Source organism: Megascapheus bottae, chromosome 9, assembly GCF_031878675.1.
Source record: "Megascapheus bottae isolate mThoBot1 chromosome 9, mThoBot2.hap1, whole genome shotgun sequence".
NCBI lineage: Eukaryota > Metazoa > Chordata > Mammalia > Rodentia > Geomyidae > Megascapheus > Megascapheus bottae.
Genome location: NC_143517.1, coordinates 42,564,894 through 43,072,867, shown reverse-complemented (window position 1 = coordinate 43,072,867; position 507,974 = coordinate 42,564,894). Strand labels below are relative to the sequence as shown.

The following is a 507,974-nucleotide window of genomic DNA, read 5'->3' as shown; positions in this document are numbered from 1 at the left end:
CAAGCTTTGGAACTGACAAACAAAAAATTATGGTTCCTCTACCAGGAAATAATTTAGTTGCTTTCTTACTCAGAGACCAGTTTCCACTCACCTTTTAGTATGTAATGGAAATGTCACCACCTCCCAGAGGCTTTCTAGGATTCAATTTAAGGGAGTAATGTAGTGTAATAGGAGTCTCTATTTTGTGGCACCAGGGCTCAGCACATGCATCGTACCATGGGTAATATACATCCATACATCCCAAACCATTTGATTCTGTGGAGCAACACATTTGAAAAAGAATTCCACCTGTACTGAACTGGCTCCTTGTTTCCCCAATGTGAGAACTTGGACAGCTTTTAAACATAAGATTCTCAACACATACAAAAGATGAAAAAGTAACCTATCTTGCCTTTCTGTACTTACCAGCCAGCTTAAGAAAAAAACTTTACCAATGGAGTTGAAGTCACCTGAGTGCCTCTCTGACCCCCCTCATCTTCTTGTCCCTCGGTCATCAGCATCTTCAATCTGGTGCTTTCTCTTCATGCACACACTTTGGCTGTGCCTGCACTTATTTCGATGTATTGTTTTGTATGCATTTCAACCTTTTGACAGCATTGTGTGTGGCATGCATTGTTTTCATTTTAATGGCTTTTATTTTGTACTCAGTGTACTCAGGAGTTCTTTGTCAATAAATAACTAGCTCTAAATATTTCTCTCTTACTGTACAGTATTCTATTTATAGCCAGACCACCAACTATTTTCCCATGCTCGTGTTTGAAGAACATTTAGGTTTCTATTTTCTTGCTGTCACATACGGCTGAGACAAGCCCTTTAGTACAGATGATCTCCACGTATACAGGTACTGGAAATTCTGTGGGGTGCCACTTTCCATGGAATTAGTAGACTCAATGGTCTGAGGTTTCCCATCCCTGCCTTACTTAGAACCTGACAAATTGCTCTTCAGAGTACCTGATTGTGCCCTTAATAATAGACTCTTTAAGTTTCTGGTTCTTCCTCGTCTCATCAAGATTAACCATTGTTCCACTAACTAATTTTGCCAATCTAGTACTTGTCAAAGGTATCGTATTGGAGTGTGAATTGTATTTCTTGGAATGCTAATAAGTCTGAACTCACTTTCCTTGTGCAGCTTACCTAATCTTCCTATGCCTTGGTTTCTTCATCCTTGGGACAAGAATGATGATAATAGTAATAGAACTCAGCCTGTCTGGATGATGCCCAGCCATCATAGTCAGGAAGTACCGGATCCAACTACTCTCATCACTGGGCTAATGGCAATAGGATGTGCTAATCAGGATGTGCTGTCCAGAAGCCTTGGCTGCTCTTCTCCTCCTCACAAGGAGAAGAGCACATCTCTATGTCTTCAGAGACATAGATCCAACACTGAAGCAAGCCTCGACATGTGGTACGGTGCCCGTGGGTACAGTGGCCAGTGCAAAGATGCTGTGAATGATCTGAGCAGGAATACCTATAGAAATGTGGACGTGAGAGGAGCCTGGCTCTTAATAGCACTTGCAGGTGTAGCAGATATCTTTTTTAAAAAAGATTTTATTAACATTGATTTTTTATATCATATTTCAAATGTCAAGTGTAACAAACAAGTATTCAAGAATGGGATCTCCATATGCAATCACTGGCACATAAATTTAAAAACAAAATTAAAATTAAGCTGAGAGTTTGTATATCATAGCTACATATCAGTCTATATAATATAACACATAGATTTATATATCTATGTTGTTATATCTCCAGGATTATGTCCATAACCTTGGGTACCCAAATATTGAGCCATCACTCTCGTACTGTTTTGATCTAATATCCACATATCAAGGAGACCGTGTGCCTTTTGTTCCTTTGGTCTTGACTTCTCTCACTCATAATGGTTCACTCTAGTTTCATCCAATTCCCAGCAATGCTATTATTTTATCTTATCTGGTGGCTATGTTGAATTCCATTGTATACATGTGCCACACTTTTTGTATCCATTCATCTGTGCAGATGTCTTGTTAGCAGCTACAGCTGATGTTTCTTCTCCTCATTTTCTCTCTAAATAGGAGACAGCATTTTGGGTTTGTTACAAGCTTCAAATACCCCCAAACTGCATTTGAGCCAGCTGAACACAATAGGTAAACATCCTAAGCTTCAATTCCACTGTCAATAAAATGGGCTATTGAGCTGAAGAGCTCAGAGACAGCACCCAGGCTGAGTTCAAGCCCCATGACCTACAAAAAAAATAAATAAAAATAAAATGGGCTAATACAATCTCCTTTGCCAGGATGATTGAAATGACTGACTGATCCATTGAAAGCTCCTGGGTCTCCAGCAATGGTAGGTCAAGTTGACTTTGGGGGGGGGAGGGCAGTTCTAATGCTTGAACTCAGGGCTTAAGCAGTGTCCTTGGGCTTTCTCAAGGCTGAGTTCTACCACTTGAGCCACAGCACCACTTCAGGGTTTTCCTATGTATGTGGTTTGGAGGAAATGAACCCAGGTCTCCATGCATGCTAGGCAAACTCCCAGCCCCTCAAGTTGATTTTTGTCTGCCCATTTCCCTCATTGCTTTCACTCTTCTTGCGTCTCTACCTGATACTGAGCCTTCCAAAGGTATTAAGATATTAATTAGATTTTGTTTTAGTTAGATCCATTCTATCTATATACCACTTTTTAGAGAATATCTATAGGCAATTTTTCTTTTTCTTAAAAGACCAGTGGATGGGTCATTTATTGATCTCTCTCCTTGTATAGACTCTAGAACTAAGCCACTTAGTCTGTGGCCAATCCTCTACTGCCTTCCATAGTGAGTGGCAGAAAGAAGAATTCAGTAAATCCTTTGAAGGAATGAGGTAATTTTAGAAGGAAAAGAAGTTAGTGAAGGAGGAGAGGGGTAATTTATGAACAAGAGGTAACATTGGGATAATGTATTATTTGTGTATTATTTGTGTCAGGATGAATTTGTCTTAAGAGCTACCCATGAGGAGTCAATGGCATTTATAAAATACAAAATGCTCTAGGGATAGGTCACTGGGTCTCTGGCCCAAGAGTGTTTGCATAACAAGCTAAAGTAGTAAAGAAGCATTAGCAGGCTCTTTTCAAATAGTGACTTTCTGTTTGGCCTTAAAATAGGATGTAGTATCTGTAAGAAGCAGGACCTTTGACTTTTTCTTTAATGAAACTGTCATTCCTGAGCGCCACTGGTTTTCAGGTGCTGTGGGCACCTCCCATGATACAATGGGGACTTGATTCCCATAACCCAGTATCTATCCCAGCTCTGTGTCCATTTGCTTGTGTGGCTCTGCTCCATTATGTGGAGCACATGGTGTGGCTAGCTGTATTGGGAAGTGCTCAAAAGCACAGAATCTGGAACCAGATTGACTGGGGTCAATAACATCCTGTGGTTGTTGACTACATGGCATTTAGGCAAATGGCTCAAACTTTTTTGCACTTGGATGTCTCCTCTGTAGAATGGAGAATAATAATTCCTGTCTTCTAGCATGTGGAGGAGAATTAAACGAGAAAATTCATAAGCTCTTAATACTTTTCTCTGTACAGAGTAAGCCACCAATGTTTGCTTTATTATTTCCTTGAGCTTGGCTGCTTTATTGTTCTATTCAAAGCAGAATGAAGCCATCTAAAGTCATCTCAGAAACTTTCAGTGTTTCATAAAAATGAGATAAAACTAAAATATAAAACAATTCTGGAAAAGATTTCTGGAAAAGAGGTCCTTTAGCAACCAGCTTTAATTTCCTATTTCTGTTGGGTCTCTGATTTAGAGAGTGATAACGTAGCTTAACTCCTTCAGTAATTCATGGAATACATTTTTTTGATAAAATAAATATTTGAGGCATGAACCTTTCTATTTTCTTTACAATTATTAATTAATTATTACTGTATTACTGGAACAAATTTTTGCAAAGTCAAAAATGTTTTGGAATGAGATGTCTTTCACAAACACAAATTTAAGCTGAAACTATGTATTCTTCACAACTTGTATACAAAGAGAAACAAAGGGAGAAAAGCAAGAGTTTGCTGTATAACAACTTCATCGTATTCCAATATAGATCAGATTAATACTTTATTCAGGCAAGAAATCAGAGCATGGCAGAGACTTTGCATGGGAAAGTCCTGTTCCTTCCTCCAAGAGATGAATGGTGTGTGTGGCCTGAGTTCCACACTTCCGCCACCGTTCACTATATGCCCATGGCCCCTTAAGCAACTACATATTAGGTGCATTCCTATGTCAGGTACTGGCACAAGAGATAATGTGGGAATGTGTCTTCCTTGGAGGAAAATAGGCTTTGCTCAAATGATCTCAAATCAAGCTACAATGAGAACTCCTATGCTACACAGAAGAATTACCCTTTGAAACGAGAATGGTGGGCGTGGCTTTGCATGTCTTGGAGCTGACATCTCTATGGGTCTACCTCACTGCCATGAGCCATACCTTTCACTTCCTCTCATCCCTAGGACAACCTGTACTATGATGAGCAAAGTCAAAGCCGATCCTTGATGTCTAACGTGGTACACAGCCACAAGTCAACAGATGATTGTTGAATATTTACTCAAGTCAGCAGTGAACCATTTTGAAAGGTAGCGTAGTTAACAATATCTGGGAACCTTTGGATGTGGAATGAGCTCTTTCTGAGATTGTGGGCCTTGTTATGTAAAAGTATCACTTTTTTGTGTCATTCTATATTGGATCAACCTTCCAAAGCAAATGTGGTGCTTGTGTCCCCATTGTAAATCTTGTATTGCCTGAAGTCTGAAAGAGTTGAATTTGGGCAAAGTCACCAGTTGATGCACTCTGAGAATTTTCCCCACCATGTACCAGTCTCCCCAACTGAACCATGGAATTCCTCCAAGCAGAAATCATGTTTTATTCATCTTTATCTTCCTGGTACCTTGCATAATGCTAGTCAAACAGACACTGCTCTGGAAGATAGTTTCCTCAGCAAGTGAAACACAGAGTTATGATATGACCTAGCAATTCTACTCCTGGGTACATACCCCAAAATAAGCATTCAAAACTCTATACACAAATGATTATAGAAACATCTCTCATTATATTCAATATCCAGTAGAAAGAAACCATTCACAGCTCTTGAATGGTTAAACACATACAAGGGAATAATATTCGACTGTTTAAAAAAAAGAGTGAGGTATTGATATATGCCACACATGGATGAACCCTGAAAACTTGATGCTATCTATGTGAAAGAAGCCAAAAACAAAAGACTCCAATATGTCATTTATGAAATATCCAGAATAGTTTCTAAAGAGAAGAAAACAGACTAAGAGTTGCTGGGATCCAAGATAAGAGCCACCAATAATACTCCATAAATTTGTATCATGGTTGCAACAGTAAATTTTACATGCATTTTACCACACACATGCTGGGTGGCTCATGCCCTAATCCTAGGTACTCAGGAGGGTGGGATCTGAAGATAGCAATTTGAAGCCAGTCCTGGCCAAAACGTTCCCATGAGTCTCTTACCTCCAATTAACCACTCAGAAAACAAAAGTGGTTCTATGGCTCACATGGTAGAGCACCAGCCTAGAGCACAAAGAGGCTCAGGGACAGCTCCCCGGCCTTGAGTTCAAGCCCCACAACCAACAAAAAAAACAACTTCTGAGATATGGTAAACATAACCTTTTTTATATCAATTGGTATAAAGGAAGTATTTGAATATTTAGGTGGTTGGAAAGCCTAAGAAAAAAAGATGAAGAGGGGTGTTGAAAATCAAAGGAGTTCTGGTGCCAAGTGAAGATCTAAGAGCCCAGCTCTGCCAGCCTCAGGTCTCTCCACAGTGAGAACCAAGTCCTGCCAGCTGGCCAGCAAGGATGGGGAACTTGCCAGTGATCAGTACTCAGCACAGCCATCATGGTGCAGACACAATTAGATTAAGAACTGGAAATAGTGGGATGCTGAAATACTTGAGATACTGAAGTTGTTACAATAGATCCAATTAACCCAGCGAGACTGTTGAAACACCTTTCTGTAGCAGGCATTGTGGCCTGTATCTCCATCCTTACTGTCTCTGAGCTCACCCATCCGTGGGTTCCCCGCCCACTCTGCAGCCGAAACCCATGGGAAGGGAAGGACATTGGAAGGACGTTGTCATACTCATGAGACATGACCACAGAGCTCACTTGGCCATGAATAAGCTCTGAGGATGAGCGTCACGGGGACATTTGTCTGCCCCAGCTCTAGCTGGGAACCCTTGTACAGGTCACTCAAGCTTTCTGAACCTCCATTTCTTCCCGTGGGGATGTTCACTGTCACCCAATCTTGCTTGCGGCTGATTGTGAGGCGGCTCTCTTGAGGTAAAGCTTGCTCTGAAAGCCAACCAGTGCCAGATACCAATGCGAGCTGTGAAAGCATCCAGCAGCTAGGGGAGCTAGGACCTGTGAAGGTGGGAGACAGAGCAGGGTGTGTGTGAGGGAAAGGCTCCTGCTCACACCACCAGCACAGCTCCAGAAGGAAGGACGCAGTGGCCCACAGCTTTCTAGGCTTCTCTCTCAGATGACCTGGGAGTGGGTTACTGGCTCCTCTCCTACCTCCCCAGGCTCTGTTTTCTGTTCCTAATTGGTTTGTGACACTCTGTGGTGCTTTACACCTTGGGGCCCATCTCTCTGTAAAGAATTCTCTTGTCTTGGGAATTCCTGTTAGAAGGTTTGCTTTTCCTTCCTAAAACACCCCCTGCAATCAATAGCCACTGCTCTGGCCAACTCTGCAGAGAGGGAGAGAGGGTTCGAGCACATTAGGTGGATGTGGGCACAGGCCTGCAGGAACTCATAATAAGAACTGGCAGGGAGAGGAGGCTGGGAAGATCTGGGCTCCCCAGTGGGCAGCCGGCTGCTCTGCACTGCGGGGCTGGGAGTCAGGACAAACTGGGGCAGGGCTAAGGCATGGAAACTGATCTGGTTGTTCTGTTTTATTTTGTGTGGAGGCAGCAAAGATCAATTGGAGCTTCTTGCAAGTTAGTTGTAAGAGTCTCAGCTATATAATCATATCCCTGGATCTAATAGGAAGCAAGAGAAAGTAGTATGTGTTCACCTTGCTGTCTATTGAAAACATTGTGGAGGATGCTGGCTCAACTCCAGTATGAAAGGATTAGAGGAAGAGGGAGGGATAGTATGGGCAGAAGGCTGCCATGGTGTGCCAAGAACACGTTGTGGGCAAGGGGCCCATTTTGAGTAAGTAAATTTGGCCTCATCTCTTCTCATCTTGCGTGCTGGGGAAAGTCACTGAACTTCTCCTACAATCTACACATCTTAATCCAGCAACTGCAGACCACAGGGCCTCTGCTTACTCTACCGCATTAGTAAACAGACAGGAGCCACAAAACAATAGGAGTGTCATGCATGCAATGTGTTTGCAACATGAAGGTCACACTCAAAATATCATTTGCTTTGGATAGTTGATTTGAAGTGAAAAAAGATATAGAATGGGAGAGATTACAAAGTAGTGGGGTATTTAAAATTAGATTGGTGAGATCACAGTAATACAGAAGAGTTCTTTTGAAGGGAAGATGCCAAGAAATGGAGAGGCTAATGTAGGCTGAAGGTCAAGGTGAGCAGCAAGGGAAAAGGAAAGCGTTGCTGGTCCCACAGGAGGAAGCAGGAGGTTTTGTTCATTGATGTGTAGAGGACACAAGTTGGAGGAACAGCTTACAGCATAAGCATTTTCCATGAGTCACAAAACCATTTACACAGAGGTTCACGTCCCAAAGGCAGATCCAGAAACATATTCAGCCAAGCCAGGACCAGGACTGAGCATGAAAACAGTTGAAAAGATGATGTGGGTCAAAAAGGGTCAGGAGGACCAAGATAAGCAATGAGCCAGATGGTGAGCAAGCAAACCATAGGTGTGGGGAAGCTGCCACTGATTGCGTTTGGTAGCTATCCTATTTATTTTCATATCTCTAGATATGCTTTCATATGCTTTCATATCTAGAGATATGAGAGATATGTTACCTGGTATATTGTATATATACTTAGTTGTTTATTTGAAATAGGGAAGGGAAGAGGGAAAACAAGATGATTGTGGGGGGACAAAAACATGAGAAGGGGTATCAAGGTTTGAGAAGTAATGTACCCACTATCTGACAAATGTAACTATAACCCCTCTATATGTTATCCAGACAATAAAATACAATAAAAAATTTAAAAAGCTAGAAACCATTGAGGGGAAGCCTCGACAACATGAATACACAGAAAACTTCAAAAAGTAACTGAAAAGATTCAGTACAATGAAACTGAATGTTCACTCTGACTTTCCTGGGATGCATGGCGTGAGGTTTGGGTTTTCTGAACTGTTGATGAGAGATTGGTGGCTACCTGGTCATTATAGAAACAGAACCCACAAATGTGAGTGAAATTTTGACAGACTGTTTGTGGAGACCATGGTCTTTCAGGTTGGCCTTCAATATTCCTGGAAAAGGAGCTCTGGAGAGCAAGTATTTTGTGGCCTCTGAATCCTCAGTGCCTAGCCTACTGCCTGCCACTCAGAAGGCACTCAGTCAACATGTGTGGGAACGAACCACAAGTGAATAGAATCAAAATAAAAAATACCTGACAAACTCGGACTTTCATTTCATTTTTGGTGGCTCTTGGCAGCCACGGGATTTCTTTGTAGTACTGGATAACTAGTGTGGACTCCACCCTTGCTGTGCTTCCTGAGGACTGCTTAGCAACTTCCTTCTCTATGTGAGGCACAAGCTCAGGATAGTCACATTTGGCTTAATGGTTTGTTTCCATGGCAACTTATTTCTACGTTTTGCCATTCTCAATCTGCCCGTGGTTTCTAGTCAGGCATTGCTGTATCTTGTTCCAGCTTCTAACCATGGTAGCGCCAACAATGCTTACATCCTGTCCTGATAGAGTGCCTTAAATTAGAGAAATATTTTCTTCTCAAAAATGAAATTAACTTTAAAAACACATTGAAATACATTAAGGCATGATTTTTAAAAACACTCTAGAAATATAGAATTTGCCAAGAAAACAGCTTTCTTGATGTTCATTATCACTGCCTCTTTACAAAAGTGACTTTTCCAGGAATATTGAAGGCCAACCCTGAAAGACCATGGTCTCCACAAATAGTCTGATTGTCAAAATTTCACCCACATTTGTGGGCTCAGTTTCTAGTTTGACCAGATAGTCACCAATCTCTCACCAACAGTTCAGAAAACCCAAACTTCATGCCATAAGTCCCAGGAAAGTCAGAGTGAACATTCAGTTTCATTGTACTGAATCTTTTCAGTCACTTTTTAAAGTTTTCTGTGCATTCATGTTGTCTAAGGCTCCTCTCAATGGTTTCCATCATTTTTTAAAATTTTATTGCCGGGATAACATATAGTGGGATTACAATTACATTTGTCAGGTAGTGAGTACATTACTTCTCAAACCTTGATACCCCTTCTCATGTTTTTGTCCCCCTCTCCCTCCCTCACCTCCTCCCAATCATCTTGTTTTCTCCCTTCCCTTCCTATTTCAAAAAACCAACTAAGCATATATACAATATACCAGGTATCAAAGTCAGATACAGTAACCACATTAGATTAACCATAAGTAGGAAAAAAAGAGAAAAGAAGTAACTTCACGTAGTACATTAAGAACAACAATCACAAAGATAAACCTCTTGTTTCCATAACCAACCAGTCTGGAAAACAGTATGACAATTCCTCAAAAAACTAAACATAGAGCTTCCCTATGACCCAGCAATTCCACTCCTCAACATTTACCCAAATGTCCAGAAACAAGGACACACTAAAGCCACTAGTACAACAATGTTCACTGAAGCATTATTTACTATAGCAAAGATATGGAACCAACCCAGATGTCCCTTAGAAGATAATTGGATCAGGAAGATGTGGTATTTATACACAATGGAATTTGATGCTGCCATCAGAAAGAATGACATCGCCCCATTTGTAAGGAAATGGAAAGGCTTGGAAAAAATTGTATTAAGTGAAGCACGCCAGACACAAAGGAACATAGGCTCCGTGGCTTCCCTCATTCATAATAATCAGTACAAATCTAGGACTCTCCTAGTAGAGGATCACAACACCTCAAAAGCTATGCACATATGGTCATATGGGATGAGAGTAAATGAAATGAACTTTCATCATTTTTGTGCTAATGGGTCTATTGACTCCTTCTTAGATTGTATATTGCTCCAGTCCTAGTGTGTATTTAGACCATCTTTTGCAGGAGTAAACCTGTAAGGAACACTTGATAGAGGCTGCAAGGGCTGGTTGAAGATCATCTCATCTTTTCAACGTAAGTGTCCACGTCTTCTAGCAGGACTGTAAGCCATGTGTTTTCTGTAGTAACCGGTGAGGATAGTCAGCAAGTTGACTTTTAACTCGCAGGAACAGCAGACAATTTGCTCATTGCACAGTCTCTAGGGAAAGGTGCTGAAAAGAGCTCTTGAAAATGGTTTCTTTTTTGTTTTAATTATTTTATTTTGTTTTTGGAGAAGGAGTTTCAGAACAGAGAGATGGTAGGCCGGAAGAGGGATGCTGATAAAGGTAGTTTGATTTGTTGAACTGATGACTGTTGATGTCAGCCAATAGTGACAGGAGAAGAAGGAAGAGATTTATAGGATGTTATAGCAATTGTACTGATTGTAGGCTTAGATACAAGTAAAGTTACAAATAAAACTGTGTATGTGTGTGGGGGTATGTGTGTGTGTGTGTGTGTGTGTGTGTGTGTGTGCGCGCGCGTGTGCGCATGTGCAGGCTTGAACCTGCACCTGTTTTGCTCTCTTGCGAAGCTTTTTTGCTCAAGGCTAGCCTTATGCTACTTGAGCTTTTCTATTTCCAGGTTGGTACTGGTTAAGTGGAAATAATGTCTCATGAGCTTTCCTGCCCTGGCTGACTTCGAACTGTGATCCTCAGCAAGGCATATAGGCAGGAACCATCAATGTCTGACAAAAGCTGACTTCTACTCTGAGAAAAATCAGAGGAATCTTTAGATCACTATCTGGTATGGAAAATTTATCTGTAGTATCAAAAAGGTTAAGAAAGAAAACAGAAAATAAGGATATCATAGACTTGCAGACTAAGAAAACTGATAGAAATTTCAAGGTCATTTTCTTGAAAAGGTTCCTTAGCTAACAAAAGACAAGGGCAAATCTGAATACAGGACTCTTATTTATGATCTTGCATATTTCAAAATTGAATGGTAAAAACTGGGAAAGGTGAGAAATGTTAGACCATAAGAGCTAGACTTACTGGAATCTCATTTTAAAGCTGGTAACTTACCAATTTCCCCCAAAGAGAACAAGCCAAAAGCTCATGGTCTGAGTTCTACTCTATTTTTAAAAAGTAATATCCAACTTTATCTAGATCAAAGTTTATCTGGGTTTATAGAGTAGATAAAGTCCCATAGCAATCTGGGGCTCTGGCTGTTTTGGGAAAATTCAGTGAAACCTGTGGGAAAGGAGTCAGGGCTGACTTTCCCTCTGACAGAACGTGTGCTGTCTAGCTAGCCCTGAACCACCTGTTAGGCTTTGCTACTTTATATCATCTGCCTGGCCTACATGGGTCTGGAGGTTGCAAATCCTGAGGTGGGGAGCAGGAACAGTCCTAGTCCTGCAGTCTCAGGCAGATAGGATTACATAGTATAGAGGCCGAGGAAAGTGGCAAAGAACAAGAACAGGGAACAAGAAGCGCAGAGATATTTGCATACCCAATGCTATGGACATGGTAGTGGAAATATAAACACAACTACATAGACATAAAAACCTATGACTCTATAGACACAATGTTTTATTTCATAAATTAATATGTATCTATGATATACAAACCCACAGCCTAATTTTGATTATGTTCTGAAAACTAAGTGCCAGTGATTGTATATAGAGATTCCCTTCTTGAATACTTGTTTTTTAAACATGTGATTTGAAGTATGTAAAGATCAATGTTAATAAATTCTTAAAAAAAAAAAAAAAAAGAAGTGCAGAGTATCAAGGTGCAAAGTACCAAGCAAAAGGTCCTTTCCAAAATCCAGAGACAGGGTTCTCATCTATTTTTAGATAAAGGAACAGGATGTGGGAACAAAAAAAAAAGAGTGGTCAATTCTCCAGCACTGCACAATCATGATGACTTAGGCAAAGCATCCTCTTTCCTATTTTTAACTAGATCACAGAGCTGCGTCAGAGAACTTGGCCGCTGACTAATCCTGGTGAGGTGTCTTTCTCTGAACTGCATAAATGCCATATACATAGGCGACAGAACAGTTGAGAGAGAGAGAAAAAAAATACCCTGCAACAACTGCTATACACAGAGACATCTTAGAAATGGTGTTCGAAGGAAGTGGTGCCATGGCTCAAGGGGTGAGGTGGTAGCCTTGAGCTGAAGAACTCAAGGACAGCGCCCAGGCCCAGAGTTCAAGTCCCATGACCAAAAAAAACAAAAAAAGAAAGAAATAGTGTTCGGAGTGGGATCAGGGTGTTTGTTCTAAGGCATAGTTCTCTGAAAATCATCTAGGATTTCATGCATGAGAGATGAAGACATTCAAAAAGAATTCTTTTTGTTTTTTTTAAAGAATAATGGCTACCCAGTAACATTTTTTGTACTCTAAAGCATAGTAAAGGCTGTTTTTCAGTGTCAATGATAAGGAGAATAATACTGATGTTTTAGCAAAATACCTTTCAGGTTGTCTAGTTACCTCTGCACCAGGTATAGGCATTTTATTGGAGATAAGGAATAAAAATTGAGTGTAGAGAACTTTATGGCAAGAACCAGATAAGGACAGTTACAATGGTGGGAATGGAGGATGTCAGCTGAGACCCAGGCCATCATTCTCTAGAGCCTTTCCCACTGGACTGCTGAGAAGTGCAAGTTTCAGTGATACTGTGGAAGCCCTGTTTAGCCCTTGTAGGGCCAGCTAATTCCCAAATGCCAGGGTCTGCATCTGGGGGCTTAGTTCATAGGCATGCAAAGCTCGAGCAGCAGTGCAGAGTGTCAGGGACGCAACATAACCCCAAAGAACAGGTGCCCTAAGCCAGCCACTGGCAGCAGTTGCTCTTGTATAAATACTCTCCAATAAGCTGACCACACACATGGGCTCCATGCATTTAACACACGAAAGGTCAACTGGCAAGTGAAGACTCAGAGGTAGATAACACAGTATAGATTTATTGAGACAGACAGACAAAGGCAGAGAATGTAACATTTATAAATTAAATAGTTTATAATTTATTCATTTTAATGAACATACATTAGTTTATATAGATAGTTTAGTTTTAATTTATATCTAAATATATCCACTATCTATTAAAATAGTTTTTATATGTATATAGAGAATGCATGGGCAGATGGCCTTCTCTCAGTTTCCACATGGTTAGATTCATCCAACCAAAACTCAAATGTATTAAACAAAAAAAAGTCTGTACTAAACACATTGAGCCTTTTTTTGGTCACCATTCCCTAAGTGATCGAGTACAAATACTTACATACCATTTACAGTGCATGAAGTGTTATATTCAGGAGAACATACATAGGTAAGTTGTATACAATTACCACATCTTTTCATGTAAGGAACACAAACCCTCTCAGATTTTGATAGCTATGAAAACTACTGGAACCAATTATGAGAGATGATAGTTCTGTGTAGATAATGTCTATGTATAGAATACATAGGTAGTCGATAATGTATACATGATGTATACTGCATTATTTATATGTTTGCATTATTTATAATATTTATGGAAAATGATACTCTTGTCCCACTTATGCTGCTGTCGTAAAGTTTCCTTGTAGAGTGACGTTAGTTAAATAAAAATGCTGAGTTAATTTAGATGTTTAAATGTTTAATTAAATGATAGCTCAGGACCTATATGAATATGATTTTAAAATTTTGGAGTTTATGCTGGAATAATCGAATTTATGGGACTGAGACATGAAAGGAAGACTTATTTTGGAGTAATCCCCATGATTAGAAATAAAATGGAATATTTCCAGTTCATTTCCAAAAGATGTTGAGTTTCGTTACAAAACAAGTCATTTTGTGGTCTTATTCTCTTGATACTCTGCAAGGAATGGCTTCGGAAATGTATCTTGCCTGCATCACTCATCAGTTAATTTAACATGTCTTTATTAAGGACCTTATGCTGTGGGATTTATCAAGAAACTATGACTAGTGATTTTGTTGACATGGATAAAAAGAGGTAAAACATATAAGCACTACTCATAGAAGAGTATGGTATGTTATAAAAACCACACATGTGAATTCAGAGGAGTAGTCGTTGCCATAAATTTTGGTGATCTGAGAACTTTTAATTCATTTGCTTTTAGAGATGGATAAAAATCTAGATACAGGGATTTGTGTTGCTGTTGTTTGTTTTAGTCTGGTATCTTTCTACTTTGTTTTCCAAATCTGTTTAATGCCTCAGAAACTGCTAAGGTAAAGGGATGGAAGAAAGGACAGTTCAACCTCAGGCAAGGACAACTGTTCCTTGGCCAGATTAGAAATTGATATGCCAAAGATCTTTTTAGAGATAGGTATCATTTACTTTAAAGAAAAAGAGTTGACAGGTTTGAAAGGTTTAAATTGAGTACAACTCCATTGCTTTTCAGATGAAAATAAAAGCTGAGATCACAGATATAGACATATCCTAATGTCTCCATGAACTATAAAGAAAACATAAAGTACGTGGCTTCAACAAGAGGTGGGTACATGAGTAAAACGATGGAAGATGTCAAAGAAGACAATACTAATCCGCTAGAGAAAATTGAAAAATGAAAAGAAACAAAAAAATTAAAGGAAACAAAAATCAAACCTCGATTGGAGGAAGCTAGAACCACTCTGTGTTTCAGGAGCAAAGCTTCTTTGTTGTTCTTTCTTTCTTTATTTGGTTAGCTGGTCATTTCTAGGGCTTAAACTTGTTGGCTTTTTTGCTTCTCAGGGACTTTTTCATTTGAACCATGTGTCTAGCCCAACATTTTCCTGCCTAATTTGGAGATGGGGTCTCACAGCATTTTTTGCCTAAATTGGTTTCAAACAACAGTCCTCCACATCTCAGCCTCCTGATAGTTAAGATTGTAGGTGAGCCACCAGTGCCTGGCTGCATTTATCTTATTCTATCTTCCCCTCCCCCTATTCATTTAGTACGAATCATGGGATTTAAACTGAAGGCTTGGGACACTGTTCCTGTGCTTTTGAGCTCAAAGATTGTGTTCTACTACTTGAGCCACAGCTCTATTTCTAGTTTTTGGTGGTTAAGGAGATAAGAGTCTCACATTTTTTTTTTTTTACCTGTGCTGGCTATGAACCAAAATCTTCCTATCTCAGAAAAGTATCCAGGATTAGATACCATCAGCAGTTATTTGTTTGTTTGTTTACTTTCTTTTCTACTTCACTCAGCTTCAGGCAGACCACCTTGTAGCAGCACAGAGGGATAAGTTCTGGTCATCTTAACGAAAGGCTATCTAGAGGTACTCATTTTTACTCATGCTAGATTGTCCTATGCAGTGGCTCTTGGAAGTGAGACTGATTTGTCTTGCTGACTAGCTTCTCTGCCTGAGAAGTGGGGCACACATGCCAGTCAGAAGTGGATTGGTGATTCAGGAAAGGCTTATGGACTCAGTATATAGTATCAGGGTTCAAAGAGAAAGTATACAGAATAACAACAACAAAACCAAAAGACAAAGTAAGCAAGGAATGAAAAAATAGGAAATGAATAGAAAAGAACTACAAGACTCTATTAAAAGACTGAACTTAAGAATAATAGGTAAAGACCAAGGAGAAGCCAACATGGTGCTCACGTCTGTAATCCTAACTCCTCAGGAGGCTGATATCTGAGGATCAAGGTTGAAAGCCTGCCCAGGCACTAAAGGACCTGAGACTCTTATCTCCAATTAACCTCTAGAAAACCGGAAGTGGGGTTTGGCTCAAGGGTAGGGAGGTGGCCTTGAGCTAAAGAGCTCAGGGACAACTCCCAGGCCCAGGGGTAGGGTGGTAGCCTTGAGCTGAAGAGCTCAGGGAGAGTGCCCAGGCCAAGTTCAAGCCCCACAGCCCTCCCCCCTAAAAATGAAGTCTAAGGAGAAATACTAAAAACATAGGAAACATGATAAAGTAATGGCAGAAATTTCCCAAATCCTGAGAAAGAAGAGCCCATTTAAGTACAGGTGACCTTTAGGTTTCCAAACAGATGAGACCAGAAGAGAAGCCAAAAAGGAGCCCAAAACACATATAGGCAACAACAAATGGTGGGAAAACTGGATATCTATGTAGAGAATAGAGCTAGACACCTGTCTCTACTACTGCACCAATATCAATTAGTAGTAAGTCAAAGATATTAAGTTAATAGGAACTTTGTAACTACTATTAGAAAGAATAGGGGAGACACTGGAATACAGACTTAAATAATAACTTTTTGACTAAATCCTGAATAACTATAAGTTTTTTTTTTTTAAAAAAAAAAGGTAAAAAATGAGGCCCGGGAAGATTAAATGACAATTCCAAGGTCCCAGGCAGAGTCTGTGACAGTCAGGACTTGATCCCACCATGCCCCTTCGTCTGAGTCCGGAGGAAGAAGGATAGGACTCTGTTGCACCTTGAGGGACAGGGGTTAAAGAGGGAACACAGAAGGATGGTCAGGAACCGTTCTATAAATGGAAAAGTTCAGGAAAGCAGAAATGCAAGGGCAATGCAGGTGATTCAACAAGGGCCAGAAAAAGAAGTTTTTAACCCCTGGGAGGGTTCAGACAGGGGGAATGTGAGAAAATGAGCAAAAAATATGCAGCCTGACAGATTGGAAGGGAACTCTCTGGGACTAGCACCAAGCATTCAAGCTGAGGAAAGACACATGGAAGTCATCCTTTGCAAGGCAGCATGGGAGAGACTGTGTCAAAAATCCTTCCTCCAGAACAATGGACAAGTCAGTTAGCTAATCTGTGCCTTCATTTCCTCATTTATAAAACTGCAATAGCTTTTAAACTTCTCTGAGTTTGGTGAAGTAGTAACTAACAGTTCTCATGAGTTTTTGGTAAAGAACTGAATCAAGACAGGAAGCCAGTGGCTCACATCTGTACTCCTAGTTACTCAAGAGAGTGAGATCTGAGGTTTGCAGATCAAAGCCAGCCCAGGTGTGAAAGTCTGTGAGACTCCAATCAACAACCAAAAGACTGGAGGTGGTGATGTGGCTTAGGTGGTAAAGTACTAGCCTTGAGCTGAAGAGCTCGCTCGGGGACAGCACCTAGTCCCACAGTTCAAGCCTCATGACCAACTTAAAAAAAGAAAAAGAGAAAAAAAGAAAAAACTGAATCAAGGCTGAAGAAAAAATTTCTGTGGCTAAGCCACAGAAACCAGAGCTTCCATTTTTTAAATTCTAAATTTCTTTATTTTGTGTTTTGTGCTTTGCAACAGCATAATTATTTTTTAATGTATTAACACTTCCTCTAGCAAGAATACAGCATATTTATTAGTACAAACATATTTCAACAATGATTTTCTTTAGAATTTTGATTGATTTATTTTACCTTATAATTAATATATCACATTTGTACTGAGTTCATTGAAAAAGCAAGACTTTCAATTTTCAGGTCATCAGCCACTGACATCTCAGACTGACTCTAAACTGTATAAAATTACATATGACATTTAGAATTGAATAAATGTTCTGATTGCTTCTTTGTGTCTGGAGAAAATAGCATTTATTTTGACCTGATGTTATCCTTTCCTTTTTTTTCATCAAATAAATCATACCTTTTATGACCTAAGAGCTTCTATTGATCCTTATGATTCATTGATCAATCATGAAAGAACAAACCAATCAAATGCTAAGACTTGGGTCATGATGAGTTCATGGTTCTCCCCAAGAGACAGTGGTAGCCCTCAAAGAATCTTGGACTTCAAGAGATGGCAACTTCTTCAGAGATCTTTAGCTTTCCAAAAATTGAGTTGAAATGAATTTAAAACATCATCCAGCTAATTGATGATAGAGGAGTCTTTTAATCTACATAGTTTTCTTTTCTTATTTTTAAGAATCCCTATTGTATGATGTCTTGCATCAACTCATGGATTTCTATAAAGTCTTTCTGCACAGTGGGGTACTTGGTAAACTATAACCTATAGGCCGAACATACCTTACCACTTGTTTTTGTAAAGTTCTATTGACACACAGTTTAGTTTATGCATTTACTAGTTGTCTTTGATTATCTTCTCATTACAATGGTTTTGTGTAACTACAAAACATAAAATATTTAGTATCTGGCCCATCACAGAAAATGTTGGCCAATATCTATTGTGTATCAAGTCTGCTTGAATATCCTTTGTTGCTGTTTTTACTGCTATTTGTAACAGATTATGTTGTCAACAGCTTAAAAAAGAGAAGCTGAAACAGAATGGTGAGAAAGAAAAAGAAGGGCTTGTATTTGTCTATCTGATTTAGAGCAGGATATGTTCTAGACACACATATATACACAAATACATACACATATACATATAAATATATACAAATAAATACATACATATATACATACATATGTATATTTATATGTGTTCCAGTTAATCTCATAAAGAGACTACACACTGGGTATTTTACACCACAAAAATAAGAAAATTAAAGTTAAGAAAAAGAAGATCTAGGCCGGAGCGAGCAGGGCCGGAGCGAGCGGGGCCTGAGCTAGAAAGGGGGCCTAGCCGGGCCGGAGCGAGCAGGGCCGGAGCGAGCGGGGCCAGAAAGAGAAAGGGGCCAAAAAAAAAAAAAAAAAAGAAAGAAAGAAAAAGAAGATCTAAGTTTACATCACTAGTAAGTAGAATACGCCTTTGAATTCAGTCTTCCATACTCTAAAGCTTCTGTTCATTCTAATATTTTATTGGATTTCCATGGTCAAGATTATCTTAAAACATGTGATTAAAAACATCTGATTAACCATCCCATAAAATTGAATAGTTTAACTTTGAAGGTAATAATCATACCAAGTCATATTTAATAAATAGTTAAGGCAGACAATGTTTGGTTTCTACAATCATCAAAGGTTTTGCTGTGTTTGGGTGCCTGTTAGAGAACTGGATTTCTTTGCAGGCAATTCTCATTTCTCATCACTGGAGAAACTTAATGGCTCAGCAACCAGGAGATGGAAATCCTATGTGTATATCCACACAATTAATTACAAAGAGGCCACCTAGATGTGTTTTTATTTACTCAACAATTCTTCATCTCCAAGGTTTGCTAAATCCTCTAAGGTAGTAGCTATCAACATTGCCTAATTATCAAAGCATTCATAAAATGTGTGAGTCCTCAGATATTAACCCACAGACCTATGGCCACCTAATCTTTGATAAGGGAGCCAAAAAAATAGAATGGAAGAAAGACAGCCTCTTCAACAAGTAGTGCTGGCAGAACTGGTTAAACACCTGCAGACAACTAAATTGATTCCTTCTTTGTCACCTGCACCAGGATTAACTCCAAATGGATCAAAGACCTTGAGGTAAAAGCAGATACACTGAAAACTTTTACAAGAAGGAAGAGGAGATACACTAGGTCTCCTTGGCACAGGTCAAAACTTTCTTAATAAGGACAAAGAAACACAACAAATCAGAGAAAGTCTGGATACGTGGGACTGCATTAGACTGCAGAGCTTTTGTATGGCAAAGGACATAGCAAATTAACTAGAAAGCCTACAGAATGAGAGAAGATCTTCACTAACCAAACAACAGACAAAGGCCTCATATCTAAAATAGATCAACAGCTCAAAAAATTGAATCACTCCAAAACTAATCTCCAAAGAAACAACCATCCCATTAAAAGATGGGACAAAGACTTAGAGTCTTCTCTGAAGAAGAAATAAAAATGGCCTATAGGCACATGAAGAAATGCTCAACATCTCTGGTCATAAAAGAAATGCAAATCAAAACAACTCTAAGATTCCACCTCACTCCAGGTAGAATGGCCAGGAGGAGATCACTACTACACTGTTGGTAGGAGTGCAAACTCGTTCAACCACTATGGCAGTTCCTCAAAAGACTAAATATAGAACTCCCCTATGACCCAGCAATTCCACTACTTGGCATTTACCCAATCTCCCAGAAACAAGGACATACTAAATCCACTAGCACAACGATGTTCATTGCAGCACTATTTACCATAGCAAAGATAGGGAACCAACCCAGATGCCCCTCAGTTGATGAGTGCATCAACAAGATGTGGTATTTATACAAAATGGAAGTCTATGTTGCTGTCAGAAAGAATGATATCGTCCCATTTGTAAGGAAATGGAAAGACTTAGAAAAAATCATATTAAGTGAAGTAAGCCAGACTCAAAGGAACTTAGGCTCAATGGTTTCCCTCATTTGTCATAATCAGTAGAAACCTTAGGCTCTCCTAGCACAGATTTACAATAGAGCAAATCCTAGATACATAGGCCATATAGGATGATGCTAAATGGAAGGACCTCCAGGATATAGAAACAAAAACCATATAATGAGCGATTGTTGTCCTTAATGTACTATGTTATCTCTCATCTCTTTTGCTATCCCCTGATTATCTCATCTTGTTACAGTATTTCACCTTGTTATCAGATATATTGTATGCGTATCTGGTTATTTGAAGTTGGATAGGGAAGGGAAGAAAACAAGATGAGGGGCGGGGGTGGGGGGAGAGAAATGGGGACCAAGACATGGGAAAGGGTATCAATGTATGTGAAGTAATGCACCTTCCATCTGGTGAATATAATGTAACCCTTCTATTAATTACATTAAAAAATATATGGGAAGAAAAAAATGTGTGGGTCCTGTTGTTGTTTTGAGGTTTGCCAGCCCTGGGCCTTGAACTATGGGCACTGTCCTTAAGCTCCTTTTGCTCAAGGCTAGCACTGTATCACTTGACCTACAGCACCACGGCCAGTGTTTTCTGTGATTAATTGGAGATAAAAGTCTCACAGACTTTCCTACCTACTCTAGCTGAGAACTGCAGTCCTCAGACCTTAGCCTCTGGAGGAGTTAGGATTAAAGGTTTGAGCCACCAGTGCTGGCTTCATGAACTTCAGAACATGAAATTTCAGGACCTTTCCCCGAGGATCCAATTCAGTAGGTGTAGATTTGGGAATCTTGTTTTTGTTTGTTTTTTCCTTAAAGAGATTCTAAACGTCAGCTTTGGGAACCTCTATGCTAGAGAACGAGTGAGTAGGCAAGGGCCGCGTGTTCATCTCTGTTCTTCTTGCCCAGGCTTCATGCTGTGGGCACTTCATGAGGCTGGGGGAGGGGCAGGCCCCACACACCACACTGTGATTTCCTCAGCATCCAGTGGTGCAAAAACTTTCCTTTGTCTTTTTCTTGTTTGCCAGTGCTGGACTTAAACTCAGGTCCTGGGCACTGTCCTTAGACTTCCTCAAGGCTAGAGCTCTACTACTTGAACCAAAGCACCACTTCCGGCTTTTTTCTATGTATGTGGTACCCAGCAATCAAACCAGGGTCTTTGACATGCTAAGCAAGCACTCTACCACTAGGCCAAACTCCCAGCCAGAAGCTTTCTACTTTTGCAGCTCATCCTGTTTTTGCTTCTTCCGTTGTCTTTTTCATTTTCCTTTTGCTTTTGTACAAATTGCTTCAGTGACAAATCTAATCCTGATTTTGACTGCTAAATACAATGAAGTTCATCCACACTCAGGAATTCAGAAGAGGAAAAGCAATTGTCCTCAGTGTCCTATTATTCACCTTCTTTTCTCTTCCAGATTTTAAAACTGTCACCACAACCACTACCGATTAAAATCAAAAAGGTCTTTGAAACCTGGGCATTAGGAAGTCACAGCCATTTATTCATTTAAATCCTTCCTATGTACAATGTCAGGGTTATTTAAGTCTAGTATATGAGGCTTATCATTATAGATACATAGCTATATTCAACCCCTCTCATTTTATCAGTTAACTGCTCTCTCTCCTATGATTTAAATAATTGCTTCAAATGTATTTGCTGCTTGTTGAGAATCACTGGTACCCACTCCAGGTAAGAAAGCAAGGTCTGATTTCCTCCCAGTGAAGGCAAAAAAAAAAGTGTGAAGACTAACATTTTTCCAAATTATAATTATCATCGGTAAGAGAGAAAGTCCCAAATTTTGAATCTAAGGAGAGGAAAAATAATATCTAAGATTCAAAGCAAAACAATAAAAAGAATATATCACTATGATTGTACTTAAATTGCTACATCATACTCTCAGAAAGAGACACTCAGTTCAGAGTAAAATATGGAGAATAGCACTTGAAAGACTGAACACAGCCACTAAACTGGGATTCCTGAGGTGGGAAAGGGTGTTAGGCTATACTGCAATAGAGTTTCACAGGCCATTAAAATCAAAGATGGGACAAAAAGAAAGCTTCATGGAATGACACTGGGCAGGATCTCTCTGCCTCTAGAAGATTAACAGAACACACTGCACAATAGATGTCTCTAGGAATTAAACTCCTTTTCATTTAAATCTAAAGTAGATAAGCTACAATTAAATAAGCATTCAACCTCCAAGTTAGATTAGCTGTAATGAGCAAATCTGAATCCTGTTTTAAGATCAAAATTGCCTTTTGGACAGTGCCTTCATGTCCTTTGTCCTTCCCTGGGCAGACTGAGGCAATTGTGCCCAACAGAGAAAAATAGAAAGTCATGTGACCTGCTAAAAGCCATGGAGACAAGGGAAAGTTGATTTCAAGGAAATGAAAACCTTCAATGCCTTTCCAACAGGGAGGCAGTGAACTGTGAGCGTTTATCATTGTAATGAGAGGCAGAGAGCCTAGCCTTATGGACCTAATACTCCCTGTCCCCTCCCTTTGACACACCCAGTGTCATTATATATTTTCATTTATTGACTAACATCTGTCTGACTCCCTGAGTTGATTGAAGTGTTCTATAGAAAGGAGCCTTGGTGAATGTCTGCCTTATCAGTGCCTTCTACATGGCTCTGTTTATATGCTTGATCTGGATGTTGACACTAGTATTGGTTAGGTAAAAATATGCTAGTTGATTAATAGAAATTAGAAGCTCTAAAGCAACCAGTTCTCTCTCAAAATTGACCCATAGTGCTCATTTACACACACACACACACACACACACACACACACACACACACTTGGTGTAAGTTACTTAATACATATATTTATTTGTATAGAGTCCTGACACATGAAAAAAAGCATTTTGAAGAATATTGAAGTCAGAATCTCTGAGAATGAAGGTGGACCAGAGCAAGTTTCAGAATTCCTTCCCCACACCGCCCGCCACCCACCGCAAATCCCCTACCACTCACGCGCCCTAGTAATGATGAATTATGACCACTTTGGGGATCACTGGCCAAGAAAGTTGGTCTCTCCATCCTTAACTGACATCTGCCAAATCAGTAGATGCCAGGGACTCTGTTTAAACTCTATCAAAGGAAATACTAAGGATATTAACCTCCTGGGACTTATCTGGCCTGTGCACATTTCATTTTCATATCTATAAAAGCAGAGATAATAGATTGGATGGGATTAAGGATTTGAGGACTGATCTAAGGGAAAGGCACAACCTTTAGAGGTGCTAACACAGTTGAGTATAATCAGACAGCTCTTGGCCAGAATTAGGAAAGGGGAACCATCCCACATGAGTCCCATCCAGTAAAGAGCAGTTTAAGGAGCTCTTTGGGGAGAGGGATTGGAGGACACAGTGCCTGTTCCAGGAATGATGCTTGAATGCCTGGCAACAGAACTCCAAGGCTGCAGTGGCCATTGTCTTAGAACCAACAAGGCTCTGTCCCATCAAAAATACCTTTCCCCCTAATGATTCATTTTGGCCACATGGTTATGAAGTATAAAACACAAAGGAGGGCATGCCTTCACTTTGGTGAAGACCCTACATGCATCCTCTAGTTTTAATCAGAGGAAGTATCAGACAAACACAAGGAGAATGACTAATTTTACAAATCAGCTGGCCAAAACACTTCAAAACTGTCTAGATTATGAAAGAAAAGGGAAAACATAGGGGCTATTTCTGATTGGATATGAATAAGGAAACAATAAATCCATTGTAAGTCAAATTCTAGATTAGATAAAGGATCCCAGTTCGTGGGTTAGTTGGACATAATTGAGTAAACTTGCTGGATTATGCATTTTGAATGTTGTCTTTCTGGTTTTGGGAGATATACAATGATTATGAGTTGTTAACATTTGGAAATGATGGAGATGGGAAAAGGGAATGCTCTACTATTTTTGCAACTTTCTGTTAAGTCTGCAAGTTTGCAGAATGAAAAGTTAAGACATTAACAATTTTAGAATCTGCCATGTGCAGATTCTACCTATAATCCCAGCTAGTCTGGAGATAAAGGATGAAGGATGGTTATCCAAGACCAACCCCTGCAAAGAGTGTGAGGCCCCATCTGAATAAAAGGAAGAAAAAGAAAACAGCAACAGACAGTAAAAAAGCCAAAGGACTTGGGCTGGAAGTTTGGCCTGGTGGGAGAGTGCTTGCATAGCATGCAGGAAGACCCAGGTTCGATTCCTCCACAGTACCACACACATAGAAAAAACAAATCTGGGGTCCAGGAGTTTGGCCTAGTGGTAAGAGTGCTTGCCTAGCATGCATGAAGACTCAGGTTTGATCTCTTGGTACCACGTACATAGAAAAAGCCAGAAGTGATGCTGTGGCTCAAGTGGTAAAGCTCTAGTTTTGAGAAAGGCCCCAAAACAGTGCTCAGGCCCTGAGTACCCAGGACTGGCCAAAAAAAAAAGAAGCCGGAAGTGGTGTAATGGCTCAAGTGGTACAGCTCCAGCCTTGAGAAAGCCCAAAGGAATTGCTCAGGCCCACAAAAAAAGAAAAAAAAGCCAAGGGACTAGCCTTGCTCACATGTGTAAGTATGAGTCTCAGAGTTCAATTCTGCGTATCAGTAAAAAAATGTTTTCCTTTCATTTTGGGATCCTTGAGATAATTGAAACAAAATTTAAGGAGGTTCTTTTTTTGTTTCTCCTAGTTGTTTTGAGATAGTTAAAGGCAACAAAGGGTCCAAGACGTATATTTTCATGCTCATGTCATATGTAATTGATACACTTGGTCCCTCTGTCACCCTGTCAGAAACCTCAGGCTGCTGAATTTACTAGAAGAGACAACAAAAAAGATGTAGGCCAGTGGGGTATAATAGAGAAGGAGATACACAGAAAGTGGAAGCTGCCAGAAATGGGCTTCAAAAGAGTTTGTGAGTAAGCAACATAGGAATTGAAGCAATTACAGGACTGGGACTAGCTAAGAAAGCTACTGAAAGGGGCAGAGAAGGACAGGGATGTTTAAAGACGTGTTGCCAGCTTTTACACATGTTTTGTCCTGGTGAGATTACAGTAGAGATTTTAATTGTTATCTGTTTATTGTTCTAATAGTACTCTCGGCTGAGACTCATCACCAAGAGGTATCGGTTCAGTCTTCTTATTCCTCTGTGACACGGTCCAGATCCTGTGCTGTTTTGGGGAGACAGACCACAAAACCATTTACCCAGTGGCTCTTTGGCCGTCTGATGTATAGCAGCTTGGCACCATCATTGGGGAGGTAAGGTGTTCCTGAAAACTCAAACTCTTCTCCAGGCCTTGTGACCTGCCTGTTAGTGACCTGAGGAGCACTGCCGACACCAGGGACTACTCAGTGTCCCTCATAGATTTTCTTCAGTTGCATTGTGCATGTGTTTCTTCCTAAATATTGTCAGAACCGGAAGCCAGAAATGAACCTGAAAAGTAGAGAATGAACAAGTCATTACAAATGCATCTTGCATGAGCATTTCATCATGGAGTGGCCAGTGCTCAGGAAAATGGCAAAGACTTTGAAAAGAATAAAAAAAGTGTATCCTTGAGGGTCTTCCCCAATTCTCACTGGCTATGAAATATTTTCCAATTCTGTAAGTTGTCAAAGGCTGATAGGAATGATACAAATGATTTTTGTCCCTGATATGCAAATAAACTTTCACCCTATAGAACATGATTGATTCTCCCATCCATGCCTGAGGAAGGATCCAGCTTGCTTTTTATTAAAAAAGATTTATGTTGATAACCCTTATGACCTGTATTTGTGGGGGCTTTGAATTATTCATTGAATTGGTCACAGGTTCTTATCATTCATTCAAGAAAATGTTAAATAAAATATGTGACATGAACATTTTATATATCTATGGAAGAAATCAAGTTTTAAATTATATATAGGGAGACATAAACACATACAAGCATATATATATACATATATATATGCCACCACTGGAGAATGAACAAATTCCTTGAAATTTATGTTATTGGTATTTTCTTCCATGTTTTCTCTTCAGGCTTGGCCTGAAATAGTTACAGGGCATAGTCCTTTAGTAGTAAATTGATAGGATCTTCTCAATAGCTCTCTGCAGTTTGCAAGAATATACTTACTTGAACGCCACACTTAAGCATATTTTGCAGAATCCTATGAACCAGTATCCAAATCAGTGCTAAGAGCCTAGAAATCAACATTTGTAATTTCCCTTCCAGTGTGCTCTGGACTGCTGAGCTATAATTCCTGGTGTAAAGTTAAAGAGTCCTCAGAAGCTCTCTTTCCATTTGCCTGTCAAACCTAACAATAGCTAAATCAGAGGTAATAACCCTCATCTTGACCTTACCTCTTTAAAATAGAGAGCTGGCTTCCTTTTGACCTCTCCCAGGGGCTGCTTTGATCTTTTCTTCAGTAACTTTGCATGTAAGTATTGGATGCGTTCTCTCTCCACACTGGGGTAGAAAGAGGCGGACACTGTGATTTTAAGTTGCATCAGGATGGAGGACAATAGTCCCAGCAATACCAATGTCACAAGAATGAGGAGCAGAGGAAGCCAAGTTTTAGACAGAAGGAGCCTTGGTTTCGGGATGCAGCTGGGCCCAAACACAGATATATTAAAAGATGAGCCATGGAGGGTGTCTTGAGTTCCTTGCTTCTGAAAAGAAAGAATGAAATGATGTCATTTGCCATGCAGTTTCTGTTCCTTTCTCAGTGCTTCCCTTACAATACCTAGTATTAATCTTCAGATATGCAGGGGACTTTGGCTGAAGGAACACTTGCCTCTTCTCTTGTACTGTGGTTGTGGCAAAGGTAAAAAGGATGAGTCTCATCCATAAATATGGTGAAGTTTTCCACAATGGGTTTGTGGAGACATAGATTCTTTCAGGAAAAGTGTATCAGACAACTTTGTTGAAAACTCTGAGAAGGCAGAGAAATCTGATTAGCCTGTCAAATGTGGCTGCTGAGCCCATATTCATGGAACGTTTGTTTCTATATTTAGGATGCAGGGAGCTAAGGAAAATACAAGAATCGGGCCAGGAGTTTGGCTTAGTGGTAGGAGTGCTAGCTTAACATGCACAAAAACCCAGGTTCAATTCCCTGGTACCACATATGTAGAAAAATGCTGGAAATAGTGCTGTCACTCAAGTGGTAGGGCTCTAGCCTTGAGAAAGTTCAAGAACAGTGCTCAGGCCTGGAGTTCAAGGCCCAGGACTGGCAAAAAAAAAAAAAAAAAAGAAGAAGAGGAAAGAAAAAAGAAAATACAAGAGTCAGCTCAATTGGGACGGGAGCTTAGTTCATCCTCCAGCCTCTTAAGATACATACACATCTCCCAAGTCAGGACAACCTTTCCCTCAGCAGGCCACAAGGTCAAGTATTAAGGCACTAGAACCATGAGGCTCTAAACCAACCACACAGAGCTTGACGTGATAGTCTTCTTATCTACTGTATGATGTAGCTTTTTAGGCTGCTATGCTAACCCTCAAATCTACTTTGCCGAGACTGAACTCCAGTGGGAGGTGTTTTGACAACACAGCATTGGGAAGGGGAGGCCCAAGCTACTCAGGGGGCAAAGACAGGAGAACTGGAGTTACAGCTGCCTAGGGCAAAAGTACAAGACTTTCACTGGAAAGACAAACTACAAGCAAAAGATCTAAGCACAAGGCTCGAGAAGTCACCCAGTTACCTACCAAACACATGTCCTGAGTTCAGATCTTAGGACTGAAGGAAAAAAAAAACATTTTCCCATTTCTCTCAGATGTGCAGTTGGAAGGCAAGAGAGAAACAAAACAAAACAAAACCAATTACCCTCCACAGAGGGCAGAAGACAACACTGAGCCACCCAGTCCCGCCACCCCTAAGAGTATTGTTTGCTGATTCAGCTCTTTTTTTCCTCTGACCTGGGAAAGTCATTTAATCTCTCAGTGGATTTGTTTTCTAATTTGGTAAAGCAAGAATTAATGGACCAGATCCTGCCTATGCATAAACTACTCCCAGTGTAAATTAAACACCTTGGGGAGGGAACATTAACCTTACAGACTGGAGTACTTAGTAAGTTATTATCACCCTAGTGCCACAGGGCTCAGGAGCTAGGCAGAAGTAAAGGACTTCTCCAAAAGAAATCAACAAACAACAACCACAAAACTACACCCAACACCTTGCATCTTAGACCCATTCTCAACCTGGGACCTCTACACAAACATCAAATCACATCTGTGCTGGAGCAGTGAGAAATATTTGCATTACTTCTTTTCTTCTTTTATTAAAAAAAGTCAGTTCGTCTACAATTAAATGGAGACTTCAGTCCCCAGAGCAAAAGCATGCACTCTTTTTTTTTTTAATACTATTGAAGAAACAAACACATTGATTGAGTCAGTGATGAGTAATCCTGCAATAAGAAAGCAGCGGGTGCTCGGCCTGGGAAGTTATTTGGTCTCCAAATCTAACTGGGAAATTTGCAGTTGGGAGTCAGAGCTTCAGAAAGATTGAGTTGACATTTTTTTGGTATGCGATTGGGTGAAGGTAATGTGGAAGACAAATACACTCAGTCATAATGCCACGCAAAATACCGAATGATACTCCCAGTGATTTAAAATGTTTACGTCTCTTGAGTATGAGATTTAGTGAGACAGCATTCAGGAATGGAGGAAAGGAAGGATCTGGTATCAGATAGTCCTGTAAAGGTAATGCAGTCAAGTACTGGGACACATTGGGAGGCGCTCAGGAAGTAGGATCTAGGGTTATTTTTACTTAACTGTGCCCACCCATATAGCCAGCTCCATTTGGATCCATTCCCACCATTTTTATTTAAAACGTTTATCTAAAACTGTGGGAGAGAAATATTGGACAAACCTGGAGCCAATGTTTCTCTACCTGCTTGACTTCTCCTTTGCAAACTATAGCAAAAGAGAAGCAAAAGAGCTCCCAAGGTCACCCTGGGCTAAGGCAGGGCATTGCCAGTCCCGCAGACACAGGAGGGTATCCTACAACAGTCTCAGACTCAAATCTTGGTACTGCCCACCACCCGTGGCCATTATGTGAGCCCATCATGGCCTTCCTGGCAGATAAGTGCCCTGCAATAGGGCTAGCACAGTCTGGACCTGTTACACACCCCATACCCTGCCGAGTGTGCCGGAAGTTGTTGCTGGAAAGCTTACAGCTTTCAAAGAAAAGCAAAACTCTCTTCCCCTTCTCCTTTCCCCCCACCACCATGTGGGTATTCTGAGAGAGAGTAAAAAAGCATACATGAACAATAGGTATTGGACTGGAGACAAATAAATGAGAGGGAAGCAGTATGAAGAGGACCACGGAGAGTTGGCAGGGAGACAAGTCAAAAGAAGACAGGAAGAGAATAAGGGGATGGACCCTCTGCCACCTTAAGATCAAGCATGCCTGGGATGGTTGTCTGGCTTCATTTGAAACACTGCTTCCATTATCCACTTTGCTCCAAATAACTAGAGCAACAGGATGCCTGTAATTGACTGAATTCTTCTGGGATAGCCGAGAGCTCAAAGTAATCAACTCTGAGAAGCAGGCCCAGGATTAGGGCAGCAGGAGCTGGGAGACTGGATCCATTGAGCCAGAAGCAAGTGGGAGTAAAAACGTGGCAGGGGAGGGGACAGCAGGAGAGTTTGAGGGCCTGAGAAAGAGAAATGAGGACAGTCTTCAAAGGAGTGCTTACTAACAACATGGCTACTGTTTTCTCTCTGTGATTTTGGCAGTCGCCTGATAAAGATCTGGACAAATTAGACACATGGGATAACTGTGCCTGTTTTCACCAGGACAGTGTACTGAGCCCCAATATTTGTCAGATATGATCACACCTATATTTTGTGGGGTTCACTGCATAATTATTAAAAAGACAAGAAAGGAGACTAGAATTACACCTGTAATTCTAGCTACTTAGAAGGCTGAGATCTGAGGATCATGGTTCAGTTCAAAGCCAGCGGTGGCAGGAAAGTCTATGAGACTCTTATCTCCTTTTAACCATCAAAAATACAAAAATGGAGGTGCTGCTCAAGTACAAACATTCAGAAACAGCACCTAGAACCTGAGTTCAAGACCCAGAACTGTCACACCCAGAAAAGAAAAGAAAGGAAAAGAAAAGAGAAGAGAAGAAAAGAAAGAAATGCAAGTGTCTGACAGTATCAAGGAAGGTGGATAAAGTCTCAAGTTGATCCTGCTGGTACACAGCAGCTCAGAGGAGACAAAAAAACAAGCAAGGCAGATTCCTTAAAACCTAGGCAATACCCATGAAGAGAAAGACACACTCTGGCTAAGGCAGATTTTCCATTGAAGCATCAGATGACTGTTAGATTTGTCTTTGTTCTTTGGGCCATGTATTAGAATATTGGTTCTCAGTCTTTCTAACACAGTAGTGTTACTTCTACAAGTTATCAACTCTAATAAGGATGAAAGGAAGTTCTCATCCAGCCAAGATGCTCTAAGACTGAGTAAGTCTGAGAGTGAGATGAAGTCAAGCCTCAAATCCGGGCTTATGCCAGATTCCACTTGATTCTAATTGAATCAAGTTCATGTTTAGCAGCAGTGACATCTAGTCCTGCATTTCAGAGCTAGCTGACTATAGAAAGCTGAAAAACATTCCCCTAAAAATTGGACTTGAGTTAGTTTATTTGGTAGGATTAAAAGTAGATGACAGGATTAAATGAAAGATCCAGGGGGAGGAGGAGGGAGGAAGGAAGGTGGGTGTGTGAGAGCCTGGTAAGCTTTAATGTAATCACATACATGATTTAAGAAGGACACAGAAAGATTTTTCCATATATAAAGATTATATGGAGATAAAGGCAGAGATAGGAGTGGTGCAGCCACAAGCCAAGGAATGCCAAGACCTCTTCAGAAGCCAGAAGAGGCTAAGGAACTTCTCTCCTAGAACTTAAAAAAAACAGGACCTTGCCCAAAATACCTTGATTTCTGTTCCAATGATACTGATATTTCAGACTTATATCCAGAACTATAACAGAATAAGTTACTGCTTTAAGTTACTCAACTTGTGATCGTTTGTTACATCCGCAATTGGAAACCAATACAGAACTATACTCCAACATGGAGATTTCAAGTCAGCTCCCATCTATAGGGCTTCAGGCAGTATGCCAAGTACCAGAGACCCAAAGCTGAATAAGACACTGCCTCAAGAGACTCCAGGTCTTCTAGAAAACCCACCAGCAAGTAGCTGCAATATATCATGAGAATTGCCTGAGAGCCCCTACCTCTCTGTGTAGTTTCAAGTGAATCTGAAGGCCCGGCAAACTGTGGAACTGTTGGCTCACTGAGAAAATGAGCCGATATAGCAAATAATCTATGGCCGCAAACAGTACCCAGATGTAGAGATATGTAAGAACCGGGAGGAGAAACAAGCCCAGGTATCTCCTTTCTTTAGGAGTCAGCCGTAAAGATGGAGTAACAAGGTATTTCTTCCTTTCCTTCTTATTCAGAGGGAGCACTCCAGGCCTCTGTTGATCTCTCTCTTTTTCATCAAACTGAACAAACTGTCTGGTGATGTAGATGTTTTCATACTTCCGACCAGAAGGCCCCAGATACCGCTTCATAAAAAGGCCAGTGCTAAGTATAATTAGCAGAAGCCCCACAAAAGTGAGTAGTTTCTGACCCAGAGAGGACAACATCTCTGTCATGGTTATCATATGATACAATGCATGCAGAGCCTCCACTTCAGTGCTATTTAGCTGTGCCTCCAGGGCCTGATTGGGACTGAAAAGAGAGACCACCAGAGTCTGGTTCCAAGAAACAAGGTCATCAAAGAGATTCAGCGGAGTCGCAAGTCCATATATCCACTGAATGGCTTCTATATATTGTTTCAGAAGTGGAAAATGTATAGAAAAGCTCTTTTCCCTTAGGTTGCACATCATACTGTCCAAGAGACCTTTAAAGTTGTGAAAAATATTTTCCACATGTCCAAAGATCACTATCCCCGTGCCAGCTGCCATCAAAGCATTTCTGCCTTCACGGAGGCCACAAGAGAGAAAGACGAGAAGGACGAAACAGCGCACACGCTTGGAGAAGCTGAGCAGAATACACAGGATCACCCAGGAGGTGGAGAATGCTGTCAAGGATTGCAGAAACCAGTAGAAGGCCACAGAGAGAAGGCTCACTGAAATGAAAGCCACAAAACAGCAGACTCCTAGATGCTGTGTGAGACCCATCCATCCAGGGCTTCTTGGAAGCACATAAATCCCCCAAAGATTAAGCAACATATCAGTGCATGAGGTCCAGGCGCCCATGTTTCTCTTTTCCTAGAAATGGAAAAGAAATCAAGGTCAGAAATTTGCTTTAAGGCGCAGAACTTGCTGAAGACCCACTTTTCTCAGGTAGTAAATGGTCAAAAGTGGTCCTAAATCTTTATCTATCCCTTTATCTTTCCCCCTTCCAGAAGGATTTCACAGACTTTTCTAACAGAGAGGTAAGAGAAAGAGAATCCATCATGAGGTGAGAGGTGCTTTTCCATTCCTTGAAGCTGAGTTAGCTATGCACTGCTTGGGCTGATAAAATTCAGCAGCAGTGAACATGTGGCAGGCCCGAGGCTGTAACTCCTTCCTTCATGCTCGCCACTGCCATGTTAACAGCTGGGGAACTAACTACTACCAACTCAGAAGTTTAATGAGATGCTTATTATTCCCACAATTCTGGAATTTGAAAATCTAGAATGAGTCCACAGGGCTGTGTTCCTCCCAGGGGCTCCTGGGAACCATCCATCTCTTTCTGGCTCCCAGCTATAAGAGGAGGCCCATATTTTCTGGATCCCAGACTTCCCTTCCTCTCTCTGAAAGGCCCCTTCTCTCTGACCTCTGTTTCTCTCCTTACCTCTTCACTATGCCCCTGATCATTTGCTTTTACACCTCAGGGGCCTTGGTGATGAGTTTGGGGCCTACCCAATAATCCAGGTCTATCTTCTGACCTCCAGATCCTTGATTTGATCACATCTGCAAAGTCATTTTTATCATGTAAGGTAATGGAGTCACAGGTTCTGAGAATTAGAGGCTGGACAACATTGGGGAGCATCGGTCAGTCTGTTATACCAGGTGAGATTTCTGGTTCATGAGCACTGCTTAACCAGTTAGTTCTACCAACTGAGCCAATGATTGCCCAATTCCCTGGCACGTGAGACCGGCTATCCTAGACCAGACAGACAGTGGCCAGATACCCACCAGCTGATCACAGACCATGAGGTAGAACAAATGTACCTGCCTTTTAGGCTGTAATTGTTCATTGACAAAGGCAACAATCCTATCTCATGGGCACTAACAGTTAAAATAAACCTTAGGCTAATGGATAGGCTAAAATTTCAATAAACTGCATTATGTAAGAGTGTTCTTTAATAGTCATCTGTTTTCTTGTGTTCTAATTTTACAGACCAGAAAGCACACCAAGGGCATCCAGACTTAAATGTGGAATTGGATTGAGGCCATTGTATCTCTGCTCGGCCACTGTGACTTCCTCCTCCTCTGCTCTGCCTTGTCAGTGCAGTTCCATCTGAAAGTCTTACAGGGAGAGTGAGGAGAGTGAGAATATTTTCGTCCCTGAGTTATAAGGATGCTGTTGCCCTGTTAGTCACACAGATTTCGGTCTGTGATGTACTCAGAGAGATGAGTTCATCTTGAATATTATAAATCTGAGATCTTTTCTCCTTATCTTGATTGACATGGAAGTGCCTAATGAACATTATACCATATGTATAGGATTTTAATGAGGACATTGATCAATTTTTAAACAGTCTTAAATAAATCTCTTCTCACATCATACAAAATGGGGTTGGATGTATGAAACAGTTTAACACTGTTCGAAGCAGTGAGTTATATCACCCTGCAAGAGATGTTTCTGAGTGCTGGCTAGAGGGCGTGAACTGCACAACCACAGATGAAAAGAAATGATTCTCTTTCTGGGTTCAGGGCAAGTGAGGTTAATGAAAGGTAGAAGAAATAAGATGAGAGACATAAGCAAGTGAGGGATGAACGTGTAAGTCTCTCCAGCCAGAGTACAGAGGGTTTGTAGGTCTCTGGGCACAGGATCTAAGTGGAAGTGCTCACAGTAAAAAAGAAGATGCAGCGAGAATTCCCTCTGCTGGAAAGGAGTCATTAATACGTAGACCTGTCCTAAAGAGACTCGGATCCAGGTGCCTGTGCTATGTGCCTGTAATTTTGGCTACTCAGGAGCCTGAGCACCGCAGTCCAAAGCTAACTCAGGCAAAAAACTCTGTGGGATTCTTATCTCCAATTAACCAGCAAAAAGCAGGAAGTAGAGCTGTGGCTCCATGGTAAAGATCTAGCCTTGAGCAAAGAAAATCTCAAGGAAAATGCCCTGAGTTCAAGTTCCAGCACTAGATCTGAGACAGAGAATGAGAGAGACAGAGAGAGACAGAGAGACACAGGGATCTCACAGGGGGGCTTGTTCTTATTCCCTCAGAAGGCTGCTGACCCTAGCACACTGAATGACTAGGAGGGTTTGGCAGGCAGTAGGGGCAATACGCAGCCCTCTGGCTCCAGAGGTAAGGAGCCACGACCTCTCCTGCCACAGACTCCCTGTGCACTTTCTTTGCCTTTCCTATCAGAGTAATTGCAAAATTTGGAATTTGATCTCCAAACATTATTGGCCTAGCTAGCACACTAATGGTTATTAATGACCTATTATGTCGTGGGCCCTTTTCATAAAACATCAGCAACCCCTGATCCAGATCCATGGAAATGGGAGCTGAGGACTTGAGCTCTTGCTGCAATTTGCCAGTGGTCACATACCCTGTGAGGGACAGAGACAGTGGTACCTCTGATTCCCAGGCAGACCCTCATCCCCCGCCCTGCCCAGATTTCATTACTCTGGGGTAGGTGACCGGATGTTCGGCTTGCCATGTCCCTTCTAGAAACACATTGTGCTTTCTGCCCAGGGTGATTCAAGGGCTGACCCAAATCCTACAAACCCATTTCCACTGGGAGATCAGTGTCCGGGGTTTTTATTTTTCTCCCTCCAGCATCCAAACAGCTAACCATTTACTCATACTATGCTTTCAATCAGAAGATTCCTTTCAAATCAAGTCAGAAAGTCCAGCTGTTTTATTGTTATCTAATTTCGTTTCTCAGTCTCCATTTTACTTTCTTTCTGAAATATTAATAATGCATAATGCTGGGCTTCTCCACACCCCTCGACTTTCCAACCTTGTACAATGTGTTCTTAATACAGATAACTCTCTCAAAGTATGAAACAGATTTATGGATGCATTAAAATTTTAGCATTCTGCAATAAAATCTAAAATCAATTAAAATAAGATCTATGACTGCAATTTTGTCCTGAAAGAGGAACATGTTTGCTCAACAAACCACATTTTTAACCTTGTTCTCCTTGATTTTTGTGCTGAAAACAGCATGTCACCCAAAGGTAGCAAATCTCTACACAGTACAAAGACCAAATATGTTCTTTCCTGTTATATAGCTCAAGAGTAGACAGAGCTTCAATGAAGAGTCTGCCTTCTGTCACTGTCAAATTTGGCTTTCCTTTGCATCTGCTTTCTGTTCTTCCTGTTTCCTATATAGATGTAGGGTTCAACTGCACTTTCCTGGTAAGACTTAATAAGGAAAGTGGCAAACACTTTGCACTCCCTGGACTAAGGTACCCAGCTAAGTCCGCCAACTGCTGGGCGGGGCGGGGTATTGCTGCCACATGAATGTGAGAACTTGTGTTCTCGGATCTTGATTGAATTATCAAGTTAATGAGAGGTAACGCAGTGCTCCAGTACCTACCCAACACTGCAACAGTACCCACAGTGCCTCAAAATAGGAGTTAAATTCTTTCTTTTTGCTCCTATGAAAGTAGGACTTTTTTTTTTTTGTCAATCTCCCTTCAAATAATCTCAATGCTGTCCTTTCAGTCAATCCGTGAATCAAAACTTTGACAAGCTACTTGCCTTGTTTTGGTCTTGCAAATTCCTTTACATTTCTTCCATGTTACTTTTCAGAGCTGGAAGCAATCACATAGATGAGTTTGGCTCAGGCACGAGCCTGTCATCACTGGGGGGGGGGGAGGTGACATCGGAGGTGTCCACAGGTCACCTTGATGCTGCTCACCCAAGGACCAGACTTTGGGCCGGAAGCTCCAAAATTAGCCTGAATGATCGGCTTGCTGCCAAGGACTCTATTTTTAAATTTTATTTGGACCACAAAATTTAAATAAATGGGCTTGTTAATATCTATACAGGAGAGAACACAGCTCCTGATGATGAATATCTAACTGGCTGATTTTACATTTCTTTTTGAGGAAAAGATCCCACATACCTGACATAGTCTGGTAGAACTACCATAACAAAATGCCTTAGACCATGAGGCATTAACAGAAGGCATTTATTCCTTATAGTTCTAAAGGTTTAAAGACTCAGGTCAATGGCCCACAGGGTCTGGGTTCTCAAGAGAATTATATTCTGGCTTACAAGCAGCTATTTTCTCTGTTTTCACATGGCATGGCACAAGGACAAAGAGGGTGAGCTCTCTAGGATCCTTGTCTTCTCCTCCTCCTCCTCCTCCTCCTCTCCCTCCTCCTCCTTCTCCCCCCCTCCTCCTCCTCATGCTATATTGTCTTTTAAGTATACTACATTTCTACTACATCACCTAGAGGTCATTTCACCCATTGTCTCACCACAGTCTTGACTAATCCTCTTGGAGAGTCACTCCATATGCCATTATTAGGTTGAATTACTCCTTAGAGACTTTATGTTCTAATATAACCATGATGGGGTTCAGATCTCCAATGTGTGAATTGCGCAAGACTAGAGACACACATACATTCCGTCCATAAAACGTGTAACTAAAGAAGTGGACAAAGCATGTCTTGAATCTCTGTTACTACTCATAAAAGACACGAGTTACCCGTGGGTGACTGTGTGCCTGGCTGCTGATACACGGCATATGGTCTGTAATCTTCATGGGGAACTTGTACCATTGGGTCTGCATCTTTCCAGGTGAGGACCTGGAGGCACCAAGAGGCTAAATAACGTGTTCAAGGCCAGGCAACTAGTGAGTAGAGAGCCAGGATTAGAATCCATGTTTAAGGGAAACTGACAGGTCAAACCCCTTTCATCCAGTCATCCATGTAGCTTCTGCATTTGGTTGCAACTTGTTCCCAGGATCCCAACTGCACTTGTACCAGCATCCTAGAATGCAGAAGCGGCAGTCTTCACCCCTCCACAGGCATGCAGTGTCCTCCATGTCTTTGTTATGCCAACAGAGCCTGACTGACCGTTCTAGGGCTGTCTGTACCAGTCTTTCCTGGGGCAAACCCTCCCGTTGTGCAGCAGTGTTGAGCCCCTTGTGAACTCTCGTGTTTATTTAGAGATGCTTACAGCTAGTCTTAGGCTCATTCTTACACAGAGCTTAAATCAAAACACTCTGGACTTAGTCCATCCTTATCTGAGGGTCAGGCTGCTCAGGGATAGGGCAAGAGAGATACATTCTATGTGGGCCCTCCTTTCTCTGTAGCTCAGGCTAGCCTGGTACTCACAGTCTTCCTGCTTCAGCCTTCTGAAGCTTTTCCACTCGTAACAGTGCTTGTCTGACCCACTTGTATGAAAGTATTGTTGATGTCCACATATGCCAGCTCAGGAAGGCACCCTGACCCTGACCTGCGGCTCAACAGGCATTGTGGTGGGGAGCCTTATCCAAGCCAAGAACCTTGTAGATCCATGCAGTCTCGGTGTCCAGCCAGAATCAATGCCTATTTGGGCTTATGCAGAGCTGAGCTTGTTGCCATGAGAAACAGAAGCCACCTGCCTTGTAATTCACGCTGTAGCCATCAGCTAGCAACCATGGCTGCATGAGGCATGCACTGGAATGGTCTTCTCCTGAAGGGAGAAAATTTTAGCAGCAGCAGTATGAAAGCCTGCCTTTGTTGTGAGTAGGAAAGATGGGGGGGTTAGAAAGACCCCTATTCCAAGGCCAGGAGTCCTGACCTTGAGAGCTATCCACTAGCTTGATTTTTCCCACTTGCTGTTTGAAAGCCTCGTCTGATACCTTATGATTTTCAGCTCATCCTGACCCTGCCCCCAAACCAACACATAATCTGCAGAAATCCTGTCAGAAACTAAGCTCCCCCACATAAGCTCCCTCCTCTGAATAAACCCAACTGTTTCTCCCATGCTCCTCCCACCACTTCTGCTGATCCCCAAAGGAAGCCCAATCCAAGCGCAAATGCCTCCCTCATTTTCTAGAAACTTGATCCAAATCTCATTTTAAAGGAAATTCCAATCAAAGACAGAGGGAAATGAGAGGGACCCTGGTCACCTGTGGTCTAGCCTGCCTCTACCCAAGCAGGCTGTGTGACCTAAGATGGGTCACTTCACCTCCTGGAACCTCAGCTCATGGGCAGTCAGGTTCGGGGGGTAGGGTGGGTATAAGGCTGCTGGCTCTGTCCTCTCTAAAGTAAAATAAAGTAAGAGTTGTGGACTTGACCTTAGTGTGGACGCTTTGTAGTCACTTCACAGGACATCAAAGGCCAGGACCTGTAAGGGTGACAAAGAATAGAAGGCTCCCTCCTCCACTCCCCAGTCTCTCCCCCCCTTCACTCTTGAAAACTTATCATTTGCTTGGGAACACACTGTTCTCTTGGACTTACTGCCAAAATCACTTGCGCAGCAGCTGAGGCCTCTGTTTAAGGTGGAATGAATTCCTCATCACTTTGTTTTTGTCGCTCTTGCCTTGGGAAAGCCTGCGAATGCCTTCCTCTGTGAAAGCAGCCTTCACCCAGAAAGGGAAGATTAATGAAAGCTGAGGGGTAAACAGAACGGCGGCACAGGACAATTCTGTTCCTCACTGGGTGCTGTGGAGCAGGGAGCCCATTGCTGGTGAGGGACGGGGGCATGGGGGTTAGTCCCCAGCCAGGCCTCCTCATGGCTGGGCTCCCAGGCCTGGGGATGGGTGCAGGTTTATACCACATACCCCTCTTTGGAGAATACATGTACCACCACCAAAATGTGTCCTTCTAATAGGGAACTAACCTAGATGCCCCTCAGTAGATGATTGGATTGACAAGATGTGATACTTACATACATGGAATTCTATGCAGCCCTCAGAAAGAATGACATCGCCCCATTTGTAAGGAATTGGAAAAAATCATATTAAGTGAAGCAAGCCAGACCCAAAGGAACATAAACTCAATGGTTTTCCTCATTCGTAATAAGTAGTACACATCTAGGACTCTCCTAACAGATTACAATAGCTCAACCTAGGTACATAAGGTCATATAGGATGCGACTAAATAAATGAAAGGATCTCTAGGACATGGAAACAAGAGCTTTATCTTATGTGATTATTGTTCTTAATGCACTATGTTTTTTTCTCTTCTCTTTTTTTGCCCTTATGGTTCATCTCATATTGTTACTATATCTGACTTTGTTACCTGGTATATTGTATATACCTTTATTTGTTTATTTGAAATAAGAAAGGAAAGTGGGGGAAATAAGATGATTGGGAGAGGATGGGGGAGGGAAATGGAGACAAAAACAGGAGGAGTATCAATGTGTGAAAAGTAATGTATCTACTACCCAGTGAATGTAACTGTAACCCCTCTATACATTACCCCGACAAAAACAATTGCCCTTCTGTTTGGTCACTGATGGGTTACACCTGTAATCCTAGCTACTCAGGAGGCTGTAGTTGGAAGATCCAGGTTCAAAGTCAGCCAAAGCCAGAGTCTATGAAGAGGCTTATTGCCAATTTAATGGTAACGTTCCAACCTTGAGTACAAAAGCTAAGAGATAGTTCCAAGTCCTGAGTCCGAGTCCCAGGTCCAGCACCCCCCCGCCAAAAAAAAGGAAGGAAGGAAGGAAGGAAGGAAGGAAAAAAGGAAGGAATTTGTTTTTCTGCTCTTCCTTCAGGAAGGAGTTGAAGTACCTATTTTCTCTCACCATAATTGCTCATTCCAATTTATTTACTATAACTATTTTTAAAGCGATATTATTTGGAAAGTTTACTTACAGGCTTCCTGCAGATTCTTCTTTGTGTGCAAAAACTGCCTTTCCTAAGGGCTGCCCATCTTAATATAGAGCAGGGGAAAAAGGAAGTGAGGTATGAGGGTCATATTGCCGTGAATCAATCTCCTCTTTTCCCATGAAGTGACTAAGTGGCTTAATGCCAGCTAAGGGGAACATAGAAGGCAAAGAACTACAGAATTCATATGGCTGTTTTCCTCAGAAGCGATGTTCTTGAAATCAGCCACAGAAAAATAACAGAATCAGAAGTTTCCAGACCCAGGGGAATGCATTATACAACTGTGTGGATGCTCTCCTTCTTCTTTTCTCCTGGTTCACGCAGGACAGTGGGTGAAGAATAACACGCTGGTTCCCAGCCCCCCCACCTGATCACCAAGCTGAGGAGTCGTCTCTGCCCAGGTGACCATGGCAGGCCTGCTCACTGGCCTGCCTCCTGGCAGAATGTGGGACTTTGATACTTAGCGTTGAAGTGTCCAGCAAAAAGGACCAACTCATGCAAGTTCAGGAAATGAAGAAAACTTAGAAATTATCCTACAAAATTATTCTTTTTGTCAGAGCCCCATAATATGTCTGCCAAAGCATTTATCTCAAAATTTATAGATTCCATTGAGCTGCAAATACCCTCAAGAAGGACTTGGCTTTGAACATTATCACTAACAACAGAGGGAAAGTTAACGGAATCTTCAAAAAAAAAAAAAACCCAGCAAGTACAATTTATAAACTATTACTTGTGTAAATTTGCAAGTGTGACTTTTCTTTTCTTCACCTCTTTTTACTCTTTCCTCCCTCCCTCCCTCTCTCCTTCCTCTTTCTTCCTTCTTTCTCTCCCTTCCTTCTTCCCTTCCCTCCTTCCTTTCTCCTTCCCTCCCCTTCCTTTCTTCCTCCCTCCCTCCCTCCTTTCCTTCCTTCCTTCCCTCCTTCCTTCCTTCCTGCCTTCCTCCCTTCCTTCCTTCCTCCCTTTCTTCCTTTCTTTTGCCAGTACAAATAGGGCTTGAACTCTGAATTCAGGGCTTCACGTTCTCCCTCAATTTCTTTTTTTCACCTAAGGCTGCACTTCACCACTTACGTCAACTCCAATGTGGCTTTTTGCTGATTAATTGGAGATAGAATCTCTTAGACTTTTCTGTCTGGGCTGACTTTAAACCTTGATCTCACATCTTAGCCTCCTGAATACTTAATATTACAAGAATGAGCTACAGGAACCCAACTAAGTTCAGACATTTTTCAAAGAACACCTATAACACTATGATATTACACAGCAATACTTAACAATTAATCTCCTCATTAAATTATTATTTTCCTCCCTCTCTCAAAATATATTTGTTTTACGTACATATTTCAGTATCTTCAACAATGGGAAAAAGTTCAAAAGGGTTTTTTTTCCCTTTCTCTTCTCCCATGAAATTTTGAAAGTGTCATTCATTTTGATTCAATTAAATTGAATCGTAAATCAATAGACTTTTATTAAAACTCTACTGAATGCCTAAGCATTGGGGGATGTAAAAACCTAATAAAAATCTAGCTCCTGTTCAATTTATTAAAGGAGAAACAAGAATTTGTGTGCATAGTATTTAGTAAATAAGTAAAGAAACACATAACTAAATTTGAGAGGGAGTGAGGAGAGGGATCTATGGAAATATACCTCTATTTAAAAGACCATTTGCAATAGAAGTTTGGGATTTGGAGGGAATTCTTTATGGAGAAGACAGTAGTTAATAAAACTTTGAAAACTGAGCACAATTTAAGCAGATCTAAGGAGCTAAGGGAATTTCCAGCACTGGGGACGATGTGTGTGAAAGCCTGAAGCAGGAAGCAGTGTACCACATTTTGGAAGGTACCAGGTCAGCTGGACTTCGAGGGCTTAGGAGTGGAAGGCTAGGATAAGACCACAGGGGCCTGGCCTGTTCCCCTTTACCCAAGACATTTCCTCCTTTGGCCTATAGTCCAACAAGAGCAATCCGCTGGCCTCTGATCTCTGCAGTTGATTTTCAGATGGCACAGCCATAGGTGAAAAAATGGAAATGAATTTATTTTTCACATAATTTTCAATGTGTAGCAAGAGCTATTATTTTAATTGTGGCCATGATTTGTTTGGGAGTTTTGTTTGTGGTTTGGTTCTAGGGATTAAACTCAAGCATACTTGAATTAGCATGCTAAGTTTCCACTAAATGACACCCACATCCATGGTATATCATTTACTCTATAATCTTTTTTTTAAATCCAGTCTTGGAGCTTGAACTCAAGGCCTGGGCACTGTCCCTGAGCCTCTTTTTGCTCAAGGCTAGTGCTCTACCACTTGAGCAACAATGCCACGTCTGGCTTTTATTGTGTATGTGGTACTGAGGAATGGAACCCAGGGCTTCATGCATGCTAGACAAGCACTCTACCTCTAAGCCACATTTCCATCTAAGGATAATCTTCTATTACAATAATGTTTAAGTTTAAAATAGTGTTGATGCTAAGAAAAATAGAAAATAATTTATAAATCCCACAAGATGTAAGCATAAATGCTTAGAGACACTACCCTGGAGTGATAGATAATGGGGATTCAGTGAAAACTGTGAACAAATTAACATTATGAACTGAGCAGCATCACATGAGTGGGGGAGGGCAGGGGTACTGGGACAGGAAGCTGAATTAGGAAGGAAGAACTAGAACCAGTGTTAGTCAATGTTTTCCAGAGAAACAAAAAGGTTTTCTCAATCTCTTCCCCCCACTACCATCCTTCCCCTCCTTCTGCCCCTCCCTCTCCTTACTCTCCTTTCCTCCTTCTTCCCCATTCTCCCACCCCCTCTCCCTTTCTCTCCTCTTCTCATTCTCTCCCTGTCCCTCTCCTGCATAAGGGTATAGAGAGAAAGTTTAAGAAATTGCTCCCTCACTTGTAGACTGGAAATTCTAGAGTCTACAGATCAGCCAGCATGTTAGAGATTGAGAAAATAGGCAATATTTACAGCTCAAGTTCAAGAGTAGAGTGCAGGTAGAATTGTCTTCGTAGGAGTGTTGGTGGGAGTGCAAACTCATTCAACCTCTATGGAAAGCAGCATGGCAGTTCCTCAAAAGACTAAACATAGAGCTCCCCTATGACCCAGCAATTCCACTATTTGGCATTTACCCAATCGCCCAGAAACAAGGACATACTAAATCCACTAGCACAACGATGTTCATTGCAGCACTATTTAACATAGCAAAGATATGGAACCAACCCAGATACCCCTCAGTTGATGAGTGCATCAACAAGATGTGGTATTTATACACAATGGAATTCTGTGCTGCTGTCAGAAAGAACAACATCGTCCCATTTGTAAGGAAATGGAAAGACTTAGAAAAAAATCATATTAAGTGAAGTAAGCCATACTCAAAGGAACTTAGGCTCAATGGTTTCCCTCATTTGTCATAATCAGTAGAAACCTTGGGCTCTCCTAGCAGAGACTTACAATAGAACAAAACCTAGGTACATAAGGCCATATAGGATAATGCTAAATGGAAGGACCTTCAGGATATAGAAACAAAAGCCATATAATGAGTGATTGTTGTCCTTAATGTACTATGTTATCTCTCATCTCTTTTGCTGTCCTTTGTTTATCTCATATTGTTACAGTATTTCACCTGGTTATCTGATATATTGTATATATGCATATTTGGTTATTTGAAGTTGGATAGGGAAGGGGGGAAAACAAGATGAGGGGCGGGGTTGGGGGAGGGAAATGGGGACCAAGACATGAGAAAGAGTATCAATGTTTATGAAGTAATGCACCTTCTATCTGGTGAATATAATGTAACCCTTCTATTAATTATAATAAAAATATATGAAAAAAAAGAATTGTCTTCATAGGGATCTTGGTCTATTTTCTCCTGAGGCCCTCAATTGATTCAGTGAGATCCACCCACATCATAAGGTGCAATTTGCTGCTCTCAGTCTATTGGTTTAGAGGTTAATCTCATCTTTAAAAAGACACAGACAACACCTTACCACAGCATCTCAAATAATGGTGGGCCAAAAATCTGGATACCATAACATAGCCAGAGAACATGTAACACTGACAATTAGAACCAGAAATAAGTGTTAATTAGTGCTAAAAAGAGCAAATGAACAGAATTTGGTGCTGAAGGAAGAAAACAAAATGGCATCAGAGATGACCTGTCTTTTTTTTTTCCCCAGTCCTGGGCTTGAGCTCAGGGCCTGAGCACTGTCCTTGGACTTTCTCAAGGCTAGAGCTCTACCACTTGAGCCTCAGCACCACTTCCGGCTTTTTTCTATGTATGTGGTGCCGAGGAATCGAACCCGGGTCTTCATACATGCTAGGCAAGCACTTTAACCACTAGGCCAAAGTCCCAGCCCGACCTGTCTTTTTGAGAGAACCATAAATGTATGGAGACTTGGGTTCTCAGAGAACTAAAAGGCTATGTGTATAGATAGAAATATCTATCTTGGGGTAAGCCAAGGCCTGAGTTGAGGAGAAGTTGTAATGACAGGTATAAATAATCACTTGCAGACTGATATTCAGAACACCATTGTTGGGTGCAAGATAAACATAGGAAATACACTAGCTTTTCTAAGAGACCCCGTGTGAGGCGAGAAGGAAGGAAAAGAAAGATCTTCATTTATTGGGACTCTGGCTATTAGAGACCATCCTGCATTTAAGACTGCTGCTGCAGAATGCCAGGCTTATAGAGAACATCTAGGTCAAAGCCCTGGAGCATGGCTTCCTGCAGGAAGGCAGGAATCCTGGAGGTGTGGGGAGGCAGGCACTAGACAGGAAGCTCACTCTACACAGATGTCATCACCATAAGGAGTTAGGAGGGTGGGTCACAGTGTCTCCAGCTATAGAACCACAGCCTGGGGTCCATAAGGAGGTCTTAGTCCTGAAGGGAACATGATGTTCTCACCTGAACAAGAAGGAGAAAACTACTGTGTGTGTGCATGTGTGTGTGTACAGATAGGATGATCAAGAAGCAACTGTGCTGGCCCCAAGTGAGTGGGGATGGAGAAGAGGAATGGGTGAGGAGATCTTGAGACTGGGAAGAAGGAAAGAGGCCCAGGAAATGGCCCTGGTCTTTGGAATTAGAAGCTCACTGGTGCTCTTGGAAGAGCCATTTAAGTACAGGAGGAGAGGGGCTACTTATACATGGAGAGTGAAGAGACACTAGTATAGCTATAAGAGAGACAAGAGGAAGTTACAGCAAGAATGTCACAAAAAGGAATGGGAGACAGAAAAGATCTTGAAGTAAGGAGAGATGAGCATGGTTCCTTGGTTCATCCAAAGAAGGTGAACAAAATGGGGAGAAAATGGAGCTTTCTGCTCAGAAAGGAGAGGGGCCAGAGGTTTCTGGTTTGTGCAGAACAAATCTGAAACAGCATCTAGAGGGAAGCTCCCAGAGAGCAGAAGAGGCAAGTGACATGGTTTCACAGGCATTGGGATAGGACAGAAAGACCAACTGGGTTTCAGTCTTGGAGCCTCCTCTAGGAAGCTATTTAGGTTGGAGAGCTGGTGCCAGCAGATCAGGTCTAGCTTTGCTTGCTACAAGATGTCTTTCCTGCATTTTAAGTGGTCCTAAAAACTGGAAACGCTATGCTCCACTCAAAATTTTCACCTGGTCAGCTGAAAGGTTTCTTAATGACTTTTGAGAGTCTGCATTTGTGAGCTGGGCTGTTTCACAAGACTTGTCTTCGATTCTCAGATAAGTAGCCCGTACTACAATTGTAGAGAAAATCTAACATACAGAAGCTATCCTGGCTCCAGTGCTAGGTAGGGCCTGGCAGCCTCTGATGAATCAAAATCAGTGCCTGAATTTTCAAAGGCTCACTAGGCTTCAATCTCCCATTGCAACAAGGACAATCACCACAGGAAGTACCCCAGGGTCAGGAGCATCTTTTGCTCTTTCTTCTGCCATAAAGGAATCCATGTCCTTAGAGGTTATTTTCGGGTTTGAGAGTGACAAGACAGATAATACCAGGTTCACCTCAGACCCTGCTTCCCCCCACCAATCTAGGAAGCTTCCTGAAGAACAAGAAAGTGTGTGTGGGGGGGTGTTTTTTTTATGAAACCACATGGTCCTGGCATAGACAAGACTTTGTACCTTTCATCACTTTTAGAAATGCTGTGTTCTCTCTCAAGCAATCTACCAGAGGAGATGCTTCCCATGTGTGTGAAGGAAAGGAGTCAGCTGAGTCCAAAGGTGTCATTTCTGCCCTCGCCCTCTCTCCTGCTCATGTCAGAGCCATGTGCCCAGGTGACATTTCTGGGAGCCTCTGCTCTAATCTTCCCAATGGCAATCAATGCTTGTCCTCTCTGCTTTCCAGGACCAAAGTCTTCCAATGCTCAGAAGCTGCTGCCCGGCCTTGCTCTTCATCCAGGACATTTTTTAGCATCATTTGCTCTCCCTCCTATTCCAGGGCTCCTTTCCAGCCCAGCTGTGCACAAGCCTTGTGCTAAGTCCCCACAGTCTGAAAGAGACCTGATTGCAGAGACTCTGGCCATTTAAAGAAGTTGAGGCAGAGGATGGGCTCATCATCTTTCCATTGCTGGAAGAAACAGTTGAGGTGTTAAATTTTAAAATACATAGCTTTGCTCTTTCTAACATGTCATGCATTTGGACTCAGTGTGGAGCTTCAGATTACTGCTTAGTAATGGCTATTTTCAGTTTCTGTCTTTCCATGATCAAGCCACTTTACAATTCCATTTCACTAAGGTAAAACTGACATGCAACAAGCACATGGTTAAGCTGTAAAAAATGTAGTAAGTCTTGATACTTGTGTAAGCCATGAAATTATGGTTACAATCAACTTTATGTTATTAATCATTTGGGCTTCAGTCATTAAATAGATGTACAATTATAGTTTTAATTTGCACTTGCCTAGTAACCAATGAAAAAGGCACTTTTGATGTACTTATTTGCCATCCTTCCATCTTCTTTGGTAAATTTCTCAGACTGGTCTTGATGTTCAGTGGTAATCTAACAATACCAGAATTCTCTTCTGCTCCAATTCTATCTGTGCTTGTCACTCTTGGCCCCATGATGTTTTTGGAGATGAAAGGACCCACCAAAAGGCTCATGGGTTGATAGTTTGGTTCCCAAACAACTGGAAGACTAGATGAAGAAGTCTCATTTGTCACTGGAAATCCTTTGCCAAGATCATACTGAATGGGCTGTTAGGCAGTGAGGCCCTGCCAGAGGAAAGAGGTCCCTGAGGACACACATACTTTTGACGGATGTATCTGTCCCCTTGCCTCTTCTCTTCTTCCTGTGTCCTGGCTGCCATGAGTTGAACAGATTTCCTTTCCATGCCCTTCCTCCATGACACTTGTGCATTGCCACAGGACTAAAAGCAATGGAACCAGCTGACTAAAGCTATGGACCTACCTGTCTAACACCATAAGGAACTAATTTTCTAATGATCTGATGCTCTTGGGTATTTCATTATAGAAATGAAACATTAACACGTGGCCTCTTGTAAGAAACCTTGTCCTTATAAGGGGTCCACCTGGATGAACAGGGTGGGAAAATTCATGAGATTTTATCTCTAATTAATCATCAAAAAGTTGGAAGTGGAGCTATGGCTCAAGTGGTTGATGTTGGCCTTGAGCAAAAATGTTCAGGGACAGAATCAAAGCCCTGAGGTCAAGTCTCAGGACTGGCAATATAAAATAAACTAAATAGCCAGAGCAAAAAGCCTAGAGGTAAAGATCAAGTGATGAAAAGCCAACCTAGGAAATACAAAACCCTGAATTCAAGCTGCCAAATAGTAATAATAATAATAATATCACCATAAGTTAACGGGGTGCTTTATACCACAAAGCTATAAACAGAGGCAGCTCTTTTTGTACTAAAACAGAAAGATCCACAAGAAATACAAAGTGGAAAAAAATTCTAAGTGGGTGAAAAATGAAGAACACAAGGATGTATAGTTATACATACCCATGATATAAGGGGGTAAAAAAAAGACTATATGGTGTATTCTGTTTATCTATGCTGCTGTTTCTGTGGCTACACAAGAAATGAGTCAACTGTGTTTGATTGCAAGGAAGGACCCACGGGCTGAAGGACAGCAATTGATCAAGGAAATTTACATTATATTCCTTTAGTATATTTTGAAATTTTAATCACATAAACGATTACCTACTCAAAAAGTAAACTACTTAGCCACAATACTAATGATGAAAGCAATAAGTACAAAGTTATGTTACTATATAATTACAGTAACATAGTTTTATGTTAATTGTATTATTTCCGTAACTATGTACAATAACTTATTATAGCATAAACATTGGACAAACAAGGAACAGAAAAGAACAGATAAACCCAAAGCCAGTTACTAGCTAGGTCGTGTTTGGTCAGTCTTTTTTCATTTTTCCTTTCGAAGGCTATTGCCATATAAGGCAAATATTATATTATTCCACAAAGAGTATGCAGGGGAGCTGGTGGCTGCTATACATTCTGGCCCTGTCACCAGCTTAGGTAGGGAAATCAAAGCCCACCAGGATAGTAAGACACAGGAGGGGCGGGGAGGGAGACCCTACAGCAGCTTTCTGAGTGTATGATCCCTCAACTATCAACCTTTCTGTTTGCAAAGTAGCTGTGCCTGGCTCCAAAGCCAGGCATGATTTTATAATTCTAGCCTGAAATCCTGAAGAGCTCATCTACTCTGTGGCTTTCTGAGGGCCTGGTTTCATCTTGGCCTCTGTTCCTTCTGGATATTAACAAAGTAAACACAGCCCTAGAGCTAGGGCTCAGTAGCCCTGGCTGGTAGCTAAGGGCATCTCAGATGATCCATCACTGATAAGCCAGAGGGTGTCCTGAGGTGCTTCCCCAGGGACCAACTTTGAATCTTGTTTTTGTGGTGCCTCAGGTGGGCCCACCAGCAGCCTGGGGTCAAACAGGGCCCGCAGTCCTTCATCTTCAGGGATGAATCAGCTTGTAGTCATGAGATAGGAAAGTGGCTTGCTCTTCGCCAATGGTTTGTTTTTTTTTTTCTGGGTAACACAAAAGCCCCAAGAGATTGAATCACATCACTTCAGAACAAAGCAAAAAGATGGGGCTCTGTTCCAGAGTGGCTGAACTAGTTTACATTCCCACCAGCAGTGCAATAGGGTTCCTCTTTCTTCACAATATTTGGGTACCCAAGGTTATGGACATGGTCTTGGAGATATAAACATAACTACATAGACATAAAAATCTATGATGGGATATATACTCTATAGACAATGTTTTATTACATAGATTAATATGTATCCATGACATGCAAACCCTCAGCTTAATTTTAATTATGTTCTAAAATCTATGTGCCAGTGATTGTATATAGAAATTCCCTTCTTGAATACTTGTTTGTTAAATATGACTTTTGAAATGTGATGTAAAAATCAATGTTAATAAAATCTTTTAAAAATGAAAAAAAAAAAAGATGGGACTCTGGCGTAGATAGCCTCCCCCACCACCCACACGCAACCCCTCCACCCTCGTCCTGTGGCTTCCCTTTAAAAAAAAATAAAGAAATCTGATTCAACAAGGGAAAAACAGGTTTAAAATAAAGGATTCGATATAAGATGACAATAAAAGAATGCTTGTTTCTTAGCAGTTCTCTGTGGGGCCCCACCACCCACCAAGCTCATTTATTCACTCAAAACCACAAAATTAGTGGAAGAAAGGGAAATAATATGAATGTCCTAATTTAACCATTCTTTCTCTGTAGGCATGCCTGGCTGGCTAAGCCTGAATTCTCTGAGTACCTTTGAGAGGCCAGAATTTAGAAGAAATATTGCTTCGGATCTCAAGATGGAAAAAAACATCTTGCCAGGCGGCAGAGACTCTGGAAAATTGCTAATAAATTGTTACTGCCTGCTATTAGAAGGATCGATAAGATAAGGCTGGAGATGACGGATGGAGAGCCTTGTGTTTGGATTCCTAATGGAAGAAGTGGCGCCTGACAACTCTGGACCGTCTTTGAGGGGGCCAGGACGTGCCCATTCACCTCCCTCAGCAAAGATTCAGCAGCTTCATTCATCCATTGCCTTGAACTTCAGCAGCTACTGCCAGCAGTTATCAATAATTAAATCAAGTTATTATAGGAGAGCTCAGGTATCAGAGCACATGCCTTGTTTGTTTCTATAGGATTGAAGACATGCCAACAGGCCTCTTCTAGGATTTTATTTGTGATACTCTCAAGGGGCAGAATTGGGGTGGAGGAGCAGAATCCTTGTGGGGCTGTCTCAGGATCTGAAAGCAACCAGGCAAACAGCTGGCTCAGCTCTTCCATGGCCTGTTTGGCAAACCTGCATGCCTCCTGGCCCTGCATTTTTTTGTCTGGAAGTGCTTTTCCATGTCCCCACAGCCAGGAGGACAGTGGGAAAAGAAGGCTCCTCTGTGAGACTATCTCTTCCAGACCTTCTGAGGTGCAAGAACAAATCCTACTTCTCATCTTTCAGGTTCTCTATCCTCCTGCTTCCTGGTCTCCTTATCAGCTGCCCCCACACAGGGGCCTGTGTTGAATGTCAAATGCCCTGAGAGCCTTATCAGCTAAATGCTCTGCCTGCCTCCTCCAGTTTTCCCGTGAATTGACAACACTCATCTCCCACACCCCCCCCCTAGAATGAACAACAGCTTCCTGTCCAACCTTCCAGAAGAACCACAGAAGATGATTCTCGGGAATCATCCCTGGAAGTCACTTCCTTTCTCACCAAAGAGCAGGACCCGGAGACAACCCCACTCCAGTGGGTTACCAGGAGGAGAAGGGAGCTGAAGAGTCTTGAGTGGGGTAGACAGGGGGCTTCAGTAAAGACACTTCTGAATCTAGACTTTGCCTGAGGCTTCTAGTATCTTTTCCAACTGTCCTTCACAGCTTCCTCTTCTACTCAAGGAAACTTCCTTTTCTCTCTCAAACCAGCCACCTTTCAAAGGTATCCTCTTCTAGCCAGAAGCCATGTTTTCCAAGAAACCTGCATGTCATGAGCAAAGCAGCAATATTTGTTAAGGAAGTACAGTGAGGGTCCTTTCGGAGGGGCCCAGAATTTACCTCTCTGTCCCCACTATGCAGGCAGCATCCTAAGGGGCGGAGGCATCCATTGCCATATTCTGAGACTCAGATCCGGCTCCAAGCCTGAGCTCAACTACAGCATCCCTACCCATGTAAGGGCCTCACATGGGGTCCTAACAAAGGCATTCCATGGCAGAGAAATAGCAAGGGAACTGGGTGAGAACTCAGATCTCTCCAAGTCATTGTATCCTTGACCTTCACTGAGATTGGCAGGCAGAGACTATAGGAAAGCCAGGACCTCAGGGGACTGTGGCTGGAACATGATTGACACCAAGACTCCAGAAGCTCCTTAGATCAACCTCAGCTGCCTTGTCTATCATGAACAGCCCCAATGCGTCCCAGATCTGGGATCTCCAGTATAAAACAGCTGCTTCTCAATCAATCAGACCAGAGCCTGAACAGAAACTCATGAGCAATGAAGGGCCCCCGAGCTCTTTGATGGGGACTTGGGGGCACAGAGGGGGCCAAGTGACAGCCTGCAGATGTGAAAATTTGCCACACTTTTGGCCCAATCCTAGCTCATGCAAGATACCCTCACCTGGACAAGTGAGGTCAAATGTAGTCTGGACCCCTACAATACCCACAGACTTCCAGTTGGCATTTCTATGTTGTGACACATATGCTCAGTCAGTAAGGGAAGCATCTGGCAACGTGCTGCAAAGAAAATTGAAAAAAAAATGTGGAGGTGGCTGCCAGAGACAGCAGCAGGGCTGCCTGAGGACCTGGTTCCATGGAGCCCCCCAAAGCAAGAACACTTAGCAGTCAGCAAGAAACAAGTCCTGGCCTGCCCCAGGGGACTTTCTGGGCAGGGGCATTGATCTGTGAGGTGTTGGTTCAAAAGGATTGAGCCAGAGGCTGAGCAGTTTAGAAAGAGTCCTGACATCCCCATTTAGCCTGAAGGTGGCAGCTCTTCCCAGGTCTGGAGAGCTTGGGAAATTCCGTCTGCAAAACCCTTTTTAAAGTAGGCCAGCTTCTCTCTCCACTGCCTGGACCCATGCCAGCTTTTGGGGATTATGAAATAGCCTGACTTCTGTGTTCAAAGATTGTTGGTAAAAATCGCCCACACTACCTACTGCTCTGAAGCCAGGATGGCAGAGAGGGCAGAATGCCCAAGAAACTGCATGAGACTCAGAGCTACTATGTCCCGAGAATCCAGCTGAGGTAGAGGTTAATGGCTGTGATGCCACTTGTTAGTCCTGTGACTTGACCAGGTCATGAAACCCCTCTGAGGAAGAACATCAACTTTCCCACCATTTCCTCTCTGCTCTCCTGCCCTCTTGTCTCTCTCACAGATCACTGGCATTGCCAGAGTCACCAGGCTGGGTGGAACAAAAGGGCAAGGATGGAGTCAGTGCAAGCTTGGAAGTAGCCTTGGTCCAATAGAATGCACAGATGGCATAAATGGCACAGCTGCACATACTATGCCTGAGATGCAGTGCCCACCTACTGTGCACCCTGGAAACAGCAGCTCAGGCTTCTGCGTGGGACAAACTCTAGGAGGTTAATAGTGCTAATAATAATAGTTGCAGCTAACATAAACAGTTAACTGATGTTAACTACATGCTGGACACTCTTCCAGGCAATTTTGTCTACCAATCTCATGCTAACAATGGCCCTGTCATTTTATAGATGATGAAACTGAGGTCCAGAGATTTTATTATTTATTCAAGTTCACATTGCTAGGACGAGCAGGCAATGTGTCTTGGCACAAAAGCTGAACTTTAAAAGATACAGCTAACATCCCTGTCCATGAGGAGATGCCCAGTATTTCAGAGAGCAGATCTCAGGGTCCTACATCTGTCTTGGGGTGCAGTTCTGTCACTCAGCAACCAGTATAGATTGGATGTTTTGGGGCCCACGTGGCCAGCACAGCTAAAGAGCCCCCCGTGTCTGTGTCTAAAAGGAATGGGGCCCTGGTAAGCTCACTGTCAGGGGGTTAAGCCCCTTCTGAATCTCCTCTCTGGACATTTGAGCTCTGTCACTCCACTCCAAACCCTGAAATGGTCTCCTGCATCCCTGACAAGACAGCAAATCCTGGAGAGAATCGCTGCAGAATTGGAATAATGAATGCCAAATGCCTGGTGGGAGCCACATAAACATTAGAATGGAAATTAAGCTGCAGAGGAGAGAGCTTGGAATGGACTTTGGGGACTGCTCTTTTTCTCATTCCGTAGATTGCCTTTCCAAGAGGAAAGTAAACACTAAATGGAAAGCAACTCTTGAAGGAAAAAGGGACTCTCCTGCGGGTGGCCTGGATGTTCTACTTGGGCCCTGAAGCCTAGGCCAGGGTGTAGATAGCTCAGGGCACTTCTGAGGCTCTACAGGTAGAGAGTGAGGGTGGCAAAGGCCTATCACGCCATCCATCATTACTCTTCAGCAGAGTCAGGGCACACCATGCCTGGAGTGATGGTGGAGGGCTCAATGTCACATCATCTCAAACCACTGGAGCCACTCACTGCTGGGTGGCGTAAGTTTTACCAGGAGCTCTCATGAAACTGCAGAACATTTCGAAACTCCCATGGGGCAGTGGCATCCCCTCGCCCTCCTGCAGCCTGTCCTCAGCCTGTGGTCCTTGTCTCTACCCTCCACCACCTCAGCTTGCTTCTCCTCTTTACCAGTCTGGCGATCTAATTATTCTTGGGTGGTGCCGCCAAGTGTGTAAAGGTTGAACTCCCATATTAAGAACTTTTGACAGGGCCAACCTTTCTGTGTTCTATTTCTGTCTGTTTAAAATTCTACTGAGCCACCTTAATGGCTGAAATAAATGTGAGGGGAAGTATCCATCAACCCTTTCTGGAAACAGGAGACAGTGCTGAGTATTTTATGTCCAGCATTTGTGTCTGCTGGGAGATTTATAACTTGTTCTCTTGACTAATAAAAAGATGCCCCAAACTTCGACAGATCAAATAAGAAATGATATCTCACTTAGCATTAAATTTGTTATATTCAGTTTTTTTTTAATCTGAATATCTATTCATCAGGCTAACAGAGGCCCCCAAAAGGGTCTCTACCCTGTATTCCTGTCCTGAGGGCTGAATTGCTTCCAACTTGATCCATAGCAGTTTGCTTTGATGGGTATAAAAAGGCTAGTGCTAGGGGGGCTGGGAGTTTGGCCTAGTGGTAGAGTGCCTGCCTAGCATGCACGAAGACCCAGGTTCAATTCCTCAGTACCACATACATAGAAAAAGCCAGAAATGGTGTGGTGGCTCAGGGTAGAACACTAGCCTTGAGGAAAGCTCAAGGACAGTGCTCAGGCCCTGAGCTCAAGCCCAGGACTGGCCAAAAAAAAAAAAAAAAAAAAAAACAGAAAGGCTAGTGCTAGAAAAGCCACCAGATGGAGTATTTAATTGGTGTGTGAGCCAAGCATCTGGCCATCTTTCCTCTCCAGTCACCGGCCTCTTGGACTTCAAGGGGACCTCACTGCATAAAAGCACAGAGACTAACACAAAAAGACTCAAACAGATTGTGGGAGAGCTCAAAGCAAAATGCATTCTCAGTGGGCACAAAGTCCCACAGCAGCCCTCAACAATGACAAACCTTTCCTCTTCTCCACCTCGTGCTGGATGCTGAGCTACATATATATCCTGCTCATCTCATTAAGGCCACATCGTCACCGATGAATTAGGTTCCAAGAAAGTGTTGAGTGTGTGCAGAAGCTGATGGCACTGTTGGAAGCTTTGCTGGGCTGTCACGCTGTGATGGGCAGAGCTAGAGGCACGAGACGCTCAGCGACCCTTCTGAAAGACAGCCCAGAGATTTCTGCAGAACCCTTTGACAGCACGCCTGCCTGATGAAACCTGACAACCCCACAGCCCCCAGGGGCTGTTAAGCAAGGAGGAGCACACATGGGGGTCACTCCAGCCCTGCTCTCAAGGCCTGTGCTGGAGTGAAAAGTGGCTGAGTGTGATGGGGGTCATTGGAGCCACACACAACTGGAAGTGGCAGCAAATGAACAGGATGGCTGATGAGTTCGAATGATCCTTTTCCAAACTCAAGAACTCAGTAATTCTGACTTAAGGAGGGGGGTGGGTGGGTGGGGGAATGGGGAAGATAAAGCTGTGCTCCAGAAGGCAGGGAAGGGCAGCTTATGAAATGGGCGACTCTGTGGAATGACCTGTGTGTGCTGCCAACACCAGACATCCAGCACCCAGGAGCTACCAGCCCAGGGAACAGACTCAGATATATTTTGTTTGCTAACTACAAAAGGGAAAGTGGATGTAATGCTATACTGCCTCCCAGTAGCATTGTTTCTCAATCCACAGCCGTTACAGCAGGCCTGGCTCTCACCAGCTGCTTAAATACATCTTGTTCAGTTTGGGTGGGAGAAAGAGTTCACAAAGCACTCGGAAATAAACCCTCACAGAACCCTTCACAAGAGCTGGGTACTGAGTGAAATTTGCAGAAGTTACAGAATCAAGCTACAGAGAATTATTATACAACACTTCTTATAAAATAATTATTACATTAGATATACAATGATTACAATAATACAATTATTATCGTAAAGCCAAAAGTAGAAAAAGGGATGACAGCATCTGACACTACCACTTCTTACCAGTGCATGAATGCACGTGGAAGTCCACGTCAGGATGACACTGACAGCCTTGTGGCCTGGGGCCTGGTAGCTAGTTTGCAACATGTGTACTTATTTAATAAGGTATTTACTGCCTGGCACAGGTGATTCATCCTGTCATCCTAGCTACTCAAGAGGCAAGATCTGAGAATCACAGTTCAAAGCCAGTCTAGGCAGAACATGAGACTCTTATCTCCAATTAACCAGCAAAGAGTTGGAAATAGAGTTGTGGCTCAAGAAGTAGAGTGCAAGCCTTGAGCAAACAAAGCTCAGAGACAGCACTTAGACCTTGAGTTCAAGCCCCAAGGTCAGCATACCAAATAGTGAGAACAATAATAATGCATCGACTGAAACTTTAGACATTATTTAATTTGAATGTAAGCTTTGAGAGTAAGGACTTTATTCTCTGCGGTTTCCATTCTTCCCCTTTCCCATCTCTACAGCACCATTTTATACACATATTTACCAGCATAGAGTTTCATGAGATAACAGAAGGATTGATTGGCATACATGTGCATTGATATGTATCAATGCAGTCTGTGTATGCAAGTACAAGAAATCCCACTAAACGTGAAGACGAGTCAATGCAGAAAGGGTTAGAAACATTGGTCAGGATGGTTAGTCCCCAGGCCGAGCCATGAACGAGTCTCGCTAAGGTCATCTCTAATAACTGGCTGAGATCTGTGAAAATGAGAAAGCCTACCTGTGAGCCCTTCCTAGCGCCCTGCCTCTAGGTAGAGGCACCTGTGGAGGCAGGAAGGGAAGGTGTGAGGATGTGTGTCATCCATGCATGTGATCATGGACAGCTCCCAGAAAGCTGAAATCAGGCATGGCAAGAACTTCATGCCAACAGATATGGTTTGCTGGACAACCCCAGAATCCTCTAGAAAGCTGAGACGAGCCTGATGGATGGTCGGCAGGATGCCAAAGATTTCTTTTAATTAATAGGAAAAGCTCCAGCCAGGAGTGTGGCCTAATAGTAGAGTGCTTGCCTAGCATGCACCAAGACCCAGGGTCAATTCCTCAGTACCACATACATAGAAAAACCAGAAGTAGTGCTGTGGCTCATGTGGCAGAGCACTAACCTTGAGGAAATCCCAAGGACAGTGCTTAGGCCCTAGGACTGGGTTCCTTTTGTCTTTATTTCATTTTTCTCATAAGAGATACATTCTTCTAATGTGTATAATTTCTTCAAAGGGGAAATTTATCATTTTTTTTGTGGGTCATGGGGCTTGAACTTGGCCTGGGTGCTGCTGAACCACTGCACCCAGCTGAGATTTATCATTTTTACATGTATTTATTGTGTTTCACCCTGGTTTTTTGGTTATTCTTCTTTATACATGCAATTTTATATCCTGTCCAGCATCTTCCCACATGCTTAGTAATTATCATTCCATCCTCTCCTATGTTCTCACATAGGAGTGAGATCATGCAGTATCTGTCTGTCGGTGCTTGGCTAATTTCCCCTAACATTATGTCCATCATGTTCATACATCTAGTGGTCAATTATAGCATTCCCTCCTTTTAGGACTAAATAGTACTCTATCTTCTCTATGGAACATGTACTTCTTAATCCATTCTTCCATTGATAGATACTTAAGTTGATTCCCTTGTTTTGGTTGTTTTGAAAAGTGCTACAGTAAACCCAGGGAAGCAGATATCTCTCTGACACAGTGATTTCATTTCCTTTGTGTATATGCCCAAGATAGATTGTTGGACTGCTGGATTTTGCTAGGATTCTATCCCTGATTTTTTTTTTGCCAGTCCTGGGCTTGAACTCAGGGACTGAGCACTGTCCTTGGACTTTCTCAGGGCTAGAGCTCTACCACTTGGGCCACAGCACCACCACCGGCTTTTTTCTTTGCACGTGATGCCAAGGAATGGAACCTGGGTCTTCATGCATGCTAGGCAAGCATTCTACCACTAGGCCAAACTCCTGGCCCCCTGGTTTTTATTTGTTTGTTTGTTTTGCCAATCCTGGGGCTTAAACTCAAGGCTTGGGTGCTGTCCCTGAGCCTCTTTGTGTTCAAGGTTAGTGCTCTCCCACATGAGCCACAGTGTCACTTCTGGCTTTTCTGAGTAGTTTGGGTTTTTTTTAAACTTGAATCTCACTTCTGGCTTTTCTGAGTAGTCTGTACAAGAGTCTAATGGACTTTCTTGCCCAAGATGGCTTCAAACTGTGATTCTCTAGATCTCAGCCTCCTGCGTAGCTAGCCATACTCCAGGCTCTCTATTCTTGCTTTATTGAGGAAACTTTCTAGTGTTTTCCCTAGCATCTGTACTAATTTACATTCCTATGAAGTATATAAGTCTCTTGAGACCAGGGAACATTTTCAAACACTGCTCTGCTCATTATGATGCACAATGAGGTCAATCGTTTTATTTCTATCTATGTCTCCTGCTCGCACTCAGGTCAGCACTGGAGGAGACCAGAGATGGCCACAACCAACGAGCGCCTCCTGACCTCCAACACAGCTCCAGCGCCTCCTCTCCTCCATTCAGTGGTGGTGGAGAAACCTCAAGTGGGGCAGGGGCCCATTTGTGACAAGGTCTGGATGTGCTTATGGTGCCTGGGTTTGTGTTCCCCATTTTTCACTTACTGCCATATGAGGTTTGGACAAGTGACTAGTCTCTCCAAACTTCAGGTTCCTCAGAAGGTTGTCATTAAAAACTAGGAGAATTAATACAAATGTGTTCCCCCCACCACGAGTCATTGTCAATAGTCACAGACAATTTCATAAATTCTCCCCTCACATGACCAGACTTGGCAGTGCCCTGACTGCTGTCTGTGTCATCTGGGAATAAGAGGAGCTGCTCCGCTGCCCTGTGGCATCTGAGAGAGAGGGTTGTGTTCAGCCAAGACGGGAGCCAGAGCCGGAGGCGGAGGTGAGGCCTGCCTGGCTGCATTCTCAGGCTCAGCTGTGTTAGTCACCTGAAGATTTTTCTCAGTATTAGTAAAGGAGGAAGTTCTCTCAAGTGACAAGTCACCCCAAAAGGAGTCTGGGTTGTGTTTTGTTCTTAAATGGAGCAGCTTATGATGGAAGTATTGCCTTCTGTAATCTGTTCTAAATTTAAGGATGTAAAATGTCAAGTCATCGCACTATTTTGCCTGGGTATTTTTTTAAGGTTTAAATTTATGGCTGCATGTTACAAAGACCTCTGCTTCCCTTTCAAATCCTGGCATGCCCCAGGATAGTGGCAATTATCAATGTCACTTCCTGAGCTGAAGGTCAGTGCCATGGTCCTGGAATCATTACTAGCAATGGAGCCAAGACCTGTCTCCACTGGCTCGAGGGTGGGAGACAGTGTCTGAAGACGCCAGCAAGCATGCACGTCCCATCAGGCCCTGTCTCCGCATCCCTTTCACACAGACATCTGCATTCACAGGGCTGGCACAGTCTAAATCCTCATAGTCTAGGTTGGGCTTTTTACCAAGACCCGGATTACTAGATCTCTCAGCCATGATTCCCGGGTTCTGGGCACAGAGGCTCCTGCACAATGTGCCTACTCAAAATGTGCATTTCCCACTGCATCTCTAAAGGACAAGGCCTGGCTTTGTTAGCACAAGTTGTGTGTGTGTGTGTGTGTGTGTGTGTGTGTGTGTGTGTGTATGAACGTGTGCGCGCATGCGCGCATGCACACTGAATCTAGGATTTGAACTCAAGGCCTGGGCATTGTCCCTGAGTTTTTGTGCTCAAGGTTAGCTATCACTTGTGCCACAGGCCCATTTCCAGCCTGTTTTGGTGATTAATTGAAGATGAGAGTCTTATAGAATTTCCTTCCCAAGCTGGCTTCACACCATGATCCTCAGACCTCAGCCTCCTGAGTAGCTTGGAGTATAGGGGTGAGACACCAGTGGTCAGCCCACGTCACTTTTTGATGTCCCTGGACATCAAAAGACTAGAAAGACTAGAAAGAAGTACCAGGTAAAATATATTGTCATTTGGTCTGTTTTCTTAAGTAATAGGTTTTGATAATATACCATTTCCTTATCAGAGGCATCATAAGAAAAAAACTGAGGGCCAGGAGTTTGGCCTAGTGGTTGAGTGCTTGCCTAGCATGCACGAAGACCCGGGTTCGATTCCTTGGTACCCGTCATACATAGCAAAAAGCCAGAAGTGGTGCTGTGGCTCAAGTGGTAGAGCCCTAGCCTTGAGAAAATCCAGGGGCAGTGCTCAGACCCTGAGCCCAGGCCCAGGACTGGGAAAAAAAAAAAGAAAAAAATTGAAAAGCCAAAATTTTCTCTAATGGGACAAAATAAACCTCATTTCTCCTTTTCTAAATACATCAGGCTACGCATTTAATCTGGTATAGAATAAGAAAACTCATGTACTTTTTTTTTTTTTACAGTCCTGGGGCTTGAATTCAGGGCCTGAGCACTGTCCTTGGGATTTTCTCAAGGTTAGAGCCTTACCACTTGAGCCACAGCACCACTTCCAGCTTTTTTTCTACGTATGCGGTAATGAGGAATCAAACCCGGGTCTTCGTGCATGCTAGGCAAGCACTCTACCACTAGGCCAAACTCCCAGCCCCAAGAAAACTCATGTACTTTCTGCAAATGAGACCCACATGCCAGGGCTCTGGAATACGTGTGGTGAAGGGTGTCTCAGGCTGCAAACCCTCCCCACAGCGCACATCTTCCATTGGCATTGCCAGGAGATGAGCCGAAGCTACCCCATCCAGTGCACCCTGGGCAGCTGTGGTGGCTGCAGCCTCATCTCTCCACGCACACATCCCTCTCTCAAAGTTTTCCTTCTGGATCCTTGTGTTTCTGCCTTGTGTTTCTAGAGGTGAAGTATGTGAGTTCTTCAAGTTAGTATCACCTACGGCTGCATCCTGGAAGCCCAGAGTATTGGGATGCTCCACATACAGTGCTCTTCTCAGCTTTAACTCCTGTTAGAGGTTCACATCCCTCATTCAAAAAGCTGGACACCCCCCACCCCCGCCGCCGCCAAAGCTCCCCAATTCAAACCTCTGGTACTGGCATGAGGTCCCAAGTAGAAAATCCCATCCCTGACCTCACACAACAGGTTACAAAATTGAATCTTTAGACTGGGCTCCCATCCTCAGGATATCTCACCATGGATATGTGAATTAGCCACAAACAAACAAAAAGACCTCTAAAATACTTGTAATCATAAACATTTCTGATGAAGAGTAGTCAGCCTATCTTTCTAGAAAAGGTCAGGAATCAGCAGAGAGGAAGGAGGGGAACATAAGGACACACGGAGGGAAAGAAGCTGGAGCCAGCAGAAATCCAAGCAGATAAAAACCAAAGAAAAGGGACAACGCAGAAGGCACAGGCGTACTAAGAAGGCCTTCCAACGTCCTCCATTTCTGGACTCAAATAAGAAGTGATTTATAAACTGCTTTGCTCAGTGGTAACTCCTTTGTACAACTACTTAAAGACAAAAGAATTGTAAACCCGGTACGACCATTAATAGATAAAAATAAAAAGTCATGTATATGTAAAAAAAAATGAATTTCAAGTCTGAAATAAGATATTCAGTCTAGCGTTCTCTATGGTGTGTTACCTGATGTTTTTCGTGGGAGATCCCTTTTCCTCATGTTCTGTACTCAAGCCTAGCTATAGTCCTGCAGGATTCCTCCTCTCCTCTGCTTTTATCAGCACCATCACCAACTTTCTGGGATCTCTGGGTACCAAAGGCTTTGGCAGGCAGTTGTTTAGGATATCTCAAGTTCTCCATGGATGTCTAGGCTTTGCCTGCGTGACTAAGAAGGGAATTTACTGCATGAGCTTTTGTATCCTTGATCGTGGACTTCCAGCCCAGGTAACAAAGTCAGATACAGTAGCAATATGAGATTAACCAAAGGGCAAAAAAAGAGAAGAGAAATAACATAGTACATTGAGAACGACAATCACACAAGATAAAGCTTTTGTTACTATATCCTGGAGATCCTTTCATTTAGTCTCATTCTACAGGACCTTACGTGCCTAGGTTTTGAGCTATTGTAATCCTCTGCTGGGAGAGTCCTAGATGTGTACTAATTATTACAAATGAGGGAAACCACTGAGCTGATGTTCCTTTGCATCCAACAGGGGAATTTCAATCGCTTAAAATCAGTTGAAGTCTGTCATAACTTTTTATAAACAATAGATTTTTCCCCCCATGAACATTTGGCAGGGCTAATATTTTCCCCATGTTTACTGACAGAAAAAGCTGTTTACCTGCGCATGATTCACCCCATCTGGCTTTGGGGGGGAAAGATCTTTAACTAAATGGACCTAGTAGTGAGGATCAGAGGAGAGGAGGCAGGATGGGGAGAGAGGATGGGGGGAGGAAGGGGGGGAGGAGGGAGGAAGGGTTTTTTAGAGAAGGGAATAGAGGGGGTGTAGAAAGGAAGCCTGCTGACTCCTACAGGAAGTGTGAGGTAGGCCTGGGGGAGCCCCCCTCCCCACCATCTCCTACCCCTACCCCAGTCTGCCCGCACAAAAGCCCCAGTCTCTCCAGGCCACACAGGCTGCCACCATGGCAGTCACCTGTCCGCAAGCCCCGGATGCTGCTAGCAGATACTGTAGGTGCCTGGGCCTTGCTACTTCTGCAGGAATCTGCGGCCCCCGTTTCAGATTTACGATATGGGGGGAGGGAGGGTTTTATCCTGTACCCTGTAGTCCCAGAATAGGGCTCCTGGCATCCCCTGAAGATTCAGGGGGTTCACAGAAGAGCCTCCCCCACCCCCGCCGTGTGGCCTGCTTCTCCAAGCTAGGGCTTTTCTCTAGATGCTTTGGAGACGGTGAAACCAAGTCTCCAGCAAGAACCTGCCTGGACTGCGAGGGCTACGCTCCTTTTCAGTGTCCTGCAGGAAACTGGAACTCAACTCCAGGCTCACCAAGGGGTCTCCAGGTCACAGGCCTGGGCCTCAGACACGAGGGCTGTGTGCCTTCCTAGTGCCTCTAGGGCTGTGGGGTCAGTAGGAGATGACCTCTCTCCCCTGGCTATCCTAACCTAGTGGCAGTTCAAGTGGCCACAGAGGGTGGTCACAGAGTTCTGCAGAAACCTGCCTCAGCTTCTGCTTTCAAATCCCAGGGGAGGACCATCCGGCCCAGGAAAGTCTTCTGAAGTGAGAAAGGTCACCTGCACGCAAATGTATGAGTACATTCTGCAAATCTGAACCTCCAAAGGATGCAAGTGGAAAAGATGCTGCATAGAAAGCCACTGGCTGATTGCCAAGCCTTCAGAAGAAGCCATCCACAAAGCAGAAAATCCTGGGAGCGTCTAGCTCGCTTTGCAGCCTTCCCTCCAAGCTGCAAGGTATTTCTGCAGCAGGATTAACCACAAGGGAAGGCAAATGCTTCAAAAACCACAAAGGAGAGGGAAATCTATGCTAAAACCTTCACTTTCTGTAGAGATTCACACACATGCAAACACACACTGGCATCTGCCGCCAGGCCTTTTAAGCTTCCATCAAACGAGTCTCTGTTCTCCCTTGATGTTGTTGTTGAAGATTTTTGCGTGCTATACAACGTTGCAGTGCGTAGCTTCAGTTTCTTGTCTTGGAGTCTGTTTGTATGCCCCTCTTTTCCTGGCCAGTCAGGGATCTATCAAGCCTATACTCCCCCACTCCTGATTACTTCCTTTCAGAAGTAAACACAGAACTAAATATAATTTGTACCATTTTGGAACTAAATATAATGGAAATTATCTTTTCTCTCATTCATTTCTTTGTCCACTTGTTTATTGCCTGTCTGCCTCCACTGAAAGATAAGCTCCATGGGAACAGAAAACTTTCTCTTGCTCTCCTTGGCTCCTGAGACAGTCTTTGGCAAGAGAAAGTGCTCCGTAAATATTTACTGAGCAGACAAATGAGAAGCAGTCATCTTTGATTTAACCAAGCCACTTTGATTTTGTTGCCACCTCAAGTAGCCATCTTGGCTTCCTTGCTTTCCTGGCACCCATAGCGTCACATTCTACATCCCAGTGGGTGGCTCCCCCTCAGGCTGGCTTCCTACAACTCCCGCTCCACTGCTTCCCTTAAACAGCTCTCCAGATGGCCAAGTATTTCTTCAGAGTCAGACGCCATGGCCTTTCTCAGCTGCAGTTTGGGGACTTATCTGCAGACCAAGCACCACGAATTCATCCTGAGAGGATTCCCATGTAACCCAGACTAAATGGAGCCTTTGCTTTTCCTTTTGTTGTTGATTGTTTGTTTGTTTGTTTTCTTTTCCTTCTCAATGAAGTACTCTTCCTACTGCCCTGTGAATGAGGCATTCCTTGAGGGTGGAACCTTAGATCTTCACTCACTCCTCTCTCTTCTACACAGGGAGGGTTGAACCTACCACTCCTCTCCCATCACCCCCAGGGAGTTAGCACAAGGTTCTGATCTGGCTGCCCATTTGCCCTGAGCATGCAGAGCATTATGTTTCTGCATTCACCTGATCCCAGGAAACCATTGTGCAATGAACTAACTTTTGCCTGGGGCTTCTGCTTAGAGGTGTTGGGAATCTCCTTTCTCTGTTTCTGTAAGTTCACGTGGGTGGAGCCTGCATTGAACTGAGTCTGTGGGTAAAAGGATGAACACAGTCCAGTTCTGGATTGCAGCGAAAGTGAGTTCAATGCCATGGCCTCTGTATGCCGTCAGAGATCCAGCACGCCTGTTCCCGTCAACCTTAGCGCAGTCTATCCTTACAGAGGCTACTCTTCAGTCTGGATTTTCTTTGAGGTTCAAATTCTACTTAATGGCTGCCTTCAGGTTTTCTACTTGGACATACCATAAGAAAAGTATGTAACTGCATAGACATAAAAATCTTTGAAGGGCTATATACTCTATAGACCTAATAATGTTTTATTACATATATTAATATGCATCTATCACATATAAACCCTCAGTTTAATTTTAATTATGTACTAAAATCTATGTGCCAGTGATTGTATATAGAGATTCCCTTCTTGAATACTTGTTTCTTATACATGACATTTGAAATACGATGTAAAAATCACTGCTAATAAATTCTTTAATAAAAAAGTATAAACCCAAATATATCTTTATCTATATTCATTATTTTTCCTCCCTTAGCTTGAAGTATAGCTCTTTTCCTACCTTTTTTTTTTTTTTTTGCAAGTCCTGGGGGCTTGAACTCTAGGCCTGCACACAGTCCTTGGGCTTTCTCAAGGCTAGCACTTTACTGCCTGAGCCACAGTACTACTTTCGGCTTTTTCTGTGTATGTGGTACCGAGGAGGAGTTGAATCCAGGGCTTTGTGCATGCTAGGAGAGCAATGTTACCACTAGGCCACACTCCTGGCCCCTCATTTTTCTACTTTGTGCAAGGACATCAGCACTGTTGTGAAAACCTTTCTTTCCCTTCTGTACTTTACACTACCGTGACGCCTGGTTCTTGCACTGTGTAGGACTCAGTGTTGAGCTTCCTTCCTTCCACCCTGGTCCCTGCCTTCCTAGACTATTATCTCTCGTGAGTGATCTTCCTGTCTTTCTCTTCCTATAAGGTCAACTCTTTCTCCTTTGTCATTAGCGAGCCATAAATGTTGAGGTAAATACCTAAGCCGTGTTATTCCTTTGCTAAGAAAACTGCAGTGTGTCCCTGTTGCCTCTCGAATAAACTCTTCCTTGACCTGCCATTTCTCCCACATCTTTTTTCATCTCTTCTCCACATGGACTTAACACCAAACCACTTATCTATGTATAAATGCTACATACCTTGTGATGGTTAATTTATATGCTAATTTGACTGGACTGTGGAAGGCTCAGATACCTAATTAAACTTTGCTGTGGTAGGAGAGGGTGGAAGAAATTAGCATGTGAATTGATGGACTACTTAGAGCAGGTCATCCAACCTGTGGAGGATTTGCAGAGAACCAAAGTGAAGAAGGTTGAATTTTTTTGCTCCTAGGAGGGGATCCATCCACTCTGTGCAGCTCTTTTTTTTTTTTTTCTGGTCAGTTGTGGGGCTTGAACTCTGGTCCTGAACACTGTTCCTGAGCTCTTCAACTCAAGGCGATTGCCCTACCCCTGGAGTCACAATGCCACTTCTGGTTTTCCGGTGGTTAATTCAAGATGAGATTTTCATGGACTTAAGTGCCTGGGCTGGCTTAGAACTGTGATCCTCAAATCTCAAACTCCTGAGTAGCTAGGATTATAGGCGTGAGCCACCAGCGCTGTGAGCTATAAGCTATGAACCAGTTCTTTATGATTGACCTCACATGCACGGTGTAGAAGGTGTGCGCTCTGCTCTTTCTGTTTCTCTGGAGAATCATCACTAACACATAGCCTGAGCTTATTTACCTCTAGAACTCTTAACATGAGTTCCCTGCCTTTGCATTGCTTCTCTTCTCACAAATTCCTATGGAAACCCAGATGCCACTGTGTTTGTAGAGCCTTCTTTCCTCACACCAGGCAAAAGTGCCTCCATTGTCCTCTGACTATGAGGCACTGGCGCGGGTCCACTGCTTTCGCCAGGCCTCTGCACTGTCAGCAGAAGTCTTTTCTGCCCTGGCCAGTGAACATTTCTACAAGAAGCCACCAAATCCTGAACAGTTTTAGCTCCACCACAGAGCAAAGCACAAACCTTTGCTGTGTTTCTAGGAACAATTGCATGAACAGACACCAGCATCTGGCCTCAATTCACAGAAAAAAAAAATGCAACTAAGCAAAGAGAATTTTGGTGAGAATTTCTCGTTTTGATAAAATGGAGGGCAATTTCAAGGGTAGCAAGTCGTAAGGGTTGCTTTTCTTTTTAGTTTTGCAACTAATAAAAAATGATCTACCCTTGGGTTAAGAAATTTCACGTTATCCTTTAGAGATGCCCTGCTAGTGATAATAACCACTTAAATATTAGAAACATCTGTAGTTTACCATCATTAGCTTTTCCCAGTGTAGTACATTAAAGAAAAACTGCCAGACCCCAAATGCACACTTAGGGCTGTTTAGTCACAGCACAGCTAACAACAGAAACCTTCAAGTCTCCCTGCTGCCATTTCTTCCAGGAAAAAAACCCACATCATTATGAGTATAATGGCTCCTTTATGACCTCGTTGCTCTTGGATCTCAGATCCCTCTAACCCTGGGAATACACATGACAGAATTTTGTAAAGTAATGAGTTGCCACGCAGCTGGTGACTGTCTAAAAGTGGGAAACAAAGGCAGACAAATATGAACATAGCTTTGCTCTGGCAGCTGTCCATCTGGGGAGTTCTTAAAGTGAGGCTTAGAGCAACAGCAGCAGCAGTAGCAGCGCTTGTTAGTAATGCAAAATCTGGGGCCCGTCCTCAACCAGAAATTCTGCAGTGGATCCTCCTCTCCCTTAGCAAGGAAATGGGAGAATGGGAGAATTCCAACCAGCCCAAGTGGAGACACCTCGGAGACTACTTGAACATTCGTTTGTGACTCCATGCCTTAGGGGTAAAGACTATGCTCTAAGATGTCTCCTTTCAGCTCACAGCTTCAAAATGGCTGCTCTCTCGAGTCTAGACTTGCCATGCTCAATGCAGCTCTTAGCTGAGGAATTAGAATTCTCATGCTGACTTCTAAAGTGGCTACTCTAAACAGCTACTTCTTCTCAGAAACCATGGCTCAGAAGGCCCAGCCACGTCAATAAGCTCAACTGTTCCCTACCGCATCTTAGTTCAGCAGCTGTAGTTGCACTTGGTTTTCATAAGCTCTCTCTCTCTCTCTCTCTCTCTCTCTCTCTCTCTCTCTCTCTCTCTCTCTCTCTCTCTCTCTCTCTCCCTCTCTCTCTCTCCCTCCCTCCTTCCCTCTCTCTCTCTCCCTCTTCCTCCCTCTCTCTCTCTCTCTCTGAAAAACCTGGAAGTTGCACTGTGACTCAAGTGGTAGAGTTCTAGCCTTGAGAAAAGATGCTCAGGGACAATTCCCAAGCCCTGAGTTCAAGCCCCAAGATTGGAAAAAAAAAATTGTTATAGCCTGGTGCCTGTGGGCCCATGCCTGTAATTCTGTCTACTCAGGAGGCTGAGACCTGAGAATTGTGGTTTGAAGTCAGTCTGAAAGATTTATTCCCAGTTAACCAGTAGGAAGCCTGAAGTAGAGCTATGGCTCAAGGGGTAAAGCATCAGCTTTGAAAAAAAAAGCTGAGCAACAGTGTTGGAGCTGGCGCACACACACACACACACACACACACACACACGCACACGCACATGAAATCTTAGGAAAAATAAGGATTCTTTCACAGTATACATGCACAAAAGAATCTCAGTATATTAAAGATATTTTTAGAATAATAAGCCTAGAGGACTTATTGGCATTTCTGTTCTATAAGAAAGGCTAAGAGAAAATGTTCAGGTTGTAATGGAATGAAAGCATATAGGAAATTTGAACGTATGGGAAAGAATAAAAGAACAAGAAATCTAAATATTACTAGAAAAACAACAATAGTTTATTGTATTAATTGCTTTGAAATACAACTGATTTAAAGAAAAATAATACACTGTGTTGTAGCATTTTATTATTCATGAAGACAAAGTAAATAACCACAATAGCTTATCGTTATCAGATAGTCAGAGTAAATAGAATTTTATCACTGTAATATGTTTGCATTTAATATGCATCAGTAAAATACTAATAAACTACTAAATGCAGAATGTATATCATAATGTATTTAGAAGTACAAATAAAAATTAATGCAGAGCAAGTAGAGGAATGAAAGAAAGGATTAATTTTAAAATATACATTAATCCAAAAAGTAAAAAAAGAAGAGCAGAAAAACAAAAGAAGATAGGAAAGCTTGGAAATGAATATTAAGAAGGGTATACTTAAACTCAGCCATATTCGTAAATGAGGGCCAGGAGCTTGGTCTACTGGTAGAGTGCTTGCCTAGCCTGCACAAAGCCCTGGGTTCTATTTCATATACACAGAAAAAGCCAAAAATAGGGCTGTAGCTCAAGTACCACAGTGCTAGTCTTGAGAAAGCCCAAAACAGTGGCCAGGCCCTGAGTTCAAGCCCTAGGATTGGCAAAAAAAAAAAAAAAAAAAAAAATTGAGTCAAATATTAGAATTAAAAGGCAACTTTCTGACTAGATATTCTCAAATATTTGCAGAATTCCAAAATATTTAGATAATTTCCAAATATTTGGAATTAGTGCTCTTCCACGTTGCTTACAAGCATGATAAAATATTTTAGTTAAATGAAAATTAAAATACAAGTTAACAGTTGTGGAACTCAGGTAAAGTAGTGATTACAATTGTATAACTTTAAGGTTTATCGTAGGAAAGAAGAAAAATTTTAAATCAATTATCTAATGTTCCAGCGTAAGAAATGACTAAAGAAGCTGGGCACGGTGGGTCATGCCAGTAATCTTAGCTAATTAGGAGGCTGAGATCTGAGGATCTAGGTTCAAAGCCAGTCCGGGCAATTCAAAGCGGAGAGACTCTTATCTCCAATTAATCACTAGCAAACCAGAAGTGGGGCTGTGGCTCCAGGGATAGGGCTGATGAGCTCAGGGACAGTGCCTAAGCCACAGTTCAAGCCCCGTGACTCGCCCCCCTAAAAAAGAACAAATCAATCTCAAAGTAATTAGAAGACATAAAATAATACAAAATAATAAAGACAGAAATCAATGAAATAGAAAACAACAGAGAAATAAAACAAATCCCAAAGTAGGATGTTGAAAAATTAACAAATTGATAAATTCCTGACAGTACTGACCAAGAAAGGTAGAAAGTTAGCAACAAAAGTAAACATTTTAGAGTCTACAAATATTTCAGAGTAAATGATAAAAATATTATAAATACTTTTATAAGGATAAATTTGGTGGCAAACATAAAAGTGACAAATTTCTTTCAAAAATACTTCCTAAATTGACAAATATTATTGATTTTCTAAATAAATTTGATTTATATATTCTTTTAAAGAAAACTAGATAGGCCTGGATAATTTTGTTGGTGAGTCCTGTCAAATATTTTTAAAAAATAATAATACAACTCTTAAGCTCAGAAAGAAGAGAGAATGCTCATCGTTAATGCAGCATACCCAGACTTAATCTGACAAACACACAAGGGGAAAGAACCTTGAAATATATGTACTAGAAAAAAAATTTGTTTTTCAGTCATGATGTGAGGGATGTGAATGATGATAGGTGAATATGAATAGCCAGTTGTCATAGAGGTATAAGAAAGGTTCAGAGGTGTAAGAAAAATTCCCTGGCTGGAGTGGTAATGATCAAAGAGGCATGAGAAAAATCTAATGGGAAAATGAAATTATCACTGAATTCCAGTGAGAAAAAAAGAAAAATCAGAATAAAAAACTGGTATATAAGTTTAATATACAAAACAAAATAAAGAACTTTCCTTACCAAGAGACGATCCTGACAAACTCAGATTTTAGCATAAATTTATCAGAAGTATGCCTGTGAGGGCAAATGGAAACAGGGCATGTATCTAAAAGAAGAGCAGAACCCAGGAGGCTGGAAAAATGCTAGTGGAATACAATTGAATGTTTTAGTTCTTTTTGGTTCAAAGAGCTGTCTGGGCAGCAATGGTAGGAAAACTGTTAAAGCATTTTCTAATTCTTTTGCTTTCCTGCAACTAGATAGAATACAGGGAGTATTCAAACAGAAATGGTAAAACTAAAGAATGAGTTTATTGTAGGAAAATTACACCATCAGAAGGTACCCATGTTATTTTGCCAAATCTATCTATGTATCTGACTATGTTCTAATGAGATTTTAAAAGCAATCCAAGGAAGTGGTGTTATCTTTCTTCCCAATCTATCAAAGAACACCCATGCTTTTGTTAGCTCTGAGATTACAAGAGAGTACATTATATGTAGTATATCTATATTTCAAGCAAATAATCTGAAAAAAGATCCTGATGGATTGATTTCCTGTGGATGAGGTTGGAAAATGCATGGGGTGTGCTCAAGAGAAGTTCCTTCCCAGACCATTGAGCTGTTTCCAGAGGGCCCAGGATCGCATCTTGATATGCCATTTCTCAGCTGGAAGAAGTTGCTTACATGACTTAAAATATCTTAACAATGGCTTTCTTATCTGCAAAATAGATGAAAATACTTATTTCATGAGAATGAACTTAAATCATGCATATAAACTAGTCATTTGGGAAATAATTGCATGTTACACGACTGCAATTGATATTAATTAACATTAGTAGGTTACATTAACAAGGCTTTGATCTTTATCTTATATTGCTCAATGTGTTACCAAAGACATGGAAAAAAAATACAAGAACTTCTTATCAGATTTACAGGAGACACAGAGCCAGCAGTGCCAGCAAGCATCTTTGATGAGACCGAGGGCTTCATATAATTCAGAGTGAATGCCAGGGTTAGAATAGTCATACTAAATTTGGCAGGTTGGAATAATGGACAGAGTCCATGGAGAAAAATTAAATAAGAATAAACTTTTATATCTGTGTTTGTCTAACACTGAAATTTCACAAAGCCAGGATGAGGAAACAATCCCTTTAAGTATCTGAGAGACTGAATTAACTACCAACTCGGACAGAAAGAGGTAGTTGGAGGGAACAAAAAGGCAGCAGAATCCTTGCTCTTCCTACACCAGTGACCTTTTGGAGGCCCTTGATGCTGGAGAGTACAAGTGAGGTGAAGGAGTTCATAGTACATCACAAGTAGCTGAAGGCATTGATTAGAAGTGCATGGAAAACAAGAACAAATCATGGTACCTATCACAATAACGATAATCACCACCACCACCACAATGGCTAAATGTTAGTGAGTGCTTCTGGTTTTTGTTTCTCTGTCACTTCATTTAATCCTCTTAACACCTTGACAATCAGGTACTGTTATCATCCTTGCTTTGCCATTGCACAGAGAAGAAAACAGGGCACATGATTAATTTGTTATACAACTAGTCAATGAGGAGTGTATATTCAAATTCACACATGGAACAAATACTGCTGACATGCTAAGAAGGTGGCTAATTTAAAATATTAAATGGACCATTCTGTGGAAAAGGAATTGGGCCTTTGCTGTGTATTCCAAGAAAGTAGTGGTAGTCCCAGGAAGTATAAAATACTGGAAAACATATTTAGGTTGTTAGGAAGAAGAGTTTAAAGGGGAATGGGCTGGGATGTGCTTTATTGGAGTTCTCTGGGCACTTGCTAAGCAGAGGTTGGATGCTTAGCCCTAAAGTTCTCTTGAATACTTCATGGTTGCCATAGGTAACCTCATCTTTGGGCTAATTAATACCTAGTTAATCCTAGTTAATAACTAGGATTCATCAGCAGTAGAATTCTTCTCTAATTATAGATGGGATATGTGGGCTTTCTTAGAAGCGAAAAGATGCAGTTGCCTTTCAGCCACAATGGGGCAGAAACATGAAACCCATAGGACTTTGCAATTTTTGTGTCTTTTTGGCTTTGTCGACTTTTTTCTCTCATGGCAAACAAGTTTCTGTTTTTGTTTTTGGGGTTTTTTTGGTTTGTTTGTTTTTTAAATGTAGACTAGGAAGCATAACAACCATGGGCAGTTCTTGACATTTAAAATGTTTTTTCCTTCTCATAATTTCTGTCTCTGGTGATAGACTGCCTCTTTGGTATCAATGCAAAACAAAATACAACTACAGAAACAAAAACACGCCACAGTTCTTCACAGGCAAAGGTACAAGAGTCCAAATCTCCTCTCGCATGAGAATTGGGTCCCTTAGAAAAACAGCAGGGCTCAAGGAGACAATATGAGGTGGACAGAAGAGACAACACCCATGCTCAAGGCACTGAAGACATTGCAGGCTAACGTCTTCTGATTCACCCTTACATACACTGTGAGCAAAAGTTTCAAGACTTGGGCTATTCTGTGTTGATGACAGTCATTTTTCTGAAAATACTTGAAAGTACTAGTAGAGCTGTAGATTTCACACCTGCAATCTCCTCAGCAAGCGTTGTATTCTAGTCTACACAGAACTACAGACTGAGGCTCTTAGGCTCAAAGACCTAACAGGTTAGAGGTTTATGGACTTAGCATACATAGAGGTTTAATCCTCATCAGTGAGCTCACTCACAAATAAATCTCATACAGAATTTAAATAAAAACTACCTTCTCAACAGAACTCTTTAGAGGAGGCTCCGTAATAGCCCAGGATAGAGAAACCTACGTTCACTTGTGTGTTCACTCTGGTTCACAGTTGTTTTAGACAAGGTAAGGTACATGATTTCTCAGATTTGTCATCTGCTATTAGGTCTGTGTGGAATACATTTCATCTTACCCCTGCCTTCCACTGCCCTTATCTGCTATCTGCTATTTAATCCCTGTTCACTATTTGAAAAGTCAGTTTTTCCTGTCTAGATTGGGTTACAACACTTTTCTATAAGGTCCTGTTGAATCCTGGGGGCTGCACATTAGGAAAGTTTGATATTTGTAATCTTTTACTCAATGTTGTCCTCTGGTAAAAATAAAGCCCTGTGAGAGTAGGGCCATGTTTGTTTTGTTCTCTACTATACCTGAAACATTGCCTCAAGAAGGAGGAGGAGCTAAATATAAGTTGACAGATACTTATCGAACACTTATATGATAAGCATTGTTCTTCACACTGAAGGTACAAAAGAGGGAAAAAATAGGTATGGTCCCTGTCCTGAAGGAAGTTATATGTTCAAATGCTGACAGAGCAATGCCCTCAGACTCCTAATTTCCAGATGAGGGGAAGAGCACCAAAGAGCTTAAGTGACCTGAGTCATGCCACAGGGATCATTTGGTGGTACAAATTTTTAAAATAATTAAAATATGTCCTCTTACATCGATACTTCTCAATATAGATCTCAGCAACCAAAGGTGAACTGTTTCAGGCCATGACAAACGTCAGCAAGACATGGGGTCCTCATGAGGTACAGATGGAAGAAACCTGTGAAGCACATGGTTCTATGTTCACAAAGCTTTACAGGTTGTCAGTTATAGGCAGAGAGCTTTGGTGATGGTGATGTTTACCTATTCTGTCCCAGCCCATGCAACAATGTCTATGAAGTCCTTTGCTGCTGTTGTTGGACCTTGGTGTCTACAGAGTGTCTAGAGTCCTGTCATCAGCAGTGGCCATGTTGCTAGAATTTGGTCAGGATGTGTGCCGAGTGGAGAGTTACAAAAGGACTAACGAGCCATTTTTGAGAATTTTAGGACTTTTTAAGAGGTAGCATGTAAGAACTATATCAAGGAGATGTTTATAGGAGTGTTTGAACAGCAGGGAAATAGACCAATATAACAGCTCGCTGAATAATGAAAAATATTACAGGATAGATGGGCGACTTGGATAGAATCCAGTTCTTTGAAATAGAGGAAACGGTTGTTTCTAAGAATAGAGAGCTAGATTACTAATTAAATGTGAACCCAAGGTAACTCCTCTTCATTTCAGTGCCTGAGAAGGATACCATGGGAACTCTGCTGGAGTTCTCGTTCTCTCCATTGGAGGAACTGACCTGGAGGACAGAAAGACTCTCTGATCCACCCACATCACCTAAGCATATGACAACCTGTTTTTACCATCTTCACGCAGGAAGCAGCAGAGCCTGCTCAGCTTTCCGTGTGACTTTGCTATCAGTAACTGGCACCCACATGGCTCATACAATCTGCAAGCTTTTGAGTCAGTTAATCAGAAAGCACATCAAACCAAAAACATTTAAAAAGCTCAAGTTTTAACATGAGCAGAGATCTTTAGACTATATATATGTATATGTATGTACATACACACATACGCATATGTATATATATATTCTATATATGTTCTGTTGAGGTCAATATGCTGAGCCCATCCCCTCACTATGTCACAGAGAGATATGGAAGGTAACACCAGGTCTTGAAAGGATAGAGCATGGCATGGGAGCATGGCCAGGCTTAGAGAAGTGTGGAGAGAAGAGGAGTTGGAGAAAGCACTAAGTACAACATCTGTAAAGAAAATGTTTTATTTAAAGTGTTAAATACCATCACCAGAATGAATTTGATTTACATTAGTTGGTGTTTGTTACAGGACTAATCTGCCCTTTTATGTTTGTTTGTGTTTTCCCCCACAACTGGAATTCTCTTTATTTGAAAACATACTATGTACAGGGCAGCAATGGATTCACTGGCATAGTGCTATTTACATGACTAAACCACAAGTCGAGGTGCAGACATGTGAAAATTAAAAAAAAATACACCAACTTTTAAATAAATACTGCATAATGACAGGTCTGTACAAATATTCCATACAGTCATGTCCTTCTTATTAAAATTAGAAATAATTTGTATAGGAATATGCATAAAAGATTATGTGACTGCCTGTTAGTATCAGGAAAATGGTAAACGTTTATTCTAAGGGATAGTACAGACACTCCAGGAGGTCTATTAAATCAATTGTTGCTGGTACACAGGTGTCTAAATTATTTCAATAAAGTTCTATTCATTCTTTTCAAAACTCTACCTGGGTCCATCATAGATCTCAAGACTGTCAAGACACAGTCCTGGTGTATTTCATATTGCACCACGTAAAGAGAAGGCATTTTTAGTGATACTCATTTTAACTTTTGCACCATATCAAGCATGATAGTTTTCAATGATCAGCACTAAGTTAGAAAATAAAAACAGTAAAACTAAAGAAAATAATCTTTGTGCATGGCCTTCATTTAAACAGACGTGATGTATGTGGACTTCAAAAAGTGTTGCAAGAAAGTGAAAGCAATTTATAAGAATGTTTTGTCAAAGTCTGTCTAGATGAGAAAACCAGAAGAGAAGGGTGGTTTATTTCACTGACCAGGGACATTTCCTCTGAATTGGGAACTTGAGAGAACTTTGACTTAGCAGCACCACCCAATGGTAACAACTGTCTGTCAGTAAAACCAAAGGCAGGGGTTTTGACTCCAGGGCATTTCCATGTAGATTTTTGGTGATGGCATTAGGGAACGAGTTAGGCATATTGACTTTATTTGAGTCACTTAAAAATTGGAGCTTTAAAATTCTTGCAAATTTATGTTGACTATATTTCCTTAGAAATATAACTTGTGAAAAATTTGAATTTTTCTACAGAAAAATGAATAAACAGCCCTGGGTTTCTGGGATCCAAATTTTTAACAGTGTTTCTATTCACATAGTAAATGGGAACTGGCTAAAGAAATTACTTTAAAGAATTAGAAAACAAAAGAAATCTAAGACCACCTACAAAATAATACTTGAACCCCTGTATGAATAATGCTGGTGCTGAAAACTAATTTATTAGACATTACAATGGCCACATGATTGTAGGATTTTCCTGTAAACCGAATTTTGAAGGTGAAAAAAATTACCATGCACTGTACAATAAGTTGCAAAAGTTCAAATATCTTCTTTGTCAAATACATGCTGACTTACTCTAGGGCACTCCCAAGTCATGTTGCAAGGTCCTTTCAACATGCTTGAAATAAAGAAAGCTCTTAAATAGACTTTAATTCCCTGGGGAAATTCATAAATTCAGATGCACCTACAGCCCTGAATTGAATATGGGGTAGAAAATCAAACCAGATTAAAAAAAAGTGTCATTTTTAATATAAGGCTCACTCTGATCGGGAGGAAGAAAATAAACAATTAAAAGAGGAAGAGGAAAAGTAAGCTAGAGAAGAGGAAAAATGATGTGAAAAATTTGCACATATTGAACTTTATAAGATTTGTGTATTTCACATGGAAAGAAAGCGAATACATTATCCTTATTTGTCACATAAAGAGAATCTGAAGTATCTGTCTAGAAAGTGTTTTCATTTATAATGTCTGCCAAAACACAGACTGTGATTAAAGAATAAACATGGTGTTATCTTTTTTATCACCCTGTTGCATTCTCTCCCCCATTTAAAACCATGCACTAGTGAAATTTATTTTTAAAAATAATATAAATTGTTGAAAATGGCTGATTTTTATTTATTTATTTTTTGCAAGTTGCAGCCCCAAGAAAATAATTTAAAGTATTCAGCTAATCTGAGTCCATGCAAAAGTTTCTTTAATTTCATTCAGTACAGTGTAGCCACAGAAGTTTGATTTTCAGAGTCCAACACATCTTGGCATTAGTAAGTGACGCGCCAGCTGGTGTGGCCAGTCGGCCTCTCTCCCTCCAGATCCTGGCCCCGGGGCGGATGCTCTGTTCTTGACCATGTCTTTGGTCTCTTGCTTTTCACCTGATGATTCTTAGGACTTCATTCCTTGGCCTATAACATGGCTTAATGGCTGTAGAGCTCCATTTCTGTGGCATAACAGGGCTTTGGGTTAGATAATGAAGAAAAACAATAAAAATATAAAGGTGCCATTGAAAAGGGCTTTTGTTGCATGAAACTGACGGGATTCTTTGAGATTAATCCATGGCTTCAGATTGGACCAAAACTCTCGTGTCTGAACTCCAAACCTGATAGTTCCTCATAGCTCTGCTCTTTCACCTGAGGGCCTTCGTTAGGGCACAATGTGTGCAACTTCCTCTGAGAACACAGGATCGCTTTGTATCCCTAGAAATGGGCTCAGAAGACACAACATTAAGCATGCAGTGTTACCAGGGTTTGCGACCTGTGGATATATATGTATTTTTTTGTGTGTGACGCTGGTTGCTGTGACAACAGTTTTACAGCTGCTATGAACGAGAGTAAGAAGGTCCAGTGGAACTTTCCAGAGACGACTGGGAAGCTCTTCTTGTCAGAGGAGCCAAGGTTGGATCTACTAGGGAGGAGGGAGGGAAAAGTTTGAACCATCCAATCACCATATTGGATAGTTCCAGTTCATCTAAAAGTATCTGGGCCACTCCCATAAAGGATTTGTGATCCATTCGGCCATAATCTCCCCAGACGATGATCTGTTGGCAGAATGGAAAGAAGAGTATAAGCATATACCTGACAAAATCTTGAAAAATGCATTTAAATAGTAAAATTCATTTGATAGCAAAGATTAATAAAATAGATGTATTTGATGAATGGACAAAATGTCTCAGAATCCAAAGATGCACTGGAAAATCTACTAGAGCATTAGGCAACTAGCAGTATACAGAGACTGGAGCTCTTAGTGGGGTCTCTCACTCTCTCTCTCTCTCTCTTTCTATTTATACTACTGTCCACTGCTTTGAGGTTTTCAAAGAATTTCAGCTATGAGGAACATAATAGAATGTGACAAGAAGCTGGGCACAGGTAGCTCGTGCCTATACTTCTAGCTACTCATGAGGTTGCAATCTGAGAATCACAGTTCAAAGCCAGTGTGGAGTAGGAAAGTCCATGAGACTCTTATCACCACTTGACCACCCAAAATCCAGAGGTAGAGGTATGGCTCAAATGGAAGAATGTCAGGTTTGAACAGAAAAGCAAACCAAGATTGTGTAAGGTCCTGAGTTCAAGCCCCACTAATGGTAGAAAAACAAAATAGGATATGACAAGAAAAGGTACTGAAAAGTTTGGCTTCATAAAAATAGTCTCATGGGACAAGTCAAGACCTAAGGAACAAAAGGCGCATGGTATCCTTCCTTAATACGTGGCTGTTAAATCCGAAGAGTACAAGAGGAGGACTCAATAACTGCATACCCAAAGCTATGGACATGGTAATGGAAATATAAACGTAACTATACAGACATAAAAACCTATGACTCTATAGACATAATGTTTTATTTCATAAATTAATATGTTTCTATGACATACAAACCCTTTAGCCTAATTTTGATTAAGTTCTAAATACTAAGTCCCAGTGATTGTAAATAGAGATTCCCTCCTTGAACACTTGTTTGTTAAACTTGTCATTTAAAATATGATGTAAAAATCAACGTTAATAAATTCTCTAATAAAAAAAAAGTCTCATGGAAGTGGCACTTGGCTCAAGAGTAGGGCAGTAGCTTTGAGCTGAAGAGCTCAGGGACAGTGCCCAGACCCATAGTGCAAGTCCCATGGTCCAAAACAAGTGTCATGTAAGGAATCAGCAAATAAATAAATACCTGTAAAACCTTTCCTTGGGGACTCTCTTCAAAAGATAACAACTGCTGGTAAAGGGGTTCCAGCGTTTTTCTTGCCACTTTCGTTTTCTTTTTGGCTATGCAGACTCCATTATCTAGTAGATACACCTTGACATAGGGTGCTAGGAACAAAAAGGAGAGATGAGTGAGAATTGGGTGTGTTCAGCATCTAGCATATAGGGATAGCTGCAAAAGCTTCATCTTCATCTGAGAGAGCTAGCACCAGTCAACAGTGCCTGACTTTGCCACTGGATGTCCAATGCAAAGGTGGACAAGTGCCAGCCATGTAAGAGAATTATAGGGTATGCTGACATAGCTTTTGAACTTTGTGTTTGCTTGTTTATTGCTGATTGTCGGTCTACTTGTTGTATCTATTTAAGCACGGGATAAGTAAGGTAAAACATTTCCGGTCCCTAACCATCCCACTTCTACAGAACTCTCTTCATCTTTAACTTGCTAAAAGCTCAATTTAATTAAATCGAATCTGGACTGTTTTTGCTTCTCCAATCCGAAAAATGCCTTACTCAAAGGTGTTTCTGCACTGCTGGTGGTGTAGCAGGGATGGGGCCTGAGAACTGTATGTTCAAATTCACTACGAAGGGTTATCTGGCTGATACTTCATAAAATTCATGCCCACTAATGTAAAACTCATAATATTTTTTATGACAGAACAATTTAACTTTTATGAACATAAAGGATAATGGCAAGTTTGTACAATAGGTAACACACACTATAGTTTTAAATTCTTGCAAGGACTGAGAAATTGAGAGATGTCAGTAGTAAAAAAAAAAAGTAGTAGAAACGAAGTTTCAAAATTTTCGGTAATTGTTTCAAACATGTGAAACCACTGTCATTCCCACAGCTTCAAGTACCTCACATTCTGGTGATATTTCCTTATGAGTATATGGCATAAAGTTCAATAGTGCCTCTCCTTCCTTCTATATTGTAGGAGGTAAAACATCTAGCACATGCTGGCTTATGCTACCATGGGGCTTGGATCCATTTTTATTCTAATTTTAGAGTTTTAAGGATGCCTTAGGAGAAACTTGAAGGTCTAGATAACACTGGAGAATAACATAGAACACTAGTTTAATTAAAAAAAGAGAGAGAACTTATGCATATGTTGTAACAACGTGAATCATCTCGGTGTGGTAGTTTTTTAGGTATGAATTTAAGAGCTTTCACGATCTCCCCCAAAACACTCTTACAAAATGTTAATTCAAGAAAACCACAGACTACTATAGCCCCAAACCAGTCAGTTAACTGACTTATCTGCTAGTATCCTTGATTAGCTAAAATTCAAGTTTTCAGCAATAAAAATGAAGATAGTGTCGTTTAATAGACAGCAACAGGAAGACCTCTTCTTTTACCTGGCAGTGTCTTGGAACCTGGTTTTACAACAAGGCCACGGGCACGAATGATTTCCACCTCCAGCTGTCCCTTTTTGTCCATCATCCCTACCTGAATGTCACCTAATGGAGCAAGGAGAAAGAAATGTGCTTTACCATACAAACGCATTAAGAGAAGTGCTTTCATCAAATATTTGGTTTAACAACAGTTCATCATTTCCCATATGTCTCTTCAAATTCAAATGCATGTAAAATGTTATCAATGGCTTCCTTTGAAGATCATCAGAAATTAAAGACATGTTACTGTTAAAAAAAACTCACATTATTTCTACTAGTAATAGTGGTAAAGAGTCTATGAAAATCTGGTGAATATAATGTAACCCTTCTATTAATTACAATAAAAATATATGAAAAAAGTCTATGAAATTAAGGGAGTTTGATTTTTAATAACCTGAAGAGAAGCAATGAAATTATATGACTGAAGTTCTTACCCATGGCGGGAGTGGCCAGAGTCTGTCGTCCCACTAGCTGAGCAGGGCCAAGGCCGTCGAGGAAATCACTGAACTGGCTGTCAGAGGCCAAGCGGACACCAGGGAATATCAAACTGAAAGCAAAATAACGTACAGGATGAAATCTTCAGTCCAACTTTCTCTCTAGGCTCCTTTCTGTGGAAGGATGGCTGGTACCATTATTTTGCCACTAGTATTTGTTGGACCACAACATACCCACACAGCACAACTTGCCATGGCCTGCTCCATATTCTCTGTGTCAATGTATGTCACCTGAACCAATTGCTACATGATTGCAGACTCCCGTTGATATGTCTTCCTCTTTCTTGATCTGGAGGGTATCAGAGATGCTCAGTACCTAATAAGCACCTATTCCATGGCAGGTTCTATGATATTTAATCTCCTAGCTGCCTAATTAGGAGATAGCTTCTAAGAGCTTTTGTTTTTGTTTTTGTTGTTCATTTTAATTTTTATTATCAAGGTAATGAATAGAGGGGTTACAGTTACATTCGCCAGATAGTAGGTGCATTATTTCTCACACATTGATACCCCTTCTTATGTTTTTGTCCCCATTTCCCTTCCCTCCCCTTTTATAGCTGAAGAAACCCTTCTGGATTGTTTCCATCAACATTACAGCATGCTGCTCTATCTCCCATCTTACAAAAATAATCCTTTTCCTGACTCCACTTCTTTTCTTGAGATTCCTTGAAAAACATGTCTCTAAGTTCTATCTTCATTTATTCCCCTTTCATTCTCTCTTGAAACTTGAATCACTACTTCACCAAAATTTCTCTTAGCAAAATTCACCTAATGACCACACAAGTGACTCCAATGTTGACCAAGTTATGCAGTTTCATTTAACTCAACAGAATGGAAGAACCTGATTCAATCAACTTCTTCCTCTTCCATGAGATACTCTCTCCACTCTACTTCCTGCAGCCTCTAGGATCTTTGCATTTCTCCTCTGTACCAGTATTGCCTAGGCTGATGTCTCCAGCTTGGGCCACAGATGTAGAGTGATGGATAATGAGCATCTCTGGACACCTCTCAAATGAAACTCTGATCTTCTCAAAGGACTCCTTGTGTGAAAAACATAGGGTTTTTGTTTGAAAAATATAGCAGTTTGGGGCCAGGAGTTTGGCCTAGTGGTTAAAGTGCTTGCCTAGCATGCATGAAGACCCGGGTTCAATTCCTCGGTACCACATACATAGAAAAAAGCCAGAAGTGGTGCTGAGGCTCAAGTGGTAGAGCTCTAGCCTTGAGAAAAGTCCAAGGACAGTGCTCAGGCCCTGAGCTCAAGCCCAGGACTGGCCAAAAAATAAATAAATAAAAAATAAAAAAATATATATATATATAGCAGTTAACTACTGTACCTCTAGCTACTAGAACTTTTCCTGGGAGACTGTAATTACTAGATGTATACCTCTTAAGCTTTGTTGCATTGAAATTTAGAAAAAATAAGTCATTTTTGAAAAGTTTTATAATACTATGACAAAGAAACAATAATAAAAGAGCCTGGGCCTACGTGATTCCAGAGCCTACAGTCTTAACCATAGATATTAACTCTCTATCCTCAACTCAGACTACGGTGTGGGGATCAGTAGAAGATAATATTAGTATTTATCCTACCTATTTCTCTATTAAGAGTATGGACACATGGGGTAGAGGTCACAGTTTAGATTTTTTTTTTTGCCAGTCCTGAGGCTTGAACTCAGGGCCTGAGTACTGCCCTTGGGCTTTCTCAAGGCTAACACCCTACCACTTGAGCCACAGCGCCACTTCTGGTTTTTGCTGTGTATGTGGTACTGAGGAATAGAACTCAGGGCTTTGTGCATGCTAGGCAAGCACTATACCATTAGGCCATGCTATCGCCCCTAGATATTTTTAGATCTCATGTAATATTTTATAATTTATTTTATGTTTGGTTCCCTAATTCTTTTATACTTTTTTGCCAGTCCTGTGGCTTGTACTCAGAGCCTGAGCACTGTCCTTGGGCTTTTTTTTTCTCAAAGTTAATGCTCTACCACTTGAGCCTCACCACCATTTCTGGCTTTTCCTGTGTATGTGGTATGGAGGAATCGAACCCAGGGCTTCATGCATGCTAGGCAAGCACTCTACCACTAGGCAACGTTCCCAGCCTAGACTTTCTGGATGACCACTAAATGTATTTCTTTCCTTTCAACTCCAAGTACAAATATTTCGTTACTACAAATGTTCTAGTCTATTATGTAAATGACCCAGATAAGCCCTATTTTTAAAACATATAAACTATATGTCTCGTATTCATGTAAATGTGCTAGACAAATTTACTTTAGGGTATCTCATTAACACTAAGACAGCTCCTCTGAACCTCTGTGAACTATGCATTCAATACTTCCATAGTGATGGAAAATTAGTAAACCTCACATCTATTGATGCCCTTTACAATTTCATTTACAGATCTATGGTCACAATTAACATTAATTTGTGATAGAGTTATGCAATCCTTTACTTCCTTTTGTCTGGTACTGGGGTTTGAATTCAGCTTTTTAGCTCATGCAGATGCTCTAATACTTGAGTCATAGCTCCACTTTCAGCTGTTTTCTGATTAATTGGAGATAATCTCTTGGATTTATCTGCTTGGTCTGGCTTTGAACAGCCATTTTCATATTTTAGCATGCCTCAGTAGCTATGATTACAGGCATGAGCCACCTGCATGGTTATAAACTTTTATAAAATATCTTTAAGATATTTTCAGAACATAGGCTTAATGGTAATAATTAGTACACACCTAGGACTCTCCTAGCAGAGGATTACAATAGCACAAAACCTAGATACATAAGACCATATAGGATGAGGCTAAATGAAAGGATCTCCAGGATATGGAAACAAGAGCTTTAAAAAATATCTTTAAAATACTTTCAAAGCTCATTCAAAGGAAAGGTATATACAATTACATAAGGCCCACTAATATTTTAGGGGTACGTCTTTTTTGGATGTTACACATCATGTGGTTAAAATGTATTATATTTCATATTATTTATTAGTTAACTTTATTAGTTAAAATGAATGATATGAAATATAATTGTTAGTACATTAAATTAGCATTCTATTTTTTTCATAACAACACATATCAAACTTGTTTAGAATTTGCATTGTCTATGTGGTGTGGTACCGGCATGCATTACTTTTGTGCTTTTATATATTATTTCAAGCTAGGGCAAGAGCTTTTATTTGCATATAATGTGAGAGTCACATTTTAGCACCTTGTCAGCAAAGGCAAAACACTTTATCCCCAAACCTATATCTTTTGATAGAAAAAGCCAGAAATAGCACACTGCTCAGTGGCAGATGAGTAAAACTCTCTCCACAGGAAGTCAGCCAGTGAAGATTAAAATGGGTTGCAGAGGGTATATGCTAGCATAGAAGGTGAGCCAGACAAGAGGGCTTCAAGCAAGGTGTGGAGAAGATGTGTCTCTTCGCCAGCCTCACTTACTTTCCTTCTGAGCTATAGCTGTTCATGCTGCCATCTGTAGATTCTCGGCTGGCCTGCCGAGTCATCCAGTTCCTCATCTCCACTGCCAGACCTGTTTCTGTACTTCTCTGCACAGTGCTCCGTAGTTTTTTACCTCCTGCTTCTGCAGAGATAAAAATCCAAAAGACATCACAGATTTGTCATTGCTATCAGGGAACAACAATCATTAGCCTCAGGAGGTCCTCAGATGAAAAGAACTGCATGGAGGCAAAGTGTTCTTAGGGAAACAGAGAAAAGGTGTTTTAAACACTTTAAAACAATGTCTTCTTGGATCAAAGAAAAATCTTGAAGCAAAACAAAATACCATTGTTTTATTTCCATTTAAAATCGTGTTCATGCGCTTAACATAATAAAAGTTTCAATCTAAGAAAATAAAATAAGCTCCTTTTCATCGTAATATTTAATTGTCAGGCTAAATTTATGCCTATCATTTTCTTTTCATGATGGTATTTAACTGCAAAAGTAATTTATGCTTACCTTTCTTCTGTCTTTCCTTTTGTCACATTAAAAGGATTAAACATTATACTATTTACAAAGAACAGATGGTGATAAACACTCAAACACTAGCCTTAATTTTCACAAGAATACTTGTTTTGGGGAGGATGGTGGATAGCAGAAAGCACAGGAAGCTATACAAATGAGAGAGCTCTGTGTGCAACTTCACATCTGTTTAACTTTCAGAAGGCGTCTCAAGGGGAATGTACAGCTGCAAAACACGACTGTCAAGGTGAAGAGTGCTTTTTAATTTTTGATAGTCATGTCCCGATGGGTAATAGTCTGGTGGAGAAGTGCACTTACAAAGCCCTGGGGAAGACCAAACAGGAGCCCAAGTCAAGTACTGATATGTGATAGAGGTAGGAAGTGAATCTGAAGGGGAAGAGCTTCATAAGGGACTGGCATCTGAGCTGGGCTTGAGAAATGGGCAGACAGGAACTGAAGTGAGGAGGGGAGGAGGAGCAGTGTGGGCAAGGAAACAGTGGGGATAAAGTAGGATGGCTGAGTTTGTGAGAAGGAGGTGCAGTGACCAACGCATAAAAAGGAATGGTGAGGGAGAGAGTAGGTAAGAAACTGAGCTCAAATTATGAAGAACCTTAAATGTTGGAATGCGGAGCTGACCAAACCAAAGTTGAATTTTTCTCCTGTATTCATTTGCTTTTTCTCAGGCCTAAATATTTATCCTCATTGACTATGCATGCATCAGCTTTTGGAGATCTAACTATATGCAAGGCTCTTTATGACTAGTATTAATAAGTTCTTTTTAGGTCTATAAATGCTATTCATGCCACTGACTTGACGAAATCTCCTGAAGTGTCTTAATTTTGTTCAGTACTCTGAAATGCTGTTTTAAATCATCCATTCTCCACTTCCAACTTTAATGTACACTAAACTGCTATAAAGAATACACATAAAATATAAATTATGACTGATATATAACTCAGTTCCATAACCTAAAGATGATAATTTAGGCAATGAATAGTAAACATGTTGTACTGATATAAACTGTAAAGACATAGGCATTTCCCTGGATGAAGGAAAGCTCTCCTTTACAGAGGAAAATTAGTTAATAAATATAAAAGGAATGATAAGTTTAAAAATTACCAATTTACAACTGCCTGTGGAGTAAATGACTTAAGTAAGGCTCAACAATGAAGCCTAACACAATTAAAAAGGATGGTTAGAAACAGGATGTTTCTATAAACCAAGTAATCATGCCACAAATTACTTATAATCATTGAAAGGAAAAGAAAAGATACATCAACACAAAAGACCTGCCCATGCTCTTATTACTTGAGTGAATAACTGGAGACAATCATATGTACTATCTGATTACAAAATACATAGTACTGTTTATCACATTGTTTTTAACAGCTGGTTTCCAATCAGATCTTCTGTTTTTCAAAGATAAAGAGGATAAGTTACAACAGAAATGACATATAAACAAAACAACAGACAAATCTAGAACACGGAATATTGTTCAGGAGAATGAGCTTAGTCTCTTAAAAAGTTGAAGCAAGATATGTGCTATAAATGAAAAGATACTGAAGAAATGTAACTTGTCTGAAAAAGTAAAAATGAGGAAACTTGTAAAGGAAATAGTATAAAAGCACTGGATGTGGTGGCTCATGCCTGTAATTTAGCTACTCAGGAGGCTGAGACCTGAGGATCACAGTTCAAAGCCAGCCTGGGCAGTAAAGTCCATGAAGCTCTTATCTCCAATTAACCAGTAGAAAACTGGAAGTGGCACTTTGGCTCAAGGAGTAAGGCGGTAGTCTTAAACTGAAGAGCTCAGGGACAGCGCCCAGGCCCAGAGTTCAAGCCCTACAACTGACAAAAACAAAAATAGGAAAGAAAATAGTATAAAAGCAATTATAGGACAAGTAGAGTAAGGAAAATCTGGCTATGGATTGGATATTAGATTAGGAAAGTGTTCATGCTAAGGTAGTTAACCCATGTATTATAATGACTTTTCTTGTCATTAGAATACTACAGTATTTAAAATTTAAATTTTACAATGCTAACAATTCAAATAATGTAAGGAAAATAAAAAACCTCCCCAAACAAAAAGCACACATTCATAAAAAAATGTGAAAAAAGATGAGGCTGCAGAGTAGAATTTGATATTCATGAGTTTAATATTCATGATTTTTTTTTCAGTGTTCTCAAATGACTACATCAGGAAATAGCAGAATTTTTCCCAGGTGTAAACAGGAATGATGGAAGGTGCTAGGCTGATGTGAGGAAGCCAGGGCAAGGGCTTAGAGTCTGCTTTCTCATTTAGCTTTAATGTTCCCTTTCTGTCAACAATGTCCTTGTGCAAAACTGCCATCCAATGAGGCATACTTCAGTAAAATGTGAAACTATGAAATGAGAATATATACAGGAAACATATGACCTAGAAAGGATATAAAATGTCTAAAGATCTTAGGATATACCTTTTGCAATGTCATAGATGCATGGTTTCTAACTTACCATTGACTCTACCAGGCAGAAGTGACTTGAAAATACATTGTTATTGGGTGATGAGAACCAGCTACCATTTGTGTCAAAGATTAACAATACAATGGCCATCTACCATTTTGCTTACAGATTTATCTATGTATTTTATCACTAACAACTCTAAAACTAAAATCCCTGTTTCACAGATGAATGACATCCAAAGGCCAGGCAGACTGCACAACTCCCTGAAACCACATTAGCTGACAGAACCAGAATTTGTACACAAGTTCTCTTATTAATTTGTGGGCAGAGCTGCCTGGTCAGCTGTCCACAGAGAGGATACTATGCTGACCTCAACAACATGGGAACAGCGCCTTTACAAGTAGTTTGGTGGGAAGAATTTTCTTCCACTTAGAGGGTGAATTTGAGCAAGTTACCAATACTGTCTCAGTTTTATCAACCTGTGAAATGATATAATAATGAAATGATAATAATAATGTGTACTTCATAGGTTCGGGTGATGATTAAGGAAAATAAACATCTAAAGTGCTTAGAGAATGCCTGATACATAGAAAGTCTACAACTAGAGATAGAATGAAATAAATTCTGACGTGGACACAGAAAGAAAGAGGAAGAAAGAAAGAAAGAGGAAGAAAGAAAGAAAGAAAGAAAGAAAGAAAGAAAGAAAGAGAAAGAAAGAAAGAAAGAAAGAAAAAAGAAAGAAAGAAAGAAAGACAGACAGACAGACAGACAGACAGACAGACTACAACTAACTATAATGTTGCTATTTCACCAGCTAGGGAATAAACACACACAGAAAAGTAGTCCAGCCTCAACCGCTATTGGCTCTGCGGCTTTTAGGCCTCCTCTGAGTCATATTCCCTCTGAGCTGTTGGCTTCTCTTTTATGAAAGTGGAACAGGGAACAACATAGATGAATTTGATATGTTTTAGCCCTAATGTCTATGTATGATCAATATCACAATAGCATACATTGAGGAGACAGGCTACTCATTGTCAAAGAATTCCACTAATAAGTATTCATAGTAGCTTTTAAACTTTTTAAATCTTGTTTTATTTTTTACATCTATGTATGGAAGTTTCTATGGCGATACCCACTTATAGTAGCTTTACAACTTGCCTTTTTAAATTTTACATTATCTGAAACATTATCTGACTTACTTATAAATTTATTTTTCAGCACCACAGAACATTTTTTTCCCCCAGTTCTGGGGCTTGAACTCAGGATCTGGGCACTGACCTTGGGCTTTCTCAAAGCTAGTTAGTGCTCTACCACTTGAGCCACAGCACCACTTCTGGCTTTTTCTGTGTATGTGGTACTGAGGAATTAAAGTCAGGGTTTCATGTATGCTAGGCAAGCACTCTACCACTAGGCCATGATCCCGGCCAACACAGAACCTTTGTGGTCACATATACAACAAAAGCAATTAAGCCTAAATATAGCACATTTATGGTGATTCACTTTTAATGCAGATGTTTCAGAATGCAAAGAATAAATGGTTTGTGTGTTATTCAATCTAAAAACCAAGTCTCTTTAACAGCGAAAGTCTATCTTTATAAAGTGAGGAAAAGAGTATTTGAAGACGATCCCTAGGATGATATTACTTTACCTAGTAAAATCATTTTGTAGATGTAATTAAGGTAACTAATGAGTTGGTTAAAACATAGGGAGACTATCTTACTGGACCGAGTTTAACTAGGAATTAAGTCTGTGTACATAGTGATTTTGTGGTGAGTTCCAGAACTGAAAATCAGAAGGATCTGAAGGGCAAGAAGTATTCAAGGTATCTTTGATGTCTTGAAGATCAAAGAGCAGCCACCAACCGCTGACCAATAGCAAACAAAAACAAAAACAAAAACAGGACCTCAGGCCTAAAACCTCAAAGATTGAAAATTTGCTATCAACTTGAATGACCCAGATATACCCTGGTATCAACTTTGTGATATTCTAAAGACTCAGCCACCATGTGCTAGATCCACAGAACTAACTCATAAATGGGTGTTATTTTCATCTGCTAAATTTGTAATAATTGTTACACTGCAATAGAAAACTTATACCATAAATTCTGAGTGTCTGGAAGATATTTTTCAAGTTGGGAGACTTAAAAATATTATTACTATCAACTGAAAATTTAAAAACAACATGATTTTTAAAGTATATAGATATACACAAGAGGCATATATTCATAGATGCATAGTATAGATTTGTGTATGAACATATTTAAAAAATCTAACAGCTAACCCTTTAGGCATAAGGTATTTAAAGCTTTTGGAGAAGTGGCCTGCAGGTAAAAATCAAGGTCTTGGATTGCTACATCTCAAAGGCAGTTGCAGCACACAGGAAGTGTCCTTATTATTTGCTCTGCTTAACTGCATAGTTCATTTACTTGGTACCTTCTGTATTTAAGGAAAGTCATCTGATTAAATGTAAGACCAAAGAGTTGTTTTCTCCTAATAAATGAAAAGCAGAAAACTATTTGAATGGCTTGATAACAAAAATCAAAAGGTCCTAGAGATTGGTTTATGTACTGTGGAGGATAGGATTCACAATCATACTGGTCTTTTGATGTCATATTTTCTTGATACCAAGATGAGAAATGATTGATGCAAACAGGTTGATGCATTCTGAAAACTACCTTTAATTTTTAGTTTAGACCTCAACTTATTGGCTCAAAGTTACTAAAGCATTGCTTTTGCACATTATTCAAAATTACTATTTTAGTGTGCATAATTTTGAAAAGCAGCCATATTTGTATCACAGCTAACATTTTTTGAAAAGGCATTTAAAAAGAGAACTTCTAGAATTATTGACTCACATGCTTTTCGAACTAACCTCAGGATCCTGTATGCCCATGTGTTTATACTCCCTTACTGTGGCAGTGAGAAAGCTGAGGTCTTTAGTAATTAGCTCCTCATTAGTTGATGGCTTTTCATTTTCAACAACCACTAGTAATTTCAAATTACTATCATCTGCCTTGAAGCCATAATACCTCAAAATTTAAATTTAAGAATTGTCTCTATCACTTCTTCCAGTCTCCATGGTGGCCATGTAAGCCCAGCCTTTTATCACCAGATCTCTATCAAGACATGAAAAGAAGACTAGTTTATTTACCTATTCGGTACTGGCAAGATTCCACTATGGGGGAACTGTCATGAGTAAATTATTATCATTGTATATGAAAGCGAATGTACTTGTCTTTACTTTTGTCAGGGCTTTCTACTATTAATGACTATAATCTGAACTCTTAAAAGTATAAACTAAATAAAATCTGATAAATTCTTTTAGGCTAATTTAAGATTTACGTTAACAAGTGAAGCAGATACTAGTAGGAATTAACAGTTGGTTCTCAAAAACTGTTTCAAAGCTTAACCATTCTCTCAATAACACTTTCAGTGAAAGTTATACAGGAGATAGCTATATAACATGAGCTACAAGACACCATAAATCACAGTCGTCATTAGAGGTAGTAAAACACATCAGTTTCTCCCCTACTTCGAGAGTTAGGTAGTCATGTGACTTGGTCAATAAGATGTGTGCAGGCTCTCAGGGGTTGTATCATGGCAGAATATTTAACAGCTGGTGTACAACTTGCCCTGCACTTCTGTGTAGAAGCAAGTAACAAAGGCCTCCCTCAGCCTGTGTCCCTGAGTTCAGCCACACCCACGGTTCTCAGTAGATAGCAGGAATAAGACAATCGTTTTGTGTGTGGAACCACTGATGTATTTTAGTTCTTTGTTACTACAACTGAACTTATTTGCCATAACACAATAAGTTATTCTCTTATAAACAAGATGTTTAAAGTTGAGGAAAATCCAATTATTTAAAATCAAGGAAGGATAGAGTGTTTCTTGACTCAAAATTATGCTGCAATAATGGTTAATATTACTATCATTTTCTGCATAGTATTTTAATGGATCACTTTAATGTTGTCTTTCTGAAGGATTGACTACATTCTATATGCAAACCCAAGAGTGCATCTGGGCAGCCAAATCATCCATAGTTTTATTTTTCCTTTCTTGCTTATTCTCACTGATTAAAAAAAAAAACAACAGGCAACTACTATCTTTCTTTAAAGTGTATATGTTCTGGGGCTTAAGTCAAGGCCTAGGTGCTATCCCTGAGCTTCTTTTGTTCAAGGCTAGTACTCTACCCTTTGAGCTACAGCTTCATTTCTACCTTTGTTGGTGATTCACAGACTTTCCTACCTGGGCTGGCTTCGAACCATGATCTTCAGATCTCAGTGTCATGAGTAGCTAGGATTATACTGGGACTGATGGCAATTTCTATTCAAAAAAACCAAAAACTAAAAAAAAGTAATTATCTGAGCCTAACAGATATTTTAACTAACGTTATTTTCTGTTAGAATAGAGGTTTTCTAATGTCAGTCTTAGTAACATTTGAATATATGTTTAAGAAAATAACTACCCTTCAATTGCAGAAGTTAAAATCTGTCTTGCTTTGCTATTAAGCTACTGAGGCTAGGAAAAGGTCTGTGAGCCCATAGGCTTCCACTGTCATGAGGGTGCTGGCAGGTAGGAATTGTAGGAGTGAGACAGGTGCCAACTAGCAGTTGAGCATATGTTCAGGATTAGCTCTGAGGTGTGGATTGGCTTCATTCCCAGTCTTTAGTTCAAGTTCTCCAGACTTCCTAGAGACTCTGTGACCTATCCAGTGTCTACAGGTAAGTACATTTTCTGCCTAAATTGCCAGAACTGGTTTGTTGATTGTACTAGGCATCCTAAATAACATTTTCTTCACATGTTTCATTTGGAATCTGATAGAAAACTGAGTTCCTAGTTTATAAGGAGATAAAAATACATAATTCTTTAGTGTATACTGAGGGTATATTGTAACATTCAAGCTCTCTTGTACCTGAAAAATTAGTTAATATTGTCCCTTTCAGCAATAATAGCTGCTTTTGCTGTTTCTTCTTCTTCTTGTTCTTGCTCTTTATCTTCTTTTTCTTATTCTTGTTGTTGTTTTTGTTTCTCTTCCTTTCCCTCCTGCTCCTCCTTCGTCTTCTTCTTTGTCTTGTTAGTCATGGGGCTTGAACTCTGGGCCTGGGCGCTGTCCCTGAGTTCTTCAGCTCAAAGCTAGCACTCTACTACTTGAGCAACAGAACCACTTCCAGTTTTCTGGTGGTTAACTGAAGAGTCTAATGGACTTTTGTGCCTTGCTGGCTTTGAAATGAGATCCTCAGATCTCAGCCTCCTGAGTAGCTAGGATTATAGGCGTGAGCCGACAGTGCTGGCTAATAATAGCTTCTGTACATTCCATGATTCATAAAGCCAGTAAGGTACTTGGTCATCTATTCATTCACATACGTACTGGCACACATTTGTTAGGTACTTACTAGGTGTAAGGTATTGTGGGAGTTAATAAAAATAAGTAACATAGAATTAGGATTATATAATTCCCAATTATATAATTTTTTAATTTAGTAGGTAAGATATGAGAAAAAGGCACGTGTACTAAGTGCTATGTGAGGGACACTGCATAGCTAGAGCTGCACTGTTCTACAGAATTTCCCATGAATGATAAAAATGCTCTATAATACTAAACTGCCCAATAGGGTAGACTGAGCACTAGAAATATGGTTGTGTGACTATCTACTTGTGTAACTAGGGAACTGAACTGTTACTTTAGCTTATTTAAATTTCAATAGCAACAGATGGCTAACTAGTGCCTCATGTATTGAACAATAGAGATAACAGAGACTCAGGAAAAGGTACAAGTATTTTGAAATAGGATCTTAAGGGAAGGGTGAACAGAATACACTAATTTACAACAGTCCTCTAAGACAGATATTTTGATGGATAGACATTTCACATAAAAATAAAGAAGCTAAGATCAAAGAAATTATGTTTGGTTCATAGGACTAGGCATGGACAAACCATTATTTCATATTCTGCCTAAAGAAGTTCCTATCATTTCTGAACACCTCACCTCACATAGGATATGTACGAGGCACTGGTGAGCAGTTGCACATAAAGTTAGAGGAAGACCGTGGACAGAACCTGGAGACAAGAATACTGAGGCTTAGATGAGCATGCATTCAAGTTTTTGAGTTGTTGATGTACTAAAGCTTTAGAGTAGTGTCAAGATCAAGATGATACTTAAGAAAAGATATACAGGCAGAGAAAATAGACTGGGATAGAGAGATCCTGAAAAGAGAGCAGAGTGCTAAGTTATCACATGTCTTTAAAGACAAGCTGGGTCCCATGAGAATGGGAAGGATGAAAGGGAACTGAAAAGAGCTGGAAGGGCGCATTTCTTTCGCAGAAAATGCATTCTGAGGCCACATTTAGTCAGTTAATATGTTGGTTTGCCCCAAATAAAAACTTAGACATTTTTGTCTTATACTTTTATAGATGTTGTTACTTTCCTTGCATCCAATTTAGGAGAATAAGGGAATTAATGATCACTTATTTAGTAGCCAAAATTGTTTCCCTTGTTAGTCTCATTTAATACAATTTAAATCTCAATAAAATAATGTTTTCTTTCTTTACTCACGATGATCCAGACAAAAGCAGATACACTTGGGAATCTCTAAGAATTGGCCATGCAGAGAGAGGAGCAATGGAAGGAAGTGGACAAGAGCTTCCCACCAGCTTCCGGACTCTGGCTATAAACCCACGTGAGGACTGCTAGAATTTATGTTCATGGCTTTTGCAAAACATCTTTGCATTAGCATTATTTACAGGAAAACCAATTCTACGTTCAGCTGAAAAAAAAACCGATACTTACAAACTGGACTTGATATATTATGTTAGTTTTTTCTTCATTTGCTCAAATGATATTAGAAATATATGGTAGTAGGCAACTCTTCCTCCTCCACAGTGAAATATTAAGACCTGAGTTCAAACCCCAGTGTCAGATAAACACAAGCAACAAAAAACTCACTATAACATGAGATAGAATAAGTATACAGAAGATCTTGTTAAATCTATAATACTTACATGATCACAGCAGAAAACATTTTTCATGAAAATATAGTCTATAGTAGGAATAGGTTGTTGGCTCTTTGACATTCTAGTGGGCTTCTTTTCTAAGTCATTATATAAAATGATTCCACAGGGTAAACTCCATCCTATTACAGGTTTTGAATATAGTGAACCTAGCAAAGGATGAAAGCAAACTGGGGCTTTATTTGACTTTCATGTTGAAATTTTAAACTACTTTAAGGACACTAAACAGTGAAAGATTCTGATTCTTATATTAAAACGGTAATGTGGAACTGTTCCTTACTTTTTAAAATTCCAACATCCTCTGCTTTACTTTATCTGTCTTGAATATAAATCTGATATGAAAAGGTTATGCTATTATTGAATATGATACAAACTTATTTAGAAATAATTTGTTATAATATTCATAATGTAGGAAAAATAAGATATCCTATAAAAAGATCCATAGTTGCTTAAAACCATCTGTCCTACTCCCAAATTTGTCTTTTCTGAAGATGTGCAGAAATGTTGATTTGCTGAACTTAGAAGTTTAGATTGTATTTAATACATAAGTATGTATATTGACATATAAATACAATGGACAGCAATCACACTGACACTTAGCTTGAGAAGAATGGTAAAACTATTTATGTTACTATTAATGGACATTTAGTGAATTACCAACTGTGCAAGTATGATGTCTGCATTTAAAAGAACTCTATTTAAATGTATGGAGAATTTTTTGTTTCAATTGAGCAAGAACAAACTTCTACCTATTTTAATAAAATGGGATTGATCGCTAAGAATTATGTGTGTTATTTGCTATACACAAGGATTAGAAAAGATATTTTCATATTTATCTTACAAGATGAACAGCCTCTTAAAAGAGTGGAAGTGTTAAATCAGTCTTAAAAAAAACCAGAAAAAAAAATTGGGGTTTCCCTGTGTACACCAGTTTGGTTCAACTTTTAGTCTTCCTGTCTCTAACTTTCTGGAATCGTAGGCTGTACATTCATAACTAGACCAAATCAGTATCTTAATTTCAATTTTTATTAACTACTCTTAACTTGGCTATCATATGCAAAAAGTCTTTTCTCAATTTCCTAGTGATTTTTAAACTAGCATTCAAAGAGATTAGGTAATTTATGTTAAATAGTGTTATTGATAGAATTTCTTCTGTATGATTGTCAAATTATACACACACACACACACACACACACACACACACACACACACACACACATCTTTCATTGGTTGTCATGAAGGGCCTGGATACTGTCCTTGAGCTCTTTAGCACAAGGCCAGTGCTCTACCACTTTGAACCACAGAGCCACTTCCAGTGTTCTACTGGTTAACTGGAGTTAAGAATCTCATGGACTTTCCTGCTTAGGCTGGCTTTGAATTTCAATCCTCAGGTCTCAGTCTCTTGAGTAGCTGGGATTATAGGTGTGAGCCTAGTGTCTGGCTACCAAACTATATTTTAACCAATATTTTCACCAATGCAGGCCATAAAATTGGAAAATCTAAATTCATTCTTATGTACATAATTAAAACCCACTGACATAGTAGCAATAAGATCAGCTAGCCTCTGTGAAGACAGCATCTGAGAAACCAGACCCTGCAGGTATCAGGAAAAGGGCCACTTTCCTGCATTATGTGGCCATGATGACCTGTCGTTGGAACCAAAGGGAATGGAAGGTATAGGGCTGTTTCTCCTGCTAAGAAGGGTAACATTTCCTAGAAATTGTTCCTTCTCTCTCGAAGCCGCCTGCCATGTTGACACATCCAATTCACATGGATATTCTACTTGTGTAGAATAGTCTACTCACATTGGGACAAAGTAATTCAAATAATGAAGACAATCCTCCAATAGGGTTCAGTGATCAATAAGCAGATGTAACTTATGAACTGTAAAATAACAGAACAAGTGCCATTATTATTTTCCCCTTAAAAATAAGGGGCCGGGAGTTTGGCCTAGTGGTTAAAGTGCTTGCCTAGCATGCATGAAGACCCGGGTTCGATTCCTCGGTACCACATACATAGAAAAAAGCCAGAAGTGGTGCTGAGGCTCAAGTGGTAGAGCTCTAGCCTTGAGAAAGTCCAAGGACAGTGCTCAGGCCCTGAGCTCAAGCCCAGAACTGGCAAAAAAATAAATAAATAAATAAACTCAGCCATTTGGGGACCTCTATCTGGACTATCCCCAGGGACAAGGATAAGAACAACACTCGGGAGTACATGAAAGGTGCTAAAGATCAGTCAGCACTCCTCGTTCACTAAAGGAGGCCCTTTCATCTTCACTCAGTTCAGTCCAGCGGAGGTGCTACTGTGGGAAAGTTGTTTAACTTCTTTGAGCCTTTATTTTCACAAGTGTGCAATGAGGAAAACAACAACTTCTCTGAAGAATTACCATCTAATCTGTGGCACTGAGCAGGTATATTGTACTTGATTTTCCAGACTAATGAATATCATAAGGACATGCAATGTTGTGAAGACATACTACACAAAACTCTGCAGTTAGGATTATAAACTCCAGACTCAGATAATGGGGATTAGGTCTTGTGACACTAGCCATGGAATCTGAGGAAACTGTTTTGAAAGGTATGCAGGAAGCCACTGATTTCAGTAAGAAGTTGGTGTCATGTTTCCTGAATCACAATTTCACAAGGGATCTTTCTCTAGTTCCTGAAACAAGTGTTCTTATAAGTAACCATTGCAGGTGTACTTTAGTTAAGCAACACTCATCTTAGTTATATTACATTTAAGTCTATTGATATTCTCTATCTTCATTAATTGTATAGATGGTGGGAAGCATATCTACTTAACTCAGGGACTGTCATCGCTATAAGCATGGCAAGTATCCTTAATAACTATTGTGAAAAAATGAGTGAAAAAATGACGTCTCTACTGATTTCCAAGACTCCTGGTGTAGAATAGTAATGCCTGGAGATTATACATAGGAATGAACTGGAAGACACCATATTTTTGTGATTAACTACACACACACACACACACACACACACACACACACACACACACACACAAAAGGGAGAAGTAATGAAGTCTGTAAAAGAAAGAATCTTCTCTCTCTTTCATTACTAAATTCAGCCAAATCACTTTGATTTAGCTGAACTACTACTTTCTTTAGATAAGTTATTCTCAACCAGTGTGAAAAAGCATATGTTAGGATGAATTTACTTACTCTGCAAATTAGAATGTCTTTCACAGTTGTGACTGTAAAAATATGTGCAAGTATGTTATCCATATGACCTTCCTATGTCCTGTGTGGGTGTCTCAATAGAAAAAGAAAAATTGTAGAAAGGCATTTTTTCCAGGCCAGTGATTTCTTACTCTTCTAACTCTGCAGGGTATGTTGAAATAGCTTGGAAAGTCTCAGGACATTCAAGGGTGAAGAATGTTATGAAATTAAACAGGAAAGTTAAGATTTCTTTTCTTGCCTGAAAAACAACCTTAAGCCTTGAAAAGACCTCACATTTATATAGCATGCCTCCTCTCTCATTACCAGTAGAGGAATAAGTATATAATTCATTTCAAAAATGCTACCTTCGGGCAGGGAGTTTGGCCTAGTGGTAGAGTGCTTGCCTAGCATGCACCAAGACCCAGGTTCGATTCCTCAGTACCACATACATAGAAAAAAGCCAGAAATGCTGCTGAGACTCAAGTGGTAGAGCTCTAGTCTTGAGAAAGTCCAAGGACAGTGCTCAGTCCCTGTGCTCAAGCCCAGGACTGGCAAAAAAAAAAAAAAAAAAAAAAAAAAAAAAAAAAAAAAAAAAAGCTACCTTCCAGGGCCAGGAGTTTGACTTAGTGGTAGAGTGCTTGCCTAGCATGCACAATGCTCTGGGGTCGATTCCTCCGTACCCCATACACTGAAAAAAGCCAGAAGTGGTGCTGTGGCTCAAGTGTCAAGTGGTAGAGCGCTGGCCTTGAGGAAAAAGCCAAAGGACAATGCTCAGGCGCTGAGTTCAAGCCCCAGGACTGGTTTAAAAAAAGTGCTACCTTCCTTACAGAACATTTTGTCTTGGCACCTCAAAACAGGGTACTTTTGTGATTATTGTGCAATATCACAGAACAGGAATCTGTTCCAGCTACCCATGTGTAGACAGAGGAATTTCCTTTGAGATTAGTCTGTATAAGTCAAGGTTAAGTGAATGTAGTTTGAATTTTGAAAACAAAATTTCATGCTGAAGTTTTTCTTACTATCTCAAAAAGGTTTTTAGGTTCTGTAATTCATTTTAATTTTAACTTGATGATAGCTGCTATCAAGCAAACTCAAGATCAAATACTTGTAAAAATCAAAAGTTGAGAAATAAGCCAGTAATTATGTTTTATTCCAACATGTGTATTTTATGGTACACCTAAACTTGAGTTCTAACCTCACTACTTAGTATTTACACTTAATAATAATCTACAGCCCAGAAGTTGACTATGTGAGTTGTGTTGGTGACTGCCTGGGTTCAAATGAAAACTCCATTGTTCACTTTGTGGCAAGTTTCTGAACCTTTTCTTGCCTCAGTTCCCTTGTTAGTCAACTGGAGTCAATAAAACACTGCTTCATAGGATTGTTACAGGTTTAAAACAGTAAATACATGCTAAGATCTTAAAACAACACCTAGAAGTTTTAGTTACAATTATGATTACCCATTTATCCAATTTTATATTTCAACTTTTTGACTTGCTTATATATTTCCTAGAATTTTAGGTATTTATAAAGACAAACTAGAAAAAAAGTAGCATGAAAGTTAAAAGTCTTGTTTACATAGGAAGTATTCTACTACTGTATTTTTATCGACATATCAAAATACTATTGCAACAATAGCTAGAAAAAAACTAATAAATTAGTTTGAAGAGCACTTTCCAGACATTTGAATTCTGTATCTTCTACCTTCCCTACCTCTTACCAGAGAAAATGACGGGAAAAATTATTTCCACTTGTTTTTAAAGCCCATAGATAATGCCTTCTAAACTAGAGCTAGTACAGACTTCTTATTAGATCATTGTCACAGAATAAAAACAAGTCATAGTCAACAATAGGGCTAATGTCAAATAACTGAACCACTTTGAATAAATTCCTAAAGATGGAGGCAGTTTGCAACTCATAAACGAACAAACAGTATTTTCAAACATGTCATTAATTTGATGTACAAGTTGTATTTTCAGTGCTAGTTGTTAACATTTTATAGCATAATTCTCTTCAAAAGGCCAACATAGGTTCTGGTAGCCAAAACTTTTTCTCATAGTTTAAAGTTTACTACACACAGCAGGTCCCCCTGCCATTAGCTTAAATACCATGGCATCATTGGGACAGGACAGATAGCCATCCAGCAATCCGATGCGTGGTATGGTGCCCTGTGAACCATACTCTGCCTGCCCCCAGCTGCCACCTCCGTGGCCGGTCCCCGACGCGGACCCTGGCTGTCCCAGACTGGGAGGTCTGCCTCCAGCTTCCGCAGCGGCGGGTCCTTAGATGACAAGATTAAAGGCTAACCTAAAGTACACAGAAGCGCACTCGCCCCGGCCCTCCCCGGGGAGGGGCCGCCGGGCTCCCGCTGGCCCGCGCGCCTGACTTCCCAGCGCCCGCGGGGAAGTTCCCACGAGGGCGCCTGTGGAGCTCCCCAAACACCCAGCCACGCACGCAGCTCCTGCGCCCGGGCGCGCCAGCGAGTTCCCTGTGGGTAACCCGCTCGGCCCCCCGATCTACACGGACAGAGACGCGAACGCCAGGGGTAGGGGCTCACCACCTTCTTCCTCCTCCAGGGAGTTCATGCAGGGAAAGTAGCCGGCCAGGGCCTCGAAGGAGGCCGAGAGGCTGCTCCCGCTCGGGGAGCGCTGCATGGAGCGCCCCGCCGCGCCCTGCCGGCCCATCTTGGACGACGACCCGCTTTTCCCGCGGTACAAGATACGAGGCGTCTTGGCGGCTGGGGTGCGCAGACCACAGTGGGTCCGGAGCCAGCGAGGCTGGGACGGGGCTGGTGCGGCGGGACGCTGGGATTCCGGACCCGGTCCTCCCGCTCCGGCCCGGGGAAGACCCGGCTGTCCCGGCGGCCGCCGGACCTCCTCTTTGCAGGGGAGAGGTCCAGACGAGGGGTTCCCGGCAGTGGCGAGCCGCTCGCTCGCGGTGGAAGTCCTGCGTGTCGCCGGGGGAGCCGCGCGTCTCCGCGCCCTCCCTCGCGGGGAGATGCTGCCCAGTCTGCGCGCCCGCCAATCGGCGCCCGGAGCGGGAGGCGCCCCCCCTCCCCCCGCCGCAGGGCAGGCGGGTCCGGGGTGCGCGGCTGCCCGACCTGCGGACCCCCAGAAGCTAGTGGGCTTCCTCCTCTCCTCAGGGAGAGCCAGGGAGCGTGACTAACTAGGTGTAAAGAGCGGGGCGCTGCAGACTGCTAGTAAGCCGGGAGTCACTTTTCCTTCCCGCAGGTTCACTTCACAATTTGTCATCACCTCATGCAGGGAATGCTGCAGTTTTCAAGTGCTAAAGCAGAGGCTTTCCAAATTTATCAGGTTTCAAGAAAGCCTGCATTCAGGCTTTTTATATATTAAAAAAGAAGTTTTTATGAAAAAAAAATCCAGGACCAAAAACAAACACCACCAAACATTGGGGCTAAAAAAAAAAAAAACCTCACAATGTTGCTGTTCAATTTCAAGAATTCTTAAGGCAAAACAAGCTCCCCATGCTGCTCAGAAAGACAGTAAGTAAAAGGTTTTATCTTTTTAACATAAATTTGGAAGTACGACGGACATACTAAAACAAAGAAACTTACAAGCAAATTAACATGATGTATTTTGTGAATTGTAGTGGGACCAGAACATGAAGCAACTGATTCCACTATTACGAGTCAGAAACTCCTTAGAGCCTCACATTTTTGTAGCCTCAGGCAAGTCATTTTAATTTCCCAGTTTTTTTTTAAATCACACACACAAGCATACATACACACAACACACACACACGAATCTTTACTTGATGTACTGGAATATTAAAATACTCATTCAATTACGATTGAGTAATCTAAATTCCTGGTATATACCAGAAACCTTTGTAGATGTTTAAAAGGGTGATCACAGCAGCTAAAATTCTGTTGTCATCAATGGAATTCTATGCTGCTGTCAGAAAAAACGACATCTCCCCATTTGTTAGGAAATGGAAAGACTTAGAAAAAATCATATTAAGTGAAGTAAGCCAGACTCAAAGGAACTTAGGCTCAATGGTTTCCCTCATTTGTCATAATCAGTAGAAATCTTGGGCTCTACTAGCAGAGATCTGCAATAGAGCAAAACCTTGATACATAAGGCCATATAATATGAAGCTAATTGAAAGGACCTCCAGGATATTGAAACAAAAGCCATATAATGAATGATTGTTGTCCTTAATGTACTATGTTATCTCTTATCTCTTTTGCTGTCCCTTGGGTATCTCATATTGTTACAGTTATCTGATATATTTGTTATCTGATATATTGGATTTATTTGTATTTGGTTATTTGAATTTGGATAGGGAGGGGGGAAAACCAAGAAGGGGTAGGGGGGGAGGGTAATGGGGACCAAGACATGTGAAAGGGTATCAATGTATGTGAATTAATGCACCCTCTATCTGGCAAATATCATGTAACCCTTTTATTAATTACAATAAAAATATTTAAAAAATTGTTGTCATGGAATTTACATTCTCTGTGTGTGTGTGTTTGTGTGTGTGTGTGTGTGACATAATAAATTGAGAAATAGTTTTAAGAGGCATGATGGATGTAATTAAAGTTGTTTATGGGTAAAGTGCAATTTTAGAAAGGGTTCTGAGTGTATCTCACTCCAAAGTAACTTCTCAGAGAGTCGAAGGAGTTGAGGTAGAGAGAAATGGCAGTGCCAAGGCCCTGAGTTGTGATGCTGGTATATAGCACAATTGCTACATTTCTCACGGATATGCATGTGTGTATGTGAGCACATACGTAATGACTTAGTATCTAAAATGTGTTTCTCGCTGTCAAAACGTTTGGAAAGCATGAATGTAAAAAAGTAAAACATTAATTTTTATATAAAAGGAAATTCAGAAGAGTAAAACACTTGTTTGTCCTCAGAATGAATGTCATCAGTGGCTGAAAATATTATAGTTATCTTATTTTTTATCAGATATTTGCAGAATAAAAGAAGAATAATAAAAGGAAATAGTCATTGCAATACACATCCAGCTATACTTGGGAAAACATGTGAAGTTTACCAGTCATACTCTCTTAGTCCAAAAGTTACTTTGTTAGGGACTTTCAGAAATTTGGCTATGCCATTCCTAACTTCCTATGAGGAAGAAAGTATCAAAGAAGAGAGAGTCCTCAAGAAAATGAAGTGGCTCAGAGTGTGTGCAATAATGGCAGCTGTAAGTCACTCTGCAAAGGGCTATCTCAGCTTCCTCAGGAGTCTGCATAGTGAGGGGAGGACAGTATGAGAAGCCAATCAAGTGTCTACACACTGGGTCACCCAGGTTTTCTATCAGTGACCTGGCACAGAGAAGTTAGTCTGTTTTACATGAGTATCATTTCTCTCTTGCCTATTCCGAGTAAGGTTACCTTGGGAAACTTTTATATAAATTTTAATAAGCATTTAAATTATACGGGTAAAAGAGAAGAATGGCTTAAGGAGCAGGGAGAGCTAAAGAGGAAGAAGGAGAAAAATGACCTTATTTGGGGGAAAGTTTAAGGCAAGAGTATTGACAAACAGCAGACAGATCACAATGCAGACCAGAGACTTCTGGTATTGAATGATACATTGGGGACTACTCTGACCTTATTGAGGAAATTTAGAATCCGTGGTAGGGGTGGGGAGGAGGGCAGTTCTGGAGAAGGGGCAGTACTGAACCCAGAGCCAAAAAAAGACTCCCTGGTATTTAAAGTTGCTTAATATGAAAGTGGCAAAGCAGAACTGACACTCAGATGGTCTGATTTCAAGTTAGTGCCTGTATATATGACTCATATGCTTACATAAAACGAAGTTAAGTATGATACTTAAGACAGAGATATAGATATAACCAGAAATTAACTTTCTTAATCTGAGATATTGACAATGTCTTTAAAATCATAATGCTTATTCTAACTATATATCAATATCAAATCTTTATTGCCTTACTTACAAAACACACCAGTGTTGCATAACCACACGACTTGAATATGAACTCTGAAATATATGATACAATCAGTTTTTATTTTTTTATTCCAGTACTGAGGGTGGAACTCAGGGCCTAGGCACTGTCCTTGGACACCTTTTGTTTAAGGATAGCGCTATGCCGCTTGAGCCACAGTGCCACTTCTAGCTTTTTCTGTGTATGTGGTACTGAGGAACTGAAACCAGGGCTTTGCTAGGCAAGCACTCTACTGCTAGGCTATGCTCCCAGATCCTCATTTTTTCTTTTTATAGTTATGTCATTGTCATAGAAAACTTGGCAACTTGCATGATTTCAGTCTTTAAAAGCATTTCTCAGGTTTTACTCATAAGCATTTCAAAGTCAGGAGCAAATGTTAGATGCTAGACTTCAGTAGCTGATTAATACAAAGCTCACAAAAATCAAAGAAGTCAAAGGAAAGTATAAGAATACGTAAAAGAAGGTAGAATAACCAGCATTTGCATTTTCTGCAATAAGATTTGTGATATTATTACCCTTTATTTCTTATGATAACATGTTCACAGAAGCAAATGAACTTACTGATTCAGTTAAACCATCATGTTACGATCTGACTGAGGAATGAAGAGTCAAAAATCTACAGATTAAGGTAATGAGTCATAAACGCAGATAGACAATGTAGAGGAAAATCAAATATCTGAATTTAGTAATCCTAATTATAGTACTATATATATTAATAATGATAATATCTTTGTGTCCTTTATATACACTAGTTCATTTACTATAAATGCTCTATAAGGTAGTTCTTTTCATGAATTCCATTTCATTGATGAGATAACACATATTTGTCTGAGTGCTTACCACATGTCAAGCAATATTCTGGTCACTGAAGGACGCAATAGAAAACACAATGGAAAGAATTCCTATTGTCCTGGGCTCCCACTCTAGTGGGAGCACACACACATCTCTCCATCTCTCTTACTATACACAAGGATTTTTTTCTAAACAATTTTACGCAATAGTATATAAACTCATTGAATAATCACATCACTATAAGGGAGATACTATTATTCACAGTTATCATTTTTAGATGAAGAAAATGAAGCGCAAGTTATTAATGAAACAAAGAATAAAGCTGTAAAGTTAGACGCACGGTATTATAATTTGTCCAGTATCATATGTTTAAGCCAGAACTTGAATATAAGTCTTTTGATTCAATTCAAAGTCTTTCCTGCTAAATAACACAGCCTATAAGAACCCAAAGAAAGACTTTTTAGCATTACACTTTTATTTTATTATATGGTATATTTATGCAAATCTCCATTTAGCTATTTCCATGAATCTAAAACACTTAACTCATGTCTCTAAGAAGTTTTAGAAGTATGTGTGGTTATGATTTCAGGTTAAAAATATTACAGAGAGGGTAACAACTCAGTCTCCAAAGAGGATAACATACTAATGGTATTTGTAATTTACTGGTCCTTAGGTTATCTTGGAATCTATACTTCTAAAATGAAACAGGATTAATAACAAACTACATACTTTGGATTAAAAAAATTAGACAAAGAATGCCTAGACCTTTTCTATACCTAACATACAAGTTTTCAAATACTCATGTAAAAGGAAAATAAAAAGTATATTACAAGAACACAATTTACTTCACTGATAAGATTAAACACAAGGTCAAGCTCTAGTGATTCTTGCCAGTATACTAGATACTCAGGAGGCTGAGATGTGAAGATGGTTCAAAGCCAGCCTGAGGAGGAAAGTCTGTGAGACTCTTATCTCCAATTAACCACCAGAAAAACGGGAAGTGGAGCTATGGCTCAAAGTGGTAGAAGAGTAGCCTTGAGCAAATTAGCCCAGCGACAGCACTTACCCAGGCCCTGAGTTCAAGTGTCACAAAAAAAAAAAGCCTGACCTGCCTCCCCCCCAAAAAACCCATTAAACCCAGTCCAGTGATAAAAGAAGTACAGATTGAAAACCACTTAAAGAAGCTTGTTGAGGACCAGGAAAAAGACAGATCCATGAAATTTTTAGTTATTGTGATACTTCCTACTGCTGGCAGATTTTATACTTTTGTCTTTCCTCATTCACTCAGGTATTTACTGAACACCATTTGCCAGACTCTTCTTAAGGATCTATAGGTAAATGCACAAAACCTGAGTTTGGCCCACAGATATCTTGGACTCATAATGGGAGGTAGGGAGGATAACATCTATGAAAACTGAATAAACACAATATAGTGCTATACCTGTGAAAAATTCTAGGCACTCTAGTGATAAAATAAGGAGTGACTAGTTTACAAAGCCATCTTTGTAGAGAGGGGATACTCTAGTGGCATCTTGAAGGAATGGTTCAGAAAATAAAGGTGAAAGACACTGAAAAATAGGAGGATTTCTCTTTGCCCCAGACACAATAATCATTGTAAGTGCCTGCTTTAGATCTCCAAATAGGAAAGATTTGGGTTTCTTACGAGAGCTTCTCTTTTTTTCACTTTCTCAAGGGTGGTGGTGGCAGCATGACAAACTTGCTCGACCAACCTCTAGCTCCAGTATACTGTTGCACTATTCCAACTAATGCAGTGGTTTTGTGATTCTGAGGATACAGAAGGAATCCCAATTCAACTTTAATTTCAGTTTCTCCTATTAGGTGTCCATAGCCTTAGTCACTGCTTCCAAAAGGTCTGACAACTTTTTCCTACCAGAAAGTCAGAAATGAATTCTACAACAGCAGACACCAGCTGGGTATCCTCTAACTCAGTACAAATCCAACATTGCCTGCAGGTAATGCCATCTCCCACAAATGGAGGGCTCAGTCCTCAAGACTCCCCACAGTTGCTAATCACAGACACCAGTCACAGACCCCAGGCTTTTTGATGTGTTTCCCACTGACCGGATATAAACTTAGGGTCGCATAACTCTCTCCTTAGGTTGGATGAATGTGCTCCATTAGCAGGTTAAAGAGCACTAACTTTACTGATTTCTTACAAGGGCTACAGATAGAGATGCACAGGTGTAGAAGACTCTCAAAATTTTCCATGCCCCTAAGTATACCACTCTGCAAGAACCTCATATGTTCAGCTATCTGTGAGGTCTCTGCCTTTTGTTTTGATAGTCACAGGGCTTGAACTCAGAGCCTGAACGTTGTCCCTGAGCTTTTTTTGCTCAAGGCTAGCACTCTACCACTTGAACTGCAGCTCTACTTCTGGCTTTTTTGGTGGTTAATTGGAGATTTTCCAATTGGAAATTTTCTGCAGATTTTTTTTTTTGTCCAGGCTAGTTTCAAACCATGACCCTCAGATCTTAGCCTCTTGATTAAGTAAGATTACATATTGTGCCACCAGAGACCAACCATCTTTTGAGTTTTTAATAGAAACTTCATTGTGTACACATGACTGAGATAGGGACAATAATGTCAAAATGTGATTGGATGAAAAGAGTATTATCAAGTGCTAAATAAACTGGGTAGGGAAACTCAACTCTCCCAGCCTGTTCAAATACTTCAGTATTCATTCCTTCCAGGAACAGGTCAGGATAACCTTTGAAATGGACAGCCTTAGCTATCAAATAAGGTAGGTTAGAGAATATCTTATGGGCTAACTCCAACATCTGAACAAATTCAACTTTCTATGACTTGCTTTGTGAAAGAGAAATTTTAGTTTCCATGGCCTGACTTGGTGAAGAAATTATGAGCAGGAACCAGGGATTAAAACATACACGCATGTATGTCTATATATTTCATATTCTATAGTGATCAATTCATACAAACAAAAATGGCACATTCTCAGCTATTTCAGAGAAAAGAAAAGGAGCATTTCTTTTTATAATTCTCTTGGAATGGTACATGAATATCACTTAGCAACTTTTTATAGCATTGTGAGATTAATAGGACTTTGAGATTTTGTGGGTGTAATCATTTTGCACAAATATACAATACAACATAAAAGCTTCCTGTTTTAGGTATGAATGCCAATAATATTATGCAGTTTCTAGAAAACAAGTGTTCATTTGAATTTTGTCTTATACACTTATTTATTGTTCTTTTACTCATTATTCACTTACTACTTACATCAAGGAATTATTCATTTATTCCTCCTACTCCTAATATCCTTCTAGTCTGACTAGAATAATAATAGGTATTCAGGCAATATAAGATTCTCTTAATCACAAATATGTCTACTTTCTACCTTTTCCTTCTTTATCTTTACTGGTGTTTCATGTGTTCACTTCACTATGGATCACCATTCTTTTGGACTGTGGGTTGTATTGGTTGGGTACAAATGGGCATGCATTGTTTACATTGCTTGATACCATGATGATGCAAATAAAAATAATCTTTTCATAGGTATGTAACAACTTGCAGGCACTGAAATTATTTATCATTAGATATGAAGACAAAAAGTTTAAAAAGTTGTTGAAGGTTGTTAAGTTCAAAGAGAAAAGAGAAGAATGAGGATGCTGACAAAGCTTTACAGATTTCATCATTTTAAACAGCAATTGGATAAACAGAGCTCTTGCAGAATATTGCATTATACAGATCCAGGTCAAGCATCACCTAGATTGGCTGCAAGTGAGATGCTGCCTCAAAGTAGTTCTATTCCTACCTCAGAACATTTATTGAACAGTTCAAATTATTTGCACAGTGGCCAATTTAGGAACCAAACTAATCAACTCTACATCAATGGATTCAGTGTTAAAGATGCCTTTCAGGAACAATCTGTCTAGTTGACACAAAACTTCACATTAGAAAAGAATGATGCAGATTAAATGTGCTTTCCTCATTGAATTCAGTTGAAAATGGTTCCATATATGTGCTTTGTTCATGGTTCCCCTGGAAGGTGGGTATGGCAGGTCTAACGAGAGAGATTATTATTCAGGAAAACACAGTCTTAGTTCTTTCTTTACCTAGGAAATCCATTTATCCTGGATTTATCAGGCTTCCATTTATCAGGCTTTCTGGTCAAATTCCCCAGGAAAGTCTTCTACCTTCTGTGATTTCCCCTAACTCCAACCTAAATTAAGTGTGCACTCCAATTACTCTTTGTGGCATTCTCCCATGATACTTAGAATTGTGATGGTTGGTGGTTGTTTATTAATGGCTGATCTCTACATTATCAAGTTTATGAAAAAGATCAATTTTTAATTGTTCATCACTTCCCTCTCGAGCTTAAGAAAGTAACTGGGAAGTAATAGCACCATGTCAGTAATAAAATTTGGTAAATGGAAAGATTGATGAACAAATAGGTGAAATACAGTTAGTGAGATTTACTTAAATTTTTACCTTTTACATTAAATCATAAATTCAGACATAGCTCCTGCCCACATATTTTTTCCAGTTAGACCTGCTGTATGACAAAGGAGGTTGGGATGTGAAATGCTGTTCATTAGAAATTGGGCTGCAAAAGGAGTCATCAAATAGAGGATCCAAGTTACAGGAAGTGGTCAGAGAGAAGCTTTCACATACTCCTTAATTAGAACATAGGTTGACTTGTCTACCATTTGTAATTACCTGTATTTCTTACAGTTTCTACATTACACCACAAATTTACAGTAACAATCATACCCTCCTTCACTTAAAATTCAAATCCATAACATTACATACATTATCATGTCCAATCTAAAATAAAAGAGGACAGGCCACAAGTATAGCTCAGTGGAAGAGTGCTTGCCTATCATGTCTTAAGTTTGATCCCCAGTACTGCAAAAAATAAAATGAAATAAAACAAAAGAAAATGTGCTCTAAAGTGATTACATGTATAATATGTAGATATATTACATGTATACATGTAATATGTATTTATAAACACACATAACTTGGTAACATTATTCAAAAGCTTTTCTCTGAAAGTATTTATTGCCTAATGAAAGTATTTATTTCCTAGCCATCATTTATTATAATTTGAGTGGAAAACTATGGTACAGAATTTTTGAATTCTTTTACTTTCTGCTAAAATATTTTAAAATGATTTTTAAAAATAGAAATCTTATTTATAATATGTAGTAAGTAATACTGAGCAAATATTTATCTAGTACCACCATGCTTAATTATAATGCTGTTATCAAAGCAGCAACTAGTATCACTTACTAATTAACTCTGACCACTGCTTAAATGTATTATTTTCAATCCTTAATTATTATTTGAACTGATAAGTATAGAAAAGACAAGCAAATACACCAAATAATACTATATAATTAAAAATAAAGAGACAATCACAGACCAGCATATATCTGGAACATTGTGTATGCAGCTGAAAAGCATTTGGTACAAACACCAAAGCAAAATGAAGACAGCATAAGTACTCCTGTTTTAATTATAATAATCCTACATTTTAAAATTATGGGATATTAATTCTACAAATTTAAATTACAGGACTATTACATTCTAACACATAATTTGGGAAGAGCACAAAGTAAATCACTTCCATTATCAAAACAAAGTTTAAGTTAGACACAGCAAAGAATAAAGCAACAAAAAATGCAGTAAACTGAAAATAAGACTGCTCTTTAGTTGGTGCAAAATAAGTACCTCTCTGAGCAGCATTTTATAGACTGTTTTGATATGAAAGGATTATCTTGTCTTGATTTTCATAAGATCTCATTCTTTTAGTTTTCTTCTTCATTGCCATCTTCTCACTCCACTCTCAACTGTAGGCTGATTCCATCTATTCTAGCAATCAATACCTTCAACAATTGTAATGCAGCATTCTATAGGGTCAATCCTGGGAAGACTGACTACTTACCCACTCCCCCCGACCCCCACCACCATAATCTCATTCTACTTCCAAAATATACTCAGTACCTCAAGACTTATCTGAATTTCTGAGCCAGAATCAATCTACTTGACATTAGAACTAAAACATGTCACAGACCTGTTGTTCTACTCTTGATTTATTTCCCATGGAAATCTGCTTTTCTTCTTAGCTTTCCTCTCTTCATAAATGACACCAGAATCAAATAGTTGCTTAGTCTAAATATCTAGAGGTCTTTTTTCATTCCTTACTTTCTTGCTTGCTTCCAAGATATTCTGTACATTATTCCCCATCCATATCTCTGGAAAAATATAAATATAGTCAAGAAACTCCTCTTCTAAAAACTCAGCAATTACTGTATAATACATGACCATGATCCTGAATAGCCTCTATTTCTCTCCAAATTTATCACAGATCGTCTCCCAGATCGCTAGAATAAAATCACATTGACTTGGTTCTCAAACATAATGAAATTCCTTCTTGCTTTGTAGTATTTAGTTAATGATGGATTTTTCATTTCATAGGTCTAAATTTAAAGTGTTTTGTGACAATCTAAAGTAGGAGGCCATTTTTTTAATTCTCTTAAGTGGTATTCTATTTTTTTCTTCATAATATGATTTCAAAGGTATACTGGTAAACACATGTGTTTATATATTTTCTTTTTCTTATTCCCAATCAATTATAACCATGATTAGAACAAGACTCTCTTTTATTCATAGCTGCATTTTCTCCATAGCTAGGGCCTAATACATAAAAGACACATAAACCTTGTTAAGTTAATGAAATAAAAGCACAGATTTTTTTTGTTTCTAATTTTGAGCATCTTAAAGTTCCTCATTTTAAGTAGCATTCTATCAGCTCTCCAGGGGAAATATTTTTTTCACTTTAACCCTACAACATTAGCTCTCTTTCAACAAACATGTGGTTGCTAAGTCAATTTACTCTCAGTTGAAAGAGGTCTATGGCAGAGCTGCAATTTGTTCCAGAGTAATTGAACTAAACTCCTTACAAATGGTTTAAAATGTTAGGTCATTTGATTCAGGCTGTGCCTAAACCTATTGCTGCATTTGAAAGTCAGGTATAGTGAAAGAAACAGAACTTGGATTAGAAAAACAGCTGGGCAATTTGCCACTCTAGAAAGGCCCCATGGAATGCCTCCTGTGATGCTAATCTCCACACACTAATCCAAAGGTCTGTGTGCAAATATGAGCCCCCAAACTTATGGCATTCTCAAAAAGATGCTAGTAACACTTAGGATGAAAAAGGTTATGTGTATGTAGGTATTAGGAAAGGAACAATTTGCTTGCATAAATAACTTTTTCTCTTTAATTTTCCCTGAAAACATTCTTACTCACAATATAAGACCCAGTGAAATTCCAAGGCATAGAGGAGGTGAGAGACATAATTTAACATTCTGTTCAATGCAATATTCCTACCTGTAAACTCTTTCCCCACACTTTCAAGGAAAAGAACTATAAGTTCGATGAATAAATTCATAACCTTACTATGATCTGGAGAACTGCTAATTAGTAATAAAACATTCTCACTGTAACTTTCAAAAACTGATTCTGATGGTGCCCTTTGTTATTACACAAAATCCTCCTTCCATCAGGAGGCTTGAAATGTTCAGAAGACCGTGGTTATTTTCCTCCACAGCCTATGGTTTCCCCTACCTAATTTCTCCAAAGTCACTTAAAATATTAGGAAATACTGCTGTCTTGTTTTGGGTGACTCTATCTATCCTAACTATCTTCAGGTTGAGTCTTGAGTATTGAGTTATTGAATATCTTTCTGATAATGTACTTAAGAGCTCAACCCTGCTTTATTCCATTACTTGCCCATATCCCTCAGTGTATGTCCTTTCTCTGTCAATCATATATTTATATTGATATATAATTATTATTTGGAAATTCAGCCTAAAATTGTGTGTTATATATCCTTTCCCCTCACTTGGAATTAAAATCAATTCCATATTTATTGCATGTGTCAAAATTGTGTGTGTGTGTGTGTGTGTGTGTGTGTGTGTGTGTGTGTGTGTGTGTATGTGCCAGTACTAGGCTTGAATTCAGGGACTGGGGCTATCTCTTAGGTTACTCAAGTTCACTCAAGGCTGGAAATTTACCACTTGACACATAGCTCTACTTCTGCCTTTTTGGTGGTTAATTGGAGATAAAGAGTTTCACAGACTTCCCTATTAGGGCTAACTTTGAATTGTGATCCTCTGATCACAGAATCTTAAATAGCTATGATTACAGACTTGAGCCACAGGCATCCAGCTATAAAAATCACATTTTTAAGATTTCTCTAGTTGTTGAGATAAAATCAAAGTACTTGTAACCTAAATACATTTCCAAATTGTATCTTTCAGATAATTTATAAGAAACTTAATTTCTCCTAGTTACAACAGATTTTCAGATATCTCATTTAGTTCATAAAATAATCAGGCATTTCAGACTGTAATTATCTAAAATGCATTTGTATATTAAACAAACATTCATGTTCCCTGAAACTTCACATGCTACCCACTAGAAACAAACAAAACCAAAACAGCAATAATACCCTCAATTAAGATAGCCTTATTGAAAAGAAGAGCACTGCCCAGGAAGAAAGAGGTGAGAGGTGGTAGGTAGAGAGGACTTCGCTTCAGCAGTCTTGAAGATAGCTCTTCGTCTCTTTGAGCCAACAGCCCTCCCTTCCTTTATTAATATCTGCTTTTTACAGATTTATTTAGCACCTTTAGTGTGTAAGGCACTTTAATAGGTCCTAGAAATTCAAAGAACCATAAGAATCTATTTCTGGCATAAGCTTATAAAGAACAGAGCTCTGAAACAGACATCCCTGTGTGTTAAGTATTATTGTAAAAGTATGAGTACAAATCACAGAATTGCAAGGAGCCAACTCTGTCTGCTACTTTTCAACTGTTTTTGAACTCTAAGAAAAATATAGTCCTCCTCCCTTAAGATTTCTAATACAGACTTGCTCCTGGTTGTTCAAATGAATCCAGACAGTAGCTACAGTAACCTTAAAAGACTTCTACAAATGTTCAGATACATAATATTTTCTATCACATTTAACTTCTGTGATAGGCTTATAAATCCTGCTTGATTTCATATCCCTAATGGTAATCTGAAACTAACACTATTTTTCTTTACGTAGTTGGTTTCCTTTGTCAAGTTCATCAAATTTCAGTTCTTTCTATGAAGAGGCCCCTCTCTCATTTTCTTCCCTTATAAGATTTATTTACATTGAGGAAGATACACAACTTCCTGCTATTTCATTTCCAAATCTCATACATCTAAGTATCAGTTTTATTTCTAAATAATACTTGTTCATGAACAAATTTCAAGGTTTCCTTGTTTATAATGCCACAGGACTTTCCTATGGCATCTGGTTCTCTTGCTCACTCTAACAAATTACTGGACATCTTTGTTCATTATAGTGGTTCTTATTACAGTTTTCTAATAATCTTCACAGGTGGTATTCTTCATTTTAATGTTTTATCTTCTTGCCTCTCATATTTCAGTTAAAAGTATTATGAAAATGCTGGTCAGTTCTTACTAAACATATTCTCTAAGGTGTTATGAAATGTACTAAATCCTGGACCAGAAGTACTTGATAACAGCATTATACTTCAGGTTTTTTTTGTTTGTTTGGTTGGTTTTTTTTGCCAGTCTTGGGGCTTGAACTCAAGGCCTGGATACTCTCCTTGGGCGTTTTTTTTTCTCAAGTCTAGCACTCTGCCACTTGAGCCACAGCACCACTTCTAGTTTTTTTGTGTGTATGTGGTACCAAGAAATCGAACCATGGTTTCATGTATGCTAGGCAAGCACTCTACCCACTATACCCCTCTCCTGGCCATCAAATGTTATTATCTGATTCCAACTGTATAGCTATTAGAAATATATTAGACTGGATTAAATTTTAAAAATTTATTTTGGGCCTGGGAGTTTGGCCTAGTGGTAGGGTGCTTGCCTAGCATGCATGAAGATCTGGGTTCAATTCCTCAGTACCATATACATAGGAAAAAGCTGGAAGTGGTGCTGTGGTTCAAGTGGTAGAACTCTAGCCTTCAGAAAAAGTTCAAGGACAGTGCTCAGGTTCTGAGTTCAAGCTCCACGACTGGTAAAAAAAAATTATTTTGTTTTGAATTTCACCTTTCATGTGTCTTCTAATAATATCCAGTCCTTATTTACTACCTCAGAAGCTGCACAAAGACCTTTTCTTCCGCAAGGGAAGTTTGGACTGAATCCAGAAGAAATGCAGTAGGGCCAGCTCCTCTTCCTCTTCAAACAAAAGAAACTGCAATGCAGGTCTCTATTCCTGCTTTAGGCCTTTTGTCTTTCAAAAGGAAGTCTATCATTTAATAGATTTGTCTTTAATACATTGTTTTCGACAAGTTATTTACTCTCGTAGTTTAGTTTCTTTTCTACATAAAAGAAATCTATGACTCAACTGAAATATCTAATTCTCCATTGTTATAGGGGACAGGAGTACATGAAACTGTCAGCAAGGTAGGCCTGATACTTCTTGGATATTCTTTCAATAGCCCAGTCAAATGGTCATTTGCCTTTACTGCAGAGACAGCTACTGTATGGACGCTGGAATCAGCCCAACCTTGGGTTTCCTAGCTGCAAGGCACATTCAGGAGATTTCTTAAACCCTCCTATGCCTTAACTTTCTTATCTTTAAATAGAATACAATAACAGTAATAATTTTATAAGTAACTATGAGAAATATCTAATTTAATAATGAATATAAAGATCTTGGTTGGTCATAGTTTTGAGATTTTGTTTCTAAACTTCAGAGACTAAGAATTTATATCAACTGAAATTCAAACAAGGCAAAAAAATTGTCCCTTCCCATTTTGGGGGAGGGCTGGCACTGCAGTTTGAACTCAGGGCCTTGTACTTCCTTGCTTTGTTGAAACTCTTCATTTGATCGATCCTTTGTTCTGGCTATTTTGAGGATAGAATCTCATTGTACTTTTCTGCCCGGGTGAGCCTCAAAGCCCAAACTTCTGTCCTGTAGCTTCTTGAGTAACTCCAGTGACAAGGATGAACCACCAGTGTTCAGCTCTTTTCAACTTTTCAAATGAAGAACTAATATGATTTTTTTTGCCAGTCCTGGGCCTTGAACTCAGGACCTGAGTACTGTCCTTGGTCTTTCTCAGGGCTAGAGCTCTACCACTTGAGCCACAGCACGACTTCTGGCTTTTTTCTGCACAGATGGCACTAAGGAATTGAACCCGGGTCTTCATGCATGCTAGGCAAGCACTATACCACTCGGCCAAACTCCCCATTCAAGAGCTAATATGATTTACAAACACAGAATAAAAATAATTTGAGCCTAGCATGGCAGCAGCATCTGCTTCTATGTCCCAGCACTTAGAGACCGAGGCAGAAGGACTGAGTCAGCACACAGTCTATGCATCAAGTCCTAGTTTCAGTAAACAGAAAAAAAGAAAAAAGAAAAACAATTGTGACTCTTCTTTGATTTTGGGTAAACTCTGATTCTTACAGACATTAAATGAGTCATAATGCAGCTTAAAATTTATATTGCTGTTCTAGTAGGTTACTGAGTGTTTTCTGCTTCATAATTTAAGCAGTTTTCAGTAAAGTCTGTGTCTGAGAATCACCTGGGGAGTTAGCTCTACTCCAGAGGCTTAATTCATATATCTAGGGGATGTTTAGAATTATCACCTTAAATGAACCTAATACACTTGGCTTTATGAAACCACATTGATGAGCACTAGTCGATTATTTCCTAACAGTCCAAATCATAATTTATGGTAAAGGAAGACACACACACACACACACACACACACACACACACACACACACACACACATTTTTATTGTGAAAGTTCTTTCATATATTAGTTGTTTACAGTTCACCAAAAAAATAAGTAACTCAAAATGCAACAAATTTTTAGGCTATCTCTGGCAAAGTTTCAAGCTCAAAGCAGTTTGATTATATTTTATGTAGCGTCTGCTTTTATTTTTTGCTTTTTTTATATCCTGTTTTTTCTAGTCCCAGGGCTTGAACTCAGGGCCTGGACACTGTCCTTGGATTTTCTCAAGGCTAGAGCTCTACCACTTGAGCCACAGCACCATTTCCTGCTTTTCCTATGTATGTAGTAGCAAGGATTGAACTTGGGTCTTAATGCATGCTAGGTGAGCAACAGGCTCTCTGCATTTTGAATGTAGAAACAATGTAAGAGGGAGAAAGATTAGGAAAAAGGAGCAAAAAACAGATCCTAAAGAACTTCAAAATGGAGGGAAGGGCATTGTAGCAAGCTTTCTGCATTTCTTTCTTTTCTCCCAATATCTCTAAGCATCTGTCTCTCACATTATCACCTCATCAAGCCTTCATGTCATCTTCAGAAACTTGAAAGTATCTAATTAAGTCTATAACTCTCGAAGTATTGATAATTTTAAACTAGAGAATACCATTTTATGTTGTATTGATTTTACACTAAGAAAGAGAACTACCATATCTCTTGACAAGCCCGCTACTGGGTGTTTATTTAAGGGGAATGAAATCAATATATGGAAGAGATACCTGCCTCTCATGTTCACTGCAGCATTATTCACAATAGCTAAGGCAGTCAAACAACCCGAGTGTCTATCAGCACCTGAACGGGTAAAGAAAATATGGTACACGTGAAACAATGAAATCCCATTTGTCATATGAAGGTAAGAAATTTGACCATTTTCAACAATATGAAAAAAATCTGTAAGACATTGTGGTAAAGAAGGGCATAGAAAGACAAATATTACTTTGGCACAGTTTTAGTATAAAAATCACCATTGACCCTTACACTAACTTAAGACTTAAAAATACCAAAGCAAGTATTCCTTTCGACCTACTTTCAGTCTCTTGGTCCCAGCTCTGTTCTTATCACTTCATGTCAGAACCCCTTAAAGCATTCCTGTTTCTAGTCTCCCCTTTCTGATCCATCCTAAACAGTTTTTTTAGGTTTATTTTCCTAAAATACAAATTTCCTTTTTCTTTTTGAAGTACTCTTAAGGACATAGGAAACACCTGAATTTGAAAGAATTGATAGGGCAAAATGGAATCTACCAATCTTATCATTCAGAGTTTCTAACCAAAATCCTTCCCATTTTTATTCTTACTTATCAAATACAGATTTAATTACATTTTGCAGTCTACTTATTACTTTCAGCATACCTCTTTCATTCTCATTTTTTATTTCCCTTCAGTTGAATCTATCAGTTGGTGCAGAATTTATCTTCCTGTCCAGCCTCCTGAATGAAGTTCCCTGGCCATTCTTCTCAGCTTCCTTATCCTCTGGACCCTCAGAGTCATGATAGCATTTCCAGTCAATTTAATTCTTGGGTTTAGCTAATATCCAAAGTAGATAGCAAAAGAATTTTGTTGTCCCATATGGCATTATTATTTATCTTTTCTTATGCAACTATCTACTGTAAATTTTTACTTAAAAATTCTCGAGGATTCAAAATTCAAAATGTCTCCATCCTCTCTCCCCCAAACTTCCTCCTAATCTTTCATCCTCATACTTAGTGACAGTTTCATTCATAACTCAGTTACCAAAGGTAGGACACTGAGTCATCTTTGTTCCCTTTCTTTATCTCATCTGCTCTCTAGATCTACTCATCAAGTCTTAATTCATACATTCTTCATCCCTACCTTAGGACCTAACATCCCTCTCCTTCACTTCTCTTTTCTTTATCTGGACATTTTCTACTCATATGTTCAATCCAATAATAATTGTAAAGTCTTTTTTTTTTGGTCAGGCATGGGGCTTGAACTCTGGGCCTGGGTGCTGCCCCTGAGCTCTTTAGCTCAAGGCTATGGCTCTACCACTAGAGCCACAGTGCCATTTCTGGTTTTCTAGTGGTTAACTGGAGATAAGAGTCTCATGGACTTTGATTCCCCAGGCTAGCTTTGAACTGTGATCCTTAGATCTCAGCCTCGTGAGTAGCTGGGAATAAAAGCCTAAGCCACCAGCGAACAGCTGTAAACTCTTATATCATAAGTGCTTAAACTATTTGCAGAAAGCTAGGCCCAAAGATAAGTTTTGGAGATATAATGCCTGAAGATTTCAAATATGTTATATATAATGCAGATTCAAATGTGAAAATGTGCAATCTAAGAGCACTTTGGTCATTTGAAAAAAAAAAACTCAGTACTAATAGTTGCAATGAAGGAGTTTACTTAGCAAGCTAGAAATAAAACAGGCACTATGCATGCACAAGGCCATTTAAAGATCTTCACCAGTTTTCACCTAAGCACTCTATCTCTACTACCTCATGGTTTCAGTTTTGTTCTGTGGTATACATAGATTCTTCCAGATTTTACCCTAATACATTCCTAAGGAAAACCACTGCAACAATAAAACCTTCCAGATTATGGCTAGGAAGATTTTCAAATGTCTGAATTTAGAGAAGGGATTGATATCAGAAACCCAAGGAAACACAGACAACAGAAGGTAGAACGACAACAAAAAACAAGTTAGAGTATGGACCCAATTTATCAAAGTACAAGCTGAAGTATAGACTGATGTGAAAAGATTTTCAAACTCCTTGGCTAGAGAGATCTAAATTAGTATTAGACATCACTCCTGATAGTTGACACTCATGCTGACAGCGATATACCCTGCTACTGGCACTTCAGGCAGGTGCAGCTCCATGGCTGGCAGGGGCACTGCAGTCCAGGGACACTGGTTCACTGTGTGTGGGAGACAGACTGAAGCGGCAACTTGCTGGAGGGCCTGCAGCACCTGGCCTAATTAACTAAACCACATTGAATGTTCAAGTCAATAAGCTTATTTCTGGGTACATGCAGATATATTTAAAAGAAATTCTCGCCTAAGCTCATAAGGAAGGAGAAATGAGGATATTCATCTCAATATTATCTGTGGCGGCAGGAGTTATACTACTCACTGAGAAAAAGTTAAAAGACAAGCCAGGAATGGTGATAAATGCCTATAATCCCTGCTACTTGGGAGCTGGAGACTAAGAGGAGATGATTTCAGGTCAGCCTGGGGAAAATGTTATCAAGAACCGCCCCCCCCCCCCCCGCCCCATCTAAACCAATCAGCTGGTTATGGTAGTATGCACGTAGAATTCTACCCAGGTTAAGGCCTAGTAGAAGATTTCAATTTCTTATGTAACATTCTACTGTGAATCTTTACTTGATTCCTAATGTATTCAAAACAATTCAGGGAAAAAATGAGACTTGTCCATACAAACCACTAAAAAGTAAAACAAAAAAGGGAGGTGAGAGGGGGCTTGGAGTGTGGCTCAACTAGTAGAGTGCTTACTGAGCAGGCAGAAGGCACTAACTGCAAACCCCAGTACTGACATCCCTCCCTCTCAAAAGAAGAGAAAAGACAATAAAATTTAAAAGTATATGTAAGTACATATAGGCATAAAAAGTACATGTAGGTTTATAAAATAATAATACATAGATGAAAAGTACAAATGATACACATTAGAATATTCCAATTCTACAGTCAAAGGAGAATAGGGACAGAGGGAGAAGAGAGGCAATAAAGAAGGAGGGAAACAGAATAACAATGAGAAAATTTTACTATAAACATCTCTACCTGTGCTCCTTCCTTTCATGGCAACAGAAACAAATCTGTCTATACGTAACATTTTATTTCTATTACAAAGAAACACCACTACTCAAAAAATAGTAAATGGTCCTAAAATCTTTATAGTATGTATATCCTATAAACCTTCCTATCAAAAGAGTATTGTGTTTTCTTATAATGGAATTTGTGTGTCACAAATTATATTAGTAAGTTTCTTTCAGTTTGTAGTGAGCACACAGAATTCAGATTAGCACTCTATTTGTATTACTTACTAAGTAAGCATTTTCAGAGTAGGTAGGCATGAGCTACATAATAACATTCCCATTGTTATGGACCCATAAAATTATAATGAGGCAAACAAAAATCTTTCCACTACGTGGTAACATATCCATGGAAATTTCATCACACAGACCATTCCTCACAGTGCAGTGATTCTGGTATAAATAGATCCACTGTACTGCCCTTCCTATAAAACTACAGCATATTCAGTCAGTTAATAGACAAATACCTGGTAATGATAATGACTGATACTGTTATGTATTTACTGTTTTCAATGTTTTATAGTTATCTGAGAAGGGAATCTCCTTATTAAAAAAAAAAAGCTTACTTGTAAAGTAACAGTGTATTGTGCTCATCGGCAGAGCCTTATGGATCAGGGTCCACTATGTCAGATTGCATCAAGTACCACACAGCGTAACGGTCTATGCCATCCATGTGTGCATACGTGTACTCCAGGAGGTTCACTCCACTATGAAATTGCCGAATCACACATTTCTCAGAACCTACCTCCACTGCTCAGTGATATCAGCTATATTACCACTTAACAAATGGTCCTATCCTTCAATGTGTATGCTGTTGATATTTACTTTTTCTTTTTCTTTCTTGTCAGACAAGGGGCTTGAACTCAGCCTGAGTGCTGTCCCTGAGCTCTTCAGCTCAAGGCTAGTGCTCTACTATTTGGAGCCACAGAGCCACTTCCAGTTTTCTGGTGGCTAATTGGAGATAAGAGTCTCACTGGCTTTGAACCAATAGCCTCAAATCTCAGCCTCTTACATAGTTAGGATTACAGGTTTGAGCCACCAGCATTGGCTGATACTCATTTTTTAGGTGATTTGTTCACCAAAATTGAGTCTAGTTCCTTCTGCTGTTTATATTGCAAGAATTAACTTGTCAGGAAAAGAGAATCTCTTTACCTCACCAACACCTTAGCTCTTCTTTTAAAGTAGAACTACAAACTGTTTCTCTCACATGTATTTTAGCAAACATTCTTACTAGACTTAATTCTTCTAGGAATGTTTTCGTAAGATAATAGTTTTTCTAAAGAAATGATTTTTTTCTAATACAGAATAGTTTAAGTAGATTTTTGCCATAAGTCTCTATTGATTAGCTTTAAAATGATAAATCTTGATTGCATCATTTGATTGCTTATGGTCAACAGATTAGAAGTAGCCAAGTATTGCAGAGATGAAGACTGGAGAATTCAAGCTAATTTGCACTTATGTAATACTTATTTTAACATTTTTAAAGGTCTTTTAGATTATGTATTATTTTCAATAGTCCTCTTTTTATCTTTGGATTTCAAACTCAACTCCATCTTTAAAAGCTCAGAATTTTCCCTATTATGTGTATGACCAGAATTTTATGCCTCTAAATTAATTCAGAAAAAACAAGACCTGTGGTTTATTTATATGTAATAGGTAAATTAGACAGAGGAAAATTATATTCACCACAAAGGAATCTATTGAAAGTAGAGTATGGAACTTACAACTAGCTCATTTTGTGAATGAGTATAACCTTTACAAAATTGAGAGCTGCATTGACAGGCTTGAGTCTCATTTTGCTGAGAAGCCATCATAAATTCTCTAGGAAAAGAGATAATGCTTTACTTTATGGATTAAACATTAAAAATCTCAGTTGTAAATAATAGAATTTAGATCTCATTAAGAGAGATTCTAAAAAATCAGAACTTAGATAACATACCAATTGTCTTGCCTTTCTTAAGAAATAATTCTACATTTCTGTTTGACCTTATCTTTTTATAGTCTGACCCCAAACTTTCCTACTTCAAAGAGGACATTAAGACAAGTAAAGAAAAGAAACAGAGGAGCTAGAACAAAAACTTATTTAGTAAAATAACAGCTGTGAATTTCCCCACTCTTAAAAGAGAGAATCTCATTCACCTAACAATAGCATATAAACCGCCAACAAACTAGATCCAAGAAGAAACATTTCTAGACATACGAAAGTAAAAATATTAGATGTGAATAGCCAGGAACTGATTTTAAATGCTGCAAAATAAAAAAAGAAGCTATATTACAAAGGAAAGAACATCGGAATCACTGCAGACCTCTCCACACAAACCCTGAGGGCCAGGAATGCAATAATCCAAGCACGGATCATCAACAACCGCCAACCAAGACTGATCTGCCCAACAAAGCTATGATTTACATTAGATGGTGACACTAAAATCTTCCATGACAAATAAAAATGAAAGGAATTCATGATCACTAAACCGGCATCACAAAGAATTCTAAACAAAGACAATCAAAATAGAAGAAAACACATCAGACAAAAATCACTAGAAGATCAGTGTAGTAATCATAGGAAGAGGAAATAAATAAAATACAGGAAATCAAGAAAATGGTAGGAAACATGACCATCTTTCTATAATAAACCTAAATATTTATGGACTCAACTCCCTAATCAAAAGAAGAACAGTGGATTGGATCAAAAATAAGGTCCATCTATTGTTTGCATTCTGTTTTGGATTATTTTTATTTGATAAATCTTCCACTAATTATGATATATGTCAACTTTGTTGAATAAATAAAAGATGTTAATCTCTGATCTTAGATAAAAGAATTCAGATACAGACATTTGTACAAGAAGATATACCTTTAGATATAAAGAACTATATGAATTATATGCAAATCAGAAATAGAAATACTTTGCCTTTAAATAATTTTCAGAAACATCTAGTTCCTTTATTAATATGTTAATTATATAATGAATGTTGTATTCAAGGCCAACAAGCAATGAGTACTCATTACCTTACTTACATAACTATAACCCCTCTGACATCACCCTTACAAAAAAAGTAAACAAAAAAATGAAATTTCATACATACATCATCAATAAAAAGGAAAGATTCATCCTTGTAGTCACATATGACACTATTTCCTTTTTTTCTAAAGAGTAAATGATGCTTCAAATGCATTCATCCACTAATGGTATCGTATATATATATTTGTGTGTGTGGGGGGGGGGTCATGGGGCTTGAACTCGGCCAGCCTGGGTGCTGTCCCTGAGCTCTTCAGCTCAAGGCTACTGCCCTACCCTGGAGCTAAGCCCCACTTCCCATTTTCTAGAGGTTAACTGGAGACGAGAGTTTCAGGTCCTTTTGTGCCTGGGCTGGTTTTAAACCTTGATCCTCAGATCTTAGCCTCCCAAGTAGCTAGGATTACAGGCGTGAGCCACCTCACTAGCTCTTTTATAGTTTTAAAGACCATCAAGCTAACCTATAATAGAATTTAGCAAGAAGGAGGAGGAGGAGGAGGAGGAGGAGGAGGAGGAGGAGGAGGAAGAACAACAGTAGCAGCAGCAGCAGCAGCAGCAGCAAGAGCAGCATAGTCCCAAGGATAGAGTCTTTCTTTCCTCTACCATCTCACACACAAAAATATCTTCTTTCCCAACAAAAGAACTGTCCTACTGAACAGAATGCTCGGCTGGATTCATTCTGGTTCTATAAACATTATCATCTGTGATGAGTTGTGTATCCCTTAGATTTGCAGCCCAAGCCAATCCTTGTATATTAGCTGCCTTAATAATGTTTCCACAGACATTTCAAATATCCATTCCAAGGACAGAAGAAGTATTTTTCTCTTTATCTGAATACCTCATCCTAGTCATAATACTAAGGAAAGCTTCCACTTTACAGCTACAGACTAAACTGTGTCTTCTTGAATTCACATACTGAAGCCCAAACTGCTATACAGGGGGTATAGGGAGACAATTAGGTTTAGCAGAGTCATAAAGCTGGGGTCCCCATGTAGAGTTTGCTCTGATTGTTTTTCTTTATCTACCTAAGGACACAGCAAGAAGGCGACATGATATATCAGGAAGGGAACTCTTGCCAAGATTCAAACTGGCTAGTTCCTTGACTCTGGCCTCTCTTCCACAATGATAACAAATCCCTGTTGCGTGATCCATCAAGTCTTCTGGCATTTGTTTTGTTTCATTTTTGGTCATGGGACTTAACTTGGCCTGGACACTGTCCTCAACCTTTTCAGCTCAAGGCTAGTGCTCTCTACCACTATGAGCCATCGTGCCACTTCTGGTTTTTTGGTGGTTAATTGCAAACAAGAGTCTCACAAACTTTAGTGCCCAGACTGGCTTTGAACTGTGATCCTCAGTTCTGAGCCTCCTGAGTAGCTAGGATTACAGGCGTGAGCCACCAGTACCCAACTAGCATTTTTTTTTTAAATGGAAATGCAAGCAAACAAAACCAGTGACCAAATTTATCACATAAGTCTCAAAGACAGAAAACATTTCCAGATTATTCCTCAAATTTACTCATTACTTCTTCTGGTTTTCTTATCATATTGTAGTTATGTAAAACATTTAGCACAGAGGGAAGGTGAGAAAAGGATACATACCATGCACTGATTTTAAAACTTCTTGGGACTTCATGAGTTACTTCATAATAAAAAGTATATTCAAAAAGGTTGGAAATAAACATTAAAAAAATAACCAAGAACTGGGCTAGGAGAGTGGTAAAGTGATTGCCAAATATGCATGAAACTGGAGTTTGATTCTTCAATACCATATACACAGAAAAAGCCAGAAGTGGCGCTGTGGCTCAAGTGGTAGAATGCTAGCCTTGAGCACAAACAGGCTCAGAGAGAGAGCCCAGGCCCCAATCCACGCCACAAGAATGGCAATAAATTAATAAATGACCAAGATTAATAAATTTTACCAAAGTAAAGAACATCAACTGAATTTTATAGGTCTTACATCTATAGAACATTTTAATTTTCTATCTGGCAAATATCATGTAACCCTTTTATTAATTACAATAAAAATTATAAATTAAGAAAAGAATAAATATGTCAAATTTTCATTACATTTCTTTCTTTTAATCATTAAACATTTAAAGTAATTTGATGAATATAGGATAAGAGAACAATCTTCCAACCAACAAACTGAATCTAACTCTAAAATACACAGTATGTTGTTTTTAATGCTGAAAACAAATAATTTTAGTTTAGGTATATTCATATCTAAATAAAAATAGAATTGCATTTCTATGATGGGTGAATACAATGACAGAATAAAATACTGTAGCCTTGCAATGTTTCAGTTTCACCTACACATTTATTTTCTAAGGTTATTTTAACCTTCAATAGCAGGAAACTCTTTTATCTGTCACTTCACTCTGTTCCTTGAGGCTTATTCTCAAATATACTACAGAATAATGAGCACATTGTTCATATTGAAAGTACAGAGTTGAAATTCTTATAGTGAAGAGGAGCTAATTCAAAACAACAAACCAGAATTCTAAGTGCCCACACGGAGTTCTTGTGCAACTCACAAGAACTTCTATTTCCCATATTTATAAAGTTGCAAAGACTTTGTCTCACACAGTCTACAAAAGGAAAGAATTGTATTTCTTTTTGTTATTAATTCATTTAGGTTGGTCATAGGCTTGAACTCTGACCCTCGATGCGACTCCTGAGCTCTTTAGCTCAAGACTACCACATTGAGTCACAGTGCCAATTCCAGTTTTCTGGTAGTTAACTGGAAATAAGAGTCTCATGGACTTTTGTGCCTGGGCTAGCTTTGAACCACGATGGTCAGATCTCAGCCTCTTCAGTAGCTAGGATTACAGGCATGAGCCACCAGCGCTCAACTAAGAACTGTATTTTTACGATGCAGTATATTAAAATTCACATGAGATTTGAAGATGGCACCAGTGATGTGTCAATTCCTATCATCTTTCTCTTTCCTTAGATATGCTTGTGAAAATAGGTTCTTTTTTGTACTTTCCTTCAAGGCATATTTCCTTTGAACAATATACTTTTCTGAATGCTGAAAATCTAGCAGATTGCTAGAGGAATACTGGAGATATAGCAGCCCCAGGTACTACAAGGTACTTCTGAATCCTGACTGCTTCTGGGATAAGTAAAAGGTGTGGAGTTAGAATATTAAATGTTCTCTAATATGGATAAGGAAAATAATTTGGCTTGAAATAAAAATGTAACTGTAAATCTGAACTCATTTTCAGTTATTCCTATGCAGAGAAAGATATAATCAAGACACTTATGCTTCACATAAATAAGCATTAAAATTGAAGATATTTTAGAGAGCTTTTGGAGTTCTGAGTATGGATAATGTGGCAGTCATCCCTGTAAACAAAAGCAGTTACTATTCTTACCAATTGCCAATCCTTCATATTCTAACTGAACAGTGGTAATTCTAACAGTCAGATACCTGAGGGTAAAGAGTAGGTAGAAATATTCCAACTCAAGAGATATTCAGGGACAAAACAACAAAAATATTTATATTAAACATTTAGGCATTTGTTGTTTTAATAGAACCTATTTTTATATATAGCTGAAGGCCCTTTTTTGAGAGCATATTTGTTCTTTGTAATAGTGCCCTTTTGTGAGGATTTAAAGCTAACAATGCCACCAGTCCTGAAAAATTTAGAAAGGATGAATGTGCTTTTGCCCTTTGTGGGACAAATGTATTTATTATTTGGAAATGTTAAATAGTCTTTGACAGCTTTTAAAGGTTACTGAGATCTGAGATAGGCATTAGTGGTTTATGTCTCTAATTCTTGATTGTAGTGTGAGGCAGATCAAGCAAAAACTTTCTGAAACTCTATTCATGATGGTTCCCAACTTTGATCCCACCTTCACAGGAGGGAAGTTAAGGAGGAGGATGCTTCTAGGATAGATTAAGGAAAGGATTTCTTAAGACCCAATAGCCATTAATACTAGAGTATAGTGGTGCACAACTGTCATCTCACTCATACAGAAAGTTAAGATAAAGAGGATTACAGTTCTAGAAACACCAAGACATAAAGTTCCATTTCAGTGAAAATAGCTAAGCATGGTGGCACACATCTGTCATCCCTACTACAGCAGGAAGTGTAAATAGGAGGACCTCAGTCTGGGCTGACAGGTCCAAACATTAAACTTAGAAACCTTATCTAAAAAAAAAAAACCAGCACAGAGTAGAGAAGCAGGTCAAGCAATATAATACAGAACATGCTTCAGTATGTATGAAGCTCTAAATTCAAACCCACTGCCAACAATATATGCAACATACCCTTTCATACCAGGCATGAAAGAACATTAGAAGCTTATGAAATCATTTACTATGAAATGTAATGAATTATTGGCTGAAGTAAGATTCTGAGGTTTATGTCTTAGGGGTTATTGAGTTGAAATAGATTTCTGATGCGAAAGCAAATTTAACTGTAAAATCTGAGCATCCATTCATATGCATAAAAAGAAACAGTGAAGGTACTTATGCTTTATAAAAAGAAAGATTATATCTGAAAATATTTTGCAATATACTAGTCAGACAAAATGCAAGCTAATAATGTTGGCATGCCCAAAATAATATAAGTGAAACAATAAAAAACTCATTCCATAAATCAGATATTTTAAAATATTTCTTCTGTATTATGAACTTTTGCTTGACTCAGATGTCTTACACAATATAGTCATATGTAGGTTTCCCAAATAGGATGTTTTTTCAAAATAGACAGATGTCTTCTCTGTTTTGTTTTCTTTTTTTTTTTTTGGTCAGTTGTAGGGCTTGAACTCTGGGCCTGGGTTCTGTTCCTGAGCTCTTCAGCTCAAGGCTACCCCTCTACCATCCAATGAGTCTTAATTGAAATATTCTTTATTATTTTTAACTTTTTAAGAATTGCTGTGAAGTATACCACATTATTATTATTATTATTATTATTATTATTATTATTATTAGTTTGTCAGCTCTAGGGCTTGAATGCTGGTTTGGGGCATTGTCACAAAGGTCTTCAGCTAAGGCTAGCACTCTATCACTTTGAGCCACAGCACCACTTCTGGTTTTCTGGTGGTTATTCAGAGATCAGAGTCTCATGGATTTTCCTGCCCAGGTTGACTTTGAAATGTTATCCTCAGATCTCAGTGTCCTCAGTAGCTAGAATTACAGGCATGAGCCACCAGAGCTCTGCTATATCACGTTAGTTTTAATTCCTTAAATTTTTAACATTTTAATCCATATTTAAATATTAAATAAAATTTAAAAATTCAATAGCTAACAGCATTCAAAGGTCCAAAATAAAGAATTATCTCAATGAAATACAATCTGTACTTATAAGAAGAAATGCTACTTGACCTAAGTAGCACCAGCACAAAGTTGTTTGGTGCTAAGGTAAAGAAATCATTGTCCTTATGGTTTCCCTCATTTGTCAAAATTAGTATAAACCTTGGACTCTCCTAGCAAAGGTTTACAATAGGGCAAAACCTAGATACATAACCCCATATAGGATGAGGCTAAATGAAAGGACCTCCAGGATATAGAAACAAGAGCCATATAATGTGTGATTCTTGTTTTTAATGTACTATGTTATTTTTCATCTCTTTTGTTGTCCCTTGGTTATCTCATATTGTTACAATATCTTACCTTGTTATCTGATATATTGTATATATGTTTATTTGTTTATCTGAAATACGATAGGGAAGGGGGGAAACAGGATGAGGGGAGGAGTAGAGGGAGGGAAATGGGGGCAAAAACATGAGAAAGGGTAGCAATGTTTGTGAAGTAATGCACCTTTTATCTGGTGAATATTAATTACAATAAAATATATTTAATTACAATAAAAATATATTAAAAATTAAAAAAAGAAATGCTAACACTTAAACTGATGCTCTCTGACAAAAAAAGAAGTGTGTGATGTAAGTATATACTACACAGATTAACTCCCAGCATAAGGAGACCTATGCCCTGCTTCCAAATGAAATCAGGAAATATTCTCAAAAGACATCCATTAACGAGATACTTGAGAAAAACTGTTAACAAAAGATGTGCAAATTAATACTCTAAAAACCAAAAACCACTGCTGAAGGAAATGTAAGACAATCCATACTTACAACTTAGTCTCAACAATGCTAAGATGGCATTATTGTTTCCCAAACTCACCTATAGATTCAGTACTCCTTTGAGAACTTCTGCTAACTTCAAGCTGATTCTAAAATACATATACAATGACAAGGTTACCACATTAGCCAAAATAATACTGAAAAATGAGTACACAGAAAGAAGATTATCACTTTCTGTAATGGATCTTAACTATTTACCTAAAGTTGTGGCAAAGCTGTAAGCTGTTGGGAGTCAGGGCCTAGTTGAAGAGTATGGATCATTAGGCCATATCCTCATAGGGTATTTAGGAACCCAGACTTATTGCACTGTCTTTTGCTGTTTGGCTGCTACCTGGTGAGCAATTTCCCTATGCTTTGCACATCAGCCTTGATAAATGGATTTTCATAGGCCCCTCAAGCAAAGCCCATGTAACCATGGACTAAAATTTTAAAACCATAATCCAGAACACATTTTTCCTCCTCTCAGTTATTTTATCACAGTGATAGGGAAGCTAACTAATATACTGGCTTTAAAACTCGTGCAGAACGCTGGTACTCATGCCTGTAATCCCTAGCTATTCATGAGGCTGAAATCTGAGGATCATGGTTCAAAGCCAGTCTGGGCACAAAAGTTCATGAGACTCTTATCTCCAATTAACTACCAGAAAACTGGAAGTAGCGCTGTGGCTCAAAGTGGTAGAGCACTAGCCTTGAGCTGAAGAGCTTAGGGACAGTGCATAGGGCCAGAGTTCAAGCCCCACAACCACAAACAACAATAATAACAACAACTCAAACCTCAATGTAAAACTGAAGTAATAGATATTGATACTGGAACAAGAACATACAGATAAATAAAAAGAAATAAATCCACACATCTACAGCCAACTGATTTTTGACAAAGATGCCAAGATCCATGGGGAAGGTATAGGAACTACTACAAATGGTGCTTGGCTAACTGGATAGCTACGTGCAAAAGAATGAAGTCAAGTCTTGTCTTTTTTTCATATATTTTTTATTGTAATTAATAGAAGGGTTACATGATACTTGCCAGATAGATGGTGCATTAATTCCCATACATTGATACCCTTTCACATGTCTTGGAAGTCTTGTCTTTAACTTTGTAACACAAAAGGAATCAAAGCCTCAAATGTATAAGCTAGACATATACAAATTGTAGAAGAAAATCTACAGCTAAATCATCATGACTTGGATCAGGCAAATGATTTTTTGATATGACTAAAAGGATCAGCAACAACCAACTTCATTAAAATTTTACTTCCCTATAGATAAATGTGACTTTATTAAAATTATTTTTTTCTCCTTCAGTAAATCCCATAAAGAAAATGAAACAAAATGATGATAAACACCTGGAGTCCCAGCAACTTGGGAGGCAGAGATGAAGCCAGCCTGAGGAAAAGGTCAGCCAGAACACATCTAAACAAACAAGGTATGTGTGTGGGTCTGTTATACCAGCTAAGTGGGAGTTATAAGTAGAAAATTACAGTCTGGGGCCACCCTCTGAGCAAAAATTTGAGACCTTATCTGAAAAATAACTAAATCCAAAAAGGCCTGGGTGGTAGAGCACCTGATTACAAAGCACAAGGCCATGAGTCTAAATTTCAGTACTGAAAACCAAAACAAAAAAAGACACCAAAAGATTAGGAAAAAATGCTTGAAATAATATATCTGTTAAGTGATTTATATCCAGAGTACATACCAATAATCTTAAAGCTCTATAACTAAAAGACATCTAGCCTACCAACTAAAAAGTTGGCAAGCTAAAAGGCAGTGGCTCATGCTTGTAATCCTAGGTGAGTTACTCAGGAATCAATGAGATCTGAGGATCATGGTTTAGAGCCAGTCCAGGTAGGAATGTCCTCAAGTCTCTAATTTCCAATTAACCATCAGAAAACCAGAAGTGGTTTTGTAGCTCAAGTGGTAGAGCCTTAGCCTTGAGCATAAAGAATCTCAGTGATAGTGCCCAAGCCATGAGTTCAAAGCCCTATGACCAACCAAAACTGGCCCCTCCCCGAAAAAAAAATAAGAATTTTATAGTTGGGCATCCCTGTAATCATAGCTAGCTACTCAGGAGGCTGAGATCAGAGGATTTCAGTTCAAAGTCAGTTGAGGCAGGAAAGTCCATAAGACCCTTATCTTCAAGCTGAAAGTGGTGCTGTGGCTCAAGTGATAGAGCACCAGCTTGAACACAAAAAGGCTCAAGGACAGGCCTTTAGTCTGAGCCCCAGGACCTGCATAAAAACAACAGAAAAAATAAGGCCAAATATCTCAACAAAAATTTCTTCAAGAGAGGCACACAAATAAGTGATCAGTATGCCTGTGAGGAGATGCTTAACATCATTAGTCATTATAGAAATGCCAATCAAAACTATAAGGACATACCACTTCATAATCACAGGAAGGCTAGAATTAAAATGAGGATTACAAGTCCTGAATATACTAAAAATGATTGCACAGCACACTATCAGCCAATTATGTATGTGAATTATAACTCAATAGTGCTTTAAGAATGTGTCTATTTTAAAAAATACAATGAAACTAAAAAAAACTTATTTAAATTACACGTAACTATGACAGAATTGCTTAGAACAAAAATGTCTATGATAAAAATGCTTACATTATTATGGTGAACATACCAAAATAGTAATAATCACATAAAATCATTTAAATGGCTTAAAAGAAAATAACCTTGGGGCCGGGAATGTGGCTTAATGGTGAGTGCCTGCCTACCATGCACGAAGTCCTGAGTTGAATTCCTTGATATCACATACACAGAAAGTGCCAGAAGTGGCACTGTGGCTCAAGTGATAGAATGCTAGCCTTGAGAAACCCCAAGGACAGTACTCAGGACCTGAGTTCAAGTCTCAGATCTGCCTCCCTTCCCCTCAAAAAAGAAAAGAACCTTAAATATACTTTGCAGGATTTAAAGTTTCTATAATAAACATACACTAAAATGTTTTTTTCTTCAGAGTAAACATGACTTTCAAGCATAACCTTCCCGAAATGGGGAAAAATGTACACTATTTCCATGAGGAAAAGAAATTATTGACTCTAATATAAAAGGCTAACAGTCAATACACGTTATGCTAAACAATTTTAAAAAATAAATAGGGATATTTCACCATTCTCAGATTATTCCACCATTGGTCTTGATATAGACATTAATTTTAATTAGAATAAAATGCATCCCTAGTTTAAGGAGAAATAAAATGTGTAAACAAATAAACATTCCTTCAGAAAAAAATGATTGCAAGTACTAAAGCATAAAATTAAATTAGATAAATCTTGCTTTTTTAGTGCATAAAAATAAAAAATTAAATTGTGGTTTGCTACATAAGATAATAAGGTGTTATCATTTTCATAAATTTCTGGACTTACCCTATGATTCAAATATAATAATAGTAAAATTCTCTAAAATAAAACTGACTTTAGGGCCGGGAGTTTGGCCTAGTGGTAGAGTGCTTGCCTAGCATGCACGAAGACGCAGGTTTGATTCCTCAGAATTGCATACATAGAAAAAAGCTGGAAATGGTGCTGAGACTCAGGCCCTGAGCTTAAGCCCAGGACTGACCAAAAAAAAAAACTGGCTTTAAACATTGATTGATGAAATTATAATAACACATGGAATTTTTCTGTAATACTTGAATATATTTTTTTCCACAGAATTTTACTTCAATGATAGCATCTTCAATGAATTCAAGAATAGATTTAAATTATGTTTGGATATGTACTCTGAAGTATAACAGAGAGGGTTGGTACCTTGTACTAAAACTTTTCGAATGTTACCTACTCAAGTCATTTGATCATGACATTCTTAACTGTGACAAGTCTCTCATGACCCTATAATGACAGCATGCAATACTGTAGAATGCTGAATTAATCCATGCCAAGTTCTTTTTGTCTACTTTGCATGTTCTTATTTTTTCTCAAAATGCATGCTGCAATTTCAATGTAAAGTTTTGCTATTGTTTGTATTCTAAATGTTTCTGAAAGGCCCATGTGTTGAGAGATTGGTCCTCAGATTTTGGCACTATTGACAAGCTGATGGAAACTTCAGAGGGTGGAGTCTAGTGGGAGGAGGTTAGGTTATTATTAGGAAGTTAGGTGTTTTTTTGTTTAGTTCTGTTTTTTTGCCAGTCCTAAGGCTTGAACCCAAGACCTGGGCACTGTCCCTGAGCTTCTTGTATTCAAGGCTAGTAATCTACTTGAGCCAGAAGTAGGAGATTTATGTGGTACTAAGGAATTGAACCCAAGGCTTAGTGCATGCTAGGCAAGCATTCTACCACTAAGTTATATTACCAGCTCATAAGTTAGATTTTTAGTTAGTGTGGCCTTGAAGAGGCACTGGGTCTCTAAATCCTTCTCTTTATTGTTCTCCATGTTTACTTCAACAACATGAGTTGATTGGGTCTTTTCTGTGTCACTGCAGAATCAAGGCAACAAGGCTAAAACACTTGAAATCATGAGCCAAAATAAATCTTTCCTGCATCTAAGTCAAGTATGTGTACTATTTTATCACAGTGACAGAAAGCTAACTAACCCAAAGATATTTTGATGGTTTCCACAACACTCCAAGGAATATGAATTCCCAAACACACTTTACAGAACAAGGGTTATTTAATTAAAGTGAGTTGAAGAAAAGACAGTCTATTTTATCTATCTTTTAGATAATCATGAAGCACTTTAGTAACAGCCTCATAGATTAAAAATGTTTAAGCCACTTTTGTTCTATACTTATTTCACTATGAAATCTATTTTCCTGTTTAACATGACACCCAAACATCTGGGGAGATGATTCTTCAGGTAAAAAGGCTTTCTAATTTCATGAAACATTTTAAGGTCCATTTTTTTGTTTTTCAGTCTTATTTTTATTTTTTTATGCAATTAATTTTTTATTGTGATTAATAGAAGAGTTACATTATATTCTCCAGATAGAAGGTGCATAACTTCACAAACATTGATACCCTTTCTCATGACATTAACTCAATAGCACATTTGATTTGGATGAGTAAGAATGCCACACAAAATTCCCTAATAAATCTTACTTTTGATTAGTTTTGTCTTTGTCCAGGGTCAGGCCTTTGAAAATATTGATAGCTAGAAATAGATCTTAGGTTGGCAAAAGATCCAATGCCATATTAATACATTAAATAGTGTAATGACCTTAAAAAGCAATGAATCACATATTTGATACTTCAAAGAATACAGTAATAATAATTTTAATGTCTTATTTGACAAAAATAACATATAATGAAGATCCCAAGAATAATAGAGATATGACTGGAACAAAGACATATGACCTCACTAAAGTTTGCAATAATACTAATCTATTTCCATTTATGAAATGTAGATTTCTGTTTTCATAGTACAGATTCACTGTTTCATTTTCATGATAGGTAATATGTTAAAAGATACCCCTTGGGCTGGGAGTTTGGCCTAGTGGTAGAGTGCTTGCCTAGCATGCACAAAGACCCAAGTTTGATTCCTTGGTACCAGATATACATAGAAAAAGCCAGAAATGATGCTGTGGCTCAAGTGGTAAAGCTTTAGAGTTGTGAAAGCCCAAGGACAGTGCTCAGGCTCTGGCTTAATGGCCCAAGACTGGCAAAAAAAATATCCTTCATGATTTCATCTTGTGGTTATCAAATCAAACACTAAACTAAGTACTGGTATATAAATTGAGAAATTTATATGAAATCAATGTTACAGAATTTGTTAGGAGAGAAGTAGAAAAGAGACAGTAGAAGAAGTCAGAAAGTCGAAGACCAGCGAGCTTCACATACCTTGCTGGCTTTTGAAAATGGAAGAATGTTCAGCTACTGATGCCTCATACCTGTAATTCTAACTATGCAGAAGGCTGAGATTTGGAGGCTCTCAGTTTAAGACCAGTCATGGCACAGAAGTTTTCTAAATCCATCTCCAAAATTATCTTTAAAAAATCAGGGCTGGGGGCCGGGAGTTTGGCCTAGTGGTAGAGTGCTTGCCTAGCATGCACGAAGACCCAGGTTCGATTCCTCGGTACCACATACATAGCAAAAAGCCAGAAGTGGTGCTGTGGCTCAAGTGGTAGAGTGCTAGCCTTGAGAGTATTCAAGCCCTGAGCCCAAGCCCAGGACTGGAAAAAAAAAATCAGGGCTGGATGCTGTCAGAAAGAACGACTTTGCCCCACTTATAAGGAAATGGAAAGACTTGGAAAAAATCATATTAAGTGAAGTAAGCCAGACTCAAAGGAACATAGGCTCAATGGTTTCCCTCATTTGTCATAATCAGTGGAAACCTTGGGCTCTCCTAGCAGAGATTTACAATAGAACACAACCTAGATACATAAGGCCATATAGGATGACGCTAAATGTAAGGACCTCCAGGATATAGAAACAAAAGCCATATAATGAGTGATTGTTGTCCTTAATGTACTATGTTATCTCTCATCTCTTTTGTTGACCCTTGGTTATCTCATATTGTTACAATATTTCACCTTATTATCTGATATGTTTTATATATGCTTAATTGGTTTTTTGAAATTGGATAGGGAAGGGGGGAAATCAAGATGAGCGGGAGGAGGGGGGAGGGAAATGGGGACCATGACATGAGAAAGGGTATCCACGTTTGTGAAATAATGCACCTTCTATCTGGTGAATATAATGTAACCCTTCTATTAATTACAATAAAAATATATGGAAAAAAATCAGGGCTGGAGATGTGATTTAAGTGGAAGTAAGTCAATCTAGTAAACAGGAGATCCTAAGTTCAAACCTTAATAATACCCATATCTAACTAAATAAATAATCCTGCCAAACAAAAAAAAAGGAGAGAAACAGAATATAGACAATCAGCTGAATCACATTGTATTTGGGTTTCTCCGGAGAGTTTGAGATAATAAGTTTTCATCATGTTGAATCTGGAAGGTTGTAATAGTTTGTTGCAGTTGAAATTGATAACTGTAAGAGGCTACTAAGAAATAACTCAATGAACTCAAAGAGAATTCAAATAAATGCTGAATGAAATAAGGAAGACAGTGCAAGATATGAGGAAGGAATGCAGGAAAGAAAGATATCCTCAAAATAATTAAATTGAAAACCTGGAAAACTTCATTATTAGAATAAATTAAAGTGAAAATAGAGTGTTAGTGGGTCAAAGATATAGCAGATGAATTAGATTAATCAGAAAAAAAGAAAAAATGAACAAACTGGACACTGGTTGCTTACATTTATAATCCTAGGTACCCAGAAGGCAATCTGAGGATTGCAGTTGGAAGACAGCCTGGACAGAAAAATCCCCATGAGACTCTTTATTTCCAATTAACCATTCAAAAACTGTAAGTAGAGCTGTGGCTCAAAGTGATAGAGTGCTAACTTTGAGCAAAAGAGTTCAGACATAGTACACAGGCCCCAAGTTCAAAGCCCCACAACAAACAACAACAAAATGAGCAGAACATTAAAAAACTCTAGGACACCAATGAAAAACATACCAACAATAAGTATAAAAGGAAAAGCAATAGTAGATAATGTATTAAAATATATTCAAGGAAATAATAGAAAAATTCTTCAGTCTTGAGAGAGGGTCATCCAGCTACAAAAGGCTTTCAGAACACCGAACAGGCAAGGGCAAGAAAAAAAAATCCTCCTCGACATATTATAGTTTAAACATTAAATATGGAGAAAACAGTATATAGAAAGCTAGAAGAGAATAGCTACAAGTCACATATAAAAGTAAACAAATCAAAATAATATCAGATATTTCTACAGAAGTGCTACTCCAGCAGTTGGTCATGAATGGTCTATTCTAAGCTCTGAATCCTTCATAGTTTAAGGAGAAACAGACTTTTTGTGATAGAAACTAAAGGAATTCATACTCACTAAACCAGCATTGCAAAAGATAATCTAAAGGAATCCTACACACAGAGGGGAAACAAACACAACTGTGAAAATATAGGAAATGACTAAATCCTACAAGTAGTCTAGCTAATAAAGATCACATAATCCACCAAAAAGACAGGTTCACATACACATGAACAATACATCACATGAACAACAAAACTGAGTGTCTTCCAATACTAACACTGAGTGTTAATGCTATCAGTTCTCAGACATACAATGGCCAGGCATTGATGGCTTGCCTCTTTAATCCTAGCTACTCAGGAGACAAAGATCTGAGGATCATGGTTCAAAGTTAGCCAAAGACAGCTCAAGTAGGGCAATCCATGTGACTTGTATCTGCAATTAATCATCAAAAAGCCAAAAGTGGAGCTATAGTTCAAGTGGCCAGTCTTGAGCTCAGGAGCTCAGGGACAATGCCCAGGCCTTCATTTCAAGGACCAGGACAGGCCAAAAAAAAAAAAAAAAGACATACAATTGCAGCTTAGATTGAAAAGCAAGAGCTGACCCTTTGTTGCCTAATGGTGAAAGGAAAGAAGGAAAGAAAAAGATTCTAAGTGAATGAAATCTGAAAGCAGGCAGGAATAGTCATGGGGCTTGAACTCAGGGCCTGAGCACTGTCCCTGAGATTTCTCAAGGCTAGAGCTCTACCACTTGAGCCACAGCACTGTTTCTAACTTTTTCTGTGTGTGTGGTACCAAGAAATCAAACCCAGGGCTTATGTGCATGCTAGGCAAGCACTCTACCACTAAGCCATACTCCTATCCCCAATTATCACAACATTTGTAAAACTAAAAACCTGTAACTCCTCATATGTACAGTGGTGCTACAGAATCTACAGCATATGGTAAAAAATGAATAATCTTATAATAAAATACTGCCAAAGTAAGATAGATGGGATATTTATGTCAAACATTAAAGACATGAAATTGATCAAAAAGAAATAATGATCATCCTCTTCTTGACTCTACAAGTGTCAATTCCTATGACACTATCTTCCCATAGGTTTAGTTTTTTATGATTTTTATGTGGTCTCTATTCTGGGCTCCTCTTCAGTTACCTCTAAAATTTAGTCTTCTATACAATATTGCCTTGATTGCTTATCTATAGTTCTAACTTCTTGGGACAATTTAGCTATAGTTAGAGTTTGGAATATATAAACTTTATAACCTCAGACAATTGTCTCTGATACTGACACCAGAAAGTATATTTAGGCATTTCCATTTGGTACTTTCCATGCAAATTCAAACTGTTCTAAATCAAGGACTGACCCCTCTTGATTCTTCCTCCACATTCTTTTTTTATATTTTCTTATATTTCCAATATTTGTTAATGTACTTAGCAGGTAACTTTTTAACCTCCTCATCTGCAACCAGTCGCTTGAGTCAGGTGATGAAGAACAATGGTACTCTTTAAACTTTTTTCTAAATCTATCACATCCTCCACTTCTATTTTCATTCATACTGATTTCCTCCAGGATCTTATTTTTCATGTGAATTTTTACATTATTTTTCTAATTCCTCCTGAAAAGCCTTTTACCTGATATGAACAGTATATTCTCAGAATATTAGCTCTAAGAGGAAAAAGGGTTACTTGTATTGCTTTAGCAAAGTATAGTAAAGTATATGTTCAATTATTTTTACATAAATTAATGGTTATTTTTATCTACAAACTACATATAACAAATATGGCAAATATTAAAATCTTTCTAAAATCCTTTAACTTTTTCTATCACCTCTATATACGACCTAAGGGGCTGTTTTACCATCTGGTCTCTACATACCTATTAGCCTAATCAGTAGCTAGCTCTACAGTTCAGTATTTTCCTTACCATTCCTGAATATATTGTGCATTAGGGCCTGTTCATTATGATTTCTGTCTAGTCACTGATCTAATTCCTTGATCAGATGTCATTTGTAGGAATTAACTCCTGAATTCTAGTTTTGGTCAGTGGCCTTTCTGAGTACTGAGTATATCTTCAACGTAACTCTTAAAGCAGTATGGTTAAATATCTGTCTCTGACTAGATTTTAAGTAATTCAGCTTATAAGTCATCCACTATTCAACATTTTATTGAAAAAAGCTATAATGAATGAAATAAGTAGTTTCACAACATCTATTCTTTAAACTGTAGCTTTATTTTTATTTTAAAATAAAAATATTTATATTAATAGATAAAAATGTAAAAAAATGCACATAATGAGCTGGGCATGGTGACTCATGCCTGTAATCCTAACTACTCAGGAGGCTGAGATCTGAGGGTCAAGGTTCAAAGTTAGCCTGAGCACAAAAGGACCTGAGACTCATCTCCAACTAACCTCTACAAAATTGGAAATGGGGCTTGGCTCAAGGGTAGGGTGGTAGCCTTGAACTGAAGAGCTCGGGGACAACACCCAGGCCCAGGGGTAGGGTGGTAGCCTTGAGCTGAACTGCTCAGGGACAGTGCCCAGGCTGAGTTCAAGCCCCTTGACCCACAAAAAAATGCACATAATGGAGTATGTGATGTTTCAATATATGTACATATTGCATAATGTTTAAATTAGGTTAAAATATATCTATCTCCTCAAAGATGTATCATGTCTTTATGGTAAAGACTCGTGAATCCTTTTTTACAGCTTTTTTGCAAAGTGCATTGCTTCTGCCTACCTGCAACCTAGTAGCTACTGATCAGCCTTTCCCAAAGGTAGTAGTATTATTAATTTCCATTTTAGTTTTCTATTTTCTTTTTAGTTTATAGGCTAGGTTTTAGAGCAGTTTTACATTTACATATTTTTGCGAGTTTTACATGGAAAATTCAACAGAATTCTAACTGCTAAAAACATATAAAACACCTCTTAATACCAAAAGGCCAATATCCATTATAATAGCACAACATTGTTAATCCTGTATTTATATACATATAATAGTTTTAAAAATCATCTAAAACAATCTGCATGACCATTGTCTATAAATTAAATTTTTTATGTATACATTAAAATAAGCAATGAAATTTTAACACAACAAATTAAAATTACCATAACAAATCACATTAAACACAATAAGAAGTAAGTTATTGATATCACCTATTCAAGAAACATCAAGTAACTTCAATATAGTATTATTACAGGAAGCCTAATTTCCAGAATCTGTTGTTTATAAAATTGGAATTAACCAGATCCAAGAATTAATGTAATTTAAAATTATTTTATGCAGTAAATTTATAGCCTGAATTCTGTGTATAAAAACCCTAGTACTCAAGCACAAATTAGATTTAATGCAATTGCCTATAATTTATTTTGCTATATTAGTATACCATATTATATGCTTTTGTTTGTTAAGTAGAAGATATGTTATTATTTTCAAGATACCAGGGATTTAATGCTTAATTATCAACACCCATTTGAAAAGCAACATTGCATTGACTCACACACTTCTTAATTGGTAACAGTGGCTTTTCTGAGTAGGAATGTTTTATTTTTGCAGATGTGAGTTAGAACCAAGTTTTAAAGTAGAAAAGCTTTGAATATCTTCACTGTCAGCAGAAAATACTCCATCCCTGCTGCCTGAGAGCACTGGTGCTTGAAGTTTTAACAGGGAAATGAAAACTGTGGTAAGAAAATTGATACTACTGGTAAATGTTGCTTGCAAACTGAAAAAGAAATTGGGTTGTCAGCAATAAGGGAACTGTATTATTCCCACAAAATATAAGGTGCCATCTTCACTACACGTAGCTGGGAATGAAAATTAATTTGGCAGGTGCCAATATGAGAACCTAAAGAAAAGCAACCCTCCCGCCCCAGGTTAGAATATGATTACAAAAGGTCAGCAGCTGATACACGCCCTCCTCCCTGAGGAGAAAACATTCACATTTTAAGAACAGTGGCAAAGTTTCACTTATTAGCAGGTTGCTTGATAACTGCAAAAAAAAATTAATTCATTGTTATGTTTTCAAGAAAAGTTCACTAGTTAAAACATGTCTCTTTCCTCTTGGACCCACATCATCCATATATTACTGTAATAAAATGGGTAATGTGTTGTAATGACAATTCAAGTATACATCAAAAGGAACATAAAAATTCCTACCCGTTTGGCTGAGTTGAGAAGCACTGCGACTTTTCCTTGATAGACCAACGATAGCTACCATTTTGGCCCCAATGCTGGAGCGTCGCTTCTTGCCGCTGGTGCCCAAGGCCCCCACTGCAGTGTCAGACTGGCTGCCATCAGTCTTCTCCAGAGAGCACATGTCTCCACTGATGCTGGTGCTTTTGGTCATGCTCTTCCCTGACATGCCCATCTGTCTGCTTTGCATTTTGGATGTAAAGACGCTGTCAGCCGATGATGGATCATTAAAAGTAAGGAGGAGAAGAAAAAGGGAAAGACAGAAAAGGCCTATTAGAGAAGGAAACAACTGGAGTATAATCAAATTTTTTCAACTTACAGTGCCTAGACTGGCTACAGTTTCTCTGTGTTAGCCAGGATCACAGGTGTGAGCCACCAGGGCCACGATAACACGCAAACATCATTTCATTCTTGCCAGTAACAGTAGCATGCAAATGCTACATCAAAATGTTCTCATTTTATTAAAAATGATAAGGTTTATCTAATAAGGGTTAAATTTCCTTGGGTTTGATATTTTCATTAGCATTTAATTTAAAATCATTAGTTCAAATCAATGCTCCAAAAATAAAGATTAAATTTCATTCTGGCTTTCAGAAAAATAATTACCAGGTTGCAGAAATGTCCAAATTTATTTGTGTATAATATCACATCAGTTTTTTTCTTTTTCTTTTCTTTTCTTCTCTCTCTTTCTTTTTTGTTTTGTTTTCTTTTGTTGGTCATGGGCTTGAACTCTGGGTCGGGGCCCTGTCCCTTAGCTCTTCAGGTCAAGGCTACCACCCTACTCCTTGAGCCTCAGCATCCCTTCCAATTTTCTAATAGTTAATTGGAGATAAAGAGTCTCATGGACTTTAATGACTGCAAGTGTGAGCTACTGTGCCTGGCCACATCAGTTTTTAACTTGAAGTTGGTTCTCATCGTAAGAGAAAAAAAATCTTTCTTTTATTTGTGAAGCATAAATTTAAAGCAGTAATTAGTAATTAGGAAATTAAAAGGGCTTAGCACATAAACAAAGTAAGAAAAGGAATAGGAAGTCAAGAAACACACATACAGGATCATAAGTAGATATATAGGATCAAACCGACTAAAGTATAATATATGTTGGGGTGAGTTTCCAGAGTATAACTGCTCTGAACAAATAATAAGCAGATTAACAAAATGAATACCAGGAAGCTGAAGCAGATCTTTCTCTTGGGATGGGGCACAGAGGAATAGAGAGATGAGAGGCTGGCAAATCCAGTGCTAATTCTCATGCATGTATGTGAAAATGGATCGAGTAAACTTGAAGAGATGGAAATTGGATAGATACAAAAAGGAAAGAACAATGGAAGGGGTGAATGAGACTGTGAACATACTCTATACATAAATGCACATGTTAAATTCAAACCACTTTGTACAAGTATTTAAAGACAATAAAAACTCAGTAGAAATTTCTTTATATATTACTAAAATATGATACTTTAAAAAGTGAGCTATTGAGTGAACTTTTATCTTTAATTCAATATCTTGGTCATCTAGGGGGAAAGTTTAAAGGATAGAACCATGTGTTAATCTTATTAATTTACATACATTTCCTCAAAGTATTTACTACAGAGAGACACAGTATGAAATTTTTAAAAATACAGAAAACTGTACTATTTTTTTTGGTCAGTTTTGGGGCTTTAACTCTGGGCCTGCGCAGTGCCCTTACCTTAGCCTGATATACCCCACCATACCTGAAAGTGTTTATAGATTCTGTTTATTGTTTCCATTATCATAATAACTTTTCAACTTGAAAAAAATTATGTTAGTTGTGCTTTTTCTAGCTGCATTCTTTTATAAAACTGACTAAGCACAAAACTATATTTGAATATACATTTTACTCATAAATGTTTGACTTCATGACTATTGGTTTAACATAACATTTTATGTAAGAACTATGCATCTATAAAAATTGAATTTCTTTTCTGACATTAGCAGAAATATTATCCTCAGAGACATAATTTCAATTTTTTCCCCCTGGAATTTTCAGGCCTTCAAACACTCTGGACTCAGCTATTTTAAATCAGTCAACACTGTGTTGTTGAGCCCTCCAGTAAACATTTCCTGTTCCCCTACTTGATGTTAGGTCCTAGGGGATTGAGTGGGGCTGGAAATGGTACCTGAGTTCCATGCTCCTGTACATGGTGCTGAACTGGAGGGAAGAAAGAATGTGCTGGATTTTTACCACATACAGGGAGAATTTCCTCTACTTGATCTAACTGTGTATTTCTGCCTGACAGAAGAACATTTTACCCTCTAATTTGTGGAAAGATAGCTTTGGCCCTGTAGTGAATAAAAACAATGAATGACACAATCATTACAGGTGACTCACACTTGTAATCTTAGCTATTTAGGAGACTGAGATCTGAGGACTGAGGTTCAAAGGCAACCCTGGCAGGAAACTCTATGAGACTCTTATCTTCAGTACCACCAAAAACACCACAAAACTGGAAGAGGAGCTATGACTCAAAGTGGCAAGGTGCTATCCTTGAGCAAAAGAACTCAGGTGCCAGATTTGGGACATAGGCTATATAGTTTACTCACCCTTGATTTAGAACAACAGTTTATAAGGTGAGGGATTTTAGTAGAGGGGTGAGGGGAGAAGAAACCCATGTACATATTTAACGAAAGTGCTTTATTATTACAACTTCTAGATCCAAAGCTACATTCTTAACATCTTCTAAAAAAAGTTGCCTCTTCGCTCATTGGCCTCATTTTCCTAACCAGCAAATGAGATAGTTCACAACACTGTTAACATCTTCAAGATTATGATTCCTGTCAATATATAGTAAGAAAATGGATTCCTCTTAAATTTTAGTGGCTTTTTTCCCTCTTAATCTAGCTTGTCTATTGTCCCACCATTTTCCTAGTTATGAGATAGTTAAGAAATAACATTTCTTCACAAATTTAAAGAATGATCAATAATTAAAAACCAGTAATAGAAGGCATTATTTCCTAAAAATTTTCTATCTTATAATATATGCATAATCACCGTATATTTTTACTGTTAAATGTGTATTTTAGACAATCCCAATTATTTCTCTATATATTATTTCTAAATATTTCAGGCAGCAGTAGCTTTTCCTCTAACTTATTTGAACTTCTAACTATTATTTTGCCATTACCACCCAAGAAAATAGACAGTATTTCCAATAGCATAAAAAGGTTTATGTCAAATTAGTGGAAAGTATATCGCTGGTGTCAATTTATAGTTTTCATTTTTTTTATCAAGAACTATTGAGATTAAGATTTTGTGAAAACAAAAAATAAGTCTAAGAACTTTGTTTTGTACTTGCCAGCTCCATAGCTGTTAGTTTTTAGACTAATAAATGATATTCTACATTATTGAAGTATACGAAGTGAAATCACATTATGCTTCTAAAAGTAATATTGAAACAAAGCCTTAATATGAAATATTCTTGGATTCTAATTTTTTCACATGTAAAGTACCAAATGTTGAGATGGAAATATAGAAAATGTTCAAATAACTACTTGTTAAGCAAATTAATAATATCCCAAGTTAAAACGACAAAACACTGTGGTGTATCTGTTAGGTGAAATTATTTGTAGGACACCAGAAATAACTCACACTGAGGTCTCAGTTCCTAGAATTTGTGGATTTGTGTCCCATATGCCTCATCTTTCATGAGCTTTGCAGCACTGTTCATGAAAAAGTGTATCAAAAAAAAAGCCACTATTACCACTATTATCACCTACCCTCATTAATAGATAGGGCTCAAGAGATTAGGTTATGGGTTTAGAAAGGCTAGTAAAGAAGAGACCTGTTTTCTTTTCAAGATAATACTATGGTCAGGCATTTGCTTACTGTGAAGCAAATGGGGAATCTGAGATCAAGAAAAACAAACACAAACAAACAGGTTTAGCAATTTAAAAAAAATTGGTAGCTAGGAAAATAACATAGTACACTAAGAACAAAAAATCACACAAGATAAAAGTCTTGTTGTTCTTAATGTATTATGTTATTTCTCTTCTTTTTTTTTGCCCTTATGGTTAATCTCATGATGTTACTGTACCTGTATTTGTTAACTGGCACATTGTATATACCTTTATTTGTTTATTTGAAATAGGGAAGGGGGGAAACAAGATGATTGGGAATGGGTGGGAGGGGGGAAACAGGAACAAAAACATGTGCTAGAGGTAGTGCACCTACTACCTTAACTGTAACCTCTCTTTACAATATCCCAACAAATAAAAAAAAAAGAAGAAAGGATAAATCCTAAAAAAAAAATGGTAGTGAGGTACTGGTGGCTCAAACCAGGTACTCAAAAGGCTGCGATCTGAGGAGTGTAGTTTGAAGCCAGCCCAGATAGCACTAATCTTGAGTGAAAAAAATGTCAAGAGATGGCACCCAGGCAGAGTTTAAACCCTAGGATTCTATCTCTCTCTTGGTCTCTCTCTGTGTCTCCCTCTCTGGCTTTCTCTCTCTGTCTCTCTGTCTCATTCTCTTTGTCTCTGTCTGTCTCTCTCTCTTTGCCTTTGTCTGTCTGTCTGTCTGTCTGTCTGTCTGTCTCTCTCTCTCTCTCTCTCTCTCTCTCACACACACACACACACACACACACACACACACACACACACACTACTTTGTTTTCCTCACAGAAAACTCATGTCCTCAAATTTATATAGAAAATAGTAACTATTAAAAATTTTCCTTAATAATGAAATTCAATCAGACTTAACATAACCATATATAGGTATAATTATATATATATACATAATATAGAACGTGTATGTATTTAAATTAGCAGATATTCTTCAAAGAATTCTAGAACAGTCTACCCAGTTATCTACTTGAAATAAGGACTCCTCTGACATGCAGGATATCTCAAACTTAAAATGTTTAAACTGATCTGAATCTTTTCTCTCAAATGTATTCATCTGTCATTGTTCTCTATTTCAGTAAAGAGTATAACTATTAACTTCATTGCTAAAGGTAAAAATTTTAGAGCTATCATCTTTTCATCTTTATACCTCATCCATTAATTAGTTTTATAGATTCTTTCTAAAATATATTCCATATATTCTCTCGAAACTATATTCCATGTCTCCTCATCCTGACTTTTACCATTAAAATCCACTTTTGTCAACTCTGCTGTGACAGTCCTCAGACCAGACGGCTTTATGTTCCAACTCTAACCCATTTTCCTCATAACAGCCAGAGTGATTTTTCTAAAACATAAATGGGGTTATTCTTTAATACTTTTTCATTGTCCTTTGGAAAAAGCCACCCGAAGAAAGTCCTTTTTCTTTTAACTGCCTGTCTGTGTTTCTAATTGTACCTTAAAAAAAAAGAAAGAAAGATATGTCCCTACTGGTTGCAGATACAAATTCGTCCAACACTACAGATCCAGTTCTTGCCTTTCTCTCTCATTATAATCTCAAGCCATTTGTTGTAATAATCTATTTTGCAGACATATGTATAGAAAATGTCAAGACTGGGGCCAGGAGTTTGGCCTAGTAGTAGAGTGCTTGCCTAGCATGTACAAAGATCTGGGTTTGATTCCTCTGTTCCACATACATAGAAAAAGCCGGAAGTGGTGCCATGGCTCAAGTAGTAGAGCTCTAGCCTTAAGAAAGCCCAAAGACAGTGCTCAGGCCCCGAGTTCAAGTCCTAGGACTGGCAAAACAAAATGCCATGACCTTCACATATACTATTCCCTACTTGGAATATTCCTCAGAATTACTTTATGAAGTGGAAACCATTCTAAGCACAATTAAGGAATGAGGAGAAATGAGAGGTTATAAAGGTTTCCAAAGGTTTCATAAGTCATAAGTCATAAAGCTAGTATTTGAATTCAGTATTCTGTCACCAGAACTCTTGTTTTTAGCCACCAACTTTACCAGTAGTTCGAGTATAAGAAGGTGAATACAAATTCCTCTTAATTTAGATCAGGGGTTGTCTAACTTTAGCTAATATCAGAATCATCCATAAGGTTTGTTTAATCACAGATTACGCAGATACACAGATTACTCACTCCCAGAGGTTTGGGTTCATTAGTTCTGGGACTGAACATCAAAGCTTCCATTTCTAACATCGCTAAAGCAAACACAGTTTTGAGAACTACTGGCTACACTTGCATAGGATAACTACATCCATGTGAAAAGAAAACAAGTCTGCATAAGCTGTTTAGTAAATAATATTCAAATCACTTCTTGATTAATACCTTCACATGTACATATAATGCCTCCCTACTAATTGCTGCAGAATTTTTGACAACATTATTAAGCTTAGACTAATCAAGACCATAGATATTATATCCAAAACACAGATACACTAAAATGCATTTAACTTAATTCTAATTATATTTATCTGAAACACAGAAAAGAAAAATGGATAACATTAAAATATTTTGGATGTTGCCATGTATTTGGTCATCACTGAACCAGTGTATGTGTTTATGAGTTCATAAGATTATTAGCTATAATTAAGATTTGAGATCTACATCTTCCATTTCTAGTCCAGCTATTCCAATTTTATCATCATAATAAAATAAAAATGAAATGTATCTATTTACTTCTTTTCAAAATCCTATAGTGATTAATACATAGATATATATTTATATATGTATGTACAAAACTATACATAGAATGATAGAATATGGCTAAAGAATTATATATAAATAACTTTTACATACACATATAACTATATACCAATAACTTTGCTGTAACGTCTAACCAAGATTAAATAAAGAACTTTTGTCAATTTAATATTAGCTTCTGGTAACAAACAGTGATGATTTAAAATCCTCATCTTCTATGAAGGGAACATGAAACAATGACAAGGTTTGGAAGTCTATTTTTGGGAAAAAAAGTGAAAGAGGGGGTGCACTATCCTCTTTTGTGAGATGGGGATAGTAACAGGAGATATCCGTACTTCCATCATTACACTGAAAGTCTCATGATCAGCTTTATGTGGGATGTTGTTAATAGAGTGGGGAAACTGCCACCAAGTGGTGGCAAAATTCAAATAAAATCTAGGTGGCTAGAATCCTACAATATTCTATACATTTTTGCTAGTTGTAAGGGTTCACTCAGATCATTTCATGAATGTTACACCACATACGGAAATATGACATCATGACTTTGGGATGTCAATTATTGTGTTTTCTCAGAGTAAAGAAAATAGCTCTGTGCCACATCAATTCTTCTACTGCACTTATTTGCTCTCTTTTCATGGAATTTGACCAGATTATTTTCTTAACATAACTTAGCATCCTATCCCTTGATACTCAAGCAGATGTAAAGAATTTGTTTGTTAAGTGAAGTAAGTCAGGCCCAGAGAGACAAAGACCTCCTGCTTTCCCTTGTAGGTAGATGCTAGAATTAGTTTATAAATATATACATAAATATGTTAGGTGGTATGCACATGTATAAAAAATATTAACTGAAATATGGTGGGTTCAAGAGAAAACTCAAATAGTATAATTCCTTAGAAAAACAAAGTCAAAGTTCAACAAAATAAACACCAGGAAACAGGTACTTGAAAGGGATACAGTGGGGCGAAGGGGAGAGGGTTAGATAAACAAAGAGGAAAAGTGGAAGAAAATAGAGTCAAGAATTCAATGTCTATCTTACAAAATTAAAACAAGTAAGGAAAGGTGTGGGTGGTGGAGGGTGAGTGATAATGTTGAAAAGAGTGACACTTCTCAAGATTCACTGAATGCATAAACTGCTTTGTTAAATGGCAACTCATTTGTACAACTAATTAAAGACAATACAATAAAAATGTATTAGTTGAGTGAATGACACTAATCTCCTTGCCTACCTGTTTGCTTCAGTCTTCAGCTCCATTTATACAACATGTTTCCAATGATGAACTATGAACTCATTATTGTTGATAAAGAGGGCATTATGCTTATCTGGAGCAGCTTCCTTCCTTCTTTCTCCCACTTCAACTTTCTATAGGCTTCCAGGAACTGTACATTTGCGTGAGTAGCATGGCAGGCCTGATATATTCATCAGCAAAAATTCAACACATTTTCTTGCTCCTTAGGTTGTTGTTCTTTCTTTTTTTTCCCCCTGGGCACTGTCCCTGAGCTTCTTTTTTCTCAAGGCTAGAACTCTACACCCTGAGCTACAGCATCATTTACAGCTTTTTCTGTGTATGTGGTACCAAGGTATCGGACCCAGGGCTTTGTACATGCTAGGTGAGTACTTGACCACAAACAAGGCCACATTCCCACTCCAATAGGTTTTTTTTTTGTTGTTTTTTTTGCAAAGATGTATCAACAGTTTTATTATTTGATGACATTTATTCAAACTCTTGAATTTTGCCCTTAATTTGAATAATAAAGAAAAAAATCACCATTGCATGGCATTTTTAGAAGTAGTTTTCACCTATTGACTGTGGGCCTGGACATTGTCTCTGAGCTCTTCAGCTCAAGGCTACAACCCTACCCCTTGAGCCACAGCATCACTTCCAGTTTTCTAGTGATTAATTGGAGATGAGTCTCATAGACTTTGTGCCTGGGCTGACTTTGAACTGAGATCTTCAGATCTCAGCCTCCTGAGTAACTAGGATGACAGGCGTGAGCCACTGTGTCCGGCTTCATATATTAATTTAAACATCAGAAAGGATCTAAAATGTGAATATTATTATCCAGTTAATGATGAAATTGCTGAAAAGTCATAAAACTTAAGAAAAAAGTAGAGGAACTTTCTCTTTGAAAGCACACAATGCTCAGTTAACTGGCATTTAAAAGTGACCAGAAATAGACATTGACTTTTCTGCTACAATACTTCAGAGGGAACATGGTATACATATCATTATTTATGTGTATGTATAAATTCCTTTTCCATGAGCAATACAACATGACTGTATCTATTGTTTTAATTTTAGATTTTCCTCTTTGCTGATTTTCTGGATGAGCATCTGCTTTCAACAGCTCCATTGCCAGAGTTCTGCTGATTCATTCACTACTCACTATCTTTTGATCAAATCTGCTTTTATTTCCGGTTTTCATATTTAGTGATAAAACATTTATAGACATGATTGGTAAAGTCAAGTGTTCCCTGGGACAAACAGGCAAAGAATGCTGATTATAATATTTTATGCTTTAGATCCTTTTATTGCAAGTTGGATAGATCTGCTTCTCAGATTTGGCAAAGCTTTTGAGTATAATTCTACAAAGGGACTATATTTTGCTCTTGACAAATAAATATTGTCCAGGTGGGAGGAAAAATTATAAAAGTAGTTCTCAAATTTTGCTAGTAAAAATTACAGTAAGGCTTTCTAAGGATACAATCTATGGTTTCAGCTTCAGGGATTCTATTATGATACTTCTGGAATGAGAGCCAGACATCTGCATTTTGACGGTTCTCTATTGATTCCATTCTAAGTGACATAAAATAAAGATGTAAAAACTTTAGACTAATGGAAAGTGACCCTTGAAGAAAACAAATTATTTTCAGTGTAGTTGTTAGTACAGTTACTTTGGTTATTAATTTCACATATGAGAAAACAAACTTTGGAATTTTTTTTGTGTGCTTAATGTGTGGACCCTTACTTAAGAAATTAGCTAATTTAACTTTATTACATATCAAGTAATCCTTTCACTTAATGACTGTTGAATGAAGTAGATTTTAATATTTGATCATTTGTACTTGCTTTTAGCTTTTCTATTATGGATCCCCAAAGTTGTCTGAGCTGGTCAAGTGGGATTATAAGAATGGTCCAGAAGGCCACTGGCATTTTATTCTTACACACTTTTATTTTTTTGCCAGTCCTGGGCCTTGAACTCAGGGCCTGAGCACTGTCCTTAGCCTTTCTCAAGGCTAGCGCTCTACCACTTGGGCCACAGCACCACTTTTCTCTTTTTACTATGTATGTAGTACCAAGGAATCAAACCTGGGTCTTAGTGCACTCTAACAATAGGCTAAACTCTTGGCCCCACATTGTTTTGTTTTGTTTTTTTTTTTAAAAAAAAACCAGGAGAAAATGCTAGGCACTGGCCATTCATATCACAATCCTAGCTATTTGGAAACTAATCTGAAGATCATGGTTGAAGACCAACCCAGGTAGGAAGTCTGAAATATTATCTCCTTTCAACCACTAAAAACCCAGAATGTGAATTATGGCTCAAGTATGAAAAAAGTTCAGGGACAGTGCCCAAGCCCCTAGTTCAAGCCCTAAAATCAAAAGAACTCTCATGCCTGCCAAACAAACAAACAAAAAGGGACAAACTGTGGATTTAGTAGAAAACCCAACACAGATTTTTCAGAGTTATTTCCTATAATAATTAGAGTAAAAGCTTTATATTTATTCAAATGTTATAAGCTCATTTCCCAAAGAGTCTACATTGACTAAAATCTAGAAATTTAAAAATGAAGTGAAACTATTATAAAAATGAGTATATTTTATAAATGGTAATGAATGTCGCCGTTCAGGTAAAAAAAATCCAAGTACCTCATTGTTTAGATATGAATATTTGTGTGTAAAAATGTCATTCTATACCAGAGCTTTAGGGGGGTTGTGGAAGACCCCTCCACATCATATACATGATCGTATTTCAAGTAAGCACTAACCTCTATCCAACCTCAGCCTCATCTTCAGTGCCAGCTTTCATATTATCAGGACTAATCTTAATATCTATCCCTTTTCTCCTTTAAGTTCAGTCAACATGAAAAGCTCAAAACTTTTATTTAAGCCCTTATTTGCCTTTCTGAGCAGTGAGGAAGTTTTCCCTATCACTGACTGGCTTACACTCTTGTTCTTCACTGCTATTAATATCTAACCAAATCATTTTACTCCTTTGGCAGCCTTTTCTATGAGAGTAGAAATAGCAGGATGGCAGGAATTTTGCTTATTAGTTAGCTCATTGCTGTACTCAAGGCAAATTCTTATCTCCCTATATAGCAATAAGAATCTTTCATAGAATATTTGAAAAATATATAGTCATATAATTAACAGGTAAAATGTCTATTGTCATAACTTTGCTAGGGAGTAGAAAGTAGTTTTTTTTTCCTTCCGTAATTTATTCCCAATGCTAAAATTTTCACAATGGCAATGGAAGACTACAGCACATATTGCCCACAATTACTTTACCTTTCTGTTAATTACATAAGCATTTAAATGTACACAGATACTGGACAGCTTGAGGAAATTAGAATTTGATAAGACAATGTATTTATAGTCTTGGAATTCATTACAGAAGAGAAAATACAAATTTTCCCATCCATGTTTTACAATATTATGATTTGTTAATAGAATCAATCAATAAAAACTGTGAAGAATATTTTGGTAGGAATAACATTCCTCGGGAAATTTCAAAGGTAAGTCTCCAAAAAAAAAGGTAAGTCTCTAAGGGTATATACTTATATACTTATATATATATAATTTTACAGTCTATTACCCTAAAACTATAATTCTATGCAAAAATGTTAAGTAAGATTCACAATATGGCAGGGAGTTTGGCCCAGTGGTAGAGTGCTTGCCTAGCATGCACAAAGACCCAGGTTCAATTTCTCGGTACCACATACATAGAAAAAAAGCCAGAAGTGGTATTGCGGTAGAGCTCTAGCATTGAGAAAGCCCAAATACACTGCTCAGGCCCTGAATTCAAGCCCCAAGACTGACAAAAAAAGAAAAGAAAAAAAAAGATTTGTAACATTTGCTATCAGGAATACATTGTACTTAATGATCTCATTTATATATTTTAAAATATTAATATGGAAATTATAATGAGGATAAATTTTATATAAAAATTTATGAGCAGACAATATCAGAGAAAAAGATAAAGTTGTTTCCAGCTTGCCAAAGAATAGGAAGTGAAATTACTCAGAGTGTACTCTACATTCCTGAAAAACTTTATCATGTTTTATAATTAAAATTCTAAAGCCGGTAATAGTAGTTTATACTTGTCATCCTTTGAGGATCACAGTTCAAAGCCAGCCAAGGGCAGACAAATCTGAGAGATTCTAATCATCAGTTACCTAACAAAAAGCCAGAAGTGGAGCTGTGGGCTCAAGTGGCAGAGCACCAGCTTTGAGTAAATAAGATTAGGAATAGAGCCCTGCCTCTGAGTTCTAGCCACAATACTAGCATAAAAAATAATTTTGTTTAATATAAAAAGTTCTACAACTACTACTTAAAAGTATAAAAGTCAGTTCAACTCAGAGATACTCATGAAAATAAAAAATATATTTAAATTTGCAAAGAATCATTTGTATTAAAATTACTTTCTGCCAAGACTCATGTATTTACTATTTTCCAATAGTCTTAATAAAGCTCACTTGGATTCCTCTTAACATAAATAGCCATATTTTAATTCCATACAACATCCTATTATTTTGGTTGATATATGAGGAAAATAAAGCATAACCACAGTTTAATTTGCTTTTAACATATACCCATGCACGTACAGATACACACACATGCACACACACACACAGAGACACACAAAAATTATTACAGAAAAATTTTATTACAGAAAAATTTAAAATTTTTAAATGAAATATATTTGTTAACTTATTTGTTCTTATATTATTAAAGGCTTTTCTAACATACAATAATGCGAAATATACTATTTTTCCCTTTGGAACTTTTAATAACTGGATCATTATTGCAATAATAACAGCTTAGGTGCAAACCAGTGGCCAATCAGTTAGATCTTGTCCACTCATATTAAACTTCGGACAAGAGAGCTGTTTTCAAAGGATTAGCATTCTGGTTTGGAACTGAAATCTGACAAATTCTGTTGCATACCTGTAAGGCAACAGCTATCTAATGAAAGCGGTACTTTCCCTTTAGTAGGAACATGTTCTGTCAGGTTGAACACTGCTCCCATTCTACCTCCACTGACAATCTTGGGCTATCAGTCTGGCACCTTTAGGACTCTGCATTTGAACTCCTTGAATTACTATTGTAATAGTGGTAATAGTGTATCTATAAGTTGTAAGAAATTAAATATAATGCAATTTGGAAAATATAATATGATTGCCTTTAGAAAAAAATCTCATTTTGATGTAAAAAGGCTTGTGATTACCTTTTTATTTCGGATAACCAGTGTGGATCATATCCAATTAAAAATGCTTCTGTATACACATACATACACACACTCACATGTACGTGCGCACGCCCGCACACAAACACACACACACACACACCAATCAAAAAAGTAAAGAGACAGTCTATGGAATGGAAGAAAATATTTCATATAACAAGGGATCAGTATCTAAAACACATAAGGAACTGGAATTACCTAGAACACAGAAAGAAAGAAAAAAAGTTATACAACAAAATGACAATTAGCTCAATGAATGAATAGGCAAGTGAATGGAACAGTCTTCAGATGAAGGATTACAAAAATGGAAAAATGTTCAAGATTTTTAGTCATCAAAGAAATTCAAATTAAAACTACACTGAGATTCTACCTCACCATTCTCAAGAGTAGCTCTTATGAAGAAAACTAAACACAACAAATGATGAAATCAGAAGGAGAAAGGAACTCTTACTCATAGCTGGTGGAAATATAACCTACTCCAGACTCTGTGGAAGTCAGTACAGAGGTTCACACAAGAACTCTCATATGATTTAGTCCAAAATAAATTATGTTATCAGCATAGGAGCCTATCAATGGATGAGTGAAGAAGAAAACATGGTGTATATATACACATTGAAGTTTTATTTAGTAGTTAAGAAGAATGAAACTGTAACCTTTTCAGGAAAATGAATGGAACTGAAGATCATAATGTTAAGAACAATAAGCTCATTCCACAAAAACAAGTTTTGCATGTGTTCTCTCATTTGTTGGAACTAGGGAAAAACAAAAAACAGAAGTCATGAATGCAAAAGGTATATCACTAGGGAAGGGGAAGGGGAGAAAATAGGGGAAGGACTATGGGGATAAGAAAGAACAGTAGAAAGGTAGAAATATAATTATTTGAGTGTATAGAGATGAAACCTTAACTTACTATGCTACAATTTAACATGAACTAATAAAAATTTGAGAGAAACAAACATTCTAGTTAGTTACATTTAGGTGTGCAATATTAGATTAGCAGAAAATATTCCTGTATTTTAAACTGCAATAATTAAAGATTTATAGTGAAGTTAAAAAAAACCCTTTTTCCCAACGTAATTGTTTAAAAGATCTTTTCAAAGAATACAACGGTTATTATAAAAAAACAAATGATGAAACATTTAATTCCCCAGTAAAGGAATCAAGTATAATATTGCTTAATCTAGCATCAAAATATTCATTTCTTAACAAACAAGATCAATATACAACAATCAGTTTTATTTTAATACACTGACAATGAACATACCTAAAAATGTAATTAATGGGACAATTCCATTAATAATAACACTAAAATAAAAGAGTAAAACAAAAAATGCAAGGCATGTACACCAAAAACTACAAAATTTTATTGCCCCTCCAAAAAAGGGAAATGGATACTTAGTGTTCATGGGTTGGAAGATAATATTCATTAAATGACAATAATCCTCAAATTGGTAGAATTGAATAAATATCTATCTTAGCTGTCTTTTTTCATATATTTTATTGTAATTAATAGAAGGGTTACATTATATTCGCCAGATAGAAGATGCATTACTTCACATATATTGATACCCTATTAGCTGTCTTTTTAATTCAAAAATTACGAGATGCTCACAAGCGTCATTAGAATATAAAAGTAAGGACCAGGAGCTTGGCTTAGTGGTAGAGTGCTTGCCTGGCATGCACGAAGTCCTGGGTTCGATCCTTTGGTACCACATACACATTAAAAGTGGGAAGTGATGCTGTTGCTTAAGTGGTAGAGCCCTAGCCTTGAGAAAGCCCAAGGACAGTGCTTAGGTCCTGAGTTCAAGCCACAGGCCTGGCAAAAAATAAAATAAAAAGAATATAAAAGTAATCCAAAAGAAAGGATGGACGTCATCAGCATACTATGTGCATCATAATCACTCTGAGTATTAATAGTAAATTTTCAAATTCCTGGGCTATCTTACAAACTTACAGAATTAAAATGTTAGATCTGGATTTTCAAGCATTTTTAAGGTTTCTAGTTGAATTTAATATACAAGAATAAAACAGAATGGGAATTATTTGAGCTTTTAAGAGTCTCAGTCATATAACTATGAGTTTGGTTCAATAAGAAAGAGAACACAAGCCGTGATACTCAGTAGCTAAGAGCAGAATATAATACACCCTCTAGGAACATACTTCCAGGAAACCAAAACCAAAAACAAACAAATAAAAAGCAAGCAATTCCTCCCCCACCCAAAAAAACCCCGCAGAACTTGATAAAACCAACACCCCCCCCCCAAAAAAAACCCCACCAAATGTGTAAAAACTGAACTAAACACAGACTGCAGAAATTTTAGAATCATCTTTCAAATAGCAGAAACTTACATTGAGTTCTTTGGTGTACTAATGGCTAGTAAAGAACCAATTATTTCTTAGACTAATGATAATAAAACTGCACTTTCTTGTACTATGCACACCTAAGATATGGAGAGGACAGTAATTTTCCTCTACTTGAGAAGTTTAAAAAGTCCAGAAAGACAAAGTGGATAGATACATAGGAAATAGGATGAGAATCCATATTTTGGAGTCCTAATCACAATTACTTCCACAAAACATACTGCTTTCTTTTAAAGGTTGTTGTAACCTACGTATAATATTGTACAAGTAAGTTATACAGCTATATAATTCTGTATTCATAATTTAATCTAAAACTAATGTTATCAATAATGCCTTTGTAAAAATAATCGACAATTTTTCTGGTCATCCAGATGATTTAATGGCATGCCCATCTTTTACAAAACTTATTAATAAAAATTTGAACTGATCACCCTTAAAAGCGTAATTGCCTTAAAAATTGCAATCAAATAGCATTTATAGACCTGCCTTTAATAACTAAAAGTCTGTGAAAAAATACATCTTGATTAATCATTTCATTTTAGACAGATAAGGTTCAGTTCAAAACAAAGTAACTAATATGATTAGTTTTTTTGTGTGTGTGTTAGGGGGATGCTACTTTATTAGTAGAGTACTTGTTTTGCAAGCTCAAGCTCCCAAGTTCAAATCCCAATACCATCACTTAAAAATTCATCATTACATAATAGAACATTCCTCACATTCCTGTCTGTGTATTACTAAATGGGTCAGTCATAAATCTGATTTGCTGATTTCATACTCAACTGTCACCCTGCCCACCCCCTGGCCCCGCCCCTCAGTGATATCAGACACATAGTCCTATGTCTCACATGGTCTAGATCTGGAATAAAGATGCTTTGTCAAAGGTCTGGGATATAGTACCAAACTACAGCTTCTTTCTACTGTATTGGTACAGCATAACATGATTAGTTTTGACAGAAGTATACTTTTAAATAGTTTTATCCCTATTTTCTATTGTAGATTATTTAAGATCATTTCTTTTTGTGCCAAATTCTTTCATGATACATTCATGTGAAGCTGTTCTGGTATCTTGATGATACCTTTTAGACACAGAGCTATTCTGAAACATATATCCACACATAGCTAACAAATAGCTTCATCCTAAAGCTTAGAAATTTACAAACATTAAATCAAATTTCACGTTTATTTCTAGTTATTAGTACAATGGCTAATCTATTTCCTAAATTATATTGTTTGGGTGAATGATTCTTCTTTATCTCTCAATACTTTTTATGTGCCAGCTTAGTTTATCCTACACAATATATAATATATATACAACTAGGAAATATAAGTAAGTCTAAAGTTTAATTCACACACAGACAGCTATATAAGGCATTTTAAATGACAAATATTATTTTGGACTGTCTAGCATTTACCATATACAATCACTAGTATTATAGGAATACTTTACCAAGCCTATATACATCTTGGTAAATATAAATAGCTAAATATAACTGTTACTACTCACTAATCAACTAAGAAAAATATTAAACACTAATGAACCCCTAATGAACAATTTGCTATTCTTTTCCTACTTGCACATTTAGTAAACTCAATGTAAAATGATTCACTACAGTGAGAAATGTAATCATGTAGTCAGATATGTGACATGCCACAAAAACTTATTAGCACAATGAAAATAGTAACTAGAATGGAGTTTGTACACTTGCAGTCACTTTGTTTAGTACTAATATTACTATACATACTGAAGTTACAATTAGTTTTCTTTATAAAACCTGGTTTTAACCAAAGGTACATGATATGCATGATGTATTGTAGAATAAGATTATTTCCAATAATATTGCATAGCCATCTAAGTGATTCTTAGTATTTAAACAATATATGGTTGTCCTTACCAAGTACCAAATCAATGCTAGAACATTTTCTCTCAAAAACAAAGACAGCTAGAATTTTTTCAGAGAAATTAAAGCAAATTCAAGATCTATGTATGACAGTAACATTTTCTTTTTTTAAATGTAATTACTAGAAGGGTTACATTATATTCACCAGATAAAAGTTGCATAACTTCTCAAACATTGATACTCTTTCTCATGGCATGGTCTCCATTTCCCTCCTACCTTCCCCCTGCTTATCTTGATTTCCCCCCTTCCCTATCCAATTTCAAATAACCAATTAAGCACATATGAAATATATCAGATAACAAGGTGAAATATTGTAACAAAATGAGATAACCAAGGGATAGCAAAAGAGATGAGAGATAACAGTACATTAAGAACAACAGTCATTCATTATATGGCTTTTGTTTCCTTATCCTGGAGGTCCTTAAATTTAGTGTCATACTATTTGTCCTAATGTCTCTAGATTTTGTTCTATTGCAAATCTCTGCTAGGAGAGCCCAAGGTTTCTACTGGTTATGACAAATGAGGGAGAATATTGGGCCTATGTTCCTTTGAGTCTGGCTTACTTCACTTAATATGATTTTTTCTAAGTCTTTCCATTTCCTAACAAATGGGATGATGTCGTTCTTTCTGACAGCAGCATAGAATTCCATTGTGTCTAAATACCACATCTTGTTGATCCACTCATCAACTGCGGGACATCTGGGTTGGTTCCATATCTTTGCTATGGTAGATAGTGCTGCAATGAACATCGTTGTGCTAGTGGATTTAGTATGCCCTTGTTTCTGGATGGTTGGGTAAATGCCAAGTAGTGGAATTGCTGGGTCATAGGGGAGCTCTATGTTTAGTCTTTTGAGGCACTGCCATACTGCTTTCCATACTGGTTGAATGAGTTTGCACTCCCACCAACAGTGTAGTAGTGATCCCTCCTGGCCACATCCCCTCCAGCATCTGTTAACAGTTTTCTTGATCCTGGCCATTCTAACTGGAGTGAGATGGAATCTTAAAGTTGTTTTGATTTGCATTTCTTTTAGACACTAACACTTTCTTATAAATAACTGTGTAGATATATATCTTGCCATGTTTTACAGTATGTGTTCACCCAGAACTAGCAGGTTGGCCTCCTATAGTTTATAGAGTCAGAAGTGTTCTGCAGGTACCTAAATTGATTACAATAAAACATCTTGTTAAGAATAAAATATCTTCCTCTTTCCTGCATAAAATTATGTGCACTTTGTCTGAAGAAAATAATGAAGAAAGTAATGTTTAAAAAGATTAAAAGTTTAAGGGGCTGGGAGTTTGGCCTAATGGTAGAGCGCTTGCCTACCATGCACAAAGCCCCAGGTTTGATTCCTCAGTACTACATACATAGAAAAAAGCCAGAAGTGTTGCTGTGGCTCAAGTGGTAGAGCCACAGCCTTGAGAAAATCTAAGGACAGTGCTCAGGCCCTGAGCTCATGCCCAGGAGTGGCCAAAAAAAAAAAAAAGATTGAGTTTAAAACTCTAATTTGTAAACCTTCTGCCCATAAAACCAGTATGACAGCATGGGGTTTGGCTTTGGGCAAATGCTCATGGGTTCATGTGTTTTCCTCTATATAACAAGTAGAAAGAAAACACAGACACTCAGATTTTACTCTGTTCTTAGCAGAAAGGAAACTCAATGTGCCTTTCCAAGGAATGACCTTCTGATCAATAAATCAGAAAGTCATTTTTATTAATAAGGCAATATAATCATCAAGTCAAACATATAACAAAGACATTTGAAAATACTAGTTTAGGGAAACTGGAAATTATGCCTTACTTATGATTTATTTTACCTTTAATGACTGTTACACAGAAACTTTCATAGAACAGAGCTATGCTGGAAACAAAAAGAAAGTTTCATAAACTGAGTTACATACCAATGGGGGGAACATTTGCCCAATTGTCCTTTTCATTAATAATAAAAAAGCCACAAATTGATGTGCGGTATTGGTACTATAATAGAAAAATCAGCTGAACAAGAACCAAGTAGATTTTGTATAATATAAAATTCTGAAATTCTAGAAAACCAAATTCTTTAAAAATGGACATGATTGGGGCTGGGAGTTTGGCTTAGTGGTAGAGTGCATGCCTAGCATACAGGTAGACTCAGATTCGATTCCTCGGTACCACATACATAGAAAAAAGCTGGAAATGGTGTTGAAGCTCAAGTGGTAGAGCTCTAGCCTTGAGAAAGTCCAAGGCCAGTGCTCAGGCCTTGAGCTCAAGCCCAGGACTGGACAAAACAAACAAACAATAAAAAACAAAGTAGACATGATTTGCAATTTTCAGTCTTACAGCAGACTCATCTTTTCATGAGAAATGAAGTCTTACAGCATACTTGTGCTGATAAGATTGTGAAATATATAAAACCAGCTTCACACTTAGTGATTTATGTTATAAAAAGGAAAATGATGTAGCTGCTTTTATACTCTACTGTTGTGCTTTTCTCCTTGCCTCTTTCTTCTCTCAAAGGTTTTTGTAGCTGGATTTCAAGAATCACAGAATCCACCAAGAAGTTTGCCTTCTATCAAGCACTGGGCATCTGTACACACCTGTAATCTCAACACTCAGCAAACTAAAGCAGAAAGATGATTTCAAGCTCAGCCTGGCTACATATTAGATTGTAGGCCAACCTACATTACACAGAAAAACTCTGTCTCAAACAAACAAACAAAAACTCTACAACAAACCAAAGGATAAAAACCACTGTTGCTCTTTCCTATTTGTTGTAGAATTCAAACTATACTAACTTCCCAGAAACCCAAAAAGTAGCAAAGACAACAAGAGAATGTATAAAACTTACTATTGCTCTTTGTTGCTAACATTTGGAAACTGGGTAATAGTACATAATATTGCTTAGAAAATGGGCTGAAACTTTTAGAATCAGGTACACTTTGACAGGATAAATTAAACAGGACTCTAAATCTTCACATAATGAGACCACTGTGTGAGACTCACAAAGGAGAATATCCTTAGCAGAGAATCCCAAAGCTCAACAGCTATGTGCATATGATTATATAAAATGATGCTTATCAAAATGAATTTCAAGAGGTTTTTTAAACTTTGCTTTTTGTGTTTTCCCCCTTCTCTCTGTTTTTCCTCTTCTGTCACTGTTTTGGGTTTCTGTACCTTTTGTCTTCTATGTAAGTTTACATGAGTTGAGGAAGTTAATGGGAAGCACAGAAACGGCAGGACAAAGGGTGAACTAATTCAGCAGTGATACTCAGTAGACGCTACATTGAAAATGAACTGTATAACTGTGGGGGAGGAGAGTCAGGAAGGAAAATACTGGGAAAAATAAGGGAAGAGGTGACACTGTTCAAAAAAAGTACTCATTATCTGACTTATGTAACTACAACCCCTCTGTACATCAACTTTACATTAACAATAAGGTATTGTGAATTACAATTGTCTCTTTTCAATAATCTTCAGACTCTACAGCTGGAGAAGATACACAGTAAATTTATGTTCAAACTTCTAAAAGAAAATCTAAGTTATTCATCTAGTTAGAAAGAATTCAGAAACTAAATTAAAACAGACTTTCAGAGTTAGTGAATATAAACTAAAGATGGCTTAGAAATTAACTAGTTTGATACTAACTTACCAGTATATTAATCAGTCATGTAAGATGGTCAATTGGTAAAACATAAGAAAGTAAAACAAATCTACATAATCAAATATTTTTAGGACTAGTAAAAAAAGACTACAGTACTAGAGTATAAAATCTATAAAATCTACAAAAATGCACATATTTTACCTGTCATCATCTTGTAAGAATCTCCTTTGTAAATCCTCTTTGCTCCACTGTTCTTTTTCTTTCCCTTGCTCAGGTATATCTTGTGGTTTCTCCTCGTCTCCTGATTCTCTGTTTTTCTCCTTATTACATGGTTTTATAATCTCTGGCCCTTTCTCATTCTCATTAATGCTCTCTTCCTTTACCTGTAGATCCTCATGAACTATCTCTTCATGTTCATCCCCTTCTGTCCCTCCCTCTTCTATTCCCTTTGGTCTTTTGAATACAACACAAATGGAAAGCATGCAAATAAATACAAAAGAAGGGGAAAAATGTCAAGAAAAATGTACATGAATTTAAACAGAACAGCAATAAAAATTATCAAAACATAAATGTAAATTTTATTTTATAAGTGCGGAAACATCTTTTTGGCAGTCCTGGGGCTTGAACTCAGGGCCTGGGCACTGTCCTTGGACACTTTGCTGGACTAGCACCCTGTCACTTTAGTCACAGCACCACTTCTAGCTTTTTCTGAGTATGTAGTACCAAGGAACCGAACCCAGGGATTCATGCATGCAAGGCAAGCATTCTACCATTTGGGCATGCTCCCAGCGCCAAAATCTATTTTACTATATGTCAGAGAAGCACTATGGGTATAATACAATGATCACAAAGCTTCAATTCTTATATTCCTTTTCCAAAATTAGTTGAAAATAGACAAAAGCTGTGATCTCTCTGTTATAGAGATTTAAGTCAAGTATTGATAAAAACCTGTAAGGACAAGTGACTAAATTATACTAATTACTATGTTTTTAGGAAGATAAGAAAAAATTTTATACACTTAATGCTTTCAGAGATCATCCTAGTGAAAAAAGTTCTTAAAAATAGGAGATGTACTGTTTGTACACCTAAAATAGGAGATTATATTAGTAAAAATATAATATTCTTGTTTTCTAAATTACTGAGTTACAGTCAGGACAGAAAAACCACTCCAAAATATTATTTAGATATTCCTTAGAACATTAAGATGTTTATATCCTTACTTAACCATCATTTTAATTTTAGCAAGGATATAATAATGGTAGTTCAGTCTTTAAATTACAAACATAAAATAATGATATTATTCCAAGTAATCTAGCACACAAAATTTATGGCAACAAATCTAGAATGTGCACCAAATAACAAAAAAAGTCACATATACAGAAGAACCTACTGGTGAGTAATATACTTTAAACCTTTTAAAAAATAATGGCTTTTATGTTTATCCAAAGAAAAGGAAAGGCCCAGAATCCATTTAACATTTTACTGCTAAATTCTCCTTACTCACCTGATTTTCTTGTTTCCTCTTGGCCGTTCTGACTGGACAGACATGTAGCTTGTGCTGCTGAAACGAGAAGCACTACTAGTCCTTGAAACCGCAGATATATCACTTACATCACTGTCCGAAGATTTAGTGGAAATATTATCTGCCCCTCTATGAGGATCCCATCCTGATCGATACTGTTAACACAGATGGACAAATACGCAGAAGTTGTCAGTATAACCACACAAAGCAGTCATTAGCTTTCTCCTATTTCAGCACTTTAATTGTCCACAGAGGATACTCCAGTATCTCACTCAGTTGTAAAGAAAACAAAAGTGAATGGTAATTATCCTAAAAGAGAAATTCAATTTATATGAAACACTTGTTTTTAGCAAAGTAGTTAGGCCATTTTCACCACACCCCAAGGAAGACCGTTAAAGAAGTTTCAAAGCACAATGGCCACAGGGAAGAACGTTTAGGTAAAATCTGGGAAATAAACTTTTGGCTTAATATTAGGAAGCTCAATTTTTAAATTTCTGAATAAATTTAGAAAAAAACTACAATGAGTTGCCACTGTAACTTATAAAACCAATTCTAGCTGTCATTGATTTTTCTCTTTCCCATTATGCTTCACTGAAAACCTAGAGATAATACAAAAATCTAATTATTAAACCGCTATGTCTTTTTAGAATAACTAAGATAAAAAAGACAGTTTAAATTCTGAACAGTTGCTGGAATTTTGATGAATCCTAGAAACACTAGAAGTCATTATTATTTATAATAGCTCAAACTTCCTGAAACTGAAATAATCAGTTAACTGGCACAGCCAGGGTGCAGGGTATTCTTAGGTGCTCAAGTGTTCTGGTAAATTGAAAAACAACACAAACATTTCATGTTAATAACCTATTCTCATAAGATGCATTTAATGTAAAAACTAATGAACACAACAATTTTATTATTGATAACCAAAGAACATTTGCCAGGAGTCCTCAAGCTGGAATGTAAAAACAACAGACTTGGAGCCTAGAAAATCTGGAGCAAGGAAAACTCTTACTACCTGGGTAAATGCAAGTAAATTATTTAACCTTTAAAAGTTAATAGCAAAGTAATAAGAATAATAATGTCACTGCATATTTGTTTGGAAACTTAGAAATAATATGTGTTATGTCTAACATAATAAATGTATGAAACTGCTATTCATGTCATTGTTATCTCGTGGTATAGCTAAATTTGTAATTCTGCATAAACATCAATTATTGCTACTACTGAGTATAATATTTAATTGATTTTCCTCTACTTATGTGCATAATGTTGAAATGCCTTTATCTGGTTAGTTTTAGTTAGATTTATATATCACATATACTGATTTCACAAATCTTTGAAATAATGATTATCTTATATAATCATATCTTACTTGCTGTGATTTTTAACAACTTACTTCATAACTAATGCTCTAGTAGTTAACAGTTCAGTACAAGCATTAGGCAGAAACTTTCTGGTCAAAATACACTGATGAGTAACAGACCACCATTTAAGTAACAGATTATATTTAAATGATTTGCTGCTTTCTTTTCTAGGGACCTTTTGAACCTAGCTATATATTTCTATGTTAATAACTGATCATTTTTTTAATGCTAAGGCTTCAAAAAAGTTTAACTAATGAAACTCATCAAAAAATGTACATACTTAAATTAAGTGACAAACTGGCCTTTAGTAGTTCACTTTACTCTTCAACTTTGTTAAATAAACTCTTAAGTATTGAAAAAAACTTCCCAATCTTTTTCCTTTTTCTAGAAAATACTTAAATAATAAGATACAGTTTGCTTTGAAAGAGAACATTATTTAACTACAACCATTTATTAATAATTTTTTCAAATAGTGATTTTAAAATATAAGTGAATTTACATTAACTCACTATCTAGCGTGGAAATATTTTTTTTTGGGGGGGGCAGTCCTGGGCTTGAGCTCAGGGCCTGAGCACTGTCCTTGGATTTTCTCAAGGCTAGAGCTCTGCCACTTGAGCCTCAGCACCACTTCTGGCTTTTTTCTAGGTATGTGGTACCGAGGAGTTGAACCCGGGTCTTCGTGCATGCTAGGCAAGCACTGTACCACTAGGCCAAACTCCCGGCCTGAAATATTTCTTGATGGTGAATCCAATATAAGCTATTTTATCTGAATATGTGGACATATATATAATAAATTGGATAGTTATACATTTTCTTAAAATTATTTAAAGTAAAGTTGATCTTCAATTGAGACATATGAGGATATCTTTCATTTTGCTTACATATATATATAAATGAAAGGCTTAAAATATTCAATAAATATTTAAATATATTTAATTAACATTTTCACTCTTCAAATTTATGATAAAAAAGAAGCCAACTGCTACTATTTCTTGAAATAAAACTTCAAAACTGGAAAGATAATCAGTTCTGACATTATATTTCTTATTTACTTGTGCTTATAAGACTATTATGCCATCTAAATTCAACTTAATAACTTTAAGTTTTAACTCTAAGAAGCAGTAAAATAATAATAATGAAGTAATTAAGAATTAATGTTCCTGAATAAGAATAAATTATTGGCTAAATAAGTTATCATCACAGAAACATAACTAAGGAAAAAAAATAAGTTATCATTGTTTTCTCAGGCCAGTTGCTTCTATGAATCTCTAAATTTTCATCAGTTAACATATGGAAAACAAGCTTGAAGTTCTCTTAGACTTGCTACTAGTATTAAGCACAAAACCATATGCATATGCACACTATTTGACACATAGCAAGTATAATAGCAAGTTATGGCAATGATGATGTGGTGGTGATGATTAGACAACAGTGGCTTTTGGCAATTCCAGAAGTATACTAGCTAAAAATGTATTTGATAGAAATATCCAATAATAAAAATATTATGCATCACTGAAGCTAAAATAAAATCATATCTAAATATTCTTCTAAAACAAAACTAAATTTTTTTTTTGCCAGTCCTGGGGCTTGAACTCAGGGCCTGGGCACTGTCCTTTGACATGTTTTGTTCAAGGCTAGAACCCTGCCACTTGAGTCACAGCACCTTTTCCAGCTTTTTCTATGCATGTGGTACCAAGAAATGCAAATAGTTCCAGCTTCTGTTTTATTTTGTTTTTGGTGCTTACTTGGAGCATGGGACTTTCCTTCCAGGACTAGCTTTGAACTGGTCTCAGCTTCTTGTGCAGCTAGGATTATAAGCATGAGCCACCATGTCCAGCTGCACTTACTTGTTAAATTTGAGTAGTAAGGATTATAACTGTACCTAATGTACCAATTAACCTTGTAGGTCTGTCATGACTTTCATTCCTGTACTTATGATTCCATGATGCACACATGCCAGCTACAACTTGAGAATTTCTTTTGTTTGTTAAACACCTGTAAGATCTGTGCAATGCACAGATCTTCAACTGAGTTCCTATGAAATTTTGTTTGTTGAACTAAAATTTTAGTTATAAAAGTTAACAAAAGACTCCTCAGATTCTAATTTTAAGCCTTTTATGTAATTCCTCACATACTGTATCTCGTTTTAGAGGTCTGTAGGAATATATTTGTATGTGCATGTAAGTGTGTTTGTATTTACTTTTCAAACCATGTAAACACACAAACGATTGGAAGCTTTTTGATTTTCATATGTCTCTTATACCTAAAAATCACATGTACGTGCCTGATAGTCAGCTTTTTTATAAGTTCAGGATAGCTTCCATCTTAAGGACCCTTCAGAAATGTATTTTCAAATTATTCAATAGTGTCCTTTACAATTAGCAGCTTCTTAGTCCAGCCCTTAAGTCATAAGATCATTAAACTCATATTGAACGGAGTATTTTGCATACAGGAAGAATGAAAAGGCTCTAGTCTGATGATATTTTTCTATGTACTCAAGTTCTGCATCAAATACACTTTCCTGTTAACTTTAGGTAACTAAGTAATTTGCCATGGGGACAGCTCAGACTTGTACTACACATAGATATGTTATAACCTGAATGAGAAATCTGGAATGTGAAAAAGAATACAGAAATATTTGTGTAAAGAAAATTTGGAAAACTATACTTTGAATATGACAAGAATAAAACATCTTCACATATGACACTCAAAATTATCCCCCAGAATAGTAATAAAATAATTTATGTATTTGATATATTTTCATACTTAATAAGTATAGCAAAGAAAGTTGTAAATGTTCGCAATAAAATACACTATATTATTAGACCAAAAGAAAATCAATTACTATTGTACCAAGGGCATGAGATATGAGTAGGTAAATTCACTTAAGAAATGACTGCTGTTACTTTGGCACTCACAATAAATGTTTTAAATAATTAGTGTGTACTAGGAAACAGCTGGAAAAGGGAGAATGAATGCTGTGCTCACTGTTCTCTTACAAGAACAAAAACAAAAAGATTCAAGATCTCAACTGAAAATTGCTCTGACTGAAGATCATTAAGATCTGGGAAGAGAGTGAAGAAAAGCCTTTCCCGACAACATTTTGATGTTTTGTGCATTACCTACCATGCAGCTCATGAATGAGAAAAACTTACAGGAAATTATTCCTTTGGATGTTCCAGACTCTAAAGTGTTCCTGTATGGCCTGGAAAATTAATAATTTTCCTCTGCATATAAATTTAGTGGAAATTAACAGTATATTTGCAAAGTTACTACTATTAAAAATTCAAGATGATATGTTTGAGAAAATATAAATGTGAATTTCTAAAATGAAAATTTTATTTTCTTCAGTATCCTCATTTGAAATTCTTGGGTGATTTCTCAATTTGATTGTCCTTTAGTATCTCAAATCTATATGACAGATCTTCGTACATGAACTCTGAAAAAAAGATGACATTGGGACTGAGAGTTTCCTTAAGTATAGCTTGTCTTCAATTTAATAAGTGTCAGTAGAAATCGAGGCTAGTTTACGGAACTGATCACTCCAAACTAGTGTGCAGTGAAAGTCCAGTTCTGAAGAAAAGTAGGATTGGTGTCATCAAGAAATACTTAGAAGTTATCTTCAAATCATATTCAGAGAGGAAACTCAAGGAATTTATTTCAAAATAGGTTATTTCAAACCTAGAATATAATCTGTGGTAGATTAAAGGGAGTCTGGGCATAACCCTTGGTATTTATCTGGATATGGAGAAAAGGCAGAGAAAATTCACTTAAGAGCCAATCATGTGAGCAAGAGTAGATTTCCTTCCTGCCATTATGTTTTTACATCATATAGTAATTCAAAGAGTATTTGTAGTTCTTTAATAGCACCATAGTTACATTCTTTTTTTTTTAATGAACTATGTCGAAATCATTTTGTCTCTGTCCTACTCAAGGGTCTTACAATGCCTAATTTGAATGCCATACTGTAAAAATATTATATTTGTAATAGAAAATTTTGCCTAGATAGGACCTCTAAAGAAATTATTGTCTAATTATCATCTATAAAGAGTACAGAGAGAAAAAGCTACAGACACTTAAGGATTTTTTTTTTAGACTTAAGCTTGCAAATTATATTCTGCAATGGAATTTCTAGGTCAAGAGATTACTGGTAGCTACTAGCTCAAGGTGTCCTGAAGTACAGCAAAGCCTACTGAATATGTCCTGCCTCTGCCTGGAAAGGAATCAAGTAACTTACATCTTCCCTGAAGACCATTTTGGATGACCTTTAGGCATGATAACATCGTCAGGCTAATAACAAAACTAGGTATAATGATTACATGTATATTTTGTGCATAGTTGTAAAGGACACAGCCTTAAATTATCTATGCAAATTATTTTATTTAATCCTCCCAGCATTTTAATTTTTTTGCCAGTCCTAGGGCTTGACCTCAGGGCCTGAGCACTGTCCTTCAGCTTCCTCAAAAGTAGCACTCTACCAGTTGAGCCACAGCACCACTTCTAGCTTTTTCTGTATATGTGGTACCGAAGAATCAAACCCAGGGATTCATGCATGCCATGCAAGCATTCTACCACTAGGCCAAACTCCCAGCCCATCCTCCCCACTTTTGTGGCAGGCTTTGTTTTAGCTGGAGTGAGAATGAAAAGTGTCCCGTAGCCAAGCAGAATACCTCTCCATGGACCTAATAAACCCTGAAGACACAGTTGATACATCAATACTTTCGTAAAGTTTCCCTCAATTCTTCAAGGACAATTAATCACTGCTCTAAGTGCTTATAAAATCAACCCTTCACTACTGTTTTATCAGGTAGTATCATGTGTCCTTTTTCCTTTGTCTACTACTATATATTCTGCCTCTCTTAGTATCCACCCATACCCATAGATTATAAGCTTCCTAAGGATAATACTTTTTATTCATTTTTGTATTCCTGTTATCTAGACCAGTGCTTGGCATATAATAGGAAATCAATAAATATTTAATAGATAAAGATGAATAGAATTGTTGGTTTTTATCTGGATAACATGCTGAAGTATTATCCCCAAGCATGAAACATCAAATCAGAGTACAAATTACTGTCATGATACAATTTAATCACATAGTTACATCATTCTCTGCCAGGAACGTGGACAGTGGTATTGTGATCATTACTTAACAACTACCTTTCTAGGTCTGGGGAGATTTTGTGTTTGTTTTCGTTGCCTATTCTGGGGCTTGAATTCAGAGCTTTATACTTTGTTTACTGGCTTCGTTGCTCAAGGCTGGTAATTTAACCACTTGAGCCATGCCTGTAGACTATAGGAGCTTCTAATTAACAGACTGTGTACTTTCTGTGTTATAACAATTGCCTCCATGACAGATCTTAACTTACCAAGTGCTCAATTTTAAATTAAATATAGCACTGGGTGTTGGGTTTATAAACACAGACATGATCACATTAAGACTTCTCGAGAAAATGAGCAAAGGAAAATAAAATATAATTACATGTATATATATATTTGTGTGTGTGTATATATATATATATATATATAATTTAGTTACCCAGAAAATCGTTTGAAACGTACAACAGTGATTACAAATTAAGGTTAAAAAAAAACCATAATCAGAGTAAAGGTGGTCATTATCATGAAACTAAAAGCTATTAAAATCTCCCAAATATTTCTAAAAAAATTAATGAAGGAAATAATTTTTCCTGGAGAATTCATAGACAAAGAACCATTACCAGTAGCTAATTATAACTTGCTAAACAAAAGGTTTGAATGAGGAAACACCATGTCAATTAGTGATCAATATATCTTTAAGGAACATCATTATTTATTTATTCCTATTGATTTCTCAGTTTTCAGAGACAGGACCTATGCTAGTTCTGCCATGAAATTCTAGGTTTAGAGACCGAATATTGTTGAATACAATTTATATTATTTTCCTTTAAAAATTCATTTACCATTTTATTCTCCAGAATCAATAACTTTACACTCATTATAACTTACCATTTACTAAAACTGTCCTAAAAACAAAAATCTATTTTACCAGTTAGTTATAGCTTTGGTTTCCTTCCCTCTTTTTTATTGAAACTTCTCTGTAATGGCTTCTCTGATATTGTCACTCATGATTTATTTTCTATATACTAGACTGTTCCTTCTTAATTTCTTCCTAGACTAACTTCCCTAATTAGATTGAATTTTCCCTAAATTACCATCTTAAACCCTCTTTTCTTGTCATTGTACATATTGCTATCAAGGGTGGGAATCACTGACTGCAAGCTATATAAAGCCCACAAATCATCTGGTATATGACTCGACAGACAGGGTATAATGTGAAATGAGTATACACAATACTCATGACATAAAATAGTGTCATGAACACAAAAATGCCTTCAGCATTAAAATAAAACATACTATTATTTACTTCCTTCTTTGCTAAATCTTATAACTCCACGTAGTCCTAATTAAAGAAATTCTTGTTGGGTACTAGTGGCTCAAACCTTGCCAGTCAGGAAGCAGAGATCCAGAGCACTGTAGTTTGATGCAGCTCAGGCTCAAAAGCTTGCTAGACTTCACATCCAAAAAATAGCCAGCAAAATGCAGAGTTGGAAGTGTAACTGAAATAGGAGAGCACTACTGTAGCAAATTTGAGATCCTGAGCTCAAAGTTCAGTACTGCCAAAAAATTGTTGCTAAAAGAACTTTTGAATTCCTAATAATAATATGTATTTTGTTTCAAAACTCCAGTAATAAACCAGATTTAACTAAAATGCTATATGGAAAAAAGCTAAGAAAATGAAGACAATAATAGAAATTCTTCTTAAATTTTCAAGGGTTATACATTTTATAAAATGGAAGCAACCCTAAAAGATCTGTTGTTTAGCTTTTTAGATCTTCTCTATAACAGAATCATGTGGGGTTTTGTTTGAAATGGTAATATCTATCCCTAAGGTCTGATATACAAACACATTATAAATTTGAGCACTTAATAATCTCAAGGAGTCCTAGCATTGTATGTTTGTATCTTGACTAATTTGCATTCAGTGAAATGTAGAGGTTTCATATGACTGATCATCTTACAACTTTTAAAAAGGAAAATGTCTTGCCTTCGAATGGTAATCTTGCTCCAGTCTGGGGTCTGATCCAGCTACCTGTTTGTATTTGTTAATTTTCATTTGGCGATTTCTCTCCTCTATATCCATAGCACCTATTGAGTAGAAAAAATCCGTAAAATTAATGTTCAGTTCAGTTCTTTTTTCTGAGTCCTGCTTATAGGAGGGATAAAAGAAGAAATGCTACACTGATATAATACTTTGATTCAAAGTAGTATATATATAAACAAAATGTCATGTGTTTTTAGATTAAAGTATACAATGTGGGAAATAAAAGCATGATTATTAATTATGTAAAATTATTTTAATATGAATGAAGTATACATGACCTGAAAGAGAAGAAAAGAAATTCTCCAACCTACATGGAAACTAGTTTCTGGAAAATCTATGTGAAAAAAGAATGTCTTTGAAGACACAAATTTGAAAAATAATAAAATAATTTTGACTTACAACTCATCATATTTTTATTTACATAAGTACTTTAAGTCTAATAGAATTAGAATAGAATAGAATTAGATGAAATTAGAAGCTGAATCATAAAATTAAGCTGCGTATTAAAGGAGGTTGTCTCAGCATGCTTGTGGAGCTGGTTATCAGGAAGAGTCAAGAATGATGCTTTAGAATAACACTTCAGACAAGATATTATGCCAATAAAGGCATAAAATATTACTGAAATCAATTCAGAAAAGAAGCAGAGTAGAAGGAAGTAGGAAATGACATGGTAAGCTTAGTATAAAATTAGGTCAATGTTCCCTGAACTGTTGCTACTTCAAAAAATAACCAAGTATGTCTTTAAAATCTTTGATTGGAAAGAGAACTAAATTTATTATTATTACTATTATTTTTTGTGGTTGTGGCACTTAAAACCTGGGCCTGGGCACTATCCCTGCGCTCTTCAGCTCAAGGCTACTGCTCTACCACTTGCACTTTTCTGGCAGTTAATTGGAGAGAAGAATCTCATGGACTTTAGTGCCCAGGCTGGCTTTGAACCATGGTCCTTATATCTCAGCCTCCTGAGTAGCTAGGATTACAGGCATGAGCCATCAGCAGCTGGCTAGAATGAGAACTAAATTGAATGAATAAATTCTAGCAAACAGGAAAATAATTTTAAATTACACTTATTATTAGGTAACTTCATAGGAATATTATATTTCTCGCATGCTTTTAAAAAAAGGAAATCTCAGTCACACAGAACAAATTAATACAGCGGGCAAACTGAGCTTAGTAGGCAGCCATAAAGCATGTTGTCATATGAATTCACAGCACTGTGTGTAGACAGGAATATAAGCATAAACATATCTGTCCCTTAGTTAAGACCTTAATTTTCAAGATACAGTAAGATACACATGGACCAATGTAGCTACTGAAACAAGTATTTTTAATATTTACTTGAATAAAAAATTAGTATAAAGAAAAATGAGAATAAAAATTGTACCAGCATAATTAAAAGTTACAGTATATTCTTCTGAGTCATATAAATGTTAATGCTTTAATTTTTAAATATTACTTCCTTCTCTACAAAAAATTCATTGTACATGATATATATATTAATTATAAATAAATTTTACATGAAAAAAATTAATAAAGGTAAGATAAAAGAGAAGAAAATGAAAAGATTAAGATAATCTTGAGGAAAAGTATGTCTGAAGAGCTTATAGTATATGAAAACACATATGAAAAATAGTATAAATATCCACAAGTCTATGAATCTTCAGATATGGAATTGTTTGGACCTTAAGAGATACTATCAGAAAAATTTATTTATTTTCTCCAATGGCAAAGGAATTAGCAAGCCCAGCAACAAAATTAGTATTGAAAGACAAATGCATTATGAAAAGTATCTTTGTGAAGTTTCTAAAAAAAGTAAGACTCATATGGCTGTAATAGTGGTAAAATACTTTGTTAAATATGTATGGCACCAGTTGAAAAGGAAGTTCAGGCACATATAGACTTAGACAAATGATGCAAACTTATGTGACTGATATACTTTTTCTACTACTGGACTATTTGCTGGATAACAACCTCTTATCCAGCTACATTATTTTCTTTCAGACTCAAAAATGGAAAATGTGATATGCAGGCAATAGTGCATCTTTTCTGTAAAAGGCTCATTAACAAATACTGTAGACCATTTTTTTTTACCAGTCCTGGGGCTTGTGCTTAGGGCCTGAACACTGTCCTTTGGCTTTCTCAAGGCTAGAGCTTTAGCACTTGAGCTACAGCCCCACTTCTGACTTTTTTTCTGCATTTGTGGTGTACCGAGGAATCAAACTCGAGTCTTCGTACATGCTAGGCAAGCACTCTACCAGTAGGCCAAACTCCCAGCTGCTTATTGTAGACTTTTTGAACCATATTCAAACTTAGTCTGATACAAGTTGGACACTGGAGTTCAAAAGCAGTTATAAACAATGCATATACAAATGAGTGGCTATAAACCCACAACACAAATCACCCTGAATGGGGAAATCTGAAAGTATTTCCATTACTGTTAAGCACAAGAAAAGGATTTCCACTTTCACTACAGTTATTCAATGTAATACTTGAAATTTTATCTGAACAATTAGGCAAGTAAAAGAAGAGGGGTATGAATTGCAAAGGAAGAATTCAAATATATATTGCAAATATATATTCATAGAGTCTATATGAAGAAAAATTCCAAATACTCTTCAAAAAGTCTTCTAGAACTGAATTAAAAAGTTCAGTAAAGTAGCAAAACAAAAATCACCAAAAATAGCTAGGCTCGGTGGCTCACGCCTATAATCCTAGCTACTCAGGAGGCTGAAATACGAGGACTGAAGTTCAAAGACAGCCTGGCACTAAAGACCAGCAGACTCTTATCTTCAATAAGCCACCAGAAAACCAGAAGTGGTGCTGCTTCTCAATAGATAGGGTGGTAGCTTTGAGCTGAAGAGCTCAGGGACAGTGCTCAGGCCCAGAGTCCAAGCCTCATGACAAGCCCCCCCAAAAAATCACCAAAATGAATTCCTTGTGAAAGAAACTCATTCATAATAGCCTCAACAAAATAAAATAGCCTGAAATAAACTTTTACAAAATTTCCAAACCCTTAAGAAAGAAACTGACACTGAAAGATGGAAAGACTTCCTATGTTCATGGACTGGGACAATCAGTTAAAATGTATAGATGCAATGTAGTCACACGCTGTTTTGTTGAATGGTAGTCCCTTTGCACAACCACTTAAAAATAACAAAAATATTTAAATAAGTAAATAAACTAAAATGGCTATAGTAACCAAACCTATCTATAGATGCTGTGCATATCTCATCAAATACTAATGATACTCCTTTTGAGACTAGAAACAATCCATTTGAAAACTCAGAAAAGATTGTGAATAGCTAAATCAATCTTGAGCAAAAAGATCAATGTATGAGGCATCTGAATACCTACACATTTCAAAATATAATGCAAAGCAAGAGTAGGAAAAAATTCAGAGTCATGATAATGGAATAACAGCAATCATATAACCAGTGAAATCGGATGGAAGACAAAATATAAACCCACACATCTACAGTTAACTGATTTGAACACACACACACATATACACACAGAAAGAAAGGATGAAAGAAAGGAAGAATGAAAGAAAGAAAGAAAGAAAGAAAGAAAGAAAGACAAATTGTTCAGTCATTTGGATAAAACTTAAACCAGACTCACGTCTCACTTTGTAAAACCAAACAAACAAACAAAAAGATTCCAATAAATCCAAACACTTAATAAAATACCCCAAATTTTGAAACTGACTAGAAAAAAAGAAACTATTCAATAGTTTTAGCCAACAATTACTGAATAGAATTCCAATAGTCTAAATGGAAATAAAAGCAAGAATGGACAAATAAGAATACATGAAATTATAAAGGAAAAGTCTGCAACACAAAGGAGATAACTAACAAAGTGGAAAGAGAACCATCAGAGTGGAGGAAAAAAATCTCTGAAGTCTGTCCTTCTGACAAAGGATTACTATCCAAAATAAATGAAGTCAATATCCATACAAAAAAGATACCTTCATACCCATATGCTATGTGGCACTATTTCTACAAGATAAGGTATGAAATTAGCCTGGGTGCTTGTTAAGAATTGAATAGATAAAGAAAATTTTGTATATATACACAATCAAGTGTTATTCAGCCAAAAAGAATGAAATGAAATAATTTACAGGAAAATAGTTGGAACTGGAGTATATCATGTTAAGTAAAATAAACTATTAACAGAAAGGCAAGTATCACATTTTCTTTCACATAAGGAGAGATAGGAGAGAAATGGAGATATGAACTGGAAGTGGAAGAGGGAATATTATGAAAGGAGAAGAAAATAAAGAGATCAGTGGGAGGCAGAGAGAAAAGGAGAAAAAGCAATATTGATATGACTAAAAATTGATACATGCATGTAGGGAAAGCAATAGTGAAATCCATTCATTTGTGTGTTTAGTATGCAATAATAGCTGTTTCTTTTAAAATAAAATCTTTAAAAGCTTACCTTAAATCTTAAATCTTATTTAAAAGTGTCAAGTAGGATTCAACATATTGGTTTACTATTATTTGTAAAAGTGACTTTTTCCTTACCAATGGTTTTGAAATTTTGTAGAATTAGAGTAATTTATTGTTAAAATATTTACATTATTTGTAGCAAACATCAATAGGAGATGAAATAATACTTGCTTATAAGCAAATGAGATGAAAGTAAAGTGATAGACTTAAATATATCAATCTAAATTCCAATCCTAAACAAATCTCTGGTCTCCAGATCTCATCACTTATACACAGTACCAACGGTAAAAACCCTTGATTATATTTTAATCAACAAAATCTTAAACACTTTAGTTCACAAATGTGAGTAAATACACCTTTTAACTTGCAACTTTAACTTCTCCTAGAAGAATAATCTATGATACAAACAAGAAAAAAGGCATTTTCCCGAAAATTATTGGGCCGACAAGAATCTTCTATTCTTTTTTTATATCTATACAACCTTTTCACATTATAAAAGCATTCCACAAAGTGTATTATCCTCAGAGAAGAAGTTCTCTTATTGATAAAGAACTCTTCACAAAAAAAACAAAACTTTTTGTTTATTGGTCCTTTGCTATATTAAGGAAAATAATTCAGAAATAATACTTTGGTTTCATCAGAAAATTTTTTTCTTCTTGCGATGTAAAACAAATTAAAGGATTTAATGTAAGAATGTTCAATAGCTGAGGAATGTACAGCATAACTGCAAAACTTTCTTCTAACTATTCCATTCTAAGCTTATTTTCTACAAGGAAACAAAATGATGAAGTAGATTTTGTTTCACCTGTTCTCTGCCCTCAGCCAACTAATGGGCCACAGTAAAAATTTCCAATACAAGTCCCTGACAATTCTGTAGTAAAGAAGAATCACTTGACCAGGAGCATGCACTAGTTTCTCTTACATATCTAACTAGTAGTTTCTTGCTCAATTAATCTCATGTAAATTTATCTAGTAGCATCTGAAATCCATATTCTTTTTTGATATTTTTATTGTAATTAATAAAAGGGTTACATGATATTTGCCAGATAGAAGGTACATTAATTCACATACATTGATATCCTTTCACATGTCTTGGTCCCCATTACCCTCCCTCCAGCCCCCCATCTTGTTTTCCGCCCCTTCCCTATCCAATTTCAAATAACCAAATACAAATAAATTCAGTATATCAGATAACAAAGTGAGATACTGTAACAATAGGAGATAACCAAGGGACAGCAAAAGAGATGAGTGATAACATAGTACCTTAAGGACAACAATCATTCATTATATGGTTTATGTTTCTATATCCTAGAGATCCTTTCATTTAGCGTCATACTATATGGCCTTTTGTATCAAGGTTTTGCTCTATTGCAAATCTCTGCTAGAAGAGCCTAAGGTTTCTACTGATTATGACAAATGAGGGAAACCATTGAGCCTAAGTTCCTTTGAGTCTGGCTTACTTCACTTAATATGATTTTTTCTAAGTCTTTCCATTTCCTTACAAATGGGGCAATGTCATTCTTTCTGACAGCAGAATAGAATTCCATTGTGTACAAATACCACATCTTGTTGATCCATTTATCAACTGAGGGACATCTAGGTTGGTTCCATACCTTTGCTATGGTAAATAGTACTGCAATGAACATTGTTGTGCTGGTGGATTTAGTATGTCCTAGTGAAATCCATATTCTTATGTGTGATGAATTATCCTTATTGAAGATCTTTTAGTGGCTTGATTTGGTTTTATCATTTTATTTGGCTTTGAAAAGTAATCGTGTTGCAATAAAATTGAAAAATTAAGCATTTTATACATGGTAATAAAATTTAATTAAGAAGGTAATGGGACAATCAAACTTCTTGGGTAAACACATTTATTTCAAAAGTTTACACATACTTACGGATATTTATCCAGGTGATAATCTGTTAATATATTAAACTAATACCCATTATCTAAATACTTCTTGTTATAAGAGAATACCTAAGGAAACCAAAAATGTGGTTTCTTGTTTTAATAATCATTTCATAAATACATTGTTTAAGAAACTTATGCCAGGCCCAGTGGCTCACGCCTGTAATCCTAGCTACTCAGGAGGCTGAGACCTGAGGATCAAGGTTCAAAGCCAGCCCAGGCACAAAAGGATTTAAGACTCTTATCTCCAATTAACCTCTAGAAAACGGGAAATGGGGCTTGGCTCAACTGTAGGGTGGTAGCCTTGAGCTGAAGAGCTCAGGGTCAGGGCTCAGGCTGAGTTCAAGTCCCACCACCCTCAAAAAAAAAAAAAGGAAAAAAAATAAACTTACTCATATTATGCTGGAAATGGCTATGCCATTGAAGTTGACTTCCATCAACTTCAGCATTTCTACTTGATGAATTATTTTAAGCTAAAATTCATCCTTTGACTTTCTTAAAATATATTTAAAGCATATGGCCTTTTCCCCTCAAGGCAGAGAGAAAATAAACCAAACAAGGTATTTATGAAATAAATTTACAGAATTTGAAATCTGCAACTATCAATATCACGGAATTCCAAGACTTAAATTCACATACTACAACCAGCTAGCTTTCCAAATTCCTTTGACTTACTTAATAATGATTTTTATTGTATTTTATTGTCCTGATAATGTATAGAGGGGTTACAGTTATATTCATCAAGTATTGGGTGAATTATTTCTTGAACCTTGATACCCCATCTCATGTCCCACTTTCCCTCCTCCCATCCCCTCCCAGTCATCTTGTTTTAAACATTTAAATACTTAAAGTGTCTAAAAAATTTTAAACACTTAAACATTTACTCTTTATCCCTTCCTTCCTTCTTTATTTAAATATTTGGCCTCATGTTTTTTTAAGCATTTCCCTTATTTGAGATAGAAATTCTGACTAATGTCATGAGTTTGTCATGAAAATGAGCACATCCATAACTCTTTTCTATTCATTAGATCTATCTTGAAAGATCTGATGTTCGAAAACCTATCTGTATTGTTCAGGTTTTTAACAGATACCAAGAACTTACAGGAAGAAGATCATTAAATATCTACACTTCATAAATGAACTTACCTTTTTGCTTTTGTTTTTTATTGGTGGTAGTAATAGTGTTTGAATTCAGAGTATCTTGCCAGCTAGACAGGACTACTTTATACCACTTGAGCTATGCCTGTTTCCTTTATATTTCAGGTAGAATTTTACTTTTGCCCTAAGACAGTTGTGGACCCATATCCTCCTACCTCCACCTCCTGAATAGCTGGGATTGCATACATACACCACATCCCTCCTCTAAATTATATTCTATTAGAATCACATATTAAATTTACTTTCTGGTTAAGAATTAAAAGTGTATGCACCATAAAAAACTTTATGAAGGTCTCTAGCCTTGAAATGTGACTGTTGAAATAACTGGAACTGACAACAAAATAGAAAAGGAATGGCTTCAACAAATATAGCTTATTCTCATAAAATATATGAGAAGATATAATGAACATGATTAGAATATTAATTAAAAATATCTGAACTTTTGTTCCATTTGAATATAATCAAGTAAATTACTTATATAAGAGACATATTACTTTAGCATACTACTAAGGAGAGAGCACCCCCTTTGAATTCTCACCCCAATTGAATTCTATATCATCAACTTTTCTTCTATGAAAACATGAAGTAAAATGGAAGATAATACAGACAATAATAGTATGACAAAATAAGATCCAGATCAAATATTCATAAAATACAGTCTCCATTTATGCATGTACCAAACAAAACACAAGGAGAAACACATAAGCAAAGTATGAAGAGGACCTCAGTACGTTGCCTAGGTAGGACTAGAGTTAGGGTCCAACTGCTGTGATCACCGCTACCACACCACCAGGCTAAGTCATTATTGTATTTTAAAAAGCAGTGCATTTGGTTATATGAAATTGGATAGGGAAGGGGGGAAAACAAGATGAGGGGTGGGGGTGGGGGGAGGGAAATGGGGACCAAGACATGAGAAAGGGTATCAATGTATGTGAAGTAATGCACCTTTTATCTTATGAATATAATGTAACCCTTCTATTAATTACAATAAAAATATTAAAAAATAAAAAATAAAAAGCAGCGCAATTCAGAAAGAAAATATTGTCCTTGATTCTTTTAATTTTTAAGTGTACTTTCAAGATCTAAAGGAAAATTTTTTAGAATTACAATCATATATATGCAGTCAAAAATTTACATGAATAAAAGGCAAATTACTCAACAACGAAACAATTTGTATGTGTATCGAAGTAAACAAAGTGATTATACTATTTTAAAGCATAACATTTCACTTCATAGGATCTTTTCCCCAAAATAAGTAGAGTGGAAAAATGTATATTCAAGCATACTTATTAACCATTGTTTGATAATTGTGAAGGCCATAGACTACTGGATAAAGTAAACTTGTAGAATACTATTCATTTATGAAAAATGATGAAAGGTACATATTTGTTTCTATATATCATAACAGATAGGAAACAAATATATTGCAATTTGTAAAACAAATGACATATAAATGACTTTACAGTTTAGAAACTATCATTTTAAAACTATGTATTCATAAAAATACATGCATAACCTAAACCAAATACAAAGAAGAAATGTTAGTACCTATCACTGTGTAGTAAGCATATAGTAAGTAAATATGCTATATTAAATTTTCTATTTGGGTCAATATATTTGTATAATTTTTCCATTATTATATATTGCTTCTATTACAAAAATGTAATTTTTAAAGTTAAGTTTATATGAAGTAAAATTTTTTCACTTTGAATATCAGGATTCTACTATTTTATAGAAATTGTTTTGAGGGGCCAGGAGTTTAGGCTAGTGGTGGATTGCTTGCCTAGCATGCATGAAGACCCAGGTTCGATTCCTTGGTACCACATACATAGCAAAAAAGCCAGAAATGGTGCTGAGACTCAAGTGGTAGAGCTCTATCCTTGAGAAACCCAAGGACAATGCTCAGCTCCTGAGCTCAAGGCCCAGGACTGGAAAAAATATAGTTTTGAAAAAGTTAACTTTTTTTAACAATGCAGTTGTGCAATTATTTCATTAATTAATTTATCAAGGACTATGAAGTCGTTAAAACAATCAACCAATACTTCAATACTTCCAACAATGATTAAAAGTGCTATGTAACAAAAAGAACCATGTGTAGTATCGTACATCTGTAATTGCTACTGATAGGAGGATCAGAGTTCCAGGGCAACATAGGTTAAAACAACAACAACAACAAAATCAGAACAGCTAGGGGTAGAACTACATGCTGGTAACCCCAGCTTATTCTAGGGGAAAAGTAGAGGACCAAGAGCTAAGGCTGGCCCAGCAAAAACACAATATCTATTTTTCATACTCTATCTGAAAAACATCTAAAGTAAAAAGACTCACAGTATAGATCAAATGGTATAGCATTTGCTAATCAGCGGGAAACCCAAAGTTAAATACCTAACAGTGCAATAAAAAGTACTATACACAAATATCCAACTTTTATATTAATATAGGGAGTGATTTGATATGTTTTTAAAATTTCAAATATGAGGTAAGAAATTATTTTAAGGTATTTGAAAACTACTTTATAATCAATTCTAGTGGAACTTTATATACTACAAATGAGAATCTCATAAAGAACATTTTTAAAGATAAATTACCTATGAAAAGCAGATGTAATACCAAAAACTAAAAAATGGAGTAATATTAAATTGACAAAAAGCATGGAAATAAGTATTTCAAAACAACTATGCAGCATATAGGAAAGTATTTCAGGATTAGCACTTGAACAGAAAAAATATTCTATTTCAAAGAATAAGAAAACTTAAATCTTAACTATACAACTGAAATAGATTAAGTGATTATTTATTTACAAATTAATCACTTGTGAAGAAATTTGTATTGAGGTCACTGGGAAATGACACATTTTTAAATCAATTAATACTAAATTGACTTTATAATGTATGTGTATAACAAACTTGTTTTCTCTCTCAGGAAATTAGGAAACTGACACTTCCGACCTGATTAGCTAAATGATAAAATTAAATGCTTTGGGGAGTTGCACTGGCTCAGGCCAGCAATCCTAGCTATTTGGGAGACAGAGATCAGATGGTTTGCAGATAGCCTGTACAGAAAAGTTCACAGGACCCCACCTCAATCCAAAGCTAGAATGGCACACTGTCATATTCCTTCTATCCTAGTTATCTGGAAGGCTGAGAAAGAAAAATCACGGTTCCAGACCAGCCTGAGCTACGAAGTCTGCAGGATAACTACCTCAGTGGAAGAATCTGTGTGTGGTGGTGAAGGCCTATCAGCCCAGTTATGATGGCAAGCCTCAAGCAGAGATCCTACCTCAAAAAACGACCAGTTCAAAACGGGTCACAGTAGACTACCTGCTTAGCAAGTGGGAACCCCCAAATTCACATAATCAAAAAGAGAGAGAACGAAAAACAGAGAGAATGAGAGAAAGAAAGGAGATAGAGAGACAGAGAAAGAAAAATAGAGAAAATGAAGAAGGAAGGGAGGGAGGGAGGGAAGAAGGGAGGGAGGGAGGGAGGGAAGAAGGGAGGGGGGAGGGAAGGAAAAGAGGGGAGGAGAGGAGAGGGGAGGAGAGGAGGAGAGAAGAGATTCAGATATAAGTCAACATAAGGTTCTAGACTTTTAAACTTAGTTTTATACCTTAACAACCACCTTTAAGTTATTTAGGTTTATTTATTACTGTGCAATTCTCACTAAATGAAACTTCAGGTTGAGGAGCTACAGACAAAGCTTAGGCTCTTTTTCCATACTGTCAAATTTATATTTGAACTATTTTGTGATAAGTTAGTAGGACCAATCAGGAAGGCTAATAAATTAGTGTATCTACTATTCATATATAAATTCAAAAAACAGACTAACCACTTAGGGCTTGGAATTAATATTTTAGATTTCATTACTGTAAATTAGGATACATTTGGTACACGGGTGGTTGGATATTAGTGTTCTGTGCCTGGAAAATGGGAAGACAATCATCACAGAATTTATGTTTAATTTGTTTTTTTTCTGTTTGTTTTTTGCCCATCCTGGGGCTTCAACTCATGGTCTGGCCACTGTTCTTGAGCTTTCTCAAGGCTAGAGTACTATCACTTGAGCCACAGCACCACTTCTGTTTTTTTCTGTATATTTGGTATCCAGGAATCAAACCCAGAGCTTTGAGCTAGAGTTTTGAACTGCCAAGACATGACAATGTTAATGATAAGAAACAATTTAAAAAAAACTCTTTGAAATTGGCAAGGTAAGAGAGAAAATTTTTCTACAGTTGCTTAACAAACTCTTCATTTAATCTTTGTGAGCACAATACTCCACATTATAGAATAGTTTGGATCAGATCTCTTTATAATTCCTGTTGCTATATCACTCTCTACTTGATCGATTTTGATCTTTAAGCATCTACTGTTTTATATTACCCTACACATGTCATAGATATTGCAAAGTGCCATGGAATGGACTCTGTTTATGATATTTTATCCATTAAAATTCCACTTATAAATGTGTATGTTGTGTGTATACTAATGTGTGTGTGTGTGTGTGTGCGTGTGTGTGTGTGTGTGTGTGGTGTGTACTAAGGCAAAGAGAGAAGTGGAATGGAGGCAGAGATGAGGGAAGGAGAGAGACAGAAAGAAAGTGGAAAGAAGAGAGTGTGAGCTAGAACCTGTAACACAGAGAGACAGATATACAACCTTTATTGAAAAGTTTACTGAAAAATTCATTAAGCCATAAACGTAACCTAGGGAAAATAGTTATAGAGATGACGTAATCTCAAAAGATCTGTTAGGCTAGCTGAAACAAAACTGTTTTCTAGAATGATTTTTTCAGATATACAGTGACAGGTTCAGAAGGAAACTACCAATGTTCTAATAACTTCATTATTTAAGACCCAATTCCCTGTATCTTTGAAAAAAATTTAGATGGTATTATTTTAAAACCAGTAAGAGAATAGAGAAAACAATTACTAAAATTGATTCTAAGAAAAAGTGTAACAATGATGGATAAAAGATACAAACATGAATCAAATTCACTAAGTTAATAAACTACTTTTAATTTGTATTACATGTCTATTTATCCTGACAGATAAATATCTTCATAAGAGAGGTATAATTCACAAAGTAGCTAGCATATGGTTACCCTGTGTAAACCTTGTACCCATTTTTATTGGTTATTGAACACTACTGTGGTCCAAATTTGCATCATAATAGCACAGTTATAATGTACATTTCAATGACATTCACTACATGGAAGGTTTGAAATGAACATGATAAAGGAACTTAAAATATGGTTAGATTACCTTTACATTAATTTGGTAACAAAATTAAAATATACCTAGAAATGTTGACAATATTAACTTATAACTCATGAAAAACTGGAAGTACCCATCACAGAAATAAGCTGACTTTTCTTATGCATAATGGAAACTCTTAGTGGAAAAAATTCCTTGTGCTATAACCAAACACTTATATAAGTATATTCTTTGCATAAAATTGAAGCATTTACATGCCAATTTTTGGTCTTATTATTAATACTCTTAATGCTTTCAATTTAATTGTCATGGCTCCAAAACCATACTGAGAGCTTGATATTGTCAATTATTCAGACATTCGTTCAGAAGCTGTTTAATATCTGTTGATTTGTTTCCATGAGCATGCTAATCAACTCATAAAGATTATTCATCTTGCATTTAAATGGAAAAATAGTGATTATTTACACTGTGTAAATAATAAAAATGAAAACCCAAATATTGCAGTCCCTCCAACTGATCTTGTGATATTACTACCTTCATCTAGATTATCTCTAGACTTTTCATTTTTACATGTTTAAGACTCCAGTGAGATATTATTCAATAAATAAAATGTAATTATATTAGCTATGATATCAGAATAATATTAATTAGCAATAATAAAATCTCTAACAAAAAACGTATCTAGTAAGATGATAAGATTGTGCCTAGAAAATGATTCAGAAACCATACAGAGAGAAGTTTAAAATATTTAATACTTAGGAAAATCGCTAAAATAATTGTTATGATAGCAAATTAAGTTTTAAAGTAATATGTGTTTAAATGCAAAAAAAGAAAAAAATTAATAGTAACTTCCTGCATTTTTCCATGGTTACAATTACTATGAAGTGATAATATTTTAGGGTCATGAGGTGGAAGACAAAATAAGTGATGCTTATTTAGCAATCTTCAAGAGGAAGAAGCAGGGACCAAGTGTGTAGGCCCATGACAGAACACTTGAGTACTACGCATGATTGCCTAGGTTTGAGGCTCAAAACAGCAAAAAGGCTTTATTTTAATGAAGAAGTGTTCAGCTACCAGCCAGAAGTCAAATCCCTACTGAGTGGGTTGGAATTTATACCTATCTCATTTCACTGCTCTTGCTCTCCCAGCCAGTTGGAAGGCCTCAAAAATATCAAACAAGTGCAGTAGTCCTGATGCACACGTTTCCATGACTCATTTTCTGTGCCAGTAGCATAATTGTGGTATGTGAAACGAAAGACAAATTAACCACTTACACACCAAAATGAATGAGCATTAGTATAACTATTTAACTGGCACAAAGTGAAACCTTGATTTTAATATATATATATGTATATATATATATATATATTAGTATGTTTTGTGGATCATGGGACTTGAATTCAGCCTGGGCACCGTCCCCGAGCTCTTCAGCTCAAGGCTATCAGCCTACCCTGAGCCAAGCCTCTACAGGTTAATTGGAGATAAGAGTCTCCAATCCTTTTATGCCCAGGCTGACTTTGAACCTTGATCCTCAGATCTCAGCCTCCTCTGAGTAGTTAGGATTACAGGCATGAGCCACCCAAGCACGGCAATTAATGTATTTTCATAAAATAATAATAACTTCACTTTTCTAGTACACATACTAGTTATTTTCCTTTTTAAAATAAATTTGGAAGTATTACTTTTTATATCCATGAATAGGTGAGGAATCAGAGGTACAGAGTGTAACTTTTTCCAAATAACCAAGAAAAGTAGTAGTATATGTAAGCAGTGCTGTCCTAGAGTCTGCTCCATTCTACTTCTCTGAAAGACAATTCTTACCAACAAAATGCCCACAAGTGAAATTTTTCAGAGAATCAAGTTAAAGTTCAAAGTGTTTTCAGAATGGATAATTAACTATAATTTTTGGCAGTAACATCTTAAATTCAAGGTTTATTTTTCCATGCAAAAGGAATTTTATGTCTAGAAAAATTAACTGAAAAACACTGCATTCCACAGTGATGTTCATTGCAGCACTATTTACCATAGCAAAGATATGGAACCAACCCAGATGCCCCTCAGTAGATGATTAGATCAAGACGTGGTATTTATACACAAAGGAATTCTATGCTGCCATCAGAAAGAATGACATCACCCCATTTGTAAGGAAATGGAAAGATTTGGGAAAAATAAAACATATTAAGTGAAGTAATCCAGACCCAAAGAAACATAGGCTCAATGTTTTCCCTCATTTGTAATAATTAGTACACATCTATGACTCTCCTAGCAGAGGATTACAATAGGCAAAATCTAGATACATAAGGCAATATAGGATGAGACTAAATGAAAGGATCTCCAGGATATGGAAACAAGAGCTTTATCTTGTGTGATTGTTGTTCTTAATGTACTATGTTATTTCTCTTCTCTTTTGTTGTCCTTTGGTTAATCTCATAGTATTACTGTATCTGACTTTGTTACCTGGTATATTGTATATACATTTATTTGTTTATTTGAAATAGGAAAAGGAAGGGGGAAAACAAGATGATTGGAAGAGGTCAAGGGAGGGAAATGGGGAGAGAAACATAAGAAGGGGTATCAATGTGTGGGAAATAATGCACCTACTATCTGGCAAATATAACTGTAACCTCTCTATACATTACAATAAAAAATTTAAAAGAAACACTGCATTCCAAATCAACATTTAAAATGTTATTTTCCATAAGCAAAGTAACTACATTTAAGTATTTCTGCTTTCAGATTCTAACTTAGTATTTATTTCTTTTCATTTATTTGAAAATTGTTGGCTTTAGTGAGTCAAATGTCAGTATTTTGTTAACAGGACCCATCATATAAAATATGTATTTATAGGGCCAGGATTTTGGCCTAGTGGTAGCGTGCTTGCCTAGCTTATGCAAAGATCTAGGTTCAATTCCTTGGTATCACATACACAGAGAAAAGCTGGTGCTGTGGCTCAAGTGGTAGAGTGCTAGCCTTGAGAAAGCCCAAGGACAGTGCACAGGCCCTAGTTTAAGCTCTGGGACTGGCAAAAGGTATGCATTTATATATATATATATATATATATATATATATACACACATATATATATATACATTTAATTTGAGACACTGGTTAAATATTTGACAATATTACTTAATAAAGTATATAATCCTAAATGTTCATAGAATATATGCAACATTATACTCAACTATCTGGCCAGTACCTATGCATCAATGTAATCAGTTCCATTCCTGCATGTCATGGGCAGAATTATGTCGTAGCAAATGTACTTATTTTTGCAATCAAACTGTGGATTAAAACATAAAATATACATTTTGACCTATTATGTCAGAGAAATAAACCTTTGAAATGATTTCTATCGTATTTATGCTAAAGTATTAATAAGTTGTATTGACATAAAAATAACTTCAATATTTGTTCATAGATACTCTAATGTCTTCAAAAGTTTCATGGTTCTAATTCTTTCATTTATTCCTTAAATATTAGTGATCCGTGAATTTTAGTGTTTGACTCTATTCTTCATATACTACTTACTGACAATTCCCCATGGCATCAATTAAATTCAGTCTCTAGTACTTATGACTCAGTCTAATTCCATATATCCAATTGCTGGTACTTGATATTTATACTGACATATGTCAAATAAACTTTACACTCAACCAGTCTCCAAAATGAACTCTATTATGGAATGTATATTCCCTACAAAATATACTATCCCTTATCTAATATTTCACTCTCCAAATGTCATTTATTATAACTCTTCCTGTTTTAATAAGGTACACGAAATGATTAACATACAGATTCTCATTTATTCATAGCCTTACTGATACCTAGTTTAGACCATTTTTCTCTCTTCCCTTCTCTCTCTCTCTCCTTCCTCTCCCTCTCTTTCCTACTTTCTCTTTTTTTCCCCCTCTTTCTTTCCTTCCCCTCATCTCTTCTTCCCTTTTGATCTTTCTCTCCATCTTCCCTGCTCTCTCTCTGTGCCGGTATTGGAGCTTGAATTCAAGTTCCTGTGCTCTCAATCTCTTAGCTTCTTGCTCATGACTAGTGCACTACCACTTGAGCCCCATACCCAGTCTGGCACTTTACTGGATAAATGGAGATGGAGTTTACAGACTTGGATGTGTGCGCTGGCTTTGAGTCTGTTCAGGTCTTAGTCACTTGATTAACTAGGATTATAGGTGTAAACCAAGTTTGGTGCACTAATTACCATATATTAACAGAGATGTATTACAATATCCTCAGGAAAAGATCAACTTTTACATAGTTATCAAACTAATCTTCCCAGAAACAATTAACTAATTTTGTTGTTCTGTTGCTTTACACGTTCCAATGACCTACACAGCTAACATGATGGTCCATGAGAACTGTGTGTATTGGCTAAAGTTTTTTTTTTCCTTTTCCCCTGCTTTTAGTTATACTATTTCCTTTGCCTCAAATGCACTCTATGCGAGAAGCCAACATTTTTCTAGGTTTTAATATTTAATTCAATCATCATCTTTTTTATGAAGCTTTTTTGAATTAACACTAATCCTACCTGATAGAAATCATCATATCATTTTTTCTGATTCATTACTGTATTAAGTCTTCCAAAGCCTAGAGTATCACTAAAGTTATAACAGAAGTAAAATACTTTCAGAATTATGTAGAAAAGATGAAGTGAAAATTTTGGGGTAAAATAAGTGTAAAATAATTTGTGATTAACATTAATCTGACTTCCAGATTTATGATCCCCATATATAATCACATACATATGTACATATAAATGTTTATTTTTCCATCTGCACTAGTTTTAACTGGTCATGCAAAATTTTCATATTAACATATCATAGTAAATTGTTTTAATTTTATCCATTTAATTGGAACATTTATATTAAAGTTTAACACAGATGTTTTTAAATACTTGCAAGGTTTAATATTTTTATATTAGAAAATAATGAAAAAGTATTAAATAAATAAAAAATGGTAATTTCTAGGATAAGTTAAGAGTAAATAAAAACAGCAAAGAAAACAGTAGAAGAGACAGACCTGCATATCTTCTTGTGGAGTCCACTTCTTCTGTGGTCACATCATATTATGGACAGACATAGACAAAGGAGATGGATATGAGTGGGTATGCTCAAAAGGTAAAAGTGACACTGAAGAAAAGTGACCCAAGTCATTTTGAGAAAGAACCCTGTGTTCAGTGGTAGGGAGGATATAATCAAATCCATGCCAGAATGTATGGGCTGAAGGCAAATTAATTGTTACTGCAATTTAGTAGAATCAGAAAAATTAAGTTAGTGTAAAAAGACAATCCAAAAGTTTGCAGTTATTTATGTACAGCCACTTCTGAACAGATGCTAAAGAAAAAAGGTAACAGTTAGTAAAACCAATGTTACTTGCACGACCACATTAAAAATCTGTGAAAATGAGTTTTGATTTTATAAACAGTAGTAAGTAGTTCTGAAAAACATTATTAAATAATTAAGCTTTTGTGAATTTTCCAATTGACTAGCACATATATGAAAATAAAAATCATAATTTCATTGAATAACTTTAATATAGTAAAATGTTACCATAAAATGCTACAAACTAGATAAATACAACTAATTATAAGGATGGATGAAACAATGTTTTTATTATTAATTGTTAGTTTTGGTAGATTTTTTATCATATTCCTTTATAATGCCTATATATGTAAGTTTTATAAACACAACAAATATATCAGTGAAGTTTCTATTGAAGTTGACCCATCAAAACTCACTATCTACTGAAAGAGCAATGATGCATGTTTTAAAAATAATTCTTTCCCCATTGTTATTGGAGAATAAACAATAGTTTATACAGTGATTTAAAAGCAAGAAAAAATGCAATATAGTCAGGATTGGAAAAGTTATTTCAAAATATGAGTGGGTTAGTGTTAATAAGATTCATATAGATAATAAGTAATGAAGCCAAAATTGCCATTTCAATTATCCACTTCACTGTATTTTGATATCACAAAATTCACAAATACCATATTCAATTCTGCATTAGTTGTAATCATGGCTTTTGACTGATTTATGGAAAACACGTTGGAATATATAACGTCTAAGAAAATTCCTAGAATAAATAAATGTTTTTATGATTAGTAAAAAAATTAATTTCATAGGAAAAGGAAGAAACCATTGTGTTTTTTCTTAGAAAAGAGATAACTAAAAAGCACTGGCACACTTTAAAACATCACAATTTTCATTTTATTCTGTAAGCACATTCTTTTCATTCAAGGGTTGGGGATGTGACTCAGCAGTTGCAGGCTTGACTATCATGCATAAAGTACTACTTTCAACTCTCTAAAAAGCCCGTCATAGAAACGTATTCCAAACAGAAGGCTGCTAATATGCTTGACCACAATAAAAACAACAACAAAAAACCTTTGTATTCTCCTGAGATGTATTCATACACATTAAAATGACATATGCCATATATAATTTTCTATTGTCAACAACCCACTTACTAAAGATAATAAGTGAAAAAAACAAAAACAAAAACAACCAGACCTATCACCAACATTGGCCAATGCTATATTGTGTTATATTTTTCTTATTGTTTAATAGAAGTTTCTCTAGATACACATTTATTGTATATATCATACTGTACTTAACATAGTTTTCCTCATATGTTGAAAGTACACTGGTATGAATTGGATAAAACAATTAGATAGATAGATTGATAGATATAGAGATAAATATCCTTCATCTCTAAGGCACTATTTTAATTTTTCAAGAAAACATTAAAACTACACAAATAAATGCATCTTTCTCCACCAAGTTTTTTGTTCTGCATCTTGGATTACTTTCTGTAGTAATTACTTTCTATGACACAATGGTTTTCATATTGTATAACTATAGAACATTGTAAATTCTTCTCAATTTATTTATTAATTTATTCTCATCAAAAAGAGGCACACAAAACAAGTTCAAAGGTAGAGCCAGAATAGTGCAGAAGCCTCCTGATTACTTATTTTCTCTTTAATAGTTGCTACCCAATAAAGAAATATTACACGAAAAGTCAAACCAGGAAGAAACAAACAAATCCTCTCATGTTGATCCCTGGAATTTGAGTATTTTATAATATTTAGAAACATTTTAAAAAGAAGTCATATGACATAACTGGTTAAACACATCAATGCCTTTTCTTGTAGGGGATATTCTAAAACCAATACTCTTGGAGGCCATAATAATAAATGATTTTTAATTACATCACAAATTCTGTATTAGTCATTAAGGAATGAAAGTGGAATATCTTAACAATGATGTCACTATTGATCATTTCCCGTTGTTTATATGAATATGACGAATTGATAAGGAGGAAATAATGGAGATTATAAAAATATAAGTTTGGCAGAATATTCTTATAAATAACAACATCTCAAAGTATAACTACAATTACACCAAATGTACCTTTAAAGCATTTAGCAGGCTTTCTTGCTTTCCTGGTGACAAGCCTTATCACATATTATTTGCATTAAAATGCCCAATTCTAAAAGAAACCTCCCATGATCTTATTTGGGCAATCACATTTTATTTAAATGCTAATAAGTAATAAATACTTATTTACATATAAATAGCAAACTTCAGTGAGCCTTGAAAGAAGCTTAGCTACATCTTCTATCATTTCCTTCTCTCTACCTTTCCTTTGATCACCAGTATGACACAGTCAAATATTGTATTTTTTGGTGTTAGTGACAATTTGAAAGAGAACTCTTCTTTCTTGGAACCAGTTACCAGAACCCGTACAATCAAAAACCGAGACTCTTCACTTAAACACAATTCTCTTTGTTCATTAGATAAAGACAATTTAAAAATCCCCCAAAGGGAGTAAGAATAGTAACATTTGCTGTTCGGTGCTCAATACTGCCATTATTTTGGTTTTATCTTTGTTTTAGATTTATTAAACACATAGACATTGTGAAGAGAATGCTCAGAGCTCTCTGTTGTTGACAGTCATTACATTGTATGAAATAAATTACTTTATACATGAATTTATGAAATATCATAATTTCCAAGCACTTTTTTAAAACACATAAACTCTTTTTCAAGTACCACTTCAGCAGTATTCTTCAAGAAATTGTAGAAAATTAAAGGTACTATCAAGTTGTATCCTGCAAAATGAGTTGATTTTTAATCAAGAAAAAAATACCTATATTCTCTTAAACTGTCAGTATTTGATGTTTAAGATAAAATCCTACTAAGGACTATATAGTATGTATATGTAGTCATTATTATTGCTATTATTTTTCTTTTCGCCAGTCCTGTGGCTTGAAGTCAGGGCCTGGGCACTGTCCTTAAGTTTTCTCAAGGCTAGCACACTACCACTTGAGTCAAGCACCACTTCCAGTTTTTTCTGTGTATGTAGTACCAAGGAATTCAATCCAGGCCTTCCTACATGCTAGGCAAGCACTCTACCACTAGGCCACACTCCTGGCCTATATATAGTCATCACATAAGCATATACCTTCAATGAAAAATGGTTATAATGTCAGTTGACATGTAAACATGACAGAACTTTTCTTTACTCACTATTTTTTAACTACATTTCCCCTTAAATTCAAACTGAATTGATAATCTATAATCAATTTTCCTTAAAGAAAACACTTAGAGCCTCATATCCATGAATGTAATTTTCAGCAAGGTTGTGTGATATCTATTTTAAAGATATTACCACTTATCATCATTTATTAACAGGCATATACTTAGTCCCATTATTAAATGTAAACATATTTGAGTTAGCATAATTTTGTGTTCAAATGTTCCTGATACAAAGAAACAGATGCCCACTTTTTGTTTTGTTTTGTTTTGCTTTTTTGTTGTTGTTATTTTACTTTATTTCTTGTTGTTGCTTGTTCTGGGGACTGAACTCAGGGCCTGAGAACTGTTGGTGGGTTTTCTCATGGCTAGAGCTACCTCTTCAGTCACAGCACCAATTCCAAGCTTTACTATGTGCGTGGTACCAAGGAATGGAACCCAGGTCTTCGTGCATTTTAGGCAAGCACTCTACCACTAGGCCAAACTCCCAGCCCTGCAAGTTTTTAAAGTTTATATTAAATGTATCTTAGCTCACTGACTTTTAGGTCCTTTGCCCACTCCTCTCCCTTCCTTTCTCTCTGCAATCTTCTGCCTCCCTTCACCCTTTCTTTCTTTTCTTCTTCCCTTTCTCCCTCCTGTCCTTCCCTTCCCTATCTTTCTTTCTTTCCCTCCTTCCTTCCTTCCTTCCTTCCTTCCTTTCTTCCTTCTTTCCTTCCTCCCTTCCTATCTCTTTCCTTCCTTCCTTCCTTGGAAGAAATTGTTTTAAAAATAGAAACCTATACAAATACCTACTTAGCAGAAGGACCTCAGTGTAGGAAGAAGAGAGGGAGGGAGGGAGGGAGGGAAGGAGGGAGGGAGGAAAGCAGGCCAAAGAAAACATCATTAGATTTTAGTGCCGGTGTGAGGTCTTGGGACTAGGCCTTTGGGACACAAATGGATGACTGTATTTACTTCTGAGAGTGGCCATAGCTTTAATTACAGGTAATACAAGTTGATTGTTGTCTTAAAAACATTTACCCTATTAAAAATATATCTAATTGTAGTTGGTCTTACATTGTTCTTCATGTAGAATGTAGATTAGACTGAGAAATGATTTAAAAAGCCTAATAATAACTAAGAATATAATTGATTCATTTTTCCAGAACTAATGAATTACATTAACATCACATAAGAAGAATAATTTAGAATATTGCTTTAGACTAAAATTCTTTACTTTGATAAAATAGCAAGGTACTAAGAATAAGAATAAAATGTTGAAAACATTCAACAAAAAATTTAATGTCTAAAGTCAATTAATGAAATATTTCATTAAACATTCATTTTACCTAAGATAAACTTCATAAAACATAATTTCAAAAGTAGAACAAACAAAAATCACTCACATCACCATGATGATAAATTCCCTAAAGAATATAATATTGGAAAGTCAATAATACAAAAATAAATACTAGCTAAAACTTAACTACTTTAAAACTAGGGCTTTATGAACAAGTTAATATGTTAAATAAAAATTGTTGCTTTGAATATTTTCCATTTATAAAGGATCACATAATCCTATGATACCACAACAAAGTATTTCATTGATTTTGTCCAAAATCAAAAGCAGAGAAAAAAAAGCCACCCCCCTTGGTTTTGTGCTGCTGTGTGTGGGAGGGTCATGGGGCTGTCAACCTGGGCACTGTCCCTGAGTTCTTCAGCTCAAGGCTACCACCCTTCTCCTGGGCCTGGGCATAGTCCCTGGGCTACTGCCCTACCCTTGAGCCAAGTCCCACTTCCGGTTTTCTAGAGGTTATTTGGAGTCTCAGGTTCTTTGTGCCTGGGCTGGCTTTGAACCATGATCCTCAGACCTCAGCCTCCTGAGTAGCTAGGGTTATAGGCATGAGTACCACATCTGTTTTTTAAGGAATATATAGCAATATAAGAACATTGTTATAACTTCAGAGTAATTACAATTCAACTATTGAAATCAATTCCATATTTTTCCAAATACACAGAAAATATATACTGGAAAAAATGTATTACAAAATAAAAAATAAAGGTTTATAGTACTCTTATGAATATCATCAACCATTGAACACAACAGAATTTAAGATTTTATTTCCAAGAATGATTTAAGTTTAATTGTAGTTTTCCCGAGTCTTATTTTGAAAAATTTATGAAATTACATTAGTTTCAAAACATTCATTGCATCCTAGTCAACTTTTTCAGCATAAGTAAAAACTGAGGCTAAAATATTATGCAGAAATGCTTTTTCTCATAGACAGTGCTACTTAAGAGAAGAACAGATAAATTCACAGAGCAAAACAATAAAATTGGGTACTTCAAAAAAAATTTTAGTAGTACTGTTTGTTAGAATCAGCATATAAAAGATAAAGACTATATATACTTATGAAGGCTTTATTTACATTAAAAATGTTTTATTAACTTTATGATCCAAACAAAATCTAATCTACATTCTACATGAAAAAGATAAGACTAAAACTTCATGTAGTTTAAAACTACATGAAGCATTTGTTTATATTTTAGGCTCACACCAAGGGGAATAATATGACAAAATGGCATTATATTTCTCAAGGATCTATATCTATGAAGCTATCAGTTAGAGACTAAAGTGAGCTACCTTTGTTTGCTGACAACATCTTAGGATATCCTGTGTCAGAGATATTAGGATGTTTCTTAAAAAAAGAAGATACTACTCCATGTTTAATATCCATTTAACTGTTTAGAACACGCCATGCAGATTACTCTTTCAATTTTTAGTCTTATGTTTAAAGCAAGAAAAAAAAAGTAAGTGCTACTTTTATTAATAGTACACTTCTAGAAACAGGTAAAAGTTACATCATATTCATGCATAGACATTCACAGAACAGCAGTCAAAAAGGAAAACAACATATGTTATTGTTACATCTTCAATTTTACATGTCAGGTTTTTGTTCAAGCCTTTGGAAACTTTCTAGTACCACAAATTTACAAGAATAAATGCCCAATAAGGAACCTTTAAAACTAGAAGTGATTGAACAGATTTTTTTAGTGTATAAAAATTATAATATAAAGTATTGCTTAGAATAGACTGCAATGAATTGTCTATACAAAATAAATAATTCTAGACAAAGTCTTCTGAGAAAAGTTTAGGTCACAAACATGGTATTTAAGCATAACCAGCTCCATATGATATCTGATAATTTCCTTCTCTTTTTATGAAGTCAGAGTTTTAATCATTACAAATATTGATTACATATTCTTCTCAGGAACAAAAAAATTTATGTACCCCCTAACATTTAACATTTATTTTATTGTCTCAACATATTGTATACTTCCTTGTGATATTTATGATTTGAATTTGAGAATCAATTTTCAAAGTATACAGGAACAATTTCTGAAACATAAAATTCTATAAATGATTTAAATTATGTTATGAAGGGACTACAAATAAATTAATTTTCCCTTACTACATGCATAGGTAAAACAGAAAAGGTCTAAATGATTCTATATCATATGATGCATGTGAAAATATACAGTATAAATAGTAAATGTGAGCATAAACTAAAACTATTTAAAATCGATCTTTAAAAATTTTCACTGTGTAGATGAACAGGAGGGAGGGAGAATGTAGTTAAGAATTCATTGTATATGCCACAAAATTCAGAAAAGTAAGGGAAGGTGTGGGCCCAAAGGTGTTCAGAGCATTGAGGGGGCAGGCGCTCATCAACATAAGCCTATTCTCAATGGCTTGGTTATGTGGTGCTTCCTTTTTACAACGAAAGTAACTGAAATTTTCAAAAAAATTTCACTTGTATGATTTAAATTGTTAGCTAAGTATTGCACTGTTTCATGATTTTAATACACAAATGTATAAATGTATGGCCACAGACATGTTCATTTATTAAGTATGGCACAGAAAACAAATAGTAGTTTATGATCATGAGCAGTATCACATAATATAGCAAGGAAAGATCTCATTTATGTGCAATGCTAAGTATCTAGCCTAGAAACTTGCTCATAAAAGGAAAGTACCCTACTACAGAGCAAAGTTTTAGTTTGGAAGATACGCATAGCAAGTTTAATTTTATACTATTTTTGCATTATCACATTTTACATAAATCATAACCCACATCAGTAATTTTACACTTTTTACTTTTAAAATCTGGCTAAATATAGTAAGATAATCATTATTTTTTAAGATAATCATGATTTTTAAAAGACTATTATTATTCTCTTTCTTTCTTTTCTTTTTTTTTTGTCACCCCCAGGTCTTGAATTCAGGGCCTGGACACTGTCTTTGGGCTTTCTCAAGGTTAGCGCTCTACCACTTGAGCCACAGCACCATTTCTGGCTTTTTTTTAATGTATGTGGTACCGTGAAATTGAACCTGGGTCTTCCTGCATGCTAGGCAAGCACTCTACCACTAGGCTAAACTCCCGCCCCTGGAGGGAGTTTGAACTCCCTAGAGTTGAACTCAAGGCTTAGTCACTATTCCTGAAATCTTTTGCTTAAGGCTCGTCCTCTTCCACTTTGAGTCACAGCATCATTTCTGGCTTTTCGGTAGTTAATTAGAGACGAGTCTCATTGAGTTTCATTGACTTTACTGCCTAAGCTGGCTTTGAACAGATCCTCTGTTCTCAGCATCCTGAATAATTAAGATTATATATGTCAGCCACCAGCACATGGATTTAAAAATAGATTAAGTGAAGATTTAAAGTAACATTTTTCTTCCAATTATGAAAACATTTGAGTTCTCACCCCCCCCCCCTCTTTTAAATCAGTTCTGGGGCATGGACTCAGGACTTAGGCACTAGCCCTGAGTTTCCTTTGCTCAAGGCTAGTGCTCTACAACTTGAGCCACAGCACCACTTCAGCTTTTTCTGTATATGTGGTACTGAGGAATTAAACCCAGGGCTTCATGCATGCTAGGCAAGCACTTTACTACTAAGCAAAACATTCCCAGCCCAAAAATACTTGAACTCTTAGCATATTCTAGTTTATTATATACATACATACATACATACATACATACATACATACATACATACATACATACATACATTTTTTGCCAGTCCTGGGCTTGAGCTCAGGGTCTGAGCACTGTCCTTGGACTTTCTCAAGGCTCGAGCTCTACCACTTAAGCCTCAGCACCACTTCCAGCTTTTTTAAAATCTATGTATGTGGTACATACATGTATGCTAGGCAAGCACTCTACCACTAGGCCAAACTCCCGGCCTTATTTATTAAATATTCAATATGTAATGTCTTACTAAATTCAGACAATTATTTGGGCTTGGCTATCTTTCTTTACTTTTTAGACTTACTATGTTATGTGGCAAATTTTCTTAAAGTACTTTCTTTTACTTAATAGCACTTATCACAATTTAATAGCTTAATAATTAATGTAATTATTTTAATATATATTTTGCTATGCATATAATTCATGAGAATAGTCATTTTGTCTTTCTTGTCTATTCTAATAATTTATTATCAAGTACAATCTCTGGTACACAAGATGGCAATAAATACTTATTAATAACAAGTAAATTTGCACATTGGCATACATAATGTATACATGTATATATACATATATGTACTAAGACACACAGATATGCATGGACTCAGAGCTTTGTACATGCTAGTCAGACTCTACCACTTGAGCAATTCCACCAGCGCTTTCTGCTTTTTGTTCATGCCAAACTGGAATGGAATACTCTTGAGTCATGATTTTCTCATATGGCTGAGATAATAATTATGTGCCACTATGCCCACTCATTGGCTGAAACTGAATCTCACCAATTTTTTGCCCAGGATGGCCTTAAACTACAATGCTGATCTTCATCTTCTCAGTAGCTAGAATTACAAGATTGAGCTACAATCCCAGTGCATTCTAAAATACACATCTTAGAGCTCTAAAATGAAATGAGTCATTGCATACAAATAATCTAAGCCATTTTGTTTGTTATTTGTTTACTTATTTGTTTATTGCCTGTCTTGGGTCTTGAACTCAGGGCTTGGGCACTGTCCTTGAGCTTTCTCAAGGCTAGTGCTCTACCACTTGGAATCACAGCAATACTCCGGCTTTTGCTGTGTATGTGGTACCGAACCCAGGGCTTCCTACATGCTAGGCAAGCACCTTACCACTAGGCCACACTTCTCGTCTTTGCATACAAATAATTTGTACCACTTTAAAGACTGTTAATTCAAATATTAAAGTGTTAACTGAATAGTTTTAATTTTTGTTTATTTTAATTTTTGTTTATATGGTACCAAGGAATGGAATCCAGGGCCCCATATCTGTTAGGCACTCTCCCACTAAACCACATTCCCAGCCCCTCAAATGAATTATAAGAACCAAAAATGTAATATACTCTCATCTAATTATTAATTAAAAGAAATACTGATTATTCAGTTGATAGGTGTCTGCCTGTTGTCATTTCTCTTTTTACCTTCTTTCCAAGAAAGAAAAGGCTTTTCAGTCTACTTAATCACATCCCCCCCGAAAAAAAGAAGAAAGTGAGAAAAATAAAAGCACTCAATTTCAATTTATTGTTAGAATTAATTATTTCAAGAAGATATAACTGAATTCATAAACTATACCATCCATTCTTTTTGTCATTGGTAGTATTTGGGGGCTCCAGAGATTATATATAAATCATTATCATTATGTCCGGTATGAATATCATAATAATAGTTGTAGCTTATATATAGGAATGGACTATAAAGATAAACTTTAAATACTATGTTGAAGTTTATATAATGCTTTTTAGGAAATTAAGTATCCATTCATTAAGGTACAATCAAATATTGGTAAAGCAGATAACTCATTTGTACTAATTTAGAGTGAAACAATTTTGTCTTTCCCAAGTCTATATAGTTATTTTAACCAATAAATCTTAAAATATTTGCCACTCAAACTGACATGAGATCCACACATAAAGTTCACACCAAAACGAGAAAAATGAGGTATAAGGACACACGTATTACAAAGCATGAAATGCAAAATTCATAGTCTCATGCTTTTATTTGGTTTCCAAACCCTGACAAACCTGGCTCAGATTGGTGTTTCTTTTTCGGCAATGGTTTATCATCACTTATTGTACCATTCACCTTTTTCTGCTGGTCTTCCCATGTAACTTCTAGTATAAATCAAGAAAACAATAATCAGACCTTGTCATAACCATTACTGTGAAAAATTAATTCTGAAATTGAAGAGTATTTTTCTTTGGGTGTTTATCCTAAATTTTTGCACATACTATGTAATATGCAGTATATTTTAAATATAAAAATGGAATATTATTCCATTTCATTATTTCAAAATCTAAAGCCCTCAGTATTTCATACTTGAAAATGTGTTTTTAGATAAATTAATAAGCCCAAAGCATGGAGAAAATAATACCTAATGATAATTAAAATGACTTCACAAATAATAGGCACTTCTTAATATTGTTATAACACTACTTTTATTTTAAAAATATAAATTTCACTAAGTATGTTTTATGTGATAAAATTAAATGTTTATATGTAATTATAGAAAAATTCTGCATATATATGAAACTAAAAATTTCAGTATGTAAGAAAAACAAGTTATTTTCTAATATACTTAGTACTTTATAATTGAAAAAACTCATGAAAATAGTTGCATAGAAACCTTGATACAGTAAGATATATTATTTAGAAGTGACAAATTAGTACTGAATATGACATATGACATGTACTTTTGTCTATGATTCTTTCTTTTATTTTTATGGGTCATGGGGCTTGAACTTGGCCTGGGCACTGTCCCTGAACTCTTCAGCTCAAGGCTACTGCCCTACCCCTTGAGCCACGCCCCACTTCCCATTTTCTGGAGGTTAATTGGTGATAAGACTCTCAGGTCATTTTGTGCCTGGGCCGGCTTTGAACCTTGATCCTCAGATCTCAGCCTCCTGAGTAGCTAGGATTACAGCCTTGAGCCACTACGCCCAGCTAGGAGTCATTTCTATAAAAGCAACTTCTGAGTAAAAAAAGAAATAAGAAAGTAAAGTAGTTATGTCTTTCAGGTAGAAACATGCAAGCGAATATATTCTGAGGGTGCATCTGACATGTTCTGGAAAAGTGTAAAGATCACTGCAGCTAGAGCACAGTGAACAAAGCAGAAAGTAACAGAAAACTAGGTTAAAATGGTAATGGAGATGAAAAAGTGAGGAGTAAACATACGGCTCCTCATAGGTATTGTATTAGAGAGATTCACTATTGATCATTTAATCTTGTTCCCATAACCATATATTTTGTCACTTGCCTTTACCTTCATTCATGTTCCTAAAGCTAACTATAAGACAAGTATTCATTACAGACTATACACATTTTAATCTCACAGTGCTTAGCTATGCCATGTATTAGACTCTGGTACCTTATCCACATTTGATCATAAGTGTTAGAATGCTTGAGTATTTTATAATGCTAAAACATATATGTGGTTATATAAAACCACTGTCAAAAATATAAACACTGCACTGCAGCTTCAAAGATGTGACTTTCAAACTGTTTTATAGCGTTAATAGGATTGATTATATTTTCCAATTATTAAACCTCAAATAAATGTTATTGATAATGTAATTCATTCCGGTCTACAATAAACTATGTACTGAAAGGAAATAATCTTACTGTTTAGAAATAATATTATCAGATATATAATTTAAGTCTTGATTCTTCACTTAGTAATTATCTGACAAAGATAGAATATAGAATTTGAATATTATGAACAATATGGATATAGATGGTCCACAATAATCAACTTGTAATGGAAAAAGAAATTCTAAACATCTTTTTTTTTTTTTGCCAGTCCTGGGCTTGGGCTCAGGGTCTGAGCACTGTCCTTGGACTTTCTCAAGGCTAGCACTTTACCACTTGAGCCTCAGCACCACTTCTGGCGTTTTGCTATGTATGTGGTACCGAGGAATCGAACCCGGTTCTTCGTGCATGCTAGGCAAGCACTGTACCACTAGGCCAAACTCCCAGCCCCGAAATTCTAAACATCTTAAAGCATTGTACAAATTGTCTAATAGATTCCAGGATTCCAATTGTCTCCTTTTGTAAGAATGTTAGATCTTAGAGATATAAACATAACTACATAGACCTAAAAATGGGCTATATACTCTATAGAAATAATAATGTATTATTACGTATACTTAATATGTATCTATGAAATACAAACCATAAGCTTAATTTTAATTATGTTCTAAAATCTATGTGCCAGTGATTTTATATAGAGATTCCCTTCTGGAATACTTGCTTGCTAAACATGACATTTGAAATATGATGTAAAGGTCAATGTTAAGAAATTCTTTAATAAAAAAAAGGATGTTGGAGCCATCTGCTAATTGGAAAATGTATTCTGTAGTAAAATAAGAAACAACAGACTAGTTTTTCAATATTGGAGAAAAAATAAACTCATTAATAAAAAGAATTTGTTGATACTGAAAGATTGTCTTTTTGGTTATTTTCCAATAAACATCAAGTGCCTAAAATCAAGTGCCATAGTTATCATTTCTACAAATTCACTTTGCACCATCTCATAACTTTTTTATGTTTCAAAAAAGTAGACAATATGCTATATTTGAAATGAGATTGTGTAAAGGCATAAGCTATTTTATTTAAAAATATGTTGACTGACAGTGTCTTCTGTAGAGTGGAGGAAAAAATGTAAATGTAACATTTAAATTTTAAACACCATTTTGATACCATAGTTAAAGATAAACTGATAGAGGAGGTAATTGATACACCATTAGACTTGAGCCAGAATGTTGCCACTATTAAATAATGACTTTAAATTTGTAAGTTCTCTGACTGAGAAAGCTGAAAAATTTGTTTCTTTTTCCAGATCTAACTTACAGAGTATCTCTTGATTATTTTAATTCTAGATTTATTAGTAAAATTATAATTAGTGGAAAAGCAACTACATACACAGGTGATGAAATGAAGGTACTGAGAGTTCACAGTTGGCACCACACATGTACCTATTATTAAACTCTTCATTAAAAACAGAAATGCTGGAGGTATCATGGTACCAGACTTCAATTTATACTGCAGAGTCACATAAAATCAACATGGTACTGGCACAAAAACAGACAGGAAGACCAAAGGAGCAGGAGACACAAAAATAACATCACACAGATGTAGCCATCTGATTTTTGACAAAGAAGCCAAAAATATGCACTGGAGAAAAAGCAGCTTTTTCAACAAATGTACTGCAAAAACAGGCAATCTACCAGCAGGAGACTGAAACTGAACTCTATCTCTCATGTATATATATATACATATATATGCATATATGAAAAGTAAATAATGCAATTTGTTGGAATTATTTCAAGAAGAAATGGAATAAATAAGAGAGAGTGAAAAATGTATAACCAACATATGTCAAAATCTTAATGAATTGAAAACAGCAAGAAATTTTTTCTTTAAATATTTAGTTGTTAAAAAGTAAGTTTCGGGGCCGGGAGTTGGGCCTAGTGGTAGAGTGCTTGCCTAGCATGCAGGGTTCGATTCCCTGGTACCACATGCATAGCAGAAAGCTGGAAGTGGTGCTGAGGCTCAAGTGGTAGAGCTCTAGCCTTGAGAAAGTCCAAGGACAGGGCTCAGGCCCTGAGCTCAAGCCCAGGACTGGCAAAAAGAAGAAAAAGTAAGTTTCTTAGCTGGGCGCATAGCCTAGTGGCAGAGTGCTCACCTAGCATGTATGAAGACCTGGGTTTGATTACTCGGTACCACATACTCGGAAAAAGCTGTAAGTGGTGCTGTGGCTCAAGTGTCAGAGCACTAGCCTTGAGCAAAAAATGTCTAAGGACGGTGCCCAGGCCTGAGTTCAAGCCCCAGGACTGGCAAAAAAAAAAAAAAAGAAAAGAAAAAAAGTTTCTTAATTAAATGAGCATACAATTAAAATATCTTTAGGAAAATTTTTTAAGAGTTGAAATTTCCAATCAATAATTACATTTATCCCATATTTGTAAATGAGAAAACTTGATATTGACTTAACAAGTATTAGGTAATTCAAAGAATCATTATATTCATAAAGGCAGCTATGAGGTGATTTTTGTTGAGACATTTAAGAAATACATAAGAATACAAAGAAACTGTATGCCATCTAATCTTTATCACGCAACTAGACTTTATCATTTCTATATTAGAACTATGACTTAAAGGGAACAGAGTCACATATTAAAAAGATTATTTTTATACAATATCTCTGGATGCTTTAACATACAGTATCGAGTAAACACAGAACCGATCTGTTCATCAGTTAGTTTTACCAGTTAGAAGTAAAGAGCTGTTTGATTTAAAGAGCAGTATTTGTTGGCAACTTCTCTACAATGTCTCATGCCCCACAATAATTCAACATGAAGTTGAATTCTATGAAGTGGCTCTCTGCTAAGTCTTTGATTCCACACATGGCTTTTTTTTTTTTTTTTTTTTTGCCAGTCCTAGGGACTGAACTCAGGGTCTGATCACTGTTCTTGGGCTTTCCTCAAGGTCAGTGCTTTACCACTTGAGCCACAGCACCACTTCTGGCCTTTCTATGTATGTGCTACTAAGGAATCAAACCCTGGTCTTTGTGCATGCTAGACAAGCATGCTACCACTAGGCCAAACTCCCAGCCATATCTATAACTAATCAGCCTAAATATGATCTACTCCTCAGAATGTTTACAGAGCAACCATCCATTACAATGACTACCAAAGTTACTTTACTGTTTTTCCATGTCTTTGTAACCTGTTTTGTTTGTTAGTTTTTGCTTCCCCTTCCTTTCCTCTTTTCCCCTTTTTCTTTCCTATCTTCCTTTCTCCTTCCTTTTGTATTCCTCTTTCTTCCATTCTCATCCATCCTTTGTTTCTTATTTAAAAGGTCATCAATATTTGAAATAATATATGCAACTATACATCATTAAAATGTTTCCTTTCATTTTTCCATTCCATCTTTAATTATATGAATTACTAACAGGTAGTAAGCAGGGTTTTCTACAAAATTCTGACAGTAAACTAATCATTGATAGCCAAACTATTGCATCTAACTTTTTCAAACAAAGCACTTCTGACAACAATAACAAGATAAGCAAAGGTTTGGAAACGATGCTATTTGAGATATCAAGCTTTATCATCAACATGTTCTAAAATAATAATTTTTGGTTAAAATCCTTATTGGACCTAGGTGCCCATGGCGCATGCCTGGAATTCTAGCTGCTCAGGAGACAGGTACGCATACATCAAAGCCAGAACAGGCAAGAACTCCAAGGGACTCTATTTTCCTGTAAACTATTCAGAAAAAAACCAGAAGTGACACTGTGGCTCAAGGGGTACAGTGCTAGCCTTGAGAAAAACGAAGCTCAGGGAAAGTGCCCAGGCTCAGAATAGTAACACTGGGAATGGAGGTAAAGAAACCACCTTATAGGGTTATGGACCCAGAAAAATTAAAAACTTGAAAAGGGTAAAAAACTCTTGGATTTGAAATAAATTGTAGATATAAAAATTGAAAAGACCCAGTAGATTGAAGAGTTCTCTGACTTGGAGAAAAGTTTTGTAAGTCTTTGTACAGTTACTTTTACATACATATTTAATTTGCATAAATTAATTCCATAAACATTCTAACATATTATGAAATAGTTTATGCTTCCATCCAATCTTATTAACTTCAATTATTTATTGCTATCTTAGCTAGCTGATCAACACCAAGGATACTAATTTCTAAACAAAACTTATAAGTTATACACATACTAAATAATTGGTTCAAATATGGATTATGACCAGATTTAAGTCTAAAATGCATGCTTTCAGATTATACTAAAAATACAAAGTTACAGCAACAGCACTAAGAAATTGTAATGACAATAGCTAACACCTTGTGGAAAGTATTGTTCTCTAAGCAATTTAATATACTAAGTTATTTTTTAAAGTAAGTTTATAATTATCTCCACAGAATTTATTGTTGTCATCTTCCAAGGTATCTATTACTCTACTACATCTTTCAGCATCTCCCTCCTCCCTCCTCTCACTTACTTCCCATTAAGATTTGTATGTGAACCAGCTCCAAGAATATTTATATTTTCATGTTTGATAAAATGTAAGTTTGGAATGAATATAAGAACTGGGTTTCCCTAAGCATTACCAACATGAATATTTGCATACAAGATCAATAGAAATAACAAGAAAACAGAACCATCTAAAAGTAAATGGTGTGACAGTATTCTAGGCAAGTAAAGATCAAGAAACAAAGGAAGTAAAAAGTGAGAATGTTAGGAAACGTTTTAAAACTAATAACTTCATTAAACATAGTATCTTAACATAGTAAAATTCACTTGAATACAAAACAGCATTAAGAGTAATTAAAATGCTTTGCATCTAATAACTGAACACTTAGGAAGAAATATTTTTCTCTTTTAGCTCACTGATCTATATTTACTACATATCAAAATTTTCTTTATCAGAATTAAGCAAAAACTATGAACACCAACTTTATATAAGGATTATAAACATTGAAGGAAATGTTAACAAGACAGTTAAATTTTGATTGTTTTATAAAAAACTCAAGTTTTATATTTGACATAATTTTTTTCAAATTTTTACAATATTTTCACCTTTAAAAATCATATTTTAGTACTTTTATTAATAATAGTGGGGGCCGGGAATTTGGCCTAGTGCTAGAGTGCTTGCCTAGCATGCACGAAGACCGGGTTTGATTCCTTGGTACCATATACATTAAAAAAAAGGCAGAAGTGGTGCTGAGGCTCAAGTGGTAGAGCTCTAGCCTTGAGAAAGTCCAAGGACAGTGCTCAGGCCCTGAGCTTAAGCTTAGGACCGGCAAAAAAAAAATAATAATAGTGGAACATAAAAATTTTAAATTACTTTTAATTATAATTAGATCTTGCCTAGTCCATTGTAAGTATTACTATAAAAAGATGAAGACAGAGAAAAATATATTGATTACTGGCTATTTTATCTGACTAAGGGATAAAACTATATTTTAATTTGGCACATTACAAGAGCCAAATATCACAATAAAAAAGCATGCTAAATAGTAATGTAACATTTGTATACGCTGACACTATAAATGAATATATGTAGCCATATTTGATTATTGAATACTTCCAAACATACAGTTTCTATTATTGGTTTTAGTTTTATTATTTATGCTCATTATTATTTATGTTCATTATTTTGATCTCATGTGTTTCATTTTCTACTTTGTATGTTAAAATATTTTAAAGTAGTTCAACTTAAAAACATTTCTGAACTGAAAAAAATCTATATTGTGCTTTTCTAATTCATAATAGCACATCACCACTGTTTTCCTGAGAAATTTGTCACTTAATGTAATAAACAATGCAAATCTTCCTATTTTATGGTAGATATTTAACTAATACAGGATTATAGGAGGATTAATAAGGATTTTAAAGATGGATTTCTTATTCAGGAGTAAAAAGAGTATATAATTAAATGTTGGACAATTGAAATTGGGACTAATGCTTACATTTATACTTCCATTATTTAAGGAAGCATATTTATACAATTACAAATATTAATGAAAGTATAACATAAAAATTAATTTTTAGACTTGCCTTTTTTCCCATTATTAGGTAAGCTTGGTGTTTTATCTCCATTATCTTTGTCATTGAAAACAGACAAGGAATAATAATTAAGGTCACTAAAATCCCCAATAAATGTCAAGCACTGCAAAAGTATAAAAGTCACATGCTGCAAAAGTAAACCCATGCATTAAATGAACACACTAATGAACAAAGAATCAAGCAGATACTTCCTATTCATCAGGAAAAGAAATAGAAACAAATTCGTATGCTTTTGTACTAATTTCTTAAATGAAGCAGTTAAGGATTAAACAAAATGGCAAACAGAATTAACAAATGGGTTCTATTATGCTAATGAAGCTAATATAAATGAAAGTGGTACTGTTGCTGCAGTCCTCAAATAAACGATATCCTAAAAACTATTTCACTTTTGGAGCCAATTAATGAACAGTATGAAATTTTTCAGTACTTGTATGAACTAGTCTAATATAGAAAGAACAGATGAATGGAAACACTGACCATTCAGCTCAATGAAAATGAAATTCACCTTTACAATATTCCATAAAATGTTAGTTCTATAGCATTCCAAATTAGAAAATGTGAGAAACTGTAGAATTTTGAATATTAGGTATTCAGAATGGAGTAAGTTATTCACCTCTATAGCTTTGCAACTAAAATTTCCTTTGTTTCTTTTATCAGATATAGCCTGTTGATGCTTCTTATATTAATGACTCTAAAATGTCACAAATATATAGCACATTGCAGCTAAAGGAATTTTAGCTTCAGAGAATGTATCAATGAAAAAAATATATAATACACAATATGCATGTGTATGTATAAAATGGCATTATTTACTCACAACGATAAAGAGAAAAAGTACATAAAACATACCATATAAAAGTAAAAATAAATTAATTGATCATTTGATAAAAGGTGATTTAAAGCTAGCCTGCATTGTTCTACAATTTAAAATTTTTAAACAACTTGATAGATTATATGATTTTTGGATTCAGTTCTGGTTTCAAAAGAGTGAAAACTTGATAAAGCTTCGATAAGCATATTACTGTCATACAATACAGTATATGAGCCTTTCAAGAACATTCTGATCAAACAGGGCAAAATTATGATGACACCAGAAATGAAGGAGCCCTTTGGTAGGAGGATACTACAGAGGTAATTATGACTGTAAGTGTTTCTTCAATATTGAACTTTGAGGAAAAGGAACAAACACAAACCTAATTGTTCTTACATAGGAAATAATATAGTGGGGAAATAAGCACTGTCTCTTAAAAGTTATAAGGGATTTACTTCTGTTCTACAGTTCCTTATCGGTTGTCTAGATTCAAATCTTTCTAGTTGCTACTTGGTAAATATTATTAAATAGTAACTGAATGTAAACTAACAATCAGAGAAAGGATGTTTGTCTTTTGGTCAAAAGCACGCTCTGTAATTCTAATTTGTCTAAAATATCAAGGAAAACATTCAAGAAACTTGTTAAATTAGTTTGGCATACTATGTTATTAAGATATTGTATATTCCTCAGTAATATCATCACACAATTAAAAATAAATATTAAAAAGGTGTTATCTCTTGTGTACTCATGCATCTGCAACCCGAAGTCTATGAAAGATTAAAAAGTTGAACTTATAAAACTTCTTTACTAAGACACACAATCACACAGACCTGCCTTGACCTCTCCTCTCTGCTTTTCCACCCCCTCTTCTTCCACATGCCCCATTTCTTCAGTCACTTCTGTATTTGAACAGGTAAAGAAAAAGATAATACCACATCTATGTTCATCATTTTCAAATGACAAAAAAATACTCATAGTGATATAAACAAGTGATTGTAAGATGAACACAGTATTTCAAAAGAATTTCTTGCATACTATGAAAATGTAAATAATTTTACAACTAGTTAAGTTAATATTGGCTTGCTTTGCTTTTATGGAGCTATTGATTTTGAAATGAGAAGTTGTTTATTTGCAATAAACCCTAAAATATAAGAAGTATCTGAATAACTATGTAACATAAGAAAAGTTCCTTGTCTACAAACTAATTATATTATTAGAAAAGCAGAGGCATATAACATTCCTTCTGAAGAAACAACAATAAAAACAACATAAATTATTCTAGCTTCACAAAATGATAGTACATCAAAAATAGGGGAAAACATAAGAAGATAAGAAGAATAACGCCTTACATTTGGGGAGTAAATCATTTTTCTTGTTTTCAGGTAAAATAAAAATAATAGTAGCATAGTCAAGATAAATAAAACTTAGTTATGAGATAATATGAATTAATGAGCCAAATTATTGAGTTAAATTAGGACTTGATCATGGTTTGAGTTGCTAAAGATAATTAGAAAATAAGATTTATTTATTTTTATTTTATTTTTATTTTTTGTCAGTCATAGGCTTGAACTCTGGGCCTGGGTGCTGTGCGTAAGCTCTTCAGCTCAAGAATAGTGCTCTAACACTTTGAGCCAAAGCACCACTTCCAGTTTTTTGGTTGTTAATTGGAGATAAGGGTCTCACGGACTTTTGTGCCCAGGCTGGCTTTGAACCACTATCCTCATATCTCAGCTTCCAGAGTAGCTAGGATTATGGGTGTGAGCCACTGGTGCCTGGCTTAGAAAATAAAATTTTAAATTAAAATTTCTAATAATTAAGTTTTTATGAAATAGCCCAAATATGATTTGATCAATTGGTAGTCTATGTTGGAACTAAACCTGTAACACCATTTAGAAGTTGAGGATCTTGAAAAGAATTGTCATATAACTTTCTAAACTAAAGAAAATTATATAATCATGTGCATACTAAAGTCTCTATGTTAACATTTATGAAACATGTATAAAATCATTCATACTACTAAAATAAAACAAATAAAATTGATAAAATATAATTGGAGATATAAAGAAAAACCTGTGATTTTAATGGCTCCACAGGTAAAAAAACAGATTGTTTATAGCCTTTGAAGCACATCAACCCTTACTTCAGTCTCAGCAATCTGCCTGGTTTTCTGTCATATTTAATACAACAAAAAATAGACAGACTATTTATATCTTAACACAACCGCTAAAATGGATACTAAAATTGAAGTTTTAGAAAATTAGTATAAATTAACTGACTCTATATGGAAACAAATTTGTTCACTAATGATGATTACAAATCCTGCTGAAATAACATGTTCCACATATATTACTGAAAGTAATGAAAATAAATTTTAAAATTGCAGGCGCCTGTTCTTTTTTAACAAATAATTGAGAATTATAGTAATACTGCTGACATGTGACAATTCAGCATTATACAATTAACTACAGCATCACTGGTTTATTATCCAAAATAGTAGTACACAATAAACAGAAAGAACTACAAAATTTAAATTGATATTATTAGTTTCTCACAGCTAACAAGGACACAACTTTTATCAACATGTTCTAGAATTAGATAAAAGCACTGCTGCTTTTACAACTTTGTTATAGATAGGATACAGGGCCTGGGAAGTAGCTCAGGGGCAAAGCAATTGCCTAGCAAGGGAAGCATCCCGGGTTCAATCCGCAGTACCAAAAAAGAAATGACTAAATAAATAAATAGGTTATAAGAAATAAATTTTGGTATAAAAGTATAAAGAATCACAGATTTTTAGTAGTATTTTATATATTAATTGAGGTAGCTTTTCAATTTCTAAATAAGTATTGGCAGCATTCATTCAATAAACCTTTATTTCAGGTCTAAATGTGCTAGACATTATTCTATGTGCTAGAGATTCATTAGCCAACAAAAGCTAATTATTTTAGAATTATGAAACTAGTAGGGAATTCTCTTTATTATCCTACTGAATGTAAGATATGTTATAGATCAAGACTTTTTCATATTGAGGCATAATGTGGTATTTGATAATAAAAGCAATATATATATATATATAATTTTGAGACACTATGCAAGCAGTCTTGCTACAACACAAAAAAAGGATATAGGAAATATAAACCACAACCACTAATTTAACAACTTTCTTTTTTGAGAAAGCCCAATTTAATAGTTAAATATCATCATAAAACAAAAGGAAATATATGATGATAAATACAGCTACACTATGTGTTCATTCTCAATGACATAAACACAGACTGCAATTGATACCTTTCGTTAATCTCCACAAAATCTAGATTCCTGATTACAAAGCAAATTAAATCTCTTAAAAGTAAACACTTTTGAAAAATTAAAGATGAATATTATCCTGTCACTAAAAAAAGTTCAACTCTAGTACTCTTATTTGATGCAGCAAAACAATTTAACTCGATATTATTTCTGACTAATAACATTTGAATAATTTATTAGAAACCATAAAAATAATTTTACTATGTAGAAAACTATATAATGATGACAGGACATCAATTGCAGTTGGGTTTATTTTTGCTTACATAGCCCCCCAAAAGGCTGTCAGCACAAAACAAACCCTCCTCTAGGTACAGACCTTCATAAGGTTCTATGTCCTTGACTCCATTGTCTAGGGAAAATAATAACAACGGAAAAAAAATAGGGTGAGGGAACCAGAACACAAGGGTTAAAAACAATAGAAATTTCCAAAGACACAGAAGGTATAGTTTATCAAAGAAAAGTTAAATGGTGAGTAACTAGCTTTGCAAATTACACTCATATACCAAATAAAAGGATTATTTTTAAATAACGTTACAAATAAAATTATTACATTCTGTTATACATGCTTTTAGAGGCCCTTTTTGCAAAGTTTTTTAGATGTTTGAAAAATATGTTCATGTGTATATCAGAAAATATTGCTTTTATGCAAAAGTTTAAAAGTATTAAAAATATCAGTACAACATGCATCTTTTTGTATATTCATCATTACCTTTTCTTGCACTCCAGTTTTGAGAAGGATCACCATTGTTGTGCATCAGCTAAACAGTCCTTTGCAGTGTATGAAAATTGATTCAGCTAGTTACTAATAAACTTTATGTAATTATGAACAATTACATAAATTTAGTTGCAAAGAAGTATTCCAACTGCTTAGTTAAGACAGTATTAAATTTACTTTTTAAGTGCATCTACACAAATTTGAAAAATGAGCAAGAGAATAGGGAGCTTATTTTACTTTCAAGTATCATAAATTTTACATGCAAAATCTATAATAGTATTCACAAATACATCTACTGATTTGTTAAATGTAGCCAAGATATACAATTAACAAACAATAACCAACACAAAAGTAATAAGAAATCTGGATTCACCTTAGCTTCCATGTGTATTTCCTATATGACATAATTAGAAATTAAACTTACTTCTTTCCAATGTTCCCTTTGGTGGAAGCTGTGGAAGCTGTCGGCCCCTTCGTCCTGCCACTGGGGTACTCGATGGGCTTGTCTGGACAGATCCAGTACGAGGATGAGACCTACAAGATATGTCATTAATATTCATTTTCAGTATAATGGAGTTAAGTACTTTAAATATAGATGGTTCATAGGATGCTGTATAAGTGCAGTTTTAAAAGAGGTTTAGCTGCTGATTAAAATGTTAGGGAAACAGGACAAAATATGGATATTTGAATGATTATTTGACTAGCAAAAGATGCTTGTATACTTTTTGTGTAAATATGCACACATACACATAAACATGCACACAAAAACCTTACAATAAAATCCATGGAATTGCTAATACTTATATAAAAGTAAAAGGAGAGTTTTGAAGCTCAAAAAATAAACAATGTTATTTTACATTTTGTTTCTGCCGGACTTCAAACTCCTAACATTAACCTTCTTCTCTTGACCCAAAGTTTTTTTTTTGTTGTTTTTTTTTTTTAACTCAGGCTTACACTAAATAACCCATGATCAGAAAATATTTGATGCCACTACAACTAAAACCCTGAACAATTCAAAATTCATATAGATAAAATCCATGATATAAGTATTGATAGAAGGTAAAAAAAAAACCTAGTTTTATTTCATGACATGATGATCATTAGAAAAGTGATGTCTAATGAACACGAAGTAATGTGTCCTTCTGAAGGGGAAGAATACTTTGGGGATTTGCGTAGGAAGCCTGATTAATGAGAAATCACAAAACAGATGCAATCAGGACAGTTAGTAAACAAATTACAATGATAATGACACACTATTATATCCATTGAATATAAGTAGTGTGTTTACACTGAAAAGGTTAGTATTGACTAGTGATCAGCCAAAGATGATAGAAGAGACCATTTAGCTGTTGGAAATATAAAATGGTGTGCTGGTGGGGCAAAAAGGGAAGTTAGTCTGATTGATTTATCTTTCACCTCGATAAGGCAGGTGAAGGAGGGGCAGATCTTCCCGTCATTAATGAAGGCATCGACCTCATGAGGTTTGTGTCAGGACGTTCAGTGGATCTGGAGCGGGTGGTGGTCCGCTCAAGGAGAGGCCGTTGTTCTGTTGATCTGGATCTGTGATATGGCTGTCTATCTGCTGCTTCACAATCCCTGAAACGTTAGTCAAAAAGCAGCTCAGTTGATCTTTTGTGCCTTTCTGCTATTTGGTTATGATGCATCAAACTGATTTTGAAAATGGAATTGTTTAAAATCACTAATTATGTAAACCAAAAATTTCCCCAATATATTCTGTGCAAATTCTCACTGAATTTAAGAACTCTAACCAACTAAATTTAGTCTGCCTTCAATAGCAATTTCCAATGAAGGAATAGGAATTGCCAAGCTATGACCAACAAAAATCAAACTGTCTGCTTTTCAAAATTTCTTAATCAAATTATGTGAAGCATAATTCAATGACTTTTCCTGATATTTTCAAGAGTGTAAAATCCATATAGATTTTAATTCTCAAACAGGCGAGGCCATGTATTTACATTCCAACAAAAGATAAAAAGGTTTCTTGCATAATCACAATGCTCTGAGAGACTTGAACTTTCAAACTTAAGAATGAAAATGAAGGTATGGGAAAAATAGGGCAACTTCGAAGTGTGTAGCCACATTTAAATATGACCCCAAAAGAGAAATCATTCTGTAGAGAACTGGTAATCAGCTATCTATCACAGAGTACTTTAGCTATACCAACTGATGCAGAATAGATATTAATTGACTAAAATAATAATTCTGAAGCTTTGTGATCTCTCTGACCACAAATGTAGCTAATACTAAAATTTAATCCATGTTGAAGGAATAGCTAAATTTAAGTCACCCATCACTACTGATTTTTAACTTCTGGAGCCTAAGATAATGAACGTTTTCTAGTAACCAACTCCACAATATGAAAGCTAATTCTAAAGAAACTAAATCTGGCTCTGAAACAAAATATAAACATATGTCAAAGTATACCTGAAATTATTACCTCCTTGCCCAGTTTGCCACCAGACAAATGAGAATGCTTATATATTATAGACAGTAAAACAAGCACCAACCTAATCAAGGACTTCTACTTTACCTACAAATTATGTAAACCTTATTTTCAAAAATGAAAAAATTGCAAGCAATTATCATACCTTATTACAAAATTACAAAATTATAGGATAATTTCAAAAATATTAAGTCTTTATCACAATGTGATTAGCTAAGTTTGGTATTTTTATGTAAATTCATACATAATATTCAATTATAAGTAAGAGAAATGAAAAAAATGACCATTTCCTGTAAAAAATCATAATTTATTTTTCTACAAAACACTTGAGGGAACACTTGTTTGGAAATAAATATGTTCAATTTGTTATATGTTTTTAGCATACCATCTCTGTATGTCATCATCAGAACAGGCAATTAAACTGAAAGAATTATGTGTCCATAAGTCCTTCCTCAACTTCTAAAAATTTAATTCTTTATTTATCAGTTAAAATTTTGAAAACCTATTTTAAAATATTTGCATTTATATTAATTTGTTAATGGAAACTTAACAGCAAGCTCTTCTCATATAGCATAGGAGCAAAACTTACTGGAATATCTACAACTAGCTCAACTGAAAAACGATTTCATTTATCCCCAATTTGATATATTCTGATTCAATAAAGCAACTTTCCCAGAGGGAAGTAAAATTGGAGAATATCTAGTTTCAAGGCTTAGATACTGCAATATTTTTAATAATTGAGATATATTAGTTATTGTGAAATAAACTTCAATAAACTTCAAGAAATTACTTCAAATATGTTATCCTGCCCTATATCCTCATAAAAGTACTTCTGAATATTTGTAGCATAAAAAGCCCCAATTGAGGGGATAAAAATCCTTATGTAGTAATTCTTTAGTAAAAAAGCTTTGAAAGGGGGTCATAGTCTTAGAAATTATATTTCTTTTATTCAGTGATCACAGTGTGAGATGAAAATATGGCCATAAGTGAGGCACATACGGTAGACCTCTCCCAATTGTCCAGTCACAGTTAAGAGAATGGAAACTTACTACACTTGGGGATTCTGCACTTGCTCAGCAGGTGCTCTAGTGCTTGAAATTTGCTTCCAGCACTTTTGCTTTAGTTTAAAATATTGTTGATTTATTAATAAATTCTTATAGTGACCTCAGGTATCTCAATCTATGCTTGAACATGTCTCCTTTATAGCTGTTTGGGGAAATGAATTCCTGCCTTTCCCACCTTTTCCTCTTGAGTCTTAAAGTTTCCCACTTTCATTTTTACATATGTACATTGAGTACTACACCAGTGTTTTCCCCGTTCCCTGTTCTATGTATCTATTCCCTTTCCACTAATCCTTCCCATTCAAATTATGTTTCAGTTTCCCGATACTCATTTTTTAAACTGCTATTTCTTCAAAGGGTTTATTTCATGAAGTTTCACTCTTACATATACTATATTTCAGTCAACTTACTTGAATATATATGAATATGCCTATGTGTGTGTGTTTAAATGAGGCTGCATTTTTTATCTAAGATCCACATTTGAGAGAAAATATTGGTCTTTTGTCTTTTGGGGGCTAGTTTACTTTGTTCAGTATCAAGTTTTCCAGACCCAATCATTTTCTGGCAAATGACATAAATTCATTCTCCTAATAGCAAGTGTGTGTATATAATACAATGATCATATATTTCATAATATACAATGTGTAATGATACATAATATACACTCACATATATGCAATGGAATTTTATCTTATCTTATACATGTAGACATCCATGGACATTGGCAATGTTTCCATAACTTGGCTATTTGTGATCAGTGCTGCAATGAACATAGGTGTGTAGCTGTATTTATTGTCTTTTGGATATAAGCCAAGTCCAGTAACACTAGTTCACAGGATAATTCTCTGTTTGGTTTTTTGAGAAATCTCAGTATCAATTTCTACAGTGGTTGGACCAATTTATATTCCCCCTATCACCAATCGGGATACTAGAATCCCTTCTTCCCTGAATCCAGACAAGCATCTGTTGCACACATTTTTGACAATGGCCTTTCTGAATGGAATGAAAGAGAGTGTCAACGGAGTTTTGGGTTGTATTTCTTTTATGGCCAAAGATGTTGAACATTTCATGTATTTATTGCTAATACGTACTTTTTCTTAGAAATCTCTGTATAGGGGCCGGGCGTTTGGCCTAGTGGTAGAGTGCTTGCCTAGCATGCATGAAGACCTGGGTTCGATTCCTCGGTACCACATTCAGAGCAAAAAGCCAGAGGTGGTGCTGTGGCTCAAGTGGGAGAGCCCTAGCCTTGAGCCCTAAGTCCAACCCCAGGACTGGCAAAAAAAGAAAGAAAGAAATCTCTGTATAGCTCCTTCATCCCTTTATTATTTGGATGGTTAATTCTTTGGGGATTTAGTGTTTTAGGCTTCTTGTATATTAGAACCCTGTTGCACATATACCTGGCAAAGATATCCTTCCCCTCCTTTTTTTTTGGCCAGTCCATAGGGCTTGAACTCGGCCTGAGCACTGTCCTTGGGCTTTCTCAAGGCTACCAGTCTACCACTTGAACCACAGAACCACTTCCTGCTTTTTCTGTGTGGTGGTGCCGAGAAATCGAACCCAGGGCTTTATGCATACCAAGCAAGCACTATATCACTAGGCCACGCCCCCCAGCACCTATCCTTCCATTCTTTTGCTTTTCCCAGTTCTGGGAAAAGAAAGGCCACATTTTCATTCATTTTCTTTTCCCAGTCCCGGACCTTGAATGCAAAGCCTGGGCGCCGTCTTCAAGACTAGAGCTGTACCACTGGATCCATAGCACTATTTCCTGCTTTTTTCTATGTATGTGATACCGGGGAATCGAACCTGGATCTCTGCGTATGCTAGGCAAGCACTCTGCTACTAGGCCAAACTCCTGGTCCCTGTCCTTCCATTCTTTAGGCTATCTTCTTGCTATGCAGAAGTTTTGTTTTTTTTTGTTTTTTTGTTTTTTTTTTTTCCGGTCCTGGACTTGAGCTCAGGGCCTAAGCACTGTCCTTGGACTTTTCTCAAGGCTAGAGCTCTACCACTTGAGCCTCCGCACCACTTCTGGATTTTTCTATGTATGTCCTGAGGAATCGAAGCTGGGTCTTTGTGTATGCTAGGCAAGCACTCTATCACTAGGCCAAACTCCTGGCCCCATGCAGAATTGTTACTCATGAAGCAGTCCATTTGTCAATCCTCTTTCTTATTTGCTAAACCCCTTGAACTCTACTCACGAAGCTGTTGCCTGTATCGAAAAGTTCTAGTATTTCCTCTACTTCTTTTTGTAGTGATTTTTAGGTTACAGTTCTTACATTATAGTCTTTGATTCATTTTGAATTGATATTAGCACAACAGACAGAAACAGAGAATTTGTGGATGATCAAGTTTCCCAATGCCATTTGTAAAAGAGACTATCTTCTTTCTAAGAAATGTAAGTGGCTCCTTTGACAAAACCCAGAGGAATATGTGTTCACTTTTGTGTCTTGTATTCTGTTTCATTCTTTAGGTTTTTTTTCTGGTTTTGCTCATACATTTATTAAAAAGTCATTGATATCCCAACTTACTTCCATCTAATCTAAATAATTTTCATTCCTCTTTTAAGATACAACCAAATTAATGGCTTCTAAATGAAATCTTTGCAGAAAAATCCACCATTAGCTGCTAACCATCAATGTCAGCTATTCCTCAAGTAGAGATACTCCATATGCCAGAAAAGTAATTACAAAACGGGGGTATATTTTAAAATAAGAAAATACATTTATGGTTTTTGTAAAGAGTATTAATGAAGGGTAACTTGATAAATCAGTCTAAACAAGTTTAAGTTTTGAGCTTGCTTTAAAATGTACATTAAGTCAAATATATTTCTGTACTTTTCAGCATAGCCAGGCAACATTAAATATTTTGATTCCTAATACAAAGTACTATCTGTCTCCGGAAGGGACAGCAAATGATTTTAACAAATATTTCAGCTTCAACACTTCTGCAGTATGTACAGTTTTTCATGTGATAGTCTTAAGGTGGGGATAACAGTAAAAGTCTAGATTTTTCTGGTAAACTGGACTGGGAATGAAAATGACCATGTTCGATTTACTGCATCTACCACATTTGGAAAGAAGACTACTAGGAGTGATACTACCTTGCAACCTAGGTTGAAAAACCTGGACAGTTACCACTGAATAGGAGCCACTTACTTATTTCACACTCCTTAATATAAAGATCACATTCCCTTTCAAGTGTTCAAGTAGTTTGGCTAAATTACAGAGAATTTTCACATATTAGTTCAAGTTCTTTTTTTTTTCAGGAGAAACTAGAGTCTAGACTTGAAATTCATCAAAAAAGAAACACAAGTAATTTACCCTAGTAAAAGAATGGAGAATAAATTTTACTTATATGAATATAAGCAAGGAAAAAGACCAATAAAGAAATAAGAAAATAAGAAAGAAGTATGGAGTTGCTGGATAAATATTTCAGGAAAATTCTGACATTACTCAGGCTGATGTCAAAAATTGTGAAACCGGAGAAAACCAAAGGTAAGTGCTAAAATCATCAGTGAATTAAATACCATAACCAAGGAGTCAATGGATGTTGGAAACCTGATAGGGTTAGAGGTAGTTGTGCTGAATTATATTAAATACAGAGTCACAAAGGTTAAAGGTAATATGTCATCATGGAAATAAATACATGACAACAGATAGTTAACTAAACAAGCTTTTTTATCTTCTACAGATATATAAGAAACAAAAACAAAAGTCAGTCTAGGAATTCCATAGTAAATTAAGATGGAGGTTAAATGGTGACTAAGGTTTGAATGAACAACAATAATGAAAGTAGCTTCAAAAACAAAACAGCAACAACAACAACAAAGGAATCCTGGAAATTCAACATGGCATTAATCACTTCAGTGGAAGAGGTATAGGGCTGCAGTAGTTAAGGAGAGCATAGGGAGATGTATGGAACATGCTCTAATTCTCAGTGTGAGTAGTAGATTTATGAATGATTGCTTTATCCACATTCTTTTTTATGAAACAAATCAATAATTATAACAAAATCCTATTAAGATGAAAGGTATGATTTCATAAGTTAACTAGGGAATGTCATTTTTATAAAGTTTATCCAAGTCATTTACAAGTAGTTGTATAACATATTAGTTTGGGCCAGACCAACTACTGTTGTCAGTCCAAGGTAAATGTAAAATAGATTTGTAAATGAACATAGTAAAACTTACAGATAGGCATTTGACAATTTGGTTTCTAAAACAATTTTTTCCTGTGTTATATTTTAATACTAATATTGATTTGATTTCCTTACTACAATCCAAATTGTGGTGCAAAAAGATAATTCATGCATGTCATTCATGCATAGAAGAGTTAGGCTGGGGTTGAGAATTTGGATAAGCATTTGAAAATGATAACCAATATGGAGCAGATCAAAATTTCAGTTTATCTACATTAGTGAATTGAAAAAGTAAATCACATAAAGCAAGTAATCATTAACAACTAGACTAAAAAACATAAAGTATAAATTAGAAAATGTTGCACATGATTTTTACTTAAAATGAAATGAAGAAATGCCAGACTAAACAGAATATGCCCAAAGTCAGTATGGTTTTATTCATGCACTAACCCCACCTTAAGAAAAACCATGGCCAAGTATCAGGACACATACGTATTACTATGTTTTTATATTTGTAGAGGGTGAATGCATAATCATTGCAACTAAAACAAAGAATGCACTATACAACTACAACCTAAAGATAAAACAAAAACAAAATAGAAAGAAAATAAGAAAGATCAATATAAAAGAAAATTTTAGCAATAATCATTACCTGTTTACTGACAGATCACAAAAATTTAACCATTAAGAATTAGCTGTTAAATGTTATTTCTATTTCCTTCCATCTTTGGCCATACGAATACAAATCTTCGGAAATTTCCCATTGATGTATATTATTTTTCTAAATTCTTTATTATTAATTTTTCTGGGTCATGGGGCTTGAGCTCTTCAGCTCAAGGCTACCACTCTACCCTTGAGCCAAGCCCCACTTCCTGTTTTCTAGAGGTTAGTTGGAGATAAGAGTCTCAGGTCCTTTTGTTCCCTGGGTTGGCTCTGAACCTTAATTCTCAGATATCAACCTCCTGAGTATCTAGGATTTTAGGTCTGAGTCACCATGCCCGGATTAAATTCTTTATTATTAACTGGTCTAATTTACTAGACATAGAGAAGGTCACACATAACTAAAACTCACTTGGAAACAGTCAGGATGACAAAGTACAGAATTTCTAATCTCTGCACAGTTAACCCATGAATGCATTATCACTACTATCCTCTTGTCTACCTCAGTCTTTAAATGCTGCTAATGAATTCCCTCAAATCTCTGAAGGTACCAAGAGCCTGGAGAATTCATAAATGTCAGCGACCATTTTCCCCTCCCTCTTTGTCATTTTCTTGCCTTTCCTTTGTTAAGTAGCAAATAACTGATAATTCTCTTCAATATAAATCATGTTTCCTTTAAAGTATTAGAGTGTACTAATTATTAACCTGTAAATCACTAAAAACAAACAAACAAAAAATGACTCCGCATTGGATATAAGAATAGCAGTAGGGTAGAAATGCACAAAAGCTTCTCAGAGAACCAATCATCTCCACAGACCCAAGACTTTATATTCTTGAATAAACCATGTCCACCTGTGACATGTTAACCACAACGTAAGCACTTCAAAGATAAACTCCTGAGAAGGAAAGAAGCAGGCTGGTAAGTCAGTGCTAAGTAATTATGCAATCTCCTGAGGAACGTGGGAAAAGAACTGCGATTAATTTACAACACATACTATTGTTTCATCCTTGAGAGTAGTAATTCCTAGTGAAAAAAAAAAGGTGTTCTAAGGTAATGAAAAAGATGAGCTTAGTTGATCAAAGAAAAGCCATATTTCTGACATTCTATCACAATTAGCGTATATATGTTTTGCTTTATAAGTATATTTCTATGTTTCATTACTGAACATATATATACATGTATATGTAAATAAAAACAGAAGCAAAAGTGGATTATAAAACAATAGACAGGAACATGCAATTCTACAAACACTCAATTGTAAGAAAAATATACCTTCCAGCTCTGTGATGATGCGCAATGGTCTGACTGTGTCTGGAGCGAGGTAGAGTAAGAAAATGACTGCAAGCATGGCAGAAACAAGAATATCAATGAGACTTAGAAAGAAGAAAAGTGAAAAAGTATAGTTTAGTTTTAAAAGAGAGATTCAAAAAGGTAAACAGATAGTAAGCAAAGCAAATGAAAGTTGGTACTAGAAAGCTTATCCCTACTCCCAATGTCTACTGCAGTATATGTATGCTAAAGGTTAACAGTATTCTGAGTAGTCTAAAATAAAATGTAGCAAGTTTTCATATTTAGATACTCAAAATCACATTTTAAAATAAAAATATTATCAATTATTGATTCAAGTTAACATTAGGACCATTTAGAAAGTATTATAGACACACTTCCCTATTTTTTGAGGAAGAAAAGTGAAAAGAGAAAAACAATCAGAAAGTTCAGAGGCAATATCTAATAGTTAGCAAAATTAAGTAATTATTTCCTACTGAATAATTAAGATTAATGCTCTAATTAATAAAGAACTACATAAATTACTTCATTTGGTGATTTTGTTTATTAAGTATACTGTTTGCTATCCGATTTTCCATTTACCATGCTTGTTTTATGTTTATTGCATGCTTTGAGCTCTGTCACATCCATACCTCAGGATTACCACAAGCAATCCAAAAATACATTCACCTTTCATCTATCAAAAGTTCATTCTCCCCATTTTGTGGAACCAATTCAAACTTTCTACTTTCATAAAACTTTTAAAGCCAAAACAATCATGGCTAATGATCAATGTTTCATAAAACAATTCAAGAAAACCTTGAACCACAAGTCCACCTCTCAATATAGAGTAAATGCCATTCTCTTCTGGACTAGAATATCTCTACTTACTCACCAAACATTATTATCTTATGCTTTCCCTTCTTTTGTCAGTGATTAAGTCCTTTAACAATCATGAATCCATTTTCAAGGCACTGATCAATCACACTTCAGGATAAAAGATTTCAAAAGACATAACTACAATTTTGTCATAACTTCCTCACTCCTCCCAAGTATTACTGAGTGAAATAGACCTCTGACTGTATCATTCTCTTAAAGCTAACCTTAAAGATAACTAATTACTTCCTATGAAATCCTAAAACATCCTTTCGTCCCTCTTAATTATATCTATGGTTTTAGGCTTTGATTTTCAAACCTCTATTTCCTAATATTTCCTTTTCTTGCTTTCTGAAACAGTGTTCTCTTTAGATATTAAACCTCGCATTTAACAGTTTACTATATATTAAGTACTCAATTACAAGTTTTGCCTAAATTATCTAATTTATTTCTAACATTTTCTGAGGCAGGTTCTAGTATTTCCAGATGTAAACTGAGACTCTTAAGTGATTGTTCAGTAAGCCATAGCAGGATTTGGTTTCAATTAAGAACTTCAAAATTTGAAACACAAAACTCTTAACATTTGTATATAATAGTTGAGACCCTTTCTCTGATACTACAGACTTAATTCTATTTCTTTTTATTTTAAACAGTAATTTTATTATTTTTAGTAGCTGTGCAAAGGTGTCACTATTCAACAAAGAAGTTAATGAATACAATGTATCTTGATAAGGTGTTATCCCTGTCAACATTCTCTCCCATCCATCCCGTCACCACTTCCCTACCTTTCTTAATTGTGTAGGTTATACATAGAATTTTCCACTACATTCTGCCAATTTCTCTTCATTCATCTAATCCCCTTGACTCTATCCACTTTTCTCAAGTACCTGTTTTCTGGTGTTTATTTTGTCCATCTATGACTTTTGGCTTTCTTAGGAATTACCTGTTTGATTTCTCCCCTGCAATTACTGTATTTCAGTTAATACATTTATGTATACTTGCATACCAAATACTGAAGTATTTACTTCTGTGTTTATAAACATTCTCTACAGGCAGTGATAATTTTCTAAAACTCATCACTTAACCTATAAAGCATTCCGTCAGAATACTATTCACTTTATAATATAAACTGTTGCTTTTTTTTAGTTTTATTTGGGGTAGGGATGATACATAGCATATTAAATTGGCTTCTTGAGATTTCCACACATTTGAGCATCATGTAGATACTTGAGGAAAACATTTATTTCTTATAAGACATTTTTGTCTCTGTGTACATATGGTGCTGCCTTTGTGAAATAAAGGAAGTGAAACAGTATTTTTCAAAGTCTGTCTCCTTCACCTCTTTCTTCTTCCTTGTCCTTCCCCTCTTCCTCTCTATTTCCTTCTTTTTCTTCTCATTCTACTTCTTTTGAGAAGAAACATTTTTTTGCCAGTTCTGGGCTTGAACTCAGGGCCTGAGCACTGTCCTTGGGCTTTCTCAAGGCTAGAGTTCCACCATTTGAGCCACAGCACCACCTCTGGCTTTTCTATGTATGTGGTACCCAGGAATCCAACCTAGGTCTTCGTTCATGCTAGCCAAGCAGTCCACCACTAGGCCAAACTCCTGGCCCAAAATCTTTTGTTTTAAAACAAAATTTTAAGTGCCATTAATATATAAAATTTTAGTAAAATCAGAATGATTGGCTACAAGGGGAGTGAGAAGTCTAGATCTCCACACATGTGGCTTCATAATTACCTACCATATATAGTACCCACTCAGTTACCTACTCTGAACATAGACTCACATGATCCCTAAAGTCATTTTTAATTCAAATATAATTCATTGATCCCCCTTTGGAAGCTCGTAAGGCTATATAAAGCTGCCGAATTTAACTCCTCCATTTCCTTACTTTCAATATAAAACTGATTTATAAACTGCTGGCTCTGATATCTAGAAAGCACTCAGATTTCTTTCTTCCTTCTTTTCCTTTTCTCCTGCAACAACCATAAAGCAAACTTAACAGATTAATTTATATAATCCTCTCTTGAGTTTCCCTTCCTTCATACCCAGCTACAAAAGCGTGTGTGTGTGTGTGTGTGTGTGTGTGTGTGTGTGTGTGTGTGTGTGTATCTGTTAAAAATTATGTTTTCTGATTACATAGGTATTTGTGTTGAAATCTTTCAATGGGTCCCAATATCAAAAAACTTCTTAACAGTTTTAACTTATTTTCAGTCTTCATCTTCTACACTTCTCATCCTCATGGCAATACCTTTGACATGGTTGGTCGTGGGGCTTGAACTCTAGACCTGGACTCCCAGAGCTCAAGGTTAGCTCTCTACCACGTTTAGCCACAGTGCCACTTCTGGTTTTCTGGTGGTTAATTAGAGATAACAGTCTCACAGACTTTTGTATTAGGCTGGCTTTGAACTGTGATCCTCATATCTCAGCCTCCAGAGTAGCTAGGATCATGGGCATGAGCCACCATCATCAGGCCTAACTAATAACTTTCTAAATATATCAGGTGGTTTCCAACATTTGGTTGTGCTCATCACTCTATAAATTCCCATCATCCCCCTTCCTCCATTTCTTTGTCTTTGAAATCTTTACTCCGTGTTTCAAGTTTGTCTTCTCTTTGAAGTTTTTCTTTCTAATTACAAACAAGTAATTTTCTTCCTAATCAGTTCCAAGTATATTAAAATAAATGTAACAAAATAACAGATAATAGATTACAGCCTCCGGGTCTTTTATATTCTGTCATTAGCCAATACATGATAATGTGTCTGGCTAGATCATGAAGTATGAATGTGCATGTGTGTGTGTGTGCGCGCGCGTGTGTTTGCCAGTCCTGGGGCTTGAACTCAGGGTCTGGCACTGTCTTAGGACACTTTTTGCTCAAGACTAGCACTATACCACTTGAGCCACAGCACCACTTCTGGCTTTTTCTGGTGTATGTGGTACCAAGGAATTAAACCCAAGAGTTCGTCATGCTAGGCAAGCACTCTACCACCTAGACTATGATCCAGGCCGCATGATGGGTTTTTAAAACTGCTCAATGTTATATTTTTATTGAACTACACATAAACCAAAATTTTACCACTGCCATCATAAATCTTCTTTCCAATGAAAGCAAAAATTCACGTCATCACCAAAAAAAACCCATTATAGACAGAACATTATAGGACTATTTAGTATTTTTTAAAAAATTAAGGAAGTGCCCCTACACTCCCCAATTATAACTTTATAAACAGTAAAAATAATTCTCAACAATTGCAATGTTGAGATTGTTTCAAAAGGGAATATATTATCTTCAAGAAATACTTAAGAATAACAAAAATATAAATATCAAGGCTTCTGAAAATACATAATTTCATGATACAATGTCATCTCCAGTTTCTAGTTTTTTCCTTAAAGACTTAATAACTTAATGTTGCCAAAGATATAGTTCAAAATAATTGATTTGTTGTATTTTCTATCACTAGTCATGTTAGTGTTTAATCTTTTTTGCCCATATCTTTGCTTTCTATTGGAAACTGTGACAACACATGTATCAACATTATACAAAATTTGACACTATGTTCTAATTAAGTCCTTTAAAATCCAAATAAATTCCATAGATGTATTCAAGGCTCCTGCTACTTTTATTTGGTATAAGTGTACATTTTGTACATTTTCACTGAAGTACTCGTCAATAAATATGAATTAGGTCTTGAATATGCAATAATTATAACATTAAAACTAATATATTTGCTAAAATGTCTTTTGTGTGAAATGTTTTTGAAAAATGTGAAAAGTACAGGAATTAACTGTAAAAAAAATAGAAAACTTGTTAGTGTACTAAATTTTTAACAATAAAAAGAAAGTCAGGCATTAGTGGTACATGCTTGATATATCTTAAAAATCTATGGAGATTGAGACCTGAAGGTCACAGCTCAAAGCCAGCCTGGACAGGAAAGTCTATAAGACTCTTACCTCCAATTAAAAACCAAAAGGCTACAAGTGGAGCTGTAACTCAGGTGGTAAGAATGCCGGACTTGAACAAAAAACTCAGAGACAGTGCCCAAGCCCAGAGTTTGTATAGCACACATACAAAAACAAACAAACAACATTAAATAAGTTACAAATTCTAAGAATCATAATAAAATATTATTTTTCAAAGAATTGTAAACCCAATTACTAACCCAATTTCTATGTACACTTTGCTTTTAAGCAATATAATCTTTAAAACAACATGGGTTATTCACATTTACCATTGTAATGAATTATCTATCTACTATATTAAATTTGCTTAAATAGTTCTTCCTAGGAATCACTAGAAACACTGCAAAAGGAAGTTATATATTGTATCTTTACTAAATCCATAATTATTCAAAGCTGTTTCAAATGACACTAAATTAATGTCAACTTATGTTCTGTCTTTAATGTTTCATGTTTTGTTTCACAGTTGCAAAAATATTCTTAGTATAATTCATCTTAAACTGTGTCCATGAAGTGTTACATATAAGATCAGGTCTTTCTAAATGGAATCCTATTGTTCCCATGTATTTTACCCACAATTTTAAACTTTCTGAGACCTAGTTCTCTCATAGCTCTTAATCAAAAGGACCAAATAGACTTGTTTTGATTAAATATTTATGAGTATGTGTCACACTTTATGATAGCTTCCTAATGCAGAATACAGAAATGATGTGTGCGTGAGATATTCCAGAGTTCCATACTTTAAGACATATTCCTCTTATACTACTCTTAGAATATAGCTACTTAATTGAACTGGGGGAAAGTTCATAAGTTTATTTTCTTCTTATAATGTTTTTTTTCCTTAAAATCCTAATGCTACATGTATTCACCAAGGAAATAAAAGCATCCAATAAACTTCATGGAAATAAGAGTGTTGAACATTAAAATGCATACTGCAGGATATGTTATAAAATATTATGTGGTACAGTGTACACTCTAATAGTAAATCACTCATACAGATAATACTAAAGACCCATCATCTTGTCCCAGGAAAATTATGCTCCTAGTTGTAGTAGTAAACAAGATTTTTGAGAATAGTTTGGATTACAAGAATGAGACACCAGTACCTAGCTTATTTATGTTTAATTAAGAATGAACTATAAACTGTTTATAAATCAGAAAATCCTTTTAAAACATTAAGGTTAAAACACATTGTTTGAGTATATACAGTGCAAAGCTTAGTGAAATAATTAAGGGTAGGTTCTACAATATTTGGCATTTGGCTACCTGATAAGCATTTTAAAAAATGTGACTAGAGGTATTGTTTGTTAAATATCCCTCTAAACTTGGTTTTAATATAATTTTATAGATAAGGAAATTAAATCTTAAAGAGATTGATATTCCCGAAGACATTCAGGAACAAGATCCAAATTCTATAAAAAAATAATATATTCAATAACCTAATATTTAAATCTTTCACATACATCCTGTATGACAAGAAAGGCCAATGCATCTTTAAATTAGCTTTGCAAGGAAAATTTTCTCATAGCCATTAAAATCAACAGTATAGTAGACTGCTTTATTAGTGAGATTTCTGTCACAGCAATGGAACACCTGGCATAAAAGAGGGAAAAAGGATTTCTTTTGGCTCAGAGGTTCATTCCATGGCAGAGCAAAATAGTATATTTCCTGAGAGCCAGGAGAGAGAAAGTCTATACCTAACTGTTTTCTTCCTCCTTTCCCATTCTATTCTATCAGCCAATAGCTTACTGAATGATGTTACACACATTTCAAGCAGGTCTTTCTCACTTATGTAATTTTTTGGGCTAGACTGTCAGAAACATCCAGAAATGTGCTTTACAGATCTCCAAGATATTTTTCTGTCTAAATAAGCCGGCAATGAAGATTAACCATCACAAACCTATAAAATGTTATTCACAAGAATTCTTTAGTATGATCACCTTCAAACCAACACATTAAAACTACAATATTTTTACACACACTATTTGACTACAATTCATTGAGAATATTAGCGTATCAAAAATTAAGGAATCACTGTTTAATGTGACAGTATATTTGTAAGAATAGGTATTATACTTTTTGACCAGATCTTTCATGTTAATCATGATTCTTTAGCTAATCTAAAATATTGAAATGCTTTTTTATTTCAAATTGAATGCATCTATTTTACTTACTTCAGAAAAGGATTTGAGGCACCTTTTAACTAATAGTAACTACAAGTTACATTTAACTGTATTATTTTTCTGAAATATCTAAAGAAGTACATCAACATTTTGCTAAAAGATAAATTATAAAATAGAATAAGAAAAATGGAATAAAATGTCAATTACAGACATAATTTTTTTTTTGTCAGTCATGGGACTTGAACTCTGGGCCTGTGTACTGTCGCTGAGCTCTTCAGCATAAGAATACTGCCGTACCCCTTAAGCCACAGCTCCACTTTCGGTTTTCTAGTGGTTAAATGGAGACTTTGGTGCCTGGGCTAGCTTTGAATCATGATCCTCAGATCTTACTTTCCTGAGTAGCTAGGATTACAGGCATGAGTCATCATGCCGAATGGACATAGATTTTTTTATATTACTATATAATACTAAGGATTTATTGTCTAGGCTTGAAATGCAAATATGACTAGGCAAATAGTCCTATGCTTGTTAACCCTAAACCAAGGATTTAGACAATATTTACTTGTAAAAATAGAGTCAAGTTTTAATGAAAGGTCACTTTACACAAAATTAAAGAAAATTTATAGCGATTTCAGATTTTCTTCTTTTATCACTTCTATTAATAAATCTTCTAAAAACATCAAATGTTGACTTGCTTTACAAATAAATGTATTGAAAATTCTATTAGGAACCAAAATAACAACCCAAATAACTATTAATACAGCTAATATAACTCCTTCCTTTCTTCCCTCCTTTCTTCCTTCCTTCCTTCCTTCCTTCATTTATTTGTCTGATTTTTTTTTGTTGTTGGTCCCAGGGCTTGAAACCTGGGCCTGGGTAATTTCCCTGAACTACTTTTGCAGAAAGCTAGCACTCTACCACTTCAGCCACAGTTTCATTTCCAGTCTTTTCTGTGCAGTTTATTGAAAATAAGAGGCTCAGACTTTCCTGTTCATGCTGGCTTTAATCACTATCCTCAAATCTCAGTCTGCTGAATAGCTAGGATTATGGATACGAATCACCGGTGCCTGGCAGTGCATCCAGTTTTTAATCATGCAAAGACAATAATCATTCTTTCATTATTATTGCATTTGATAAGAATTACTTTCTCCAAGTAATACATCTATAATTACCACTAAAGGCAGGCACAGATCGCTACTTAGAAGTGAAGCTTCATTCCACACTAATACAATAAACTTTCCTTCCTAGTCTAATACTGTAAATTTAGGAATGATTTCTTCTTAAGTTCTACATACAAAAATAAAACTTATGAGGACCAGTAATGAGGACCAAAATATCCTCTATCTTCATTTGGAGAAGTGTATTAAGCCACACTGTAATTATAAGTATTATTTGAATATAAATCTAGATTCAGAGAAAATTATCTCAGGCATATTTACAGTAATTTCTTATTCTACTTTACTTTAAAATCTCTGTCTGTTCTTCTAAAACTGGTTTAGGATACATTCCTGAAGATATGTGAGTTCCCTCTCTATTTTATTACATTTTCTAAGTAGTATGTTGAGATTTCTTTCTTCATCTTAAATTCATTTGTGAGTTTTAGAATAATATTCACAGTAATTTTTCAAAGCATAAAATAGAATCATTTTTAAAGCTGGTAGTAATTAACGTAATATAATATTAGTTCCATGTTTATCATATTAATGGAGCAAACTCAGAGAATTTTTCCAAATACACCAACAAACATGACTCTTTAAGATGATTACAAAGTCATGAGGAAAAACTGCTTCATGAATTATGACGAAGTACTTCCTAGACAAACCAGATTTTGTGAAAAGTCACATTGATTTCTCTGATGTATATAAGGATCTCAAAAATTTATTATCTCATGGAAAGATATCATATATGATACATTATTATAATGTAAAAATAATAAAATTCTTGCTTTCATTATGATTATCAAAATTTCTGTGCAAATTCATTAATTTTTTAAAAGGGCTAAAATTGCTAAATGAATTTTTTGTTTTTTTAAAAACACATAGGACCTTGCTATGGTTAGAAAGTAGAATTTGCTATCTCATTCAGCTGATCCTCTTATTTAAGCTTCCAGAGGGCTTGGATTAAAGATAAGCATCACTATGCTTGGCTTGCTTTTATTTTATTCTTTCCAAAATAATTTTCTTGTGTGCCTGATGATGGTGGCTCATGTTTATCCTAGCTACTTAGAAGACTGAGCTCTGAGGATCATGGTTAGAAGTCAGGCCAGGCAAGAAAGTAATCAAGTACCAAAAATGTGGAAGTGGAGCTGTGGTTCAAGTGGTAAAGTGGTAGCCTTGAGCACAAAGGCTCAGGGACAATGCCCATATTCTAAGCTCAAGGACAGGGATGAGACAACAACAAAAATTGCTTGTTTTATTGTATTTGACATTGCGGAACTTTTAAGAAGAATACAGACATGGTAAAGAAGGAACATGGGTTTAGAAAATAAATTAAAGGGCTTAATGAAAGCATTTTAAGATAGCTACTTCCCAAATGTAAGTGATCATAAATAAAACCTAATAATACTTAATAATATTTACCTTTCTCTATCTGGAGAATAATGTTCATCTATGACACGATGTCTATCCATTCGGCTAATTGTATTGTAATGTCCTGTGGTAGTGCGTGTCCCTCGAAGACCCTGTTCCACATTCCTATAAAAAAATACAGGATCCATTATATATGCTAATAAACCATTAGCATAAAATATAGCAAGAAATAAGCTTATAAATATAAATATGAAAACAGAGTCATAGCTATATCTAGTACATTTATAACGACATATACCTGTATCTAAAAGTATAAATTATTGCTAGTTTAGAATCTTGTTGCATATATACACAAGCTAGCATAAATATATTTGTAATTTTTGCATATTAATTATATATAAATATATGTTTCTATTATATCAAATATATTTAATATATTAAGTATTTATATGTATTTTTGAACTATTTTTCCTATCTATTCAATTTCCTCTTTTTGACCTACATTTTCCTATCCTTACTATACTTCAGCCTAAAGTTATCACCATTTAATTCTGGTTTCTATGAGATAAAATGTTTTATATTCTATATGTCATAAGATCATATAGTAATTGTCATAAAGTGTCTGATTTATTTCATTCTACCAACAATTTAGTAAGCTTACCAATTTTTTCACACATAACAGTTTTCTTCATTTTTAGATAAAAATAGACTAAATTTCCATTTATCTAATGATGGACACTTTGGTTGATTTCATATTTCAGCTACTGTTTATTGTAACATATTGAATAATACCACATTAAGCATTGCAGATAACTGTCATATATCATTTTTTTTCCTCTGAACATGTATCCAATAATAGGATGAATGAGTCTGGTTTTTGTTTTGATGTTTTTGTTGTTCTTTTGCTGCATTTCCATGCTACAAATAAAATATATTTTCTCTATTACCTTTGTGGGGGAGGGACACTGGGTGACCATGATCTAGTCCTTCCTATAACATCTACTCGATGAGGAGACCCTGCTGGTGAGCAATGGTTTGATGACATTACTTGTTCTGGCACTGATAATGTTGAGCTTTGAAGATCTCTACCATTGTGTCGATAATCTAAAGGCAAAAAAATTAATAAGCAAAATTGTTTATACCAAATATTTGTTTTCCTACCAAAACTAAATATTGATGAGTCTTTGAAAATATTAAGTGTAAAATATAATAAAGTAACCTATTAAGAAGGACAAGATAAGGGGAGGGAGTGAGGGAAGGAAAATGGGGACAAAAACATGAGAAGGGGTATCAATGTGTATGAAGTAATGCGCCTATCTGATGAATATAACTGTAACCCTTCTATTTAATTACAATTAAAAATATTAGCAATCTTAAAAAAGAATACTTTTTTTGCCAGTCCTGGGCTTGAGCTTAGGGCCTGAGCACTGTCCTTGGCCTTTCTCAATGCTAGAGCTCTAGGCAACAAGTTCACAAGTCTATACCTCAAGGGAAGAAACTGTGTATGATGGCATATGCCTGTCATCCCCATCAAGTGAGAAGCATAAATAGTAGAACTGTGGTTCAGCATGATCCAAGTATGAGCTCTTATCTTAAAATACTATGAAGTATTATAAAGTATTGTAATAAGAATCATGAAAATCTTACCTGAAACTACCCCAATTCCATCATCACAATCATAGTCAGAGACTTCACTATCACTTATTCTTTTCGATCCTATGAAGCAAATAACAATAATAATAAGGAAGTTATTTAAGAAAACAAAAGAGGTGACATTGTCCAAAAGAAGAAATGTACCCATTACTTACTTATAAAATGGCAACTCCTCTGGACAACACCTTAATAATAAAAATAAAAGACATATACTTTTGTCAATTGCAGGGCTAAGCTCAGGGCCTGGTTGCAGTCCCTGAGCCTTTTTGAGTTCAAGGCAATACCACCTGAACCACAGTTTTTGAGTGGTTAACTGGATATGAGTCTCACGGGAACTTTTCAGCTTTGGTTGGCTTTGAACGTTGATCCTCAGATCTCAGCCTCCTGAGTAGCTAAGATTACAGGCATGAGCTGCTAGAGCCCACCTTAAAATAATAATTTTTTAAAAAAGAAAATAATGTCAACAACCTAAAAAGTAAATGGAAGAATTCTGAATGAAATACTAAAGGACAAGATAAAAGAAGGAAAATTATTATGAACTCAGCATTTATTGGTATGAAGATACAGATAATAAGGCACTAACAATTTATAAAAGAATTATTCTGAAGTTCCCAAGTGGTTGAAAGTCTGACATAATAGTAAGTACGAAGCCAGGTGCTGGTGGCTCATGCCCGTGATCCTAGCAACTCAGAAGGCTAAGATTTGAGTCTCACAGTTCAAAGCTAGCTCAGGCAAAAAAGTAGAAGAGACTCCTATCGCCAATTGACCACCAGAAAACCAGAAGTGGGATTGTGGCTCTAAGTGATATAGAGAGCTAACCTTGAGCAAAAAGCTCGGGGACAGCACCCAGGCCCTGAGTTCAACCTCCTGACCAATTCAAAAAATAAATGTAGTATGAAATAATTATTTAATGTAGTATGAAATAATTATTTAAAATAACTAGTTGTCTACCAAATCCAGATAAATTTTAAGAAATAAGTGATATATGTTCAAGATCATTAATGTATCTTTTTTCTTTCCACTATGAGGCTTGAATCAGGGTCCTGGGTACTGTCCCTGAGCTCTTTTTGCTTTTTGCTCAAAGCTAGTGCTATACCACTTTGAGCCACAGCTTCACATCTAGTTTTCTGGTGATTAACTGGAGAAAAAAAAAATCTCACAAACTTTCCTGTCCAAACTAGCTTTGAACCTGGGTCCTAAATATTTTAAAAGGTTTAACTCACATTCACAATAGTCTCAGCAGAAATATTACTATATTAGCTATCTATCCCCTATGTTATAAGTGAATGCTATAGGTAAAACCATATGTTAGTCTATCAATTGAAAGCTTCAATAATACTGTGAGGATGCTGGCAGATACTTGTTAAAATCCATAAGGGTATCTCCAACTGCTGTCATATGAGCACGAATGATGTAGGGAAAAATCAATAGAAATATGATACATTTTGGTGAAACTTACTTTGCAACCTCCTTGTGGGGCTCTCTCCGTGGAGTTGTCTCCGTGGCAGGTATGGGGAAGGGTGGGGCAGTGGCAATGAAGAGACGTCATGGGTCTGAAGTTTGTACCAATGTGGCTCGTCATCTAATAATGCTGTTTCTAATTCAATTAAAATCTACAACCCAAGAGACAAATGATGGTATAGCAATAATGAAGACATTCTCCTAAAAGGACTCAGAACTTTCATAGTAATAATTGTAATAAAAATAAATGCTGTCAGATCAAAAGCAAAGTTATTGAGATACTGGAAAAGTATCAATATGCTTTGACAGTAACAAGGAGATAATTGGGTGTTTTTTACTTCTTAAAGTTAAAGAAGTATGTGTGTGTGTACACATGTGCATGCACACACATATGCTAGTACTGGGTCCTCGGGGCCTTGTATTCTCATTTAGCTTTTTCAAACAAGGCTGTCATTCTACTATTTGAGCTTCATTTCTGCCTTTTCTGGGGAGTCAGGGGGAAGAAGGGTAGTTACCTGGAGATAAGATTTTCAAGAACTGTTCTGCCAATACTGGCGCAGAAGCAAGATGCTCAGATCTCAGCGTTTTGATTATAGGGAAAAGCTCCCTCCCCATGCCTAATCATTTAATAGTTTAAAATACTTAAGACACTTGTTTAGTAGATGGTCATCCACTCAACACTAGAGGTTATTAAATTAACTTATGAAAAAGAAAATTTTTATGAAAATACACTAATGCTCAATAGTTGTATATCATTTTCTAAATTTAAGATGCACTTTCATTTTAGTTACCAATTTAGCCTTTATAAGAACTTATAAATGGTGAGGCAAAAAATGAATTACAAGTACCTACTATATAGTAGAAACCATGCATGTTATTTATGCTAATTATCACAAAAAATACTTGTCTTAAAGATTCCAAGAACATAAAGGGTTAAAAGCACTTGGTCAAAGGTCATGCCAGCTTTTAAGTAAAAGAGGCAAAATGAATCAATCTGCCTTTATTAATCCACATTTAAAACTCTGTGTTCACTCTACCATAACTTCTTTCTTTCCTTCCTTCCTTCCTTCTTTCTTTCCTTCCTTTCTTCTTCCCTCCTCTCTCCAACATGCCCTTTCCTCCTTCCTCCCTTCTTCCTTCCATTTCTTACTTTTCTTTTTTGCAGAAAGTTTCTAGACAGGGTCTTATTCTGTATCCCATGGCTGATCTAAAAGTACAATCTCCTGACTGTACATTAAGATTCCAGGTAAGCACCCTCATGCCCAAATACATTGAGCTACACTATAATAAATATAAGCTTTTAAAAAAAACTAAGCTGGTGCCAGTGGCTCACACCTGTAATCCTAGCTACTCAGGATGCTGAGATCTGAGGATGGTGGTTCAAAGCCAGTCCAGGCACAAAAGTCTCTGAAAGTCTTATCTCCAATAAACCACCAGAAAATTGGAACTCCTGCTGTGTCTCAAGTGGCAGAGCACTAGCCTTGAGCTGAAGAGCTCAGGGACAGGGCCCAGGCCCATAGTTTAAGCCCTCCAACCAAACAACAACAACAACAATAACAAAAACTAAGCCGAATTAAGGAAGTTGAAAAACCTCTCATGCTCCTGGATTGGGAGGATTATCATCGTGAAAATGCCAAATACTTTCAATATCCCAACACCATTTTTTAATGAAATAGAGGAAGCAATCCAGAAATAAAAGACCCCAAGTAGCAAAAACCATCCTTAACAGTTAGAATAGCACAGGAAGAATATCAATACCAAACTTTAAACTCTATTACAGAGTTATAGTAAGAAAAATGGCTTAGTACTGGCACAAGAACAGGTCTGAGGACCAATGGAATAGAACTGAAGACACAGAAATCAACCCACAGACCTATGGGCCACCTAATTTCCAATGAGGAAGCAAAAAAATAGTATGGAAGAAAGTCTCTTCAACAACTGGTGCTGGCAGAATTGGTTAAACATCTGTGAAAAACTTAAGTTGGATCTTTATATGTCACCCTTCATCACAATCAATTCCAAGTATATCAAAGACCTTGAGATAAAAGTAGGTACCCTGAAATTTTTACAGGAAGGAATAGAAGATATGCTAGGGCCCCTTGGCACAGGCTAGAACTTTCTTTAAAAACACCCAGAAACACAACAAATCAAATCAAAGTTGTACAAATGGGATCACATTAAATTTCAAAGCTTCTGTATGCCAAAGGACATAGCTAGCAAGATAGAAAGTCCACAGAGTGGGAGAAGATCTTCACCAGCCAAACAACAGACGAGGGCCTCATATCTAAAATATACCTATAGCTCAAAACTTTATTCTCTAAAACACAAATCTGTAAAAAAAAAATAATAATCATCCCATTAAAAGGTGGGCTAAAGACAAAGAGAGACTTCTCTGAAGAGGAAATTAAGAATGGCCAATAGACACGCGAAGAAATGCTTAACAACTCTGGCTATAAGAGAAATGCAAATCAAAACAATTTTGAGATTCCACCTCACTCCAGTTAGAATGGTCATTATCACAAAATCTAATAACAACAGATGATGGTGGGGATGTGGCCAGAAAGGAAGGCTCCCTACAGTATTGGTGAAAGTGTAACTTGTTCAACTACTCAGGAAAAGCAGTATGGCTGTTTCTCAAAAGATAAAACACAGAGCTCCCCTTTGATCCAGCAATTCCACTCCTGGGCACTTACCCAAATGTCCATAAACCAGGACAGACTATTGGCACAATCATGTTCATTTCATTATTTACCATAGCTAAAATATGGAAACAACCCAGATGCCCTTCAGTAGCTGAATAGATCAAGATGTGGTACACAATGGAATTCTATGTTGCCATTAGAAAGAATGGCATTTCTCCATTAGTAATGAAATGGAAAGACTTAGAAAAATTGTATTAAGTGAGGCTCCGTGGTTTCCCGCATTTGTAATAATTAAAATATGTCTACGATTTTCCTAGCATAGGATCACGATAGCTCAAAAACTATGTGCCTATGGCCGTATAGGGTAGCACTAAGCAAATTGAACTCCAGGATTTGGAAATGAATGGTTTATCTTTGTGGTTGTTATTTTTAATGTACTAAGTGAAGTTATTCCTTTACACTTTTGTTCTTCTTTCCCCTTATTGGTTATCCCCTGTTGTTGCTGTATCTGACTCTGGTACCTGGTGTGTTGCATATACATTTAATTGTTTATTTGAATCAGGGAAGGGAAGGGGAAAAAATAAGACAATGAGAAAAAAGAAAAAGGGTGAACCAATGGAACAGCAATATTCACAAAACAATATGTTGGAAATGATCTTTACAATTTGGGAGGCAGTGTGGGGTGGAAAAAGTGGAAGAAAAACATGGGAAGGGGTAACAATGTTCAAGAAGTAATGTATCTACTACCTGATGAAAGTAACTGTAACCCTTTTATTCATCATCCTGACAATAAAATAAAAATGCCAATTTTTTTTTTGCCACTCCTGGGTTTGAGCTCAGGGCCTGAGCGCTGTCCTTGGACTTTCTCAAGGCTAGAGCTCTACCACTTGAGCCTTAGCATCACTTCCAGCTTTTTTCTATGTATGTGGTACTGAGGAGTTGAACCTGGGTCTTCATGCATGCTAGGCAGGCACTCTACCACTAGGCCAAACTCCCAGCCCCTAAATATGCCATTTTAATTCAGTTATTTTATTTTAAATTTTGAGACAATGTCACCAAAAAACAGTGTTTTCCAGCCTGGTCTTAAACTCTTGGGTTAAAGTTATCTTCCTCGCATAGCTTACCTAGTAGCCAGCTAAGGTATATAGTATTACCATCACCCCTGCTTTTTTTTAGAAAGTATTTTAAACCACTGTTTTCTCTTTAAAGCAGCTGCATCTTAAAGCATTAACCAAATTTGTTCTGTAAAATTCCTTTTTTCAGATATATATATATATATGCAGAATATATCTATATATAAATTTTACTTGGTAATTTAAACAAAAGTATTCAAAAAGCTAAGAATAGGCAAATTTGAAAATGAATCTTGACAGATGTGATGGCTTAAGACTATATAATCTTTAGGGGACAGCAATTTAAGCTAGCTTGGCTCTAAAAGTTCATGAGACTCCATCGCAATCAATGGCTGGGAATGATTAAGGCTGCCTATCATCCCACTGTGCTTTGAAATAACCCAGTGTTTGGGCTTAGTGACATGTGTTTGTCACAACAAAGGGAAGTACTAAGAGGAAGATTTCAATCCAGATCAACCTAGGCATAAAATGAGACCCTATCTGGAAAATAACCATACAAAAGAGGGCTAGAAGATAGCTCAAGTGGTAAAGCAAATGCTTGGCAAGCAAAATTCACAAACCCCAGCATCACCAAAAATAAAAATGATAAATAATTCGAGATACCTCTCCTAAAAATTCACTTTCTTCCTCTCGAACTCGAGCTTGATCCCAAAGGGTAATTTCCAGCATTCGTTCCCGAAATTCTCTCCGGTGGACTGGAGAATAAATGAATGTCTGGTTCCATTTGGGTTCCAATGTTTTCTTTACTGTTTTTGTTCGTCTCTTGTTTTTATCACTTTTGAAAAAAAACAATAAGCACACTGATATAATATTTAAAGTTTTGTCCTATTATTCGTTAAACTTAACATTTCACAGAAGCCAAATTTGTCATGTCATCATCCTCATAGATGGGAGATCTAGCTCAGAAGTTTCATATGAAGCATGGCGCTGTGGTAATCCGAGTGTGACAACTGCAACCAAAGTCAAGGCTTCTGACAGCTTTAATTATGAATATCTTTTTTCCCTTGCACTTCATACATATTTTTCTCCAACAGTCAATCTAAGATGATGGAGAACAATTTTCTTCAGGATAACTTCACCTTATAAAATAATACAACAAAAGGTTTTCAATAACTGTGGATACCAGGCACGTTACCATATTTTGAGGGATTTGTTATACAATTTTCACTTCAAAAAATGTATCAGATAAAAACTAAGGCTGATGCTAATTACGATGTCATTTCTTTTGTCCTATTTAATTGTAATTCAGATGATACCATGGCACTCAACTCTGAGGAGTTTTCTATGAACTAAGTAAATGAGGAAATTATAGTCTGAAAGTGTGTGAACACGCTAAAGATGGTAGCTGTGCAGAGTAATTTCCAACCTGAAAATTATAACCGAAGTTCAAGAGCACTGTCTTAGAAGCTAGGGATAGAGCTAGCAGAGGAAAGGGTGATTGGTGCCATTACTTCCCTTTGAGTGGTCCTTTGGTTTTTATATGCTTCATATTGAGTGATTAGATTTTGACAGTATATTTCTCCTACCCTAATTTTTCTATTTAAATAAGGGCAGAAAATATAGAATCAATACAAATAATGCTTAAAGTTGATTCTAAGCTTAGCAATTTTCTATTATTTATTTATTAGTTAGTAGTGGTACTGGGGTTTGAATTCTTTTTTTTTCGTGGGGGTCATGGGGCTTGAACTCGGCCTGGGCATTGTCCCTGAGCCAAGCTCTACTTCCCATTTTCTAGAGGTTAACTGGAGATAAGAGTCTCAGGTCTTTTTGTGCCCAGGTTGGTTTTGAACCTCGATCCTCAGATCTCAGCCTCCTGAGTGAGCCACTGCTCTGGGCCTGGAGTTTGAATTATAAGCCACATGTTCTTGCTTGGTGTTTTTCTCTCACAACGGTGCTCTAACTATGTGAAATATGCCTCCTGTTCACAGCTTCAGGCCAAGGCTGGCTTTGAACCTTATTTCTCATATGTCAGTCTCCTGAATAGGTAGGATTATAAACTTTAGCCACAGACTCAATTCTTTATGGCTTTAGGTGATGAATTACAAAACAAAGTTCATAGCATAAAGTAAGACAATATCTTCATAAATGGAGACATTGTAGACCATAAATACTATGTGCTGTACCACTCTGAGCCACAATACCACTTCTGGTTTTCTATTGGTTAAAAGGGGAGAAGTCTCATGGACTTTCCTGCCCAAGTTGGCTTTGAACTGCACTTCTCAGATCTCAGCCTTCTGAGTAGCCACCAGCACCTGGCTAGTACTACTTTTTAATACCACATCACAGTTCATGACTCTAAAGTTTGTAATAAAAAATATGGTTCTTTTTTTTTTTTTGCCAGTCCTGGGCTTGAGCTCAGGGCCTGAGCAATGTCCTTGGACTTTCTCAAGGCTAGAGCTCTACCACTTGAGCCTCAGCACCACTTCCGGCTTTTTTCTATGTATGTGGTACCAAGGAATCGAACCCGGGTCTTCATGCATGCTAAGCAAGCACTTTAACCACTAGGCCAAACTCCCAGCCCATAAAAAATATGGTTTTTAAGAGCATAAATTTTAAAGTAAAAATCACATAAATTACAAAGAATCTACATAAACATAAAATATAAAATATACAACGTAAGCATTAAATTGGATAAAAATAAACTATACAATAAACATGATTAAAAACAATCTCAAATGTTTACTATCATTATTTTTATTTCTTAGAATAATTATGTTACATTAACTTAAAAAGACTAGCAGGGATGACCCAAAAAATATAGAATGAAAACAATGATTGTTATTACCACTTTTCACTTAGTTTAAAGAAAAAACATCATTTCACATCCCTACCTTCTATCAGGTAGAAAGTAAATTTTAACATAAGGATTCCTTGGCCTCCCATCTTCTCTGGAAGGGAGATCCTTTGCTCCCAAAATTGTAACTATTAACTGATGACCAACCTTGTCAAACCATAGTTTTATCTGAAAAGCAAAAATAGTCGCGATCAGCTCCAATATTTACTAGCAATCCATGTTTACATTTCGAATCTTCAAGCCATTCTCTTACACTAATCCTTGCATAGAATCTAAATTGTATTCAGTGAACTATGATTATTTAAAAAGAAAAGGATATGCTAGAATAACTTCAATGAATAAAATAAATAATTCAGATATTACAGTGTCATTTGGCTTTCTTATTCTAATGTGATTGCCTACTAACATTCACACAATAATTACGCTATCATAATTAAGGACTTTATATACAAAGATTGCTCTCTTGTCTCTTTCCTTATGCAAGAATCACTGTAGTTTATTTTGTCTCCCCTATAATAAGTTCAGAATAAGTGCCCAAAATGAATTGAGGAGGTAATAACTTATTTATACAGTATTCAGAGGGAATTTCTGAGCAAATGTTTATATATTTCCATAGTAAAAATGTCAAAGGCTATATGCAAAGGTGTTCTTTAATATTTTTATTAACAAATAAAACTTGTATAAGGGGTTTTCAGTGTGAATTTCCATATTTCATGCAATGTCCCCTGATAAGGTTGCATTTAAAACTATAATAAATTCACCTTTTAAAAATTTTAGTAGACATAAAGTCCCGCTTTCTTTTGTGAAGCAAATGCATCATATCCTTAGAAAAAGAGATTCCATTTTACAATTTGAACTTGAGAGTAATTTTGCTGTGCCATAAAATGAGGGATTGGAACTTAACATCCAGCTAATGAGTTGCCTGGACTTACTGGTTATGACCTCCTACCCACAAACTTCACACCTTCTCTCCTAGCTCACTGATTTTCCTTTACAAGGAACCAGGATAACTATAACTCTGATCCATATTTTTGTTTACAACTCAGCATATCTCTGACTACTATATTGCAACTTAAATGTAAACAGAAAATGGCCTTGAGAATTACAAGTAAAGAAAAATTCTGGTTACATATGAAACACTTAACAGTTCAGTTCCAATTTCCCAGTGGCTCTGCTGAATCCCTCACTTCACATTCTAGAGAATGAGAGACTGAATATATAAAAGGATATATAAAATTGCTTCTGTCCCTCCATTTCTTTTTGCTAAAAAGAATTATCCCTCTTCTAGAAATAAAACTAATCAATACTCAAATTTTAAAGATTCTAATTATAAGCCCTTACAATGTGGCACATTTCTACACTTAATTTAGTAATTATTGCTATCATATAACAAAAAATTTTCTAATAGAGCAACTAACCTCAAAAATACAGCTTGGACAAGTGTTTTCAACTGTATTTAAGAAATTTCCTGTAGCAGTATTATAACTAAACAGTTATAAATTCCTAGGCATACCTACTGAATTAGAATGGGACTTGGGAATTTGAATAAGTCTTCCAGAGGATCTTCATGACTTTGGACCAAAATAGAAATAACTTGAAGAAAGAATCTTGATATTTGAAAGCAACAAAAACAGGCAAAATGTTTGCTTTCAGAACAATATTAGAACATAGATCCAAAGAAGGCTAAGTGAGGAGGTGAAAGACTAAACTATCCTGGTAAAGTCATGGGAGAAAATAAAGAAAGAAATGCAGGAAATGTTTCACTAAATATGGATGGAAGAGATGTAGAAAGTGTCACTCTTTTTTAAAAATGTGACCAAGGTTTGTTTAATTCCTAATGCTTTCTATTGTCCATTTAAAATGCTTATAGCTTTATTTTTACAAAATATTAAAAATTCTTTTCATATGTTCATATTATGAATGCCAGGCACCAATAAAGATTAAAAAGATTCTGAAAGGTTAAGTTTCTTTTAATGAAAATTTTAAATGGAAAAAGAAATAGTAAATTAGAGATAAGTTAAAAATTGAGAAGATTATTGATATATGCGAATTTTGAAAGAAGGACACTAAGGACTTGTTGCCATTTTCAGAGGCAATAATCTCACTCAATAAGATAATTGAAACTAAAAGCTGAGTTATACATCAAACCTCTAATAAATATTCTTTGGAAATTTTCTTACACTAAAGAAAACAAAAAACACTGGCTAATACTATCCACTTCTGATTCAAATAAACATCAGGTATAGATTGTCATATTTTCAACTGTATTTTTTTTTGTCTTTTCTTTTTTGGCACTGGGGATCGAACCTAGGACGTTGCACTTCCTAGGCAAGCACTTTGCCACCGAGCTACATCCCAGCCCTGTCATATTTTCATACTTGTTCTTTAGAATTAACTATATTATGTTTTCCAAATAAATAGATATTAATATAAATTTGACAGGTTAAAAGTACATTTTAATTATACTGATTATTTGATCAAAAGGAATCTATTTTTAAAAGTTGCCTTAAGTTTGATATTCAATACCCTGATTTTTATTTTTATTCAGCATATGCTTTGAAGTTTTTAATAGTTATCCAGTTAACCTAACATTTTAATAGCTAGGATATGTTGCCATATTCTTACATTTTTTTCTATATTTTTAAATAATTAAAATATTATTGGTGATTTCCCCCAAATATAACAACATATTTTCAAATTTCTATTCATGACAGTCCTTATTCTCCACTAGTTTCTTTACTAAAAGCATTGGAATAATTTTAATTGTTTTAATATAACTATCATTCCATCATTACCATGTAGCCATTTAACTTTTAAGTAGAACTTGAACAGCACAAGTATTTTATACTATACAATATTAATTGGAATTATTTATTATTAAATGTAAATAAGTACTATTCAAAATGATCAGATATTTTTTAAAAACATGCAGCAAAGCAAGGAAGGAATAATGCTATTGCCTTAAAAGGAAAACTATATTGACATTACTTTACCATGTAAGGGTTTTCTAATGAAAAGAGGCAAATAACTTGTACCCAAATATTGTAGTGAAATTAAATGGAGGGACAGAATAAAAATTAAACCCAATTCAATTTATTTAGATTGTTATTTTTTCTCTCAAAGCAATTTTCTTCCTAAAAGTTAGAATTTGTCATTTTAAGTTCATACTTTAAATAAGGTACAAATATATTTGCCAATCTCCTCAAAGATTCATTACTTGGAAAATGCAAGAGAATGTAGATATCATGTGGTAATGAATGATTTAAAGAGACAGCAACCTTCGTGAAATAAAGAAACATGTTCAAAATATAAAATTAGATATTTCAAAAAATGTTACATACATAAGTAGGAACTACAATAAATCTACATTAAATGCCACTTGGAAACCTACAAGTTTTAGTATTTTGTCTCACAAATCACTAAAACAAGATTGTCTCTTTAAATTGTTTTCAATATTCTAATCCCCATGCAGAATTTTACAAGCTGGCTCTAAAATGATTTGAAAGTCAATAATATGATTTGGAGCAACATACCAAAGGAAGTTTTCCTACTACGCATTTTCCAAAAACATACAAATAAGGGATAAAACACACTTTAGTTTCTATCAGGCAGACAAGGCCTTTACCTGAACCCTAGGAACAAAAGGCGTTGTTCTTCTACTAAGGCTTTGGCTCTGGTAAGCAAAATTAAAGAAAAAAGCAATAAAACAAAACCAAAAGACAATACACTGAAACTAAAAGACCAAAAGTAAAAATAAACACAATAAAACTATATACTTAAATACAATATTTCCATGAGAATATTTTAATCAAATACTTCCATGTAATGAATAAATTAGTATTGCTAAGTTCTGAAATAACATAAAACTTTACAAAATGAGGATTTATTTATTAGATATTTAGCATGTAGTCAACACAAGAGAAATTATGAATAAAGAAAATAGTATATTCTGGCTTATAGTATACAAAGTATACTGAAATAAGTATAATTATAATTTCTATAATTAGAAAATATATTTTATCCTTAAAACGCCCATGGCAATTATGAGCAACTGGAACCAGAACCCCTGACAACTACTGAGTCTGTGGATGCTCAACCCTTACATAAAATAGCAATGGATTTGTGTAGAACATCTATTTTCCCATCTGTTTTAAGACATATTTCAGTTATCTGTAATAACTGGTACAATATAAATGAATGTATTGTTTAGGGAACAAATATAAGATGAAAGTCTGTACATGTTCGGTACAGATACAATATTTTTTTCATAACACAATTGATCCACAGCTGGTTGAATTATATATGCCCCATTAAAAAAGGGCAAATGGTACACAGAAAAAAATTACAGTCAAAAAGAAATTAGATGGAAAAATATAGTATTATTACTGAAAGGTCTTCTGGGAGAACAATGTTTTCTTTAGGATTATAAAAGGTTAGCCAAAAGTAGTAGCCAAGTTGGCTACATAATTTCTTTAAAATTAAAAAAATAACATACACATTGTATGCTAGAACATGACGATTCATACTTTAAGATTTTCCACCAGATCATTTTATATCATGAAAACATGATTAAATAGCCATAATATCTCATTACTTATTTTCATACAGTTCTTCATTTTTCCCAAACCTTTGACAGTTTAAGTTTATTGCCTTGTGTTACTCCTAACAATTGTAGAAATTACTGTATTGTCTGAAACATTCAAGTGAGAAAATAGATTTAAAAAGTTTATATATTTTCTAATTTTCAAAAAAATAAGAAAATGTACAAGTGGAAAATAAAATGCAATTCTGATTCAATCCATTTTAAATTTTTGAGATTGACTTTCATCTCTCTTTCTAAGAAATTTCATTTCTAAGAAATACAATAATCAGAATTCAGGGTTGTCCACAGTTCAATCAGTTAAATCAGCGAAATCAGGAACAAAATCAAATTTATATTTATGGGTTTAAGAAAGGACTGAAAGAGATTTAATTCTGCTTCCTTCATCAAGATTCCATCCCATTCCACACATTTCATATGGATATCTTTTTCAAAGTCATAATAGGTAAAAATGTCCTTCTTTCCTTCCTTCCTTCTTCTCTTACCCCTTTCCTCCTTTCCACCCTTCCTCCCTTCTTCCCTTCCTTTACTCTTCGCTTCCTTTCCTTCCTCCCCTCCACCCCACGACATGAAAACAGATAAAGAGTACTAGGAGGACTATGGCCCAATTCAATGGTCCATAGACAAGCACTATTTCAGGCATAAATCTAAAGAAAAGGAGACCTTTTAAGACCAAACAGTGATACAATTGTGAATAATTCTCTAAACTCCTTTCCTTTAATTACGTTCATATGTAGCTATGTTCAAAGGAGCAAATGTTCACAACATAGCTGTATAGCCTGTATAAACACAAGTGAAAAATCAGTAGCAAATGAAAGGACAGGGGGTATGAAATTCATGATTAGTAGACAAGCTGAAAAAAGGAACTAGCAATGTATTCCCAAAATAGACTTCATTTTCCCTGCCTTCAAATCTGTTGGTTTATCAAATATTAAATAGTATACATAAGTAAATTATTTATATAGTATTTCATAAAATAAAAGTTTTTCTTTAAGGGCCAGGAGTTTGGCCTAGTGGTAGAGTGCTTGCCTAGCATGCACCAAGACCCGGGCTCAAATCCTCGGTACCACATACCTAGAAAAAAGCCAAGAGTGGTGCTGAGGCTCAAGTGGTAGAGCTCTAGCCTTGAGAAAGCCAAAAGACAGTGCTCAGGCCCTGAGCCCAAGCCCAGGACAGGCAAAAAAAAAGTTTTTCCTTAGAAGAAATGGTATTTTCAGATTAATCTTTTAAAGCAAATGTTTCATCTTCCAAAAGGATCGCAATAAGCAACTCAGATATCTAAAGTGAATATATTTCATCCTTTTATATAATTCGAGAATATCAAATTCTTGAAATGATTTTAAAATTAAAATTCAGAAAAAAATCATTTTGTTTATAGAATATTTTTCAGGATCAGAAATTTCTATAAAGATATGAGAAGGATATATTTAACTCACTTATTCTCCTCAAATACTTATATAGAATGAATAGTTATAAAATTTATATAAAAACTAAGGTCCATAAATATTTTTAGAAAGTAACTTGGAGGAAATTTTATGACTACAAATCAACTTTGGCCACTTAGTAAACGATATAAAACAACTATCAATAAAAACAATTATGTAATGTACTCTGTGGAACAAAAGAATACTGAACCTTTTTTCACTTAAACAAAAAGATTTATGGAGCCTGGAGCATAGCCTACTGGTATGGAGCCTACAACATACTCAGAAAAAGCTGAAAGTGATGCTGTGGCTCAAGTGGCAGAGCACTAGCCTTAAGCCAAAAGTGTTCAAGGACAATGCCCAGGCCCTGAGTTCAGCCCCAGGACCATCAAAAATAAAAAAAGAAAACAAAGATTCAGCTAGGCACTAGTGATTCAAATCTGAGGATTGTGGTTCAAAGCCAGCCTTCTCAGGAAAGTCTAGGAAAAAAAAATCTTATTTCTAATTAACCACTAAAAAGCCATAAGTGAAGCTATGGATCATGTTAGAACACTAGTGTTGAGCAAAAATGTTCGGGGATAGTATCTAAGGCCTGAGTTCAAGCCCAAAGACACACGTACACACGCACACGCACACACACACACACACACACACACACACACACACACACCAGTTGTATTTTTGGGGCTGAGAGTTTGGCCTAGTGGTAGAGTGCTTGCCTAGAATGCACTAAGATTGTGGTTCACTCCTCGGTACCACATACATAGAAAAAAGCTGGAAATGGAGCTGTGGCTCAGTGGTAGAGCTCTGGTCTTGAGAAAAGTCCAAGGACTCAGGCTGAGTTTAAGCCACATGACTGGCAAAAAAAAAAAAAAAAAAAAAAAAAAAAAAGTTCTATTTTTTTCTTGCTATCCTATCAAACAGGAAGCAAATTATACACTAACTTTAAAATATTAAGAATTCATCTGAGGGAAAAATGGACACATTTTTAAAAACCAAATAAGGCAATTTGGTCACTGAAAAGATTACTATACAGCCCAGATGCATAAATTGAGCGTATGTTGATTTTCCCACAAAGATCATTAATGGAATATCCATATAATTTAAGCCTAGAGAAAAAATAAATCAGGCTCAGAAAACTTTTAATCAAATTTCCAAAAGATAATCAAAATTTTCAAAAGCTTAAACCATTATCCAAAGACTGATGAAAGGGATGACATTAATAAAGACACACATAATATGAATTATAAGTATATTTTGTATTTGAGAAATAATCAATCCATGAACTGACATAAATACATGGGGAAGGTCAGCTCATACACTATACAAATTATCTTTTTCTCATGCATTATACAAGCCTAAGAAAACTCTACCCAGGTAGAATAGAAGAAAATGAGAATGTAATGTTACCTTGTGACTTCTGAAGGTTTTCCAAAAGAGTAATATACATTCACATTCTTTTAACCTCTGTACCATTACAACAAATCAAAACTGCCTTTAGACTGTTAGAGATATACATTGTCATGGATGCAAAGAATATGAATGCTCTCAATAAGTAATATCAAAAGGACATCCGTTATACCTGTTCACACATAATAACCAGTATTGTCAATAGTATTAGTAGTCCTAATTCTGACCTAGGCTCAGAATTTAGCATACATGTTTTAAATAACTGCTCGGAGTTTAATTCAGTAAAAACAAATGTTTGCTAAAAAACAAAATCAAAGAAAGGATATTATATAACTGAGTTAAGATAAAATGAAATGTTAAATAGCTATTCAAATGACTTTAGGAGTCTATTATACACAAGAAAATTTTTACTTGGGATTCAGAATCCTTTTTGCTAACATTACACATTATAGTAAAAAGCAGAAAAATTGTATGATACCATCAATCTTAGTTTTGTACACAATAGGAAAAGGTAGAATTCAAACTAACATTACAGATATATCTTAGTTTCGGTTAATATTTTACAGGTTGAAAATGGCCGTATTTTAACATCAGGATTACTGTTGAGTTGTGTGTACTTTCTAGGTTTCTAACAATAAATATCCCTAAGATTTATAATCATTGTGTTTTAATACTTGAGTGATATGTGTGCATAATTTCAAACCATATACAATTAAAGTGTCACTAAAAATTATACTGAAATATCTTCCTTTCAAGTCATAAGAAAAAATAAAATGGCATGCATACTAAATTACTACAAAAAAATTTAGGCCATCACTTATAAGTCTATAGGCCATCATCTATATCATTAGACATATTAGAAATGAAACTTAGCTTTATGTTTCAAGTATTTAGCAATTATACCTTTATACCATAATTATTATGGGTCATGAAAAGAAATAGTTTGAAATCTCACTGAATTACAAGCCTTTGCTCCTCATCTTTCTCTTCTAAACCACTTTGTATAGGAACTTAGAATTTGAAGTGAGATAACAAACTAAGGAATTTAAAATATGAATGCTTCCCTATCATACAACTATATACCAAACAAAAACACACATTACACACACACACACACACACACACACACACACACACACACAGAGGATTTGTGTACTGGCATCTTCCAGCCTTCTTGCTTCCCCAAACATAATTCAAAGATGAACTATTTAAACAGAAGTATAGAAATAGTTAATACTTAATAGTTTCCTAAGAAAGTAGAAGAAATCATATGAATTTGTCAATGAGAACAATAGTAGAAAGATACTATTTATTATGGAGCGTGGACAAAGGCTGTGACTCTCAAATGAAGAAGTTCATTCTATTCATAAAACAGAAAACCTCCTTACAGTATTCATCTAGTTTCCTAGATAATTCATGTTATTGTCAGCATTGTTCCAGAAAAGACATGTCTACTACTTCTTTTTTTTTTTTTTGCCAATCATGGGACTTGAACTATGGCACTTGGGCACTGTCCCTGAACTCTACAGCTCAAAGCTAGTGCTCTACCACCTGAGCCACAGTGCTACTTACTTCAATAATTTTGAATATCTAAATTTTGGTTTTGCTTCTTTCATACTTTATTCAACTGATAAAAATATTTCTGAAAAACCAAACTCTGCCCCTTCCCACTAAAACTGAACAAATTACTTAGCTGATTTAACAAAAAGTATATTCACTGTTCTTAAAATAGCTGTGCTAGTTTAGTTTTTAACTATAACATTTTTCAATCAAATTCAGTATTTGAATTTCGAGTACCTAAGTAGGACTTTAGGACTCAAATATTTCATAGTAATAATTACTAATGTTACTGGAAATTAATATAACTGAATAAATATGAATGTATTAAATATTACAGTGTTAATCAAAGGAATATGAACAAATCAACTGAATAAAGAAAGCACTCAGCCAGGTGTTCTAGCTAGCTTAATTCTTTGGTTTTATTAGAAAACATGTAAACAAGGGAAATTAGGAAATTAACTAGTGTATTAAGGAATCTATTATATATCACTACCTTATATTTCTAAGTAATATTAAAATATAATTATTATAAAATTCATTTCAAGGGCTGGGAGTTTGGCCTAGTGATAGAGTGCTTGCCTAGCATGCACAAAGATCAGTGTTTGATTCCTCAGTACATCATACATAGTAAATAGCTGGAAGTGGTGATATGGCTCAAATGGTAGAGCTCTAGCCTTAAGAAAGCCCAAGGCCAGTGCTCAGGCCCTGAGCTCAAGCCCAGAACTGGCAAAAAATAAATAAATAAAAAATCATTTCAAGTTTCACTAAGGCTGAAAGCAAGAATCTGTGAATATTTACTTTTATTTTAAATACAATCTTTGCATAATCCAACATTATCATAAGAACCTATGACAATTTATAGTCATTTTAAGGTATAGAAACAATATTTATGACCATGAATTTTAGAATAATTATGAAAGTAAAGTAGTTTTGGTAATTTCATAAAAATCTCTCAATTGATTCCAGGAAATTCAATTTTAATAGAGACATTATAATAAATAATCAAAACTCAATTTCAACTAATTAAAGTTATTAAAAATGAAAAGATAGTTAAAAGCATAATTATATTCACATGAAAATTTCATTTCATAAAATCTAGCATGATACATTAAAAATATCATTTAAGGTTTTAAAAAGAGAAATTAATGATTACATACTGAAAGTTGTCCAGATAAGAACTGTGGAACATCTCTCAACATGCCAGGACTCACTGGAGAGGTAACGGAAATAGAAGGACGTTCCATTTTCTGAGATTCAAATGAGCTGGAACCTGAAACACATAAAGAATAATAAAAGTAGTTCTTCACTCTTTAAGAATCTTTCCCAAATATCCTACAATTTTCCATGAAATATCATTAAATACACCACTTTCTTATAAGTATGCTTGAAGGTTTCTTTGTTATTGTTGTTCTTTAAAAACATAAGTTCAGTTTACGAATTCTTTTTAAGACCAATTTTGACCATCTGTCTGTATCAATTATAATAAAGACAAGTCTAAATCAGAAATTACTCTATCTGATACTGTTCTACACACAGCATTAAATAATATATTAAGAAAAATTACAAATAGAAACGGAGGAATAACAAAGACAAAGCAACAAAGAAACTTAAAATGTAATTTACATTTCAAATGTTAAGCATGTAGGTTATCAAAATCTCTAAAATCATTAAAAATTTCTAGAAGACAGCTTTGTAAATCATGTCTTTGAGAACATAATAAAATAAAAAAGAAGTAAGGAATATAAAGAAAACCTGATAGTTCTGTATTTGAGTGTCTTTCTGTGAAGAGGAAGGAACAAGTGAATAGAACGAGGATAATAGAATACTGGAGAAATTATGTGTTTAGAATTCTGAACTACACATTCTAACATTAATGAAGTAGGCAAAGATTGAGGTAAGTAAAAAATAAGGACTGTATTTAAGGAAAATAGTTTGGGAAGAAAGAAAAAACAGTTGAGAACTTAGTATTCAATTAGACAATAAGACAATGAGGCAGTTCAGGTGATCACATGAAAAATAATGAGATCTCTACAGTAGTTGTATTTAGGTATAGCACTTGCTTCACATACATGAGACCCTGGATTTCATTCCCAACAGTAAGGACAAGAGAAAAATAATCAGGACTAGTTCATGCCTATAAATTCAAATTATTCAGAAGACTGAGGTGTGAGGATTACAGTTTAAAGTCAGCCAGAGCAGGAAAGTCTGCAAGATTCGCTACCTCCATTAAAGTATTTAAAGGAAAAAAAAAAAAAACAGAAGTGCGGCTGTGGCTTAACATGGTTGGGCACTAGCCTTGAGCACAAAAGCTCAGGGACAGTGCCCAGGCCCTAAGTTCAAGCCCTAGGACCAGAACAAAAAAAAGTGAACAAAAATTTTACTTGCCCTATAGAATTGTTGTGAGAATTGTGGTAACACAGGTACAACATCAAACGTAGTTGCAAGTGCTAAATAAAATGAGAGCAGTGAGGATAGTTAAAATAATAGTATTGTAAAATAATAGTATTTTTACTATGTTATTTTTTATGTGATCATGATCACCACTGTGTTGCCACTAAATTATTAAAATACCCATTCCCTGGTCATTCTGCCTTACACTGCACCAACCTCCTTTCAATACAGCAGCTAATCTTTAAGAGACCTGGCCCAAAAACAAATGATTTAAGATATGAAATAGGGACTGGGAGTTTGGCCCAGTGGTACACTGCTTTCCTAGCATTTACAAAGGCCTGGGTTGGATTCCTCAGTACCACATACAGAAAAAAAAAGCCCAAAGGCTGTGGCTGAAGTGGTAGAGCTCTAAACTTGAGAAAGCCTAAAGAGAGTCAGGCTCTGAGTTCAAGCCCCCAGTACTGGAAAAAAAAAAAGATATGAAATAGTACTCACATAATACAAAGTATTTAGGTATTAAGATTATTTAGACAGATATGTCTATTCGATTACTATTTTGATGTCAGGTTTGAACTACAATCCTGAATTCAGATAATACAAATAAGTCTGACAAAAAAGCATTTCCATCTAGAGACCAGCAGTGTGGCTAGAAAGCAATAAACTTTAAAATTAAGGGGAAGTTAGAAAGTAAAACTGAGAGTGATGATTTTTATTGTGATGATGGCTTCACAGGCATATGTGTATGACTAGTTATGCATTTCTGCCATATATAGTTAAATACCTTAATAAAGATTTCTAGAAATCCATACTAAATTAAGTTGCGGTTATTACAGAATTTTGTTCTTTTCCCCACAGAGACATGAAATGATACTGTATGTTTCATCTTTGTGTGGGTCTATATATACTTAAAATGGTCTTATATTTCATTAATAAAATACTTCATTTGGCCTTTGATGAACAGCAATATCAACAGTATGTTCTCCTAGGGAAAAAAAATCAAACTTACTGGACTCCATTTGTACATGTGTGCTATCAGGTATTCTAGGTATATCCCTGAAATGATAGAAACACAGAATAAGAAACTTTTAATAACTAATGAAATGACTATTTTAATCATTATTAATCTATATGATAATTAGAATCAGATGAAATAGCTGTGAATAGCCAAAATATCCTAAAAGTAAGAAACAACAACATAAGTACTTTCTGATTAACAAAAAAATTGAGATTAACCAAAAATATTTTAAAGGAATTGAAGTTTATATGTATCTATGGTAGGTGTAAGAAAACATGCACATTATTGTCTATGTGCTTCTCTACCCAACTTACACTCTAAAAGTTTTTGTATCCAACTAGGTAAGTTTTAAAGAAACATTGAAATTCCATGCTTCTTGTTACTTACACCTTCTGTTAACCAATAAAATTTTAACATTCAGATGGCAACTAGAACTTTAAAATGTAGTAAATTCACTGAGGAAAAAAAGGCAAACATTTATTAATTTACTTTATTGTTACTATAGAGGTGATATGTACAGGGGTTAAATTTACATGTGTCAGGCAATAAGTACATTTCCTTTTGTATAGTGTCATCTATTTCCTCATTCTCTAAAATTTTTAAAGTTATCTTGCAGCAATATTTTTACCTCAAAAAAGAATACATTGTCAAATTATAATTTTAATATCCTCAAGTAGTTGCACAAAGGAATTACCATTCCACAAATCAGCTCATAAGCACACTGCATATATCACTGCTTTCATTATTGTATCCCATCCTTCCCAACACAAATTCTCACCTCGATTTACTTAGTTTCATAGCACATGCATTATTAAGGCTGTGCTCTCCTGGCCCTTCTTCACTGCATTCATCTACCTACCCCTTTCACCTTGCCCCGAAACTTTTTTTAAAGAAGGTCAATCAAGTACATTTTATTTCATTTTGACAGTTGATTTCTTTATTTTTTTGATTCTCCTGGTATGTGACTGAAAATTGAAGGATGCTACTAAAGACAACTATGGGTAAGAGGGCAGTAAAGTAAATTTGTTCAATGTTTGCTGTGTACTTGTATAAACCTGATACTCATTTTGTTCTGCTGTGAATTTATTTTTTTCAAGGAATTACACCATTTGAATTTGACACTGAAAATACTATAATTTGGTTAATACAATTTCTCAATACTTGCGCACAACCCCACATGCGTTTACCTGTATATATATATAAATTAGCTCTAGCTTTCACATATGAGAGAAACCATGCATCCTTTCTTTCTCTAGGACTGTGTTGTTCCACTTAACACTATTTTTTCCAGGTCCATCCATTTCTTTGTAAATGATATAATATCATTCTTCCCAATGGCTGAGTAAAATTGCATTGTGGGTATAGACCACATTTTCTTGACTCATTCATCCATTTAAGAGCATATAGCCTACTTCCACTCTGAGGCTATGGTGAATACTGCAGCAACAAACATGGTTATACAAGTAGATTTACTGTATCCTGATTTGTAACCATTTGGATAAATGCCCAAGAGTGAGATTGCTAGATCATGGGGTAAGGTTTTTTGTTTGTCTGTTGTTATTGCTATTGTAAAGCTGGCATACAGAGGGATTATATGGTAATAAGTACATTTCTTTTAGAGAAGTTGTACCTCAACCCTCATTTTCTCCCAGTTTTTCTCTCCCTACCCTCTTCCCAACAAGCTGTGTATAAATATATATATATATATATATATATATATATATATACTTAATTTCCAACATGGTGTCTAGTGGATATCACAGCTATATTTGTTCCCCCTTTGTCCCAACATTTCTGCACTCCCAAGAGATACTTTTTTTGTTTAGCCTTTTTTACTTTTTTCTTTTTTGTCAGTCATGGGTCTGGGTGCTGTCCCTGAGCTCTTCAGCTCAAGGCTACCGCCCTACCCCTTGTACCACAGCACCACTTCTGGTTTTCTAGTGGTTAATTGAAGATAAGAGTTTCCAGACTTTAGTGTACAGGCTGGCTTTGAACCTTGATCCTCAAATCTCGCCTCCTGAGTAGCTAGGATTACAGGCATGAGTCACCAAGTCTGGCTTATATTTAGTTTCTGAGGAACCTCCAAGCTGCCTTCTAGAGTGGTTGGACAAGATTACATTCCTACCAGTAGTGCATTTGGACTCCTTTTACCCCATATATTCACCAGTGTCTGTTGTTATTTGTATCCTTGCTTATGGCCATTCTAATTGGGGTGAGAGAGAAACTCAGAATTGTTTTGATTTATATTTCCTTCATGGTCAGAGATGTTAATGTTGTTTCATCTGTCAATTTTTACTTCTTCGGAGAAATGTCTAGCTTGTTTGTCTGTTTATTAACTGGCCACTTACTAACATATGGCTGACAAAAATCTCCCATTCTTTAGGCTATCTTTTTAGCTTATTAACTCTCCTTTGCCATGCAGAAACTTCTTAGTTTGATGCAACCCCATTTGTCAATTCTTTTTTTAATTGGCTGAATCCCTGGAACTTCACGCAAAAATTTCCTGTGTGTGCCAAGAAGTTCTAATGTTTCTCCTAGTTCTTCCTGCAGTAATTTCATGGTTTCAGGTATTACATTGAGATATTTGATCCATTCTGAATTATTAATGCAGAGTAACAGTTAGGGATCTAGCTTTACTTTCCTGCCTGTGGATATCCAGTTTTCCCAACACTATTGTTGAAGAGGCTGTCTTTTTCCCATGCTGTTTTTGGCTTTCTTAATCTTTTCTTAGATATCTGTAGATCTGTAGGTTTATTTTTAGGTATTCTGTTCTGTTCTATTTGACCTGTTTTTGTTACAATACAATTTTTTTCCCCAGGACTGATTTTGGGATTCAGAGTCTTTTTGTAGTTCCATATAAATTTTTGGATTATTTTCCCTATCTTAGTGCACAATGGAATTTGCATTTTGATGGGTATTTCATTGAGTTTGAATTTGTAGATTGCCTTAGGCAGTATTGCCATTTTCATGATATTAATTCTGCTAATCCTGAGATGTATTTCTACTTCTGAATATCTTCTTTCTTCAACATTGTTTTTTTTAATTTTTCATTCTACAAGTCCTTCAGTTCCTTGGTTGATTCCTAGGTATATGATCTTTTTGAGACGATTGCAAATGGACTCACTCTCCTGAATTCACTCTCAATTTTTTCACTGGAGGAGAATAGAAAAGCGATTTTTATACACAACTACTTTCCCAGAGTTATTTATCAGCTCTATGAGCTGGCGGGATTGAGTATGGTCCTTTAGATATTGGATCATGTCACCTGCAAATTGGAATAGTTTGATTTCTTCCTTCCCTATTTAGATTCTCTTTATGCCATTCTCTTGCTTTATTACCCTAAGAGAAAATCCTACACTAAAACACTAAAAGGGGGTGGAGAAAGTGGATATCCTTATCTTATTCCTGACTTAAGATAAAATGGTCACTGTTTTCAATTTTTAGTATGATGTTGGCTGTACTTTCCTCATAAACAACCTTTTTTATGTTGAAGAAATGCCCTTACTATTCCTACCTTCTTCAGAGTTTTTGTCAAAGGGGATGCTGTATCCTTTTTTTTCCCTTTATTTTAATTTTATTTTGTTGTAAGGGTGATAGAGGTGACAGTTATATAAGTAAGGTAAGGAATACATTTTTTGTCAAACATTGTTCCCTCCCTTGTTTTCTCCCTCTTTCCCTCTTCTCACTCCCTTCCCCCCCCCTCAAATTGTAAAGTTCATTTCCAACATAGCTTCTTGTGAGTATCACTTTGCACTGGTTCACCCTTCATCCTGTGTCTCACCATTTTGTTATTTCCTTTCCCTTCCCCAAATCAGATAAACACATATACAAGACCTGGGTACCAAAATGAAAAACAGTGACAACAGGGGATAAACCAAATGAGGGAAAAATGAAAGAAACAGGAAATAACTTCACATAGCACATTTAAAAAAACAAAACTAAATAACAAACCTCCTGTTTCCACACCTCGGTACATATGAAAGATCATATAAAATGATGCTAATCAAAATGAACTACAATTATGGGATGCTGGATCTTGACAAAGGTATTTTTCTGCACTTATTGAGATGGTCATGTGACTCTTGTCTTCAGTTCTGTTACTGTGCTATGTTACATTTATTCATTTACATATACTGAGTCAGGCTTGCACTCAGGATGAATCTCATTTGATTGAAGCATATGATTTTTTCTTGATTACTTGTCAAATTAGGTTGACAAGTATGTTATTAAAAAATTTGCAGCTTTTATATTTCTCATCAAAGAGATTAGTCTCCCTCTATATATCTTTTATTGGTATTTTTGTTGTGGTGGTGGTAATTGAATCCCTGTGTGGTTTGAGGTAAGTGTAATATTAGCTTCATAGAATGAATTTGATAGTGATCCTTCTCTATTTCATTGAAGAGTCTGAAGAGTATTATTTAACAATTACAAAATTCAGTTGTAAACCATAAGGAACTGGACTTTTTCTTTTTCCTGACAGTTTCACATTGAATAATAATATTTATTGGATGAGTTAGATAGGATCAGTCAGTAAATTATACAAAAGATTATAGATTGTTCAAAATATCAAACAAAATGTTATTTGAGAACACTTCAATACCAAACTGATCAATGCAGTTTTACAGTATTATTAAAGTATAAAAAGACAGAATATGAATACAATTTCATGTGATGGATTCAATGAAAGGAATATTTCAATAAAATTAAGCTAATAATCCAAATCATTATTGTGGACACAAAAAGAAAAATAATACAATTTAAACATTCCCTTAGTGAAAACCGAAAATTATAAACTATGTAACTTGTAGGCAGGGACAGGAAGGGAAAATTGGAGAAAGTAAAGAAAGGGCTGACAATATCCAAAAAGGAAATGTACTCTTTGGCTGACTTATGAAACATTAGCCCTGATGTACAACATCTTAGTAATAAAAATAAAACTGGATATTTTAAATTGCCATTATTATTCTACAACAAAAATTTTCTATAGCATTCATACTAGAATGCTGTTACCTAAACATAAACTTTACAATAAATTGATATCTTATATATTTTTCTGCTACTCTTACTTGAAAAGTATGTCTTTTGTATTGACATATTTTCAATAAGGAAAATAGTACTGGCTATTTAATGATTAATTCTCATAATTAAAAGGATACATTTTTATCTTTTTAAAATGATCAATGGTTAACAAATTACTAAAAATATTCTCACTCTGCTCTCATTTGAAACTGATTAATAACATGCTTTCTAGTTCTTTTTTTCATAAGTTAAAAAAATCTCTATTTTGAAAAAGTACATGATTTTTGGACTATCAGTGATCATCATTTTTAAATTGTAGACAACATAGTTCATGCAACATCATAATGTTAATTTCTACAATAGTGCTTTGCCCTCACTAATGACTTAGTTATTTACCAATTGTTAAAATAAAAACTATTTCTTCTTTTGTAATTATAACTGTAGTCTATCTAAAGAAAAGTTCATGATCTCTGGTAAGTTGTTTTGGGCATAGTAAAAAGGAAAGTTGTCTACAAAATAATGTTCATAAAGTAGTCTGACATTTTTGGACTTCTCAGTACAATTTACTTAATAATAGTTAATTTATATACCTACAAAGTGCTAAAACCAACTTACCCAATTGGCCTGGAAACAACAAGCTCTACTTGTGGCTCAGGTTTGGATTCCAGAATGATGTTGTACACTTCTTCAAATGTAGCGCCTTGCAATAGCCTTCCATTCCATTCTAACACTTCATCACCTGTAGTATCAATGACATGAAGATTAGAGATAAAAAAAAATCTAAAATGACAATGGTCAGAAGGAAAACAAAAAAGTACATACAATTTGTCTCTAATATAAAATCAAAATGTAACTATAAAGATTGGTTACCTCTTTAAAGATTTTGCAACTCTGAACTCTAAGGTTTCAGTACATAGTCAAATAATCACCTTATTTTTCATTGACTAAATTTCTTTGTAATGAGCTTAATAGTTAGGGTCCAGCCTAATAGTTACTTGCAAGATAAAGTGAGTCAATGTTTGAGGGCAGCCATTGTAAAGAAGTAAGGTCACATATCCATCAACAAGCAATTATGGTGGCACAAGCAATGGCCTCACCTACTTGGAAGATACAGATAGAGATCTCTATTCAAGGGTGGCCACATGGCAATCATATTAAATATGAAACCCTATCCACAAAAGAACTAAGGTAAAAAAAGGGCTAAAGGTGTGGTTCAAATGGTAAAGTATTCATGTGGTAATTATGAGAGCCATTAAAAACCCAGTACTATTGAAAAATAATAATCATAATCATGACCATCATTATCATCTTATCAAATCAACTTCAAGGATACCTCCAACAGCACCCTTTTTCCAAGGTAATATTAAGTAATGAATCTCAGAAAATACCCCTTGGTCAGGTGCAGTGGCTCGTGCCTGTAATCCTAGCTACTCAAGAGGCCAAGATCTTAGGATCAAGGTTAAAAGCCAGCCAGGGCACAAAAGGACCTGAGACTCTTATCACCAATTAAACTCTAGAAAACAGGAAGTGGGGCTTGGCTCAACAGTAGGACAGTAGCCTTAAGCTGAAGAGCTCAGGGACAGCATCCACATCAAATTCAAGCCCCATGATCCACAAAAAAAAAAAAAATACCCATTTGTTCATGAAGATTATTTCCTCCATACTGTTGGAATTTTTTTACAAAAGAAAAATTGAAGCTTACAGAAAACAAAATAAGCTAGTACTAGATGCAAATTAGAAAACCTATCACTAAAAGTATAAAATTTATAAATATGAAAGCTTGTGTCTAATGTAATTCAAGAAATAATTTTTAAAAGGGTACAAGTTTATATTAATGAACAGATTTTCATATAAATGAAATAAACTCTTGCTTATTGGCCAAATCACTTTAAATGAGAATAACTTTTTTAAATTATACATGTTTAACCATGTAAATGAAAATAACCAACAATAAAAACCTACCTGGCCTAAGATGTCCTACGGTATCAGCTAAACTTCCTTTTTTGACTTTGGTAATAAATGCACAGAGACGACCTGATTCAGTCATTTTCCCTCCTACAACCTGTTTAAAAGAAGAAAGTATTTAAACTGTCATATTGCTAAAATGAACTCAGTTGAGGATTCAAGTAAAAAAGGCCTAGAACAAACTGTGGCTTCTAAAATAGTGATTTCATGTACTAAAAGCATTTCTTGAATAAAATGATGTTTCCATTCAGAGAAGTTGAATCCTAAGAACCCATTCTTTTTACATATTCCCAATGTGTTGTATTTAACTCATTGTTGAAAATGTTGCATACTCATAACAAATGTCTACTTCTGTCCTTAAGATGGAATTCCTTTTTTAATTCATTTATCTGTTTATTCATTTACTTTTTGATGGTAATAGTGGGGTTTTGAACGCAGGGCCTCACACTTAACAGGCAGGTGCTCTGTAACTTGAGCCATGCCCCCATTTTGATTCAGTTATTTTACTGATCACATTCTACTATAACCATTCAAACCACTATATTCTTCATCTTCTCCTTCCGTGTAGCTGGATTAGAGGTATATACCGCCATGCATTGAAATATTTAATTTCAAGAAATTGAGTAGGCATTTGAGGCATGCTCAGTTGAGATTAGCAAAAGTGGCAAATAACCAGTAGACTAAGGAGTTTGAGTTCTGGTCTCAGACCAAGAAAAAAAAGAAATTGACAAATACAGTAAAATAGAATTATTTTGTTATTTCTCAAAACATATTACTCAGTAACAGCACCCAGGCCCTGAGTTCAAGCTCCACAACCAATAAAAAAAAAAAAAAAAGAACAAGGCTGTGGAATCATTTGTCCATCTATAAGATATTATCCTCTTACAAAACAGTGCTGTGACTGATTAATCATCATCCAACCAATATATCAGCTTCATTGATGTTGCATTTCACAAGTCTACACAGTAATTTTAAAAATAATCATTTAATATAATATGAAAGAAAATTAAAGAAAAAACCGCAAATTTAGTCACTGTGTTTAAGATTCAAAGATTTTCTAATCAGATTGCTAGTGAGATCTTCCCAAATTATGTATATGACTATTATTGTGGAATAATTGCAATTTCTTAAATACCTGGAAAATTAGAAGTTTGAAAAGTCTTCAAAATGGAAAAAGAAATCTTAAAGTGGTATAGGTAGCAAGAGTTATTAAATTCTTTCTCTTTCTTATAAATATTTAAAGTAGTATAGAGCAAAAATCTCATACATTTTATTACATACCTTTAAGCCAAGCATTGCTCCTGAATCCCGAGGCACACTCCCATCTTTTAGGCGCTTATTTAACAAAATACGACCAATTAGGCGATCTCCATCTTTGGATGGCTGCCAAGTTACAGGATGCTGTCATATAATATCAATAAACAAGAAAAAATAATGTTTCTTTTGAGAAATGATCTTTGTACAATTGCTTTTAACCTTAGAATTCTAAAGTGTTATGATTACACAAATCATTTTACATTTCAAAATACTTACCAAAGAGCATACTACATTACTCTTATCACCTGAGTTTTATAATTCCAAGTTTCTCAATCCAATTATGCTAAATTCATACAATTCTCTAATACAAAAGTTATATGTATCTACAAAATGTTAAAAAATATTTTTTCTCTTGAAAATATAGTAAAGCATCTAACTACTTGCTGAGGAATAATTAAAATCTCATAAGTAAAAAATGAAAATTTCTGCTTCAAACACATGAAAAAATGTTGTTTTATACCAAAATTTTAAAATGTTAAATATGAAATCTAAACTGATGATAAAGAGTTTTATAATGTAGATTTCTAAATTAAAATTCTAAAAAGTAGAGTCACAAATAACTACTGGAATCTGCTCTGGAAAAAATATACAAATGGGAGAATAAACACTTTATTTCTCTTTATGGAAATGTTCCTTGATTCTTTTAGAATTTTAATCTATTTAGTAAAATTGTAATAGATAATTTAAAGGTATCAACTGTTAAACAGCAGTGAAAACACTAGGTTATTTCTCATAGAGAGCTAAGTCTTTTGTAAATAATGACACCATTCCACTAATGAATGCTAACTCAAATAGCAAAACTAATGATTTGTGTAATCATAGATTCACAGTTGTCTACAATTAACATGCACATTTTCATGCAAAATTTAGCAAGCAAAAGACAAGTTCTAATCAATCACATCTATATGGTTAAAAGATTCTTAAAAATCTCACTATTCTAAAAGCAAAAATAATAAATATGAAGGCAGGTGGCAATGGCTCTGATACTAATCAATACCACATTTAATGCAATGGCAATAAATAAAAGAACAAAATGACAGTGAAAGGGAAAAAAGAAAAACAACATTTTCTGTGCAAACAGACCCAATTAGCTCCCTTTTGCCTGGGATTCAAACTATAAATAATTTATTTTTCATCCCAAGGAAGATATATGTAAGCAATCAAATAAGCCAATCCAAAAATTGCTTATCATTTATGGTTTACAATAAGATAACCATGTTCTCCATGTGACTATAGACAAAACATTCCTTTGTTCCTAAGTTTTGTTTTTATTTACTTTTTTGGTATGCTGTTAAACAATAAAAAACAGCAAAATACAAGAAGCATTTTGATTTGGTTGGTTAATTGGTTTTGTTTTGTTTTTCTTTTCTGCACCTTAAGAAATGCTACATTAACCCTTGCAATGCCCTGTCCTTTTAATATGTTCTGTTTAATGAGTGACAGAGAGCAAACGAAGACCAAATGAGCAGGTTAAAAGGCAGGCTCCACAATCTCAGTACCTTATCACTATGGCTATGCTCCTCGTTAAGGGTTGTGCTACTACAGGTATCTACCCCAGAGTCCTTAATCTGAGGCTCACACCATTCCAAATCCTCTTCCAAAGAGTGGCCACCAAAGTACATCATTTTCTTTTGTCTCTCAGACCTGGTGTTAGAATCCGACAAAACTGCCTGCTCACTAGTTTTTCTTTTTCCCTTTTGACTGTCCCCTACAGGCGTGGGATAAAAAAAAAAAAAGATACAAAAAAAAAAAAAAAGAAAACATGCAAAGGTATAAATAAAAAAGGAAAAGTGAAATGATAACGGAAATTAAATAGTAAGGCTCCACATGTCTCACCAAAGACATTGGGGATGCCTCACTGCTATGCCAAGACGAATGGTCCAACCAGTTGTAATCCATGTCTCCTGTGAGAGTCAGACAGATAAAAAGAATGCAGTAAAGGAGACAGTGGGAAAAAAGGACAGAGACATTATAAACCTTTTAAACTGTATGATCCTGCCTAGTTTCTAGAACTCCGGCTGCAGGGCTTATTATATACAAGAGCAAAAGCTAAGACTGCAAATGAACAAACTTTATAGAATGCAGACTATAAAGGTATATACACTAGCTGGGCATGGTGTCTCAAACCTCTAATCCTAGGTATTTGGAAGGCTGAAATCTGAGGATCACAGTTCAAAGCCAGCCAGGCACTAAAAAGTCTGTGAGGCTCTTATCTCCAATTAATCACCAGAAAATGGGAAGTAGGGCTGTGGCTCAAGGGGGAGGGTGGTAGCCTTGAGCATAAGAGCTCAGGAACAACACCCAGGTCCAGAGTTCAGGTCCCACAACTGACAAAAGAAGAAAAAAGGTATATAAACTAGACAAATTAACTCCTGTACTCCTGTAACCTTAGCTACTCTAGAGGTAGAAATTGGGAAGATAGCAGTTCAATGCCAGCCTTAGAAAAAACTTTGTAAGACTCCCATCTCATTGAAAAAACTGGGTATATATCTGTCATCCCAACGAGGCAGAATCCAAGTCAAGATCAGCATGAAAAAAAAATGCAAGATCCTCTTTGAAAAATAACCATAGCAAAAAGTGTTGGAATTGTGGCTCAAGGGGTAGAGAGATCTGCCTAATGCAGGCAAGGTCCTGAGTTCATATATAATTAATGCAAAAATATAGCAATTATGTCTTTCTCTCATGCTACCCTAAAGACATGAGTTTTTTTCTTCAAGCATTATAAAATATTATAAAACCATTTTTAAAAAGTAAGCAATGATATGCCAATAATCATTAGTTCAAAAATCAAATACCATTATTGGAATGTGTATGATGATACTTTTTATAATGATGGAATTTTCTCAAAAATTATATGGTTAAAAATAGTTACATAGCCATGCATAATCCTAGTTCCTCAGGAGACTGAGACGTGAAAATCATGGTTCAAAGCCAGACCAGGCAGGAAAGTCCACTAAACTCTTCTATCCAATAAGAGCCAGAGGAAGCAAGAAGTGGCACTGTGGCTCAAATGACAGAGCTCTAGCTTTGAACACAGAGGCTCAGAGACAATGTTGAGGCCCTGAGTTCAAGCCCTAGGACAGGCAAAAAAAGGGGGGGCAGTATATAAAATGTTTTCTGTAAAAATGGAAAAAGTTCATTCAACTTTTCTTAGTACAAATAATTTAAGCTTTACTTAAATAACACGAATTAGTATAACTTTAAAATAATTTATCAACTATTGTTCAGACATGGCATCCTTTCAAACATAATATCCTAATCTACTTTTAAATTAAAAAGTATTTTCAGTTTAGGATATACCTGAACATGTTTTAAATTTTCATTTATACTTTGATTTATTTAAACGTATTTTAATAGTTATTTTTTGAACACCTTCTATTTGCCTCATTTTGCTAAGCCTTCATGTATGGACATAAAACAGTGAAACATGCTTACAACAGCATGGAAACAAACACATTAATCATCAGTGACATGTAGAAATAGATAAGAAACACTATGAGAGCTTACTGAGATCTCATTTAGATGTAGAGGTATGAATACCTTTAAAGGAATGACGTTTAAGATTAGAACTGAAAGATGTGGCCTAGTGGACAAGTATGGACCATGGGCTGATGAAAAGTGAAGGAAATGGTGCTCTAGGAAAAAGTAGTATTTTTCTGTAAAAAGAAAAAATGCAGAAATCCGGGATACCAGTGTGCATAACCCAACAACAAGGAGGAAGAATACAAACTTACAAAGGCCTGGCCATCCATTTGTAAGGAAATGGAAAGACTTGGAAAAAAATCATATTAAGTGAAGTAAGCCAGACTCAAAGGAACATGGGCTCAATGGTTTCCCTCATTTGTCATAATCAGTAGAAACCTTGGGTTCTCCTAGCAGAGATTTACAATAGAACAAAACCTAGATACATAAGACCATATAGGATGATGCTAAATGAAAGGACCTCCAGGATACAGAAACAAAAGCCAGATAATGAGTGATTGTTGTCCTTAATGTACTATGTTATCTCTCATCTCTTTTGCTGTCCCTTGGTTATCTCATATTGTTACAGTATTCTACCTTGTTATCTGATATATTGGATATATGCATATTTGGTTATTTGAAATCACATAGGGAAGATGGGAAAACAAGATGAGGTATGATAGGGATTGGGGGAGGGAAATGGGGACCAAGACATGAGAAAGGATATCATGTATGTGAAATAATGCACCCTCTATCTGGTGAATATAATGTAACCGTTCTATTAATTACAATAAAAAATATATGGGAAAAAAGGGCCTGGCCATGTATTACAGAACTGCTTAATTAAGACTTCATGCAATGTTAAAGATTATAAATTTCAATCATTAAAAATAAGCAAAATGGTAATATATTCTGATTTATCCTTTAAAATGTGAAATCTACGTAAGACATAGAATCTAAGTTGTAATAACCTGAAAGTTAAGAGACACCACCCCTCATCTTGGGCATTAGTGCCTATAATCCCAGCTACCTGTGAGACTTTGAGCCAACTCCTATGAATCACATAATTTTAGAACAAAAAGAAAGTTTTTTTCACTCATTCACACATTTTGTACAATGTATAGTCATTCATTTATTCTAAAAATATTTTTGAGAGATTACCATATGCCAGATGTCAAGTTAGGCATTCAACCTGGCAAAACTAAAATACCACTTACTCTATCTTTTGAGCCAGATAACTTACCTTATTGAGAGTAAAAAGAAATATGACTACTTTAATTGGTTACCCTTAAATTTATAACTATTAATATCAAGTCAACTTTAAATGTAGTTCCTAAGAGGGCTAAGTACAATATTTTCTTGATTCAGTGTCTCTTCCACTCTACTAGTATTTTCCAGATTCTCTATCCACAGACCTCACACCTCTTTCCTAATTCTGATTCTCAGATATGAATCCTAATCTCTTTGCTCTACTCAAAAAATAGAGATAATACCATGAAACAAATTACACTCTCAGAACCTACCATACTTAACATCCTATGCGCACCTATATTCACATATTTTAACTTCCTCCTTATTATGAACAAGCTATCCTGGCTCCTCCAGATAACCCCCTTATTAATGAGTTGAATCTAATCTTTCATATACACAAAGATAGGAAATTGTCCTCTTCTGCATTACCAAGTGATTTTTCTCCCTAAATAATCATCTTTAAAAAATAGATATGCTGTCTTATATGAAACAAACTCCTTCTCTAGATAGCATTCTGTTACTGCTTTTGTTTTGTTCAAAACATCTCCCTTTAGATATTTGAATCTATTTCAAAAGTCACCAATTCTAATACCTTTTTCTATACACAGGGAAATATACATCTCCCACAATTTCTTGCACAGTTTTTAGCTCAACCAAAAATTCTTGGAGTCATCCTTCACTTTTCGCTTAGGCTCTAAATCCTATGAAAATTTTCTTAGTTGTACTTCTAAAATATATCCAAAATTTAGACAAAGATTCTCTGCTCCTCCAAAATTTATGGTCATTCCTTTGAAATTTCTCATCTAATGTATATTCTGCCTTGTAAAAATCCTTAGCAAAGAACTCTGCTAAGTCAGTTTAGCAAGAACATCCCACCTTGACATCTGAACAGCCTCAGTATCAGATTAGATATTCATTTTGCATCACCTCCAGGTTCTGTCTGATTCCACTGGACTATCTTCAGCACAAATTCTATTAGATAATGTAAACCAGGATTCCTCTTTATCCCTCATATTTCCCGAGTAATCCTAAATTCCTTATCTGCTCTCCAAACCCATGATTATGAATTGCCCACAATACATTTGAAGTTGAACCTAAAATTTGTCCATTAGTGTAATCTTTTTCTATTATCATGGTTCTTGTAATTACACTCTTGGATAAAGTGTACCCTTTACTAACTGACATATTTTTCTTTTTTTTAATTTAATTTTATTGTCAAGGTGATGTACAGAGAGGTTACAGTTACATACAAAAGGTGGTGAGTACATTTCTTGTCAAACATTGTTACCCCCTCCCTTGTGCTCCCATTTTCCCTCCCCCAATCTCTGCCCCTCCACCTTATAAAGTTCATTTCCAACATATTGTCTTGAGAGAATGGCTTTTGCATTGGTTCACCCTCTGTCCTTTGTTTCACCATTTTGTTGTTTCCCTTTTCTTCCCTAATTCAGATAAATATGTATACAATACACAGGGCAATCATCCCTATTACTACCAATTTGGCACAAATAGCTTTTTTCCTAGGGTATTTCATTAGTCTGATGTATATTACCTTTGTATCCATTCTGTATCTCAGAAATCTTTTCCAACACAGCATTGGATTTATCTTCATTTGAAATTTGATAGGGAAGGGGGGAAAACCAAGACGGTGGGGGGTGTGGGGGGGGGGGGATACGGGTACCAAGACATGTGAAAGGGTATCAATGTATGTGAATTAATGCACCTTCTATCTGGCAAATATCATGTAATCCTTTTACTAATTACAATAAAAAAAAAGTACGTTGGATCAAACTAATACTCATACCTTCTAATGGCTTCTTACCTCACTCTAGACAGCAAAAGTCAAAGTTCTTACAGAGACTTACAATCTGACACCCTGCTATTAACTTATATGTTTGGGGGTTTTCTTTGGCTTTTATTTTATTAACTATTGTAGCACCTAACATGGGGAATACTGCCTAAAATAGAAATATTAACTGAACAAACTGATGGAATAAGACATCGTGTCTATTTTCATACTTCTTCATGCATGGAATCTTGTTCTTAATGGAAACCACAAACATAAAAGCTGGCTAAGTCAAAATTTGGTTAAAGTGAAGCTGAATATCTAGTTGGAAATGGCCTTTCAACTTGCTCAGTGCTTTCTGAAACATTACCACATAAATCGGGTGCTCTATTAAGAATAGTTTGACTCAATGCTTTTTATATATACTATTAAACAGCCTATCCTACTATCAAACCCGCCTATTTCCAAAGTAATCTCAGCACAAATCCTTAGAATTTAGCTCACCAAACTTCATAATATGGTTATAAGAGAATAATCCAGTTAGAAAAGCAACAGCAAAAAAATATCCAATATCATAGCATAGCATGAAAACACAGGGAACTTACTTTTGAGAAATTTGAAACAAGGAATCTAGACAGTTTGTCCTCTGCTCTCGGTGTTTAGAAGTGACTAACTTTTTATTTTTTCCTGGTGTCTATCACATCTCTAGAATTTGCATCAAGCATCAATGCAGCAGTGGTACTCACTAGACACTACACCAGAAATGAACTCCACATTACAATAGCACAAAACCTAGGTACATAAAGTCTTACAGGATGAGACTAAATGAAAGGATCTCCAAGATATGGAAACAAGTTTATATTATATGATTGTTTTCTTAACGTACTATGTTATTTTGCTTCTCTTTTTTGCTCCTTGTTACTGTATATGAATGTGTTACCTGGTAAATGGTAGATAAGTTTCTTTGTTTATCTGAAATAGGAAAGGGAAAGGGGGAAACAAGATGATTAGGAGGGAGTGGGAGGAGGAAAATGGAGACAAAACATGAGAAGGGGTATCAATGTGTGTGAGAAGTACTGCACCTACTACCTGGTGAATGAAACCATAACCCCTCTATACATTACTCTGACAATTTAAAAAGAAAAAAAAAAGGAATGAACTCTACAACTTGTGGGTGTGGAGGGGAGGGGGGGAGGGGGAAATTGGGCAAGTACAAAAGAAGAGGTGACATTGTCCAAAAAGAAATTATTCATTGCCTGACTTGTGAAATAGTAATCTCTCTGGTATATCATAACAATAAATAAATAAATACAGCATAATAACAATAAATAAACAATAACCCTCCCCCAAAAGAATAGTTTGAAAAATATTAACTTAGTCCGTTCAACTCATATTTAAAAGGAACTTAAAGAAATCTAATAACAACACATGCTGGAGGGATGTGGCCAGGAGGGATCACTACTACACTGTTGGTGGGAGTGCAAACTCATTCAACCACTAAGGAAAGCACTATGTCAGTTCCTCAAAAGACTAAAACATAGGGGCCTGGAGTTTGGCCTAGTGGTAGAGTGCTTGCCTAGCATGCACGAAGGCAGGGGTTAGATTCCTCAGTACCACATACATAGAAAAAAAAGCTGGAAATGGTGCTGAGGCTCAAGTGGTAGAGCTCTAGTCTTGAGAAAGTCCAAGGACAGTGGTCTGGCCCCAACCTCAAGCCCAGGACTGGCAAAAAAAAAAAGGCTAAACATAGAACACCCCTATGACCCAGCAATTCCACTACTTGGCATTTACCCCAAAGTCCAGAAACAAGGACATACTAAATTCACTAGCACAACGATGTTCATTGCAGCACTATTTACCATAGCAAAGATATACAACCAACCAACCAGATTTCCCTCAGTTTATGAGTGGATCAACAAGATGTGGCATTTATACACGATGGAATTCTATGCTGCTGTCAGAAAAAACGACATCACCCCATTTGTAAGGAAATGGAAAGACTTGGAAAAAAAATCATATTAAGTGAAGTAAGCCAGACTCAAAGGAACGTAGGCTCAATGGTTTCCCTCATTTGTCATAATCAGTAGAAACCTTGGGCTCTCCTAGCAGAGATTTACAATAGAACAAAACCTAGATACATAAGGCCATATAGGATGATGCTAAATGAATGGACCTCCAGGATACAGAAACAAAAGCCAGATAATGAGTGATTGTTGTCCTTAATGTACTATGTTATCTCTCATCTCTTTTGTGTCCCTTGGTTATCTCCTATTGTTACAGATTTCACCTTGTTAAATAATATATTAGATATATGCTTGATTGGTTATTTGAAATTGGATAGGAAAGGGGGAAAAACAGTATGAGCAGTGTGGGGTTGGGGGGGAGGAAAATGGGGACCATGACATGAGAAAGGGTATCAATATATGTGAAGTAATGCATCTTCTATCTGGTGAATATAATGTAACCCTTCTATTAATTACAATAAAAATATATGAAAAAAGGGAACTTGAAGAAAATTAAATTTCCTAACATTACATTAGAGTACAATATGACACGTAATTTTTTTTTCTCAAGTCCTGGGCTTAAGCTCAGGGCCTGAGCACTGTCCTTAAGCTTTCTCAAGGCTAGAACTCTACCACTTGAGCCACAGCACCACTTCCAGCTTTTCTTTTTCTATATATGTGGTACCGAGGAACCTAGGTCTTTATGCATGCTAAATAAGCACTCTTACCACGAGGCCAAACTCCCTGTCCCAAGTACATATATTGTCAATCCATTACTGTTTCTAATATATTACACTGTCTATTTATAAAAGGACAGTTATTGGCTTCACCAATTTCTCAATAGCTTATAACTTTCTTATAGAAAGCAAATTTATATTTTTCATTTTTGCATGTCACTCTACCTCAGTGCCAAAAAATGTCTATAAAATAGTCAGTACCCAATGCTGATTTTTATCACATTGTACAGAATATCTACTCTCATCCCAAACCAATGGACACATTAACTCAGTTGTAAGGTCCTATCTCCTAAATCAAGGTAGAAATCTCTCTATGAATTAAATGTCATATAGTTAACTATTTTTTGTGTCTGTCACATTACAGTGCTTTTATTTACATATCTACTTCCTGAGCATTGATCATACCATGTTCATGTTTTCCATGGCCTTTAGCGTAGGACCAGTCACACAATAGACTTGTGTCTATTAAAAAGGAGGATATGAGGAAGGGTATTGGAATAAATAATATTCTAAGACTGAACTGAAAACAGCAGAAATTGCTATATACTTACACTTAGAGTTGTATGTTCTGTAAATTATTCTTTATTTTAGCTTTATTAGTTATCTTATTGGATGTATATCCATTAAAACAGGTTCTTACCAAAATCTTAACCACATCTTCAAATAATACTAATCTCTTTTCAATGAATTTTTATAATATTAATTCTAATTTTCTATTACCTTTTGCTATTATTTAAAGATAGAATACTTTTTAACCATGTATAAATATATTCCATTAATAGGTTAATAGACATCTTCCCCTGCTCTTCTTTTTGTTTCTTTTTTTTAAATGTTATTGTCGGGATAATGTATAGAAGGGTTACAGTTATATTCGTCAGGAAGTAGGTGCATTACTTCCCACACATTAATACCCCTTCTCATGTTTCTGTCCCCGTTTCCCTCCCCAAACCTCTTCCAATCATCTGGTTTCCCCCTTTCCCTTTCCTATTACAAATAAACGTATATATAATATGCCAGGTAACAAAGTCAGACACAGTAACAATATGAGATTAACCAAAGGGCAACCAAAGAGAAGAGGAATGACATAGTACATTAAGAACAACAATCATACAAGATAAATCTGTTTCCATATCCTAGAGTTCATTTCATTTAGTCTCATCCTATATGACCTTATGTACCTAGGTTTTGAGCTATTGTAATCCTCTCCTAGGAGAGTCCTAGACGTGTACTAATTATTACAAATGAGGGAAAATACTGGGCCTTGTTCCTTTTGGTCTGGCTTACTTCACTTAATATGATTTTTTCCAAGTGTTTCCATTTCTTTACAAATGGGGTGATGTCATTCTTTCTGATGGCAGCATAGACTTCCATTGTGTATAAATACCACATATTCTTGATCCATTCATCTACTGAGGGGCATCTGGTTGGTTCCATATCTTTGCTATGGTAAATAATTCTGCAATGAACATCATTGTGCTAGTAGCTTTAGTATGCCCTTGTTTCTGGACATTTGGGTAGATGCAAAGGAGTGGAATTGCTGGGTCATAGGGAAACAAAAACAACTATGTTTAGTCTTTCGAGTAATCACCATATTGCTTTCCATAGTGGTTGAATAGTTTATACTCCCACCAACAGTGTAGTAGGGATCCCTCCTGGCCACATCCCCTCCATCATCTGTTATTAGATTTCTTGATAATGGCCATTCTTACTGGCATGAGGTGGAATCTCAAAGTTGATTTGATTTGCATTTCTTTTATGGCCAGAGATGTCGAGCATTTCTTCATACAGGTTAATAAACATCTTATTGAATAAGCAGATGAGGGAAATTTTTACTCAGCATTCACAAATCATTTAATATTTTATATATTTGAAAATTGATCATTTTAATCAAATCTCTTAATTTTATAGATTGTCTTTTCAAAATGGAAAATTTTGCTTTGAAATTCATTTTTTACTAATAATCATTTCATAATAGTAAAATTCTTCCTTTATGAACAGTAAGAAGCATATCACAGAATTTATTTTAAATCCTACGAAGATGAACCACTAAATTTTGACACCAATATTTTGTTTTTAAGTTAAGGGGAAGTATTAGGGTTTAAATTGAGGTTCACATAAATGCTAGGCAATTGCTTAGTCACTTGAGCCAGATCTTTTTCATTTTATTTGATTTTTCAGTAAAGCTCACAAAGCAATATTTTTTCCTATTCACTTAAAAAATTCTTCCCTAAAATTGTAATACCATGCTAAACATAAAAATGTAGATTTTATTTACTAAATCTTAAGTTAAAGTAACACAGACTCCATTTTTAACTCAAAAGCTAATTGTTTCTATCATATAATTTCAAAGATTAATTAATAACTTAATTTTTCTTTTAATTTTCCACTCAACTAGTAAAGCACCCTACTTTGTGTGCCAATCACTAAAATCTATAAGGGGATATTTTCAGTACATACTTGGGTACTAAAGTTACTATTTAAAATAGTCCATTTTCCAAGGGCCAATGCCTAACATAGTATTTTTATCCCTAATTTAATAATAGTTTTATTCATGTAAAGAGAGAAATTATCATTCTTCTTTTTTTTTGCCAGTCCTTGGAGTTGAACTCAGGGCCTGAGCATTGCATTGTCCTTGGACTTTCTCAAGGCTAGAGCTCTACCACTTGAGCCACAACACCACTTCCAGCTTCTTCTATGTATGTGGTACTAAGGAAACAAACCCGGGTCCAAGTCTTTGTGCATGCTATGCAAGCACTCTACCACTAGCCAAAACATCTGGGCCAGAAATTTTCATTCTTTTAAAACTACATATAACCCTAGCTACGGAAGAAGTAAAGATCAATGGCTTATAATCCAAGACTAACACAGTTAAGAAGTTAGTAAGAACTCATCTCAACAAACAAGTGAGGTAAAATTAATGTACTTCTCATCCCAGTTGCAGGGAAAACTACAGAAGAAGTTTACTGTCCAAGGCTAGTCACACACACACACACATAAACAAACACACACACACACACACACACACACACACTTGAAATCTCATTTAAAAAAAAAAAAGGATCGGAGGCACAATGTGACTATCATATTGTAGACCACTTGCAAGCACAAGGCCCTGAATTCAAACCAGAATACTGAGGAGAAGAATACAACTTGTGAAGGTCTTAATAAAATACCCACCTGAATTTTTAAATAAATAAAATATTCTCATTATGACGTTAGTTTTCAAGCACTTTGAATCTACTTGATTTTGTACTTTCTAAATGTCTAATCTAATGTTCCACAAATTAGTACTGTCTTCAGATTTTTAATATATACTACCTTTTTTATATATTTCTTTGCAAATACATACATATATATATGGAGAGAGAGAGGGAGAGAGAGAGAGAGAGAGAGAGAGAGAGAGAGAGAGAGAGAGAGAGAGAGAGAGAGAGAGAGAGAGAGAGAGAGAGGGAACACCCAGTATTTAAAGACAAGAAACTTGATATCAAGAATGGGGACAAATTTCACTATTGATGATATCTAAACTCAAGCAAATACAAAGCTGATCCTTTCAGAGTTTATTTCTAGCACTTTAACACTTATGCTTTGATATCGATCTTCCTATATTTATTTGGCTCCCTCCCACCTTAAAGTAAGTAAAGGTATATTGTACTGCTTCTCACAATGAAGCAATGTTTCATAATGTATAGCTAAATGATATATAAGCTTTCTAGTACAATCTCTACTCAAAAGTTTACAGAGAAACAAAAAATTTTTCAACATTTGGGAAAATCAGAGTGTACCCTGGAAATACAAAGAAAACTAAAGTTCTTTTTAATGAATCTAAGTCCTTTAAAAAGATTGACCTGTCTTAAAAGAGGCTATCTTTTGTAAGGCTGGGCAAATGACAACAAGATAATAACATAAGATGTGAAAAAATGATGAATATGTTAAGATTAAAATATATCTAATAGAATGATGAAAGCATTGTTGATATTGAACAAGATGTATTGCACTTATATATGGGTTTGTTGAACTGAAAAAATAAAGCATAGCTAATAAAAAAATTTTATCACCTACAATTTATCAGTCATTCAACACCTTTTCTAACCTGTCTCTAAATCTAAAGGAGATAAGGGAGGGATCCAGAAAACATGAGCATCAAATGAGTCAAAAAAATGGTAAAGGACCAGTTTAAAACAACTTTGATTATGATTCCCAGTATACATAGCCAGTCTTCTATATCCCCAGATTCATCACAGACTCAAAAAACAGTAGAAAAATTTTCATTGAGCCTGCAGTGAACACATACAGACATTTTCCCATCACTATTCACTAAGTAGTACAGTGTAAAAACTATCTATATAGCATCGACCATGTAGTAGGTATCAGATGCAATCAAGAGATGATTCATATCTTAGAGGAAGATGTGTACTAGTTCTATGTCAATACCACTCCATTTTATGACTGGTATTGGAGCATCCACAAATTTGGTGTCAAAAAGGAATCTCCTAACCTCCTGAGAATACTAAAGGATGACTGTATATTTTATACTTTCCTGAACAGAATGCACAAACACAAGTAACAAAAAAAGAAAGAAAATCTTTATAGAGCAATCATCCTTACTCTGTGCACTTCTGTAATAGTTTCTAGTCTATTCCACTCTAGAGGTTTTTTTTCTAATGGTTCTTTTTTGAAATGAAGTGAGTAGGAAGGCATTAGTCGGAAATATGTATAGTTAATTCTGGCTGTCATAACAGGAAGTACGCAACACTTGTATCTAGCAGGTAGAGGACAGAAATGCTGCCAAGCATCTTGAAATGCACAAGACAGTTAAGACACACAGTTAAAAAAAAAACAGGAGAAAACAAGGTAAGAGCTGAAACTGTTCGAAAATAAATATCTGACTTAAGTCATCGCTTTAAACATAAGAAAAAAAAGTACAGTTATCTAGAGCTGAGGTTAAAAATCTTGCACTAGATTATTTACACATCATAAAGCCAATAGTATGTCTAAAAGGTTATAAAAATACAAACACTAAATAAGTAATATATGCTACTTGACAATAATTATATCTGCACCTCTATATATTACATCTTATAATAATTATATGTGTATATATATGTATACATACATATATATTTGATAGAGAAAGGAAGGAAGAAAAAGGAAGGGAAAGAGAAAGGGGGGGAGGAAAAATTCATTTGACCCTTCAACTACCAAATAATAAAAATGGTATCATTCTGATTAACAATTTACAGGTACATAAAAAACATTGAGAGTGGTTAAAAATGTGAGACAAGGTCATGTAGTTAGTGAAAACACATTCAAGAAATGATCTCTTAGTCTCCAAAACATATATTCTTTCTATTAAACTTCCCTTTCACTTTTGCACAAATACTGACTAAATGATTCATAGATCTGTAATTATTTATCAGAATGTATGAGTAAGGGGCCGGGAGTTTGGCCTAGTGGTAGAGTGCTTGCCTAGCATGCACGAAGACCCAGGTTCGTTTCCTCAGTACCACATACATAGCAAAAAGCTGGAAGTGGTGCTGAGGCTAAGTGGTAGAGTGCTAGCCTTCAGAAAGTCCAAGAACAGTGTTCAGGCCCTGGGCCCAAGCCCAGGACTGGCAAAAAAACAAACAAACAAACAGAATATATGATGAGTGAGAAGACAAATTTTAAATGTGAGTGAAATTCTTTAGATTTAAAAAAAATTACATCCATCCTAAATGTTACATGGATAAGAGTCAAAGTTTCCAATGTAGCTTATCATAAGAAAAAAATAACCTAAACACATGAGAGAAATAATTCAAGTTGCAAACTATAAAATTGTATTATTAAAAGATCAAGAAAGTGTCATTTATCTGTAAAAGCTGTGATACAAAAAGGGTTGAAAATAATTATTTTGTTATGATAATATTGCCTTGCACAATCTATTTAGGTTTAGCTAAAATTTTTAAAGTACATTCCTCCATCCAAATTTACCTAGTACATCAATGAAAGATTACACAGAAGAAAGAAAATGGATGCTGGAAGTGCCTAGTGGTAGAGTGCTTGCTTAGCATGCATGAAGCCATAGGTTCAATTCCTTGGCACCACATACACAGAGAAACCAGGAAGTGGTGCTGTGGCTCAGGTGGTAGAGCACTAGCCTTGAGTACAGAGATGCTCCAGGACAGTACCTAGGCCCTGAGCTCAAGTCAGAAAAAAAAGGGAACAAAAAAGAAAAAGGAAATGGAACAGAAAACAAAAAGACAACGAAGGTGTTTGAGTTGTAAAATACTTTATTTGGAATCAGATTGTTTTGTTTTGTTGCTGGTCCTGGGACTTGAACTCGGGGCTTGAGTTCTCCCTGATCCAGCCACAGTTCTACTTTCAGCTTTTTTCTGGTAATTGGAGAGAAGATTCTCATAACTTGTTGTTGGGGCTGGAGGGACAGAGCCCAGGCGCAGAGTTCAAGCTCCACCAAAAAAATAATTAAAGTAATATTGCATTTTCATTTTATGAGTACCTGGGCAAATAAATTCTCCCTTACTACTCCTAGCCATTGTTACCCACATTTTTTCGTTCTATATTAACTTTAGAAAATAAGATATTTTAAGGCTTGAATTGGTATTATTACTAATGTGAAGAGAGTTTTTTTGGTATGCTCTTTACAACATTTACTCTTCCTAATCAGGAACATGAACCTCCAAATCACATCTTCTTTAACATTACCTAGTAAAACTTCATTAGTTTCTTTATAGGGTCTGTTGTTTTTTCACTATCATTGTTGGTTTGTTTCTTTCCTTTGACCATTTGAGCCACACCCCCAAGTCTGTCTTGATCGTTCTTTTTTAAGTCATACTTGTTGTTTTCTTCAGAATAAGAACTGTACTAATTTCTATTTTCTAACTAATTCTATTTGGTATAGTATAAAAATTACTCTATGAAAGTTTATATCTAAATGCCTGTCTGAATTCCTTTGAGATGGTTATTTGAAGTGGACTAAGCACCAAATATTACAATAAAACTGGTAAAGGAAGAAATAAAAGGGATTCTGGTTAGAAACTCACAAATCTGGCACATTTTGTCTTACAACAAAATAGACTCTACAAAGGTTTACTAATCAAAAAAATAGTAAAAATAACAACACAAATAGCTAAACATTTCATTGATTTGAAGATGACAGAGGGCTTTACAAGAATAAAAATAATGGGAAAAAATCAGCAAATATACAAAGATGTAACTATCTTTGATTCTATATTTCTAAGTAATCAAATATGAAAATAGAAAATAAATGTGAAAAATAAGTTAAAGGTCATAAAATCCTACTATATAGACAAATCTTAAAATCAATAAGATCAAATCTATTGAGAAAAATAGGCAAACTATAATTTAACCAACAATTCATAGAAGATATCAAATATCAATATGCATACAAAACATTTAACCTCAAGATCAAACTTAAATTAACAATGAAAGGACATTTTTGTAGTTTGTTCAACTGTTCATTTCTATGAACAGCCTTGGCTGTTCACTTCTGATAGAAGAGAACAGAATGTTAATAATCTTTCTGGAAAAACAAGAAAACATAATAATAATCTTTCTGGAAAAATACTTGGAAATCTGAATTACTGATTTCCAAATTGAGAATTTCAAAATTTCCAATTTGGAAAGTTGAATTCAAGTTTTAAAGACCAAAAAGAAAAAAATATATATTTCTGAAAGACTCAGAGACATGGGTAATAATTACATAAAGATAACTATTATTTTATTTGCATTAGCAATTGGAAGCAACTATAATGCCTGAAATAGACATTTAGAATGTAGTACCTTCTTTTGATAGAATACTAATGTGGTCACTAAAAACAGAATTCTAAATATCTAGTGGCTTGAAATAAAGCTTCTTGTGTAAAGTAACTGGAAAAATTGGGACAGAAAATTCTACATAGAATTCTACCAATTTTATAACAATATAAACTATGTGGCATAGGATAAAAGGATAAGAATATAACAAAAGTTGGCTGGAGGGGGGGGAAGGGTTGTTGTTTCTATGAGTTGTGAGGTTTGACCTCTGGGGCCTGGGTGCTGTCCCTGAGCTTTTAGCTTAAGGCTACTACCCTACCCCTGGGCCTAGGCATTGTCCCTGAGCTCTTCAGCTCAAGGCTAATGCCCTACCCTTGAGCCACAGCCCCACTTCCTATTTTCTGGTGATTAATTGTAGATAAGAGTCTCAAGGTCTTTTGTGCCCAGGCTGGCTTTCAACCTTGATCCTCAGATCTCAATGTCCTGAGTATCTAGGATTACAGGCATGAGCCACTGAGTCCAGAATAAGAAGTTTTAATGGTGGCTATATCTGTAAAAAGAAAAAATGGATAAAATGTATTTTCATACTTTATGCTTTGAGAAATGTTTCTATAGTGAACATATTTTTATTTGGAGACATATAAGTAAGTGTTAGTTTTAACACTAGACCAACTAAACTTTGCTTTAATATGCCACAGAATGATGCAAGAAAACTTCAGAAATGAAGAAAGCTTTTTTTTAAAGTACAGTTTCTTCTACCTGAACAACAGGAGAGGATCTCCTGAGATGTTCCTTACATCAACACCATTCAAAAACTTAAAAGGAAGATAGGCATATTTAGCTATTGAAAGTTTACGAGGACAACTTAAAAAGAAAAGCTTTGAGAGGTCAGTTACAGCAAAAGGCAGAGAGCTTACCTTTTTCACTTACACTCTCACTTTCAATCTCAACATCATCACAACTTGTATATTCAGGTGTGGAAGCCAGTTCCTCCTCTGAACTGCTCAGTGAAACCTGGCGCATTTTACCTCCTTTCTTTGATTTATGAGGCTTTGGTGGTGGAGGTCTCACTGATTCTGACTGGTCTGAACTCAAAGAATCATTCCTTAACATTGTTTCCATTTTTTCACGTTTCGTTTTCCTTACAGCAGAGCTGGGATCTAAGTGATGTTGTTTCCTTAATGAGTCGGTTCGTCTCATATCTGGTCTATCCATGGGTATTGGACTCCGGCGAGGGGTAGGAGGACTATGATTTGTGGTCCTTTGTGGATAAGAACTTTGTCCCTGAGCCTCTCGAGTTCTTTCCATTGAATAAGATCGTTGATTTTCCATGGCAGCTCTACGGTCAGATGTAGATCTTTGCCTTGATGGTCGGTCCACCCTTAACAGAGAAATCCTGGAATCTTCTAGTTCAGCATTTGCCAAAGAAACATCACTGTGCCTTCTCTCATGCCGTGCTCGAGACACTTCAGCGTGAATCCGCATTTGTTCTTCATAGGGTTGTGGCTTTACTGGATACCGGGCCAAATTTGGATCACTCCTGTAGCGAGCTTGGTACTCCTCCTCCCTCCTTTGTCTTTCATATTCATCCCTGCTCTCCACATCCTCATCATCTATCATGTATTCTTTGGAATGCCTATGACTTCTCCTGTTGGAGTCTCTATAATTTAAATGATCAGATTCTTCATAAAACTGAGGTTCGTGTTGAGATCGTCTATCAGCATAATCTGATGGGGATCTTGGCATTGTGCTATCTGAGGGCACATACTGTGAATACTCTTCTCTTTCTTCCCGTTGGTCGTATCTTCTATTCTGATCTCTGGACACTGATGGACTTCTTTTCCTAAGTAACAATGAGAAGTTCAACATTTAAACCATTTTTGCATTTCATGATTCACTGCCAGGTTGATGGAAGTAGTTCTCTTTTATTAATTGTAATACCATAACAGAAGTTTAGTAAAACTGATTTTATTCAGGCCAAATAGTAATTTAAAAGATTACTGAAATTCCACTAATATGTTGGATACACTTAGGCTTGAAATTAAATGACCATTATCATATTCTGCTGCTATCAACATCTTTATTCTAATTTTTTGCCTACTATATTTCAATCCAAGTGTTAGTAACTTAAATACAGATTTCTGTTCATGTTCTCTATTTCCAACATGATGTGAAAGTAAGCTGACAACATAGTAGAGTCAAACTGACTTATCTCTAGAGTTGAATACTTACTTTCTTAAAGTCATCTTTAATTCATCTATCTATATTACCCCTAATATTGGTTGATTAAATCTTCACTTTGTCTCCAATCCCTTTTACTGATCCAACAGGCTTTAAATTTAAATAAATACCACAATAATTATTTACTCATGACAAAACCCCTACATATCAGGATTGCTATTTTTATCTCATCTTCATTAAAATTAAGGCCTGCTGGGTGACATTGCTGTACTTGGTTTTTACTTCTAACACATTCCTTTACACACTCAAGTTATGTTACATGTTATTAAGATATTATTAATCTTACAAGCTATTAAGTGGTTAAATTGTAATTAATTATAAATTAAGTTCTCAATCTGAATCTATAATACTGGTATAACCTTATAGATCTTACCGTCACAAAATATTCTACCAACAGAACATTTACAATGCCCATCTCTACCATGAACTCAGATAATGTCAACAACTGCCACAAAAATAATAGGATGAGGGGCCGGGAGTTTGGCCTAGTGGTTAAAGTGCTTGCCTAGCATGCATGAAGACCTGGGTTCGATTCCTCGGTTCCACATATAAAAAAAAGCCGGAAGTGGTGCTGAGGCTCAAGTGCTAGAGCTCTGGCCTTGAGAAAGTCCAAGGACAGTGCTCAGGCCCTGAGCTCAAGCCCAGGACTGGCAAAATAATAATAATAGGATGAGACTCCAGCAGATAAAAGAGGTTTAGAGTAACTACTATGGGAATTTTTCCAGGATGTGAACAAGGAGTATGAAGAGTAGGACCTGTTGAAACTAAAAATGTCCCAGATTTGATAGCCTAACTATGAATTTCTTAGATTTGTTTTTAATAGGTAAAGGCATAAAAGGCAAGAATAGATGTTAGAGTGTAGTGTCATAACCCACAAAATCATCACTTCCTCTCAAGTCTCCCTTATGCTACTGAATCAACATCCCCTCATTACTGAAATACAGTCTACCAAAGTATCCGTGTTTGCTATGAAAACCGGTATTTCAGCCAGTTTTCATACAGGAATTAGAATGAACTAAATGAGCTAGAAGAACAAAGGTTGGGGGATTTAAATGACAGTGGTCCTAGACATGGCCTTCAGAAGGAACATTACATAGCAGCAGTGAATCCCTGGAGTCTTTGGAATTTGCTACTAATGATCTCAACTGCTTATTGAATTAATTATAGCCAATTAACATGAGCTTCCTCAGGAGTCTCTACCCATATGACTGCCAAAAACTATTTCTTGACAATAATGACTCATGTTCTCTATTTGTTCTTTAAATCTCACACAAGCACAATCAAAACTATATCATAACCTGAAACCAGAAAAAGGGGAATATACTAAATAAAAGAACTTGTCTATGTCATAATTATTTTATAATTCAGCTAATGAAAGTGATTTTTTTAGAGCTTACATGTTCATATAAAACATTGAGAATATAATTTACAAGTATCTTAGGTTTATAAGTGTTATATAAAACTTATCTAAACTTGTACTTAAAATTTATAATGAAGATAGGGTATTCAAATTAAATTCAATAGAATTCCCTATAAAACATTCTATACACTCATACACATTGTAATGTACTATTCTTTTTTCCCTTTTGTCATTAACCTTATACAAGTGACTAAAGAAAATCCTACTGTGTGCTAGTACTGTATGATAAAAAGAATACTAGAGCAAGGGAATCTGCATATCTTAGACATACTTTTGCTATTAGCCAGCTATTGAGTCTATTTGTTAAGTCTCTTAATCTTTGGAAGTGAATGATTTAAAATAAAAGGATTGTATATCTTAGTTCATACATTAGTTAGACAACATATACTGCATTAAAATTAAATACATAGGGCCAGGAGTTGGGACTAGTGGTAGAATGCTTGCCTAGCACTCTATCATATACATAGCACTCTATCATATACATAGAAAAAAGCTGGAAGTGTTGCTATGGCTCAAGTGGTAGAGGACTGTGTTCAGGCCCTGAGTTCAAGCCCCACAACAGGCAAAAAAAAAAAGAAACCCTAAATGCTTAAACAAACAGACAAAATATCCTTGATCTTAAAAGGCTGAATGAACTCAAAACTTTCTTCCAATGTTTTAGGAACTAAGATTTTGTAATAGTAATACCATAACTTAATGGAGTTAATTTATCTAAATGAATAGTTAAAGTATAAGGGTTGGCAGAAACATATTTAACATTAGATTCAATGTAACAGAAATATTGAAAATTAAAGGAAACTATTCATATTCTGAGGAAATAAACTTTTAAACAAATACAAATGAATTTAGTCTTTTATGAGGATTATAATAGAAAAATAAAAATATTTACTTCCTATTACAGAATTTAGTTCCAAAAGAAAGATTTACTTGTTAGCATTTTGCAGCCATTAAAGAAATATTTAAAATCACATTTTGGGAAAATTAAATTCAATATTAAATACAGGAATCACTTTGTTCTAGAGATTATGAAATTTGTCAGAAGCATATGAATCATAGTACACATGCTCATTTGTCCTAGATTTAAGTAAAAACAGAACAGTGCTTAAACATGAAACTGAAATGACTATTGTCACTGTTATTTAAACTAGATACAATTATTTAAAAATAGATTTTAAATTACCGTACGTTATGGTATATTAAAAACTGCTAGAAATTAAGTTCAATTTCACTGTAGCATTGACAAACAGTAAGAATCTGCTACCAGTTATACTTAAATGATCCATCAAAATAATTTAAACCAAAACAAGATGAGGGCTGGGGGTGGGGGGAGGGAAATGGGGACCAAGACATGAGAAAGTGTATCAATGTTTGTGAAGTAATGTACCTTCTATCTGGTGAATATAATGTAACCCTTCTATTAATTACAATGAAAATGTATTAAAAAATAATAATTTGCACCAGCTTTTGCACCTGCTGTATCATTGTTTCATATATATTGTTCTTTAAATTTTCAAACTTCTACATTTCTTAGACATTACATATTTTTCAGGAATTAAGGGAAACTCAAGTTCAAGTACTGTGATTCCTAATTTTTCTTTGATACAAATCTTAATATACAAACCATAGTCCTAATTGTTACCAGGTAGAAAACATTCAATAGTAAAAGAAAATAATGATAATATGTACATTTCTCTAAAGAATCCTAAAGTATTTTATAGTATTTAACCCATAAGCTATAACTCAAAGTTATAGAATGTAATTATCAGTCCTTCAAAGACTATGAAATTAAGAGACAACCCCAAAGCATGTCTGAAAAAAAAAATCTTTGTGGCACTACATAGTATAATTTTATTTTACCTCTGTGTATTCTATTAACTCTTATTTTCTAATATAGTATTATCAATACATAGTTATATGCACTTTACATTTCCCTTGTATGCATTTTATCAATTTAACAACTTCTCTTTATTCTAGACTGTAATAATTACTTTGTGTTTTACCTTATAATAGTGCTCCTAATAGAAATCTGTTAATAGTAAATCACATCTTAAACATCCTAAATATACTTTCACGAATAGTACTTTTTATTCATTGATTAGTTTGCCAAGGAGACTAATGATTCCATTTACTTCAAAATATTTTGGTTTATAACACACTAGCTACTCCATTATAAATGTTTTCTATCTATTCATAATTATTTGAGTAAGAAATTCTACCAATTGCTCTAAAATTTTCATAGTTCAAAACGCATACTGACTGATAGGAAAATTCCAAAAAAAGAAATTTTTGTTTCCTAATTTGTCACTTTTTAAAATTTTCTAAAGACAATCTCAAGTTTTTATATTGTATATAAATGCAGCTAGCTTTTACCATATTTTCCAGTTTACATCAATCACATTTATTACTTTATTTCCATTATCGATGCCACTTATAATACTATCCATATTTATAACAAAATATTCATGAACTGAAAATATAAGCAAATAAAACATTTGAAAACATAAAGGGATAATAAAAATATCATAAATTCTAGCAGTTGCATGTTTTTAATCATCAATTGAAGATATATTTAATTTTAGGAATTTTAATAATAGTGAAAATAAAATCAATGATTTAAATATTAGTAATTTGGGCAAATTTAAATATTATGTTTATAATTAAATGTTGCTTATATAAAAATCTCTCATTCAAAATCTTTCTTAGCATGGTTCTTTTTTTCATTTTATAAATAAAATCACATAATATGTGAATAATCAAAAATCTGGAAACCTAACATTTTATTAAAAATGCATAAGCTACCAAATAAATGAAAATAATACTTCAATAGTACAATTACACAATGATAATCATAGAGCTCAAGCATAATATTACAAATAAATCCTAAAATCATATCTGTTTAAATATAGTGATAATGAGAATTTAGCAGACGTATATGATTCTGAAAAACATGCAATAAATAGCTTCCGTCCTGACTTGTAACTGCAAAAAGCTTCAAACAACCAAATTATGTTTACCAAAAACATAAAATAAATTTAACATATCTTGATTAATATTTAATGTTTTTCATTTTTTACCTTTTGTTCAACCAATGCACATCTGTCGAGGAAGAAACAGCATGTTGACAAAAATACATCAACATTGTGCCAGGCAGTGCTTTCACATAATCCTTCCAGCCCTAGCAAAATCATAGCAGCCATTCGTAATCAGATGAGCTGAGTCTCTCCTTGCTTACAATCATTTGATTTCAAAACTCATTACTTAAAAGTTACACATAAAGGAGTACTCATTCAACACTGAAGTTATAAAATTCTCTAATGACAGACCTGTTAAGGAAAGGTTATTCTTTAATGCTGTCACTATGTAGCTGTATATAGTTCCAGGTCAAGGAAGAATGTACCCTGTAAGAAGGATTATGGTACTTAGCTGATTAGTGACTGGCAATACCGAACACCAAATGCAATCTAGACCCAAGGTCTTTCTGGATAATATAGTTAAAAAGGAAGCTTTAGAAATTTATAAGCCATGTTCTCCCATATGAATTACAGTATTTGTAAAATGACAGAATTCATTGTGTTTGTTATTGATCATTCTGCTGCATAGTTTTCTAGCTTTTATAAAATGGCTTTTACCATGAATTGTACTATAATAGAAGACAGTGATGGTTCAACAGGCCTAATTCCCATTTTTCTTTTTAATCATTCATAACAAATTTTATAATTTATACTAAAAAGATTATGCTACCATTCCCAAGAGTAGAAGCACCTATGTAAAGAATGAAAACGTATGCTTCATGAACTAAGAAGTTGATTAGATGATGAATCAATTTTAGTGTACATTAACTGTACAAAAGGGTTTGTTGTATTTCCATACATGTATATAATGTGCATTGATCAAGTTCATTCTATTACTTTCTCATTCTCCTTTTTAATCAATTTTAAGAGACTTAATTATTCTATTTTCATATATGCATATAAAGTATTCTATCATATTTACTTGTCTTTCAATCTACCACCACCCCCACAAAAAGAGCTCTATTATACATTCATGTAATTTTTTTTAGGTCTACAGCATATATAAAAGAGAGCATGTGGTATTTGTATACTCAGTCTGGCTAATTTTGTTTAACTTAACATAATGGTCTATTTTCCTGCATACAATCAGAATCTTATTCTTCTTTATGGATAAAAAATACTCCATTCATCATTTAAACTTGTTACTTAAATATTTTACAACTCTCATATAATCATTTAAAAATTAAAGAAGTGGAAAGAAAAAAACACCAGGTTCCTTCCAATCAAAAGCCAATTTCCTACATGTTACTATTATACTTATAAGAATTAGATTTCGGAAGTGGACTCATGACTCAAGTGGTAGAGCACTAGCTAGCCTTGAACACAAAAGCTCAGGGACAGTGCCAAGGCCCTAAGTTCAAGTCCTAAGACAAAAAAAAAAAGAATTATATTTAAAGAATTCCAAATAAATTGGTGCAGAACTAGGAAAAACATAACATAGTGTTTGATGTGTAAGAAGAGACCAAAAGTACTGTGCTATTTTTTTAGTTACCCAAGAATTTGGGAGTATTTGGTAACACTGTTCAACCATTTGTTCAGGACTCATCTACATAATTTCCTTCTAGAATTAAGTGTACATCTTAGAAGACTGGTGAATACACACACACACACACACACACACACACACACACACACACACACAGCAATTCGTTGTCTCTCAGTTCCTAACACAAGACTTGTAGATTCTTAATTCAAAAATAATAAAAATTCATTTTCATAGTAATGTTAGCAACAAAAATCAAACCATTCAGACCTCACAGTTGATGTCTGAAAAACTAATTTTGCTTCTTCTAAGCCATAGTCTAGAAATTTTAAGAAACATTGTAGTCGATACAATAATAGAAATTTTCCTCCTATTTATTTCTCCTTTGCTGCATGAGTTTACTTGATGGTGCTCCTTCAAGTGTAGTACTATCTGCTGTTATATAATTTATAACATGGAAAATGCAGATACCTGGATTTAAGGAAAAGTCGCATTCTTTATCATTGCTAACGGTAATTCTTTCCCTGTTGCTCATATAATTCATGAGGTAATTGTCTTGGATCTATTAGCTGAGTATATTAAATCCAAAAACTTTTCACCACTTCAGTTGGTACAACCTGGTAAAGTCACAGGCATTTCTCATGTGAATTTTCACAAAAGCTTCCTAAATTGTTTCCCTGCTTTTACCTAGTCCTCCTGCAAGAATTTATGTCAGATTGTATCACTTATACCCAAGAAACCTTAGGGTAACTGCCCATTTTGCTTACAATAAAGATCAAATACCTTACAATTTCTATGGGACTTGATATCCATAATTCTCTGATATTCCGTCTTTTAATCTTGTTTGTACTCTTGTGCTTTCATCTTAGGAGCATTTTAGATCCATTAGCCAAAACTGCTGTTCCTCCAAATAGTAAAGAAATGATCTCATTTTTCAAGCTATCTCCCTCCCTAGCTTGCTTTCTACCATATCTAGTGGGTATCTGAGACAGTATCTGTCTATATAGCCCAGGGTAGCCTTGATTTTACAGTGCTTCCACTTACATCTCCCAAGCTCCACAGTGCTGAGATTATAGACATATACCACCATACCCAGTGATATAGACTTCTTCAAGTCCTCGCTTAATTGAACTCCCAGTTTCTTAAGAGATCTACCCTAATATACCGTAATACGTCAGTCCCCTCTTTCATTCCCTGCATTCTCAACTTAATCCCTTTAAATAGAAGATGTTGAATTTAAATTTATGATACTTAATATTTAATTTAAAAGTTAAAAATTAAGGGCCGGGAGTTTGGCCTAGTGGTAGAGTGTTTGCCTAGCATGCACGAAGACCCGGGTTCAATTCTTCGGTACCACATACATAGAAAAAAGCTGGAAGTGGTGCTGAGGCTCAAGTGGTAGAGCTCTAGCCTTGAGAAAGTCAAGACAGTGCTCAGGCCCTGAGCTCAAGCCCAGGACTGGCAAAAAGAAAAAAAAATAATTAAGTAACTAGAAAATATAAGCAAGGCATTTTTAAACTAGGTGCTTAAACTAATTTTCCCTAATTACACAGCCCATCTACAATATAAATCCCTTCAAAACTAAACTTTAAATAAAAACACTCATAAATTACACCAAATACTATTCTCAAAGTGAGCGAGAAAAAGCTTCAATGTGCAGATTCCCAGAATATCACCTTTTTCACTCTTCTATTTGGATTTTACTAGAAGGATTGGAAAACTTAGTTAACATTCCAAGATATATAGAGAAAATTGAACTTCTTACTATAGGGAGTGGTAAGTAATTAAAGAAAAGCTATTTTCTGAAAACAAAACATTAAGTATCTTTGAAAAATATAGTGAGAGCTCTATTTTAGCCTATCCTTACATTTTTATAAGAACATGACCCCTAAATTTTATAAGAACATAACTAAATTAAATCCTTTGAGACAGTAACAGGTACAAAGAAAGTACTTGCTAAACAAGTCTATAATAACCAAATCACATAGAACTGTTTGGGACAACTGCCAGGACAATGCAAAAACAAATAAAATATTATAACTGATATATGAGAAAGCTAGATGGAAGGCATACACTCGCAATTTCAGCAGTTGATGGCTGAAGTGTAGTATTGTAATGAGAGGCCAATGTGAACTATTAAGTGAGACCCAGACTAAAAATAAAAAGACAAATAAATGTAGGAACCACTATTATACCAATATTTGGGGTAACTATAAACGTGTAAAACACCATGGTAAAACTTCTTTGTACAATTCATATACATTTAAAAGTGATGACAAAATGAATGACAGGAAAGCAAACCAAGCTATCTTGGATGTGAATACCACAAGGAGGGGAAAGACCAATGGAGATGAACATGATGTAAGTATTTTGTGTTTGTGTGTGTGTGTGTGTGTGTGTGTGTGTGCGCGCGCGCGCGCGAGCGTGTGTGTGTGTGTGTGTAAATAGAATAATAAAATTTGTTGAAATATTTAAGGCAAGGAGATAATGAATTTGATAGAAGTACTTTGTATGCATATATGGAAATATCACATAACCATCTTTGCACAACTAATACACTAGGAAGGTTTTCAAAAAGATAAACTATGAAAAATTAACAGAAAAAGGAAACCAAGGTCATTGATAATTAAACTGTTAAAACCAGCTCCCTCAGTCCTACGACATTACTATATCCATGTTGTATTCTGTTATCTGCTGACTTTATAATTCTCCTAGTGCCTATTCCCTATTCTTCTGGGGTAAAATAGCAATATTGCAAAATTGGAAAAAAAGATTCCCTTATTTGAAGTTACAACCACAGTCCTACCATCTAAGTAGCATTTTCTCTAAAGACAATGTTTGTTTGTTCATTTGTTTATTGAGGGGTGATTTTTGTTGTGGTTGTTTTGAAGAGCATATGGGGTTGTCCTCAGTTTCTATTCTAACTGAAATAAGAGGAAAAATATAGAAAATGAAGAACATTGGTTTGAAAACTCATTGGGTATGAATATTACTTTCAGCTTCTATCCTAGAGGGTTAAAGAACGACAATATTACTACCTCTGATTTTTATTTCAGTGCTGAATGCCGAAATAATCAATGATTACCCTAAAAACTAAGAGTACAATTACATTTTCATGTTCTGGCCACCCTTGTAGAATAATCAACGATACATGCAAAAACTAAGTCATAACATGAATAAAGTCCCTTTTCTATGTTATACAGAATTTTTGGTTTTATTCAGTGAGTCCAAAACCATATTATCTATTCAGGCCTCATCTTATAAGTTTTCTATTTATGTCTGCCTGTACACACACATACACAGGGACATAAATGCCTGTATATAACACAATTGGTTACAGCTAGCAATTCTAAGAATATTTAAATCAACTGTTTTTACAACGTAAGGGAAAGGAAGAAAATATATTCTCTTTGTTATAAGTTTGAAAGCTCTTTGTAGAATATATTTTTATTTGTAATTTTTTCTTTGGATAACTTACTTTATTCTAATTCTAAAAAACCATCCTTACAACATGATCAATTTTGTAACTTTAGTACCTGTTATGTTATATACATATTTATTTATTTATTTGAATCAGGAAGGCGAAGGAGAAAAACAAGATGATGAGACAAAGGACAAATGATGACAATGTAATAGCAATATCCACAAGATACAAATAAATTTTACAACTTGGGGGGAGGGAAGATATAGTGGGAAAAAAGATGGGAAGAGGTAATAATGTTCAAAAAGTAATGTACTCACTATCTTACGAATGTAACTATAACTATATAAGGCGTTATTTCCTGATAATAAAATTTAAAGAAAAAATTATTTTGTCACCAACACACATTTCTCAATTGCCAAATTTATAAAGAATCTTTGTAGATAACTACTAGAAAAAATAGCCTATAATTGTTGTTAGAAATTTATTAAATATACATATTAAATATGTATTGCCACTTTAAAATCAACTGCTCTGGCACTAAAAGTACCAAAAACAAAACTGATAATTACGTATTTGAGAATATCCAGGAATTCTTCATTCTCCTTTTGATCTTTCATATTACTTATAAAAATAAAAACTTAATGAATATTTCCATTATACCTCAATTTATAACTATACATGTGACAGAAAATAACAACATAAATCTATAAAGTGTAAATTTTAAATAAAAATTCCAAAACTAACAAACATTTACCTATAATTACCAAAAGATTTCCTTCATCAAAGACAGTATAGACTTAACAACCCTAGAAAACTATATTTAATGCACCTTATACTGAAGTAGTGGATACTTTATAAGAAAAACATGTAAAATGCTTACTATACTTCCAGTTACAAAATATCATATGCAGCAGAGCAGATCCAGTACATTTCAATCATTCACATTAAAAATATATGACTTACCTACTAAACCCCAAGCCTATGTCTTAGCTCTGTTCCCTAGAGCCATTAGCTGGAAAAGTAATTGTAAAACTGTCACATAAAAACAGTAAGCAATCACAAAAGATAAGGAAAGTTAAAAAGAAGTGTCTCCAGACTTCCTAACCTCAATCAAAAACAAAAACAAACAACAACAACAAAAAAAACCCTGAGCATTTGGCCCTGGGCCTTCCTTAGAGAACTAAATCGGCAAATGGGAGCTACATTGGAAGATGATCCTTGCTCCAAGATAGTGGACTTATCAGTCTCTGTAACAGGACTCCAAACAGAACACACAAGGGAGGAAATCTACTAAGTTGTCAATGACTTAGGAACTCTAAGTAGAAAAGAGTGAGAATTGTGTTTGACGATTTATCAGTATCTACTAAATACCCATTCCATTAAAAATTAGCTTCCTTGATATTTTATTTTTTCTAAAGAAAGAAGTTGTAGACACAAATCTTGGAAATTTTTCAATTTATGTACTGTTGTACTCATATGTATTCGAATAGCTACAGTCAAACTGTTCATTCAACTATAATGAACAATTTCAGGAATGAAAGAAAAAATGAATGAAAGAACAAATGCTAATACTTGTTTGATTAGATACTAGCAAATTTCCAACTGTTAACTTTCTTGTATAGAATCTATTCCATAAATGCCTTTTTTTACATTTGTCCTTTTTCTTAAAGCTATATGTAAATGTTTACTGTTAAACCCCCTGCTGTGTTGAATGCTTAGTCCTTACCTGATAGAAATACTTTAGTAATTTATTTTGTTTTGGTTTTGATTTATTTGGTTTGGTTGTTGCTTTTTTGTAGTCCAAGTCTATGTATCCCAGGATGTCCTGGAACTTGCTTTGTAGCCCAGACTGATCTCAAACCCAGTTCTCATTTCATCTGCATCCCAAGTACTGCAATTATGAACATATTTCAACACACCTAGCTCTTAGAAGTTCCTGGAACTTTAGGGGGTAAGAACTATGTCGAAGTAGGTCATTGGGGGTATCTCTTTGAAAAGTACATTCTATCTCAGCATTCTACCTTTCCTCTTGCTTTGCTTTCTGTCCACCACAAAGGGAACAGTTTCTTTCCCCATAAGCTTCTGCTGCCATTGTGCTCAGCACAAGTACATAGGACCAAGCAACCATGAACTGATCCCTCTGAAACCATGGACATACTCATCTTAAGCTCTTCTCTCACTGTTAGACACAGCCATGCCACAGTATCAAAGAAATGGGGTCATTGCTGTGGCTACTGGATAACATGCTTCTTAAGCCACTGGATTGGTTTATGGAAAGAATTTGGAAAAGTCAAGAGAAGTGATCTAGAAAAGGATTGCAATGATATAAGCAGAGCTTAGTAAGTGATGCTAGTGAGCTATCAGAAGACCAAGATACTAATAGCAATGATAGAATACTGACTATACTCATAAGGTTTCCAGTATGAGTGAGGATGATATCAGGAGATGGACTAGAAACCATTCACTTGACAATCTGGCAAATCTGTTGTATTTTGTCCATGTGTAGAGACTGATTGAGGCTGAATTCAAAGTAATTGACTAAATAATTTGACAGAGAAAATTTCAAGATAGTACTGAATTTAAGCCATGGCAGGGTTATTACTGTTTTAACCTAGATTTACAGTGAATTAAACAACAACAACAACAACAACAAAAAAAAAGAGTAGAAGGACTCTGTGTGCGTGTGTTTGTGTGGTGTGTGTGTGTGTGTGTGTGTGTGTGTGTGTGTGTATGTGTGTGTGTGTTGTTAGGGTTGATTTCAGGGGGCTTATGCTTGCAAGGTAGGCACATAACCATGTCCAGACCCCTTTTAGTTTATCTGCTTTTCAGAGGAAACAGTTTGTCTAGAAAAAAATACCATATTCATATTCAGTGGTCTGATATGGACATGAATGGTTAATGATATTACCACCAAGAAATAAAGTACTCTAAAACAGGATAATAGGAAAGAACCCTGATGGAATCTCAGGATTGGCTATATCCCACCTATCACAGGATCAAATATATAAAAGCTTTAATTCATTTAGAAGACTTTGCCTTGATAAGACAAGTCCAGGACACCCTCCATGCACAAGGCCAGATGGAAGTACAACTACCTAGACACTTAGAAACTGCTTCACCTCCAGTACAAAAAGTCCAGTCCAGTGACCTCTCAACTAACAGTATTGCTGACATCCATGTGATGGCAACTTTGCAGGCATGCAGAATGAATGAGATACCTGGTCATGGAAGCTTTCATCTGGATTTTCAAGAAATTCCTAGAGACTACACACTATGTGGCAGGGTCAAGATCCCTGAAGGCAGCACATCAGAGGACAATGTGTGGGAAGTTATGAGGGTGCCCTGTAAGCAGCAATAGAGACCCCATGATGTCATCAATACTAGAAACACGCATGTCTGCCAAGAATATTGGTCAAAAAGAACAGAGCCAGCATGAAAGAAAAGACAAGTTGCAAACAGCAAATGCTACGGGTGGAGCTGCCTAAGAATCTTAGAGGTCACATCATGATACAACACGGCCTGGTTCACTATGAACCAATATGATTTAGTGTTTGTCCTAAAAGTTTTGGCCTTGCTGGCTATTTTCCTATCCTTCCATTTTAGAATAGGAATCGTTACTCTATGTTACTGCATCATACAAGTATGTAATTTTGTTTTTGGTTTTACAGAAGCTTAGTTCTAGGAGTCTCATAGAGTTCTGGACTTGGACTTCTGAATAAGTTTGTAACTGTTAAGATTCGGAGGACTGTTGGGAATAGATTTTACATTAGAAGAGGTCATAAGCTTTAGAATAAAAATGTTCTTTCAAAGGTTCATGTGTGTTGAATATGTAATCCACATGTGGTGGTACTGTTTGGGGAGATTCTGGGAATGTGAGAAGACAGATCCTGACTGAAGGAAGGAGATCACTAGGGGCATGGTTCTGAAGGTTAGACCTGGTCCCTCCGTCATTCTCAGCTACCTGTTCACCTATGGCGAACATCTGCATCCACATCTGCTTCCATCTGCTTCCACATGCTCAGCTGTGACACTAATCTGCAATACCACAGGCCCACAATAAACGGAGCCTAGGCTTGTGGACTAAAAGCTGTCAAATGTAAGCCATTTATATAAGGTATTTTGTCACAGTAATGAGAAAAGTAACTAACAAAACATATAGCAATACTTTCCTCATAAACTATGAACACATTTTTATCTCGCTCTTAAAATACCAAGATTTAGGAGCTAGGGGATTTGACCTAGTGGTAGAGTGCTTGCCTAGCATGCATGAAGACCTGGATTCGATTCCTCAGTACCACATACATAGAAAAAAGCCAGAACTGGTGCTGTGGCTCAAGTGGTAGAGCTCTAGCCTTGAGAAAGTCCAAGGAGAGTGCTCAGGCCCTGAGCTCAAGCCCAGGACTGGCAAAAAACATTGTACCAAGATTAGTAGTCAGATCTTACTACAATCTGTAATTGGTTCCTAACTTTCTTTATTCTAAGAATATACATGGCATTTTTGCATCTTCTATAGTAGACACTTGGTGCTGGCTGTTGAAATAGCAAGTACTTTCCCCCAGTAAGTCATGTGTCCTCCTCAACTACAGGAGTCAAAAGAAAAAATATTTCTCTCTGCAAAGTTATACTGCCATTCTCCACCCCAGCTATATCATATAGCTAATGACTTACTAGTATAGAGATACTCAAGTTTAAAATTCATACCTCTTATGAAAGCACACCATTTTGTCATTTATAAAACTTGTTTGTGCATTTATAGCCAGGCTCAACTAAGTAAGTTACACTTTCTCTGAGACCATATCCTTCCTCAGATCTTTCCTCTTCCCTTTCTTTCTATCAGCTTCCTAGAGATAAATCCTTCCATAAATGAGGTGACACTCCCCCCCAAAAAATCCCTGTCTTAGGCTTTGTTGCTAATGAATATCACATGTCCTAAGATGATACAAAGGAACCAAAGGGGACAGGTCCTAAAAAAGGCAATTCTGGGGGAATTCATTTGTTACTCAATTAGAAGTAAAGGTACTATTACTATGGTAAGTGGACTATCATACCACTAAGATATGTAGTGGTAGTGAACTTGTTAACATTCTTACCTATATTAAAATAGACTGAAATATCTGTAGAAAGAGCTATCATCTGATCGAAATGGAAAAAGTAATCACTTTAAAGACTGGAATTGGATGGCAGTTGCTGAATGCCAAATTAATAAATTGAAAATAAATAACAATAAGGACAAGACATTCAGTCACCAATAGAAAGCAAAATTTGAGATTCACAGGGCCTCTTGGTTTTGATTAAAGGGTTCTTTCCCTTAAAACCAGAGAGAGGGTTTATGAGCACAAAACCTCTTAAAACCAAAGGGTTTTTTAAAAATTTTTTTGGGGGGAAGGCGGAGTTTAGGCCAATCACAGAATATAAGTGTAAGAGCGAAAAAACTTCAAATAAGATTAAATTCTCAGCCTAGGAAGATCTTTCATGTTAAAGAGAGTGTCCTATCAGAGGAACAATAAAAACAAAGAACTTGTGTTAGAATTACTCTGAAGATACCCCAGAATCTTCTAAGCTTAGAAAACTAGGGCTTACTCCCTGTTGTGGAAAATGGAAGAATACTGACTAAAAACGGCAGAAGCCTAGAGTTAGTCTTACAAGACTGTTGGCTTCCATCATGATTTGACCATCAATTAATTATCCTATCTTAACAGAACACAACTAAGAAGGTACTAGGCTTATGAAGGATGAACAGATTATTTAACAAACCAGAACCTGGCTAATCTATATCAACTGATACTAAAAGACTAACAGTGGATCCCTGAGATGCTATGTAAAAGAAGACAAAGCATAAAATTGAATAAGAGAGCATTTAATAATCTATCAGATAAAGAATAACCACTCTGGTGCAGGTTAAAGGAAATAGTATATAAGTGTAACTAGAACAGCTCCCAGAATCTTAAACAGTGATTGTGTATCTTTAAAGAGAATATCACTACTACCCTGAAGGGATCAAAAGATAGGTAAGTATGTATGTCAGAATGTTTTTAGTATATAATGCTGGAAACATACTAACTTGCTTGGGATTCTGGAAGAAATCAGAGATATTCTATTGAACAAGATAAAGAGGGCAACATAAATATAGCTGGTATAGGCTGTACTTTGTGGTCCCACATTAAGATGTTATTACAAAACTGAGTGCTAAAAAGTGGTGATACTGATGAAGATGCACTGTATTCATAAACTGCTTTGTTGAATGGGAACTCCTTTGTGCAACTAGTTAAAGATAATAATATTTTTAAATCTTTTGACAGTTCTGGAGGTTGGCCTTGGGCATTCCTCAAGGCTGGTGCTCTACCACTTGAGCCACAGCACCACTTCTGGCTTTTTCTGTGTATGTGGTACCAAGGAATCAAACCCAGGTCTTTGTGCATGTGAGGCAAGCATCCTACCACAAGGCCAAATCCTGGCCTTTTAAAAAGATTTTTTTCAGAGCTGGTATCACTTTATTTACAGTAATAAAAACAAAGGGGGCAGTGGAGAATCCAGTCATAATATTCAATTCTATGAAACTAAGAAAATTGATGGTCAAGATAAATTTTTTTTGAAAAAAGAAAATGGATCCCTAGTGCCAGTGAGGATGATAAGACTTAGTATAAGAGAGGTCAGGTGAAGTACTTAAACCTGTCAGAAGCAAAGAACATTGAAATTGTAATAGCTAGAAATACTGATGCACACATATGTGGAGAAATTTCCAAATGGCATGCTTATAGGGCAAGAAATGAAAAATGATAGACAACAGAAGATAGAAGACAGAGACAGACAAACAGAAAACTTAGAAGAGATGAGAAGAAAACTAAAATCTGCCACTTTGAAGAAAAGTAACAACCTCACATCCAGTTGTACATACTTGAATCAGCTAAAGGAGAAAGCAGATATCCTGGAAAAATTGTTTTCATCACCACAGCAAATTTATATAATTCTGATTCAATTCTTTTCAAAAGCCATTTATCTGTTAACCTCAGACAGAAAAGAGGGGAATATTCAGACTTGTAAGGTTAAAGTAGACACAGATATGCAGAGATTTAAGGCACTATCTAGTCCCACCCCACAAACTAAAGACTTAAGGTCAGATAATAAATGAAATCTAAGGGATGATTAACAACATCTGAGACTGACAATTCAACTCAAAGATAACCAAAGTAAATATCTTAAAACCTTCAGTGAAATGTGGAAACAGAAGAACAAAGTGACTACATTTTCCTCTTTTTCCTTTTCGAAATACTAGGAACTAAAGGCTGCTAGACAAAGTATATATTTAGTATATTTAAATGTAAGACCAAATCTTCTAAAAACTGGTGACAGTTATCAAAGACATACAAATAGGGGTGTCTCAGTAGGAATGAATATTCAAATCATGTCAAAATAGTTACTTTAATTCCAACTATTATACATTTTCATAAGATTTTATGAAATTATAAAATAAGACAAATCATTACTAACCCTATGCTTAGCATCATACATTAGAAATCATTGGCAAGGAGTAATAATAATATTATTAAGTATTATTAGTATTAAATATTATAGACAAGTAATATGGACTACTTTAACTATAGTTTAACTTCAGAAAAAGAAATACTTAGGTCCTTACAAAATTCTGAGGAAAATTGCTGTGATTCAAAAATTGTACGTGTAGCCAAAGATGAAGTCTGAAAAGGAACAGTCGCATATATGCATACTCTCAGAAAACATCACCAATGTTTCTTCTCAAAATATACTGAAAGCATTCACTGGTCCACTGGAAAATGATTTATCTTTCAAAAACTAAGAACAACAAACTATATTAAAGAACTATGTTAAACATAGATAGAAACAGCAGCACTACACTCCTGTGGAAGAAAAAATACTGGTTTACTCATTCTTAATTGGTAATTAAATGTTCTATGGGCTACACTGTGTCTAACTAAATATATACGCTTGAGCCCTACATCCTAGTATTCCAGAATGTGCCTCTTTTTGGGAATAACAAGTAGCTAATCGAAATACGCCATTGGGGTAAGAAGGTCCTAATCCCTTACAAAAAGGGAAAGTTTGAATAGATAGGTATATTAGTATATTAGTCCACAGACAAAGGATGTCTATCTGATTGGATTAACAAAACTAAAGGCAGAGTAGACACCATGTCCTTAGGTTGTAGAGACTGAAAATCATAAAATGTTTCACTTGCTTCAATTATTCCATAACAGAAATTACATAGAGAAATTACAAATAGAAATTACTAAGAGAAAGCCATCCAGTGTAGAGAATTGTTTTTCTAATGTTGAACAATAAAAGACCTAAAGAAAATAAAGGATTTGTAAAGTAACATTATTTCTCATAAGAAAATAAGAATGAAAATATTCTTCCAAGTTATAACAGAAGAAGAAAACAATTTCAGAACTGCCAACAAATTTTAGATATAAAAATTAATAGGACTTAATTTTTAATAAAATTATATATGGAGGAAGAAGGAAATATAGTAACTAATTAACTGAAAACAATTGATTTATATCAGTCCCAAACAACAGCATTGAAGACCTAACTAGATAAGTTCAGAAAACTTTGCTATTACCACAGACAACAGGATTTTATTTGACTCAGGAATCTGGAGAGTTTATCCATGAAATACTCAACTGTGTTCTCCAAAACTTGCTCTAAAAACTGATCCTACTATTTGTGCACTTTCCAAAATTGTCGAACTTTAAATGTCAAAAAAATTGTTTGGGGAATTTTAAAAAAGAAGAAAAAAATTCTGGTATGAGCAAACTCATTTAAGGTTTCACTTACCTTATAACCTTGTTATTTTCAAATTTAATAGTATCTATCCACACCTCTGCTTTAAATTACTCATCATTCCATGCCAGTTCTGTATTCAAACCATCATATTTGCACAGTGCAAAGTAAGTACACTGAACTTTCATTGCCTATAAACTAGTTAGAAAATATTTTGGCATAACTTTCTAAAGTTGAACATATAAATGAAATATAACCAAGAGAAATTCTTATAGATGTACAACTGGAGACATGTGAAAGAAAATCCATAGCTAAACAAAAAGAGGAATAATATTCAATGCATATCCCATGAAATTCGAAAAATGGAAGTAGACCACATTGAGAAGGGCAGGAGAAAATGATGAAAGGAGTGATAGTGATCAAGAAACATTGTTATAAACTGACACTGACTAGTAATCTGTTTGTACAACTACATAAAGATCATAAAAACATACTTTAATGGTTAGTTGTTTGGCCTAGTGGTAGAGTGCTTGCCTAGTATGAACAAAGACCTGAGTTTGATTCCTTGGTACAACATACATAGAAAAAAGTCTGAAGTGGTGCTCTAGCTCAAGTGATAGAGCTCTAGCCTTGAGAAAAAGTCCAAGGACAGTGCTCAGGCCCTGAGTTCTAGCCCCACAACTGGCAAAAAAATACATATATATATATATATATATGCTTTTATAACAGAATGATCATAGCACTTTCATGATAGCAAAAATGTGGAAACAACTAAATGCTCATTAGTAGGAGAATGAATTAAAAAGGGTGATAGACCACAATCTATAACAATATGGATGGATGAACATAAGCAGTGAAAACAAGAATATCTGTTTTTGTAAGTATGAGACAAACCTTTTAGAAATATACAGAAAACCTATATAAGAAGAAAGTAAAATTATGAACTTCAGCTCATGAACTTGGGACTAAAATTTGATTGCCCCAGATTGGGAAATAGTAAAGGAAACTGGAAGGAGGTAAACAAAAGATTATATGAAAAATATTATTTTAGCTCTTGTTTTCAATTGTATATTCATGAATGCTTATTGTATCATTATAAACTAAGATTTCTGTATAACTAACACTAGGTTTGTATTCCTGTCATGAACTGTTTTAAAAACTCTATTACTGAAAGCTTGAATTCAAAAAAGAAATGTAGCAGGATACAGAATTAACCCACAAAAAGCAGTTGCCTTTCAGTATACCAACAATAGGCAATTAAAGAAGGAAATCAGGAAAACAATTCCACTTAGAATAGCCTCAAAATATATAAAATAAAATATCTAGAAATAAACCTAACCAAGGAACCTCTATAGGGAAAATTACATAAATCTGAAGAAATTAAAAGCAACATCAGGAAATAGAAAGAACTTCTACCTTCACTGACAGGCAGAATTAATATTACCAAAGTGGCCATACTGTCATTCAATGTACTTCCCATAAAAATCCCTATGACAGTTGGAAGCCAGTGGCTCTCTCATGTAATCCTGGCTACTCAGGGGTCTGTGAGGATTACAGTTTCCTGCCTGACTAGGCCAGGCAGGAAAGTCCTTGAGACTGCCATCTCCAAATGATCACCAGAAAACCAAAAATAGAGTTGTGGCTCAAAGTAGAGCTCTACCCTTGAGTGAAAAAACACAGGGAACCGGACACCAGTGGTTCACACCTGCAATCCTAGCTACTCAAGAGGCTGAGATCAGAAGATCACTGTTCAAAGCCAGCCCAGACATAAAAGTTTGTGAGACTCTCCAATTAAGGACTAGAAAACCAGAAGTAGTACTGCAGCTTAAGTGATAGACAGCTAATTTTAACCTGAAGAGCTCAGGGACAAGCACCTAAACCAAGAGTTTAAGTCCCACTACTGACCAAAAAGAAAAAAAAATCTCAAGGACAGCACCCAGGCCCTGAGTTCAGCCTACATGAACAACCAAAAACTAAATAAATAAATACAATAAGAAAAGAAAAAGGAAATTCCCTATGACATCCTTCACCAAGTTAAAGGGGAAAAAATTTCAAAAATTCATCTGAAACAATAAAAGATCTTGAATAGCTAAAGCAATTTTAGGCACAATAAACAAACAAACAAACCAATAAGTAAGCAGTGCAGGGGGTATCATAACCTCAGACCTCAGACTCTACTACAGAAAATAATAAAAACAGCTGAATACTGGCACAAAAACAGGCCTGAAGATCAACAGGACAGACCAGAAAGCCCGGAAATAACGTGATTTACTAACAGTCATCTGATACTTAGCAAAAGAGCCAAAACTATACATTTGAGATATAAAAGATATAATTGGTGTTGGGAAAACTTGACATCCAAACATAGAAAACTAAAATTGGATCACTGGTGTCATCAGGCACCAAGATCAACTCAAAGAGATTCGAAGTCCACAACAGCTGATCTGAAACTTTGAAAGTATTTACTTCAACATGGAATAGAATTAACAGTAGAACTTACAAATATACAATAATGCACCCTGACAAATGTAACTGTGATCCCTCCATATATTTCCCAAACCAAAAAAAAAGAACTTACTGGTATACACAGGAACCTTTTTCTTTCTTTCTTTTTTGTCATTCATGGGATTTGAACTTGGGCCTGAGCACTGTCTCTGAGCTTTTGCACCCAAAGCTAATGCTCTACCATTCTGAGTCACAGTGCCACTTCAGCTTTTATCATGGTTAATCGGACTTTCCTGCCTAGGCTGGTTTTATTTTTTCTTATACGTTTTTATTGTAATTAATAGAAGGGCTACATTATATTCACCAGATAGAAGGCGCATTACTTCACATGTAGGCTGGTTTTAATAGGTAGGATTACAGGCATGAGCTACCGGCACACAGTAGCAGAAACTTTTATTTATTTATTTTTTACTTTATTGTTATTATAGAAGTGATATACAGAGTAGTTACATTTACATGAGTCAGGTAATGAATACAATTCCTTTCGTATTGTCCTCGGTTCCCTTATTCTTATCCAGTCCCTCCCTCCCATTTCCACCCAAGAGTTCTATAGTTCAATGTCCAGTGAGCTCCAATGATGCTATTTTTCACTCTTTTCCCTCAGATTCTATGCTCGTACCCCACCCTCCCACAGATATACATGTGAATACAACATATATAAGGTAAAGAAGAATCATCAGAAAATAAGTCTTTTGTTTCTATAACTTAGGAGTTCAATTCAGTAGGTGCATTACCTAAGTATTATATACTATATTATATTATTATGAAGGGGCACTTAGGCATTGCATCTTTGTGATTCTAGAAGAAAATCGGATACTCTTAGGAACTTTTTGAAAAGAGTTACAGGGCACAGTAATTAGGAAAGACACATGACAAAAAAGGAGCACATCAAGATGAAAAGATTCTGCACAGCAAAGGACATTGCCATTAAACTATAACACAGCAAACTGACTGAGAGATCCTTATCAGCACTACATTCAACAAAGGTCTAATATCCAAAATATACAGGAGCTCCAGAAATTAACCAATATATTAAACCTCTCCCTAAACTTGAAAACCAATCAATAAATGGGCACAGCGGTTAAAGAGAAACATCTAAGAAGTGGCAAATAGACACATGAGGAAATGTTCAACATCCCTGGCCATAATAGACATGCAAGTCAAAACAACTTTGAGATTCCATCTCACATCAGTGAGATTGGCCAATGCTGAAAATGTGAATAATAACAAATGCTGGTGTGACTGTAGAGAGAAAGGAAACCCAACCGCACTGTTGGTGGAAATGTAAACTAGTACAATTATTCTGGAAGAAGGTTTGGAGATTCCTCAAGAAACTAAACATACTACTTTGGGACATCTACCCAGAACATGACAAGTGAGAATATGGTATTCATGTTCATTGTTGATCTATTCACAATAGCCAACTTATGGAAACAGCCCAAATGTCCTACAATAGATGAGTGGATAAAAAAATTGGTACATATGTACAATGGAATTTTACTCATTCACAAGAAAGAATGTTATGTCATTTGCAGGGAAATGGATGGAGCTATAACCAAGTGAGGTGGTCCGACTTAAGAGAAACAAATGGTGAATAGTGCTGCAATGAACATTGTTGTGCTAGTGGATTTAGTATGTCCTTGTTTCTGGGTGGTTGGGTAAATGCCAAGTAGTGGAATTGCTGGGTCATAGGGAAGCTCTATGTTTAGCCTTTTGAGGCACTGCCACACTGCTTTCCATAGTGGTTGAATGAGTTTGCACTCCCACCAACAGTGTAGTAGTGATCCCTCCTGTCCACATCCCCTCCAGCATCTGTTGTCATTCGTTTTCCTGATCCCGGCCATTCTAACTGGAGTGAGGTGGAATCTTAGAGTTGTTTTGATTTGCATTTCTTTTATGACCAGAGATGTTGAGCATTTCTTCATGTGTCTATAGGCCATTTTTGTTTCTTCTTCAGAGAAGACTCTCTTTAAGTCTTTGGCCCATTTTTTTAATGGGATGGTTGTTACTTTGGAGGTTAGTTTTGGAGTGATTCAATTTTTTGAGCTGTTGATATATTTTAGATATGAGGCCTTTGTCCGTTGTTTGGTTGGTGAAGATGTTCTCCCACTCTGTAGGCTTCTTGATTAGTTTTCTAGCTATGTCCTTTGCCACACAAAAGCTCTGCATTTTAATGCAGTCCCACTTATCCAGCCTTTCTCTGATTGTTGAGATATGGAACCAACCCAGATACCCCTCAGTTGATGAGTGGTATTTGTACACAATGGAATTCTATGCTGCTGTCAGAAAGAATGACATCGCCCCATTTGTTAGGAAATGGAAAGACTTAGAAAAAATCATATTAAGTGAAGTAAGCCAGACTCAAAGGAACTTAGGCTCAATGGTTTCCCTCATTCGTCATAATCAGTAGAAACCTTGGGCTCTACTAGCAGAGATTTGCAATAGAGCAAAATCTTGATACATAAGAACATATAATGTGAAGCTAATTGAAAGGACCTCCAGGATAGTGAAACAAAAGCCATATAATGAATGATTCTTGTCCTTAATGTACTATGTTGTCTCTCATCTCCTTTGCTGTCCCTTGGTTATCCATATTGGTATAGTATCTCACTTTGTTATCTGATATATTGAATTTATTTGTATTTGGATATTTGAAATTTGATAGGGAAGGGGGGAAAACCAAGACGGGTGGGGGGTGGGGGGGGAGGGTAATGGGTACCAAGACATGTGAAAGGGTATCAATGTATGTGAATTAATGCACCTTCTATCTGGCAAATATCATGTAACCCTTTTACTAATTACAATAAAAAAATAAAATTAAAAATAAAAAAAAGAGAAACAAATGGTGTTTTCTCTCATATGTATAAGCTAGATATAAAACACAATTGAACATGATAATTTATCCTGGGTCCCATGCATTTAAACATAAACAAACTAAAGGAGAATACACTTAAGGGAGTAACCCAAAGGTATAACTCCTCTGAACATCCAAACTACTAAGTATAATCCAGTTCCAGGAAACTGAAATGTATTTTTTGTTATTATTAATGTCATTATTGTTTCTGTTGGTTTGAGGATTTTTTTTCTTTATGAGGGGAGTACAAGGCAGCAAAGGAATGGGAAGGGAAAAGGAACAAACGCAATCATGGTATACATATACATATACATATACACTATGTAAAAAAATAACTAACATATGGGCAGGGATGGGAAAGGGAAAATAAAGGATGGTGAAAGAAGGAATGACATTGTCAAGAAGCATTGTACTCATTATCTGACTTATGGAATTGCAACCCCTTTATTAATAATGATTAAAAAAGAAAAAGTGGCAATTACTGACCTGAAATAGGCAGTAATGTAAGTGAAGGGCACATGGACTATGCATGCCCTCTACTGTATCGACTTGTCTAAAATACACTTAACTTTTGAGAAGTAAGCAAGCATTATGTTATCTGACATTGTTAGGTAGTAAAAAGATTCCTGAATGTGGACAAATGATAGCCATGTGTTCTCAAGATCATATAAGAAAGACTAGCCTAGTAGAATCTCACCCTATTGAGACCAACCTAGTAAATATATAATGCTGATAGGCAGGAAATAGCACTTTAAAATTGGGCTGCAGAATTGACTAAGCTAGTTTGAACTAGTCTGGGCCAAGCAAGGACTGCTACCTGTCGGGTGTGAACAGGCCAAGCTTGAGCAACAACCTTGAATCCAAATGCATAAATCACAACAAAACATTACAAGATTCATATTCAATCAAGACAACAAACCAAATCCAAAAGCCAACAACAAAAGACTCCAGTTAGAATGAAGAAGAGATAGGGGAAAAAGAACCATTAAAGAAATGGTGACAGAAATTGCCAATAAAATAAAAGGAAAAACGCAAAAACAAATTTCAAGAGCACAAAGAAGAAATGATAGAACTGACAATGAAAATCCAAGATTCCAAGAAAGATTCAGAGAGAAAAACAGACCCCTATGGACCTCATTAAAAGATGAGATGGACATTATGAGAACTGATCTCAGAACCACTAAGGTTCAGTTTCCACAATGCAAACCAAAGTGGAATCTGTAGGTAACAATAAGTAAAACGGAAAACAGAAATTCAGAAGTCAAAGATAAAACAGAGAAGCTAGACCAAGAAGCCAAAAATATGAAAAAAACAACCTACCAAAGAGAAGTTCAGTAATTTACAGACTAAGCTAAACAATGACATCTATCCATAATTAGAATCGATGAGAGGGGGGAATTTAATAGGGAAAAAACCTATGTCATAAAATAATAGCTAAGAACTTCCCCACTATTAAGAGGAAAATTTCATTCACCTAATAATTCTTTACCCAACCATCCAGAAATTAGGGCATACTAATTCCACTAGCACAACAATGTTCATTGCAGCATTATTCACCATAGCAAAGATATGGAACCAACCTAGATGTTTCTCAGTTGATGAATGGATCAACAAAATGTGGTATTTGTACACAATGGAATTCTTTTTTTTTTTTTCCAGTCCTGGGCTTGAGCTCAGGGCCTGAGCACTGTCCTTGGATTTTCTCAAGGCTAGAGCTCTACCACTTGAGCCTCAGCACCACTTCTGACTTTTTTTCTATGTATGTGGTACCGAGGAATCGAACCTGGGTCTTCATGCATGCTAGGCAAGCACTTTAACCACTAGGCCAAACTCCCGGCCACACAATGGAATTCTATGCTGCTGTCAGAAAAAACGACATCGCCCCATTTGTTAGGAAATGGAAAGACTTAGAAAAAATCATATTAAGTGTAGAAAGCCAGACTCAAAGGAACTTAGGCTCAATGGTTCCCTCATTTATCATAATCAGTAGAAACCTTGGGCTCTACTAGCAGAGATTTGCAATAGAGCAAAACCTTGATACATAAGGCCATATAGTATGAAGCTAATTGAAAGGAACTCCAGGATATTGAAACAAAAGCCATATAATGAATGATTGTTGTCCTTAATGTACTATGTTATTTCTCATCGGTTATTTCATATTGTTACAGTATCTCACTTTGTTATCTGATATATTGGATATATTTGTATTTGGTTATTTGAAATTGGATAGGGAAGGGGTTAAAACCAAGATGGGGGGGTGGGGGGAGGGTAATGGGGACCAAGACATGTGAAAGGGTATCAATGTATGTGAATTAATGCACCTTCTATCTGGCAAATATCATGTAACCCTTTTATTAGTTACAATAAAAAATATTTTAAAAAAACAAAGTAAAATTATTAGACTGGAATAGCAAGAAACTGATTTTAAATGCTGCAAAATCAAAAAGGCTATATTACAAAGGAAAGAAAATCAGAATCACTGCCAACCTCTTCACACAAACCCTGAATGCAAGGAGAGCCTGGAATGCTATAATCTAAGCACTGTTGATCAACAACTGCTAACCAAGACTGATTTGCCCAATAAAGGTATCATTTACATTAGATGGTGACACCAAAACCTTCCATGACAAATAAAAATTAAAGGTATTCATGATCATTAAACTGGCATTACAAAGAATTCCAGAGAGGAATACAGTCTGAAGAAAATAATCAAAATCAAAGAAACACATAGGCCAAAATTCACTAGAAGATTAATTAAGTAAACATCAGAAGAGAAAAGAAACAAAGTACAGGAAATCAAGAGGATGGCAAAAAACAGATATATCTCTATAATAAGCCTAAAGATTAATGGATTCAATTTCCCAATCAAAAGAAAAATAACAGTATTGGATGGAAGAAGATCCATCCAATGTTTTAGGTTATTTTTGAATTGATTAACACTTCCATTAACTATGATATATGGCTTTTAATATATTACCTGTATGCCACATTTACTGAATAAATAATGTTAATCTCTGATCTTAGACTAATATGCCTTTAAATATAAAGACCTATATGAATTATATGCAATTCAGAAATAAAAATATCTTGCCTCTAAGTAATTTTCAGAAATAGCTATTCCTTTTATAAACAGGTTGATTATATGATGAATCTTATATTCAAAGTTAATAAGCAATGGGTATAAATCAAATTTCATATATACATCACCAAAAAGAAAGGGAAGATTCATCCTCACAGTTATGTATGACACTCTTTCCTTCCTTTGTAAACAGCGAATGATGGGAGAAGGTACTGCATTCTATTTATACATGCATCCACTAATAGCAATTTTGTGTTTTTAAAGGCTGTCAAGTTAACCTATAAAAGAAAATAGCTGGGTGGGGAGTTTGGCCTAGTGGTAGAGTGCTTGCCTAGCATGCATGAAGACCCAGGTTCGATTGCTCGGTACCACATATATAGAAAAAAAGCCAGAAGTGGTGCTGAGGCTCAAGTGGTAGAGCTCTAACCTTGAGAAAGTCCAAGGACAGTACTCAGGCCCTGAGTTCAAGCCCAAGACTGGCAAAAAAAAAAGAAAGAAAATAGCCATTTGAATCTTTCTCTGCTTTACTCTTTTTTTTATAAGCATCCTGCATATTATATAATAAGATATATGCATGTATATATAATTTAGACAACTTATTAAATACTTTATGCTGAAAATCACAATCAAGTGATAAATTATGAGTACAGGTATCAAATATCAGAAGAGAAAAGTAATTTTTAAACTCACAAATATAGTAAAATATAAAATATTCTCTAAAATTTCAAATCCAAGCTAGTATTAATAATTGGATAGTGCTTATTAAGAGCTGTCTTATCTCTAATAAAAATAAATATGTAAAATCAAAGATTGCTAATTTTACTTGTACAACTTGAGGTAGACATAATATTTAAAAATTCTGATTCAGGAAAACGAATAATAACAGATGCTGGAGGGGATGTGGCCAGGAGGGATCACTACTACACTGTTGGTGGGAGTGCAAACTCGTTCAACCACTATGAAAAGCAGTGTGGCAGTGCCTCAAAAGGCTAAACATAGAACTCCCCTATGACCCAGCAATTCCACTACTTGGCATTTACCCAACCATCCAGAAACAAGGGCATACTAAATCCACTAGCACAACAATGTTCATTGCAGCACTATTCACCATAGCAAAGATATGGAACCAACCTAGATGTCCCTCAGTTGATGAGTGGATCAACAAGATGTGGTATTTGTACACAATGGAATTCTATGCTGCTGCCAGAAAGAATGGACATCGCCCCATTTGATAGGAAATGGAAAGACTTAGAAAAAATCATATTAAGTGAAGTAAGCCAGACTCAAAGGAACTTAGGCTCAATGGTTTCCCTCATTCGTCATAATCAGTAGAAACTTTGGGCTCTACTAGCAGAGATCTGCAATAGAGCAAAATCTTGATACATAAGGCCATATAGTATGAAGCTAATTGAAAGGACCTCCAGGATATTGAAACAAAAGCCATATAACAAATGACTGTTGTCCTTAATGTACTATGTTTTCTCTCATCTCCTTTGCTGTCCCTTGGTTATCTCATATTGTTACAGTATCTCACTTTGTTATCTGATATATTGAATTTATTTTCATTTGGTTATTTGAAATTTGATAGGGAAGGGGGGAAAACCAAGACGAGTGGGGAAGGTGGGGGGAGGGTAATGGGTACCAAGACATGTGAAAGGGTATCAATGTATGTGAATTAATGCACCTTCTATCTGGCAAAGATCATGTAACCCTTTTATTAATTACAATAAAAAATTTAAAAAAATAAATAAAAATTCTGATTCAACTGGATGAAAAACTTTCATTTCTGATTATATGAAGTAGCATCTTTCACTTATACTGCTGGGTAAGCAGAATTCTAGATGGCTTTTCATGCCCCAAGATTTGCTACCCAAATCTACACAAGTGTGAATGTGGTTTCATACCTTTGATTACATAATGTTACTTTTCAAAAGGAAATTGGAAAGGGCTAAATTCTATTAATAATCTCAAAGATTATTTGATGCTTCCCCAAAACTTACAATAAGAATGTAGACTGGTCGATACTTAGAATTTCACATCATGAAACCCTAAGCTGACCCCAACTGAACCTCTGACCTATGAAACTGCAAAAAAATAAATGAATGTTGTTTTAACGCAGTAAATTTGTGATAATTTCTTATGCAATAATAGAAAATAGACATAAAATGAATTTTTATTATCTTATTAAATAATCTTTTCAATAACAAATAGGAAATACATGAGAAAAAATTTGGAAGTTCATGAATATATACAGGTGAATAATTCTATATAATATTTGGACTACATTATCAAACTTGTAGTACTACATTTATCTGTTCATCTACATATTTGTTTCATTGCCAATAACAAAGTATATAAATAAGTACTCCCTTAGCTGCATATGCTTCATAGGAAAAATGGCAATATTTTTTAAAAAAACATTGCTTTGAGTATATTTCCATCTTCAGATTTACATTTGTTCCAACAGTTTTATACAATCCATTATTTCTCTAAATTCTAATTACAACTAAAAAGATGTACTAGATCCTATTTTTATGATTCCTATATTTTGTTTTGTAATTGCGATATAACTAAGGAGAAGCCCTGAATCTAATGTTAAGAAACAGACTGCGAACATACATTCTAACTTTACAAAATTTATTAATTTTAAATGATTGGCCATATTAAAATCATTATATTTTTTGCACATAATTTTAATTTCTTAGATTGTGGTTGACACCAGTAGAAATATCAACTGGTAGCTATTCTAATAAAGTTAAATTCTAACTTTTGCCTAATCCTTCTCATTATGCACCTCATGAAATTTCCTTCAAAACTTCCCCAAGGATGGGTGATCATATAATTAGAATGTAAAGAAGAAAGATGATGGCTTTTGTCTTTTCATTTTATCTGATCAGATCTCTTAGGTCTGTCACATCAATCCTGTATTTTTTTTTTCTTAAGACGGCCTCTTCAGATCTTGCCCATGATTTAACCTCAGCAACAATCACATCAGAATATGGATGAAGTAAAGCCATTCACTGTGGCTCATACTTGTAAACCTGCCTACTTGGGAGACTGATATCAGGAAGATCATAGTTTGAGGCCACCCTGGACATAAACTTTGTGAGATAGCTTCTCAAACAACAGGTATAATGGCTAGCACATGTCATCCTGGATATATGGGAGGCTGGGCTCAGGAGGACTGTGTCTCTAAGCCAGCCTGGGCAAAGAAAAAACCTGTAATAATGCCTCTCAATAAAAGAAGCTAGCTGTGGTGTTACATAGCTGTCATTCCAGACACAGCAAAAAGCATAAAATAAAAACAATTTCAGTTCAAGTACAAGTCTATATAAGAAGCAATATCCTATCTCAGAAATAACCAGAGAAGCCGGACACGGTGGTTCACGCCTATAACCCTAGCTGCTCAGGAGGCTGAGACCTGAAGATCACAGTACAATGCCAGCCCTGGCACGAAAAGTCCATGAGACTCTTATCTCCAAATAACCACCAGAACACTGGAAATAGTGCAGTGTCTCAAGTGGTAAAGTGCTAGCCTTGAGCTAAAGAGCTGAGGGACAGTGCCCAGGCCCAGAATTCAATTCCCATAACCAACCAAAAAATAAAATAATAATAATAATAATAATAACCAATGAATGTGAAGTTATTTCTTTCCTCTTTTGCTTTTCCCCCCTTATGGCTTATCCCTGTTGTTATTGTATCTGACTTTGATATCTTGTTTATCGTATATATGTTTATTTGCTTATTTGAATTAGAGAAGGAAAAAGGGAAAGCTATATGATGAGACAAAGGACAAAGGATAAACCAATTTAACAGTGATATTCTCAAGATACTATTTTGGAAATGAACTTCACAGCTGAGAGAGGAAAAGTGGGAGAAAAACATGGGAAGGGGTAACAATGTTCAAGAAGTAGTGTATTTACTACCCTACAAATGTAACTGTAACCCCTCTATACATCACTCTGACAATAAAATAAATTTTAAAAAAACTGACAAAAGGGCTGGAGGCATGACTCAGCAATAGAGTACACACCTAGCAAGCAAGAGACTCTTAAGTTCAAGCTCCAGTAGGAAAGAGACAGAGACAGAGAGAAAGAGGAAGAGAAATCAGTAGAATAGTAAAGAAAAAAATGTTTAAAAGGTATAGACTCTCTTAACATTATGAAACTATTATGATAGATTAAATAAGACATAAAATACTCCAATCAACAAATGGATAATGAATGGGCCAAAGATTATAGGAAAACACAAAAAATACAAAAAATAAGGTTAAATTATAGACTAAAGTTATAGGCATACTGCTTAATAAATACAATTTAAAAATTTTTAAACAGATTCCCTCAAGATAATTTCTCCTCAGATAAGCATAAATTCTGGAAAAAAGAATAACAATTCATAAGTCTGAAATTACAAATTATTTGTCTTGCTTGGTCTGATTTGGTTTGGTTAGGTCTGATTTTTCGGGCTCTATGAGACAACTAATGACTCTCTTACCTAATAGTTTTGTGTTCATTTTTCCATTTCAACAACAACTGATTGGTACTCTTCCTGGAAATCACTCTAATTAACTATAAAAGGGGATTTATGACATCATCTTGCAAAGTTAAAAAAGAAATACTGACAATTAAAAAAATAGAGTACAGAACATTTGCAAAGTAGTAACTGTAACAAGAAAAAAAGGAATGAAGCAAAACAAGATGTGAGGTATCCCTAGAGCCTCTCCATGTCCAAGGCTGGTCAGTGAGCTACGGTCTGCTAAATGAAGTCAGTGCCAGGCTTGGATGTCCAGAGTTATCCAGTTAGAAGGGAGTGCTGCCATCCTGAGTCACACTGGGACTGTAGTTTCTCTCCAGTGAGTGTTCCCTGACATAGTGTTAGTCATTCACAAGGGAAAGAGAAACTTTCTTCAGGATAAAGATAAGGCTACTCTCTTTTTCTGTACTTTAACAATTTCATGTCTTTTTTAAAATTATTGAGTATTCATTGTAGAATCAGGAGAGAATTATACTGCAAACTGAAAATAAACACAGAATGATTACTAAAGGTTTGTACATAAGGATTAATACCACTACAAAAAGACATTTCACCAAGGTATTTTCCAGTCAGTTAATCAAGGAGATATAAAAGCTATAAATATGTGAGTGCAAAGAAACAGAGTTTTAACATAAATTGAAACAAATTGGAAGAACTACAGAGAAATTTAAGTTCTATAATTATAGTTAAAAATTTTTAATATTTTGATACCAGCATCTAGGTAAAAAATAAGATTTAAAAAGCTGTAAGAGAGGTCCAGGAGTATGGCATACTGGTATGATGCTTGCCTAGTATGTACAAAGCCCTGGGCTCAATTCCTTGGTACCACATACACAGAAAAAAATCAAAGCTGGAACTAGTGCTGTGGCCCAAGTGGTAGAGCCTTGGCCTTGAGAATGCTGAAGGACAGTGCCTGGGCCCTGAGTTTAAGCCCCACAACTGGTGAAAAAAAACAAACAAAACACAAAAACATTAAGGGAATACCAGAAGATGTGAACACTAGGAGACATCATAGTAACTGATGCTATCCCCACCCCAACTTCCCTTTCCCCTCCCCAAATTATAAAGTTCATTTTCAGCATGGTGTCTTCTGTATATCACTGTTTCATTTGTTCACCTTTTGTCCTGTCTCACCATTTCTGTGATTCCCCTCCCCATACCCAAATCAGGCTCTTTGACACATGTCACAACTTTCTTTATAGAGAGTCCAAAACACAGCAAATTAAAAAAAAAAGGTTAAATAAATGGGACTGCATTAAACTACAGAGATTCTGCATGGCAAAGGATATAGACAAGGACCTTATACTTAAAATATACTTAGAGCTCAAAACATTAACCCCCTCAAAAATACTTTTTGTCTTTTGGATTTAAGAGACTGTGTCATGCTATGTAGAAACTGGCCTATATAACAAGTGGCTATAGATTGTGTAGATTAGAATGGCTCAAGTCAAACTCCTATCTTTCCCTTATGATGAATAGTCAGATTTGTGGCACATGAAAGATATTAATATTATTTTAGACATTTATAAATCCGAAGAAATCACAAAGATCCACCTCAAGAACCTGGAAACATTAAGAGGAAATTAAACTCATAGAAAGGAATAATGAAGATAAGAATAGTAATCAGTGAAGTATTAGACAAACAGAATAGTAATTGATAGTCAAAAAGTGAAAAAAAGATAATAAATTCCTAAGTAAAGCCATCAGCAATAGTAAAAAGGTCATGCAATATAAAACATAAAAATATTAGAAGGGGTGATTAACACTTGACACTACACAGCAAATAGAAGAATAACAAAAACTTATAAGAACAAATTAGTTAACTTGGATAAAATAGAACTTTTTCTGAGAAATAAAGCTATTACTGAGAACTGCTAAAAAAATTAAGACTAATTGGGCCTATTATATTTATTTTATTTTTATTTTATTTCAGCCAGTCCTGGGCCTTGAGCTCAGGGCCTGAGCACTGTCCTTGGTCTTTCTCAAGGCTAGAGCTCTACCCCTTGAGCCACAGCACCACTTCTGGTGCCCGAGGTGGGGGGCTATTATTTTTAAAGAAGTTTCTTTTTGGTCGGTCATGGGACTTGGACTCTGGCCTGGACGCGGTCCCTGAGCTCTTCACTAAAAGGCTACTTGCCCTCCCTCTTAAGCCACAGCCCATTTCCGGTCTTCTAGTGCTTAATTGTAGATAAGAGTCTCAATCTTTAGTGCCTGAGCTGGCTTTGAACCTTGATCCTCACATCTCAGCCTCTTGAATAGCTACGATTACAGATGTGAGCCACCCACCCAGTAGAAATTTTTTTTTATCAAAAATTTCCAAGGAAGGGCTGAGAGTTTGGCCTAGTGGTAGAGTGTTTGCCTATCATGCATGTAAGAACCAGGTTTGATTCCTTGATACCACATACATAGAAAAAAGCCAGAAGTGGTGCTGTGGCTCAAGTGGTAGAGCTCTAGCCTTGAGAAAGCCCAAGGATAGTGCCCAGGCCCTGAGTTTAAGGCATAGAACTGGCAAAAATAAAGAAAAAAAGAAAGAAGTAAAACTATCTGAATTTATGGGTGACATAATTATTTACATAGAAAATCATAGTAAAATCTACAAAACCAATTTTAGAACAAGTAAGTGAATTTGCCTGGGTCAAAAACACAATATCAATGTTTAAAGTAAATTTGAATTTTATATATGAACATCAAGCAATTGAAAACAAAGTATTTTTGAATCTACTTACAAAAAATTAAAAAATTAAATATGTACAAAAATTGAATAAAATGAAAAAAGATACAGAAAGAAGTAAGGCAAGGGAATAGTAGAAACTCAGTTTCACTATAAATAAAGATTCTGAGTAACAGTGGTGATACTACACAATGGAGAGGAAAAATAGCAACAGAAACCAAGGAAGAGGATAAAGTAACTGAAAGGTACATTGAAACAGGAAGTCAACAGAATAATACAGGAAACAGTCTACAGCTCCAGCCTAGAAACTCTAAAAAACAAGGAAGAAAGAAATGATGCATTTCAAACCCTGAAAGAAAATAACTGTAAGAAATGCATCTCACTGACAAAGACAAATATGAAAAGATAGAAAAAGATATAACACGCAAATAAAGCCCCAAAGCAAGCTAGTATAGATAGACTCAAATCTAACAACGGAGAATCAAGTCAGAGAAAATAGGATAAATGCATTGAATGTCAGCATAAACAAGTTATATAAAATAAACACCACTGGATATAAAGATACATACAACCTTCAATGTGATAAGAGTAGGTGACTTCAGTATCCTCAGATCACCAATAAATAGTTTATCTACATAACTGTTTTTGAAAAACAACAGAATTAATTGACATTACTCATCAAATGAATTTAATAGACATATGCAGAGTATCTCATGCAACAACCACAAATACACATTCTTCTAGGAAACCTATGGAATGCTCTCCAAAATAGATCATGGGTTAATATATACAACAAATCCTGACAAATACAAGGAAATGTACTTGATTTTCTGTATTTTATCAGACTGTAGTGAATAAAACCAGAATTCAATAGCACAAGAAACTATAGGAATAATTTAAACACATGGACAGAGACAACAATAAGCTTGTGGACCATCAGTATGTTAACAAAGAAACAAAGGGGGAAATTTTTTTAAGAGAAACTTCCTAGCATGAAATACAACTTTCCAGGACGTTTAGGAAGTGTTTTAGGAGATGTTTATGGCTCTAAGTACAATATTAAGAAATCAGAGAGATCTCAAATAAACAAGCTAATGGTATATTCCTCAAACTGCTAGAAAACCAAAAATAAGCTAGACTCAAAAGTAACAAACAGAAATTGAAACAGATTGAAAGACAACACAAAAAAAATAGACAGTTGGATGAGTTAGATTTTTGAAAAAACAAAAAATATTGATGAACCTGAAGACAAACAAATCAAAAGAAAGATGACTGAAATTAATCAAAATTTAAAATTAAGGACAATATACCACCACAAACCAATGAAATTCAAATGATCATTAGGTAATATTTCATTAACTTAAACCCCAATAAGCTGGAAACTCTAAAAGAAATCAATAAATATAATATAGCATGCAAATTAAATAACACAAAAGTCATAAAAATACTTCAAGATGTAATACAGCCTCTCTATGAAATTCAACATGATAAAATACCCTATAGAAATGAGAAAGAGAAGGCAAGTACTTTGAAATACAAAGGTATTTTCCTATGTAAGGGAAAAAGAGAAAGCATTTCCACTGAGTTCAGAAAGAAGACAAGGGTAAAGCCATGCTTCACTTTTATTCACTATACTGTTTAAAAGTTTTTGTGTCTGAAGCACTTAATGACACCAAGGCTTTAATTGAAGACCTCTTTTAGTAGCCCTTGGCTTTTTGGTTTCAATGGAAACCATAGCTCCAGTTCTAATGTTTGCATTCTTAATCAGAACAATAATACAGAAATAAATGAAAGATACAAATCAAGAAGAAGCTAAATTATTCCTACCTCTAAATAATGACATCCATACTCTTAGAAAACCATGAAGACTCTGCAAACAACAACAACAACAACAAAACCTCTCAGACCTAGTAAGAATTCTCAGCAAAATACTAGGATACGAAGTTAATATATAAAAGTCAGTGGAATTTTTTACATACCAATAATGAACAAACTGAAAACAAATTTGGGAAGGCAATAATGTTCAAGAAAGAATGTACTCCTACCTTATGAATGCAAGTGTGACCCCTCCATACATCACCTTGACAATAAATTTTTTTATAAAAAAAAGGAGAAACCACACAATGACAACAAAACAAATAAAAAATTAGAAGCAAACATAACTAAGGCTCTGTAAGACCTCTATAATAAAAATTATGGAAAATACTGAAAGAAGACAAAAGAATATGAAAATAACACTCATGTTCATGAAGCAATGGAATTATCATTGTGAAAGAGGCTCTGTTATCAAATACAATCTTTACGTTCAATACAGTACCCATCAGATCATTCTTCACAGAAATGAAAAATCAGGCCGCGGTTGTGGTCAAGTGGTAGAGAACTTTCCAGGCATGCACATAGCTCTGGGTTCAATTCCTCCATACCACATACACAGAAAAAGCCGGAAGTGGTGCTGTGGCTCAGGATAGTGCCCAGCTGTTAGTTCAAGCACCAAGACTGGCAAACAAACAAAATGAAAAGAAAGAAAGAAATGAGAAGAAAGAAAAGAAAGAGAGAGAGAGGGAGGGAGGGAGGGAGGGAGGGAGGGAGGGAGGGAGGGAGGGAGGGAGGGAGGGAGAAAGGAAGAAGGAAGGAAGGAAGGAAGGAAGGAAGGAAGGAAGGAAGGAAGGAAGGAAGGAAGGAAGGAAGGAAGGAAGGAGGGAAGGAAGGGGAATCAAAAATCAAAAACTGCTTATGGAAGCATGAAAGACCCCAAATACCTACTGAGTAATGCAAAATAAAAAGAGCATATGGTATAGTTGCGGTATATAAATATTATGTAGTATTATTCAGCCATGGAGAATGAAATCATATGACTTTTCAGGAAAATAGGTGGAAATCATTATGTTAAACAAAATGAGTGAGACTAAAAAGGCAAATATCACATGTTTTCTCATATATGTAAACTAGATCTAAAGAAAAAACAGATGTAAACAAAAAACCTATAAAAATATATACTAGGATCCGGGAGTTTGACCTAGTGGTAGAGTGCTTGCCTACCATGCACAAAGACCCAGGTTCTATTCCTCAGTACCACATACATAGAAAAAAGCCAGGAGTGGGGACCGGGAGTTTGGCCTAGTGGTAGAGTGCTTGCCTAGCATGCACGAAGACCCGGGTTCGATTCCTCAGTACCCCACATACATAGAAAAAGCCGGAAGTGGTGCTGAGGCTCAAGAGTAAGAGTGCTAGGCTTGAGAAAGTCCAAGGACAGTGCTCAAGCCCTGAGCTCAAGACCAGGACTGGAAAAAAAAAAACAAAAAACAAAAAAACAAACAAAAAAAGCCAGGAGTGGTGCTGATGCTCAAGTGGTAGAGCCTTAGCCTTGAGAAAATCCAAGGACAGTGTCAGGCCCTGTGCTCAAGCCGACGACTGGCAAAAAAAAAAAAAAAAAAAAAAGATACTAATAGAGAACTATTTGAGGAGGGATAAAATCAACAAATGGTGAAAGTAGGGGGAAAAAGGGGAAAGGGGAAAATATAATTAAAGTACTTTGAAAGTATTATGTAATCATGTTTCTAATTTCAGGAAAGACTAATAGAGGAAGTGAATAGAAGCAAATATATATTTATGCATGGAAACATCACAATGAAACATCTAAATTTTCTAATCAGTATATAATAATATAAATGAGAAAAAGCAAATAAATAAATATTTACTAAACAGCATATAGAGTCAATCCCATAGTAGAATATCCTTGTTCTACTAAGGAATTTGAATCTACAATACAGTGCATGACTGCATTTTATCAACCCACAATTTTCCAGTTGAATTTGTCTGATAAGATTTGTTCAACTATTCTTTTTTTTTTTTTTTTTTTTTGCCAGTCTTGGGCTTGAGCTCAGGGCCTGAGCCCTGTCCTTGGACTTTCTCAAGGCTAGAGCTCTACCACTTGAGCCTCAGCACCACTTCCAGCTTTTTTTTCTATGTATGTGGTAGCGAGGAATCGAACCCAGGTCTTCATGCATGCTAGGCAAGCACTTTAACCACTAGGCCAAACTCCCGGCCCTCAACTATTCTTAAATGAAACAAAAACTACATTGTTTGCGAATTTGAAAATGAAAGCCATATATGACTTCAATGCCAAAAATTAAAAAGCATTGTTTAGATAAATAATCTGAATATATTAAATAATATCATTCGAAGACTCAGTGTTAAGATGTCAATTCTCCCCAAATTAATCCCAAAAATAAATCCCAGAAAATTTTTCAAACCAAAATTAACAAAATGAATATAAATCTTATGAATATATATGCATATATATGAAATGATCAGAACAAAGAATACTCAACTTACCAAACGTAAGTACATCATTGTATTGAATACAATGGAACACAATAGGTCTCCCAGAAGTGGAACTGCATTCATTCAATTTTCTACAAAGTGACAAAGAAGTCCAGTAGGGAATAGATGTTGAAGTCTTTTTAGCAAATGGCAAGGGAACAACTGGATGTTTATCTAGAAAAATAAGAACCTTGACCCTTCCTACATAATATATATATAGATAGATAGATAGATATAGATATATATAAAGCAGTAGTTTGGAAAGGGTTATCCATTTAATTAAAATGCCAAAGCTGAAACTAATGGAAAACATATACAATGTACGTTTTCACTCAAGTAAGATGTTTTTAGATAACACAGAAAATAGAAACCAAAGAGAAAAAAATATCACTGAGTAGGTATCTCACAAAAATACATATAAATGAATCACTAAGAATATGAAATCATTATTCCTTGAAATCATTAGTCATCAGGGAGATGGAAAATCATATCATAAAGAAATGTCACTATAGGGGCTGGAAGTATAGCCTAGCAGTAGTATGCTTGCCTTAGTATGCACAAAGCCCTGGGTTTGATTTTTGGTACCATATTTACAGAAATGATGCTGTCACTCAAGAGTAGAGTTCTTACCTTGAGAAAAGTCAAGGACAGTGTCCAGGCCCTGAGTCCAGGCCCAGGACTGGCCAAAAAAAAAAAGTCATCATAAATTCAACAGAATGACAAAAATTAGGAAGTTATATCATCAAATGTTGAAGTGTGTGAACCACTAAAATTCACATTGTTAACGGACAATGTTTTAAATTTTTAAATTGTATGATTTTAAAATTAAACATATACTTATTCTATGGCACATAAATTCCTTCTCTAACAAGATGCAAAACAAAACATTTTTAAAAGTCAGTATCTTTTCTATAGATCAATAATGAAAAGACTGAGAAAAACTCAGAAAAATAATCTATTTACAATAGCCTCAAAAATATCTAGAAATAAACCTAACCAAGGAGGTAAAATATCTTACTAGGAAAAATTATAAAATAATGGAGAAACCCACTGAAGAAGACACTAAAGACCTCCATGTTCATGGATTGGTAAAATCAGCATTGTAAAATGGCTATACTAACAAACCAGTCTACAACCTAATGAAGAACCACAGTATCACCACCACCAGAGGACTGCCCAAAAATAAGCACATAGGTCAACAGAAAAGAATAGAAAAATCTAGAAAGGAGCGCTCACATGAACAGCCATCTGATTTTTGACAAAAGCATCACAGGTCTATGTTGAAGAAAAAAAAAGTCTCATCATAAATGGTATTTAGAGAACTGGATGGCATATCTAGGATTGGGTCTAGATTTCTGTACAAAAATTAGTTACAACTTGTCAAAGGTCCTAATGTAAGACCTGAAACTTTGAAGCTGCTAGAGGAAGAAACAGAAAAAGCCTTAAACATAAGTCACTGATAATATTTTTTCTTTGTTCCTGAATAGAATACCAGTTGCTTAGAAAATAAAAGCAAAAACTAAAAGGTGAAGTTATATGTTAAAAAGCATCTGCACCAACAAAGAAAATAATGACCAGACTCAAAAGAAAACCTATAGAATGGGAGGCAATCTTGATTCATTTATTAGATACAGGATTAACATCCTGAATATATGAAGACCCCAAAAACATAAAAACTAGTAAAATAAATGACTCAATTAATGAATGCCTAAATGAATTGAATTGTCTTCAAAAGAGGTACAAAGGAGTAAGAATAAATGAATACTAATACAATATACTAAGCCATAAGGAAATGTAAATTAAAACATCACCATTATGCTATCTCACTCCAATCAAAATGGCTACTAACAAGGAAATAATGGCAACAAATACTGGGGAAAATGCAAAGAAAAACTGATTCTTAAACACTGCTAAGAATGCATATCAATGCAGCAGTGTGGAAATCAGTATGGATGTTTAAAAAAAATAAAGTTAGAATTACTATATAATCCTTCTGTATGAGGCAGATACCTGCAGAAACATAAGTCAACATCCGGATGAATCTATACAACCATAGTTATGGCACCTCTATTCACAACAGCCAAAATATAAAATCAAAGTGCCCATCAGCTGATAAATAGATAAAGAAAATGGGCCTGCCATGGGGTAATGAAATGTTATTCAGCCTTAAAGAAAAGTAAAATTATGTCATTTGCAGGGGAAATGAACGGAAATAGAGATTCTCATGTGAAGCAAAATAAACTAGACAAAAAATAATATTTCATGTTTTCTCATAGGCAGTTTCTAGTTCTTAAAAATGAAAGAAAAAAAATGAAAGACAGAAATATAACAGATTCTATTTAAAGGTCAATACCAGTGGGAAGGAGGAGTAAAGGGAAAGTAGATGAAATCAAAGCAGAACTAAAGAAATGGAAAAATGGATTAGAAGGATTAACATCATTGAAAATAGCAATCCTGCCAAAGGCTATCTACAAATTCAATGCCATACCAATAAGTATCCCAATGTCATTCTTTAATGAAAGAGAGGAAGCACTCCAAAAAATTCATATAGAATAATAAAAGACCCCAAATAGCAAAAACAATCCTTAGCAGAAAAGAACAGCACTGGAGGAATATCAATACCAAACTTCAGACTCTATTACAGAGCTATAATAATCAAAACAGCTTGGTACTGGCACAAGAATAGACCTGACAATCAATGAAATAGAACTGAAGACCCAGAAATCAACCCACAGACCCATGGCTACATAATCTTTGATAAGGGAACCAAAAAAAATAGTCACCCTGTACCAAAATTAATTCCAACTGTATCAAAGACCCTGAGGTAAAAGCAGATATCCTTAAAACTTTACAGAAATGAATGGGAGATACACTAGGACTCCTTGGCATAGGTTGAAAGTTTCTTAATAAAGATCCAGAAACACAATAAACTAAAAAAAGTTTTGATAAATGGGACTGCATTAAAGAGAAGAGCTTCTGTATGACAAAGGACATAGCTAGCAAGTTAAATAGAAAGCCCACAGAGTAGGAGAAGATCTTCAGTAGCCAGTGTAGGTCCAAAAACAGAACAAACTAAAAAAAAATTTGGACAAATGGGACTGCATTAATCTGCAGAGCTTCTGTATGACAAAGGACATAGCTAGTAAGTTAAACCAGAAAGACCACAGAGTGAGAGAAGATCTCCAGTAGTCATACAACAAACAAGGGCCTCATATCTGAAATATACCTACAGCTCAAAAAATGAATCTCTCAATACAAGAGTGGTTAGAAATGAAAAAAAAATGAATCTCTCAAAAACAAATCTTCAAAGAAACATTAAAGGGTGGACTAAAGACTTAAAGAGAGACTTATCTGAAGAAGAAATAAGAATCGTCTATAGACACATGAAGAAATGCTCAATATCTCTGGCCAAAAAAGAAATGCAAATAAAAACAACTTTGAGATTCCACCTCTTTACAGTTAGAATGGCCATTATCAAGAAATCTAATAGATTTGCTAACAGATGCTGGTAGGGCTGTGGCCGGGAAGGAATGCTACTACACTGTTGCTGGGAGTGTAAATTCATTCAGCCACTATGGAAAGCAGTATTGTAGTTCCTCAAAAGGCTACACATAGAGCTCCCCTATGACCCAGCAATCCCCTCCTTAGCATCTACCCAAATGTACAGAAACAAAGGCATACTAAAGCCACTAGCACAATGATGTTCATTGCAGCCTTATTTACCATAGCTAAACTATGGAACCAACCCAAATGCCCCTCAGCAGATAAATGGATCAAGAAGATGTGGTACTTAAAAATAATGGAATTCTATGCTGCTATCAGAAAGAATGGCATTTCCCCATTTGTAAGGAAATGGAAACATTGGAAAAAAATCATATTAAGTGAAATAAGCCAGACCTAAAGGAGCATAAGGGGTATGTATGGGAATTCAGAAGTCAATAAATATAAACTCCCTACCTCAAGTTCACAACATAGTAAAACCAGTAAGTAGCAGATTATTAATAAGAGCCCAGCTCCTGTATTCAAAACTCCAAATATAAAACCATAACATGCAGTAATAAAAGCCAGGCAATCATTACTTAAACATGGAAGCTCTCCTTACCACCTTCCATTAACTATCACTTAAGTTTCATAGGAAATGTAATAAGATGAAAGTTTCTAGGTGTATAAGCTAATATTAGTCCTATGTATAATATCAGTAAACAACTGAACATAAGTTTAGTCATAAGTAAAATAATAATACTGAAATAGAAAAGTTGTCATATAATCTTTCATAGAAATCAATGCAAGACTCAAGTTTTCAATTTCTAAACCTGAATTGTTTCAGTTAGACTTTATGGAATCTTCTCTGCTTTACAAGGGATATTTTGGAAGAAACTAAACAAAAGAAAGGACTCTCATAGTTTAAGATACTATAAATTTGATACTCAGTAGCTTTTTCCATGTTACACTCTATAAGAAATATTCATCCATGTCACTGATGCTCAAGTTCAAAAGGTACCTCAAACTATACATCAATCCTAGAAATTATTTCTTAGAACAACTTATTTTTGTAATCTACTAATATATGGCTAGCCTGTACCACTGTAACACAAATGAAACCAATTCATTTAATGGACAATAAATAGCACCAGAATTTTTAAAGGTTAGTAGTAATTATCTTTAATTTTTCCAGAAGTTGGCTCTAGAAAGTTATAGTCAATATTTTCCTATAAGTCATCATCTAAAGCAATCTCTTAATAAAGTTATTTAATTAAAAATTAAAGACTAATAATCAGTATTAAATATTTACATCTAAAACTGAGGTATACAACTAAGGTCTATAATAAATATGCTAGTAAAGTAGTTCGCATATTTAGATCAAAAGCCATTCTACTCTGGAATCCAAACAAGCAGCTGTACTGAGTTAAGCTTTTATGCCTATAATAATTATCTCACCTAATTTTACATGCACATATTGTGTGCTTTATAACCCAGAACAGATTTTTCATAAAATATGTTCCTAAAATAAAATGTGTGTTATGGTATAATCATACAAAGTCCAAATATTGCACACTGTGTAGAATGCTCCCTCAAGGACCTGATAAGAAAGCCTGCTATTATTTTAGTGTCAAAGTAGTCATTAATGTTCTGTGGTGATTAATAAGTGTGTATTCAAAAATTGTGGAGTACAAATGAATGGTTTCAACATAACCAAAGTCAATGCTATGAAAAGAACCAAGTACTCTAACCAAAAACACTACCAGACTAAATACCAGACTCGACTCTCTAGAATCGAGTTTTATCTTAAATAATAATGTTTTACAAGTCTAGTAAAGTTTCACTAAAATCTATATATAGCTGGTGAGTTTAAGTTTTATAATTAATTGTATATTTATGCATTACATATGTAATAATTATATATAAGGACAGCCCTGTAATGTTAGTGTCAAATCATAATTTTTTTTTTTGCCAGTCCTGGACTTGAGCTCAGGGCCTGAGCACTGTCCTTGGACTTTCTCAAGGCTAGAGCTCTACCACTTGAGCCTCAGCACCACTTCCGGCTTTTTTCTATGTATGTGGTACCGAGGAATCGAACCCGGGTCTTCATGCATGCTAGGCAAGCACTTTAACCACTAGGCCAAACTCCCGGCCCCTCAAATCATAAAATTTTTGAGAAAGAAAGTAGCACTAATAATAATCACTGGAGGATGATGGACATAAATAACATGAGACTCCATGAAAACTAGATCCTACAGTTTCCTTACTTGAAATTAAAGATACCAACAAATACAAATATTCATTGGTCTATTAATTTTTTAACTTTATTTTTAAGTATGAAAGTTAGCATATCTCATCATACATACATTCAAGAGAAATTAAACCTGTGTATAATATCTATTCTGAATAAATTTCAGTTCTATTATGCCCCTCTGTGCCTAGAACAAATTCACTGTTACACATTTAGTGACAAGTAAATAATTATATCTAAAATACAAATTTCACAGTACAAGCAAAAATGCTAAAACAAATATAAATTTTGCTGAGAATATTAAGTACACTTCATCATCATTACATTCATTTCAATAGTGCTCACATAAATTGATAATTCAGTAATCTCTGATTTGGAAATCGTATTCTCCTGGTATCCAGGTATATATATATATATACGTATATATACATATAGATGTATGTGTATATATATATATGCTTGCTTCTACAGGCAAGACCACAAAAAATACAGTTCATAATGAATTCAACACTTGAGTTAATGCCTTGGTTAAATTATTTAATTTGGAGAAACAAAAACAAGTTTACAATGTAAAGACTTGATAAGAATTAAAATGGCATCTCATTAGAACCTCTTAAGTGCACTTATGTACGTTACAGTAATTTTTTTAATCAATGCAGGGTTTTTCGTTGTTTCATTCTAGTAGTAGAGTAGAAGATATTACCTCCATTGTGCACTAAAAGGTTATTCAAGGACCACAAAGAAAGAATTTGCTAAGAATCTCCCATTTCAAACACAAAGGTCATGCTACACTGCCTCTAAAAAAAGCATAAAATGTTCTAATGATTTTTCACTTTAAAATTTTCATTATTTACCAGAAAAAAGGGCTAAACTTTATTAATCACCAGTTTAGTGATGTAAGTCTTACAGTGTTCTTGATAACACAGAAAATCTTTTGTAAAGTTGAACTTGAAAATGTGTTGGTGTCTATCACAGAAGATTTTCATTCTTTAACCTTTTATTACTACATATCATGGCAGTCAACCATCATAGCAGCTAACACCTAATGGAAGTTGAGTTGCAGCGTGGTTACCAAAGACAAGTTCTGGTTTTCAAAACTATTAGAAAGGGTCCTCTTTCAGGAATATATTTTCTATAGTTTTACATAGTACTCTTACAGGAATTCCTACTGGAAGGCAATTTAGAATAAAACATGTTCTAGTTGTCCAAATCTATGATGTTTTCCCATCAGTTTAAAGATCTTAACAATTGTCATAAAACAAGTATTGAATCTTACATACCATGAATCCCTGAATTACAAGATACCTATCCATATAATAACCAAAACTGATCTTTCCAGATGTCATAGTTATATAACTGATGCTTAAAAAATTCCAAATCTTTACTATGCAGTCCATGAATTTGTAAGCCTCATTTTAAAATACTTCGATTGCAAGACTGCAGCTTCCACTGACATACACAGGTCGTTCTTCCATAATTTTTTGCAAAAGTGAAAATTTAGTCTTTTTATTTTTGTGTTAGTGTTTGGGTCTAGGCATTTAAACCTTTTGTAAAATAAAACAGAATTAAAAGACACTAATATCTAATCTGAACAATAAAATAAAATCCATGGTAGCATTAATTGTGAATTCAAATGCCTATTTTTCATCCTGCATAGTTACAAAGTCAGAATTTGTACAACTTGCTTGAACTGCTCTTAAATCAAACATTCGATTATTCATGAAGTCCTCAGTCTCATTTTGTAAAATAATGACAGTCTAAGGAGCTAAAAACATACAGTCAGAATATATATTTAAGCAGGATAAATTCATTATTGACTAATTTGGTAACTGAAAATAGTAAATTCATATTGAATAACTGATCATTGAAAGTAAGTTAAAAAAGACTGGTCCAAAAGCACTTTGCAATTTAAGGTTTAATCACAGTAGTAGGAATTCAGATTTTAATTAGAGCATTAAAATTATGAATGTGTCAACAATAAAATAAATTTGAAACCAAGGCAAAAGTATAGTTAAGGATGCACATAACTTTCCCCCCAAAATAAAAATTCTAATATTTAAAACCACAAATACTTATTTTAAAATCAGTTCCTTTCATTGCTATCAAAAGCACAATTTCTATAGTGAATGTGAACCTAGCCCCAATGTGAATAAACTGTTGACATAAAAAAAGAAAGTATAAAAAAGAATTATAATAGAGAAGTACAGATTAGAAAATTGGTAGCTTAAAGTCATGGAAAATTTTAGAAAGCTATTTCCTTTATTAAAATATAACATGCAATGCATGCAGTAATTTTTCATTATAAATTGTAGACAGTAAAGTGATGTATTGCTAAATAAGAAGAAAATAATACCTTAAAATACAGACAGCCTACTCTAAACTATGCTACCATTTTGTATGCTGTATTTAAATTAGTCTGAAAACAAAAATGAAAAACAATCAGTTCAGTTCATTAAGCAAAACTACACTGAGGAAAAGAATAATTATTTTTAAAAGATGCATTATTTCATAAAGAGTCCGTGAATATATTCAACATCAGTAAGCATTTAATTGCCAGTAATTTAAAGCCCCTCTTCATTTGCTCAATTAAGATACATATTGTATAATAGGATTTTTTAAATCTCTAGAAGAGACTGCCCCACAGTGTTCAGAGATTCTAACAGGAAGAGATCTACGAAACCACTCAATATTCTATACACTCTTAGTTCCCCATTGATTTCAGAAGATTTCAGTGCATTATCATGTTCACAGTCTATTTCCACATGTATTTACTTAAAATTGAGTCTTTTTATATTTAATACATAACAGGAGAAAAATCTTCCAAACAATTTAAATAAGGAAAGAACAGTGTAGTAAAACTACATTTTAAAGCTTTTTTTATTCGATTATCTCTTGTAAAAAAAAAAAGCCAGAGAAAACCATCTGAAACATATGCTCGTAATTTAACAATCCTCGCCATAAAAAAGACCAGTTGGAAAAGCAATAGAAATGTATTACAGAGTCCTTCTAAACTACCCTACATAATACAAAGCTTTAGCAGTTTTGCCATAGAGCTAGTTTAAAAGTGATTATTGATCTACCCTGCAGAGAGAAATGTCTTAGACCTAGAAATCATCTTCTGCATGTTTTACAAGAGCATGCATGATTGCTAATTCACATTTTCCAACAAATCACATATGACTATATAGCCACATCCTTATATGTGCAATGTAATTACTGCCGTAATTACAAAAAAAATCTATCAAACATTTTAAGTTAATCATTTTACTTATCAGGAAAGGAATAAACATACAATCTCTTCTCTGTATTGTATTTCAGAGGTCAATCTACTTAAATTTAAGATATTTCCTATGCCTTGAAGAAGGAAAGATTATTTTCTTTCTTAAAATCAGATCAAGAGCAGTAAATAAAATTTGTATTTTTAGTTATAAAAAAGACATCACCTTTATAACACTAATCTTTTAATACAGGGCAGTTTTATAGCCATAAAAGATTGCTGTTCTGAAAAGAATAATATTAAAAGGAAAATCAGTTAGTCTACTCACCTTGCATTGTTCAGTGTTTGTCCAAAAAGCTCATTTTGTAAAATATTTTGTGGGGATGAAAAAACCCCATGAAAATGAGATAAAACAGAATTGCAGACTTGGCGCAATGTCTCAAATTGCATTTTCTTTCTTTTCCCCCCTTGTCTTATTTTTCCTTACCACCTGTCTTTAAAATCATCTATTTGCAGACAATAAAAACATGCCAATCAAGTTCCATATTTCTCCTGAGCTCTGTAAAAACTGTGCTTAAATGAGCAGAGGTTGATAGCTAATTGTACAGTCATTATTCTTCTAATTCAGTCGTAGAAGATTCAGTACTCGTGCAGCTTTCGGCTTTCTCCTGACTGTAGCAAGAATTCTAAACAGCAGTAAGCTTTTTGGGCATTCCCAGCTGAAGTGTGAAGCTGAGCTGCTTTCATGTACTCTACTCATATTTCTCTAAGCCTATTAAAAACACGCAATGAATAGATGCTGTCGTCAGGAGTTTCAGCACATCTGGCTACCAGCAATAAAATCTCAGAAGTAATAAAAATGGGGGCAAGGTATCCTTTCAATGTTGCTACAGAAAAAGAGGAAGAGAAATTGTGCATTTCTCCGACCCTTTCTCTTTTCTGAAAAATGAATAACTCCAGCTACACAGTATATCTCTTCAATGTGCAAGCTACTGCAAAGGACCAGAACACTCTAAAAATAAGTGGTATATTCTCCTTTTGATATCATGAAGCAGTAAAACTACGGTGAACAATGAAGCTTTTATCATTTCCAGGTATTATGTCATACTTCTAGAATGGAGTATATTTAGAAAATATGTGCTTGGTCATTTTATTTCTAATTTATTTTTTTAAATGTCTTCATTTACGTACTTTTAAAGAAAAACACAAAATATTCAATTTCTTCACTAAATACATAGTAACTACATAGCTAGTCATCTAAATGTAAAAAAAAAATTTGCCTAAATAAAATTTACCTAAATAGCCTTAAATTAAAGACTTCTCACAAAGAAAAAGAAAGAACATCACTGGAGATACTTTTTCAACTACTATGAAGTTGTTGTTGTTGCTGTTGTTTAATGTCAGTCATAGCGCCTTAACAAACTATTTCCTGAATACTCCAATAGCCTCAGAATACCCCTACACTATAATAATATTCAATGACTAGTTCTCTTTCAGAAAAAAAAATCTTTTTGTTATTCTCTGTCCATTAGGGGTATACATGCATCTTTTTGTTTGTGTAAAACATTTTTAAATGCAGAAATGCTTAATATTTTCAATGATCTTTAATTGCTCTTAATCCTTGCTGTTTCTTTAACACTACCAACCTTATTGATCCTTTTTTCTCTCAGCTCTTTGCCTTTATCCTTTCTACATATTTACACACACACGTGCGCGCGCACACACACACACAATCACTACAAATACACAAGAACTTAAATATAGTTTATACTAGCTTATAAATTCAATGGCTTCTTTTTGACATGAATAAACATGATCACGAAAAAAGATTAACAAAATCGTGATTTTAAGCAACTTCATAATTTCTTTTCAAAACTAATGTATTGAACTATGGGTTTGACCACAACAACTAATGTTCCTATTTTGACTTTTATTTTTTATTTCACATTTTATAGTTATATATAAACTTATTTGTCAAAAACATACATGCATGTACATATAAACCATGAAATACTTTTGGTTCATATAGTACTTCTAAATTGTTACTATTTAGGAAATATTATATGTTAATGCTACTATCATTTTACATATTTATACTTTAAAATAGGCCTTTACAGGATTAAAAATTGAACCATTTATAAAAGAAGGAGAATTTGGGTCTCTAGACTTCATTTCCTATGCTCCTTTCTTGTCATCTAATTTCTACCTATAGGTACACAATTTGATGAGGAGCCTCACACACACAAATGCATAACTAATATAAATAGGCCAGTCTCTGTGTAGCATATTATAACAACCTAGATACATAAGGCCATACATGATGAGGCTAAATGAAAGGATCTCCAGGATATGGAAACAAGAGTTTTATATCATGTGATTGTTGTTCTTAATGTACTATGGTATTTCTCTTCTCTATTGTTGCCCTTTGGTTAATCTCATATTGTTATAGTATCTGACTCTGTTACCTGGCATATTGTATATACGTTTATTTGTTTATTTGAAATAGGAAAGGGAAAGGGGAAAAACAAGTTGAGGGAAATGGGGACAAAAACATGAGAAGGGGTATCAATGTGTGAGAAATAATGAACCTTCTATCTGGCAAATACAACTGTAACTCATCTATTAATTACAATTTTAAAATGTGCAAAAAAAAGAACTCTGTACTTAACACCACCAATGCAATGGATCAGACAAATTATATTTAAAGATGCAGATATAGTCCAATGTATGTTTGTTGGTCTCTTGATAACTAAATCGCCATCCCGTCAAGGCAGGTACACGGAATGAAATAGTCTAACGGGTTTCTTGAAAAAGAAGAAGAAGACGAAGACGAAGACGAAGACGAAGACGAAGAAGAAGACGAAGAAGAAGAAGAAGAAGAAGAAGAAGAAGAAGAAGAAGAAGAAGAAGAAGAAGAAGAAGAAGAAGAAGAAGAAGAAGAAGAAGAAGAAGAAGAAGAAGAACAAGAAGAAGAAGAAGAAGAAGAAGAAGAAGAAGAAGAAGAAGAAGAAGAAGAAGAAGAAGAAGAAGAAGAAGAAGAAGAAGAAGAAGAAGAACAAGAAGAAGAAGAAGAAGAAGAAGAAGAAGAAGAAGAAGAAGAAGAAGAAGAAGAAGAAGAAGAAGAAGAAGAAGAAGAGGAGGAGGAGGAGGAGGAGGAGGAGGAGGAGGAGGAGGAGGAGGAGGAGGAGGAGGAGGAGGAGGAGGAGGAGGAGGAGGAGGAGGAGGAGGACGACGACGACGACGACGACGACGAGGAGGACGAGGAGGAGGAGGAGGAGGACGAGGACGAGGACGAGGAGGACGAGGAGGAGAAAGAGGAGGAGAAAGAGGAGGAGGAAGAAGAAGAAAAGAAAATTATCTGCCAGTGGCCTAAACAAAGATATTCCTATTAGATTAAATATGTTCTCTTAATGGACAGGATTTTTTTTTTTGCCAGTCCTGGGCTTGAGCTCAGGGCCTGAGCACTGTCCTTGGACTTTCTCAAAGCTAGAGCTCTACCACTTGAGCCTCAGCACCACTTCCAGCTTTTTTTTTTCCTATGTATGTGATACTGAGGAATCAAACCTGGGTCTTTGTGTATGCTAAGCAAGCACTCTACCACGAGGCTAAACTCCCAGCCCCTGGACAGGATCTTTAAGTGGGCTTTTTCCATTTACCTCAAACAAGCAATCCTGCTTTTCATTTTTAAGCTCTAATCATAAACTGAGAATTCATATCTAAGACAGGTCAATTTATACAAATAAAAAGACATTTTAAAATTCTTATTTTCAAGTTAATTATATAGCTCCTACAATTATGAAAATGTTTTTGAGTAAATTTAATTTTTATAAACAATAAAAAATCTTGTTGAACCAAGTCTACTAATTAGAATGCTACAAAACACTCATTGTTTAAATAATGTTTCTTTTTTGTTTGAAAATTGAGTATGAAAGCAAGGTCACAGAGTCTCAAAAATAGTGTTAGCACTGGACATTTCACTGAAATGAGTCAAAAAATAAGACTCAAACTTATTTTAAAAGAATTGACAATATATCAACTGCCTTCTTTCATGACATTTTTCCATCAGTTTTTACACAGTGCTCTTACCACCGGCCTCTTAGTTTCCCTTAGTTTCTCCAATCTTATTTAACTAAGAGTCTGGCAATAAAGGACCATCCTAGATTTAAACTCCAGATTTAAACTCTAAACCTCATTTAGAAACTAGAGAACCAAGGTACAAGAGAAGCCAGTTTGGTAAATTCCTCAGTGTTAGGAACAATAGCTCTAAGTACATATTCTCCTGATAACTATAAAGAGTACTACAAGAATACCACAATCTCAGGAACATATATAATATATGAATGTGGACAAAACCAGTGAGCTGGATGAGTTTGACTGTTTTCAACTACCTACCTTCCTTTTCTTTTCATCTCTCCCTGCCCACCTTCTTGGTCCAGATGCCATTATAGAACTATTATAATTTCCTCTCAGGAAGCTCAGCTTAAAGGCAATATTATAAGTAATTCCAATGGGATTTTTTTCTATTTCAATATAGACTGAGGCCTTTGGAGAGCCATTGAAGAGTAAACTTGTTGACTCATTCTTATAGAAAAGGCTCAAGTAGCTGCAATAAACTATCATGATGTCCTTTACTCAAGCAGAGGACATTAGCTACTCAGGCAACAAAATATTTGGACACCACAGAAATTAAGATTAGTTGATTTACAAAGTTCCACCAAATTTTGTGCTGAAAATCCAAATACATTCCACTGCATCATGCTAAAATTACAAAAAGGATCATATCAGATTAATATCTCAAATTTCTCTGTATCTTGGTCTCCACCTATCTTTAGCAATACTCTAGCTTCCTGCAAAATGGCCTCCTGGATACAGGGAAATATCCAGGCATATCATAAATACCTTACAGTCCTCCAACTTTTTTTTTTTTTTGTGGGTCAAGAGCCATTGTCTCTGAGCCTGGGCACTGTCTCTGAGCTCATCAGCTCAAGGCTACCACCCTACCCTTGAGTCAAGCCCCATTTCCCATTTTCTAGAGGTTAATTGGAAATGAGAGTCTCAGGTCCTTTTGTGCCCAGGCTGGCTTTGAACCTTGATCCTCAGATCTCAACCTCCTGGGTAGCTAGGACTACTGGCGTGAACCACTGCACCGGGCTTAGTCCTCTAAATTTCTATTCCTGCACCATCTAGACCGGTAAGTGCTCAGTATAAAGCCATTTCCTTGCTTGGTGTCCTTAGACTGCATTCCATTTCTCAAGCAAAGGTAGTAAGTTGAGGCTACAACAAGTACTGTGGTATGCAGGTACTAAGGAAATAATAATCTTTGTTCAAACTTCATTCATTCATTCAATAAGCATTTATTAATACTAAAATAGATTCACAGACACTTTTGTAACTTACAGAAAGTCCACAGGAAAAAATGAAAAAGAAAAAGTCAGGGTGACAAAAAAAAAAGGAAGAGCAATACCATCCCAGTCTTCCTTGGAGTTTTAATCTGTAAAGACTAATGGCAGATAGTAAATTAGTGATTACATGTGCTACTGAAGACTATGATTAGTAATGTGGAGAGAATGTGAAATAAGTAATCCCAATATAGTTGGCAGAAAGACTTCCTGAGTAAAGATAATTGTGAATAATAAATGTTAGCCAAAACAAAAGTAGTACAAAAGTATTACATATACTACACTGAAGGTCAAATGGTAACAATTATGGCAATATCAACACAGGGAGAAAACAAATAGCTAGAAAAGAAACATAAGTCACATCATATAGGGTGAAAATTGATAAGTATCTTCATTTTTTAAACAAAGTCCATGAAAAATGTCCTGTTTTCCTACAACTCTCTTTTGCAACAAAAGATACAGATTGTCAAAATGGACAAAACAGAAAAGACTTAGGAATTAAAAAGAAACACAGACAAAGAAATGCAACTATAAATATAAAAACTACCACATTATATGGGGTGCAGCCATATCAACTAGAAGAACGTAACAGCCACACAAAAAGCTTCTTAGCTTGGAGTAAAGTGTTCATAGTGTAATAGGAGAAAGAAAGCTTTTAAAAGGTACATGTTGAACCTACAGTACTTAGTAACTGGCCACCAGCGTGTGAAAGTAATCCAAAATAACTGGTTATTCTCTTAAGAAACCAAGAATGAAAGCAAAATAATACATCGAAAATAAAGCACCAAAGAATAAGTTCCACATTAAGTCAGCAGGTAAAGGAGTCAGCGAAAAGGACTAAACAGAAGCCTAAAAAGTAGAAGAAAAAAATCACAGGAGTTTGGTGACCTAGACACTAATAAAAGACGGTGTTATAACAGAATAATATGATCAACTCTATGTTATATATCCTGACATCCTGATTTTGAAGAATTACAGTCCTTAGCTCTTTGCTTCAAAACAATTCTCCTGAAATAGCTCAGTTGGCCTGAATTCACTCACTCCACAGGAGCCATATTCAGCCTCTGAAATTATCTGAGAAGAGACACCTCTTTAGCTTTTCTTAACTCAATTTATTCCCTTAGTGAAAAGTAAACAAAAAAATTAAATCTTTCTTCAACTAAGACCTTGTGCAGATAAATTCATGGAAATCACATATTATTTCAATTCAGTTGTTTTTGTTGTTGTTGTTGTTGTTGTTTTGCCAGCCGTAGGCTTGAACTCAGGGTCTGAGCACTGTCCTTGGACTTTCTCAAGACTAGAGCACTACCACTGGAGCCTCAGCACCATTTCTGGCTTTTTTCTATGTATGTGGTACCGAGGAATCGAACCCGGGTCTTCGTGCATGCTAGGCAAGCACTCTACCACTAGGCCAAACTCCCGGCGCTCAATTCAGTTTTTTAATTGTATTTTATTGTCAGGGTGACGTATAAAAGGGTTACAGTCAGGTCATGGGTAGTTACTTCTTGAACATTGATACCCCTTCTCATTTTTTTCTCCCATTTTCCCTCCTAACACTCCCTCCTAATCATTTTGTTTTTCCCCTTCCTTTCCCTATTGATTTCAATTCAATTCTATCAATTAAAAACTACAATTGTCCTGGCCTCATGAAAAAGCAAATTTATCTGATTAATATCTTTATTAATCAGAGATCACAGCTGAGTGGAGATGATTAAGGACCAAATCAGAAAATAAAGCATGATGTATCAAAAATCTATTAATTCTGAATCTAGCTTTACTCTTCCTTACCAGTTCCTTCCTAAATACCTAGTTTTTTTATTACTGTGGATTTCAGAAATTCTTTGGATCTAATGATCATTAAATAACACAAGTGAGGAAACAATTTTATTACTATATTAGTTCTTATCTTAAAAGAACTACACTTGAACATGTATCTCAGTCCAGTTACTACTCTATTTTTCTTCTCTTCTTCACACTAAAACTTTTTAAAGAACTTGTATACAGTTTGTCTAATTACTTCCTAATTTCAAATTCTCTTCTCAATTTAAACTTATTAGGATTTGCTCTTTAATATTTTATTGAGATTGCTCTCAACAAATATATCAAATTAAACAAATAATATCTATTTTAACATAACTTCTCTTAAGCATTTAATCCTACTTCTGTTTTCCATGATTCTAAAACCATTTTTATTCTTCATCCTCCCGTTTTCCTCCGCTGGGTGGTAATTTTTTCTTATATGTTTACCTGGCTCTAACTCTGTTCCAAGTATTAGGAACATACAGTTAGAGCTACATTATGGTTCTTTAGTTCTTTAGTGTTGAGTCTCGCCACATATAACATAGGTCCATAACTATAAATATCTTCTGTATTTTTTAGTCTCTTTTTGTGTGCTGATTCTAGGACTTGGACTCCAATTTAAAGTCCCACACTCTCATTGGGGATTTTTGCTATTCTCTGGCATACTACCACTTGAGCCATGGTTCTAATCAAGCATTTTGCTATTGAATTGGAGCTAGTTTCACAAACTTTTTGCTCAGAATGGCTTCAAATCATTATACCCAGACCTCGACCTTCTGAATAACCAAAGTAACAAGTATGAACCACTAGCAGCAAGCTATATTTATGTTTTTACTTTATCTTCTCTAAAATTTCAGACTCATTTATCCATTTGTTCCATCAAATATATTGAAATGGATATTTCAAATACAACATGGCCAAACAGAATTTTCGATTTTCCAACCCAAACCTCTTCATTCCTAATTCTTCCTCTCATAGAAAAACACCATGATTTATCCTTGATATCCCTCGTTCACACTCTACCATATATATCCCAAGTATTCAATAGGTTCTATCAATTCCACCTTCAAAACAAAACCATGTTCAAGAAGTAATGTAGCCACTACCTGATGAATGTAACTGTAACCAGTCTATACATCACCCTGACAATAACATTAAAAAAAGTCACACCCTGTGTCTCTTAAATCCAGTTAACCACTCAATAACTGGAAGTGGCAGAGTCCTGACCTTGAGCACACAGAGGCTCAAGGCCAGCTCTCAGGCTCTCAGTTCAAGCCCCCCAACCAACAAAAAAAAAAAACATCTAAATTAAAAACGCTGTTACCTCACTTTGTTACCTGATATATCAGATATATTTGTATTTGGTTATTTGAAATTGGATAGGGAATGGAGGAAAACAAGCTGATGGGTGGGGGTGGGAGGGAGGGAAATGGGGACCAAGACATGTGAAAGGGTGTCAATGTATGGGAATTAATGCAACATCTATCTGGCAAATATCATGTAACCCTTCTATTAATTACAATAAAAAATATATGAAAAAATATAATTATCTTAGATATATGGATACCACTGACCTATAATAATATAAGGAAAGTATTAAGAATGTTTAGTTATGTTATCCAATAACTGTTATTTACAAATTGCATTATGACAAAGGTCATAACTTTCCAATTTAATATCCAATAAGAAGTATTACTGTCAATCATTTCCAAAATATGTTTTTTCTTATCTCTACAGAATGACTGAAATATGTGAACTAAATAAAATCACATTGTGGCCGGAGCGAGCGGGGCCTGAGCTAGAAAGGGGGGCCTAGCCAGGCCGGAGCGAGCGGGGCCAGAAAGAGAAAGGGGCCAAAAAAAAATAAAATAAAATAAAATAAAATCACATTGTACATAAAAAAACGCTGTGTATAATTGTCAACAAATTTTACAAAGGAAAAGATATATATAAACACGAAAACAAAAAGAAGTTTGTCTCGGTCATATGATCAATTATAAATCTCATACTTTCTGAGAAAAGCAAAGATCAAAATATGTGTTAGTAGAAAGGTAAAATATTTCAAGCCAAAAAGTCAAATCTTCATAGTCTTCAGCTTTCTCATAACTAACTCTAACTTAGTAAAGGCAACCAGAAAAAAAAAAACAATTTTTTCCTACATTTCTGCTGAGAATTTCAGTCACTGACTGAAAATTGTCATTATTTTAAACATCTTATTCAAACAAGGTGCAAAAAGCAGTCATTTTTGCATCACAATTTTGATTTCCTGTACTACAGCCTTAGTTATATAAAAAATTAATGAAGAAAAAATTAATGAAGAAAAATAAATTGAAACAAACATCTAAAGAATAAGCATAGATGGGATGAAATATACTGAAAGAAAAAAACAAAAACAGAAGAGGGATTGCATCCGTGGGGGGAGGGAAGGCGATTGCTCTAGAGCTTAATTTTCCAGTTCAGGCACTGTGTAATTAGGTAAGCACAGTGAGAACTACTCTACAAATAATCTTCAAACCAACCTTGAAAAACTTGCTTTCTGCACTGTGTTTCAAACTATACCTCAAATCTTCTAGCTGTGGCAAATAATATATACAAACAGCTTTCAGGTACATATCACAGAAAAAAATAGGTAATTACAATAACAACAATATTAATTCTCTATAATATATTTTTGCTATTTTCATTTGAAAAACTAGTATCTGCCAGAAAAGTCCACATAAATCTATATTAATATTTTAACAAAAAAACTATATTCTAAATCTGAAGATAAAATCTATCATCATGTATTGAGCTATCTTGAGATAGATGGGAATAATTCATTCTCCAAGTCCTCAAGATTAAAAGCAGCCATAAAAATTAAACAAAAATACCTCAGGGACATAACCACATCTGTAAATATTAAATATTGTATACACATGAATGCACACATAAAATACACATTTTAAAATTAGGCAAATTTGATAAACTTTTACAAATGAAAAAATATATTTTAAAATTTCATCGACCAGAGTCCAATCTTTTATTGCTACAGCAACTTTAGGATATATGTATCACTAAAAATATGCTAGGATCATTTTAAGAAAACCCTGGCTCCAGTCCATTACGGGATTTTTTTTGCCAGTCCTGTGGCTTGAACTCAGGGCCTGAGCACTGTCCTTGGGCTTTCTCAGGTCTAGAGCCTCAGCACCACTTTTGGCTTTTTCTATGTATGTGTTACTGAGGTCTTCATGCATGCTAAGTAAGCACTCTACCACTGGGCCAAACTCCTGGCCCCACCTATCCACTACATATTAAATACATTGCTACCAATTCCTCCTAGAACTAGAGTTAAAGGATCTTTTGTATCTGTTTACCATGAAACAAGGAACACAAGCAAACACAGCGACAAGGCCGAAATCAACTAAAACCAGAAAGACACAAAGATTTCAATACAATTTAGATTACTTTGTGTAATACTGGCAATATTTTTTTTAAAAAATGACCTGTTTTCAGTAGAGGAGGAGATGACTTAAAAATCTAATTTCAAATCTAGCAGTTCTCAAAGTAAAACTCAGTGACCTCAGCAGGGCGCTCTGTTCCCTTTCAGAGGATCTGGAGAATCAAATCTATATTTCTAATGCTTTTTTTTGGTATTTGCTGTTTTGATTCTCATTTTCTTTTGGACACACACTGCAGTTTACCAAAGGATATGGCAAGTCAAACCAAACAGGCCAAAAATTTCTGTAATAATAGGCTAAGGCACATCATTACAATTTCTAAGAAGCAACAGGATATTAGAGTTTGATCTTATAAGTAGTGACCTGTTTTAAGGCATGTTAAAATGTTTTATGTGTATTATATTTTATAAAGGCATTAAAGAAGACAAAAGTACACAAAAATCAGAGAAAATTACTACATTCCTTGAATAAACTCAATTTTAAGAAAAAATAAATATCGAATAGATTAAATAAATTCAAAACTTAGGCCTTGTAACATATAAAAAGTATAAACCCAGCCATGTTCTCTCCCATCTGTAATCCCAGCTGCTCAGGAGGCTGAAATCAGAGGAACCTGGTTCAAAACCAAACCCAGGCAGAAAAGTCCATGAGACTCTTATTTCTAATAAACTTGTCAGAAAAATCCAGAACTGGTGCTATGGCTCAAGTGGTAGAGATGCTAGCCTTGAGTACAAAAAGGCTCAAGACAGTGCCCAGGACTTGAATTCAAGCCCCAGGACAAGCAGAAAAAAAAAAAGGTATAGAAAAGTTAGCATGGGTGGTAGTGATTATCTCCCTAGCACTTAGGTAGCAAAGACAGGAAGATTGTGAGCTCAAGTCTAGCTTTGGGTACACAGAAAAACAGTCTCAAAGAAAGACAAGAATAATAAATGTATGTGTACACACATAAAGATGTAAAAGGAACCAGGCCCCTCAAGTTGCTCAACATTTTAATAGGAAAGTGTACTGAAAGTTAGATAGTGATAAGTAATTTGATAAAGGTATTCTTCCTAAACTAAAAGATCATTCTTCCTGGTAAAATACAAGAAGAGTTCTTGCAAAAAATGTGAGCTGGCCTTTAAAAATATAAAAAATAAGACTTAGGCAGATGAGCAAGGCTCATCCTTGCTTAAAAATCTCAGCACTTGCAATTTCTCTGCCTGAAATGCCCCTCCTTCAGGCACTCACGTGACATACTTCTTAATCTCCTTCAAGTTTTAATGTTAAGGAAGCCCTATTTAAAATAAACTGCTCTTTACGGAACCCCCACCCCCCGGAAAAAAAAATCCATTTTCCTCTTCCTCTACTGCAGTTGTTACTTAACATCAAAGGTAAGAAAACATGTTGTACCATTCACATTTAAGTGAACAGCACCCCCTAGAGTTCAGTACAATTAAGTACAGAGGCCTACCAATATTTATTGTTTCCCCAAATTAAAATACATTCTCTGTGAGGAAATATGTTTATATTTCTCAACATGATACCTCAGCACCAACCAATGTGTGATAAATATTCAATAAATATTTCTGAATGACTACATTTATAGAACATAACTCTAGCTAAGATGAATAGTATGGATACTTGCAGTTCTGAAATAAATCAAGTTGAAGATGCAGCTCAGTAGTAGTAGAGCTTGCCTAGCATGTAGGATGTCTTGTGTTCAAAATCATCCCTTAAAAGAATGATTTATTATTTATATACGTGGCCAAACTATTTTCTTCAGGGCCAAAGACAGGAAAGGTTGTAGGGAATGAGGTGAAGAAAGGATAATGATAATGTTTTTACTCCAAAAAAGAAAAAAATTAAACTGAAAATTTATCTCCAATTTGGGAATTTTAAAAACTCGCTTCAATATTTTAAAAGTGTCTTACATATCATATTTTCCCACAAAGCCTAAAATATTAGAGGATTAAACATTAAGTGCAAAAAGAGGAAGTATCAAACGTGACCAGAAAAAGAGTTTTATCATATCTATACTTTAAAATGATGAGCCAGGTGCCAGTGGCTCATGCCTGTAATACTGGCTATTCAGGAGGCTGAGATATAAGGATGTGGTTCAAAGCCAACCGGGTAGGAAAGTCCATGAGACTCTCATCTCCAATTAACTACCAACAAGCCCAAAGGAGGCCTGTAGCTCAAGTGGTAGAGTGCTAACCTTAAGCAAAAGGCTCAGGGACAATGTCCAAGACTTGAGTTCAAGCCTCTAGACTGACACAAAAGTGTGTGTGTGTCTGTCTGTCTGTCTGTCTGTCTGTGTGGCTGTCTGAGTCTATGTTTGTGTCTGTGTGCATGTATATGATTCTGGAGACAAGGTAGAACATACAGTAAAGCAAAGTAGAAAAGGAAAGTAAGGAAGCAAGACAAATAATTCCTAAACAAGGCAGTAACAACCGCTATTAGAAGAGAAGAGCTGGACACAAGACACATTACAAAGATTGAACTGGCCAAAATATATCATGTGAGAGTCAAAAAGAAGAAAATGAGAAAATGATGCCTTAGAATCTTTACTTGGGTCATCGGCTGGGCTAGAAAAATGACACGGATGATGCTACTCTGAGAATAAAAATATACATAGGGTTCTGAACATTTTAATTTTGAAGTATTTGTATAAAATTTGTACAGACAGTCAGAAGGGCTAGGATGTAGCTCAGGGCAAAACTTCCTGGGTTCGATCCCTAGTGAGAAAGGAAGGAAGGAAAGGAAAGGAAAGGAAAGGAAAGGAAAGGAAAGGAAAGGAAAGGAAAGGAAAGGAAAGGAAAGGAAAGGAAAGGAAAGGAAAGGAAAGGAAAGGACAGGACAGGACAGGACAGGACAGGACAGGACAGGACAGGAAAGGAAAGGAAAGGAAAGGAAAGGAAAGGAAAGGAAAGGAAAGGAAAGGAAAGGAGGGAAGGGAAAGGAAAGGAGGGAAGGGAAAGGAAAGGAGGGAAGGGAAGGAAAGGAAGGAAGGAAGGACAAAAAATACAGTTAACATTTGTACAGACAGTCTGATACATAAAAATCTCAGAACTAGATGCAAACACTTGGGAACAACTGTTTTGACTATGAAAAGACACCACTTCCTGAGAAGGCCTATTTTTTCAGACTGTCAGATATAAACCTAGATTTACTAGTCCAAACCATCTCTCCAACAAGTTCAGATGAAACAACACAGAATTGTGAATCACTTGCTTTCAAGACACACCTTCGCCATCTGGTGGCATAAATGATAATATGAGTTTATTCTTATTCAAAAGCTAAAATGATCCCTTGTTTATCATTCTACTTACCAAGAACATTTCCATAATCAGATTATAGGAAAAAGCTCTCTCCTTTTTCACTTGTCTGATAACTGCTATTTTTTTTTCATTTTTTACTATGGCTTCTAATACATTCAAAATAAGAAACTAGTAAATTATTATTGGAGAAAATATAACTTTCCTGTTCCTCAAAACCTTATTATTCCTCTAATTCACTCATTGAATAATTCAATATATACTATAAGAAAATTAATTAAATGGCTTATTTTTATTAGAGTCATTCTTTGAATAGATTTATCTGTGGAACAGAACAGAATATGCCCTAATGCACAATAATTCAATGATAGAGTTCATTCAGAGACAGTATCAATTCTTAAGTTCTCAGTCTGAGTTCAACTATGTTACTATATATTATCTCAGAACTTAACTGTATTTTCATAGTTAAGTTTTGTGACAATCTCTGTAAATTTCTTGTACTTAACACTAATTTCCGAGTGGTTGTATATAATTTTTCATCATACTTTCAATATGACACTGCTATAAAGTTCTTTCCAATCATTTACTCTATAAATTACAGAACAGCTGAGCAGTAAAACTGTTAGAGAAACACTGGAAACAGATGAACTGAAAAGAACAGAGGTGATTCCAGATACCAATGGTTTATGCCTGTAATTCAAATTACTCAGGAGGCTGAGATCTGAGGATCATAATTTGATATAAGCTCAGGCAGAAAAGTTCCATGAGAGTCTTATCTCTAATAAACTACCAAAAAAAAGGTGGAGTGGAGTTGTGGTTCAAGAGGTAGAGCATTAGTTTTGAGCAATAAAAGCCCAGGAACAGCAGCCAGGCCTAGTTCAAGCCCCAGAACCAACACAAAAGAGAAGAAGAGAAAGATATTGAATAAATGGGGCACTGGTAACTCATGTCTGTAATCCTAGCTACTCAGAAGACTAAGATCTGAGGATCAAAGTTCAAAATCAGGCCAGGCATTAAAGTCCCTGGGACTCTTATCTCCAATTAACTACCAGAAAACCAACCAGAAGTGGTACTGCGTCTCAGGGATAAAGTGCTAGCCTTGAGCTGAAGAGGGACAGTGTCCAGGCCCAGAGTTTAAGCCCCACAAGCAACCCCCCCAAAAAAGATATTGAATAGAGCAATAGTATTTTAAAACATAACTCCAGTTGTTCAGAAGCTCTATTCTCATTCTTTTCCTAGAGCTATGTCAGACACTCACCATCCTTCTAAGTGATCCCTCCTTTGTGGTAAAAGCAAGCTATCTCCATTTAGTCGATCTTTTAACAACTATTTAAATAGAGCCACTGTCAACTGTAAAATGCTAAGAATATAGTAATAAGGAATAAATACCCTTCTTGCATCACAATATTGTTTTTAGTTGTTCAAGTCTTCAATTTGTAGGGAAAAAATTTCAGTGACCTCTTAATGTGTGAAAGCATTCCTTTTAAGGTACTTTTGAAAGTTTTACTACTTGCTGGTTAATGGAGCAATAGTTAACTTTTTAGGTTCTATACTGTTTGTTAATATATATATATATATTAATAATCAAGAGAAAAGGATAGCCTTTTATCTAGAAATAATAATGTTGCACAGAGTAACATGTTAAATAACCTTCTATAACTGATTATCAGCTTTAGGATTTCTTAAAATAATTCTACTAACTTTGAAATGAACTAATACTACTCTTTCTCCAAAATGTTTGTTCTTTTGCAGATATGTTCAGTGACTGGGCGCCCTCTAGTGGACATGATGTGTCAACAGAAATTGTACAAGTTACAATTAGTAAAAGTACATTTTCATTATTTAGCACCTTACTGATTAAATATTTCAAAAGTATTGCTTAAAATTATCAATGGTTTGACTATATAGAAGTTGGTCTGTTTTCTTGAAATAAGTAAGTATTTTAAATGTCAATATGTAGATTAAACTGAAGTAAACTTGAATCTTTTTTATGTTTCCTTAAGAGACCTATAAATATAGTCACAACATGTGTTTGTATAGTTTTTACAAGGCATCCTAGGCAAATGTAAACTTATAACAGTCAGTATTTTATTATTTAATCACTTAAAAGGTAACTTTAAAAAAAAAAGGTGCCAGTGGCTCATGGCTGTAATCCTAGCTACTCAGGAGGCTGAGATCTGAGGATCACAGTTCAAAGCCAATTCAGGCAGGAGTCCATAGACTTTTAACTCTTATCTCCAATTAATGACCAAAAGGCTGCAAAGTGGATCTGTGGCTCAAGTTGTAGAGAGCTAGCCTTGAACATAACCGCTCAAGTACAGCATCCAGGCCAATTTCAAGACACAGGACACGTGCACACACACAGAGCTTTCTTTCAAAGCTTATATTGTATTTTTAATTTTTTAGCATTGGCTAAAGGAAATTATCTCATTACTTTAGATGATCATTCTACCAAAACAAAGATTCTGCAAAAAAAGACGTCAGCCAACTTGACAATATTATAGCTTATTGCATTCACTATGCATCCATAAGCACTAAGTATTTATTGAATAAGCATAATTTGCCAAAAGTGATACCAACTAACTGTACAAATGAAGCACTGAAAATATGGGTAAACTCTTGAAAGGAAATTTAAAACTACCTTAGGTAATCCTATGAGCTACAAGAAAACACAAAGAAATGATTCTCTGAAAAACGGATTTTAAAAACTCAAACAAAAAAAATTACTGAGCTGAAAAATGCACTAAGTAAATGTTTAAATACAATAGAAGTCATAAAGAAAAATCAGGCAGAATGATTAGTGAGCTCATAAACAGGGTATTTCAAAAAATAAGGTAAAGGAGAAAAATCAGTGAAAACTGCTCAGGAATTTTGCAACAGCACTGAAAGAACAAATATTTAAGCTATTTGGGTTCAAGAGGAGCTTCAGAAGAAAACAAATTAAAAGTAACAATAAAACATCTCAAATATAAAAGATACAAATATCAAGCCTGGAACTGGTGGCTCACATCTGTAATCCTAGCTCCTTAGGAGGCTGAAATCTGAGGATTGTGGTTTAAGGCTATCCCTGGCAGCAAAGTCTATGAGACTCTTATCTCCAATAAGCTACTCACCTTGAGCCAAGGCCCTGAGTTCAAGCCCCAGGACCAGTGCACGTGCATGTACACACACACACGCGCGCGCACGTGTACACACACACACACACACACACACACACACACACACACACAGTGGGAATAAGACCTTACCTATTAATAATTACCTAAAATTTAAATAGATTAAATTCTCTGATAGAAAGAGGAAGCCTACCTGAGCCGATTAAAAAACAAGATCCAACTATCTATCGCTTACAATAAATTCATTTTGTATATTTCTCTTGTTCAGAAATAGCAAATATATTCCTATGTGAAAAAAACACTGTCATATCTTTGTAGAAAAACAGTAAACTATACTTACAATATAATTCAAAATTTCAAACAGAAATGTTTGGAATAATCGAAACAATTTTTAAAAAAACAACCAAGTCAGGGGCCCAACACATCTGGTTATAATAGTATACGCCAGTAGTTATCGAAACAATGTGGTACTGACATGAAGACACATCAATGGAATGGGATGAGATGGAAAGACTGTATATATGGACTCACTCAAATGTTGACAACTCATTTTGGACAAAAAAGCAAAAGTAATTCATTAAGAAAAGAATAATACAAAAAAAAGAAAAGAATAATATTTTTAACAAACAGACCAGTAATTATCTCAATGTTCCCCCCAAAAAGTAAGCTTAACATTTTACCAAACTTTTTAAAATAGGATAATGGACTATAGATCTAAATGTAAAATCTAAAACAACAGTATTTTTTTTTTACCAGTTCTGGGTTTGAGCTCAGGGTCTGAGCACTGTCCTTGGACTTTCTCAAAGCTAGTGTTCTACCACTTGAGCCTCAGCACCACTTCTGGCTTTTTTCTATGTATGTGGTACCAAGGAATCGAACCTGGGCCTTTGTGCATGCTAGGCGAGCACTCTACCACTAGGCCAAACTCCCAGCCTAAAAACAATAGTATTTTAAGAGAAAATACAGAATATGTTTTGAAATGATAATATGCCTAAACTATAAATTTTAGAGAATGAGTCAGAATACATCACCTCTCAGATTCTTAGGGCAGGTAATAATTCCTTTGACAATACACAAAAAGCACTAAGTGCAATAGTGAGTTATACATCACCAAAACAAAATTTTTCTTCATCAAAAGATAGTTGAGCCGGGAGTTTGGCCTAGTGGTTAAAGTGCTTGCCTAGCATGCATGAAGACCCAGGTTCGATTCTTCGGTACCACATGCATAGAAAAAAAAAAAGCCAGAAGTGGTGCTGAGGCTCAAGTGGTAGAGCTCTAGCATTGAGAAAGTCCAAGGACAGTGCTCAGGCCCTGAGCTCAAGCCCAGGACTGGCCAAAAAAAAAAAAAAAAGATAGTTGAACTGTTTAATCAAATATATTTCAAGAAATTTCAAAACAAATTTTTTGCAGTGCATATAAGTTAAAGGAATATAAAGCATTCCAAAAATAATCCTAAGGCACAAAAAGACTTTTATTTAATACATAGCTCAAGAAGAATATGAATGGTTACTAAATGCAAGAAGAAATGGCCTCTATTTGAGAAATGCAACTCAAAACAGAAGTGAGAGCTAGTAGCTCTCACCTATAAATCCTAGCTACTCAGGAGGCTAAGATCTAAGGATCAAAATTTGAAGATAGTCCAGGCCAAAAAATTCATAAGACTGCTTGTCTAGAAAGAAGGAAGAGGGGCTGGGAGTTTGGCCTAGTGGTAGAGTGCTTGCCTAGCATGCATAAAGACCCGGGTTCAATTCCTCAGTACCACATACATAGAAAAAAAGCCAGAAGTGGTGCTGAGGCTCAAGTGGTAGAGCTCTAGCTTTGAGAAAGTCCAAGGAGAGTGCTCAGGGCCTGAGCTCAAGCCCAGGACTGGCAAAAAAAAAAAAGGAAGGAAGGAAAGAAGGAAGGAAGGAAGGCAGGCAGGCAGGCAGGCAGGAAGGAAGGAAAACGGCTAAAAGAAGACATACGGCTCAAGTGGCAGTTTCTAAGTCATGAAGAGAAAAAAGTAGCAGTATGAAGCTTCCAGTACTGCCCAAGAGGTGGGACAGGAAAGAACTACAATGAGCGCTATTTCCATTAGGACTATGATTTTTCTTGTTATTGTTTTTTGTTGTTGTTGTGGGACTTTACTCTGAGCCTGGGCACTGTCCCTGAGCTCTTCAGCTTAGGTTGAAGTCACAGTGCCACTTCTGGTTTCTGGTGGTAATTGGAGATAAGAGTCTCACAGACTTTGGTGCCCAGGCTGGCTTTCAATTTCAGTCCTCAGATCTCAGCCTCCTGAGTAGCTAGACTTATAGGCATGAGCCACTGGCACCTGGCTTAGGAAAATGATTTCTAAAAATCAGTTCCCCCATTTAATTATATTCCTTTAAGCAGGAAAGATGTTTGACAACACTCCCACATCAAACACAGCCTAGCATAGCTCAATCTAAATATCATATTCAGTATATGAAAAACATACAAGCATTAACATTACATTTGGGCAACTCACTATTGTCTAAACATGCCATTGCATTTACTTCTGTTTAAAATGAAGATTAATAATAAGCAATTTACCTAAAGATTAAACAAAATGTTTACCTGTCCGAAGCTATGTCACTGGTAACTTGGTGCTTCACTTCTGACCCATTTTTAATAGAATTCTGTCTTGTGAGCCCATGAGATCGACTTTTCTCCACTGCAGGTACAGAGAAGTCACCTGAGGGTCCCTGGAACTGGGCCTGTTCATGTAGTTTTGCTTTCTTCTCCTGCGGTGCCTCCTCATTTCTCTGTCCTCGAAGAATCTTTTGATCAGGTTGCTGTGGTGTATTAGATCCACTATTATAAAACCATGCTCCTGATTTAGTGAGGATTTCTTGTTGTTTTCGGCACAAATTACATACCCACATAACCTGCCAAAGAAAGCATAGGAAAAAGAAATTATTCTCTCCAAAAGTTAGAAACAGACAAAAAGAGAAACAGCAATTCAAATCAACAAAAAAAAAATTACATGGTTATCCTACTAAAATGAAAATGCAAGTAACTGCCACTACAAATTATATCCTTTAATTTTGTCAAAATAATTATAATGAAATAAGCAATACTTACTGAGACTAGAAATACTACAAAATCAAATTACTAGTTTATTTGTATTACTGTTTATCTATATTTTTATATTTATTTAATTACATGTGCAATTAAGTATACAGAGAAATGAATTTTGAAGCTACATGTTAGAATTTAAATACTAATTAGAAAGAGGGTGGTATCACTACCTGGAAAATATAACTGTAACCCCTCTATACATTGCCTCGACAATAAAGACAATAAGGAAGGAAGGAAGGAAGGAAGGAAGGAAGGAAGGAAGGAAGGAAGGAAGGAAGGAAGGAAGGAAGGAAGAGAGAGAGAGAAAGAGAGAGAGAGAGAGAAAGAAAGAAAGAAAGAAAGAAAGAAAGAAAGAAAGAAAGTGGTGTTAAAATACTAATACTTATTTTTCTGAATGATTTTGAAAGTTGGAAACATTTTATATTAAAATGTCTGCTATATAACAGACTTCTATTAAATCAGTTGTCAGTATTAAGGTCATTTATCACCAAAAATACATGCTGCTTGAAGGGACTTTTATTTCATTTACATAGTTCCTAATGCATAAAATTAAGCTAAAAATATTATTATCTTAGTAAACAATCTATTAATTTTTCATAATTTGTAGTAATCCATTTGATTTTTTAATGTGGTTTTAAAAAATCATAAAATTTACTATCAACCATTTTTAAGTGCATCCTTTAATTGATTACATTTACACTGCTGCAAAATATAACTCAAAAACTCTCAGAAAACTACCCTTTTCCCCTTTCTGATCCCCTGGAATCACATACATATATGTGATAACCACTTCTGATGTCATCTTATGACTGACATATATTGCAGGCTTCTTTTTTTTTTTTTTTGCCAGTCCTGGACTTGAGCTCAGGGCCTGAGCACTGTCCTCGACTTTCTCAAGGCTAGAGCTCTACCACTTGAGCCTCAGCACCACTTCTGGCTTTTTTCTATGTATGTGGTACCAAGGAATTGAACCCGGTTCTTCGTGCATGCTAGGCAAGCACTCTACCACTAGACCAAACTCCCAGCCCACCAGGCCTCTTTTAAGGTGAAAGACACACTAGATACAGAGCTACAAAATAATTGTAAAATAAACTTAAATTTTAACTTTGTTTTAAACAGATTATTATGTATATTTAAGTGACACACTATGCCAAATATTTCTAAAATAAGTCCCACTTGGATCCCCGTACCCCAGATCTCCTACTGAATTGAAAACTTGGGGTGAAGGGCACAGAAATCCGTGATGTTTCCCCTGCCAAATTCTCCAAATGATTCTGATATTTGAGTTTGAGAATCAAGGTTTGTTTTGTGACAAAGATTCTCAACTCAATACATGCATGGGTTGCAAATATTTCCTGAGGGCTCAGTAAGCCCAAAGGAGCACATGAATATTCTTACCACAGTTCACCTTAGTAGGAACTATTCATGGTACATGTAGTGGCATTTCTGTTGGAAGCATTACTAACTTTATTTTCCCCATCTGTTAACACCCACCAAGCATAATTTATGCAGGATTGTGATGAATACTATTCAAGAGTGTGTGTTAATATCTTTCTGAAACTCCTAGGCTATCCCATTCATTGACCTTTTTCTCACTATATCATTTAGGCCCCTCTAAATGGCTAGCTCCTAGTATCTTCATATTTCATGACAAATGCGATTAAAATATCTTAGATATAAGTATGCATATAAATATCCATGAATATGTTCAAGCCTAGTGATATAACTGGCCCTGTATTTATCAAAAAAATGTAGGCCTTATTTACCCAATCGTCCAGAAACAAGGACATACTAAAGCCACTAGCACAACCTAGATACATAAGGCCATATAGTATGATGCTAAATGAAAGGAGCTCCAGGATGTAGAAACAAAAGCCACATAATGAGTGATTGTTGTCCTTAATGTTATCTCTCATCTCTTTTGCTGTCCCTTAGCTATTTCATATTGTTACAGTATTTCACCTTGTTATCTGATATATTGTATATATGCATATTTAGTTATCTGAAATCGGACAGGGAAGGGGGGAAAACAAGATGAGGGGCCGGGGTAGTGGAGGGAAATGAGGACCAAGATGTGAGAAAGAGTATCAATGTATGTGAAGTAATGCACCCTCTATCTGGTGAATATAATGTAACCCTTCTATTAATTATAATAAAAATATATAAAAAATCTTGACAATTCAGGATTTCAAATATAAGGTATTATATTACCTTTCAATCCTAAATATGCTGATTTTTAAATCACTGTTCACATTATGACATAAGGTTTTAATGAACCACATTTGTCACTGAATAGTAATGCCTAGTTCTACAAACCTCTTTGGTGAGGCTGAAAAAAGCATTAATAAAAACCATAAAAATAACTACTCTAGTTGGAGTCTGGAGGTTCCTCAATAAACTAAACATAAACCATCCTTGCAACCCAGACATATTGCTCCTCAGCATCTAACTTGAACATCATCATGAGCCTGGATATACTAAAGACACCTGCAGATCCATGTGCACTGAGGCGCTAGTCCAAGAGATGAAAGCAAGCTGCATGTCCCACAACAGATGAGTGGATCCAAACAGTACAGTATCTATACACAATGAAATTTTACACAGCTATTAGAAAGAATAAAATAATGACATTTGCAGGGAAATGGTTGGAACTAGAATAAATCATGTTAAGTAAGCCAAGCTTAGAGAGACAAATGGTGCATGTTCTCACTAATATGCAGAAATTAGACTTAAAATACATTGAGATATGAAAATCACAGTATTCTAGATATTCACATAGTGAGAAAAGAGGATACTCTTAGGAGAGAAACACAAAGGTACAATGCCTAAGTACCTCTTCATATCTATATAAAAAATACATACTGGTCCTGGAGTATGGCCTAGTGGTAGAGTGCTTGCCTAGCATGCATGAAGATCTGGGTTTGATTCCTCAGTATCACATATATTGAAAAAGATGGAAGTGATGTTCACGTGGTAGAGCTCTAGCCTTGAGAAAGCCCAAGAACAGTGCTCAGGCCCTGAGTTCAAGTCCCAGGACAGGCAAAAAAAAAAAACATACTGAAACAAATTCCAAGATATGCAAACAAAAGACCTCCGTTTTTTTTTCTTTTAGTTTTTTAGTTTTTGATGATTCTGTCTTCTTTATCCTGAGTATAGTGCATTCAACTGTACATCATCAGAAGGGTTGAAGAGAGGGTACAGAATTTGAGGAAAAAAGAGTGAAAAAGTACAGCAGTAGAGCTCACTGAATTCTGATGGAAGTGAACTATACAAGTCATGGGTGGAGATAGGAGAGACAGACTGGGAGAAAATGAGGGAAGTGACACACAGTGCAAAAGGAAATGCACTCATTACCCGACACATGTAATTGTAATCTCTTTGTACATCACTTGTATTATAACAATAAAGTAAATGAATAGTTTAAAAACCACAAAAATGATCAACATGATCTAAATATGCTAGTTCATAACTATAATCCCAGTTCTCAGAGGCTGGGGCAGGAAGAAAAAATATTCAGGCCAGCCTTGACAACATTGTTGGAAGCCAAGTGCAGAGTCAGGCTGGCCCATGAATCTGCATCACTGAGTAAGATAACCACACAAAGAAATGAGCTGTCATGGATCAACACCATGCCTAATTTTGAGCTATATCATCGGTATTGTAAATCACTTTCTGCTGAGACTTGATTACCATTGGGTATGAATGTGTTATTGTTTTATCACTCTCTGCTGAGACCTATAGTGAGAGTAAACACATGGACCTCCCCTGCGCTGCCCACCTTTGTGCTGATAGGCTCCTGAACCCTAAATTAGCTGAATGTACTTCCTCAATAAACGAGTTCCTGCCTTGACTGGTCTCCCTGACACGTCTGATTGTTCTCCCGTGAGGGAGGGCTGGGTGCGGGCAGTCAGTCAGCCCTCTCCTTTCTCGGCCTGTCCTGGTCGGGGTGTAAGGGAGGTACTGAGGACTAAAAACCCCAATACAACATAATTAGAACCCCATCTTTTAAAAAAAAAAAAAAGAAAGAAAGAAGCATAAGAGTTACATGAAGGGGAAAGAGAAAAGATGTTATATGCTCCAGGCGTGGTGGCTCACACCTGTAATCCTAGCTATTCAGGAGGCTGAGATCTGAGGATCGAGGTTCAAAGCCAGCCCAGGCACTAAAGAATGTGAGACTCTTATCTCCAATTAATCACTAGAAAATAGGAAATAGGGCTGAAGCTCAAGGGTGGGAAGGTAGCCTTGAGCTGAAGAGGTGGACAGCGCCCAGGCCCAGAGTTCAAGCTCCAGGACTGGAAAAAAAACAAAACACTATATATAATAATACATTCAGTATCAGCAGATAAATTAATTTGTAATTTACCATAAAAATTAGATTTATACTACAAATTTCATTTCATTTACAGATGAAAAACTATTAATATTAATTCACTAATTATGGATTCAAATGGATAGTTCAGTATCAGCAGATAAATGAAGTTGTAATTTACCACAAAAATTAGATGTATACTATAAATTTCCATTTATTTACAGATAAAAAATAATATTAATTCAGCAATTATGGATTCAAATGAGTAGTAGATGGTAAAAACTATGCTAAAATCTGGTAAACATTGCTCAGAAAAAGAAAGTTTGCTTTGGCTTTAAAGTACACTAAGAAACAACACATATATGGTTTATACAGGAATGCATTCACATCATAGATCTCTTGATAAATTCTTCTCTTCTGGCCTTGGCCATGTTTGGAGGAAAAAAAAAAAACAAGGAAGTAGAGGAGACCTGTAAGAGGCCTGCAAGTCCAAAATGGCTCAACCAAGCTATGTTTCTATCATCAGATCCGGTGTCTTGTTTCTTAGAGGCAATCAAGGGCACTGAGATAAGTAACCTACAACCCTCTCTTCCAGCATGACATAATGGATTGAAAAATGATGTACCTCTGCATGTCCCACAGAATTATACTTTCAAATAAACTACTTAAACATTTAGGAGATATAATCCTTATACTAAATAAAAAATCAGAAATTTGTCACACCTGATATCCCTGAGATAAGTAGCAAGATTGTCCTCAGATCCCCATGTAGGTTCCCATGTATTGCAAGCCTAGTATCTCTGGCCTACAGTCGTATTTGTAGGTTCTTGCAGGAAAGACTAGTTAATTCCATTAATGTCTCAGAAAGAAGAAGCAGTACAGATGAAGCTTAAACCCCAGGCATTTCCAAGTTTTGCAGTTACAAACTCTCTGCTGACTTTGAAAAAATGGTCACTAAGAAAATGGAGCTTATTTCTCTATTGCCTCGACAGCACATGAAGAGAACAAGCCCAGGCTGCTGAGCTAGCTTTGAGGTACTTTCAGGTGTATGTAACAGCAGTTTTCAAGCCATGCCTAACCTTTTAAAAGCAACAGTTTGGTTCTAAGTTGCTCTATTTTGAAAGTAACTGTCAATGCAGCATCACTTCATCTAACACTTACTATCTGCCAGCACACAATGATGCACAAATTAATAAATAATGTACTCCTTAAAGCAAGGAATTGAATCTGTGAATGTATAGATAAATGAGCTTATCAATCATAACAAATGTAATCTCTTCATCTGGAAATATAAAAGGAGCTTAGAAATGTTGTAAAAATACTAAAGTACTTGTCTAGCAAGTGAAAAGCCCTGAGTTCAATCGCCAATACTACCAAGAGAAGGGGCATCCCAAGACTGGCACATTGACAAGCATTCTGAGCCATCTCTTAGTCACTTGCTACAAAACTTACCCAAGGAAACTGCCCACAGTAAAAGACTCTTATCTCTGTCCCTAGGCTCCAGCTCAAGTGTAGTTCTTGTCAGTGTCAGATGGCCCACTTCAAATTGGCACTCAAAACTGCCTACCACCTCAGATTCATATATGATCATTTTAAAACTACTTATATGGTTCTCTACAGAGACTTTCCTTGCATCTTTGCCTTCAGGATGGCCCAATCTGCACTCTGTAGCTTTTCAACCCTTTCCTGGCCATTCTATAACACACACATATATATGTAACACACATGGGTGGCATATGTACAATTGCATAAAATATAATGTGTGATCTAAGAGTTAATGTTGGTAATTAAGATTAGAATAAAGGAATCTGTGTTTTTCAGTAGTCACAAGTAAAGCCAGTAGACAATCACTATTGTAGCTTGTGAATTTACAGTTACAATTTAATAAATTCTTACGTTGTAGAAAAACAAAAACATGTCCATCTATGTTTCTGACATAGCTCCTTGTCATTATGCCACATTTTTCCTTAGTCACTCAACTTAGTTTCAGTCTAACAAGTAGCTCCTTTGGATAAATTCCTTACTTCTGATTGTAGTATTTCTTGTTCTGCTATTCTCAAAAGAAAGCTGGGCACGGTGGCTCCTAGGTGGTAATCCTAGCTACTCAGGAGGGTGAGATCTGAGGATTGAGTGCCAGCCATGGCACTAAAGAATGTGAGACTCTTATCTCCAATTAACCACTAGAAAACCGGAGTGGCACCATGGCTCAAGGGGTAGGATGGTAGCCTTGAGCTGAAGAGCTCAGGGACAACACCCAGGCCCAGAGTTCAAGATCCAAGACCAACCAAAAAGAAAAAAAAAGAAAGATAAAAGAAAAGAAAGAAAATGGAGGTTCTCTATTAAATTGCCCTCATGTCAACTCCTACAGGCACTGCTGATTCTTCTTAGTCTCTGAATAATCAGCTATCCAACCTGTACCCAAGTCATGTGTTCCTTAGCATCTTCAACAAAGTTACATCACATTTCACTGTGCTGTCTTTGGGAAGAAAGAGATCACTGCCAACACATGTAGTTATCTTTACATCCTATGTGCGAGAGCAGAACTAAGGATAGTTCAAAAAAGTAAATTCTGATCTTTTTTTTTTTGTCTTTCTTAACCATGGTGAACTGCTGAGTTCACTCTGAAGTACCTACCTATGGGTACAAAGGTACAAGGACATCCTGAAAGATGAATCCTATCCAAAAAAACGTCAAGATATTAAGGTAAGAAATGGTTATTCTTCAATTTAATCAATCTACATCCTCCTCTAGGATTGCATCCTAGAAGGGAGAGTTCAGAGCCTATCTTTGATCATCTATTAGACTTACTTCAGTCATTTTTGTTTGCTTTTACTATACAAAATAAGTGGCAGGATTTTCCTTATATTCAGTCTATATATGTAATACTTTTCTTCAAACACTCTTAAACTTGAAGTAATATACTTCAGTCTTCCCACTTTATCTATATCATATCTTCCTTTAAACCACCTATTACTTTAATTCCCAAAAGAAGCTAGCTTATTGAGAAAATAATCTAGTTGGTTGCTTGTGACTCATGTCTATAATCCTATCTACTCAGGAGACTAAGCTCTGAGAATCAAGCTTCAAAGCCAACTGGGGCAGGAAAGTCATGAGAATCTTACCTCTGATTAACCAAAAATCCAAAAGTAAAGAAGTAGAGAACTAGCCTGGACAAAATTGTTAAGGAACAGTTAGCCATTGTTGACGGAAATGTAAATTTGTTCAATTACTCTTTAAAGCAGTATGAAGGTTGCTCAAAAAAATACACATAAAACTATCCAATGTCCAGCAATTCTACTCATGGGCATTTTCCCAAAGGATTACAAATGAAGATATAATAAAGCTACCAGCACAACAATGTTTATTACAGCACCATTCACCTTAGTCAATGTATGAAATCATCCCAGATACCCTTCAATGGATGAATGAATCAAGAAAATGGGGCATACATACACATTAGAATTTGATTCACCCATTAGAAAGAATGATATTGTACCATGTGAAAACAAATGGAAGACTTACAAGAAAAGTATGTTACATGAAGTAAATCAGGCCCAGAGAGACAAAGGATCTATGTTTTTCCCTTTTTATTGAAGATAGATTTAGCTGACAAACTCATAAATAACTATGTTGTGTGGGATACATATGTATACAAATGTATTAACTAAAATACAATACCTTTAAGGGAAATCTCAAATAGTATAATTGCTTACAAAGTCAAAATCAAAGTTTAGCAAAATAAAACACTAGGAAGTAGGTACTCAAAGGGGGTAGAGTGGGGCTAAGGAGAAGGGGTAGACTAATGAATACGAGATGGGGAAATGCAAACAAGAATGCAATGTAAATCCTCCAAGTTAAGAAGAGTGAGGGAAAGGGGAAGTAGGGAAAGGATGGATGAGAAGGTTGAATGAGGTGACACTGAGCAAGATATATTGTATTCATAAGTTGCTTTGCTATATGGTACAGCTACGTAAGGGTTTTTTGTGTTTTTTTTATTTATATTTATTTTTTTGCTTTTTTTATTGTAATTAGTAAAAGGGTTACATGATATTTGCCAGATAGAAGGTGCATTAATTCACGTACATTGATACCCTTTCACATGTCTTGGTACCCATTTCCCTCCCCCCCCACACCCCCCACCCGTCTTGGTTTTCCCCCCCTTCCCTATCAAATTTCAAATAACCAAATACAAATAAATTCAATATATCAGATAACAAAGTGAGATACTATAACAATATGAGATAACCAAGGGACAGCAAAGGAGATGAGAGACAACATAGTACATTAAGGACAACAATCATTCGTTATATGGCTTTTGTTTCAATATCCTGGAGGTCCTTTCAATTAGCTTCATACTATATGGCCTTATGTATCAAGATTTTGCTCTATTGCAGATCTCTGCTAGTAGAGCCCAAGGTTTCTACTGATTATGACGAATGAGGGAAACCATTGAGCCTAAGTTCCTTTGAGTCTGGCTTACTTCACTTAATATGATTTTTTCTAAGTCTTTCCATTTCCTAACAAATGGGGCGATGTCATTCTTTCTGACAGCAGCATAGAATTCCATTGTGTACAAATACATCTTGTTGATCCACTCATCAACTGAGGGACATCTAGGTTGGTTCCATATCTTTGCTATGGTGAATAGTGCTGCAATGAACATTGTTGTGCTAGTGGATTTAGTATGCCCTTGTTTCTGGATGGTTGGGTAAATGCCAAGTAGTGGAATTAGTTGTGGGTTCCTCTTAAAATGAAGGAAAGTGAACACTGATGCAGTTACCCAATTGTCCCACTAGTCTGTGCTGTAGTACTGTAGTTCAAACTGGCTCAACTGGATTCACTGCTTATTGCTACATTAATCCACTTTTATCCTCTAAAAGTCCAACTTCCATTCAAAATATAATAACATTCTAAAATTAGACTCAATTTAAATAATAATATGACTATTCTTTATTATACAATGTAATGAAAATTAATTAGAATATTTACTTGCTATGGCATATTCATGATTCAATAGAGGAAATAAAATTGTATTATTAGTCAATAGTCTTTTTTTCTAGGATTTAGAACTTACACCTTACAATACATAAGTTATATATTATAAGTCATTCCAGGACTATTAGAGTAAAAATCATAATTTCAAAATAGATGATGTAAGTTAAATTTTCCTTAAAATAGAAAATATATTCACCTTGAAGACTTCATTAAAAATGGAGATAAGAGTGTGGAAATATTGAAAGAGGAAACCTTACAAAAAGAAGAGAATCAGATATAACTCTACAAAGGCTAACAGATGGTAAAGATGACACTTTACCACAATGAATGTGAATCTAGAAGCAATGATGGTGAAATGCTAACTAAATATTATGCTACAAAAGTAACAAGGCTACTTTTTGGGAGGTAACTCATTAGTACAATTTCATTAAACTCTCACAACAATAGCACCCTACTTAATAGAATTCACGAAATTGCTAGTGGATTCATTCTGATTGTGACAAGAACTGTTAGAGAGACAGTACCATAGACTCATTATCTGTAGATGTCACTACTCATGTCCAATCATAATGAGAAGATAGCTAATGAAAATACGAGCAACAAATGGTGCCCAGGAATTGACAGTGAAGGGATTTCAAAACTCTGAATAATCATACTTATGTTGTTTTGGCTTTAGCTAGCAAATTTTATATAAAGATCTCTATGGATAGAGTGAGTAATCTCAGGAAATAACTTTATGGATAATAACTGTAAGTTTAAAACATTCGTAAACTCTTCTCAAAACCTTGCATCCATGGGGCTGGGAGTTTGGCCTAGTGATAGAGTGCTTGCCTAGCATGCACGAAGACCCAGGTTCGATTCCTCAGTACCCCACATATATAGCAAAAAGCCAGAAGCGGTGCTGAGGCTCAAGTGGTAAAGCTCTAGCCTCGAGAAAGTCCAAGGACAGTGCTCAAGCCCTGAGCTCAAGCCCAGGACTGGCAAAAAAAAAAAAAAAAACCTTTGCATCCTGATTGGAATATCAGATGTAATCTTAAAATAGGAATTACTAATATTAATAAATGGAATTAATTTTTTTCAAGTACAACATAAGTAAATAGATCCCACTCACACATAGTTTTTGTCACAGTAAGAAATCACATTAAGCCAAGCATGGTGGCACAAGCCTATCATCCCAGCACTCAAGAATCTGAGATAGGAGAACTGTGAGCTTAATGCCAGTTGATTACATGGTGACACCCTTTCTAAAAAACAAACAAAAAAGCACATCAACTAACAAACCAAAATATTATCAAAGGTTTATCAAAGGATGCATATGAAAACTTAACTAACTTGAAAAGTAAGGTAGTGGTTTACTGACCAAGTTTCATTTGACTGGTTTGACAACAGAAATTATTTTTTTTTCTTTATCTAATTTGTTCCATGTTTTCAAACATACAATCTTAAAATGTGAAAATGCAAAATCATTTTATTAATATAAATGGTAATTGGGCAAAGTACTAAAAATAACAATTTCCATGTCATTTTAGTATACTGGCTTAAATCTCATCTATCTTTGAGCATCTGTGTCTCCAAGTTCAAGAGTACTAAGAGTAGTCATTTGACAATTCTTGGTAATTCTTTTTTTGGTATACTTCCCAGAAACTGACAAGGTGACTCACTAAAAGGGTAATAAGTTGTACAGCCTAATGTGTGCTATTCTGTGCTTCTAAACAAATTCTAGAAAAACCCAAAATATACAATCAAAAATAATTTTTATAACAGATTTCTACATTTTTCTCACATAATTTGAACACTCAAATAATTGAGTGAATTCTTATAACTAAACTCTTTATTCACATCTAAGCATTACTGTGAACAAATTTCTTTCATAATTACATCTAAGAAAATAAAAGACATAGAATTGGCACAAAATTCTATCAGTCAGAAATGAATAATATTAGTCCACAGATCTATGAACAACTTTGAAAGAAAATCAAAATTAATCATTCTTGAGAACTGTTTCTTGTAAAAGATTCATTCATTTTTAATAACTGTTCATCAAAATGTCTACTTCTGATTTTAGTAAATTGTGTATTTGTGTACTTCTGATTACCATAATTAAACTGAATCCAATAGAATCTCTTCAAAACTATAAACCTTGTAGCCACCAAAATTTCCTAATGTTTCATTTCAATAGTATTCATATTTTAGAAAAAACAGATAACAAAATAGTGGTCTTAAAAAGATATATTCAGGGGCTGGGAGCATGGCGTAGTGGTAGAGTGCTTGCCTAGGTTCAAATCTGCACCACATACACAGAAAAAGCCAGAAGTGGTGCTATGGCTCAAGTGGTAGAGTGCTAGCTTTGAGAAAGCCCAAGGGCAGTGCCCAGGCTCTGAGTTCCAGCCCCAAGACATGAAAGAAAAAAAAAAAAAAGATACGTTCAGCCAGGCACTGATGGCTTACATATGTAATCCTAGCTACTCAACAGGCTGAGATCTGAGGAGAACAGTTCCAAACCAGTCCAGGCAGGAAAGTCTTAGACACTCATCTCTAATTTACTGGGGGTGGAGGGGGGAGCCAGAATTGTAGCTCAAGTGGAGTGTAGACCTTGAGCAAAAGAAGTTCAGGAACAGCACCCAGGCCCAAAGTCCAAGTCCCAGGACTGGCAAACCAGCCAAAAATTCTGTACAGGAATTGGAATGGACATCAAAATTCAAAGCAAAACAGGTAAAGAAATTTTTCAGTGGCCCAAAAAGCTTTTTTACACTCATTAAAGTTTTCAAACTAAACTATCTAGATTGTATTAAGAAAAATTTTTAAAGGATGTAGGAGTCTTACTATTGGGATATGAGATATGGTTCAAGTGGTAGTAGAATACTGGCTTTAAGCAGGAAAAGAGCAATGAGCGAGAAGAATATAGGAATCTAAGTTCAAATCTCACTACCAGCACCACACACACACACACACACACACACACAAATACACACACACACTAGTAAAATATCAATATTGATAATATACAATATTAGTTCCCTTTGCAATTTGTAAATAAGATGAAACTTTTAGGTGTCATCTCAAAATAAATGAGGTTAAAAAAAGTAGAGGCTCGCTTATGAACATGCATGAGGGCAAGCTTATTGAGAATGGTTTGGAAGGGGCAATGAGGGAGAATGATAAGAAGGTGAGTCTGATCAAGAAACACTACGCAAATACAAATGTGTCAAAATGAAGATCATTGGGAAACTATTTAATGCTAACAAAAATGAGGAGGGAGATTAAAGGTTCAAAACTGGGCATAAACGAAGTACATCTATAATCTCAGTTATGTAGGAGGCATAGGTAGAGGAATGTTATTGGAGGCTGACTCCAGGAAAAAAGCAAGACTCTAAGAAATAATGAGGGGGGAGGGAGAGAGCGCACCTGAGAGTTTGTTTCAAGAGTGCCGACCTAGCAGGCTTGATGACCAGAGTTCAAAACCCAGCACTAACAAGAAAATTTTAAAAAAGGCTTGAAATTAACACAGTTCCAAGATAATGTCTAAGCTACAGTCTCATCTACTTGTTACAATGTACAATCCCTCTTCCACTCCCACAGTAGTCAAATTCTTCAATACATAATCATCTTATATTGAGCTAGAGTATGCAATGTTTTCTGAATGGGGTCTATGGACTAAATAACCCATGGAAGCTAGGCTTTGCCTGCTGAGGTATTCCTTCTCATTCCCCACCAGCTGCTTCTAAGAAGCCACAGGCATCTCTCCTATTGCCTATACAAATAATAACCATGAGTATTCTATTTAATTGCCACTTTTAAGGATGTTTCTTAGGAAAATATATTTTGAGCTCCAAGTTGGCATGTTAGCAATGTATATTCTTCCCCCATCTCATCTTAACTGCCCCACAATTTGAGTGATGACTTCTGATTGACAACATAAGAAAAGTTACACATTCTTAAACACTAACGGAATGTTAACTTTCTATATTAACATAAAACAACATTCACCTAATCATTTCCTAACCATTCTAAATAAAGGCACAAAAACAGATACATAAATCTAGGCTCATATTTATAAATCACAGGGTTCATATTTATGAATCAAGGCTTAAAGGCTTAAGCCTTTGATTACCTCACATAATTTTATTCTTCATACATATTCTATCTGCTGAATTTTAGGTTTCATGACACGTTGACTTCTTAGTGTCACACTGTGAAAAATGGCAAAGCTTAGAATTCAGTATTGAATGATCCTTACTTAAAGAAAACAGTGGAGGGCTGGGAGCATGGTCTAGTGGTAGAGTGCTTGCTTAGCATGCACAAAGCCCTGGGTTTGATTCCTCAGTACCACATACACAAAAAAAGCCAGAAGTGCACTGTGGCTCAAATGGTAGAGAACTAGCCTTGAGGAAGTCCAAGGACAGTGCCCAGGCCCTGAGTACAAGTCCCAGAACTGGTAAAAAAGAAATAGAAAAAAGAAAACAGTATTATCTCAACTCAACCTGGCTATAATTTAATAACCATAAAAGGCAAGATTCACCAGCACGACCTTAAGATATTCTGATTTAGTCAGTTCAGTTTGGACTGAGAAGAAGATAATTTTCAAAAGCTCTTTAAATTCTCATCAGGTCAATCCAAAGATAAACATTAGGGAAGTCCCAAATCTAATAGCTGTGGGACTTTGAGCAAATTCTCGAATCTATTGGAGGTTCTGTTTTCTATGTATAAAATGAAGGTAATTGAGCTCCTTGAAGAGAAAAATCTGTGTCTAATTTTTAAATCCCTATTCAGAATAGTTAATACTTTCTAAATTATTTTTATTGATATAACATATGCTTATATTTCCATAAATAACTGCTGCTGCATAGAGTTTGGGACATATATTTTCACTACATAGCATAAAAATTTTACTTTCAAAATTGTCTCTCTGATTTTCTCAACTGCTGAGATTTATCAGCTGGCACATAGGTGCATCAATAGTATGTGTGTATAAATATAAACATAAGCACTCTACTATTAACAATTACAACAGCTATTGTGAGTAAGAACATTAAGAATAGAAAAACCAGAAATTAGATGTGGTGGCACACAACTGTAATCTCAGCACTCTGAAGGCTGAGGGAAGTTCAAGATCTCCATAGCAAAACCAAAAAAAAAAAAATTAGGAATGAAGAAAAGAAGGATCAACAGAGGGAGGGAAGGAAAAAGGAAGGAAGGCAAAAAGGTAAGCCAGCATGTCCTTCCTTAAAGATACAAGTACCTAAGGAATTACTACCATGAACTAAAAACCCAGGTCAATCATTCTAATTGTCTCTACCTAATGCAGAGCTATGGCTTTCTCAGATTTTACATGCTAGTGGGCATAGTTTGGACCCAAAGAGTTTATTACAACAAAACACTGGACCTTAATTTCCACTATTGGCTCCAATCAGAGCATACTTTTTTGTCTGTGCATATTTCCAGCTAGTTTCATCATCCAATATAATTTTAAAAAACATTCTCCAAAAGGGACACACACCTCCAGATACATAACAGTAGTTCTTATTTTGGAGGTTCTTTTGGTTGCTGGTCCTTGGACTTGAAATCATGGCCTGGGCACTGTCTCTGAGCCTTTGTATTCAAAGCTTGAGCCACAGCTTCACTTCTAGCTTCATAACAATACTTCTTAAATACCTAAGTCTATGATTTCTTTTAAAAAAAAAAAGGACTCTGACCCAGTGAACACTAGCAAACAAATATGATTTGTTTCTGAAAACCACTAGTCCTTCAGACTAAGGAAAAGAAATCCTTTGAAATACACAATGAGGCCTGGAGCATACATAATTGACTATTCACTTTTATTTTGTAAGTTTTAAGATCAAATGCTGGACTCAAAGTTAGGATACTGATATAAACAGAAAAACTTAAAAGGACTAGTCTAACAAATGTTAGCTAAGTTGCTTTTTTATGCCTGACACAATTTTTAGATGTTTAGATAATATAAAATCTTCTCTCAAAGTGTTGGGAGAGTAGGAAGAAAAGAGAATCCATTGAAGGTAAAATAGCGCCATTTTCAAAGGAAAAAATTAGTTCCTCAAAAAGTTAAAAATAGACCTACCATGTAATGTAGCAACCTCATTACCTGAGTAAACATTCAAAGGAACTGAAATGAGAAAGGTAAAGAGATGCCTAAACTCATGCTTATTTAATATTCATAATAGCCAAAACACCTAATTAGCCTAGATATCCCTCGATAGATGAATGGATAAAGAAAATGGGTGCACAACAAAGGACAGGGTTACTAAACTAAAAAAACAACCAACTGACTGAGAGGTCTTTACCAGCTATACAGCTGACAAGGGGCTAATGTCCAAAATAGACAATCAGTTCAAGAATCTAAAAATTAATAACCCAACCAAATAAATTGGAAAGGAGCTAAGAACTTCTCAGAAGAAGTAATAAAGGCAATTAACATATGAGGAAATGTTCAACATTCCTGGCCATAGGAAATGCAAATCAAAACAATATAGAGATTCTATCTCACTCCAGTAAGATTGCCCAGCATCGAGTATTCAAACACAGTGAAGAAACACAGAAGAGGGGAAAATCTGCCAGCTACTCATTCAACAGGAAATTATGAGTAAATCAAAGAAGTAAACACCAAAGAATAAAAAACCCAATCAATAAATGAACTAAACAAATTTCAGTAAAAACTACAAATGACCAATAAAAATGAAAAATGTACCAGGTGCCAGTGGCTCACACCTGTAATCATAACTACTTAGGAGGCATGACAATCCATGAGACACTTATCATCAGTTAAACACCAGAAAACTGGAAGTATCTCTGTGGCTCAAGGTAATAGAGCGCCAGCCTTGAGCTGAAGAGCTAAGGGACAGCGCCCAGTCCCAGACCCATGACTGACAAAAAAAGAAAAATGAATAATGCTCAGCATATTTAACCACTGGAAAATTTAAATCAAAACTATATTGAGATTCCACATCACATCAGTCATAATAGCTAACATCCAGATAATAAAACAGCAAATATTAGTGAGGATGATCAATGAAAGGACCCCTTACACTGCTAGAAAATTAGTAAACTAGCCTAGCCACTAATGAAATTGGTATTGATTTTCCTCAAAAACAGTAAAATTAAAAGCACCATATAGTCCAGCTATACCAATTAGATATAAACCTGACAGAATAGAAATTTGCCTACAATAAAGATGTCTGTGTATTGGCACTATTCACACTAACCAAGTGAGAGAATCAGCTGAGGTGCCCATCAATGGATTAACAAAGGAAATGTGGTACATATACATACTGGCTGCTGGTGGCTCACACGTCTAATTTTAGCTACTCAGAAAGCTGAGTCTGGAGGATTATGGTTCAAAGCCAATCTTGGCAAAAAAAAAAAATCTGCCAAGAAACGTCTGCCAAGAAGTCCATTTCCAAAACAGTCATCAAAATGATGTGCTAGAGGAATGACCCAGGTAATAGAGTAGAGCACCAAATAAGCATGTGGGAGATTCCTGAGTTCAAATCCTAGAATTGGAAAAACAATTTTTAAAAAATCATGTCATTTTCCAGAAAAATGGAACCAGAAATAATCATGTTAAGAGAAATAAGGCAGACTCCGAATGATAAATATTACATTTTCCTCATTTATACAAGCTATATTTTTAAAGGAAAGGAAAAAGGGACAGAGAGGGGGAGAAGAAGAGAAAGGGAGGGAATGAGAGATGGAGGGAATGAAGGAAGAGGGAATGACGGAGGGAGGGACATGAAAAAAATAGCTAAATGCAAGATTATTTGATGAGAGAAAAAGGGTGAGTGGAAGGGGTAGAGAATAAGAAACTAAAATGTAAAAATGAATATAATCGAAGTGCAATATACATATTTATTTTTAAATGAAATATATTTTATTTAAATCTATTATTTTGTATTATAGTAAGTGTTAGTGTGAAAATTTAAGTTGGGTACATTTACATTAACAGGATGAGACATTTGGGAAAGAACATCTTCGCAGTCCTAAAGTAGGAAATAATAATCAAATACAACCCTATGAGTTAACCATTCTTTCTACTATACTCTTATTACCTCCATTTTAGAAAAAATAAAGTAAGGCTTATGGTAGTAAAACAAGTGGCTCCAAAACACACAGACAGCAAAGTGATAGAGCTTCAGGAATTGTGAGAGCTGAGTTTGAATTTCTAACCTTTTCATAAAGTTTCAGCCAGCTTCAACTTCTGTTAGACTTTCTTCCACAGTTCACTGTTCCATGAAAGTTATCATAAAAAAAGCTTGATATGACACATTAAAAAGTGTTCTGGAGTTCATTTTGCTTAGCCTCATCTCATATGTACATAGCAGTTGAGCTATTGTGATCCTCTACTAGGAGAATCCTAAATGTATGCTAATTAATAAGGGAAACCATGGAGTCTATGTTTCTTTGGTCTGGCTTACTTCATTTATTGTGATTTTTTTCAAAGTCTTTCCATTTTCTTATAAATGGGAAATGGGACGGTTTATCTTTGTGATTATTGTTCTTAATGTACTATGTGAAGTTATTTCTTTTCTCTTGCTTTTCTCCTTATGGTATATCTCATGTTGTTACTGTATCTGACTTTGGTACCTTGTACATTGAACATATGTTTCTTTGTTTATTTGAAATAGGGAAGAGAAGGGGAAAAACAAGATGACTAGGAGGAGGTGGGGGAAGGAAAATGGGAGAAAAATATGGGAAGGGATATCAATGTTCAAGAAGTAAGGTACCCATTACCTGATGAATATAACTGTAACCCCTCTATACATCACCCCAACAATAAAATACAATTTTTTAAAAAGTGAACAAACTGAGCAAGAGTTCAAGACCTTGAATTCAAGCTCTGATAACCCCCCCCCACACACACACACACACAAAGGTTCATTACGAATTAAAAAGCTCTTAGCTCATAATGATTCTTTAATAAGTGGAACAGTCAGTTATCCTCTGTATATCTTTGGCTCCTTTGTCAAATAAAGTTTCTGCACAGTTAAAAGCATAGCCACTAAAGTAGTGAGACAGCCAACCAACTAGGAAAAGATATTTACCAATAATAATCAGACAAATACTTAATATCCAATATACAAGGAACTCAAGAAACTAATCCCCCCGCCAAACCCAACAAACCATTCACTAAATGGGCAAGGGAACTAAAGAGAGACTTATCAAAAGAAGAGATTAAAACGGCAGAAAAGCATATGAGAAAATGCTCATCATCCATGGTCATAAAGGAAATGCAAATAAAAGCAAGCTTAAGATACCACCTTACTCCAACAAGAATGGCCAAGATTTTGAACTCAGACAATGACAGATGCTGGCAGGGTTGTGGAGAAAAAGGAACCCTACTGCACTGCTGGTGGGAATGTAAACTAGTTCAGCCACTCTGGAAAGCAGTGTGGAGGTTTCTTAAAGAACTGAAAATTGACCTTCCCTATGATCCTGCCATACCACTTCTGGGCATCTATCCTGAACATCATAACCCAAGATATGATAAGGACACCTGCTCAGCTATTTCATCTCTGCACTATTCACAACAGCCAGGCAATGGAAACAATCCAGATGCTCTACTGCAAATGAATGGATACAAAAAATGTGATACAGATATAGATATAGATATAGATATAGATATAGATATATACACAATGGAATTCTACATAGCCAACAGAAAAGATAAAATAATGGCACTCCCAGGGAAGTGGATGAATCTAGAGTGAATCATGCTAAGTGAGACAGGTCAAGACCAAAGGAACAACAGGTACATGGTAGCCTTAATATGTGGCTATTAGAGCCAAACAGTACAAGAGCAAGGCCTCATTATTCACGTACTCAATGCTATGGACATGGTATTGGAATATAAACACAACTACATAGACATAAAAATTTGTGACTCTATAGACATAATGTTTTAATACATAGATTAATATGTATCTATGACACACAAACTCTCAGCCTAATTTTAATTATGTTCTAAAATTTAAGTGCCAGTGATAGTGTATAGAGATTCCCTTCTTGAATACTTGTTTGTTAAATATGTCATTTGAAATACGTTGTAAAAATCAATGTTAATAAATTCTTTACTAAAACATAAAAGGTATGATATATATATACACATTGGAGTTCTAATTTTTTTAAGAAATTAAAAATTCCTAATAATGAAAAAAACAATTTGGGAAGGGAATATTTTTCTGACAATAGAAAAAGATTTCAGATGGCCTTAGATCAGTGACTAAATTATGTCATAATTAATTACTTCAATATTCTTCACTTCTCCTTCATCTTCACAAATGGCATATTAAGTCAAGACTTCATTTTCTATGAAAAGGTATTTTCAGTTACATTGGGTTTTTTTGTATCATGACCTTAGCCTTCCTTCTTTCTATCTCACGTGTTAGATCTGTACTTCACACCTGTTCACAGGTGCCAGGGAGAGCCAAGTCAGTTTTCTCTTTTTCAAGTCTCTTCAATAAGGATTGCAAGAAAAAAGGAAAATGAGAATGTCTATTGGGGGCACCACAGAGCAGGGTCTGTAACAGTCTCTTCTTAAAATCTAATCAACATTACTTTACATGCATATTTTTTTACATTGAACACATTTGCCTTCTTCCTAAAAGAAACAACCCCAATGTCACACAAGTTACAATATCTATCTCCAAATCCAGGTTAACAAATCTTTCCATCACTGAATGTACAATGTGGATCACTGTGAATGACTGACCCATACACTGAAAGATAAATTGTTCCCAACAGACACAATACACAATAATGAAGACAAAAATAAAAGGAATGTGTAGGGTATCAATGTTCGAGAAGTAATATACCCACTATCTGACAAATGTAACTGGAACTCCTCCATACATTAGTCTGACAACAAAATACAATAAGAAAAAGAAAGATGAATGCAATAGGAAAAAAAACTGTCATTCAGAAAGAGAAAACTGAAAAGTAAACAGTGACAAATGTGTAGCACACCATAGTCCCTGTATTCATGGTGGCTTTGGTTCCTTGTTTATCCTGACTACCTCTAATTGGTCACTTATAAGGTTCCCTCCTTTGAACACTGCTACTCATATTTCCTGATGAATAGTAAGAGACTATTTTAAATCGAGGCCTACAGTATCTTTATTCACTAGTCACATATGGTATTTACATTTAATACTTAGTTTTTTTGTTTGTTTGTTTTTGGGTTTTTTCCTTTTTTTAATTTTCTTTCATACATTTTTTATTGTAATAGAAGGGTTACATGATATTTGCCAGATAGATGGTGCATTAATTCCCATACATTGATACCCTTTCACATGCCTTGGTCCCCATTTCCCTCCCCACCACCCCCACCCCTCATCTTATTTTCCCCCCTTCCCTATCCAATTTCAAATAACCAAATACAAATATATCTGATATACCAGGTAACAAAGTGAGATACTGTAACAATATGAGATAACCAAGGGACAGCAAAAGAGATGAGAGATAACATAGTACCTTAAGAATAACAATCATTCATTATATGGCTTATGTTTCTATATCCTAGAGATCCTTTCATTTAGCGTCCTACTATATGGCCTTTTGTATCAAGATTTTGCTCTATTGCAAGTCTCTGCTAGTAGAGCCCAAGGTTTCTACTGATTATGATAAATGAGGGAAACTACTGAGCCTAAGTCCCTTTGAGTCTGGCTTACTTCACTTAATATGATCTTTTCTAAGTCTTTCCATTTCCTAACAAATGGGGCAATGTCATTCTTTCTGACAGCAGCATAGAATTTCATTGTGTACAAATACCATATCTTGTTGATCCACTCATCAACTGAGGGACATCTAGGTTGGTTCCATATTTTTGCTATGGTAAATAGTGCTGCAATGAACATTGTTGTGCTGGTGGATTTAGTATGTCTTTGTTTCTGGATGATTGGGTAAATGCCAAGTAGTGGAATTGCTGGGTCATAGGGGAGCTCTATGTTTAGTCTTTTGAGGAACTGCCATACTGCTTTCCATAGTGGTTGAAGGAGTTTGCACTCCCACCAACAGTGTAGTAGTGATCCCTCCTGGCCACATCCCCTCCAGCATCTGTTGTTATTAGTTTTCTTGATCCTGGCCATTCTAACTGGAGCGAGGTGGAATCTTAAGAGTTGTTTTGATTTGCATTTCTTTTATGACCAGAGATGTTGAGCATTTCTTCATGTGTCTATAGGCCATTTTTGTTTCTTCTTCAGAGAAGACTCTCTTTAAGTCTTTGGCTCATCTTTTAATGGGATGGTTGTTACTTGGGAGATTAGTTTTGGATTGATTCAATTTTTTGAGCTGTTGATATATTTTAGATATGAGGCCTTTGTCTGTTGTTTGGTTGGTGAAGATATTCTCCCACTCTGTAGGCTTCCTAATTAGTTTACTAGCTATGTCCTTTGCCATACAAAAGCTCTGCAGTTTAATGCAGTCCCACTTATCCAGCCTTTCTCTGATTTGTTGTGATTCTTGGTCCTTATTAAGAAAGTTTCGACCTGTGCCAAGGAGGTCTAGTGTATCTCCTATTCCTTCTTGTAAAGTTTTCAGAGTGTCAGCTTTTACCTCGAGGTCTTTGATCCATTTGGAGTTAATTCTAGTGCAGGGTGACAAAGAAGGATCCAACTTTAGTTTTCTGCATGTGCTTAACCAGTTCTGCCAGCACTACTTGTTGAGGAGGCTATCTTTCTTCCATTCTATTTTTTTGGCTCCCTTGTCAAAAATTAGGTGGCCATAGGTCTGTGGTTTAATATCTGGGTCTTCAGTTCTATTCCATTGGTCTTCAGGCCTGTTCTTGTGTTTTGATAATTATAGCTCTGTAATAGAGTCAAGAAGCAAGCATAAAGGGGATCCAAATAGGGAAAGAGGAAGTAAAACTTTCCCTCTTTGCAGATGACATGATCCTGTATTTAAAGAATCCTATAGACTCCACTCCCAAGCTACTTGAGCTGATTCAAAACTTTGGAAAGGTAGCAGGCTATAAAATTAACCCTCAAAAATCAACTGCCTTCCTCTATGCCAACAGTGAGAGGAATGAGGCAACAATCAGGAAAGCAACTCCTTTTGCAATAGCCTCAAAGAAAATAAAGTACCTAGGAATTACCTTAACTAAGAATGTAAAAGACCTTTTTGATGAAAACTTTAAAACCCTTAAAAAGGAAATTAAAGCAGAATGGGGCCAGGAACTTGGCCTAGTGGTTAAAGTGCTTGCCTAGCAAGCACGAAGACCCGGGTTCGATTCCTTGGTACCACATACATAGAAAAAGCTGGAAGTGGTGCTGAGGCTCAAGTGGTAGAGTTCTAGCCTTGAGAAAGTCCAAGGATAGTGCTCAGGCCCTGAGCTCAAGCCCAGGACTGGCAAAAAAAAAAAAAAAAAAAAGCAGAACTGAGGAAATGGAAAAACCTCCCATGCTCCTGGATTGGAAGAATCAGTATCGTGAAAATGACAATCTTGCCAAGGGCTATCTACAAATTCAACACAATACCCATCAATATCCCAATGTGATTCTTTAAAGAAATAGAAGAGGCAATCCAAAATTTCATATGGAATAATAAAAGACCCCGTATAGCAAAAACACTTCTTAGCAGAAAGAACAGGGCAGGAGGAATTTCAATACTTAGTTTTTGCAGTGTAGTGCTTTTCAAGTGTTCAATAGCTACTTGAGACTAGAACCTACTATACTGGATAATGAAAATACAAAACATGTTCATAACTATCTAGTAAACAACTCTACATAAAGAATATCTTATAAGAGTCCTGTTGAGTTTTGTTTTATATTCCAAATCTATACCAAGTAGTATAGTTCTTACATAATTGAAAATTAATTTTATCTTACCCTGTAATTCTGAAGTTGAATGCTTCTCACATTTTTTAACTTTACTTTTGAGTTGATATGCATTTGTAATCTGATGGGGTTTCATTGTGATATTTCCACATATGCACACAGTGTACTTTAAGTTCTTGCAGTTTGTGCATCAAATTTACCTTGCATCTTTAAAACTACTTCAAAATTTTGCTGGATAATTTTTTTTTGGTTGGTCATGGGGCTTGAACTCTGGGCCTGGGCGCTATATCCATGAGCTCTTCAGCTCAAGGCTACCCTTGAGCCACAGGGCCACTTCTGGTTTTCTAGTGGTTAATTGGAGATAAGAGTCTCACAGAATTGAGTTCCTCAGGCTGGCTTTGAACTGTGATCCTCATTCTCAGCCTCCTGAGTAGCTAGGATTACAGGCATGAGCCACCACGCCCATCTAGACAATTTTATAATTTACATTTATAGGCTTGAAAAAGTGTCCTTATTTCTACTTAGAAATTGCATTTTAAACCCATATTGAATGTTTGTTACCACATGTATCATCACCAACTGAACTGGGTACCTGAAGACTTTAAAGAGAAATGAAAGGCATGGCTTCAATTATCTCATGTAACTGATTTACTCTAGGTTTTATGTCATTAAAAATGGGAAATGTTGAAAAGACTGAAGTTTGACTCATCAAAATACAAAGATTTTTAAAACCTATATTTACAGACAGTCACCTCTCGCTAAAGCAGATCCAAATCCAAATCAGACCTCTTAAAACAGGCATTAAAAAAAAAAACAATCCTGAAATCTAATCCTATCCACGTTATTTTTTTAAATGATAAACATTTTATATAAAACCTAAGGATATAAGACATTACTTACTAACTTCTAAAACACATTGCTGAAATGAAAACATTAATATTAAAAGTGAACCATAAAATACATGTCAGTAAAACCAAATTTAATGTTTCTGTAACTCATCAAAAGCATCACTCTAAAAATCTGCTCAGTACAGAAATATATTTAAAGAAACATTATAAGATTAAAGGAATTTTTTTGGCCAATCCTGGGGCTTGAGCTCAGGACCTGACTGTCCTTGGGCTTTCTCAAGGCTAATGCTCTCCCTTTTGAACCACAGCACCACTTCTTGCTTTTTCCCAGATCTTAGTGGGTGCTAGGCAAGCACTCTACTGCTAGGCTAAACTCCCAGCCCGACATTAAAGGAATTAGTATAATGAAAAATGAAGAATTCTTATAACGAAGAATTTTGAAGAGTACCAAATTCTAAAAAGGTAAGCCTGGGGTTGGGGGTAGGAAAACAGGGACAAAAACATGAGAAGGGGTATGTGTGAGAAGTAATGCAACCACTATTTGATGAATGTAACTGTAACATTTCTCTACATTATCCTGTCGATAAAAAAGGTAAATCTTATAAAAATCAAATACACAATTTTTCACTTATAATAATGTACTTTTTGGTAAAATCAGCATGCTTAAATATATCATACTGTTTGTCATGCAATACAAATATAACAAAATATTTAGAATATATAAATTAAATATAAAGTAAAATTGGCAACAAAAATTATATTAGACAGAAAGAAAAAGACTCTAACCACTTTGTCCTCCTGGTGTGAATATCCACGCAAGCAAGTTTCAAAAGACAGAAAAGACAAAACAAAAAAGAAACCATTAATTCCATTCTTTTTAAAGTATTTAAAGGATACTTTGCTAGTAAAACAAAAATTCCAACAATATTTAGGTTACATTTTTACTGAAATCTAAAATTTTAGATGTTAAATTTAAAATTTTAGTATGAAATTTTTCCATACATTTCATTCAAGCAAGAGTATTTGAGTTATGTTAAAATGCGCAAGCAATAACCATGAAAGCAATCAAATACCCAAACATCAGAAAAGAGTGAGTGCTTTCTTTATGAATAAAATCCTAATCAAACACAAAGCTCAAGAGGAAAAACTTTTTAAATGTTTAGGAATAAAGCTCTTATGTACAAAAATAATATAAACATTGCTTATCTCTTATTCTATAATCAACCAAAGGAAGACAAAATATAATTTTACATGAATTATGCATAATGCTTCTAGTCTTTTGTGCTTTATTAAGACTTCTAAACATCATATAACTGAAATAAATTAATTGAATAAGTCACTAAATATAAAATACTGGTAATTATAATAGGCAAATGTGGGTCAATTTCCCAGTATTGTAATGGTATCAAGTGAAATAAGAGACATAATTTAGCTAAAGTTCCTATTTAGATATCCTGGAAATTAAACTCTATTGTTACATTTTTTTTCTTTTAAGTTTAAAATCATGATAATAGTAATAAAGCAACAATAATGATCTGATTTATTACAAGAAGTATCAATGTTTCTTAGGTGACAGTAAATAAGAGAATGCAATCATACAAACCTATATTTAAATCTTTAAGCAACGCTTGTACCTATATATCTTGTACAGTTTACCTATCTCTCTGTCTTTACAGTCTCACCTACAAAATAGGCAATTAAATATTTATTTGATGTGACGTACAAGGGCATGGAATGCTCTCAGAATAATGCCTGACACTTCATTCTATAACTGATCATCTACATTATTAAAACATAGGAAGTTGTATAAAAGGAATAGGAATGCAGCTTCTATATTATTGTGTTCTTGATTGCTTCTTATGTTACTAATGTTAACACTACAGATGATATAAAGTCACTACCCACAATTAAAGATAACTTTTTGTCTGTCTTCTCCAATCCAACCCTACAATATTCTTTTAGGTCTCTCCCCCCACCCTCTTTCTCTCTTTACCTTACTCTTTCTCTTTTTCTCTCCCTTGCTCCTCCCTTCTCTATCTTCCCCTTTGTTCTCTCTCTCTGAAAAAAAATTCTCCCTTTATTGTTGATTTTTTTTCATATAGAATTTGGTTTGCCAACTTTAAGGAAACAATTTCACATTGGAGCATTGCCAAGGAACTGTAATTTTTTTTTAAGGGGGCAGGAGCTACTGATCAAGATACACTGCACTCATAAACTACTTTGTTGAATAGAAATTCCTTTGTACAATTACTTAAAAATAAATTTCCAAAAGGTCTGTCCTATATTAGGTGCCAGAAACTCACAGCCTGTAATCCTCGCTACTCAGGAAGCTGAGATATGAATTGTGATTCAACACCAGCCAGAGCAGTAAAGTACAATGACTTTTTTTTTTTTTTTGCCAGTCCTGGGCTTGAGCTCAGGGTTTGAGTACTGTCCTTGGACTTTCTCAAGGCTAGAGCTCTACCACTTGAGCCTCAGCACCACTTCTGGCTTTTTTCTATGTATGTGGTACCAAGGAATCGAACCCGGGTCTTCATGCATGCTAGGCAAGCACTTTAACCACTAGGCCAAACTCCCGGCCCCAGTACAATGACTCTTATCTCCAATAAACTACTCAACAACAACAACAAAAAAAAAGACAGAAGTGGCACTGTGGCTCAAATGGCAAAGCACTAGCTATAAACAAAAGAAGCTCAGGAATAGTGCCAAGGCCCCAGTTTCAAGCCCCAGGGCCAGGTAAATAAAAAAGTTTGTCTCAGACTAATATAGCCCATGACAAGACAAGTACAATATTTGTTCCGTTGACATGACTTATTATATGCTAAATATTTAGAAAGGTGTGGTAATTGAAGGGATTAAAGAGTTGTAATCATTTAGTACTAATAACATGTTTTAAAGTACATTCGAGATTGGTGTAACCAGTAGGGCACAAAAGTGAGTTAGTTCATCTGGTATACCAAAAAGGGAATCATAAGGAAAATGATGCTTAAGTTCAGAAAAATGAGTAAGTGTTCATTAAGGCAAGGAATATGGTAGGGGCTAGAAGCAAGAAGAGTAGTATTTCTGCTAAAGGCAACAAGATTAACAAAATGTATAAGACACAAGTGTAATGTGATTGAGAAATCCAAAATGGAGGAAAGCTCATGCCTAGAGCTAGATAGGAAATAAATAACAAGTATGAAGTTCTTTATGTCACTAGAAACTTCAGCTACTTGAGAGATAATGCTCACTGAACAGGGTTTATGAAAAAAATAAAATAATCATATTTGTATTTTATAAATATTAAGCTAGCAATGTATGTGATTTGGCATCTAAGACTGGAGCAGTCCTGGATGGCAGTTAGGACACTGGCATTGGTTCAAAGTGGTAGAGTGCTAGCTTTGTAAGAGAAAGTTCAAGGACAGCACCAAGGCCCCAGGTTCAATTCCCATGAATTCTAAAAAGATAGAAATTTATGCAAATAGAGATGTGATAATTAAAATATTTTATTGGGGAGAGAGAGTAGTACAGGAAGAAAACCTAAAATGATTCCTGACTCTTTGAATTATGTGATATAATTCTGAATCATGGTACTCATTAAAAAGCTGACACTTTAGCCGGGTGCTGGTGGTTAACACCTGCAATCCAAGCTAATCAGGAGACTAAGTTATGAGGACCAAGGTTCAAAGCCAGCCTTGACATTAAAGTCTGTGAGACTCTTATCTCCAATTAAGACCGGAAATGACACTATGGCTCAAGTAGTAGAATGCTAGCCTTGAGCTGAAGAGCTCAAGGACAACGCCCAGGCCCAGAATTCAAACCCCACAAGTGACACCCCCCCCAAAAAAAGGTGACAATTTTAGGAGAAGTAACCTGGGGGCTCTTTCAATGATTAAAAAATAGAGGAGGTCTGTTTATATTAAGAAAGATTCATGCCTATTCTAATATATTTACTAAAGAAAAGGAAAAAGAAAAGATTTCTAAAGTAAAATATAATGCCCTATTTTTTACAGACCCAAAATGTTAAAATGGGTACTATTCATAAGTAATTTTACTTAAAATTTTGTTTCATTGTTCATTTTCAGTTTCTGCTACTATTTGAAGTTAAATACGTACACATAATGGAGAATTATTTGGCCATAAAAAGAATGAAATTATGTTATTTTCAGGAAAATGAAAATAACTAGAGAACAACATGTCATGTGCAATAAGCCAAGCCCAGAATGACAAATATCACAGATCTTCACTCAAATGCAGTATCTACACTTAAGAAAAAAAGAACACTATGATAAGACTGTGAAAGGTGGATTGCTGGGGGTAAACCAGTAGGTAGGATGAGAGAAAAGTCAAACAAGAGGTGAATATTATAGAAATACATTCGATATGTATGAAATTAACATAAAGAAAGCCATCAAAATTATTTAAAAGGTGGATAGTAGAGAGACTGAGTTTAGAAAGAGTAATACATATGAGGTAAACATGATCAAAGTACATTATTGTATGTTGTAAACATCATATATATAGGAAGCATGTATATGGCATTTACTGTCCTTTTGTATAATTTATAGATGTTAATAACAATGATTTAAATGATTTTTCTTGGGAATAGTTGAAAAGGAACTGGGTGAGATTTACAAGGTATAACATTTTTAAACAAAGGAATTCATGGCTTACTTGCATAGATAATTTCTGGCATAATGTAGCATTAGTGCTAGCAAAATTCCTTTTTATATAAACCTATATACTCACTATTATGATTAAAAAACACATTTCCCAATTCATTTTATAAAGCCAACATGATCCTAACTCGAAAACAAAAGGAAGATATTGTAGGGAAATAAAAAGGGAGACACTATATGCCTCATGAACTTAGAAGCAAAAAATTGTAAACAATTTTTTTTGGTGGGTCATAGGGCTTGAACTTGGCCTGGGCACTGTCCCTGAGCTCTTCAGCTCAAGGCTACCACCCTACCCTTGAGTCAAGCCCCACTTCGTTTTCTAGAAGTTAATTGGAGATAAGAGTCTCAGGCCCTTTTGTTCCCAGGCTGGCTTTGATCCTCAGATCTCAGCCTCCTGAGTAGCTAGGATTACAGGTGTGAGCCACCATGCCCAGTAAACAATTTTTTTAATCAAATGAAACTTACATTAGTATAAAATGAAGCTTATTCTAAGAATACAAAATTCAATGTACCTCAACACAGCAGCAAAGCAAAAAAATCATAAGATTACTCCAAATAGTTAAATAAAACACATTTGAGAAAAATCAGTATTAACAATGTAAAAAATTAAAATTCTCTGACAATGCAACTCAAATGGTAGTATGGTTGGCTAGCAAACTAGAGTCAATCTCCAGTACTGAGCTGAAGAAAACCCCCTCAGTAAATCTGAGCTAAATGATGTTAATGAAGTTTGCCATCAACATCTTACCTGATTCTGAAAGAAAACAATACAAGGATTTTTAGTACTCATCACTTCCACTTACATACACTAGAGCTTCTACCCAGTGCCTTCATTCAAAAATAGTAATAAGAAAAAAACCATAATCAAACATGCCAAAAGAAAAAAATAAGAAATTCATTTTGGAGAACAAAATGCACTGAGAAAAATAAAAAAAAAAGAAATGAAGGAATGCAGTCACACAAGGAACTGATTTTTGCAATTATGTCTAAATACTGTATATAAAAATATCAGCTTCCTGGCCGGGAGTTTGGCCTAGTGGTAGAGTGCTTGCCTAGCATCCACGAAGACCCAGGTTCAATTCCTTGGTACCACATACGTAGAAAAAAGTCGGAAGTGGTGCTGAGGCTCAACTGGTAGAGCTCTAGCCTTGAGAAAGCCCAAGGACAGTGCTCAGGCCCTGAGCTCAAGCCCATGACTGGCAAATAAATAAATAAATAAATAAATAAATAAATAAATAAATAAATAAATAAATAAAATCAGCTTCCTATTTTAAGTAATGTTTTGTTGATAAGATTCTAGCAAGGAAATAAAGTCAAATTCTAATAAAATGAGTAATTTTAAATATTGTTTTTTCTTGATTTCCTTAAAGCCTTCTTTGGGTAGCAAATAAATATTCACAAAGGTGAAAAGATAAACTACAAACTCTAATATAAGTATGAACAAATCTTTACCATGTTGTCTTTAAATTCTATCATTGAGTGTTATTTCAACAATGTTTAAAAAATACACACAAAGAGAAATATAGCTTCAGAGTGTAGAATTAGGAAACGGGACCTCAAAGTAGAATAATCCTCTTAGAAAAGAAAACAAGCCAAGGGAAAACAAACCTACAAGGCTTCTAAAAGTATAGTAGTAAGCCAGGCACCAGAGACTCACACCTGTAATCACAGCTACTCAGGAGGCTGAGCTTGGAGTGGAAAGCTAGCAAAGGCAAGAAAGTCTATAAAAGTATTATATGTATTTAACTACCAAAAAGCTAGAAGTAAAAGCTTAAGCTCAAAATAGTGGAGCATTACCTTAAGCACAAAAGCTCAAGGAAAATGCCCAGGCTCTAAGTTCAAGCCCCATAATTGGTACCCCCAAAAAAGTATATTCTTAATACAAAAAACTATGTCAAATTCTGACTATAATCAGTTGTGTGGCTTTAAGAATCAACTTTAAGCAAGGCATGGTGGCTCACACCTGTAATCCTAGCTACTCAGGAGGCTGAGATCTGAGTATCCTGGTTCAAAGCCAGCCCGGACACTAAAGAACCTGAGACTCTTATCTCCAATTAACCACTAGAAAATGGGAAGTGGGACTGGGGCTCAAGGGGTAGGGCAATAGCCTTGAGCTGAAGAGCTCAGGGACAGCACCCAGCCCAGAGTTCAAGTCCCATGACCCACAAAAAAAAAAAAAAAAAAAAAAAAAAAAAACTTTCCAGGAAATGGAAATGAAGTTTTCATCTTTGCTACTGTTTTCATTTTCATCTTGTTCCTTTATGTATCATTAGGAGAGTAAGAAGAGGCACAGAAATTGGGGGTAGACAAAGTGCTAACAAATGCAGCAGTGGTACTCATTAGATACTATGTTGAAAATGAGCTATATAACTTGTGGGTGGGGATGGGAGAGAAAACCTGGGAGAGAGCAAGAGAAGAGGTAACATTGTCTAAAAAGAAATGTACTCTATCTGGTGTATATTACTGGAACCCCTGTATACATAATCTTCATAATAACATTTTAAATTTTTTTCAAAAGATCAACTTCAATCACTCTAAATGAGATTATTTTCCTTAGGCAACAAAGGAGTGAGATTAATTTATCTCTAAGTCAACTTCATCATCTTTGAAAGTTTAAGACCCATAATACAAAACAAAAGCATGAGCTAACTAATATAAAATAGCAAAACAAATATATTTCAAAAGCAATAAAGAATTTAAACAACTTTTATATACCACGAGGACTACAGAAGTTTTTGTAATTTGGTTAATCTTGGTATTAATTTCAGGTAATCTATTTTATTGCCATTAAGCTTATCTGTAAGAGAATTGTCATGCTTTCACTTCTGTACCTTGTTTGAGCGTAATGACACACGACCTCCACAACGAGCACAGAACTTTGTTTGGCAATATGAACAGTTATGGCCACATCCATCAGCAAACTTTGTTTTGTGGCAGATACCACAAGTTGGGGCATCACCCTTCTGTTCTTGCTGTTGCTGTGACTCTTCTCCCATCTTTTTTACCTGTTCCTTATACATTTCAAACTGTTGGTGCAATTTTCTGCAGAAAAAAAAACAGATGTTTAAATTGGTTTCCTAATCAAAAATAATTATCACTGCAATCTATTGACATAATTCTATAATCAGAAAATAAATATATAGAATGATAAAAGTCAAATTTAATTTTAATTACAGAATACCCTTGCATGGAGATATTTCTCTGAATAGAATATAAAATTTCTTCCTATTATTTGTACCATATTTAAAATATATGATCTAAAATACATATAGTAATATGTTTAAACATTCCAAAATATAGTAAGAAATGTGCATTAGACAGTAAAACTAAAACCTGTGAACATCAAATCAATAGGAGTGGAATGGTCTAAAGAATCTAAACAGATCCTAAAGAGGATAACCAATAGTAAATGAGTGCTCTTGCTAATTGTTTAAATCTGTATAGCAGTCTAGACATAATTTGGCTATAATATTGTAAAATATTGATAGCCTATAGTATATAGATTAAAAAACAAAACTAGATGCTACATTAAAAGTACAACAAAGAGTAAATGTTTCCAAGAGGAAATCAGTCACACTGATTCACATTTGACGATAAAAGAAAGAAACAATTGGCATAATGACAACTTAAGATAAGTCAGTTAAAACTTTAAGAAACTTTTAAGTGGGCTAACACGTTTGGAATAGCTTAAGGACCCACACTCAAAGGGAGTTCATATATACAAGCATTTTCCCCTAGACCTTCATTAGGTACTTATAAAGAAGACGATGTCAAGACATGAAACCAAGAGCCCCCTCACATAGGTATATGTGTGCAAGCAGGCAAGAAGACTTGTAACTCCTGAAAGACAGGCACAATTCCGGAAACTTTCACTCCTTTTTACAATTTTTACAGGTTTAATAATTATGTTTCATTACAGATATAATGATGGCCACAACAAAATCCAAACCTTTCTGAATTCTTGACTAGAATGATAATTCAATCTCTAATATCAATAATCCCACATCCACAACATGGAATAAATACAACTGAAAACCGTAAGACAAAGGAGAAAACCAAGAATTAAGCAATCCATCCTCAAGAGGAAGACTATTCAATACAATTAAATTAGAAGATGATATGCACATCAGGATAGATTGGAACAGGGAGGCTTTAAAATTGTTATATTATTAAGTAAAGGATAGATAAAGATGAACATGTGTGAATAAGAAAATTGCAACAGAAAAAATGAAAACTAAAAAAATAATCAAATAGATTTTTTGGTATCAAAAGATGAAGAATTCCTTTGATCGGCTCATGGGTAGACAAAAACATACAATGAAAGAATCAATAAACTAAAATTAATTAATAAAAATTATCGAGATCGAATAAAAGATGAATGAAAGAGTAGTAAACAACAACTGAAAATCCCAGAAAATGAGAAAATATTTGAAGAGATAATGACCAAGAATCTTTCTAAGTTAATTATATCAAAAATAAAAAGGGAGAAGGAGGAATAGGCAGCCAGAGAAAACAGAAGAAAGGGCCAGGACTGTGGTCTACTGGTAAAGTGCTTACCTAGCATGCACTAAGCCCTGGGTTTGATTTCTCTGAAAAGGCTGGAAGTGACACTGTGACTCAAGTGGCAGAGTGCTAGCCTTGAGCAAAAATTGTCCAAGGACAGAGCTCAGGCCTTTAGTTTAAGCCCCAGGACAGGCAAAAAAAGAAAAGAAGAGGAGGAGGAGGAGGAGGAGGAGGAGGAGGAGGAGGAGGAGGAGGAGGAGGAGGAGGAGGAGGAAGAGGAGGAGGAGGAAAGTAAATTTGTTTTAATTAAAGCTGCAATAAATAAATAAAATCAACCAGGTTGAGATTTGCAATTCTAGGCAAGCCCAGAATAAAAGGTTTACAAGGCTCATCTCAACAGAAAAGCCTTGACATGGTAGCATGGACTCATCATCTCAGCTACAATGGAAGCATAAGCAAGAGTCCTGCCTGGCTCACATATAAAATAAAACGCTATGTCAAAATATGACCAAAACCTATTCAATATAATTATCCAGAAACAAAGCCATACTAAACCTATCAGCACGATGTTCATTGTGGCATTATTTACCATAGCTAAGATATGCCTGCATCTGTAATTATCCAGATCTAGAGCGGCCTTTATAAGTATAGTTCCCAGACTATTCTGTGACCCCAGAATCCAGGCTTCACTAAGTGTCTCATTCCACCTGACACCAGTCAGAAGCCCACAACCTTAGGCTTCATGCCTACCAGGCAAGTTAGGTTTCTCCAGGCTATTCCAGTGGCCAACTCAACTAGCCTCAACCTCAAAACTGGCCCCAGCAATAGGCTGACCCTAATGGTCCAGGACTTCAGATTAATTAAACACAAGGTCCCAAGAAATGGATGCACAGGTCAAGTCTGTAGAACATCAAACATGAATGAAAAAGCCAAGTGGGAATGCAAGGCCCTGAGTTCAAGTCACAGTATCAGAGGAAGGAAAATGATTCACAAAGCTCCGGTGTCTCAAGAGCTTCTACCAGCAGCTCAGACTATCAGTAGGTCTCGGTAGGTACAGTCTATTTCTACCCAGCACCAGAATAGGCTGGTAGCTTAAGTTTCAGTCTCATCCCAGGCTTTAGATCACTACATGGCTAGCATCACCCATACAGTTCCAGGATACAAAATACCACAGCCTCCAGCACTAAGCACACTCAGGAACATATTTAATGCCTTCCTAGAACTATACCAGTTTCCAAGGGTCTTCCTTTCAGGATGGACCTTGCCAGCCTACACTCAAGAAAACCCAGTCTAATGAACCATCTCAGTAGCCTCTGGTGCCAGGCTGACAAAGATAAACAAAGATTCCAAGTCCACCATTCCTCTGCCAGATTGAGATTCACTTCAAGGCCTCATGGGCTTGAGCCCCAGGCCCAGCTCAGTAGACAGAAGCAACTGGCTCATCCTAGCGCCTGGCTGGTTCCTAATACCACAGACTCAAAGCCCACCGCAATGCCAGGTCAATGATATGGACCTGGGCTTTAGATAAACCAAATCAGAAATAGGCTCTAGAACCAATCCTATATATCCAATCAAGAGGTTTAATTCAGCCCACTGAATTAATTAAGTAGACTCAAGATCAAACCCAAAGTGTAAATAACATATCTTTGGTATGTGATTAAAATACAAAATTATTAAAAAGAAGCAAACACAACTGAGTAGAAAACAAGAAAATAATGTTGTATTTTGTAAACTGGATTGGGAGTAGAGAATTGGGAAGGTATTAATGAAAGCATAGAAAAAGGTCATTGCATGAAGGAATAAGTTCAAGAGATCCAAACTAGAGTTACTGTGTTTTATACCATGTATTGCACTTTGGAAATCACTTCAGCCATAGTCTTTAATTATTCTGATACCACATGAAGGCTTAGGTAAATGATGTATCCCTAGGCACTTTTGGTTGATTTAAAAATCATTCCTTAGGCAGTCATTCAGCTGAGCAGAACAATATTGGTTTTCCACTAGCTTTGTATAGAAAAAACCTCTGACTGAAGCCACCTAATGTGTTAAAGGCTATTCTCCAATATGTTATCTCATCTTGTCCTCCAAAAGGAAGCAGCAAATTGGAGATCTTCCCCTGTTCTCTGAAGAAAATACACCTTTTTGGTATCCTTATAACTGCAGAATTAGTTATCCCTTGGAGAAACCATACATTACAAAGGTAGATCACCTAAAATGTTTTGTTTTGTTTTTTGCCAGTCCTGGGACTTGAACTCAGGGCCGAGCACTGTCCTTGGGCTTTCTCAAGGCTAGATAGAGCACTACCACTTGAGAAGATGGGAGGAGTCTTAGAATCATTTTCCAAATCAATCTATTCCTTTGTCAACAATTTGCCCTCAATTCAGTGAAATTTTTTTTGCCAGTCCTGGGCTTGAGCTCAGGGCCTGAGCACTGTCCTTGGATTTTCTCAAGGCTAGAGCTCTACCACTTCAGCCTCAGCACCACTTCCAGCTTTTTACTATGTATGTGGTACCGAGGAATCGAACCCGGGTCTTCATGCATGCTAGGCAAGCACTTTAACCATTAGGGCAAACTCCCGGACCAATTCAGTGAATTTTAAGTGGAAAACTATGAAAGTTTACCTTCTCATCACAAAACTAAATGCTAAATATTTGATGTAATAGATACGTTAATATCCAGATCCAACACCCCTTTATGTTAAAAGCTCTGGAGAAACTGGGAATCCATGGAACATTCCTCAATATAATAAAGGCTGTGTATGACAAACCCACTGCTAGTATTACACTTAATGGTGAAAATCTAAAGCCATTCCCTCTAAAATCAGGAATGAGACAAGGATGCCCACTCTCTCCACTCCTCTTTAATACAGTATTAGAATTCCTAGCCAGTGCAATAAGGCAAGAAGCAAGCATAATGGGTGTACAAGTAGGGAAAGAGGAAGTAAAACTATCCCTCTTTGCAGACGACATGATTCTGTATTTAAAGATCCTACAGACTCTACTCCCAAGCTCTTTGAGCTGATTCAAAACTTTGGAAGGGTAGCAGGCTATAAAATTGACCCTCAAAAATCAACTGCCTCCCTCTATGCCAACAGTGAGAGGAATGAGGCAATAATCAGGAAAGCAACTCCTTTCACAAAAGCCTCAAACAAAATAAAGTAGGAATTAGCTTAACTAAGAATGTAAAGGACCTTTTTGATGAAAACTTTAAAACCCTGAAAAAGGAAATTAAAGCAGAACTAAAGAAATGGAAAAAACTCCCATGCTCCTGGATTGGAAGAATCAATATCGTGAAAATGACAATCTTGCCAAGGGCTATCTACAAATTCAATGCAATACCCATCAATATCCCAATGGCATTCTTTAAAGAAATAGAAGAGGCAATTCAAAATTTCATATGGAATAATAAAAGACCCCGTATAGCAAAAACACTTCTTAGCAGAAAGAACAGCGTAGGAGGAATTTCAATTCCAAACTTTAGTCTCTATTACAGGGCTATAATTATCAAAACAGCTTGGTACTGGCACAAGAACAGGCCTGAAGACCAATGGAATAGAACTGAGGACCCAGATATTAAACCACAGACCTATGGCCACCTAACCTTTGACAAGGGAGCCAAAAAAATAGAATGGAAGAAAGATAGCCTCTTCAACAAGTTGTGCTGGCAGAACTGGTTAAGTACCTGCAGAAAACTAAAGTTGGATCCTTCTTTGTCACCCTGCACTAGAATTAACTCCAAATGGATCAAAGACCTGGAGGTAAAAGCTGACTCTCTGAAAACTTTACAGGAAGGAATAGGAGATACACTAGGCCTCCTTGGCACAGGTCAAAACTTTCTTAATAAGGACCAAGAATCACAACAAATCAGAGAAAGGCTGGATAAGTGGGACTGCATTAAACTGCAGAGCTTTTGTATGGCAAAGGACATAGCTAGAAAACTAATCAGGAAGCCTACAGAGTGGGAGAACATCTTCACCAACCAAACAACGGACAAGGGCCTCATATCTAAAATATATCAGCAGCTCAAAAAATTGAATCACTCCAAAACTAATCTCCCAAGTAACAACCATCCCATTAAAAGATGGGCCAAAGACTTAAAGAGAGTCTTCTCTGAAGAAGAAACAAAAATGGCCTATAGACACATGAAGAAATGCTCAACATCTCTGGTCATAAAAGAAATGCAAATCAAAACAACTCTAAGATTCCACCTCACTCCAGTTAGAATGGCCAGGATCAGGAAAACGAATGACAACAGATGCTGGAGGGGATGTGGCCAGGAGGGATCACTACTACACTGTTGGTGGGAGTGCAAACTCCTTCAACCACTATGGAAAGCAGTATGGCAGTGCCTCAAAAGGCTAAACATAGAACTCCCCCATGACCCAGCAATTCCACTACTTGGCATTTACCCAACCATCCAGAAACAAGGGCATACTAAATCCACTAGCACAACAATGTTCATTGCAGCACTATTCACCATAGCAAAGATATGGAACCAACCTAGATGTCCCTCAGTTGATGAGTGGATCAACAAATTGTGGTATTTGTACACAATGGAATTCTATGCTGCTGTCAGAAAAAACAACATCGACCCATTTGTTAGGAAATGGAAAGACTTAGAAAAGATCATATTAAGTGAAGTAAGCCAGACTCAAAGGAACTTAGGCTCAATGGTTTCCCTCATTTGTCACAATCAGTAGAAACCTTGGGCTCTACTAGCAGAGACTTGCAATAGAGCAAAACCTTGATACATAAGGCCATATAGTATGAAGCTAAATGAAAGGACCTCCAGGATATTGAAACAAAAGCCATATAAGGAATGACTGTTGTCCCTAATGTACTATGTTATCTCTCATCTCCTTTGCTGTCCCTTGGGTATCTCATACTGTTACAGTATCTCACTTTGTTATCTGATATATTGAATTTATTTGTATTTGGTTATTTGAAGTTTGATAGGGAAGGGGGGAAAACCAAGACGGGTGGGGGGGGAGGGTAATGGGTACCAAGACATGTGAAAGGGTATCAATGTATGTGAATTAATGCACCTTCTATCTGGCAAATATCCTGTAACCCTTTTATTAATTACAATAGAAATAATAATAATAATAAATGTGATTTCCACAATGTACATAGATAGATAGATAGATAGATAGATAGATAGATAGATAGATAGATAGACAGACTCCTGTACTTATAATAGAGTTACATCTCATAAGTTGAAAATATTCTGTCAAATCAATTTAAGGCATTTGACATTCTGACTATCATGGCTTAGCAACAGAGAAATTGAAGAGTATGAGTTGTTTCACCTTCAAGATTGCATAAGTGAAAGCCTAGAGCCAGTATTTCACACTTGTAGCTACTCAGGAGACTGAGATGTACGAATTGCAATGAAGCCAGTAGGAAAAAGTCTGTGAGACTTTTATCTCCAATAATCTACTCAAAAAGCTGAAAGTGGATCTCTGGCTCAAGTGATAAGGCACTAGCCTTGAACAAAAGAAGCTCAGAGACAGCACCCAGGCCCTGAGTTCAAGTCCCACCAAGGAACCCAAACAAATAAATAAATTAAATTAATAAATAAGCAAGCAAGGCCAGGAGTTTGGCCTAGTGGTTAAAGTGCTTGCCTAGCATGCACGAAGACCCGGGTTCGATTCCTTGGTACCACATATATAGAAAAAGCCGGAAGTGGTGCTGAGGCTCAAGTGATAGAGTTCTAGCCTTGAGAAAGTCCAAGGACAGTGCTCAGGCCCTGAGCTCAAGCCCACGACTGGCAATAAATAAATAAATAAGCAAGCAAGCAAGCAAGCTTAGCAAGGTCACATGACACAATGCCATTTGCAATAATATGTATGCATATACATATTATTATATGTATATATAATTTATATATTAACAAAGAACAAGTAGAAATTTTAAAGACCTGTATAACATTCTAAAAAAATTAAAACATTCAGTTATAATTTTAACAAAAGCTATTCTGATCATCTATGGTGAAAGTATAAAACACTAATACAAGAACCAAAGAAAACCTATACTACACTTGTATACTATAATTGTTAACTAGAAGACAATATCATTAAGATTACAATTTTCTCCAGCTTCATCTTTAGATTAAATGTACCAATCAAAATCCCATCATGATTTCTTAGATAATTTGGCCAGCTAACTTTAAAATTCCTAGAATAGCAAAAGTATTTTTTAAAGTTTAAAAGTATTTTTTAAAGGTTAGAAGAATCACACTATACAATTTCAAACTTACAGCAAAACCTACAATAATCCAGTCAATAAGAAATTAGCAACTAATAAAAACATACACCAATAGAATACAACAGAATATACAAGAAATATTACAATATTAAGTAATCTATTTTTACACAAGTACCAGAATCATTCAGTGGAGAACTAGTCATTCTTCACCCAATACTTGGAATTGAATTCATAGCCTTGCACTTGCTAGACAAGTACTCTATCAGCTGATTCATACCAGTCCTTTTACTGTTTTGTTTTGATTTTTCATTAGGGTCTCACAGTAACTTTGGCTTCAAACTACAATCCTTTTATCTCTGCTGGGATTACAGGTATGCACCACCGTTGTAGGCTATGGAAAACTCATGCAAATCCAGCAATGAATTGTAGAACTAATAATCTATAAAACTACAAAAAAATTCTAGGAAAATTGAAGAAAGTCTTTGTGTTAAACAAAGACTTCTTAGACAGGTTAGATAAAATTTTCTCTGAGGCCAGGAACATAGCCTAGTGATAGGGTGCTCACCTAGCATGCAAAGTCTGGGTTCAATTCCTTGGTACCACATACACAGAAAAAGCCAGAATTGGCTCTATGGCTTAAGTGGCTGAAGGCTAGCCTTGAACAAAAGTGTCCAAGGAAAGTGCACAGGCCCCAGGACTGGCAAAAAAAAATTTCTTTAATAAGATAAAAAAATTTATGAACTAAACAGCAGTTAATACAAATATACAATAAATGACTATAGATTGTGTTTTCATCAAGCTTTAGTCAGAACATGAAAATATGAACTTCATGTCATTTCTATCATCACAAAAGATTTTAAGAAAGCTTTTTTTGACTATTTAACATGTACAAAGGCATCCTGAACTTATCAATTATATAAACATAAGTGGGGCAAGTTTAGCTTGGCTATTATAGTTTGCCCACTTCCATAGGATTTGATTTTATTTGCAAGATAGTCCAGACAAGACAAAAACAGATCAACAGTTACTAGAGGAAGGTAAACAGGATAGCTACAAATAGACACATAAACTTTTGGGAGTAAGGAAAATAATCCATGATGTGATTACAATGGCATATACAAGTCCCATTTCACACACGTAGATAACATGAGTTAAATTAGTAGCAAAGGTAGAATTAAGTATTACAAAAAAAACTAGATTAGAAATAGTTAAAGCCCTGTTGCTTCAGAACAGTAATAATCCTAAAGAGAATAGCACAATTAATGTTGCAGAATGGATCAAATGGCCCCAGTTGTAGTAAGAGAAGAGATGGAGATGCTCCAATCAGATACATAACTTCATTTCGATCATTTGAAATAATAAAGCATTTTAGAGAGATTTTATTGTATTTTTTCTACCAGCCCTATAAAATGAAATACTACTAGATACAGGATGGTAGTATACAAGTGTACTAGAAGCTAATACACTGCTTGCTAAGAGAAGCACATCCTTCCTTCCCACTCATACATAAACAAAACTCTCACTCTGCTTCCTCACCTCGGTCACTATGAACACAATCTAACCAAGATTACAATCCACTTCCTAGTTCTTACTCCATATACCTAAACTGATGATTACAGTTATTTTTCACTGCTCTTGTTATATGGCCTTCCAATACTTGAATTCAAACATTTCCATTTTCATTGGCTCTCCATAATATTCTCTTCATTTTCTTCTTATACCCATGGCCATTCATTTACTTTGAAAGTCAAGATTCAGACCCTCCTTTCCTAAATTTTATGGAGAGCGTTGTTAGGCTATTTTTATCAACAATAAAAGCTTCATTTTCTAGTTGGATGTAATTAACTTATAAACATACATCCTCAACTTAGACTTCTCTTTGAGGTTCAATATTCAATTTTCTACCTAACCCCTGTACTGGAATTTCTCAATGTTACACAAAAGTCAAGATGCACAAATCTGAACTCATAATTTTCTGTGCAAACCACATTCCTTTCTAGTGTCTCCTATTTCATCAATGAATGCCACCACTCAATTTTACAGGTCTGAAGTCCAGAATTATTTTGAAAAGGTCTCTCTCCCTGAAATAAAACGTTTTCACTTCTCCTCTAATTACAAAGGATATTTTTGTTGTATATACTAATTTAGGCCAACAATTGTTTTGTTCAAGACTTGAAATGTATCACACCAAGCCCTAGCTCTACTGGCATCTAGTTTATAGTGAGAAATTTGTTAAGATTTCTGTATCTGGGTAACCATCTCTTTCTCAACACTGTTTCGTTTATCATTTTAACTGAATAAATTTTCCATCATTTTATTTTATACCTCTTCTTCTTCTATGGCCACAACTCATAAATTTGGTCCCAGAAATATTGCATATTCCATCCGTATTTCCTTTTCATTTTTCAATGTCTTTGACTGGTCTAGTTCTTTTTTTCTACTATATATTCAGCTCCTAAAACTTTGTTTTCACTTATTCTGCTTCATTAGCTAGTTTTGCAAGATTTCAGAATTTAATTATTCTTATTGAATTCCTCCTTAATACACCATATTGTTTTACTTATTTCATTTGCCTTTTTGAATACTCTTTTATTTCGTTCAGCTGTTTATGTTTATTCTCTTTTGTTAAAGTACTTATATGTGTCCTCTTTAATTGCTTCATCTTTATCATCTTTATTCTTTTGAGTTCTTTGGTGGAATTTCACCCAGTTCACTGATGTTTGTGTGTGTCCTTTATTGTACCATTACTGACTTAGAGAATACAAGTTAGATTCTTTTTCCCCATAGTCCTTGTGCTTCTACATTGGGCGTTATGCATCTGATGTCAAGTCTTAATGTGCAAGTAGAACAGTGCAATACAGCTCAAAAACTAAGCTGGGTGCAATGGCTCATGCCTGTAATTCTAGCTACTCAGGAGGCTGAAATTTGATGATCGTGGTTCAAAGCCAGCCTGAGCACTAAAGTCCCTGAGACTCGTATCTCCAATTAACCACCAGAAAAATGGAAGCAGTGCTGTGCCTCAAGGGGTAGGGTGGTAATCTTGAGCTGAATCCCTCAGAGACAACATCCAGGCCCAGAGTTCAAGCCCCACAATGGACAAAAAAAAAAGCTTTAAACCAGTTCTCAACAAAAACAAGGACTGATTCTCAGCTCTGCTCCAATCAAGCTAACTTACTTGAAGTCCCTAGCATATTGGTTGTCTGCTCCTGAGATGATATCGTTTCAGAAGCTTCCTGTCTTTGTTTATTGAGAAGCACTGTTGAGTAGAACAAGTTCCCATTTCCTCAACATACCTCCCAGGTAGTGCTCCCAAGGGCAGCAAGCTTCTAGGCCTTGGGCTATACCCTATTGAAATATGTCCTTCCTAAAAACTGGTCATTCATATACTTCACCCAGTACTTTGAATTTTCTGTATTTTTCCTCCTGGTTTGAAGAAGTCAAACATAGTTTATATGTTAATCCTTTTAGTATGGTAATCCATTAAACATAATAAACACCTTCTGCTAGTCTGCATTTTGTTATGCAAATAACTTTAATTTTGAGGTAGTCAAAACATTAGCTTCTGTCACTATCTGTGGTTTCCATCACACACACACACACACACACACACACACACACACACACACACACACACACACACATTCCTAAATTAATCACAAAAAAAGCTCTAGTCTCAGACCAGGAGTGTGGTACAGAGCTATCCTAGCATGCACCAAGCCCTGGGTTCAATTCCTTGGAAATACATACACAGAAAAAGCTGGAAGTAGGACAATGGCTCAAGTGGTAAGAGCATTAGCCTCGAGAAAGCACAAGGACAGCGCCCAGGCCCTCAGTTCAAGTCCCCTCTGCCCCCCCAAGAAAGTTCTAGTCTCTTCTAGTAGATTTACAGCTATTAGAAGCTTTATAATTTGTCTCTCATAATTAAGATTTTTAATTCATCTGAATTTTGTTTTTACATGTGATTTGACACTGTGATTTAATTTTAATCTTTTCTATAAGGAGAATCTATTTCCCAAAACTCATTTATTAAACAGTACCACCTTCCTTCCATTGATTCTGATGCCAATTTATTAAATATTAAATTACCATAATTATATAGATCTGTTTATCTACTTTGCATTCTGTTTGATTGGTTGTTGTGCCTTCTCGTACTCTAGAAAAACTGCCATAACTGAACTCCAAATACAATTAAAAGAACTTTATCTTGTGTGATTGTTGTTCTTAATGTACTAAGTTATTTCTCTTCCCTTTTATTGCCTTTGGTTAATCTCATATTTTTACCGTATCTGACTTTGTTATCTGGTATATTGTATATATGTTTACTTTTTCGTTTGAAATAGGAAAGAGAAGGGGGGGAAACAAGATGATTGGGGGGAGGGGGAGGGAAAAGGGGACAAAAACATGAGAAAGGAGTATCAATGTATGAAAAGTAATGCACCTACTACCTGGTAAATGTAACTGTAATCCCTCTATATATTACCCTGACAATAAAAAATTTAAAAAGTCCATAAGATTGCATAAATTTAGAAGTGTTGCTTGCTCCACTTTATTTCACAAAGCTTTCTTTAAAAAATCTTTAATGTATGTTTCTATCTCTATTTTGAGTAGTATTTTCTTCACTTATGAGTTCTATGAAAAGTTTTTAAATCATATTTACTGTAATTCCTGGAAAAATTATAACCAATCATAGTTTTATTGTCATTGTTCTACTCATTCTTATAGTATATTTTCACATTAAAAGTTCATTTATTAGAATTTCAAATACTTGCCATTGTAAACTGATTCCTTACAAATTTCTATACTGATGCTGACTTTCTTTTCTCACCTTTCAGAGATTCCAAGATGTAATCTCTGTAGCTATAGGCAATCAAATTTTTATTCATTTATTTGAGGACCTTTTAGGATAATGTGTTTTTCTCCAAGAACTCTCTCACAGTTCACTAAAGGAATTGAGGGCTCCTCATTAGTTTTATAATGACCTCAAATAAATAAATTTCTTTTTTTTTAGAAGTGGTGCTGTGGCTCAAGGGATAGGGCAGTAGCCTTGAGCTGCTGCCCGGGCCCAGAGTTCAAGTCCCACAACTGACAAAAATAAATAAATAAATAAATTTCTTTTTATTATAAAATGACTTTTAAAAAAGTAATACAAAACCTTAGCTTTGTAACTTTTCTTGCTCTTTTTTGCAGAAATTATCTACTACTCATAAAACCTTTATTATCCATTATAAAATATAATTCTCTTACTCATAGTGGAAGTTTTATTGAAACTGTATTTCGATTATAGTTTAGTTTTAGAGAATCAATAAATCTTTACAATGGTGAGTAAATCTACAAACATGGCAAGTGTCTCCATTTATCGGTGATCCTCGAAGTGAAAAATGTTTTTGCTGGCCTTACAGATGACTTTTAACTCAAACTTTTCCACCTTAATTTATAATTCATTCTCAAGGAAACCATGGGTAAGAGTTATATTTCAGTTTTATTCATTTATTTTGTGATTGCTTATTTTCATCTTTTAGGAAAGTATACATAACTGGGCATCCGTGGCTTACTCCGATAATACTAGCCACTAAGGAGTCTGAGATCTAAAAATCCCAAGTCAACGCCAGCTCAAAAGGAGCTAATTAAACACCAGAAAGCTAGAAGTGAGCTGTGGCTGAAGACTACTGTCTTGTGCAGGCGCTGAGTTCAAGCTCCACAACTGGCACATAAAAGCAGGGGAAGAATGTCCATAAGGTTTCTGTATGGACTTCAGACATTTACACAGTTGAGACCAAAGGAGGATTTTCTTAGAAGAGGTATTTCTAAAAATCTGTGGTCCTCTTTTCTTTAAGAGGTTTTGTTTAATGTTCTTGTGCTTCAGTATTCCTAATGATCTCTAGTGATCACCAAATATTTCTTAGTATGTTTTCACACATTTTTGTTGCTATCACTTTTAATTTCCTTAATCATTCATTACCATCTAGGAGAAATTAAAAATCTTTTTTTTTTTTGTCAGTCCTGGGGCTTGAACTCTGGGCTCTGTCCCTGAGCTCTTCAGCTCAAGGATAGCACTCTACAACTTGAGCCACAGTATCACTTGAAATTAAAAATCTTATAATCCCACTAACAAAACCTCATAAATATTCTCTGAAACACTAGGAATACTAGAAATGGTAAATTTCTTTCCTTCAGACATATTAGTATTTACATTTTCTTCACATTACTAACTGTAACCTTCAATCTTGTAAGAAATTATTACTTAATCTAAGTCATTACAGGATTTTAGTAGTACCTGAAATGAGAATGAATTTTTTTTTCTCAAGGCAAGTAGCTTTGCCACCTAAGCCACAGTGCCACTTACAATTTTTTCTATGTATGTAGTTCCCAGGGCTTCATGCATGCTAGGCAAGGATTCTACCAGTCGGCTACACTCAAGGCCCTTTGGAGCTCTTCTTGTTACAATAACTTCTGGGACAAACCTTTAACTTGGGACATTCTGAAATTCCCATCTCAGAAAATAAACGAGAATCAAATATTAATTAACTATAGGACTTTGTTGCTACTGTTTACTGTATAGAACTTGCCTATCTCCTTGTGTATGCAATAATATAGTTGGAGACTTTCCTACAGCAATAATTTTTTTTCCCTGTCATGGGCTTGAACTGTGGGCCTGAACACTGTCCCTGAGCTTTTTACCTCAAGACTAGCACTTTACCACATTGAGCCACAATGCCACTTCTGGTTTTCTGGTGCTTAATTGGGAGATAAGATTTTTTTAAGATTTCTATGGAACAGGTAGAATCAGACTGTAACTTAATAATTTCCTCTCTGAGGGGTTATTATTCCAAGGGTAGTATTTTAATGCCTACTCTTCAGTATGTTATACTATCAGAGATAATATTTAGTCTGTATAGATCAGCTTACTTACGTCTGGGACTCCTTTTCATTTTGCTGTTTTTGCTGGGGCTGAAGAACGTTATTTACCAGTTCAGTGATCCCACTAAAGGGAAACCACCTGTTTAAATAAGCAAATAATGTGACTGAATAACCAAATGAATAACAATATAGGTTTAATGTAATAATAAAAAATACACAGGCACAAAAGCTACAGCCAATGGAAATGTGAGCTCCAATTATCATCAAGGCAGTCAGAATATAGGGAAATTAAGTTTCAACATTTAACCAGTCCACAAGCAGGCAGCAAAAAACTACATCCAGTCACTATGTGGATGAAGTAAGAAGCTGCAGGCAGCTCTCTTACAAGCCAGAGAGTCAGAAAGCAGAAGACACACTAGCTGCAGCCTATCCAGTATTAGTGTATGCTAATACCATCAGAGGTGCAGGAAGCAGAACGTGGCAGAAAGTACAGAAGTCACTCTACTGCACTCCATTTACTTACTGTGTCAGTTGTGGTTTGTGTTCTTCTTTGACCCTAAAAAGATAAGTTTGCACAACTGAGTGCAATGTATGAGGAAGCAATTTCTATCTACAGATTTGTGGTCATATATGATGTACATGGAGAATTTGAATTATTCATAGAAAAACTTAGCTCTTCAACATATATTAGCATCATATATTTAAATGAATTTTATACACAAAAACCAGAATTTAAATAATTTGTTTTTTATCCTAAAACTTTACTTCTCTTTTAAAACAATAATTTAGTCCTGAGATTGTCTGCATGTTTTATTGATACTAAGCTTTTAAAAATAGTAGTTTTAAGGTATTATATTAAAGTTACATTTAATTAAAAATAACTTCCTATTTATTGCATAAACTTCCTTAATACAAACTGAAGTCAAGTTACAAATGGTTTGAAAGAACAGGAGCTTATGAGTGGATTTTTTTTTAAATCTTACTAATTAATTCTTACACTTCAAAAAGTAAAGAAACAGAGGAAGAAAATCAGGGTGATCATTTTCTAATCTCTCTAAAAGCACCTACGAAAAACCAGTGTATTCAGTTTGAATTTTTCATAGGTTTAACTCAATTATTTATATAACTATGCCATTGTGAAAAATAATTTAGTTAAATACTACATAAAAAACTATAATCAAGCCCCGAACTTGTAGTTTTCAGAGTCCCATGGTCTTATCCAACATTGTAGAAAAAGAAATTCTGCTCTCTGATTCACAAATAAGAAGAAAATAATTTTTACATGGATTCAGGATCAAAACTATTAGTTTATAAGTAGACAATTAATTATTGTAGACATAATGTGAAGAAGACATTCTTGGGATTAGTATGATTCACTTCTTGTTATATTCCTTTATTAAAATCACATTATTCATTCTACATACCTACCAGTATATATTCTTTTCACAACATTTGGGAAATGAAGGAGAGAACTGGCCAATATACAGAAATATATATATGTATATGAACTACATATTTTAAAGGAAGAGAAGGATCATGCACTATAGTAAAGACTCCTGAAATTAGCTTTCTCATGAGCTGCTTACAATTGGTCCAGTGAACTATACCTGTGGCTCAATATTCAGCTGATTAGCCTTCAAAGGATGTCTAAGAATTGATAACTAATTTTAGTATCTAGGACTTTCATCACAAAGTTATACTAACAATAGAAATTCAATCTCTTTAAAATAATTTTTTGCCAGTCCTGGGGCTTGAACTCAGGGCCTGAGCACTGTCCATGGGCTTTTTCAAGGCTAGAGCCTTACCACTTGAGCCACAGAACCACTTTCAACTTTTTCTAAGTATGTGGTACAGAGGAATTGACCCCCAGTTTTTGTTCATGCTAGGCAAGCACTATACCACTAGGCCAAACTCCTGGCCCTAAAATAAATTTATTTTATTTTAAACTGTATGATGGATAAACGAGACAGAGATTAATAAAGCACAACTCTGGATATATCTATGAAGGCATTTTCAGAGATAATTTATGAAGGGAAGACCCACTCTGACTGTGGGAGGTACTAGTCAACAGCAGAGAGAGAAAGATAGGATAAAGGGAGAAGAAGAAATCCCACTAGCACAGGCATGTTTTTCTCACTCTCTGTTTCCTGGCTTCCAGGAATGAGCAACAAGCAACTGTAATTCTTTCGGCATGATTTTCTGACTCACCTCAAACCTGAACCAATGCACCCATGTCACTGTAGACTCAATCACCTACAACTGTATGAAAATAAATCTGCCCATTTGAACTGTTGGGCTCAGGTATTTATCACAGTGGTAATATCCCATTCAAACTATAGAAGAGCCATGACAGGAAAGTTTGAAAGGTATCTTATGAAGAAACAAGCAAGGAACAATGTTATTTGAAAGAAACCCACTTTAAATTAAGAAAAAAAAAAGAAATAGTAAAAAAATGCGAATAAATAACATGCTAACAATAACAGAGAAAGCTGATTTAGCTACATTAATTTCAAACAAGCCCAACTATCAAGAAAGGAAAATAAGCAAGAATAAAAAGGAGAATTCCATAATGACAACAGGTGAACTGCTCAAAAACACATAACAATTATTAATGTGTAAGTACTTACAACTAAGACTCAAAATTGAGGCTTCAACAAAAATGGCCAGGCAACAATGGCTTGTGACTATAATACTTACACAGGTTGAAATCTGAGTATCACAGTTCAAAGTCAGCCAAGGCAGCCAAATCCTAAAACTTATCTCCAATTAACTAGCAGTCAGAAGTTGAGATGTGTCTTCCAGCTAAGTGGGAGTAAGAGGCTCATATATTTTGTCATTTAGCTCCATAATTTTGTCAGTTACTCCAACTTTGGAGTAAAAAAAATTGTTTCTATTCATTTGATTGGGGAAAAACAGTAACGTTTTAGATGGAAACACAGCGCAAATTCTAAAGCAATAATTTTATTTAAGATAGCTGAATAAAGAGAAAAACAGACCCAGGAGAAGTTAAGACAGACATAATTGCTATTCTTACGTTATTTGGTATTTATGTGCTTGTCAACTATTTTTATTTAATTGAGCCTCAGTTTGTAGTTAATAAACTGTGAAAATACCAGATTATGTGTAATAAGTAAATTGAAGTCGGTGTAATTTCCTGACACATAATTGTTATACAATAAATGAGAACCTTTTTAAATATGTATTTCATTCTCTAAACTAGATTTAAAGTATTATTTATTTCTTTAAAATATTTAATTTCATTTCTATGCATATATTCTCCTAAAAATGTTTTCACTATATACTTTTTGTAAATCTGGATCTATATGAACATATTGTGTATTTGAAGTAAATAAATAAGAATTAAACAAAAATAATAACACAAGAAATCCAAAACAGAAGAATTCGGAGTAGGTTGGGGATGTAAGCCACTGACTAAATTGATTAAAATACATGAACTTCTGGAATCAATTCCCAATACCACAAATATGTTAATAATGACAGTGTCTTACTTGGAAAAGACAACAAATTAGTCAGTGGTAAAGAGATAGCTGTATCTGATTAATGACACCAAGATATACATTTTGAAATTTTTTAGCATTGTAACTATAGATAGATGATAATGTTGAGTCTAGAAAAAATTAGTACAAGGGTTTTTTTATTGGAAGAATAAACATACAAAACAAATCAAAATAGTAGAATTTCTACTGACACATCAAGGTTGTAGGTAAACCTGGAAAAGTGGCTGCTGCTAATATTGGTCATATATATATATATATATATATAATTTGAATTTTGAAAACTTTAGCTGAGTCATCAACTCTGGGAAAAGTATCTCAGTTAACCATGTTGAGCTGGATTGTACAGAATTTAATAGCCATATGATCTGGAAACATTAACCTTGAGGTTTTTTTGTTTTGTTTTGTTTTGTTCTGTTCTGTTTTGTTTTGTTTTGTTTTTTGCCAGTCTTGAGCTCAGGGGCTGAGCTCTGTCCTTGGGCTTTCTCAAGACTAGAGCTCTACCACTTGAGCCTCAGCACCACTTCTGACTTTTTTCTATGTATATGGGACCGAGGAATCGAACCCAGGCCTTCGTGCATGCTAGGCAAGCACTGTACCACTAGGCCAAACTCGTGGCCCCAACCTTGAGTTTTTTTCCCAATTGTACAATATAAATGCATTGTATTCAAGATGCAGGATCTTATATGCATAGGTTTTATTGCAGAAACCAATGAAGTATTCTCTAAGTAATGGTAAAAAGAGATGATAGGTGAATTTATTCTGTCACTAAGTTCCAAATTTTCTCATAATTATATAATTATATATCCATATAAAATATTATTGGGATGCGCCATACCACTCCTGGGCATCTATTCTGAACATCATAACCCAGAATATGATAAGGGCACCTGCTCAGCTATGTTCATCTCTGCACTATTCACAATAGCCAGGCAATGGAAACAATCCAGATGCTCTACTGCAGATGAATGGATACAGAAAATGTGGTGTAAATATAAACAATGGAATACATAGCCAACAGAAAAGATAAAAATAATGGCATTTGCAAGGAAGTGGATGAATCTAGAGTGAATCATGTTGAGTGAGACAAGTCAAGACCAAAGGAACAAAAGGCACATGGTATCCTTAATATGTGGCTATTAGGTCCAAACAGTACAAGAGCAAGGATTCAATATTTGTGTACCCAATGCTATGGACATGGTATTGGAAATAAAAACACAACTACATAGACATAAAAATCTATGACTCTATAGACATAGTGTTTTATTACATAGATTAATATGTATCTATGACATACAAACCCTCAGCCTAATTTTAATTATGTTCTAAAATCTAAGTGCCAGTGATTGTATATAGAGATTCCCTTCTTGAATACTTGTTTGTTAAATACGTCATTTGAAATATGATCTAAAAATCAGTGTTAATAAATTCTTTAAAAATCAGTGAGGAAAAAAAATATTATTGGGATGCCATCTACTTTTAAAATTAAAAAGCATTCAATATATCTTATGGCTTTAGGTATTATAAATATTAAGCAATGTCACATAGACAGATGTAAAATCCATTTTCAAGGTCCTTTAAAGAAGAGAGCTATGCAGTCAGCAGCACCTGCTCATTAAATAGGACATTGTTCAATAAACCTATTTTGTTTGAGAAACCTAATTTGTTCTCCTATTTCCTCCTCCCTGCTAGTAAATGAAGGACTACCCAAAGACAGTTGGCTAAAAAGCCACTCAGGCTTTTGCACATGTCTAAAATGCTTTATATCCTTTCATGATAAAATTACCCAAAACATAAAGAAAGGAAGTAACAGCCATAAATCATGCTGGCATAACACAGATTATTTATTCTGAACAGGATGGCTGACAGAGAAACCTGCTGTCGCAACATATGAGAACACTTAAAACAACAGTTTCTCTGAAATGACCTAAAAAGAATAAAAACACTAAATGTCTACATTCCATCCATAAGACATTTTCAAAGAAAATGATTAGAGTTAAAAAAACAGGGGTAGTAACATTTTGTCATTTAATTAGGAAACATGATTCTCCCAGTTGTTATATGTAAAAGTCTAGGCTGTATAGTCAAACCAACTGAGGTCTGAATACTCACTCTAACCTTCAGTACTTGGCAAGCTACTTACCCTATCATGATTTGTAAAATAGATAACATTTGAAAGCTACAAATGAAGGTAAAAATGGGTGAAAAAGGAAGGAAGTAACTAGATGCCAATCAGTATCAAGTATGAACTTATACCTTGGGCAAATTTATCACATTAAATAAACATCATCAGATGACCCCAACACAAGGACACAGAGGGACTTTTCTCATTGTGTAAGTAAAAAGAGTTATAAAGAAATAATTATTGTATAATCTGAGAATGAACAGAGGTGATGTTAATTAGCATAAGAAGTCAGATTGGGGCCAGGAGTTTGGCCTAATGGTAGAGTGCTTGCCTAGTATGCACAAAGACCTGGGTTCGATTCCTTGGTACAACATACACAGAAAAAAAAAAGCTGGAGGTGGTGTTGTGGCTCAAATGGTAGAGTTCTAGACTTGAGAAATTCCGAGGACAGTGCTCAGGCCCTGAGTTCAAGCCCCACAACTGGCAAAAAAAAAGAAAAGAAAAGAAGAAGTCAGAGGGCCAGGAGCATCGCCTAATGGTAGAGTGCTCACTTAGCATGCACCAAGCCCCGGTTTTGAGTCCCCTGTACCACATACACAGAGAAAACTGAAAGTGGTGCTGTGGCTCAAGTGTCAGAGTGCTAGCCTTGAGCAAAAAAAAAAAAAAGTGTCCAAGGACAGTGCTTAAGCCCTGAGTTCAAGCCACAGGACTGGCAAAAAAAAAGAAAAAGTCACTTCGAAAGACCTCTCATGTATAAATGCTAAAACACACAAAGCCATAGTGGCTAGGCTGAGCATATACACCATATACATCATAATCAGAATTTCTCTCCCTCAAGGTCACTGAAAAATACTGAAGGAATAGTTGACTTCTGGTACATATGCACATGGATATAATAGTGATACTACATACCATTCATTTGTGGGAACTTGTTCTACATAAACCTTTCTACAAGGGTTTTTTTTTATTACTCTATTGTACTACTGCTATGTATTACTTTAAGAAGTTTACAAATATAACTCATTTAATCCTCTTAACTTTATGTGATAGTTACTATGATTATCTTCATTTTTTAGACATGTCATAAGGGTAGGTTTTGTCTTTACACTTCTCTATATTTGATTCTTTTTAAGTAATATGATACATGCATACATATACACATAAAAACAAATAGAACAGTATACCAAAAAAATAGGCACTTTTAAGGACCAGGCACATGGCCTACTGATAGAGTATATGCCTAGCATCCATGAAGACCTAAGTTCAATTCCTCAGTACCACATGCACAGACAAAGCCAGAAGTAGTGCTGTGGCTCAAGTGGTAGAACACTAGCCTTGAGAAAACCCCACGGACAGTGCCCAGGCCCTGAGTTCAAGCCTCAGGACTATCCCCTCCCCCAAAATAGTCACTTTTAAATGGAGGGACTTGGAGGGATCAAAGAAAATAGAGAATTAAAATGCTATCCCTAGAAGTAATATTCTGATTTTTTTCAATAGAACTTGAGTTTATATTTTGTCAGTATTTGGGGGACAGGTCATTGGGCTTGAACTCTGGGACTGGGCGCTGTCCCTGAGCTCTTCAGCTGAAAGCTACCACCCTATTGCTGGGCCTAGGCGTTGCCACTGAGCTCTTCAGCTTACGGCTACCACCTACCCCTTGAGCCACAGCCCCACTTCCCATTTTCTAGTGATTAATTGGAGACAAGAGTCTCAGGTTCTTTAGTGCCCAGGCTGGCTTTGAACCACAATCCTAAGATCTCAGCCTCCTGAGTAGCAAGGATTACAGGCATGAGCCACTATGCTTTTTGTCAGCATTTTTATCTAAGGTATGTTTTCAGTTTCAATGGTCTAACTTTTTTGTTTATCTTAGCATAAACCTATAAAATAGTCCCAGGAGGAAAGAGGATAGATATGTAAAAAGCTGGTGGGAAGAGTTCATTTATTTATTTTAGAACACAACTACAAGGCTAAATTGTCCATCAACAAATATTTTTAAGCACCTATTACGTGAAGCATAATTCTAGACACTTGAACTGTACAACTGTATAAAATATATAAAGACCTGCCAGGTACCTGTGGCTCACACATGTAAACCTAGCTACTCAGTAGGCTGAAATATGATTTGAAGGCAGCCTCAGTTGCCAGAAGTGGAGCTGTACCTCAAGTGATAGAGAGCTAGGTTAGAGCAATGAAAGCTCAGGGACAGTGCCTAGGCCCTGAGTTCAAGCCCTAAGACTCACCCAATAATAATAATAATAATAATTTTTTCTTGTGTGAAAGACAGTGAGAGAAAAAGATACAAAAAGACTCAAGAGTATCTTGCCCTAAAAAGGCTTTTATTCCACTGGAAACTTACACTTGAGACAAAGCACTACTAAATACAACAGTAACAAGACACTATTTTTATGCTTTCTGTATTTATGCAAGAGCATACAAATTAAGGATAAGATTATGCAGCTAATATAACTTTTTTTTTGAAACACAGTCTCACTATATGGCTTAGTCTGTCCTCAAACAGATATGCTGTCACCACACTCAGCCACAGAGTAACTTAAAAGTCATTAAATGCTTACCCATGCATTAATTAACTTAATCCTTTCAATAACATACAAAGTTATTTATAATAATAGAGTCCTATATAACAAACACATTGAGAACTAACGTTCATACAACTTTTTTTTTGCCCGTCATGGGCTTGAACTCAGGGTCTGAGCACTGTCCTTGGATTTTTCTCAAGGCTAGAGCTCTACCACTTGAGCCACAGCACCATTTCTAGATTTTCTTTTTTCCTGTAGGTATGGTATCAAGGAATTCAAATCGGGTCTTTGCACATGCTAGGCAAGCACTCTACCACTAGGCAAAACTCCCAGCCCCAGAAGTTCATAGAACTTTTATACCATCTTCAAGATCACAGTAATGATGGGTTCAATGATTTTTTTTAAAAAGCAAATGAACATTATCTATGTTAATTCAGTCTTATTAAATGGCTTTTTATATACCATTTTTTGGTATTTTCTAAAGATTAAACTCATTTACTAGAAAAGCACTCTACTACTTGAAGCATACCCCAGTCCCTTTGCTTTTAGTTTATATTGCATATAGTCTCAAGCTTTTGCCCTTCGGCCATGATCCTCCTACCTTCACTTCTCTAGTAGCTAAAACTTTATGCACCATCTTACTCAAACCAATAACTATTTCTTGTATACAAGAATCATAGTAGTTATAGTTGTCCATTGGTGAAATATATAGAATGTATTTTTGATAGTTTCATAACTCTTATGTGTTTTTATTTTTATCATACACACACAAACACACACGTATCCAGGCATACGTACTTTCTATGGTATACGTGTCCCTTCCAATTCATGTTGAAATTTAATTGTCTATGGGATAATCTGAAGATGTGAAACATTTTAGAGGTGACTCAGTTATCAGTGGTGGAATTGGTACCAGCAGTTCTTGTGCAATGTGAAGTCCCTCCTCCGTAAAGCATGTAACAAGATACCTTACTAGAAACAAGCATCACACTTTTACAAGATACCAAATCTGCCAGCCCCTTGATATTGGATTTCTCAGCCTTGAGAAATGTAAAAAATAAGCTTTTTTTTCTTAATTCCCCAAGCTCAGATATTCAATATTATGATGTAGCACAAAGCAGACCATGATACATGCATATATTCATATATGTATTTTATGCTGATATAGTAAACACATATATATGTATACCATATCAGAATAATTGCTCATATATTTGTCTTCTTTATGTCTTACTATAGTATCAATGTAAGAAAAAGCATGTCATATTCAACTTTGTGACTACAACACCTAACACAATGCCTATCACATAATACATGCCCAACAAAAGTGTGCTAAACAACTAAATCATAAATTTCTCCATACATACAATGTCTGAAATATACACAGTATAAAAGTAAATGTTTTAACTTCCATGTGGAGGTTTCTCAGATATTTTATATTAAAAGTACTGCTAATCTGGAGAAACCAGGAATCCATGGAACATTCCACAGCTAGTACTATACTTAATGGTGAAAAACTAAAGCATTCCCTCTAAAAACAGGAACAAGACAAGGATGCCCATACTCTCCACTCCTCTTTAACATAGTATTAGAATTCCTAGCCAGAGCAATAAGGCAAGAAGCAAGCATAAAGGGATTCCAAATAGGGAAAGAGGAAGCAAAACTTTCCCTCTTTGCAGATGATATGATCCTGTATTTAAAGAATCCTATAGACTCCACTCCCAAGCTACTTGAGCTGATTCAAAACTTTGGAAAGGTAGCAGGGTATAAAATTAACCCTCAAAAATCAACTGCCTTCCTCTATGCCAACAGTGAGAGGAATGAGGCAACAATCAGGAAAGCAACTCCTTTTGCAATAGCCTCAAAGAAAATAAAGTACCTAGGAATTACCTTAACTAAGAATGTAAAGGACTTTTTTGATGAAAACTTTAAAACCTGAAAAAGGAAATTAAAGCAGAATTGAGGAAATGGAAAAACCTCCTATGCTCCTGGATTGGAAGAATCAATATCGTGAAAATGACAATCTTGCCAAGGGCTATCTACAAATTCAATGCAATACCCATCAATATCCCAATGGCATTCTTTAAAGAAATAGCAGAGGCAATCCAAAATTTCATATGGAATAATAAAAGACCCCGTATAGCAAAAACACTTCTTAGCAGAAAGAACAGCGCAGGAGGAATTTCAATACCAAACTTTAGACTCTATTACAGAGCTATAAATATCATAACAGCTTGGTACTGGCACAAAAACAGGCCTGAAGACCAATGGAATAGAACTGAGGACCCAGATATTAAACCACAGACCTATGGCCACCTAATTTTTGACAAGGGAGCTGAAAAAAACAGAATGGAAGAAAGACAGTCTCTTCAACAAGTGGTGCTGGCAGAACTGGTTAAGCACCTGCAGAAAACTAAAGTTGGATCCTTCTTTGTCACCCTGCACCAGGATTAACTCCAAATGGATCAAAGACCTCAAGGTAAAAGCCAACACAAGAAGGAATAGGAGACAAAGAAGGATCCAGCTTTAGTTTTCTGCAGGTGCTTAACCAGTTCTGCCAGCACAACTTGTTGAAGAGGCTGATCAAAGACCTGGAGGTAAAAGCTGACACACTGAAAACTTTACAGGAAGGAATAGGAGATACACTAGGCCTCCTTGGCACAGGTCGAAACTTTCTTAATAAGGACCAAGAATCACAACAAATCAGAGAAAGGCTGGATAAGTGGGACTGCATTAAACTGCAGAGCTTTTGTATGGCAAAGGACATAGCTAGAAAACTAATCAGGAAGCCTACAGAGTGGGAGAACATCTTCACCAACCAAACAACGGACAAAGGCCTCATATCTAAAATATATCAACAACTCAAAAAATTGAATTACTCCAAAACTAACCTCCAAAGTAACAACCATCCCATTAAAAAATGGGCCAAAGACTTAAAGAGAGTCTTCTCTGAAGAAGAAACAAAAATGGCCTATAGACACATGAAGAAATGCTCAACATCTCTGGTCATAAAAGAAATGCAAATCAAAACAACTCTAAGATTCCACCTCACTCCAGTTAGAATGGCCAGGATCAGGAAAACGAATGACAACAGATGCTGGAGGGGATGTGGCCAGGAGGGATCACTACTACACTGTTGGTGGGAGTGCAAACTCGTTCAACCACTATGGAAAGCAGTATGGCAGTGCCTCAAAAGGCTAAACATAGAACTCCCCTATGACCCAGCAATTCCACTACTTGGCATTTACCCAACCACCCAGAAACAAGGACATACTAAATCCACTAGCACAACAATGTTCATTGCAGCACTATTCACCATAGCAAAGATATGGAACCAACCTAGATGTCCCTCAGTTGATGAGTGGATCAACAAGTTGTGGTATTTGTACACAATGGAATTCTATGCTGCTGTCAGAAAAAAACAACATCGACCCATTTGTTAGGAAATGGGAAGACTTAGAAAAAATCATATTAAGTGAAGTAAGCCAGACTCAAAGGAACTTAGGCTCAATGGTTTCCCTCATTCGTCATAATCAGTAGAAACCTTGGGCTCTAATAGCAGAGATGTGCAATAGAGCAAAATCTGGATACATAAGGCCATATAATGTGAAGCTAATTGAAAGGACCTCCAGGATATTGAAACAAAAGCCATATAATGAATGATTGTTGTCCTTAATGTACTATGTTGTCTCTAATCTCCTTTGCTGTCTCTTGGTTATCTCATATTGGTATAGTATCTCACTTTGTTATCTGATATATTGAATTTATTTGTATTTGGATATTTGAAATTTGATAGGGAAGGGGGGAAAACCAAGACGGGTGGGGGGTGTGGGGGGGGAGGGAAATGGGTACCAAGACATGTGAAAGGGTATCAATGTATGTGAATTAATGCACCTTCTATCTGGCAAATATCATGTAACCCTTTTACTAATTACAATAAAAAAAATAGAAAAAAAAAAGAAGGAATAGGAGATACACTAGGCGTCCTTGGCACAGGTCAAAACTTTCTTAATAAGGACCAAGAATCACAACAAAACAGAGAAAGACTGGATAAGTGGGACTGCATTAAACTGCAGAGCTTTTGTATGGCAAAGGACATAGCTAGTAAATTAATTAGCAAGCCTACAGAATGGGAGAAGATCTTCACCAACCAAACAACGGACAAAGGCCTCATATCTAAAATATATCAACATGAGCCTCTAAATATTAAAAGGGAAGGGAAGGAGGATGAGGACGAGGAGGACGAGGAGGAGGGGGGGAAAAGGGGGGGGAGGAGAGAAGAGGGAGGAGGAGAGAAGAGGGAGGAGGAGGGGGGAGGAGGAGAAGGAGAAGAAGAAGAAGCAGAAGCAGCTGAAAGTGGAGCTGTGACTCAAGTGGTACAGCATCAACCCTGAGCACAAAAGCTAAAGCCAAGCACCTTGACCCTGAGTTTAAGCCCTAATATCTTGGGGGGAAAAGTAGAAATTTAACCACAATTAAAATCATACTGGATGAGCCCAATAGTAGAATAAATAAGAAAAAATATAAATTGAAAGACACTACAAATTTTAAAATGTGAAGAACACACACACACACACACACACACACACACACACACACACACACACACACACAGACTGAAAAATGAAGAGCCTAGAAGACCCAGGCAGGATAGTCAAGGAAAATAAACATTCATGTCTTCAGATGCCCCCACATCTGGGAAAAGAGAGGTGATGATGGAAGAAATATATCTGAAAACTTTCAGAAATGGGAGAAAGACACACTATGCACTTTCAAAAAACTGAGTGAATAATGAACAGGATAATCTAAAATAAATCCACATTAAGACACAATCAGTCAGATTTCTAAAAACCCATGGCAAAGAAAAGGACCATGAAAAGCAACCAAACAGAAATGATTAAATAAGGGCAAATATGATTAGAATGCTCTGAATAACAAGTTTTGTATCAGAAACCATGAAGACCAGAAACAAAAACAATTTTGAAGTACTAAAACAAAAGGACTGTTACTATAGTTGACTCAGAATTTTATATCTACTAAAAGTATCCTTGAGCAGTGTGCATGTGTGTTGTGTGTGGTTAATAACATCTGTGGCAAACAAAAGGCATAAAACGAAATAAAAGACATTAAAAAAGAAGGGGCTTCTATTCAACAGATAAGTTGAGAATAAAGTATTACCTTATACAACAAGGTTTACACGTAATAAACATCCACCAGTACTACACCACTATGACAGCACATGAGCAACTGTGTTCGAGTAGCTAGTCATTCAGCAATAATATTATTTTCATATCTCTTACAAAGGAGCAAGATGTCCAAATACCACATTATAAGCATAATAATATGTATAAGCAGTAAATTGTCTCTTTGACTGAGGCTTATTTATTATTAACCTCTTATTCACTGTCATCATAGCAAAGGATAAACAATGGGGTTGAACTCCCTGGTCTCTCTAAATTCACCGTAAAGTAATATTAAAAAGATATAAGGGTATGGCTATAGTAGGATGGCAACAATATTTTAAGTTATCACCTCAAATATTACAACAAATCGAATACTACTACATTCAGAGAGGACAGGTACCTTAACAGAGGTGTAGAAATCATCTAGTTCTGTATATCCACCACAAGTTTTAAAGTTCTCCTGTCCTCCACAAAAGAAATGGAATACTGGGGCCATGAGTTTGGCCTAGTGGTAGAGTGCTTGCCTAGCATGCATGAAGACCCAGGTTCGATTCCTCAGTACCACATACATAGAAAAAGGCTGGAAGTGGTGCTGTGGCTCAAGTGGTAGAGCACCAAACTTGAGAAAAGTCCAAGGTCAGTGCTTAGGCCCTGAGTTCAAGCCCCATGACTGGCAAAAAAAAAAAAAACGAAATGAAATACCTTTATTCATTATTCAAACAAGTATTTGCTAAGCACATATAAACATATTTCCTAATATATTACCATATTTGTCCATTTTATGTATGGACAGCTATTTCTGTTCATCTATTTTAAATAAGTGAATTAATGTATTGAATTGGTTTAAAATAAAAGTATTTTGGTTTACAATAAAGTTTAATGATAAAGAGCATATACACTTTGGGTTCACTTTGTTCCTAGAAGATGACATGCATAAATGTTGATTATATGATCTTAGGTAAGAATTCAATTTAACTTTCATCTTTTAAATGTACATCTTATATTATTAATAATAATAGTCCTTGTGAAGTATTTATAAACCATAAAAACAATAGATATAAAGAACTGTGGTATTGTGTCAAAAGTTGGATTTGACTTAGATTCTAATCCAGTCAATACCATTTCATGGTCACTTGAATAAGTCATTTAGTATCTCTGAGCCTCAGAAATTTTTACTGTGAAACACAGGTAATGCCCAAGGGTCATTGTAGAAATGGAGATAGTGCAAGAAAACTTCTTAGCCCAATAGCTAGGATACGATAAACACATGATTTATTATGGTAACCATTGGCAGGATGTAGTTAGTTTTATTTTTCAAAGAGAAATGTAATGCAATACAAAATTCTCCCCAAAATGCCATATTGCCAGTAAAGTCAAAGCTTTCTAATCTTTATTAAAACTTTACCACAACTGTCTTCATACAAAGGGCAATGAACAATATATCAACAATATCCTCAATAACATTACCCCAGAACAAAGAAATATGCGCAGCTCTTCATTTCTGCAATTGTTTCAAATAATATTAAATACTTTTGATGGGAGGTAATGAGATAGATTTAGATATGCAATTCCTGGAAATTTCTCCCTAGATCAACTTGAAGTTTGAGAAGAAAAATGAGTCACTATAATCATCATGATTTGGATCCTAATTTCACCTCTAACTGCTTGTGATACTCCTCTCTCCTTGAACAGGGATTTCTTCAGTTACAGAAATGGGGTTAAAATACCTACATCAATCAGTTTATATTTGAATAATATATAAAGAGTAGAAAGGTCTAGGTTCATTTATTACATGCTCAACAACTGTTAATAAAAGTACTCATTTTTGCTGTTCTTAAGAGGAAGAAAAGAACATTTCCTTATGTCTTTTAGGCAACTTTTACATACCTGTCTCTCCCTAGATCGTGGCAAAAATTGACAAACTAAACATTCAAGACTGAGATGGCTAAGAATAGGCCTTCAATATTAATGAAAGAATCAGTACAAAGGCCAGGAGTTTGGCCTAATGGTAGAGTGCCTGCCTAGCATGCACAAAGACTAGGATTCAATTCCTCAGTACCACATACATAGAAAAAAGCCGGAAACGGTGCTGTGGCTCAAGTGGCAGAGCTCTAGCCTTAAGAAAGCCCAAGGACAGCGCTTAGGCTCTGAGTTCAAGCCCTAGGACTGACAATTTTTTTTAAAAAAAAAGGAATCAGTACAATATAGTTGCCAGATAACAAGAGTGATAATGATAACCAATATTTAAATTCTGTTTTGGTCATCCTGCAAAAGTCTACAGAAGTAAACTCTTGTATTACCTACAGGCAAAGCCAATATTTCTTTTTTTAAAAAAGTGTGGCGGTGTCAAGCTTTAAAATAATTATTTAGTTGAGAGTCCAGAATTTTTTACCTTAAACAGGAAGAGATGCCCTTCATCTGGAAGGTTTGAATAACAGTATGGCTGATGAAAACCATCCTGTCAAAAAACACTGGCCCTAATCAGTAATTGACAAACAAAATGTTATTACTGATTCAGTATATGGAGAAATTTATACTTCTAACACTTTTCTTAATTTCTTGGCAACTTGTCAGGTCAATCAGCCAAAATTCGTATCCAAAAACAGTACACAATCACCTACAGCATATTTTTTCTGACAAAGAAAACCATTACCTCAGTAAATTCAGTCTTGTAAGATTATACATAGGAATATGAGGATTTAATATCCTAGCATCTTTCAATACATCCCTCTTACCCTAACAGTCACTTCTAAATTGTAGCAGTGGACCAAAAGGCTTGAAACAGAGCCTCAAATTTTGAATAATTTCAATACTAACATAGTTAGACATCTCAGAGAAGGCAACATTGCAGAGCTGGTACAAATAGATTTACTCCTAGAGTAAATCTGATCTGGGGTAGACATACCCCAGAGGCTTTGTATGTATGCTTCTCAAGTTTTCCCCAGCCATAAAGAGTGGTCTCTGAGAAACCATACTCCTTAAGCAGCCAAAATTAAAAGTAACCCTCTATACAATGACTTTTAAACTTTTCTTTCACTTGACCCATAGTAAGAATCACATTTAAGTCACATTTGTAAATGCATTTACAATTATATAAGTGGAATTGTACAATGAAATTCCATAAAGTTATACTAAGTGCAATATACAATCATCCTGCCTACTGTTTTCAGTTTAAATCTTTATTGTTACCTCTTACTAGTTTTACTTCCACTAAACTGATTTCATGATACATAGTTTAAAAAGTACTAATGCAAAAACTACAAATATATTATAATTTACAATGTCAGACAAAATCCAAGTCTCTGAGTATTATATGACTTTCAGAACATTTCTAAGTTATAAGAGATTAAGATTTAAATGATAGCATCTCTCTCATTTCCTGCATGGAGAGCAGATGTTTTTCCTTTTCTGTTCCTCCTACTTTAACCCTGTTACACTAAAATCCTTGCTAAAACTTAAAAAAAAAATAATAGCCAAATAATATGAGTTGCCTTTATACCTTTTGTACATACAGAGTGGCAGATTGTTAGGTCTCCTTATGAGCTTCAAATCATTGTAATAATTTATTTTATGTAAAGTAGTGCAGAAGAGGGGATGTAATAGGCTACAAGGGAAGCAATAATACTGAGTAGAAAAAACGAAATGTACATTAAGTAGATAGAGAGGCAGGAGGTAGATGACCTACTGTGCTGAAAAAGAAGCAGATACTGGAAGATAAACATCAAACCAAGCCAGAAAAACAAGCAGAACCTGAAGCAGGAGGTTAAGCACAGCCAAAACCAGAAGGGAAAGCAGAAAACAGCACACAGGAGGAAACAGGCCAAACAAAAAATGATGTGCAATGCCAGAAAGGAAAAAAGGCTGATGACATTTGGCTGCCTTATGAGAGCAAAAAATACGGATCTGAACAATTATGTGAGTTTTCTCAGGCTAGGGAAAAGTTAGAACTTCATAAAGCAGCTCAACTCACTGTAAAGAAAATGTGGACATTGTTTGTCATGCTCTATGAATTAGCATTTATTTCCTACCAATGGTTTTGACCTATTTTTATTAGAATACTTAGTATTTGTATTAGAATGCTTGTGATTTATTGATTTGATCATTATAATTCAATCCAATATTTTCCATGTTGTTTCATGATTCCTTAAAGATCCTTAAAGTTAGGCTGGAGGGATGGCTCAAAGTACAAGAGTGTCCTGCAAAGCCCTGAGTTCAAACATTAATACAAAAAAAAACTCAACAACAAAAAAAGGTTCCCTAGATGTTTTGATTCCTTGATAATTAAATGGTTTCCTATCTCTGTATATACATACTACATAAATAACTGTTCTTTTAGTTAAGAATGTAGAGTATGGGGCCGGGAGTTTGGCCTAGTGGTAGAGTGCTTGCCTAGCATGCACGAAGACCCGGGTTCGATTCCTCGGCACCACATACATAGGGAAAAAAAAAAAAGCCAGGAGTGGTGCTGAAGCTCAAGTGGTAGAGCTCTAGCCTTGAGAAAGTCCAAGGACAGTGCTCAGGCCCTGAGCTCAAGCCCAGGACTGACCAAAAAAAAAAAAAAAAAAAAGAATGTAGAGTAGCTAGAAGCCAGTGGCTCATATCTGTAATCGTAGATACTCAAGGAGGCTGAGATACAATGATTATGGTTCACAGCCAGCCCTGGCACATAAGTCTGTGAGATTCTTATCTCCAATTAACCACCAGAAAACCAGAAGTGGTGCTGTGGCTCAATATGGTAAAGTGCTAGCTGTGAGCTTAGGGACAGGGCATAGGTCCAGAGTTAAAGCCCTACAACCAACTAAAGGGGGCAGGTTCCGAAACGGGAGTTTAACCTAGTGGTAGAGTGCTTGCTTAGCATATGCAAAGATCTTGGTTCAATTTCTCAATACAACATACGTAGAAAAAGCCAGTAGTGGTGCTGTGGCTCAAGTGGTACAGCTCTAGCCTTGAGAAAGCCCAACAACAGTGCTCAGGTCCTGAGTTCACATTCCATAGAAGCTATATTTTTGTCTTTCATCTTCTTTTTAAACAAAAAAATATTTTCAAGAGTCCAATGAAGTAAATATATAATTACAAAATAATTTCCATTATGCCATTTAGCAAAATTCTTTTTTAAATTATTTTATTAACAGAATGATGTATAGAGAGGTTACATTTACATTCCTTTTTTTTTTTTTTTTTTTTTTTTTGCAGTCCTGGGCTTGAGCTCAGAGCCTGAGCACTGTCCTTGGACTTTCTCAAGGCTAGCACTCTACCACTTGAGCCTCAGCACCACTTCTGGCTTTTTGCTATGTATGTGGGGTACCAAGGAATCGAACCTGGGTCTTCGTGCATGCTAGGCAAGCACTTTACCACTAGGCCAAACTCCCGGCCCCATACCTTTACATTCTTAAGGTAGTGAGTGCATTACTTCTTGAACACTGTTACCCCTCCCAATGTTTGTCTCCCACTTTTCCTCCCCCACCCCTCCCAAGTTGTAGAGTACATTTCTAACATAGTCCTGTATATATCACAGTTACACTGGTCCATCCTTTGTCCTTTGTCTCATCATCCCCTTCCCTTCCCTGATTCAAATAAACAAATGAATGTATACACAGGTACCAGGTACCAAAGTCAGGTAACAGCAACAACAGTGGATAGACCTTAAGAGAAAGAAAAAAAGAGAAAAAATAAAAATAAAGAATAAAGAAATAGCTTCACATAGTACATTAAAAACAACTACTACAAGGATAAATCTCTTGTTTCCCTACCTTAGAGGTTCATTTGGCTTAGGCTTTTCCTATATGGCCATATGTGCATAGCTTGTGAGCTACTGCATTCCTCTAGCAAAATTCTTAAGCAGGGTTTTGGGTGGAACTTTTAATCTTTTTCATTTTCTTATTAGTCTTTTGGAAAAATGCAATAGTACTTATGTAACATGTATTTTAAAGTTTAAATTGAACCCAAATTTAAATTTATAAAAATCAAACATTTAAATTTATAAGCAGAACTAATTAGCGATTGGTAATTCACCAAAGGATATCAAATCCAATTCATTAAGCAATTTCATTAAGCATATAGTATTTGCTGTAGTATTTGGGTATTTTTTGTCATCTTAATCGATAAAATCCTAAAGAAACCCACAAAGTAGTATTTATGGATAAATAATTTCAATAATCCAGTTATCAACATTTACACATGTACCAATTTGGATAATTATGTCACAAAACTTATATGGTACTAATAATGACTAAACAAGTTTGAAATTTAGAAAGGGACCCTAGTTGACTGACTTATTGACACAACATATAAAAGTTTTTTAATATATTTTTATTCTCTTTAATTAGTTGTACAAAGAAGTTGCCAATCAATAGAGCAGTTTATGAATATAGTGCCTCTTAATCAATGTCACCCCTTTTAACGTTCTCATCCACCCTTCCAGCCCACCCCTTCCCTAACATTTCTTAATTTTTAGGTTATATATTGAATTTTTTGTTAAATTGCATTTAACAAAGCAATTTATATATACAATGCACCTTGATCTGTGTCTTCCCTTCACCCACCCCCTACCTTGTACCTACCCATTCCCTTATTTTTCTGTTTTATGGCATGTACAATGCATTCTTGCCTGCATTCGACTCCTATTCCCCTGCTCATTTTCTGTCCCTCTCCTTTTGACCCTGCCCCCACACCCCAGCAAGTACCCATTTCCTGGTATTCATTTTGTTAGGTTTTGATTTAGTCTTTCTAGCAAATTATACTATTTGGATTCTCCATAGCTTCTATTACACTTGAGTTCATTTATAACCACTTGAGTCACTCAGGGTGCTCACTTCTAGATTTATAGGCTCATACTAGTTCCCACTAATAAAGGAAACCATGCAAGCTTCTCTGGGTCTGGCTTACTTCATTTAACATAATCCTCTCCGAATCTTTCCACTTCCTTACAAATTGGTCAGTGTTATTCTGATAGATGAGTAGAAGTTCACTGTGTACATACACCACATTTTTTAATATTTTTTATTGTAATTAATAAAAGGGTTACATGATATTTGCCAGATAGAAGGTGCATTAATTCACATACATTAATACCCTTTCACATGTCTTGGTCCCCATTTCCCTCCCCCCCCACCCACCCCTTCTTGGTTTTCCCTCCTTCCCTATCCAATTTCAAATAACTAAATACAAATATACCCAATATATCAGATAACAAAGTGAGATACTGTAACAATATGAGATAACCAAGGGACAGCAAAAGAGATGAGAGATAACATAGTACATTAAGGACAATAATCATTCATTATATGGCTTTTGTTTCAATATCCTAGAGGTCCTTTCAATTAGCTTCACATTATATGGCCTTATGTATCAAGGTTTTGCTCTATTGCAAATCTCTGCTAGTAGAGCCCAAGGTTTCTACTGATTATGACAAATGAGGGAAACCATTGAGCCTAAGTTCCTTTGAGTCTGGCTTACTTCACTTAATATGATTTTTTCTAAGTCTTTCCATTTCCTAACAAATGGGGCCATGTCGTTTTTTCTGACAACAGCCTAGAATTCCATTGCATACACCACATTTTTTTATCCATTTGTCCATTGAGGGGCCTCTGAGCTGATTCCATATCTTGGTGATGATAAATAATACTGCAATAAACGTGGTTATGGTGGTAGCTTCAATGTATCCTTGTGCTCTATTGGATAAATGCCCAAACTGAACTCTCAAAAAATAAAACCTCAAAGAAACAAAACTCAAGTAAATGGGCTAATGGCTTAAAGACTTCTTAGAAGCATGTATGAGGTAGAAGGAAAAGACTCTGAGGGAGGGAAGGCAAAAAGGAGGGAGGAAAGAAGGAAGTATCAATGTGATAATGGCTTACCAAAAACAACCAAAACAAAAAACTCACTATTATTTCTCACACAATAATGGGTGAGAAAAGATAGATGGGGACAAAAATGAGAAGGGATATCAATGTGAGAAGTAATGCACCTACTACCTGATAAATGTAACTGTAGCCCCTCTATACATCATCCCAACATGAGAAGGGGCTAAAAAAAATGAATAATGGAAAGGATGGGAGATATATTTATGGTGGGATAGAGTAGAAGAGGAGAAACTATTTCTTCCCCAAATATATAATGTTTGAAGTACTGGGTTAAGGAACCAACGTAAGCAGGACCATTGTTTCTTCCATTGAAATGCTCCACCTTTTCCTCAGAAATGACCCAGTGACCTCATACAAAAAAACTGCATTTCCTATTGAATTTCTAATTTTGAAGTTCACCATACCTAAGTACAATTCTAAATGATACCCCCAGTTATAGTCTATCTCTATCTTCAATGAACATAAATCTACTCCTGTCATCCTTAACCCTTCTTCTTTCTGCCTACCAAGACTCACATACCAAGACTCCAAAGTCTAATATTATTTATTAAACTTGCCTCTAGCTCAGGAATCTGTTATCTATGACACATTATCCAATCACAACCTATATTCCCTTTCATCTGAGAACATAAGTATAGATGATTCTAATTATACACAGACTATTTCTAGGTTGTATAAAGCCACTGCAAACAGTGAATTAACACTTACTGAACCATTACTCCTAGAGGAAATGAGTTGGCACTCTTGCAACCTATATTCACAATATTTCCATCAACCCATCCATCAATTCACAAACTTCTTTTATGTGTGTCCCTGTTTAAACATGCTTTACTTAATATCTATTGTTCATTCATTAAAGTTGAACAAATAAGCAATGGTACTATAACTAATATAAGAATAAAGCATATCTGATCTATAGCTTCTCTGCTGACATACTCCTTGTCTTAGGAGTATTACACAGCACTCAGAATTACATTTGGGAACTAATTCAAGTAGAAAAATGGCAAAGGAATATGTCACTACATAAAACACAAAATAAATATATTAACTGTACAACTACTGAAGCAATAGGTCAGAGTATTACTTAGTTCAGCTTCACCTGGGATTGACTTAGAGGTTTTTAAATAACTTTTAGCAAATAAGTAACTTCACAAATACAGAATCCATAAAAAACAACAATGATATATCTAAAATCCTTTGCTATTCCACTATCTTAAAAATTTTTAAAGTTTCTTCCCTCAAAATACCTTTGCTTTAAAAAAAAATTATTGAGTTCACTGTGGCTTACACCTGTAATCCTACCTACTCAGAAGACGGAGTTTTTGTTTCCACATCTTGGAGTTCATTTCACTTAGCATCACTTATATAATCATACTTACATAGCTATTGAGCTATTGTGATCCTCTGCTAGGACTATCCTAGATATGTACTAATTATTACAAATGAGGGAAAACACGGACTTTCTTTGGATCTTTTTTTCTCTGTGGTTGTTGCTTTTAATGTATCATATGAAAGTATTTTGTTTTCCTTTCCTTTCCTATGGCTTATCCCTTGTAGTCACTGTAGTTGATTTTGGTGCCCTGGGTGTTATATATACATTCATCTGAATTAGGGAAGGGAAGGTGAACAACAAAATGGTAAGACAAAGGATAAACAGCAAACCAATGCAATAGCAATACTCTCAAGACAATATGCTAGGAATAAACTTTACAACTTGGAGGGGGGGGTTGGGGGTAGGGAAAATGGAAGAAAAACGAGAGAGGAGTAACAGTGTTCAAGGAAGAAATGTACTCACTACCTCACATATGTAATTCTAACCCCTCTGCACATCACCTTGACAAAAAAAATTAAATAGAAGGAGGAGGAGGAGGAGGAGGAGGAGGAGGAGGAGGAGGAGGAGGAGGAGGAGGAGGAGGAGGAGGAGGAGGAGGAGACAATGATGATGACTGAGTTCTGAGGATCACAAAGCCCCTGAGACTCTTATCTCCAATCAGCCGCCAGAAGTACAGATATGGCTCAAGTGGTAGAGCATCAACCTTAACAGAAAAGCTAAAGGACAAGCTTACTCCCTAAGTTCAAGCTCTAGTCTTGGCACAAAAAAAAAAAAGAGTATCCCAATGAACATTGGTTTAATGAATTAGAGCTATTGTTATTTAACTTATTATAAGTATTATATATCAAAACTAAGTTTTGAAACATTTATTTCTAAACTACTATATGTAATAAATCAATATGTATTTAATATATCATATATTAATATAGCATCATATATTTATATATCTATATGTTGATCTATAAATCAATGTGTTGATATATACTGACTTATGCATATATATTGATTTATATTTAATTTTATTTATATATCAATATATATTTATTTTATATTGATTTACATATACCATCAGTAGAATATTTTTAAATATACTCAAATAGAAGAGCGGCATTGGTTTTCATTTTTGTGAAATTCAGTATTCACTATGAAAAAGAAACATTATATTCAGGAGATGGGCAATGGCAGAGGAACATGAACAGAAGAAGGATAAGTCATTATATGCAAAGTACATTATGTAACTTGAAATAGGAAAGAGGAAAATGGAGGAGAATATAGGGAAGAGAAAGGGGAAAACAGAGGACAATAAAGAAGTGACAGTGTTCAAGATCATTACACTCGGGAGTTGGTGGCTCACATCTATAATCCAATATACTCAGGAGGCTGAAATCCAAAGGTTATAGTTCAACGCCAACCAAGGCAGGAAAGTCCATGGGATTCTTCTCTTCAACTAAACACCAAAAAGAGAAGTGGTGTTGTGACTAAAGTGATAGAGCACTAGCCTTGAACAACAACAAAAAAACACAGCACCCAGGTCCTGAGTCAATGTACTATGTTATTTCTCTTCTCTCTTTTTGCCCTTATGGTTAATCTCATACTGTTACTGTTTGTTACCTGGTATATTGTATAAACGTTAATTTGTTTATTTGAAACAGGAAAGGGAAGGGGGAAAGCAAGATGATTGAGAGAGAGAGTAGGGGGAGGGAAATAGGGACAAAAACCTGAGAAGGGGTATCAATGTGTGAGAAGTAATTCACATACTACCTGACGAATGTAACTGTAACCTCTCTATACATTATCCCGATAATTTTTTAAAAAATTCATTGAACTGCTTAATAATAGAGCTTAAACAAAACACATGAACTGAGTGATGAACACAACAGAAAGAATAAACAAGATAGAATATCTACTCTCAGGTAAGATGAGACAGGATAAATACAAGAAACAATGTTGCTAAACTATGAATTCTTTCAAGTATTTGTTTTTTGTTGTTTTTGTTTGTGGTGGTGGTCCTGGGTGCTGTCTTGGAGCTCTTCAGCTCAAGGCTACCGCCCTTCCCCTAGAGCCACAGGGCCACTTCGAGTTTTCTGGTGGTTAATTGGAGATAAGAGTGTCATGGACTTTACTGCCAGGGCTGACTTTGAACTGTGATCCTCAGATCTCAGCCTTCTGAGTAGCTAGGATTACAGGTAGGAGCCACCACATCCAGCAACTCTTAGTTTTTTAATCAATTAAAAAAAAAAGCACAAACGGGAAAAAATCTATATGTTACTTAACAGTGATAAAATTTGAGCTTTCTGATATCAAAATGAACTTCAAGAATTGGAAAAAAGAGGTCCTTATTATGTTCTATATGCAGTTATTTCTTTTATTTCTTTTTTTTCCTGTTTTAATTTTCTGTACCCTTTGTCTTGTATATAAGCTTATCTGATCGGTGGAAGGGAAAGAGAATCACAGAAACCGCAGGACAAAGGATGAACTAATGCAACAATGATACTCAGTAGACACTATGTTAGAAATTAACTCTTGAGGGTAAAAGGAATAGGGAAGGGTAAGTGGGAGAAAATGAGGGAAAGCAGTGTTTAAAAAGAAATGTACGCCAGGAGTTTGGCCTAGTGGTTAAAGTGCTTGCCTAGCATGCATGAAGACCCGGGTTCGATTCCTTGGTACCACATATATAGAAAAAAAGCCGGAAGTGGTGCTGAGGCTCAAGTGGTAGAGCTCTAGCCTTGAGAAAGTCCAAGGACAGTGCTCAGGACCTGAGCTCAAGCCCAGGACTGGCCAAAAAAAAAAGAAATGTACTTATTACCTTAATTATGTAACTGTAACCCCCATTCATCATCTTTATAATAAAAATATTTTAAAAATTGAGCTTTCAAGTAAAAAAATCAGAAGTTTTACCATTCTGGAACCATGAATATCAAGTTGAGAAAACTTCCAACAAATATCTCAGTCCTTTCTCCTTTTTGTTTTGTAATCTATTTTATTAATACTTACCAGTTATAAGTATTAAGAGGATTAACTGGGATATTTATACACACACACACTGAATGCACTGCTCATAACCATCGTTTTTCTTCCATTCACACCTCATACATAATGGTCTTCCTTCCCAGTCATCACTTCTACTCTAAACTTTTTGTCAACTTTCCACCTATGAGAAATACTGTTTTACTGTTTCACTGTTTTTCAAATCTGCCTTTTCAAAGGCAACTGGATTCAGATGTCTGCTTCTGCATTCAATCTATCTATGATGTTACATTTGAGATGGTATAAATAAAGACATGGTTGCTTTAATTAGAAACAGTAACTTGACAGCCTGTTCAGTGCACTGTATACATTACTTGATAGTATAAAAAAAAATAGCAGATGGTAGGTTTGTAAGGTTGCAAGTGAAAACCAAAACTCCTTTAATGAACTATCTGTACCTTATTATGTTAAAATCTTTCAGTTCATCTTCTGCATTCAATGCATGTTTTTGCCTATGCAAAATTTTGTACTAGTACTCAGTGGTCATTCACAAGAAGTTCTTTAAGTCTCAGAAATATTGACATATAACAATAAATAATATCAAAAATTAGAGGAGCACAATGGAAAACATGGCAGTGATCAAGATGTATTATACTCATAACCTACATGGAATTGTAACCTCTTTGTATAACTAATTTTAAAAACCACATCATTAATATTACTACTGAGCTCACCAAAACAGGCTTTAAAAATCAAGTAAAACGGGTGGGGGGTGGGGGGGGAGGGAAATGGGTACCAAGACATGTGAAAGGATATCAATGTACATGAATTAATGCACCTTCTATCTGGCAAATATCATGTAACCCTTTTACTAATTACAATAAAAAATGCAAAAAAAAATCAAGTAAAACTCATTTCTTATACCCAACAGTTTAAAAATGATAAAGCGATACTGCAGAGGTTTTAGGTCTAGAGCATTTCTCCTACTATTTTGTTTTTTTTCTTTTGTAATACCCTTTTAATGCATATATTCAGTATAAGAGCTATAGTATTTCTTTAACATATTGAAACATCTAGCATTTCTGGTACTTGTCTACATAAGGGATAAAAGCACAGTAAATCACCAAAAGTTGAACAGACCTCAGGTGTAGTTTATTCTTCCATGGTAATTCAAATTCTCATTTTCTTTTTTCTTTTTGTTTTTGTTTTTGTTTTTGATGGGTCATGGGGCTTGAACTACGTCAGGTCGTTGTCCCTGAGCTCTTTAAGGCACTGCCCTACTCTTGAGACAAGCCCCATTTCCTTTTCTAGAGTTTATTTGGAGATAAAGAGTCTTAGGTCCTTTAGTGCCTGGGCTGGCTTTGATTCTTGATCCTCAGAGCTCAGCCTCCTGAGTAGCTAGGATTAAAGGCATGAACCACTGTGCTGGCTCAAGACGAGTTCTGTCTTCCCTTTTCCATTTCCTCAAGGAGCTGGTGGACATCACAGTTGGTGGGAACTCACTAAATAACCTTAGCTTGTGGTGATTTTTTTTTTCTGTTTTTGCCAGTCAGTGCTGGGGCCTGAACTTGGGCCTAAACACTGTCCTTGTGTTTTCTCAAGGCTAGAGCTCTACCAGTTGAGTCTGTTTTGTTTTTGTTTTTTACTTTACTTGTCGGCTAGTTAATTAGATGTAAGAGTAGTTAATTTCTCCTAATATTTTGTTACAAATATATCAAACTTATCAAAAATTTTGAAAGAATTTTTAAAGAAAAACATATAAATATAACTTAGTTACATATTTTACTCATATGTATTATATACATTTACTTAATTTTAATCTTAAAATAAAATATACATTACTTTAAAACACTTTGATTATGTTTGAGAAGTAAGGTACCTAGTACCTGACAAATGTAACTATAATCCCTCTATACATTACCCCGACAATAAAATATAATGAAAAAAACATTGTGATATCACTTGAAATGATTTGTTTTTATAAGTTTATTAGTTTACAATCTGCATAATTTAACCATTCAATGTATTACTAGTTATTAATCTGTCCTGAAAGAAACAAAACCCATTTAATTAGTCTATAATCAGGACTGATGATATTGTTAAACCTCTGACAGGTGCATCTGAGCTTTCAGTGTTTGATAAGCTACTCTGTTGCTAAGCAGCACAGTCAACAAAGTTATTTGTTTAGTAATGGTCATATATGGCAGGTTTTAAGGCCCAAGGATATTTTCTTTAAGAAAACATTCCCCTCAATGCCATGTTGTTAGAATTAGATCAGCAGTGGAGCTAAGCAGCTAACCTACCTCTGAGTAAACTTGGCAACATTATTTTCCTTCTACAGTGACTTAAGAATAAGATGACTAAAGCAGAAATAAGAGATCTTCTCTGGACTGATACTAACCAGACATACTATATGGCATAGTGGAAAGCATACACAGTCTACCTGAACTGTAATTGTTGGCTCTATCACTAAGTAGCTAAATGATTGAGCAAGTTACTTAGGTTTTATCCTAGTTTCCTCATTTAAAATGTATCCATTAAAAATAGCTTCCTCAACAAGGACTCAATAACTGCATACCCAAAGCTATGGACATGGTAATGGAAATATAAACATAACTATATAGACATAAAAACCTACGACTCTATAGACATAATGTTTTATTTCTTAAATTAATGTTTCTATGACATACAAACCCTTAGCCTAATTTTGATTAAGTTCTAAATACTAAGTCCCAATGATTGTAAATAGAGATTCCCTCCTTGAACACTTGTTTGTTAAACTTGTAATTTAAAATATGATGTAAAAATCAACATTAATAAATTCTTTAAAAAAATAAATAAAAATAGCTTCCTCAAGACTTAGAAAAATATCATATTAAGTGAAGAAAGCCAGACTCAAAGGAACTTAGGCTCAATGGTTTCCTTCATTTGTCACAATCAGTAGAAACCTTGGGCTCTCCTAGCAGAGATTTGCAATAGAGCAAAACCTTGATACAAAAGACCCTATAGTTTGACACTAAATGAAAGGATCTCTAGGATATAGAAACATAAGCCATATAATGAATGATTGTTGTTCTTAAGGTACTATGTTATCTCTCATGTCTTTTGCTGTCCCTTGGTTATCTCATATTGTTATAGTATCTCACTTTGTTACCTGATATATCGGATATATTTGTATTTGCTTATTTGAAATTGGATAGGGAAGGGGGGAAAACAAGATGAGGGGTGGAGGGGGAGGGAAATGGGAACCAAAACATGTGAAAGGGTATCAATGTATGGGAATTAATGCACCATCTATCTGGTAAATATCATGTAACCCTTCTATTAATTACAATAATAAACATATGAAAAAAAAGCTTCCTCACAACACTATTATAATTATTGTATATCCTAAAACATTAAAGCTCAATATTGTAACTGCAATAAAAAGGATGGAATAAGTTATCCCTTTGTATGACTACTTAATTATAATATGAAAAAGCACTGAAATATTTTATTAATAACATTACTGTTATTGTTTTTGTTGGTGATGTTACAAATGCAAGTTGCAGAGCAAGTAAGAGACAGATTGTAAACTAATAAACATAAAAACAAACCATTCTGAGTGACATCACACTCAAAATGTTTTGTATTTTATTTTGTTTTGTATTGTATTGTAGTTATATGTTTTGTATTGTATTTTAATGTAAGAGTAATATATAGAGGGGTTACAGATAGTGGGTATATTACTTTTTGATTATCATGCTATTTAAAGTAATGTATATTTTAATATAAAATGAAAATTAAATAAGTATATATAATACATATAAGTAAAATGGGGTTAAATTATATTTATGTTTTTCTTTTAAACGTTCTTTCAAAATTTTTGATAAGTTATATAAGTCAATACTTTTTTTATATCTTAGGTTAGTTTAAGTTGGCTTTTAGAAATTTGTTTTTGTCTTTTTCAAAAAAAACATATTAACTAAGGCTGGGGATGTGGTTCAGTAAAGCACTTGCCTAACATGCACAAGGCTCTGTGTTAAATACCCAGCACTGAAAACAAATACAAGAAGGAAAGAAAGAAGGAAGGGTGGGTGGATAGGCAGGCAGCAGTGGCAGTGGCAGTGGGCGGGCAGGGAGGGAAACATCAGAAAGCAAAAATAAGTAAACATAAATCTACAAACATATGTACAGAAATATAAACCTCCATATATGACATATACAAGGTCTGAGTGTATTGTCTTCCCATTTGTTGTCAAAGTATATACACACACATATATACATACAAGAAAGCAACTTTGTTCTTTAATCTCAGATGACAAATTAGTATTTCATTTCTGTTAACATCCCATTAAGATTTTTAAGAAACCACTAGCAAGTTAGCATGGGTTACAATAGAAGAAAAGATACAATGCAGATACAGTTTGAAAGGAAAACACTATCATAAACTTTGGATGTCATATTAAGGGTTTTTAATTTTTTGTTGAACATACACGACTTTTTTATTTAGTCAATGAACACTTGAGGGATATACCACCTATTGCCAAGCACTCTACTACACCATATGCTCCTGACACTGCATTGTGGAATTTATTATCGAATGTCCACCTCTGCATTCTCAAAACATAACACTGATAACAAGTAAGACAAACATAAAAGGTTGGTGGATGTAGCTCACTAGTAAAGCACTTGCTTAGTATTCTCAATGTCTTGCTTCCCATGCATAACACCACCAAGAGGAGGGGGAAAGAGAGAGAGAGAAAAAAAGAGATGGGAGGGGAAATAAAATAGTAAGAAAATACAAATAGATGGGGAATTTTCAAGTAAACCAATTAGTAATTATAATATTGGAGCATTTAGAAATGGTTCTAAAGAAAATATTTTGAATTACTAGTGTTATTTGTGTAGGACAACAATAGGTTTTGTCAATATTATGAACTTAAGTTTGAGTTCTCTCTACTACAGGGGAATCTCCATAAAAGTTCAAGCAACTGTTTAAACTCACAGACTATTGTCTAACTTTTAAAATTCATTGTTGTTTAGAACTCTTGTTATTTTTAATCCATACTTATAGAAAGTATCTAAAATAAAGTTAAGGAAACTATAACCAGATAGTTATTCTTAAATATGAACAATTAACATAATCTCTTAAAATATGTATGTGTCAGATTCTTGAACACCGCATGGAGAAAATGGCAGGAAGCTGCATTCTGTTAGATTAAGCCAGATAGTATAAAAAGCTCATGACCAATTATTCTGAGCAGCTGCAACTGAGTCACCAAGCTAAAATTTAAAACAAACCTAACTTTTTCTAACAAATTCCAAAAAACACTTAGCAGTTTAAAGCTACAGACAGAAATTTCAGTTCTTGATTTGCTTTCATTGACCTCTATCTAGATTGGGAGTTTTGTTTGTTGTATGGATTCATACCCATCAAAAGTTGTTAACAAATCCTTTTGACATTAAGAGAACATTAATGTTTATTAATACAACTTTAGAATAATATAAATACAGTATTTGGAATTTGGGGGGTATTTTTCACTGAGGTACTTGACAAAGTAACTCAAGAATTTCAAGAAATTCTTGAAATAAACTTACTTTGAAATTTAAAATCACATCTTAATTTTGTCTTTTGGAACAATCTGAGTCCACAGATGTTGAAATGCAATGTAACTGCTTGCTCTCCCTTCACTTGTAAGTGTACTAAGTATTTGATGTATGTAATCAACAGGATTCAAAGAATGTACTTAAATGCCTCTTTCAAAGTATCTTTCCTTTCTGAAGATAGTAGATACATGAAGGACTCATGTTTATCAGCTCTTAGTTGATAAGTAAAATAACATATAAACTTTCTTTCTTTTCTCTGCTCCTGGGGCTTGCACTCAAGGCTTAGACACTGTCCCTAGCTTCTCTCTCTCAAGGCTACTGCTCTACCACTTGAGCCACAGTGCCACTTCCAGCTTTTCCTGAGTAGTTTATTGGAGATAAAAGTCTCATGGACTTTTCTGCCCAGGCTGTCTTTAAACCTCAAGCCCCAGACCTCAGCCTCCTGAGTAGCTAGGATTACAGGCAGGAGCCACTGGTGCCTAGCTTAATCTGTTAATATTGCAATAATTCTAAATAAAAATTTATGTTTGCAGGGCCCAGTGGTAGAGTGCTTGCCTAGCATGCACAAAGCCCTGGGTTTGATTTCTGGGTACCACATACACAGAAAAAAGCTGTGTATGTGGCTCAAGTGGTAAAGCTCTAGCCTTGAGAAAGCTCAAGGACAGTACCCAGGTCCTGAGTTCAAACTCCAGGACTGGCAAAAAAAAATAAAATAATATAAATTATATATATGTGTGTGTGTGTGTGTGTGTGTGTGTGTGTGTGTGTGTGTGTGTGTGTGTGTGTATCAGGGCTGGAAGTCTGGCCTGGCCTAGTGGTAGAGTGCTCGCCTAGCATGCACAAAGACCCAGGTTCGATTCCTCAATACCACATAGAAAAAAGCCGGAAGTGGTGCTGTGGCTCAAATGGTAGAGCTCTAGTCTTGAGAAAAACCCAAGGACAGTGCTGAGGTCCTAAGCCCAAGCCCAGGACTGGCCAAAAATAATAATAATAATAATAATACATATATATGGAGCAATTCATACACATCTTTTATTTCTGTATGTCCTGTGAACAGAGGCCTGGACGTCTCATTGTTCTTGACTATCTTGTTTGTTGTAAAGAAACGGAAATAAGCTCTGTCTTCAAACCAAGAGAGGTTTGTTGACAGTTTTGAAAAATAATGTTTCCTTCAAAAGCAAAGGCATGCTCAATACATGTTATTTGGGCACTGGTGGCTCATGCCTGCAATCCTACCTACTCAGGAGGCTAGATATGAGGACTACAGTTCAAAGCCAACCTGGGCATGAGACTCTTATCTCTAACCACCAAAAAGCCAGGAGTAGAGATGTGGCTTAAGAGGTAGGGTGCTAGCCTTGAGCAAAAAAAGTTCATGGACAGCACCCAGACTCTGAGTTCAAGCAAGCCCCAGGACCAGCACAAAAAATAATCAATTGGAGTTCAGACATCCTTCTCTATGATTCAACACCCTGCCTGTGTAGACACTACCTGACACTCTTCATGTCACACTGTGGAATTAGACAGGATGACAATACTGAATATCACTAGTGCCATGAGCAGCCAATTGTCTTTCACCTGACTCAGTCTTTTATGTCTTCTACTCACATTTTACAACAGTGACAGGATAACTTATTATCTGATAAATAAAAGGATAATCTCACACCTTTCACAGATGTAGCTGATAATCAAATAAAATGATGTAGGACAATCAGTATTTTATTGAATATCTTCTTTGAGCTTAGTATTACACTAGGTACTGCAGTTCTAATTCAGATTTAGGAATTCTGATTCCTCCATGAACTGACAATGTCATGGAAAAAGAACAGAGTCTATGGAGAAGGTAGTTTATAGATCTTGTTTAAATTTTTATAATTATAGAAATTATTAGACCTGAAGGTACCTTGGAGAAAATCCCAACTGAATTTTTAATTGTACATATACTAAGAATTTATTCAGTTAGAGGAGAACTAAAAATAGACATTCAGTATTCTTTCTATAAATACCAGAAACTATTTTCTTACTTTGATTGATGTACATTTATAAAATTTGAAAAATTTGTAAAACTTTTATTGTAAAATCTTTGATTGATGTACATTTGTAAAACTAAGACATTACTATTTACCGTAGCAAAGATATGGAACCAACCCACAAGCCCCTCAGTAGATAACTGGATCAACCAGATGTGGTATTTATACACAATGGAATTCTATGATGCCATCAGAAAGAACTATATCACCCCATTTGTAAGGAAATGGAAAGACTTAGAAAAAAATCATATTTAGTGAAGTAAGTCAGACCCAAATGAACATAGGCTCAATGGTTTCCCTCATTTTAATAATTAGTACAAACCTAGGACTCTCCCAGCAGAGAATTACAATAGCTCAAACCTTTGATACACAAGGCCATATAGGATGAGGCCAAATTAATAGATCTCCAGGACATGGAAACAAGAGCTTAATTATAAATGGCTTTTGTTCTTAATGTATTATGTTTTTTTTCCTCTTCTCTTGTGTTGCCCTTTGGTTAATCTCATATTGTTACAGTATCTGACATTGTTACCTGGTATATTATGTGTGTGTGTGTGTGTGTGTGTGTGTGTGTGTGTGTGTGTGTATTTGAAATAGGAGGGGGCAAAAAAGATGAGGGGACGGGGTGGGGGCAGAGAAATGGGAACAAAAACATAAGAAGGGGTATCAATGTGTGAGAAGTAATACACCTTCTATCTGGCGAATATAACTTTAATCCCTCTATATATTAAAACAAAATTTTAAAAACTAAGGCTTATTAAGGCCTCAACTACAACTAGAAGTTTTGAAACGAAACCACATTTAAATTTGAAGATTGTTACAATCATCCCTTAAAAAATTAGCATTGACTAATTTTGGCTGACAATGTGCCTTCAGCAATATAATAAGCATGAAGCTATAATTTCAAACCCAGGACAATCAAAATAAGAAAAAGAGGACCGGGAGTTTGGCCTAGTGGTAGAGTGCTTGCCTAGCATGCACGAAGACCCGGGTTCAATTCCTCGGTACCACATATGTAGCAAAAAGCCAGAAGTGGTGCTGTGGCTCAAGTGGTAGAGCCCTAGCCTTGAGAAAATCCAGGGACAGTGCTCAAGCCCTGAGCCCAAGCCCAGGACTGGCAAAAAAAAAAAAAAAGAAAAGAAAAAGAAAAAGAATACTATGGAGTGTAAAATCCTATACAGTAAAAATGATTAACTGACTTATTTAAGTTCCACTTACTGCAATGTCCCAAGTTTTTAGAATAGCATGTGGAACATAGTAGGTGATAAATATTTGCTAAGTGATATATAAAGCACATTTTTAATATAGCAATATCCAGCATCAACATACAGCAATTTTTATTCTTTTGGTTTTGCCTAAAAATGCTAAAGAATGTAAGAAAATCAGAATGAACATAACATGAACATTTCTTCTGAGTGAGAATGCCAAGAAAGACAAATAAAACTATAAAAATCTTCGGACTCAACAGCATACTCAAAGTGAGTGGTACATTGAGGCCAGAAGTTAAGAAGATCCTTAAAGAGGCTTGACAACAGACTAGTACATTGTTCTGATAAGACTGCACTATCCTAGCCAGGCAACATGATAAGAGGTTGTATAAAGTAGTGCTGAAAAATATTAAAGATAAAATGGAAAGGAAAGCCAGGTGTGGTGGCTCTCACCTGTAATCCTAGTTACACAGGAAGCTGAGATCTGAGGATCAAAGTTCAAAGCCAGCCCAGGCACTAAAGTCCATGAGACTCTTATCTCCAACTAACAACTAGAAAATTGGAAGTGGTGCTGTGGCTCCAGGAGTAGGGGAGAAGGCTTGAGCTGAAGAGCTCAGGGACAATGCCCAGGCCAGGCCTAGGGCAGTAACCTTGAACTAAAAAGCTCAGGGACAGCACTCAGGCCCATGACCGAAAAAAAAAAAAATGGAGAGGAAAAGAAATCTAACATTTCTTAGGTGAGCATTGCATCAGACACTACCTCATTTATTATTTCCTTTAATCCTCATCATTTCACTAAGAAAACTTTCCCTTTCTAAAAAAGATTTCTATTTCTGGTATCAATGCTCCGAAGTCTTTATTAGTTGAAATCTAAATTCCAAATGCATAGTATTCAAAAATGATCTTCCTTTAATTAGTAGTTGGTAACAACCAGACTGCTTATGCCCACAGAATAACCTTCATGTCTCCAAGCTAATCAACTAAAGCTAAAATACTATAATGCTGAAATGAGTAAAAGAGTAAGAAGCCCTGCTAAAAATGTCAAAGAATTTGTTAACTAGGGAAACCTAATCTTTGTAACTTCTTTTCTGTATAAGTATTTATTTGGTATATGAAGAAAATAGAAATACTGAGGATAGACTCAATTCCTTAGTAGTAGCTTGTCAGTATCTCAAAAGACATATGTGTGATGACTAACAAAATATTTGAATTCTAATGATAAAATGGCATAGACATAGCACTGTGCTGGCTTTAGCTAATATAAAAAATTTCATGATACAAATTCAATAGCTCAAGTTCTGGCTTTCCTAGTATGATTTTGGACCTAATTATTCTAGTCTCAGTTCCCTAATCTGAACATGGGAACAGTATTATTTTCTCTACATTAAGGAATTATTAAAACTATAAAATGAGATAATCTTTGAAACTTGAGGCCAGGAGTTCAGGAACAGCCTGAGTAATATCAAGATCCCCATCATTTTTTCAGAAAAAAAATACTAAGAAAAACAATGTTTTTTCTTCAGGATTCTGAATATATTCCATTGTCTTATGGCCTCCACTGTTTCTGCTGAGTCAGATATAATTCTTATCGAACCTACTTTGAAAATTGCTATTTCCCCCTATGGAGATTTCTGTTGTTTTGTTTTTTTAACAGTTATTATGACATGCTTAGTTATGGTTTTGTGTGTTTTTTGTATTTACTTTTCCTGGGTTTTTAGTACTTCGTAATCTGTGTCTTTAACAATTTGGTGGGAAAATCTGTCACTTACCTCTTCAAACATTGTGTCTCCCACTCTTTCTCTTGTCCTTTCTAGAAAAACTCCAACTGTATACCTATGTCTTTTATTAACATAGTACATTTCCCTTGTTAACTCTATATCCCCTAACTTACCTTTCAGTTCCCTATTTCTCGTTTTATTTATCTAAAATATTGTTAAATAAGTTTAGTTGTTAATTTCATATTGCCTCTTATAGTTCAACATACTTAAATTCTGTATGGTTCTCTGAATAAATTCTCAGTCTTACACATACTTATAGGATTGGGATGTAGCTCAGAGGCAAAGCACTTGCCTAGCAAGTGCAACTTCCTGGGTTCAATGCCCCCAGTGCCAAAAAAAAAAAAAAGACAAAACAATACAGTTAAAAATAATAACCAAGGCCTGGGAGTTTGGCCTAGTGGTAGAGTGCTTGCCTAGCATGCAGGAAGACCCAGGTTTGATTCCTCGGTACCACATAAGTAGCAAAAAACCAGAAGTGGTGCTGTGGCTCAAGTGGTAGAGCCCTAGCCTTGAGAAAATCCAGGGACAGTGCTCAAACCCTGAGCCCAAGCCCAGGACAGGCAAAATAATAATAATAATAATAATAATAATAATAACAACCAAACAAATAAACATGCTTGTGCTTTTAAAGTCAGTTCATGAGAGCTCCATCATCTCATTTCTCAGTGATATGCTGTTTTTCTTGATTTTATTTTTATTACTTTGTGTTTCATAAAATGTCATACATAAATAGTAGAGAAACTCTTTGAGGTCTAGGATGATACTATTTTATTCTGTTCAAATGTGTGGCTAATTTCATCAACATTCTTAGATGTCTAAATCTGGGGTTAAGGCAATTCAAAGTCAATTTTATTCTACTAAAAGAAAACAATTTTATTTCTGTTAAAGGGATTTGTTTCCAGTCCTGGAGCTTGAATTCAGTGCCTAGGCATTGTCCCTGAGCTTCTTTTACTCAAGGCTAGGGCTCTACAACTTGAACCACAGTACCATTCTGGCTTTTTCTCTTTATGTGGTACTGAGGAATCAAACTTCATGCATGCTAGGCAAGCATTCTAGGACTAAGCCACATTCCCCGCCCACCATTTTATTTCTGACCATCTTTACTCCACATGTGTAACCCTTCAGGTTCTAACTCAAAACCTGGAGGAATTAGCAGACTCTTCATGTTTATTAGACTATGAACTCAAACTGTTACTCCAACAGCCCCACCTCTACAAATGTATCAAAAGCTCTTCTTAACTTGTCAGAGTCTTGGATACCTTTACTGCAAAGATCAGGTTCCCCTGAGGGAAAGAAGCCTCAAATGCTCAGCTCACCTTTTAGATTTCCTTCTTCTCCAGGATCTTGTCCCCATAGTCTTCACTGAAGTGTTAGCTCTCTGATACTTTCAAACAGATGATTGTTATATTTGATCCAGCTTTCTAGTTGTTCTCAGTGGAAGTAAGTCCAAATTGCCTAATCCACCATCATCAGAAGTGCACCTCTCAATTTTTCTCATCTGTAAAATGAGGATAATAATGACAACTTCCTCAAAGGTATTATTAAAAGAGATCAGAGCGCCTATGATATATTAAGTGCACAAGAATTTTCAGCCATGGCTTTGAGCCATGCTTACTCACAACAAGCCTCAAAACTAATAGATATGTTGTAAATTTTGCTTGCCAGTAGTAATTTCTCTCTGATATCTCAAAATTTCTTCAAGAAACTAGTCTTCAGTTACTAAATACAATAACAGTATGGTTGTCCATGGAGATATTGCCTCTTTTGTCCTCCTCAGCCTTTTTCTGCCATTTTCAGGCAGGACTTATTTGACTTTTATGAGAAATAGCCAATGGCATTATACAAATCTTTTTTGCCTTTTGTTCTTTGCTTTTGTTTTTTAAGATAGGGTCTTGATACCTTTTCCCAAGATAACCTTAAACTCACAATCCTCCTGCTTCTGGCTTCTGAGTAGCTGAGATTAGTCATGCACCACCCACGCCTAAACATTCCTTTTAATTGGGGGAAAAAATTTCTGGTCAACATTACTTAAGAAACTTGTACACATAAAAAAAAGTTTACATTTCCTAACATTACTAAAGAATTATATTTTAGAATTCTCTCTGTTCTGATCCTATTCTGGTTTTCAGCTCTATTTCTGCCCTCTCATAATTTCCCCTCTGTGTTTCAGGAAGTTAAAAGCCTACATGAAGACTACATCTCTGATACCTCCTTGATGCATGGTTTCTAATTAGATCCTGTCATTGAGAAGCACTGAACATCAAGATGACAGTAGAAGATATATTATTTTCTTTCTTCTGTTACTGGATCCTACAAGGATAACAACAGCATTCCAGGAAACTCCAGAGAAGAATGCTCACGGGCTGTGACACAGGAGCATACATAAGTACTAAAAAAAAAAAAAAAATACTACTGTGCAAAGGCTAGCTACTACAAAATACAGTGGAATAATAGCAAGGGTAGCAATGAGTAGCTCCAGGCTCCAGCATCCTCTGAGATGAGGCCAGCAGCAGCAGCAGCAGCATTATAAGCATAGTAGCATTATAGGGTAATAGTACTCTAGTAATTTCAGCGCTTGTGTGCTCTATTTTCCTTTTTTTTTTTTCATTCTCTAGCCCTTGGAGTAATAATTTCCTGTAATTGCTAAGCTTTTAATAAATTCATAATCACATTTTACTTTCCTGCCCTACTAAAACAATTAAAAATTAATTCTACATTAAAATTTCTTTGCTAAAATACCTGGTGGTGGCCGGGAGTTTGGCCTAGTGGTAGAGGGCTTGCCTAGCATGCACAAAGACCTGGATTCAATTCTTCTGAACCACATACATAGAAAAAAGCCACAAATGATGTTGTGGCTCAAGTGGTAGAGCTCTTCATGTTCTGTTTTCCCTAAGCACTTAGTTCTGTTTAAACCTGACATAGCTTTGAGAGAAAGGGTCATTGATGTTTCCTTATCGGAAAAATGGAAATATCTGCTCAGTTAGTATGAATGACTTGATTGAAATGCTATGATTGCTAATGAGCAGCAGAGAGCCTTGCGCCCAGGTAGCCTTTTATTCCCAGCATACGGTTTTGTAGCCTTTTGCATAAATAGAGTTAGCTTGTCATGTCACTAAAATCACTTGCCAAAGGCACATAAAAACCCAAAAGTCCTAGGTCCTTGGATTATAGAAAGGTAAGATTAAATTACAAAAGTTTTGTAACATTTCCCCTTTGGAAAGTATCTTGAGGAATTCAAGGAACCCTCTGACTTGGGTTTCTTAGAGTGAGGAAACAATGAGCTACCATACAGAATTTTTGCACTGCAACCTGTGCCTATCAATGGACTGCTGAATGTGGAGTTGCCATGTGCTCTCTTGGTTGCTTCTTACTTTCAAGTGAATTTTACAGCATATCTTGTTCCATAGGCTATAGTTTTTAGATTGTTTTGATGTGTCAGTACTATCCCAAAAGCAAAGAAAGAAGTCTGATAAGTGTTTTAGAAGATAGCAATAAGACAATATCACAGGGTCTTAACACATCTGAAAAGTAAATATATATACATATATATATATATGGGATCACAAATCAAACTTGACTTTTGTACAAACATAAATTTATTTGAGCAGAAATATGTTCTCTCTCTTGCCTCAATCTGAACACTCTCCACCATCACTTCCATATTATACTATTCAACCCGACCTCCTTAAATTGTCAACTATATTTAGAATAAGACAAAACTCCTTATCTTACCATATAAGTGTGTGCTTAAGCTAGGTCACTCCTACTGTTCCAATCTCAATGTATCTATTCTCCTAAGAAGACTGATAGAAGTCCAGTGCTAGTGGCCTATAATCCTAGAGACTCAGGTGTCTGAGACCTGTAGGTCTTAATTCAAAGACAATCTTGAAAATGGGGGTAGTGGTAGAGAAGCAAATCCTATAGAAAAGTCTAGGAGACTTTACCTCCAATTAAACAGCAAATTGCTGGTCCAGAAGTACATCTGAAGTGGTAATATGCCAGGCATGAGCAAGAAACCCAAGTAAGTTCAAGTCTCAGTATCAGCACATACACACACACACACACACACACACACACACACACACACACACAAATATACATACATACACACATACATACATATATACATACATATACATATAAGATTGTCACAAAATGATTCAATCCTAATCACTGCAAATATACACATATGAATATACACACACAGTTTTGCAGTCTTTGAGTAAGACCTTCCTATGCTCTTTTATTCCTCAGATATTTTATCTTCTAACCCACTTCCTCCAGTGAAGAAGCCTGACTCAAAGTTAATCTTATCTTTCCTAGCCAAGTAGCAGATGGGAAAGGAGCTGATGCTGAACCCAAAATTGAAGGGTGGAAAGAATAAATGTACACTTTGATAGTTAAAACTAAGAATGGATACTGAAGACTCAAGACATCTACGCTTTTTTCTGTAGGATAAAAAGTAAACCATATCTTCTATATGCTTTATGCTTCCTCTCTTTCTCTCCCTGTCTGTCTCTTTCTCTCTCATATATACATACAACATACACACATACATCATGCTCATTCCTAATCATTTCAAAATGATTCCTTTTTCTTAAAATTTAGGGGTCAGCTTTTAAAGTATTTTTTGGCATTTTTTATTAAAGAAGTTATTAAGATTGATTTTTACATCATGTATCAAATGACATATTTAACAAACAAGTATTCAATAAGGGAAGCTACATGCAATCACATTTTAAAGTATTTTTAAGACAACTCTAAAATTCCCTCTCATTGGTCCAGGAGTTTGGCCTAATGGGTGGAGTGCTTGCCTAGCTTGCACGAAGACCCAGGTTTGATTCCTCGGTACCACATACATAGAAAAAAGCTGGAAGTGGTACTGTGTCTCAATGGTAGAACACTAGCCTTGAGGGAAAACCCAAAGACAGTGAGTGCTCAGGCCCTGAGTTCAGTCACCAGGAGTGGTAAAAATAAATAAATAAATAAATAAATAAAATTCCCTGTCATTATACCCCTTTTTCTAATAGTCCCTTGAAACTTTTTAAACAAGATGTCCTAATTCCTTCACAATTCATTACTGTTCATCTACTATGTGCCAAACATTGTGCTAAGCTCAAAATAGACCACAGAAATATATCTCACATAATTCCTACCCTCAGTCCTCACAAAAATTTTATCAGAGTTAAAATTTAAGTCCATATCTGTTCAAGTTTATTAAGTTTTTATTTTTTATGACATACAAATCCTCAGCCTAATTTTAATTAGGTTCCAAAATCTAAGTGCCAGTGATTGTATATAGAGATTCCCTTCTTGAATACTTGTTTGTTAAACATGTCATTTGAAATATGATGTAAAAATCAATTTTAATAAATTCTTTCATAAAAAACAGGGTTACTATATTATTAAAATACAAGTACATTTGACTATGCCATTGAAATCATATACTCTTTTCTCTAATTTGCTGAAGATTGAAGAGAAAGTAAAGAGTATGAAATCAGTAGAAGGATAAGAGGAAGTTATCTGTAAAAGTAGCAAATGATATCAAATGGAAAAACTAGGAAGATTATATTTAGTAAGTTCCACAAAATTCACTATTATTACATTACTCCACCCTCCTTTTCAGCAAACAGAAACATAAAAATCACAACTATTCCAGATAATGATTTCTTTGTATTTTATTCAGAATGCTATAAAGGATCTACATTGTATTGTCAGAGGACTTGATCATCAAGGAATCTACTATGCACCTAGTAGGAAAATCTATGAACCTAGAGGAAAACATTGCTAAAATTTAATTATAAAGTGAACAAGAATACCCATAAGCTTTCTCTTAGATAGATGCAACAAAACTCTTATCCTATGATTCAGGTAATCACAGAGCTGCAAGAATCCCAAAAAACAAACCAAATTCCACTCAATAACAATTTTAAAAAAACAATTCAGCAGGATGAAGGAAAAATATTTTATCAAATGATGTGGAAGATTTTTCTTTACAAAAAAATTAGGAAAACATCTTAATAAGCTAATTCACAGTTAAAGGGGAAGACCAAGAGAAATGACTGAAGGTAGAAAAGAAACAAACTAACAATATATAGAAAAATTAATAGAAATTGGAGAGTACAAAAGAAATGGAAAGAGTAGTAGGGAAGGAAGTCTAACAACATAATGTAAGTAGGTATGTTTGTTAAAAGATCCTTTTAAGAGTAAGAAAAGAGAGAACAAGAAAATATTTAAATTATTCACCCTGAATCATTATTCCAAATCTACAGAAAAATACTATCAACACAGCTGTCCAAAACATATAAAATGTTAGAATGCAGGCCCAGTGGTGGTGGCTCATGCTTGGAATCCTAACTACTCAGTCGGCTGAGATCTGAAGATCACATTTCAAAGCCAGCCTAGGCAGTACAGCTTTAGATCTCAGTGGTAGAATTGAAACCTTGAGCAAAAAAGCTCAGGGACAGCGTCCAGGTCTCAACTGAAAAAATAAATTATAATTCAGAAAACAGAACTGTGACCTACAACTGACTTAATACAAGGAAAGGGATAAAGGCAACAAATAAATAAACAAAGTAAATAATCAAACAAAGTGAAAATAAATAATAGAATGTTGATCATAGCTGTTTAAGCTTCAATTAAATTTTCTGAATTAAGAGTTAGAAAGGATGAGAATCTATTTAAATGTAACACCTGTCATGTGACAAATACTGAGACTGATGGTTAAGAAAACATACTTATGTAAAATATTCATATTCTACTAAGTAGAAAAGGATATATAGAACTGTATGATGGCATTCACCTATATCTTCAGCTCTCAAATGCTGAGGCAGAACAATCAAGAACTCAACCATTTGGGGCTACATAGTGGACCGAGTACCTGGCTAGATCCTTATCTCAAAAAAAAATTTTGCTAAATACAAATTACTAAATAAAATAAAACTACTAAAATAAAACTGTATATATACCACACTAGAGTAGGAAAACATACAATGCATATGGGTAATAACTATAAGGGAACATGTAAAAGTGAACAGTTGTATACATAAATTATGTTTTATAGAAATTTTCATTTCTAAAATGCCTACTACTTCATTTTTTTCTTTTTTTCTTTTTTTTTTTTTTGCCAGTCCTGGGCTTGGGCTGAGGGCCTAAGCTTTATCCTTGAGTTTTCTCAAGGCTAAAGCACTACCACCTGATCCACAGCACCACTTCTGGCATTTTTTTCTATATTTGTGGTACTGAAGAATCGAACCCGGGTCTTCGTGCAGGCTAGGCAAGCACTCTACCACTAAAACAAACTCCCGGCCCCTATTATTCCATTCTGATGATAAAACTGAAATCAAATAAGTATTCTTTGAATTTTATATACTATAGTGAGAGTCCTAGGTGAATATATTTAAAAGATAATGATTTCAGTACTTAAAAGAGAATATATCTTGAAACATATATGCTTATCAAATTGTATAATTGCAAATCAAGACTTAGATCAGAGTAAATTACAGAACTTTGAGAACAATTTTTAATTATTACTTTAAAAGATAGTAATGAAGACTTTAGAAATATAATTTTTCAGGTTACTAACAGCAGTAATATAGGCAAATGAGAATCTCTTTAACTATTCAACACATTCTAAAAATTAATTTTAAAAATGTAAATTTTAGGGGCCGGGAGTTTGGCCTAGTGGTTAAAGTGCTTGCCTAGCATGCATGAAGACCCAGGTTCGATTCCTCGGTACCACATACATAGAAAAAAGTCGGAAGTGGTGCTGAGGCTCAAGTGGTAGAGCTCTAGCCTTGAGAAAGTCCAAGGACAGTGCTCAGGCCCTGAGCTCAAGCCCAGGACTGGCAAAAAAAAAAAAATGTACATTTTAGTCCCAAGAGACTATTTGCTGTTATCAACAGTCTCAAAAACATTTTAGTGGACTAAATGTGTAGGTTAGTGGTAGGGCACTTCCCTGACAAACCCAAGTCCCTGAGTTCAATGCCCAGCAAAAAAAAAGGGGGGGGGGGTAGGTGAAGGACAAATACTCGGATAAATTTTATTGAGCTCTCACTTCCTTTCACTATTTTGTTGTTGGTGATGGTGGTTGTGAGGCTTGAACTCTGGGTCTGGACACTGTCCCTGAGCTTTTCAGCTCAAGGCTACCACCCCCTTGAGCCACAGCACCACTTCCAGTTTTCTAGTGGTTAATTGGAGATAAGAATCTCATGTACTTTAGTGCCCTGGCTGGTTTTGAACCACGATCCTCAGATCTCAGTCTCCTGAATAGCTAGGATTACAGGCGTGAGCAACTGCACCCAGCTTCCTTTCACTCTTATCTTACCTTTTCTCAAAACTGACTTTTATATAAAAATAACTTCAGATGGAGATGGGGAACACAGAATAACTGAACAGTAGTAACCTAAAATGTATGATGCTTATTTTTTCTCCAGTGAACTTATTATATGTACTGTAGTTGCACCTTACACAACCATATGAATAGGCATTACTGTCTTTGATTTTACATAAGAAGACAGAAGGTCCAAGAGATTGAGACTTGTCACAATCCTGACTAAAGGTCACATAATTAGTAACTGACAAACTAGGGTGCTTCCAGTTGATAAATGTAAAATCTTTTTTTTCTTAAACACAACTGTGCTGCTTTCAAACCTTGAAATCAGCTAAGGAAACAGGATTAGAAGGAAAATAAGCAGTAAATCAATCTTTGCAGTCATTAAAAACTCAGCCACTTATGCAAAGCTATCTTAGCTGATTAAATTTACACTTCAGAAATTCTCTAAGGTTTAACCAGATGAAAAAAAAAGTTTAAAAGAGGGAAAATTTTACTAAATCTGCTACTCTATACTGTCATAAAAGCCACCATTGTGTTCCTAAGTAACAAAAAGAAGCAAAAGACAAGCAGTATATGTTATAGCTCAGGGTCAGGAAAGGTACCTAATGGCTGTAGGCCCTGGGTTCAACTGCCAGCCACCCACTAAAAAGCTTTTTTTTTTTTTAAAGAAAAACACAAATGATGAGTAGGAAGAATTCAGACTGTGAATTGAGAATTCTAACTTTAGGATTAAACATTGCTCGTGTTAACATTGTAGAAAACAGTCCAGGAAAGAAAACCAGTATAGAACTAATTTTAAACTAGGATTATTCATGAATCAGAGAAATGAATGAAAATTGTAGGGGAAAAATGCTGGGACAAAGCTGAGAAATGTAAACTGGAAGGGTGAGAAAGAGAGAAGAGTGTTTGAAAACACTGGAAATATTGAAACATATGGTAAATTGTGAGACAGTTTGAGCTATGGCATGATTACATAAATTCCTGCTGCAAAATCTGGTGGCAGACTGGAAGCATGTGTTTCAAAACAATTCCATAAGACTTCCTATTGAAGTTGAAAAAAATGACTAATGAGAGTTCTATGACCTTTACAGTATTAGAGTTTCCTTCAAAAGTCATTTTTAATTAACTTTTCAATGAAAAGAAAGTGCTGATATGGTCTAACTATGAAATATGTCAGGGTATATAGTACATTATAAAAATTCACTAGAAGGCTTATACCATATGTATTGTCCTTATTCTCTTTTCTCCTTCAATGTTCCTGAAGCAGTGAAATATTCTAAAGGGAAAGACATACGAAAGCGAAGTATAGGAAATGAAGCTGGAAAAAGACTATGAAGGACCTCATAAGCAAAATTTATGCAATTAAATTTTATTCAAACAAACAGGAAGCCTAAAGAGTTGTCTATGCCAACAACTGAAAGATTTAAGATTTCATGTTGGGTCTTTTTGTTTTGTTTTGTTTTTGTTGTTTTTTTATTTTGTTTTGTTTTGGTTGGTTATGGGGCTTGAACTCAGGTCCTGGGCTCTGTCCCTGAACGTCTTTATGCTCAAGGCTCTACCATTTGAGACCTAGCACCACTTCCAATTTTTGGTTAATTGAAGATAGTCTCACAGGAACTATTCTTCTCAGGCTGGCTTCCAACCATGATCCTCAACTCTCAGCCTCTTTCGAAGCTAGGATTACTGACATGAGCCACTGTGCCCAGTGACTTCACTTTTATTTTTCAGAAGATACTCTATCAAGAAAGAGAAAGAAGACCAATAGAGAGCAAGAGACAGAGTAATTGAGAGATAAACACGATCAAAATATATTATATGAGAATGTCACACTGAAATCCATTACTTTGTACAATTAACAAACACTAATAAAAATAAAGTAAAATGTGTATTACAAATAAGTATAAACATATACACTATAGTTACAAAGTATAAGCTTTGGGCCAGGAGTTTGGCCTAGTGGTAGAATGCTTGCCAAACATACACAAAGACCTGGGTTCAATTCCTCAGTACCACATACATAGAAAAAGCCAGAAGTAGTGCTGTATATATATATACAAGTATATATATATATACTATATATATATATATATGTGTGCGTGTGTGCGTGTGTGTATGTGTGTGTGTAGAAGAAACTGTAAATTGGGAGGGCAAACCTAAGATAGAGACACAGATCCCAGAACACAGAAAGTGGACATACAGAAAAGACATTGGCAAGAATTCTCATACAAGAAAGAATTTTTGAAATTAAATCAATAGCATTCATTGACATATCAGGCCCCTATTTCAAAATCTTTCACTATTATGTCAAAATCTACTTTTCATGTCAAACAAGCCAATGAGACAAATTTAAACGTTTTAGCTAGTATGACATTGATTCTAAGTACTTAACTGACATACTATTAAATTAATAAATATATGAACTTAAAATAAATCTTTCTTGGGCCGGGAGTTTGATCTAGTGGTAGAGTGCTTGTCTAGCATTCACGAAGACCTAGGTTTGATTGCTTGGTACCACATACATAGAAAAGGCTGGAAGTGGTGCTGTGGCTCAAATGGTAGAGCTCTAGCCTTGACAAAGCCCAAGGACAGTGTTCAGGCTCTAAGTTCAAGCCCAGGATAGGCAAAAAAAGTAAAATTAAAATGAATAAACAAATCTTTCTTTGCCCAAATTAACTACAGACTTAAACATATATATGTGCTTACTATGTAATAAGAGTTATAGCATAGATGATTTACATAGACACTCTAATTATTTACAAATCATTATTTTACTTTCAGAATGTATTGACTTGGTCTATTTAATAAGGTAATATTCTGATATTTAAAATCACACTAAACTTTTCCTGACATTTTCTTCATTAAAATGACAGATAATTAAGTGCCTGGTATGCAGCACTTAGTTGCAACTGTAAGACAACTGGGCATGTCATGCTACATAAGCATCACACAGGACTAAAAACTCTTGTGCCTCAGAATAGTCCCACAATCAAACCATGATCCTCCCACTCTGTCTCCTAAGAGCTAGAGCTTAGATGCAATTACAGGTGCATGTCACTTTGCCAGCCTACTTCTTTCCTTTAAATATCTGAGTTGTGGCTCAAAGTAGTAGAACACTACCTTGAGCAAAAGTAAAGGGACAGTGCTCAGGCCTTGAGTTCAAGCGCCATGATGAAATATATATACGCATATATGTTATTTTAGGTGGTTGATGACCATTATTGTCTAAGTCTGGGCCAAAACTCCTGACCTAAATTGAGATGATGCTATTTATAGTCTTTATTTAACACACTTCTTAATATCCACACGCTTTCACTAGGAAAATATTGTGTTTGATTAGAAACTGCTGCCCTAACCCTAAAAAGGATGACATGTTATTTGGCATATACTACATTACATTTATAAAGGACTAAAATACTTGAAATCTAAACATATCTGGCACAAGTTTCAGAGAAGGGATTGTGGGCCTTTCTTTCCAATATTCATTTTATACAGTTTAGGGGGATTCGGTAGCCTCTTCAAGCTAACACAGTTAGCTATATGGAGTGCTAGAACTCTAGCTTATCTGTCTAAATCTTGTTTTCTATCTCCTATTCAATCCTGCCCGCAAGTTTTTAAAAAAAAGCCTTTCAGACATACAAGACTATACTTCATATAATAACTTACATGCATAACAAATTCTCTAAAAGGTAGAATTTTTAAAAAGGTATACTTATATAAAAATAATGGCATTCACTGGGATGTGGATGAAACCAGAGCAAATCATGTTGAGCGAGATAAGTCAAGACCAAAGGAGCAAAAGGTTCATGGTCTCCTTGATATGTGGATATTAAATCCAAACAGTACAAGAGCAATGACTCAATGTTCGGGTACTCAAGGTTATTGACACGGTAAATTTAAGTACATAGACATAAAAATCTATGATGGGATATATACTCTATTGACATGTTATATAGATCAATACGTATCTATGACATACAAAGTCTCAGCTTAATTTTAATTATGTTCTAAAATTTATGCGCCAGTGATTATACACAGATTCCCTTCTTGAATACTTGTTTGTTAAACATGGCATTTCAAATATGATATAAAAATCAGTGTTAATAAAATATTTTAATAAAAAAGGTGTACTTATATCTAACCTCTAAAAAATTTCCTGCTGCTTACACTTTCTCTCAGCTTTAGTTTTATACAAATGGTTGTCTCATTTTCCAGTTCTAACACAGAAGCTAAGAGTACCTCAGTTTTTACACCAATACAATTTTTCATGAAAATTCATAAAAACTACAGAGCAAAAAAGATAAAATTCCAGGCCAGGAATTTGATCTAGTGATAAGAAAGCTTGCCTAGCATGCACAAAGACCTGGGTTCAATTCCTTGGTACCACATACATAAAAGCTAGAAGTGGGGCTGTGGCTCAAGTGGTAGAGCCTGCTCTAGCCTTGAGAAAGCCCAAGGACAGTGCTCAGGCCCTCAGTTCAAGCACCAGGCCTGGCAAAAAGAAAAAAAAAGGAAAATTTTCAAAGGAGGAATTTTAAGTACCCTATATAGGAATTACCAATTTGATGCAAATGCTATCAAATTTGTGGTAGTTACATTTGTCAATACATATTTCTTTGAATATGATAGTATTAAATTACTCTCCCCACCTTTGGTTAGTCATAACTTACTTTTGGGAGGGGAAAAAAACAGTGGCTCATGCCTATAATCCTAGCTATTCAGGAGGCTGAGATCTAAGGACTAAAGTTTGAAGCCAACACCCTCTTATCTCCAACTAACCACCAAAAGTGTAGCTATAGCTCAAATGGCAGAACATTAGCCTTGAGCAGAAAGTTCAGAGACAGTGCCCAGACCCTGAGTTCAAGTCCTAGGACTGGAACAAAATGTGTGTGTGTGTGTGTGTGTGTGTGTGTGTGTGTGTGTGTGTGTGTGTGTGTGTGTGAGAGAGAGAGAGAGAGAGAGAGGGGGGGGGAGAAAATTATATGCATATTACTGAGAGGAAAAACATCAAGAAACCAGTTGCAGTTCATCAGCGTCCCTTGTCACATGTTCACACTTTCAGATAGCAGATTGTCTAACAGCTATGTGTCAGAAAGAGAATGATATATGACAGTGTCACAAAATGACCCAGAAAAAAAATATGCAGCATGAAAAGGGAGCCTATGTAGTTTATGGCTATTTGAGGCTAGCACAGTCTACTACAAGTTTTGTATACTACAAATTTACTGCCTTTGTCCTCGAAACATCCTGCTTCATATGAACTCTGCCCATTTCTCCTTTGCCAGTTCCTACGGTGTTTAAGCTCTGTTCCGTAGAGGGAGCCACAGAGACATTAAAGATTGTCTTATGGTTCTGAGCACTTGGCTGCCTAGAGTTTCAGGACACCTGGTAGGAGCATCCTAGCATGTTTCACTAGCACCTTGGAAGTCATCTTTCAGCAAGTTTTAGTGACTCCACCACAGGCAATTTCTCAGTAAGTCTGGCTGATATCTTGATAAGCTTGCCAACACACTTCTTGAGCACTCCAGCCAACATATCAGCAATTTACATCCCTCAACCTCACAGACAATTTCTTGCTTGCTTGCTCCACAGGGGGTTGAATCTCAGGCTCAGCTATGCCAGAGCCAGCTTCTTCCAAGTTTGGTTTGGTTTGGTTATGGGGGTTGGAGGAGGGGAGGGAAGAATCTCTGTCAAAGCACTAGAAGAAAACACTGCTCTCTGCCTCTGGTCAATAACCTCCATATTAATATGTTCCTGCTCAGATTATTTTTATAATAATTATATATTGTGATACTTTATCTGTACTAACATATAAAACTATACATTGCAATATGCATTTATATCAATACTTTCATTATTTTTCTACTTTATTTCAAAGCCACTCCCAATGTTCATCTACCTAAGTAAAAATAACTAATTATATTTAAACTGTCAAAAAGTACAAATCAGATTACACATATGTGTTTCCAATAATCCATACTCTTAGCTATATAATTACAAAAAAGAAAAATAATACATGAAGGCATCTATTGCAAGAAAAAAATGGTTATTCAAACATGCCAACCTAAACCACATCTTTATGAAAAGATTGTTTAAATTTTTACTGCAATATAAAGTTTATGCTGAACCTATAAAATGACCATTAGATAGTGAAAGCACTGCATTTGAAAATGGAAGATTTATGGACAATTTTATAACCAAAGATAACATTCAATAACTTTTACTATGTTAGCTGTAGGGTAAAATTATCTATTTCTCACCCTATTAAAAGAATACTTTTGACTAAAATGGCTACTTAGGGAGAGTATTTAATATTTCTATGTAAAACAGAAAAATTTAGATTTTTTACCTTTAGTTCCTAAACTGCAACCTCCAGTAAGAACAATATTTTTAATTCAGAAAAAAAATATTAAATGAATAAAAAGCAAAGAACAGACTGGCACTACATTTTCCAAGAAAAAATACAATATAAAATAGTATTTCAGAGATTTCGTTCTATAATTTGACTCTGGATATAAATTATGCTTCCAAAAGTAAGAGTAAAATAGGCTCTATCTTATAAAAACCACACATCCAAATTTATTTTTACTGAATCTTAACAGAGAAATGTTATAAGGAAAATGATAATCCCACCGATGTATAAATGTTTCCTTCCATGGTAAAAGAAATTTACAAAGAGAAAAATACTCTGAAATATCTGATCTGAGTGGGTCCAAAATAATCACAAGAATCCTTAAAAGAGAAAAATGTTTTCTAACTATGAGCAGAGAACAAAACAATGATGGGCCGGGAATTTGGCCTAGTGGTAGAGTGCTTGCCTAGCATGCACAAAGACCCAGGTTTGATTCCTCGATACCACATACATAGAAAAAAGCCAGAAGTGGTGCTGAGGCTCAAGTGGTAGAGCTCTAGCCTTGAGAAAGTCTAAGGACAGTGCTCAGGCCCTGAGCTCAAGCCTAGGACTGGCAAAAAAAAAAAGATAGAAAAAGGGTTAGAGCTACCATTGTGAGCATTCAACTCTCCATTGCTGGCTATGTAAAGGGCTATATGTAAATATTAGGACAGTCTCTCAGAGTAAGAACAGACTTCACATGACTGCTAATGAGGAAATAGGAATCAGTCCTGCATGCTAAGAAAACAGTTCTATGAACAATCCAAGTGATTCTTCTGTAGAACTTCAAGAAAAAAAAAATGATAGCCTTGTATATATCTTGAGTTTACTCCAATTAAAACTATGTCACATTTCTGGCTGACTCAGTATAAGATAATAACTTGTGCTCTTCTATAACCACTAAGTTCACTGCAGGAGAAATAGAACACTAACACAAGGAATACTACATAGAACCCTGAAGATCTAGCTGTTTACTAATAGATATTAAAAGTGCTCATTAAAAAGTATTTTCCTCTGTAGTTATTAATGCTCCCCTCTCCAAGTAACTCATTTTTGTTGTCAGTCCTGGGGACTCAGGACTTGAGCACTGTCTTTGGGCTTTCTCAAGGCTAGAGCTCTACCACTTGAATCACAGCACCACTTCCAACTTTTTCTATGTATATGGTACCAAGGAAAGGAACCTGGGTCTTTGTGCAAGCTCTGCAAGTACTCTATCACTAGACCAAATTCCTGGCCACTCATTTTTTTTTAATTGGCACTCATGTGGTACTTATGTGCTAGGCATTTTTCTAAAGGTTTTGCAAATCTAAATTCAGTTCTCAAAACAGCCCCTGAAATAGATATTATTATAATCATCATTCTAGAAGCAGACACACTGACATGCACAGCTACCAAGAACAATGGGATTCAAATTCAGGTTGTCTGACTGGAGTGTGATCCCTTGAGCTCTGTATTTTTGTTGTTTTCCATAACACTAAATGGTATTGTGAGAGAATGAGATTCTGACTCTGAAAAATCTAGGTACAAATCAGTGTCTCTGTACTGACAAGTTTTATGACTAGGAACAAATGTTAGCTCCTTATTATTTATTATTAAAAGTCTAGAGATGCACTCAATTCAAACATAACCCTCAAGATCAAAACTAAATACTAATCTCACATTCCTCAATCCAGCATCTCTTCCTCCCTGTTACTATGTTCTTCTTAGGTCCTAAAATGATACATGTATACCACATGGAGACTGTAGGAGTTCTCTACACCTACCATTGCAAAAAACACCAAACTGGATATGGCGGGGGAGGGGAGGGAGTTTGGCCTACTGGTAGAGTGCTTGCCTAGCATGCCCGACCCCGACTCAATTCCTTGGTACCACATATACACAAAAAGCTACAAGTGGTGCTGTGGCTCAAGTGGTAGCACTTGAGCCTTGAGAAAGCCCAAGTACAATGCCCAGGGCCTGACTTCAAGCCCCAGGACAAGAAAAAAATAAAAAACAAAAACAAAAAGGACAGGAATTTCACTATCAGAAACTAAGGAGGAAAAATTTTCAGGCAACCAACTGTGTTTATAGTAGAAAGACTTAGCCACAAGCAAACACCCGGTATAGAAGAGTACTACAAAGGGACCAGGAGGGTGATCTAGTGGTAGAGTACTTACCTAGCATGCACGAAGCCCTGGGTTCAATTCCGCAGTACCATATACACAGAAAAAACAAAAGTGGAAGAAGAAGAGGAAGAGAAAGAGGCAGAGGAAGAATCTGACTTCAGTCTCCTCTATCCCTGATAGATTCCAACTAGAAATCAGAGAATACAAGAGCCCACTGGTGCAATTCATCAAAATCAGACTCTTCTCATACTCAGCAGAATATTAAAAGAAAAAGAAAGTTGGAGCATATCTCAAGGGTGATGGAAAAACATGTAATGTAACATGCAATGGTGAAGTTCAACTGTATTTCCCTCTTGCCTTGTAAACCTTTCTTCCCTTACTTTTGAGATTTAGTTTAGCCAGTAGCAATAAATGTCTTAAACTTTATATGAAGCTTCAGTTGATTCTGAAATGACTCCTTACATTTGTGACTTTTTCTGTGTCATTAATGTCTTCATACTATATCCATTTCCAAAAGTCTGTCAAGATATAGCATACATACCCTCAACAAATTTCCAGTTACATTATGTTTTACTAAATATTTTTCTAATGCCAAATTTCATACCTTGAACCCTGTTTTCCTAGTGTGATAGTAATAGAAGGAGGGGCATTTGTAGGATGATTTCATCATGAGAACAGAACCCTTACTAATGAGGCACTAATGTCTATAAAATATAAAACACTAAAAAGTTTATTTGTACTTTAACCATATGAGGTCACAGAAAGATGGTCCATATAAGCCAAAGAGCAGGCCTCAACACATGAAGAATGTGCCTTGATCTTGGATTTCCTGGATTGTGGAACTGAGAAAAATAAATCTCTGTTAATTGTAAGCCACCAAATTTACTGTGGTTTATGCCAGCAATCCAAATAGATAAAAATAGGGTACAACTGTCACAGATGAAATAAACCCTTTGTTGTAAATTCTGCATTCCAGAATTTCTTTTCTCTTGCTTTTCCCCTTATGGTTTATGTCATGTTGTGATGTCATACTGTATCTGACTTTGTTATCTGGTATACTGTATATATGTTTATTTGTTTATTTGACATAAGGAAAAGAAAGGGAAAAATAAGATGATTGGGCAGAGGTGGGGGGAGAAGGAAAGTGGGAGAATATCATGAGAAGGGGTATCAATGTCCAAGAAGTAATGTACCCACTACCTGACAAATGTAACTGTAACTTCTCTATATGTTACCCTGACAATAAAATTAAAATATAATTTAAAAGGGGGGAGGGCTGGGTGTGGCTTAGTTACTGGTAGAATACTTGCCTAGCAGGCATGAAACCCTGAGTTTGATTCCTCAGTACCATATAAACAGAAAAGATGGAAGTGGCTCAAGTGGCAGAGTGCTAGCCTTGAACATACAGTGGTTCAGGAACATTGCCCAGATCCTGAGTTCAAGCCCCAGGACATGCTAAATAAATAAATAAATAAATAAATAAAAGACTGACCAATTAGTCACAAGAAATCAGTCTGTGGTAATAAAATTCAGAACTATGCAAGTACTTCTGTAGCCTACCTCTATACAGTTACAAAAGATAAAGAGTTTTCAAAGCTGGGTAAGCTACAAAATAATAAGAGAATATATTATTGAGGTCATATTGGCCACTGTCATAGATATAACCCCCTAAACTACAATGACTGAACTCAGATATGTATCTCTTATTCATGTAAAGTCTAATGAAGGGAGTTATCCACCAAAACTCAGTCACACAGGCACACAGAAGAGATGATAATGGCAGTTCAGGGCTACGCAGCTCCTTCAAAGCAACAGCTCTATAGGAGAACATTACAAATTCCCAGTGAACACCTCGCCATCTTCAGTACAAAATTCATTTTTGACAGAAAAATACATTCTAATAAAAGCATCCATTAATTATTTCAGACTAAAGATAGCTTTTAGTTAACAGGAATTAAGTGTGACAAAACACATTTTTCATTTTTGTGGCTAGTACGCAAACTATTAGAAAAATGATGATACCTGAACATGCCAACAAGACAAGATGGATGTGAGCATCATCTCCATATGTCAACTGAACAATACCAAAGCACCAATATATTGTGACTTTTCCACTATCTATCTATACGGCTAAGCATATTCCTTTTTCTCAGTGTTAGAAGCCAGGAGCCTGGCTTCCTGGGTACATGATACTGCCAAGCTATTTTTCCCTCTCAGCTGAATATAAGTTTGGCTGGTAGACAAACACTAAAGGGTTTAAAGAATTCCATTTTTCTCCTCTGCCTAAAGGAGCATATATCCAGTTCTACTGTTTAACAGAACCTATCAGATCGCATGTGTTACAAAAATATTAAATGTTTATTGACTATAAACATTTAATAGCACATAAACTATGTGAAAGATGTTAATTCTAAATGTCTTTATGACACATTTCGTTAGTTCATTTTGTAAAGAAAATACAATTTTGAACTTTTGCCCATATAAGCAATATATATACACATATATTAAATATTCACAATTTATTAATTATATAAATGTTGCTAGTTTTTAGCCAACTAATTGATACTGTTCTATTGCCCTCTATCTTTTAGGCAGTAGTATGAAGGATACAATAGATGAGCTATGTCACCCCTGTGTCTAAACATCTTTGTAACTTTCCCCTTTTGATAACCTTACTTCTAATATTATTTCAAGAACTTCATCACAAAGTCAAAGTTTCTCTCCCTTTCATATACATATTTCTGCATTTCTACAATAATTCACAAAGCTAATAAAGAGAAGAACAAAATCTTCAGTAATTTCAACATATGTCCATAGCTAAAATGCTTCACATTATCAAATTTCCTTGGAGGTTACATAAAAATATATGTAGAGAGGATGGTTTTTCTAGATAAGTCTAACATATAAAACAAAGATTATGTGGTAGTTTAAAATATCCAAAGAGGGGCTGGGAGTTTGGCCTAGTGGTGGAGTGCTTGCCTAGCATGCGTGAAGACCCGGGTTCGGTTCCTCAGTACCATATACATAGAAAAAAGCTAGAAATGGTGCTGAGGCTCAAGTAGTAGAGCTCTAGCCTTGAGAAAAGTCCAAGGACAGTGCTCAGGCCCTGAGCTCAAGCCTAGGACTGGCAAAAAAAATAAAATAAAATATCCAAAGAATGAAGCAAAACCACACAGTGAAAAATTCACTGAAATTTTTATCAACAGAAATAATGTTTGATGAAAGAAAAAAACAAGAATATTTAAGAATCATTATCAATAGGAATAAAGAATGTTTGATGAAAGGAAAACTAAGCAGGCATACACATTTGGTTTAAGATACCAAATAGGAATTCATTCAAAGAGCCCTAGCCTTTCTCATTCTTCCCTTTTTGAATTTGTTTTCTCTTCTTTCTCTTTCGGCCACTTTTGCTATACTGCTCTATTATTTTCCACCACACTCCATCATATCTCTTGTAGTCACTTCCAGTACTTATACTCATTTCATACTACAATGAGAGTAGAGATGGGAGAGGGAAATGGAAGAACAATGAAAGGGGGGACACTGGTCAAGAACCACTGTACCTTCAGGCTAGGACTTAGCCTAGTGGTGGAGTGCTGGCCTACCTTGCATGAAGCCCTAGTTCAACTCCTTGCTACCACATACTCCGAAAAAGCCAGAAGTGGTGCTGTGGCTCCAGGGTAGGGCGGTAGCCTTGAGCTGAAAAGTTCAGAGACAGTGCCCAGGCCTTGAGTTCAAGCCCCAGGGCAAGCAAAAAAAGAAAGGAAGGAAGGAAGGAAGGAAGGAAGGAAGGAAGGAAGGAAGGAAGGAAGGAAGGAAGGAAGGAAGGAAGGAAGGAAGGAAGGAAGGAAGGAAGGAAGGAAACGAAACAGGAAAGAAAGAAACATTGTACTTTCAGACCTAAAGAAACAAAGCCCAGCGTTTCCCTCATTTACTGTAACTATTAGTATACCTTTAGGATTTTCCTAACAGAAGATCACAAATAGCTGAAAAGCTATGTACATACGTCCATATAGGATGAGGCTAAGGGAAATGAACAGCAGGATATGGAAACAAGAGGTTTATCTTTGTGATTGTTGTTCTAATGTACTATGTGAAGCTATTTCTTTTTTCTTCTTTTCCCCTTAAGATTTATCTCATGTTGTTATTGTACCTGACTTTGGTACTTGGTATATTATATATATATATATATATATATGTTTATTTGTGTATTTGAAAATGGGAAGGTAAGGGGAAAACAAGATGATTGGAAGGGGATGGGGGGCAGAGAAAATAGGAGAAAACATGGGAAGGGGTAACAATGTTCAAGAAGTAATGCACCCACCACCCACTACCTGATGAATGTAACTGCAACCCTCTGTACATCACCACAACAATAAAAATAAAACAAAAAAATTGTACTCATATTCTGACTTACAGAATTAAAACTTCTTTGTATAACTACATAACAATTTAAATAATTTTACAATAACTAAAATAACCAAAAAAGCACTTCATAACTGCTCCTTCAGAAGGACTCTAGTCTTAAGATACTGATAAGATAGCCATTACTGAGACTGACAGAGACAGGTTTACATTATATATAGCAGTCAGTTTAGCAAGTCATTCATTCTAAGTTTACCTTACTCTTCACACAGTTGTCAAATCTTGAAATTTTAACATTCAAATATCTCAAAAATCTGTCTTGACACTCCTTTTCGACCTTTAAAGTATTAATTCATATCTTCACCATTTATCACCTGATTATTATTAACATGTGCCCTTGTCTCTAGAATTACACCTTCTCATCAATCAGTGCAACAAGAGTAGAAATTTTTTTTTCTAACAAAAGTCTAATTAGATTATACTGCTGCTTAAAATCTCTTCAGGACTTTGCAGCTGCCTTCTGGCTAAAGCCATATCCAAAGACTTAATACTTAATGCCTTTTAAGTTCGCATCATTCACTTCTCAAAACCCAGTCCTGTACTGACTCATCTACATTTCAATCCTATGCTCCTCTGGAAAGACTTGGAGTGAATTTGGTAACCATGCCCCACGTGCCATGCCATACATACTTTACAAATCATGAATTCTGTGAGAGAAGAAGAATTGAGGGTTTTAGAGATTTTTCTGGGAATAACTCCATCTGCCCAGCTAACATCTGTGCATCCATTCAAACAGAAGAGATGTCATTTCCCAAAGGCTGGATCAGAAATTTCCCTCATCTGCATATATCAATGACACACTGTATACAGTACTCTTCCAGCATTTATCAGACAAAATTTCAACTGTCGCTTACAATGAATTCCCTAAGGGTTAACTGAGAATAGTTTAGAGTATTCTGAAAGATGGTTGCATCTCATCAATGACTGAAAAATGCAAACGTTTAGAGCAAAACTTTTAGATATCTTAATAAACTGACACCTTCAACTGACACAGACAACAAACTGCTTACAATGTTAAACTGATTATTTTTTACTTTGGATACACTGTATTTAAAACATCATTAATGTATTTTTTTCAAGGTGCTTTCCAGGGTAAGCAGTACTTGAGGTTTGAACTAAGGATCTTGCACTTGCTAGACAAGCCCTTTATCATTTGAACTACATCCTTAGCCATTTTACATTTTTATGTCTTCAAATGATATAGGACGGCTTACAATTTCTGCCCATGAAAGACATGAACTATTGCTGTCAAAAGTTGAGTGTAGTATGGCAGGCCTATCCCCAGCTTTTGGGGGACTGAAACATGGATTACAATTTCAAGACCAGTCTGAACTACACAGCAAGATTCCATATCAAAAACCAAGGTAGGAAAAAAAATTGTGCATTCATCATTCAGCCCTACTTAACAAAAGGAAAAAAAATTTTAACCCTCTCTAGGTATTTTTAAAGCAAAATATTCCATAATTCATGATACTCCTTAACTCTACAAATGATAGAATATCACGATATTCTGTTTTCTAGTCAAAACAGATGGTCTATTAATCTAAAAACTATTGCAATTACACACAAATACACTGTCTGCTTCCAAATAAAATGAATAAAATTACACGTATGTTTAACAATTACATTTAACTTCAGAAATAAGTACATAACTACATAAACAATCTTTCATATTATTAGATTTTGTCTTAATGTGTCACCTAAATGAAGATATTTATTCAACTAGATTTTTTAGTACTACTGTGTGTAAGTCATTGTATTAAATAGAAGTTGGGGGTATAATGATGAACAAAACAGATGCAGTATCTGCTCTTTGTGAGAGTATAATTTTGCCAAATAAACCATAAACAAGTGAAAAAGCAAATCATTGTAAATCTTGATAAGCACAATGAGAGAAAAATAGGCTGTAAAAAAGTAAACTATGTTATAATAAATAATAAATAAAATAACCTGGTTTTAAAACCATGGTCTGAAAAGAGATCTTTAAATACACAATACTGAGCTATGACAATGAAGGATGAGAAAGGCAGTCATGCAAAGATTGAGCATATTTGTGAGACAATGTGAAGATAAGCATTCTAAGCTCTCATAACCATGCTTCAGAATTACATTAACCTACCAGGCATAATGCCTTACACATATAATCATAGCTGTTTGGGAAAAGATAGTTTAAGCCAGACCAGCCAAGAAGTTAGCTAACCTCCATCTCAACCAACAGGTAGAATAGAGTGCTATACATCCATGATCCAGCTTTGGTGGAAATGTAAATTAATAGATCATGGTTCAGATTGGCCCCAGGTAAAAGACACAAGATTATATCCCAAAAGTAACCAAAGTGCTGAGAACATTGTTCAAGTGATAGAGTGCCTGCCTAACAAGCAGAAGGCTCTGAATTCCAAACCCAGTACCACCGGGGGCGGGGGGGGGGGGACGAGTGAGATTAATCTGATAGAGTTCTGTGAATTTTCATCTACAATATCGATAAGACAAATAAGTACACCTGTAGTCAAATACAAAAGTAAACATATTGATCCCAGGCCATTCTGAAGATAATCACAAAGTAGTTTCCATACATTAAGTCCCTCTTTTCACCTTTGATAATCCAATATTGTCAGTAACTAATAAGTGGGTGTCAGTATTTGCTTCACCTCTATTGCCTGATTATCAGGCTTCCTAAAAATGGCTGCTTCTGAAGAAACTACTTCCAAGTCGTCACACTTCCTTCTCCCTAGACCTAGTTTTGTAGGTACTTAAAATCTCTCCAAGGGCTGAGAGTGTGGCCTAGTGGTAAGAGTTCTTGCCTAGAATGTACGAAGCTCTGGATTTGATTCCTTGGTACCACATACACAGAAAAAGCCAGAAGTGGTGCTATGGCTCAAGTGGTAGAATGCTAGCCTTCAGAAAAGCCCAAGGGTATTACCTAGGCCCTGAGTTCAAGTCCCAGGACTGGGTAGGGAAAAAAAAAGATCTCACCAAGTACATTTTAACTTCCAGTAGGTAAAGAAAAGAATCTTTCCTTTTTTTTGCCAGTCCTGGGGCTTGAACTCAGGGCCTGAGCACTGCCCTTAGGCTTTTTCTCAAGGTGAACGCTCTACCACTTGTGCCCACAGCATCACTTCTAGCTGTGTGTGTGGTACCGAGGAATCGAACCCAGGACTTCGTGCATGCTCACTCTACCACTAGGCCATACTCTCAGCCCAAGAATCTTTCCATTTTTAAGGTTTCACACCCAGAAATTTTATTTTTAAAAATTCTAAGTTAAAGAAAGTTATCTATGACTAATCAATAAGAATACCTGTTTATTGAGTGCCTACCTATTCCAGGATATTTGTCCTGTAGTGACCATCAAAATCCTTCAATTCAGCTAGTATGGATAAAGAAAATCATCCATACTGGGCTGGGAGTTTGGACTAGTGGTAGAGTGCCTGCCTAGCATGCATGAAGACCCAGGTTCAATTCCTTGGTACCACATACATAGAAAAAAAAAAAAGCTGGAAACGGTGCTATGGCTCAAGAGGTAGAGCTCTAGCCTTGAGAAAGTCCAAGAACAGTGCTCAGGCCGAGTTCAACCCCCAGGACTGGCAAAAAAAATAAAAGAAACGTTTTCATTAAAATTAAAAAAAAAAAAGAAAATCATCCATACTTAGATCTTACAACGGTGAGTTAGCAAAGTTATACATAAAACGTCACATTACCTCTACAACTGCTTTATCACATAGTATGATTAGCTTTTTACAAAATGTATTGCTAAGTAGAAGATACATAATTATTGTTACCTTAAAATACAGAATATAATAAAAGTTTTATGAGTCATGTTCTTATAAAATGCCAATCAATTTTTAGAATGTACTTTGAATCTAAGAACCGTAGGTTTTTGGGTTTTGGCAGTATCAATGGTTATTTCTATGTTAGGATAGTCATATTCACTTAAACTCTTCATAATTCAATGTATCTGACATGTTACAAAAGAAAATGTTTTTTTTAATCTGATGAGGTAAGCCACCCTAAAATGATCACAAACCCAAAGCTATGAAACAGAAATGTTATAAATTTAAACGCATTTTTAATCTTGACCAGTAAACAGAAAAGGTACAAAAATCCTAACACAAAGAACATAAATCTTCAACGAATCTCTAAAAATTACTAACAGAAAAAAATCTCACAGTACATATCACTTCCTTGATCAAAGTAAAGCTGACAATTTTAACTAAAATTTAAAATACATTGACCCTCTGAAGCAGCAATTTTGTTTCTGAGAATTTATCCCAGAAATAAATGTGGAAAATGCGGTTTATACGAAAATACTTGTCAAAGTATTGTTGCTAATGACAAAACACCTAAAAACAATTTAGTTACCTATAAATGTGGCACTTGCTAAAGGAAATACAAAATTCTCATTAAATGGAATATTATGCAGTCATTAAGATGAGTGAGCCAGCTAATATTAGCAGATGTTGAATTTATTTCCTAAATAGCAAACTGTAGGGCATATTTGGCCTTTTGTGTTTGCATGCAGATGCATGTAACATTAGATATTACTCACACATCTACTTCTGTGCATAAGGTAGCTGAGATAGTGCTCTCTGGAAAAGCATACAATATAGAGTAACAAAAAGTACCTCCAAGTAAAGGCAGTAAAGGCATTTTGTTGCCTTTTTTATGAATTGCCTATTATGTAAAAAATTTATTGGGCCGGTAGTTTGATCTAGTGGTAGAGTGCTTGCCTAGCATGCACGAAGACCCAGATTTGATTCCTCAGTACCACAAATACATAGAAAAAGCCAGAAATGGTGCTGTGGCTCAAGTGGTAGAGCTCTAGCCTTGAGAAAGCTCAAGGTCAGTGCTCAGGCCCTGAGTTCAAGGCCAAGGACTGGCCAAAAAAATTATATATTAATTTTTAAAACTATTCAAAAAATTAAATCATTAACAAAATTAAAACTGTTCATTAGTATGTTGAACAAACTAATTATCATCCTTTATTTGGGGAACAAACTACCTCTTTAACATTAATAGCAAGTCCAAACTCAGGACGAAAAATAATAATTACATGAAGAAACTCATAAACAGCTTTTTGTGGTGACAAATATCTATGATAATATATACATCAATAAACACATAATGAACCAGAGGATGACCAGCTCAAGGCTAGAGTAGGCTACATGACCAAAATTCTGTCTCAAACGAGCCAAAACAATCCTTTGGTACAATCACTTAATCACAATTTTTAAAAAGCTAAAACACCAAAAAAAAAAAAGAAAGGAAGAAACATATAACTTTTCATTTATGTATATATAGTAAAAACTCTGTATTTACAAAAAATACTTTTTATTGATTTTAATAGATTTGCTTTCTTCATATTTTTTTCATAATAGTTCACCAAAATAAAAAAGTTTAATGAAATTGCAACTTTTAATAAATTATATTTTGCTTTCAAAAACTGATTACATATTTTCCCATGAAATTAGTAAACTATTTCATTCAAATTATCACAATTCAACTTAACAGTACCTATTGTCTGTTATGTACAGATGTTAAGAATTATGCAAAATAAGCATAAGAATGGGCAAATTATAATTCTTTCCTTTAAAAAGTTTAGTCTTGGAAGGCAAAGTTTAAAAACACTGGTCAGTAAAAGAACACAGATTTTTATAGATCCAAACTGAAACTGCTACAGGAATTCATGTAAAAACTTGTTAAGTAGTTATTGACTTCTATAGGAATTCATGTTAGAATTTTTAAGTAACTTTTAAGTATTTATTGCAACATAAAAATGCTTTTGAAACTATAGTATCTCACTTACAAATGAAAATGCTATTATGTGATAAAGACAAAGGACTTCCTGAGTATGTGTACACTCAACTGGGCTTCGAGGAAATTACTGACAATTAAGTTTAACTCACTCTTAATTATTCATGATCTTTAGGAGGACATTTATTGCAGTAGTCGCAATCTGTTTTGATAGCTCACCTATGTTACTGAAAAATATCTCAGACATGGACCTCATAATATACCCAAATTTATTAAGATGTCATGTGCACACTAGTACTACTAATATATTAAATATTAATGAAGCTTTATTTTTAAGTAAAAATAGAAATATGTTTTAATATTTTTCTTACTGCATTCCAGTATATCATCTTGCAATGCCCTAGGGTATGCACATTTGAATTTGCATAATACTAACATTAATATTGAAATTCACAGATCATGTAAAAACACTTTAACCAAGTTTCAATTACTTGACATATCCAACTTCTTTTTTAATATGGATGTTAAAAGGTATCAGGCAGGGCCAGGGCCAGGAATGTGGCCTAGTGGTAGGGTGCTTGTCTAGCATATATGAAGCCTGGGTTCAATTCCTTGATACTACATACACAGAAAAAGCTGGAAGTGTTATTGTGGCTCAATTGAAAGAGCACGTAAAGCTCAAGGACATTACCTAGGCCCAGTGTTCAAGCCTCAGGGCTGGTTAAAAAAAAAAGGTATCAGGCACAAATTTGAATTTCATCTCATTTCTCTGTACCCATAACCTTTGCTCAGAAAAGATGTTAATGTACAGTTAAGTAATCATCACTACAGAGAGACAAAGGGTAGTTTAATCACAGCCTTATACATGGGTCCTATAACTTTACACTGCAGAATGTTACCGTTATTTTTCCCTAAATTCATTTTAATTTCTTAAGTTCACTTAAATTTCTACATGTTAAGACAATACAGAAGTATATACCATGAATCAGCCAAGAAACACTATGATCTGACAATAAATAAAACACATTTTATATTAAAATGTTTGTCGAAGAAATGAAACTTTTTTACTTGAGCATAATTTGGGCAGCACTTATAGTTTAAAAAAGTATAAACTCATATATCTACATATAAAATAGTAAGTCATGGTATCAATAAACAAAGTTGAGTATGCCCAAACAACTCTTTTTAATGATCGGTATTTTACCATGAGTTGAAATTGCTTAAGTTGATTAATTTTTTCATAAACTATATTCTCAAATAAATATTAAAACCCACAAAGTAGCTTTGAAGAAGCAATTCTTCTGTTGATAGGTCAGAAGGCCTCCAGTGTTCTACGGAGAAGGGTGCCCGGTGAGAAACTACACTCTGTGAGAAACATCTGGGATGGCCGCAAATTGGACCAAGCGTATTTGTAAAAACATACACGTCAAGACCAAGTGTACCTCTGCAAGTGTATGAAAGAACACTGAATTCAACAAGCTGTTTTGTGTCAAGTGCACAGCGAGGCCAGCGTGCTTCCCTGCACAGGGGAACTCTACACTTCGGATTGTGCGTTTCTAATGCAGAACGGGAAAAGTACGCTGGAAGCCATGTGAAGTGAAGGTCCCACTGGGGACGCAGGAGGGGTTCTGTGAGTGCACAACTCCTTTCGAGAAAAAAAGAAGAAGAAAGAGAGGAGGGCGCTGGATACACACACACACACACACACACACACACAGATTGCACAACTGCACAGTCTCTTCCCGTAGTAACTGAGAAATCACACACACAGCCATAAAACATTTTTTTGAAAAAAAAAAAACAAGGCTCTCAGGGACAAATCTCAGCTCCAGGATGCCGAAAGCTGGAGCGCGCGCGCGGTGCGGACAGTTCCCCGGTGCTGAAGTGGCGCGGCCGCCGGCCCCACGCCCCGAGCCGCCCCTCGCCCGCCACCCCCGGCCACCCCCGGCCCTCCCGGACCCGGAGCACGGACGGCAGAACTCTGCGAGCCGGGAGCTGGCGTGCCTTCGGGATTCGACCCTCGGACGAGCCGCGGAGTGCGGGGTGTCAGCACCCGCCGGGGGAGGGGCTGGAAGATGGCGGCGGCGGCCGCACACCCACCCGAGACGCCACCCAGCCTCGGCCCCTCGCCCGCGCCTCCGCCCTCCTGCCCTCGGCGGTCATAGCTAGCCGGACCCGCTCTTCCCGGCGCGGGGAGTCTGAGCCACAGCGCGGACGCGAGGGACGAGGGGCCCCCGGCGGCTCCCGCACCCCGGGCCGGCGCGCCCTGGCCCTGGTCCGGCCCGGAGCACCTGTGCACGGCCATATTGGATTCCTTGCCCCAGTCACAGCCACCGCGCACGGGGGCGGCGGGAAAGCAAAAGGGACTCGCGGAGCCCGGGCTCCGTCCCTGCCCCGCCGAGGTCCGGGGGCCGAGCGGACTGGCGGGGAACGCCGGAGGGCGCCTCCGTCACCCCCGGCGCCCGTCCTGACACACACCCCCGCGCCCCGACAGCCCCACCGCGGGCGCGCCGGCCGCCCTCGTGGCCCGGGCGCCACGGCGGAGGGAGGCGGGCGGCGGTCCGGGGCGCGCGGGCAGCCGGCGGGCAACGGCCGAGAGGGGCGGAGGGCTGGGAGGGGGGAAGGGGAGGCGGGAAGATGGAGCCGGGTCCTTACTTGAGCACGGACTGCTCCTTCTCCTCTTCTTTCTTCTGCCGATCCATGACAGCCAGGATGATCTTCCTCTCCTCCTCCGTGAGGTGGCTGAGGTCGGGCATCTCGGGCTGCGGAGGCGGCAGAGAGGCCGCCGGGGTGGCAGCCGGGCGGCCCCGGGGCCCGACCGGAGCCGACATGTTTGGTGGAGCCGAAGCACCCTAGACCGGCAGGGAGGCCGCTCCACGGGCGGCGGCGGCGGCGCGGGCGCGGGCGGCCGGGGCAGCCTCCGGCGCCGGGACAAATGCATACAAATCAACGGCCTTCAATCCGAAGCGACAGCCCCCTCCCCCCGAGAAGGCAGGGGGAGGGGAAGGAGGGAGGGCGGGAGCCGGGCGGGCGGGGGAGAGCGCCGGGAAATGTCTCTTCTTCCCGGGGGCGAAGGGCTGCTAAGTGAGCAGGCGAAAGAGCGGCTCGGGCGGGGACAGGAGCCGGAGGCCCAGACGCCGGAGCGCGGCGCGGCCGGGGCGGGCGGGACGGACTCCGGGTGGGGTGACTGGAGGGAGCGGGCCGGACGGGCGTCCAGCCGCGGCGGAGCTCGCCGGGGGAAGGGGTTCGGACGAACGCCCCCTCCCCGGGGAGGGGGGGCGCGCCCGGGGGCGGCGTCCTGCGAGCCGGGGATCCCCGAGGCGGGAGCCAGGAGGAGCGCTAGGAAACGGGGCGCTCCCCCCCCACCCACGTCCCCCGCGGAGAGCCGCTCGGCTGTCCCGCCGGCAGAGGCGCGCCGCGAGCCGCAGGGCCCGGCCGGGGCTGCGGCAGGAGACCCCCGCCCCCACCCGGGCTAGCGCGCTGCCGCCGGGGCCGGGGAGGAGCGGCCCGGGCCAGTGGCAGCCGGGGTCGGTCAGGGAGCCGCGGCTGCCCACGCCCGCACCCACAGGAGCTCCGACGCGTAGTGGGGTCGGGAGCACGCCCCTCGTCGTCACGCGCCCGCCCGCCCGGGTCCCTCAGCCGCCGCCGCCGCCGCCGCCGCCGCCTCCCCTGGGGTCCGTGGAGTCCGCGCCCAGGGCCCGCTCCGCCGCGCTGCCGCCGCCGCCACCACCGCCGATCAGCGCCTCCGCCCGCGCCACCTCCGCCCTCCGCCTCCCCGGCTCTTCCCGCGGGGGCCGCGTCACAGCCCAGGCCCGGCCGCGCCGGGCGCCCTCCCGAGCGCCAACTGTGGGTTGGGGCCCGGTGGGAGGTGGGGGGCACCCGAGTGATCGGGAACCGGGGGGGGCGGGGGGACGGCGGGTGTGGGGGGCGGGGCGGGGCGCCAGATGCGGCAGGTGAGGAGGGAGAGAGGGGCGAGGGCGCCGAGCCGGGTGAGGGGGTCCGCTGAGGGGTGTCCAGCCGGGCGGGGGGGGGGCGTTAGAGCCGAGCGGGCGTCCCCGGAGCCACCCCAGGCGGGGCAGTGGGCAGATGCAGCCCCCCTACCCTCGGGTGTCTGGAAGGCGGGGACTGAAGGGAGGTGGAAAGTGGGAAGCGCAGTCCGTGTGGCGAGCCAGCGATGGGGAGGAAGTTCTGGAAACGGTGCGGACCGTGGAGAAGACTGTGGGTTGGGTGTGAGGGTGAAAGTACTGGATCCCCTGGAAGAAGGAGGAGCTTTCTCGGAGAAGCTAACGAACACACGGGGTGGGCTGGGGTGGCCGCTGGCTCGGGTGGGCGGGAGGCGGCTCGGGGCGGGGCAGGGAGGTAGGGTTGGGAGGGGTACGGCCGGGGATCGGCCCCGCTCCCGGCGGAGGGGCGCGGCGCGGGTGTCGGTGCGCCCGGAGTAGTAGCAGGCCGCAGGAAGGTCTGGTGAGTACAGCCTTTGGGGTTTGTGTTGTATTTACCTTCTCGTGTAGTAAGCGCGCTCCCTCCTCCCTTTGTTCCCCAGACACCATCTGACTTAGCTCGGGACTTAGAGAACTGGGAACAGACGACGCAGCCCTCAAAGTCTCTTGTGATTTCCCAACTTAAATTTCTACATTTTTCCCCCCTCCCAGGGAGGAAAAAAAAAAAAGAAATTTACTTATGTGCTTCATTGTTATTATTCCTAATCACCTGTTTCAATAAGATGCTTACTCGAGATAATTTGGTTTGGGGAACTAGGCAAACCAGATGAGATTATGTGAATCTCAGTTTGCTTAATTTTATTTTAGAATGGAAGAATGTTTTTACATCTCAGGAGTTCATCACCATGGAGAAACTGAAGACCAGAATCACTGGGCCTTACAAATCTAGTAACCACGATGGTCTTCAATCATGGCTACACAGAAAATTACTCTAGTTATTATTTTTAAATACTATCTGCGTTCCAGGTGGGCACTGATGACTCACTCCTTTAATACTTGCTACTCTGGAGGCTAAGATCAAAGTTTAAAAACAACACTAAACAAGAACACTACCTGTATTCAACTCTACTACAAATAAGTCAGTCTCTAGGATTAAGAAATCGATATGAGTTTATTTTGAAAATACCCCCATGTAACTAATGTATATCAAAGGTTGACAACAACACAATAATGCAGAAGAAAAATGTCACAACTAATAACTGAGAAAGCTAAGCAAAAAGAACACTTCTCAAAAGAACTGAACTTTTTCTCTGAAATTCAAATGCGGAATTTTACTGTCAACATAGTTCCTTTTCTGTTACATGCAATGACAATTATTAGTAATATGCATGTCTAGTATACACAGTGGAATATTATTTGGCCATAAAGAAGAATGAAGTTATGTCACTTTCCAGAAGGAAAAAAAAAAAGATGGAAGTGAAGCCCATCATTTCAGGCACAATAATCCAGACTCGGGTGAATATCAACATATTTTCTTTCGGATGTGGGTGCTAAATCTAAAAATAAAATATATGAATATAAAAGATGGACACTGGGAGAGAGATAAGAGGATGGTGGGGAAGTAAATATGATCACAGCATCTTCTAAACCTGTATGAAACTGACAGAATAAATAGGGAGATGTCTCTAAAATGCATTGTCTCCCTTTCCATTTCTTTTGGTGGTGGTGGTGGTAGTGATTGTGGAGCTTGAGAGTGCTATCCCTGAGCCTCTCTCTGCTCAAAGCTAGTGCTCTGCTATTTGAACCATAACACCATTTCTGGATTTTTGAGAAAACTGGAGATAGAGTCTCATGGAGACTTCTCTGTCCCTTTAGGCTTTGAACGGGATCCTCAAATCTCAGCCTATTGACTAGCTAGGATTATAGGCCTGAGTCACCTGTGCCCAGCTTACTAATGTCTCCTTTTAAAAGACAGAATCAAAAACAACCAAAAGGGATAGGTACAACATTTTCCCTTATCCAACTATTCATGCTTCAGAATTTAAAAAGGAAAAACACCATTATACCTAAAGCTAGCTCTTCCCCCTAGCAAAAGAAGCCAAAATATATACCACTTTGAGGCCCAAATTCTGAAGTTAAAACAGTTGAGTAGTTCCATTACACATACTATGGCTTAAAAAGTAGTAGTCCTGTTTAGGAAGTTTTGGCTTCCTTTACAGTAGAGATTCATCTACTAGGCCAGTCTGGTAGTTGGCATCATGAGTTCCGGTCCCCACTACTTCTCACATGCCTCCCTGGAGACAGTGCCAGAACAAGCTATATAATGGCACAAGCCTGAGTCACCAGACACTTGACTTCGTTACAGGATTGAAGCGGAAGTGAGTGGGCTTACTGTTTCTGTGTTCCATTTTTACATTCTTTACTATACTAGATGAGCTTTTGCTATTAAAGGAAATTCTTAGAAATGGAAGCATCTTAAAATCATCTACCATTTGTCATAGACCTTTACAAAACAAAACTTTGTCTACTTCCATATTGCCTACAGAATGTATTTCCTAGAATTGTTAATGGACTGCAGCCTAAGAGAGCTGCTATTCAAAATAGCTCAATTTAGCATTCCTATGCTCAGAAACAAAGAAATATACCTTCATGAAAACTCTTGGTCTTGCTCAGTATGGACCCTAAAAATGTTTTCTTGTTCTGGTTTTATGTTTTGCTTAAATGGTCAAATCTCACTGTCATGTATAGTGCTATTTGAACTGGGCTTGTCCTCAGCCCCACCTCCGGCTTTTTTCTATGTATGTGGTACCAAGGAATTGAACCCAGGTCTTCATGCATGCTAGGCAAGCACACTACCACTAAGCCAAACTCCTGGCCCCTCCTAGACACTTTTGAAGACTGACTGTAGACTTCCATTTTTGCCTATGAGTAAGGGCTACTTATAATCTACTAAACGAGTATTAGAAAACATATATCCAAACCAATGTGCCAAATTAAAAACTAAGATACCCATATCATTAGAATGTATTAAAGACGTGGTATTCTGCTAAGAAATCTGGCAGACTCACACTGCTCTGGCTGATTGCAGGTTTCTGCACAGATAAATGGTTGGCATTTCTACAGTCTCTCCTCAGGGCAGCATGAAGAACAGGCATTTTGGACTGAGCATGGAGATAAGTGGTACAGTGCTTGCCTAGCATATGAAACTCTGGGCTCAACAGCAGCACCCCAGGAGTTCAGAGTGAGAAAAGGCAAACACCCTAATACATTAGTCATATCTTAACACCCAACCCATCAAATCCTGCAATGAGGGTCCCCACTTTATTTTACAACTCAACTCACTGAATGATCTGCAAGTTCCACTTGAACTTGCTGACCTCCTCTCTTAGTACTTAAGACTTTCCATGGCTATTCTCACTGCCTAGAATACCCTCCACTATGACATTCCCTTTCCAAATGTTTGTTCACATAAGCCTTTTGTGTTTCATAGGAAAGCAGTCTACCCCTTGATCCTTACCTCTAACCCTTTATGCTTCAATTACTTTCAAAAGAGATGTCACCCTTTTTTGCCCTTGCTAATGTTGGACCTTGGACCTCATACTTACAACCACCACATCCAACATGTTTGTTGAGATGGAGGTCTCATTAACTTTTTGCCTATCCTGGGCTTGAACCAGAATCTGCCCAATCCCCACCTCCTAAGTACCTAGAATTACAAGCCTTTACTACCACACCCACCTCTCGTCCATTGTATTTAATTCTCCAGCCTGTCCCTTCATCTTGGTCCTCTTTCATCCTACCTCAATTTTTCTTTTCTCCAATGTACTTTCTACACTGACATTTGGATTTGTACTGCTAGTTGAGTAGTTTATAATGCATGTTAATTGACCATCTGTATCCTACTACCATAAGCCCAGTAACATCAGAAATATTTTTATGTGGCCCAAGCAGGTGGAATAATATATGGGGTATATATGTGTTCAAATAAATATTTGTTTAATGAATTTTGGAAGAAAGATTTGTCATTATTTTTTTGTATAAATTGGGAAGGAAAGGGGGGAAAACAACCTGAAAAGAAGAGATTGTGGGCACAAAGCAATTATGAAGTCATTCAGCTCATGCCTGTCTTCAGTTTTCTCTTCAACCCAATCTGCAACCCAGTCCCTCTTCACCTGAGACAGCCTTTTTTGCACTTCTGTGTAATTTCTCTTCTCTGTGTGCCTCTCTCCCCTCATTTAGGCTTATGTTTTCTGCTTCCTGTGCCATAGCCTTCTTTGGTTAATTTCTTTGTCTGGACCATATGCTCATCCCTTTCTCCTCCCTCTGTCTGCTTGCCCCAGGCTTACTTATCATACACAGGGAGCACATAGACAGTACTCATCACAGTGTGCCATAGCCACTTATTCCTTTGCACCATGAAATCTTTAACAGCAAGGTGCATGCCCTTCTTTCCAGTGTCTCCAGCCTATCAGGAAGTGTCTCATAAACAACAGATGACCAGTAACAACCCAATTTAAAAAATAACTAACTGAAATCTGATGAAAGGGGGGTAGGGAGTGGTAGCAACATGCAAAATGGAGCAATACATCATGGCAAGATGGTACTATAACTTAGATGTTGTGCTGAAGAATTTGAACTTGTCTTACACTCAGACCTGATCACCTTTGGTTAGGGGAAGGAATCCTGCCTTCAGTTCTTCATCAGTCTCTCAGACACCTGCTAATAGAATAATTCAAAGGATGCGGGTATACAGTCGCTTAGGCATGGTGACAGAAATAGCAGAATTTTTTCTTCCTGTTTTCAGAATTTATTTTTATAGCTATTTTGCTTAATAGATTATAACAGCATGATAATGAGGCCAAGGTCATGGATTAAATCCCTGAGTGAGTCAGTCAGTGCAATAGCCACAGCTGATTGTTAATCTTTGCCAGTTGTCAAATGACAATATATTATTTCATGACCAGGAACTGAGTGAGAGAATATAGCTAGTTCATGCAAAGTTAATATTAAAGAAGCAACTCAAAGTTCATGGTCATTGGTTATAGGACCATAATGTTATTTTTAAATTAAAACTGCAATATTCTATTAGTGAAGACCAAAGAGTATAGTGCCAGGGAAAAAATACCTTCTTTGTGCCTGGAAAAGAAGCTAGGCAGGGCCGGGAGTTTGGCCTAGTGGTTAAAGTGCTTGCCTAGCATGCATGAAGACCCAGGTTCGATTCCTTGGTACCACATACATAGAAAAAAGCCAGAAGTGATGCTGAGGCTCAAGTGGTAGAGCTCTAGCCTTGAGAAAGTCCAAGGACAGTGCTCAGGCCCTGAGCTCAAGCCCAGGACTGGCAAAAAAAAAAAAAAGAAGCTAGGCAATTTAATTCCTTGAAATTTCAAGAAATAATGAAAAAACTAATGGATATTAGTGTAGATAACTTTTTTGTATATTTTTATTGTATTTAAATAGTGTACAAAGGAATTGTCATTTAACAGCAGATTATGAATACAAAAATATTGATCAAAGGTGCAATGCCTCTCTGACTCTGATCATGTAAAATATTTACCAAAGCGAAAAAATATATGTATCTTGATTGATGTCTCCCTTTTAAATAAATTTTATGATTATTTTACTTTTGTGTATTTAGCAGTGTATAAATTTATTTCTTAATTACATCATAAAATTATAGAGGTAGGGTTTAGGTAACAAAGGGCCTTGTAAAATAATATTCCAATCATCTTTTATTTATAGTGTTATAATTTTTCTACTTTCATTTGCTCATGCAAGTGAAAAAAGACATTAGAGGATGGTGCGTATGAATATATATATATATACATAACTCATTAGTTTTTTTTCTAATTAAATACTTATCTTAAGTACAACTCTGTCTGCTTTAGGAAGTTAAGAAAGTGAATCTTGCCAAGTGCCCTCATGACTGTAATCCTAACTACTCAGGGGCTGAGATCTGAAGATCACAGTTCGAAGTATGAAAGTCCAGTTAACCACCAGAAAACCGAAAGTGGCGCTGTTGCCCACTGTGGTAGAGCACTAGCCTCAAGCTGAAGAGCTCAGGGACAGCACCCAGGCCCTGAAAAAAAAAATAGAATCTTAATTGTGTCAGAAATAATTTTAAATCCCAAATGGACAAATGGATAGAGGACAAATGACTATCAGGTAAATAGCAGCAATACTATCTGATGGAAGAATTCAGCACAACCTAGGAAGTTGTGTCAAATACAAAATAAAGCCCAGTGCAGTGGCTTATGCCTGTAATCCTAGCTATTCAGGAGGCTGAGATCTGTGGATCAAGGTTCAAAGCCAGCCAGGGCACAAAAGGACCTGAGACTCTTAATACCAACTAACCTCTTGAAAATGGGAAGTGGAACTTGACTCAAGAGTAGGGTGGTAGCCTTGAGCTGAAGAGCTCAGGGACAATGCCCAGGCCAAGTTCAAGCCCCATGACCCACACACAAAAAAAGAGAAAAATATAAAACAATCCAATTGGTCTTGAGGTTGATAGTATCTAGGTCCATCCATCAATTTACAGAGAAGACAGAAGAATATAGTAAACATGATATTGTAATCTATGGGACATTTAAGAGCATTTTATAGGACAAAATCCAGGTTTTTTTTTCCTTGCAAATCTATTCTAAGGAATAAATAGAGATGGAAAGAGATCTATAATTTAAACAAGACTTAAAAGGTATCAACCAAGTATAAGTAATTCAAGAGTCATATTTGAATGTTCAGTTTTTTTAATTGACTGGAAAAAAACTTCTATAAGTGAATTAGAGAGTAGGTACAGAGTATACACTATAATACCAGTTACTCAGAGGCAAAAATATGGAGAAATGCAAATTGAGACCAACCCAGGCCAAAAGTTAGCAGGACTCCCTTCTTAACCACAAGCCAAGCTAGGCATCAGTGACTCACACCTATGGTAGTACTTCCCCAGGAAGCAGAAACCTGAAGGATTTCAGTTTGAAGATATCCCAGGTAGGAGGTCTTCATGATTCCATGTCTAGTTAACTGGCAAAAATGCCAGGCTGAAAGTGTGCCTCAAATGATAGAGCACTAGTTATGAGGAAGGCCTTGAGTTTAAGGCCCCATATCAAAACCAGAACAACAACAACAACAAAAATGCTCCCATCTGAAAAATAAACTGATGTAAAAAGGGCTGGAGGCATAGCTCAAGGAAAGCACCTGCCTATCAAGTTGATAGGCACTTGGTGGGCCTCAAGGCAAAGTCCAGTACTGCCAAAGAAAGAAAGGCAGAAAAAAGAAATGAAATTTGTCCAGTGGATAGTTCTATTTTTGCTTTCACTTTTATGTTTCTATTGGTCATAAGGCTCGAACTCTGGGCCTGGGTGTTGTCCCTGAGCTCTTTAGCTCAAGGCTAGCACTCTACCACGTGAACCACAGCACCACTTCCAGTTTTCTGGTGATTAATTGGAGATAAGAATCTCATGGACTTTTCATGCCCTGGCTGGCTTTGAACCACTGTCATCAGATCTCAACCTCCTAAAGTAGCTAGAATTACAGGCATGAGCCACTGCAACTGGCCCTGTGAATATTTGATTGTAATAGGGAATGGTTAATTCTCTCCACATCCCACTTTTTTAATTAAAGAATTTATTAACATTGATTCTTAAATCATATTTCAAATGACATATTTAACGAGTATTCAAGAAGGGAATTTCTATATACAATCACTGGCACTTAGAACATAATTAAAATTAGGCTGAGGGTTTGTATGTCATAGATACATATTAATCTATATATTAAAACATTATGTCTATAGAGTCACAAATTTTTATGTCTACGTAGTTGTGTTTATAGTTGCAATACCATGTTGGGTATGTGAATAATGAGTCCTCGCTCTTGTACTGTTTAGCTCTAATAGCCACATATTAAGGCTACCATGCACCTTTTGTTCCTTTGGTCCTCACTTGTCTCACTCAGCATGATTTGCTCTAGATTCATCCACTTCCCTGTGATTGTGTGTGTGTATATATATATATATATATATCACATTTTTAGTATCCATTCATCTGCAGTAGAGCATCTGGATTGTTTCCATTGCCTGGCTATTGTGAATAGTGCAGAGATGAATATAGCTGAGCAGGTGTCCTCATCATATCTTGGGTTATGATGTTCAGGATAGATGCCCAGGAGTTATATGGTGGGATCGTAGGAAAGGTCAATTTTCAGTTCTTTAAGAAACCTCCACACTGCTTTCCAGAGTGGCTGAACTAGTTTACAATCCTACCGGCAGTGCTACTGCACTTTTTCTCCACAACCCGGCCAGCATCTGTCGTTGTCTGAGTTCAAAATCTTGGCCATTCTTATTGGGGTAAGGTGATATTTTAGGGTTGTTTTTATTTGCATTTCCTTTATGACCATAGATGATGAGCATTGTCTCATATGCTTTTCCGCCATTTTAACCTCTTCTTTTGATAAGTCTCTCTTTAGTTCTCTTGCCTATTTAGTGATTGGTTTGTTGGGTTTGGGGGGGATTAGTTTCTTGAGTTCCCTGTAGATACTGGATATTAAGCAGTTGTCTGATATAGTATTGGTAAATATCTTTTCTCAGTTGGTTGGCTGGCTTTCTACTTTAGTGGCTATGCTTTTATCTGTGCAGAAGCTTTTTATTTTTAGGTAGTCCCATTTATCAAGTCTCTTTCCAATCTGTTGTGACGCTGGGATTCTGTTCAGGAATCTTTTGTCTGTGCCTATGAGTTCCAGTATCTCTCCAACTCTTATCGTGTAGCAGTTTCAAGGTTTCCAGTCTGACACTGAGGTCTTTGATCCATTTTGAGTTAATGCTTGTGCATGGCGAAAGGCTAGGGTCATTTTTTAGTTTTCTGCATGTGGCTGCCCAGTTTTGCCAGCACCAATAATTGAATAGGCCATGTTTGTTCCACTGTATATCTTTGGCTCCTTTGTCAAATACAAGTTGACTATAGGTATTTGGTTCTATTTCTGGATCTTCTGTTCTGTTCCATTGATCTTCTGGTCTCTTTTTGTGCCAGTACCATGCTGTTTTTGTTATTATGGCTCTACACTAGAGTTTGAAGTCTGGTACTGTAAATACCACCAGTACTGCTCTTTTTGCCTAGAATTGTTTTGGCTATTCTGGGTCTTTTCTTGTTCCATATGAACCTTTGGATTATATCTTCTATTTCAGTAAAGAATGTCTTTGGGATTTTGATGGGGATTGCATTGAATTTGTATATCAATTTTGGCAGTATGGTCATTTTCACTATATTGGTTCTCCCTACCCATGAGCATGGGCACATCCCACTTTTTAAAAAATAAGTATTACAAAGGTGATTTACAAAAAGGTTATAGATATGTAAGTCACATAATGAATACATTTCTTTTTGGGCAATGTCACCCCTCGCCCCTTTGCTTCTCTTCCAGTTTTCCTCTCCCATCCCAGCCACAACACAGTTTCTAGTGAGCACAACTGCTACATTGGTTCACGCTTTGTCCCTCCATTTCTGGGCCCCTCCACCATTCCAAAGTCAGATAAATAAACAAGACAGAAAGTAAACCAAAACAGCAACAAAGAAAAAACCTGTATCTCTTCCTTGTGGTTCATTTGGTAAACATTATTTTGTATGATCAGATGCACATAGGCATTGCGCCTTTGTGTTACTCTCCTAAGAATATCCACCCTTGGTCTCCTTGTGTGTGAATGCCTAAAATCTGAAGGTAGTCCGGAGTGTGTGTGTGTGTGTGTGTGTGTGTGTGTGAGAGAGAGAGAGAGAGAGAGAGAGAGAGAGAGAGAGAGAGAGAATGGTGATTCAACCCAAATATCATATGCTAGGCAAGCATTCCTGGGGGGGGGGTTGTTAACAGGTGTGTATCACCATACAGAGCTCACCAACATTACCTTCTAGTGAGGATTTGTGACCAAATTAAGGATCAGTTACCCAGGAATTCGTAAAATAAACGTTACAATTGATATAGAAATCATACGCCTGAAATACAGTGCAAGAAGATTCACTTGTAGCAAGTGTCCCAAATGCAAGAAAGGATATTGACTGTTAATTTAAAGCATTTAAGAAGTGAGTGCACTTTGGGGGGTGTGGGGGAGGAGGGAAACGGGTACCAAGACATGTGAAAGGGTATCAATGTATGTGAATTAATGCACCTTCTATATGGCAAATATCATGTAACCCTTTTACTAATTACAATAAAAAAAAAGAAGTGAGTGCAAAAGTTTTGGCCAAGAATGAAAGAAGGGATGACATTGTCCAAAAAGAAATGTACTCATTTCCTGACTTATGAAACTGAAAGCCCTCTGTATATTACCTTTATAATAACATTTTTTATGTTTCAGCCAAAATTTAGGAAATTTGGAATCAACTGCAATCCAGTACTTCTCCACAAAATAGTTATTTTTCAGAAACAAAAAGTGTGTTATGGCTTATAAAAGCTGTCTCCTTGGAAACTGATTTGAAACTTAATCCCTATTATGACCTCTTTTTTTTTTTTGCCAGTCCCAGGGCTTGAACTCGGGGTCTAAGCGCTTTCTCAAGGCTAGACTCTACCACTTGAGCCGCAGCACCACTTCTGGCTTTTTCTATATATGTATTACCGAGGAATCGAGCCCTGGTCTTCATGTATGCTAGTTAGACGACCACTCTACCACTAGGCCAAACTCCCAGCCCCACTATGACCTCTTAAGAAGACATAGAACCTGATAGGACCCTGAGGAGATGTGAGCTCTGTCTTCATGAATACATTGGCCTACTCATCCAATTAATAACGAATGCATTCATTAGTCAATGAGTTATCTCAAGAGTGGGTTTGTCCCTCCACCTAAGCATTACGAGCTCTGTGTGTCAGTCGCTAGGTGATGGCCTGCATCAGCTTGAAAAGAATGTCATTACCAGCTATGGACCTTTGCTACATTGGGACACAATAGGGAGTCAAAATAAACCTCATTTCTTTATATGTGGCCCAGGGTGTGGTTTTATGCTATGGGTAATAGAAAGGGGGCCTAACACAGGATGGGTTTATTTCTGCAGTGCAACTGGCTACCACTGCAGACATGGCCCTGGGCCTTTGAGGATTGCTTTAGCCTTATCTAGATGGTGCCTGATCCAGCTGCTTTTGCCCCATGTCCTTTGCTCTGCCAGACACCATGAAATTCAAGAAACCACATCCTCGATCTGATGAAAGGAGATGCAATGGCTACTATCAGCTGTGTACTGATGGTGCTGCATCCTTAATTACTTCACTATCTTCCTGATCAGCGTCATGTAACACTGAACTAAAAGGGAGATAGAAAAGAGCCCTGTCACTTCCCACAAGGGAAAGGGGAGGAAAGGATTAGCAGAAGAAAGCAAAAAATAACATCTTTCTAAGCTTGATCTTACTAATAAAGGTGAATTTTGTTCATCTCATTATCAGAAAGTAAAATATATATATATATATATTTATAGTGCTTATTAGCTGCATATTGTATTGGATTCTTCGTATAAATCAACAAAATTCTACCATGCAGATAATTTGGGGAAAAATCATTTAACTATGGAGATTTCAGTTTTCCTCTTGTAAAATAAGTTATCTACAAGTGATTAGTAATATCCTTTCTATCTTTCTAATGGAATGATTCCAGAAAATACAACCATTATCTAATATGTATTAGACATGTCATGTAATTCATTCAGCAAACACATAGTATAAACTATTGAAAATAGCAGAACAGGATACAAGATAATGCCTATTCTAGTACAAAAGACATGCAAGGATTCATAATCTATCATATTGCACGTTATTAAAAGTATAAATATCAGTGGAAATACAAATAAAATATAGATAAATGTTATGAAGGACTATAGAAGGTGTTTTTCCAATTGGATCTTGATAACCAGAGGGAAAGATAATTCACAGAAGGACAATGATAAATATCATTTTTACAAATTATTTGTATGACTTGGAGTAAGATTTTAAGAGATTAAGAAATTGCTAAAACTGAGGCTATAACTAAGCTGAACTGAATCATGTTGATCCTCTAAGTTATTTGAAGCAGATTAGACACATCCATCAACAATAGTACCTCTCAAATTCAGGTGCATAAAAATTGTTTACCTACTTCTCATTAAAATGTACGTTCTGATTCAATGTGGGTGGAACCTAAGATTCTGCATTGCCAAATCATCTGTAATTCTGATTATAGACCACATCTTGAGTACAGTATGCAGCAAGGAATGATGTGAGGTAGGTTTTGGAACAGAAATGCTATGGACAGATAAGAAGTAAAGTAGAAATAACTAAGAGTAGTGATAAAGAGAAATAAATAGGAAGCTCTTAAAATGTGAAGCCACATAGGAATGGAACAAGGTAATGGAGATGGAAAAACAGGGATATCTAAAATACATTTAAAATGAAGGATAATAGAATTTAGTCAGGTGTTATGGATGAAGAAAAAGACAAGGTCACACAAGATATAGTAGTCTCAGTTAATTTGGTTTAAGTGAATAAAACCTCATTTAAACAGTGTTAGAAACAGCTTTAGTTAATTTGGTTTAAATGAATAAGACCTCATTAAAACAATGTTAGAAAAGTCTCTAAAAATACATTTGTGACTGGGTGTGCCTGTAAAAGGTGGAAATGGGAGCAATATGTGCTTGAAGATATGTAGTAGGTTTGAATTAGTCTGTTACATAAAAGAGAAGCTAGGGGAAAAAAATGCACAGAGGCAAGGAAATGTGGTCAGTGCTAGAGTGCTTGCATAGCATGAAAGAAGTCCTTGTTCAACTCCTCAATACTACATAAAAAGAAAAAACAAACAAGTGGCACTGTGTCTCAAGTGGTAGAGCGCTTGCCTTAAGCAAAAGGAGCTCAGACATAGTGCCCAGGCTCTGAGGTCAAATCCCAGGCTGGACAAATCAAAAAGAAATGAAAAAGATTCATACTTGCTATATTTTCCCCCAGTTGCTCTATTAACCCTGTTATATTCTGTGGTTGATCTATTCTACTCTTCAGTATGATATTACTGGCAATGGGTGGTAGACACATGTGGTAAATTTATGTTAATTTATTATATCAATGAAAATTAACTAATACACAACGATGTTCACTACAGAATTTTTTTACCATAGAGAAGATATGGAACCAACCCAGCTGCCCCTCAGTAGATGAATGGATCAACAAGAAAAATGGAATTCTATGCTGTCATCAGAAGGAATGACATCGCCTCATGTGTAAGGAAATGGAAAGACTTAGAAAAAATCATATTAAGTGAAGTAAGCCAGACCCAAAGGAACATAGGCTCAATGGTTTCCCTCATTTGTAATAATTAGTACACATCTAGGATTCTCCTAGCAGAAGATTACAATAGCTCAAAACCTAGGTATATAAGGTCATATAGGATGAGACTAAATGAAAGGATCTCTAGGATATGGAAAGAAGAGCTTTATCTTCTGTGATTGTTGTTCTTACTGTACTATGTTATTTCTCTTCTCTTTTTTTGACCTTTGGTTAATCTCATATTGTTACTGTATCTGACTTTATTACCTGGTATATTGTATATGTGTTTATTTGCTTATTTGAAATAGGAAGGGGAAGGGGGAAATGATGATTGGGAGGGGCATTTATCATAATTAGTATAAACCTGGGACTCTCCTAGCAGAGGTTTACAATATGGCAAAACCTAGATATGTAAGTCCATATAGGATGAGGCTAAATGAAAGGACCTCCAGGATATAGAGACAAAAGCCATATAATGAGTGATTGTTGTCCTTAATGTATCATGTTACCTCTCATCAATTTTTTTTCTTTTTTTTTTTTTTTTTGCCAGTCCTGGGCTTGAGCTCAGACCCTGAGCACTGTCCTTGAACTTTCTCAAGGCCAGAGCTCTACCACTTGAGCCTCAGCACCACTTCCGGCTTTTTCTAAGTATGTGGTACCGAGGAATCGAATCTGGGTCTTCATGCATGCTAGGCAAGCACTCTACCACTAGGCCAAACTCCCAGCTCTCTCATCAATTTTTGTTGTCCCTTGGATATCTCTTATTGTTACAGTATCTTACCTTGTTATCTGATATAATATATGTTTATTTGCTTATTTGAAATAAGATAGGGAAGGGGGAAACAAGATGAGGGGAGAGGGTGGGGGAGGGAAATGGGGATAAAACCATGAGAAGGGGTAGCAATGATTGTTAAGTAATGCACCTTCTATCTGGTGAATATAATGTAAATCTTCTATTAATTACAATAAAACATATTTTTAAAAAAGATGATTGGCAGGCCGGGAGTTTGGCCTAGTGGTAGAGTGCTTGTCTAGCATGCACGAAGACCCAGGTTCGATTCCTTGGTACCACATACTGAGAAAAAGCCGGAAGTGGTGCTGAGACTCAAGTGGTAGAGCTCTAGCCTTGAGAAAAATCCAAGGGCTGGCAAAAAAAAAAAGAAGAAGATGATTGGGAGGGGGTGGGGGAGGGAAATGGGGACAAAAACATGAGAAGGGGTATCAATGTACGAGAAGTAATGCACCTACTACCTGATGAATGTAACGTGACCCCTCTATACATTATCATCACAATAAAAATTTGAAAAGATTAACTAATACAATTTTTATTTCTCTGTTAACACTAGAAATTTGTGTATATATGTGTGCCAGTCCTAGGGCTTGAACTCAGGACCTGAGTACTGTCCTGAGCTTTTGTGCTCAAGGCTAGCATTCTACCACTTGAGCCATAGTTTCACTTTCAGCTTTTTAATGGTTAATTGGTGATATTATTCTCATAGACTTTCTTGCCCAGGCTGGTTTCAAGTCACAATCCTTAGATCTCAGCCTTTTGAGTAGCTCATTACAGCATGAGCCACCAGTGCCTGGATAACACTAGTACTATTTTAAGTGCCCATGCACTATGTATTGATAGTGGCTACCATTTTGCGTACCACCACTACAGAACATCTCCACCTACAAAGCAATTTCTATGGTACAACACTAATAGGTGATGAATTCGGAGTTTTAAGAAATCAACATAAAGTGCATCCCATCCTTTATCCTTTTTTTCCCTAATCCTGGGGCTTGAACTCAGGGACTGAGCACTGTCCTTGGGATTTCTCAAGGCTAGAGATCTATTACTTGGGCGACAGAACATCTTCTGACTTTTTCTGTGTATGTGGTACTGAGGAATTCAACCCGGGCCTTCCTGCATGCCAGGTAAGCACTCTACCACTAGGGCAAACTCCCTGCCCCTCACTTTTATCCTTTCTTTTTCTTCCTTTCTTCCTTTCTTTCTCTCTTTCTTCTTCCTTCCTGCCTTCTTTCTTTTCTTTTCTTTTCTTTTGTCAGTTGTGGGCACTATCCCTGAGCTCTTCAGCTCAAGGCTAGCACTCTACCACTTGAGCCACAGTGCCACTTCTGATTCTCTAGTGGTTAATTGGTGATAGAGTCTCATGGACTTACATGCCCTGGCTGGCTTTGAACCACAATCCTCAGATCTCAGCCTCCTGAGTAGCTAGGATTATAGGTATGAAACACCAATGCCTGGCTGTATATTTCTTCTAAAATGTGAACTTTTCTTCTTGTAAGACACTTTTTAAAAATGAAACAACCGATAAATTTTAAAAATGAGAATATTTATTAACCAAATTAAATGCGGGGACGGTATCTTGCCAGACTCAACAACATTGTTTTCCCTTTGAGAAGCAACACCAAGTTTGGAAATCCCAGGAGATCATAATACCCCTGAGGAAATGAGCTCATTTGTAAGTAAGTCTGTGAGAATGATGTCAGATATTCTCCTCACAGATAAGCAATGGACAAATAAGACTCTGTTCCAAAGCTTTGTGCAATTGCTTCAGGTAGTTTAATAAAGAAGGAATAACTGGAGTATAGAAGCCTAAGTGTGGGGCCCATTCCAGGAATTTTTCTTTTTCTTTTTCTTTTTTACAGTCCTGGAGCTTTAACTCAGGGCCTGAACACTGTCCTTGGGCTCAAGTGGTAGAGTAATAGCCTACCACTTGAGCCACAGCACCACTTCTAGCTTTTTCTGTGTATGTGATACCGAGGAATTGAACCCAGGGCTTTGTGCATGCTAGGCAAGCACTCTACCACTATTTGATGCTCCTGGCCCCAACTTTTATTTTTTTAATTTCTTTTTATTTTTATTTTTTTATAGGTCATGAGGCTTGAGCTCAGCCTTGGTGCTGTCCCTGAGCTCTTCAGCTCAAGGCTACCACTCTACCCCTGCGCCTGAGCATTGTCCCTGAGCTCTTCAGCTCAAGGCTACCACCCTACCCTTGAGTCAAGCCCCACTTCTTGTTTTCTGGAGGTTAGTTGGAAATAAGAGTCTCAGGTCCTTTTGTGCCCAAGCTGGCTTTGAACCCTGATACTCAGATCTCAGCCTCCTGAGTAGCTAGGATTACAGGCATGAGCCACTGTGCCCAGCTTTTATTTTTATTTTTTCCAGTTATGGGGCTTGAACTCAGGATGTGGGCACTATCCCTAGGTTTCTTTTTGCTCAAGGCTAGCATTCTACCACTTGAATTACAGTGCCACTTCTAGCTTTTTCGGTTAATGTGGTAGTGAGGAATTGAACCCAGGGGTTCATGCATGCAAAGCAAGCACTCTACCACTAAGCCACATTCCCAGCCCAGGACTTTTCTTGGTAATCACAGAAAAACAAAGCTCTTCCTCTTAGGATACCTTTAGTAATGCTAAAGGGAACATCAATTCACATTGTCAAATATTAGGCTAAGTTGTAGGTTCACATCACTAAAAAGATCCATAAATGGGTAAACTCTCAGAATTCATTAATCTATCAGACCATGCAAATTTTGCTAGGCACTCAGTTTCAGTCTTTATCTCTGCTGTCCATGGTTCTGACTTTATGATTCTTTTCATGACACAATATGGTTGACAAGAAACAATGGGGGCCTTTCCATATCTGAGTTAATATTCTTCTACATCCATTCAACAGAAGTTTTGAACTGCTCCCTGACTACAGCAGTTGTATTTTATTATGGCATTTGAGGTAAAGACTAAAGCATTACTTAACAGTGCTAACTCTGAAGTCAGTATTCAAAGGTTCTATTCTCCACTCTGCCAACTAAGATATAACTAGTAAGTCACTGAACACCTTCAGCATCTCTAAGACAAAGGAAATGATAGCTACTCATTAAACACTTTAACAATTATATGGGGTGAGTGAAGCATGCACAAGGCCAAACACAAAATCAGCAAATGTTTCTTTTTATTCTTCTTTTTTTTGCCAGTCTTGGGGCTTGGACTCAGGGCCTGAGCATTGTTCTTTCTCTACCACATGAGCCACAGCATCACTTCCAACTTTTTCTATGTATGTGTACCAAGGAATTGAACCCGGGTATTCATGCATGCCATGCCAAACTTCCTGCCCAGCTAATCATTTTTCTCACATTGTAGGAGGTCATAATTTCCCTCTGATTTTTCATTTATTTCCTGTGTGCATCTACTACAGTGAGGGCTATTCCATGATTAGGGCTTGAGTCACAGGATTCAAGTCATGCTGTGACACTGATAACATGGTGTAGGTGTTGATGGTGAGGATGGGGATAAAGGAAATGATGATAGTTTTTCCTCACAGAAGATCTGGTAACTTCAGCAACCAAGATCAGCTAACTCATCTCAATTATCATAATTCTTATCATTTTCTGTGAGTAAGATATATATCTCAAGCTAGAAACCTGAACTGTGCAGAAAAAAAATTCTTAGATAATTTGAAAAGGTTAAATCATACTCCCAATCCTTAGCAAGGGAATAGGTCAGTGTTTCGTGAATATCACTCTTTTGTGATAAAAAAGAGATGCCCTAAAATATGAATGGAGAAAACATGGTCTAAACTTTTGAGGTTGCTGAAGAGTTAGATTGAGCTCATCATCAAAGGCTTGGACTAGGCTAGGTGCAGGTGGCTCACATCTGTAATCCTAGCTACTCAGGAGGCTGAAATCTGAGGATCACAGTTCAAAACCAGCCTGAGCAGAAAAGTCCCTCAGAAGAGGCTGGAAGTGGCGCTGTGGCTCCTGTGGTACAGCCCTAGCCTCAAGCACATAGAAGCTCAAGGACAGCACCCAGGCCCCAAGTTCTAGCCTAGCCAGGCATTGTGGGTCACTCTGTAGGATCTATATTATCAGCTATACTGGAGGCATAGATAGGAGGCAAGTCCCAGGGCAAAACCACTTGCTTAACAGGCATGTGGGCGTGGTAGCTGGGATTTTTTCCTTATTAAAAATCAGTTTGAAATATTGTCCACATTTGGATCAGAGTAGAATACCCACATAATTCCAAATGACAGCACAAATCTTCCCAAGGGAAGATTAAAGAAGAAATGAAGGAATTAAGGTAGTTTAGTAAGATTGTCTTTCTAAAGATTTACTTCTAAAGTTTTCACTAAATAAACTTAGAAAATGGTGTGTTTGAAGTTCCATGAGAGAGATCTTGCTCTATACAAATGATCATTTCCAAGCATGTCAACTCTGGTTCATCTCAGAGGACATGACAGAAATTGTGAGGACTTTTTCAGGAAAACAACACTAAAGGTATGAGACTATCTTTGAGTATTATCATTATCAATGCACTTACAAATTCCCATGGTGCGTCATGATTGGCCTGTACTCCACATGGCACTCTGCTGGACTGGCCAAGGAAAACTACCTAATGGCCTCAAGTATTTAGTAAAAATTGGGAGCATGAAATTTCCCAGGGTTGTATTCATACCACAAGACAGAAAATACAATTAAAATTGAGTTAAAGTTTAGAGAAGTTAAACAGAAATATATTGAGATATAGAGGGGGATTGGAGGTGTGGCTCAAGTGATGAAGCACCAGCCAATGAGCAAAAGCATCCAATACTGAGTTCAAGTTCTGGTCTTGGAAAAATAAAAAAGAAAAAATAAAAGAGAGAAAGCGATTGAGGGGGATTTGAGGTTCACTGTGTTACTAGTGTTAGTTTAACTGGATTTATCTCACAACTCACAAAATATTTTCCTATGTTTTTATTAACAATATTTTAACTGACAAATAATTGTATATAAGTACAGAGCACAATATGATGTTTTGATGTGTATATATAATAGTGGTGATTAATTCAAACTAATTAACACATCCATCAATCAGGCATGTGCTCTTTGGCTGTAATCCTATTTGGGAAGCAGAGACAGGAAGATCATGAGTTTAAGGCCAGTCAGAATAAAGTCAGCAAGACTATCTCAAAATCAAAATAAAATCAAACGGGCTGGTGTGAGGTTAGATGCTGAAGCACTTATTTGTCTAGTAAGTACAAGGCCTGAGTTCAACCACGTCTATCATCTTATTAGTTATCACTTTTATAATGGGACATTCAAAATTCAATCCTAGTACATTTGAAACATATATATTATTATTGACTACAGCCAATTTTTTGAACAATAGCTTTCAAAATGTCTTCCTCCTATCTGGAACATTTTACCCTTGAGCAAAAAGAACAAAGCCAATGTTATCACATTCTCTGATTTCAAAGCTTTACCAAGAGCATGTAATCAAATGGCATGATAACTGATCAAAACAGAATATTCATCAAAAAGAACAAAATAAAGAGCCCAAAAAGAAAACCATGCATTTACAGTCAATTAAATTTCAACAAAAGTTCAGAAAAATACATTGTGAGGAAAGGACAGTCTCTTGGGTAAATGATGTTAGGAAAATTGAAAAGAATAAAATTAGACACCCACTACATGTATTCAAAAAATCAACTCAAAATGTCTTAAAGACTTCAATACAGTACCAACACAATAAAAAAATAAACAGAGGAGAAAGAATTCTCTACAGCATTCTCTGGGCAAAATAACACTTTGGATCTGACCTGGAAAGCAGCAGCAACCAAACTGTAAATGAATAGACTGTATCAGACCAAAAAGTTCTCCATACCAACAGAAATAATCAATAGTGTGAAGAATCAACCTATAGAATGGGGAGGAGGATATCACCAAACCAAATATTTGAAAAGGGATTAGTAGTCAAAGTATACAAGAAATTCAAACAACTCCATGGCAAGAAGACAGCTAAAAATGAGCAAGGGAAATGAGAAGACATTTCTCAAAAGAAGACATACAAATAGCCAAATAAGGAGGTGTGTGTCCTCACGCACGCATGCACGTGCGTGTGTGTGTGTGTGTGTGTGTGTGTAATTGCTAATCATTAAAGAAATTCTAACTAAAAACAGAGTGAACTATCACTCAACACTTGTTAGAAAGGCATTCATTAAAAGATAACTAACTTTTCTCAATGGTTTCCCTCATTCGTCATAATCAGTAGAAACCTTGGGCTCTACTAGCAGAGATCTGCAATACAGCAAAACCTTGATACATAAGGCCATATAATGTGAAGCTAATTGAAAGGACCTCCAGGATATTGAAACAAAAGCCATATAATGAATGATTGTTGTCCTTAATGTACTATGTTGTCTCTCATCTCCTTTGCTGTCCCTTGGTTATCTCATATTGGTATAGTATCTCACTTTGTTATCTGATATATTGAATTTATTTGTATTTGGATATTTGAAATTTGATAGGGAAGGGGGGAAAACCAAGACGGGTGGGGGGTGTGGGGGGGAGGGAAATGGGTACCAAGACATGTGAAAGGGTATCAATGTATGTGAATTAATGCACCTTCTATCTGGCAAATATCATGTAACCCTTTTACTAATTACAATAAAAAAAGAAAAAAATAAAAGATAACTAACTTTTGGTGAGGATATGGAGAATGGAATTCATATACCGTTTGGAGAGTATATAAATTAATATTTACAAAAGGTATGCAGGATCATGTGACACCTGCGGGGCTCATGCTTATAATCCTAGATATTCAAGAGGCTGAAATTGGAGGATGATGGTTCAAAGTCAATGCAGGTAGGAAAGTCTGTGAGATTCTTATTTCCAATAAACCACCAAAAAAAAAATTAAGTGGTAAAGCACTAACGAGCACAAAAGCTTAGGTCTTTAATTCAAGCTCAGGATTAGTACTTGAAAAACCAAACAAATAAATCACAATGTAGGTTCATCAATAAATCAAAAATAGAACTATCATGGGAGACAGATTGTGTTAGTAGGCTAAGAAATGTAAAACCTAAGTGACCATAATATAAGGGACCAAATAAAGAAAATATGATTCTCAACATGATTTTCCCTGGTAAAGAAAAAGACATGGTAACTACATTAGAGTTCCCTTTTAATATTCTCTTGATTTGGACAAGTGCACAAATGACACATGTACACCATTACAGAGTCATTCAAAGTAATTTCACACCTCTGGAAACCTCTGGGGGATTTTTTATTTGTTTGTTTTCTGTAGGTTGTGAGGCTTGAACTCAGGGCCTACACATTACCCCTGAGCCTTTATGTGCTCAGGGGTAGTACTCCACCAATTAAGCATTTTTAGAGTGATCGATTGGAGATGGAGTCTCACTTAAACTTTCCTCCCCAGGGCTGCCTTTTACTGAGATCCTCAGATTTCAACTTCCTGAATATCTAGGATTACAAACATGAGCCATCAGCTCCTGATCATCTCTGGAAACTTCTGTGCTGCACTTGCTATCCTTACACACACAACTGGGCACACAACTTGTGCATTTGGGGAAGATGAAACTCTACTGAATTTTTTCTCCTGTTCATTATCTAATTCAATTTGCTTGGCAAACAATGTCAGCATTGAGGAAGTAAGAATTAAAGTTAACATTTGCTAACTCTGGCTTAGGTTTTTGTAGAGAGAAAAAAGATTTTTACTGTATTGTTAAACGTAATATTTTGCATTTTGTTAAAATATTTCAGAAATGATGATTACGAAAGGCAAGCTGCAACTCTTACTCCTGTATATTAGACGAAAATGAATGTCATGTTATGGTACAAATGTGTTCACCACTGAAAGCATATATAAGGAATATATATGTGACATATGTATCATATATAAGGGATAAATACTAATTCTAATTTAATTGATTAAATATTTAATTTAAAAAGACCTTAAAGCCAGACGCAGTGGCTCATGCCTGTAATCCTAACAACTCAGGAGGCTTAGATCTGAGGATTGAGGTTAAAAGCCAGCCCGGGGATTAAAGACCCTGAGACTCTTATCTCCAATTAACCACTAGAAAACCTGGAGTGTTTCTGTGGCTGAAGGGGTGGGGTGGTAGTCTTGAGCTGAAGACCTCAAGGACAGCGTCCAGCCCCAGAGTTCAAGCCCCACAACCAACAAAAATAAATAAACCTTAAAGGTGCCACTTGATAGACTATGGAAATAATTAAGGGTTCTTTCTAATCCCAATATCCATTATCTTTGTTTAAATGGTATTGGAATGGCCAAATAGGCAAACAGCCAATTAGAACCAAGGCCGGTTCCTTCCTTATTTGTAGCTAATTGGCCAGCATGGCTGGGCTCTGGCCAATGCAGTATCAGTGGAAATGCTGTAGGAAGGTTTCTGGGAAGCTCCCTCAAGAGAATGCTGAGCTGGCCTTGGCTCCTTTTGCTAGCCTTCCTGCACCTAGCTTGTGAAGTATGATTGTTGCTCTGACACCTCTCTCCCAAGAAAGGCACAACCTTAGTCTGGCCAAGTTGTGAGCTATAAAGAAATTGGGTTTCTTAGATTTTTACAGGAAAATATTATTGGCCATCCAGCCTTAGACTTAATGCACCTGTACTTTTACATGGAAGGAAAAGAATCTTATGTAAGCCACAGTTACCAAAAAACACAGTTTTGGTCTCTGTCGTTTCTTTATTTGAGAGCTCAATAAAACAGTTGGCTTAGAGAAGGACCACCTTACTGTAAAAGGTGCTCATTCCAATACCAAGTACAGGCGCAGGAGTTGCAGAAGCCATGCAGAAGTAGACAGTGGGTTCATTTCTCCTGACACAAGCAAATTCTAAGACCTACCATTTAGTTATAAAATAATGGATAGACTTTCCATTACTTTGTATGTACTTCTCTTGTTCTCAGTGTTTCTCCTTCTCTTTTTTTCTGATTTTTTTTTTTTTGGCCACTCCTGGGCTTGAACCCAGGGCCTGACCATTGTCCCTAAACTTCTTTTCTCAAGGCTAGCACTCTACCACATGAACCACCTTCCCAGACCCTGATTCATTAACATAGGTAAAATAAACATGCAGATACGATGTTTTCCCTGACAGCTCATCATATAAAATACATCAATGCTTGTTTTTATCATCTCAATATACTCAAAGTTCTACTTCTTGCAAAGCTGACATTACACTACAATATTTAATTTCTCATACAACTATATTAATGGGGTTATTTAGGTATTTGTTTCCAAAATTGTTGGAAACTTTTACAAGAGTATGCTAAATCCATTTAGTTAATCATTTAGAAGTTCAACTCATATTAGTGAATTAGCTATTACATCTGTGAGCTAAAAGTAAAAGCCTTGGCCCTCAAAGAATTTGCTGCTGCCCTCAGTGTAGCATTACTAAAGTCATGTTAGTAATAATAACTTTCTTAATCCTAGAAGAAATTTTAACATCCTTTTCTCTTTGACAAAAAAGCCTTTCACTAATACCATAACATACTGTAAAATTTTTAAAGTTTTTACTTGTAGATTATAAAATATAAAAGGTTTCGAACTTATTGGGTATCAGCAGCTCATGCCTGTAATCCTAGCTACTCGGGAGGCTGAGATCTGAAGATCTCAGTTTGAAGCCAGCTCAAACAGGAAAGTCCAGACCTGGTGTGGTGGCTCATGCCTGTAACCCTAGCTACTAAGGAGGCTGAGAACAAGGTTCAAAGCCGGCCTGGACACAAAAGGGCCTGAGCCTCTTATCTCCAATTAACCTCTAGAAATCGGGAAGTGGGGTTTGACTTTAGGGTAGTTCGGTAGCCTCGAGCTGAAGAGCTGAGAGACAATGCCCAGGCCCAGGGGTAGGGTGGTAGCCTTGAGCTGTGGAGCTCCAAACGACACCACCACCAACAAAATCAGGAACGTCCATGAGACTGCCAAAAAGGTAGAAGTGGAGGTATGGTAAAGTGCTATCATTGAACAACAAACCTCAGAGTCAGCACCCAAGCACTGAGTTCAAGCCCCAGGACCAGCACAAAAAATGAAAAAGAAATGAAAATGTTTCAATCATTGAAAAATATATTAATCAATGTATTATATATCAGCAGAGATTATTCAAGCACACACATGCAAGTTAACAGAGACAGATAGGAAGTATCCTTAAATTGAGAGAACTGCAATTAGAAACTAACCTAACTAGGCATGATGGTATCATCATAATCTTAGCCCCTGAAACATTACATCAGGAGCTTGAGTTTGAGGCCAGCTGTGATATATAGTCAGCACCTGTCTCAAAGCAAGTAAATTAAATTAAACTCCATTTTAAACCTACCATTGTCTTTACAACTTATGGATTCAACCTCCATTTTCTTCATAGGATATATAAGTGATCAACAATGCAGGAAGAATATTAGAGTATTAGAATATTAAAATTAAATGTGCAATCAACCTAAGATCTTATATTTTAGAGTAAAACTGATCTTGAATTATGATTTTGTTACATACTGATGGTCTGGCCTTGGATAATATAGGGTCAGGATGAGCTGTCTAATTCTGTTTTAGTTTTCTGTGTAAAAATGCTTAAACTGGGGCCGGGAGTTTGGCTTAGTGGTAGAGTGCTTGCCTAGCATGCACGAAGGCCCAGGTTCGATTCCTCGGTACCACATACATACAAAAAAGCCGGAGTGGTGCTGAGGCTCAAGTGGTAGAGCTCTAGCCTTGAGAAAGTCCAAGGACAGTGCTCAGGCCCTGAGCTCAAGCCCAGGACTGGCAAAAAAAAAAAAAAGCTTAAACTGCTTGACAACGTGCATGTGATGATTTCCTTGTGACCACCTGCGTGTGGTGTTTTCCTAATGAGCAGGACCACCTGTGTGTGGTGCTCTCCTTTAAAAGCTCGGCCCCAGGGGTCAGGAATTTGGCCTAGTGGTAGAGTGCTTGCCTAGCATGCACAAAGACCCGGGTTCGATTCCTTGGTACCACATACTTAGAAAAAGCCGGAAGTGGTGCTGAGACTCAAGTGGTAGAGCACTAGCCTTGAGAAAAATCCAAGGACAGTGCTCAGGCCCTGAGCTCAAGCCCAGGACTGGCAATAATAATAATAATAATAATAATAATAATAATAAATGAATGAATAAATAATAATAAAAAAAATAAAAGCTCAGCCCCAGGGAAGGTCTAGGCTGCTCTCTATCAGCCCAGAGGTGGAGAGTAGCCTCTGCGCTGCTATTAAACTGACTCCTAGCTCCATACACTGAGTGCTGGAGGGTTTGGACCCCAATATATCTGGGATATAACAGATAATAAGCCTCAGCTTTCACATCTGTAAAATGGGCAAAGGAATGGTATTCATCTCATGGGGCTTATCTAAAGAATGCATGCAGTAACATATGTACTTAGAAAAGTAGTTGGCATGGAATAAGGATTAAAAAGATATCTCCAAGCTGGGTGAGGTGGCTCATGCCGGCAATCCTAGCTACTTAGGAGGCTGAAATCTGAGGATCAAAGCCAGCCCAGGCTCTTAAGTCCATGAGGCTCTTATCTCCAATTAACCACTGGAATACCAGAAATGGGGCTGTGGCTCAAGGGGTAGAGCGGTAGTCTTGAGCTGAAGAGCGCAGGGGCAAGACCCAGGCCCAGAGTTCAAGCCCCATGACTGACAAAAATAAAAAAATAAAAAAGATACCTCCATTCTAAATGCCTTAGCATCACTTGGAGAGTATGAGACCATATCCTGAGTGAGCTTGCTCTCTACAAAGTAGATTAGGATGCATCAATTAAAAAAAAAAACCCTTAGCCCAATTTTGATTATGTTCTAAAAACTAAGTGCCAGTGATCATATATAGAGATTCCCTTCTTAAATACTTATTTAACATGTCATTTAAAATATGATGTAAAAATCAATGTTAATAAATTCTTTAATAAAAAATTTAAACAGTAAAGGATTTTTAAATTTTTTTTCTTTTCTCTGTCATTTTTTTTTGGGGGGGGGGGTTGTTTCTTTACCTGGCACACTCAGTGAGAGTAAATGACGAAGGGTATAAAGAGTCTCCCTGCAAGGACACACTTAAAAACTCTGAGATCTGGGGATCTCAATTCAAAACCAAGCTCAGACAATAAAGTCCATGGGAATTTTATCTCCAATTAAGCATAAAAATACCAGAAATGGATCTGTGGTTCAAGTGGTCAAGCATCAGCCTAGAGCAGAAAAGCCCAGGGACAGTACCCAGGCTGTCAAGCTCAAGCCCCAGGCTCAACATTAAAAAATAAAAAGAAAGAAAAGAAAAACTGGGGATGGGGACACTTCCTGTTCCCCAGTGACAGAGTGCTGGTCTGGCCTGCAGACAGGACAGACCTCTGACCAGCTAGGGGTTGGGAGTAAGCTACCAACTCAGCTCTTTCAAGAAGTTAACACAACTTGACACGACATGACATTTGAAATATGATGGAAAAATCAGTGTTAATAAAATCTTTCAATTAAAAATAGATACAAAAAAAGAAGTTAACACAACTGTTTTTGTACTGCACTTGTAATTGAAGAAATGTGATATAATCCTTTAAAAAAAAAAAAGAAATCTCTTGGAACTAGAATTGTGGGGATTTTGAATGAAGGAGTAAAACCTGTGTCTTGCAGGCCAAGGTGAAACACCAGATTAAAATTTAGTCACAGGAAGGAAGGAATGAAGGAAAGAAGGAAGGAAGGAAGGAAGAAAGGAAGGAAGGAAGAAAGGAAGGAAGGAAGGAAGAAAGGAAGGAAGGAAGGAAGGAAGGAAGGAAGGAAGGAAGGGAGGGAGGGAGGGAGGGAGGGAGGGAGGGAGGGAGGGAGGGAAAGGGAAGGGGAGGGGAGGGGAGGGGAAGGGATGGGAGGGGAGGGGAGGAAAGGCAGGCCTAAAGACAAGATTAGCAAGTTTAACATGATATAAACCACAGGAAAATGAAGAAATAAATAAACAACAAAGAAGAAACTCAGAAAGCATGAATATCATTTACTCAAGCTGTCTCAGGGTCGATCCCAAGAAATCAGAGATAACCAATGATAGTCATAACAATAATGTCATTCAAGTATGTGCCAGACATTAGGTATAATACTCTAAATACCATTTCTCATTTAATCCCACCAGAACTCAGTAAGGGAACACTGTTATTGAGAGAAAATACTTACAATGATTACAACTATGTACTTCTGAAGTAGTTTCATTTGGGATTATATCTTGGTTCTATTACTAGCTAAGTGTATAATCTTAGACAAACTGACTAACCACTCTCATACATAGAATAAAGGCGGTGATAAAGCTTAATGTTTTTTGTGGGGTTCTTTTGGTAAGCACTGAGTCCACATGTATATAAAGGCTTTAAATATGTGAACTTTTAATATATGAAGTGCTTGGATTTATATCCCAGCTGTATTATTTATTAGAGGTATGAACCTGGGAAAATTACTAACTTATTAGGTAATTTATCTGCAAAATGAGTATGGAAAAGCTATGCCCCAGCTATTTGGGAGGTGGAGATTAAAAGGATCTCAGAGTCCATCCCTGGAAAAAAGATTGACAAGATCCTATCTTAATGACAAGTTAGGTGGCATACATCTATGAACCCAACTACATGGGAAGCAGAGAGGGAGAATCACAGGCGGAGGCCAGCCTAAGGCAAAAGAGAGGGATTGTATCTAAAAACCATACCTATGACAAAGAAGAGCCCAGGGCATGAGTCAAGTGATAGAATATCTGTCTAGTAGTTATGAGTTCTTGAATTCACATCCCAGGACCACCAAAATGAAAAACAAAGGCAAAAAGTGTGGGAAGTAAAGTACCTACGTCAGACAATCTTCATAAGAGTTAAATACATAAAGGTGTATCTATAAAATTTTTAGTGCGTTCTCAGGTGAATAAAGCTTCCAGAGTAGTTCTCTCATCTCCTTCTGGGATTCTATTTTACTGTATTTTATTTTCTTTTTATTCTCTTTTCTCTGTGATTTCTGCTCCTTTTGTGCTTACCTCTGCACATTCTCTTCTGATCCATCTTCCAATTTGTTATATCAAAAATAAGTCAATAAATATGTTGCAGAGTATATAGTAAAACATCTTTTGCTCAAATTACTACTGATAATAACAATAGAAGAAACACATTTGGGGACATAAAATTCTTCAAGATTACACAGCTAGTGTATGATAGAGCTAAGTTTCAAACTTTGAGTCCATAGTCTTGATTACCTCAATTATTGTATTATGCGCTGATATTCCTAGAAAACTAGTAGGGTACCTCAGACATTTGATAATTTACCTTGTTCTTTCTTGATGCTGGATGGTGTCCAGGGCAGCTTGTGTATGTGCAGGTATAGTTACATTAGGGATCATTTCATCTTACTCCACTCTGCCTACATCAATCTTCAACTGTATCCAAACTATAAATACATAACTTCCAAATTCACGGTCTAACTCTTCTCCGTGACTCTGAAGATACAGACAGTTGGAGTTCATTGACCAGAAGGCATCAGCAGTGTTGTTAATAGTTTCAAGCAGACAATGGGTGATTGCAGAATGAACCACATGCTCTGTCATTTCAAGCTCTAAGGCCAAAATGTAGCTCTGAAGGAAGAAATGAATGAATCATCTTTTTTTCTTTAATTAAGCTTTAAGCCGTTTGGAGCAGTACCACTTTAAATAATTAAAGGAAGAAAAAAAATGAAAGAAGCAATGATTTCTTTCCTTACTGATAATGTCAGAATGCATCAATATTAACTAGCTAAGGAAAAAGAGACAAACTGTCAGATGATTCTCTAATCTACATTTTATTTCTGCCAAACTCAAGGTTCGAATAACAGGAAATCAGATGTAAAATTGGAACAAGAGCAGACTAAGAAGAAAGTGTAATTAGTGTTTTGTTCAATCATTGACTTCCCATCTAACACACACACACAATATCATTAATTTTATGGTAAATTCAATGATTCAGTTTGGAGTTTTGAACCATCATACTCCTACTTTATTATTTAACTACTTATTACCTAAAACATCTGTTCCACTAGCTTTATGGACAACATCCACAGACATATAGTTTTCCTCTTCTGCCTCACAAGCAGATATTTCTGGAAATATCTGCTTACTTATCTTGCCATCAGTCTAAATCAATTACATTGAAAAACAAACATAATTCCATTTCCATTTGGGATCTAGAAAGCTAATAATAATATTGCTTTCATCCTTAGTAAAAAGAACAAAGGAATAATTGGCATAAGCAGCATTTCTCTTAAGCCCATCTAGGAGCTTCTACCTCAGAGCCACAAGATGTACTGAGAGCCAAAGTTAGGTTGACTCTTTCAAAAAACGCTGAGTTGTAGATATCCCAGGACAGAAGAGGCAAAGACTCCAGTGCCATGCACCTAGGTAAGAAGGCAAGTACTTTTTTTTTTTTTTTGCTAGTTTTGGGGCTTGAACTCAAGGCCCGGGTGCTGAGTAGTTTATTGGCGATAAGAGTCTCATGGACTTTTCTGCCTGGGCTGGCTTTGAGACCTGATCCTCAGATCTCAGCCCCCTGAGTAGTTAAGATTACAGGCATGATCCTGGCTCTAACTTTCTGATAAATTCTTAAAAAGCCAAATAAGGGCTGATGACAAGAATTTAGCATCCTTGAAAGTTGCAGACACAAGAGGAAATACTACCCATTTGCAGGCCTTTCTCTGTGAATATGCATGGGGTATATATGATATGTGTTCAAAATATGTGTGGCATTTCACAGGGACAAAAACCAATGGATGAACATCAAGGACAACACGGGGAAATCAAAGGCTCACATCTACTCTTAACATTGTGCTTCTATCTGACATCCAAGATGAAAGAGCCAAGAGAGAATTCTCACTTCATTTCCCTGAAAGGAGAAATGAAAGGAGTTTACGTATCAGCCTTAGTGTGGCTCTTCAACAATTTTCTAACATGAGATATGTCCATTATCATTAATTACCTTGATGGGAAGATATGGAGGAAGCAGTGTGAAATGAAGAAGTAGAAATGATATGGAAGGAAGACAAAATGTAGCCAGTCTTTTCAGTAGTTATTCCTTTCTCAATAAAAGCCTCACTAGCGCCCTCTTCCCTGCTCCACCGGCTCCCCCAGACTATACAAACACCAAATCTTGCCTCTATTTCAAGCAGTATTTATATACTTATGACATTCTCATCTTATTACCTAAAATGTAGATGATCTCTTTCTCCCTTAGTCTGATCACCATGTAAGTTTTTACTCTATAGCAGTGCAGTTGGGTAGGACACTACAAAGCCCTGAGGAGTGCCAGGTCTACCTTATCTGATCGATGGTTATCTCTGAGCCAGATGCCAGCTCTTACAGATACTTGACCCAGGTCTTCGATTTCTGAGATAGTACAGTATCATCTGCTATATTCACTTAGAAATGTATTCCACTATCCATTTTAATCATCTTTCAGACTTTTTCCACATTTCAAGCTTCCTACATTTCCCAATAGAATCAGCAGCTTTGTCTCACAAATTAGTAAACTCAAACCAACCAAACAAAAACAAACAAACAAACAAAAAAACCACCCTATTTTACAACAGAATTGTTTCTAGAGGAATAAAAGCTCTTGAAAGGAAAAGTTAGGAGCTTTATCAAATCCCAAACAAGACATGCTAAAAAGTCATTTGAATCATAAGCAGTCAAACACATATTACTGATCCCCAAGTCTAAAGTGTAATGTGAACCTTTACCTTCAGGAAAGAATGGAGCAATTGTGGTGAGGAAATAGATTATAGGATTTGGTAAATTTCTTGGCTTAATTACTTCAGAGAGGAAAGAAAAGTATGTATATAAGTATGTCACTTATTCTTCCTTTATTCTTTTTCTTTACACAATTATTTTTAAAATATTCTTGACTTGGTGGGGGTGTGGGGGGGGAGGGAAATGGGTACCAAGACATGTGAAAGGGTATCAATGTATGTGAATTAATGCACCTTCTATCTGGCAAATATCATGTAACCCTTTTACTAATTACAATTAAAAAAAGATTAAAAAAATATTCTTGACTCACATTGGTTCATCTCAGAACCACACATGGCATGGTTTGAAAAGTATTAGACATATCCCATACCCTAAAAGAATTTTCTTTCTTCCCTAGAACAATAGCTTCTCCATAGCTGAAGGAATCTCTCCATCACTAGTCATGGGATATTTTGGCTTTGTATTCCCTCTTCCCTGGCTCCCTCTCCTTTCTGAGAGTTATCTCACCAGTCACTAAGATTTCAGTATGACATTGGGAAAGAAGACATTTCAGGAAAAGCTCTCACCAGAAGAAATATTTAAATACAGCTGGGCTACTTAAACCAGTCTGCTCTTTCTTAATTCAATAATCCCAGTTTAAACAGATTGTTATCAGAATTCACTGCCTGGTCAGTTGGTAATTAAGCTCAGTCACTAGGTACTGCCCTTGGTGCCAACCGAAGAAACATTTCCTGCTGAAAATCTCCAAATATAGCTTGAGCAGTTGGGTTGGGATGCCATGCTAAATCTCCATCAAATTTCTCATCCCAAAGCCCTTTCCATCTGCTGAGATGAAGTGATTGAAGCAGCTGCTTCTTTCTGAGGCTTTCTGAGGTCTCCTGGCAGTATTCAGGTAGAATACTCTCACTGGACTCTTCAGCTGTCTCCCACCTGCTCCCTGCTCTGTTCTTCTATGTGTCTGAACTTCCCCAGTGTTTCATTAAGTGATTTCTGTTCAATTTTAGCCAACTTGTTCTCTCACAGTTATACTTCTTCCAGTAATTCCAGAAACTTAATCCTACTTATTCCACCCAATACAACTTAAAAGTTGATTTAGATTGCTATTTTTCTTGCCCCTATATAGAGGAAAGCGCTATACCCTTACATCCAAATTTGGGGACTGAATCTTATTATGAATCCCTGACTGGCCTCAAGCTTATGAGCCTTCTACATCAGCCTCCAAGCAGTTAAGATCACAGGTGTCTACCACTGAACTCGGTTTACCACTTTTTACACTCTTTGTTTTTGTTTTGGGTAGTACTTGGGTTTGAACTCAGGGCTTCAAGCTTGCACTCTACCACTTGAGATTCATTTCCAGCCCTATGGTTTAATTAATTCAAAACCTGGTTAGTAACAAGTGATTCACAATTTGTATACTCAATTAAGATTTAAAAAAAAAAACCCTGTTATTCTAGAGAATAGACTATAGACCCAGAAAAATGAGAGAATGAATAATTGCCCAGAAGAGTGTAATGTTCCTTTAAAGCTCCAGATAGGAGACAGCTCCAAAATTTGGGGCTGAGGTCAAAGATAGGTTACCACCAACAACAAAATGAAAACAAGGTACAATGGCACCTACAGAAATGATACTAAATCTTTTCTAAATGAGTCCAAAATGGTACTGCTGTCTCTTAGCCCAATTAAGAAAGCTGCTGAGTTTCTCAAAAGACTGTCACCTGCTCAGTGGTATCATTTAATACCTCAGTTTGCTGTTTTGTCATTATACAAAAGGAGTGAGAGAGTGAGAGGGAATGAGAAGGACCTGTTTACCTTAGAAGACCAATGTCAATTACTTAGTATATACATAGCCTAGGGGCAAGCTACACTTAATTTTATAAAAATAGCCAGTAATTACACCTAACTATTTTTGTTGTGATTATTTTCACCAAGTGTTGCAGGAGGCAGAAAGAAATAGGAAGAAGAGTGGATAGGAATGCCACGGATGAGGCAAGCAAATGTACATTTAGTGCCAGATAGGAAAATACATTGCTAAATGGAAGTTTCAAGAGAGATGCAACTCAGGAGTTGGTGAACAAAAAGAAATGCTAAGGAAAAGGCCAGGCTGACCTACTGATAAGTGAAAATTAGGATGAAGCATAATCACAAGGGAGTGCACTTATAGATAAGTGCTGAATCGGAATGCTTGAATGAAGAGGAAAATTGGGAGAAGATGTTCCACGTCCAGGTTGCCATAGTAAGCATTTTTTCCAAATGAAGCTGATAGCTGGTGATGTCAGGCGACCCGGGGGCCGAGGGTTTGTAACCAGCCAAAAGAAAGTGGAAGGCAGGAAACTGAATGTGATTTGTTGCATCTGTCAAATCAGCTCTCGGAACACATTGGAGAAAGACTGCTAAAACTAGGTAACTTAATACAAGATGAATAATAAATTCAATAGTTCCTAAATTTTAGGCTCTGCCATACCATCAACAGAGTTCTACCTATTATATAAATACTTTCAAATAATTATTTTATTTCTTTTTTAAAAAAAAAATCCTTACACTTTAGCTTTTTCCTAAGTAGTTGTATCTATACCACAATGAATTTGAATCTGAATTTTTTTTTCCTGGTACTAGAGCTTAAACTCAAGGCCTCAAGTACTTGTTTGGGGTTTATGCTCACGGCTAATGCTCTACCAATCAATCAAGCCATGCCATCAGTTCTGGCTAATTGGAAATGAAAGTCTCTTAGATTTGTCTGCTCTGGATATCTTTGAACCTTGATCTTCAGCTCTCCACCTCCTGAGATTATAGGTGTGATCCACCAGCACCAGCTAATATAATAAATTTTATAGCCATTAGATTTTTTTCCTGACATCCATAGACAGAAATGTATAAACTTAAAAATAAAAGCATTGCAACTGTGTAACAGCTGAAATCAATCTGTGTACATCTGGTACTACACAGATCTCATTCTGATAAACCTTAAAATATATGCATGTACAGTGTGTGTGTATGTGTGTGTGTGTGTGTGTGTGCGTGAGCACACATGTGTGTTGTCTACAGTAATGTTATCCTTTGCAGTGCAAGAAGGGAAGTGATAAATATACACAGTACCCACTTTTCTTTAGGTTTCTTGCTTTTTTTCAGTGAAAAAAAGTAGGACAAAATCCAATCACATTAATTTCTTCCTGCTTGGGTGGCTACAGTCCTTTTGTTAGTCATTGAAATAACTGAACTTTTTTTCGTGTGTGTGGGTCATGGGGCTTGAACTCTAGGCCTGGGTGGTCCCTGAGCTCTTCAGCTTAAGGCTACCACCCTACCCCTTGAACCACAGCACTACTTCTGGATTTATAGTGATTAATTGGAGATAAGAGTCTTACTGTCTTCAGTGCCCCCGTTTGGTTTTGAACCTCAATCTGAAGATCGAGGCCTCCTGTGTAGCTAGGCTTACAGGCATGAGCCACCGGTGCCCGGCCCTGAATATGTCTTTTATCTAAGTTACAAAAGAAAAAAGCTATCCATAGAAATGAATAGTGTATCAATCTTCCGTGTGTGTGTGTGTGTGTGTGTGTGTGTGTGTGTGTGTGTGTGTGTGCATGTTTGGAGGAATTGACACTTATCAAGTGCCCTTATATTGGTAATACAGAGAAGCAGATGCAATGTTACCAAGACCCACTACATTCACACCCACAGAGTTTCAAACATATTATATGGCACCAGTAAGTTTTCCCCCAAGTGATTTATTTCACCACTTAGAAAAGCTGAAGGAAAGAGTCGATGTTGGACTCTGGACTGAACTCTTAATTTATGAGGTAGCCTCTTGAAAGTTAAAGTAGGATGAAGGAGTTCCTTCTAAACTGGAATACTTTGGTAAGAAGTAAAATTTTAAAAAGTAGTTTTTCAATTTGCAAAACTAAAACAAATGAATACTCAAACAATAAATTGCTTATATGAGGGACCCAATAAGTCAAAAAGCTCTCCTTTCTTTGATATCTTACTAGGTACTGTAGGTACTAAAAATTAAATTCAGTCGCCATTTTGGGTTTCTGAATGCTGGCCTTGTTTGTTGCATAGAATTTTGAGACATTCCTATTATTCATGTCCAAGTTTTGTCTAATATCCTACTGTTTTCAAAGTCAGTGAAAGGTATTTGTTACTGGAGCTATGAAAGAAATAAAGTAAATCTATGTTTTCTTTTGTTGCTATAGAAATATCTGAGATAATCAAGGAAAAGAAACACACAAAAAGGAAGTTCATCTTAGCTCACAGCTTTGAAAGCTCTAGCTCTTAATTGGTTGACTCCATTGTGTGTACTGGTAAGCCAATGCATTGTGGCAGAAGCATATGGTGAATACTACTCACATCATGGATCAGAAGCTGAAAGAAAGAATGGGGCCCCTGGAGGGTACTAGCAATGGCTTCAAGACCTTCCCACAGATCCTGCTTCTTAAAATTTTCAGGACCTTTCAAATACTGCTATTCTGAAATGCAAACAAGTAACAGATGCACCCATCAACCATATTCAAGATCCAGACTATTGATTTCCAAGCAGCTGTGTCGAGTATCCTTCATCTGTGGTCATGATGTGTTCATGTTGTAAACCTTTATTTGGTAAGAATCTTATTGCCTTATCACCAAACCATCTGCCTATCTTCCAAGGGCTATGCTAACCTTTTTTTTTTTTTTTTGGCCAGTCCTAGGGCTTGAACTCAGGGCCTGACCTAGGCACTATCCTTTGGCTTTCTCAAGGCTAACACTCACCACTTTTGGCTTTTTTCCATGTATGTGGTACCAAGGAATCAAACCCATGGCTTTGTACAAGCACTGTACCACTAGGCCATGCTCCCAGCCCCTGACCTTTTTAAGTGTGTTTTCTCTCACTTAGCCCATAAGTTAATGACTTAATGTCAATTCTATGCAAAGAAGACAATGGGAAGTCTAGGAAGCAGAACCCAGGAGCAACTTCTAATTGCAGCACTGAAAACAAAGCAAAATTTCCAGTATCAGCTAAACTCTTTCTGAAGCAAGTTAGTACATAAACTTTCTTCCTTTTCACTTTTCTTTTTTAGTTAGTTGTGTTGTAGCAACTTTATGAAAATAAAGTTGGATGCCATAAAACTCATACACCTTGAATTTGGAAATGAATTCATAAATATGACACCAAATGCATAAAGAAAAAAAAAACAGGATTTGACTAAAATTTTAAAGCTATTGTGTATCAAAAGATATTATCAAGGGGCCAGGAGTTTGGCCTAGTGGCAAAGTGCTTGCCTAGCATGCACGAAGACTTAGCATGCATGATTCCTCAGTACCAAATACATGGGGGGGGGGAAACTGGGAATGGTGCTCTGGCTTAAGTGGTACAGCACTAGGCCTTGAGAAAAGCCCAAGGACAGTGTTCAGGTCCTGGAATTGGAAAAAACAAACAAATAAGCAAAGAGCAACAAAAAAAATGAACCATGAGAAGGTATATCAATGTGTGAGAAGTAATGTACCCACTGCCTGATGAATGTAACTGCAATCCCTCTATACACTATGCCAACAATAAAATTTTAATAAAGATATTAGCAAGCAACTGAGAAAGTAACACTAATAAGCTTTTATAAAAATAATTCAATTGTCTAATTTTAAAAATGACAAAGAACTTGTCTACATATTAAGAAGATATGCAAGTTGCTAACCAATCATGACAAAATGCTTACCATCATCAACCATTAGGAAAGTACAAGTTAAAACCACAACGAGAGTCCATGTCTGAACATTTTGATATCTACAATATTTTTTATTTTCCTTCAACAGCAAAATTTGCACTCAGAGCCTTGTGCTTGTTTCTCTTGATTGCTAAGCTAGCACTCCACCATTTGAGCCACACCTCCAGCCTGATCTTTTGCTTGTTATCTTGGAGATAAAGTCTCCTGGAGTTTTCTATCCTGTTTGGCTGCCAGCTGGGTCCGTAGGATCTCAGCCTCCCGTGTACTAGGATACATGTGCTCCAGTGGCTCCCAGTACTACAATTCTTTTTAAAAAAGGAAAACAAGTATCAATAATCATAAAAACAAGTTCAAACCCTTGCATGGTACTGGTGCTGTTGTGGAAAATAGTGTAGTGATTCTTCAAAAACTGAAATATACAAGTATCATGTGACCCAACAATTCCTGCATTGAGTATAGAGTACATGGAATTTAAAACAAGTACAGGAATGTCTATAGCAGCACTCTTCCTAGATCCCACCCAAACGTCCATAGTAGACGAATGCATAAAGTAAAAGTAGCCTATGAACACAAGGGAATATCATCAGCCATAAAAAATGAAGTATAGATGCATTCTTTGCTGTGGAGAAAGCTGACACCAAAGCACTTACGTACTGTATGACTCTACTGAAATGGCATCACTAGAATAGGTACAAGAGAAGAGAAAAGGAAAATGACTGCACAATGAATAGAGGTGTTTCTTTGGGGTGATAAAATGTTTTAGAATTTGATAGAGTGTTGGTTAGGACATTGTGAACATATGAAATGAATTGTATTCTGGACACTCATGGTTCATGCTTGTCATCCCAGCTACTCAAGAGGATGAGATGTAAGGATTGTGGTTCAAAGCTAGCATGGGCAGAAAAGTCTGTGAGACTCTTATCTTCAATAAACTATGCAGAAAACACTGGAAGCAGCACTGTGGGTCAGATGGTAAATGCTAGCCTTGAGCAAAAGAAGCTCCAGGACAGCACCCAGGCCCAAAGTTCAAGCCCCAAGACCAGCAAAATAAAAAATAAAAGTGAATGAATGAATGAATCAATTGTACACTTCACACTGGCTAATTGTCATGTAAATGTAACTTCACTTTCAAATAAAAATCAGTAGACAATTGTTACTGACTGATCTGACGTGCAAAATTGAAACTAGACTCATTGAGGTAACTGAAGATCAGCGTAGGTGACTTTAATTTGAGTATCTATCTGCAGTGACTGTGAGATCATTGGAGAACTCGATAGTGTGAGGTGAGGAAGCTGATAGCAACAGAGCATGACAGCTGACAGCTTAGAAACTACAGCAGTACGTCCACTATTCCAGGCAGCACTAATTAGGAGAGGGGCGTCCATTTGAGAGGTACTTTGGATGAGCTGGCCCTCATCCCACTGAAAAACTGCTGTGTCTGTCCATGGAGCAAGTTCTGATCTCAGAGATACAGAATTGTGGTAGAAGTAGGAATCCTTACTTGGAAAATGGATGTTCCGCTTGACTGAAAGTCACTTTCTTTAACTCTTATGGAAGATGCATTGATATATGGGAATAAACCACCTAAATATTTGATTCGAAGAGATTTACAATAAATTTGCTTTTTCCCCTCTGGTCTGTAATAACCCTTACTTCTCAACGGCCTAAGTTATTAGCACCCTTAGGATGACTCTAACTGTATTCCAGGGACAGCTTAATATAGTGCTAATGTCTTCATGACAATGAACTCTCACTTTTTGTCCCCCTTCCGAAAGTCCAGCTCACTTGCTGCATTGAAAAATAAATAAATAAATAAATAAAGCTGTAGTCATCACTCTGTATAGGAGAAACAATTCTGCCTAAAAATAGATAAGAAGTGAAATGGAAAATATTCACATATCCTTGGGGTTGGGGATCTCACACTGAAACTCAAATCAAGTCTTATAACCATTCAGATGTTTTCTTGACTGTAAGTACTCATGAAATCAAATTAAGACTGACTGAAACCAACAGGGTTTATTTGTCTCATGTAATTCTAAGACAGAGCTAGGATGTTAGCTCTCTCGCACAACATTGCTATCAACCTCCACCCCTTCCATTTCCTTTCTTCCCAGCCTTCCTCCCATCCCTAGCCTCTGCTTTTGGACTCATGGCTTATGAAGCTGCCACCACTGTGCTGGATATCCTGTTTCTATTCGGAAGCTTTTGAGGAAAGGGTGGGAGAGAACCAGATATTCTCAAAACTTCATGGCAGACTTCTGCTTATTCCTCCTCAGCTGCAGAAATAAATGTTCATTTAACATTTCCCCCCACCTAAGGGGCCGGGAAGAAAAAAGAGTTGGAAATGGGTTTTTAAGTTAACCAACTTTTGCTGTTTGCTATTTTTCATTGAAAATATTAAAAGATGTTATTTATTAGAAGAAAATATTCTTAGTCTATAAGATATAGCTGAGAGCTGTGTGTATGCGTGTGTGTGTGTGTGTGTGTGTGTGTGTGTGTGTGTGTGAATGTGTCTTGAACTCAGGACCCCATGCTCTTGATTGGCTTGCTTGCTTGCTTGAAACCATACTTCCAGCCTGGCTTTTTTGTTACTTTAATTGGACTAGGTGACGCTTCCGGTCCAGGGATTACAAGTTCATAAGTTAGGAACTATATACGTTTCTCTTTTGGACAATGTCATCCCTTCCTTCTGTTTCCCCCAGTTTCCCCATCCTATCTCTGCTCACAAGTCACATAGTTTGTTTTCCTCATAGTGTCTACTGAGTACCATGATTGTTCTTCCTTTTTAGATCCTGAAAAATCTTGATGCATATTGACTCATTTGGTTTTCATTACATTAAAAAAAAAGACATTGAGGGTTTGGGATATAAAAGAGATGTGAAATAAAATGCACCATCTTTTTTTTTTTTTCCAGTCCTGGAGCTTGAGCACAGAGCCAGAGCGCTGTCCTTAGTCTTTATCAAAGCTAGTGCTCTGCCACTTGAGCCATAGTACCACTTCCGGCCTTTCCGGAGGAATCAAACCCAGGGCTTCATGTGTGCTAGGCAAACACTCTTCCATAGTGCTCCGGCCCTTACTAATCATTTTCTCACTCAAATTTACAACTATAAAGGTCTAGTGTAGTGTTTAGGATACTTGATATATAAATAACTTCTACTTTAAAGGCTAATGCTCTTTACTATTCTTTCCTTTAAATGCCCAACAAAACTTCATTTACACGCACACACACACACACGCGCACACACACACACCACACCACACATGTGTGCACACTCATATACATAAGCAAAATCGTTTAAAAATACTCACCACAAGTATAGGTGAAGGAAAAAATTATTTAAACCTTGGCCCGAGCAAAGGAAGGTCATGACTGAATACCCAATGTCAGGAAAAAGAAGAAATTATTCTTTTTCCTACAAGGTACGAATCACTTTTAAATAATCATACCTAAAAAATACAAATGTATGCACTGAAATTTGAAAGTGGTCAGATTGACGATGACATAAAATTCATTGAATTTCCCCAAAGCATCCTGCTTCCTCTTCCTTATCCAAAGAACCTGTCTTACTCAACCAGACAAAATAAGCTTAACCTTGACAAATTTTCTCCCTGCTGCAAATGTGTATGTTGCTGTGAATTTGTGATTACTTTCTGAATTTGGAAGAGCAGATTAAATGACTACATAAGAATATGAATATTACTAAGGATCTGACTATTACCAGCCAGAAATCTTGCTACTAACTGATTAGTGTGAGTCATTATTAAATGAGTTTCCCAGGTTTCATAAGCATTTCCGGTGCTGGTGCATATCCTTTCTGATAATACATATTGCCTCTGACAAATGATTCAAAACATGAAATCTGAGCTTCAAAGAAAATAAAACCAAGTATACGGTAGAACAGATTTGAAGGGAGATTTTTGTTATATCTTGAAGGGGAAAGAATTTTAAAGCTACATTTCCAAGCCACAAAACAAAAGCAGCTCTTCAGGTTTGCATATAAATGCTACAAACCATTTTACCAATGGGATCAGTCTTCATAAAATGCAATATTAATAGATTTAACATTTGAGCTTTAATAACTTGGTTACAACTGTGATAGAAATAATCTGCAAATATCACTTAAAGGCAAAATGCATTCTCTTCTGCTAGGTTGAAATGGACTTCTAATCTGATAGCCAAAGGGCATAGTTTAACTGTCTCTATGGCAACCATCTTTTTCATTTATTGCAGCATCTGGAGAAGGAACACACTGCGTACAGCAGGATAATGCAGTTAGTGTTCTATACTTTAATAAATTTCATTTTACGCACTATTTACAGATTACTATCACATCTACAATCTTGGTTATTAAGGCTGCAAGATACACTAGGTCTTCATAAAGTTCTACAGATGTCTGGCTATATTAATTGCCTTTGTCAGACTCCTATAGGATGATGGATTATGTTTGGAAAGTACATTCTAATCATTGCTGGTTATCTTCTCAATATCCGTAAGGTAGCAATAAGCTTTGAGCAGAGAAAGCATTGGTTAATATGGAAGGCAGAGGAGTCTGCTAGCCTTTCACAGAGACTGTGTATAACAAAACCCTTAGGAAGCTGAAAGGATTGATCATCTTGTTGCCAATGCCATAATGAAAGGGACATTCAAGGAGGCAGATCTAAGACTCAATCTAGTACAGAAATTCAAGGAACGAGACCTATTCATACTTCCAAGAACTGAAAGAAATAATAGGGTGAAACTCATTAACTTGAAATGTGGGGCACACTGAAATCTTATGACTCAGTAAAGAAGATATAATTGCCCCTATGGTCAGATAATGATATATTTATAAAAATTTCTCAGTAAGATTTAGCCAATACAGAATACTCATTCAGTCACCCTTACATTTGATATATAGATATAGATATAGATATAGATATATATCTCTCTCTATATAGCCAGTTCTGGGGACTGATCTCAGGGCCTGAGCACTGTCCTTGGGCTTTCTTAAGGCTAGAGCTCTACCACTTGAGCCACAACACCATTTCTGGCTTTTTCTGTGTATGTAGTACCAAGGAACAAACTCAGGTCTTGGTGCATGCTAGGCAAGCACTCTACCACTAGGCCAAACTCCCAGCCTCATACTACAAATATTTAATGAACAATTACTTAGTGCCAGGCACTATGCTAGTCATTAGGAAAACACAAAACAATGAAATCTTCATACATACTACACCATAGAATTAACTTTGCAGGTCATCTATGTGATTCAGAGCAGTGGTCAAAAAAAATGTAATAGTAAATATTTGTCTAGTATTGTGTGCAAGCATTGTTCTAAGTGTTTGACATAATTATTTCTTCAGTTTTCCTAACAACCCTAAAAGGTGAGTATTGCCACCATTTAGGAGTTCAAGTCGAGTAATAGAAGTTGAGCAATTTACCCAAGGCTCTTGTGGTTAGTACTGCCAGGATTTGAACCCGAGTAGTCTAATTTGAGGGACCACAGTCTGGACTGCTAAGTAGTTCTTCTGCCTCTTTAAAGTGGCCTGTTGAGACAGGTTGAACAGAGACCTCTCATTGGCTCCCAAATTTGTAGATGTTAAACATGACAGTATCTCCCTAAGAGAATTCTCACAATCTAGAGAAAGTAGAGTTTGGTGGACCTGATCCAGCAGAGAGAGCTAGGAAGTGGGAAGACAAATGATGCTGTCAGGCTTGGTTCATGTCCTTCTGGAATTTGCAGCTGGCAGGAAAGTACCACCAGCCCTAGGATCAGGAATTTCCTTCAGGAAATGATGTGTCAGCATATCTGAAGTCTATGGGCAAGCCCTGGAGGCAGAGGAGACAGCCTGTGGGAGATCCCAAGGGAGGAGAAAATACTGAGATCAAAGAGCTGAGAAGACCACCATTAGGTGAGCAAAGAGGTGGAAGAGGTTTGGCATGAGGTATAAATGATGGTTTTATAGAGGGTAGATCTTTATAAACTGTATTAAAAACTTCAGACTTTATTCTGATATCAACAGTAAGCCATTGAAAGGTTTTAGGCCCAGGTGAATTGTGTTGAAATATGCTTTTCAAAAAGATCACTTGAGGCCGGGAGTTTGGCCTAGTGGTTAAAGTGCTTGCCTAGCATGCACGAAGACCCGGGTTCAATTCCTCGGTACCACATATATAGAAAAAAGCCAGAAGTGGTGCTGAGGCTGAAGTGGTACAGCTCTAGCCTTGAGAAAGTCCAAGGACAGTGATCAGGCCCTGAGCTCAAGCCCATGACTGGCCAAAAAAATAAATAAATAAATAAATAAATAAAAGTCTGCCTGAGAAATTAAAAAAATAAATAAATAAAATAAAAATAAAAAGATCACTTGAAGCTGGGCACCAGTGGCTCACATCTATAATACTAACTCCTCATGAGGCCATCATCTGAGAATCGTGTTTCAAAGCCAGCGTAGGCAGGAAGGTCTAGGAGACTCTTATCCTCAATGAAGGACTCAAAAAGCTGGAAGTGGTGCTGTGGCTCAAGTGGTAGAGTGCTAGCTTTGAGCACAAAGGCCCAGGCCCTGAGTTCAAGCCCCACATGGGTCGGGGAGGGGTAGGGGGATATCACTTGAGCCAAAGAGTGAAGATCAATTTAGAAGGAGGAAATATTTACATGGCGCTTTTCAGAAGCCATGCTGTAGTCTGTGCGAGAGAAGTTACGAGGGTGGGGAGCCAATGCCATCCGCAGGTCTGCTCTTCCTGTAAGCAGCGTGAGGTGACCTGTGAAAATGGTTCGCTACTCTCTAGACCCAGAAAACCCCACAAAATCATGCAAGTCAAGAGGCTCAAATCTTCGCGTTCACTTTAAGAACACCAGAGAAACAGCCCAGGCCATCCAGGGTATGCATATCCGGAAAGCTACAAAGTATCTGAAAGACGTAACATTAAAAAAGCAATGTGTGCCATTTCGGCGTTACAATGGTGGAGTTGGCAGGTGTGCCCAGGCCAAACAGTGGGGTTGGGCACAGGGTCGGTGGCCCAAAAAGAGTGCTGAGTTTCTGCTGCACATGCTTAAGAATGCAGAGAGCGATGCTGAACTGAAGGGCTTAGATGTAGACTCCCTGGTCATTGAACACATCCAGGTGAACAAAGCACCCAAGATGCGCCGCCGAACTGACAGAGCCCATGGTAGGATTAACCCATACATGAGCAACCCTGCCACATTGAGATGATCCTTACTGAGAAGGAGCAAATTGTTCCTAAACCAGAAGAGGAAGTTGCACAGAAGAAAAAGGTATCCCAAAAGAAACTGAAGAAACAAAAACTTATGGCATGAGAATGAATTTAGCATAAAATAAATGCAAATAAATAAATGTTGGTTTCATTAAAAAATATATATTGTTCTGGTAATTACCAACCTCAATATGGGGGAAGTGCTACTACATTGCAGGGAAAGTTAGGAGAAGCTGAGCAGTGAGGTACAAGTGGCAGAGAGGAAGGGAGAGGGAGAGTCTGCACATGAGGGGGTTGGGGGGAGAGACCCTACCGTTCCTCTGACCCTTGCAGAACTACTTACACATTTTACCAAATTTCTCGTCAGCTCTTTAGATATTTGGATCTTCAATTCTATGGTTTCTGTGTATGTAAATTCAGCCAAATGCAGACTAAATTATTATTTTTTTCAAATGAAGCATTTGTAAAGAATGTGTGCAGACTTTTTTTCCCTGTGATTCCCTAAACAATAAACTATAACTATTTCCATAGCATTTACTTTGTAAAAGGTGTTTCAACTAATCTGGAGTTGATTTAAAGTATACAAACCTATCGCATGGGTGTGTACCTGGAACCCCAAGGAGTCACTGAAAACAGGTCACTAAATTCACATGTCAAGAACATATTAACATTGTATTAATGTGATTAATATTAACATTTTTACCAACTCAAAATCAAGTGTGAGCTGCTGAAGTCTCTTTTACTTAAATTGCCTTTGCTGACATTGAGCATTCAACTTTTGCTTTCGACTTCCTCTGCAAGAATGTTTCCAGTTCATCTCAAGTCGCCTTACAGAAGTTTATTTATAAGATCATTATTTGAATTTTTTCTCCATTGGGGGGGGAACTTATGGATACATTCCCAGAGCATCTCATCAGCAATTATTTTAAGACTTAGTACAGCCAGAATAGGCATTTGTATAAATTATGTTGAAGAAATCTATTCCGATTCTTCATTAAACTTTATTGAGCGCCTACAATGTGACCCAAGAAATGAATGGTAAGCAACAGTTTCATGGGAATTAGGGGCAAAAGAAAGGAAGCTGAGACAAGAATTTCTGTCTGCTTCTACCTTTTTTTCCTTTTCTGGTTTCTCTATCCTTAGTGTACAGCAAAACCTGGGCAAGCAATACAGAAGGGTATCTACTAAAACATAAATTTAGGGGACTAGATGGTGTACATACTTAATATGTGGGTCCAATCCTCAGCACTGCAATCAATAAATGAAATATCCAGATGTTTAGATTATACAGGTTTTAGCCTTCCCTGTAGGATTCCTTAACAATTATTTCTTTTTTAAAAAATTCTCAACAAGACACAATTTACTTAAGCTAATAAATTAGAAGTTTTTCTAGTGTAAGTACCAAAAGGTAGCTTCCTAATTAATTCATTGGCCACAAACTATATGCTTGTTGTTGGCTGGAACAACAGAAACTGTCTTTTGCAAACTTCAGCAGGAAAGAAATCTGATGGAAAGGTACAGGAGAGCTCACAGACTGGACCGGAAGACCGGGCTTCCAGGCTGGAAATCTGATAGGCGCTGGGCAAAATAAGGGAGCAACAACCAGGCCAAAGTCAGACTGCAGAAATGGCATATTTGGAATGTCTCAAAGGCCCTGACTGTTCTCAGCTGTTGCTAGTTGCTCCTCCATGTGTTACTACATGTGTCCCTACATAATAATAGCTTTACTAACTCCAGATTCAAAGTCCTGGGTGGAAATAAAAGTGACCATAAGTAAAAGAAGAGAAATGGTCTCAGGTTCCTTCACTTTCAATGAACTGTACAGCAAGCATTCTAGCAAAATAGATGCTAGTCAGCCAGAAAAATGACAAATGTTCACTGCACAGGGATTATGAAGATTTACCAATTATTGTAAAGAAAATATAGAATTCCAATTAAGAATTCTAGAAATGTTTGCAAGCAACAAAGAAACAACAAAGAACTCTGCCTGAGTACTTTTGCTGGCCCACCATAATTTTATGTTACACTTGAAGGAAATGTGTTCATCAAGGATTGTCAGGCCCAGCCAGACACTGGTGGTGGCTCATGCCTGTAATCCTAGTTACTCAGGAAGCTAGGATCTAAGGATGGAGATTCGAAGCCAGCCCAGCAGGAAAGTCCTTGAGGTTTTATTTCTAATTAATCAAAAGTGGTAAAGCTGTGGCCTAAGCAGCAGAGCACTATAAAAGCTCAAGGTTAGGGTCCAGGCTCTGAGTTCAAGTCCCGAGAGTGGCAGAAAGAAGAAAAAAAAGAAAGGAAGGAAGAAAAGAAAGGAGAGAGGAGGGAAGGAGGAAGGAAGGAAGGAAAGAAGGAAGGAAGGAAGGAAGAAAGGAAGGAAGGAAGGAAGGAAGGAAGGAAGGAAATAATTTCTTGTACAAGTATTTGACTTTTTCATTCACATGAAATGATAGTGATTTGAAAGTCTCAGATGGATGAATATGAAACTTTTATTATAATTGAAACTGAATTCATTCATTATAAATCAGAGCAAATAATGCTTCTTAAAGTTCCACATTTCACCCAGAAAAAAAATCTAATTAGCAAAATTGGTTTTTACAAATTAATTTCTTGACCTATTTCCTCATGGAATTGAAACTTGATTCAAAGATATGTCCTAATTATTTATAGATGAGCTTGAAACTTTTATATCTAGGATTATATGGGCTTTGATAATACAGGTAAATCCAGATGGATTTCTAAATTAAAATTACGTGTATGAATAAAAATTTTGAGGAACATCTATTACCATCATATTACACTTAATATTTGGGCATATAGACCTTTCCACTTTAATTATTTAAGAAAACTTTTTCATGTATTATATATCCAACATGATGTTTTTTTTTTTTTTGCCAGTCCTGGGCTTGAGCTCAGGGCCTGAGCACTGTCCTTGGACTTTCTCAAGGCTAGAGCTCTACCACTTGAGCCTCAACACCACTTCCAGCTTTTTGCTATGTATGTGGGATACCGAGGAATTGAACCCGGGTCTTCATGCATGCTAGGCAAGCACTCTCCCACTAGGCCAAACTCCCGGCCCCCCCAACATGATGTTTTAAGGAATTCTTGGAGAATATATTTCTTAATGAGGAAGTAGAAAGTATTAAAGCTTAAAAAAAAAGCCTTAGT

At 36.3% G+C, this 507,974-nt stretch overlaps 2 protein-coding genes and 1 pseudogene across 54 annotated transcripts; 1 reads left to right on the top strand and 2 right to left on the bottom strand.

The window, feature by feature from the left end:
• Nucleotides 1-25,595: 25,595 nt before the first annotated feature.
• On the bottom strand, nt 25,596-32,484 carry Dcstamp (dendrocyte expressed seven transmembrane protein). Of its 4 annotated transcripts, none has more exons than XM_090338712.1 (3): nt 31,456-32,484; nt 26,577-26,885; nt 25,596-25,670 (listed from the first exon to the last, which is right to left on the bottom strand). In XM_090338712.1, exons 1-3 carry the CDS (start codon nt 32,482-32,484, stop codon nt 25,596-25,598), a joined length of 1,413 nt encoding a protein of 470 aa, XP_090194838.1. The 4 variants fall into 4 exon arrangements, with proteins under 4 accessions (XP_090194838.1, XP_090194840.1, XP_090194841.1 ...); XM_090338714.1 differs by having other exon boundaries at nt 26,577-26,882; XM_090338715.1 differs by having other exon boundaries at nt 26,577-26,719; nt 31,458-32,484.
• A 42,169-nt stretch (nt 32,485-74,653) lies between these two features.
• Rims2 (regulating synaptic membrane exocytosis 2) lies at nt 74,654-460,108 on the bottom strand. 50 transcript variants are annotated; one of them, XM_090339199.1, is made up of 35 exons: nt 459,891-459,975; nt 431,551-431,732; nt 394,634-394,666; nt 394,163-394,249; nt 379,375-379,585; nt 372,672-372,683; nt 347,449-347,759; nt 279,474-280,399; nt 263,047-263,255; nt 261,512-261,631; nt 260,228-260,327; nt 258,881-259,004; nt 253,238-253,284; nt 250,998-251,110; nt 244,472-244,519; nt 240,884-241,014; nt 238,656-238,827; nt 234,276-234,429; nt 232,811-232,879; nt 232,111-232,267; nt 231,215-231,328; nt 221,688-221,753; nt 213,512-213,691; nt 212,520-212,629; nt 211,697-211,729; nt 189,168-189,197; nt 171,365-171,465; nt 162,896-163,068; nt 161,593-161,844; nt 140,483-140,724; nt 84,016-84,157; nt 80,523-80,635; nt 80,053-80,154; nt 78,665-78,804; nt 74,654-77,545 (listed from the first exon to the last, which is right to left on the bottom strand). In XM_090339199.1, exons 2-35 carry the CDS (start codon nt 431,586-431,588, stop codon nt 77,327-77,329), a joined length of 5,079 nt encoding a protein of 1,692 aa, XP_090195325.1. In that variant the 5' UTR covers nt 431,589-431,732; nt 459,891-459,975; the 3' UTR covers nt 74,654-77,326. The 50 variants fall into 50 exon arrangements, with proteins under 50 accessions (XP_090195325.1, XP_090195364.1, XP_090195316.1 ...); XM_090339238.1 differs by lacking the exons at nt 189,168-189,197; nt 431,551-431,732 and adding an exon at nt 199,720-199,809 and having other exon boundaries at nt 459,891-460,108; XM_090339190.1 differs by lacking the exon at nt 431,551-431,732 and having other exon boundaries at nt 459,891-460,108.
• A 44,227-nt stretch (nt 460,109-504,335) lies between these two features.
• LOC150059104 (large ribosomal subunit protein uL22 pseudogene) lies at nt 504,336-504,912 on the top strand (annotated as a pseudogene).
• Nucleotides 504,913-507,974: the final 3,062 nt, after the last annotated feature.

Excerpts from the sequence above, each read along its gene's own strand:
- Rims2 (XM_090339238.1), bottom strand. The coding sequence starts at position 460,066 with ATGTCGGCTCCGGTCGGGCCCCGGGGCCGCCCGGCTGCCACCCCGGCG. Across the intron at positions 379,586-394,162 it reads AATGAAAAGGAGTCCCAGAC|AAAATTGCACCAACAGTTTG; the intron begins GTAAGTAAGCTG and ends TTTTTTCTGCAG. Across the intron at positions 234,430-238,655 it reads AAAGTGAATTTTTAGGAGAG|ATTTTAATTGAATTAGAAAC; the intron begins GTATCTCGAATT and ends CTTGGGTTGTAG.
- Dcstamp (XM_090338712.1), bottom strand. The coding sequence starts at position 32,484 with ATGGGCGCCTGGACCTCATGCACTGATATGTTGCTTAATCTTTGGGGG. Across the intron at positions 26,886-31,455 it reads ACTTGAAACTACACAGAGAG|AAGCAAGGAACTCAAGACAC; the intron begins GTAGGGGCTCTC and ends CTTTCTTTTCAG. Across the intron at positions 25,671-26,576 it reads CAGCTCTCTATTTTAAAGAG|GTTCATTTCTGGCTTCCGGT; the intron begins GTAAGGTCAAGA and ends TCTACTTTTCAG.